Raw genomic sequence first — 517,500 nt, forward strand, 5'->3', positions numbered from 1 at the left:
CCCTCGCCCCACCCTCACTGCTTAGTCAACGCGTTAACCCCTGACTCCTCCCCAATGCCTCGGATCAAGTTCCTTCAGCCTCGCCCTCGGTTCAGGGCACAAGTGTCAAAGTCGAGAGAAGTCTCCCTAACAGGTTCAACAGACGCTAGGACACCTGATCTGCTTCTATAAATCACCTACTTCTGGGGAAGTGCACCCCCAGTGCAGCTGAGCTCTGCTGCTGAAATGAGACTCTGCACACTTTGCTCAGATGTCATTCCACTCTGACAGCCCCACAACAGCTAAAAATAAACGATTCACCAAGGGGACCCAGTAATGAGACCAGAGTCAGAGCATTTTTGGACAGTCCTGAATACATGTACAGGAACGTACACACACACATACACAAAAAATACCTTCCCCCTGCTGCACATAAGCCCTCGTACAGACACACACACACACACACACACACACACACACACACACACACACACACACAGGAAAAGAACGTTTGGATAGACACTAATGCATTCAAAAGTCCCCCTCTCGACATTGAGTCTAAAATACCTCAGTGTACCAATGTCTGCTTACAGTCCTGCTGCAAAAAGGTGTGTAGATGATTCTGAGTTCTGGAATGTTCCTACACCGGTCACCAACGTCAGTAATGACCGCATTTCGTTCTTTGTGTTGCCTAAACACGCTCACGATCACACACACAGATATACACAGATACATACTCACACAAAAGCCCTCTTCCCTACATCTATATTTAACCTCATCCTACACGGCTCTCTGCCGCCCGACACCCACATCTCTCTGTAGAGAGGCATGACTGTGATGGCTGCCCCACACTCTACAATATATTACAGCCAGTACTCTCTGTGTGACATACAAGCCAGTGATCCATATACCATTATGGGGGGCATACAATCTTCCCTAATGTCACCGTCACCACTAGCTAATATTATTTATTCAGTATGTCAAAGGTCATGATTGCTGAAGTGCTGAATCATTGTGTTATGTAACTTTTGAAAGTGCTTAGTACCATGTGAGAAGGTTGCCCCTTGTTTATGTGTGTGTGTGTTTGTAAATGGCTCTGGCTGTGTGTCTGAGAACAAGAATAAAAGTGCTGCCTCACAAACAAATTCCTTTGTTGACAACTCTGTCATTGTGGCATACCAATATCTGGCATACCAAAATCTCAGCGGATCAGAACTGAACTTTCCAGAAACAGGTGTTACCAAAAACCTTGGTAAGCTATCTGCCCTGAAATAACACCAGTCATGAAAATATCTCGCATCACACACACACACACACACACACACACACACACACACACACACACACGCACGTACACCCACATACACTCACATACTCTGTCTGGCTCTTGGCAGGGCGCCTGCTGGATTTGAACATTCACTTGTGCAGAAACGCCCCCCCCTCCCATCCCAGCATATCCTGCTTGGCTCCTCCAGCAACTTTCCATGCTGCATGACACAGGATCATTTTCTTCCCACAAACTCCAGCCAGCCTGCTGGTGGAGGAGGGGGTGGGGAGACACACTGTCTTCTCTATTAGTACTATAACTGAATACCAGATGTGCACACAAACAAAAGACAGTGTAGGACAGGGAAAAGAGAGAGAGAAAGAGGGAGAGAAAGAAAAGAGAAAGAGAAGCAGGGAGAGAGCGAGAGAGAGAGAGCCCAATTCACGTGTCCTCTCTCCACGTCGTCAGCAGCATGTTATTAACATTTTTCTGTTTGAGAACATGGGAGGCGGAGTATGCCATGCGTTTTGGGACACAGGCCAGAACATTCTTTAGAGCAGCAGTCATAGCCGGCATGTGTCTGGTTGTGGACAGGATGTTAGTCACTCCAGTTTTAGCTTGCCTGTGTTTTTCATGGATAATTTGCCCAAGCAGCAGTTGCAGACCCCTAAAACATCCAGTAAAGGTGTTCCGTATAAAAGGAGCACAACATATTCAGTACTAACAGTGCAGCCTTAACGTAACTGGACACTTACATAATTTCTATATTTTTGCCTATGTACTCGATGACATTGGATATGAAACAAAACACTGACTGTCTCATGGGTATCTACATCTGTATTAGATGAAATAGTCCAGACCCGAAACTATCCTACATCCTATTATTTCATTGGTACCATAAATAATTCTCAAATAAAATCATCAGTCATCTTCAGTAAATGAAAGCTATGCTTACTGGTTCAGGTAGGGTTACTGACACAGTTGTGTCCATTGCAATGTTTGCCCAACATGGTATTGTTGTCTACTTTTAGTCAATTGTTCTAATTGCCTGGATGGTATGAAGCACCATGCTGTGAGTCCTGTGGCATGTAGTTGGATCCGAGCAGCGTAAACCCATTGCTACCGCCACAGGTTGCATTGGGATATTATCAGTAAAGATGCACTGACCAGTTGCATTGGCAGCTGTGTATACCAGTGTTACGAGTAGATTCTTCCTCCATCTCCATCTCAGCTGTGTACTCACCTGTAAGTTTTGGTGTACTTTTTAAAGGCAAATGGTAGCTTGGCCTTTCTGTTTTGGAGGTGTTCAATACTGGTGATCGTACTGGTGTACCATCTTGTGGTAGGGTAGTCTGTGTTCCTACTGGTGTACCATCTTATGCTAGGGTATTCAGTGGTCATACTGGCGTACCATCTTGTGGTAGGGTACTCTGTGGTCTTACTGGTCCTTTTGGAAGCCTTTCTCACTTTTGAGCGAGCACCCTACTGAGCACCCCTGCAATGGGTGAGACAAATGAGGACCGGATTTTGGTTGGCTTAATATAGAGGGAAATATCTTCAAACTGAAACTGACATCAAGAACTCTAACCATCTTTATCATGTCATGTCCAGTGTCCTAGAGTGCATAGCCAAATATCCTAAAATTGTGTCTCTGTTGAGTTAGTCATGTACCACTCTATAGGGGTATCTGCCAGGGACATTACACAAAGGATACAGCCTGCTTTTGTCATGCTTTACTCTTTGGCCAAATCCAGGGTAGATTTCTCAGAATCCTCAGTCTTTCTATGATAATTAAATAATCACACCAACACATTCTGACACAGAAGTCCGAAATGATACGAATGAACAAAGCATGACTGGGCAGACAGAGTAGAAAATATGGAGAATGATGAGAGAGAGGGAAAGAATGATGGTCTTTGATCTTCAGGGACACAGGCAGATTATTCATCATGAAGAGGTTATGTACGACGACTGAGTTATAAGTTCACCTCAGTTGGGTCCACCTCTTGTCTGCTCCCCACCCCATCACTCATTCCTCTTCCTATTTTGTGCCTTACAGTAAGTATCCCTCTTCGCCCAATTGGAGTGCATCGCCGAATACCACCTTAATTGGAGGATGTGTTTTTCCATGGCTAAAAGAGGAGAGGCTAGTGTTTGTACTGTATGTGGTTTTTTGCCAGGAAAATCGTCCAACTCTAATTGCTCCCAGATCGAAACTGGAAAGCAGGCCAATGTGACGAGCAAGAGCGAAGCCAAGCCAACGTGGAGGAGGTACTGCGAAGAAATCTCCCCCAGCGAACGCTCGGAGAGAAAACACAAGTCAGCCCGTGTTGAGACTTGTCGGAAGTGCGATTGACAACAGCACTCCGGCTTGGCGGCACCGGGGTTTGACGAACCAACGCACAAGATCCTGCAACAGGGCCAAAACGCTTTGGCCACAGCTGCTGCTGGAAGGGTTCTCGTCAAAGCCTGACGTGCTCTTCTGTTTGCCTTTGTGCTGCGTGCAGAGACCGCCTTTTCTTGATCGCATCAACTCGTCAGCTGATCCCAATCCTCTGCTCCCTCGGCAATGTCTGTCGCGCGCACAAAAGCCTCTTCTGTCCCCCCCCCCACAAACCAACCCCGCCCATCTCCTGTGTGCATTCGTTCACTCCCTTTTTTTCTGTTGGGATTTGTTTTTGAGTGTGAGAGTGTGTGTGTGTGTGTGTGTGTGTGTGTGTGTGTGCATGTGTGTATGTTCTTTTGTTTTTGTTCCTCTTTGCCCGTCTCGTTTTTCTCTCCCTCCCTCCCTCCCTCCCTCTCTCTCTCCCTCCCTCCTTCACTCGCTGCTTGTTCCAGTTTTTCTGCACATTTGATGCCGTTCCAGCAAGCGAAAGAAAACATTCTGACGAGCCCGAGCACTAGCTGTCTCGGTTTTTTTTTTTACGTCCGACGCAGAAAAAAAGGAAGACTCATTTTCATTTTACAGAAGAAGAGAAATAAAGAAAGAAAACGGGTATGAGGAAGACAGAGTCTGTGTTTTCTGATGATTTCATCCATCACATGAACTGCAGCCTGCTGAGATTTCTGCAGGCCCCCTTTTGACATTGCAGGCTAAAAATAGAACCGAGTGTCTGTGTGGCAGGACGAGAGGGCATTAATCATGCAGTGGAAGAATACACTCCTCCGGTTACTTCTCAATCAACCTCCCTTTGCTCTGGAAACCCTCACTACTCCAAGCAAGTGGAGAAAGGGGGGTGGGGGGGGGAGTTGCTACGCATGCCAGTCTGAGGTTGCAAAAATAGAAATCAATCAAAAGTGGTCACACATCTCATAGCATGTGAATCGAGCCGCGCAGACTCGACCTTCAAGAGCGGGGGCGTTTCTCAGAAGTAAGGGTGTACGTGCCCCCCCCCACCACCACCACCACCATCACCACCCTCCACCCCACCCGCTTGGATAACGAGGGCGCTGGGCTTCAGCTGTGTCCTATTAAACCCTCAGACCGAACGTTCGAGTCCCTGTGAGATCAAAGACGGAGCCGTGGGGCTTGGAGAAAGAGAAAAAGAGAAGGAGAGAGGGGGAGAGAGAGGGAGAGAGAACGGAGGGGGGGGAGGTGAAGGAGAAGGAGAGAGAGTCTGCAGCTTCAATGGAGATCAGCTGTTGCTTGCCTATTGCACTATCGTTTGAGGATGCATGAGAGAGGACTTGCGCACTTTCTGAAATATATATGAAGATGATTCCACAGACCTGCAGGCTGTGAATGAATGCTGAACGCAGTATGAGATATATATTTTTCACAGCTCACTGAGAGAGAGAGTGGAGAGTCATCTTCAAAATCAATAGTTACAACCCCTTGTTAAAGATAAGACACTGGAAGAGAAAGAAATATGTGACTGGCATAAAGGACAAAAACGTTTAATCCAAATACAGCTGACTTTGAAACTGAGTCAAATGACTTTTTTCTGTACAGAATTGTTTGGCCAACTAAGGGCTCAGTTTGACCAGGACTCTCAAGGAGGAACAATACAACAAATGTTGGAAGCCCCATGACTCCAACCAAAATAGCCCTGACCATAAATCCTGTTCTGCATTCCTTTCTCCTTTTTTCCCATTTTTTTCCGAAAGCTCTTGTCCTTGTTCCCTATCAGCTGTGACCTGTTTATGCCTCTGTGATGCAGCCTTCCATCAGAGGACTGTCAAGAGAGAAAGGGAGCAAAACACAGACCTAAAGAAAGAGTAATGAAGGGGCGTGTAGAAAAGATAGACAACTAAATAAGGTGTCGTGGGGAGTTATATATGATGACAGACAAGAGTGAGACAGCGAGAGAGACAGGAAGGGAGAGAGAAATTCTCCTTTCGAGAGTCATAGGTTCAATTATCGCCGTTCTCTGCCTCAGGTCAACCCCTTTGTCTCGTGCTGGCTTTCTCGCTGAGGCGATTAAATCACAGAGTCTGCAGTCATCCTTCATTCAAACGGAAAAAGTCAAACTTGTCTGATCGATGTACGCGCCGCCTCCCCTTCTCACGGCCTTAATCTCTTTCCCCCTCGGGCGCCACCTGACACGCCCTCAACGTGCTGTCACAGAACCCGGAACTCGCAACAAACGCTCCTGCAGCCAGCCGTTCACGCAGAACCGGCACAACGCCATATTTCAGCGTCTGTAAGGCCGTAGTGCCTTACCCACTGCTTACGCCGTAAGACACCGTAAGGGGTTAGACCCCATTTCAACCTCATTACAGTTTGAATACATCTTTGGTTATGATTTTCACACTAAAAAGGAGGTGGGTGATGGGACTTGTATTTTGGGTGGGCTTGTCCTTATTGCCGACAAGTCGTATCTTGACTGAAGTCATGGCCAGTACTCTGAACCTCAATACGCCAAGAGTATGGACTTTGTCTCTCTAGCAGCCCATTTATAATACATGCACTTGCCTTTGTTGACCGATGGCCAGTGAACACAGGAACCATTCACCAGGTGCTGAGGATGTGCCGGAGTTTATTTTCTTCCTGACTGAGCACCAAGGCCAAAGGTCAAGTGTTGGCACGGACACGCTTTATCCAAAATTGGACAAGATGGGTTGTATGATGTCCACAGCTACAGTATTTTGTTCCGCCAACAATAGATTGACACTGAATTGTCTTAAAATGTCACAAGAGTGGTTTACAAGTAATTTGATCTTCAAACCCTACAGCAATTCCGAATTTTAGACGGCTTAAAAGCTTCATACTGCACATTAACTGAGAGTACCGTCTAGAGACATCATCGGCAAATGTGACGTTTAAATGTTTTGATTTTAAAAGACCAATTAATTGCTTACTGCCCTTGGTTTATATGCCACAGCCATAAACTCTAACCATACATCTACAGCAACCGATTCATAAAGTGGCTGCTATGCGGAAAATGTAAAAACAAGGAGAGGGAAAAGGGGTGGTAGTAAAAGTAGGCTGAGCGGAGTAGCAGAAGAGGGGGGTGGTTTGTGGGACTGACCTTGCCAAGGCTGACCACTTACAGGGCTTTAATGCTCCCGGCTGGCCACACCCATGCCCCCCCCCCCCCTTTAATGGACACACCCATGCCTCCTCTGCAAAGCACAGAGGAGGCTGTAGTGCATAGAACTGCTGTGCTTATGAAAACACTGGGGGAGGGGGGGTTGTGCAACACTTGTCAGGTGGAGCCCACAGAAAGGGCTGTTACACATTAACAAATGAGGTCAAGAAACAGTTCCTCTGCTGTTCCCTCCCACATTTTCTCTTTCTCTCTCCCTCTCTCTCTCTCTCTCTTTTACTCTTCCCTTCTTTCTTTGGTTTGTGCTCCCCCACCCCCCACCACATAGGAAGTGAGACTGGGAGGAATATTTCATTACAAAGCATTCATTTTACACATCGGGGGGTGAAGGGAAAGGGCCCCTTCAACACCTCCACCCACCCTCCACCCACCCACCCTTCAGGACGGGACTCCACGTGCCACGTGCAGTAGAAGAAAACAGGTCTCTGTCTTAAAAGCCTCCTTCAAAAAAGAAAATGGCACTTGCACAAAGGAAAGCAGAAAGGATGCAAGGGATCCACTTTAAAGAGCAAATCTCTACCATCAGGCTTCCTGTAACAGGAGCCCCAGTTCAAAGTTGCTACTGGGCAGAGGAGAACAAGACTGGATTTGAAAATGTCCTTGGCTAAAATTTCACTTTGTTTTCCAATACTGACCCCCCCCCCCCCATCTCTCTTTTTAACTTAGCCTACATTCACAGAATATGTGTCATTTTCTTTGGAAGATGATTAATTAAAGCCTTTATTCAATAGACAGCTTGTCACTGAGCATAGGAGAACAAGTGTATCGGCTCAGTGCGAGAAAATACGTTGCAGTCAGCCAACCACGACTGCACGGGAGGTGAGTGAGAAATGTCTGAAACTGTGTGGACAAACCTGAGTGGGAATCTCTGATATTTATGTCACCAGATTTACCTGTCCGGGTCTGTTTCCTTTGTTAACTCAGACTTCAAACTCATTCACTTCATTCTCGCATCGTAAAGGATTATTTATTTTGATTTCATATGGCATACCCTGTATGATCCCTGTTTCATCCTTTCTGGAACATTCTAACAATAAAAATAACAAGTTTGTTTCAGCTTTTCAGAAGCATACTGTATTCTTTTTTGCTGATTTTCACTCAGTGTTTTCTTCCTTGTTTTATAGGACATATTATTAATCCCTTAAACCCAAAATATCCTTTAGCCCTAAAGACAGGCGAGCCAGGTTTGCCTGTAGCCAGCTCCACTATGTTGTCAGCCAACCACATCCTCTGCTTCTCCACAGTAGCAGGCCAATGAACGGCTGTTTCTGGGTCTGGGCTTGTGCCTGGTTTCCCCCCTGCCTGCAAACTGACGTGGCACCTCCGCACACCCTCTGTTTACTCTTCCAGCAGGTAACTAGGCAACGGAGCCCCCCCCCCCCCCCCATTACACGTTCCAGCTTCGGAGAGGGTGTGATCGCTATATTTGGTGCGACATAAAAACCTTTTCTTCAGATAAAGGCCTCCAGTCAACAGGACGCATGTTCCTTTCTTGGTGCTGGTGTGTCTGTGATTGATGGCAGAAGGCCTTCGCCTGTTTTCTGTCTAATTATAGTCAGTGCGACTGCTGGATATATCTACCCCCCCCCCCCCCCCACACACACACACACACACACACACCATTCCCCCCTTACTACCTTTCACGTTTGCCCCTTTTTTCTCTCAATCTGAAATAGCAGAGTCTAGAATGAGAGCTGAGCTGGGATGTTTTGCTTTTCCCCCTACTGTGTTTGTGTGTGTGTGTGTGTGTGTGTGTGTGTGTGTGTGTGTGTGTGTGTGTGTGTGTGTGTGTGTGTGTGCATATTTGCTCAAGGCAAGCGTGTAGTGCACCAGCCGTAAAGGCCTTGCAGGATTTCCACAGATCCCCGAGGCAGACTGGCTTAAAGTGCTGACGTGGCAAACACGATCCTCCAACTTCCGCCCCCATTTGAGGCCGACACCACATGCTTAGCTCATGGCATATTTGTCGACCTTCTGAGCTGCATTTGAATGCGAAACCGCCAATCAGAGGAGATCATTCCAGGCCCAAAGTGAAACAGTTGCTCACATCACCCCTCTGCAGTTCACTTCTGGCGTGGTGTCTAGCTGTGCTCTTGGGCATCCTGCTATGTCTGTCACAAGTAAATGATCATTTCAAACCTTCAACTGCACATATAACACAAAAAAACTCACATGCAATTTTTTTTTAATCTAATGCACTAATGCATATTCACAAAAGAATAATGTCATTCTTTATCATTAATGTATACATGCAGGTACCAGTGTAAAGTGACAAATTGTGAGTTGCGATTATAGTTTATTTTCCCGTGCTAGGATTTATGCTTCTTAAATGATTGGTAATTCTACTTGATTGTTCCTTCAGTTCATTGACCTTAAAGATTTTGATCAGCATTTCACCACTATTTTACTGCTCATTTCAGGCCTTCATATGATCATGCTATTAAGGACTTTCACTTTTGCTCAAATATATGTGTGATGGCCAAAAATGTAGAGCAACTTCAGAAACATCTTTTTTTTTTTTTTTTTTTTACTTAAAGGTCTAAATGATTCATAGTCCAGCTCAAGCCAGTTCACAATGAAAGCAGGGCAGCTTTTTCCAAAAACCTATTCTAGTTTCTAGTTGCTGTCGTTCACCCCCAAACAGCAGGCTATTCACTAACCTTTCCAGCACTGATAAACCGATACGCCTAAAGGTGTACATTTCCTTTTTGGCGGATTGAAAGAAAACAGTCTATAAATCATGAAGGCTATGTGCCAAACGATGTGTTAACTGTCTCGTGACGGCTGAATTTTGGTTTTTCTCCCTTCTTCTTTTTTCTTTTACAAAAATTCGACACTAACTAGCTAGGGTGGGACAGCTGTGCAAACAAAAGACAGAAAGAGCCTAAGCCTTTTCTGACTGCTACGTAATTTGAGCAAACCTATTAATCTCCGACGACCGGCTTCTCCCCTCCGGGTGCTGAGTTTCGGTGACGGATGAAAAGAAAGGAGTCGGCGCGGCTGGAATTTGAAGCAGAACTGCGCCAACAGAACAGATGAGCGAGCGGCCATGTACCAGGAACGCAAAACTGACAACAACCGCAGGACCGCAGTTAGGAATCACCATTTGAATGTTTGTTTTGATTTTCTTGGTTTGCCTTATATAGGCCTACCCTGCATCTGATCCTTGTGGACTTGACATGCACAGTTGATATTAAAAAACGGGGTAAAATAAATTGCAGAGTATAATAACCTCTTCAGTTATAATATGCAGCTAAGATTCCCTTAGTGTCTTCGTGGTCTACTTGAGGGAGGGAGGAATGTTTTTACCAATTACAGTTTTACCATCGATTAAAAAAATAGTGACCATGTGCAATTAAAGAGTTAACTGGAGCCTTGCTGCTCATCTGAATGGCGACTACATGTGGATTCTAAGCGGAACAGAGGCATCCATTCATTTCTGTCCTGTGTGTGATCAACCTTGAACAGCAGCAGGCGTGTTGGCCTCAAAGCCCCTGATTGAGGAGAAACAGGACGGTGACTCAGGAATTCCACCAGGGCGACCACGTGATCCGGCGCGTTTTCTTAAGCTGAACCAGAGTGCAGGGTCGTTTCTTTTAACCCGTGCATAAAGTTGTGTCTATGTCTATGACTTCTTTTCAGAGGCGTTAATGTATTCAATCTCGTCGCAGACCAGATTACCACACACACACACACACACACAATTTTCAAGCCTGGTTGGCACCTTTTTTCGCTCAATCTTAAAGAATTGATCTATAACATATTGATTGTGCAATCCCCCCCGTCAGTAATATGTAATAATATCATGTCTATAAATATAAAAAGGGGTGCAAAGGAACTCTAAACTCTATTCACCGAAAAAGGCCAAAGCACAGATTGTTGACGAGCCCTTAACCCATGGCAGTAAGCGTAAAACTAGACACCACAAGTGTCAGATTGCATACCGCATTAAAGTTCTTCCACATGGGACTTGAAAACAATGAAACACAAGTCACAACTCGCTGTCAGAGACACACACACACACACACACACACACAAATAACAAACTCACTACAGAACCTCAGATTAGCACACATATCCCCATAAAGAATTGAGTTAATAAGAGTGATTAGGCCACTACACTGCTGACATACACTAGACAAAATGTCTCACTCTCAGTCTCGTCTGCTTTCCCTCCCACCGCGTCCCATTTTGTTCTTGTAGAGTCAGTTGCATCACCCTCTCGTGTGATTCACAGGAGGGAGCGACCGCCTTGGAGAATAATGTAACAAGAAGCGGACCATGGACACCTCAGGTTGTTATTACAAGGTCAAAAATTGTATTTGGCAATTTTAAACAAGTGCATACAAGTACAGCTAGAAGCATTTCAGTATTCGCCAAGTGCTCAGAGTAGTTTAGTCACATTCTATGTTTAAACATGGACTGCCACCAGTTCTAATAGTACATTGATAATTGGCGTTGAACAACAACTGAAAAAAGGGGCAAAAGTAGTCTGTTATAATGTGTACATACCTCTTCATCTTCAACAAAAAAAAAAGAAAAAGAAACAATGTATTCAAAAAAGGAAAAAAATTTATACAGCCATGTTTACGAAGTGTACACTTTCCTTGTGTCCATATGTACATGTCCAATAATTTCGGTTTGGATGGTATGCAATTTGATTTATTTATAGTCATCTGAAATCTATATGCATGTATTTTTCATTTGTTGTTTTGGAAAAACAAAAAGTAACCAAAAAAAAGAGCAAAACACAAAACTGTGGAAAAATCAAGGGTCTCTCTCCTTTTTTACTTTCACGTCTCCTGCCAGGATGGTGGCTATTTCTCCCTGCATGAAGGCCCAGGGCACGTTGGAGCCCACCAGGGGGCACTTCTCGCCACTGGGGCAGTACACCTCGCCCGTGGCGCCCTGCTGCTTGATGCTCTCGCGTGAGCAGGGGAAACAGAACTTGTGCGAGGGGACCGAGGGGCACTGGACGAAATGTGTGTCCTCCAGACGCTCGTGGCACAACGTGCAGCAGAGTGGGGTGCTGCCGGGGGGCACCGACGAGTCCGGAATGCTCTGCGGGTGCCCGGCCTGCGGGTCTACGCCCGGCACGTGCCCGGTGGCTACGCCCGCCCCGGCGGTGCCCGCCACCCCTCCGCCCATCACGTCCCTTTGGGTCAGCCGGCGCTGGCCGGCCGAGGAGGGCGACAGGGGGCTGCCGCTGTTGCGACGCCCGGCCGCGGTGGTCGAGTGCACCTGGTTGGCGTCCTTGGGCGAGCCGGTACCGGCACCCGCGTTGTCCGCCGCGAGGATGAGGGCGGCCATGGGCGACTGGCCGTTCTGCGTGGCGGTGGCCGCCTCCGGGGGGGTGGTGCGGGAGTGCGGGGAGATGGTGGAGGGGGGAGCGGCCGCGTAGCTGGGCAGGGCGGCAGAGGGCATCTTCAGGACTTCAGATGGAGAAGGGAGCCAGGGCTGACCCTCGCCGTTCAGCTTGGCCACGGTGCCTTCCGCTTCTGGCTCAGGTGAGGCTTTCCTCTTCATGCTTCGAGGTTGCTTGCCTGCACAGGGTGGTGTGGGGGTGGGGGAATCGCAAGGGTTGGGGGGGTGGAGAAAGTTAAACATGCAAGTCAGAAATAAGGACAAAAAACAGATGCAGCAAAAAAAAAAAAAAAAAAAAAGAGCCCTTTCACTCTTCAAAAACTAAGCATGACCTGTTGTTGGCACTGTTTGACAATTTTTTGCCAAGAGCCCCACACACAATATGCCATGTGAAGGCGCACAGAAATGTGCACTGAACTTCTCAATTCGGAAGTAACTGCCGACATTTACATGAGCTTGTTTAAAGCGAAAGAAAAAAAAAGTTAGCGGTAAACTGTCTGTTTAAAATGTTTCGCAAAGCCGTCGTTACCTGTTTTTGAAGAAGTTGAACTCGTTTCGTATCCCATCCTGTGCTGCATGGCAGCGTGCTCTTTTTTGAACCTGTTGTCGAGAGTGTGCAGCGCCATGAGGTCCCGCACCGTCTTCCCCTTGCCCATCCACTCCTCTGCTCGTTTGTGACTCTCGCTAATGTCAGACATGCTATCTGCTCGATGCTTGTCTTTCATGTCGTCTGAACGTTTCCCGCCGTGATCGGTCAGGCTGGGCGCACTCAGGGCGCTCGGTATCCCCATCTGAGGAGGTCGGCCATTGAGTGCATGCACAGGCGGCAAGGTTCCGTTCACCAAAGGCACCAAATTTGGGGGAACGGTGCTAGTCCTGCGCGGGTTGGGGCTCTGGCGATTCAGCTCTGGCGGGTCGTCGGGTTTTGGAAATCCGTTCGGAACGGGGATACCATTTGCCTGCCTCCCTGGCTGATACTCGGGACCCAGCCTAGGCGGTCTGTCGGGGGCTAGAGGATACCGATCCAGGGGCTGCGGAGGGCGCGATCCGGGATCTCCAGCCGTGTGGTTGATGGGCTGAATTTCCTTTCCCGATTTACCTGGTCCCGGAGACCTACCCTCCTGGAAACCGTGAGCCCGTTTAAGTTGCCGGGCAGTCTCAATAACAAATTCGATTCGGTCAGCTCCCTCGTAGTTGACACATCCCCTGCAAACAGGTTCTGTAAAATCCCAAATCATAGCCCACGGCATGCGGGGCAAGTCACACAAATAACACGACTGCCTTCTCGAGGCAGCGACCGCCGCGGAGGACATGGCTTTTTGGGGGGAAAAGTAAGCCACTAATTCTCCAAATGTCCTTCGGTTTCCTTTAGATCTGTTGGGGGGGAAAAAAGAATAGAAAAACTCGCTGTAGTTTCCCACCAGTCCGTCAGCGACAAAACAGTGAAGTTACACTCCGAAGTTCATGGCAGTGTGTACTTTACTAGCGCGCGCCTCGATCTATCTCCCTCTACTACTCAGCCAGCCCGTGCAGTGTGGCGCGGTGACGTCACGGGCGACACTAAACTTAGGCTTCCAGCTCCCATTCTATTTACTTGATTCTTCGACAACCGCCTTCAGCGCATGCTCCATGCGTTCCTCTCGCCCTCAACACTCCCGACTGCTACTGAAATCAAGGCTAGACGTAATTTTATTATTGGACTTTCAGTCGTCGTTGGCTGCCGTTTCACAAAAGCAACATTAATGGATTGCAAAGTAGAAGGAAAATATTTTTTTAAATGCGTTTTAAAAATTGCACTTAGCAAAATGTTATAGTATTCGGTGAGAACGTAAAATACTTCAAAAGGTCCTGACTAGAAATTTTGATGATTTCGATGCAAACCCCGTGCAAACCCAGAGTTGTTACTGCACCACTGACCCCGCTCGTGTAGGCCTAAATGTGACCTGCAGCTATAGCCTAGAAATTCCACATTCCAGTCCGCCTGCCAACGCAACGTCACGCGGTTCACTGCCCTCAGCCAGTCATGCTAAACCGACTTAGGTTTGAGCTACCACAGCAGATTTAGGAGGCAATAGCCTTAACTCTAATGTAGCCAGAGTATTTACTAATCCAAAAACAGCAATACACACCTGGTCAAGTAGGTAGAAGCAACGCTGAATTCCAGGTAAAAAGAAAGCACCGTAAATACCGCCTGCTCCGCCTCAGAGTTTGCTCAGATAAAACTTCCTTTCTACGTTGGGGGGTGGTGACTGTCACCGTGGGTAAATTATTTATCTTTAGGCATGTGAACTTCGTTCAGACTCGAGGCTCAGTTGACTCATGTTAGCCAAGCCCATGTGATTCAGCAAGCAACAATTGGTTCAGGTTCAGGGTGACGCGGAAAGCCCCATATCAAAGGCAAGTCTAGACCACGTAAGCTGTGAATAACCTTATCATTGCTTTTATGAGGATTTTACGAAGTTGAATTTAATTAACCCAGCCAAATATATTTTTTACTTAAATGTAACAAGTGAACATTTATTCTAAAATGTATACCGATGATTACTTTGTGTTTTTAATAAATGGAACAAAAGATGCTGTTTAACAAATTCAGAAACACGTTTAGACGAAAATACGTTAGTTAAAAAGGCTATTGTTACCAGACTGACAAGGGGGGAAGCTGAATACACGGGTTTGACCGCATTATGTCAACAGTTACGCTTCTCGCGCCTTGGAAATGGACGTCTTTGCAGCTCGCGCACAATGCTGAGTCGGGTGAGGCAACTCAAGACCTGCAGGCAAAGTGGGACCTGTTTTTGCAAGTACTTATGACGACTTTTCAATGAGGAAGTGAGAAACAGTCACGTAGGCTACCCGCTTCTGCCTCGCCCATACGGGGAAAAACAAACCAACCCCTCTGGCACCCGGCCAAAGATCTAGTCTACCGCTGACATGCGCTGTTATAGAATCGAGAAGTCTCTGTGTGCAGTTTTTCCCCAATAGCCATTTTAAAAACGTGTTGTTTCGTTATCTCGAACAGTCATTCAATCAAACAACGCATTAATGGAGCCATTCATGAAACTTGAAATTCATGAAATTTATTTAACCGAAACGACCCAAATATAGAATAGATCAATTCCCTCGTGTTTTGTCCGCTTCAGCATTTTATACAGGACGCCGAATAGATTTCACTATATCACTGAGTAATTCGAATATCAGATCTTCCCCTCGCGCAAGCTTTCTTTTCGCGGTGAACATATTGCCCACAGCTGACTAACGAGGCTGCAGATCTGTTGTGTCGTCTCTCCGTAGAGTAGCATTACGACATGCGCTTCACTTCCGCCTTAAACGCGCCAGTCAGCAACACACGAGCGTGCACACAAAGAGAACGCTGCAATCACCGAACAATGCGTTCCATTTTACAGCTGCAGGCAAAACAGTCGAATAAGCGACGCGTTTTGCATACTGTACAATACGGTCAGCGTTTAGGCAAATGGCGTGGCACAGGGCATCAGCTAAAAAGGAGGCTATTAATAATAATAATAATAATAATATTATGAGTAAGAATTTTTTATGGATCATTTTCAGTCCATTTTCTTAAGTGCAGAATCCCATTAGCTGCCACTGTGCATGATTCCAGACTGTAATCCATTATGGTGACATATTTCCTCCTAGTGAAAGACCAGACCTTTCCACAGGTTTTTTCCTCCAAACATGCCAAGGCGTGTCCAAGGGTAAACCCCCTGGTAAGACTCTTAGATAAGCCCCCCTGAGTAGGAACATCTATGCTTTGTCTTGAGTAAACGTGACCCCCTTCTCTGTGCCACTTTGATGCAATGGTTGTTGTAGTTTTCAGTGACTGTTTTCTTCCTGTGACGTACATGCTTGGCGTCTGTGGTCTGTGCCGCATAGCCTGCTTACAGAGATTTGAGTGTGAGCCCCGCTTGCAGCCATGTGATTGGCCGATGATGGGATTAAGATGTGTCCAACTGGGGCTCTGCTTCCCTCTGGGTCCTGTAACCTCTGCCAGAGGACAGTGGTCCACGCGAAGGAAGTGTCGCACAAATGGATGACATGGCCTTTGAAAACCCGGAGCATGTCCGATTTATTTGTTTATTGTTGTTAAGCCACATCAGACTCGGTTATTGTAAAGTTGATTGCCTCTGATTCACTTGAATCCACCAAATCTCTGTGTTCTGGATTGAACAGTCCGGACGGCCACTATTTTGGCAGTCTATCCAAAACGAAAGCGCACAAGACCATTCCTGAAACCCCAGAATCTTTCCTCTAGTTACACAACCAATGAAGCAGTTCTGAGGTTTGGAGGAACACTTCACTCAGGGCCCCATACTTTACTCTGCAGAAGCCCCTGTGGAGGCTTCCTGGAATTGTTGGCCAGACAAATAGCTCGCACACACAGCCGGAGAGCCCGAGTGTCTATCTGGCTTAGCTGATTCACACGGGAGGAAGTCCACAAATCCAAAGTGGTCTGGGGTTTGGGGGTGGGGTCAGGTGTCTTCCTGTGATCTCATTCAACTCTGAACAGAGACCAAACTTTGATTGAATACTGTCCACATGCACGTAGTATTTCTTTTACCCTGGTATATTTTCATTCATGTTGTGTTTATTGGATAGAACAGAATTGCATAATTGCAATGCGTCATCCAGCAACCTAATAACTTTTTAATCATCTATGCATGTTGAGCTCTGAAAACCACCTTCTGTTTTTTTTATGAGAGAATTCTTGGAAAAAGGAAGATGCAGTGTTAAATTAGTGATCTGATCCGGACAGGTGCACCATTTGGTTGTAGGTGTCGTGTCTGCACTGGTTCAGTTCTTCACTCCAGACTTGGGAAAACTCGCACTGCATTCCTTTTAATAATTGAGCCAAAAGTTTTGTCGTGCACGCTTTTGATGTGTTAAAACATTTTAATTTTTAAACAGCACATGTTTCTAATAAAGAAATATGAACATTATATACAGCTTTGAAGTTCTGCATTGTAAAAGCACTCTGTGCAAGTTGCTAATCCAGAACAAAAGTCATACAATTTGTTCCAAATTATACTTTTCTGCAGATGACTCGACACCAGCATAAACGTGTATTAGCATGTAAACGCAGGTGTGTATACATGTGTGGGTGGGTGGGTGTGTTGGTGTTTTTATTTCAAAGTTTAATGATAACTGCTCAAGCCAAACTACAGATACAGATTACTTATGGCCATATGAGTGTTATTGGTTTTCTGCTATATACCCAACTGGACACACATTTACACGAGAAAACAGATCTCGAATCAGATGGCGGTGATGTCATCTGCTGAAGAGAGGGCTGCTTCTAGCCCCGTATGAGTCACATTTCTCATCGTCCTGCTTCTTACACCGGAAAGCGTGTCTATGGCAACCACAGCCTTATCAGGATAGCCTATGTGACTAACCGCTTCCTGTTTACAGTGTTAGGGTAGCTTTCAGCCTTCAGCTCTGCAGCCCAGCAAAACAACACACACACGGTGCGCGCACGACCGTGCACGGCGCGGAAAGCCGGGAGGTCTTTTCTGCGTCACGTGGAAATGGAGCGCTAAAGCTTACCGCAGTCTCCCTGCTCGTGTTAATACAGCCCGTTTTATTTACGCGCTTTAAGCAAAGGCGAGAGGCCGGCGTGTGATTTAGCAGGATTGGCAAGCGCGTGCGAGGTTGGGTCCAGCTGCTGAGTGCGCAGGCACTAAATCGCAGCGTCACCTCTGCTCTCCGCCGCCCGCAACGGTCCCTCCGGACCATCCGGACAGGACTGACAGAAATACTCCTCTCACAGGGAGAAGGAGAGGGAGAATATATGACTATTGGCAGATCACAAAGGCCCGCAAACAGATCAATACGAAGTCGAAATGGATGTTGACAGAAAATGGAGCATCTGGCTTACAATCATAAATCTGAGTGGCCCAGACTGGGCCTGTGTGGTACTACTCATTATTATGCATGCATTACAGTAGTATGCTCTCGTTTGGTTACAGGCAAATGCTATTCCAGGACTGTTGTAATCGGCTTCAAAACAGCCTGGGATTCGCACACTCACGGTTTTGGGACAGGTACACCCCAAATATCCCCGCCCCCTCTTCCCCCCAAGATATAAATTGGCGCATTTTGTGAGCAAAGAGTTTTGGATGGCTTTCCACCAGAGACTGAAGAGGAGGAGGTGATGTCACATAAAATCTCTTTCTCCCTCTTTCTTTCTCTCTCTCCCTCTCTCCACCTTGCTCCCGTCCTCCGCCCCAATCCTCTTTTGCGGGACTGGAAGGGAGGGTGGCGGTCTGCCAAGGCAAAGGCTGCTGGGAAAAGGCGGAGGCTGCCAAGCGGGCTCCTGTGGCCGACGTCCGAAGCTCACATCTTTGTTCTCTAAGACCTGGTGTTCTGCCACGGGCCTCATTTCAGCCTCCGCATTATGGTTGCCCTGGATGTGAGCCAGACTTCTGAGAGCTCACTGCCTCTCTCTCACTTTTCTGCTTCTGCCTCCCCCCCTTCTCTCCTCTCTCTCTCTCTCTCTCTCTCTCTCTGTTTTCGTCTGGCTCTCACCTCCCTCTCTCTTGCTCTCCCTTATTCATCAGCCATTTACGGCTCGCTGCCAAACATTCTGCAGTTGCCATGGCAGCCCGAGGAGTGGAACATTGGAGAAGTACTGCAAATGAGTCATTCCGGGGTCCAGATGTGCCACATCTGCAACAAGGCGATGAAAGAGTAGACAGCAGCAGACTCACACAAACAAGAGCTACCACTCGACAACAACAACAACAACAACAACCACCACCACCATCACTGCAGCAGACATGCAAAAATCTGCCAGACATGAACAAGAAATTTAAAGTCTTGGCTTGTCTGGGTTATTTGGCTTGTTTGTTCAATAAGCTGGTATGACAGTATTTTTGAGTAGGTGGTTTCTGCTTGACAGAATATGAAAATCCAACATTGGTGAATACAATGGATGTAATTGTTTACATAAAAGGTATCCCACTTTGCATACAAATGTTATGACGAACAGTAATTCTAAAAATATGCATATTATTGTGATTTTTGCGTTCGAGCACAGAGTGGAAGATCACATGACTTTGGGGTTAATGTTTGTGCCTTTTTACCTGACGGTTGACTTTGCCTTGCAAGGTTCTGGAAGCAAAATGGTAAAGTCACTATCAAAAACTCAGTAATTCTCTCTCTCTCCCTCAATCTCTGTCTCCTTCTCCCTCCCTCCCTCTCTCTGTCTCCTTCTCTCCCTCACTGTCTCTCTCTCTCTATGCTGTCTTTGCTCCTGATTGCTTCCCCCAGTTCCTTGACTTCTCAACTGCTCAGAATGCAGCTAGCAGGTACAACAAGGAACAGTTCTTGCATGGCCTCCAAAAATAACACAGTGATGTAACTAAGCCCCAGAGCAAGAACTGGTGAATAATGACATCTCATGTAATGTCCAGACAGCTCTCTATCTCTCTGTCTGAATCTTCCCCTCTCTCTCTCTCTCTCTCTCTCTCTCTCTCTCTCTCTCTCTCTCTCTCTCTCTCTCTCTCTCTCTCTCTCTCTCTCTCTCTCTCTCATATCAAAAGTTGCCATGCCTTAGTTTTAAATTTTGATGTTTCTTTTGATGTCTGGGGGGGATGGAGCATTCAACAGTCTGGTTCTTCATAGAGACAGTGAGAGGCTTATGGAAGTAATCCGATTTACTTGAGCACCGCGTTATGTGTTGTGCACGACTCCAGCCGTGGTCCTATTTTCGTCTCGTGCAAATATTCATTAACATATAAGGACACAGGCCTCAGTTTTTATTTGGTCCTGAACCTTCAGTGTTCATCCCACAGAATTCTGTTTCCAGGATACTGGGAGGTATGCTACAATGTGCAGTAAACCCTACTCCCTCAGTGCCGCTTGGGTTTGTGTGCAATCCTCTGGCTACTGAATGTAATCTCTGGAATTCTGAACGAGGCGGGCAAAGGCCAGCAACGGAGCCCATTCTGTAGCGTGCAAACCATTAAGCTGTAGTTTTCCTCCGTCTGGCCCTGTGTGGTTTGGACAATATACTTGTAAAAGTAAAAAAAGAAAAGAAAAAACAAAACAGAAGAAGCAGCAAGCCCCTTTACGAGAGCTCCTGTCAAGGAAGGCTTGCGATGTAACTCTCATGAATCGAGTTCTTGTTCCTGTGCATGTGGAGTGCTTTTGTGACTTTCTTTCACTCCTGTCGTGTTGCCCAGATGAGCTCCCCTCGAGACTCCAGCTCATACAAAGTGACTGCAGAACTTTCCCATACACCATCACATCTTAAGCATTTTATCAGACCTCTCCACCACATCAGATGGAAGGATTCTACCGTAAAGTTTTCTCTCTCTCTCTCTCTCTCTCTCTCTCTCGCCTTCTTATCCTGCCAAACATTTGCGTGCATTATCTTTATTTCATCTGTTCCCTCTTCCTTCTGATATATGCGGTGTGAGCATCTCTGTCTTTCTTTCTGGTCTGTTGTTTCATCAACACCTGAAGCCCCGTGTGACCCTAGGTGTCCTGATTCGCTTCTCGCGTTACTCAGCCAGACCTTCCGATGGCGTGAAACTGCAGTTCTCTTTGTCGTCACACCTTAAGTCAAAGGTGTGGCTGCTTGCCAGCGTTTAAGAGCAAACCCCGCCCAGGGGGTGTGGCTGGCAGGAGCAGGCTGATAGGCGCTTCTGCTGGGAGAGCTTTGCACTGAACTGGAGGAAGTTTGAATGCCACACCATGTGAGAACAGAGGGCTGGTGAAGCGGAGGTTAAAGCCGGTTGAACCTGTCAGCCTGCTGGGGTTACGCTCTTGCAGTGGCCACCTGGTCATGTCTGTGCTATCTGTCCTCCCGGAGCATTCTTTCTTATCTGGCAACACTCTTTGTGTGCTTGTAATTCTTTTTTCACAGAAGCCATCTCCGAGTTTCCCTGTTACTCTGTTAGGCGCTATCTTTTAGTTTATCTGTGACACTCTCTCACACACACACACACCCACGACCACAGGCAGGGAGCAGAGTGCACTAGGTGCCCTTGACGAGACAGATAAGCCAAAGTAATATGATTACTTGTCTTGCATTGTGCAACCCATGACTCACTGCACTACTTGTAGCTATGACGGGGTTATTCTGGCCAGGCTGAAAGAATAGCTGTTTACGGGTGAGCGTGCACGTCTGTTCACATGCTACTGTGTATTCGTTGGTATGGGGAGGGTGTGCTTAGCATACAGTGTGGAAGGAGGTGACCTTTCTACCAAGAGTTATGCTGAGCTGGCTTGAAAGCATTCGTAAACAAACAGGACAGGTCCTTATTTGCATGACTAGACAAAGAATGTACAGTAACCACACGCGCTGAATTGGGAAATGAAAGCACCCGTTCAGGACGTCAGTAATCGTCTTTCCAGCATTTCGAAGCAACCGTGCACAGTAAACAAAAAGATTAGAGAGGTGCTGGCTAAAATGCTTGATCCTGCTCTTAACCGAGCAACTCTGGGGGAAATGTGAAGATTGGCCAACCGCCCTTCGGTTCCTCGGAAACGGCTCCGGCCTGTCCTTCACGCCATTGCGTCATCATAAAGGCCAGGGAGCGTGTCCATGCCAACCAGGAGCCCTGCCACATGCCTCTGACCGCGGCCTAGCCGGGCCCTGGACGATGAGCCATATCTGTGCCGGATCTTGCTAACCTTTCCCCATATAGCCGGTTAAACATTAAACGGCTCTTATCACGGTTTCTGGGCCGACTGTTGTAAAGTGCAGCCCTGCAGCACGAGCGTGGCTTCAAAGATTTATCAGCTTGCCGCTTTGAACGGCTTCCTGGGCTCTGCAGATAGCCTCTTTTCCACTTTGCCCTTTCAGTGGCACCGGAGGTCGCAAAGCGAGTCATCCGCGCCAACGCGCTCCATCCGGAACAGGAGGACGTGGAGCTACCAAAGTACCGAGCTCCGGGTGAGTGCGGTTATGGCCGGAGCGGATTCCACAGACTGGGGATAAATCGGCCCAGCTAATCCGACTTAACGTCAGTCTCAACGGTCACGTGTGCTCTGGCCCTGTTGTAGGAGAAGCCCTCTGTGTCTGTGTTGTGAGCACAGGCCTTTTTATGGCCTGTTTAAGGTGATGCTCTTACCTGTAACATGTCACAGCATGTCACGATGTGGGATATGACCTCAACAGAAAAGTTTGTGTTTGGGGAAAAACAGGTTGTAGACTTCGGGTTAGCATAACTTTTACCAGTTTGGTGAGTGTAGCTTCATTTTCCATTATTTCCTCATGCATCATTGGTAGGACCATTTTCTTGTTGAAGCAACAGAAGCGTCTTGTGACGTTACCTCAGAAAGGAAGACAAATAACTCAGTAGAGGGAATGAATGAGAGCGAATAGCAATGGCAGGTTAAGCAAATGTGCTCTATGGCCTGATCACAGAGGGGGCGGGGCTAGAGTGGCAAAGAGACGGGAAGCTAGCAGACTCGCTGAATCAGCAATTCTGCTTGGCTTATTTCAATCAGTCTATTTAAACAAAGCCATGCTGTGTGAGTACACACACACACACACACACACACACACACACACAATAGTCCAGAGGTGCGTCACAGCTTTCACAGCTGACTGCCTTGAATCATGCCTGTCAGGAAAGCAGGAAGCTTAGCATGGGGTAAAATGTGAAGGGGATGGGGGTGGAGGGGTTAAACCATCAGCACTAAAGTCAGAGATAACCTAGAAGTTTAAGAATAAAAGCGAGAGAAAACGAATCGCTCTCCCGCTCACCCTGTGACCCACCAAAGTTATGTAGTCCGCCAGCAAATGAGGTCAGAGTTGAGCACTAACACACCCCCCCCCCCCCCCTCAATTCTGTTTAATATCGAGGTTAGTTGAAGCACACATCCAGATGTCTCCCCTCATCCCTCCAGATTCATTTTCCTCTTTTATGGTACGGTGCGGCGGCAACCAGGGCAGGACTGACCCAGATCCGAATAGGAGCGAATCCCCCCCCCCCCCCCCCCCACGGGGCGCTGGTGCTGCTGGCGACGGGGGAGGGGCAGACAGACAGGACAGTGCGATGAAGGCCTTTCAGAAATAGCCCATTTTAGCCTACTGAACAAGAATAGAGCGAGGCAACACGCTTCATTCTAGACACGTCGCTCACTCATTGGAAGGAGTAAAAAAAAATAAAAATAAAAACTGGGTTACTGTCACACGAACGTTAACGCCGATCTGGGTCGCTTTGGGGAGATGTTATGGCGTTTGCACATGAGCACGTATTTTCGGTCCGCATTCAATATTTAAATGGTCGAAAGAGACGGCTAGTTTCGCTCGTCTTAAAATAGAGACTGAAAACGAATAAGCGACTCTAAACCGAAACAGCCGTGCGACATGAGACGAGTCCTGGGGAAGAACAGCCTCACGGTCTGCACCGCCACTGGCGGACACATAAAGGGAACATCACCGGCATCACTACTAGCAGAGAAAAGAGGGTCTTCTACTTTCTTGCTCACTTTCTTTCTCTCTTCCCTCCATCACCCCATTGATGGCTGAGATGTCTCGTTGTGCATGTGGCCGAGAGCACCCGTCCGCCCTGCGCATAAAAGGGCCTTGTCTTACTTATGGCCTGCACGTCCGCCCTTATCGGGAGGAAGTGGCTGGCAGCTTTTCACCTGAGCTTCGGTAGCCGCGCCGATACCGTCTGCGGCCGCCCCCCGCCGCACCCGTGCATTTCTTGCCCCCCCCCCCCCCCCCCCCGCTTTATTTGCGCTGCCGCGCCCTGCTCTGTCTTCTCCTCGGCGAACAATGACTCTCCTCTCCACTCGGAGCAAACCCGACACCACGGCACGCAGGAGGCCCGCTCACCTACGGACGCGGGCAACCGGATCCGGTGAGAGAAGGGGACGCACGGCTTCACAGGGGATCGAATGTCCGGCGCATTCGGGCCTCTGAGTGACGCAGGGAGAGGGAGAAAAGGGGAGAGAGGGAGAGAGAGAGAGAGAGAGAGAGAGAGAGAGAGAGAGGGGTATGGCAGATGAAGATGTCCAAGGTGTGAGTATACATTTATGTTTGTGTGTGGGAGTGGGGGATGTGTGAGTGAGATGCAATATAATGGAAGATGGCATAAGTGTGTGTGTGTGTGGGTGTTTCTGTGTCAGGGTCTGGAGGGAGGGAGGGAGGGAGGGAGGGAGGGAGGAATAATGAGAGAGAGGTGGTGTTATTTTTCAGCCTTTTGGAGGTCACAATAAGCAGAGACACAAGGCCAGTGGAGGCAGAACACAGTGAGGCCTTTCAAGTACTGAATCAAGAATGCATATCAACCTAAGTCACACGTGCTCACCCCTAAGTACCCTCTGCCTACTCACTTACACTGCACTAAATGGAATTTAAATCATTTTGAAAGCTTCTACACCCCCCCCCCCCACCCCCGAGTTTAAAACAGCCCAGTGTTTTCCCCCAACACCATCGAAATAGCAGTGTGTAGCATCTCTGTGCCATGTGGGTGGAGAGTTTTTGTAGAGGTTCCACAATTTATGCATGAAATGAACGCTCTCTTTCTCTCTCCCTCTCTCTTTTCTGTCTCCCTCTATCCCTATGCAAAGATGGGAACATGCGTTTCAGTACGGCAAAGGTGAACCCTCGGTCAACTCCTCCACAGCAGAGAATTTCACGTTCGCCCGTCAGACAGTGAATCAGCGGCTTGGTGCTGGACCCTGTAGAGCGGCTCATGCGGCCCGCGTGCGTACCTGTGCTCACTAACAGGCACACGCGACATCACCGCCATGTACACACAAACAGAGCTTCAAAGGGCCACGCCAGCCGTCAGGGTCGACTGAGGTCTAACCTGTACCGGCTGTGGGGCTGTCCTTAACAAACACGGCGGAGGTGAACGAATGAGCCGAAACCCGCTCCCGGCTGGTGTCGGAGCTGTCTCGCCGGCTGGGTAAGAGCAGGCAGAACCCTTTTCTGCCTCAGAACGGGGCAGACGAAGGACAGCCACATGGTTGTTGATGTTTTCAGGGCGGTGACATCGCTGTCAACGGGCCAACCGTGGTGGAGGGAGGAACTGAGGACAGACATGTGCTCTCACACACACACACACACGCACCCACGCCAAGCACTCACTCATATACACTAGGTCAGATGGTGATGGGAGTGGCTGAGAATGTTCGGTGAGATGAGATGGCGCGTGAGAAGAGAGACACAGAGACGGCGGGAGGGAGAGAGGGAGGGCGAGAGAGAAAGAGGAAGAGAGAGAAAGAGAGATGCACACTAGCACTCCCATCTGCTGATGCGCTGTGGGGCCTCCGGCTCTTTCCATTCAGTCTGCTGAGCCTGTGCCATCCCGTCCTGCCCTGCTCCACTGCACCCAGGGGTACTGTACACACACACACACACACACACACACACACACACACACGCGCGCGCGCGCACACACACACACACACGCACACACACGATCTGAATCTATAGATGTATATCCTACTGTATAAATAGTGCAAACAAACATGCATATGAAGCACAATGTTGCTAAACACACACACACACGCACACAGAGCACAATAAACACCATCTTGCTTGCGAACCAACGCACATAATATAAAGGGCACATGCGTTAATGGATGTGCGGCTGCACGTGTGTACAGTGAGCTGTGGACCAGACGCAGACCTGCTGACACAAGCAGACGGTGCAGCCGAGCCTGGAATGAATGATTACTCATGGAAAACTACCCTCCGCCTTCCTCTGACCCAACCATTGATGCACTTAACATATTTTCCTATTAGAGGCACAGTCAACATGCACGCGCACCACCCCCCCCCCCCCCCCCCCCCTCCCTTGAACAACCCCCCCTCTTGCTTGGCTCACTGCTGGCTAGGATGTGAGGAATGCTTTGTGCTAATGTTTATCTAGAAAGCCTTGGGGCTCTATAAGAGCTGACGCGGGATAGGCTACTATTACAGTATTATCACAGCCTTCACCATGTTTATGTACAATTACACAACCTTCATACCATTAGAAATAATATTTAGGCTAATAGCCTTCATTTCCAAGCAAAGGCTAAGAATTTGCTCTGCATGTTTTTACGTATTTCCGCTGAATCTGTCTGTGGATCAACATTACAACTGTAGTCAACAGTAAAAACTTAGTCTATGCACAACAATGCGCTTGAAAATGCTTTTATGTTGGAAAGCAGCGAGGTTTTAATACGCTGACAAACGAAGAAAAAAAGACTTGGCTAAGAAAAAATGATTCATTTTGCTCTCCACTGAAGTCACAATGCTAAATGTGTACTTTCTCCACTATCAGAGAGCTACTTTATAAACAAGACCAGATGAAGCCATCTATCACCTTCAGAACATCGTGTTCAAGGCGATCCTTGCCAGCACCTTAGTGGAAAAAGCTATTCGCAAACGACCGGACCCAACAGGGGCTTGAAAGTTCAGAATGTGACTGATTCCAACACAAATCGTAAAGTGAGCGTGTAACCTAGCGCAACCCCAGTGACCCACCCCTTTATCCCTAACGTATGCGACCGTGGACGCAGTGCCAGAATCGACCACAGGCAAAATGAGGCAGCCGCGAATGGCTCCGCGCCTTCCAGCTCCGGCTTTGATGCCAACCGGTGTCGGCTCGCTGCCCCGTTTATATTTGGAAATGGATAGCAAGACACACCCTTGCTCTGTTGTGGCTGAACCGACCCGTCGGCTGTGGTCAGATGGCACGGCACGCCCAGCAAATGTGCCTCATCTCCGATCCCGGGAATAGGATCAAGGTTCTTTGTCGTATGTTCCCCAATGGGGCCTTGGTCAAGGGGCAACAGTGCAAGTGTTCACCTTGGCAATGCATACAATATCTATTCTGCAAAGCGAGTTGTTTCATTTCTTTTACAAAAAATATAATTAACCTCTTAAGTGCAGTTATATTTTATGTTTATTTAATTATCTGATGTTTTGGTGTACCCTATAACTGAATTTTTAATCAAGGTGCATGTGTTTGTGTCAAATATCCATCACTTATCTCTGGAAGTGTCCCTGGAGTACTGCAGAGACATCTGGGGCTCTCCAGGAGTCTTGAAACCACGCCCAGATATCCCAGAATCCTTTGCTCCTCTGCGGGCTACCTGCCTGGCCCTGCTGAGTGACAGGATTAAGAGCCTGGAATCTTCCGGACAACTGGGGAGAATCATTGCTGGAAGGTGTTTTAAAATCAGTCAATCATGAATCAGGACTTCCGTTCTTTTTTTTTTACAGAGTCAACTAAACAAAGCTTTCAGGTTTTCCTTTAAAAACCTGCGTGGTATAGTTCTTAATTGTCATGTCCTTGAACAGAAAGTATGATCGTCAGAAAACGCCAGCACTGGCCACGAAGGAAAGTGCAGCCCAAACGTGCAGCATGTGTCTTACACAGGTGAGAGATGGGGGATCTCCCCCGGCTATTTCTGTGCAGGCCGTGTGAATGCCATTGCCTTTCCTGCACTGTGGAACATGGCCGTGTTTCAGAAACCAAACATGTCCAGCCTTGCAAAAAGAAAAACCAGACCAACCAGCCGTACCCACCCCTCCGCAACCCGCTGTCCTAAACTTCTGGGGTTTCTAATGTTAGTAATACCCTGGGTCTTCTCTCTCTCTTTGAACTGTGATGGAAAAGGGGGGAAGGGGGGGTAGAAGAAACCTCCATCCTGTGGGAACAGCTGTGACCCATCATCTGTGCAAAGCACGCCCCCTTTTCCCTCTTGTCTGGAAATAGGGCTCTTAATGGATCCACCACTCCAAGCATGTGGTGTGTGTGTGTGTGTGTGTGCACGCGTGTCTGTGTATGTATGTGTGCGTGCGTAGCCCGGCTGTGGCTGAGGGCTTCATGGGCTAGGATTGGGGGCGGAGCAAATGTGCCCTGAGGTTACTGGAACTCTCCCGGCCTTCCCTAGGGGCAGGGGGGCATGTTCTAAAATGAGTTTAGTATGCTTGCGTGTAGACACCTAAAATACTCAACTCTCAGAGTAAAGGACACTGCTGTATCAGGCCTGACACGGTTGGCCGTCATTGTTGATCAATGCCAGAGTGGAAAATGAAAGGGAAGAAGAGGCCACGGAGAGCTATCTGTGGCAGGATGGCGCTTAATTCAAAACCCATGAGATGCTCCAGCAGCTGAATCTGCTTAAGCAACCAAATAGCAACACCATGCGGCTCGCCATTTGATCATCAGAAACCTAAGCCACACCGGAGAGTGATGATGAAAAGATCTGGCACAACACTAGAGTCAAATGGAGCCCTGTGTCAAAGAGACGGGATAGAGGAGAGAGAGAGAGAGTGTGTAAGAGCTTTGGTGATCTCTCTTTCCCTGTGAGGTGACTAGTTCTCATCGTAATGAGAGTAGGAATGTTTGGTTGGGTTGTTTGCTTTTGTTGTTGTTGTTGACAGCAGCTCCTAAAATGCATTAGAGACACTCACCAGACATGCATTGTTCCCGTTCACACACACATGCCCTGAAGCGTCTGACAAGCATGGCCCAGTACCTCCCCATATCTTCCCCTCTCTCCCTCTCTCTCTCTCTCTCTCTCTCTCCCTCTCTCTCTCTCTCTCTCTCTCACTCACTCGCGCACTCACTCTCTGTGTCTGTATCTTGCATCATGCGGGGTGTAGTGCTCTAAGGGAATGTGAGCCAGGACTGGAGCCAGATGAACGGCGTCCCAGCCGCTGAGAGGAGAGAGGCAGGGGAGGGGGCACCACAGCGCAGCCATTTTCACGGCAGCAGCACTCTCTCGACCGCCTGCCTCGCACAACACAGCCTGCTTTCGGACCAGCGCCGGCACAGAGGAAACAAAGAAGCTAGCGCAACGGTTTCCTCACACGGCCTCTCCTTCTTCCTTTCTGTTTTAAAGAAATCCTAGTTCATATCTGTGGAACAATGGCAAAACTTTTTTTCTCTCCACATATCCAGATTTATCCAGCTGTCCCTATGTACAACACACACACACACACACACACACACAAAAGAAATTTCATTCAAAACCGCTGCTCACTTAACCGCACATTCAGTACAAGGCACATTGATATGTGAATATGACAGTATTCTGCACTGAATACGCAAATCAAACAAACCATAAATGACCAATTAGAGCTGCTGTTGAGAACAAGGGGGAAAAGAGCCCAGAGTCAGCTAAATAAACATTACATAAGGCTCCACGAATTCTTGTTAATTCTCGTTAAAGTTGTTTGGGGGGAAAGTTGCTCTCCGTAGGGCCTTGGAGTTGAGGAGAGCGGCGGACGTACATATGGCCCCACATTCCAATGAAGGCGAGGGCGGCCCACACCAGCCAAGTGGATGTCCTTTATCGGGCCGGCCGTAATCTTGCCGTCCTTGGCGAATTGGCAGCTCAGGCTTCGGGTGAATGCAGGGTCACGGCAGCCGCGCTCACGTCACACACACACACACACACACACAGAATGCCCCCGCCCCCAGCTGCACTCAGACTCCTCCCTGTCACAACTCCTTCATATTGTTTCCTAAGTTGTGCTGCTTGAAGGCTTCTTTACGATCGCTTGGATATCCGACCCATTTACCCAAAACCCCTGAGCTTTTGTTTGTTTGCTTGCTTTTGATTAAAAACAAATAAAAAAAGACATGGAGGCATAATGGTTGGCCTAAAACTGACTGGTAGATATGGAAATGAAATGATCAGTGTCATTTGGGTGTGTTTTAGTTTGACTTGAAAATATATCACGTGGTCAAAGGGCACTTGTCACACCTATACCTATAATAATGTTTGGCCTCATTCCAAACAACAGTTGTCAGAGAAGAAAGGAGTACATACCAAGATTTATGATAGGCCAGTGCTTCAGGCATTGTTGTGACACATTTTCTAAGAAAGCACGCATGTACACACACACACATACACACTGTAACCAATCAGAAGCTCACTATAAAGTCTCTAAAGGACTTGACAATAAAACAGAACGTGCTTTTGCAATCGGATTCCCAAGCCTTACAACACAACCTGACCCAGCTTGATAAGAGAACGAGTCACCATGGGGAAAGAGGAAGAAAGAAAGGAATCCAGCTTTGACAAGTGTGTAGCCCGAGCCCAGTTTATGCAGACATGTGGTAAGCTCATTGGTCACCAGGAGCACTTCTGAGAACAGCCACAGGGAGGAAGGAGGGGTGGAGTGGGGTGGGCGTTCTGAGAACAGCCACGGGGAGGTGGGGGGGGGTTTGCAGTTCTGCCGACTAAAAGCTGCCTCTGTGTGCACGCATGGCATAAAGGTCAAAGGTCACGTCGATAAATCTGGAGGCGAGACTTTGGCTACCGGCAGCGATTCCAAGCAGTCAGCTGGCGGGAGAGGGGCAGGGCTCACTGCAGCCGTCTGATTTATGGAAGTGGAGCACGCACCGCCAAGCAGCACAGAAGGGCACGGAAAGTTCCGCCAGTCCCGCTCTTGGCAGCCATTTTAGAACAGAGCTATCTTGAGGCTGTGGCCTTGTAAAAGTGGCTGGGCAAAATACATGAAAAGAGTGATATTTATGGCCGACCATGATCTAATCTTAAACAGGCATTTAACGTTTGACTTGTGAAATCAGAAATGGTGGCAGCTTTAGGCTATCATATCTAGGCTATTTCTGGTTTTGTTAGTCAGGACACTTAAAGGTTTCCTTCTTTTGGTGCTGTAGATCAGGTTAAAATACTTTCTGGACGCTACCACAAGTACATTTTGTGACATCGTGTCAAACTTCTGTAATAACTATTACTTATACTAAGGTTCATAACGGAAGTTTTGGAAATGGTGGTTCTTCAAATTTGGGACACCATCTGAGTCAGAATGACATGCTCATTCTTTCTTCTGTGTTACACAGCCAACGTCAGCCATTTTGTGCCTTTTCATCAATCTGTTTACATTACGGTGCATTCCCACAGGCATGACGAGCATGCTCGCCGCAGTGAGAAATCATGATGAAACATTTTCAGGAATCCTCCCGAATTACTTCATCAGGTTAAGCAACTTCTGCTTTTGCTTCTCCAACCGAAATATGCAGTTGTATTTAAGTAAAAAATTAATAAACATAGAAGGTGGACTAACCAGATGGTATCTGGACATATTAGTGCATACTTTGAAGAGCAGCACTGTGTACTGTTTAACAGATAATACATCCTGCAACTGAAGGTACTGAAGCTTAGCTTTTGCACCTCACTATCAAGCAGTTGTCTAGCAATAACAATCACTGATTGTGGATGAATCACTGAGAATCATAGGGCCAAAGGTGAATCTTAAGTGGTCTTGTTTTTGACAAAGGGCACACTTGTTGAACCGACGGTTTCTAAACAGAGACTCTATGAAAACACTTAAAAGAAACGGGATTAACATGAATACCGAGGATGCACCAGGACAGAGACAAAACACTCAAGAAAACAGAAGTGAAAGTGTACAAGTGGGGAAAACACGTCCTTAAAACCTGAACGCAACGTGGGTGCCTGTTGTGCTACATCGCATCTCCTCACACACTCAGATCCCCACCCACCGACCTTCACACGCCCACGCGCGTAACCCTGCCGTTACCTGGCAACCCTGCTTCGCTTCAGAACACCGCGTTGCCATGTCAACCGAAGGCACACATGTGGAAGTGCTCTTTGTGCGCGCGCGTCTGGCCTAATTGTCACGAGGCAGGAAATGTTTTCTAGCCGACCTTTTGATCTCAAGATGTTCTTGGAGACGGCGGACTCAGTTGCACATGTGTGGAATGTGCACGCGGCATGAGCTGTCAAATCACACAACTTGGTCATTGTAAATCTCACCTGTTACACCCAGATACTGCATATGGACAATACTTGAATATAACATAACATCAGTATAATAAACATCAATAAAAAACAGAAACATCAGGCTGGCAGTGCAATGCTAGCATTTAGCAACATGGTTCACTTCATCGGAAACTGGTGCATGTGCTAGAATCAGCGGCGGTTCTTCTTTCGCTCTAAAGTTTGAACTTCCTTCTTAAATTTCCCTTAAACACTCGACTGTAAAGCACTGTCTCAGCCAAGCGCTGGAAATAATTCTTCACTTTGGAAAATGTCCGCATGCGCAAAAGCGTCTCTCCGCCTTCCTGAAAATCCTGGCGATTCTGCTGCGGTTGTCCTGGCAACCTGGTTCTCTTCTCGGGAGGGATCCATTGATTGGGAATGGTGCACGCGGCGCTTGGCTTCCAGCGCACGATCCTGAAGCCTCCCCAGCATCAATTACCCTTTTTACATAGCAGCCCATTCCCAGGTAGAAAAAACGCGTGAATCAAAGCAAAAAAATGGACTTACCGAGTTACTGCGCTGTAGTTGAACATACTGAGGAAGGGTTTACCAAACAACTGAACTGACACAATAAATCGTGCAATACCGCCAAAAGCTCCCACGTCTATCTCCCTGTGGAATGGTGGACTATGTTTCACTGACTCTAATGCATAACAGAATTATGATGTGAAAATGAAGGGCCCGGACGATTCAATATAGCCACAAATAACAAGTTGTCATAACCAGTTGGATTTCGTGGAGTTCACTGTTTAACGCCCATTTCAACGACGAACATAACGACAGCACCACAGAGTGGAAAAGCAAACACTCGGTCCAAGCAGCGCAAATTGATTCGTTAATCAGCAAAATGTCAGTTTCATTCAAGAGAGCTGCATATTAGGCAAGCGAGGGAGAGAGGGCTTCTTTAGACTCGGTTTAATTGTGATTACATTGGGAAACTCGCTTAGCTTAATCCATCCACCTTCCTTCCATCACATTGGAAAAACAAACACGGTTACAGTCAGAAGCTTCAAAGCCCTGCTTGTTTCAGATAAAGACATCAAACGGTTCTTTCAGATGCAAATGAGTGCGGCGGCGCTCGCGGTTATTCAAAAATAAACACACTCCGGCATCGTCACAATTATTCACCGGCACTTTTCCCGGTCGAGGAAGGGAATTGTGGGTACTGTACTGCCTCTGGTCGGAAAAAGCGAGGTGACGGTGTACGCCGTTGCCAAAGGAGATCAATGAGACCGCTACTATATTATGGCTCTGCCTAAACCTGGGGAGTTGTATTCTGGGGTGGGCGAGCTGAGACTGGCAAAAGTGCCAAGGCCTGTGCATCTGTCACTCGTCTCGGATGACAGTGCAGAGGACGTGTGGCCCGGGCAGGCTCCTTGTAACCCAGCACCGTCCACGGGGGGCGATCAACCTGCTTGCCCTTTCAGTGTCCTGGTCTCACCAGCAGCTGACGCCCCGTGAACGGTGGGGAGGGTGCGAGGGGTGGTGGTGGAGCTCGCTGGGCAAGGAAGGACAAGGGGCGGTCGATATTTTGAGATGGAAGGCTTGTATTTTTAGGACAGCTGCATCGCGCCATTCGCCGCATTCTGTGGTGGATGAAAATAAACAAACAAAAGGCTGGGTTTCTGAAGCAGGGCGACCGCTGGGCACGGACCGCGCAGTCCCCCGCGTCACCACCCAGACCCGTCATCAAAATGGCCGTCCCTTCTCAGATACAGCTTTAATATTAGCTCTAAATGGCCACACAGATACAGTGGCGCATGTGTCCCAGTGTGTGGATACACCAGCTCTGACGTGTCATGTACTCAGCAGACCACCCGCGCAAGCCAAGTGACCAATACGGGGCCTCGGGAGATTGCCCTTTCAAACAGGAGGGCGGGCTCTAGATGGCTTTGCCGCTAGCAGCGTCGCCACCCGTCTGGGCAGATCCTGGACGCTGGATCCTGGACGCTGGCCCCAGTGCGTGTGTTGTCAGGTCCGGCGTGAAGAGAACACACAAATGTCCGTCTCGCCGGGGCACCACGAGGAAGGCCGTGTTGTGAGAAAGTGCCGTGTCAGCCTCGTGTGGAGCTTTGCCTGCTCGTGACCTTGGCTAAGCACCTGGATAGATTTCTGGCTGTGTAAAAAAATAAAATAAAAATAAGGAGGATGACAGCTGCCTCCTGTCAACCAACCTTTTTTTCTCATCGCAACGCAAATAGCAGAATTCACACCTGCATCACGCCGATGGCTGTCAATGGCGGTGGAGAGAGATAGGCACCAGATGTCGGCTTGCTGCTGCTGGCGTGGGCGGGAGGACTTCATGCGTTGAAAGATCACTCAACAGAGGGAGAATGGTGGAGGTGGAGGATAAGAAATGGTCTGCATTTTTGTCTGTCGAGAACAAAGTTTTGGGGAGGGAAGGGAAAGGGGTGGGGGAGGGGAGGAGTGGGGGGGCAGGGTATTGCATCATCAGAGGACTCGTCTCTTTCACTGGGAGGTGCCCAGCCTCTGGCCATGTAAACAGGAAACGAGAATAGCCAAATGATGAATGTGTGGAGGGAGAGAGAGAGGGGGAAAAAAAAAGTCCAGCTCCTTTCATCATTTGAGTATTTCCTGAGGCGAGCTTCAGGCGGAACGTAAAGCCCAAAAGAGGGGAGAGTGAGAGAAAGAGGGAAGGCTAAGTCAATGCAACCAAACTGGAAATGGTTTCCAAAGCTTGCGTTCCTAAATTCTCTCCGAAAATTTGGCCTCGGGCTCGTGCCACTGTGTTCATGTGAGTCTTGACCTAAAACAAATGCTTTCGAAGCCATGGAACACAATATAGGCAGAGGAATTCAGCATAAAACACATCTTGAGTACTTCAGCAGTACCACAGTTTTAGCAAAATGCCTTTGAAGTTTATGAGAGAAAATGTATTTTTCATCAGTTTATTGGAAATTAAAATGTGTACTCTCCAGAATTCCACATTTTCTGGTCGTGTGAACATACGCCACTTTACAAACCAGTTTTCCCTGGCCAATGCTTACAAAACTGTTACAAAATGGCTGCCAGCACTCCGACTGGAACACTGTTTACTCACTCTTATAAAAACATGTGTGTAGATCTGGAAACAGCTTCCCCTCTGTGTGTGCGGTGGGAGACCCAGAGGCCCCTCTCTTACCAGACCCCCCCCCCCCCCAGCCCCTATCTCCTGTTTCATAGGGTGAAGGCTGTGACTATGGGAAACTCCGCTAAAGCTAGATGCAGCCGACTAATCCCATGCAGACGTGTCTCCAGAGGCCCTGCTAGTCGCTGCAAGAGAGCGATGGAGTGTAAAGCTAATCCTGCTTACGCCATTTCCGAGCTTGTTGAGCCCAAGAAAGCAGCCTTCTGCCCCCGCTGTCCCCATGCCAGTCCCGCATTGGCCTGCACGTGAGTCTCGCCGTGCCGCAACAGAGCACCACATTACTCCTAGATACACACTAATCACACTTCAGCCCCTTTAAAACCAATGACGGCATAAAAGAATAGGTTCCCCCCCCTCCACCCTTCAATAATGAGTATTCATGGCTCTTTAATCATTGGATTTAAACAATCCCGATATAATTTGAAGGGAGTTCAAAAGGCTTAATTGGTATGCTCGGATGTGCCTGCACGTGATCAATGCCTGTCTCTTTTCAAAGGGTTTAATCAGATCCATTGCAGGCGGAGGCAGCACGCAGAGCATCAATCCCGGGCCATCTGCAGCATCGGTGACCTCTGCCAAGCCGCTCCCGCGGATGTGCCTGGCTGGCTGGTGCTGATGGCAGCAGCACACAGGGACCGAACAGAGAGCAGTCGAACAGGTGCAGATCAACAACCCCCCCCACCCCCCTTGCCCTATAACGTGATCCAGGGCGGGTTTCGTGCACCTCTGAGCCTCCGGCGCTCACACCAGCGATATGTACGGCATCACCAGTATGATAGGTACTCGGCTATTGAGCGAGCGTTGTGTTGGTCTGTGTCCAGTGGAGATCTCCACAGATAGATGTATTACATGGAGAGCCTATGATCTTCTTGCCAGAAGGAAAAGGAGGACTGCCTCCTAGAATGCCAATAGAATTTGGTGTTTTAATCAATATATTCAGTCACGATGAGTGGTCACGATACAAGAATTACATCTATATTCAAGCTGTGAAAAATGAGATAAAAAGGTACAGTAAGTAATATATTGCTTGTGAATCACATATTATTGGCTCATTGCAGATCACATGACTTCCTACAACACCATACTAGGAAGTAATCTCCATTCTTGACCTGAGCACTGCACTAAAAATGCTTTGATTTTTTTTAATGATTTACATCTGCCAGCCCAGTTAATAGTTTATTCTTACTACTGTTGTTAAGCAATGCTATTTTATCTCAATGTCACCGTTATGTAAGTTAATTATGTCTTTAAATCAAAGAACAAAACCGTCTGTGTGTGTGTGTGTGTGTGTGTGTGTGTGTGTGTGTGTGTGTGTGTGTGTGTGTGTGTGTGTGTGTGTGTGTGTGTGTAGAATGAATGTTAGGTTAGTGCAGCAGCTACCCCTGCTGAAAGAACAGAGCCTATTTCCACCTTCCCAAGCGAGCTCTCACCCAACTTGTGCTACAACACACGCTTTCTCCTGGCGATGTCTGAACCTCTATTGCAAGCCCTTACTTCCTTGTGGCTTAAAGGACAAGATGTGAATCCATGCAAAAAAAAAACATGTTTCTCTCCCAGTGAGGGTGGGAGGAACGAGTCCTTTGCGTTTCACCTCCCGTGACCTAGGTGCTGAAAGCTGTGATTTGAGCTGGCGAGTGGAGAGATTGCTGAGAGAGACCTACTGTTTACTGACCGTGAAAACCACCACCGCCAAGCCCTGGACGGCAGCGCGGCGAGCTAATGGGCTCCCCAGACCGAGCACCACGCCAGCATGACAAAAAAGCCTTTACTCTCTCCCTCTCTGTCTATTTCTCTCTCTCCCTCCCTCTCTCTCCCTTTTCTCCCTCAAACTTTTTTCTATCTCCAGTTCATGGCTTGAGGTGGCTTGCGAACCACCCACACCACACCAATCCAAGTTCCACTACGTGTTCTTCCTTGGAAACACATTGCATGACATCGGTTTTGGAAGTGAAGCGGGCCACTCTGGGTTCATGGAAAATACAGGGCCGGCCTGCCATGAGGGCTTTACCTAGACGTTCCTAGGCAGCGGCTGAAAAAGCAGTGTATATTATTCCAGCCCAAAGAACGCGGGGGGATTTTTTCAGTTCCTGTCTCCTGGAACACATCCATTGCTGCACTGCGCCTGCCAAAGTTCACATAAGCAGCTGCAGCTTGGGTAAAAATAATTACACCTCTGTTTGCCCCAAAGAGGAGGGAGGGAGGGAGGGAGGGTGTGGGTGGGGCGTCTCCAAACCTCTCCAACTGAACCATTCACACAGAAATCACACGGCACCCGCAACCCCAGCCCGATATTTGCTGTCACGTGTGATAGGTTTCCTTTGCTCCTCCTTAACTGTTACTGCAATTCCCACTGTGCTGTTGGGACAGTCTTATATATATATATAATATACATATTATATATATGCAGCTGAACAATTGTAGGTGTGAATGAGTACTGTTATTTGAAACTCTACCGCAGTGTTGGGTCTCTTGTGTCAGTCTGGGGAAGGCACAAGTGCTGCCGTGGCTCTTCGCTGCACGTGAGCCGAGCTTAAAAGCATGGCGGAGGATGCCGAAGATCACAAAGCGAAAGATAATTGCATCAGCTTCAAAGAAGGGAGTCAGTGAGCTAGGTTACTGCAAACATGCTGACTCAGCTCTCCCCTTGAAGGAAAAAAAGAAAAAAAAAAGAAAAGAAAAAAGCCAAACAAGCAGTCACAATGCACTCGGCATCCTGCCCCAGCTGCATTCACACGGTGCTCAGCAAATGGCCCAGAACACAGGAGTACATTAACGGGCTGCTAGGGCAACACAAACTCTCAGATGCAACCCACCCCCCAATTTATGTGTTCCACATACAGTTCCTTATTTTGCATTTAAGACACACTGTGGAACTCCACATCGATCCAGTGGTACTTCTCAGTTGCCCTTTATTGTGGTTCTTTGACTAGGATTCTGGTCCTTTGAGATTCTACGATGCACGCGTTATATGCAAGCAGCGTATGCGGGACGTGCTAACGGGAAAGTCAGCTAATCTGTGTGGAATGTGCATTACTCAAGCATGCCTGCTGTTCTTATTCAGGAGGTCATTAGGCCTCCAGAAGGAGTGAGGTGGTGTGGGGAGAGTGGGCGTGGCCTGGCGGGGCATGTGAGAGCAACTTCCAGGAACAGTCTGGTAATAACCCGGTGGTTAAGATGCTGGATTGCTGTGATGTCTGGGCTCTGAGGACAGATGTCCTGCAGGAGCAAGGGCTTGGCTCATGGCACCAGCTGTGAGTCAGCTGCGATCCGATAAGCTGCTATCTGAGAGACTGCCACAGATTATCCCCGGCAAAATGCATACTGCTCTAAATATGTCCACATATGTATTTGGCACACAGCCTTAGCTGACTTAAATGAAGTAAAGGAGCAGAGAAAATTATATGCATAAATGTGTATTTGTAATATGCATGAACATTAGCACCATTTATGTTTATAAAGATACAAGGCAACCAACACATAGATATAATGCATACAATATAAACATGTATAAACCTAAATTTCCCACCTGTGGGACAATAAATGCTGTTTCTATTCTATTCTATTCTATTCTATGTCTTTAGAATAAAATATGCCTTATTTAATCCCGAAGGAAATTAGGGAATTTACTCTGTCGACTAGGATGAGCCCTGATGTACACTGAACGAATCCCCATAGATAACATGTGGTTAATGACGACATGCAACGAGGCACCCAGCCCTTTAATAAACTCTGACCACAACAGCTGCGTACACTGGTGTAGGATAGTAGTACTGGGTGTAGTACTGAGGAGGTCTGTCTAAACCACATGCAACTGCCGACTTCTCCTAATTAGCACTTGCATAAAAACACAGTCTGTGTTGCTGAGGTTGGTCGTTGTTTCTTTCTCTGATTTTTGACGCCAACTCCAAATAATTTCATGATGTCGAAAGTGCTTTCTAGTATTGAGTGAAGCTACGCACAGTAAAACCCTAAAATGTTGGGTTTAATGATAAAAACTCAGCCACCCATTATATCCTAAACAAAAAATAATTATTATTGCTTTGACCCATCGAACGTCATTTGGAAGAACAGGTAGGTTTAACCTTTTTGAATGTTTTCAACAGTGATGGTCGTACTCCTTTGAGCAATTTCGCCATGGCTTACTACTGCCATCCAGAGACAAAATATGAAATTTCACTTTTCTAAACAAAATTCAATAAATCAACACTGAATTTGTTTGTCGTACTCGCTTTTTTCGCAGCTGTTAAAAACCAAGAACACTTCACATGAATGCAGAATGACCGACACCTTCCTTTTTTTCAATGATCATATTATGTTTTTGGTGTTTCTGAACCGGCGATATTTATGGCCAGCTTAGCGTTGACGTCATCCAAAGCGCCTAGTTACCGGGGGTCTTTCCTCGATATCGTTACGTGAGGGTCATGCTCAAAATCGTGTAGTACATTTTTTGCCCTCAAAAAATAGGATTTCTATATAAAAAATAGTAATAAGTAATTGTTATCTGAAGTCATGATGGGCGGTAGGACGAGTGCGATTGCCGCCGGCGTTGGCGCCGCGCTGTTTGTTGGCTATTGCATCTACTTCGACAGGAAAAGAAGGAGCGACCCAAACTTCAAGACCAAGCTGAGAGAACGTGAGTGTTGACCTCCAGTCCCAGTCCCAGTCCTAGTTCTAGTCCCAGTCTCTGTCCCTGTCCCAGTCCCAGTCCCAGCCTCCCCGAGAAAGAGTCCAGGCGTTGTCCTCGCCCACACGTCCACCTGTGTGCCGTTGGTGTTAAGTCGCCTAACCAAGCTGTTTAGCTGCTTATTTATTTTCTTACCCATTAGGGCAAATACTGTGTTGGCTGGAGGACGCTGCTGGCTAGCTAGGGTTGCTTTCTGTGTGGAGTTGGATGTTCAAAAACAGCATGCAGTTTTTCTTTAGATAAAAAACATTATCCTTAGACTACCAAGTATTTACCATTTTCAAATGAACTATTCTAGGGTTCAGTATGGCTAGGCCAAGTGATTGTCAATAACGATGGCGATGATGATCATTAAAAACTAACAGATTGTCGCCTGCAGGGAGGAGGAAGCAGAAGGCAGCGAAAGAAAGAGCCGGATTATCAAGGGTGAGTGGACCTTCTGCCCTTGTTCCCAGCTGCTTTGCCCTATTTAGAAGGTTGGTCACTTGATTTGGTTCTGTATTAAAATCAGTTTCCAAAGATGATCAATGTGGTAAACCTCCCGATTCTCAATGCATAAAAAATATATAGAATAACATGTTTTAGAAATTGGGCACTAAAGCTTGTTTGTTCCTGTAGCTTCCAGATCTGAAGGATGCTGAGGCTGTTCAGAAGTTCTTCCTTGAGGAGATTCAGCTGGGGGAGGAGTTGCTGGCACAAGGTAGGAGTCTCTTAAATTACAGTAATGTTAATGCTACTGTTGCTTGTGTAGATGACAGTTACACCTAATGTATGGTCTTTTGAACTCTTCACCTGTATTTTAGGAGACTATGAGAAAGGAGTGGACCACCTGACCAATGCCATTGCAGTGTGCGGTCAACCACAGCAGCTTCTGCAGGTGCTACAACAGACCCTGCCTCCTCCCGTCTTCCAGATGCTCCTCACCAAACTGCCCACCATCAGTCAGGTGAGGACAGAGATGTTGGTTGCATTTATGTGTGAGAAGTAAACAAAGGAAGGCCCTTGTGGTATTGAGGAGTGCCCATCTTGTGACTTAAAGTGATGTGAATCCCAAAGTGTGCATTGCTGTGTATTGTTTGTAGTAGTGTTCTTATTATCATGTGGGTGATCCAGCATGAAAACAGAATGTACATTTCATGTAGTAAAAGGATGTTTTTCTTTTCTTTTTTTTTTTAGCGCATCGTCAGTGCACAGACTGTGAGTGACGATGACATTGAATAAGAAGAGACCCTGTACATATGTGACACTCCCCAGCAAAATCTTCTCCCAGCTGTTTTATTTCTCCATGGTCAAATTGATCCCATTTCTTTCCATTCAGCTGAAACTCCCTTGCATAAAATTCTTAGTTTCTCTTAAAAAGGCCATAGGAGTCTGTAAATTACTCTGATAAAAGCATCAGTGTTTTTGATACATTTGTTAACCCTTGTCTTGACATGGACAGATAACGTAATGATTTAGAGGCTGTCCACACACAGGACTTCTGTGAAAATGAAAGAGAGAAAGAAACTTTACCATATTTCCATCTTTATTACATGGTGTGGATTTTGTGAGAAAATCAGCAAATGTGTGGTATTCTTTTACTGCCAAAAGTTGAGTGCGTGCATCACACAACTCACACTTTTCTAATAACCTGGTGCGCTCTCAAATATGCCTTGTTCTTGCCCAACAGTACAGACTCTTTGCTAGCTCTGTCTCACATGTGTTGTAATCCTATAACCAAACATGTTGTTATACTGGTTAGATGGAAGATGACTGTAGCTGGGTTTTGTCCCAGTTGATGGTATGAAGTACATGAGCTAAATTTATTGATTTATGGTTATTTAATTTTAGTCAGATGTCCCCAGAGCTGACTTGTTGTGAGCTAATTTACGTTAGCTGTAATGTCTTGTATCTGTGGTGGTTTTTTATATATACATTTTGTTTACTAATATGTGAATGTTTTTCATACATACGTCATGTGAGTAATGAATTCCATTACCCTTGGCCTGTTCAATAGCTCCAAAAGACCCACAGGACCATTTTGAGCATGCACGCAGCCTTTCCAAACGAAAGAGCATGTCTGTGCAGGAGCGGCCGGCGTCTTGACGCGAGTAAAGTTTTGAAAACGGGAAATTTGATTGAGCAGAAAGCATGAGAGAAAAGGTTCGTGAATTGCGCTCTATCCTTTTGGCAGTAAAAAAAAAAATGCATCGATCAGTTACTGCACATGGTTCGCAATTATTTTTGTTCCACAGACAAGATGTTTACATCATCTGGTCCAATGGTTTTCGGTTCCATACCTGAGGAACAAATACTCAGCATTTCTGTGTTGTCCTCACAAACACCCAGGGCAGCTGTAGGTGGGGTAAGAGTTAAGACAATGTCGTCGTCTGACGGGCCCTAGAAAAATCGTAGAGCATTAGGTACTTTTTTTCCAATAGTTCCCAATGTAATATATTTTAATGGGATCTGAAATCCTTGGTGGCACCTCTGCTAATACCCTTCATTACCTGATGAAAACAATCAAGTGTTGTGGGGCTGGACGCATGGGTAAATGATGCTGACAGGACTGGGACTGAAAACCCTGGTTTTACCATTACCCAGAATTCTTTTTTAAAGATCCAGATAACTCTAAATTACAATAAATATAAAGCAAAGAATTATTTAGCAAGGTAACATTGGTGCATTGAGCTAAACAGTGTTGCCTTTAGTGGAAGTCAAGGCTACCTACACTTGTATACCATTGTAGTGGTTTGTTGCAGTAAATTATATCTTGCAAATTGAGGTTTGCACATATTCCCTGGGCCTAAATAAGAATTTTTATTCATGTCAAGTTATTTTTAATACTGTAGTGTGTCATGCATTGTTTGATACTACAGTGAAGGTGTTGGGAGTGTTGCTCTCTGTGAGGTCATTTGTAACACATCTCTGTTTTGTTTTTAAACTCAAAATAAAAGAAGAATAAACTGTGGTTCCATAATGTATTTGCCCTTCAAGTTCAGGTCCAAACATTACAAGAAGACACTGCACAAGAAAACAAACATTATATGTTAACAGCTTTGCTCTTTTTCTTGGGTTTAAATTTCTTTTTCAGTCTCTGCCCTACTTTAGCGTTGGGATCTGCCATCTCTCCTGTGAAAGAGGTTGATGTTTTGTTGGCCGTTCTGGGCGGGTTCTTGAGGGGCCTTCCTTTGGCGGTGCTGTTTGCAGCATGCTTGGATCCTTTAAAGTGTCTGTTCTGGGATCCTTTGCTACTGCCTGCCCCTTTCCCGACTGGCCCAGTGGACTTCTCCTTTTCCTTCTTCACAGATCTCTTCACCCTGATCTTCCGATCTAGCAGCTGGGAACCGTTCATCTTCAGCGCCAGCATGACTGAGTCTGTGTTCTGAAAGGACAGGAAGTGCCAACATTTTTACTCTCATCTCGTTTGATTAAAAAGGCGAATCCCACATGATGCAGAGCCGTGGCGGATAAACCACACATGATGCTCGTACCTCAAAAAGGACATAACCAAAGCCCTTTCCCAATCCAGAGTTTCGGTCCCTCACCAAACGCACCCCTCCCACCTTTCCACAATCTTCAAAGTGCTTCCGCACATGCAATTCATTAATATCTGTGAGGTAGGGAGAGGAAAGTATTACAGAGAATTTACAACAGATACCATCTCAGTGCATTCATATGCAAGAAGACCACAATGAGGCTGAGATATCCTTACCATAAGGAAGGTTGCCCACAAATATGGACCTTTTGTGGTCATGCTAAAAGATGAGAGATTAAAAGCAATGAGCACATTTGCACATTAATTTGTAAATATAGGCCAGTTGATAGCTGCCATGGGTATTAAGTGGTTTTAGGTTCACCCACTGAAGCCTTCTTGGAAACTCGATCCACTCTGATGTAAACGTCTGTCTCGATCTCCATTCCGTTCCTACAACAACACAGTGAGGGCTTATGGCACATAGCATGACTAATGATTTCTGACATAAGTTTTTCATTCCAATGTGTCACCTTGTCATTGCATTCACGGCCCCTTCCTCATTTTTGAAGACGACGTAAGCATTGACACTTTGCTTTTTGGGGTCAACTTTGCGTCTAAATAGGAACACAAATAGCATCACTGAAAACCATTCAAACCCTTTATTTTCTGTTTAATCTTAGAGTTGAGAGAATGTAATTCATACTGAATTGTAGCTAGCTTGCGTGACATTGATGGATCTTCCCGAACCTGTAAGAGATGCCTACATCAGAAATGTACAATAAGAAAGATAAGTTAACTTTTACTTGACACATGACAATACTTACAACTGAGCGGAATCGCACTGACTCAATGTCTCCCAGATCCTTGAATATTCTTTTCAGATCCTCAAAAAAGTAAATGAAATAGAGTTACAAACTGAAAGCATAGCTTACATTAATGTAAGGAGATAAAATGAAAAACAGAATACAAGCGCATGTGGGCACTGCAAGTTAGCTACCTCTTTTTTTAAGGTGGCAGGTAAGTTGCCCACAAACACTGTCCTTTTCAGTTTGAGTCTCTCTTCCACAAAGTTCTTCGCTGCCTTTCTTTTTCTGCCTGGATACTCCTCTTCCAGCTTTTCTCTGATGTCCAGTTGTTGAGCTTTGCGTTTGACTTTCCTTGGAATTTTTTCTACATCTTCATCGTCTGCATTTTTCAAGGCTTCTTCTCTGTACATGAAGAGGGCCGGAATTAGTTTTAAATAAGGCAAACAATTCTCAAAATTGCATTTTCCATAAAATCTCTACAATGCCGGAAACCTGTTTTGTAGAATCTTTTCATCTCTTGATTTCTCTTTTGTAATGGTCTTCTGCTTTATGGGTTCATTTCTTGGCGCATGACCAGCTGCTTGTTTTATTTGGCTGGTCTTTGGCTTAGTCTACGTATACATGGGGAAAAACATTATTACCACCAAATATCTTTATTACTCACTTTCATACATGCAGGGACTCTGACAAAATGCTCGCTGATCTTGGTGACTTACTTTTGGGGCAGAAACAAAAACTAATGTACTCCTCGAGGATGTAGCTGAGAATAGTGAAGACAGTGCATCAGAGGCTGGTGTTGTCTGCTCTGCACACAGGCTGCTCGATACCATACCGACCACATAACCTTTGGCTTGTACAGCGTGACATTTTGCCACCTCACTGTGAGAAGAAAAGCGTGGTAAGCCCTTACAAAACCCATACACACGTTCCACAGAGTTAATGCTGAAGACAGGCGTAGGGCCAAGTTATGTGCGAGGCATATGTACAGGGTAGTTAAAGACAGGTTATAAGTTCTACAAATTACTGTTCTATCTATACTGTTCTATAAGTTCTATCATTACTCTATATTATTAATGATTAAAGTTAAAGTTAGAAATGGCAAAGAAGACTGGATGACCAAATCAAATCCCAGGAAGCAATAGCTTATAAATACAATATTACAATACTAGTAAAAATTATTATTTCTGCAGAGGAAAAACAATAAACTATGTGCTGCAGAAGTTACAGAAGTAACAAGAAGGTCCACTGTCAACATGAAAAAAACTTATTTTTTCCTTATTTGTTCCATATTTTACTCTCATCTGGTCCACTGGGCATGATTATAACAGCTATCTAACTTTTTAAACGTGTAAAAACAAATAACATACCGCTTAGCACCGTGCTTCTTCATTGATTACTATGATCCACTCGATCCCTAAGCAACTTTATCTAGTTAACCAGCTGCTAGTTCGAGCTGTTGTTTTTTTACTCAAAAACGCATATCAGGTTGAGAAAAAATAAAACTTTGCGTATTACATTAACCAGAGAGTGCGCTACCAAAACACGTTAAGCATGTTCTTTTCTTCGTGCATCTGTTTTTGTTTCCCTTACGAACCAGTAGTTTCGCATCGTAGGTTCCTAGACATTTCTAAACATAGACTGTATTTTGCTGTACCGGCTATTTGCAAACGTAATGTCTAATATAACGAGTATGTAATTATTTAAATAAAAGCAACAATAACTTATCGTGAACGTGTTTGGTCGATGCAATAGGAAATATATAATCATACCTTAGTTCCACAATCGTGTTGTTTCTTTACGGACCAAATCATGTGCAGCGCTTCCGATTGTTTGCTCCAGTTTCCCGGTAAACGCCTGCGCGTCCTGCTACGCTGTCTTGGTTAACAGTTTTATTAAAACATTAGGAAATTGCCGAAGGTATGATTTATGTCATTCTGATTACCTCAAAATAGTGAATCTGATTTTGGTTCACAGAACTTTATTTTAGGCGAACATGCTATTTTAAAGCAGTTATAGGTGACAGATGTGTGCGGTTAAGTTAAGTATATGTTTGACATGGGCGTCTTCCGAGTCCCCATTCCGAGTAGTTCCCATTACTGTAGTTCATTCTAGATATGATTCATGTAGTGTTTTCCTTTCCCGAACGAGTCCCACCCATCCTCATCTCCACCCTGTCTAATCGCAGTGTGGTATCAGATGAAGATCATAGAGCAGGAGCGGGGCCAGGTGTCCCCGGAGGTCCCCGAGGACGCAGTGGGAAGGCGGGTGTCCTGCGAGGGGCAGCGAGCCACTGTGCGATACGTCGGAACGGTTCCCCCAACAACAGGTGTGATCGATGTCGCACTTTGCACGAATCATATTAGCGTGTGGTTTTTTCTATTCACTTTGTTTGTTGTAATACATGTTTTTAAGGTTTGTGGCTTGGTGTGGAGTGGGACAACCCAGACAGAGGCAAACACGATGGACGCCATGAAGGGGTTCGATATTTCACATGCAGGTAGTGATCCTGGTTAGTGACTACTGTCGCGGAAATTTGAACCGTAATGGTGAGCAAGAACAGTCAGCAGCAGTTGGATATGGTATTAAAGTAAAATAGAAAGTTTATTAAAGACAAAAGATAGAGAAATAGAAGGGTGGATAGATCCAGAGATCTCCGTTACACACACTCAAGAGCGTCGGCAAGAGAGAGCTGCCCCCCACCCCCTCACAGACCACAGTTTTATATTATTCTGCTACATACACTTCTGTGACATGTGACATCACCCCTCCCCTGCCAGGGTCCTCGGGCCAAGGTCTCCTTGTTCTTCCGGTTCGCCAGGCATCAGACACGTCAGATATACTAACATTCTGACATCTGAAGCCCTAATCAACAGGCCTGAGACCTTCAGGACTGTCTGTCTTCAACTCACAACGAGTACTACTAGAAAGAGGAGAGAGAGAGAGAGAGAGAGAGACTACAGGACTGCAGAGCATACACTGATCAAAGTGACCTAGGCCTGACATATGTTTAATATACCTTAATAAAGTGATTTCCTTTCCAATTATTACTAATAGTGGTCAATACATACATGAATACTGATGAATATGATTACAGACCAAATGTAAATTTTGCCCCGACATTACTCGTTACAGAAGTGGGTGAGACCAATTTGGGTCAGACAGAGAGAACATGTGTATTTGATTACAAAACTGGTCATAGGTTAGCATAGTATGGTCATGTATGTGTGTGTGTTTGTTGATTCCTGTCTCACAAGGCACCCAACAGGAGGGTCTTTTGTTCGACCTAAAAAAAGTAGCTTTGGGATGGACTTTCTGACAGCAGTGAAACATCGTTATGAGATGGGTCTGGACCAGGCTATTGGAAACGAGGTGATGATCTCCACCAAGACTGTGAAAATGGTTGGCTTTGAGTCGATTGTGGAAAAACAGAGGCAAGTACAAGACCTCATATGTGGATATTGCACAGAATACAAATCGAATAAACAACTATCTTGTAGAGTGTAGGTGAGATTCTTGCAACTAAACTTTGACATTTGATGGTCAGATGTATAAACAAAAAGAGCACCCAAAGGGTGTGTTGAGTGTTGACTGCATTCATGCATGCTGCCGTCTTGAAACAGATCCTCATCAATGTGTTTTTATTTCAGAGTGGAAAATCTAACGGAGATAGCTCTCACAGACTGTGAAGTGTCTGGTCCAGGCCCTGAAAATGAAATCAGGGAAAATACGCCCAGTATCCTTTTCAGGGCAAAGATCATCTTCCAGAAAAGCGTTTTATTGAGTTATATGTGGTTGTTAGTATGGCTGTGGAATTCTCCTATAACACTGTTTCTAAGATGCCATTTCTGTGGATCTCTCTGGAAGTCTTCTGAGCTCCTGGGAGACTGTGGCAGCCATAACCGAGCAGCTAGAAGAACTGCAGATACTTTTCCTGAAGTAAGCATCCACCCACTCATCCACCCACCCATCCAACCACCCATCCAGTTTATTCATTCAGTCGTCACCTATCTGATCCTCAGTCCATTTACTCATTCATCTTTATTTCATTCAGGCATTTCAGTGGTAATACCAATATCGGGGTCCTGTGTGAAGCACTATTCTCAGCAGGTGTAGGTTAGGCTTGCTGGCTCCGGTGTCACTGTAACACTACTTGGCTCTCAGATTGCTTTATTCGTTTTCCTTCATAGCCATAATCGACTGAGGATCACTTTGAACCCTTCCAGCCTCAGCCATGCCTTCTCCAAAATAAGAGTCTTGTCTCTCAACAGCTGTGCTGTCACCTGGCCTCAGGTAGGGGGCCACAAAAACACACCCGCTCAGTGTGATACATTTATTGTTGTTTCAGCTCGGTCACCTATAAAATACCTCCATGACACGTAAAATAAATGACCCATCTGCTGACTTATGTGTTGCATTTAAGGATAGAGGGTTTAAATACATGAATAGATATGTCTTATTCTCTTAATGTTGACCGAGATGTCTCTCTTTTGCTTCACTCTTTCTATTGACTTTGACAGGTGCTCCAGTGCGCCACCATGTGGCCAAAAATAGAAGAGCTTTTTCTAAATGATAACAACATCACAGAATTAGAGAGGTGAGTTGATGCAGGAACTTTTTTAATTAATGAATTTTTGCCTATGGCAGATTGTTTCCTGCCTGTTAGACTGATATCACTGGTACAGGGATTCAGACACTGCCATTAAAAGAATCTTTTGTTGTGTCTTTCCAGGCCAGTAGATGTGTTGCAGGGTTTGAAGGTTCTGGACTTGTCCAACAATAATTTAGTCCAGGAGAGTTTACCAGAAATATCAAATCTGTCCAGGTAAAATCAATATATTCAAAATCTATTTAAAAACTTTGATCTAGCATAATGGTTTACATATACTGTACATATACTGTAGCCCAGTAGCGAACCGTGACCATTATACCTGGGCCCGCTTTAGATGTCGATTGTCCTAAAGAATATTTTTAGGGCATAGAGGGCCCTGACGGTTCCCCACTGCTGTAGCCTATATATAAAATCATACATACATACATATATCTTTTTGTGAAAGCACAGGTTGGAAACACTGAACCTCTCCAGTGCAGGACTTTCTGTCATCCACTTCAGTGATGCGTTGCCAGGTAACAGAATACACAGAACCTCTAGAGATGCAACAGAATTCACAGCACCGTGTTGGCCATGTTGATCAGTGTTTACATTCGGGGAATTGGAGATGCGCAGTAATACCTACATTCTTTTAGTATAAACATGATGAGGATAAGCAAAAAAACACTGATATGATTTTGAAGAGGTTTTTCCTAAAAAAAAATAGGTGTAGGCAAAATGACTTTAAAGGTTTAATGGGTGGAGGTGGTTCAGCCATTTTATTGGATAAAGCTAATAGCAAATTCCTGGTTAAATGCACAATAATGCTTAATGTAATCTATACCATTTAAAGTGTATTATGCACTATTTAAATGCATGAATGGTTTTAAATGGGTTCAACTGGCTTCAGCACATTATCCCTGCACTTCCTGGCTTTTTTGCTGCATTCTTACAAATTGAGTTCATGTCCAATAATACGTCTTTAAAATTATGTAGGCACCAAGACAGCAATGTTCCCAGCACTGAGGATCCTCTTGCTGGATGACAATAAAATTACTGAGGTAAGAACCTTTCGAAACAGAGCTGTGAAATAGCATGTGGCTCACTGGAGCAGAACAGCCTGTTAAGGCAATTATCTTGAGCAAATGAAACCTATTCGAGCCCTGTCAAAGAGTTCAGCAAAATACCTTTATTACAAGGTCCACCAGGGAGCCTCTCTTCACAAACTGGAATGTTCCGGTTCCCACTGGCTCAGTGGTCACATGCATGATTATTTTGTAAAATAAGTAAAACAGGTTTAAAGGTTTAATGGCAGTACCTTCCCTCCGCAAAAGGTTTGCCAGAAAAGGAACTCACTGGACCAGTAAAGCATTAACTTAGCAAAATGTAGGAGGTTCAATGAGAACACACACACACAAGCATATTTTTGAAGACAGTTTGATTAAATTAAGTTTTCTTTCTTAGTCCTCTTGGTAGTCTGAACCTGAAAATGTTCCCCTTGCTCTGTCCTTCTCTTCATCTCTCCTGTCTCCACCGTCCTCAGTGGGACGTGATTAATGAGTTGGAGAAGCTGCAGTGCCTGGTGCAGGTGTCCTGTAAGAGGAATCCCCTGATGGAGCTGGAGACCAACCAGGAGACGACCCGCCAGATCCTCATCGCACGCATTGGGCAGCTGGAGACACTTAACAGGAGTCAGGTGTGTGTGTGTGTGTGTGTGTGTGTAAATGTAATCTTTAACAAAGCATTGAGTGAACTCACTGTTAAATATAATGGTACAAAAGCAATTTTGTGGACATGTGGGTTGTGCCAGTGATTATAGTCTCTAAGCCATAAATAATAAATTGACATTTTGTTCGAAATGTTTTGATCACAGTGCCAGTGAATGTGGAGAGTGCTGTAGGTGGTTGTTTTTGAAATATGTATTTAATTCCATAGCCATTAAATACATTTGACAGCTTATTCTTTAAATGTTAATACAACCCTCAGGGGTTGATTTGTGACTGTTGTGTACAAGGTTTAGCACCACAGCTCACAAGCAAAGGTGGTCTCTCTCAGGTCCTGCAGGAGGAGCGCAGAGGTGCTGAGCTGGACTACTGTAAGAAGTTTGGCCGGCAGTGGCTCAACGCCGGAGGCCACAAAGACCCGGACCAGAATCGTCCCAGTGCGGAGTTCCTGACACAGCACCCCCGCTACGTTGCCCTCATCCAGAGTGAGTCAGTGCTGCCACGCCCACCCTGCAGATGCCTCTGTCTCTAACGATCAGCACAGATGTGTGCACTGTGTGTAGATGACGATGTCAAGGTCATGACTGATGACTGCTTGCTCCGCTGTGATTGGTTGTTTCATCAGAGTATGGTGCGCCGGATGAGGACGAGCTGAAAGAGCAGAAGCCTTTTGCCCTGAAAGACCAGCTGCTGAGTGAGTCCCTTCCCCAGCTGTTGAACGCAGCTGTATCTCTTTATCTCGCCTCTATCTTTGAAAAGCTTTACTTCAGAAAATGCTTCTGAGCCTCTCCCTAACCTCTCTCCTGCCTCAGCAATCACGTTTGAGTGTCCCGAGGACGCCAACAGGAAGCCCATTCAGAAGAAGCTACCCGGTAAGTACGACCACCTCCACTTCTTCATTGCTACGTGTGTGGTGGAAGCATCTTCCCAGGTTCCAGGTCCTCTTCAGGATTCACGGCTGACACCCTCTACCTTGCAGGCTCCATGATCGTTCAGAAGGTGAAGGGACTGCTGTACAGGCTCCTGAAGCTTCCCGGAGCCGAGATCCACCTCACCTATACCAGCTCCAAGGTAAAACGGACCCTGACCGTGTTGACATTTTGAGGTACGGGTGTTGAGTGTAATCATTCCCACTTCTCTCCATAGATATGTGGCATTTTGAGGTATTGTTTTCATATCAGCATTAAAAAAGTGTTCAAAAAACAAGATACGGCACTTGTAGGTGCTCGTTCCAGTTGGCTTCAGTCTTTCTGTCACTTGTTTGGCAGATGGAGGGCAGAGAGATCGAGATCAGCAATGACCTAAAGCCCCTGCAGTTCTACTCTGTAGAAGACGGAGACAGGATTCTGGTGCGCTGGTCCTGACTGGGAGGGAGTGGCCCTGTGGGTACCGGAGGGACGCCGCGTGAGCAGATCGCTGTGGAGTGATCCTGCGAATGCTGACGGTGATCAACACAAGCACAGGCCTTATTGGCCTCCATATCTTTTATCCTTGTTGGATCTCATGCTTGCTAGCGCTGACGAGCCTGTGCCGTTTAAGGAGTTAGCCTTACGTTTGTCAGTGAGACGGGTTCCCTGCTTATCATTCAAAGGTGACTGGATTGGAGCTGGTTTTTGCTTTTAGATGCTGTTGCACAGTGTTTTCAAGATTTGACTGCAAAACTCACGGCACGCAACACAAGAGCAATGTTTCGTGCGCTGAAAGGCCACTATAATGTTGGAGCGGCTTAATGCTAATTCATTATCTTAATGCTAATCAAACCCCTCCTACATTGTAGTTGTAGTCATTATAGTCTTTCAATATTGTGTGTTGGAGCAGTATGAACACAGCACGACATCTTAATACCTCTGAATGTACTTGCCATGGGTCAACACTAGATGGCGCTGTACAGGTGATGTAATAAAGAAGCAGTTTGACCAAAAGTACTAATCTTGCTTGTAGTGAATGGGAATAGGCATTCTCACACTTCCTGAACTGGTGGTCACATTAATATGTTTAGTTGAGCTGTCAAACACCAGCCGTGCTTTAACTGAAACCAATCATTAAGGAGCACATGGGTAGTTAGAAACTGAATATATAAACACACATTTGAAAAAAGAGAACTGCATCTTAAAATTTTCTGCTGTCTTGCTGGCCACCTGTTGGACAAACGTGGAGGAAGGACGGTATGAACTCTTCTCTCCTAAATCCTCTAGAGAAGGTTTGTTATGGGATATAGTACGTCGAGTCCCTCCATGTTGTGTTGCGTTAGCCCAGACACAGCGAGCCACCATAATTCTCCTGGAGTTGTTCCTCCAGAATGTAATAGCAGTGAAGGTTGAGCAGCTGTGAAACACCAGCCTGTGCAGATAAGGGAGGGAGAGCTTCACCATTCACCAGCCCAGCTGACCAGCCCCTCCTCCCCCCAAGGACATTACACACCCTGCCGCGAATGGTCCGACCGACGCCCAACTTCTCATAATCCAAACAGCTGCTAAGAATCCATGAAAAAAAAAAAAATTAAAAACAATGTACTCTGGTCTCTTTAAAAAGGTTTTTTTTATTAAACATCTGTACAGAATCTAAATGTTCTTGTGTTTACCACCTCCTCTCCCCAGCTGTGTACACAGTGTATGCATGGAAACCTTATCTGGAGCAAATATTCTGAGTCTGGAGCCCCTGATGGGGGATGAGGTTGTGGGAGGAGCCGGACCAACACTGGCTCAGCCCAGGGGGCGGGGCTAGAGCAGGAAGGGGCGGTCCAGCTGGACCTTTGGGTGTCAACTTTTGTAAACTTGGGTTTTACCTGAAACATTCCAAATAGTGTCTGTATTTTAGCTGTTTATTTACAAAACAAAAAGAAATTTAAGAACTACATTGAAAAATAATTGTAAATATATTTAGTTATGTAAAGATTTAATGTAATAATAATATCCTGCCTGTAACTACCATAGCACTGCCACACTCCGGTTAACTCTCACATACACAACTCTGGGAATTCAACCTTCACTAATTAGTTCCTGTTCATCTCCATGTGAATTACACAAAATAATATGCCACCTTAACATATCCTTTAAGTTTAATTTTGGTATGGAAATGGATTACTGGACATTTTTTAAAATCAGTGTTCAATTGTAGTACATATAGTTAAAATGACTCCCTTTTACCATCTCACCACCCCCCCCCCCCCTCCCTACAGACACACACACACACACACACACACTGCAGTCAACACACAGAGGTTTCTTCTTCGCCTTGGGACTGCTTCACTCTGAGACCACCTTCTCTTGCATTTTACACACGACTCATACCAGTACAGACTAGCGGCTGACTTCACCTCCCCTGACCTCCCTCATTAGCATCACATTTGCAGGATCCCAGAACTTGTGACGTGGGTGGGCGTTCAGTGGTTCATCTGAAATTCATCATATAAAGTTGCGTTTGTGTCCCCCGACTTGAATTGAGCGGCGGCCATCTTGAGGCCCAGGCAACCCTTTCACCCCTTTAAGACGTCACTCCTCCGGCCGCCTCGGTCAGGTGTGCTCAGAAGCTGCGGTCGCTCTCTACGCATGAGCCATCCCTGGCATCGGGGCATCGGCAGGTAAAGCCCCCAGGGCGTGGCAGACACAGGTGGGAACAGCCCCCGTTCCCTCTCGCGCAGTAATTCTCCCCTGCGCACGACGGAAAAAGTGCGGAAATTAACAAATCACGTGTGCGTTGACTACGAGTTAAAACGGTAACGTAGAATATGGCCCCTTATACCAAAGACAAATATTCGCCATGATACAAAATGAGGGAGATGCTTAAAATACACTTCTTGATTGTGGTACTTTGTAGAAAATGTGAAATTTTATAAGTAAATGACATAAAAGTTAAAATGCCAAACCTTGAGGGCATTGTGGGTAGGTGGTGGTGATGCCATATGTGCGTGATCGCTTCTGAGGCAGGAACTCTTCCACCTCCCTCCCTGCCACGCGGTCCACAGCGACCACAGCTTCCCTAGCAACGGGCAGTGCACATAGGGACGTTTGGTGATGCAGTCTCTTTACAGCCATGACCATATGGCTCAACTTTCCAACTTGGTTGATGTACATAATAATCTTAACTCCTAAATTTCACTAAAATTCACTCCTAAATCATTCAATAAATAAAGTGAGTTTTCCCAATGTGTTCTGAGTTGCCAACGTCCATGAAAACCTCCTGGCTCTGCCTGTCTGATACCAACATCCATGAAAACCTCCTAGCTTTGCTCTGATACCAACGTCCATGAATACCTCCTGCAACAATCTCTGCACACCTATGATTCCCCAAGCTGAAAGATCTGTTTCTACAGCTGTATAGTCAAGATACCAAAGCAGGATGAAATCCTGTAGCAAATAATGACTTCAGTGTGAATTGGTGGTCCAGTTTACTTTGAAAAAAGGCGAAAATCCAGGAATACATAGAAGCTAGCTCCGCCTCTGTCAGGGAAACACCCTGTACCCTTGGGAGACGCTGATGTTTTGGTTAAAGTGATTCGGCACGTTGCAGTGTGGACAAACGGAAGTCAGAATACTACTGAAATGCATCTCACTGTTCTTCAATATGCTGCATTTTTAATAAAGCTGTATTGTATCTAGTACCTAACAGACATTTTGCAGTAGTTTTATTTGCTCTCTGCCTCCATACCTTCTCCAGTCGGTGTAGTACAGGTTTCGTCCATAGGAGACGATGGCAAAGGGGTAATGGATTCCATCAAGCACCTTCCTCCTCAGGTGAGTGTATGGATCGATACACTCCACCTTGCGTGTGCCTATAGCAGTGTTCAAAAGCAGTATTATACATTGTAATGATTTTATTTGATGTAGCACTTTAAGGTTGAGATAATAATATGAATACATATGTTAATGTAGATAATTCATTCTATCCCAAAAGTAAAATGTAAAAACTACAGTGCAGTTTTGGGATGGACTACACCGATCACGACAGCCTCAACAGATGGAATAGGCACCAGAACCTGCATCTGCCCAGCACAGCAGTCTGGAATAGGGGTCAAAGGCCAATCCATTGGGAAGTTGTAGTTCCTCCCTCACGAGTATGTTCCTGTCTGTGCCATCCATGTTGGACATCTCAATCTTAGGGCTGTCTCTGTTCCAGTCTGTCCAATAAAGACGTCTATACAAATGCAAAGGAGATATTTGTTTTACAATATCCATTACAATAATCTTGAAACCTGGAGTGCTTTGGTTACTAGCACTTTTTACAAAATAATTTAACAGATTAAAAAAAAATCATCATAAGTATCTTTCAGTATATTTCTTAATGGCTGTCAGTTGAAAAAAGTCCCATATATGGGATTCTTTGGCACAGAGATAAATGCCAGTGAAAAGTGTTGGGATCCCCCTGTATACCCGTTGGCAGGATCAGCAATGATGGCTCGTGGGTTTGTGAGGTCTGTATCAAAGAGCACACGGCGATGACGTCCATCCAGTGTGGACACTTCGATACGGTCCAAAATGGAGTCTGTCCAGTACATGTTTCGGGACATGTGGTCGATTGCAATTCCTTCCGGACTTTTAATATCTGTTAGCATGATAGACAGAAGAACATGGAAATAGAAACACGTGATTGTCAATAGCAGAAATAAAATTTCCTGATTTGTATTTCAAATGTTTTATTTTTATTTTTTTAACAGTTCACCCTTTTCCCTAAAACACTTGGTATAGCTCATCTTCTGTTCACCAAACATGAATCAGAAAACATATTGCAATTGTATCAATACGTACTGGAATTGTGATGTACCTTGCAATATGTTAAAACACATTGGTAAATCCTGGATGACATGGTTAAAGACTGACCTGCATTATTATGATGAAAATTAATATTATGATGAAACATTGTTGAATAAAGCAAAAGCCTGAATCTTTAACCCAAATACAGAATGGTCATCTAGAATGGTGTGGAGACTGGTCAGGGAAAAAAGTGATTTGTTAACAAGCTAATTTGCATATGACTGTCCTCTACGACATCAATGCTGCTATTAACAGGGCCGTTTGAGGAAAACATGTAAGAACTGATCCGAGATCAGATGCATTTCAGCCAAACAGCTACTGATGTGTGGGCACCTGAAGTGATGATGGGTGTGGGCAGGCCTCCCTGCATACTGGCCCTGCCGATGGAGGGCTGTGTGATGTCAGTCCAGTACACCATCTTCTCCACACAGTCGTAGGCCACAGCAATCACCACCCTATCCTGCAGATGGCAGATTCAACCACATTTGGAACATCCCATGGGAAACAGGGTAAATATTATTTTTTATAAGTCTATAAGCACTGTAACTGTTGTATAGCCACAAGAACCAGCACAGCCCACAGCAGTGTGGCTCACTGGCTGTTGTGAGGCAGCCGCAGGAAATGCTAAGCTAACGTCAAACGTCTATCTGAAGAGCCACGTGTCTGAAAGGGCTCATTCCGGAGTGGGTGTTCCACAGTCACGGAGTAAGAAGGAAGGAAACTCTTTGTCTGCGGGACAGCAGGACTTTAGCAAGAAGGTCTGAAGGCTGACCTCACACTTCCTGTCACTACTGCTCTTCTTTACTGGCGCCAGGCAAAATGCTTAATAACCTGAACAGGAAGTGCACTACTGAACAGAAAGATGTATTCAGTATTCAGAGTGCATTAAGGTCTACCAGATTCAAAACGTGTCCACTTTTCCCACACCGATTTGTTAGTTTATTAAGATACTTCCTGTGAATTGTATGTACTCTAATTGCATGTAGTTTGTTGTGGTCATATGTAGTAATTGCAGGTAGTCTTTACCCGATTGATGGACTGATTGGCTGACTGACTGACCTCTTGTGCCCCCCATAATGAATCATATGTTTAAAAAAATAGTGCAAATGATGCCTGAATATTTTGTATGTATATATAAATGCATATACACTATTTCCTAAGGCATCCATAACAATAAGTAGTATTCATTTGGATAAATAGCATTTGCATCTGCAGTACAGATGTATATTAAAAACATCTGGCCAAAAAAAAACACCCTTTGATCAAAACCAAGTGACGCCTGGTAGATGCCATGCCCACTCCAGACTCTGGATCCAATCGGTTGGCTTCAGAGCAGTATGACCTACAGAACGAGTGCGCCTAAGAAACATGCGTGTTAGTGTACACTACCAGAGAAGGCGGCCCAACATGAATGGAAGGTTGAATTTAAAAGAATGGAAGGTTGCGCCGCATAGCCGTTGAACTCTTGGGTCCTGTGGCTAACTCACTGGAAGATGTAGCATAGTCTTAGCCTCCGCTTTCCTCATGCTGTTGCCGTCCAATGGAATGTGGTCGATTTTGCCACTCTGGGCAAACAGGATATTAGTGCCAGGAGCCAGTGGGCTGACTTCAGGACTGGGGGTGGGGCCAACAATGGGAGGATCCACCGGCTGTTCAAAACCTAGAGACGCGCAGCAAAGGTCCGAATGTATTATGACCATCTTACACACCCAGACTGACATCGTTTTCTTTGCTACTGCTCTCGTTTTGGAAACCAGGCTTTGTCAAAGTTGCATGCAAATCTCCAACTACTCTGTTGCCTGAACCAGATTCATTGGTCTTGTTATCCTTACAGTGGGACATTATTACACCAGAGAACCACTGCAAGTCTTCGTATCTAGCAGGTGTGTTTTGAGCCTGCACTTACACATGGGTCTGCTGCCGGGCCCAGTTCTGCTGCCGGGGATTTCCTGGCCGTGGGAGTCCACGCACCAGCACTGCCCTGTGCTGGCATGACACTGCATGGGCTCATAAGCTCCGTAGCCGTCACACGTGGGCACGTACGGACTCCCCACGGGACGTGGGCGGGAGCCGAAGGCCAACGCTTCCTCTCTGTGTCGCTCACATCTGGTTTTCTCATGCTCTGAAGCACGCACACACACACACACACACACACACACACACACACACACACACACACACACACACACACACACACACATGAAGATGCTGGAAGTAACGCCACCCCAGACGCTGTGACACTGTTTCCAACGTGACAGTCTCAACTACCTACAGCCAAAACCACAGCCGCAATCATTAACGTTGAGCAATATGTGGAAAAGAGGAACAAGGATGTAAAATGACGATGAATTATAATAGTAAATTATTATGGATGGATTATAATAGTATGGATATGGATGGATTATAATAGTAAATTATTATGGATGGGATTATAATATGGATATGGATGGATTATAATAGTTAATTATTATGGATGGGATTATTATAGTAAATTATTACGGACTGGATTATAATAGTATGGATAAGGATGGACTATAATAGAAAATTGTTCCGTAATAAAGATATATGTGAAATACTCAAAATGTGAAAACGATGTCTTTTGTCTCCCCAGTTGCTAGTGGAGAAAACACAAGCTCATTAATCCCCAAGAGCCAATATTCCAGCTTCTTTACCACTCCACAAAGTTATGATATTGCCATGACACGAAGGTCATAATATACCCCAAGTTAAACAAGGTAACAGGCGCACTACGTTTTACAGCATATGAAAGACTAATGTGTAGAGTAGTTACATGACAGAAGCACAAAGATATGTTTGTTGTACAAAGAGCAAAACCATATTTATTTTTAACCCTAGTCACATCCATGACTGGTGGGAAAGGCACTTCCTGTTCGGTTCTTTAGTAGTTCGTCATGTGTTGTATGCTGAAGGGAAGCAGTTGGAAAAAGTGCTGCACTTGGTGAGAGACAGGAGGGGGGGGGCACCGCCTAGTGGATGTTTAGCTGGGGGTGGGGGGAGACACAGCGTAGTGGACGTTCAGCTGATGGGGGGACACAGCGTAGTGGACATTCAGCTGGGGGGGACACAGCATAGTGGACGTTCAGCTGCATGACCTAAGCAGTGCTGGAGCTGGGCCCAGTCCTACTCCCTGTCTCCCTGTCCACACAGAGAATGATCGCAGTGCGGGAGGGGGGTGCAATCTCCAGACAAACCGCTACACAAGAACTTAAATACCTAAACCTGTTGACAGCTGACATGATGTAGTGGTGAGAGAAAATAGTGATTTACTTGTGTTTAGTACCGAGTTATCTTTGTTTAGGATTTGATTGTAACTTTGGATGAATTGTTCCAGACTTGATCTTTTGTGGGTTTTGAGTAACACGGATCAACACTATGAATGGAGTCAAAGCTCTGAATCAAGAACATCTCTGCTCTCTCTTACTGTCACATACATACGACAGACGAAACTTGGGGAGATTCGGTACCCACCAGATTCAGGTGTGCATCTGAAGCCATCGCCATGGAAGCCAGCACGGCACTGGCAGGAGAAGGAGCCCTGTGTGTTGTAGCAGATGGCGTCTCTATGACAATGAGCCGACTGGCACTCATCGATGTCTGTAAAGGACACATGAAGACAGAGAGAAGAGAAAAACTGTGAAAACTGCAAAGATTCTAAAATCATTTCTAAATGTTTCTAAAATAGATGGAAAAAATTTATATAACCAAAAGCAATATCAAACTGATTTGTACAGATACTGTGTATAAGTGTGACTGCAACAAAAATGTTTTACTTCATCGTAACAAACTGCCTTGTAATTCTCAGAAAAACAAACAATAAAAAATAATAAATAATAAAACGTTTAATATCTTAATCTGTATGGGAAAGAATTAAAATGAAAGTAGTAAAAGCAAATCACACCCCTGGAATTCTTCGCATATGATGTTTTCTTATTTCCCTGGATCCCGTCCCATGACACGAAGGCACAAAATCTTCTTCACAACACGGTCATGATTGCAGAGTCTAAACTCACATTGGGCCCAGTCCAGAAGCAGCCGTTACCAAAAAAAAAAACAACACACAAGCGCACAGCTGTGGAGTGTTGGGGTCTGAGTGTTTCCTGTCGTGTTCGGAATGCTTCCTCTCCCACGGGCCCCCGCTGCAGAAAGGAGGAGTATATTACCCACGCAAACCCCCGCGTGCCTCGGGACGCTGTGTTACCGGCCTTATCTGGCCAGAGTTCAGCGGGAGGCCGGAGCACGGGGGCGGGGGGTGTGGGCTGGTGGGGGGCGGGGTCACTACAGCTGACTGAAAAGCATTGCTTTATTACTTTACTCTGATAATAATACAAACTAGTTAACAGCACTTATGCCGGTCTGGGCTGTAGTTTTATTTGTCCAGTTCACACCCGTTTCGAGGGAGAGTTGCATGTCCAATTCATCAATGTTTGAAACCACACTGATTTTTGTCGGGTTGCCCTGCTTTTTTTCAGGTCTATGTTTTGTGTCTTTTTCTGTTTTCAATCACACATCTGACTGAAGTGTGGAGACCAAGAAAGAACCCTTCCTATCTGTTCTACAGCTGGTTGCTGAAATTCACAGTCTCCCACAGACACAGATTTCCTGTATGAGGAACCCAGGTGCGGTTAGGACACAGTACCCTGGCATGCCCGGCCGTCTCCTGAGAAGCCCGGCAGACAGGAGCAGATGTAGGACGAGCCTCCTGTGTAGGTGCAGCGCGCCCTCTCCGCGCCATCACAGTTGTGCGTCCCCCTCTGACAGTGATCTATGGGATGATCCACTTCTACAAGCAAGGAGGATACAGCACTGATCAAAAACAGCTACTCCACATTCGGTCTATTGGTTTTCAGATGCATGGAAAAAAAAATAGATTCTTTCATATTCTTATGAATAATATAATTCATAGAACTTACGGACACAAGTATGACCATCGCTGGCAAACTGGTAGCCCTCCAAACATTCACATCGGAAGGTGCCAGGCTGGTTGTTACAGATAGTGTGAGCCCCACAGATCCCGGGGGATTCTCTACATTCATCAACATCTAAGAGACAGACAACAGCAATTATTTTAAATGAAAAATAGGCATACACATGCTACATTCTCCCAGCTAACACTTTAACCATGATAAACTTTCTCATTAATTTCCACAGAATTTCAAATATTTGAATGAACGCTCACATTCATGTCTTGGAATACTGCGTTCGTCAAACACTGCTTAAATGTTTTAATGTGTACCTGAACCTTCGTAGGGATACACACATGAGAGATTAAACAAAAACTTGCTATGTTATATAAAATCTCTTTTAAGCTGTGTTTAAAAAAAAAAGCTTCCCCTAATGTGATGTCCAATATAGTATATGCAGAGCCAGTAATGTCCTTAAAGTGGAACTTTGTACATTAGCATTTTCTTGCAAGCCCCAAATTCATCAATGTGCATTGTACTGTACATTGAAATGTCTTATAGTTCATCTGCAGAGAATAACATAACCCATATTTCATCCAGAATATGGTACCAGTTATTGAAAACATACAAAAAACATATTTAAAAAAATACTGTTACCAAAACTGTGATGGCATACACGTGAGATGTGCGTGACCTGCAGGGAGGAGGGGGGTGGAGCTCACCATGGCACGTGCGCCCGTCCCCCGTGAATCCTGCGGCACACTGGCATGTGAACTGGTTTCCCTGGCCCGGTCGGCAAGCTGCATTGGTGTCGCATCCGTGTCTCCCAGTGAAACAAGGGTTCTGCTGGGGTGTCCCACCTGAAATAACATCCGTAATCATTTCAAGCCCGTCTGCAAAGGAAATTAACGGGATAACAGGAGATCCTAAAGCTGCAATGCAGTGGATCTTCAGTACCATTTCCAGTCCACTTCCTGTCCCTGAGGTCATATAGATCCTGATGATATTATTGTATATTTATTTTCTTTCAGACAATTCAATATTAACCTAAATGAACATTAAATTAAAGTGCTTCTCACTTTTGTGCGTCATAGGTGGCTGAAATCTGATCGCACCTGAAACGAAACGAGCCGGTCCCGCTGAACAAGCGCTATCATGTGACCTGCCTCCCTGGTGCTGGAAGCAGACATGCCGGCCGGCTACAGGCCAGCTGCTTGCTGCGGTGCCTGTTTGAAGTCTCGACCCCTCCAGGCCTCCATTTGGGAAGCGCCCCATGGCCCTCTGTGGCTTTAAACCCTAGCTGAGTTAGGTCTGCTAACCCCTTGGCCTCCTGACCGCCCTCCCTCAACCGCAACTCTGACCCAAACACGCAGATACCCCCATACACGTGTGTGTTGCATCGCAAAAAAAAAGAGGCGTATACAAACAGGCATGCATGCATGGACACAGACTTGCGTGCATGTGCACACATGCACATTTGGGGTGAAGTAAATGGAAGCCAGATGTTCATTTTTGCAGGCTCCGTGAGAAAAGGTTTTCCTGAGGCTGCCTGCAGAACATCACATTCATTCACAATAAAGGAATCCTTTATTTGTGAGCGCAGACCTAGGCCTAATCCTAGATACACAGGTATGCCTGTACAACGTTGTCCAAGCCCTGATGTACAGGCATCTAAACAATGTTCCTGGCTAATTAGATGGAGATACCAATATATGGTACAAGCTGTATGAAACTCAAAACTCAGACCCACGGCTCATAATTCAGTACGTCACTGCGAGAGCGCAGACCAACGCCAGCTACTCAGACTTTCAGGATGAGGCCAGGCGGACGCTTACTGATGGAGCCGATCTTGTTGCTCATGGCGTAGCGGATGAGCTGGTTGGTGTCATCGTACATGACGAAGACTTGGTCCACGCTGAGCTGCTGGCTGGATGGAACCGAGAGCCCCGTGTCGTCATGGGGACATCCCTGGAAGCTGATGCTCTGCCTCCACAAGTAGGAGCGGGTGTGCACGGACCCGTCGACAAGACTGACCGTGTATTCCCGGGTGGAGGAAGACGTGATCACTAAAAGAGAGAGAGAGAGAGAGAGAGAGAGAGAGAGAGAGAGAGAGAGAGAGAGAGAGAGAGAGAGAGAGAGAAGGAAACAGATGTTTTACTTACAGCTTGCCCATGAGAAAAACATTCAGGCGGTATGTTTTGTGTTACCACCACTGCGGTGAGAGGGGTCTGGCAGGCCCTCAGACCAGCACACTCACGATTGTGGGAGTACTGGTAGATCTCAGAGTAGGGCTCAATCTGGACTGTGGCACCGGATGGCACGTGTGGGATCCTCCCCTCCAGTCGAGTCGTGACCACCAGGTGATCATGCTCATCGATCCCTTTGAACTCCTGGCTGATGGTCAGCTTCTCGCCGCCTGGCTGGAAGGTGACTTCAGCTTGCCGGGTGAACACCCCTCCTGCGGAGAGAGGCGTGCAGACCCGGAACGTTAGAATTTAAAGCACGATGCTAAGCATGTGCTTCCACTTCAAAGGAGCCCTAGTTCTGGGGAATGATGAGTCAGCAGGAAGTAATGTGCTAGAACAACATTTGAAAGGGGAGCTTTGTGCACAGAGTAGAGGAGACTACAATGAACTCACAGACATCATTCATGTGAGCCATACAGCATTGAGAAATAAGAAGACTTCAGTGCAGAAATACTTGGTCTTTTCTGTCCACTGTTAATGACAAAGTTTAAAATGGACAGGATGGGTGTTAGATTTTGGTTTTCAGATTTTTCTTATATGACGTGTGCTATGGTTATGATGCCATTTGAATCTATACAAACAATGAGTGCAATCATTTTCACATTGTGAACAGCACTTTTTTTTCCAAACAGTGACATTTAGAACTGCACAGAATGATGTATCGAACTGTTAGACTGAAGTATAAAACTGCACAGACTGATATATGGATCTGTACATACTAATATATGGATCTGTACAGACTAATATATGGATCTGTACAGGCTGATATATGGATCTGTACAGGCTGATATATATAGTCTACATTCTCCTCTTACCGATGATACTGAAGCCATTTTCATATCCCGGCTGCTCTAGGGCAAAGGCCCAGCCGATCACCCCGCCTAGGGATGCCAGGGGTTGGAGGGAGGGTCCAATGTTGCTGGGGATGGTGCTGATGGCCACATATGCCCGGCCGTCATTGGCTACCACGTACGAGTGCAAGTCATTATTGGCGAACTCCACCGGAGACGTCATGTTGCCAACGTAGATTTGACCACTGACTTTCCCGTTCATCCTCTGGGGCTTGCCTGCGTGATCGGAAAAACAGGTAATCTCTCCATAAAACACAGCATGATCCCAGCCCACCAAAGGACATTGTAATGGAAAGAATGGACCAAATCTATGGAAGTCTATAGATAAACGCTATGGACGTCTGTGGAAGTCTATGGACATTTTTGGAAGATAAATGCAGTGTTGAGATGAGCCTACCCTCAGCAACACAGTCCTTCCCGTTGCCATAAAAGCCAGGTTTACAATGGCAGCAGTAGCCACTGGCATAATCTCTGCAGTCCGCAAAATGAGAGCACTTTTGTCTGTTGTTGGAACACGTCTCATAGTAGGAAAACACTGCAAAAACGAGGATAACAAAGATGACCAAAAAACATGAATGCCAGCAGAGTAAATGCACCAGAGTTGCATAGTAAAAGCACAGAGTATGTTAACATACAGCAATATAACCAGCTTATGCTGCTTCTCACCATTCACATTTAGGTCTTCTTCTGGCTCATCCACAATGACCACCTGGGGGTAGACTGGCTGTGAGTGGGGGGGATGCGGGCGGCTTCCTCGGGGATTGGTGTCTTGGGCTTGCATCTCTGGCCTGGGGTGGTGTACAGGTGCCGGTTGCCAATCTAAAGAGGGAGTGTCTGGAGAGGGTGCTTCTGGAAGGGGGGTTTCTTGATCGTAAGGTGGATAATCTTCGGTTGGGTCACTTTCAGAGATTTTGGACTCTGGAACCTCAGAGACATAAGGGTCCGTGATGCCCCGTTCTGTTGCGGTGACCCTGCCAGGTACGATGGCACTATTGGGAGCAGGAGTGCCAATCTCGTACACCCATAAACCACTCTTGCCTGAATTAGTGAGTCTGAGGGGACAGTTCAGTGTTACCATAAAACCTTCAAATTACCAGACAATCAAAATTGCATAGGATGCATGAATGAAGCATGTGAACACTTACTCTGTGAGGTCTTTGACTGACTCCTCGTCATCAGAGGTAATGCGATGGTAAGGTCCCTGGGTGCTACTCCAAGTGAACCAGCCCTTAATCGCACCCTTGCTAAAGCCAGCCTCAACAGGCTCACTCACACCATTTATGGGTGTGGAGAAGAACTGAATATCATCTTTTGGGTAGAGCAGGATGGCATAGCTGGTCTTCGCCATGGATGTTAAGACAAGCTGGAAAGTGTTTCTCTGCAAGAGGCCATAAGGATTTCATTATATCCTGTACAACAAGAACCTAACTGACACAAGCAAAAGGTATATTTTTGAATGCGAAATAGATTCGCAGACAATGTGTCTGTTGTCGATCAAATCCAGGTACGCTGGTGTGTTCTTTCGCCAAAAAATGGACCTTACACTTTTCTTATTACATACAGAGAAACTTGCCTGTTTGACACTTCCATCTCCTCGTTCTGGAGCCCCGTGGGTAGCCATATTATCCCATGTCACGATGACAGCGTGTGTGGGCTCCACCTCATCCTCGTTTGGAAAAGCCTGCCCAATCTGCTCGGTGATCTTCTGCAACACGTCCGGATTGGTGTCCTGCCTGAAAGAGACCTTCCCTATCCCATCGCTGGTGTCCAGGTCCCCAAGGAAAGCTGCTATGACGCCGAAGCTGGCAGGCATATTCCCCAAATACTCTGACTCCTCCAGGGGTTGAGCCACAGACACAAAGCCATTGGTATTGACCTGCAGAGCAAACACAGTGCTAGGAAGCATGAGTCTTTCTTCCAGGAGCAGTGGGCAGACTGAATACAAGGAGCGACTCTCTGTGTCACAGAACTACATTCTGGAAAGGTTGCCCAGAAGGATCAGTTAAGAGCTACATCTCCTAAAGATCCTCGAGCTTCCAAGTGTCATCACATGGCCGTCTGTGGTGAGATGATGTGAATAGTGTAAATAGGTTTCCTGCTGAGTACTACCATTTCAAAGGGTTGCCAGTTCTCACCTGTGTTTCCGTGCTTTTTAACTGTGAATGTGGCAATTTGGAGATCAGGGTTATGGACGTTTTTAACACTTCCTGTGTTTACATAAGGGTCTGCATATCAGTGACATACACAGATGTTCAAAAGTCGCAAAATACAAGTCCAAGTCATGAGTGTTTTGACTAGAGCCCAAGCCAAGTCAACAGTCAATACCAAGCTTAGGGACTTAGAAGATGGAAAATAACAATTTTATATATTATGTTGGTAGCTCCTATTGTCCGCCGTCCTCCATTATTGGCCATGCCCACGTACTGGGTGTTTTCTGTGTCTCTTATCGCCAATACCGTAAAAAAGGTAAGCTCCCGTTTTAGAATGACATTTAACTTTAAAACAAGTTTTAAAACAAAATACAAAAAAAAAATCACATGACTTAAGCATGACTTGGACTCGAATCGCTCACTCAAGTGGCCATCACTGGTGATATGACAAGTGCCACTTGCCGACAGGGTATTACATGGCATGCTTTTAGAAAATGCAAGAGAGAATCTAACGATAGTACATAATATAATATCATCCTTAGTCCTTGACCATCAAACAATGAAGAAAGTTTCACACCACCCCAGCAATAATGAGCATTCTCTTGGCTCTTGGCACTAGTCGAGTAAATAAACAAGCTCACCGATTTTGCAAGCACCATTAGACATCATTATTAACATTAAGCCAACGTGCATGAAAGAAATTCAGCAATCAGTCTCCACACCAAATACTTCCAAAAATAGAAAGCTAAATAAAAGTCTCAGAACACAGTAAATTAAAAGACTGAACACAGTAAAACAAAAGGCTATGAATACAGGTAAGTTAAAGACTAAATATAGAAAAGTAAAAGACTGAACACAAAAAAGTTAAAGGCTCTGTACACTGTAAAGTAAAAGGCTCTGAACACAGTAAAGTAAAATACTCCAAACACAGTAAAGTAGAAGGTGTGTGAAGTGATCCTGATTATAGCCTGAGGGACTTTAGCCCTAATCGGCTCTGCTGGTGTGACAGGGGTCTGCTGGCTCCTGCCTGCGAGAACCCTTGTCTACAAACGGAAGTGTGTGAATGACAAAAGCAGCTGTGGAGAACAGCTACCCACACATTGGGAGTTTTTCAGTGGCAGTGTGACAGGGGGAGCTGTACTTTGTGCAGCCTTAGTGAGGCAAATGGCATGAATAAATGGCATAGGGCAGATGGAGGAGAGAAGGAAATCCTCAAGTTGCTTTAGGCAGTGGAACTAACGCGACACACCTTGACCGTGTTCGTCCTCGCCGGGTGTTAAATGTGCAAGCTGTGAAGATATGTGAGGAATCTGGATCATGTCTTAAATAACACCAACTCCATATAACACGCATGCATTGTGGAGGAGGACAGACCAGCATTGGACGTGTCAAAAGACAGGAAAAAGAGGTGGAAGTGTCTGCTTTGTGAGACAAACTTACTAGTTCAGGACTGGCACATGTTCCTTAGATGGCATTCAATCCATAGAACTGTATGTGAGTAAACATTTTATACACTACTCTGAATACACAGAGATTATAACATAAGCCTTTATCTTGGTATTATTCATTGTTACATAACAGCTCCAAATAACAGGAGGGAAGAAACATAGATTGTTACTGACCCTGACCCTGCCAATGGGTCACACACAAGGAATTCACAAATGAACCCCCCTAATCAAACCCCAGCTACTATCGGTAAGCTCTCTGGGGGCCAGGGTGGGGCGGTGAACCTGCATGAATGTGGGGGAGGGCAGGACGTACCAAAACCCTGATGGAGGGGTGTGTAGGCTACAAACTCTACCCTGAAACAAGAAAACCCTGACCCTGAGATAGCTGAGAGACAGACAATAGGGACATTTTTCCACTGATGGTCATTAACCACTATCCATCTCAACACAACACAAACTATCAATCCAAACTAATTTCGAATTCTGCAAAAACACAATATTTTACATGTCATCCAGTACAACAACTACTCTGTGCTGTACATGCAACCCACACAAGTATCATGGACTAAACCTCCTAGACATGAAATTTTAACATGTGTTTTCAGTTGAATTGGTTGGAGAAAACTTCAAGTGGCTTGGTTCACCAATGGAAAATGATTGGCCCTCAAGGAACCGGATGAAGTATGGATGGAGAGCTACCCATCACCTTAGAGAGACGAACAGAAAGCAAAGCCACTAATTATTGGCTTTGATGTATACAAGAAACCCTTAACCTCAGACAAAAGTTCAACCATGCATTCAGTGCCAAAGAATGGCACAAAACGACACAGGGTCGTCTGTCTACACACAACAAAGGCACTTGAGAACCAGCAGGGCTCATCTAAAAGCTGTCTTTGTTCTACGTCCACGTAGCTTCCCCCAGCCAGTGTAGCATGCTTCCCCATGCACATGTAAACACACGGGGTATCAAATCTGATGAAAACCCTAACTGGTCCCAGACTATGTTTGATGCTGTGTACGACCAAACAGACCACACTAGGATCGCCAAGATCAGTCAAAGGCCTGTGAGGCAGCAAGTCAAAATAAATGGCCATACGTGAGCACTCGTTTGAACGTGGCCTGTGAATAGTTCACATGCGGGCTGTATGGGAGATGGAGTTCAGAGATGGTGTTGTAAACACTGTGCGGGGGGAGGGGGAGCATACAGTGAACACACAGGGTCCACACCCCCACCCCCTGAATCACAGGACCCACTCCGCACACACATTATGACTTACGTCAGCATGTACTGCCTGTAACCCAAATAACATACTCCACCTACACATGATGCTGAACAAGTAAGGCATTGGAAATGACCCCCCCCCCCACCCCCCTGAGAAACGGATAGACTTTGTTCTTTTGAGCCAGTTTAGGATCTATTTATACACAGGATCTGTAAACTCACTTAGTCATGATTAGCCCTGAACCATTACTGAATGTGAGTCTCACAGAGTAGTCGAGTCCGTCAAAAAACCCATTCGAGTTTATCTGATTTGCATGATTAAGCTCGCCACCCTGTGCCAAACAATGGATCCAGATGGGATCTCAACACAGGCAGAAGCCTATCTCTCCCAAACAAAGGAAGGGTCACATGAGAACAAGGACGTTAATGAAGATGTTGCATCAGGGCCTGAGGGGTGGGGGTGTTTGTGTATTTGCACTGGAATCAGTCAACAGTGTGAAAAGGCCAATCACAGACTGAATGGTGCCGATGTGATGACGATTAGTGTTGGTACTAAAGCAACAGGTCAGCAGAAAAGTGCATTTGCAGATTGGTTGCAGTGTAGTGGTGGGGTTCTAAATGTGCCGCATATGCAGGGAACACAGGAAAGCAGAAAGGCAGGGCAGAGAGTATTCTCCCACGAAGCTCAGGGTCTAAGACAGACAGCCTCAGCTGTGCTGAAACCACTCCAGTGACTAACCACTCCATCTATGGTCTATGGAGACCAGTGACACAGAATAAATATTTAGGTCTTCCCTTCACGACTGTTTTCCTTTTCCTAGGATTTTTTAAATGCAATACAAACAGGAAGAGGGACAGACACAGTCAAGGAGCGATATGTAGAGAGGGGCTGTACGAATTCCATCGGTCAGATAATGAATTGGCCAGCATTCTATTATAACGCAACAGTCTTCATTCAACACATTATCATGATTTTGCAATTGGGCAAACTTCCCCCATAAACTCATTGGTGTGTAGGTTCATTCTGCAGACTCGAGAGATCAGAGGCCTCACGGTGCAAGTAGTGGGTGATACCTGATCCACAAACATCTGGAGATCTCACGAACCAGCATTAGCTCTCGGTTCACTCACAAATCACATTTTCTGCCTTTGATCAATGCACATGTGAAAGTAATTGACTGCAGTGGATTCTTGTGCATTGCTATGCAAGCTGATGGCAGATATATTTGGGTTTCATAGAGTTTAACAAGTCGTTTCGCCAGTGTTAATAGAACACCTGGAATAACTGATGCTATAAGACCAGCCCAGTTCATGAGATAATCAGGCCTACGCGCTACGCCGCTATTCGGAGAACCGCCTGAAAGGGGTCTGATATTTTAAAGACTTCCAATAACTCATTTATTGCATCACATTGCAGTAACTAATTTATTTCATTAAACAACACTTTTTCATTAAACAACACTTTTAAATGAGTATGAAGTGAAGTACGTGGTCAAATGGATTTTGTAAATAAAAACGAACAATAATACTTACGTAAATTTCTTCAAATGTGCCGTCGAAAAAATACAAAGACTGTTCTAAGATAATTTGCTGAGATACGTCCGTCCCAGGCTCAAGAAATTGATCACCGAATTCAACTCCATAGTCGAAGAGGTCGCTGCGACTCAAGCCCCTCACCGACACTACTAAAACAAGAAGGTGTATCCAAAGAACGCAAGAACGTAAAAAAGAGCCCATCGCTAAAACGTGTTATACATGTGTGTCCAATTTTCCAAATTCACTCTGGGCTTTACTCCTACACAATGAAACTTTACGTCCAGAATAACTGGAGCGCAGGAGCCTTCCAAAAGAAGTTCATTCGATGGGGGAGGGCGAAGTCGAGAGGGGTGGAGGGCAACACCGGATTCTTTAGCGATTCGTCCAGAGCGCTCGTGCGCTTTGCGCATAACGGTAACGTTACATAAAAAAGTCTAATGGGTCTTTAGGAATTCCAATTATTTAATGTGTTTTCAAAAATTGTGGTCATTTATAATTATTGCAAAGTTATTGCACACACTTTAGTTAACAAAGTGGAAGAAGAGGAGCTTTAAGGAACTTTGATTTTATACCAAGTTTTACTTTTTTACAGGCAAATTTTTAGACTTTTCGAAAGCTGTGCTTCTGTACACCGAGGCAGCCAGTGTCGTAGTGCCCAAGAGAGTGATGGTCGCGTAGGATTTTTTTCTTTTAAAACTTATTTTATTTAAGAAATCAACAGTATTAGAGATTTTTGCTATAAAAAATTACTCACTCATAGGCAACACACTTCGATGGGTAATTTACCTAGTTACCTGACTAACTACTTAAATGTCGAGATAAGGATTTATTTATGTCTACTCGCGCAGTGATGTTTTCCACTAGCAAGGATTAAAAGAAGGACAAAGACACAACAGTCTGAACCACCGTTTGAAGGACAAAAGGGGACTCTCCAGTAAAACATGTAAGAGAATTTGTGATTTACTGTGTGTGACCCTCAATCAGAACACTGACATTCTGTTCACTCCCTTTTCTGTGTCTGCCACCCAATTAGAACTTCTCTTTCTCCCTCTCTCTCCGTCTCTTATGTACTTTTTCATTACCCCTACATCCAGTCCACTGTCCCTCATCTCTTGATAAGGAGAACATCAATAATACATGTTTTATTAGTCTTAGCCAATCTTCTTTCTTCTGTATTTAACTAGATGTATTATAATTAAACTCTGGAACTCTTTAGTTCTCCTGGTGCCAGTTACAGAACACTGAGGGCTGAACAAATTTATATTTGTCACGTTGTGGGGGGGGCCCTACCGGTCGCCCCCGGTTACAGCGGCAGCGGTCCTGTTTTTGGTCACGTGATGTTCGTCCCTCAGGTGTGCGGGACACGTGATCCGTCTCACCTGAGGGTCGTTTGTTCGTCTATATACGTCTTGTCTTTGTACCAGTTGACTGCTGGTTATTATTTCCTTCATTTGGAACAATGCACGGGTTTTTGGTTTGCACACTTTCTATTAAACCATCCTCTTTCCCTGAGACTTGGCGTGATCGCTTCCTTTTTGAGTTGCTCACCCTGCCCGTCACAGAATAACCAGCCACCTTTCGGAAGCCGCCAGTCTCTCTTACTTTCTCCTTCGTTCGTGGTCATGTCTCGTGGTAAGTGTTTGTCTACGTGCTGTGTGTTTGTCGTGTATTGTCTGAGAGTGTGTTGAGTCTGTCCCCACTCGTCCCGCCGTGTTTAAATGTTGTTTGTGTTTAAACCCGTAAAATCACACGGCGGTGACTAGAGCTGGGGACCGGTAGACTCCGCTCTCGCCCAGCGAAACTACCGGTGCCTCACATTGCGCACGTCCGTTGTCCGTTATCGTCTATATGTGTGTGTGTATGTACGTTGTGTTGTGTTTTAATAACGACGCGGACGTGAGCGAGTGTGTGTGTGCCGTGGTGTGTGTTTCGCTGGTGGTGTTTGTGTGTGAATGTAGACGGGTCCACCGATGCGTGCTGCACGCTAGAACGCGTGAGATGCGAATCTCTCTGCTCCTTTCGCCTCGCTCACCCGATATCCCGCGGTGACGGGGGTGAGCGACTGCGAGGCAGAGAGACGCGTCGCTGTGGGCGTGGCGCGCAAGCCGCTCGCGCAGAGCTCTCTCTCTCCAAAGATCTGCGGATCCCGTGGTGAAAACGGTGAGAGAGAGAGAGCAGGAGTGGGCGCTTCGCGCTCCACAGAGCGCGCGCGTCGGTGGGTCCTGTCCGTTTGTTTGTGTTCCGTCTTTGCGTGTTCGTTTTGTCCTAGCGTGTAGCGTGCTTTGTTTTATGTAATTCCTCTCTTGCACCCCTCTTCACTGTGTGTGGGGAGGGGCCCATTAGAGGTCCTGTGCCACTGGATGTCCTGGGTGCGTGTATGTTGTATGTTGTCTGTGTTTTTTGTTTTGTTATTCCCCAGAGGGGCCCCCCCTAAATATGTTTTTGGGGGGGAGCTATGGGGTTCCTGAGCCACAGCATGTGGCTCAGAAGGCGCTGCTCCCTAGGGAAAACTGGCCTTTGGGAGGGACCCCTGAGCAGGGAGGAGCCCCTGTACCCCTTTGTAGGCTGAGGATGCCTGGGGTGTATGGACAGGGTGTCTCCTCATGCCAAGAAGGGGTCCCCTCCCCCCTGGGTATAAGGGGGTGTAAAGGTCAGGGCAGTGCGTGTTATGTGTCGTCTGTGTGTGTGTGTGTGTGTGTGTGTGTGTGATGTGTTGCAGGTCGCTCCTGGTGGTGGACTGCGGCACTCCCGGACCTAGTGGGGTCTCCAGGAGGAGACCCTCCCCTTCAAGCTCGGGGTGACCAGCGTGTCCCTGATGCGGATTGCCAGGGCCCTGGTCTCTGGTGCTCCTGGGTTGGGTGGAGGAGTCCACCTTGAGATGAGGGTCCCCGGGAGGGGTTCACTCCCCAGGAGTCTGGGGTGACCCCTAGCGAAAGGGCAGGGGTCAGCTCCGAGCGAGGAGGTAGGTTCGGGAGGTGGTCGGTAGAAGCCGTGGCCGCACCCCAGTGTGGCGGCCTGCACACATCCACACCTATGACGTGTGTTGGGCCATGTGCTCCCGGTCCACACACAGCGGTGGGGCTTAAGCGGCCTAAGGCCGGTTAGGACGCGAGGGCCCTGTGACCGACCGGGGCGTGGTTATCGTCTTGTTGACGGCCCGGTCGGTCCAGGGTCCCGCCCAGGAGGCGAGCTAACCTACAGTTGTGATCAAATTTATTCAACCCCCACTGAAATAAAGTGTTTTGGCCAGTTTGACATTGATTTTGATCATTTCAGTCATCTTATTTACAATTATATCAAAGAGGCACTTATAAATTAGACAAACATAACATAATATTTATGATGGAATAACCACAAATGTCTTTACAGTGCTCACATCATTATCAGTTTTATTCAACCCCCTAGTGACATTATTTTTTAGTACTTAGTACAACATCCTTTTCCAGTTATGACAGCTTTCAAGCGTGAAGCATAGCTTGACACAAGTGTCTTGCAGCGACCTATGGGTATCTTAGCCCATTCTTCATGGGCAAAAGCCTCCAGTTCAGTCACATTCTTAGGCTTGCGCACTGCAACTGCCTTCTTTAGGTCCCACCAGAGGTTCTCATTTGGATTTAAGTCTGGTGATTGCGATGGCCACTCTAGAATGTTCCAGCCTTTCATGTTCAACCATGCTCTAGTGGACTTGGATGTGTGCTTCGGATCATTGTCCTGTTGGAAGGTCCAACGTCTCCCAAGCCGCAGGTTTGTGACTGACTCCATCACATTTTCCTCCAAGATCTCCTGGTACTGAAGGGAATTCATGGTACCCTGCACACGTTGAAGCTTTCCTGTACCATTAGAAGCAAAACAGCCCCAAAGCATAATTGACCCCCCGCCATGCTTCACAGTAGGCAAGGTGTTCTTTTGTTCATAAGCCTGGTTCTTCCTTCTCCAAACATAGCGCTGGTCCATTGTCCCAAACAGTTCTAATTTAGTTTCCAAAACCTGTTCCAAAACCTTTGTGGCTTGTCCACATGACTTTTGGCATACTGCAGTCGACTTTTCTTGTTCTTTGGAGTCAGCAAGGGGGTGCGTCTGGGCGTTCTGGCATGGAGGTCTTCGTTATGCAGTGCGCGCCTTATTGTCTGAGCTGAAACTTCAGTGCCCACATCTGACAGGTCTTTTTTCAGTTCCTTAGCAGTCACGCGGGGATTTTTCTCCACATTACGCTTCAGGTAGCGCACAGCAGTCGCGGTCAGGATCTTCTTTCTGCCACGACCAGGTAACGTTTCCACTGTGCCCTTTAACTTGAACTTGCGAATGATACTTCCGATAGTGTCTCTTGGAATATTTAACAACTTCGCAATCTTTTTATATCCATTGCCATTCTTGTGAAGAGCAATAACCTCTTCTCTTGTCTTCTGGGACCATTCTCTTGCCTTCACCATGCTTGGAAACACACCAGTAGATGTCTAGAAGGAGCTGAGTATCACAGTCCTTTTAAATCTGCCTAATTGGTGCTTATCATGCTTGATTGCTGCCCGTTGACATCCACAGATGTTTTCAATACCTGATGGAAAACACTGGAATGAACCTCTGTTCTTAGGAGTGGTAGTCGTAAAGGGGTTGAATAATTGTGTCAATGAAGAAATCACAAAAAGGCCATTTAATACTTTATGACAAAAAAAATTGATGCTATCTTAGTTGCATTTAGTTCTTTAACAAGTCCTTGTAAGATTTCATTATGAACACAATTACAAATGTGCACTGAATTCCATAAAACCCTTCGCAGCATTGGGGGTTGAATAAATTTGATCACAACTGTATGTGTTTTATGTTTTCAGCTCCAGGACTGCAGGGAACGGGTCCCTGCCTTGTCTGCGTCCTGTGACGAGGAGCTTATGTGTTTTGTGTTTCAGCTCAGGACGGCAGGGAATGGGTCCCTGTCTTGTCCCCACCCTCCCGCCCCTTTGTTGTGTTTTGTGTGCTGCCGCTGTAAGCCGCACATCCGGAGGGGAGTGCGGCTTTGGTGGGGGGGTCTGTCACGTTGTGGGGGGGCACCCTACCGGTCGCCCCCGGTTACAGCGGCAGCGGTCCTGTTTTTGGTCACGTGATGTTCGTCCCTCAGGTGGGCGGGACCCGTGATCCGTCTCACCTGAGGGTCGTTTGTTCGTCTATATACGTCTTGTCTTTGTACCAGTTGACTGCTGGTTATTATTTCCTTCATTTGGAACAATGCACGGGTTTTTGGTTTGCACACTTTCTATTAAACCATCCCCTTTCCCTGAGACTTGGCGTGATCGCTTCCTTTTTGAGTTGCTCACCCTGCCCGTCACAATATTACTGTTTATGAACCCCGAAGGTTATGATCTACATATACACAGCAAAAAGTCCAGTGTTGGATTGACTCCCACAGAGTTAACACTTTTTGAGGGTTTATATAGCTCCACACTCTGCAGAGTTAAATTAACACTTTCAAAATAGTTAACACTTGGTTAGTTACATTGTTAACTCTCAAAACAGAGTTAAAGTAATACTTTCTTTGAGTTATATTTTTTCTTTACTATTTCAGTAGTGTTTCACTCCCTAAATAGTTAGCTATTAACACTATTAAAATTAGAATAATATATTCCCATAATCTTTTTTGCTTTTTTCCTCTTGAGGTCCTTCAAAGTGGAACTAAAACATTGTGAAAGAAGGTATAATGTACAACCTTTCTTCTCTAACACTATATGAACTTTGAATATTAAAACCATTGTAGAAATTAAGCTCAGATGTGACCAGTAATGGTGCTCAAGTAAAAGAAAGACACGATCACACCAGTCTCATTGAAAATGTAGGATTTAACGAATAAAGTGCACCAGCGCAAAACCCATGACATAATCCAAGTAAAGGATACAATAACCAGAAATCAACCGGTACATACTAGTCAACACAACCAGTCCACGAACATAAGGGGACCCCTCACCTCTCATGGGGGCTCTTCAAGACCCGCTCACCCCACAACATCAGTGGGCTTCTATCCCTAAAGGTCCAGAAATACTGCTTTCCATCTCCAGGGAGAAACACCTGCACCTAAAATAAACACACACACATTAATTGTGAAACACACACATAACCTTACAATACAATAATACTACATACACCTTGATACGGTGGTTTAGTCTATCAAAACCACACAACTATCCTTTTAATGCTGGTAACATTTTCAGAAATTGATGTTCACCAATTTCGTTTTTCTCCGTTCCACCATAAACTGCGGTGCTGTTTCATTCTGGCGCTAATTCTGGTGCTGCACCGTTTAAAATTTGAACTAGACCCTATCGTTTGAAGACCAGAATTGTTTTGATATAATTATGCATTTATTTTAATTCTCATCGTCCTCAGCTAGCTAGCTATCACTACCAGTGTGCTAACTTAGCTAGGTTAGCTATGCTAACATTAACTGTGCTAATCACCTCAACACATTTGCTATTCGGTCCCTGGCATCAAGTTTTTGTACGTATATAATCTCAGAGGATGTTTTATTGTACATAATGAATTTCACATAATCAAATTAAACCTTTTCAATAAATAACACTCACTGTGTACATCTTTCTCCAAGAGAAAAATAGCGCAGACTTTCTCCAGCCGAGGTGAAATGCGTGGACGGAGTTTAACAACATCTTTGCGGGAGTCCTTTAGTTGGATTAACACTGATTTGATCAACTCTGTCAGATAAATTCAACACTGAACATCATTTAAATCTAACAGTGTTAAAATTACTCTTTGGGAGTGAAAATTTAACACTCCAGTATTTGCTGTGTATAGACGATTTCAGAAACCTGACAATTTGGGGGCTCGTCCGGGATCTTTCTAGATAAGCTTTTTCTCAATCATTTTCCAAGTAACTGAAGTGAGTGTTTTTCTTCAAAATTGTAGGTGGTGGTCTTTCCCCAAAGTTGTTTTTATAACTGTATTTTATTCTAGTACTAAGAGTGCCCTTAAGACATGGGGTCTAACTTCAGTCATATTAAACCCAACACAAGGGACAACTTGAAAGCTTGGTTTTGTCATTGTGGTGCATTGTGGTTCTCTATTGTGATCCGTACATTGATAATTTAGCTGGTTTTAGCGATGAAATTATGAGCTTGATTAATATGCCTATGAATCAATCTCATGGTGACTCACAGTGTGATTATGACTCTATGCTCAAATCGTTCTGAAGCTTGACTGAAGCAATTGAAGGTTTAAAAAAAGAAAAACGTACAGCAGTAGCTGCGTAGTACTCTGAGGACGTCAAAGCCTCTTCCTCCTACTGTAGAAGAGGATACGGTACAAATGCCATGCCAAGCATGCAGAGTCCTCTTCCCCTCTAGCACAGACTGGAACAAAGCAGGAAGTTCAGAAGGGTACTGAAAGAAAAGGGAGGATCTGTAGGATGGGCTTCTCTTTCTGTCTTAGTCCCTGCAACTGCCTTTACGCTTTACTGCCACACCTCATAATGATGCGTACCCCCTTCACAGTTTTGGGCAGCAAGTTAATGGAATCCTAACCTCCATTCCTGCTTCACATCGTAACTTCACTGTTATTGACATTTGCTCTGCCTTTTTCTCAATTGGTTGAATTAGCCTTCACCTTTAGAGGGCAACAATTCACCTGCAGTCACCTCCCTCGAGGGTTCAGTGACTCCACCATTGTAAGAAATGCTTTGGCTGCATGGACACCTCCTCCTGACTGTGTCATTATATAAGCTATGCAGATGTGTCCTGCTCTCTGTTACTCTCTGTCTGTCAAGGTTCTGTGTCTCTGTTATACCACCTCACTGAGTGTGGATTCAAGGTATCCCCCTCAAAGCTGCAGTGGTGCCAGTGGTCTCCTATGTGGGGCTGGTTAACTACTGTCACCACTGGTCATATAATGACAAAACTGTGAGACAATGCTGCTCTAAAGATAATCCTGAGCAGATCTCCTGGCCTGATGCATGCTTTCAGATCCCTCTGGAAGGAGCCTTGACCTTACCTCTGACTCTATACTGAACTATAACCTGCCATTCCATCTGTTCGTCTCTGAAAAAGGGGTCACTCTGGCGGGACCTGCTGGAGTCCATCCTTGCACACTATAGTCCATTTATTTACACTTCTCTGTACTAAGACATGCCTAATAATCTTGGCTCTCCTCTTGCTGACTCCTGACATCATGCTACTGCCGAGTCTCAACCTTTTTCAGCCATTATGGTGTCCCCCGACACTCTCTGATGTCCCCCTCCTTCACCCCAACTCCACTGGTGTCCCCCTCCTTCACCCCAGCTCCTCTGATGTCCCCCTCCTTCACCCCAACTCCTCTGATGTCCCCCTCCTTCACCCCAACTCCTCTGATGTCCCCCTCCTTCACCCCAACTCCACTGATGTCCCCCTCCTTCACCCCAACTCCACTGATGTCCCCCTCCTTCACCCCAACTCCACTGATGTCCACCTCCTTCACCTCAACTCCACTGATGTCCCCCTCCTTCACCCCAGCTCCACTGATGTCCCCCTCCTTCACCCCAACTCCACTGATGTCCCCTTCCTTCACCCCAACTCCACTGATGTCCCCCTCCTTCACCCCAACTCCACTGATGTCCCCCTCCTTCACCCCGACACCCTCTGATGTCCCCCTCCTTCACCCCAACTCCACCGATGTCCGTCCTTCACCCCAACTCCACTGATGTCCCCCCCTTCACCCCAACTCCACTGATGTCCCTCTCCTTCACCCCGACACCCTCTGATGTCCCCCTCCTTCACCCCAACTCCACCGATGTCCGTCCTTCACCCCAACTCCACTGATGTCCCCCCCTTCACCCCAACTCCACTGATGTACCCCTCCTTCACCCCAACTCCACTGATGTCCCCCTCCTTCACCCCAACTCCACTGATGTCCCCCTCCTTCACCCCAACTCCACTGATGTCCCCCTCCTTCACCCCAGCTCCACTGATGTCCCCCTCCTTCACCCCAACTCCACTGATGTCCCCTTCCTTCACCCCAGCTCCTCTGATGTCCCCCTCCTTCACCCCAACTCCACTGATGTCCACCTCCTTCACCTCAACTCCACTGATGTCCCCCTCCTTCACCCCAACTCCACTGATGTCCCCCTCCTTCACCCAGCTCCTCTGATGTCCCCCTCCTTCACCCCAACTCCACTGATGTCCCCCTCCTTCACCCCAACTCCACTGCTGTCCCCCTCCTTCACCCCGACACCCTCTGATGTCCCCCTCCTTCACCCCAACTCCACCGATGTCCGTCCTTCACCCCAACTCCACTGATGTCCCCCCCTTCACCCCAACTCCACTGATGTCCCCCTCCTTCACCCCGACACCCTCTGATGTCCCCCTCCTTCACCCCAACTCCACAGATGTCCGTCCTTCACCCCAACTCCACTGATGTCCCCCTCCTTCACCTCAACTCCACTGATGTCCCCCCCTTCACCCCAACTCCACTGATGTCCCCCTCCTTCACCCCAACTCCACTGATGTCCCCCTCCTTCACCCCAACTCCACCGATGTCCGTCCTTCACCCCAACTCCACTGATGTCCCCCCCCTTCACCCCAACTCCACTGATGTCCCCCTCCTTCACCCCGACACCCTCTGATGTCCCCCTCCTTCACCCCAACTCCACCGATGTCCGTCCTTCACCCCAACTCCACTGATGTCCCCCCCTTCACCCCAACTCCACTGATGTCCCCCCCTTCACCCCAACTCCACTGATGTCCCCCTCCTTCACCCCAACTCCACTGATGTCCCCCTCCTTCACCCCAACTCCACTGATGTCCCCCTCCTTCACCCCAACTCCACTGATGTCCCCCTCCTTCACCCCAATTGAATTGCAATTACGTTGCTCTTCCAGTGTTAGTCATTCTTCTGTCTTTTTGCTACATCCTACCATCTTGTGCTCATTGTATTAAAGAGAAGAAAAGTGGAGGCAGACCTGAACATCACTCTGCAGGCATTTACCCACTCACACAGACCAACAACCAAACCACAATGCATAACTGACTTACATAAATGTAGTTTGGTCTGTATCACCTTGTTTGCATGTAGATTGTGGGCTTCAAGCGCATCACATCTGTTACATTCTCCCTTTTTAAAAAATGTTCTCTTTGTATCAAATTTTAACCATGTATTTTTACTACTTGCTGTCTTGGACTTGCAATGGTATTTGCTGACCCTTGTAAAGTGCACCATCGCCATCTTACGGTTAACAGCAGCTTTACAACGTGACACGCAATTGTGGATGGTTCAGCATCCTTTGATGTGGAAAATTACTTCAGAGGCATCGTGCAATTCTGGAGGAATGGATCCATGGCAGAAAACTATGGTATCCAATACACACACCCAGACGCTCACACATACACAGATGGAGAAGTATCTGGCATTATCACCTCTCTTTGTCTGCCTCTCTCTTCACACACACACACACACACACACACACACACACACACACACACACACACACACACACACACACACACAGAGTCTATCCCTCTCTTTCTCTCCCTCCCCAAACAGCTCTACCAATGACAACCTCCACGATCAGATCATGTGCTCATGGTCCTCTCTACACACTGCAGCAGGAAGCCATGCTTATTCTTTTTATATCCTCATCCTCTCCGCCTCCCTCTCTCCCTCCCTCCCTCCCTCCCTTTCTCACTTCCTCTTTCCCTCCTTCTCTTCCTCTCTCCCTCCCCCCTCCCTGCCTACCGCTCACTCCCTGCCTCTCTCTCCAGTTTATAGGTGGCGACTGCAAGTCGTGCAGGTGCATGTGCACGCAGGGGCGACATGGACGGAAGATCCGGCGACTTGGAGCGCGGCAGAAACGTCGGGTGTGGAGGCGTCCCTTTCGTTGGCCGGGCAACACCTTAACGGGCTAGCGGCAGAGGCACAGAGCGCAGAAGGCATCAAGGGAAAGGCTGACAGTGAGAGTGCGTGTGGAGAGAGAGGGAGAGAGACTGCGTGTGTGTGTGTGACACAGAGAGAGAGAGACTGGGACTGCTTGAATAAAAGCAGTAGAGAGAGCAGAGGGAGATGGAGGACGCTTCACCATCAGTGGAAGACAGGCGGGAGGCCGTGGCGAGGGTGTCCGCCGGCAACGCGTCCCTCTCCCCGCCCACCCTGAGCCCGGCCGTGCCCCCGTACGTGAAGCTGGGTCTCACCGTGGTCTACACAGCCCTCTACTCCTTCCTGTTCGCCTTCGTCTACGCGCAGCTCTGGCTGGTGCTGCGCTACAGACACAAGCGCTTCAGCTACCAGACGGCGTTCCTCTTCCTGTGCCTGCTGTGGGCCGCCCTGCGCGCCCTCCTATTCTCCTTCTACTTCCGGGACTGCGTGACGGCCAACGCGCTCGGCCCCTTCGCCTTCTGGCTGCTCTACTGCTTCCCCGTCTGCCTGCAATTCTTCACGCTGAGCCTGATGAACCTGTACTGCGCCCAGGTGAGCGCACGCCAGGGCAAGCAGAGAGGGGAGGGGAGGAGAGGGGAGGGGAGGAGAGGGGAGGAGAGGGGAGGGGAGGAGAGGGGAGGAGAGGAGAGGGGAGGGGAGGGGAGGAGAGGAGAGGGGAGGAGAGGGGAGGAGAGGAGAGGGGAGGGGAGGGGAGGGGAGGAGAGGGGAGGAGAGGGGAGGAGAGGAGAGGAGAGGGGAGGGGAGGGGAGGAGAGGAGAGGGGAGGGGAGGAGAGGGGAGGAGAGGAGAGGAGAGGGGAGGGGAGGGGAGCGGAGGAGAGGGGCCAAGAGAATACATTGTTTTTCATGATCAAATGATTAAAGGTGCTTTCAGAGCAGAGGGAGGAAGGTAGAACACTTTGGTCTTCAGATTGGTGTTAGTGTTCAGAATCCAAGCATGTGCACATGTTTGCGTCCTGTACTGTTGCCAACAGCGGCATGATATCACATCACAGGGCTGGTTTGCCAATTCCAGATTAACCAGAGTGCTAAGAACACAAAAGGCTCTGACAGTTTGATACTAAGCCAGCCCCAGTCTCGTGTTAATTCCAGCTACAAATGTAAAAGAACCTGCATTTACAGTTAACATCAGGGCAGGATATTTACACAACGGCAAACAGACATGTACCCATCTCATACTAGATATTTCCATGTATTCTACTGAACTTGCACTTTATTTGTCAGATGTCTTAACTTGAGCTGCATTTAGCTTGATAAAGGGTTACGGTTCAGGTTCAAGTGCCAATAGCGGCTAATATATCCCTGTAAGTAGGCTACTTGTGTATATGTTTGTCTTGCTTGTACGTGATGCTGCGTGGAGATGCAGCTGATGTTCTTGGGTTTGTTGGCAGGTGTTTTTCAAGGCCAAATCAAAGTATTCTCCTCATCTACTCAAGTACAAGTAAGTGATGGACTAGCTTTCAGCTCACAGCTGGCCCCAGTTTACCTAACGTAATAATAATAATCTTTATTTGTATAGCACCTTTCATACATACATGCAACTCAAAGTACTTTAGAGACGTGACTGGAACATATCTAACCATCATTTCACTAAGGTAAAGAAGAGCAAGGCCATTAAGACATTTAAAAACCATCAGAACCTTAAAATCTATTCTAAAACTGACAGGTAACCAGTGCCGTGAGTGGAGTGGAGTGTAATGTGATCCTTCTTTCTCCTGCGGGTCAGAACCCTTGCTGCAGCATTCTGAACTCACTGTAGGTGAGAAATAGAGCTCTTTGGGAGAGCAGATAAAACTGTGTTACAATAATCTAGCCTTGATGTGAAAAACACATTGACAAGTTTTTCACTTTCAGCAGAAGAGAACATATTTTGGACCTTAGCGATGTTTCAAAGGTGAAAATAAGCTGTCCTGCATGTAGTCGTGATGTGTGATTTATAGCTGAGTTCATTATCACAAGTGACACCCAAGTTCTTATTACATTGTTTGGCCTTCATATTCATTTGATTTAAATAAGTCTGAACATCATTCCTTTGTGAATCATTACCAAGAACCAGAACCTCTGTCTTCTCTTTATTTCATTGCAGAAAATTGTCAGACATCTATGTCTGTAGCCTATATAACCTATGCTCTCAAACAGTGAGCTAATTGATTTTAGGACTTTATGTTCTATAAAAATGTAAAGTCATCTGCATATTGATGACTAATACCACCTAATACCACGATACCGTATTTACCAGTAAACCAGCTGGCTTCATCTTGAGCCTACCTAATCTTTCACTTCACTTTCACTTCTAAAGCACACTGAGTTACAGCAAGTGAATCAAATGTATAATGGTGCTCAAACGTCTTAACAACTCCCCACCCCCCCTCTCTTGGATTGGAAGGTTTCCTCTCTACCTGCTCTTTGCGGGTGTGAGTCTCCTGTTCCTCCTGGTGAATCTGGCTTGTGCTTTGATGGTGAAGATGACAGACACGCAGGTGAAGACCATCGTCCTGGTGCGCGTCACCATTAACGACTCCCTCTTTGTGCTCTGCGCCATCTCCCTCTCCATCTGCCTCTACAAGGTGGCCAAAATGTCTCTGGCCAGCATCTACCTGGAGTCAAAGGTAGCCGTGATGTCCCAAGGGTGGCAATTAACCCAATCACCCTATTATACTCATCTAACAATGGACAATGTAAGATACTTTCTTATTATCTTATTATCTTAATTAAAAATAAGAGGATGATAAGATAATAAGATATAGAGGTGCATGTTTAGAATACTAGGGCAACTTTAAGTCAGTAATAAGTCATAATTGTGTGTCATCTCTAAACCTTTGGGGTAAGTGTTATTCCTTTTCTGCAATTGCTTTGGTTACAGGGAACTTCAGTGTGTCAGGTCACTCTGATTGGCATGACGGTGATCTTCCTGTATGCATCGAGAGCTTGCTACAATCTCGTGGTTTTGGCTCTCACAGACATTGAAAACATTAACTCGTTTGATTACGACTGGTACAACGTGTCTGACCAGGTGAGCCTCCAACCCGCATGTGCGTTCCAAACGGGCCAGGAGCGGTTCACACTCACCACCTGCAGTGACTTCACTGTAGAAAAGAAATGCATTGCCATTCTGACAGTAGCAGAGATGCACACATGGACACCACCCCCACTCATGTATTCATGCCTCTCTTGCCCCTGATCCTGCAGGCAGACCTGAGGTCGAGTTTGGGCGATGCAGGGTATGTTGTCTTCGGGGTGATCCTCTTTGTCTGGGAGCTGCTGCCCACCTCCATGGTGGTCTTCTTCTTTAGGGTTCGCAAACCAGCACAAGACAGGGTGAGGAGAACTGACTGATGAATACACCAGAGCAGCCAATCAGAGAGCTCGAGGAACAGAAAATTAAAGAGTGTTCCCTCTGTCCCCCATTTCCTAACTATGCCCAGAGTACATCTGCCATCCCCAGTCACGTCTTCTCCACCAAGCGTTACTTCTTTGACAATCCCAGACGTTATGACAGTGATGACGATCTTGCCTGGGGTTCCCATCCTCAGAGTTCTTCAACGAGGTAAACTAAGCAGCTCACACGTGTGATGCAGATCACGTGACATGTGCCACAGTGGCATGACATGCCCCTAAGGCATTATTGCATAGTAGCCTACTTAAACAAACAAACAAAAAAACCTGTGTGCACACTTCATAAATTAGCCACTGTGCTACTGAATCTGACTCTGCAAAATGTATTCCTCCTTTGATTTTACTCAGTTTACCTACGATTAATAAGGTTTTTGTCCAAGCATGTTTATGCTTGCTGGGTCAATCCTAAACCTTTTGTTTCTAAAAGTAAGTGTTTGTTTCTTAGTTTGTCCACAGAGTGCTATGACTGGGGCAGTCGAAGCAATAGCTTCCTTGTGAACTTGGGAGGAGAGAACCAGTGGGCGTCCCCAGCAGGAGCAGAGCTAAACCGTTAGCATGTTCTGCTACACTATAAGGCCAAAAGTATGTGGACACGCCTCCTAATTATTGCGTTCAGATGTTACAACCACACCTATTGTTAACATGCATACAAGGCCAAGCACGTACATGTGATCTGCACAAACAGTAAGATGAGTCGTGCTGAAGAGCTCAGTGACCTTAAGCATGGCACTCTCATAGCAGGACACCTTTGCTACGAGTCAGTTCATAAAAATTTCTGCCCTGCTAAATGTGCCTGGTGCATGTTTGGCTTAGGTGGACTGCCGGAGAACGCCACCTACTGGAACGCACAGTCCAGCTGTGGTGGAGGAAGCATAGGGGCTATTTTTCAGGGTTTGGGTCAGGCCTCCACCAATGATGCGTAATGTTAATGCTACAGCATACAAAGACATTTGAAAGACTTGGTGGAAAGTGTTGCTGCCTGTTCCAGCATGGCTGTGGCCCTGTGCTCCAGACGAGCTCCAGGAACGTACATTTGACGTTGAGTTTGGTGAGGTTCTCCAGCGGCCTGCACAGGGTTCCAACCTCAATGCCACTGAGAACATTGCCGATTAATTGGAATGTCGACGGAGAGACCGACCTTTATCCCTGACCTACTCACAAATTTGCAACGAAAGTCACAAATACTTCCCTGTCCCAACAGGAACCTGTTCATAGGCACATTCCAAAATCCAGCAGAAAGCCTTCCCTCGAAGACTGGATGCGCCAATTAGCTGTAGACGCCAGGGGAGGAGTCACCTCCATATTAATTTCATGACTTTGGAACGGAATGTCCAACAAGTTAATAGAAGTGTGATGATCAGGCGTCCACATATTTTTGACCTATGTAAATTAGCTACGTACTGCACCGCACTTTAATGTCTGCAACATCTGCGCACGGTAAATTGCTCAAAAAGAATCCCTACAGTCAACAGACTCTACAGAATCACACTATTCCCAGGAAGGAAGTGAACAGAGCTGACACCATGTGGTCCCCGGAAGTGATGCGTGAGTTAGCGTGGAAGTTGCGTCCCAGTGAAGGAAGATCTTGAGAAAGAGTTGTAAGGATTGCACATTGTCACTACAGACTATAATAAATCTAAGGAATGTTAAGTGTAAAAGGTACTCTAATCAAGATTTTCACATCAGCATTTCTTACACCGTTATTGCACACCAAGAGCACGTGTAAAAATAGACTCCAAATCGTATTTTAACAGCCTGCAATGCACCCTGTAGTTGTGTCCACAGCTTCACTGACACAGAGACTTTAGTACTGAGCTGTGCAATTATTCACAAACTTTAGGTTTTATTCCCCATAAGGAATTTGCAAGGATTCTAAGAAAATCCTAATTGGAGTACTTTTACCTCGAACACTAATAATGTAATGTACAATCAAATATAGTCACAATCATATTAAGATCATGGTAAAGAAAATGACCACAAAATAAGCTGTTATGTGCATAATTAATATGTTTGTTTTTAAGTATTTGTATTGAGAAAATCGAAAACTAAGGCTGTCAGGATAAATATGGGTCTATTGCTATGTTGAAGTTCATTCTTACTTATTAAGAAGGTGCCCTGGTCCTTGTGCAGTATTTAATCTTTCTTTTATGCTTAGTAAACTCTTAAGGAAAGTGTCACACTTTCATTTCTTGATTGATTGAGAATATTTTATTGCTCACAAAGGTTACGAAGGTTTGCCAATAAATAAATATTTTGGTGTGTAAAAAAATGTGTTTGCGTGTCAGGCTTTAAGTTATAAATGTAAAAGCTTTTGAAAATCGATGGTATATACAAACATGAGAAGAAAACAGATACTTGATGACTAAGATTTATTCCTCCATTCAAATAAATAGACTTCACAAGTGTACATAACAACAAAGCAGCAACTGCTGTAAATAGACTGGATAGAAGTCTGAAAAGTTTATCCTTTTACAAATGGTGCAATTTATGAGCAGAGTTTCTCAAAATCATCATTAAATCACCCATCGGGTAACCAAGGCAGATACTGGTATTTGCTGGATGTGTATCACCTCTGACAATATAACCCGTCATTACGGTCAACTCTGTACAAAGGACATTTATATGAGAGCTATGGAGCTGGATCCATCATCATCATCATCACACAACATTCCATATGCTGCGTTCATTTTATTTACTAGCAATATATTTTCAATATATTTCAGATTTTTATGGAAACGTTCACCTTTTAGTCCATTAACGAACAGGCTCCACATGAAAATATTTATAGCAGAAAATATATTTTAGGAAACGCAGTATTGAACAGGCCTCTTGTGATGGAAAGTAACCGATTTCCACGTTCTGAGTATTTAATACCAGCAATTTGACTTGATTTCAGCTTAATGATGAATTGAATTATTGGTTCCCCACAATCTTCGAACTGAAACTGAATCTGCACTTGATTAATTAAGCACCCCTACTGCGTCACATGCATTAGTGACTGAATACAGGTCATTACACACTTACACGACCTCAGGTTTATGAACGGTTTTGCGGTTAGTACTCTTCATGGTTAAAGTACATGGTGTGCCTAAGCAACTGTAATCAGCAAATTAAGACCATGTGTAGGAATCACAACATTTCCAAGGGATGTATTGCGCAGTAGTGCTTTTATGTGGGTGTTGAAAAGGTTGGTGCTAGAACATTGCAAGTACTTTTATTTCTGTCCAAATATTCTCACTCTGAAGTGACAAAGTATTTCTGCTGAAGTATCACTGTGCTACCACTGATGGTTCCTGCACTCTTTAGAAAAGCAGAGAAGAAAATGGTACTGGAGAAAGTGTTGTAGCTAAAGACCGCTAAAGAGGTGGAGAGAGATCCAGGAGGAAACCCGTCTGGGACAGTCAAGGCAGCCGAGCAGAAGAATATTGTGTTCATTACAACACACACAAAAATGAATTACTACCATCATTATTAGTTAAAATGCTTTTGTGCCTTCATGGACCACAAATTTGTTTGTGTGTGTGTAACGAGGTTTCTTGCCAGAGCATTATCGCAGAGTGGAGACAAAACAACAACAAAAAACCCCCCAAGGAAAAAAAAAAAAAACACAACAAAAACAGCCCCGAATATTTGTCAGCATTCACTTCTCTACTAAAATGAACATGACATCAGCAGGAAACCAAGGGGCAGCAGAAAAAGACGTCTTTGGTCCAAATCGCGTTCTACAGAGAACTAATTTTCCCAATCAGCAGTTTGACAAATTGCTCATTAAACCATATTAAAGAAAATCACTCTCACCAACACACACCCCTTCACACTGACTACTACAAATAATTCATTTGAAGTAAAAAAAAAAAACCACACAAAAAATAAAAACAGAAAGCAAAAAGCATCAAACAAGGGCAAAAGATGCAATGACGCCCCACGAGGTGCCAAGAACCAACACTTCAAGAAGGAGCATCTGATCTGGTGGAAACTCGACATGCAATACAGCTTAGTGACAGGAAGCCACCAATACTGGACTTCCATAACCCTACTGCATATCAAGCAGATTTCTCTTATTCCGGCAAGTGTCCAAATGTCAGTCATACACACAGAGTCTGGTCTGAGTCCAGGTTCACTAAGCCCTGTCTGGCCACAGTTGCAGTCATGGAGTGTGAGCCAGACATGGAGGGGGAAAAAAAAAAAGTAGTAACAAACTCTCACTGCTTGTTATGAGTTGCTCAGGTTTGTAACATCACAATGCTACATTTTTCTTTTCAGGAAATTTACAATCCTAGAAACATACATTATATGCATGTTAGCATACATTAATTATTATTCATTTAGGGTTGCTGCCTAGATGCAGGAGTTACATGAAATGTAACGTCTGAGTAACATTTGCTGCTGATGTCAGAGGATCTGTTCTGAGGCACATAGACAAACATGCAAGCACACACTTACGTTCAAATGTTAACCGAGTATTCTCTGGAATCTCAGTATTAATCTGATTCATCCGATATGACCTTTTTGGCGTTAAGTATGCAAGCGTGACAGTATGTAATGAACAAAATGTCACATTTACACACTCCCACCCGCTCACTTGCACACAGCATGAATGCAACAAAAGAACTGATTTTTAAAATACTGACAAAAAAAAAAGCGCAAACTTTCAGTGTTGAGGGGTGATTCTTTTAACAGGATTTGGCAAGTGAAGAAATGGAGGAAGGGACCAGAGTAACTGACCAGACTGTGAAGTTGGTGTTAATCACACAGATGGAACTGTGCGTGCTCATGTACGTTCTGAGTCCTGGCCCTTGTTCATATTACAGCTAGCGTGTGCTATGGTTAGCAGTGGTGTTCAGCTACTCAGGCAGTAGAGCAAAGGGATCTGGCGAGCTCAGCTGAGGGGTGATTCGGTTGGACGAATAGCAATCCTGTAGTCCCTGGTAGAGAACTTACTCCAAGGAAGATAAAGCTACTGCAGTGTCCTCTGGGCTGGCGCCACCTGGTGGCTCAGATGTGTGTTACCTATGGTCCTTGAGGAGGGTCCGAAAATTATGCAGCTCTTTTATACTGGTGGATAGTCTGTGGTTCAGAAGAAAAGAAACAGAGAATGTGTTCACACACCTAGACTGGTAAATAAGTACCACCCTCATAAAAACTCAAACTCACCTTCCAAAAGCATTGAGCAAAGCTACAATCTCCTGGCGTGTGAGCTGAAAGCCTTTGGACGAACTGTTTTCTGGAAGGTTCTTGATCTCTTTCTCAGAGAAGAGGATCCTGAGGGCAGTGCCCAGCCCTTGGGTCTTCAAGGACGGGAAGAGAGGGACGGGAATGTAAGGTGTGTTATAAAACTACTGTGTCCAGTTTGTGTAAGGAGGTCCAGACCAGACCCAGATTACTATTTATGGACATAACACTGCTTTCAGTGGACACTCGCCACTCATCATGTAATTTTGTCATCAACACAATTGCAATAAAAAGAAGCAAATTGTTTTAAATCCTTGAAAATGAACAAAACTGATTTTTCAAATATGCAAGAGGACAGAAAAATGGTGATCTACCTGTAACTTCCCCCAAAGTCGACATTTATCGCAACCCACACAGTCCATTATGCGGGAGATGTTTTTGAAATGGAGCCTAAACTCCTCCTGGTGACACAGAGGGCAGGCGGAAGCAGACTTGTTAAACAAAAGACAGACATAGCAAACTCACACAGGGGGAGACAAAACAAATTTACATAGTCTACCAAAACAAATAAGACCACTGTAATCCATGGAAACCTGTCTGACTGCATGCCTTATCACTGTCTGTTTTTTTTTTTAAAGGTGGAGCTCAACTTAAGAAAGACTGGGATAAACTGCTAGTGTAGAAACCGTCGTCTAGAACAGACAGCAAAGAGTTTCCTACATTTTCTTCCACATTTCTTTTATTTCTTTCCACAGCTGGGGTCAGACTGGATTTCATGGAGTCTGATGGGAGTTTGCGAGGAGCATTTACTCACCTTTAACCTTTGGGCTTCTATTTTGTGGCCCGCAAACATGGAGCTCTCATCAAAATGCATGGGGAAAGCTCTGTAGAGTTTTGCATGTGTGCGAGAGAGAGAATAATTATTTTTGTGTTAAAATAGACACATTTAAACACATTTTCTAACAAATGGATGGCAGTGGTGTTGGCAGCAGTGATGGTTATAATGGTGGTGGTGGTGGTGGGGAGGCTCACTTGGTCTCGGTGAGGATCTGCAACAGCAGATCCTTGGTGGCAGTGTCCTCTTGCACGTTGCCTGTGTACAGGTTGATGAAGGCGCGCTCGAAATACGGCGCCACCTTGGAAAGCGCGCGCAGCTCGATCAGGTACACAAAGTACAGGTTCTTCAGCCGGCGCGTGCCCTCGCCCTTGGTCTCGGCCGAGCCGAAGCGCCGGCGGAACTCGTGCCCGTTGGGGCCCCACACCGCCTTGCCCCAGCTCTCTGTGAGAGACCCGCAGACCACGCCCCCCAGACGGGGTCACGCAGCGAGGTCACGCAGCGAGCAACGACAGAGCGACACCGTTTAGAGACAGCAGATGAAAACGGCATGACTTCCCACAACCGAGAAAGTGCAGCAAGGATTTTATATGAGGAAAATGTGTCTGTTTTACACCTACCATCCAGGAGGTGCTCAGCACACAGGTGGATGTTGATGCTGCTGTGGAGGCCGGAGATAAGCCTGTAGAACACCCTCTTCTCCAGACACAAACCTGCAGGTCACCCCCACCCACAAACACTTCTTACAAACAACGTCTCGGCCAACAGACAGACTGAGGAAGGCTGAGAGTGCTTGGGAGGTTTAAGCAGGTGTCCTGCCAATGGTGCTTTACTTTACTTTACTTTAATCCTTCCCTAAGCAACACCGCTCTATGTCCTTTGGTGGCAGAGGTCTAAAAAAGGTGCTAATTCATCTCACTAGCTCTATCAAAACATACATTTAGACAGAGTGGTCCATTTGGAGGAGTGTTGATACACAAACACAGTAGTCCATTAAGAGGAGAGTTGACTAAACAGTCAAAGCACAGTACACAAACAAGTTCATGAAGGCAGGTTTGTTCAGTAGTCCAGAATACGTGTGTGTGTGTGTGTGTGTGTGTGTGTGTGTGTGTGTGTGTGTGTGTGTATCAGTGTCTGTGGAAATGGTGTGATAAGATCCATTTACCTTCCAGCCAGTTGTAAAAGCCTTCACCTGTGTGAACAGAGTCAATACACATAGTGTGTCAGTGTGGGAGTGACCATGTCCATGTCACCTGCCCTCTACTGGATCAAAAACTCATTACCGCTTCCACTATAGCTCGTGACTTGGGCTTATGTTTGAATAAGTTTAATTTCCACAAAATCCACAAATCACATACAAATGCTTGTAAAATGTAGTCTGACTCACCATCATCATCACCTAGAAGAGAAACAGAAAAAATGGGTGTTAAGAAAGGGGTTAAAAAAGCAGATTCATAAAGAAGACAAACTGAGGAGGTCAAACACTCACCACGACTTGGGGCTAATGGGTTGAGAGGCCTATATACCGATCGAGGCCTAAAAATGGACAAGAAATCTTTAACATGTTGATATGTGCACGCACACGCATATATTTAAAAAATCACACATTTCTTCAAATTCAAAACTTTAACTTGTAAATAGCTGTTTGGGCCATGGAAACGAAATTGCCATCAACAAACAACACACCAATTCCCAGTATTTCAACTGACTCTTCCCTGTATTTCCCAATATTTCAAATGGTTCACTGTTCTTTCAATGGCCATATTGCAGTCAAACATCAAGAACAAAAAATTTGATTAAATAAACAAAGCATAAAGAGTGAAAAAAGAGACATAATTTAATACAGAGTAAATACTATATAGTATCTAGTTAGTACGATTATCTTAGCTAAGTAGCTAAGTGGACCCATGAAGACCAGATGTCTCACTTGAAACAATTCTCCTCGTAGATGCTGTTCCACACCCGCCATGCAGACGGTCCTTTATACCCCGTGTAGCGTTCAGGATTCAGCCGCAGGTCCACATACTCGGCGTCAGGAGACGTCTCATCTGCAGAGCACAGTGAGACGGGAAACAAGTGTGTTATATTTCACCAACCGGGAACAGTAACACACTGGAGTTGTTTGTTTTTTTCATGTACTGTTTATTAAAGAACCCAAAAAGGTTTAAATGTATTGCAACACAACAGGCCACAGTCAGGCCTATGTACATACAGAACCATGGTCAGTGTAGCCTCAAACAGAGGCTGATGATACATATGCATACATCACTCGAAGGTGGGTGTATGTTAAAGGAGGGGCGGAGAGGGTGGAGGATGTTAAAAAGAAACAAATAGAGCAGTAGTGGGGTGGGGAGGGTCTAAAAAGGAAAGATTAGGGGCGTCTAATACCTACTTAAATCTATTTAAACCTGTTTAAATCTATTTAAATAGTTACACAGCATTCTCAAACCAATGTTGCTACTGATGGACTCAGTTTCTTAATCTTAAATTGTGTGTTCTCTCCTCCACTCTGTGTATTTTCCTCAGGCAAAGTGCAAAGGATTCACGGGGTGGAACTGTTGCTTTTGGCCAGTTTCTAGTCAGACGTTTAATGGCTGCTGTGCATAATGTTCAGAAAAGACACATGCCTATTTTCAGTTCCCTGGGGAGCAGTGTCTAGTTATGATATGAGGGGTAAAATAGGAATGTAAATATGAAAGACAGAGTTTAAAGTATTATAAATAATATCTGACTATTTTTCAGTTGTTAGTAAGTAAATAATAAGAATTATTTTTACATGACCAGGATGTACACAGAAATTGAGTTTCTCTGCAGTACCTCCAAAAGCCACTAGATGGGGATGAGCCAATCCTTCCCATCACATGTGGTGATCTGAACTATCTAGGAATAATGTTGCATTCAATTTCCCTTCAGATGTTAAATGTGACTAAATGGCATTTGGAGCACATGTCTTTACAGCTTTCCACTGTAGACTAATTTAAGAAGAATTATGCATCTCCATAGACTTAAGGGTTTGGTATATTTTTAAGGTAATTGTTACCTTATGATTTAATGTTATTAACATCTTTGTTCTTGTTAATGGGCCTAATTTTCTGCAATCTGAAGAAATCCGTTTAAGAGATACCAAACTCTGTAATCTGCATGAAAACCCTTTTTTGAGTCAAAAACTTGATGTACATAAATAAATCTATATCTGGTCCAATGTTTAAATCCTGAGAAATCACTTCTTTAAGGATACTACCCCCTCCCTTAGCTGCAGTGAAGGTAATAACAGTTAGAAATCTACAAATACTGTTACTTGAATATCAGCCTGCAATGAATCCTATTTGGTCTGTGTGGACAATTTACGAGATGCATCTGTGAGATGTATTTGTTTGTGGATTTTTATGGAGTCATGCAGCTAAAATAGATGTTAGTAATTTTTCATCTCCTTTAAGAAGACAAACAGATCTGTATGAGCTGCAGTCACTGGGGTCCTTTCGTTCTTTATAAACAGGAGCTCAAAAGCTTCCTTATAAAACGGTGTCAGAGGGTCAGTATCTAGAACACAGTTGTGTGCTTGCAATCATTTGAGAGATATTATATCTGTCATTTTTTTTATTATTATTTTTGAAATCCAATTCAGTACCAGCTCTTGTACAATGACCTTAAGTAGCTTTGATCTTCATGTAAGCCAGACTCTGGGTCTTTATATAGTGATTTACATAAGGTGACAGAAGCTATGGAGGTTCTTGATCCGGTTTAGTTGGAAATTCTATTATTTTTTAGATTTTAACTTTATTTTTAGAACTACCATGGAGGACTACTGTTAAAGAGTAGCATTACCGTAAAATGATCCAGGTAATTACACATGTAATAAAACAGACATGGGTGACTGGTTTCATTTTTTAAACATGAAAAGTTTTGTGGAGCAGCGGAAGAGTCTAGTGTGTAGCACGACCTCACCGTCTAATCCGCAGAAGTGATCCTGAGCATCGTCGTGGTGAGCCCAGTCCTGGAACGCCTCTTTACTCTGATTGCTGTAGTCGTCAAGGTGAACAACAACAAACAACAACAGAAAACGGAGCAATTTAGGCGCACAAGCCTGAAATATGACTGCAGCTAGCAGCGGTAGGAAAACAGCAGTTGTCGGTCTGTGGCGCATGAACACGGTACCTGAGCGTGCTGTTGATGGCGCCCAGTTCGTGAGCCTGTTCACACTCCTTGATGTCTCTGATAGAGTTTGCAGCCAGGGAATACTGTTGGGAGACAAGACAAGGGTCAGAGCCGACGCTCGGAAAAGAGGGCAGGGAGATTTATATACAGAACCACACTCCTGTTCACACTCCAAGTGTTCTGTGCTCGGGGGACGCAGATTAGGTGACACACTTAACCATGAGCATGCCTCACTACGAATATACATCATAACAACCTCTACTTACACGTTTAGTTACATTAACGCCACAAGTGTAATGGTGGTTCCATGCAGTTCTTGTCAGGCATTTTTGGTCAGAGGAAAGGGGGGAGGTTTTGTTCCTATCATTTAGCATGAGCTGTACGTGTGTATGTGTGTGTGTGTGTGTGTGTCACACAGCGGACACGCAGGCTGTCTGACCCTGACCACTATCGCACAGCCTGCTGGGTAAACAGTGGGCGCTCTCTGGAAGAGGACCGTGCGCTGACGTGACACTAAGTGCTGGCACAAGTGTGCTTAGACTTAGCCATCCACTCCATTACACAAAGCTGCAGGCTCTTAACAAACACAACACACATTATGTCCTGGTTGAGCAGGGGACAGAAACTACGTAGTTTATGCATTGACTGTCCCTGCTTTTTTAATATATTAAAATATAGCAAGTTTCCTGTTTCTCTGGAAACACTGTACCACTGGACTTCACTGTACTCTCTCATATATATATATATATATATACACATACACCTACTTATATGACCTTCATAATGACTCACCACAGAGAATTCAGCATAAACAGACAAACGTATCAAGTAAAAACTTAATTACAGGAGACTACAACATCAAAAACAGAGAATGTTACAAAAAGAGTGTACTGCTTGTCATTTGTAAAGGTCAGTATCTGAACCTCAGTTATCTCATTAAATGCAATATATTCTCCAGAACATCCCTCACCTTGTTATAGTTGCCAGATTTAATCCCCACTGGAATCTCGCTCTGTATAAAAAAAATAGGACGTGAAGAAAACTGAAGATAAACTGAAATCAGTCATGAGTCAGACTTTGCGCTAAACTCCAAACTATCCATTAAAATGATCACAAACATTACAGATTTAAATCAAACATATCTAGTTATAATCTGTCCAGAAAGAGGTGAATCATCTTTATTCTGAGTGAGGGCGTGTTATCCTCTGACCTCTGCGCAGGGTTCCACGTGGCAGTCCCTAATAGAGCAGTGGCTATCGTCGGGCCAGAACGGGCAGGGTCGCTTCAGGTTGACCTGCAGAGAAAAGCCCACATGCACGACTGCAGCTTGATCCCAAACACTTTAGAAAGATGCTAACGAACGAGAGAACCGAGATGTGTCGGGGACTCAGGATCTGCCCTTTGGTGGGAGCATTCAGCATCTAAAGCGGAGGGAATTATTCCCCATTGGAGTCTGAACAGTCTTATTTTTGCCCTGGTCTCTCACAAAGCCTCCTCCTCAACAGCAGCACGGCTCCCTGTGGTTGTGATCGCACACACATCACCTTTCTTTTTAAATTGTCCCCTGTATGTTAAATGGGAGTCTGAGCAGCCGCCACGTTGCCACCTCGACCCTACTCGAATCTACTCAGCTACTCAAGTCACTTTCTCCACACTGCAGGTAAAGTAGATGAATCATTGAACATCGTCAGATCTGCAGCTGCTGGGGAAAATGAAAGGGAAAAGCAGCAGGTGTGTTCTAGAGGGAAATCGCACGCTCGGCTTGAGCCAAGACTCTGATTAAATGCAGAACCAGGTTTGGTTATTTTAGTGGGCACAAATAGCGTGATGTGAGTCAGACGACTTCCAATATTACTCAGGGTTCGCTTCAGAAAAACGGAGCTGCTGATCGTGCCATGAGAGTTTGAACATGACACAATTCCAAGAGAAGCAAAGGATTAACTCAACAAAAGAATGCAAATTAGCACTGAGGCAAATGAGGCTGTAGTGAATTTTGACTTGAGCAACAGCTGAAGTTAAAGAGCTTGTTGAAAGGTGGGGCCATACAAATTTGAGTCAAGCCTCATTTTATCAAGCAATTGTTGATAAAATAAGAAGAATGTGTTTTGACTTACCCGATAGTACCTAAAAAAATCTCTCTCAATGAGCTTCCGTATGAGTGGGAAAATCTTCAAATTGTTAAAGACATCAATGCTCTCTATGTCACAGAAGCAGTCATCCAAGACACCTGTTAACTAATGACAAGAAGAAGAAACATTTTTAAAAGGGCATAAAGAGGGAGAAGAGAAAAAAGATGTTAATTTGTTCATTAGATTTTTGTGTTAATGTTATGAAACCAAACACCATTTGTACAACATAAAACTGACACGAAGCACTTTTACCTAGAAGTTTAATCTAGCAGTTTCATTTAGCTTAATCTCAAACTTAGTACTGTTTAATCCATTATCAGTTTTTAACCAGAATGTTCCAAAGTACCTTTCCCTTTTCACACCTGACACCAACAGCCTTTTTCCACATGTATTATAAATAGAAGGCAGCTTTGTGCAAGGGTTTTTGCACAAGAGAAGTGGTATTCGAAACGGTCATAGCCTGAATAATTAACACCTCCATCCAATCGCTGCAGGAGGTCTCTAAACCAATCAATCAATCAGGAGCTACAAGATCGCATAACAATCACATAAACTACAAGAAACCCTAAGCCAAAGAGCAAAATGTTAAACAGAGAAGAATATACTTTACATAGCATATAAATCTATGCAGTTCACACTAGGATTACGATGTATTCAAAAGTCTTAAAATATATTTTATATCATCAGTCTTACGCTTTGTGTAATCTGGCATGATTTCAAAAGTCCAAAAATACTTATAGCAAGAAAGGTTGTCCTCCACAGGCTGCCTCTGACTTCGGACATTCTGCTATTATTTGCTAAATCAAACTGGACGTCGTGCACTTTCCCCAAGTGCCAACAGCAGTCATCTCCGAATATGACAGGATGTAGCCACCTTGCACACATGCGAAGTTACAGAGTTTACAGCGTGCATGCAGTGAGCGGACGTCGGCGGTGACCTGCACCCTAAACCAAGCGCCGCGTGTCTCCCACACACACGCCTCCAGTCAAATCTCTGTGAGATTCAGTTCGCATCACAGGCCCAGAGCTTTTTATGTGTGTTTGTGTTTAACATTTGTGCCCTAAAAGGTTATTCAATATGTACAGATGTAAAATGACAAACACATAACCCCGCCCACAATGTAACTTTGCTGAACCAATCAGACAACAACACGCTGAGTAACAGCCGTCGGTATTTTGCCTACTCAGCACCACATGTTTCTGAATATTGTTTATCTTAGATACATTATTATTATTATTGTTGTTGTTGTTGTTGTTGTTATTATTATACGTAAATGTGTTTGCCTTTTCCAAGAAAGAGACCTTTTAAGAAAAGGTCTCTTAAAGACAAATGACAGCACAATCATGTTTACATGTTTCTACCCACAGCACAAAATAAAAGAATATATATTTTTATATGTCACAAGACAGCTAAGAAAACGTGGCTAGTCATTAATAATGATTAGCATCGATTGTAAACAAATGCAACAGAAAAGGAGACATGTCTCTTTAAGAAAGAAAATCAGCACGTTATTAACAATGTTATTTATAGCGTGCGTTTCTTCTCCACTGCCGGACGTGTCCGCCGTTCTTACGGCAACAACGATGCTGCGTCTGGACCCACAGGAGAAATAAATACACCGACGGGGCGAGATGAAGTGCGTACGTACTCCATTAATGGAGCCCTCGGCACCACGTCAAACCTCCGTGACGGTGGAAAACGCGAGAAGCGCGCAGGCGAAGGACAGCACAGTCCAAATATGAGTTATGAACATGATACTTCAGCTTCTTTGTTTTGACCCACACTACATCAACACCAAACTCACGTGACACAAGCAGCTTTGGTCCTGGCTGTCCAGTGTGTCTCCACGGACGTGGCTGTGCTGTTGCGGTTTGCCCTGAAACCATCCCACAACGAAGTCCCCGAGCAGTAAGCAAAGTAGAAGAGGAGCTGCTGAGACGAGCAGCGTGTGTTTGACCATCGCTGCGGTTCTGAACACCCTACACGGAGGAAGTGCGCCAACTTAGGCTGCCTACTGCAGCCAACACAGCCTAGGCGCCCACACTTCACACTTGAAGTTACTTCTCGAAAACGAGAACCGGTCCTGCCTCTTCTATTATACCAGTCACCGTTGTTTTTGCTATCTGAAAATAAGTGCTCCGAGATGAATTCTGTTGTTAACACTGCTAAGTAACCAAAGTCAGACGTGGTTTCCGCAATGCTGCATCACGTTCTCTCGACTACGGGAACCGAGAAGGTTTGCGCTACAAAACGCTTTCGAATTTGATACGAACAGTGATACGAACTGCTGCTGCGAAATGCATAATGTTCTCCGATTTTCATACGTGTGAAACAAAAAACACATTTGTGACATTAAATATTAGAAACTAAATATTAATTGATTAAGCATCCTACAAATGACGCGCTTAAATACCTGCTGGAGTAGTGTCACGTGCTGCGTGGAGGTTCAGGTTCTTACAAACAACAAAGAAAACAAATTCCACAATTCTGTCAACGCAGCATCCATGAATCACACATGCTGCTGGAAAGTTTATGACATAAAACAGCCAACTCCTGTTGTAATGTAAGAACTTGTTTTTATTATAGTAATACAGCAGTATTATTTTATTATAGTAGTACATGACATTAGAAATAGGATGTGGTCATATGTCTAGTGTCCCATTACAATTGGAATACAATTATACTTATGGTGGACTATAGCTATATTATATTAACTACATCACTCCAAACAAAACATTACAACAACAAAACATTTATAAACATGTCTTACACTGTTATTTTTATTTATTTAGTTATACATTTTATTTATAGGCGCCTTTCAAGACACTCAAGGACACCTTACAAGACCGACACATTTGGGTACAAAACCTACAGATAAACTGATATGTTTTAAGGGATGTTCTGAAACTAGAAAGTGACTGAATGTCAGGAGGAAGAGAATTCTAGAGATGAGGAGTTGAGTAGCTGAATTCTCAAGTCCCCATAGTAGACGAACCCGAGGATAGTTGGAAAACAGTGGACGACCTGAGGGAAGGACAGGGAGTATGGAGAAGATCAGAAAGATATGGGGGGCTAAACCATGGAGAGCTTTAAAAGTAAGGAGGGGGATTTTGAATTGTATGCAATACTTAACAGGAAGCCAGTGGAGTAGCTTTAGGATTGGAGTTGTGTGTTGGGTGGATGGAGTTTTAGTAATAATGCGAGCAGCAGCGTTCTGAACCAGCTGAAGTTTATGTAAAGCTTTGTTTAATTTGAGAAAGTTGTATGAGAACCATGTTTGAATTTCAGTTAAACAATCAGAGGAAGACGGAGGAAGAGCAGCTCTAGGCACGGTGGACGGGTAGAGCTGCACCTCATCTGCATAACAATGAAAATGAATGTCATCATATAAACACTAACTCCTATTAATCTAGTGATGGGTCTTTTTCTCAGGGGGAATGGAGGTGTCCATCTGATTACTACAGTCTGATCCCGATGCATAATCAGATGGTACTGAGTACCAGGACTGTGTTTCAAGCCAGTGGAGAACTTTCCTGTTGGATCTTTCTAAATCATCTTGGGTTGGGTCAGATGATGTTTCTGTACAAAAGAAAAATAAAAGTTTGCACATATATGCCAGCATCAGAAAATCTAATGTATCAGAAAGCCTCATATATACCATAATGGTCATCCCTCATGTAGTCCTGCACTAATCTGCATTAATGTGGGCATTTGTTAATACTCTGCTTAGCTCGTTAGCTAACTAACGCTGTCCCCAATAGAGTCTGTAGTTAAAGATCCGTCTCTCACCCAATGAAAGCTCGCTCAACATATTCTTTAGTCTTCCCATCAGCGCGTCTTCTCTCCTGCTCCACTCTCGATGAAGCATCTCTTTAACATGGTCCTTGAGTCTCAAAGTGTGTTTGTCCTCTCCATCAGTATCAGGATTCGCTGTTGCAAATGTGCAGTTCAGATAGACACACATTTTTACTCATATGTAGTACATACACAATCTAAATCATTAAAAAAACTTTAAATAGGATAGTCACAGACACACTGCACGAAGGGAACTCAACACAATCTCATTATTGCATTATTCACCAACATCAAACATTATGAAGTTAAAGATAGATTAAGGTTGAGACTAAAAGCAGATTCAACTAGATTTTCAGTATAGATGTCCTTTGGTGTTTTATCTCCATCTTGTACTTCATTCATATGACAAACAATGAATTAGTTTTTATTTGTTCCTATTATAATGTGCTTTCACGACAATACAACAGTTAAAGTGGTTCACTCACTGCCAGACTCCTGGTCTCTGGTACCCACTTCAGTGGCATCAATGTCTTCCGCTTCAGTGGCTGACCTTGACCTACTAACTGTAAATAATAACCATGTTTATGTTATAATGGACTAAATAGTTAAAGCTAACTCAGCACAGAGGTACACTTACAATTGGTTTCAACATGCATGCTACTGCTTCCTTTGATATTTGCACATATGTGGTCCTTGTACATCCTTAAAACCTGTTTCAAAAATGCTTCATCCCTTCTTCGCCATTCTTCATCAACTAGCCTTACAACATTCTCTTGGTCATATTCTTCATCACTTCTTCTTGAAGCCATGTCACTATTCTCGTTGCTTGCCTTAATTTCACTATTCGTCTCAGCGCATAAGTTGTATAAACCCCTTCTCAGTGCTGCTCTAACCACCATCACGTCGATCTTCTGTAGTAACTCTGTGACTTGAGTACAGTCCTCTCTTTTTTTATTGTCAAAGACATGATATCTGTTTTCACATTTTTCAACCAGTGACATGAGTGCTTCTCCTTCACTCTCAATGTGCTGCTCTATGGTCACGTCTCCAAGAATGTCACCCCATGTGAACAGTATTATGGTGTATTTCCACACGTGCTCTCCAAGAATCTTCATGTTCTCTTCGATGACCTCTCTCTGTTTTTCCTTGAAAGATGTGTCTGCTGGAATAACTAGAAGTATGACATGTGGGGAGTTCGCTTTCTGACATAAGCCATCAATAATTTCAGACTTGATCCATTCTGGAGTGTATTGGGAAGGAATGTACTTCCACCAGCTCGGTGTATCGAGCACGGTTACAGGCCGTCCACACACTTCTCCACATCCTCTTTGACATTTAACAGTCCTTTTACCAGTTATAAACTCCCTCTTATTTAAGATGGTATTTCCAGATGAACTTTTCCCAGATGTCACCCAACCTAGCAAAATGATTCTCAGTTCTGTAGAAAAATACATCATAGAAAGGAATTAGAGAGGATTCATCATAGTCACATTTCACCAAGTCATGATTCTGAAAGACCAGCATGCACCTGGAGCAAACAAACATACCCTCTTTGTTGATGCTCTTTTGTTGTTCTTGAACTCTCATCTTCCTCTCTGTTGCCCTGAAAATCACATTCTTCCTCCACTCCTTTGATTCCTGTAGTATTTTCGAATCAATTTCAAAAAGAGTGCCATTGTTTCTTTGGATCATACGCTCGATTTTTTCCAGTAACAGCTGCACCTGGGAGATGTCGTCTGAAATTGTATTATCGAGTACATGATATGTGTGCCTACATTTTTCCACTATCCACTGGAGGGCTTCTTCATTTTCAATATGCTCTTGTACAGTTCTATTCCCCAGGGTGCTGCACCTGGTAAACAGCACAAGCGCGTATGTCCAGATTTGTGCACCAAGTAGTCCGAGATGATCCTCCATAGCTTTTCTATGTTTCTCTATAAACGGATTGTCAATCTCTATGACCAACAGTACAGCATGCGGTCCGGGTTCACATAAAGAAACCCCATGGACAAGCTCCTGTTTAAGAAAGTCTGCAGTGTCACTGAGTGAGAAAGGTTTCCACCAGCCAGGGGTGTCAACTAGGGTCACCTCTCTTCCATAAACATTCCCCTGAAATTTCTTAGACTGAGCAGTTCTTCTGTCTGTTTCCTGCAGGTTTTTTCCAAACACGGTGTTAATCACAGAGCTTTTCCCAGCCATCTTCCCTCCAAACAGCACAACTCTGAGCTCTATAAGTGAGAATGACACATATAGGGAGAAATATCAGTTCACAGAAAAGAACAAATGCATTGATCCTATAATATTATAGTTTACACAAACCTCCTCAAACCTCTTTGAATCCTCAAACCTCAAGCTGGTAGGAGCAGTGGCTGAGCTACACTATTTGACCATGGGGTGGCCAAAGATATTGTAGGGGGTCCACAGACTAAGATGATGAATGAAGTGTAATATTCATGCTGCGATTTTCATACTTTAATTTTAAGCTTTGACTTCTGCCTTGTCAGTTATTGTATGTCATTTGGGAGTGAGTCCTCTGCCAGACTTCCTTCAGACGCTCACTTTTCCTCCGGCCATTCATGACTGGTGGTGTTTGGTAGCGCTGTCAGAGAGGGAGGGGCAGATGGAGAATCTGCGCTCAAGCCAGCAGGGTCGGGAGCACGAGCTTTAATACTGACAGATGCAATTATTTTATTAGCATCACAGTGTTTGTGTGCAAATCTAAATAAATTTTAAAAACATTGTCTTTGAGATATACTTTAGAATTTCATTAATGCAGGATCCATTCCACATATCACCACAGTGTCTTCCCCCATGATACGCTGCACCACCTCACAAACTGCGCTAAGAGGCTTGCCCGGTGGTCCTCCGCCTGAATGTGATTCAGTTAGAATGTATGCAGTATCCAAAATAAATCAGAGAAAACATATGAATAACAAAAGAAAGAAGGAAACAATTTTTTAATAAAGATTATTTATTAACTACGTAAATACGCTGTGTTATTTTACAAAAATCATGACTGCAACATTATTAAGTTAAATGTGAAGGTATTTCAACATTTTCTGAATTTTATCTTGACATTTCTCAGGAAATATTCTTGAACATGAAATCCGATCCAGTGATTGGTTCTTGCAGGGAGTTTTGAAACGACGTCATCCAGGATCAGCTTTGCGGTACAGCCAGGTGTCGTAAATCAGCTCTGAGACTGACACTTACGAATTGCTCCTACACTTCGCTTAAAGTGAGACTGAGAGGCTTGATAACTAACTTTTAGTCTCAGCTTTTAACTAAGAATTATTTTAGACATAAGTCAATTCTAAGAAGTTTGATAAATACGGGCCCAGGTTCATTTTCAGGTTCTCAGATCTCACAATAATCTCATAATAGTACCGGGCAAGAAACGTTAGTGGTGAGTTGTGGAGGTGGGGCCTCTAGTTGATGGTGTGGGCCTACACTCGACCCGTGGGAAATTAGGGAAGGATTGTCAGCCTGAAGGAGAGGAGACGCAGTTGAGCAAGGGGCGCGTATAACTAAAAAAAGATGCCTCAATTGTCAAATTTGATCAAGCCAGTCCAAAGATATTCACATTTAAATCGGCCCAATTGTTTTAATGTTTTAACCTAAATCTTGTGATCAAGAAATGTGCGCTAGTTTTAGCATGTGGCCATAGTTGCCAGGTTCGCGGTTTTCACGCCAAATTGGGCTTGTTTGAAAATCTAGCCGCGGGTAAAAATTCTGGGGTCGCGCGGTGCGGTTTTTGGGCTACTTTTGAGTTGGGCTACCGCGGGAGTTACAAGTCAACACAAAGAATCGATCGCGATATAATACTTAATTTTTCTCCATTTTAAACACTCGCCGCCACTCCAGTCAATAACTTTGGGCTAGTTTAGGCTGCTGAAGGGCGGGTTTTACACTGACTTTGTGCGGGATATTTTTCTAGGACCTGGCAACCCTGACTAGTTTTAGCATGTGGCTAGTCCGTGCCCGCCGTTATCATGGTTCATCGGACCAACACGTTGTCTTGGGAGCCTTAAAAAACTACCTTAAACTGTACAGACTGGGATAAAACTTCAGGAAACAATAAACAAGAATATAATGTAACGGTCCACGTATCTATTAATATCTTTTGAACAGTCCCACAATGTTTTTGAACGGTCCAAACGCGAAGTTAAAATTCAACCAGGCTCAAAAAGAAACAGGAGCGCGAAATGCGAATTCATCTAACGGGATGAGAGAAAGCGAACATTCAGTTATGTCATATTACAAAAACTCTGGGAATAAACCTCATACAAACCGATGAAAACAGCATTTTTTTTACCGCGCGCTTGCGATGACTGATTTCGCTTAGACAGCGCGACCGGAGAAAATGGCCGCGGCTCAATCATTGTCATGCGGAAATATCCAAGTCCCTACCTAGTGGTGGCATGAGACAAATTCTGATAACATTTGGATTCAGCGTGCAGAAATACAAGTAACTTGTATATTTATTTGCTCTGGATATGTCCTACTTAACTCGTGTTAGGTTTAATGCTGCATGATGTACATATTTGTGTTGTTAAAAATTGTGCACATAACTCTCAGGTAACGTATACCGTCACAGGTGTCTAGTTGTATAGGAAGATCTCCGATGTTGCATGGCCGATACGCTTGTGTGTGTTCCTGATGGAAAAATCAGTGTATAAAGTCAAGAATGAACCTCAACCGTTTAGAACTGCAAACTGTGTCCTCCGTACGGATTATTGCTTTACGCAATGAGTTCAGTTTGTGCATTTACTTTTCTATCGCTCGTGTTTTAATTTATTGGCGTAATGCTACCCACTTCCGCATTCCCGAGCACAAAATCGATAATAATAAAATAACATATAAATAATATATGATTTTAGTGTTTTACCCCAATGTAGCTATTGTAATGTCTTCTATTATAATGTCTCTAATGTTTTATTTTCAAATAACATTTGTCAAGAAATACGTTTTTCTTTACATAGCTGCGGGAACAATTGAGATTTTTATCTGTAGCTCACGATACATTTTTGCTGTTATCAGTTTAATCTTATTAATGTTTTAGATTTTTTATGTAGGCTATTCACCTTTTTAAGTAATAAAGTTGTTTGTAACTACTGCTGTTTAAAAAAAGAACTCTTTAAATGCATGTAGGCCTATTCATCGTGTATGTGTGTTTCCATCATTTTGCTTTCGGTGAAAGCAACTTTCAGTAAATCTTATCTTAGGTATGCATATAATTTCACTCACCCATTTTGTTGAACGTCCTTGTTTGTTTAATTGTATTTCCGTCACTGTACTCCCAGGGCCATGTAATACTCTAGGTGCAAAAGCCAAACTGTGGTTGTTGTCGGAAGGAAATCATGACATCCAGAGTGACTGAATCACTTCTGAACTGATGCTTCATGGTATTGTAACTCCTCTTTGATCAGCTCAAGGCTATGAAAAAATGAGAACCTCCTTAAATAAAAAAGTTTAGTACTAATCATCAACATTAACATAAATAAACTAGATCACTGCATGAATCTATACAATGTGTTTCATTTTTTGTATTGAATTACTAAAATAATGAACTTTTTGATGATATTCTAATTTATTGAGATGCACCTGTATATCAATATACGCATAGGCTATATATCCATTACATGTCCAAATCTTGTCCTACAAATGAAGCATGTTCCTGTACCCTTTTGGGTGATTTGTAACCAAAATAGGTCATGATGATGGAGTGATGAACATTAATCAAAGAAACAAATACTCTGTTCAGTTTTCAGATTGTTTCATTTTGCTGAAACAGCTGAATGCCACACACATACTGATGGTTTTAGAGCTCCATATAGAGTTAAATATTTGAGGTGTGATGTGTTCTGGAGTGGTATCACAAGACAGCTCAACAGTATGTTCAACCAAGAGATCAAACCTGATGCAATTTCTTTGTCTTGCTGAACTTCGCTGAACATAGTAGCCCTGCAACTGGTGCAGTGTAAACTCTTGAACAAACGTTCTTTTACTCGCTAGACAATGTGTTCTGTTCCAAAACTAAGACCTCCCATTATTAGTCAATGGTAAAGTGAAATATTTGAATTTTTACCCATGGAGTGCTTGAGCTCTCACCTTAAGGGCTTTGAGACGTACTTCAATATGGCTGCCCTTAATTGGCTCCACATTCTGACATTGTTGACCCCATTTTAAATAGACGCCAGTGCAGCGGTGGTTAAGTAGCAGGACCGAGGCATTCTTGCAGTATGTTTTTTCTCATTTACTGTCATTAAAACTCTTGATGGTCTCCAGACTCAACTGCCCCCATTTATACCCCTTTTAATCTTTTTAACCTGCTGCCCTTTGTGCTTCCTGTTTGCATATATATGTATTGTGTGTACACATACTCACTAATGCGTTTGAAAGTGTGCTTACTTTTTGAGCAAAAAAAAACTATTGTTTAAAAAAAAAAGTACAGACATCATTGCTCTGCATTTCATTTGTATATTTACTAAAGTTTTGGTCTACAATTACGGGACAGTTAACTTTTGCAGTTTGAGTTTATTGCTCAAATTCATTGTTCATGAATACACATGCTACTGAACCATGTTTACAGTGTCCAGCTGAGCTAGTGAACTGCATTATTTTGTCTGTGCAAAAGATCCACACAAGATGCAATGCTTAAAATCTCATTCACGCTGAATTGACATTAACGGATGACAGGTATTGTTATGTCTTGTCTGGACTGTATACTCTATAAGAGTTTCATTTTTTGGGGGTTGGGAATTAAATGGAAGATTCTAACTCTACAGTGATCTCTCCAGTAATCTCCAGTGCAAATTTCTAATCATAAATTGTATTTAAGGAAACAAATTAGATTTATATACAGTAGTGCAGTGTAAACAGAAGGCACTCGAGTTTCTAAATATACAACTGCATATGTGGTTGAGCAGCATGGAATATCTTTAGAATTGTAATGATCATTAAAAATTATTTTACAGTACAAAACATTTACACACAAACATCACAAAGTGTAAAACATTAAGTTACTTTTGGAAATTATGTAACAGAGTTGGTTAAACAAATATACATCTGTATATGTGTCTATATACACATATTTCCAGGTGTCTAAAGCAGTGGGGAGAGCAGCTTAATCAAGTAAAAATCATGTTACTTTATTGCAATAACTCGAGTATCAACAAATTTGTAGAAGTCAAAAAGTAATTTTTTGTGATACCATTGGTGTAAAATGTTAAAGCTCAAAAGTGTCAAAAAAGACTAACAGCAAAACAGATATCACACAAAGAACATAATGAATCTGTAATGCCTAAAGCATGATAAAGAAGCAGATTATTTTCCTTATAATCATACTTGAGAATATTTTTAAAAATCCTAAACACAGAGCAGATGTAACCGACTAATTGTAATTAGTTGCCCACCTCAGCACGCACGCACACATGCGAACGCGCACACATGCGCACAGCCCAAGCAGCAGTTCATCAAACAGAAAACGTCGGCAATGTCTTTATATTGCACTCTCTCGTAATAAAGAAATCAAAACTTTTGATTCCTTAAAATATAATTTTGCAGAGTTTGTATTTTCTGGAAACAGTTTGCGTAACTGACTATCCAGCTAAAATAAGAACAGTATCTATACCAGAAGGTAATGAACAGTACACTGTGGCTAAATAATCATTTTGAAAAATCGCCAGCAGTAGTTTGCTTGTGTCATCAGAAATAAGGTGATTTTCAGCACAGAAAATGACAGTAATTTAAAGCCTTTCACAGCACACAAAATGAGACACGATTTAAATAAATCAACTGGTAAAACAATCTGAAAGGAACAGATGTAATAAGCCACTCTGCAGTTATGGGGTTCCTCCCAATTTTTTTGTGCAACGAAATCAAATTGGCAGTGACAATAAATAGGGTACGTAGTGTCTCCCATAACGATGAAGAGTCCATCTATTGAGTAGCTCTCTTTCTTCTCACAGGGCTGTGTGTATGACTGTGTTTCAGGGCCAAATACTGCTCCTAAAGGACCAGGACATGGAGGATTAAATAGAACCAAAGGCTTTGAGCAGTCAAAATCGATTAGTGCTACTATGACAATTGACATGGTTGACTAACAGGCTTACAGGCAAATCAAATGAATGTAAAAACAACATAATGACACAAACATGTGGATAAGTGTCTGATAATCCCTGCGGGCTGACATATATTCATAGGAAAATTTTACTGACCCACATACCATATTAAAATGATATTTATATAAGTATATAATAAGATGTAGGCTATTCAGTAATGGGGACTGATCATTCTAATCTCAGTTTGGACTGTCAGTAAGTTTTGATGTTGTTTTGGGGATCATATAGAACAATATCTATATTTAAAGACATATATGCTGTATGTATGTATATACGTTAATTTCATTGTCACACAGTCCAACCTATGAGACTACTCTTCCCAACAAACCCCAGCCGGAATGATATAGATGTCACCAGAGTACTAACACACCTGTACACCTTAATGCCATTGCTATTTAAGGAACTGTTACACTATGACTCATTGTGAAGTAGTTCCCAACTACTTTGTGTTTTTTGAGCTACTGTTTGTCATTCTATTGCTGATTCTGTTGCTGAACCTGTTTTTGTACCTGTACTGTTATTTTTTGGATTGCCCCTTAGGATTTGTCTGTTTCGCAGATTATCTACTGGATTACGGCCTCTCTGACCTGTTTTGTCTAGTCTGCATTTGTATTGTGAATCGGCTCAGTTTGTTGTCTCAGACATATTGCCTTACGGCTGACCTTTTGGCCTGACTGCTTCGTCAGTAAAGCCCTGTTCCTTTTGTCTGCAAGCGTCCTCCTTTAACTCAGTATGTTAAATTCATCAGAATGATGGTTTCCCTATCATACATTGCTCAAAGCAGCTATTATGAAAATGAACTGACAATCCAGGAACTGACAGCAACTAATAAAGCAATTTGTGTAAGTCACTTACCTTCTGAACATCTGAAGGCACCCTAGAGAGGAAATCCATTACTTCATTGTTATCAATAGCGTATGGATTCCGTAGCTTCTTTGTGAATTTGTTTATACCTAAAATGAAGGCAGATAGGACTTTGTGATTGCATCAAAAGGTCTTGCCCAGCAGGTGGAGCTAACGGACAGCGGTACCTTATATCAATAAGCATCGCTTACTATTACTGTTTATGTTAGTTTATGTTGAAAAACACGGCTTAAAAACTCAAACATCAAAAAATACATGTATTCATACATCTGACATCTGACAGAAAAACCACCCAAAACCAAACTTTTTTCATATTGCTCAGATAAAATCACACTTCAGTTTCAGTGTTTCTTACCCCATATCAAAATAATGTAGCGAATTGGAATGAAGTATGTGATGACTGTTGCGCCGATGAGAACGAAGAAGGCCAGGTTGGACAGGAACGGCACAGACCAGTTAAATGTGCTACGGAGCAGGATGAAAAGAACTTACAGCTTATGCAAAACAGAACAACCGCATTCAGGCATTCAAAAAGCAAATTTATATCTACTATATAAATATATATTAATTTACATTTTTTCACCCTGATATCTTACAGAAATATATAATAAATGAAAAATATATTAAATGTAATGATCAGTTCTTAATAATAATTAAAATAATTACTTTTTTAATCTCTCAGCGAAGGATGCTATTTCCTCCAGCAGGCTCTGAACTGTGAGGACAATCTCCTGCACCATATGGATTTTGTCCATCAAACCTCTTCTCTCACATTCCTAAACAAATAATGCATTTATTTTCTGAAGAAAATCAAACCCCATGTTAAATGTGGGTTATTTTAAAAGGGGAAAATGGCCCACCTTCTCATCTTCATCGTCATCATCACCAAAGTCTATATGGTCCTGAAACAAAAAGGTTTTTAAATGTATACATTTATGTGTACATTTTTGTCAGTCTAAATAACCCGATCACATACAGCAGTGTGTTTTACTGAATACTAAACCTCTATTACCATAAATAAGACTATTGCATGTCTAAGCATATTTGTCCTAAGGCAAATGTTTTGCACCTTGTTGCCTTGTACTGACCTTACAGCCCTGTGTAATGAATCTATAATGTTCTTTAATATTTTATTTACACTGGTGCGCTAAGCAGTAAATTAAGTCTTTCTGTTACAGCGAAACACTAAATAAACTAAATCAAGACAATTGGATGTACTGAAGCCTCAGCATAGAATCCTAGACCGATTCAGTTTGCCATAACTGATGGTTATTTCAACAGTGAACAAAATGTCTTGGCCACACCTGACTCCGGGATCATGGGAGGGTGAAATATTTCCACTACCTGAATCTCAAGGTTTGTGATTCACTTTTTACCTCTGCAGTAGAACCTTTTTTTAATTCTATGCAGACCCATGTAATTAACAAGTTGCTGTACTCCATAACTTCCACTAGAGGGCCATTTAGCAAAAACAGCTGTTTGAGTTTAGCACATCCAAATAGTCCCAGCCAAAACATCCAGCCATAATGGAGCCGTGTTGTCAGGAGAGATGTTGAGGAGGCCCTTACCTGCTCGTGGTTCACCCTCTCTGAGGCGATATGAAGATAGTTCCACACAAGCAGGATGATCAAGAAGAGGGGTAGCATGTAGAACTCCCAGTACCACACTACGATGAGAAAGAGCTGGAGGAACACGAGAAACAAAAAAAAGGAGACGTAAGACCAGTCGGAGGCTTAGACAACAGCGAGTGGGTTTTTGCTACAGTTTTAATCTCACTCTTAATCTCAGTCCTAATGAGCAGCTCTTCCTGTTTAGACTTTCATTCAAAATGAGGAAAAAACTGCAAACTAGAGAGGGAGAGGTCTGTGGAGTTGAACCCACGTCAGTGTCACTACTGGGCAAGAGCTGGTGATGTGGTCAAAAAGTGACGAGTTTGGAGGGATGGCTAACAGATGTGGCATGTCAAAATGGAGTTGATGGTCTTTCACTGTTTATGTGTTCCTGATAAACTGTTAAAATGAGGCAGCTTTATACATTTCTTTCATTGGAGTGCTCAACAATGTTAGAAGTTATTTAGATTTTTTTAAACTGTTTTTCTATTTCATTATACTGTATAGTGCTCAGTACAGCCAATTATAAATGGTTAGAATAAGACCACAGGCTCCATCATCAGTATCCAGTGGTGTGTAGTATGGTACTAAACCTTGATGATGTGGTTTGATGAAGTGTTTGTAATGGCATGAACGAGAGCAGGAAACAACATATCGCTCCTCAGCAGGAACTACCGTCCAGGGATAAAAAGGCAACATTCTTAAACTGGAGAAGAAGGAAACAGCGCCAACTTCCTCCCACAGTCTCTTGATCTCATTCCATCTCGGCTCCACTCCAGTTTTGGATGCAACATAACCAAGTGTGAAAAAGTGTTAAATAATACCCTTTGTTCATTTATAGTGTAATGCAGGCTACCCTCGCAGGATCAGCTGATGTGATCTCTAAGCAAATGAACACCAAATGTACAGTTTCATCATTGCTTCATCTGGGCAGACATTTGTTTAGGTTTTGTTTGGGCTTACCAGAAATGCAGTGATGGTCCTCTGAACACTCTCCCATTGGAAGCAGCTCTTGATGTACTGCAGGACTTGACGGATCGCTCTGTAGATGTTCCTCACACGAACAGCGTTTCTAGCCAGCACCTAACAGCAGAACGTAAGCTTGTCATGTGCACAGACACCCAAACGTTACAGACAAATGTTCTTTCACCCAACATTCTACTACTCTAAGGTTTGTCACACCTTTTTGGAGAATTTTGGACTGTCTTCCTCAAACTTCCTCTCCCTTGGAGTGAAGGTCCTAATGCTCGCCTTGATCTAATTGACAAAAATAAAGTTCAAGACGAGAGTGAACTGGTGCATACATGTATGATGCAGACCACTGTGTGAGAAACCTTGAGGCAAAAGGGACTCACTGGGTTAAAGATAACCTCAAGCTCCAATAAAATGGTTCCTTTTGATGATGCTCCCAAGTCTTCCTTCTTCAATGGGAAAGAAATCAGTTGACCATTATGTACCTGTTGCATACAAAAGAATGTATTAATCACAGGAGTCTGTTTCTCACACACTTTCTTGTTCACACTCCTCCTGAAGGCAGAAAAGTAAATGTCTTACCGAACTTTTGAATCTAATTACCACATCCCAAGATAGCTATATATACACAACATACTTTATTGTTGTGTAGTATTTATTACATAAAAAAATTTGCAACACATAGTGAAACTTTATTACGTATTATACATTACACATAATGCATGCAGAGTTCATGTTTTCACACCTGGAGCCCGTATAGTACTGTGTAAAAACAGTACTATAATAGTATAGTATAGGGCAGTAATGGGCAGTCATGGCCTGGTGGTTAGGGAACTGGTCTTGTGACCGGAGGCCATGACCGAGGTGCCCCTGAGCAAGGCCCTTAATCCTCAATCGCTCACTTGTATAAAAAATGAGATAAAAATGTAAGTCGCTCTGGATAAGGGCGTCTGCCAAATGCCATAAATGTATAGTATAGTAGTATAGTATACAGTCCCTGACATAAGTTCTGTCGCTTATCCATGTTGTGAAAACAAAAGCTTATAACCTGACTTTAAATTCATTGATTGGTCTTAGAAACGACCTTTCTGTGTTCATTAAATGATCAATATTGCTGCAGTAAAGAAAATTTATTTTTGTAAATTAAATCTCATTTGGGAGGGTTTCAGCTTTCATATGAGTCATTTCTAAAACCAATCGATGAATTTAAAGTCAGGTTATAAGCTTTTGTTTCCACAACATGGATAAGCGACAGAACTTGTGTCAGGGACTGTAGTGTATAGCATTGTGTATAGTAGTGTGCAAAACAGATTTTTGTTACTTACATTGAGTAAAGGAATGGCCACTTTCCCTAAGAAATCTGGTACCTTGTCCCCATCCTCATCAAAGACAGTCACCTCCAGGACGTCATGTATGTCTTTGATTGGGCTTAAAACAAAAATATATTAATGCGACAAATGCCACTGATGCCAAACATCACTCCTTCCAACATTCAGATGCCGGAAGCAAGTTTGTGTACTAAAATATCAGCGCCACTCACAACGTGAAGACCTTGTTCCACTCAGGGTAGAGCGTCTTGTAGATTGTGTGAGTCTGCAGCCGGTTGTTGCCCAATTCTAGCACGCAAAATGGGTCACTCTTACCTAGAAGGAGAGACGATAACCGGTCCCTGGTTTTCACCCTGCTGACTTACAAAGGGGTTTGCGAAGCATGTCGTACATACCATTCAAATCCGCAGCCAGGAGATCTGAGGCCTTGATCACTTTGACCTGAAGGAATCCAACATCCCTTATATTCTTGAAGGAGTTCTTGAAGCTCTGAGGAGTCAAACAGGTAAGACCACACATCAGCTTAAGAAGTGCGCAGACAGAGCGGGATCTCCTTTGTAGATCTACTGTGGGGAATCACTGCAAGGCTCAGTGAAGTGGCAGAAAGCAACTGACATATTTGCTCAGCATGTTGTTTCTCTCGTGGGGTTCCTCCAGTGGTGGAGCGCACAGGTCAGTGATGGCCACGCCACTGCACATGGTGAGGGTGATGAGGAAGACCACCCTGCCGCGACCCTGGTCCAGACTGCACGTGAACAGCTGAGGCTTGTTCACCATCAAGACGGACAGGTCGACTTCACACCTGAACACACACGAACGACCGAGCGTCTCAAACATGTTGTCAATGATGAAAGGAGCTTCCTTTGTGGTCATATTTTCTCACATTTCCATGTTAACAGAACCGGAAGTGAGATTCAGAGAAATTGAAAAAACTTACATTCCGTAACATTCCTCATATTTGCGGCCCTCTTTCAACCAGACGCCAAGCTCCAGAAAATTGGATTTGTCCTGGAACTGGTTGAACTCGAACCTCTCTCTCCACTGAGGGTTGGCCTTTTTGCACAGACACTGCAAGAATAAGACCCAGTCTGCGTCAGGGGTGTTGTGGGGACTTTGGCTCTACCCCTAATCCAATACAACTAGCTCAGGCCTTCATGTACACTTCATAAAGCTTGGTTAGCTGGTCAGGGAGGTAAACGTAACACAGAGGCAGATATCCAGCAGGAGAAATGAACACCTCTGAGCTACATCACACAACTCCAGATAGTTCAACTGCTACATACAAAGTGGGATCTTCATCCAAGGATTTACTACCTTTGTAAACTAAACCACACTTTTGCTAATGACCACTAGCAACTCACTTTTTTTTCTTAGCAAAGGTTACATTTAAGCGGTATTTTTCAATGTGGTCTTCAACACCAGCTGACCTGCATGTCTGCTCTAAAACACCTCTTAACGTGCCGAAGCTGATCCTCGAGGAACACTGAACACCTGCTATGGAGGAGCTGGGAGGCAGGTCAGGACAAAAATGTGGCGTGTCTGTGGGTGTGAGCATGGAACATTAAGACTTCCAGAAGGCCACATGCACACGCCTGTGAGCTGGATGTGTTCGAGGGTTCATTTCAACAGCGAGGAGCATCTCTCCAGTTGTCTCTCCTACCCTTCGTTCGTACCTTACTCCTGTACTTTTGGTCTCCTAGGCGGAAGCGCACAAACGCGTCCCCCTGACCGTCGTCGGGCAGATCCTGTCCCTCCACCAGCGTGATGATCAGAACACCCGTCCACAGCTGACTCTTCCGCAAACACTCAGACAGGCGCGCATACTGCGGTGACGGGCCCAACTGCAACACCACGTTCAAGGTCAGGAAGCATAGCGCCCAACACCACCAGGTGGATAAAGTTGCAGTGTTCTCATTTGCAGCACATTAATGTATTCTTACCTTATTATTCCGCTTTGCTTTTTGGACCCACTTCTTCTCAGAATGGACAGCAAAATACACAACATATGAGTACAATTGCATTTTTTAAATTCATGTCTATAACAGTTTGCATGGAACAGTTAATGGGAGGCTAACCAGTCCTTGTTAGCTTTCATTCATTTTTGTAGTGTTTAATTCTGATTGAATTAATGCTTAAAACCTACAAAGTTCAGAAGTGTTGACTGATAATGTTCTTTACATTTTTCTTGTTTTCTCCATCTCTCACAGACAGACAGACATCAATGATGATCACACCCATATCCTTCTCCAAGCTGTTGGGGTCATCGAGTGGCAGCACCATTTCAGTCGTTCTGTAGAGAGTGGGGGGTTAAAATTGCTCTACACTGGTAAGAAATGAGTCATAACAGGATTCTAAAGGTTCTAGTATGATTCTTAATTCTTACTTGTCAAGTTCCAGTTCACTCAAGCTAACTCTGCTGGAGCCCATGAAGTCATCTGTGGTGAGGTCTCGGTCATAGACCTGAACAGGAAAACTCGCAGTTTCTCAGGGGCTCATTAGACCATGAAGACTTTAGATTATATAGACTCATGTTCGGGTAACAGAAACAATCTTCAGGCGTTTTACTGAATGTGAAGATACCTTGACGTAGAGTTTCTGTTTCAGGTTGCGAATGGGGAAGGAGAAGGTCTCATTCCAGGTGGGGTTCAGGTTCTTATACACAACTTTGCTTTTGTACAATGTCTTCCCTTCAAGCTTGAACTTCACATATGGGTCACTCGTACCTAGAAAAGAGGCAAATGGCTCCATTCAAAGCTCATCTTTGCTGTAGAAACCAGAACTCAGTAAAATGAAAATGAAGTAAACGAAGGAGGAAACTATTCTTTTATGTAAATAAGAATTTAGGCATTCTTTGATGACATGAATAGAGATCAAATTGACATCCAGTAAAAATGAGAGTCACCTCTGTGTATTGTGCTGCAGCCATATGTGAAAAACATTTCCAGTGTTTATGGATATGAAGGGACAGTGACACTGGTTTGACCTTTAAATTAGCTTGTCTTAGTTACAAAGAAACTTTAAGCTAATATGATTGACTTTTCTCCAAGGGTGCGGGGAGCATGGAGGATGTGGTTAATACTTCAGACTGCAGCATGACTTCAAACCTCAATTTCCTGAAAACGCAATGGCTAAAAAAAGGGAAAAAAAATGCAATGAAGCAACAGGTTGTGGTAGCGTGACTGAGGCGGGGGGGGGGGGGGGGGGGGGGGAGGGGAGAGCAGGGAGGGGGCGAGAACTGAGGGCTTTGTTTGATGGGCTTTATTCTCCATCAAGAAACAAATGATCATTGGATGAGGCAGCAGAACAGCAGGGGGACTGTGTGTGTGTGTGTGTGTGTGTGTGTGTGTGTGTGTGTGTGTGTGAGAGAGAGAGAGAGAGAGAGAGAGAGATTGAGAGAGAGAGAGAGAGAGAGAGAGAGAGAGAGAGAGAGAGAGAGAGAGAGAGAGAGAGAGAGAGAGAGTGGGCGTGCCCCTGCTTGACTGGAACTGGTACACCATGACAGGTAGGAATGTGACAGTTTATAAATCAGAAAAAGACTATAATGAATTAACACCAGTAGGGCGTTTTAGCTTAAACGCCAGGAAGCATAGAAAACTGATGCAAGTATATATGACAGATTAGCTGGTCAGACACTGACATCTTCAACGGCAGATGGCAGCAAGTTCTCTTCATGAGAGCAGAACCCTGACACTGGGCAAACCTAAAGGAGTGTGCATAGTTCTGAAATATCAAGAACCACTGGTCAATATGTCAATATGAAAGGCTTACACGAACTCTCTGGACTGGCCTAGACCAAAATACACATGGAAATGAAGTGAACAGCATCATTCATTCTGCATCACTGAAATAACTTAGTTAAACAGGAAATCCCTTTGAGATCAATTGCCAGTTACATGGTAAGTAGGCCACGCAGCAAGAAAACGTGGCAGACCACCACATCCCACCAAAACCAAAAAAAAAAAGTGAAAGCAAAAAAAAAAAGTCTCCAGCCACGATAAGACTTTGAAGCTTCAGACATAATGTGGAAATTAAATTAAACGTAAATGTGATGGAAACTGAGAGGAAGAGAGGCTTGAAAACCAAACTGAGAAGAAGCTCTCTGTGCTGAAAGGTGATGAGTGGCGTGCAGCAGCACTGCTGAGCGTGGGTGGGGCCAGGACGTGGGTGTGGCCTCTGACAGGTTTTGATTTGCTGTGAGGAATGTGGCCTACTAAAACATGGGAAAGTTACCAAGCTGACAACTCCACCTAGCTCAGCTAAAAGTATTCTCGTATACATGCAACAAAATATAGAAACTCAGTTCATCTAAACAGTGAGATTACTGGGAACTGAGATTTTTAAGTGTATATATACGTTTTCCCTTTAAATCTGCAAACTGAATGGCTGTGGGTCCCTGTATGTCAACAACTTCAGATACTGTTTAGCAACATCTGCATTACAGGAAGTGTTGAAATGACCCCAGAGACAAACACTGGCAGACACTTAACAGGGAAAAGTCCCTCGAGGGTCAAGATTTGAAGTTGACCTTTACAGCAGCAGCGTCCAATACTGCTCTGAGATATTTGCTGCTGGGTGCAGTTTAGTGCGCCACACTCCATGCAGTGATTGACGTTAGAATCGTGGAGTCAGGCATGTGCTTTGCGTGACAGTCCTGGGGACCCACTGTGGTGCAGTTTTAGGTTTTGCCCTACTGCACCTGACCGGACTTGGTGATCCAAGTCAGGAGAAGGGACAACATAGTGAGAACCTGTGAGAGCTGATGAACGCAGCATGGAGTCTTACCACAACGGTCTCTTATGACCAGGTCCCGCCCCTGTTTCAGGTTGATGGAGAGCAGGTACATTCTTTTAACCTCCTTCTGGCTGTCCCACAAGGCCGTGGCCTCTCCCGGCATGTCCAGAATCTACAATCAAACAGCACATTTAATATTTGTATAGATGTCAGAATGGGAATGTTTTGTGGACATCATGGGCCAGGTCAGGCCAGGCCTTCACTCTTCAGTGTCAACCAAACAACTGATGGTTCTGGTGCACAGCATGGTGCACTTTATGGAAGGTGGTGTGAGTTTCACTTTGAGATCAAAGGTGTTTTGTTTGCACTGCATTCTTAAAGGCCAGAACCAACTGTGTTAGTGTGAGTACTAAGTACAAGTGTGAGTACTAGGTACTAAGTAAATACACTCAAGTTGCAATAATCAGAAGATGTGTGACAAACCAAAACACACAAACACACACAAACAAAAAATTTACAACATTACTTACAGCATTTTGCTCGGTGTCATTTAAGGTAAGAGAATCTGTGTCATTGGTCCGCTGCCTCTGTGGCATCAAAAACAGACCACAGAATTAGAACAAATGTCTGTCCTGTGCCTCCTGTACCAAAGACCACATCTGCAAGTTAATTAAGTAAATGAAATACTGGTTTTCAACACACATCAAAATTTCAATAATGTTAATGTAATTATCGTTGTCATGTAATTACTGTGGTCACACCACCTACTTTGGATTTGGAATTGCATATCTCAAGAAAAGCACCCAAGCTCGTTCTAACGTCTTTATTAAAAATACCTTCACTCTAGGAAATAAAGAATTTTAAGCCTTGGGATCACAAATAAGAAGCTGAAGAATTCCACTTTCCATTGAAATGCTTCTCACTTCATATTTTACCATAGGTCAATAACACCTCAATAACACACTTGCTATGCATTGGACTCCATTTAACTGTAGGTCTTCTTCCAAAGTTCCATACATCTATACAGCCAAATTCACCAAATATGCATTAAGGATTTATGCTCAGACAAATGCAAGTACTAGATATCTATAAGCATTTCAGTGATGTTTACAAGGACGTAGTCATCAAAGAACGTTTGCTAACATAATTCAGAGTTTCATTAAAAACAAAAGCTTTCGTCATGTAGGACTTCCTCCTATCAGATGACAACAGGAGCACACAGAAGTGGCACAAAGGTGGAAAACGGTAGTGGTCTATTCTGGCTCCGCCTTGTTGAGAGATTTGCATAAACGTTAGTTCGCTTTTTTATACAATGCCAAATTTTCACTGCTGCATAAACTGTATACAGTAAATAAACATGTAATCAGTTTGAAATAAAGAAACCAAGATCTTTATTAAATCATTATTGTGTGTGTTCATAGACGGAATGCAAATCTGTTAGTCAACACAGCTTCGTCAACACAGATGAACACGGAGCGCTCCAATTTCTCACATGCTACATGATCACTTTAATCTGTGGTTTATCTGCAGGTGTAGTCATTGAGCTGGGAGTTATGGGAAATGTGCCTTCTACAGAGTTTCTGTTCTATTCATCACCAGAGAAAACAGGAAGGCCAGTTAATCATGCCCAACTGCTTGAATTACCTCAATGCTAATGCAATTTCACTGACGTGATTGCTTTTCTATTTCTCAATTACCTACGAGTAGTCTATGAGAATGTACTTGAACATATGAAGACACAGTACATATAAGACACAGTAAAGTGATCGTTTATCAAACTGATATAAGAAGTGTATCTGCATAATCATTGGTGAAGAGAATCGCAATACTTCATGTTATGATTCTCAGTTACCCCACTTAAAATGTAAAAACTACAAAAGCAGACACCGTACAGGAAGAAGTCGCACGGTACCTCCATCGAGTTCTCCAACACATCCAGCGCCGGTGGCTCCGTCATGGGTCTGCTAGGAGAATACCTCACCTGCGGGCCCTGCTCCATGGTCTCTGGAGTATTCAAGCTCTGCTCCTCAAGACCACCACTGACCGACTGTAATGACCTCAATTCAGAGGAGCTCCTGGCAAGACTAAGCAAGCTGGAGAGCTGGGCACGACCACCTTTCTCTTGCCGGGGCTGAAGGCGGGGTGTGGGGGGGTTGCTGTAGCTAGGGGGCGATGGGCATTGGTCCAGGCGGGGCGGGGAGGAGGAGCTATGACGCCTACGCCTCACGTCTGGCAAGGAGGACCTCCACTGGTCCCGTGGCTGCTCTGGCCTTGCCTGCTGTTTGCTGAGGTTTTTGTTGCCACTGCCCCGTACGTAGTGGAAGAGGGGCTTGGCTTTCTGACGAAGGTTGCCCCACACAGTCTTTCGGGGTCCTGTGCTGGGCTCCATCCTGTGTGTTCGTGCATGTGTGTGTGTGTGTGTATGTATGTGTGTGTGTATTGGTGGGGGGAGGCTGACAAGGCCACTCATACACACGAGTTAGACCGTCACCAAGACCTGTAAGGACACACAGAAGAAGGCACGTGTGAGGGCCTTACTATTACAGGAGGCGAGATCCACCATGCTGCTTATAAGTGGCTTAAAACAAATTATAGAAATAAAACCTGTTCGTGTGGAGGAGTGTATATGTTGGAAATACTGAAAACAACAGAAAAGGCAGAAAGACATACAAGAGCTACGGAAAAGCCTCGATCAGTCAAACAGATCGATACCACGCGCAACAATACTACTTGCCACGGAGCAACACTCAGCTCACATCGAAACAACAGCCAAGAGAACAAGATACTCAAAGTCCACAACGTGATGGGCAATTTAAATGTTAAAAGGGGCATTTAGGAAATTATAAATGATGACCTGAAAGAAAACTATGTCGAAAACGTCCGTCCCAAACGGTAAATATAATCATTTTCCACACATACAAGGCCGATAATACAACATTCACAAACAAAAGTAATTCAATAAAACAAGGGAAGAAAGTAAAGTGAACAAAACATGAATAACCAACAACCCCAATATAAATGGGCGAAGGAAACGGCAGTAATGAAAAGGCGCAGAGGGGAATGACGACGGTATCATAAAACGTATAATGAAACACGTTGAAAATCATCTCATCCGTGAAACTACGATCACACCTCGGCTCTTCTGATTCCCTCAAATTTACCCAATTTGGATAAATATCCAACTCACAAACTTACAGGCGAACACAATCATGTGGGTCACGAACACATCCGTAGATGCAGCTGACTAGAAATGTGAACCATCACTGCTCAATTGCACCTGCTATACTGCAAACTATTAATGTTCAAGCCTCTCACTGTACACACATTTCTCATATTTAAAAAAATGTATGTGCCATATGATACCGTGAGAACTAGGCCAGTCGTATTTGTCTAAACTGTGTCTGGGCGCGTGATCAGTCATCCTAGCAAATATGTTTAAAATGGACAGAGGACCTCACAAATTATATGGTGATGACCAGAGGTGGGTAGGAACGCGTTACATTTACTCCGTTACATTTACTACAAAGTACATTACTAAGTAGCTTTTTGGACAAAAATGTACTTGTAGGAGTAGTTTTAATATGAAAGACTTCTACTTTTACTTGAGTAAATATGTGGTGAGAAACACGCGACTTTTACTCCGTTACAATCGGATTTGCGCCGCGCGCTACCGTTACTTTCGTTTTGTATATAATTCGTCTTTTCAGTGAGAAGACTGACCAACGGCTCACCCGAGTATGAGTGACCAATCAAATGAAGCCGGTCAATCACGTGATCACATACGCAAACTTTCAAGATAACTTTTAGTGAGATTTAAACCGGGGTGGGGTGTAAAATGGACACAAATTAAGTGTTATATCGCGATCGATCGATCGCCGGTGGTTGGCGCCAGAGCGAACTAGTAACTCATTGAATCATAGATGTGGATCAGAGGTAAATAAACTAGATTTTTTTCGGCGTGAGAAATCGGATGTGTGGCGTGTAAGCGTGTGAAGACAGCCAAATGCGTGTGTCTCACGCTCAATGCGTGAGTTTGCAACCTTGGCGCTGCCAATTGTGTCTACAAACGTGTGGACATTTCAGCCTACAAGAACTCAACATCAAATATGAGGAAACACGATGCGATAAGTTTGCTGTATGTATAATTTTGTGTAATGCTATATCTCTGAGGCATAACGTTTGTATGATGTAATTATTAAATGTAACGCAGTGCAATACTAAAAACCAGTTCTCACTGCTATAAGTCTGCTATAAATTGATTCAGTTGGTGTCAAGTTGTAGCTACACGTATTGGCTGACAGTCTCATCAGTTAGTGACTTTGTGGAACACATTAAAGTTACACAGGCCTAATAATTAGGAACAAACCAAAATACATATTATTTATAATAAATAATTTATATATATATAATATTTATTTATAATAAATTATTTTTATCATTAAAAGTCATTGTTTCCCGTAATTCAATTTACCATGATGTAATTTACTGACACGAGACAGTACTCATGCATTTACTCACTACTTGAGTAGCTTTTAATCAAAGTACTTTTTTAACTTTTACTCAAGTAAATTTTTGGGATGCATACTTTTACTTTTACTTGAGTAACATTTGGTTCAAGTAACTGTACTTTTACTTGAGTAAAATTGTTGAATACTCTACCCACCTCTGGTGATGACTGAGTGAAATTTGAGTTTGAAATTTGCAACATCCGCGTGGATGTGTCATAGCCAAAAAGAGCTACGATTTTTAATGAGTTAATTAAGCTGATATCTGTCACTTTACAATAAACTTATCCATCACACCATAATCAATGTACAAACCCAATTTTCTTATTCTCTGCAATGTACAATTTCAAATAAGGAATCTCAATTGTAACATATAAAACAATTCCCTTCAGTTAAACACTTTTATTTTAGATATCAATATTGTAATGGATCCTGTAGCTTACAGATCCAGTATCTTTGACAACCAGAGAAATTGACAGCCTATAGAAATGTTCAAATATATACAGGGCCGGCGCCGGGGGGCCAAAGGGGGCTTGGGGGCGTCGCCCCCTCAGGCGAGGTGTCCTGCCCCCTCAATGTAAATAATAAGACCCATTTATTTTACAACAATCGCTACATGGCGCCCCCTCAACAATCGTTACACGCCACCCCCCCGCTCAACAACTTATGTTCGTAGGGGGCTGTGGATCACACGTGCCCAGAGTGGTGGGCAGCCCTAGCCCGGCACCCGGGGAGCAGTTAGGGTTAGGTGCCTTGCTCAAAGGGCACCTCAGTCATGGCCTCAGGTCTGGGAATCGAACCCACGACCCTCCGGTCACAAGACCAGTTCCCTACCACCAGGCCATGTCTGCCCCTAGGATTTGATTGGTCATTTAGGTGTTTAATCCTTTCCAGCTAACATTAATGTTCTAATTACTTTTGTTATATTTGTGAACTAAGATATGAGGATATCTCATAATAATGTGTTGCCTCTTTCATAATGAATTTATGCTGAAAATTCAGGTGAATCATTTGTTACTGTTTTTTTAGTAAATTAGTCTAAAGATGCATTAATACTTCACAAGAAATTAATTTCTCTGTGCAGGACACCACAGTTCCAAACTCTACTCATCAGATTATGAACCAGCAGAACATTTTAAGGCTTAATTTTAGCCTGACTAACTACTACAACCACCAAGTTCAAGCGTTCAATGAATATCACACTGCTCCCAAGAAGATGGCAACCGATTCATCCTCAGGACGCCACAGGTTTATAAATCCTATAAACTATTTTGACAAACAATTTCACCCAGTTGAATTAAAAATGAAACAGGACATCAAACAAAAACAGTTTGTTCCACCGCACATACAGCCCTCATTTCAGTCTTCTTTAAACCTGATAAAGATGGAAGCATACTCTCCAGTTACACCCACCCTCACCACATTCATCATCCATTCTGACCAAACAGGGTTATTAAATGTAGACACTCATCAATGTAGATTGTTCAGTGTAATAAACTGTAAATTAGAATAATCACGATGATAATCATGTCATTAGGTACAGATTTACATTAAGTAAATTGACACTTTCTATTTACAGATTTAGAAGGAAAATTGCTTTGGACCGTCGTTTATTAATCTGATTAAAAACTTTACCTAACTCACCGCTGGCCACAGTCACCACCATGGGCACAACATCACAGAGATTCACATAACACAGGGTCACTCACTCTCATCATCACACTTCATCTGTTTGGAACCACTCACCACAGCAATCAGACTAAGCCATACTGATAATACAGGTGTTAACATAGCAGTAATACATACAAAATCCACATTGATTCAGATTATGTGTTATTATATCTACAGTAACTGTCAATAAAAAATCTAAGAAATCAAAGATATTACCGAATTTACTATTTTATCATTATTGCATCAACTGATCAAAGTCAACAATTTTTTTCTTCAACTTTTTTTTTGAAAGTTTGAAGTATTGTTGAAAAATAATAAACATGAACAAGGTTACTTTCACTCCATGGAAACACATACCTGTCTGGCATATTCATGCTACAAGCGTAATAAAAAAATCAATCATAATGGAAAAACGTTATAACACTATTTCATCATTAAAGACAATAAGTCTATTACATTTGAAGAACTGGCACAAAAATAGCAGCCTTGAATAGGAGTGTAATGCTTTAAAAAATTCACAGTTCACACCACAATTTAGACATCACGGTTTGGTTTAAGTTTGGGACAACAGGGAATAAACAACATAAACTCTAAATGGCCACTAGTTAAGTTTCTTTTCATTCACCCTGACATAATCTCACATCTATGACAATTCATAATCCGTTTATTTTTACTACATCTGATGTCTGTGGGTGTTTGACTATCTATGTTTGTCAGTCTGTCTCTTTTTTTCGAACCCTCCACCTGGTTCTCTGTCTCTGTCTCTGAACTCTTTCACTCTGTCATTCAGCTTCCTTGTCATGTTGAGTTGGGATGGTGTGGATGGAGAGAGAGAGAATGTGAAGGGTTGAAACAGGACAGTTTCTTACACCAGTACACTAACATAATGGGACTTAAAAAGGAACTGTGAGAGCTGTGGTCTCAAAAGGGTGGCGGTGGTGTGGTAGCGAATACTCTTGTGGTATGATGCTTGGCCTGAGATCAGCGAAAAACACAACGAAAAAAAGACCAGTGCTTCCAGTGTGCTGTGTTTACAAAAAAGGTTTGTTTTAACAAAAAAGAATATGTAAGTAATGGCAGAAAATAAGTGCATTCGGCTCACTATTAGAGTTTTTTAAAAATCGAATTCCTACACCTTTATTTGAAGAAAGTCAAACTTCTTTAAAGGCAAATTTGAGAAAATATGCAAAAGCAGATAAAAGGCCCTGAGACTTCAGATGGTTAAAGGGCACTGATCAAACCACAACAAAAAGGGTCACTTTAATCTGCAGCCCAATGATACTTGTCAGGGAAAATCTGTAATCCTTCAGTTTGAACGCACGACAGCACTGGCCACTTCTGTTCCGGCCTACTTCAAGACATCACTTTCTTTCGAGTTTCTTAACTTGAGTTGAATTAATCTCAGATTTGGATGAAATAATTTACAATGAGTCATCATAGGTCTCCACAGTCTTATATCATAGGTCTCCATATCTTATTATATGTTCTGTTCTATCTTATGCTCACACAGTTATTGGTGCAGGGCTATGTCAAAATGTATAAATTTTTTTGGTGTATTACATGGGCACAGTAATATGTTTCAGCAATAATAAAGTGTTTTTCAGTAGCAGTGAAGGTGTTAAAACCTAAAACCTGATTTGACGTGCATGCTTTGTCTTCATTTGCTCCACCTTACCAAACAGGCCTGGTCTGTTTCCATCGCTTTTGTGCCCGAACTGATTATGGCCCAGTTAGCTACAGCCCTGAAGATATAGAGTACCAGCCACCTGCCTACCTCCTGCAGCGGGGACTCCAGTGGAGCAACGACCCGCTTGAGGTTCAAGCTGTATTGTGGCTTTTTACCTCTCAATAACTGTTTAAATTGCATTCCAAGGTACCTCTTGAGGTTTGGGATTAACTAACTGCTGACTTGAGGATTTTCAGTTTTCAAATGCCTTAAAAACATCTGCTAATAGGTTACTAAGTACTAAAACAGGTTATTTTATCACTTTGTCTTGCTATGTTTTTACTGATTAAAACTTACCAGCTGGAACACACACACAGGCACACAGAAACACACAGACAAAAGCAAACACTCATGCAAACGCAAACACGCAGACACGCACACACAATTTGGTGAACGAGCAGCATGAAGACACACCCAAGATTCATTAACACTTTTATAAAGTGTCTGAACAAAATACAACGACTCTCCATCTGGAACTTGGCTTTTCCGTGAAACTTAGATCCACACCAGCCTTCACAAATGCCCCTACTCTAGGTCCACAAGATGAGATAAACCAGGGTCAGACCAGACTCAAGTTTGTATAACCAATGGGAATACACAGTTCTGCATAAACAAATTTCAGCACAGAAGCATGTTTGCGACCTGTACATGGTATTGGAAATGGTTTTGGCTTTTGAAAAAAAAGTGATTAACCAAAGGGGTGATGTGATCCAACTTTTATCTGAGCTGCATACAGTTAACTACGGAGACAGCCAGAAAGCATCAACAGAGGCAGGTGCAATGCATCCCAGACAGGCCATGACTGAGGTGCCCTTGAGCAAGGCACCTAACCCCAACTGCTCCCCGGGCGCCGGGCTAGGGCTGCCCACCGCTCTGGGCACACGTGTGATCCACAGCCCCCTAGTAATCACTAGTGTGTGTGTGTGTGTTCTGACTGCACAGATGGGTTAAAAGCGGAGGACAAATTTCGATTGGGGTGTAAAAATCACAATTGACAAAATATGGCACATTATTAAGAACACAGTTGAACATGGAGAGGGAGAGAGAGATAGATAGAGAGAGAGAGATAGATAGATAGATAGAGAGAGAGAGAGAGAGAGAGAGAGAGAGAGAGAGAGAGAGAGAGATCGAGAGATCTGAACAAGTGTCCTTTAGTCCAGTGGATGCAACACCCATACACAGGCCTAAGAGGAAAGACTTCCTATATCCCCATTTAAAAGAGCAACTGAAGTCTGAGCATCTTATACCTCCAGACACCCTGACTGTGGTCTGGAGAGGAACCAGACCAACCCTATTAAGCCACTCCTCGCCCGCATTTATGGCAAAATAAATGGCTGAAAGGCTGCAAGGTCTTCCATGCATCATTGTGTAAACAGATGGTGGGGTGTGGAGCTGAGAGGGAGATGTGGGGGTTTTAGCTTTTTCTTTTTGTAAAGTGTAAATTATTGGAATTCATTTAAAATATAATAAACACAACATTTTGTTGGATGACATTTATTTCTTAGAATTTAAATCTAACAAATCATCTCTATTGAGTATGAACTAAAATGCTCTGACAAGAATCCAGAACATTTAGTCATGAGATGATCAATGATTGCAGGCCAATGTTAATTGTGCTACAATGATACAAGTTCTACTTGGCTTGGCTCATGTAAAAGAGTGCTCCATTCTACCAAATAAGACTCTAACACACACACACACACACACACACACACTCAAACCCTGCACAAAAAGTCAAACACTTTGGTTGCAATTACAGCATTGACAGGTTTTTAATCAGCACTCAATCTAATTAAAGGATCCACGTAAATCTGACCTGTTTCCACATTACACTTTGAATGTTTGAATGCAAAGTTTAACTTTTTTTCTTTAATTTGTATGAATGTAAAATGAAAGTTACTTTTTATAAATAACCAATTACCAAAATGTGGACATTCCATTTGCAGTTCCAGAAGGCAATACTGCTGCAAATACACCAAGTTACAGTAAGTGCGAACTGTATAAAACTTTTTTTCTAAATGATGTTTCGCCCTGACAAAAAGGCCAGAAATCTACTAAGACTACTGACTATAATTGGAGGGTCATCGGGTACGTCGGGAACTGACAGACAAACTGCAAGATGCCATGAGGCGTTTTTTTCTCCTCTCTTAAACCACTGAACTTGACAACTTGTTCACTATGCAACCAGCGGCTTTACAAGGGAACCGAAGAATTAGCTGATCTCATCTTTAAAAAGAACAAGAAAAAAAGCTTCATTCGTTACTAAAATGTTAATGTTTTTTCTGAAAAACAATTGGAACTGACAGACAACTGTTAACAAAACACAATTATTTCCATTATTCCATACTGCATTGCTAACAAGACTCGTATGACTGTAGTTGAGCCAAGCTACGTCAAGATAAGGGACATTTCACTTATGCCAAACCATTAACCTTTCCGGAGGACAAAGCATTATGCGTGATCGACGTGAAGCGGACTGCGGCTAGCTTTTCTCACGTTACAGCCCTACCACGCCATGCTCTGCTGAACAACACGCTGCCTAACCCCGTCGGCCTCGTGGCGATCGCTCATTCACGTATCACGAACAGCGGTCTGGACGCCGCGCGCCGCAGCACGTCCGTGCACGCGGGCAGCAGAGCGGGAACGACTGGAAGGGTGGGATTAGTCCACAGGGGATTAGTCGTGCGTGTGTGCGCATCCTTAACAACCAGTTGTTTGTTTTGGTGGATGCTGCTTGGAGCTTCAGAAACACTGAAAGTGCGAAAAACAAGCCAATGCAAAATAATAATAATAATAACGAAAGCGTTACGGAGGTGACATTTGCTTTTCTGTGCAAAGAAAAGCAAGAGCTCGCATCGAGTGATGCATGCAGTGTTAATATTAACCAGTGAAACAACGTACAGTTTAAGTTATACATGCTTAGCACAGCCTGATGTGTTAATTATTCTTTACTCTCTAGACTACTACTCAGTCTACGATGTTGGCGATGCGTGTTGCATAAGTCTGATAAGCTTTATTATACGCACATGACCTAATGATAAAAAATATTAGTTTATTCTTACTCTTATTATTGCACACACGTTGTACTGTTCTGTTACATTACAGTGAATTCATAAAGTTAGACTAACCCAGGGTCACAAATGAACGAATGTCGTTATCTCCTAGTACACCGTGAAGCAAAAATATCTTTCGTCTCATATTAAAGTTTATTATATTATTTTAGAATATTTAAACAGGCTAATTTTTAGATGTTGCATTCAAGATCGGGAATCTGGTAATTCTGTGCAACGAATACATGTGTGCAGTCTAAATAGGAATGTATTCTTCTTTACTCTTTAAACTCTTATGTAGACTACTCAGTCTACGATGTTGGCGATGCGTGTTACATAAGTCTGATAAGCTTTATTATACGCACATGAACTAATGATAAAATCTAAAAAGCATCCAAGCTATGTTCACAATTTTCAGCAACGCCCCCCGTCTCCCTGTACGTATACCTTCATCACAAAGGAATTACAACTGGCCTACGGCACCTCAACAACACGTTAGTCGGCTTTAACAAAGTAGTTCATCTCAACTGTACAGAAAATACGGGGTCGTCGCATCTCTTTCCACCTTAGGATGGTTGAAAAACTCTCCGTCCCAGAGCCCATAATTATCTCCACTGTTTAAAAGATGAGTTACTGGGAAAAGCCGAGTCAGGACAACAAACTTGTGATTTAGCTAAAAGCACTTATATTACACTAGAGTGTTAATGTTTGCTGGAGTATAAACGAGGTATGTTCAGTGTACTGCTAACACCAGATGCAAACGTATCCCACAGCCTTACCTGCCTTCGATGACTGCACGGAACTTTAGGCTTATCTTTCAGCAGTTTGCATGGATAAGATGGATGCGGAAACTTATATCCCGAACTAACCAAACCAACGAGAACATATGTGAAATTACAATTACTAGGCTAGCTAGGGCAGTTGATATAAACAATTTGTTTAAACAACTACAATGGATAATATTTGGCTGCCTGTGACGGACGTAGCGAAATGCCAAGTCACAATAAACAAACATAAAAGCAAAAGTTAGTTAAGGCATAATAAATAAGTTAATGATCCTGGAGCTACCAGACCCGTCTTGGTGGCGGACCGTCGTAGAGGTAAAGTTACTCTTCTTTAAACAAACAGAAAAGCTGACCGAAACTAAAAACAGGCAGCCAGGTGTATTGTCACATCTTTTTTCATCCCAAGACATGTAACTTACCTCAGGTTGAGCGTTTAGAGAAGCCTGAATTCATCTTCGTTCTCTGTTCACTGCAAGTCATGTTGAAATCCGGAGAGAAACGTGCAAACAAGCAGCGATAGATAGAGCAACTTCCTTGTCTGTTAGAAGGACGACACTACAGACAGGCAGGGCAGACTAATCATTTAAAGGGAGCTCTCGAGGCACATTTTGGCCGATATAAAACAAAGTTGGGTGCCACACGGTTTACGTATATGAAATAATAATCTTGTACATTTGTCATTTAGCCTAGTTGATTTTCATAGGGTGACTTTAAAACGCGTTCTCAGTTGAACAGCAGTAGCACCATTATCTGTAGCCTCAAACGTAGTACCTACATTACTTTATTTGTTTGTATTTTGTTTACTTATTTTGTCAGATTCGTTTTTCTTCTGTATTCTTCATTTCTGTTCACTCTGTATTTCTGTGAAATCATATGAATTGTCATTACACAATTGTCCTGTAGCAGTATGTCACAAACTGCCCTCTGCTGTCTGAAGAAAACATTGTACCCACGTTGTAATGTTGTTACAGTGAATTCATAGTTAGGCTAACCATGGGTCACATATGAACGAATGTCGTTATCTCCCAGTACACCGTGAAGCAAAAATATCTCTCGTCTCCCATTAAAGTTTATTGTATTATTATAAAAAATCTAAACAGGCTAATTTTTTGATGTTGCATTCAAGATCGGGTATCTGGTAATTCTGTGCAACGAATACATGTGTGCAGTCTAAATTAAATAGGAATTTATTACTAAGTAATAATTCATAAGTATAATCATATTTGTGGGCCCAAACATCAGCCTATCTACATAATCATGCACGTTGTGAGTATAAAACACAATTTTCTCTTCCCTGAGAGAATATAATTAGAAAGTGGGCTGACCACAGTAATGTTCAAAGCATATGGTAATAATGGAGAAAAAAAGTCACATGACCAAGTTTCGTCAACACTGAACAGGTCACATCCTATTTGACACATACTAACATCCTTGTGTAGCGAATAGTGTGTGTGTGTTTGCACTTTATTCAGGGGAAAATATAAAATCCAAATGTTACAGGATATGACTATGACAGGTGAAAATGTTTAATGAACATAAGCTTTAGGGTTGGTTTGATATTCCCTGAGCTACAATGCAAACTATTTTAGCACTCCTTGTCTCCATCAAAATGTCAGTAATAGATTAATTTTAATTTATGTTTCTTTAACTGGTTCTATGCCTCAATGAAATTATATGTACACTGTATACAGTATGCTGTAGAAACAATATATCAAACACAATATTTCTGGTTTAATAAATAGACATTATTAATTCCCACTGTATAGGCTTTTAAAAGAAGTTTACAAAGATAACAAGGAAGAAAAAATCAGCCCATCCCACACACCTTAATTTCTCAAGAACTTATGAAGATCCCGGGTGTCTCCAACACCTCCATTTAACACTTGTGGAAGGCAGACCCCAGGTGTTGAGCAGACGTTGAGCTGAATTATAATCAGCTTTCCCTGCATGGAATAGAGCAGGCATCTCCCTCTTTGCTCTTTACAAACCTACAAGGACAATAACTTGTATTATAGGATTTTGAGCCAGTGCACTGAACATGGCCAGGAGGTTGATTTTTTAATTTTTGCAAATAATGTCCCTGTAGCTTGAGGAGTGAACAATGATGAGGGAATGGCTGGAGTTCATGCTTCAGTTACAAGACCCAAGAAGAAAACTAAATAAACATGTGTAACCATCCAACACTTTTGGCTTCAGATTTACTTTGTACTGCAAATACAATAATAAAACCCATACTTCAATTCCTGATAAAAAAATCATTCAGGTGTATCATAAATTCAATGTATCAGCTGACAGAGGGGTATGACTGGAAAAAACTGGACACACCCAACAATCAATCATGCCTCCACACACCTGTAAGAGGATACTTCATACAATTTACCTTCATTTGATTCAAGATCTGAATCTCCAATGTTTATACTAGTTTTTCCTTCCTTGTTTCTTGCCCCAGTAGATCTTGCTACACAGAAGAAGAAACAATGGTAATCCCATTAACTGCGACAAAGAGTGAGAAAACCGCTGACTGCCTGGAGATTTCCCCTGAGCACTGCAGTCTGCATGGGCTGCTAGGTCACCCAAGCATCCGTGCGCAGTCGTTTGAGAGACGGGGCCCCACTGGCCTCCAGACCCGGTAGGGGGCCCAGGACAGTCATGGTGGGGTTGGGGTCTCTGCGTTGCTCCTCCCGGTCGTTACCCTCAATGGAGCTGCACGAGGAGCTGAGGCTCTCGGCTGGGGACCGCCCCGCCTCCTGCCTGGAGGAAGGAGGTGGTAGAGCGAGGAAAGCCATGGGAGTGTGGTGCTCTCGGGGTGGGGAGGCAGGCTCAGGCTTGATGTCCATGACCAGTGAAGGCTCGGAGACCTGGGCTATGTGACGGGAGGCTCTGGGAAAGGAAAACAAGATACATTATTGTCAGGCGGTTAATAATTCTTGGCTGCAGACAGATGAGATTCGAGGACATGTGGTTGAATAAATGGATGGATGGATAGAAATGCACTCACCCCTGAGAAGTCGGTGCTGATTGGCCCAACTGAATGTGTTGCCATGACATCCCTGAAGCCAACGTGAGGCTTTCTGGCACATTAAAGCCATGTAAGTTACTGAGCTCTGAGCCGCTGAGGGAATAATCTGAAATACATTATTTAAAAATAAGCAGAAAGAACATTAGTTTATATTAGTTATTAGACGCATTAATTTGTTAACAACTGGATTATATAAAGGTGTAGAAAGGTAGACACCTGTGTCATAAGCAGAAGTCATGGTCGTATATGGCATGTTCTGGGGAGGCAGATTAGGACTTGACATGGAGACCACCGGCGTGCTCAGGGATTGGTTGGACAGTGGGCTGTTAATCCTCTGAGACATGAAGGAAACATGTGTCAAGATGAAAAAAAAAAAATCACACCAGCTAACTTTCAGGATTTTCCTCTGAATTGTACAGTACTATATCAGGAGTACAGTTTCTAATAAAATACGCAAAGTAACGTAGCATGTATTGGGTGCAATGTGTCATTGCACCGATAGAGGTCACCATGGCGTAGGGTTTCCTTCATTCCAAAGCCACAAGAACGCTACGGCGGTGAGGCCTCAACAAATTTCCCGTGTTCGCACTCATTAATTAATCATTTTTAATTAATGTAAGATGGTGCAAAACACGGTCATTGAAAATGCTTTCAATCTTTCACTTCAAACTTTTTAAACGTAGCAAATCAGTCAAATTAGAGAACAAAGGCAGATTCCTGCACGTGACATTTAGTGATTTCAGTGCTGTAACATCAGTAACTAAGCCATGAACTGACCTAGCCATGTGCTCCAGACATAACACGTTTTATCATAAGGAAATGCATCAACAGAAGTATATCATTATCATCTTACCAAATCGCCAGCTCCATCCTCAGGCTGCTTGCAAGAGAGAGAGAGACTCAATGACAGAGCCACTCCCACCCCCTCTTATTTAACATGGCGTACAGGTAACGTGTTATAATTTTCACACCTTAAAGACATCACTACTACAGCGCGCCTTGCAAGTCCATCTATTTATCTCCAAATAAGGCAGTCCTTGCGTTATCTAGACACGTGTGTGTGTATTTGGAACACAAGACTCAAAAGTGTAAGGACCTTTCTCATCTTATTACCAAAACAAACTTTCCTTAAATTACCTCGCAGCGTTTATATGGAAAATATCTTATCATTGCTAACAATATACAGTCACCAGCGTTTCCACATGTGGATTCTTTCAGGTGTCACAAGCTGAAGATCCCGCAGTTAGCCTGCGAGGCTCTACGATTTGCCTCGGTAGAGTGGCAGGAAGAACACCGTAATGGCCGGACTCTCACCAGGCTCTGCACGTCGCCCTTACAGGCGGGTGGAAGCAGCAACCGTAGCTCTGGCTTGTGGCCAACCGGCGCCAGGCTGCCTGTAGGGGGCGCCGGAGATTTGGCCGGGAGGCCTCCTGCCATGCTGTTTTCGCCCTGGGTGCCAGCGAGTCCGTTTACTGCCGAGGAGAACAAGGGCTTAACACCAGAGCTAACAACAAGCGACACCACGCTCACATAGGTGGCTGATAACAAGTTATTAGCAGCGATTTCGCATTTCGCGCAACGGTTGATCGAAATGCAACAAATTCCCTGTTAGAACTGAAATGAAGACATGACTGTCAAGATTACGTTAGTCTTTTATGCTTTTGAGGCGATTTCTATATGGAATTAATGAGATTAAATTAAGAAGTGAGGATTAGTAGTGGTGAAACGATGTGACCTGGCACCGCTGGAGAGGAGCTGTCTGTGCAGAAAGAGAGTGCCATCCTGAAGTCTGGGGAATGTCAACTTATATCCTGTCTGCTCCAATCAGCCTCAGGGATTATGACAGAGTAGGTTCAGCACTCTGACACACACATCTCCTACCTCTCATTCTCTCTCTCACATACACACATCTCCTACCTCTCATTCTCTCTCTCACATACACACATCTCCTACCTCTCATTCTTTCTCACACACACACATACACACATCTCCTACCTCTCATTCTCTCTCACACACATACACACATCTCCTACCTCTCATTCTCTCTCACACACATACACACATCTCCTACCTCTCATTCTCTCTCTCACATACACACATCTCCTACCTCTCATTCTCTCTCACACACATACACACATCTCCTACCTCTCATTCTCTCTCTCACATACACACATCTCCTACCTCTCATTCTCTCTCTCACATACACACATCTCCTACCTCTCATTCTCTCTCTCACATACACACATCTCCTACCTCTCATTCTCTCTCTTTGTCTCTCTTGCTCTCTCTCACACATCCACATCTCCCCCTCTTATTTCACTCTCACACATACATACATGCATCTCTTACTCCTGTAATTACAGCCATTTATATGAAAACAGACAGCCACTATCTTGCAAGAATACACAAACTGTCCCTGGCAAAACATCATTTTCAGATGCAATTTTTCCTGACTAAAATACAAATTAAGACATAACTTGTCATGATGTTCACCACACCAACTGCTCTCAGATCAGGCTTTCTAAGAGGGTCGTAGGAAATGCTGTCGCACTCATTACAATTATCTTGAAATTATGACACTACTGGAAAACAGGATTGGATTAAGACCAAATATGTGTCTTCATGATCACTTATAGAAGTAATATCAAAAGGAGTCAAAGTGTTATGTTGTAGATGTTGCTAACTTCTCTGGATCACTGGGTAGACTTACCAATTGAACTGGAGTGAACACCATTCACTGTGGGGTCTGACGGACCCTGTATACCACCTGACATGGGTATAAAATGCATCAAATGAGATGCTAAACATAAAAAATAGTCCATCATTTAACATTATAAGAATTGTAATTTATATAATTATAAGGTATTGCGCTTCTGTGAACGACCTGCTAGTCCGGTGGAGTGGGCTGGCTGTAGCGGTCTGGGGGTGGAGGACAGGGCGGTGGCTCCGCCCCCCGGCCCTGTGGGTGAGGGCAGCGTCTGCACGGGTGCTAAGCTGCCCCTGGTGTAGGGCTCGCTGATGGACATAGACGTGGGTGCAGTAAAGTTGTGCTGGCCCAGAACGCCCGCCTAATGGGAGTAGCACACACACACACACACACACGCGCGCAAACACACACACACACACACACACATATATATCAACAAGTCAAGAAGAGCAACACTGCTGTCAATATTATTAGTGAGAAAAGCATTGTTTTATTATTATTATTATTAATAATAATAATAATAATAATAATAATAATAAGCAATAGAACTGCTGTGCTATCTATGGTATTTATTGTTTGTAGGTTGCTTTAGATCCATTACCACATAAAGAAAAAGAACACAGAATGTTTGTGTGGATAAAAATGGTGTGTGAAGTAAAGTAATATCACTGGCCCCCTTACGAAGCTTACAAGTTTATGATTGCGCATCATGTTGTCGAACTCCTCGTTGATCTTCTGGTACTTCTCTTCAGCGTGGGGCATGAGGACATACGAGGAGGCGTCAGTCTCTGGACTCTCACATCCTCTCTGCTCCTTCTTGTTCAAGGCCTGTTGAAATGCAAGGACCAAAGTAATGGAAGGAACCACCCGAGGGGAGGGGGGAGCATTATAGCCTTGCCCCACACATATTAGACACATATTAAGTTACAAACGTACCCTTTATCAAACCGAATCAGTCATTTTAGGTAACCCAAGGAGTTGCCTGACCAAAATGGCACTGTAACAGCTAACTTAAGAAACCAATATGAACAGCCAAAGTGGTAGAAATAGTAGAATCCTACCTACTCTCAAATTGTAGTAAAATATTCATGTGAACCCTTTTAATAAAGATAAATTAAAAATATATAAAGACGCTCAACAATGTTCAAACATGTAGTGAAGAAACCCTAGCTGAAGATTATGGGTTGAAAGGCTATAGGATTCAAAGTATTTCTTAACAAAGAAGTGTGGCTGTATTGGGTAAATCTCTGAAATGTTTGACGAACACCTCAAGTTCTCAGAGCACCTCAGAGTTCATTTGAACAGCTCTTATTCACAATTATGTCACATTACGCCAGGCTTGGTATAGCGCTGTTGGTTCTGTATGTTTTATAATGGTTTTATAATTTTAAAGTGGCAGCTACCCAGGGCAGGGTAGGAAAAGTAAGTCCGCAACCGGACAGCGTGTCTTCTGAATCCCAGGATGGGTTGTGTGGTGACTGTGCTGTGAACCGGAGGGTTGCTATTACCAAGATCCTAGATATGACCGGTATGACGCTGTGGCCCTGGGCAAGGCACGTAGCTCTTACTGCTCTGCTGGGAGAAGCACTGCGAAGCTAGCTCAGGCCCTGTTAGGCACCCGGTTGGTTTCAAAATAAATGTAACGCAAGTATAACTTGGAAAATATAACTTGGAAGTATAACTTGTAATGGACGTGTAACTTGCAGAGCTTTAACAGACGCACGATGTAAATGCGTATGTGGTGCAAACGTTGAAAAAAGTGGCAAATGAATAAACATGTACTGCAGTGTGATTCTGATTTTTCAAAATGTTCCTTTAGCGGCAGGAAAACGCGGGCAGGTTCGGCCAAAAACGTGAGCCAAGTCTCCGACTGAGCATCTCAAGTTTCTGCGTGTGTGTTTTGGCTAGCGCTATGGCTGTATTTTTAGCATCAGCCAATTAGCGGCACTTCCTTTCAATGTGTTCGTCAACATATGGCTACAGTAAGAAGTGCCTACACTGTTTTACATGATCTAGCCTGATCAGCTCACTCAGAAACCCCATAAGGCATTGCAAAAAGTACATATTGATTTTGTACGGGCATGCCACAGGAGTACAGCTTTCAAAAAATGGAAGCTGAAATAATATCCTATACTGGCAGGGCCAAAAACAACAACAACATAAGCATCAACAAACAAACAAACCAAAAAAGCTAAACTAAACAAAGCCAAACACTACCACTTTTCTTGACAGGCACCTATGATATCCATTATAACACACAGGACTCATTTACTGGCTCTGCTAAAGAAAAGAAGAGCAGTCTCAGGAGACACATACACTCAATGATGTCTCAAAGAGACACATACACCATAATGATGTTTCAAAGAGACTAATATGCCAATTTCAGTGCAACATTTACTAAACAGTAGCAATTGCATAGGCAGAATAGACTAGACTGATGGGTCCTAATAAGAGGACATATGGTCAGACTATAACAAGACACTGTAACTTTAAATTGTTACCTGCAGTCCACACACTCACACACACACACAAATGACTTACAACAGAGACTGACCGAAACGGGTGGATGAAAAAAGTGCTCCCAAAGCCAGATGTCCCTGCAAGGACCAAGTGGTGGGCAAGATCATTTACTAACAGCATATGCATGTGGAGGTCAGTCTGAGGCCATGCTACGTGACAGAGAGGCCGACCTTTAATTACCAATGGCATTACAGCCAAACGGCAGGATGGACCATGCTCCAAACAGAACGGTGCGTCAGCAAACGCAGTCTGCATTCCCAGCTACAACAGTACTGGCTGCTTTGTTCTAACCTGCTTCAAATCAGTTGACAGCACCAGTCCCATCATATCCAGTGTGATGTTAAAAGTCATCCTATTTGATTATGATAGCTGAAGTTTTGAACAATATTTTAAAAACCCAATTATTATTCTAATAACTACGAACCAGTATTTTTGCTGAGCCATCAATGCCAGCTACAATTTTATTTATATTCCTAGGGATTAGTAATAGTCTATGTGTATTTAAAGCAGAGGAGGGTAATAACTAGTTACACTTAAGTTCTGAATGACCTTTTGTCATCTAAACTCAGTGACTAATTTAACTTCAACATATTCTATTGGAGACTGACCCTAAAGTGTTATGCAGTTGGCTGTGCCTTCACTAAAAAAAAGTAAAGATCCTTTAGCATTTACAGATGTAGGCTATATGTATTGATGGTACAACCCCCTAGGTACATCAGTAATTGAAATTATTATTACATAATATGTTTTCGCTTCAATGTTTAAATTTTTTCTTTGATGCAACAATATAAACTAAAGATGACCTGATCCAGCTTTTTGAACTTTCGATCCGATACCGATATTTATTTGCACTTCCAATCCGATACCGATATTGGCCGATACCTATACCGGCCTATCCGAGCATGTATTAAAGTTTAAAGTTTAAAGCCAACTTACTTTGTTGTTAAACTCATGTTGAAAAGCGTTTTACTCTTGATAACAAGTAGCCAGCTGAATTAGGTGTGTTTGAATAATACACAATGGTTGGTAAGGAGAAACTGACCTGTTTATTTAGCAATTAATAAACTCAAAATAGACAAAATAATAAATAACAAACAGAAATGGCATCAGTAAACCAAGGCTTAAAAAGCCATAAGTGCAAATAATATTGTAAATTGTATTTAAAAAGCAAAACACACAACCTGAGTAGAAAATATTCTACTATTTTAGTTTCTGCCAGTGTTAGTTGTGTAGGACCTTTCTTTTTGTCTTCGGTTTTCTTTAGAAACTCTTCATGTTGTTTATGGTGGTATTTCGCTAAATGCTTGATTAGATTGGTTGTATTAAAAGTTCTTACAGCTTTACCACCACGCTTGACTTTACTGTGGCATATGTTGCACTCTACCGCTTCGTCTTTGTCGTCCTTTAAGGTAAAATAATCCCACACAACTGACATTTTTACCGATAACTTCAAATTTACATGGCCGTCTTAATGGATAGGAGACGCCACTGAGCTAAATTGGGGAGATGCTATGCTCGTGTGCTGAAGGTTTGCTGGAAAATGCGGACTGGATTTAACTCTCACTGGCCAAAACACAGTAAAAACCGGAATGGATAAAATTTTTTTACTTAAAAAAAACTAGATCGGGAGTCTGGATCGGCATTTTCTCATGCCTGCCGATCCGATACCGATACGCATTTTTTGCAAATATCGGCGGCCAAGCCTAATATAAACGTCTTCCTCCTTTCTGCGACACCTCAACGGAAGGACGGAGGTGATGAATCAGTGCGGGTTGCGCTGCTCTGTTAAATGACACTCACCTCCATGATGTCCCCGTTGGTCCTGCTCTCGTGGGGCTCGCTGTACTCCGTGTACTTCAGCAGCACCTTGTCCATGTCCGTGCTGGCGTACTGGAAGAGCTTGTTGGAGCTGTTGAAGATGATGAGGGCGATCTCGCAGTCGCACAGCACGCTCAGCTCGTAGGCCTTCTTCATCAGGCCGAACTTCCTCTTCGTGAAGGTGACCTAGAAAGACCACCACAAAAGGGGGGGCACTTGTTATTGCACTGAGCAATGCGCGTTGTAGGGACAGACTGGTCCGTGAGACCATCGGCGCAGATGGAAATTCTGAAGTGAGGGGGACCAAGCTGTACAATATATACGTTTATGCTTGTAGATGCTAGATTTTGGATGGGGTCAATATAAATCTGGAGGGGACATGTCCCCCCCGTCCCCAGTGCCATCTGCGCCCCTGCGTGAGACTGTGAGAAAGTGACTGCACCTCGGTGTAGCCATTTCGAAAACTGTTTAGAAAAGATATTTGGATTTAACATGTTCTATGCTTCTGAAAAATTGTTTATGCAGGCGTATTATCTAGATAGCTGTTGTTCTATACTCTGAGATTCATACTCATATTAAAGGTTCAGTATGCTGCTCTTGAAGACAACTCAATAATGGCCTCATTAAGAAATGAAGAAGAGCTCAGGTCCCCTGGTCTGTCCATGTGTGTGAGAAAGAGCCCAGCTGTCAGGGTTGCCAGATCTCATCATGAAGCCTGCCAATTATCACCCCTCCCTGAGGAATCCCAAACCCTCCACTGCATCACTGCCTTCAGCACGAGTCACTCGCCTCTATGAAGGGTCAGCGTCACCAAATGCTTTGCAAACTGAAAAGTATCCCATTACATTACGTACCCAAGATTTTGAGGAAAAAAAACGTTGGCTTCAACCAGTACATTTCAGCCTGTTTCAAACTCTTGTGCTCAGGATCTCTGAATACTTGAGTGACAGTTGATTCTGCAGTCAGTGGATTGTGGAATGTAAGCTTGAAGAAAGATGATCCATGCAATCAATACAGAATAAATAACAGGCATTCTCTACTGTGGAAACAGACCCTCCTTGGTCACTTTCAGGGATCTTTTACTGCAGCTTTAAACAACCTGTGTATGTGGTTGCAACTTTGCCATACTCTCAAATCACACATGTTACATTTGTTCTTAAAGCGCCAATCTGTTATCATGATGTGTGCACGTGCCAGACAGGTACACAGAGAGAAATAAACCTTCAGCAGCAACACAGCCTGTGTGCAAATGTGAAACAATTTGAGTAAGAAGGGCAGTGTACACGAAGCGCATAATATACCTAACAAGGGCTCCTGCAGACAAGATACGGTTTGTTGTGCTGGTGTGAGGGTTTATATTTAGAGCATGGGGCAGACTGGGTGATCTCCAGCCCAGCTCTGTGGCTTCTGTTTGACTGATGGCCATCAGGGGTTATAGAGGGAGGGGGGGAGGAGTGAGAGGGATAGAGTGGGAGGGAAAGAGAAAGGAGGGAAAGGAGGTGGAGGACGAGAGGGAGAGGCAAGCTGTATGCTTGCTCAGACTGACTCCACTGGCTAATGAGAGATACGGAACCCAGTACTCCTCTAATTACTACAACCGCAGCACGGGGACAGCCGGTCCAGTGAGACCCAGGACAAGAGCGCCAGTGTGCAGCCCCTCCGAGGCAGCGAAGCTTCTCGCTCAGAGTCGCAGACCCCGGGTCTGCCCAGTGAGAGCCCTCAACCAGCCCGGGGAAAAAGGGTAGTCAGTGAGAGCGAACCTAACACAGCACGACAGCTGTGCTGGCGTCCATACAAACCATTACCCCAGAATGTCTACTACGTGCATCAGTCTCTCATCTTTAAGGGAACGCAAGGAAGAGAATTTTGTAGAATTCGTTTTCATTTTTAAATGTACGAAAAACAATGTGTGGTGCAGAATTTGTAAAGACTATACAATGTTTGCTAGCAATTCCAATGACAAATTATAGTAATTAGCCAATGCCTTTACCAGAATGGTTATACTGGGACCAGTTGGCCTGCTGGCCAGTACAGCTGTGCGTATGTACCGTTGGGTCCTGCCCCCACCTGTCTGTTCCTCTCATCTGTGATGCGTGCAATCTGGATCTTCTTTCGGCCCATTCTTCCAGCGCTGCTCTTCCTCCAAAGAAAATGTCCGCTGTGCCGTGGGATCTACTCCTCTGGTCCTTCAGCCGCTCACGTGCCGTCAGAACACCGACCTCCTCATCCTTCGTCTGGGTCCGAACGCTGCGCACAGCGACAAAAAAAGAAAGAAAATGTAAGTTTGGCACTGTGACGGATGATTTTGAGTGGCGTGAAGTCACAGTAATTATGAGCAATCATGATGTTGCTCCAGCAGTTACGTCATGGGAAAGGAAGCAATAAAACACGTGAATCGCAAAGCTTAGTAGACAATGACGTACTTGCATGAATTTGATATGGATGATTGTAGATTATGTAAATTATGATGTAGATAATGTAGTTATATAATAACTACATGTAGTCGTATTGTATAATATGATTGTGTAGATTATAATCACGCACACAGTCAAAAGAAGAGGAATCAGGCCCCTCAAACTTAAGCATGGAGCAAATTCACAATGCTTGGTAAATAAAACTTTATTAAATTCAAATTAATCAGAGCAGAAAATAGAGATCCGCTTTGTGTGTGAGAGTCCGCAGGTCCCCTCGACTCCTACACAGTGTGAAAACCAAACCAGGCTTCACAATGGTATCGTTCAATAAGCATGACAAGTTCATCCAACAACGAGCAGTCTTGCTCTTACATAACCAACAGCTCGAGCCAACAGTGCCTACAATGCAATATGTCATTTTCTAGTCAACAAGCTCAATCCTGTCTAAAAAACACCAGAGTCCCACACATGGCATCTTGTAGACTTTCCATTGTTCTATACTAATTACTGTTCTGAGAGTCGTCAGGGGATGGAGGAATTTGACTGTGCTATAAAAATAATTGAAAATGTCAGATGAAAATACTAGGTTATATTTGGAAGTTTTAACACTTCATACTCCGGAAATGCTTCTTCAGTGAGCTGTAAAAGAGAACAGAGCCTCAGAACACAAGACTGAGCATCAACAGCTTCTTAACAGCTTTCACACCTTTCTTCTCATCTTCTCAGTTACCAGGGCAACAGATGAAATGCCATTAATAAGGTCTACGCACAATGTTTAAGTTGGGGTGAGAGTGGGGGGGGGGGGGGGGGTGCGGTTGAGTGAGCTTCGGAAGGGATGAGAAATAATTAAGATATTCAAACATGTACACAATGAGTTGAAGTTCTGTTGTGCAGGGGAAGTGCATGCTGAGTGTTCTTGTGCCTTGGGTCAGAACTGCACGACTGAAGACTCCCGAGTTCAAATACAGGTCATGACTGAAAGCGACAGAGAGCACACTGGAAGCTCTGGCCACAACGTAGGGAAGAGCTTTAACAAATTAGTGAGTACCAGCGTAGGAACCATTAGTCAATCAATCAATCAATCAATCAATCAATCAGTCAAACAAACAAACACATCCTTCTCTGATAAGAATAAAGTTGTAGACTCAAGGGCAGACTCTGCTTTGAAATGTGTTGAGGCCAGGACCAGGCATTCAGTATTTCTGCCTGTCAAATTTGCATTCCCTTTAAGAAATCCAGTCTTCAGACATGCACATTCACTAAGCAGAAAAAAGCACAGGGACTGGAAAAGGTTCACAAACGTCTGGCAGTATTGAATAACACAATATGTAGCAGCACTACAGATTAAACATACTTGTAATACAAATGATTTCTATTCATTTTGATGTATAAATAATTTTAAATGGTCTTGATATTGTGACATATGAAGCAAAGACTTGGACGGAACTTTAATATTTTCAGAGTTCCACATTCATAAAGTGTTGGGGGCGTGTCCACAGCATCAGTTCTGCGTATGGGTGAGATTTTCTGTAAATGTCAATCTTTATGTTAAAGATGACCCACGCCAAAATCAAAACTTTAATCCAAACTTTTTAAATGCCATTGTGCCTTGTTTAGCGTGAGGACTGTGAGCCAGAAAACTATGCTAACATACAACTGAGGTTCAACCAACGACAAACATTAGACAAGAAACCCTGTAACATACTTACAGTATATAGCCAAATTACAGGTTTGTCACACACGTGAAGTTCAATTACAGTAGGACCATCTTCAGAGTGGTTTGAAGGAGCTATGCATGTATCTAGTACTGACTCTGTGGGACTGAGTCAGTACTCAGAAGGTAAGTGTGAAAAAGACAGTCCTCAATATTATTGCTCACAACACTGAGAATAACATGTTATAATAACAATGATAATAAATAATTAACAACACACACACACACACGCGCGCATATATATATATATATATATATATATATATATATATATATATATATATATATATATATATATATATATATATATATATATATATATATATATATAAACATGCACACATCTGCATTCATGGTCATATGACTGCTAACAGAAAGAGCAAATCTTATTATGTAAACCAGAGCATTTCCAGACCACAGGCATATTTAGATGGGTTCCAAATGACATCTGGCAAAGACAGTCATTAAAAAAATGTCAATCAAAAAGACAATAATTTAAACTACATAAGTGATGATGAAAATGTTGTTTACAGTGCAAAAACAGCACACCAGCAGACAGGACATGACAAAAGTTTGTGGACTGTTTTGATAGATCAAAAGTGTACGGAAAGTAAACTTCTGTTCCTGTTGAACTATCGTTCACTCTGGTTTATTGAAATGACACATGCTCTGCTGACACAACACACAAATGGGATTTCAGGGGTAAAAAAAAGGAGACGGTGTTCATGAGCAAACCGATGATGTTAAACCACCAGAGAGAATGGAAGGGGGATCAGAGTGGGTAAGAACCGTTCTCCTCTTCACACCAAACAGTGTTGCACACTACCTGTACTAATTACTGCTTCACTCAGACATCCACGCCAAAATAAAAGCAGGCTGCATTTCTGAGTGTTTCAGAGTGGAAGGAGTAGAGAATGTCATGATGGTCACGTGTGGATCTAGCAGCTCGCGCTGTGACAGGCCGTTCACACAAAGAGATGAGGACCAGAAAGACGGCCAAGAGAAGGATGCAGACAAATGACGTTTACAAACTCCATCTTGCCACCGTATGTCTTCACTCCAACAGAAACAGATGGGATGGCATTGAGACATGACATAATGTAATTGACATAAATACTGCTGTTGAGGACATGTCTGTTCGGCACTGTAAATCATACTTTTACAGTAATTTGTTATGTTGAGCACGGAAAATACACTGCACTCTGGTGTGACGTTGGTGACTTTAATATGCAAGGGCTAGTAATTAGGACTACTGTGAGGTTTTTCATTCTAAATGGCAAATGACAAAGCAATGTTCAAACAGATCAAGAACATCTGGCCTGCATTTGTCAAATGTGAAACGCCTGCTTTGTCATGGTCTTTAAACTGTACAAACTTTATCCATTATCCAAGACAACACAACACCTGCATATCTAATTAGTCTGTATAACACAATGCAGTTTAACCATTGTATAGCTTGAAATTAGCTACTTGCTCTTTCTTTGAGTAAAAATGGTGACATCATGACTGGAGAGTGAAGCTGTCTCTGCACAAGTCACTATGGTACTTGATTTTTAGTGTATTTAATAAAGAGTACCATATGTTGTCTCTTCCAATTAGACTTTTATGAAATTCCCATATCTCCCCTTTTCTCTCTGTCTTTGTTTCTCACTAAAAAGACAAAAAGAACTGGAACAGATGTCTGAGTTACACCCGTCAAGGCGGCGAGTGGATAATCCCCCCACAAGAAGCGGCCCTTTCACACTCTCTAAGGTGTCCTAGCTATGCACCCAAATGAAAAATGGAAAAATGGCTGTACGAAATCACTTGATCCGTATGCGATAACACGCACACTCCTTGGACTCGTATTTCCTTCCCGCTGCGATTCGTCTCTCTGTGTCTCGTGCTTTCCATTTCACGGTAGGGCTGAACAAACATATTCGCGCTGCATGTGCCGCTATTCAGCTCTTCCACTCTCCTCTATCACCAATAGTTCTTCCCATCAGAGTCAGACCACCAAACTCCATGCATAAGCGCTAATTTAATGGAAAGCCATAGGAATTAGCACGCCTGCGATCCCGCAGCAGTGTATGGCGGAAGCTCAATGCTGGCGTGATTTCATTTCTCTGAATGTTTAAATAGTGCTCAAACAGGGCCGTTAATATGACATAATAAATCATACGTGGTCTTATAAAGCAAATACTGCAGCAACATGAAATACACACTCACAGGTCTGCTGACTCTTCAACCATTCAAATGCTAATGAAAGTTGATTTTACACAATGGTGTTTCTTTTAGCTTTCGCCTCTTATTAGATATGTTTATGCCTGTCCAACTAAAGTAACATCAGCATGCGGTGCACTTCTGACTTTCTGAGGTCAAATTTTGTAGCAAGAAGAGGATTGGTAAGAAGATGATTAAGAACAAATCTGCCTAAAATGAGTAATAAATCAGTCCCTCCGACTGTTCCCTGGTCTCCTCAGGGTCAAAAGATTGATGGCCCGTGATTGGCAGCGAACCTTGACAAACGCAACAATCATTTGAGTGGCACAAAGATGCTGAAGCATTCGTTAAGGATTTATTTTTTTAGCTTCTGGATCAACTGCAATATGTAAAAACGCTGTGCCTAAAGGCAGAGGTGGACTTTGCATAGAGGCGTGACTAGGCAACTGCCTTGGGCCCCTCCCACTGCAGCCCACTGTAGGGCCCCCCCTGACTAGCTAACTTATTTCTCGCATATTAATGTTGATGGGCCCCCTAGCTAAATTCGCCTTGAGCCCCCAAATTGCTAAGTCCGCCACTGCCTAAAGGTTTTGGCAGGGGGATCTAGGGGGATCTAGGCCTTTCAACGAAAAATATGCACAAGTTCATTTCCACTGTATTTTGTAACAAGTAAACATATTATCTTCCAAGGTTTTAATTACCAATAAACCCTCAGTGCATGAGACATGCCTAGAGACAGATTGGACACTTAATAATTGGTCAAAAATATGGACTAAAATAGATTTTTCTTTTACCACTACTTCACAGAATCTAGAAATGGCCTTTCATGGGCAGGATCTTACCTTATTCACAAATAATACGACACAACACTCATCAACCTATAGCACGAAGGATTATTTAGAAGAAACTGATGGATATGTATAATTTCTTGTTTTAAATAAAATTATTTAAAATAAAACATCATTAATCTGATCACCCCGGCACACAGGTTTAGACTCTGTGCCCTTTAGGCTGTGTCAAGCCTTCGCCAGGCAGTTCTTACTAGTAATGAAGTGTGAAGCGGTTTGTAGTCTTTTGCCAGGGCTCAGTGCCAAACCCTCGATCCTCCTGGATTGGGCATGAGTGCTGGATCTTAACAGTAAGGTCAGTAAAGAAGCCCCTGCACTGCCTTCGAGATCTAATACAGAGTTTGGTTTGGCAAGTGCAAACGTTTCTATTTGCAGTCCACACAAGCCAGTCCTCATACCTCTGCAGGAAGGCACATTCGGGAGCTAATATTTGTAGACTATTTTATTTGATTTCTGTATTTGTTGAGTGTAATTTTTGACTTGTGGGGAACATATTTAGCATCAAACATGTGGACCAGTGGTCAGACAGGAGGCAGCCAGAGGTTTCTGGTTTTGGAACTAGAGAGATGCTCCAGAGGGAGACTCCACAAGGGGACATTTTAAACTCAGAGCAGGATCAACTCCAGTAGCCACATCTGAGGATGACCAGAGATGAATAACAGATTACACTGTTAACCAACTGTGTTAGTCAATAGTAATAGTAATATTAAACTATTACCAAGGAAGTAAAATATATTTGCAGGATTAGATCACATTTCCTGCATGAATGTACATCAAACTTGAGTACCCTGGGTCTGGTGATCCACTATACACACTCCAATGTGGTCTCTTTACTGACTTATAGCTTTTTCTATTAAACTCAAATCTTATTATTTATTCATCTTTACATGTATTAATGAATAACTGCTGTGAATTATGTTATAACTACACCTAGAATTATACAAAAGGTACTGTAGTTAATAAAGTGAGAAACTGGCATAGTATAAAGGGTTAAAACATGTGTTATAAGATATGGTAATAAAAATACCACTGCTTTATCTAAATCTGATAGAACGTTGTGAGATTTGCTCTGAATGAGGCTTTTAAGATAGTATGTGTGATTACAGCAATTAAACTCCCTTGGTAAGAAAAGGCTGTTAAGACCTTAACAGTTAATTACCATAACATATTTTTTCAGATGGGCTCTGAAAATGTTTTATTAAAAAGACAAATATATTACTCTTAAAATAATAAGACTGAGAGTACATTCCTGCTGGATGATACTACTGTTAACATTGTCAACAGTGAATGATATATAGTCGATATTAAATGCAAGATTAAACGGAGCTCAGTAATCAGGACATATAATGAAGACAAATAACATATTAGTCAAATTAGTCAATACTCGAAATTCATCTGTAATTTCAAGCAGATGTTTACATGTAGCATATTTTACAGATTTATAATAGTTGTGACTGGCAACCATAAAAGGCCTGATCCAGTGGTAAAAATGGTTTAAAAGTCTTACCTTGGAAAAGAAGCTGAGTTCCAATCTAAATTAGACCAGAAATCATGAACTCCAAAGCTCTGAGCACTCAGTCTCCTTTTTCCTGTCCTGAAACAAATCTACACATCTTGAGCAGATTGGCATAGAGAGAGAGAGGGACACACACACACACACATACACACAGAAACCACATTTCAAGGACATGACATTGGTCTTCTCAAATGGAGACTTGAATTCCCATCTGCATGTTCCTCGTTTCAATGACATACCTCCTTCCCTAACACCACAAGGTAAAGCCAAACAGGGGTGCAGTGTTTCAGATCGAAGAAAGTACTGTGGCCAGTTACAGCCATGAGAAGCAAGATGTAACCTCAAACCATGGCATTAAAGGCCAGAGTGCAAGGCTACTTTCTTCAGCCAATATATCACGCAGAGCTTTGAATGATGACATATTTCTAATGCACTCCATATGCATCACAGCCTGCATAGAATGTAAGTCAATCTGTGCAGTGTACAGTAATACACTTACATTCAACATGCTGTCTCATGATTTATCCACATGCACAGTGATGCATATAATCTATTGGAGCAGGCATCACTCTATCTAATCAAATTGTGCATGACTTTAAATCTGGAGCAGACAGCACTAGTTTCACCACTAATGTAATAGGGTAATGACTATTAACATCTATGAGCACCAAAAAGAGCCATGCCATGCATATGCACCCGGTTTTTCTGCTATTTCTCAAGCATGTGGCACTAAAAAGACGATTATCTTAAAGACTTGGTACTATTTTGTATATGCCTGGGTCAGATATAAAATACGTCTTTAATGTTACACAGAAGATAGGCTACAGAGGCAGAAACCAGTCAGAAGGCTAACAACTTGGAGCGGACCGAATCAAGTCATGCTGTCACTAAGAAAACACTGCTGCAGTTTCTGCAAACGGTGCAATTGCCGCTGCAATTGAATTTTCATGAAAATGGACGAATACAATTCCACAGCAAACAATAGGTTCTAATACATTTTTAATACCACAACTTTTGATTTGGACACTGAAATTATTCAAAACAAGCTAAACCTGACGAAATAATTCACAACAAGCCCATACAAATATATCAAATACCAATAAAAATGAATATCAATTCTATGTAATATGTAGGATTACAAATATAATTACATAGCTACAAATGTCTTTTGTGTGAAGAATATCAGCACCTTTTATTCATTGGGAATAATAAAGTAAAGTAAAAAGGCAATCCAGCAGATCCAGGTTTTGTACAATGCTGAACTGGACAAGTCTGAGCCAGCCAGACCTCTATACTTTATCGGTTTATCCGAGTTAAAAGATCATTCGGACGTCTTGATGCACCTTTTTATTTTGGAAAATGGAAGGCGAAACTGGCTTTAATAGGTGATGACATTCACTAAACTTGGGCAAGTATTTAAATAGAGGTCGATTAAGTTATTACACCGGTAAAATGATCAATTCAGATAAATCGGAAACCGCGAACAAATTAGCCGACATAGGCCACCGAATATCGTAGATTACACGCCCGACCTGGTGTTCCCGCCCCTGTGGAAATGCATATTTATACATGACTTACCCTCTGCCGTAGAGACGAGCGCGTTCACGACTGAAATTGTAGCTGGCTATGATGTAAACATGTCCTCTACCGTCCTCCACTTCTGGCGAATAATCCCACAAGACGAGTCCCAACCCTCCGACTCCTCCCTTCCATAGATTAGACCAGCCAATCTCGCGCAGTCATCCACTTCGGGCTCTTTGGGACTCGCGTAGCAGTTTATTGATACCGTTTAGTCAATAGACAATACATTTTATAGCTCGCTAATGGTATGACAGTATGGTACTCCACACAGCAAATAAATACATGCTTCTTCTTCTTGACAATAAACAGGCAAGCAACATTTACAAATAATCTTAAATATGTGTATACTTCTTACATGGCAAAAAACACTTAGAGCGGTATGGGGGTAATTCAGCGTTCAGTACACGGTCTACATCCTGAAGGTCTGGCTTGAAAATAAGACTTAAGAGTTTCGTTTTGGACGCCTTCATGATAGATCATGCTGTCATACTTAATTTATGTTTCCATTGGTCTCTCCAAGCTGGCCTGCTCCAAAGGCAGGCCAGGTTTCTAATCTGCGCTGTTGTGGAAGGCTAGTCTTAGTCTGATTTATCCCACATGAATGGAACATGGTGTCCTTACGTGTTCACTATGTTTTAATAAATGTTTTTTTAATGTATTGATATTATGATTAGCCTTTTGCCATCTGATACCAGAGATTTCTCATCAACAAATTTCCTCAAACAAAACAGGACAACAGGACTGTTGTTTATTTTAAGTCCCCATGCCTACAAACAGGCATTACTAGCAAGTTGGTAATGATGATGGATGTAACACAGGTCATTCTCTGATTGCAGACATTTGTGTATGAGCTTCAGTGTTCGAGATGAATGACACATTTGGCCACAAACTCAAACCACACACAAGCCAGAAGAGTTGGGTGCAAGACTCCAATATGGATCCAATATGGATCCAATGGTTTGATTCACTTTTAAAGATTACACTCACATTAAAATGACATTTCACTGTTAGTACTCTAGTTCTGACTAAGCAATCGGCAGGATTAAATAAATCTTTTTTATTTCATCTTCTCTTCCCCCAATGGTTCCGTTTAGGGTGTTGAAGGGCCCAATTTTTGTCAGAAAAGTTATGATTCAAACACTTCACAGAGTGGAGGTCTTCAGAAGAATAAATATTTAGGTAATATTGCTTTGAAAACCAACTTAAATCGCCAGGTACCTTCCATCATTTAAAAAAACTATATTCAAAAATACTTTCCTTAGGACAACTGTTACCTTAGAAATAGGCTGATCATTAATGTATTAAAAAAACTAACAACAAAAAAGGGACTTAAAAGGAATAACACAATGAGTCATATGAGCTAGTGACACGAAAAAGCAGATATGTCCTGTCAACAAGCATCCCACCGAACTAAGTTCTATAAAATGAACCACAGCGCCCTCTGATGGGATGAATAAACTACTGCGACTGCTTTGGGTGTCTTCTGAAAAGCACCGGATCCATTGTTAGGCTGTAGCAGATGTCAGTTACGTCCAGATCAGTTCAGTGCAGATGAAGTCTATCAACATTCTCCACGTCGTTCCTCACTAGGAGAGCACCGTGGTGGGTTATTAGCAGAACAAGTAGACCATCATCAGCTCTGCAGGTCAAAGGTCTGCAAACACTGGCTGGAGCAACAGTAGGCCACAAAGCTCACAGTCGTTCTGTTAGAAGAGCAATACACATGGAGGGAGAGAGAAGGAGCAAAGTGGAGAGAGGAAAGGAGTCAGAGAAAACATGTACAGAGAGAAAGACGAGAGAGAAAGGGACATTTTTGACATGATGGCAAAACAAGACAAGTCACTAACAAGCAACTTTTGCTTCTCTCTCTCTCTCTCTCTCTCGCTCACACACACACACACACACACACACACACACACACACACACACACACACACCCACACCCAAACACACCCTTGCTGACTATTACCAAGCTGTGGTTGGCTGCTCCAGGAGGTAATTGGTGTGCTGATTAGATCTCTTAATGCACGCGCAGCACCCTGAGAGCAGGCAGCCAGGCGCACTGATGGGGTCAGGTGGGACGCCACCGCTGCACAGGGGCTGGTGTCCCATTACTAATGGTCTGCGGCAGGCAGAGGTGCGGGACAAGCCCCGAAGAGCCAGACTATCACTTCCATAGCACAGCGGGAGATAGCTGGTACACGCAGCTGTGCAGGGCTCAGTCAGACGGAGCCCAAAAATATGTGCCTCACAGGTAGAGTGACCAAAAGTATATGTCCCACAGGTAGAGTGACCAAAAGTATATGTCCTACAGGCCAGTATGTGCCTGGCAGGCCTGTGAGAGAAAGCCAGAGGGTGTACTGCTGTAACACTGCTGGCCCTGATGTGCTTAAAACAGAGCTACTGTTACTATGTTATACTGAAAGTGTTCCACCATCTAAATGTGCATGAAATGTGTGCGTGAAATGTCGACACCTTCTGTGCACCCCAGCCAGCGCAGTTTCTCTGAGGGGGAAGAGCTTGGGGTAGACGATGGTGAACATGGGCTGACTGCAGCGATGGCAGTGACCCAGTGGGCAGTGCAGCAGGTCCAACAGGCTGGCGGGCAGCAGGAACGGAGGCAAGAGCTTCACGTCTGAGAAAACGGTGAAAAACAAACAAACACAAACAGGATTCAGACAGCAGAGATTAGCCGAAGCCACAGGATGACGATGCAAGGAATGTCACATTTTCTGCCCCAAATTTTACAATGACATGATATAGGTTCATATCAAATAGATCTGAAAAGTGAAAACTGATAATGTGTTAGGTGAAAAGACTTGAAGGATGAAAAGCTGCTTGTAAGATATAACTTAGAAGTCTTCTTTTAAGAGATAACCAATTATATGTTGTTTTTATGTTGATTCCAAGATGCATATACTTTATATGTTGTACATGTTGGTTTAGCCCTTTGAAGATCTTTTTTTAAAAAAAAAGGGAAAAGCCTGCAGCAATAACATGGACTCATATGTCATAGAAACAGAGAAACACATTTATATTTTGGACAAGAGATGCTTATTATGATCTGAATTTCATAACATTTATTATTGTACAAGTTTTGTTTTACTAACAACTTCACAGCTCTCACCCCTGCCTGGCTGGCTGTAGGTGACATGCAGGGATCTCATGGCCATCTCCTCCAAAGTCAACACGCGCTCAGCTTCTGTGCCCATAGCTTTCACTTCTGAAGGCAGGGGTATGCTCAGATCTCCCACGGTTACGGAGAGCTGCTTCCCATCAGACATCTGCACAGCTAGACCACATCTGCCCATGCGCACAGACATAGACAGGTGTGCAAAGTATGCAGGTGTACACACACACACACTTTACTGACTAGTTCTCTTTAATAAACATTGGCTCTGACTTTTGCAAAGTACCCCCCCCCATTACTCTGGACCTGGAACAAACTAAACTGAAACACCATGGGTTTAGCCACTCATTGGAGGTGGTTGTGGGCTCTTAAAGAAAGATAAAGGCAGCAAAGCCACTCTAGTATAGTAGAGTTGCTATATTGGCATATTACTTGGAGGACTTACCCACTGCAGCCAATGACTTTGTTATACAGGTAAGATGGTAGTCCCTTGAGGTGTACATTGTTGTCCACAAAAACAAACTGCAGCTCCATGGAACGACCCAGATCTGAATGGGAGATCTACAATTAGCCATGAGGCAATTCAGTAAAGAAGGCGTGCGCGTGTGTGTGTGTGTGTCTGTGTGTGTGTCTGTGTGCGTGTGTGTAGTGGGTCTATGCAGAGGATGTGGCAGTTATTGATGTTTCAACACCCAATATCTGGACCAACACCGAAACAACTAGCTCAGTGTTCTGACATACACAAGCAGCAAATGCTGTCACAACTTGAGATCAACAATTTATGTCACGAACGCTATGGCAACAGAACCAGGACGACAGAACCAGCAGAAGACGTGAATGCAGCACTTTGCAAAATCACTAGTGACCATCATGGACCAACCATCTGAGATATTTTGATATTTTATAGCAACAGTGAGACTTCAGATGCCTGGATTCAAGACGAACAGCATCCAGGAGCAGAATCCTGTGTGGAGAAGGATGCTGGGGGTGGGCCAAGTATCTGACCTGCAGGACGGTGTGATGAAGGTACCTGAGAAGTACAGCAGTCTGTCCATACCTGAGGCCTTGGAGACCATCAAATAAAGATGACCAGCTCCAGCTGCCCACCTGAAGAGCTACAAGCCAGGGGAGTAAACAAGATGTTCTCCCGTGAGCTGTCCAAAGTGTTTTCTTGGTGGCAGGGAAATGGCATAAGATCAGACCCACCAAAGCTCATCCAAAACTGGTTGTACACTGAAAGAGGGGGCCAAGGACTAGCAAGCATCACAGCTACCAGCCAGGATGAAACACCCAAGATCCAGTATGCCAGAAACATGGCCCAAGTGATGAAGTGCTTAGCACAAAAGCACAGGATGCAAGACGCTAGCTAGAAACATCTGTGCCAAGTACACGCTGGACATTCCAAGGTCAAAGTGCTTATGAAGGTCATGGAGAATGAAGCAGCTAACATACAAAATTGCAGTGAAATGCACAAAGTGTCTAGAGAAACATGATGTTACGGACCTCCGATGTGCAAGCAAAATACACATCAAGGCACTTGGCAAACGAAAAGTGCTTTAGCTGTTCCTTATATTTACGGTGTATATTGTGTGCTTGTGTGCGTCCACGCTGGCCCCCGGCAGAGTGACAGACACCACAGACTCCAGTTATGAATGTGCAGATGTGCAGGGTAGGGAGGGCTTACCCAGGGGCAGCGAGGTGAGACAGTTGGCAGCCATGGAGAGCTCGTTGAGTTCAGGCAGCATGCAGAGGTGGCGGGGGAGGCACTGTAGCAGGTTGCGGTCCGCCGTCAGGCACTGCAGCGACAGGCACTGGTGGAGCCGCTCCGGAAGGGTCTTCAGGAGGTTCGTCGACACGTCCAGAGTCTCCAGCTCCTTCAAGTCACCCAGTTCTAGAACACCACATTGCAGTCCACATCCAGACACAAACATAGGCATCCACTGCTATTTTCTAAAAAAAAATAAAAACACAGCAGACATTTCTAATCAGCAGATCTCCAGCCCTCTGCTGGTATTGTGGGAGAAAATTCTTATTCTGCAGGTGCAGTAAGAATATATTGGGCACTTTACTCTTCATTGTATGATATAGCTCATTCTAGGAGACAGAATACGTTATGCTGAGAAAGGGGGTCAGAAACATTCTATGAAGCAAAAGGTCATCAGGGAGCCTTTCATAGAAAACAACCCGGCCACTGGAATGCACACCAATAGATTTCAAGGTCACACAGCGCATGAAGTCATGATACAGGTAGGGTGTGTGGTTATCAGGCCACTAGAGACCAGAGCAGAGCAGGCTACATGCTACAGTGTGACAGGAACATGATAATGTGGGTGACCAAAGGGTGTTGAAATGTTCAGACCCAACAGGGGTCCATCTTAATTAGTGGGGATCCTTTAAGTCATATGGATTGCAATACTATGTTTAATGCTTATAGTGCATCATTTTCATCTTTTTTTTCAAAGAAAAAAAAAAAGAAAAAAAAAAAGTCTCTTCACAGTGGACATTTCCGGAATAGGGCAACATAGAGAAACACTAAGCCCATCCATTACAAAAGGATTACACACCTTGTGGGAGGAATTTCAGTTGGTTATTGGACAATCGCAGATGCCTTAGCGACCGCAGGCGACCAATCTCAGGGCAGATGACCTGCAGAGCGTTGTCACTCAGGTCCAGGGACTGCAGTTTGACCAGGTTCCCTATAGCTGCAGGTTCAGACACAGTTATCCAGTTACATATAATGTGCACAGTTCAAAGGCTAAGAAAAGTGAAACATATGTAAAGCAAAATGTATTTCTGACATTACCTTGTGGAATGATGGCAATATTGTTTGAGTGGAGGTACCTGCATTAAAGATATGTTGACTTAAGCTCATGTTTTCCATTAGAAATGGTGCATAAATTTGTTTGCATCAGTACAAGTGACAGGCATTCCATGCACCTTTTAGGTCAGAATGTTTAGATTTTTTTTAATGTTTTTTTATTTTAGTAATTTTTGTAATATTAAGTTTGGAAGAGTCGCTTCCATTAAGTGACATCTGCTGGTCATTATGGATATTACATAAAGTTTATTTACATCGGCAACACAAGCAAAAAATGAAAAAAAAAAAAACACTGACAACTAATCTCCATTATCTGGAGCTAATCCATATCATTTATAATACCAAAACAATAAAACAAAAACCATTAAATACTCACAATTCAACCAGGTTGGGGAGTTTCTGTGCTAGATTATCAGGCTGAAAGAGAGAGCCCAGGGTTATAAGGTAGACCTGAGGGTAACAGCCAGAAGAAAAATCCCTGATGTGACTGCCAAGCAATCTTACCAATGTTGTGAGTGAGTTTCTCTTCATGTAGAGTCTTTCCAAAAACTGTAAACCTTCATCTTTTAAGAGCTCGCCGGGAAAGATGTTTAGGTTCCTGTAGTTTAGGAAGAGGTTTTTGTGCCGCTCTTGTTTGGCTGTAAATATGGTTTCGTGCAGTTCTGAGGCCATGATTACCGACAGGGCTTCGGTTCCCTCGTACGACAGTTAGCGTAGCCAGCTAGTTATTCCAAGCCTGCCAGTGATGTCTGACCATGGCCAGTGTTAGCGATGTCGGTAACTTTAGCCCACACCTACGTGCCGTTACGTTTTGACGTCTCTTTCTGCGAGACCTTCAGACAAACGGCTGAAATGCGAAACGCGATTCAACTCACATCGCGTCGCCCTCGCCGTACACGTTAGTGTTTCCCCTGAAGGTGTTTATGTCGCTGCCGCTAGCCTTCTGCGTTAGCAACCGATTACGTCATCTGCAAGGCGCGAGGGACGTGCGCGAGCACGTGGCGCGTCACGTGACAATCGCGAGCTTGTATTTCTGGCAACACGGAGGCTGCAGCCGGTGACTGGGCATTACTCTAACCGTAGATCAACATCATGTAGTAGACATGACTCACTACTCAAACTCACAGTGTACTACGCCCTGTTTAATATCTCCAGCAAACAATGCGACTGAATCTCCTCATAAAGGTGTCAGGAGTCAAATTTCAAGATTATTGTAATTCTTGTTTTTTTTTTACCAGATCCAGGTGTGCATTTCTTCTTTTAGATGACAAGTGCAGCCCCGTGTTATGTCTGTGAGGTCTAAGTACGGCAGCAGTTAATTGGTGCCACTGAAACAGGCAAATAGAATGAATAAATTGCCAAATATTCTCAACATGTTGCTGACGTAAGAGATAAACTTTTATTACTAGATAATTAGTTAGATATTAAGTTTTAACAGTCACAAGAGGTTGCACGGCTTATGTTAGTGGTTTTACCGAGAAAGTAATTAAATCAGACGTTTTAAAAGGATAACTCTTAAAAAGGCTCCATTGGCATCTAAAATCGCAAGATCCTACAATGGTGCTATTGCTGTATTCTTGCAACATGGTAGCGTTGAAGAAGCCGGTGTATGTATACGGTCAGTGGTTCTTACATAAGAAACATCAGGACCACAGAAACAAAATGAAACCGACAATTTATGTTAACTAGAAGCAAAATAATATATCCTTACTTAGTGGTTACTAATTTATTGGTTATATGAAATAAAAATTGAATTTTAATTTTAATGGTGTAGTTTATCTGGAAAATACATACTCAATTGCCATTTTGACATTAAGCATCATTATAACTTTAATTAAATATAGTCAAATATAATTTGATAAGAAATCCACAATGTATGCACAGGAAAACAAATTACAAAGCTGGTGATCTGAATTTATTATTTTTTCTTAGCAAGTATCACATACACACGCACACACACACTTAAAAAAAATATCCAGTAATGTGCCACTATGAACAAAATCTTCATTAATAATCTCCATGTCATTCTTGGGGCACTCAACTTTTTTCTTTCCTTTTTTGTTTTGTAATACAATGTAAAGTGAAAACAAAGTTAATAAGTGCCTGTTTATCTTTTTTTTGTTTGATTTTTTCCTTTATTTAAAACTTGGAACAACCAGCCGTGAAGAGGCTTGGACCACTAACCTTTCAGCTCCCTTCCCTCTCAATATGCAACATACGGATTTCCATATCTACAATATATCTTTTATTAAATAGGTTTGAACTTATCTCTCACACTTGCTTTTTGTCACAATTTTATAACATTTTGTTTGACAAATATCAGAATGGTCATTGGTAAAAATGTTTACATGGAATAAACTGTATAAAACTTTTTTTTCTTCTTTTTTGTTTGTTTTAAGAGATCTAGAATAAGCCATCAATTCTTGTCAACATCATCCACCCCCTCTTATTTAACACTATGTACTCGTAGAGTACACCGCAATGTCCAAACTTCAGAAATGCATCACATAAAATGATCGGAAGCAGCACTATCAGCAGCAACAGAGCAAAGAAGGCTCTGGGGGCCGGTGGAGGCCTCTCCCCCAGGGCTGATGGAGGCCCATCATGATGGAGGCCCATCAGCCCCCGGGGGCCGCCCGAAGCCCCTCCCCTGGAGCCACCCAGACCTTCAGCCCTGAGTATATCTAGCCCGTAGTTGATGGGGCCATGTGGGATTTTGACCCATCACTTGGAATGGTATTGCAGATTACACAGAAAAACAACAGGAAAAAAAACAAAACAAAAAAACAAACAAAGGATGGGTATGTTTAAGTAGAGATGAACTGAAGTTGGTTTGAATAAAGAGAGTAATCAGGACCAGTCCCATTTGGAAGAAAGGTTAGCTCCACGTGCTAGTGTTCAGCTACACGTCTACTCGGACCCGAACATTAAACGCAACACCAAACTTTGGGTCGTCTTCCAGCCTGCACTCACACTACCGTCTCCGCACCGTCTTCGTCCTCCCGTCTCAGCATCCGTCCTGCATCACTTGGCTTGACAAATATTCAGCACCTTTATCAGGCAGCTGTGAAATAACCGAGGAAAGAGAGGGCAGTGATGATGACCGAAAGCTCCTGACTACTGGACCGCCCATTACAGAAACAGATTCCCGCAAAAAAGGGGGCTGTTTCTAGTCTGATTGTTGGCTGCGTAATGTAAAAGATTTGGGGAACTTAAATTTCAGTAACAACAAGCAGTCCATCAAATATAACTGCAAACGTTTGTTGCTCCATGGATTCAAAAGTGGTTCAGCTTTCCAAGGCCCAGAACAAGTCAAACATCAATGAAATCTCACCATAACATACATTCAATACACCGGACAACAGCATTGAATTATAGGCCATCAATATACAGTCAACAACGTTCGCTGCAATTTGCATCACATGTTTTCATTTCAATCAAATGTTTGGATTCCAAAACACAATACTCACAAATGAAAATAAAGCTTGAGAGAAAAACAGTTAACTTGCTGTGTGATTAAACACTCGGGGCAGCAAAACATGAATAAAGGACTATTTCATTCAGGGTGTAACAGTGACGCACACGTCCTGATTTCAACATATAGTGTGGGTACTATTCCCCTCCCCCATCTCAGCAAGACAAAAATGCATAAATTAAATGTCAAACAAAATTCCAGCACATTTGAAGCGAATTAATAAGGCCTGTCCTTTTATGTTTTAATTCTCTAAAATAAATAATGAACAAATTGGATATCTTATAGGGAAGCAGGAAAGCAGCCAGTTCATACAAATGTCCACAGTGCCAGCACTTCTCCACTGCCAGGCTGTGGTTTGTAGTGTTTGAGGTTTACCCAGATACACAGTAATATTGTCCTTTTCAGTTGAGGGGGGATGGGGGGATGGGGGTTGTCAAATGTGTTTTCTTTATATACAGGTACATATATATTCATAAAAAAGGGTGAGGTAGATAAATGCTTGAAGGAGAAACAAAAAAAAAGTCCCAAAGTCATGAAAAAGAAATATATAAAAATATTTCAAAATGCAACACAATCAAGGGGGATTTTTTACAGTGATTTTAAACACATTGCAAAAAAAGTAAATCAAAATAAATAATGAAAATAAAACAAGGGAAATTAAGGTAAGAAAAAGTAAATTAGGCAATGAAAAAAATCCTTCAAAACTATATATATATATATATATATATATATATATATATATATATATATATATATATATATATATATATAAACTGGCGCTGGTTAAATCTTATGAAATGTATAAAGGTGAAAGCTTAGATGCAAAAACCAACTCTTAACTACCCCTACCTCTGCACAGATATGCCAAATCACATCCTTTTAATGCTTGTTTCTTTTTTGTAGTAGAAGGTGATGAACATGATGGCAAGTCACAAATCAACCTGAACGTCACGTATGAGACAAAACAGCTAACAGCTATCTATGCAAGGGAAGAAAGATCTGTAAAAATGCTCAATTTAGATGCCTTTGCAAGCAGGGCAAAGCAACTGAGAGGAACAGGTGGTGAGAATGTGAAGCAGTTTGAGTTTGAACCTGAGATTTTTGTTTGCGCCTTGATGTTACGCAAGACACGCTTGACTACTGATAGGTGTCCAACAGTTTCCATGGTGCTACCACGAATGTAACAGTAAGTATATTAATTTGTAGCTTTGCCCCTCCCACAAAAAAAGGAAAATAAAAGATGGACTGAAGACATGTAGGCTTCCAGCTTCAGAAAATTTTTTTCCAAAATAACACAATAATAAGAGTAAGGGAGGGAAAGAAACCTTTCCACTTGGGGGCAAATATAAATAGTGTATATATTTTTTCATTTTCTGCAAAAGTATAAGAAAATGGACTGTACTGGACACAGTAAAGGATTCAACCCGAAGGATCGTTAACATACAGATATATATTACAACCACAAAAGAAAAAAAATGAGAATAAAATAGCAGCTTCTTTCAGTACAGACATATAGATGTTCATCTGAACTGTAAAAAAGGTACAAAAGTGACACAGACAAATGATGTGTATGCTCTGTGGTCCGACATACAACTGAAAGACCAATAGAGATGTCTGGACTATGCAGTAGGAGAATGTGACAGGACAACCAAAAAAAAAAAAAACCCAAACCAAACAAAACCCTTCTCTAAAATGCCTCACTTTACTCCAAACGAATAAACCTTCACACCTTTGACTGAATCCTTTCTTCTTCGCGCTTTCTCTTCTGGGTTTTCTTTTCTTGTTATGTGGTCACTATTTGTGTATGTTTTTTCTTCTTTTTTTGCTCCTTTATTTATTATTTTATCTTTTTTTTTGCAATGTTTGAGCTCATATTCCTGTCTGAATGCAGCTCACCTAATGGAAGTTTAGCAGTAGAATCGAATGTGACAGACAGACAACTGGTCATTAACAGATAGGAGGCGAATCAGTGAAATGCCTCAGCTCACTGTAACCATTAAGCACAAGAAGATCTGGGGAAAAAAATATGTACACACACACACACACACACACACACACACACCGACACACACACACACACACACACACACACACCGACACACACACACACACACACACACACACACACACACACACACACCAGTGGGGGGGTATTTGCTCCTTCAGAACCACAGAAGGTATTTGAACAGAGACAGAGAGAGAAGGAGTATACCATTTTGAAAGAAAAAAAAAGGCAGGTTTGAGCCATTCCGCGCTACTATTTAGACCATCTGGTAGGATAACTCAGGAGTGTGGTGCCTCCATTCTCCTTTCCATCTCTTCTCAGCGCCACCTAGCTTCATGCCACGGTAGCAGCACCTACTAAAACCCTCCCCAGGAGCTCCAAAGGGGAAAGGGACATGGAATGAGAGTGCGTTCGCACTCACAGACAAACACAGAGACACACTCTCATACACACACACACACACACACACACACACACACACACACCCCTGTGGCAATCGCTCTAAGAGCTACCATTCACTGTACAGCATGTCTTTGGACACAAAATTGGAACAAAGACATGAGACATCCATCCCTCAAGTGCTTTTCTGTTGGATTTGCTTATAGATATGCTTGATTTCATTTTACAATAATGCCACCTCACCATTTCTGATTTAAGATAGGCTCTGAAAACTCCCCCTCCTCCTCCTATTTGGAAATTTATAAAAGTAACAAAAACAGTATAAAAGCGGTTCAGCTCTCAGGAGGGAGTGTGAACTCCTTGGAAGTTATTTGTGTTTTCTTTTCTCTTTTACCATTCAGTCTGTGTTCCGTTCTACGTGTCTACAGCAACAGCAGATGTTTTGCCACCTGCCAGTCAGTCAATGCAGGTCAGAATACTTGAAGGAAGAAAGAAAGAAATAAAGAAAAAAGAAAAAGAGAAAGAAAGAGAGAAAAAAAAAAAAAAACTACATCCACTGAGGTATAATTGAAGGTTGACAGCCTTGATGCGTTTTTTGTACTGGTTTGTCTGTCCGTTTCCTTTCTGGGCTTCCCGGGACACCAGGTGAGACGGGGTGAGGTGTCGGCCGGCCGAGCGTGCCAGGCCGGAAGCAGAAAGAGGCTCTAGGAAACAGGGAGATTTCAGGGACAGGGAGGTGGGAGTGGCGGTGGGCGGAGCCAGATCAGCACGCCGACGACTGAGGCAAAGGCAGAGCGCGCTCGTTTTTCCGGCCTCCGTTCATGTGCGCGTAAGGCTGCGTCTCGTCGAACGGGCCCCGCAGTACCACAGCCGGCCCATTGGCGGAGGAGGAGGAAGAGGAGGAGGAGGCGGCGGGGGGGCCGGGGCGTTTGTCCGTCGCCAGCCCCGATGAGCCCGGCGAGGAGGGCGGGGGCGTGGAGCCCGGGGGCGGAGCTGGGCCCTGCGGGGCGCCGCTCTGCTGCGGGGAGGCGGCGGCCGGAGGCTGCAGACTGGTGGAGGGCTCCAGAGGGACGTTCTCCATGATGCCCACGTTCTCCATGTCCAGCTCCTCGGTGTCGGGAGGCTTGTTCTCCTCGCTGTAGAAGAAGCTGACCTCCTTGAAGGGCGGCTCCAGGTCGTCTTTGATGCTGCTGATGATCTCCAGGAAGGAGGGACGCATCTTGGGGTTGTACTGCCAGCACATGCGCATCAGCTCGAACCTGGACACACACGCACACGTGTGACATTAAAGCTGCCGTACGCTCATTTGTTTTAAAGAACACTGTCTAAAACTGGTCTTTAGCTGTAATTAAAACATTTGCTTAATGCAACAAATATGATCAACAATACATTTTAACATCTATAACATGTTAATGTATTAACTATGTAATATTAGCTATTATTAACTATTTTTATTATTAACTATTATTACAAAGAGGCGTTCTTCTCATCCAGTCAATTATTTTGCATATGCTGAGTGATGATGTCTTTGGAGGGAGTACAAGAGATAACAAGACCTGAAACATCATCATTACAGCATCTTTAAATGATACCAAAAAATACATAAACTCTTATTGACCACGACAAAGCTAGTGCGTTTTGTAGGGACCTGTATGGTAAACAGGTAAGCACTTTTTTACACTTATTTTTTCAAAAGAAAAACGGGCCAGCAGGTTCAAACCCTCACAAACATTCATGCAACCAAAAATATTACTTCAGAGCCCATCAACAGGAAGGAACACTTGGATCTGTTCTGACTATAAACAACAGGTGGCAGTGTGGAGACCGGCCCATATCAAAAGGCCCGCTGACAGCAGCTACAGGCCAGCCACAGCTGCGGTGATCTCAGCACGAATTCCGAGGCTTGCCATAGTACAAAGCAAACAGAGCAAACAGAGAGTTTGCGCTGAAATCACACGGCCAAGCAATTAAAAGGCCATAAAGGAGGGAAAGCCCTGCTGCTATTCTCTATAGCTCAGTGAGTGTGAGAGACAGAGGGGTGAGGGAAACAGAGGAGGGTGGGTGAGAGAGAGAGAGAGAGAGAGAGAGAGAGAATATGAGAGTGAGACAAAAAGAGTGTGTGAGAGAGAGAGTGTGTGAGAGAGAGTGTGAGAGAGAATATGAGAGTGAGACAAAAAGAGTGTGTGAGAGAGAGTGTGTGAGAGAATATGAGAGTGAGACAAAAAAGTGTGTGTGTGTGTGTGTGTGTGTGTGAGAGAGTGTAAGAATGTGTGAGTGTGTGTGAGAGTGTGTAAGAGATCATAAGAGTGTGTGGGAGAGATAGAGAGTGCTTGAGAGTGTGTTGAAGAGTGAGAGAGACAGAGAGAGAGAGAAAGAGAGAGTGTGTGTAAGAAAGTGTGAGTGTGTGAGAGAGTGTGTGAGAGATACAGAGAGTGCTTGAGAGAGTGAGAGTGTTGAAGAGTGAGAGAGAGAGAGAGAGAGAGAGAGAGAGATGGCTTACATTGCTGAGCATTCCACTTCACCACCTTTAATTACACACAAACAAGCTAAGAATACCAGAGGAGCCTACAGACTGCTCCAATAAATACCACCATGCCCCCACTGCTAGCTTCATTTCAACGACACACACACACACACACACACACACACACACACACACACACACACACACACACACACACACACACACACACACACACACACACACACCCCTCTGAACCACAGCATGCGCACACACGCACACATGCTGCTCTCTACTGGCACACACAGCCATTACAAACATCAGCTGACAACACAAACACTGGTTACAAATAACCCTACCACACAAACTCGCTCCCCCACTCAAACACGCATTGCTTTCAGTCCGCGCTCGATACGCACACGCGTGCGCTGGAACACACACTTCAAACAAACAACAGTTCACCGTGCGTGACTGCTGGGAGAGTGGACCCGGTGCCCCGGGCTTGGTCTGCTGGGAGAGTGGACCCGGTGCCCCGGGCTCGGTCTGCTCTGCATGGCACTTTATGAGGTTTTCCACTGAGGGGGGAGAACTGGGCACCTCCACCGCCTCCGCTGCTAAAAGGGCTGAAGGGACTGCACACCTCCCCACTGTACACATGAACCTGTTGAGCTGGTGCGCGCACGTGTGTGTGTTTGTGTGTGTGTGCGTGTGGCCATCTGCTGCAGATGCAACAGCACAAACACAGAAACGTGTTAATAATCTTGTGACAAGTGCACGGAAACACACGCTCTGCCCAAGCAAAACTGTAGAGAAAGGCAGCGGGAGATATAATATTGAAAAGCTAAACTGGGCTGGAAAGCTGAGCTCAAGTCCATGAGCACGTGTACAGAAGCCTGACTCCAACACCACGTGTGTGTAATGTCCAAACAGATCCCTCTCATTCTGAACAATCTGTTGTTCTTAAGGTAAGAGAAAATGACATCATACATATTACACAAACTACTCTAGGAGAGGTGCCAACAGAATTGACACAATGATTGCATTCAGGTCTTTAGGGGTCAAATGCAGACTTCTCTAAAGCAAAACAACACAGTCAGAGCCCCAAAACAGTGGAGGCTGTGTAGCTCAGACCATAAGGGACTCGCACCTCTTTTACTGGTCTCACTTTACTGAGGAATTGCACACATACGCACACATACACGCACACACACACATCCACACGCACACACAGCTCCGTGACGTCACCCCCATGTTATTTACAACCCTGTTCAGCTGGGTGCAGCTGTGGAGGGTCTTGTGACACAGCTATGAGCAGCTGTGTGGGCGGCGGGCAGGGGGAGCTGACACACGTACAGCGAGTGGACGTCTGCTCCTCACACACCAACACGGTTAAACCGGAGGCTTTTAGTGGAGGAGTGACCGGAAGGAGGCGCGTCTGAGAGCCAAGAACCGACCCGGCTCCTGGTCGACTCAGGAGTGCAAACCAGGCGGGTGACCCGTCAACGCAGTACAGCAGAGATCAGAGTCAGGCCCAGCAGTGACGCCACACCCAAGGGGCAGGTGGCTGATTATAGAATGGGGTTACATGGTGGGTGTGTGGGGCGTGGTGTAGGTGGAGGGTGTGTGGGGCGTGGTGTAGGTGGAGGGTGTGTGGGGCGTGGTGTAGGTGGTGGGTGTGTGGGGCGTGGTGTAGGTGGTGGGTATGTGGTGTAGGTGGAGGGTATGTGGGGCGTGGTGTAGGTGGAGGGTGTGTGGGGCGTGGTGTAGGTGGAGGGTATGTGGGGCGTGGTGTAGGTGGAGGGTGTGTGGGGCGTGGTGTAGGTGGAGGGTATGTGGGGCGTGGTGTAGCCCCCGTGGAGGGGGCACACACAATGCAGTGCAACAGTTACTAGGATCCTACCAACCGCGATAATCAGATAGTACAACCAACTAAGGAAACAATAACCATATATCAATAAAAGTAAAATCACAGTAAATAAAAATACAATCACAATACATCAAGAACAATCTACCCAGACACATGTGGTGTATGTGGTGTAGGTGGAGGGTATGTGGGGCGTGGTGTAGGTGGAGGGTATGTGGTGTAGGTGGAGGGTATGTGGGGCGTGGTGTAGGTGGAGGGTATGTGGGGCGTGGTGTAGGTGGAGGGTATGTGGGGCGTGGTGTAGGTGGGGGGTGTGTGGGGCGTGGTGTAGGTGGAGGGTGTGTGGGGCGTGGTGTAGGTGGAGGGTGTGTGGGGCGTGGTGTAGGTGGAGGGTGTGTGGGGCGTGGTGTAGGTGGAGGGTGTGTGGGGCGTGGTGTAGGTGGAGGGTATGTGGGGCGTGGTGTAGGTGGAGGGTATGTGGGGCGTGGTGTAGGTGGAGGGTATGTGGGGCGTGGTGTAGGTGGAGGGTGTGTGGGGCGTGGTGTAGGTGGAGGGTGTGTGGGGCGTGGTGTAGGTGGGGGGTGTGTGGGGCGTGGTGTAGGTGGAGGGTGTGTGGGGCGTGGTGTAGGTGGAGGGTATGTGGGGCGTGGTGTAGGTGGAGGGTATGTGGGGCGTGGTGTAGGTGGAGGGTGTATGGGGCGTGGTGTAGTTTGTTTTTTCTGTTCGTTTACAGAGGGCCTGGTAGTTATCATTCAGCACAATACCAGTTTCAAATGACAGCAAAATTGACCAATCATATCTTCCCTCTTAGTGGGCAGGCTTAACTGTATGATAATTTCCGCCCGCTGTGGCGACGCTAGCTGTCGTTAGTGTACCACCGCTAGCTAGTTTCATTCAGTCCTTTGATGCCCTCATGAGCGTTGTTTACATATTCCGCTCCCGAGGAACACGGAGCTGTGAACATCATTTTGTTGGAACCTTATTTTGCTTAAGAAGTTATCTAGTACAGATATTATTGTTTATTGCGTTTCTAAAGCTGTACTGTCGTCTCAGTTTTTTATTTTTTATTTATTGCAGTTAATTAGGAAAGGAAACAAATTTTTTTCCGGGGGGGGGGGGGGGGGGCAGGTTTAATGGTCACGGTTAGCTACTGGGTGGAGGGTGTGGTGTAGGTGGATGGTGTGCAGGGCCTGTGGTTTGTGATGGGTGTGCAGGGCGTGTGGTAGGTAATGGGTATGTGAGGCGTGTGGTGTAGGTGGAGGGTGTGTGGGGCGTGGTGTAGGTGGAGGGTGTGTGGGGCGTGGTGTAGGTGGAGGGTGTGTGGGGCGTGGTGTAGGTGGAGGGTGTGTGGGGCGTGGTGTAGGTGGAGGGTGTGTGGGGCGTGGTGTAGGTGGAGGGTGTGTGGGGCGTGGTGTAGGCGGTGGGTGTGTGGGGCGTGGTGTAGGCGGTGGGTGTGTGGGGCGTGGTGTAGGTGGAGGGTGTGTGGGGCGTGGTGTAGGTGGAGGGTGTGTGGGGCGTGGTGTAGGTGGAGGGTATGTGGGGCGTGGTGTAGGTGGAGGGTGTGTGGGGCGTGGTGTAGGTGGAGGGTGTGTGGGGCGTGGTGTAGGTGGAGGGTGTGTGGGGCGTGGTGTAGGTGGAGGGTGTGTGGGGCGTGGTGTACGTGGATGGTGTGTGGGGCGTGGTGTTGGTGGAGGGTGTGTGGGGCGTGGTGTAGGTGGATGGTGTGTGGTAGGTGATGGGCGAGGGGCGTGGTCAAGGTGGATGGTGTGTGGGGCGTGGTGTAGGCGGTGGGTGTGTAGGGAGTGGTGTAGGTGGTGGGTGTGTGGTAAGTGGTGGGAGTGTGAGGCGTAGTGTTGGTGGAGGGTGTGTAGGGCGTGGTGTAGGCGGTGGGTGTGTGGGGCGTGGTGTAGGCGGTGGGTGTGCGGGGCGTGGTGTAGGCGGTGGGTGTGCAGGGCGTGGTGTAGGCGGAGGGTGTGTAGGGCGTGGTGTAGGCGGAGGGTGTGTGGGGCGTGGTGTAGGCGGTGGGTGTGTGGGGCGTGGTGTAGGCGGTGGGTGTGTGGGGCGTGTGGTAGGTGGTGGGTGTGTAGGGAGTGGTGTAGGTGGATGGTGTGTGGTAGGTGATGGGTGAGAGGGGTGTGTGGTAGGTGGTGGGTGTGTGGGGCGTGGTGTAGGTGGATGGTGTGGTAGGTGATGGGTGAGGGGGTCGTGTGGTAGGTGGTGGGTGTGTGGGGCGTGTGGTAGGTGGAGGGTGTGTAGGGAGTGGTGTAGGCGGTGGGCGTGTAGGGCGTGGTGTAGATGGTGGGTGTGTAGGGCGTGGTGTAGGCGGTGGGTGTGTGGGGCGTGTGGTAGGTGGAGGGTGTCTAGGGAGTGGTGTAGGTGAATGGTGTGTGGTAGGTGGAGGGTGTGTGGGGCGTGTGGTAGGTGGAGGGTGTGTAGGGAGTGGTGTAGGTGGATGGTGTGTGGTAGGTGGTGGGTGTGCAGGGCGTGGTGTAAGCGGTGGGTGTGTGGTAGGTGGTGGGTGTGTGGGGCGTGGTGTAGGCGGTGGGTGTGTGGGGCGTGGTGTAGGTGGTGGGTGTGTAGGGCGTGGTGTAGGTGGTGGGTGTGTAGGGCGTGGTGTAGATGGTGGGTGTGTAGGGAGTGGTGTAGGCGGTTGGTGTGTGGGGCGTGTGGTAGGTGGAGGGTGTGTAGGGAGTGGTGTAGGCGGTGGGTGTGTGGGGCGTGGTGTAGATGGTGGGTGTGTAGGGAGTGGTGTAGGCGGTGGGTGTGTAGGGCGTGGTGTAGGTGGTGGGTGTGTAGGGAGTGGTGTAGGCGGTGGGTGTGTAGGGCGTGTGGTAGGTGATGGGTGTGTAGGGAGTGGTGTAGGTGGTGGGTGTGTGGGGCGTGTGGTAGGTGGTGGGTGTGCAGGGCGTGGTGTAGGCGGTGGGTGTGTAGGGCGTGTGGTAGGTGGTGGGTGTGTAGGGAGTGGTGTAGGTGGTGGGTGTGTGGGGCGTGTGGTGGGTGTGCAGGGCGTGGTGTAAGTGTGTGGACAGAGAGTAGTGGGCGGACTCACAGCATATCGGGGCAGTTGTCGGGCTTGTCCAGCAGACCTCCCTCCATGACGAAGCGTAGCACCTGCTCGTTGGACATGCCCTGATAGGGCTGCTCGGCCAGGGTGGCGATCTCCCATAACACCACTCCAAAGGACCTGGAGACGGGGAACGGGGTCAACACGTGTAGGGTGTACAGTGGGGTGTACAGTGTTTCCTAAATCAGAATAAATAAATAAAAAGTGACCACGTTCTTACTAGCACCTGGAAGATGTTTCCCTACATTAGAAAACCACAACCTTATAATTTGCTTGACAAGTTGAGATTTTTATTCCCAAGTTAGGCTAATATGTATTGGGCAAGTACAATGTACATATTGATGCATCATGTATTTATACAAATACATTTACAAAGTTTGCACCACATATAGCAACCCAAATGCACTGAATAACACTGATATCCAACGTGCAGTCTAACACAGGGGATTAAAGGGCGTTTCTCCCTCATCTCCAATGTGACGGGTCTTTCTAGCTATCCCTGCTCGACAGAGGGAGAAATGTTCCCTGCCCACGTGTCTGTTATGCACAGGACCTGGGCTGGTTGTATTTGTCTGCATGCTTTTCATTCTTATCCGGTGCTACCTTATTAAACCACTCAATAGTGCAGTCATGGTTGAAAAGTGTGAACCATTCAACGATGGCGATAATAAACGACTGCACACTGGTTATTAGATTACTTTAACCAACTGTAGTCAGTTGTGAGCCAACACCGTGTTGCAGTATTGTTCCGATGCTTGTGAAAACAGAGCCTGAAGAAGAGAACCTGCAAGGTGTGTGTGTGTATGTACAAGACTGTGGAGTGGAAGCTTACCACACGTCTGACATGGTGGTGAAGACTCCGTCTTTGAGGGATTCGGGAGACATCCAGCGCACCGGCAGCAGGCCCTTCCCGCCCTTTCTGTAGTAATCGGTCTCGTAAATGTCCCGTGTCATGCCAAAATCTACAGGGCCGGGACAAATGAGGTGAGATTCCTCAGTTTCTATAGAGCAACGGCTGTCGAGCGGCCAAGCAAAACACCGAACTTATACGCTTACATTTGCGAAACACTCGCAACGCTTCATTACTGACAGATACCAGAAGAAATCCGAGCTCAGCTTTGCAAGACAGCAAAATGCATGCGGAGGTTCCGAATGTGCAGAAAGACTTCAGAACAAAAACAGATGTTGTAGCATAGCTACAGAACAAACATACATATAGTAATAAATGGATGAATAAAAAAAAAAAGAAATTGTCATATACCCCCAATTTTGACGGTGAAGTCTTCAGCCACCATGCAGTTCCTGGCTGCGAGGTCTCGGTGGACGAACTTGTTGGCATTGAGGTACGCCATGCCGTCCGCTATCTCCCCAGCCATCTGAATCATCTTCTTCAGCGGGGGCAGAGGCAAACTGGAGGTGCTCTACAGGGTGAAAGGAAGATGAAGATGAGAGAGGAAGACTACTTTTACCATGACCCAAGAATCACTGGCCATGCGCAGGTGAGACATCGGAGTTTTAGCCCCAAAATCAACAGCAGTACAGAATTCCAAAGAAATAATAAGGAAACAAGGAAAAAAAACATGAAAATGATGTAATATGAATTTGTAGGAAACGATCATTGACTTCCATACACAGAACAGGTGTGTACCTTTTACATGTTTGCTTTTACACGTGTTTTGTTTACCTCTTTGGATCGTAGTGTTCGTAGGTAACTCTTCAGATCACCCCGTGTCATTAGCTCCATAATGACCAGAGTGGGCTGTCCTTGTGAGACCACGCCCAGCAGACGCACCTGCACCAAGAGCCCCATGTCAGCAGCGTTTTGTGGAAAGAACCAGCTTACAAAAGCTCAGTCTTTGGAGAAGCCACAAAAATCTCCAACCATACTGCAAAATGGTACAAAGACCATATTAAACATAGATGCATCTATCATCATCCTCCTCCTCCTCCTCCTCACCACATGGTGACAGTTGAACTCCTTCATCACAGAAGCCTCATTGAGGAATTCAATCCGCTCGTGCATGCTGGCCGACTCGTTGACTGTTTTGATGGCCACCCTGGTTTCTGGCTCGTCCTTGACGACGCCCTTGGCGATGCCCTCGTACACCATGCCGAAGGAGCCCTGGCCCAGTTCTCTGCACATGGTGATCTTCTCGCGAAGCACCTCCCACTCGTCGGGCACGTACACTAGAGAGGGAAACCAGGACGAGATGTAGCAGATCCGGGGCGCACGACCGCACACACACACACACACACACACACACACACACACACCAATGCTCACACTGTTCCAACCCAGGTTGGTACTCACTTTCTGCTGCGCTGAAGTACTCTGGGTTGACAGACGCGTACAGAACTCCGTTCCCCAGCCTGTCACTGTTCCTGCACATTCAACAGATTCCTGTTCAGTGACCAAACCCCACGCTAAAAATGTTTAGCAGAGACGGAAATCGTTCAAAACAACGATTCAAATTCTTCCTGACTTGCCAGCCTCACCTCAAACTACCCACAAACAAAACAAACCAAACAAACTCAAACCCCTCAAAACAAAACAAAAATAAATAAAAACACAAGTACAGGTTGCCAGGTTTCAGACAAACCCCTTAGGCTTGCTTGAAAAGTGTGAAAAAAGCCATTAATTAGTGCTGCACTATTTAACATGTTGAGTGGAAAGAAAACTACAGCTTTGGCTTCCTCACACCCAGGCTAAAAATAAAGTGGTGTTTTTTGTTGTTCTTTTGCCGCTAAAGGCTGCAGGCGTTAAGCCCAAGTGCACTGCGTGTGCCGATGGGACAGGAAACGTGTACCTTTTCTTACTGACCACCAGAAACGTGACTCCGAGAATGGCCAGGATGAACACGACGGGGATGACCATCAAGAAGAGGAAGCCCTCGTATCCTGCGTGTGCACAGAAAGTCAACGTTAATTCCTTTGGCACCTCTGCTGATGCCGTGCACGCAGGTCTTAGGTGGGGGGGAATGACAAAATCCAGGGGCGTTTACAAAGCCGGGTGGCTGCGTTTCGCCGACGGCAGACACTCACGGTCGGGGGGCGGCACGTAGAAGGCCACGGGCTCCGTCCACGAGCCGTTCCCGGCCAGCGATGTGGCCCGCACGCGGGCGGAGTAGTTTCCAGGGCCCAGGTTGGAGAGACGCATGGCGCGCTGCTCCTTGTAGTGCTGGTGGGAAACACACTCGTGCTTCTCCAACTGAAACGGCACACGGTGAGTGAGTTAACTGGTATCAACAGTGGTTAACTGGTTTGAACAAAGATAGCTCTACAGACGAGCTATATTTCTGTTTGACTATATACATTGGGCCGTTACGCGAACAGCCTGAACCGGTAATCGCTCTCCTAGCTGTGTCCTCTATGGAGAGCCCCATGTCAAACACTCAAACCTCCCAACTCCCACCCCAGGAACATTTCAAACACTTGGTGAGAAGAGGCTAGCCTGTGTCCGGGCAGGAGGGTGGGGCACGCACCTCGGAGCCGAGACGGAACTGGATCTCGTAGAGAAGGATGAGTCCGTTGGGTCGGGACGGCTCCGGCCACCTCAGGATCACTGCTTCTTCCTGGCGCTCCCAGTTCACGTGGCCGGGGATGTCGTCGGCTTTGTCTAGGAGAGAGCACACGTGACACGCTCAGCTGCCTGCTTTCAACAATGTGCAGTAAGTGGAAACAACCCCCCTTCCTACACCCGTTCAGGGCTTTTACGCTACGCTCCTGTACATTATTTTAACGTTTTGTCCTAAACTTGAATCTGTCTTGCATAGCTAAAACACTCCGGTGTTCAAATAATAACAAAGGAGCTGTAAGTGATTTGTTAATATTTCTTTGCGAGGAGGACGACGCTATGAGTTCGAGTCAAACTAGCAAGTCCCGCCCGCTAATATGCTTGCAGGACACCGAGGCGTGACCGAGTGCGAAGGCTTCGGGACGGCGGGACGTCAGGCCCTGACCTGCCGGTTTGGTCCGGGAGAAGACGAAGGCGGCGGCACTGCACTGGTGGACCTCCTCGCTGCAGGCGTGCAGGTCGATGCGGTAGACGGTGAAGGGCTGCAAGCCGCGGATCTCGGCGCTCCTCTCCGTCACCTTCCGCTCCAGGAAGAGGTAGTCACGCCTGGGGGGGGCGGCGGCGGAGGTGGACCAGTTCCCCTCGGCCAGGCTGCTGTTGGTGGGGTGGGGGCCGTGGGTCAGGGTGCCGTTGGCCGCGCCAAACACGTCCCTCCTCCGCCGGTCTGGAGGCCTGGGTGGGAGAGGAGGTTGGAGGAGTTTGGAGGAGAGGCCACATGTGCAGCTTCAACAGCAATCGGATAATCGGTGTGTTTGCACGCGTGTTACATGTGCGGGTGTGTGTGTGTGTGTGTGTGTGTGTCAGGAGTGACTGATGTCAGGCTGCATGGCTGGACTAATCCCCCCCGAGGGAGCAAGTGACACACTTCTTTGCCAAAGCAAGCAGAGTCTCTGTCCTCAGATGATCTGGAAAGGACACTATATCCCCCAACAACAAACAACACGCGCGTGCACACACACACACAGACATGCGCACACACACAGCTGGTCCTTATTCCTCTCAACTTTCCAACACTGGAGCACTTTGTCACTAAAGAACCTACAAGTGGCGAGTGTGTTTCTCACGGCCTGTGCAGACACCCGTGCCCCAGCAGTAGGGCTTCGTCTCGGTTCTCCTCTCCCTCTACCTGGACGTGTCATTATTATGCCCTCCAAGCCTCTCGGTTCTTTGCTCTTTTTCACCCGCCTCCACTTCCTCCTATCTGCCTACTCATCTGCTCATCTTTTTCTCCCTCCATGAGTCTCTCTCTCGTTCCCCAGCCGGACCCCTTCCTGCCGAGCGGCAGTCATTGATCCGGACCGCTCTCCGGCCGGAGGGGATATTCCCTGTATTGCATCGCTATTCCAGATGGCATTACCGTGCAGTTCCTGGCCGCCGTTCCTGCCTGCGGCGTGTAGGGGGAAATCTGCGAATGAATGGATGTGATTTCATCCCGTTTCAGTTTCCCCTTCGCGTTTTTTTTTTTTCGCTCCGTTTCAGTGTTCTATACAATTAGCAGGAACTTCTGAACTGTGTGGAATCTTGGGGCGCTTCCCACATTATGTTTTGATGTTTCCAATTAAAATAAAGAAAGAAATCAACCCACACGGTGCTAGCAAGGCAACAGGCATATTTTACCGCCGCCTGATATGTCTGGCATCACCGATTCTCTCGACAGCCAGACAAAGACAAACCCAGAGAGAGAAAGGCGAGGCAGTGGCAAGACAATCCCGCAGTACAACAATGCAGGGTGGAGTTGTGGTGCCTATACTTCTTTAAAAGTAGGCCAGAGGTGGTGGAAGTACATGTGTTTCAATAGGAAATGGCTAAAGTTATATTAGCTGTTGTCTGGCGAGCTGTAGAGGACAGAAAAGAATGAAAACATGTTGGGGCAGGCGCATGCATATGCAACTAGTGATGATTCGAGAAACATGATGATGCTGTGTGTGTGTGTGTGTGTTTGATATGCATGTGAGTATCAGGCCCAAGGCTATAACCCTGTGTTGTGTATAGGCTGGTTCAACGAGAAGCATCTGTCCATTCTGTGTGTGTGGTACCCACCAGTCCACACAAAACTGGTAATGGGACACAGATGTGGCACCTCATTTCTGAACAGAGCGCTCAGTGCGTAGCACCTTTCAGAACAGAGAGCACAGCAGCGGCTCCGAGTCCACAAATCCGTCCAGCATGGCTCCCTGCATGCCCCGCCCCCACCGAGAGGCGGATACCCAAGTGTAAGGATCCAAGAGGACAATTACTGAACCAACTGTGAAAACGCTCCCAAATGAAAACACAAAAACTGTCAAAAAGACCTGTAGTTCTTGCGTTTCGAGGTTCCCTGGGTTTCCGATATGGTTTTAATGTGGATAGGGTGGTTCATGTATGTTCACATGACATATAGTGGTCCCAGGCTGCATCGTGGGGGTGGAAAAAAAGCTGTCCTGATTGTTTTACCTTCTCTGCCTGTGAATCTGCATCTGAATCTGAGGTAAACAACCTCCTGATGCTACAATAACATGAAGAAGTGCGTGTGTGTGTGTGTGTGTGTGTGTGTGTTTTACCCAGTCTTTACCTGGGTTTAAAGATTGAGTTGTGGAGGAAGTTCTCAAAGGCTTTGCGGTAGTAAAGGTCATCCTCGATCCTCTTAAGTTCCTTTTCCGACTTGGGGCACGGACAGCAAGGGGTTTGGTCCCGCCCCCCTGCATCTGGATTGGCAGGGTTTGTGTCCTCTACAAGGTCCGTCACCCCAGTGGCAGAGATCCTGATGGGAATCTTTAGCTCTGTGCAGACATGTGGACGGAAAGAGCTGAACTCCAGAACCAATTCCAAATTAAACTAAACGTAGGACTCGTTTATTTGAAAACCCAATTAAAGCTCTTCATGGGAGATCTGGCAGCACAATACACAATACAGCAAAAGCAAAAATACCCTGGGAAAAGACAATTCTCCATAGTAACCAAGCTGCAGTGTTTATAATGGATGGTGAAGTCAGTGATAAAACAAACAATTTAATTGGAACAGCCTTTAGAGTAGAACTTCAAACCCCCCAAAAAATACCCCAAGTGGAGAATGACCTTAGGGTTTCAGGACAAACCTTTGGAGCAGTAGTTATGCTTGTAGAGCTCGCGGTCTTCCCTCTGCTGTTGCCAACGAAGCAGATAGTAGGTGCGATTCCCATTTGGAGACACAGGAGGAGACCAGCGAACCACTAGACTGGAAGAGGAGTTTGAGTAGGCACGGACATCGACAGGCATCGTGGGTGCTAATGGCGGGAAGAAAAAAAAAACGCATAGAGGTTCAAACTTTTAAATTGCTCTCAGAAACATCTTCAGAAGCCCGAGCTTGAGTTTCTCTTCTTACCCGAAGGTTTTGTCCGAATATATACCAAGTCACTCTTCGCTCCAAGAATGTGTCTGTCTTTGTCTTCCACCACCAAGGTGACGGCCTTCACAAAGACGGCGTACTGGGTCCAGGGCTTGAGGCCAGACAAGAAGACCCCAGGGTTCTTGTTTCGGTCCTGGGGTAGGTCCACATCCACAGTCATCCAGCTGTTGGACCCACAGCCGTCTTGACCATCAAACTCAGTGATGTTCTGAAAAGGCCTATCACAATTCCATAGTCAGCACTTTAGAATTATAATACCACAGTCAGCACTTTAGAATTACAATTCAGTCCTTTTTAATGCTTTAGTAACTCTAATCTCAAAGTCACTTACGTTTCTTTGTAGTATACTACGAAACTGACGAGGTCTCTGTAATCCGGTGGTCGATAACGCTCCCACGTTAACATTATTGTAGTACTTCCAGTAGTATTAGTAATGAATTTTAGTGTCTTACTTCCACCTGGGACGAAAAAAAATAGATTTTGTGACAAACAAGTATATGAACTGATCTTCTCTAAATAATATTAGTTATTATTCTTGGCTCAATTAGTAAACTGAAAGACCTCACATAGACAGACTAATGAAGCTAGACAATTATAGGTAACTACAGTTATAAATTGGTAGAGAAATAGATGAGAGACACAGAACCAGGGGGAGAGACAGACAGACAGAAAGACGAATACTCACAGCTTGCACGGTCTCCGTTGTTGCGGAATTCCTCCTCGACAAACTGCTCCGTGATGCCAGTCTTCATGCTCATCTTGCGGATCTCCGACATGCACAGTTTGGGGTTGAGGCGGAAGAAGAGCTTTCCTGCATGTATGGTCAGATTGTGCTGTGACCAGTCCCACAGGAACTGGAGGTTCTGGTTGTCCAGCGCAGAAAAGGCATACATGCTGTAGCAAAGTACACAAGAACACGGACAGAGAAACTTAAAACACAAGATTTCAACACAAAGTCTGGACAAAGTCTCTGTTGTGCTGCTGAGCTGTGCAACGTGGGAATCACATACTGGAGAGTTAAAAGACATGCCAGAGTCACGCAAAATAGTGATAACAGACTCCAAAACGCTGTCCACTGAAAACAGTATGTTGGCTACATCATGAATTTGCTTTTGAAGTTCAAATTTGATATTTCCATTCAAAGTTAGACAGACAATCATACAGACAGTACTCAAAGACCAGGTACTACAGGGATTTGAAAGCTCAAGGCGCATTAACAGCTTGAGCTGTTCTAAAGTCATGTGACCAGAAGAGTGAACCTCTGATGAACCACTTTGAAGCGATGTTGAAATGGGCCATATTAAACTGATTTAGTGGAATATTCACACTAGTCTTTGCAAGTGCATCACAACGAAGCTTGGGAGAATCCACCAGAAGACACTTACTTCTCATAGAGCTCCTCTCCGTTGATGTGACGCAGACTTTTCAGGAAGGACAGCGATCCCAGTGTGTGAGAATGACGAATCCTCACATATCCCGTCACTGTCTTAATGAGGCCTAGGAAGTTCTCCAGCTCAGAGGCTATATTATCTAAATGGGGTGTGTGTGACAGAGAGAGAGAGAGGTGGGGAAGAGAACAGTGGAAACTTTGCTCACAAGTTCAAACTGCACTTGATCGGAGAGAAGTGCTTGGACCCCTGTAACTTACTGCCACGGCGGATGTTGATATGCAGGTTGCCTTTGATAACAGTGCAGTCCTTTAGGGACTGGGCAGCGTCCACGGAGTCGATGACCTTCACTTCACAGACCTTGTCACATAGGCCATCACAGGCACTGCAGAACATACTGCAAGGCAGGCACAGAAAAATTAAGAAAACAACAAATTATCATCATTATCCAATATTAATAAATAAATATTTAAGGTTTTTAGACTTTTCAAACAGAACCAATTGGCAAAATAAAAGATTTTCAAGTTCTACATTAGACTGCATTAGATTAGTAATACAGCCATTTATTTAAAAAATCTTGGAAATTAGTGAAATAATGAACTAGTTGCAGGAATAAAAGAGTTTGCTTTAAGAACAGATAATGCTAAGGCATTACCATTAGTCAAACTTAAATTTCACCTCACAGCAAGTCAAAACCTTGCCCACAAATTAAAAATGCTCGTTAATAGACTCAAACATCACAGCCCACCACAGATGCAACGATGTAACGGAGAGAGTGGTCTGCTAAATGCCTCTTAACGGCCTTGTTGAATTACCAATAGCTATTCTTGGCTTAGCACACGAGTGGTGTGCTGCACAAGCTCTGCTTTCCTAGGCCCCGCCGCTCTACTGGAATAACCTACTTGAGGCTGATGCTGCCGGGGCTGGACCGCAGTGCAGCCGAACCAGGCTGGAGGCGTGCATCAGGGCTCACTCCTAGGGCTCCTCTTAAATGGACCAGGATGGGCCAGCTGATGTAATAATAATGCGCCGACCGTCCGCAGAGGTTAAAATAACTCGGGGCTGCTTTGCATTAGTCTACCGATTCACTCCAAAGATCGCTGGCCCAGAGACCAAAGGCTGACCTTATTTGACCCAACAATGCCTTTGAGGATTATACGCACGGTGTCGGGTACCTCTGGCCCTCGCTGCGGGTGAAGCCTGGGGGGCAGTCCGACATGCACTCCCCTCCGTGGATGACGAAGCGGTCGTAGTCCGGCAGGTGGATGCGGGCGCACAGGTCCATGGTGATGCAGCGCCAGCCTTCGAACTTGAAGGTGCCTGGCGGGCAGTCCGGAACGCAGCGGCCCTCGTGGTAGTAGTGCTGGCAGGCGGCACACGCCCTGTCGCTGTCCGGCACCGTGCAGCTGCCCAGGCACTCGTGGTGGCAGCAGTCGCCCGAGCTCGTGCATGCCCGCTGCCCGCACCGCTCTGGGCACACTGCGGGAAACAGGGAGGGCAGGGGGAGGGAGAAGTGAACATCTGCGATTGACACGGACATGGCAATCGCGTGCCAGGTTGCACCTTTCTCAGCATGTTCAGTGTGGTTTGTTTGTTTGTTTGTTGTTGTTGTTTGTGTGTTTTTTGTGTGCATGAAATACAAGGCCAACGAGAAAATAGATTTGAAAGACTTAAATAAGCTTAAAGATTCTGCCATCAAAGTGCAACCGAAGCCACAGAAAACCTGCCGCAGTAATCTGAGAGGACTGCTTTGGTTTTTCCAGAGGCGCCACTTGCAATGCCAGGAAAGGAGAAAGCCAGTTGTTAGCCGAGCGCTGGGATGAAAGGTGTCTCTGCTTTTATGCTTGTGAGGAAGCTACAACTCTAGGAACAGGAACCCAGCTTTGAACATCTGAGTTATCAATCCTGTCCAACTGGGACCAGTTGGACTGGGTTAGTAATCCACATGCTTCACAGATCTATCCAGTATCAAGTACATCAGCACAAGTACATTAGTACATCGGCGCTAATCTGGAAGTTTATTTCATTACCTGATTTTTCAATCCGAAGGAAAATGATTATAAATTTAAGACATCAAGTGTAAGCATACATGCTATTTAATTAAATAATAATAAATAAATATACCTTAAAAATCTTATTTACTAAGAACAACGACAAATTGTCGAATCTCAATAACATCATTGCAACGACCCATATTTTAATCTGCTATCTGGATTTAGGCTGGAGTCAAATTTACATTAAAAAAATTGGCACAGAATAAAAATTTTGGTTTTCTCATTTCATGTATACCTTACAGAGGCTACATTCCCTAGCTTCTATAGCACGAACACATGTATTGATGAGGCCTGTGACGCAGGTCACGGTCTCTACCTTCATCCACAACGGTGGAAACACCATTACACACACACACGCACATACGCACACAGGTCTAATGTTTTTTAAAAGTCAGAGAACTACCATGTCAAAGGCAACCCTTGTTCAAGCACTGGTAACAAGCTTTCCTCTCGTCAAGACCTCTTGGTAAATCTGGCACAGCTCTGAGCAAATGTAGGCTAATACCAAGAGCCCTGGACCAGCTTACACATAAATCCAGTCCACAGATTCCAGCCAACCAAGACTACTTATAACATAACCAGAGTCCTCTGCTATCATTCTAAATAAGTGCGCATTGTAACGGGGGAGAGGAAAAACTGATTCAGGTCAGAGCACCGGCAAGGAAAACACCAGCTTTAGCACAAGAATGGCCTACATTCAGAAGAGCCCCGCTCTCATGTGCACTTTAACACAGCTGTAGGTGGAGAAACGCACAGACACACTACAAAGCGGCCAAGGGCAGGCATTAGGGCGGTGTGAGCTGAATAAAGGGATACCTGGAGACGTTTGGGGGTGGGAGGGATATCTGTTAAAACCAATCATTTGTCAGAACAAAAGAAATAGATACAGCTCCAGCCACCGACCACATTCCATCAGAATGAACTTGGGTGACCTCTCTAAACTTACCCAGAGACACAGTGGAACACCTGTCAGTCAGCTTGGAGCCCAGCAGCTATTGAAAACGTCACCGTCGTGACTCCACGAGGGTGATATGGTGTGAAAGGAGTGGATGGTTTCAAATGTAACTTAAACTCAAGCATAACCCTGTAGGGTGTACAGTCATAGAAAAATCTAGAATCCACCATGGAAAGGATTATGGGAGCATTTGTGGATGAAGTTTAAGCACTGTGCCACATGCAGACATCACTGTTTCTCACAGTCCCCAGTCAGTGAGCAACATCCCTAAAGAATATAGTCCTCAGTCCTTCAGCAAAACGACTTTTCACAAACTTTGTTTTATGACGTGTACACATTTATGAAATGAGAAACCAGATCAATATATATATATATATATATATATACATGTCATTTATGACTTGCAAAACTTTTTTTCCTCTATTCTTCTGCGATTTTCTGTAGTAGACAGCAAGCTTGCAATAAATACATTAATGAATTAAAAAATTCCAATTTAAGTATTGATGGCAAAGTTGAGGTTCAACTGTAAATATTTTCACCATTTACACATTACCTAAGCTTTCATGAAAATTTACCATGCAGTGCCATCCTCAGTTAGTCACTCCTGTAAGGAATTAACCAACTTTTGACACTGCAGTTGAAAGCACATAATGGAAAGAGAGGGAGTAAAGAGAGAGAGAGAGAGAGAGAGAGAGAGAGAGAGAGAGAGAGAGAGCGAGTAGAGGAGAGAGAGCGAGAGCACAAAGAGAAAATGAACAGGAACAGGAAACAATAAAGATGTAGATAGGCATGAGGCAGGCTCCAGAAGTCGGTGTACAAACACAGGCAGACACAGTGAGTGATAGCTCCTTCTCAGTGATGACACCCTCAGGACCTCTTGTATGGAGTGCCATGTGTCATTTCCAACCAATGCATTCTTCAATGTGACCTGACTAGCTACCTACACGCCTGGAAACAGTCCATGCAAACTTTGAAGCAGGTTTACCATGGTAAAAATCCCATCTATAATTTAACCCTTGCAAAGAGAATTCATACGTCTACGTGGTGATCTGCATAATACAAAATAAAAACAATAACAAAACATTATTGCACTTCTGTTTAAACACCCAAATGGATTAGTATTTTAATGGAATTTGAATGTAAAAATTGGATGCTATTATTACAACATCAAAACCTAAGATAATTCATTACTCAAAAGGAGATAATGGTTGATGTATGGTTTTTTTTGTTACAATGACTCAATTATTGTTGAAAGTGTCAGATTATTCTCATCTATTTCATCTACTTATCTGTTATCTACATTGTCAAAAGCCCATCATAGTTTTTACGTCAGAACGTGTTCAACAATTGGCTACATGTATATTTAGGAAAAAGCAATCAACCGTAGACGATTGCTTAGTTGGTGAAGATGTCCTGACTCACAGTTAAGGAAAACTATCATTGTGGAACAAACAACAGTAAGAGGAAAATAGAAAATGAGAGCCAGTTTCACATTCAAGACATAAAAAGGGTCATTTTAATATAAGAGCTACAGTAAATAAATAAAAAGCGAAATTAATATAAAATATTGTATTGAATAATAAATACTGCATATTGTATTTGAAAACTAAATGACTTGCAGTGTTTTAACAATAGTTTTTTCATTTAGCCATGTTCTACTTAATCATATTTGATATGTCTAAAATTGGCACAAATCGGCAGTGAGTATTCTTGGATGTGTCTAAGGAATCCAACGCTGACTGGCACGTCAAGGGATATGAGAACACCTACTAAATGTCTATGGGCCCATCAGATAAAGTACATGACGAAATTGGGGGAATAAAAATAAGCATATTTTCTCATCTACTGCCATGGCGGAGCGTAAAGATAACATGACTGATAACCACTCTCAGCAGGCAGGGGTCTTCACGGACGCTCATAGTGAAGAAATCAGTACCGCAATGGTTTAGCAGAAGGGCCGTCCACGGCCCAGTGTGGAGGGAGAGGCGGAGTTGGAGGCGTGGCTTCGCCAAGGCAGTTCCGTTATCTGCAGATGCCTGCAGCGTAACGGCCCAATATGGCACGACTTGAGGAAGACTACGGCCAGGACCTGAGCCTCAGTTCACTTTGTCTGCATCAGCTCCGGTGAGCCCAGCCAGATTAAATCCAGATTAAATCCACAAAGACTGCTCGAGGGGTTGGAAATGCTACAGAAGCAGCTTCTGCCTGCGAACACTTTAGCTGGTCACTGCTGAGTGCAGTTTAGGCATGGAAAATGTGTGTGTGTGTGTGTGTGTGTTTGTTCTCGCTACTCTGTGATCACAGAACATGCTGCGTCAGTGCTGCATCAGTGCAGGTTCTGGAGCCCTATTCAAGACCCGGTATTCCATGCTGCCACCATGATCAACCGCACGGTGATCCTACACAGCCCTTTTGGGGACGTTACACATAAACCCACCCCAGTCGGCACCCTCGCACATCCCGTGGCCTTTCGGAGTGGGAAGTGGGTGACCCTTCCTTCCAGAGAGCACGCCGTTTTGCATACCGCATTCAGACCAGGCCGGGGGCTTCCAGACCGCAGGGCTGTGGGGAAGCCGCTGTTTTTTTTTTTTTTCTTTTTTCTTTTGAGGAACAGACACGTCGGTGAGCGGGTGCATGTGTCTGTGCTATTTCCTCTCACCTTGCTGGCATTCGGTGACAACAGGGCAGGGCGTTCACACAAGCCCAAGGCTAGAATGGTGGGACTATTGTTTGTGAGTTCCTGACACTTGGCCCAATGCACAAATATGTCTACTGCGCAGATGCACACGCCCACAGTTAAAATACTTCTTCAAAAACAAATACGATTTGCATGCAATATGTCTCTGTCTGTAAGTGTATGTGTTTTTAACCTGCAAACAAATCAGTGGCCTTCAGCTTAGCCGAGGCCAATTTGTCTTGCGTAAACATTGGAACGAATATTTACTTTCCGTGGCAATGTTCACAATGCAACAGCCAGACACTCCAGAGTGTCCGGCACAACAGCTGCGATGCACGAGCACCAGATGACTTCCCGCAAAGCGTGCAACTCATTTCTCCTTCTACTCCATTTTGGCTCCACTGTCATGCCATTTAAACTCGTCAGCCCACTCTGCTCTGAAAATAGCTCTTTCTTCTGCGGGCCTATGGTGCAAGCTCGGTTTTCTAGCCCATGGTTTCATCCGAAAGCACCGTTTGCCATGACGTAAAGCACTTAAAATATGGCACCTTGGTTCATCTTTGTTTATTCTACCACATTTTAGCAAAACAAAAAGCTGATGAACATTCGTTAGCAGAATCCCTGAACAATGACGGAAGGCACCAGCTTCTGGTGGATTCAGCAAACGTCTCCTAGCCTGCTGCTGGACGCGCGGTTGAAAACAGCGTTTGCGTCTCTCAGCACCGGGGGCTAGAGGCAGCACTGGTGCAGAAAATGAAAATGAGATCAACTCACTGCAGCAAGCCGAAAGACCTTTTCATTCACACCATTAGGACTGTAATGTGACTTAGGTTACTATTTATATAGTACAGAAACAGCTGGTTAGCATAGGCAAAAAAAAAAAAAAAACATAACCAGTTAACTTTTTATGAGGAAATTTCCAGCTTTTAATTAAAAAGTAATAAATACTATTCATTTAAAAAAGTAATTAAATTACTATGAATTATTATTAATTAATTAGTGGTGCTTTCCTGAGATGTATGTAGGTCACAGCACAGTGTTGTTTATGACAGTGGTTCTTAAGAGGGGAAAAGGGGAGGGAGTGGTGGTTGAAGTAAACAGTGTTGTAATCTTGATTCCACTGTGTTGTAATCTTGATTTCACTCGATGTCACTGTCATAATAAGCATAATAAGACTAACTGTGAGGAAAGACACATGTCCTGCACAAAAAAAAGAAAGGAAAATTGTGAAAGAAAAAGATCTAACTAGCACGGCCACGGGCAGCTAACTTCGTTAACGCCAAGCCAAAATTAGAGAGCTGTTTCCCTTCACTATGGACAGCTATGCCAGGCCAGCCATGAACACAAACAAACGCTCGTGCTCACATCTCTCTCTCGCATAGACAAAACCACTACACACAAGCCCTGAGGGTTTTTGTTTTGATTCAGCATTCAACATTGTCACCTTGGCCTCGCTTCCATATTAACTGAGGCCACGCCATGTGGGTCCGTGGTCTTTCCATCATCCTGGCTGCAATGAACCAGCATGTCTGAGGAAAACAGGTTGATTTTGCTGGCACAGTGTGTCCTTTCTGCACCCTCAACCACCCCCCCTACCCCCATCCCCCATCCCCCCATCCCCAGCAGTTTGCACAAGAGGCAAGAAAGGCACAGTAATATGCCCGAAGTCCGGGATTTCTGGGAGGAGGTGCGGTAGGAAGAAGATCCGGGGGGCGGGGCTTAACGACTTAGCGAGCTGAATGCTGCCGGGGGTGTATTACTGTATCCACCTCGTTAGCGTGTCCACCATCCGGAAAGCTGAGCGCAGCGATGGTGGAATTCCCCCCCCCACCCCGAGACAAAACACGGCCGTGTGAACTTCCTGCCTCGCCCCAACTACTTCCGAGACTGTGACGGCGTGTGCAGTACAAGGATCACATTTCCTCCGTGACCTGCTCCTCACCCGTCTGTCGCGGCAGCACGAAGGCCTGTAGGTGCTGCGGACACAGACAGATCACTGTCAGCTGAAATGCCACTGGCAGACAGATGAACAGCACCGGCCTGGGTCGTGCTGGTCCGGGGGGAGGGGGATGCTGCAGACACAGAGCACCCCAAGAGGGCTGGGTGATTTTCAATTATGATTTTGGCTTCCAACAGTCATGAAAGCAAGACAAAAAGGCATATCAAGCCACATTACGCAACCATATTCTCGTTTTTTGTCTTCTCGTGTTATATATTCAGCGCAGCTTTCGCCGTTACAGCGGTGCACTGTCGCCCCTCCCTACGCACCCAGACATCCTCACCGCCAGGCTGGGGCACGTTCAGCTCTGCTCGAGCCGAGACGATGGAACGAGAACCTTTGGTCAACAAACCAATTCAGCTGTTCGGAAACACTTGGGTTTCAAGGAACAAGGAACAAAAATAACTAATTGTGCAAGATTTATTGAACGGTGGTGTCCGCATCACAAGCCAACACAACCAATTTGTTTAATATTCTGATGTTCAAGTAAAACATGGTCTATAACTAACCTTAAAGGAACAAAAAAACTGAAAAGTAGAGCCCCTTCAGCTCCTTCTAATGCAGAAGAGTCATCGATTAAGTGCCGTCTTTACCACGAAACAGCCTTACCACACGGTTCTACTAGCAAAAGACATGTGGCTAGTTAGAACTATTAGCAAAAAGGGATTCAAGAGACTGGTTAACCTTTTTACACCAGAGTTCTGCAATATGCTTCCAGACTCCCTCTGGTCATAGATGAGCAGAATTCCTTCCTCTGGAGCGTGTGCACTGAATCCATATGCATTTTTTCGATATGTATTTAGCATAGAACGCATTGATACTGCGTTCTGGAAGAAGCCAGCCAGCTGCTTCTCTTGCAGTTGGTGAAAAAGTGGTGATAAGTTCTCAAACCTGCCTGCATACTTGCTACAGACTCAATGTCCAAGCAGGTGGGGGTCTAGACAGGCTAGACGATGTGCTCGAGCAACAGATGCCACTGCCCTGGTCCTTTGAAAACACAGCAAGCTCAGAGATCTCTCCCTGACAGCAGCGATGAAGACGATGAAGAAGCCCTAGGAAGCATGAAGGTCACTGAAGGCCACAGCTCTACAACTGCAGCCGGCCACAGCCCTACAACTGCAGCTGGCCACATATCGAGTCCTCCTTCTGGACAAGGACACCGGATGTTCAGAGACACCAAAAGCTCTACCCTCAACTCTCCAATCTGACAAGGAAGTACATGAGCATCTCAAGTTCTTCTTCAGAAAGGGGTCTTCAGCAGAGGTGGAGATATTGTCACTTGCCTGTGGTCTTTCTGAAAGCAGACTATGTAAACAGGCTGGTGTTTCTGGCTAAACCTTTAGGAAATTACATTGTCACAAGTGAGTAACTCTACTAGTATTTACTATGTTGGCCTAAATCATTTTTATTCAGTCTTAAATTTCCGTTGCTTCTGGATCTTGGCAGAGGGCCAGCCTTTAATTTATAACTGCCGTTTTCAGTCGTGCAGTGTACTACAACAACAGATTTAATCTAATTTATTTTTAATTTTTAGATAAATTCAATAAATGCATAATGTTTCCAAAGTCGATGAGCAATCATGTTAAAGAATTGGGACTGCTCTTTTGACATCATCAGGTGGCCTTACATCCCGCCTACATGGTGGTCACACACCAGCGGAGATCCAACCACATCTCCTGGGTTCACCAGCAGAGAGCTGGGTGCAGCTCACGCCCTCTCGACTGGCTCCCTCTGACTTCAAGTAGCTTCACAATCAGAACTTCAAGCAAAGCGCTACCACCGACATGTCGAGGCACGCAGACAACAAAACAAATTGTGCCTTTCTCAGACAAAAAGGACTGAAGATAAGCTACTCAAAGTACAAGCATTTCCTGTTTGCCTGAACGTCCTGCTCACCCAAACACTTTATATAAACAAGAGCTGCTTGTAATTATAGTCTGTAAAGTTTTACATGAGAATACACAGGGTAACTAACTGAGGGAAGATTGTGGAGACATGCAGGAACCAAACACTCAGGTGCTAAGGCTCAGCAAAACAAAAGTGAAATCATTTGAAATATGAACAGCGAAGAGTTGAAGCCAAGCATCTGGCAGCACTGGAGAAGGGTGCGGAAACAAACAACTTAAGGACATATGGCTATACTGCCATTGTATTCCCGCACACTTGGATTGCGATATGCCTCGCAACACATTAAAAACACCCTGGTGAACCCTTCATTTGTCATGGTTGAAGACCGGCTTGGGTTATTCTGATGAATATGATTTCTGTTTTGTTGGTGCATGTGACTGCCATGACTCATCAAAACACCCACATCTGAGATTGGACAGAGCAGGCGTGATGGCACAACAAAACGTTCTGTGATTTGAGGGCACGTCTGCATACCGATACAGCTGTTTGTTAGAATAGTTTTGTTAAGGATGATATTGGGATGATAATGAATAAACAAAACAGCACATTGTGTAGCCACAGCAAGAACAGGCCGGTAAGAAACAACGGCCCCACCTTCTGCATTACTCCCATGTGGCCTATAGCCTCGACCAATAGAGAGCCATGTATAACACAGACTTGATGTTCCAGCTTCTTAATCAGAGCCTATCACAGGGCTCCACTTCCATAGCTTACTTCTCACAGTGAGACAGACCAGGGCTCCCCTGTGTCTCTAGTAACAGGCCCTGCTCCCCATAAAACCCCCTTAATAAGGACCGCAACTCCATGACTACACTCCAACCAATGAGGACTGGCCGTTTATTGCAAAGCAGACAGCTGGACAGCTAACAATTTACCATAATATTGCCTAACAACTTCCAGATTCCAGCCCTCAATACGCGAAGTGTTCAGTGGCCCCCACTCTGTGCCCTCAGTGATGAAGGACTGCTACATTCGACTAGTCCAAGGGCCTCTTAATAAACAGCCTTTAGCCCTGGCCTGGGACTGACTGACTCAATGTCACAAGGTCTAACAACAAAGCACTCGCTCACACAGTGTGAACACTATAATCACAACGTCTACGTACTACTGCTGAATCACCGATACTGCAGTATAACAAAGAAAATGAACCATCCGACATTCAGCTCTGCCACACGTGTGTTTTATGCAGTTCCACAGTGAGGGAGTGGATAAGTAACACCATATTACCATATTACTCTAATAATACCCTTTCCTCACTTTCACTAAAACTAGGAGGAACACTGATTTTGATCCTTTTGTACCAAAAAGCAAATAAGTACTGCTTGCCTAAGCAGTTCCATAATATGTTAGTGTATCACAAGGACAAAAGGAGACCGAAATGGGGGATATAAAGAGGGTAAAGTGAGTGACGTTGCGGAGTATGTTCCAGGCAGTGAACTGCTCCCCGAAACTGGGAAGAGATGGTGGGCGGCGGCCTGCCCTTCTGAAGATGTGTGCTGATTAAGCAGCAAGGCGCAGAGTGGGGTGCCAAGCTCCCCAAGCTTTGGACCCACAGGCCCCGTTGAGATGGCACCGCCGCTCTCAGTCTCTCTGCGCTCTACAGAGGCAGGTCTTGCGCTGAGCAGGCGGTCCGAGTGAGGGTCAGGGTCAGAACAGATGTGCCCCTCGCCACGGCCTTGTCAACCCAGTGCTAGCCTCTTCTCACTCTGCTCGGAAGCGCTGAAGTTAAAGAACTGCAGAACACGTGTGGATTTGATCTTATATACAGATACAAATATATATATATATATATATATATATATATATATATATATATATATATATATATATATATATATATATATATATATATATATATATACACACTATTAAAATCAAATAGTATTATAACTGCTCCAAATGACGTTTTAATAATGCTATAACCTCACAAGAATCTCTGATCATCTCAGAGGTAAACCAGATGGGTTAGACATCGGGAAAGGTTGACAGGTCAGTTCACACTTGTTCCACAATTGCCATAATGCAAGCAGTGACACAGGACTTCCAGCACTAACCAAGCAAATGGCCTGGAATTTCCAGTTTACTCAACTAGAAAGGTTTCTCAGCAATGCCAATTATGTTCCTATTTATTAATTTGATATGGTGTGGTATTGGGTGCATTTTATTTGAACTTTTTTGTTTTTACTTCAGATGGTGCACTTCAAAATATTAAAAAGTAGCTGATATACAAATGCAACAAAAATGCCCATTTCTGCCTAATTAACACAGATTCAAAATATTAATTCTGATCAAAAGCTGATTGATATGATTGGCAGATCCACTGACATCACAAGATGATGGGATATCGGGAAGCCCCCAGAGAACGCTGCTTTGGGTGTTGTTTAATATCTGGTTGCTCGACTGCACGGCTGACTCCAACATTACCTGTTTAAGGCCACTGAGGCTCAGCTGATCGTGGGGCTCTCGCGGGGGGCACGGCACAAAAATGAAATTTCATCCAGAGATGGCGTCAGTGTAAGAGGAGAGAGGACCGCTGCTCCAGCATGCCAAAGGAAGCTGCTGGGTGTCAAACCTAACTGAGACAGACAGTGGATGTGGGTGGAGAGAGACGGTAGGGGCGGCTGGGGCACCACCATTTTGTAGCATCTTTTGTAGCATCTTATTGCTACATGCATTTGGGCAAAGAGTGGCTGCTTTAACATTTATAGCGTCTGCATGTACAAAATCAACTTTTGATTTTGAAAACAAAGCCTAAAAAATCTTTACATAGGTTAAATGTGGGTATTGTGGGCCAAATATCTTTCAGAAACTTCAGACAACTACTTGTTAATAATAAATTAGTTTAATATGAGGTACCAATGCAATACAGCAACACATTTAAGGATTACTATGGTTTTTAGGTACTGCAGTAACCCAGGGACATACACCTATAAACAGTCTATAAAACAGGCCAACACAGTGCCTGTAAGGTGATTGAGGTATTTAGGATGCCAAGTCTAATGCAGGGAAAGTAAATAGCATCAGACACTGATTCACAACCTAATAACCCGCAAGTAACTTGGCCAAGCAGGCTTAGCACGCCACGTCTGCTCTTTCTGCTAGGCCTCAGACTCCGAAAGGGGGGAGGGGGTTGTGTTGGGGCGGGGGGTGTGGCATGTAGCGTGGCAATAAACAGCGTGCGGCTTAGGCGCATCTGAATCATATAGGCTGATCCTTGTACCAGACAGGTGTTCCATTCCTGCCCGCACAGGATGTGCACACACTGAGTCAGACAGAACTCGTCCAGCCATTGGGATTAGCTCTGCTGGCGCGTTTATGAACCAGGGAGGTGCCGGAGGGGGTCCGGAATGACAAAGGAGCAGTCGGGCCGATTCCCGTGTGTTTATTGCGCAACGTGTCCAAAACGAGGTTTGAAGTGCTCCGGTGAAGCTGCAATCTTTTACACTGCCACAGGGGGCAGAGGAAGCGCAGTCGATTCAGGGAAGGACAGCTGGGTAGTGTGTCGGGCCTGATGGAGGGACGCAGGGGAGGACACATAACACGACACTGTCTTTGGCACACACTGATGAGTGAGAAATGGTGAAACTTGGAGGGGAACTGAATTGTTGGTTGTGCCGGAGGGGGTGGGGGTGCAGTTGTACAGAACTGTGAAGATACCACACTCTCCTTGGACATTCAAGTAGCAAACTAGGGTAGAGAGAGCAAGGACAGGTGAACGTAGATGTAGTCAGGTAGGTGTATTAAACACTACCTTTGAACCACACACACACAGAGGAACAGTTAATCCCCTAAATATCAAGTAAGTTGACGGTGCTTAGCCAAGCAGAACTGAGAAGGCGACAACATGTCTTTTTTTTTTTTCTTCCTTCAAAATATCACATCTGTGAAAGTACACGCACACCTTAAAGCCTAACAAATGAGCCAGTCTTTCTGAAAGTATGGGCTGATTTCCCAGAAGGCTGATTCACTCTTTTTCAGAATGTTGATTACTCTGGTGAAGGCATCTGAGCGCTCTGCTGGGTTCCACCATGCCTTTCATGTACAAAGTACCCATCTCAACACTTCCATGCTAGAGCATGCTGCCAAAGTCCAGGACCAGGGACCTCGTCTACCCGAGAAACACAAGCCTGTTTGCACCCAAATGTCTCCAGAACACCCAGAAGAAACGAAAAAAAAAAGACTAGCCAACTTCAAAGATAAGGAACATACGCCTAAACAATTCATAGAATTAACAGGATGTAACGACCCATTCTGTTTGTTTCTGGCATCACAGAAATGGATATCTTGTTTTTTTTTTTTTACAAGTACAAGACGTTTTTCTTGTTCTAATGCAACATATATCAAAATCCATCTGTATATGACATCAGGTTTTTAAGCACCCATTTCAAACAGAGACCAAGTAAGAAGAGAATGTCTTCAGACTGCCAGAATGAGCAGACAGGTATTCCCCCCTTAAATGAATAACCTTTTGAAGACAAAAGGGAGTATAGAAAAAGCTCTTTATCAGTGCTGGACAGTATCCCGGATGGAGGCAAGCAGTATAGTAAGGTGGGGTAACTTGCCAAGAGAAATCTAAGCCTTTTTCCACCCCTCGTGTCTGACCGGTCCACCCGCCCACATTACGCAAAGCATCCTGAGCTATCTGTTGACTTCATCTCCCAGGACTGTGTGAACTCACCTGTGCAAGCACTTTTTAGCCCCCAGCAGTGTGGTTATGCCAAGGCCAGGCACCACAGTGTGCAGCTCTTCCTTTTGCATGATGAATCTATATATAGAAAGTAACACCCTTCACAAAATAATGTAGTGCCATTTTATTTTCCAAGATACATAAACCAGTCCCTGTGACTCAGACTTTTCAATCTGGTTTAAAGGAGCCGTTTGTACCTTTTACGGGAATCTTTTGGCCTAGTTTGTGCTGAACATATGTGGCGAACATAAACTAGGCTAAACCTCAACCAGGAGACCATCAGTCAGAGCATAGACGGGATTACATCCATACACACCTGTTCTTCTCTCCTACCACCGCTGATGAACAAAGAGGTTGCCAAATGGAAACCGGAGGACACGCAACTCCTCTGAGGCATTACCTCTGTAACAGTGGCACAGGAACAAGGAGGAAAGCTTGTGCCAGTCACTTGATTGCTTCTTAATGTATGGTGCCATGTTCAGTCTCATTATCAATTAACCGGGGCAAGTGCCTGGCAGAACGGACAGGAGTTTCATGTAACAGTACACTGCACAAGCAGTAAGTGCAAAAGCGCTTTTCAAACACTCATTTCATACCCAGCAAGCAGAAGCCAGGCGATCAGTTCAAAAGAAAGGCCTTAATTAGCCTCGGTGACCTCGTTAAAGTTTAAAACTGGTTCACCACGTAATTCTATGGCTTACCCCTTCTAGTGCGCCACCTAAATTGCTTAGCGTATCAAGTGCAAGACCAACAGCCCTTACTTATGCCACATCGCATTAAGCAGGTTGTAAATCAAGACTTAAAGAACGGCAGCGCACATCAGTGTGGTCCAACGCAGGGCCAACGCAGAGCAAGTGCACGTGGTCGGTCATCCTTAGACCAGCTCGGAAACATGTGTGTGTAAAGGACACACTGACGAGGTGCTCACTAAAAAAATGCTGTTTCCATGCCAGCTATCAGGAAGCACAAGTCGTCATAGGGACAGCTGCAAACAGTGACCACTGGTCATGTATGTGATCACTGGCTAGTTGCCCATTTCTCATGCTCAAAGTGGGGGGGAAAGGGAGCCTGGTGCAATATTGGCTTGCTAATGTGAACACATTCTCGTGTCAGATAACACTCGTTTTGAGCTGAAAAATCAAGCATTTTAACCAAGGGGCAAAAGCCCCACAGTTCCAAGTTGTCCAAACCTTTTTGTTCTGTCTGGCACAGACCCTATGAATAGATGACCGATACAGCAATACGCGAACCTAAAAGGAGTTTATAAAAAATGAATGAGATGCAGACACAGATTTCAGATAATCTTCTCATGGGCAAATGTAGATGAATGAACTCCAAGCAGTGTCCCGTCTGTCGATTAACTGGGCCAGGGCTCGACGCAGAGTGTGAAGCCATAACAAGTGTCTACGCACGGCGCCCCCCACATCACCGGAGGTCACACAGCCAATAAGAACGTTTGGCCCTTCTTCAGCAGGGAGATGGTGGACCAATCAGCTTCAGCTCACCCCGATGTTCTGTAGTTAAGCGCCAGATCCCCCTTGACCCCCACCGCCCAGCCTCCCTCATTCATAAAATGGCCGCTACACCAGTTGCTGATATGGGATTTATGTTTAAAAGGGAGAGAGGGCATGGCTGGCAGGCCCATTTTCAACCCCCACCCCCCCTTTCAGACCGCCTATGAAGTAAACCACTTGAGTTAAGAGACATCAGAAGTTAACTCATCAATTCACATGCGACATGATGCAAGCATTGATTCAGAACTTCCAGCACTAAGTAAGCAAATGTAGTGAGAGCAGGAATTTCTACCATTTAGTCAGCTTAAAACGCTTCCCAGATATGCCAATTTTGCAATCAATTTATTTATTTATTTCATATTTTGTGGTCTTGGGTGTATTTTATTTACACTACTTTTCATTCAAAATTATGCAATTCAAAATATTCAAAAGTAATGATATACAACAAAGGTGCTGCCAATTTCTGTCCAGTAAACACTGGGTGAATGCCAGTTTCATATAATTAATTCTGATCAGAAGCTGATTGATATGATTGGCAGATCCGCTGACATCACAAGATGATGGGATATCGGGAAGCCCCCAGAGAACGCGGCTTTGGGCGTTGTTTAATATCTGGTTGCTCGACTGCACGGCTGACTCCAACATTACCTGTTTAAGGCCACTGAGGCTCAGCTGATCGTGGGGCTCTCGCGGGGGGCACGGCACAAAAATGAAATTTCATCCAGAGATGGCGTCAGTGTAAGAGGAGAGAGGTCCGCTGCTCCAGCATGCCAAAGGAAGCTGCTGGGTGTCAAACCCAACTGAGAGAGACAGTGGACGTGGGTGGAGAGTATTTTATTTATTTAATTCAAATATTTTAACCAAGGGGCAAGAGCCATAGCTTTTTTTTTGTTCTCTCTGGCAGAGATCCGTTGAATATATGACCGATACAGCAAAACGTGAACCTAAAAGGGGTTTATAAAAAATGAATGACACGCAGACACAGATTTGAGATAATCTTCTCATGGGCAAATTTAGATGAATGAACTCCAGGCAGTGTCCCGTCTGTCAGTTAACTGGCGCCAGGGCTCGGCGCAGAGTGTGAAGCCATAACAAGCCAAGACTGTGTGTACGCACGGCACCCGGGGCGTCGCCGGAGGTCGTGCAGCCAATAAGAACGTCCGGCCCTCCCTCAGCAGGGAGACGGTGGACCAGTCAGCTACGGCTCACCCCGATGTTCTGTAGTTAAGCACCGGATCCCCCTTGACCCCCACCGCCCAGCCTCCCTCATTCATAAAATGGCCGCTACACTACACCAGCTGCTGACATGGGATTTATGTTTAAAGGGGAGAGAGGGGATAGCTGGCAGGCTCCTTTTCAACAACCCCCCCCCCCCCTTCCGTACATGTGAACAGTATTACACAATGCTTGAGTGTCCCTAATTTTCTTAAAACTCGCCGAAGCCCCTGGGCTCAGTGAATGTTTGGATTAGCTGTAACATATGTGGTACCTCCTAGATTTGTTTGAAGGTTGTGATGGACTTAGAGCACCTTATGAAGCAAGACACACAGAAGCTTTTATGTGTAAGCATAAATATTTTAGGTGCTAATTATAGTGAGGTAGCAGGACAGATGTTAGGACATACTGTTTGCAAAAGTGCATACATGTGTGTGTGTGCGTATATATATATATATATATATATGCGCTGCAATAGCACAGGTCAGCCTGTGTGGAGAAACTAGGCCACGCTGTAGGGGCCACAATGAGGGGCAGCAGGCAGGCGGGGAGGGAAGGACGACGGCGCCCATCTACCCCCCGCCGGGCCTGGCCTCCCCCGCCACCCACACACACACAGTACCATGTGCAACAAACACAAGAAGCGTGGAGTGGGTTCGCAGCGAGGTACCAATGCCATCGATGATGGTAGAAGAGCAGCAGGACTGTGCTGAGAGAGAACAACACAAGATGGCAAAATGGCGGCTTCGCGCAGCTCAAGTCACTCTAGTGATTTTTTAATTTTTTTGGTGCATGAAGAAAATGTGGATTTTTTTCCCCATGTGTCTGAGCTGGGACGCTGGCCATTTTTTGAAAACCCAAAAACGCAACTGAGCAAGCACACATCCTGACGTAAGGACACATGGCATCGGAGCCCATGAACAATCTTCACAAATACGCAGATTCTTGTCAAAGGTATTGCCCACTTTTCACCCAGCATTCCATTCGTCTGGGTGAAAATGTGGTAGCAGCGATATCAGATCAAACTCAGGAACGAATCAATCATGGAGTGGGGTGCCAACTTCCCCTCATTTGCAGATAGCATCAAAGCCTGAGGACAAGGAATAAGCTTGCAGATGTATGTACCAAGTTCACAGATGTAAGTACTATGCTGAAAATGGGCCCTTATTCTCCTGAAGCACATCAAAGGGAACCTCACTCAACTCTAAATGTATCCCTGAGGCTCTTTGGCTTGAGACAAGAGTTTTAATAAAGTGCCAAAGAACTTCACGCTGATAATTACAGCTTGGGCAAGAGCTATAAATCTTACTAAGAGAGCTGTGCAAGGTGTTAGCCAGCAGGGAAACAGGATTAGGCCATCACGACAGGATACAAGGATATGGGAAGTATGGAGCGTTCACCTTTTATTACATTTCAAAAAAGGTGTGTTGAGCTTACGTGATCGACCTCGCCTTGCCAAGTGTGAACAACACACCACCACACTCCCTGAACAGATTGATTTAGTTCTCCCTCCCTCGAGTATGCAACAAAGTTTTCTACACATATGTAGGATGACAGAGGTTTGGGGGTGTTTGTTGGGGGTTAATAAGGCTATATAAACAGAAAATGTAGTTATCTTTAACGGGCATTATTCTCATGAGAAAAGCATGAGGTGCCTGCAAGCATGCACAACAGTCAGCAGGAATGTTAACTGTTAACCACTGTTTGATTAGCAGTTGATATGAACTTCATCAGTTAATATGGTTAATTCTGGACATCGTTGTGAACGTGCTATGCCAGATTCATAATTCTGCTGTGAGAAAATGTAGTTCAGTCGGATGAAAAGCTTGAACTGGACTAGAGCTGAATATCTAAGTTTAGGGGTCACAATGAGTTTGAGTTGGCAAAGCAATACAAGACTGCTTAAAAGCATCTGACCATAAATTTCATCTTTCAGTCCAACTCTCATTCTGGGACCTGCCTCATCTACAGATCCAAGAAATGATGTAACTGTTTGCCACAGTGATACGTGACTAACTGAAATTTGCCACTCAGAATTTGTTTGAATTTAATAAGACACAATATAGTTTTGGAACATTTTGGAAATGTTTACATGATGAGACATTTCATTTTTGAGGTTAATTTTTGCTGTCCATTTCTACTCTGTACAAGTTTACATAAAACATATGGTTGAGCTAGCAGAGTACGCTGCTAACCATTAATTATCTATCTAGCTTGCTAACTTTCTGAATAGACTGCTTCCTGGCTAGCTAACCAAACAGTTGTGTATTCTGCATTTTAGTTTTTAACTAAACTACCTGTGTGAAACCCAGGTTTGTGCTGCTGTTAGGTAACTGTTAGATACCATTAACTGTTTACAAAGGCAACAGCTAGCTAGTTGTGTAAAATAGAACTGGGTCTGGCCAATTTAGCTAGCAATTTGTTTGAGTGAGTTAGCTATTAGCTATAGCTTGCCAATGTTAGCTAACTGCATTCTTTAAGAGGTTGTTTTTGGCAAATTGAGAAAATATGAGCTCACATTACAACTGCCATGTTTAGGCAGTTGTAAAGTGTGCGTTGAAACCTGAATTGCTGCCTCATTTATAGCTACCCAACTGAAGCTTGATTATAAAACCTTGATAATCTACTTATATCTATCGTATTAACTTTTGAAACACAAGCCTTTAATTTGTATAAAAACATGTGTTTTCCTTTAAGTAACAATAAAAGTGTAAAAGGTTTCACCGTGTACATTATAAAAGTAACTTAACGTTAAGCAAAAATAGAAGACAAAACTAAAAATTTACTGTCATTTAAAATGCTTAACTTCAGTAAGGATTTCAAAAGTTCTTCAAACACATGTGCAGAAGCTACATAAACAAACAGACTTCACAATTATAGTACCACCCCAGAACAGTATATGGTAATAATAATAACAGCACCACCTCCTCTCTCATACCCACATAGGTTCTACAACGAAGTAAAGCATCACAGATGAGATCCGTGTCAAGACCCTTCTCAGGTTGCTGGGGTATTACAGTGCATTACCAGATTCCACTTTCAAATCTGATTACAGCCCCTGGAGCCCAGTCACAATATCTAAACCCAACCACCTACGCATTTTCTGTCTTTTCTATATAAAAGCCATAGCTGGCAGATAAATAAGCTTTTATCTAAAAGAGGCACAATATGAATTCCCAAAGCTATCAGTAGGCTACTGACTTTGGCTTGTCTGACAGGCTAAGGAAACAAACACATACTAAAACATTCATGCCATGATCCCTGGGAAGAACATTAAGAGCCCAACACAAAGAGGTGTTTCTATAACCACCACTGTGCTCAAATAACAATCTGACACTTGTGTGCCTCAACAATGACAAAGAGTCTCTATGTCACTCTGAGAACTTGCAATGAATCTCTTAGTCTGACTAGGATGGGGAGGAGATCCTGTAATTTCAAAATATCAACACCACGTTAGAATATCTTGGTAATATAATGATGAATCATCTATACATCTGATATAGAGGTTTGCAATCATTCCACAAAGCCTAATTTACCAATCAACAAAATCTAATCGAAGTCCATCCACCATCCCCCCAAAAATGCTAAACTTTATTCTGAAGTTGAATGTATATACTTTCTAAACACAACTCCAAAAAATGGCTGCAAGTTCTCTTGGCTACACTTGTTTTTATGTCTCGCTCACTGAGAACTTGGGGCAAAAACCAGACCAAAAAAGTAGATGATTAACCTGGAGGGGTGAAATCACACTGCATTATTCTTTCATCTAAGAGCGAACAAATACAGGAAAGGTCAAGGTGTGGGAGAAGATATGAAGAGAGGTCTGGACTTTGAGATGGATGCTGAGGCCATTTGTTCATACATCTTTCTTCCTGCACCAACAACCAATCTGTGTGTGCAATTAATTAACTAATGTTATTTAACTGAATGAGGTCCCAAGTTGCTTCTCCCTTTTAATACCACTCAGGACAACTGTTCTCCTGATCAACGTCCCCTCTAGGTGACCTTTTTAGTCCAAGCAAATCTGAAAGATGGAACAGGACTATTTTGTAAATGGAAAGAAACTATGGAAATTGACTACTTTTATTGTCTGATGCAGGAACAGTTTCACATTCCACCTTAAATTGGGTTTGGTTATTTATCTTCTGTGGTGTGGTAAATGTGTTAACTGTGCCATTCTGTTCTCCACCTCCTCACCATCTGAGAGGGAGAACCTCCCATTTTGAATTCTGTAGTTGAACTGTGTTGATGTCCCTCCATTAAAATGGTCTAGAATGGAAGGAAAGAAGCCTTCTATGCCAAAGTAAGGTTTGGCAATTTGGCCTAAAATGTATATCATGGTATTATTTGAAACACAGATGATACCGATGTACATTGTGGTATATTGTCTGGCATTCACTTTCCCCTTCAGAATAAACAGGATATTCAGGCATATGACTGGACATATGAGTTCTTGCCTCAATTGGAGGAGTTCAAGTATCTCGTGTTCTTGTTCACGAGTGAGGAAAGGATGGAACGAGAGATTGACAGGCGGATCGGTGCTGCGGCTGCAGTATTGCGGATGCTGTACCGAATCATTGTGGTGAAGAGAGAGCTGAGCCAAAAGGCAAAGTTCTCGATTTACTTGTCAATCTATGTTCCGACCCTTACCCATGGTCACGAGCTCTGGGAAGTAACTGAAAGAATGAGATCATGAATACAAGTGGCTGAAATGAGTTTTCTCTGCAGGGTGTCCGGGCTCTGCCTTAGAGATTAAGGTACGGAGCACGGTCATCCAGGAGAGACTCGGAGCAGAGCCACTGCTCCTCTACACAGGGAGGAGCCAGTTGAGGTCCAGATGCCACCTGGGTGCCTCCCTGGTGAGGTGTTCCAGGCATGTCCAACTGGGAGGAGACCCCAGGGAAGACCCAGGACACACTGGAGAGATTATATCTCTCTGCTGTCTTGGGAACGCCTCGGCATCCCCCCAGAAGAGCTAGAAGAAGTGGCTGGGGAGAGGGAAACCTGGATCTCTGCTTAGTCTACTGCCCCCGCGACCTGGACCCGGATAGACTGGATGGATGACTGGACATATGTCTACAAACTAATTTTACTACAAGACCTCTGTAAATTACAGAGATGACAGTAGCTACTTCATTGCCCGTTGCAGTCCCGCATGCACGTGCACGCACACAAGTAGTAGTGCTTTCTGTAGACACTACTACATGCATTTGCATCTTCTATGTAACAATATTGATTATGTTCATAATCAAACTGCTTGTAGTAACAATAACTTGGGTTTTAACATTCACAGCCTACATACATTTACCTACAGCTAGCACAAGCATTACTTCTGTGAGAAAGCCTTAGGCTACTAAATGCTTCCTTGAGAGCATCCATAGTTGGGGGAAACGTGCAAAAACTCACAATTATGATGAAATATTTACTGATATGGGTGCACAGGATAAAAATAATAGGTTTATTTCTAACAGTCATTAGGTAGGTGCAAAGTTTCTGGAATTTTTACCTTCACAACGGCAGTCTATAAAAAAGACCAATGTGATTTATTTAGATGTGACTAAAATCACTGAGGTACGCAATTAAATTACATCACTTACATGTAAAACTAATCTCATCCAACAGGACTACAGGGGTGGTAATTATAATTGTTTCTTTGCCATGGAAACAACTGCTACAACCGAAGAAAACTTTTGCGTGTAGTGTACTCTTCTCACTTCCTCATACATACACACATGGTTTTCAAATGGTGGAATTGGCGAGATTGTTGGTGTTTCTACCTTTATGTAATACAGTGCATCACCATAACTTGTACAGTATTGTTTGCTGGCTATGTTCAGAAACATTGAAACTAAACCAGCTCCAATTGGACCTTTTACCAAATCAGAGACATTTTTCTTTATACAATAAACAAACCAGACACATGCTACAGTTCACAGCAATCACAAGCTTAATGTTCTATTCATCAAGATACGTATTGTCTATAGACATGTACTAGCAGAGTCCACTTCAGCACCCAGCAAATCACCAAGATTTAGTGCGTTTATGAAAAATTTGTGTAGATGAAATGAGTTTTAATATTGCAAAACTGCATCACGATGAATCAATACATTCCTAGGCACTAGGGAACAGGGAGTCAAGCTGGTTAAGCCAAACACTCAGGTAATCAAGCTGGGCACAGACCAACAAAGACTACAATATCCAGCAGCATTCGGCCTCAAAGTAACCTCTGTCCCAAGGTCAAAAGGGTAGGGAGGCAAGCATCACACAAAACCACCTCTCTCCCGGATTTACTACTCCAAACGGTAAGCATCGCTGTGTCAAGTCTCCCAAGTCTCCTACCACATTGATGCGGCTGAAGCCTCAGCGCCAGAACAAGCCCTGGGAACTTTAGCACCTGCGTCTGAGAGAACAAACACCAGCCGGGATGAGGGGACAGGCGAGGGGTCCCGGGAGTCTCCTACGCTTCTGCAGTTTCACATACGCCTGCACATTACAAGCAGCGCGCAGCTTTAAACTGTGTGCGCTGTCTACACCGGGCCATAAAACAAGGGTTTTCAGACATACGAGAAATGTCTGGAAAAGCATTTGCTCCCATAACTGGAGGTAAAGTTGGGCTAGTCTTTGTTATATTGTGATTTTTAAAACTTCCATGAAATGGGCTGGCCCAGTTGTTTCACAAGGCTAAATGGAAAGTTTTATCAACTTTAATTCACTTTTAAGGGTTTGCCTACCTATTAATGCAAAAATAAACAAAGAATAATGATGCCATAAAAAGCAAATGTCAGTTAATAATGGTGTAAAAGATTCAGCAGTCTCTCAAGCAAATGTAATTACAATTTAGCTTTTCTATACAACTGTCGATTTCTTAAGCAAAACCCTGTCTGTGCTATTAGGAGGCGATGAGCTTTCTTTTCTCTGAAGTCTTTGTCATTCTTCAAATGACCTACACTTACATCTCCAACAGCGCAAGATCAAAAGGAACCATCCCCGACGCTAAACAAGAAGTAGTATTAACAGTTAAGAAAAGCAGCAGCCCACATTATGGTTTAATTCATGCCCTGAGCACATGGCACTAATATGCAATAATTTCAAAGGCCGGTGACGCAAAGTCTTGCGGAGATAAAAGGCTGACTAATGCGTGGCAGTTTACCGTGTTACTTCTCATCAAGCGCGTTCACAATGCAGCAGAGTGACCTCATGAGCGAAGGTGGTAAGGAGACATTAAAGCCATTAAGTGCAAGCACATGGTGAGAACTGCACAGGCCCGAAGCAAGCAGACCAAAGCCAGAGGGGAGGTCAGACAAGGACACCAGACTCCGTTCAACACTCGGATTGTTATGGTCTCAGGTGAAAGACTACCCCAGACCCTTCCTGTGGCGAATCAAAAGGCGCTTTTCAGGCACGATATTCTAGGAGTCCTTTACATGCAAGGTTAAATGTAAAAAAAAAAAATAAAAATCACCTCCTTATTTGGATATGAAGAGAGACATACCACGTGTAGTAGGTATAGAGGCATACCACTGTGTTAAAAATAGCCAATGTAGTGCCAGCTCCGACTAGTGCATAACTAAGGACCAAAACCTACATCATTAGATTTATGCATTTGCTCGACAATATTTTTATATAATTTATAGTTTTAGAATATTGTAATTAGTTAATTACTATTCATCAATTCAGCCCTTGCAACAAAATAACATACATTTTTCTTTTTTGTAAAAGCTGCTAAAACCTGGTATGTCATAGACTCTGAAACAGGAATAACACTAAGGACAGGACATCTAATCGGAACAGGGCTGTATAATCCAAACTCTGGCTGGTCTCCAGTGGCCTCAGAGAGAGATCCATCTTTATATCAATGGGTATCCTAGATTCACCATAATCCCTACTGTGACATGACTTTAAACCGGATATGATAACACATTGGTTATGTTTAGGGCAAGGCTGTTCATTCATTTCAGATACAAAAAAACAAAACAAAATAAATAAACAGCCAATATGTAGATCCAGTTTTCAAATGTTCACATTTTTTGTCAAATTTTCCATTTTTCCCCATGCAGGCACAGCTCATGTGTGGTGTTGACTTTAGGGACATTCCTAAATATACTACACAAATCTATAGAAATATCTAATGTTATTATGAAAGTAAATTCTAACTGATTTCTACCTCATAATAAGAAAATGCAAGATTAGTATAAGTGAACAATAATCCAGACAGGTTGTCGTTGTTTTAAACATCTTACCCTAAGCTTCCCCCTCTGATGATGAAATAGCAAAACACTTAATTGATCCTCGATTAGTCTGTGAGCTAACTGCAGCAAGGCTGAAGCCGGTTATCCGATCACGTCAGAGTGATCAACACAACGGCCGGTCTCCACCTGTGGGACGCTCAGTCTGATGCAGCAGACGTATCAGGCTGTACAGAGACCCCCCTCCAGACCTCTCCGGCGCACAGGGAGCAATAAATGAACTAACAAAGAACCCAACAAAAGGACCAAAAAAATCAAGGGGATCCTGTGGCATTCAGGACGTAGTGCGATGCTCCTACTAACATTACAGCTACACTTATAGCCAGCAGTGTACAAGAGATGTGTGTGTTAAGGTCTGAGTGTGGCAGCTCCACCGAGCAGACAACTTGTAGCCAGTAGTGACAGTGCTGACAACTCTAATGAGGCCCAGGATCACATCTAAAGCATCCTCTCCAGTGGTGCGGGATGTGGGGGGTTCTGGGCAGAAGATACACCAAACTCTTCATGGGTTTTGAAGCTGTATTGGAAGGCCCTGACAGCACACACACTGCCCATACGCTTCCTGCACCCCCGGCTAACGGACCGCTGCCTTGCGCCGCTGCCAGAATTGGCCACCTGTAAGTGGGCGAGGGGGAGGACGCGTGGCGAGTCCTGAACTAAAGCCGGGCGAAGCCAGCCAAGGCTGCAAAGCTGGCGATGTGAAGGGCCACGATCCTGGCGCAAGAGCCCGGGCCGAGCGCAAAGGTCCCCCCCCCCCCCCCCCGCCGCTCGCGGGAGATCACAACTAAACGGGCTTCCGGAGCCTTTCTAGTGGAGGAGGACAGAAAATGGACAGGAGCAGAATCCGGCTCCCGGGTGCCATTGTGGAGTTCAACAGTACCGAAGGAACGCGGAGCGCGCTTGCTGCTCGAGTCTCAGCAAGCCAAGGCAGCGACGGAAGCCAGCAGCCTGATTTGAGGGAGGAAGCGTAAAGCCGAAGCGTGTTGGGGGTGGGGACCCCATCTCCCCTCATTTCTGCCATTCAGCTCAGAGTGTATGGAATCCACCAGAGCCCAGGCTGCTAAACAGGAAGTCGCTGCAAAGCCTGCGATTTTATGAATGAAAAGTTAAGTGCGTGGGCTGAATCACCCTAAAGCATAGTCTGCAGGCAGCTCACTCCACACAGCAGACCTAATTTCCGCTTCGCGGGCGGCAGTGGTGAGAGACTAAACCTGGGGAGGAGGCAAATTACAGTGAGAACTCCATCTACTTTCTGCCCTTCCTGCTCCCAAAGATGTAAAAACGACCAGAGGGAACATAAAAGCTTTCAAAGAGATAAGACTGTATAGGCACGTATCAAGACTGCATGGGATTAATAGTCTAAACTAACACAAGGATCTGATTCCTAACACAGATTGGACATAGTCGTGCACTGCATGTCAACCACAACTGTGGCCAATCATCTATTAACAGATGACAATGTGGGCACGTGTGGAAAGCAACTGTGTGTTTGAAACACTTTATGACTAATCAAAGTTTCAGGTCCAGAGCAAAACAGAAAAAATAGAGGTTGGAGCTACCCTCACTATGATATCTATGGCTACAGATACATTCTTCCATGAGGAAAGGGAGCACCTACATCTCCAGACCAATGATTGATGCTAGTTCACAACCTTAAATCACACATATTTTGGACAGGTGGACAACAAAAACTGGGGCCATTGGCTTTTGCAAATGTCCCCAACGTGGAACTAATCTTATCTTACTAATCTAAGGACTATCATATCTTATTTACGGTCTCCTAACTGCATGCCCTGTAAATGTGTTTTCAACAAGTCATTTATGGTTCAAAGTCCATGCAGCCTACACACATGCTAATTTTTTGTCCTTTTCTCTAAGGTAACTGACCATTCACTGCATTTGCATTAGTCATGATATGATATGATCAAGACAGCTGGAACATGACTTTAATGGTAATTCTTAATGGTTATTCTTAAAAAAGGTTTTAAGATTTGCTTTAATTTGAGCCTATGATCCGATTATCACATAAACATCACGTTGCTCTTGAAATCTTTTTCAGCAAAAGCTGTAAGAAAACGCTCAAGGTGGCACTTTAATAAACTTACTGATGCACAAAACAAAGTGTGTGTGTGTGTGTGTGTGTGTACCACTAGCTGCCATCTTCATATAAACAGGATGGCGATTTCGGCAGTGACGTGAAGGCCAGGAAGCTGAGCTGTGGGGTATGCTCGGACAGAAGCCCTGGCTCTACCGCCTTCCTGATGGCCTCCCGGACAGACAGACGTGTTGACAGTTCGTGAACATTTACGCCTCCGTGCAAAAGACCGGACAGCAGCTGCTCGATCAGCCCAGACCGCTCAGTGACCCGCGCGGACCATTAAAGTGCGCCTCTGTTCGTCTCACGATCTCCGTTTGGTGGCATCTTCCTGTCCCCACGACCCCGCCCTGCCCATGACCCCCCCCCCCCCATCCACCATTCACACTGGAGTAGAGAATCAGACAGACGGAGCGAAGACGCTTCCTGTTTTTGACCACAGCCGCATGCTAGACCATTCCTAACGTGTTTGGGCAACAATCCGGAGTCCTCCCGTTTAAACAAGCAGTGCCTGGATGACACAGCCCCCGTCTGCCCCCCCCCCCCCCCCCACCACCCAAATACGCTGGCATTGCTGCAGCAACTCCTGTCTTCCTGTCTCCTCTGCTCATAACCCCCCCCACCCCTCACACACATTCTTAGAGAATGACAAACCAAGTCAGTCTTAATTCCTGCCTTTGTAAGCCCACTTAAAGGGACAGTTTCCCTGGTGTTCAGCTCCACCACCACGGTGCATTGGCTCGACATTGGAAGCTGAGTCTCTGTGCACGGTGAGATCCGCAAACAATCTTACTTTTGGTGGTATGAAAAATCTCCACCGCAGAGAGAGAGCGCAAGAGCGAGAGCGAGAGAGAGAGAGAGAGAGAGAGAGCACGACTGAACCGAACACCAAAACTGAATCAGCAGCTTGCAGTCCATGTAGCAAATTAGCCAAATGCAAGAAGCTAATGCAACAATGGCTAATTATCAAAAATAACTAAAGGTCTCTACAATGTAGGCATCTGCAATCTGAAGAGTAATGAAGGCAATCTCAACGATGAAATGTCTTGCAACTACATGTGCAGGCTCCCATCATCACACACACATACACACACACTCTGGTTGGCAGACAGTCCTTTTTGACCTTGAGCCTTGAGCATGGCGCAGAGCAGCGCAGCCACAACACTGGAGCCGGGGAGAGAGAGAGAGAGAGAGAGAGAGAGAGAGAGAGAGAGAGAGAGAGAGAGAGAGAGAGAGAGAGAGAAAGAGAGAAAGAGAGAAAGAGAGAGAGCGAGCGAGCCAGCACTTCACCAGGAGAGGTTAATGAAGCACGCGGCCCAAGGCAGGACACAGGCAGGCACCACGGGACGCCGCGCCATCCGACTGGCTGGCCATGCAGAAACGCAGCCTTTAACATGTGGGCAGATAAATGGGCGGTAATTAAAACAAGATTCTCCTCTCTCCGGTCAGCAGTTCTGGGCGAGATGCCTCCCCCGCCTCCCCCAGCCTGCACAAACCCTCTCTGCCTTTCCTCTCCTCGTGTTGGCTGGGAGTCGAATGTTTCCGGTGCCGATGCAGAGCGGATGAGATTACTCAGAGAGGGCTCATTAAGTGATGAGAGCCATCCTCCTACCCCCCCCCCTCCCCCCCCCCCCCCCCCATCACCCACGGGCCTCCCACCGAGGCTGCTCACACTTCAGCAGGACAACAGGCAGTTTCGTAAACCACACAAGGAATAATCAAAAACAATCTACACATCATGTCACTTTTGTTTTTTTTTGGGTAACACAAGGCATCAAACACAGTTTGTGTGAGCATCTCCATGACTAACAGACTACTGAACCAGAGCACACGTGTGAGTCAGCACTAAACTCATGCACATGGCTGGAGCTATCACAGGTAACATCAACATTTTTACTATATGGCATAGTTAACATGACTATATATTTCAATATATAACATGCTTAATAATACAAATGTTAACATACAGATTTGCACTTTTCAGCAAATTACAGCCTGAAACTGATTTATACATTTATGAGATAAATAACGTCTTTCTGCTTAGCCCTGTGTAATATCTAATTAATCTGAATTGGCAAAAAAATAGGCTAAATGGATACAGACATTAAAAATATTCTCATTCTTGCCTCAATATTTGAGAAAACTGTATTAAAGCAAAATTGTGCTGCATGGACCACATGAATGTGAGGAAAAATAAACATTCAACTACATTTAAAACATGTTCTCAACATGCTAAACTGCTATTCAAACTTTACATAGAAATGTTGTCTTTGCCCTACTGTGGTCAGAAATGCAACCTGACCGCCCCGGCCTCTCCACTCAAAACACCTTCACGAGCACGTGGACACCAAACACCACTAACTGGATCGTATTACCAACATGTTCGCCGCTTCTGTCCACAGACGGGGAGCGAGTGTGTTGCGATGAGCTCCACCTACTCTAAACCTCTGAGAGGCAATCGCAGCCTGGCGGACAGCACACCCAGAGAGGGTCATTAAAGAAGAAAGAGACGGAGAAGAAAGAAGGCAGACTGGAAACCACCACAAGCCCTTGAAGAAACATCTGTGTCCAAGAAAAACAAGGTAATTATATGGAAGGAAGGAGGAACTGCTAAAGTATTTTCCCCTCCGAGCATGGCACTATGGCTGCCTCAGGAACATCCCAAGAAGGCCTCAACAGCGGCTGGTAGCATCTTTCCTCAGCCCGCCATGACCATCAGGCTACCTGCTGTCCCACATTCTTCATCGTCCTTATGTTACATGTCAAAGACATCATAGCAGGTCCTTATGTCGCTGCTTTTGATTAAGCTCCTCAAAAGGTTATAGCTTCATATTGACTTTTCTGGAGCTCAAAAAGCTGGACACTTGGGTTCTGATCGATGCAACTGCAAGTAGAGTGTGATGTCTCCAGAAAGTCTCATGTTTTTCTTTAAAGCTTCATAATTGCTGACTTTTGTTGGGTTTAAAATAAGTCCTTCATACTTTTTGAATACCAAAAACCATTCAGGCTCAATTTGAGCACAAGTGTAAAAGCACAAAAAAAACTAAAACTGTGTTGGGGCTTCAGGTTTCTTTTCCCTTTATTTGCTATTTTTCCATTTTGTTTTGATCTGTTCTTCCCTTCATTTTTCACTCCTAGACAGCTGTTACATGCCGCAGTGTCCTGAAATGACATTTTCTGCAGTTACCAAGGCGATTACCACAATAACTCACTTAAGTTATATGATTGCCACACAAGAAGGCAAAACAAATGGGATTTACGGCAAACAGGAAAAACGGCTTTGTGGTCTCGTTAGTCATCTCTGGTCACACCATCGGTGAGAAGGAGAGGTAGGTGTTGAAGAGCAGGTGAGGGTTATTATAGCTTCCTAAAAGCATCAGACACTTGGATGCAATGCTGAGGAGAATTCCGATTACTTCCTCCTCTGATAAATATGACCAAAGTGAGAATGTTACACCTACGGTCAGACACCACCTATTGTACCCATCACAAGATATGATGCCTAGAATATCTTTTTATCAGACCTGCTTGTCCCAGTCAAAGAAGGGTTTATCTATATGGTGTCTAAACCGGAGGAAAGGCACGTGTAGGACGGCGCTGATCCGACCCGCTGGGAAGCCTTCACTGTGTCACTGACCTTGGCTATCAAGATGCGTAGCAACTGTCAGCCTGGGGAGTGGCGACACCCCCCTCCCGTCTCCTCCTGACTCATACGCCTGCATGTCAGAGAAACAGCAGCAGCCCTGCTGCAGTAACAAACGTCTGGGAGAAGCTCAGAGGTCCCTCCCACCCCTACTTTATAGTCCTGGACCCAACATTACTCTGCATGAAAGCCTCGGTTCCGGTCCACGGCCACGACCCGTACAGGCAGTATAAGCAAAAAAAAAAAAAAAACAACACAGCAGCAACAAAGAACCAGACAGCAGTAAAATATGGGTGGCACGTGATGCCCAGGTCTCCTGTACAAGAATCATGCAGGCCTGCGCTTGGTCACGCACTGCAAGACCAGCACCACCTGTAAAAGGCAATCGCTACATCTGCTAAGCATTGTGTGCGCGCAGACACACACGATCATGTTTATACATACATACATTCTATATATATATATATTATATATACACACACACATCTCAATATTCAGACATTTAGTTTGGTATCAAACCAACCCCAAACCTACATTACTACGCTGTATATGTTTGACATTCTTGACACGTGTGGTCAGTCACAAGTTTAAAATTTTGAGAAAATATTGTAATTGAACAGGTGGCAAACACATTAAGAATTACGGAGAGATTAATGATAATGGAGTTCTTCTGACACAAAACACAAGGATGGAATTACATTTCAACAGGAGGGTTAAGGAAGGGGTGTGAGCAGGAGTCTAACAGGATGATGAATGTTTGTGTCCTACAGCAAAGCAACTGTGCGCACGTGTTCATGACCCTGTTTTTAAATTCACACACTAAGGTTCTTTGAGAACACGACCAGCTGAACATATTTGCTTAAAATTCTGATGTGAGGTTATGGTCCCTGTGCAGCGTATTCAAGGATTTGTACACTTGGTAATGTCTGTTGTTCTGGATTTATATCCTGGAACAGGTTTTGAAACTGAACAATGACCACAGGGATGTAGTGTAGGTGCCAGCTGTAATTTGGGTTTATTTACACCTGAACTGGGAGGAGCCCAAAATAGACCAAAATTCTCCAATTAGGGTAGTATAAGAGAAATAATTAATAAATATTGATAAAGAAATAAATATTAATAAACACTATTAAAGATCATCATGAAGCTGTTTTTAATTTGCAAATATTTTTGCAAATATCTGATTGCAACATAGTATTTAGGTTACAAACGCTTCACAATTGACGGCTGCCTGAGGTTACGCATACGCATGACCAAATTCTGCACATCTTCGTTGGTGCAGGTGAGGGAACTGCACACTCAGTGGAATTCAGGTCATGTGACTTGGCCAGCGGGAAACATTTCGTGTGATGCTTCAGTACGCTGTCGAACTCTGCCGCCGCCGCCATTCACCTCATCAATACAGGCGACTGGCCGAGGTCCACTGGCACCCACGCATGCCCGTGCTGCGTTTCATTATGTCCACCGCTCTGGTACAAGTCTCTCTTCAACTCGTCGGTCCATAATATTTTGTGGTGCATAACTCTAAAACCTCTCTTTATGTACTTTTGTTACACTGGTGGATTTGTTGCTACACTATAACATTTTTTTAACAAGTCTATGACATGTTTTCTTGCACGCGTGCGCTTTGGCCATCCACTTCTGTGGTTTACCAGGTTGTTTACTACTGCAAAGCTCTCCGGTGTTTTCTTATTTAATAACAAGGACCCAAACAGCTAATATTTCTATGTATTTTTTGTTTTTTTTATTGACATTTGGTTATTTTTGTTGATATTTCCAGTCGGTTTTACGTGCGTTAATATTTCTTTAGTCCTTTAGAGCCTATAGTTTTCAGATGCAAATGATACATGCATTACCAGCTCTAGACTTGTGCATAGACCAATGACAAAACGGAATACAGCCAGGAAGCAACTAGGCAGTCCAATTACAATGTATCACCTGAAATGTTAGTGCAGTGTATAAAAAATGTCTAGAATTCCTACATGGTTCTTCCGATGTGGACATACATGGCCTTGAATTAACGTTGGCAGTCTGTGTTTGAGCTTCCGTTCCAATGTGTTGGAACAAAGAATCCAAACAACAGTGTCACTATCAGTGAGTTTTGCAAAAGAACCTCAGAGTATTTAATGCAAATCTGAAAAACGTAATACAAATCTAATGCAAATCTAGCTCGTCTGAATACATGGCCTACAAGAAGAAGAGGATGAATTCTGATTACTCACCCCACCCCCACTCCACCCCTTTTAACAAATGAGGATGAATTTGGATTCCTCCCCTATTTATTTACTACTTTAACTAGATTTAATGTAATTCAGAGTTAGGAAAAAGGACTAGACTGAAGTCAGGCGGAGCCACTGACAGCAGCATCCTCATAGAAATAAGTAGTGTAAAAAACAGATTTGTTTTGATGGGACTTAACATGCTGTCATTTCCACCCAGAAGGGAGAGAAGTAGAAAATAGGAAATGATCAAAGAAATGGCGAATAATGTTATTAAGGAACACAGGATATACACATTTAACAGACCAAGATATATAGACAACTGAATGAAAAGGCGTTACATTATTAATAAAGGTCAGTGACTAACTCAAAAGCTCCACTTGCACTTACCTTTCTGACAGTGATTAGAGGACCAGCAGCGGTAATTATAGTTGTCGTTGAAGACGGTCTTGATGCACTGGGGGTTATCATCTATGATTCCTGGGCAAACATCCCCACACTCCTTGGACTGCTTGTTTTCCGCAATGAAGTTGTTGAATTCGGCATCCATGATGAGAGACCAGTCGACAGAATCCAAATAACAGAGTTCCATGTTCTTCTCGATCCGTATCGCACCCCGAGTGATGTTGCGCAGATTGTACAGGCCTATGTCCTTAAGACTGGTCATCTCAAAAATGACCAGAGCATAGTTGTAGAAGAGATTGCGTCCTCGAATGACCGTCAGGTTTGGGAAGAGGGTGCTCAGGCTGTCCAGTCCCGAAACACGGAAGAGGAGCAGGTAATCAGTGATCATGGTCAGCTTGGGAAAGCTGAGGCTGCGGAAGACATCCTGGTTGTTTTCGTTGTTCTTGTTTGAGATGAGGAGAATCTGCAGGTAACCCTCAACCACTGTACAGTTCTCCAGTTTCTTGAAATCGCTGATGTCATTTCCAATGTCAATGGCTGGACCACAGACTAGTGGAGGAAAGCAACAAAAATTTAAGACTCTGAATACCGCATCATCTCCTCACAAAACTTCTCAATAAATCAAATATCATGTTAATGTTAATATCATAACACAGCTGATGAAAAACATGGTTAAGCATGTCTACATTAGGCTATAATGCAAAGGAGGAATAATGAGAATTATAGCAAAAGACTGAATAGCAAAAGTGTGCACTGCTCTGCTGGGTGTCTGAAAACACCAAGTCTGCCTGCAGTGTCTAGTTTTCACACTGCTGAGCAAACACTACTATCTTTATTGCTTTGATGGCACTCCAAACCTCTTGTTTACGTTTGATAACCTCAGCCTGGAGCGCCAGTGTTCACTCTCACAGGTATCATGCTTTTGGTCCTCCAAAGCTAGGTCAATCATTGATGTCACTGCTTAGAATTACCGCACAAAAAAACCTGCATGACTAAATGCCAATGTAAATAAAGACAGCCCATGCCTGGCAGACAGACATTACTTATGTCTGAGTAATGAAACTGATGGGTGATGATTATAAAAATAACTGACATGGTATACTATAGGCCTGCTATTCCCACATAGGAAATGTCCTATGTACATAAAAACAATATAATTATAGGCCAATTTAGATAGTAGTTACTTTATCATTCTGAAGTTTCAGGTAAATTTACAGTCACTATTCGTTGGGAGATAAATTTTTTTATTAAAGCCGATTAAAAAATATCAGACATGAGATGAAAATGATTTGATAAGAGTGCAGAGGGTTCAAATGCTAATTGTGTAAAAAGATTTCTGCTGCTGCATGAGTGTGTTAACCTCATGACAATGACAAAAGCCTAACTCATCTTAAGGTAAAGGAACAACCCCCCCCCCCCCCCCCCCCCCCAAAAAGAAGTTCATCAATTGTAACTTGTACATTGTAACATGGAAGTTACAAAAAAAATGCTTTTTTTTTTAAAGAACAAAGGTCAACTAGTTTCATGCATGAAAATCAGAGGCCATGTTTATGCCACACTGGGAATCTCTTTCTCTTAAGTTAAACTTGGGTCCTCAACAGAAGACCTCCACTGCTGTGCTGCTCTGCAACCACTGGGGTTAACAGTAAAACCCCCATTACACATGCTTCACAAACTGCTCACTCTTCCAATCAACAGAACCAAGTCTGTTTTGCTAGAGAAGGTGTTTTTACATGTTCTATTTTAAAACCTTAAGTTTTTTTCCCTTCTTGATGAATTGGATGAATCAGGGAGTCTTGTTTGCAGTTTACTTGGAAACATGGAAATTTTGTGGTGGCGAAACATGAAGGAAAAAGCAAAATTGCTTTTTTGCCTCAGCACTGACCAAGTTAATGACTTTAAAGAGACAACATAATGTACATTGCAGAGACCTGTACACACGAAACACACAGAGGTGATTATACATGTAATGTCCCACTCTTGAATTAATGATGGTTGTTTTCTCCACAGCTTAACATTAAATGAAAACAGAACAATCTTGCTGGGCTTACTATACATCTACACAATTAAGCTGACAATCTTTGAACAGCAGTAAGCAGTCAACGTGTTATTTCCTTAGAATAAAACGGAGCAATAACGATTGAAAAACAGTATCAGTCTAGGAATCCAGCTAACCTGTATGACTAACGGACCAATCCCAAAGTTAGGCCTATATGTTCATACAAATTAATTTAGTGTTGGACACTGGTCAGTGAGTTACCATGTAAACAAACAAAACAATTGAAAATTATTACACCAACAATTATGACCAAGATGCATCAAACTTCTGTTATAATCAAATAGGTTTAACGAGTGAAAAAAGTGTCAGACACTAATCAAGTGGGGAAATCACGCTTCTTTCTTCAAATAAACAACAATAGTTCAACTCTTAGGCTATTTTGACAACCTTTTAATCATGCAAATATTTTTAGCTTTGTATATGTTGTTAACCAAGTCAGACGTCCAGACGAAGAAACATTTGACATGACTCAGCTAATCATACAGCTTACATGAAACTCACCAGTTTTAATTATTCCATGTCTGTAGTGCAGTGGTGCTTAGAAAACGCCATTACCTGAGCTTCACTTTTGCTCTCAAAAGTGTTATGGAGTACCTGTCTTTAGCTAAGAGTTATCTGACATGTCCCTTGAGGGTCATTAATATTTGTAATAGGATATCAACTACATCCATCTTTAGAGGAAAGCTTATATTGCTATGCAAGTCTGTTACACATAGAAAACACAGTAATTACCCGTTTTGACCAGTTAGTTATGCACTTTTTTCTCTTTATGGGAATCTTCTTAAGACGGAAAGGGGTTATTAAAATACCAACGTTTCATACACAACTGTTCTGAAGAGAAAATACAATTTTAAGTGCTATCCACAGCCAGACACAAGTCACAGATTAAAACAATGTAGAAATGTATTTTCCCTCCCCAAAATAGCCAGATAGATGGCTACCTGTAACTACCCCCCCCCTAATTCAACTGATTGAACTCCCAGTCTGACTCTTACTTACTCTCGTCATTTGCGGGCCACTGGCAAAGACTTGAGACGGGCAGGAGCAGACCACAAAACAAGGTCAAAAGATTCCGGGCTCTCCAAGACCTCATTCCTGTAAACACTTGGTAAAAAAAAGTAAAGAAAAAAAAAGTGTTTTGACACTTTAGAAGTTAACCAGCCTGCTAGGGTTGGTTCTTCAGTCTTTTATAAAACACACACACACACAGAAAAAAAATATCTGTAGATTATTTAGCTTGTATTATCCGACTGGCTCAGCTTGGCGTCTTCTTGGCAAAACTTGGTTTACGGCTAAGCATGGACAGGCAGGCTAGCTCCTTTCGCCTTCCCGTGTGCGGAGGAATTTCTTCAGAATCTACCGTAGAAGTGACCTCAATCCAGTTAGCTAGCTAACCAAAAAATGTATTTATTTTTGGCTCGCTGTTTTCCCCTCAGCATGGGACGCGTAAAGCGTCGGCGATATTCGGGATGTTTTTACTGCTGCTGGAAGGTGCTGGACGCCGTACGTCCGGATCCCCCAAAACTCGAGGCGTCGGTGGGAAAGCCCGCATCTTCGGACTCCATTTCTTCACGACCCGAGGACGCGCGGGTCTTTGGCGGACCGCGTTCTCTAGCGCTAGCGGAGCTGGACTAGCCACCCAGCCAGTGAAATAAACCCCCCCGTTTTGCCAAGCTATAGGCTGGCAAGCTAACGGGAACCAGAGAAGCTAGCTAGGAGGCTAGCTGGGGCAGACGTGGATGCGAAATTGGGGGGTGGCGGGTGGTGGTGGGGGGTTGCGCGATCTTCACAGGCGGCAGGACGGTTGGTTTTCATTAGACGAGTGGAAAAGACGGAATAGTCCCAAATTTGAGAGCTACTCAGACGAGGAAAGACGCGAGATATCCGTCGGTCTTAAAAAATGGGGTATCGCCGACTGCAGGCCCCCTTCTCCCTCCCACCCTCTCGGGTCTTCACCCTCTTACTCCGTCTGCTGAGAGATTTTGAATTGGTGCGTTAGCAAGCACGCTAGCTACTCTATTTTCCCCCACACAGAACGGTATGGGTATGCTGTATTCGTAATCAAAAATCAGTATTTATTGGCAGATATAAAAGCGTATGTCGTCTTCGCAATTATCGCCATCATCTCCGATAAGCGCGTAGTAGATAACTAGCTATAAGTCCTGTATCTCCACCTCGGCTCCGATGAATTGTCGCTGTAAACAAGGTTGGATTTCTCTTTCACAGATACACACACACACGGCGTTAGTAGGTTACGTTGGACAAAGGCGCAAGGAAAAACTGGAATGGATTACAAAGGGATTTGGTCTAGTCCTGTTTGGTTTTTTTTTCTGGTCAGTTTTCCAGTCAGGAAAATAAATAGTCTACCTCCCCTCTAGAAGCAAAAATATTTATTGGAAAATAAAACGTCAAAAAAATTTCTGACGTTAAATTGGTATTATTCGATTAATGTTTTTTTTTTCATGTGAAAAAACACAGCAGACAACAATATATGTTCACAGCTGGTATAGAATCCACAAAGCATTTAAGGTAAATTTGAATGAAAAAATGCATTAAAAAATAAAAACATTAAAGAAAAGTATTTAAGTGGATCGGGCACGTTTGGATTCTGGCACGGTTGCTTGTGGGAGAAAGATGCGGGACTGTGGAATTAGTGTAGGCTAATCCTGAACTACAAGTCCAGGCAGGGAGTACTCTAATTCTGTCTGAATAATAAGACCTAGAGAAATTGTACCAAAGTCGTCTCTGGGAGCTCACAATGTATAGTGCCCAATAAAAGCAAAAATGTGTAAAAATATGTACAAACAGGTGATGCTAGGGAGAAAAGGGTATATTGATGGTAATGAGTACTGTAGATAGTTATTTGCATAACACATGCTGATTTACAGAACAATTAGGGCAAAGGACAGTGACTATTCACCAGCAAACCTTCCTGTTGGTCAGTGTTTCATTCTTATCCATGCAGTAAGTAAAAGTAAGCTTTTAATTGTTGTACATATGTCAGTATACAGGGTATTTTCCTCTAGAAAGCAGTAGCCTACTGTAACGTGTTTAAATGTAAAACCTGCTTAAACGTTGGTGGTCCTCTCTGTTATGAAACAAGAAAGGCATTTTTCCTTAAGTATAATCTGTGACACTTTTGATTATCTCAGTAATTATAGAGTTCCTTTATCAGTGTAGAGGAGAGCACAAATAATTGTTATAATGCTTCAGATTACCTCAACTTTGGCACACATGTTTAAGCTTCTGTGGCATTCCTACAATTACCAGGACAAATCTGAACAAAAGGGAGAGAAAACACTTTTTTCCTTTTTTCTTTCTTTCTCTCTCTCTTTCTCCAACACACACACACACACACACACACACACAGAGACTTTAAACAATGGACTGAACGTCTGAGGCCACCCAAGATTACACGTACAGTGAGCCTTCAGGAAGCACAAACTGTACTGTTACCCCCTTCCCCCGGTGCTTTGCCTGTCCACTTGCATTTGTTAAGTCCTCATAAAAAGCCCTCATAGAGACAGTGGGCAGGCCCACCTACTTCAAGTGCCTCTTTTTGGATTCATTCTCCCCCACTGCACTCGATTGGAAATCAGTGTGTTTATCACCAGCAGGTCACACATGCTAATGAGTGGCTGTTTGTTTTCTCAAGAGGAATGGAATGTGGGATGAGATGCCGTGGAGGGAGGGGTGTTAAAAGTGATCTGCAAACATGACATGTAAAAGACACATCTTAAGGACTTTGATGATGGTAAGTGTAAGTAAATAGTAAGCCATTCTTGTTTTGGTTGGTCTTAGTGTTCTATATTTGTAATATGTAAGGGAACTTAACCAAGAGCTGTTAAAACTTCTCACTGCTATTTCAGTTAATACATGAATCATTGCTTAAATTTTTTTTAATTCAGAGTGTAGTGCAAAAATATTTTACACAAATTATAGACCTCTATAAAGATTGTCAAAGAACAGTACATCCTGTGCACACAGCTGTTGGCTGCATGTAATATGTAATAAAAATGTGAAGTGGGTAAAAGTCTAAAAATCCAGCTAACCTGCATAGCTAAAAGACTTTTCCCAAAGTTAGGCCTATACATTCATACAAATTAATTAATTGTTGGTCACTGGTCAGTGAGTTAACATGTAAACAAACAAAACAATTCAAAGGTTTTACACCAACAATTATGGCCAAGAAGCATCAAACGTCTGTTAAAATCAAATAGGTTATTAAGTGGAAAAGTCAGAGACAACCAAGTGGGTAAAATCACACTACATGGCATACTAAAATTTTCTTTAAAAATTCACTGTTAGGGCTGTATGGTATGATAAACTAATTCATTCCTAGGTGCAAGCAAGTGCAAAATAAATTCATTTTGCAGGATGTTTGCAACCACTATATAATAAATAATTCATCTTCAGCAAGCAGAGGCCTTAAATATACATAACTGCATGCACATTTAATGGCAGTAAATCTATGGCTCAAAAGTTACATAGATTGTACAGAGGTAAATATTACTTTTTGCAATCACCTATACACTGCCAGAAGGGGGCGATGATAACTTTGCACTGAAGAAAACAGACTTAGGGTGGCATGAAATTGCAGAACTGTCAGGAACAATAAACAAAGGGTCAAAACAGCCCTGATTCAGTATATTAGCAAGACCCTTACAGATGTGCATTACCTACATACATTACATATAACAATGTAAATAGCTTGTGCAATATCCAACATGTATGTAAACATTCCACTGACCAGTTGTATATTTGGATCGTTCTGTCATTGAGTGTATTTATTGTCTGTATTGTGTGTATTTATTGTCCCAACAAGCACCTTGGAGTAGAAGCAAATTTCATCGTAATGCAAATTACAATGACAATAAAGGCGATTCTTCTTCTTCTTCTTCTTCTTCTACCTACACATTCTGGAAGCCCACTGACTCCTTATTGAAGTGAGCATGTTGACCACACCTGTCTGCGAGCCTTGCTCTGTAGATATGTAGATATTTCTGTTCTATTATAAATCAGATTCTGCCTGCAAAGAAACAAAGGACTAAATACTGTTATATGCTATGCTATTCTGACCCTTTAGAAGAAAATGGCTGACTTTTACACTCATAAAACTGGAAATCAAGGCTGCTGCAGTTTCAGAGGACTGCATATTTTAGCAAATCTCTGCTGTTGTGCCAAACCCTGTCACTATGTTGAGCAATACATAATTAACCCTATTGGCCTTAGGCATGTTTATAGTTCTAATAAGCTTATCTTCAATCCTGTTTTCTCAAATTAGGTTTGATAACTGAGCTACCCCACCTCGTCAAATTACCTCTGTAAATACACTCACCTACAAATTTATTAGAAACATGTTGTAGGAATTCTGTTTTAGTTTCTGACTACAGGATCTGTGTTGGCTGGATATTGCTGACATCAGGGTGATCTCAGTCTAACCATAACAATGACATAAAAGGCTGAGCCACACCGCTGTTGCAGTGATCTGACAGAAAGAAGTTCATGAGTAAGCTATGGTTAGTGCCAAAAATATTATTACATTCAGTGCTCCCACAATACATAGATAGTGCAGAATTTACAACAGTCCAATAAGCTATTTACAAAAGTAGTTCAGCATATACAAATATTTAGAAAGCTTATCAATCAGTCAATAAATCAGCCCAGAGGAAGTCCAAATCAACAAATAAACAGGCCAAATCCATATAATTCAGTTACTCAATTACACCTTCTAGAATATGCTCAGGGAAATGTAGCTTTAAATATCCTCTAAACAAGGCTACTCTTTTCCCTCATACCAGAAGGCACTTGTATCAGAGTACACGTAACCATATTTATCTTTTCTCTCATTTTTTAAAATAAAAACACATATAGTATATTGATGGAAAGGGTCTAAGAATTTCCTCTGGAGCTCTAGAAGAGCACCGGTAACCGTGTTTGAAGTTCTTATTCTGCACCTTACAGTGTAAATAAAGGGCTGAATAGACAACTAAAATCAGATACTTGCGTTGAAGCTGTTCGTGTTCTGCCATAAGAGGGCGCTCTGATCATTCTCAAGCTGGAAGTGTCTTCCTTAATTTCCTATACTCTTGAGTATCAGGTTTTCTGGGACCGAAACTCCTGCTTATAATAGCTTCTAATCGTTGTTTATTTTCTGCAGTAGCAGAGCCCAATAATCTTCTATATGATGCATGAATAAATGTCCAAGAAGTCCACTAAAGATTGATCAGGTGCCTCTATCCATTTTACATTGTTCTTTGGGAGCAGATATTATTTCACTGATTGTATTCACAAATACAAATAAAACACAAATAATATAAGAAACTTCATACTTTGTGCTCACTAACAAGCACTACTGGGAGTTTTAGGGAGTAGATTTAAAATAACATGTAGCTGCTGTCCTAAAACTACTCAGTACAGCAGCTCAGCCACCAGAGCTAGAAAATGGCCATCAGAAAACGGTCTATGTCGTTTCATGTCTGCCGGCCTCTCGCTCCCTTCTGTCATCACTAATGGTCTGGTTCTCCGTGAACCTCTGGAGGGTCATGTCAGCTCTCCTAGCAAAGGGATTCCCTTCACAGCTACACTTGTCTCTCGCTCTGCTCCCCTGGGACTGGACTTTTTCTCCAAGCTGTCGGCTATGGCTCTGCTCCTGAGGATCAAAACCCGCCACACGATACACAGGTTACAGCTGTCTCGGACACAACTTGTATGTTGTCACAGGCCACTTCTAAAGACTCGTGTGAAAACCTGGGCGACTTTTGACACCACATCGAATGGTGCGGCAGAAGATTACTAGGAAAACAGGTTATTGACAAAAATATATTTATTAAACCCAACGCTCCAAGATGTAAATAATGTAGTTTTTTAAATGATCATAGATTCCCACCCACCATAAAATTTTATAAAAGTCTGTATACAAAAATTCCTCATTCATTTAGTCAGTCAAAGTGAAGTACAAGTCAGTAACACAGACCAGAAATACAGGGTTGCCAATTCTCACGCATTGAGCGTGAGACACACGCATTTGACCCCCCGCTCAACAACTTACGTTCGCCAACCCCACCCCCCACCAACAATTTACACTCGCCACCTCCACCTCCTCCAGGTTAAAGTCTCACTCCAAGCGAACGTCGAAAGTTGGCAACCCTGCAAATAGTACGTACCATTCAAAACTAGTGGACTTAGGAGGCTGGCAAATTTGCCTAAACCGGCAAATGTCTTCACTTCCTGTATTTGCGCGGGAACCGTACATTTAAATAGCCCTTTAAACAACGCTACTGTTTCCCTCTTAAAATCAGAAGGCAATGATGTAGTTGTGAATGGATTACAGGTAATCGTATTCATTTTCTCGTTCACTTAGTTACATAAATACCGTAAGCCTTTGAAACCGTCTCTAGACGTGGAGCATAGCCATCAGGGTTCAGCTGATTAAGAACAAAAAACAAACAAACATAACAAAAAACGGATGTGTGATTAGTGGTGTTTTTATCGGGCAAGGGGGTACAATGGGCACAGTCAGACTAGGTTGGGGTAGGGAGAGGTACAAAATAAACGGGGAACATGAAGGAAAAGAGAAGTTTCTGATCAAAATGTCAGTGTTCAAATTGAGGTTTACAGACAGTAAACATACATATAACACCACGTTAAATTTGGATGGAACTAATAAATAACTACGCTGCGGCTCAATCAGGAACTTTCTTATTTAATCTTTAATTATGCATACACTTTTTTAAAATAACAAACATGCACGTTTGATTAATTGATTTCTGTTTATAACGTATGTTTTCTCACTATCACTGACTGACGACCAATCTCCGGCAACGCACGTGCCTGATGATTTAACACGCATAACCGTATCGCGGTGATTATTATGAGTTCGTGATTACGTAGAATCATGTCAAAGGGAATTCCTGTTATAGTTTTGCCTAATAAACTGTACCAGCTCAACACCCACATCCATGCCACTACTCGAGGACAGGTAACGTTTCAGGGAACATACCTGGCAAATCCACTAACATGTGAGTGATTTGCTGATTCGATAACGCAGTCGGCAGCCGACTGGTGATGAACCGGGTAGTGTGTGCTTAGCGAACTGCAGTGTATGATTGTTCAAACAAGAACAACAACTGGTTGGTGTAATTTGTTCCTTTAGTATCATGGTTGAATAAAAATGACAGAAAAGCCGATTTTCCAGTCTTTGCTGGGCTGGAAGCGAGGAAACCGCTTTACTTTAGAATGGCCACCAGGTGGCAGTGGATGAATTTAATGTAATTCATATATCCCCAGATCATGAGTGGAGTCTATTTTCTTCTGAATAAGTTTAGTCAGTGACGTTGGTTAGATTTAAATGTTTTTTCTGCCCACACTACCTAACCTAACACATATGAGCAGTGTGAGGAGGAATTATTAAAGGTGACACAACCCATTGTCCCCACTGAAACTATACCTGTTTAAAAATGGCACAGATGTTTTATCCATTGCCAGAAATTCTCATACCAACTCCTGCACACTCCTGTGCTATCAGCCCAAATGATCTTCACAGTCTGTACCCAACCCAGACACCAGTCTCGGGTTCTGAGACATTATCTGCAGGATGGTGGTTTGCGTGTTTGCCTCTTGGTGAGTGTATGCATGTCCAGTGAAGATTGCCATTTTGTCCTAGATTTAACACCCCTCTCCTTTCTCTGCCTGGTGCACTGTCCCTGGACAGTGGTCATCACTGGCTGCTGAGTATGTGATGTTATGATTTCTGGCTGTGAAGCATCCTTGGATTTGAGAAAGGTGCAATTTAAATTTAACAAAACTAAAGGGGTGTGTGTTTTTTTTTTTTAACAGGGACCATAAGCATATGGTCAGATTCACTGGGGGAGGGAGAGGGGGGTTATTGGGGTAGGGGGAGTTAAATATATCTCATGCCTATCTGAATGTGAACAACAGTGGATGCGCAAGAAGCATACTACTCATATCACTACCGCCACTGCTCACATTCAAAATGGAGCTTAGGTGATGGATCTTTTACAAGTGTGATGGTTGGCAAAAGTGGGTGGCTGGCTTCTCCTTGCATGTCACCTCAAATCGAGCCTCGGTCCCTCTGTCTCTTGAACTCCACGCCTTTCAACCTTCATCATGCTCAGCGTATCAGGCTGGGATGTTGTTGGGGAAGCTGGAGATGCGTTTGTCGCTCTGCCACCAGTGAGTCTGACTCCCGTTCTTAAGGAAGGATCATGTGACACGTCAGTCACATGCTTGGAGCAAGTATATGACTTAGAGCTGGGCGATTAATCGATATTATCTATTAATTCGAATTTACAGTTAAGGACGATGTGTTTTTAAGAAAATCGATTTTCTGAGATTTAATTTTCACCACCGACGCTGCACTGTGGGCTCCCGTAGTTCAGTGAGTTTAGCACCTCCCACCCATCCACCCTCAAAACACACACACACACAAACATGACGGCGGAACTTGTGTCCAAGAAAAGAGCAACTAGCTCCGTGATCTGGAGTTGGTTCGGTTTTGCGGCGTCAGATGTAGACTAAACAAGTCCTCGCTGTAAGGTGTTTGAAACCGATAGAGGGAGAGAGCGAAGAGTGCTATTCAGTTGCGCTGTCAATAAAGTTTCCCTCCGCGGGATATTTTGGATTAAGCAGTTTCTGCCTCGGTCACCGAACCCGCTTCAATGGATTATACTTTCGCGAGTGACCGTAGCGCGCGGCTCCGGGCACCTCGCGAGTGTGTAAAATGGAGACAAATTAAGTATTATATCGCGATCCATTATTAGTGTTGACTTGTAACTCCTGCGGTAGCCCAACTCAAAAGTAGACCAAAAAACCGCACCCCGCGACCCCATAATTTTTACCCGCGGCTGGATTTTCCAAACAAGCCCAATTTGGCGTGAAAACGCGAACCTGGCAACTATTGTAGTATAAAGTATAAACTGTGGTAGTATAAAGAAACAGTGGAAGGAACATTTACCTGACGAATTTTAATGTTACATTGTGTTTCAGGTTTGAAAAGTGCTGGAATTTAGGCTAAAGTGAGGGGAGCCCTGTTCTTAATCAGAATGTAGACAGCGTGACTGTCAGTACAACATGCAAGAATTGTTCAATTGTATTTGTTTTCCATTTTATTAAAGGGCACCAAATTATTTATATCTATTTATTTTTTGAGGGTGTGTTTTATTTATTTATTTTAAGTTTGAGGTTGCATTGTGTCAATGCTTAAAGTATGTTGGAGAAAACCTTCTAAAAGTTACTGAATGTTCTCACTTGTTTACAATTTGTTTCTGCTTGCACTTTAACCCCAAAGGGGAAATTTAAGTGAAAAATAAATTAAAACTTTTTTTTACCATTCCTTTATCATCTGTAGTTTTTTAGTAGAGGAAAATAAATCTATTAAAATCGAAAATCGGATTTAAAAAAAATTAATCGAAGATTTTTTTGGAGGGCCATATCGCCCAGCTCTAATATGACTATCAGGTAATATGTAATATATATAATATAATATGTAAGTAATATGACTAGCAGGACTTACTGCAGTGAAATAATCTCAGATTCCACACGCACAAAAAAATATATTGTCAGTTTTCAGTATACAGCTATGTATAGTTAGACAGTTGATCTAGCAATGAGTGCTGTGATCCCCTTGTCTTTTTTATAAGACAATTTAAGTTGAAACACTGAATCTTGTGAAATGTCCTCTTAGGTAGTCCACTGCTCTAGATCATCACTACCAGGGAGGAGACGCATTTCTTTGGATACATGTTGGAGGTTTATGCCGATATTCTGAGTGAAACTCACAACTACCTGGCCTACCGATTTAATTTTGTGGCTCCCAGGTTGCAGACATGCTATCAAACTTATAAATATGTAAGTGGCTCTGGGTAAGAGTGTATGGCAAGTGCTTAAAATGTAAATGTGTTTGTGTGGCTAAGAATGAAATTTGAAGCCAAAGCATTTTATTATAAATGAATGAATGAATTATTAGGAAGCACACATCTTTATTCAGTTCTGCAGTTTTGTTGTACTTTTTACTTGTTGATTCTCATGTGTAGAATTAATAGCCAAGCAGAAAGGATAATGAACTCATATTTATTATTTTTTATTCTATATGCAGCAAGATGTGTGCTGTACAATAACGCTGTTCTTCCGCTTGTTCGCTGTCAGAAAACTACAGTGTAACAGCGCCCTCTACTGTCTAGAGTTTGTATGTTGTTTTTCTAGAAAATTACACTTCTTACCTCGGCTGTTAGCGTAAGCTAGTGTTAAATGGCCAAAGAAGCATACTAAGATTTTTGTAAATAATAAAAGTTTCTTTGTCAACCTTTTATTGTACTAACCCAAGTTGGAAAAGCAGTTTGCCAATTGTGGCTGGTATGTTGGCATCAAAACTAAACTTTATCCACACGGTTCTACACGGCTGATGTCGCGATTTATGCTGTCAACAAAGAGCAGTTACCTTGTTTAGCTCTTAGCTTAGCTTCGATATAATACTAGCAGGTCTGGAGCTTGAACGATTAAAACGCTGCACATTTGCAAAGGTGGTTCTCATGTCGTGGGAGGCGATACTCAGACGGGTATAACCCTGATGAGCTTACGTTTGAGGTCGAAAGAGAAGTCAAATCTAAATTGCTTGTTTTAGCCCATATTTTCTGAGTTAGGCAGCCCATAAAAACTGACTGGGCTGTCTTATTTCAAAATTTGCAGTTTGGCTAGCCCTCCAGATAGGCTACTCAAATGTATTTGCAGAAGTGAATTTTTTCATGATGTATTCCCTTAAACTGTTTAATAAAATTGTGGTTTGAGGCAAAATCTGAACGAGGTAAAGACAACATATTCCTTCCTGAATGTGATTTAGCCATATTTATATATATTGGCATGTTAAGAAAAAGTCTTACCGTTAGCCTACAGGCAGTTAGTGTCTTTTTTTTTTTTTGTACATGTTTACAATATCTAGTACACGTCTGCCATCTCCCATCAAAAATGATAGAAGTCTCATTCATATGTAGCCTACTTATTTTACTGTTAGGTCATCAATTGAGTTTTGGTACTGACCTACTCCCAGCAACAGACCAGTGTTCCAAAAATAATTTTAGTTTCAACTGAAATCTGTATCTCATGTAAAACTGTATTTGTGCAGTTGTTCCAAAAGTAGACATTGATTTTTCAAGGATTATCACTCATTTGCAGGTTGTCCCTGTAAATCCTGCTAATTTCCCCTTACTTGCAGATTGATTATAAGAGCAGGACATGGAAGCACATTTGTAAACTCATGGGCTAACGATGCAATAAAGATGCGCCTAAACTCTCTGATGTTTGTGTGAAGCTTATTATGTCACATTGGTAGCGGTTCTTACCCTTGAGGTACGAGCATACTCAGAGAGCCAATAGCCAAATAAAGAATTATTCTAGCCCTTAAACATGAACAGAACCACATATCGTCTCGATTGAAATAGCATAGATAGCAAGTCAGTTGGCTATACATTCTGTGTTTAAAGAAAAATTTTTATGGCTGCCCTCACTTCATTTGTGAGCTTAGTGTGCATCATGAACTGCTATTTTGCCGTTCTAAGGGTTCTGAAAGATGAGGTGGACTGTGGTTTTGGCATGTTTGGGCCTTCAATGTGTCTGTCCTGCTGTGTTTCGCTCCAAAGAAAGAAAGAAAGAAAGAAAGGAAACATGGAAAGTGTGAATGCACACTTTTCACTTTTTTGTGGGGTGATCCTGAACAACTAACACGAAAGAAAACAGGAAGCCTGTTGACCGTTTCAGATTTGATTACATTTGTCATAAACTGGTGATTGTCACGTTATTTGTTTCTTTGAGGGAAGGTTTCCCCAACGTTTGGATGTCCACAGCAAGACTCAGTTTCCCCTTTGCACGGCTTGCACACTTGCAGTGGAGAATCGTGTAGTAGTTGTAGCTCATTTGCCAGGGTGCGGCAGGGTTTTGCATAACCGTTATGAAGAGAGATGCTATGTGAAGCAGTCCAGCCTTTGTGGCAGAATGGCTTGTGCTGGTATTTCTTTTCTCGGCAAATTCCAGGATGCGATTGCCTGGAAAAATCCCTTACTGGTTCAACTGGATGCAATAATTATCCATGCTTCTCCTCTCAGCTCTTGGTAAGCTGTAACACAATGCTTATGTAGTCAAATTCACATGTACACATTCTGTCGTTAGACATTTTAATCTTAATGGTGAGCAAAAATAGTTAAAAACACATCAGGGTAAGGTATCAAAGTAAATTACAAAGTTTATTAAGGACAGAAAGATGGATCGATCCAGAGATCTCCATTATACACACTCAAGAGCGTCTGCAAGAGAGCTGCCCCCCTTTCACAGACCATAGTTCTTATTTTGCCACATGATTACATCATACTTCTGTGACATGAGTTAAGCATGTTAGGTATCATTGTTGGCCCACGTGAGCCTGCCAGGATCATCGGGCCAAGGCCTCCTTGTTCCTCTGGTCAGCCAGATGTACCATTCTGACGGCAGGCACACCAGATATACTACCATTCTGACGCAGCTCATCCTTATCTACAGACCTGAGACCTTCAGGGCTGTCTGCCTTCATATCACAAGGTGAGAGTGGGTGAGTGGGGTGGGGTGGGTTCGCTCGAACCTACCTACCTACAAGCATGTAAGGCATACAATGATCAACGTGTAATTGGCCTAACGTTCAATATGCCTTAAAGTGATTTCCATTCTACTCATTACTAAGAGTGATCAATACATATATGTATACTGATGAATATTATTACAGAGAGACCAAATGTGAATTTTCCCATGACAGTTCACATACAGGCCATCAGCTCTCTCTGAAGCCAATTGGGTCTCTTCTCTTGATTAAAATCATTGTAGTTTGTTTGTACCCTGATGATTCTGAGAAATACACGAGCTGTTTTTTGGGGGCCATATTGCACAAAGCTTCTCTCCCTGTGCTGTATTCAGACAGTACAGATGGTTGTGCAGAAACATTTTAATGGCAAAATGATAGAGTATATCAAAAGTGACAAACCTCATAACGTTATGCTACATGCTCTATGGGATTTACTTTCTGAATCAAAGTTGATGAAATCATTCCATTATGTGTTTAGACTGTATGCATGTCTATCATGTGTTTTACTTCAGTGTTCCTGAAGATAGATGTTAGGAGCTTTTGTTTACCTGCTTGTATCATTTTGCCATGCCCCAATAATCCAAAATACAACCTCTCAATGGAACCCATGTTCCCCAAAAACTGTTAAGATTATTTCACTTACTTAAAAACAATAAAAACCTGAGCTTTATGTCTTTAGGCCAAGTCATTATTTGGACAAGCTCTGGTGAGCTCCTAGGTTTGATTTGGTTTAAGGTTTCTTTGGCCTGTTTGACTAACAGCTATAGTAACAGACCATACTGTTTTTTTTATAGATATGACATCTTTGTTTCTTTCAGTCTTTTTGGGTTCAGCAAACATGGTCAAGTCCTGTTTAAGATGTAGGTTAATACATTGGAAACATTATTGGTCTTTTGGCTTTGAGATGTTTGTGTATGAGATGTACAGTGAGGTTGTTGTAATTTGATGTGCTTGCTTCAGTGCAAGGGAAACTAGGCTTACCAAAGAAACCTCAAATTATGGTTCGAACTGATCGCGCAACACGTGATTTTGTTTTTGGGCTTCATGCTAACTCCCACAATGACTTCACACTGTACCCAAACATGAAGGTCTAAAGCTTCTATCTCTGTGAGCTCGTTCCTCACCTCCCTAACCACTGCAGAATTCTTAGTCTCATTACAGCAAAGTTCAAAGGAACTGACGGGGAGAATGAATGAATGAGTGTGTGTGTGTGTGTGTGTGTGTGTGTGTGTGTGTGTGTGTGTGTGTGTGTGTGTGTGTGTGTGTGTGTGTAAAAAACCTGAACAAGCCACCACCTCCCCCTTCTCCCAGATGGGAACTTGAGGGAGAAGGAGGAGGCGTACGCATGTGTTTCTTTTTTTCCGTCAGCTACATCTCTTTTCTACTCTTCATATTTTTTTTGCATTCTCTTTCTACATGGCCAACTGGTATGTACCACTCTACTCTTTTTCCCATTTTTAGCTATTTCTATGAATGTGATTGACCTTGATCTTTCATGGCAACTAAAGGATATTTAGTACTTTTTAAAGGGATTTTTTCTACCTTTCCGTTGCAAATTGATTTAGCATATGGTGGATGAAGGGGATTTAGCCCAAAAGGTTTTTGCAGTGGTTTTAGGGCTGAATGTGGGTGTTCACTGTGAAGAGCTTCTGATAGATCCTATTTGTTTATTTACCTTCAGCTGCCACACATGATTTCCATGTGCACCAAATTCAAGTTAAAGGAAAAGGAAAGGCAAAGTTTAGTCAACTTGCCATCTAACAAAAGGCTTTTAGGCAGTGGAGTTGAAGTTAACAGTAATGTTTGTCTGAACGTCTAAGCTTCTTTTAAAGTGACCAAAGCTAAATGTAACCAATATAAATCTTTTGGTTCTGGTGTCAGTTGTTATCTTGATTGTAGGTATCTTGTAGTGTCATAGGGCAGAAATTGTTTGGTGTGATGTTAATATTTTAATGCCTCTTAAGGTTTTGTTTTTTTCAGGTCAAAACATCTGAATTGAATTTCTTTCCAAATGTCCTATTAGGAAATGTATACGATTAGCAACAAATACATCTGATTGATCTTTGTATTATCAATCAGCATTGCTTGGAATGGAATGAAAGCATTGCTTATACTGATCAACAGCTCCATAGGGTTTGTCATTTGTTGTTAAAAGAACTTGGAAGTAGCTTTGTACTGTAGTATGACACGTGTCATTGTTGCATACTGGAAATCTCATATTTATATTTATGATGGATTGGTGCAATTCAATCTAATAGCTGTACACTTACAAGCTGGTTATTTACCTATGATCTCTGAAAGGTAAATTACACCATGTGGTACATTATATAGACCACTGACTGAGGTGAGCTGTCTTAACACCTGGAAGCAATTTCCTTAAAGCATTGAATGCCATGTTTTCAAGTGGCAGAGTGGAATGTGAGACTCAACAAAATATAACAGGGCTTTCAATTTGAGTGCAAGTACAGATGATGCATGCCTCCGGTTCATTGATCTTGGCTGGAGATATGCAAAATGAAAAACTGTAGACAGGGAAAGGAATTCAGAACTTGGGCTGGAGTTCTTGGGCTCCTTGCACTAGGAACCCCCCTACCTGCCAAGGAGATCCAAGAACGGAGTGTAGGAGTCATGACAACAGGGAGAAGAAGGGGGAGGTGGCTAATGGCAACACACATCCCAGACAGCAGGAGACGCGAGCAGGGAATTGAGTGCATTAACTAGGAGGACATTCTTCCAAATGAATAGCATCAGTGTTAATGTGTTTATCACTCTTTAGGTACATTTCAACAGAACCATTTGAAATATTGAATAATGAGGTTTTACATAATCTGCTGTCACTCAGAAATCCATGCATCTTCTGAATCATGTTGGCAGCTCATTTATGGAGGATGTTTTACTGTTTTTGATGGCTTTACTAATTCTTGCACTGTTTCCAAATGAAATATCACGTTTTCTTCTTTCACTGCTATTATACATTTTCTTAAAGTAGGACTAATAAGGCAAACAGCTTTTGTAAACAATTGTTCATTCCACAATGTTGTGTATAACACAATATTCCATTTCTCCTCAGACAAGGAGAACTGTCAGAGATGACTGCAGCTACATCTTATTAGACGTTTCCTTGTAGTGTGAAGAGAACGTTCAAACACTCACGCATGTCTGTCATGGGAAAAGGCTACTACATCAGCAAGCAACTAGCCATGGCTACAGCGCTTCTAGCTGTACTGGCCGCCTCCACCATCGTTACCCTTTCAGTAGTTTACACTAAAGAAAAATCCAAGGGGCAGTCAGCTGACGTTTCGTCCTTGCCCCCGCCACCCTCTGCACCGGTGTCAAGCGACCCTTGGGACAAATACCGGCTGCCCGGCGCTTTATCTCCACGGTATTACAACGTGACTTTGTGGCCACGGCTCACGACGGACAACCGTGGCGTTTATCTCTTCACTGGCAACTCTGGCGTGGCTTTCGTGTGCGTGGAGGAGACCGACCTGATCCTAATTCACTCCCACAAACTGAACTTGACTCTCTTCGGTGGCCTGCACGCAAAGCTGTCGGGGATGCACGGGATGACTGCTCCGGCCGTGAAGAAGACGTGGTTCCAGCTGGAGACCCAGTACTTGGTTGTGCAGCTGAAAGGGAAGCTGAAGCCAGGAAAGTCCTACTGGCTATATGTGGAGTTCCAAGGGGAGCTGGCAGATGATCTTGAGGGCTTCTACAGGAGTGAATACGAGGAGGATGGTGTAAAAAAGTAAGAGTTTGTGAGCAACAATTTTGCTGGAATTGAGCATTTTCTCCTGAGCGCAATTACATTTTTATATTATCCCATATTATCCCAATGCCATAATAATCTGATTTTTACGCATTATAGCTGGAGTAGTTAACTGCATTACAGAACCACCTACCAGGCATGGTGGGGGCAGGCAAAGGTCTCAGATATAATATTATGTACCAGTCCTGGGGTACCCAACCATCCTTCTCTGTGCTCTGACTGAAATTAAACCAGTAATAAGCAGGATTTTGAACGTTGATAGTTGGGTTGCTTTTTTTCCCCACCACCAGAGTTATTGCCATCACTCAAATGCAAGCCACCTACGCCAGACAAGCTTTTCCCTGTTTTGATGAGCCGGCCATGAAGGCCATATTTCACATTACCCTCATTCACAAACCAGGAACAGTTGCACTCTCAAACAGTAGAGAGAAAGGTAAGAACCACAGCAACAACTTCAACTACAAATTCCTTAGGAGGGCTTTGTTTGGTTGGTGAGAAAGCTTAGGGTTTCACATGTGTGTTTTTCAGGTACGGTAAATCTTACAATTAATGGAACTAAGGTTATTAGGACGACATTTCATCCCACAAAGAAGATGTCTACATATCTTGTTGCATTTGTTGTCAGTGACTTCACATACATCAGTAAACAAAATGATGGCAATAATATCATGGTAATTTTAATTTTAAAATGAATGTGGCATGCCCACTTGATTGGTAGTTTTAGCCCAATGTGCTTAAAATCTTTGTCCTTTTCTGGAAGGTTCGCATATGGGCACGGAAAAAAGCGATTGAAGAAGACCAGGGTGTCTATGCCTTGAGCATCACGCAACCAATCCTAGAGTTCTTTGAGAAGTATTACAGCACTAAGTACCCACTTACCAAGTCAGGTATTACAACAAGAAAGTATTAAACCTTCATACGTTGTGCAAGTGATTTTTTGCAATTTACAGTGATCTGCTTGCTCCACTAAAGTGAACCTTTCGTTTGCAGACCAGATTGCACTGCCTGACTTTAATGCTGGTGCGATGGAGAACTGGGGGCTGGTCACGTACAGGGAGACGGCCCTTCTGTATGATCGCAATACCTCTGATAATGGCAACAAACAGGGGATTTTGACTGTGCTTTCTCATGAGCTTGCTCATATGGTCAGTTACAATCTGACTGTCTGGTGAGCAAAGTGTTTCATCCTCTTTTTAAAGCTTAACATAAGGTTCATTGCCTGCAGTGGTTTGGAAACCTGGTGACCCTGAAGTGGTGGAATGATCTGTGGCTGAACGAAGGATTTGCATCCTACGTCGAGTACCTCGGTGCAGACTACGTAGAGCCAACCTGGAACATTGTAAGAGGACTTCAAGGGGGATATTCGTTTTATATATTTGCTGTCAAGCTGTAGCAAAATAAAATGCCATCTCTAAAATGAAATCTTTTGGGGAAGTTTTCTTCAGAAAAGCACAGACTTTGCTCATCTTTTCACAGAAAGACCAGATTGTGCTGTATGATCTTTACCGAGCGTTCGCTGTGGACAGTCTGGTCTCTTCCCATCCACTGTCCTGCAAAGAGGAAGAGGTCAACAAGCCAGAAGAAATTAGTCAAATGTTCGACACGATATCTTACAGCAAGGTCCAGTTGTTTGTGACTAACTGTTTTGTTATTGGGAAACTCTAATGCCCAGTGGTTAATTGTAAAGGACAATAGTTATTTAACCTTCATAATAAAGTGTTAAATCGCACAGATTCTGAAGATGACTCATCTTCATTTCATCTTCAAGAAGACTTTCATCTTCAACAAGAATGGTGTTTTTATTGGGTTGCAAATGCCATTGAAAAGCATAGCAGAAGGATTACCCAGAGTGCAATAACTAGGACATAAGTGTAGGTCACTACGTTGTAGTCAGAGTTGGACCTCCCTCACATGTGCTTCTTATTACAGGGGGCTGCAGTTCTCCGGATGCTATCTGAATTCCTCACAGAGCCTGTCTTTGCCAAAGGACTTGGTGTAAGCCTTACTGTACTGTTTGGAAGCCTTATTGTACTTTCAAGGAGTTAATGGGATTTCATAAAAATTTATGTACAAGAAAAGAAAAACCTCTTTTCCATATGTCTCCTCCTGCAGACCTATCTGAATCATTTTGCTTTTGGGAACTCTGAGTACTCTGATCTTTGGGATCATCTTCAGAATGTAAGTAATACACACGTGTCGTGTATACCAAATGCTGTTCATGGAAAGATGGAATTCCTTTTGTCAGCCATGCTGTACACCAGGAGGGTAAGTGCACTTCTTGCTCCAGGCAGCTGATGAAGCTCCAGAGCTGAAGTTACCACACAGTGTCTATGACATCATGAACCGCTGGATTCTTCAGATGGGTTTCCCACTTGTCACCATTGACACCCGAACAGGAAATGTGAGCCAGAAGCACTTCCTGTTGGAGCCAAATTCCACAGTGGAAAGACCATCTCAGTTCAAGTATGAGCCCCCCTCCCCCAAATGATCTGCTATTCTGTTGTGAAACAAAATGACAGAAGCGTATGTATTTTTTTTGTTTAAGTTATGAGTGGTTCATTCCAATCAAATGGATGAAGAGAGGAAAGGAACAGGATCAGCTCTGGCTTCTTCAGAAATCAGGTACCTCAGACATGTTCCTTGAGGAACATGCGCAGCACTTTGGTAGAACTTTGTGTTGTGAACACCAACAAACACTTAAGTCGCCACACTTCCCTGTGTTTCCTTACAGCTGTACATAAAACTATGAAAGTCAGTCAAGGTGAATGGGTGTTGGCCAATCTAAATGTATCTGGATACTACAGAGTGAACTATGACCATGAAAACTGGGAACGGCTTCTCAATCAACTGAATTCCAACCACCGGGTAAAGAAAAAGAAATGTGTTGTTGTACCATTTCTTCAAAAACCTATGGAAGCCATTTTGTATGTTATTGCTCATGATAAAAAAGTGATGGATTGGTGAAAAAATGACTTGCCGTTCTGAAAAAGTGTTGGGGAAACACCATCAGTAAGGGATTACTTTTGTCTTCTTTACTTAGATAATACCAGTGATCAACAGAGCACAAATACTGAATGATGCCTTCAACCTAGCAATGTGAGACATGGTCACCATTCACAAACATTTGCCATAATGTCTCCTGTGTGTATTCATTTTATTTTCTCTTTGAACACACACATTCTAGTATAATTTCCATTGCATTTTCCCAGGGCGTCCATTATAAACATAACCCTCGCGCTAAGAACAACTAAATACCTCTCTCAGGAGCGAGAGTACATTCCATGGGAGGCTGCCTCCAGATGCCTCAGCTCTCTACACTTCGTGTTTGATCGCAGTGAGGTTTATGGAGCCTTGCAGGTTGGATCATTTTCAGTGGGCACCAGCTTGATGTTCAAATGACCTGGTGGATGACATGGCAAAAGCAGACTCTCACACACACTCACTCACTCTTTTTTTTTTCTCTCTCTCTCTCAGGCTTACCTCAGGAAACAAGTGAAGCCCTTGTTTAATCATTTTACGAGCATCACAGGAAACTGGACAACCGTTCCGGCAGGTCACACTGATCAGTAAGGATTTATTTTTACACGTTTAATAATTATAATATAATATGTTTATTTTATATAGCGCCTTTCTCAAACCCAAGGTCGCTGTACACAAATGAAAGGGGAAAAATACAGGGCTTAGAAAGAGCGGAAATATTGAGAAAAGAGGAAAGTCTTGAGTTGAGTTTTGAAAATAGAGAGAGTCAGAGGAGCGAATAGAGGGAGGTAACGAATTCCAGAGGGTGAGGGCAGCAACACTGAATGATCTGCCACCCATAGTAGAGAGTCTGTGTCGTGGGACGGAGAGCAAACCTAGGTTAGAGGACCTGAGCTGACCTGATGAGGTATGAAGGTGGAGAAGGTTGGAAAGATATGAGGGTGCAAGACCATGCAGAGATTTGAATGTTAGGAGTAGGATTTTATAGTGGAACTGATGGAGGATAGGAGTGATGTGTGCAGATTTCTTTGTGGACATTAGAACTCTGGCTGCAGAATTTTGTATCTGTTGTAGGGGGCAAAGTGATTTAGCAGGTAGACCATAAAGCAGGGAGTTACAGTAATCTAGTCTGGAAGTGATGAATGCATGTACCAGGGTTTCGGCTTTTAGTGAAAGTATGGTGCGGAGCCTGGCAATTTTGCGGAGATGGAAAAAAGCAGATTTACGGATAGAGTTTATGTGTGGGATGAAAGTGAGAGAGGAGTCAAATGAAACGCCTAGGTTTCGCACAACAGAAGACTGGGCAACCTGGATATTATCAACAGATAGACTACAGTTGGAGAGGGCAGAGATGGCTGACTTGGTGCCGATAATCATGAACTCAGTTTTAGTAGGATTTAGTTTGAGGAAGTTATTGTTTAACCAGTGAGTTATGTCCTGAATGCAGGACAGCAGTGTGGTAGGAGGGAAAGAGTCAGAAGGGTGGAGATCCAGATACAGCTGTGTGTCATCCACATAAAAGTGATAGTTGATGTTGAAGGAGTGAATAATGTTACCAAGAGGAAGCAAGTATGTAATGAATAGTAGGGGACCAAGAACGGAACCCTGTGGAACTCCCTGGGTGACTGGGACAGAAATGGATTTGTGCTTTCCTATACTGACAAACTGAGATCTGTTAGTAAGGTAGGATGAAAACCAAGAGAGCACAGTGCAAGACAGACCAAAACTGGAGAGACGTGAGAGGAGTATTTTGTGATTAACTGTATCAAAAGCAGCAGTTAAATCAAGGAGAATGACAGATGCATGCCCAGAGTCAGAGGACAGGAGCAGGTTATTCAAAACACTGAGAAGAGCAGTCTCAGTGCTGTGTAAGGGACGAAATCCAGACTGGAATGTCTCAAAGAGATTGTTGGTGGTGAGAAAAGCCTGTAACTGTATGGCGACAGCTCTCAAGAACTTTAGAAATAAAAGGTAGATTGGAAATCGGTCTGTAGGATTGTACGTCAGAACTATCAAGAGAAGGTTTTTTAATAATAGGAGTAATGGCAGCCGTTTTAAGAGAACAGGGAACATAATTCAAACTTTTGCAACAATCTCTTATGCTCTCAGTTGCATCAATATGCACAATGTAAAATCACACATGTGGTGAGTTTTTTTCTTTTTCTTTTTGCTCTTTCTTGCTCCCAGATTCACACAAATTATCGCACTGTCGATGGGCTGCAGAGTGGGTTTGCAGGATTGCAGGGATCTCACCCGGACCTGGTTCAGACAATGGATGCAGGATCCAGAAAACAATTTGTAGGCACATCTTTAGTCATTCAGAACAGTGAATCCTGCTATATGCATCTGTGGTTTTATAACGAAGCATTAGACTGATTTCTGATCCTGGAACCTATCGGTCATGTAATGTATGTTGCACCTAACCTCAATTTCACATGAACAGCTGTGGAAAGCACATAATTCAAAGATTGTTAAGTTAGCTGTTAGCATTTATTTGTTTAGCATTATTCTGTACTTTAGTTCTTAAACATATTTGTCTAACACACTATAGCCTAAGCAATTAAGCAAATGTATCGATAGATACTTTATTAATCCCAAAGGAAATTGAGTTTACAGTGTAAAATGATTTACGCGGCTAACGAACATCCATTAGGATTCATCCCAACCTGAGGTCGACGGTGTACTGCAACGCCATAGCCGCGGGAGGGGCTGCGGAGTGGGACTTTGGCTGGCGGATGTTCAAGAAGGCCACGGTTGCAGCGGAGGCCGCCAAACTGAGGTCCGCCTTGGCCTGTACCAAAGAGCCCTGGCTGCTCAACAGGTAGACCACACTTTAGATTATGGCTAACTAAAACCAACCATTTAACATGTAGAGGAATTGAAAACACATATACCCAGACAAAAAGGTGTATTTATTTGTTGGACATTTTCTGGTTTTACTGAAAACCAATCGTTAACAGAGCTCAGACTGTACTATTACCTAGGAGGGTAAAGAGGAAAGCCAATTGTGTCCATTTCAGACATTCATCTCAAAACAGTGTTGGGCTTTTTCAGCAATATTTTCCCATGCCCTAATTCTTTATTATTATTAAGGTACCTTGAATACACACTGGATCCAGAAAAAATCCGCAAGCAGGATGCCACCTCCACAATAGGGTACATTGCTAACAATGTCATTGGACAGCCTCTGGCTTGGGACTTTGTCAGAGCAAGATGGGACTATCTTTTCAAAGTGTAAGTGTGCAATACAGTGTGCTGGAAATGTATTTTCTATTGCATTGTTTATGCTGATATTGAGAACATTCTCCATGCATTATTTATAATCAAGTTGCAATGGTCGTTTCTCTAGGTATGGAGCTGGATCATTCAGCTTCTCCGGCCTAATAAGTGGCATCACTGCCAGGTTCTGCACACCATTTGAGCTCAATCAGGTATATATAGTACAGTGTGTGTGTGTCCATATGTCTTGATTTGTGATTTTTTTCCTCTATTCTAGAAACTTGTGTGTTTTGGCAAACCTAGTAAAATCCTTGTTTTTAAGTTTTTGGTCGAAATGTTTAATCTCATTGACCTTGCTTACTGACTTTGAAATGAATATTAACGTAATGAAAACATGTTTTGCCCTGTAGTTAAAGCGGTTCCGCGCAGACCACGCCGAGCTTGGCTTTGGCTCTGGGGCACAGGCCCTGCAGCAGGGGATCGAGAAGACGGCCGCCAAGATCAAATGGCTGGCTGAGAACAAGGATCACGTTCTGCGGTGGTTTACCTCAGAGTCTGTGTAAACACAACAGCACAGATCTGGGCCTGTCCCAATGCAGGAGTCTGATGCGACAACACTTGATGGTCCAGGAAACTCCGTCTGCCAATGCCCGACTTAAGAACATATGTGTCTTTGAGCCGTCATACCGTCTGTATCTGTATACAATTTATTTGGTGCATACAGGAAATGTGCCCGTATTCCCACCCAGATGCTGATCTCTTCTGTAGACACTGGATTTTTTTTACTATGACAACACCTTTTCCACTGCAGAGAACTGGCAAAGGTTTAATTAACAGAAACCTGATATTGCATACTTATAAAAGTTAATTAATAATGAATAAACATATTCCAACAGCTTTTGACCACATTTGGAGATGTCTACTCTCATTCATGATGCATACTTTTGATGACTACTACAACAGACCTAAAATCCAAGTTCCCTTTTTTAAATAGGATATGAAACATTAAAGCCTGCTTTAATATAATAATAATATAATATGGATGAAAATGAAGTTACTGAAGGAAATATGATTTCAATATGGCAAGCGAAGTTGCAGTCCTGAAGAAGTCGGAAGGAAGAAAGTTTCTATAGTTTCCATGGGTTTCTGTTTTCATCTTGTATCTGTGATCAGGTTTCATGGCTGTGGATACGGTGACACCCACTTGGACGAGTCAGGCCATTCAGAGCGCGTGGAAGCCCATGGATCCTCCTACCACGGTTTATCCCTCAATCCAGCACTTCCAGCATAGCACTGAACCTTTCTTAGCACTGAATATCACTTTCCTGTGCGTTTTTGCATCCATGATCAAAGATTCGGATTCAATCTTTTAAAAAATGGTTAAAGTAGATCCGCCTGTGGTCTGTGAATATCAAAACTTCGATGGTGGGCTATTTTGGAAAAGTACTGATGAAAAATATGTTTCATGTAAGCATGGAAATATTTTTATTGTTTTTAATAAAAATATGTCTTGCCATAGACCACTTGGTAATAAGGCATGCCAACACACCCACAGAATTGCTTGCAGGATATGACCTGGTCTTGTGGTGACAAAGGAGGAGAGTGCTGAGAAGTGTTGTCTGTGCAAAGCATCCTGAGGATGTGAAGTGTCAAACCACTGGAACACAACTACACATGAAAATACTGTAATTTGATCTTGATCACGCTAGTATAGCACATTTGCCCATGAAAATGAGCTCTATTAAAAAGGGGAAATACTTAGGTTTTGGCATATAATATATCATCCCTTCAGTGACAAGTCACAGACTGAAGAAATGACTGAACTCAACCTAGAGCGTAACCCCCTAAAAAACTCAATTATATTCTATTCAAGTTTCTCACAAAGGAACACAGTACTGTGCGCAGAGTAAGTTATGCTTGATACCTGGTGACGTGTCAAGATTTTTTTTCTTTTTTTGCAGAAGTGAATGATTTGATCTACAGTGAGCAGGAAGTGGTGGAACTAGTTGGTAAATCTTTTTTATTTCATATGTTTCAGATGAAACAAATGACCCACTTTTAGCCCAATTACTTCCTTACTTGTGTTCTTCCTTGTGTCTTGTAGACACCATAAAAACTCTGAGCCTTCACTAACACAGTCATGAGGAAACGTATTATTGCCGTTGGGATTGCTGTAGCAGTCATAGTCATTGCTTTGATCATTTTCTTCAATGTGGCAAAGCCCACAGATGAGATGGAACCTTGGAAAACTTACAGACTACCAGCAACTTTGTCACCGCAGTATTACAATGTGACTCTTTGGCCTAGGCTTGAGATGGTCAAAGGGTTGTACATTTTTACAGGACACTCTGGAGTGGCCTTCGTGTGTATGAAAGAATCAAGATGGATCCTTATCCACTCCAACAAACTGACCTTGACACTGACACCAGACGGACACCATGCGATGCTGAAGGGTATGGATGGGGCAGAGGCCCCAGCCATTAAGAAATCCTGGCTTCAAGTAGAAACCCAGTACTTGGTGATAGAGCTCAGGAAGAAACTGGAGGTTGGAAAGACCTACTGGCTCTACACAGAGTTCCAGGGGGAGCTGACTGACGACCTTGGAGGATTCTACAGAAGTGAATACTATGAGGATGGAGTGAGAAGGTAAGACAAGGTTACAAACACGTAGGACATTTTTCTCTTGCTGGCTCTGCTGAAAATGGAGTAGAAACATTGTTCTGCAAGATTGCTTTGATGTACAACCCCTGGCAAAAAGTATGGAATCACCAGTCTGGGATGAGCACTCAGACATTTGATTCTGTTGAACAAACTCAAATCAAAAACATAATGCAATAATAAGGTTATTCCAAAGTGCAACTTGTTGGCTTTCAGAAACACTTAAAAAATAAAAAAATAAAAAAAATTGTGGAAACAAAATAAATATTACTTTTATTGAGCAAGCACAGGGGAAAAAAATGGAATCACTCAATTCTGAGAAAAAGTATGGAATCATGAAACAGATAAACAAAAGAACATTCAAAATATATCACTAGTATTTAGTTGCGCCACCTTTGGCTTTTATAACGGCTTGCAGTCTGAGACATGGACTTGAGTGACAAACAGTATTGATCAATTTGGTGCCAACTCTTTGATAGCAGTTGCCAGATAAGCTTTGCAGGTCGGAACCTTCTTGTGGACCATTTTTCTCAATTGGGTTGAGATCTGTCATGGACTGCAAATGGTGCGTCGATGGAATGTGTCTCTCCAAGGAATACCTTCACTGTTTTTGCCCTATGGCACAATGCAGTCATATTGGAAAATTATTTCATCATCTCCAAACATCTGTTCAATTGAAAGGATTAAAATTGTCCAAATGGTTAATGTAAACTTGTGCATTGATAGAAGAATTAACCACAGTCATCTCCCCAGTGCCTTTGCCAGACATGCAGCCCCATATAAAGGACTGTGGAAATGTGGTCATTTTCTTCAGGAAGTCTTCTTTATAAATCTCACTGGAACAGTACCAAAAGTTTCAGCATAATCACCTTGTCCAATGCAGATTCTTGACTCCTCACTGAAAATCACTTTCATCCAGTCACCCATAGCCCATGATTGCCTCTCCTTAGCCCATTGCAGTCTTGTTATTTTCTGTTTAGTTGTCAATGATGGGAATTCAATACAGGAAAGCTAAAAGAAAACCATTTCCTTTAGTCAATTTCTTACAGTTCAGTCACCATTTATGCTTCATCTGTTTAGTTGTACTTTGTTGGTTTTCAAGACAAAATAGAAGATAGAAGTTCTTTGTCTTGACGCTTTGAGGTCTTTCTTGGTCTACCAGTACGCTTGGCTTTAACAACCATTCCATGATGTTTGTATTTGGTCCATATCTTGGATACAGCTGACTGTGAACAGCCCACATCTTTGACAACCATACGTGAAGAGCTACCTTCTTCAAGAAGTTTCCCAATCTTCTCTTTTGTTTCAAGAGACATTTCTCTTGTTGGAGCCAGGGGTCTTGCCACTCCACCTCATCCAGCACCCCTCCAAGGTGTCATGACTGCAGGTGTTTTTAACTACAGACTAACGAGCAGATCTAATCTGAGGCAGATGTCCATTTAGGGAAAGGAAATTGACTGGGTGTGTCCTTATTTTCTACCTCCAATTTGAGTGATTCCATATTTTTTCTCAGAATTGAGTGATTCAATTTTTTTCCCTGTGCTTGCTCAATAAAAGTAGCATTTACTTTTTTCAACAATGTATTTTTTTTTTCGTTTAGTGTTTCTGAAAGCCAACAAGATGCACTTTGGAATGACCTTATTATTGCATTATGTTTTTGATCTGAGATTATTCTACAGAATAAAATGTCTGAATGAGTGCTCATCCCAGACTGGTGATTAGATTAAATTTGCTATAAATGTGAGACAAGTGGCCCCATCAATATAATAAAGCATATAGGGTGCATGGCTTCAGTAGTTCAGCAGTGTTTCTCAACCCACTTCCTAGTGTTACACAGCTTCGATCCGTCCAAGTTCCCAATATAGCCATTAGGTTTGAGCAAAAAAATATGGAACCGTCTGGTGGGCCTCAAGGACTGGGGTTGAAAAACCCCATAATATAGTTAATATCTCCTTTGGATACAATGTCTACTGCTGTCGTTTCGGCAGGGTTGTTGCCACGACTCAGATGCAGCCCACTGATGCCAGGAAAGCCTTCCCGTGCTTTGATGAACCAATGATGAAGGCTGTTTTTCACATGACACTCCTTCACGCTCCTGGGACTGTTGCACTTGCCAATGGCATGGAAATTGGTAACTTAACACAAAACATTCAATCAATCAATCAAAATGTATTTATATAGCACATTTTACAACTGTTGTTGTCACAAAGCAGCTTTACAAGTGTCCGAGTCCAAGCCCCCAGTGAGCATGCCAAAGGTGACAATGACAAGAAAAAACTCCTTGCATGAGGAAGAAACCTTGAGAGGAACCAAAACTCCAGGCGGAACCGGTCCTCTTCTGACTGACACTGTTCACCATAACAACAATTAGAGAAATACATAAACAAAGAAAAGATGGGAATTATAAATAATTTTCATCTTTGTGTGTATTTATATACACGAGTTCTCTATGTCATTCCTATTCAGTCCTAAATTCCTTGATGGGTGGTAATAGTAGTCCAGGGCTGTGGAGACACAGCCATAGCAGGGGAGAATTCAACATATCAGAAAAGTTAAAGTTACTAAACTACTACAACAGACTTTCCTTTCATCCTGACATACTTCACAAAAGTGAAGTACAGCCCCTCATATTATATTTTAAAGTCCCTTTTAAGATTCCATAACTTGTCATGACCAGAGGTGGAAAGAGTACTGAAACATTGTAATTGAGTAAAAGTATCTTTACTTTGCCTAAATTCTACTCAGAGTAAAAGTAAAATTACCCATCTCAAAATTTACTCAAGTACAAAATTACTTCATTTAAAATGTAACTTGAGTACAAGTTACTTTAGTTACTTTCAGTTATTTAATGCAAAAAAGGATGTCATGAATCAATTCAGCACAAGTTGTTTTAATTGATTTCACAGCGTATTTAAGTGCACATCCACACTTGCAAAAGATAAGCTGGGCTCAGGAACATACTTCCTCACAGCACAAGGACAATCACAACCTGTACCATAAAGTGCATGCATGTAACGTCGGGTGTACCAACAAGTAAACACCGCGTGAAAACCAAAGACCGTATATACAGTCTCTGGTCAAAACCAAGAGAGTAGTAGACCCAAGTCTACTAAAACGCAAAGAGCAAAATGTATGCGTGCGTGCGTCCACACACACACACACACACAGCAAAACCAATCACACGAGATGCGGAATAAACTCAACCGCAAAACACATGGGAGAAAGATGCAACAGAAGTGACGCGGAGAAAACTCAATGCGAAAAAATTAACTCGATCGCAAACACACGGGAGAAAAATGCAACAGAAAAGACGTGGAGAAAACTCAACGCGAGAAAACGAAACAAAAACCCTTCCCAAAATAAACGAAGAATGGATAGGAAGAGATAAAGCAGGAGGAAAACTTGAGGTAGGCTAGTAAGCAGCGCAGGAGATAGTTACTCGAATAAGTAGTAGAAAAGCAAGAGAGATAAGAGAGAGCTAGAGAGAGCATAAGGTGGCGAGACACCTAAACACAAGAAAAGCAACCAGAGATCACAGAGAAAGGGCTGAGGACGTGAAGGCAAGCCAAAACGATTCAGCAGTGATCCGTTTCACTATGCTTCCTTAAGAAGCCATAGAGACAGCTAAAACGGACCACTGCTGATTGCACCTGGAGAATCTAGGACCGACTCAGGTGCCTCTAGTGTTGTTAGGAGGAGCGGGAGCCGAGCCAGGCCTGACAAGGCAATTGACTTTCAGTTCCAGGACTCAGAAATTTAAATTTCTGCCCGCATTTAATTTTTCACCATCAATATTTTTTTACTCAGTAACGTGAGGGGGTTCAAATGTACCAAAGTAAAACTACTTAGGTCAAAATTTACTTGAGTAAAAGTAAAAATTACATATTTCAAAAACTACTCAGAAAATTACAAATGACTCATAAAAAGTACTTAATTACAGTAACATGAGTAAATGTAATTCATTACTTTCCACCCCTGGACATGACACATAAGCAAGTAAATATCACGTCGGTGTCAATAGCTTCTTGATGAGGCAGTCATGGCCTGGCGGTTAGGGAACTGGTCTTGTGATCGGAGGGTTGTGGGTTTGATTCCCAGACAGGCCATGACTGAGGTGCCCTTGAGCAAGGCACCTAACCCCAACTGCTCCCCGGGCGCTGGGCTAGGGCTGCCCACCGCTCTGGGTACGTTTGATCCACAGCCCCCTAGTAATCACTAGTGTGTGTGTTCTGTCTGCACAGATGGGTTAAAAGCGGAGGACAAATTTCGATTGGGGTGTAAAAATCACAATTGACAAAATATGGCACATTTCATTTCATATCTACTCTGCTGTATAACTATAAAATATTTCAATGCACTTTGTATCTGTCAGGCACAGAAATCATCACTATGAACCATCAAAGAGTTTTACAAACCAAATTTGAACCCACTAAAAAGATGTCAACATATCTGCTGGCTTTCATTGTCAGCAACTTTGCTTTCATAAAGGCACCCCAGCGGGAAAAGGTTCTGGTAAGAATGACAAAATCCTCTTTCTGTGCTTTTCATTGGTATATTGCGGTTTGTGTCTTACTCATTTAACTTGGCATAGTGCTCTATAATGGTCTTACCACTCCTGCTGCTTCTACACATTGTGATGTTTTCATTTGCTTTTAAGTATAAACTTTTTCAGAAATTGAACATGTGTAGTTTTATGTAACTATAATTTTATGTCCCTTTTTAGATCAGAATCTGGGCTCGAAGAAAAGCTATTGAATCTGGGCAAGGAGACTACGGCCTGAACATCACTGGCCATGTCCTTGATTTCTTTCAGTACTATTACAACATCAGCTATCCGCTACATAAATCAGGTATGAATCCACAGCAAATGAACGTTACACCTGAGGGCAGAGCCGGTGTTCTGGCTAGATTTACGCCCTGGGCGAACCACCCCTATGATGCCTCAGTTCTAATTCTAATTCAGTAAAACTAAAAACCAAATATAGCCCTCTGTGACTACTTAACAACCTATTAGCAAGAGGCTAATAAATAGCTTAGCGCCTAATGTCTATAGGCTAACGTAAAGTCACTCACAGAAATCTGCATACCTTAATCCTTTGCCCGTTTTTCCTCTTCTTCTTTTCTTCTTTTTCTAAACTGTGCACCTGATGGCTTCTTTGGTCTTTTACCTTGATCCATCTTATCTTTCGACTAGTCCCTCCCCCATCAATCAACCAGAGTAGCCTATGACTTTTTTCTTTTTATTTATTTATTTATTTATTTCACATAGCTAACACAATTATTACATGAATGTATGCGGGTGACAGTGGGTCTATGTTAATTTTAAGAATGAAATACAATTTCTTTTAAAGCAGTTTGTGTTGTGTGGCCTGGGATCAGTCTATCCCCTCACCTTGCCCCCCGTCCCCCTTGCCACACAACCCGTATGTGTCTCACTCCGCAACAAGTTGAAGTGACGTCTCAAGTTGAAGCAACAAGTCTAACCCTAACCCTCTTCCTAAACTAGCAAGTTTTGTTTTGAGTTTTTAAATTATATATATATATATTTGTTTTTTACGGTGATCGTGCGCCCTCAAATAGATTGGGCCCTGGGCAATCACCCACATTGCCCATAGCTAAAACTGGCCCTGCATGGGGGGGGGTATGGTGTCCTCTTTGGTTGAGTGTTTGAGTGTTGATCTTTCCCCTTCAGACCAAGTCGCCCTGCCTGACTTCAGTGCTGGGGCCATGGAAAACTGGGGTCTTGTTACTTATAGAGAATCAGTTCTTCTCTATGACCCCCAAATATCCTCCACTAAAGACAAAGAAGTGGTAGTGACTGTCATTTCCCACGAACTCGCCCACATGGTATTAAAATAGCTCCTAGCACTAAATCAACTTTAACAGTCACTTACTAAATGTCATAAATGAACTATGGATGATTTTTTTTGTCTTAGTGGTTTGGAAACCTTGTGACCATGAAATGGTGGAATGACTTGTGGTTGAATGAAGGCTTTGCTACCTACGTCTCATATCTTGGAGCCAATGAGGCTGAACCCACCTGGAGCATCGTAAGGAATCATCCTAGCAATGAGCAATATGACCTTTCATCCATAAAAAGTGGTGTAATAATACATTAAAACATTAAATGTTGCCTAAACATCAGATATGCCTATGTGCTATTTCCATTCTAGAAAGATCTGATGGTACTGTATGAGATTCAGCCAGCACTTGCCACTGACGGCCTGAGTTCCTCTCACCCACTGTCCTGCTTAGAAGACGAGATCAACACACCCGAACAAATTAATGCGTTGTTTAACACTATCACATACAAGAAGGTATTTCATTCACTTTGTAACTCTGCACACAAGGATATGTATTGCTGTTTATGATATTTATTGTGTATTCTTTAACTACAGGGGGCTGCTGTATTAAGAATGCTCTCAGAGGTCTTATCTGAGCCTGTCTTTGCCAAAGGACTTCATGTAGGGTTTTCTGCAACAATTTATGTTAAATGTGTGGCCAATAAAAAAAAAATCACTAATTGCACAATTTTAGAGAGAATAATTTTAAGACACTATCTTCACAGGCCTATTTGAATCAGTTTGCGTATGACAACACAGTCTACACTGACCTATGGGGGAAAATTCAGGATGTAAGTTACATGTTGTTAAAATATAAATGTATAATACAGTTGTTTTTTTTATAATTTTTATATAATATGTTTTGTTAAGAACAACAGCTAATTGATATTTTGCTTTCTTAAGGTGGTAGACCTAAATCCAGAGGTGAGTCTTCCAGCCACTATAAGTGAGTTCATGAACCGCTGGACACTTCAAATGGGTTTCCCATTGGTCACTATTGACACTCAAACAGGAACCATCAGCCAAAAGCATTTCTTGTTGGACCCAGATACAGAGGTGGACAGCACGTCTGTTTATCAGTATGTATATTACACTGCACACCAAAACTAATAATGTCCACTTTTTCCATAAGTTTTTTTTTTCATTTTTTCAAAATAATTTGAAAAAAAGGTTTTCTACAAATTATGAGGCAAAACATACAAATGTTTCCAACTGGTTCGGTTTAGGCCCAAGGGAAAACCATGACTACATCTGTAAGTCACAGCTAGGGTTAAATACAACTTTCCTTTCAATTTCAGGTATGAATGGTTTGTGCCTATTAAGTGGATGAAAAATGGTACTGACATGGGTCAGTACTGGCTGCTTAAAAAAACAGGTAGAATTAAATAAATAACATCATACACACATACACTGGAACTGACAAATCATTAGTTTTGAGTTTTCTCTGGAAAACTTCATTGCAGTTGTGAATCTTTTATTAAGTACACTGCAGTTAACCACATTTTTCACCCTAGAAAAGATCCTTTAATCAGTCATTCAAGCAAAGTGCTTGAATGTCCTGTTTCTGTGTGTGTGTGTGTGTGTGTGTGTGTGTGTGTGGTATATTTATGCACTTGTTTCTTAAATGTCTAACTCCACAGATTCCCATTTGCCTATGAAAACGAATAGCAGATGGGTGTTGGCTAACCTGAATGTCTCAGGTTTCTACAGAGTTAACTACGACGCCCAGAACTGGCAGCGTCTTCTTTCACAGTTAACTGTAGATCATACGGTCAGAATCTCAACTCATATAATCATTATACAGTGCCAGTCAGTCATTAAATTTGCATTATCATCCACTATTAGTCAAACTTAATCGGGTTGTTCAATCATCCCACATTGTCCGCTAGTCATGTTAGTCTGGAAAACACATTTAGGAACAAAAATTAAAAAATTTAATCAGGGGCTTTCAGATATTTGATATTTTGGAAAAACTTAATTTGCAATCTGTGACTAACAGTGGTTCTGTTGCTTTAAATGCAGGTCATACCTATAATCAACAGGGCGCAAATTATAGATGATGCATTTAGCTTGGCCAGGTGAGACATTTCCTGACTCCTTAACTATGTTGGCCAACATGGGGCAAACAACATAATCTCCTAATTGTATATTTGTGGCAGTTTGCCTTATTACTTACTTGTCATGTACCTTTTTTGCTGCTGTAATTTTTGTCATGTACCTTGTTACTGGAATTCAGGAATTTCCCTCTGGGATCAATAAAGTATCTATCTATCTATCTCTGCTATGTTTAAGTATAGAGGTTGTGTAATGTATAACATTCAGACTTTTTCTTGTGGTTTCATACATTACAGAATTTAACACTAAATGATCAAATGTTTTGTGAAAAATTACAGCTGGAGTAAAATTATTTGTATCTGTTTTGGTGATAGGGCAAAGATAATCAAACAAACCATGGCTCTAAGCACTACCAAGTATCTCTCTAAGGACATGGAGTATGTGCCTTGGGATTCGGCTATCAGGAACCTGAATTATCTCTCATATATGCTTGAACAGACTGAAGTCCATGGAGCAATGCAGGTCAGTAATTAGAGATAAGGCCTTATTTGTACTGAGAAGTATAATTGCAATGAAAGAAAAATGCATTTTATATATACTCTGCAAGAGAGCAGATTGTTTCCAAAATGTGATTAGGATCACGTGTTCATTAAATTCTAACCTTATTGTGCATAATTATTGTAGAACTACATGCGACAAAAAGTTCAGCCACTGTTTAATTACTTCAAGAAAATCACATCAGACTGGACCCAGATTCCCTCAAGACACACTGACCAGTAAATATGAAATTTCTTTAAAACCTGCATATTTAAATATTAACATTTCTATGATTGTTTTAGGTACATAACTACAATCTAATTGTACTAGAAGAATACTTAGATTATTCCCTGATTTCTGCACATCTTAACAGATACAACCAGATTAATGCCATTTCACTTGGATGCCAATCTGGGGTGGAAGGATGTATGAATCTCACCAGCATGTGGTACAAGAAGTGGATGGAGAATCCGAGCAAAAACCCGTACGTTTGAGTCTTTTTCTGTTGGTTTAGGTCAAACTCAGTCTAAGGAAATCCAAGTAATCTCAGGTCATGGTCACTTCGGCTATGTTCCTTCTAACATTTCGGGCTGGATTTTGTCCTCAGAATTCACCCCAACTTGAGGTCAACGGTGTACTGTCATGCTATCAGTGCCGGAGATGATGTAGAATGGGACTTTGGTTGGAAGATGTATAACAACTCCACCATTTCTGCAGAATCAAAAAAACTGATGTCTGCTTTGGCATGTACTAGAAAGACCCACCTTCTGGAGAGGTGAGTTCACATACTGACCTGGGGTCAGCCATCTTTCAGTAGGCAACATTTGGAGGATGAGATGCCAAAATGGCATTTTCTAAGATCTGGTTGAATTCAGTCAGAAACAGTCCAGTGCAAAGCCACTATTTCCACAACTGCCATCAAAACCCATTGTAGTACTAAAGGCAAAGTTTAGGCCTACGAGTTATCCAAGTGAATAAGCATTTCTTCATTATATAACTGTGACGTTTGCGTGCTGGGCGACGGACGAGGCACAGAGTCCAACGTTGTGCACAAACAACACTTTTAATCCTTTTTTTACAAATAGTGCGACAGCGCATGAATAACATATAAACATGCAACGCGTGGACTGACTCAAACAAAGACGAGCACGGGACACTGCGCGAACGTACACTAAATAGACAGACCACAATCCCTGCGTGATGACGAGACGAGCCACAGGTGAAACTGATTAACACTGACACAACCACACCCACGAAGATACACAGACGCAGACGACTAGACGCAGACGACATAAACACACGCCCAAAGGAGAGGGTCAGGGGCTGTACCGTAACAATAACCTTTCAATTTGTATTTTTTATGAATAAGGAACATTTATTTTGGTCTATTCCTTTAGTTTTTATGAAAGTGAAGCAAACCCAGTAATGTTCCTTCACCCAAGGTACCTGCAGTTCACCTTAGATCCATACAAGATTAGGAAGCAGGATGCTCTTTCCGTCATGGTCCATGCTGCCAAGAGTGTTGTTGGACAGACCCTAGTCTGGAGCTTCATCAAAGCCAACTGGCATCACTTACTCACTGAGTAAGTCAAATTCACTCATTTTTTTTCTGTATCTGTGATTGATGTTACATAAGATGTTTGTTAAGAACTCTGGACATGGTGTGCTGCAGGTATGACTTCCTCTCATTTAGAAGAGTTATTTCTGCTGTAACCTCGAAGTTCTCCACAGAAACCGAGCTCAAGCAGGTATGTAAAAATGGCCACACTTATGTGTCATTATTTATCATAGTTCTAGATAACGAATGACAGAACAAATCTAATTAAAGCAAACTTCAACGACTAAGCCACTATGATTTGGCAGAAACCCATTGGCTGTTATTATCTACACAAAGACACTGGCCTTCAGCAAACATTTAGATAGGCAAAAGGAAAAGCACCAAATATCAGGCAGCAGAGGAGAGGTGTTGCTTGGAAATGCAGGCCAACAGGAAACGCATAATCACAAGTCAGCATTAGACCGTGGGATGATGTGATAGCCTGAAATCTGTTGACAGAAAGAACATGAGGCTCAGCTACACCATTCCTGCTCATTTTCATATACAATAACATGGTGTTTTCTTCTCAGTGATGTTTCAGGTCACAAAATTGCTGTATTTATTTGCTTCAGTACTGACAGACTGATGCAGTTATGCTCGGCTAAATTCAGTGTCTCTCCACACATTTGCCAACAGCTGCAACAGTTCAGAAGTGAAGCTTCCTCCGCTGGATTGGAGTCTACAGTTCAAGTGGTGGACCTGCTGATCAAGAGAACAAAAGCTAACATGGAATGGGTGGCTGAAAACAAAGAGCAAATTAAAAAATGGCTAATCGAGGAATCAGCCTAGGTAGCCAATCCTCGACCAGCCCCCAAACAAACCCCGCCCCTCAGAAGCTCCCTCAGGTGTGGGGTGAAGGGGGCAGCTCATTGCTATGATTGCCTAACCCACACCTCTGTAAACGGCAGCGAGAGAGGAAGCCTGCCACTCAACCCCCCCGCTCTTTCTGAAGTAATGACAGACACACTGAGTTGACCTTCAGCTGTTGTCCTTGTCAAATAAAAGTCCCTGCAGTTGCCTTTTTGTTAAGATTAATGATTTTATAATGCTATAAAATGCTGTGTGCTATAAGTATATATATATATATATTTTATACATTTTTACATTTTACAGTTTCTACGTAAAGGACAATATAAGAATATTATTAAACAGTGCTCTACATTTTCTACTGAACACTTGAAAATATTGTCTCCATTTTGTGCTTTTGACAGACATTGAAGGACAATTTTCATGATTTTCTAAAAATGTTTTCTTTATTTTCTGCCGCTGTAATGTCACACCCCCAGAGGAAGTAGACAGGGCATACCACACAGATCGACACAGGAAGCCTTGAGCCTTTGCTGTGTCTTGCAACAGCTGTTGAGTTGTCACCTTCAAGATGGGATGTTTCCAATTACACATGCATACCTCGCACCTTTATACACACCCTAGGCAGGCAGCTGTTACTCTTTCGGTAGCGCAGGCAGCTTTGACAAAATAAGTTGCTAAAAAACGAATTCTAACAATTTAAATACATCACTTGGAGACCGTTGACTGTGTTAAACAAAATAACAGTAGTTCATTTTCTGCAGGCCAGGGTAATGTAGGTATTGGCCTTTTACATTTCAGAGGGGGATTCCCACTGAGAGGGATGGGACCAACAAGCAGCATTATAAGGTTTACATCATGAGACTGAGTTGACCCTACTGGCCGTCTGATGTCTAACTCCACAGGGGATTTTCCTTCAACGTGTCAATTCCAACAGGATTTCATGAATCAGAAGCAAAAATTAAATGTCGGTGTCAGGTTGTTTGTACACAATTGAATGTTAAGTCATCAAACACAAAGGTAAAGTTTCTAACATTCAGGTTGTTTGTACACAATTGAATGTTAAGTCATCAAACACAAAGGTAAAGTTTCTATTATCATTTTATTTTTTTGAAACAATTACAATCAATAATAAATATAGAGCTCTCTTAAAATACAAAAATATAAATAAGCATTTTTAAAATACAAAATATTTACAGCCTTAAAGTATTACCAACATTGCATAAATTATTTGTGTATTCCTTGATATTGTCCATAGAAAAACTAGGGAAACCAGAAATCAAGAACTGAAGGCAGGCCACTGTTATCTGTTTCCTGGGAAGCAAAAGACAAGATTTGAAACATTAGTTTAGGCATTGCTGTATTATCAAGTCAGTGTACAACAATGACTGCCTCAATACTAGCTGTTAATATCTTAATACAATGCTCAGAACTTTATCTAAAATTTATAAAGGCATTTTAAAGGTTCATACCTGATAGTATGGCAAATGTAAGAATTCCTGAGCAGGAGAAATCTGTGTCTGTGTGGTGGCTGGATTGAATTGCTCAGTGTGGAAAACAGGTGCTCTGTCAGTGGTCTGCGTCTCCTCTGCAAGATTCCCATGAGCTGTTTCTTCCTCGCTGAGGCCGAGCTGGGCGGACAGGTGTGAGATGTAGCGGATGGTGAGGCGCAGGGTCTCGATCTTGGTCAGGGTCTGGCCGACGGGGGCCACCGACGGGGGCAGGTAGGTCCTGAGGTGGTGCAGGGCCTTCGTCAGGTCCCTCATCCTCAGCTTCTCCCTCTCGCTGGCGTTCTGCCGTTTCACGCCGGGGAACTTCGTACGTGGGCGTCCCGTCCTCTTGGCCGGCTTTACCGCTCTCTCCTCCCCCCGGTTGTGGGCGCTCGTGGCGGGAGAGCTCTCCGCCGTTCCCCCCTGCCCACCTCCATGGTGGAAGCTCGGAGGGGAGAAGCAGCAGGATTCCGTGGAGGAGGCCGGGGAGAGGCTGCTGCAGGCGCTGTGGTAGCCGGCGTCAGACATAGCATAGCTTTGCTCCACGAGGTTCCCGCAGTGGAACAGAAAACCGGTGCTGTCCTGGAGCTGGAGCAGAGAGTCTGAGATGTCCATGGCTGCTCTGGAGTGTTGGAGTGCATGCTGCTGTAGGCTGCTTCTCTGGGATATATCCTCCACGAGGTGCGAGGTGGCACCTTCAGGAGTTGTCCTTGGAACTCAGAAGCGAGGTGACGCCGCACGCAGGGGGTCCGTGGGAAAGAGAATCTCAACCAGGCTCAAGGGTGAGGTGTGAGCTTCAGAAGAAACACCTAGAAATGGAGTCTGCATGACTACTGCAATAATGAACATGTCTGGAAATTTTAGTAACACTAAATTCGTTTTAGTTCTGTCTTTAACACAAAAAAATATGAGTTAGATATAAGATCAGAGAGAACTTCATTTAATGGATTTGTATAGCTTGCCCTTTGAATATGAATTTTAAATGCTTGGTGGCAAACAATTTATTTAGCACCTTACAAAGCATTTCAGAGATGATTTATGTCTTAAATCATCTCAGAAATCCTCTCTAGGACTAAGTGGGAGGGTTACAGAGGGGAGGTAACACACCCAAACAATCCAATCATCCCAATGTATAGTTACTAAAATGAGACTGACACTAGTCTGTGAAATTTGTTTGATGCATCCAGATTGGATGAGGGTTGAAAATTTGTTTGATGTTTTGTTTGATGCATCCAGATTGGATGAGGGTTGAAAAACTGAATGTTAAGTCAACAAACACAAAGGGAAAATTTACATTATTATTTTATTTTGAAACAATTAAAACATAAATCTGTAATGCCAGGTGTTTGCAATTTAAGATAAGGTAGCATTTTTTTTACATCAATTACCTTATTTGACCTCAAAAGGTAGTGTAAGTTGTATAGATATCCTCTGTAATGACCAGTATAGGGATACCCTATAAGTGCAGAGTATAAACTTGTGTGATGCTGTTCTATGTTGGATGTGTATCTCTTCTGGGAGGTGTTATGGTGTGAATGCAGACCACAGTGCTGGAGAAGAGTGTTGTGAGTGATTCCCACAAACAGAAGTGCCACATTTGACTCCTGGATCCTCAGACAACACACACTCTCCCCCATCGCCCTCTCTACCCCTCCCCCACCACACCCCACTCAAATTCTTATTCGCAAATATGTATATAACAACAAAAATGACGTTTAGAAATGTTTTCAGAGTAGATTTTGTAGTTAAAGACTAAATTGACGGAGGAAAACAATGCAATGACAAGCAAGCCAAACCACATGGAAAAATATGCCTTACTTGTGGCATTCGTCGAATGTTGTTTAACACACGTGATTATGAGCTAATTAACACACCAGGCCCGCATATTCACATGTTTTAGAGGTGTGTGTGCTACGCAAGATTAAAGAGACGAGTGTGGATTGCGATTAGGCTTTGCACATCAAATGGATTACGCTGACTGGGAAAACAAACTTGTGGGCCTAATGACTTAAAACACCATAATTCACACTGCTGTGTTCTATGCATTCTAAATGTACCAATCTCTCTTTAGGGCAAACTAGTGTGCGAGCTGTGAAAATGAGGCCTGTAGGCTGGGTTCATGGCTAGACGTAACAGTGCGAAGAAGCTCTTCACGTTGAATTAAGCCTCATTAGTTACAATAAGCTTCCTTTCCGGTACATGTGATCGAATACACATTAAATATTTGTCAGCTTAGTGCCTGTATCAGTTATATTTTTGAAGCATATTTTTGTAAAGGTACCATTTTTATTTTTGGCCATTGGAACTTACAGTTATCTGTAGAGGGTTTTCCATCCACCGAGTTTTTGCGCATTTTGAAAATGCGCAGGAAAAAAGCTGGATGGAAAAAGACCAAAATTCGAAAAAAGCCCCAAATATCGCGAAAAGATTTTTACGCTAGGAGGAGGTGGAAAAGTTAGACTATCGCATCGCCAAAATTCGAAAAAACTGGATGGAAAATGTTTTTTCGCATAAACGATGACGTATCATGCCTCAAGTCATGTGGTTCTGTACATGATCGCGATGTAAAGAGGCAAATGCATGCAAAAACAGTTCTGGAGAGAGCAAAAATTGAATTTAACTTCTCCATGTATAGAAAAGAAAAAGAAAAAAATGTTTCAAAACCTCAACGTGCAAAAATGCGTAACTGCCAGATGGACGTAAAACCACTATTGTTTTGGCGTCCTCTCACGTGATCTAAAGTTTATTCACATAACTAATGAATGGAAACAAGGCTTAAGTCGCATTTTTTTCTGCTGAAACTTGGAAATTGCGCATTATTTTTTCGAAAGGTTTGGATGGAAACCCGGCTTGTATCTTATTATTTGTTTAATCAAAGTGAGTCAAACAAATGTGTTTTTACATTTTACGTCTGCCAGTATCTACAGTAATGGTGCTGTGTTTAACAAATGTAGCTATAAGGAACTGTTGTCTGCCTGGTACTGATGTCAATACAATCAGCAGATCGATTCGTTAACCCCCTGTATTACATAACAGAATAGAAGAATGATTTACACAGTGCGTGTATTCCAAGTCTTCTGCTAGTAGTTTATCAGAGATTGGAGAGTCAAGATATGGGTAAATAACCAAAAATATAGCCTATATAGCCTATATATATATTTCCCTTAGCTTTCACTTTTCAGTAATAGTGCGCCCTGCATCACCAACAGTAGCTACAGCATAACTATGTGATTATGTAGTGTTATATTCTCATTACAATGATTACGCTCACTCTGTGCATTGAGAGCGCTGTCAATTTTACAGTTATGGAGGCTGCTGTACTGTAACGGTGTTATAAAGGTGTCATCTTACAGCAGGATTTCACTGGCCATAGCCTGATTCCCTAATTATTCTCTAACCTGGCAAGCGTGGTTATACTACACTGTGTAGCCGTTACACAGTGTAAATATGAGTTAATGTTAGCAGTGATGGGTATGGTGATAACAGAATGATGGTCTGTGTGCATCTGGAGTGATTCTGTAGTGTGCATATGGAACCCTGCGCAGGCTAGATGAGAAGTTCTGATGAAGTTCTGATGATGAGAAGTTCTGAGAAGTTCTGGGGAGGGGGGGGGGGGCTGTTAGACAGTGACACATAACACACATGATCGCAGAAGCCTTTCCAGCATTACACGATGGTGCGTTTTGTTACAACAGAGGCTTGTCTGTAAATATTTTCGGAATATAGAAAAAGACCCCATGTGACCATCTATAATGTATCCTGGATCCATCAACAGTCTGAGTGAGTGCGGACACGCGCAGCCTGTGGCTGTGCCCACAATCTATTATAGCAATCAGACACTTTGGTTTAGTTTTATTTGGAATGTTCCAGTAATGTGGTGCACATTGTGCGATGCAAACAGTCCAATCACTGATTAAAGCTTGGACGTTCATAATGATTATGGTTAGGATACTTGGAAGCTTTGTTATCAGAACAAGTAAACATATTGTACATGAGTATGAGATGGCACGTGATCAGCATAGTTTTGGATTGGGGGGAGGGGTTGGCTGGGGGTCGACGTGTCACCCCAATAATACTACCCAAATATGTGAACAGTGTGGCCCTCTCCAGACTGAAATGAAGCCTGTACTGCTGTGTGAATATGAAATATAGACGTTTAGAATGTCTGATTAAAGTTTACATAATCCTTCATATACTTTAGTAAATGTACCACACTGTGACAAAAAATTTGCAGACGTGATCAAAGGTAATGCTAAATCAATGTTCTGGCGCCCTCTTGTGGTTATTTTGAGTTTATTTTTTTACGTGCTCATTCAACATTGGTCTTACTAAACAAGTAAACATTTTTTTTTAATCAGTAATAGTTGAATTTATACAGATTTTGTATGTAAGAAAATATATATAAAAAGGAGGTTTAAAACAAGAGTTTGTTTATTCAAAATACATGATTTATTTTATACATAAATACATATTAAATAGAGTTTTTGTATTTACAAAACAGACAGATAACATACACAAATATATAAATTAGTATATTAAAATAAAGCTACAAATCTAAATCTAAAATTGTGTTTACATTCATTATATGGAGTTATATATCCACTATATGGAAATATCCATGAATTTGGCCAATGGTAGTATACAGTGATGCAGTTCTCAGCTCCAAAAGGCTTGTGGTACAAGCTGATAGCCATACACCTGAAACAAAGAACAGAGTAAGTATTAGTGTTACTGCTAACCAAAGCATATGCATCACTGACCTTCTTATTGAATTCTCTACAAAAAATATCAATACATGCTCATCACTTCTTATTGAGTGTTGATATACTGATATTTTGATATATTGATAGCTGACATATTGATATTTTCTTCATTGCGGATCGCGATCGCATACATACCTGACAGGGCTGTGTTATTTGAGAAGACTGGGGTGGTTGTAAGGAGCTGAAGTCAGTGGTGTACGCCGTATCTGTCAGTGCCTCTGGACGTGCGCTGCGGTACTGACACGCGTCAGGCTGCTGACCTGCGCAGTGAACGTCGTTCCCGATTATATGCGGCTCGGCGACGCCTCCCTGTCCTTGACCTTGGTCCCAAGCCCTGGCGGCGGAGCTGCACTGGAAGTAGCCCAGAATGTCCTGCGGGGCTCGCCAGCCATCGTCCCGCCGTCTCCGAGAGAGGTACTCCTCGCTGAGGCCGAGCTGAGCGGACAGGTGTGAGATGTAGCGGATGGTGAGGCGCAGGGTCTCGATCTTGGTCAGGGTCTGGCCGACGGGGGCCACCGACGGGGGCAGGTAGGTCCTGAGGTGGTGCAGGGCCTTCGTCAGGTCCCTCATTCTCAGCTTCTCCTTCTCGCTTGCGCTCTGCCGCTGCTCGCTGGGGTTCCTCAGCCGGGTCCTTCGGCTCCTCCGGCCCGGTCCCGCGGAACTCGGGGAAGCGGGGGCCTGGGCCTTCTCAGAGCCGACCCGCTCGGCCTTGGAGGACGCGCACCCAGGACGGAAGGACGGGGAGCAGCTGAGGTCCACTGACGGAGCCGGGGAGACGGTCTCAGGCGAGGAGACGCTGTAGAGCTCCGAGTCTGAGCTAGGACAGCTCCACTGTCTCTGAGCAGGGAGACTAAAGCTGTAGGTATCCATGCTAGAGGAGTGAACAGAAAATGAAGGCTGCACTGGAAGACCAGAGGCTTTTATGCTGGACCAGGAGGTGTGAGGTGACACCTCAGCAGGCCTTGGGGCCACGGTCTGGGAAAAGGCCCAGTGAAGCCCCAGGAACAGAGGTGTGAATTTTGACTCCTCCTGAAAGAACAACCCAGTGTAGTTCTCAGACTCTTCTTCTGGTTTAATACAGTATTTGGCAAGCATGTTAATGTCCTTGTGTTTTATTAATCACTTAAAAAAAGATTTTATGTATATATTTATACACATTGTGATTAGAATCACACAAATATGATGAACCTGTTGAAGTAATCTTTGACTCTCTCTCTTTCATCCTTTTCAGTGACAAAGTCACAAATACGCTCAAAAACATAAATAGCCCAAATTAATAAATTATATTGTGATCAACCTCAGCGTAATTGCTGTATGAGCTTGTATTTCAAAGGCTAAGCAGTGCAGTTGACCTTAATGATGTTTAATTATGCTTAATAACCTCCATTAGTCCATTACACTTCAGGTGTGACATTTCCACGGACTGGTGACCAGTGCCTCTCCAGACCTGTGAATCAGGCAGCAACTGGCACAGAAGTTGAGAGAGACGAGACCAGCCGGCCAATCAGGGGCCGCCGATGTGAGGCTCATTAAGCGCTCGCCTCTGTCTGCCGTGCCCATCTCGATGTTACGGCAAGCAGTGGCTGGTTATCACATCCCACAGCACCTGGTCCGCACAGACTCCCGTAGCAGAAATGTTATTTGGAATACTACATCTTGTTTAGTTCACAGTCCTGCGACACATCAACTGATTTTTGCACAATATCATAAAAATATAAATGTTAGAAAATAAAATGTTTTTATTTATTCTTATGTATGTATGTATGTATTAGTAACCTATTATTTTTGCAGAATTCATGTAAACAGCTGCCTTCAAACTATAAGAACAGAAAGTAGCATTAAGAAGAGAGTAATCTGAGCATTTAATTTTTTATGCTTGTCATGCTGTCGTACATTTTACTATACTATTGTACTATTACTATACTATACTATTACCATACTGTTTACTATACAGTGGCTGGGGGTGATGGCCAAAGACTGCAGAGGCTCTTGTGCGTTTTGCCCTGGTGTACGTTCCATGCTCTGCCCTGTTTACCTGCGTGATCTGTGCCCCGCCCTCCCACGTGCCCAGGCCCCGCCCTCCCACGTGTGCTCCCTCTCCCACTCTATCTACCTGTGTGCAGTGCGCTAGGCTGTTGTGAGAAGGTGACGTGGTGCTGGTCCCACACCCACTGTCTTTCAGAGCTGATGCCCCTGTGTGGAGTGACCTGTATGGCAGCATTACTATGAATAAGTAATGCTAATATTGCTATGTAATGTAATATTTCATATAGATATCTGGTGTGTTATATGAGTGCTGTGCAGGCAAGATTGCTCACACTGGCTGACACTAAGACCCTTAACTTTACCAACTGTGCCGTCCTCTGTCCTGCGATGTCATAGTCACCCTGGGTCAGGTGATGTCATAGGGTGACCCTTGGCGTGACCTTGTGAGAGTTCGTGCTGACCTGCACTCCTGTGGGAAGGACGGTGTGGGCGTGCGGTCTTTCACACCTTCTGCGTAAAACACAACAACCGCTTGATTCCGAGTCCTCTTCAGACTGATTGTTATTACACATTATCATGCATTATGAAGTTCTGGTCCCCAGTGTTTGTAAGAGTTTGCTTCATTCTAAAAAGATTTATGCTATAATTCAAACTGTCCTCTTCTCTGGCCTAAATGAAGTGTTTCTCCAATGTAGGGAGAGCTGGAGCTTGTCATGAGGTGCTTTTCAATGGCCTGAATAACAAGGGATTTTTTTCTTTAATAAAAAAATTACATATTCCTCAAATCCTTCTGATACTGGTAAACAAGAACTTCTTGTTTTAAAATGCGTCCTGTAGATATAGAGATACAGCACAGCAGTGGTTGAAGGCCAGGTCACGTCTTCCCTCACGTGATGGGACAGAGCCTGAAGTGTGAGGAGTTCACACGTGTGCACTCCTGTGTTTTTACAACTGCCTCTCTCCACTCACTCTCTCCCACAGTAGAGGCTGCTCATCTCATCAGTGCCGGAAACCAGATCACACACTGAGTTCCAACATTCCCAGATCCCACATTTCCAGTTCCAGTGTTTAACCACTATTGAGCTTTCAATGGAGGCAAAAAAACACCACCGATTGAAATATCTGTCAATTAGTATTACTTGTATTCTCTTTGTTTTTGAAACAGATTAGTTCTTTATCACTTTTAAAAAATATGAAATACAAAAAGAGTAAATAAAGGTTCTTATTCAAATTAGTTTATTTTAAACTTTGCAATAATGATAAAAACCTAAAAACTGCTATTTTTATACTATGCATAGACACAAGCTGTGTTAATTTCGCTACATCTTTGCAAATGAGTGTTAAAAACATTTGTCATTTGTTATGTGGGTTTCTGAACATCTATTGATATAAATTATTACACAGTACATATATTGAAAATGCAATATTTCAAAGTATATTACAATTATAGAATTAAAATGTTAAAATTATAGAATTACACTATACATCATTATGGAAAAATACATTAAGAATACATTAAGAATCATTATGAATACATTCTAAAATAATAATAAAAAAGTCATTCTTTTGTGCTGTAAACTTTCTGAAATTAAGAAAAATCTCTGCACCATAAAGCAGGTGTGCTGATAGCCCTTCTTGCTGCAAATTGTATGACATGTAGGAAAATAATAAATAATAACCCAATAATAAAAAATAATAATAAATAGCCCAATAAAAACTGAAATTAGTCTAATATACAAAACAGAATTATTAAACAGCTTCCGACATACAAGTCACCTGATCACAATTTAAACACGCTAAACAAAACTATATGCTTGACACAGGTACAGGACCCCCCCCCCCCCCCCCCCCTTATTTTATTAAAATAAAATAAGCATCTAAGTCAATAGATTCAATACAGCATACAGATCAATAGATAGATTTAGTAGATTTACATGTAAATTGCAAAATTACTTTTATATTCAGATAACAGAGATAAAATACATGAATCTGCTTTCAAAGTGGTAATATAATCCACCAGAAATGAAAGAAAAAAAAAGTTAAAAGAAAAGAAAATATCTAAAATGTTTTAAAATAAATTAGGCCTATGTCACCTTTCCAAACAAGTAGAGAATACAAGCAAAAACATTTAGCATAATACAATTTTGATCTATATGATCCATATCATATGACCCATATTTTACATCTTGTTCGCACAGAAGGGCATTGTAAAAATCAATGCACAAACTAATGTATTTTGGGACATTTATTACAAGGATTTAAAAAGACTGAATAGAGAAAAACTAATCCGACTAGTTAAACTAACTAACTAGTTAAACATCATTTTACTTTATGACCATAAACATCCTCTGCTTCCGTGGTTTCCCACCAGCCAAAGTTCAGTGTTGGACTGAGTGGCGGTATGAGGCAATTTCTTAACCTGTCTGATCTTTGGCTGATTGTGCATTTGTCCTCGCGCTAGTGGTTTGTTTGTGTCTCTACTGGAGAATGACGTCTCGCGTCTCTGGCAGCTGGAAGGACAGCAAGCCCCCGCACACCATGGCGGAGCAGGACATTAAGATGGGAACGATCTTCGTGACCCCCACGAACTTGGAGAAGATGAAGGTGCTGATGATGGCCGCCAGCTTGCACAAACCGTTCAGCACACCAAAAGCAGTCGCTCTGCGGAGAGAGAAACAGAGGAAGCGTTCAGGGAGAGATGGGGATACACATTGCAGGGTAACCAGATCAGAACACATGGCCGAGAAATCAGTGCGGTATAGCAAATATGCTAAAGAGTGCACTGAGATTCCATAAGCAACCCAAAAAAGAGATGTTGCTTAAAGACGTCGTTTGCGATTTTGAGAATTATGTAAAACGTTCGTCTCCCGTCGGTCGTTTTGCATCCTTCGCAGTTCCTTACATTCCTGCGCGCGAGACATTTTTCGGGCGCTAAAGTGTAAAGTCAGCTGTGCCTTTTTGAGGTTGGGTACAGCTCCACTGTCACCACTTCAATTCCGTTCCAAGCCGACGCACACGCGGCAAAGAAGAGGCACTCGAAGCTGATTACAGTTCCCGGGCTGAAGCACAGGAAGAGAGAAAACGTGCAGCCAGCAGAGACCAGCATGGAAACACCTGCATGAAAACACACACATGGCCAAACACTCGCAAGCATACGCATGGCCACACACACACGCAGCGTGTATGCTCACACAATCGCAGATGAGGCTTGACCTCACCCCCCCCCCCCTCCTCAAAATAAGATCAACTCTAAAGTTTAAGTATGCCCTCATTAGTTTAAACTACTCTTCCATTGTGTATTTTGAATGACAGAAACCTATACCCACATACCTATAATTTTGATTCTTCCTATCTTATCCATTAGCAGACCTGCTACGATATTGCCTGGAATCACTGCCAAACACCCCAGGAAGCTAACTATATAGATCAGGATGTCATTCTCCTCCTCAAAGGGAAGATGGCAGCCTCTTTTCGGGTGATGAAAGGTCACATTTTCAAACTTGCAGTCAATGAACTTTGAATCATGCCATAAATCTGAAAAGAAACAAAAATCAAACAGTCTTACTACATTTTATAATATATTTGGTTAACTTGTCCTTTGAACACGAGTTGTTTGCCTGTGTTTACTTCATTTGAAATACCAGTGTTGTAGAATATAGTGTTTTGAAGTGTGCATTTCTCAAAGAACGTGTCGGTTGAATGGATGTCCTCAAAATAACAGTATTCAAAGAGGGAGTCTTCAAACTTCACATTCCTCATCTCTATGCTGATAAACCTGAATACAAAAAGCACAGGACAGAAATGCATCACTTGGTTTTCAGTTTCATGTCCAATAGTTCAGCATAATATGTAAAATAAAGATCAAAGTCTGCGACGTAAACACTTCACGTATTTCACTGCAACACCCGTCATGTCACCACCATGTCCGTGACACTTCAGAGGTATTTTTCTTTACACTTGAAAGGCTTTCAAAGCCAAATTTAAATTGAAGCGATTCTTTGATGGTCATTGGTCAACCAATGAACCTGTATTTTACTTTCAGAATATGAATAGAAACATAAACACAGTACAAGATCACTTAAAACAAAAACAGCAGCAGAAGAAAATGTTGAACGTGTGATACCTGTCATGAATGTATTCCCCGTCTTTGTGAATCTGGTTTTGCAGGGTGAAGTTAAAATAAAATCTCTCAACCCTCTCGTGGTGGAAGGTCTTCATCTTAGACTCATACACTTCATACTCAAGGTATTTGACCTGGTCTGGAAACCACACCGCCAACCCATAATAGCTGGGATTGAATGGGAAAAAGGTTTTTTTCAGTACATTTTTGTATTAGTTAACATTTCGTTTGTAAGTGTGTTGTAAAAGTAAGACGGCTTCTAATTTATTTCTCTGCCTCTTCCCAGATTATGCGTTATACACAGAAACTCACACAAATGACAATGAAGCAAACTTTAATTGACAGCAGAAATGTCAGGACTAAAATGATTTACCCAAAAGCCATTGTAAACCAAACAATGGCGATGAACAAACTGTTGAGTCGCAGTTGAGGAGAGGCAAGAGACATCAGGTTTTTTACGACCTTTAAAAACAACACAGCCAGCCAATCAGGACCAATCTGTAACTTGAGATGTGCATTCTTGATTAAGACATGTGACATACCAGCTTGGCCAGGGTGATGTGTCTGACCATCCATCTCTGGAAGGCTGTGCCAGTCTCACTCTGGATCTCGATGAACTCGTCTTCCTGGGTGTGGGGAATCTTAATCTGGGATACCTGGGATAAGGGGGAATAAACCTACTTTGGCATCAGGGAATTTTGGCATCATTGGAATGAGTTAACTTGGAAAGTTGAAGGCATGATTGGCAATTTATATGCAAATAAGCTTGAATTAAAGCTGACATTAATATTCATGTGAGTATTATCTTGAACATGGGCTTTCTCATTTATTGGTGATGTTATTGTGCAGATGTTGAACAAATGTTCTCTGCTGGCAAAGTCTGCACCCAAGACTTCCCAAGAAATTATAAACAATTTATCTGGGTATTATTTTAAGTAAAAACACTGCAATAACAAATAAACAAAAACCAATAAAATGAAATATCAACACAAAACAGTGTTAATACTATAAAAGAGTCACAGGAATGGTTTATGTGTTTTAAGAAGGTTTTGATAATCTGAGGTGGCTAGAGCACCACACACTGACTCTTGATTGTTGATATATAGTAAATGTTTTGTATAACAACTTCTGCCTGACAGCAGTTGTGTGGGCCAGTCAAAAGAAAAAAGTCACCATGGGTTTATTTTTCAGCTCAAGCAAATGTTGCTACATAACATTCCCCACTGGGATTCGGCTGAGAGACGGAACGCCGTTCCGCACCTGAAACATTCGCTCCGGTTCGCCCTTTGCCCTCCAGTTGGTGTCGTGGACCAGACGTAGGATCATCCAGGCCTCGTCATGGCGTGCGGTCTGAAAGCATGCGACAGCATACTGCTAGAGGCCCGCTGGGACCTTAGACATTTACATATTTCATCGTTTATCAATGGACGTAATGTACGTCAAGCTGTATTGAATGCATTTCTAGTTTATTTGATTCTGAGGTTTTCGACAATAAACGTGTGATTTTTCACCACAGCTTCCGTGAAAAATCAGGTGGCGATATGAACAGCTTTACCTCCAGGAGGAAACGCGGGCTCTCGGGCATGAAGTACAGCCCGACCACGGCGGCCACCGATGGCAGGAAACACACCAGCACGAAGGCCCTCCAGCCGGGAAAGTGGCCCTCGGCGCCCATACTCACGCCCCAGCCTGACGAGCAGAGACAGCCCTGTTACCTGCCGTCCGACCCCTTCCGGACACACCCAAATGCAGCCGCCGTGGTGCTCAAGCCGCTGCAGGTCCCCCTCCCCCCAAATCCCCTAGGTGATTCCTATGATAATGGTAAACTGTGCCACTGTTTGTATAAAACCCCGTATTGCTCGGTGTCTCCTATCATGGCTCCTGTCCCCCCCCAAAACAAATTCCTTCGCTCTTCCTGTCTTTCCTTACCGCTCATAATTACGGCCTAATTACGGTCCTTATCACCGTAGTTATTATTAGTATAATTAAGCAGGTCGTTATTGCAGTTATTACCGTAATGAGGGATGACTCCCCAGCCAGTGAAGGAGGCGTACAGTCCTCCCACCATCCAGAACAGACACAGCCAACTCAGGTGCTCCCCTCTCTTCTCCACCTGAAGGAACTCGGCGTAGTAGGTGTAGACAATGGGGATAGAGCCTCCAATCCTACACAGGACAGGAAGGCAGAGTGTGAACATGCACGGACGTCAGAAACAGGGAGCAGACGGCCGATCGTTTCACCCGACCTGGACCCGATCTGCAGGCACACAAGACTTATACAGCACAGTGCAGTGATCAGAAACATGTGGTATAGACATGTGTATAGAAATAGGCTAATATTGTACAGCCATGTTAGAGGAATGTCATCATGTCATCATGGCATTAATGAAGAAGGATGAGTCCTACCCGACGCCAGAACAGAGCCTGAAGAAGAGGAAGGATCCGTAGCTGTGGGCGAAGGACGACAGGAAGGAGAAGGTGCAGTTGATGGTCAGAGCGTAGAGGAGACACTGACGCCGGCCCAGCTTATCAGCCAGACCGCCCCACACCACGGCACCCACCATCATACCCACATACACGATCAGACCTATGGGCAGATGCGCGCACACACACACACACACACACACACACACACACACACACACACACACACACACACACACACACACACACACACACACACACACACACACACACACGCACACACACACACATACATACATACATACACACACACACACACATACACACACACACAAACGTCAGCTTCACACACTGTGGCGATAGTGAGCTATGGAACAGCTAAGGCTTCTAGGGCTATAACTTTTTCAACCTCTAGAGGGCACACTTTCACGTTTGTTTTACATGAGACTAACAGGCAATATGTTGTAGTGGTGTAGATAATAGCTCCAACTCACACTGTCTCTCGCTCTCTCTCTATCTCTATCTCTCTCTCTCATTTCCCCACCCCCTCAGTATTTTACTACACACACACACACACACACACACACACACACACACACACACACACACACACACACACAGCTAATTAGGGAATGAGAGGTGATTAGCAAGCATGTGTGAAGGTAGTGTGAACCTCCTACTGGATTACAGTCTCCCCAGAGAGAAGTGACCGTCTGGTTCCCTGGCTTTGGCAGCCTGCTGCCAGCTTTCACGCCACGCAGTAGTTTTAGCACCTGTCCCATTCAGACTGTAGAAGCCACAGGACCACTGTTCTTACATACCAGATCAAGATCATTCCATCCCCAAATCCACCCAAATATTCCTTTAAGCCAAACCCCTGCTAGCAAAGAACAAGGTGAAAGCATCAGTCAAATATATAATTGAAAATCTCCCTCTGTCCCCTGACACAGTTTATGTTCAGAAGAATTGCAGGACTCCAACTCATTCAATTCTCAGAGGCTCAGAGTCTGGTTCTCAGACTCGTCTAGCACTCAGACTCTGGTTCTCAGACTCATCTAGCACTCAGACTCTGGATCTCAGACTCATCTAGCACTCAGACTCTGGCTCTCAGTCTCGTCTAGCGCTCAAAGTCTGGTTCTCAGACTCGTCTAGCGCTCAGACTCTGGCTCTCAGTCTCGTCTAGCGCTCAGACTCTGGTTCTCAGACTCGTCTAACGCTCAGACTCTGGTTCTCAGACTCGTCTAGCGCTCAGACTCTGGTTCTCAGACTCATCTAGCACTCAGACTCTGGCTCTCAGTCTCATCTAGCGCTCAAAGTCTGGTTCTCAGACTCGTCTAGCGCTCAGACTCTGGTTCTCAGACTAGTCTAGCACTCAGAGTCTGGCTCTCAGACTCGTCTGCTTCTCACTCCTGTGCTCCACTTACCCAGCATGCCCTTGTTGGCGTTCGACAGGCACATGTCCTTCTCAGCGCTGGGCAGGGCAAAGGCCACCACGAAGCACTCGACACCGTCGGCCATGAGGGACAGGCCCAGCGCTGTGAACAGGATCCACTGGAAACGCCCGTGGCCGCACTCCTCCATTATGCTCTCGTACTGGTCGGCCAGCGTCTGCTCCTCTTCCACGGCCGCCAACCTGGCTTTCGTCCTGGCCTCGCGCCGCGCCGTCCGCCGCGCCTCCTTGATGTCGTCCGGGTGAGGGATGTCCTGATACTCACCCTCGTACATTTGCTCGTCCTCGTCCTGACCCTCGGTGACGTCACTGGCCGCGTCTTCCTCGGGGGCAGGGTAGCTGGCTGCATCGGGGTAGCCGTCCTGGAAGACATCTCCAGGGGCGGGGTGGGCCTCCGTGCCTTGCACGCTGTTTTCATAAGAGTTGTCCATTTTGGCTATTGTAGAAGGAAGACCACGAGAGTTGCTTTTTTATCTGCCAAGAAAGAACAGAGATGATTGCGTTTGTAGGTTTTATACTGTCTCTTGATCTTCTGATATGGTGTCAGGGTTTCTGGTGGCAATTTTGCTTTGTAAGCTTGTACACAAGGCAGCATGCTGCACCTGAGAGGAAGTATTAGCATCTATACTCATAGACAGAGAATATCTCATACATGGAGCGCTGTAGTCCCCAAAGTAATTACTTAATTTCTCTAGCCTGGCAGTAAGCACTCCTTGAGCACACTATACTCTTCTCTGGTCATGCGTGAGTGTGAGAAACTTAGGTGGCCAGACGTGTCCTAGACCTGACCTTCAAAACAGCAAAGGAAATATATGTTTAATGATGTTGGACCAGGTACAACAGACACTGCTGCTCTGTCATACCGCTGTGATCATTAACATTTGTTTACATTTTGTAGTTCAGAACAATGGTGAAAGACACTCTTTATCATATAATAAGTTATAATAAGTTATTTTCACCATTAGAAGGTTGATGGCTTTCTTGATATCTGACCTTGTTGTGATGAGGTCTTCAATCCATATTTAAGCAGAGGGAATCAGATATGATCTAGAGTGCAAACAAGAAGCTAGAAAGAATAGTGATGTCGACAGTCAACAGTATGCAAATCAGATGTGAATCAGCAAGGTGACCTGCAATGCCAACTAAGGCTAGAACGCTTCCACCTTTCCACTGTTTGCTTAGTCAGATAAGTCAGCTAATGCACCATTAAATCAGCTTTATTATCATCATCACTAAATGCTGTATGCTTCAACATTTATGACAGCAGAAGGCTTTGTACATAGCCAGGGGTCTCTGGTCATGCTTAAAAGTAGGTTTGGTATAAAACACAGACTTTTACTATGGCATTGTCCACTATAATAAAAATATATTAAAATGTGTTTACCAAAGTAGACCAAAAACCAAATAGTTAACTGGCAATATGATTGTCACTTCAATAGTCAATGATTTTTCCTTAAAGCTTAATACAATTTCTCACTGGTAAATGTTTATAAAAATATGAACTCTATGAAAGTTTGTCATGTGATATGCCCATATATGGATGCAACACATATTGCGTGGGCTGGGCTTGGCAGGACTGCCCAAGGGGCAACCCTGCAAGACATTTGTCTCAGTGTGTTGACTGTCAAAATGACAAATGCCCACTAAATCGTCATCTAAGATCTTTTAATGGATTATTTTGGTTAGAATTTATTTATTGTGAAGGTGCACAGGTTCTGTGACTAGCTGACTAGCTTAGAGAATAATGTGTATAAGCACTTCATTTAGAATAAATGTAAAGTTTTTCTTTTTTTTACATTTAATAGTATTTTGGTTTCAAGCAGTTGATAACAAGATAATATTTTTAATAAATATCAATGTCAAAATAAAAATAACATTCTAACTGTATAAAATGTAAATAAAATATGCAATGGTAATATATATCAATCCATGTTTCATCCCTTAATAAATGAAAAAATGGCTTGACCAAAAATTCATTTTGGCTATGGACATGAAATAAGCTGCTGATGTAGCCGTCTCAAAAGTCTAAATGTCCTTCTCATTGCAGAATGATTTTATTATCGAAGGAAACACAACTCGTTCAAATCAAACCACACGTACATCTTAATCTGAAATTTGACATAGACTGTTATCATAATGTTTTAGAAAAATGTTTACAGCTCACCTGAATTATTGCTCCTTTTGACATGATATTGTCTTCCTTATGCAAAAATATATATCAATGGAAGAATAATTTCAGGAAGGAGAGTTTCTGAACCCAAACTCTACTTGGCACCTTAGCAGGAAGCTGTGTAACACACCAGGGGATTAGTAGCCAAACAATGTCCTACGGGATCATCTGCACAGAACCTCCCTGAGTCCGTTCCAGCTTAATGCTGGATTTTACATGTCGGCCAGTCAGGTGGGGTGGTGCTGATGTGTGTAGGAAATTGCAAACAACAGAATGTTGAACTGTTCCTGGTTTGGTGGAATGTCATCATTGTCTAAATTATATATATATATATATATATATATATATATATATATATATATATATATATATATATATATATATATATATATTAATTACCTCGTCCTGATCGTTAGGTGATCCAGTGCAGTTATTTTACATTTCTACAAAGTAAATTTAATTCAGATCAGCTTCATTGTGTCCTGCATTGTCTACATTTGTGATCACAAGGTACATCTCACCTTATATTGTCCCTGTGCGATCAGAGATACTGTGTTGATTTACCTCTGTGATAGCTGCTATAGTCTTTAACTAAAAAGAAATATTACTTATATTACTTACTACATGCTTGCTATTACTTATAATAATAATAATATAATATATTATATTATTCCTTATGCTTGCTAACATCACAGCTTCCTCATGTGGTCACTTAAGAACACTAGCAATCATCTGCAAATGAAACACTGCTTTGGCCCACATTGAAAGCCATGGGGTCTGGCCTGATCAGGGACATCATCATGGTGGTACACAGGTACAGCTGCCTAATCCTCATCTCAGATCATTCGACCACAAAGAGGATTAGCTCCACCCCCAGCACTCTCATTGGCTAAATTTAGACCACACATATCCTCTGGGTTCTCTTTACTTAGTTTGCACTATCCTTCGATTTTCTTCTACCATTTTCCCTGATAGATTTGGTCACACCTTTAGTGACAGTTGAGTCCATGCTCTCGTACTAGTGTTTAGTCATTTTCTGTGAGAAACTTCTATTAATTAATAAACTTTCTTTTACCTTATTTAGTGAACATAAATTACTAAAGGCAAGACATCTCATACAATACAGAAAGTCCAGTTACACATTGTCTGAGGAACTGTATGAACTGTATTCTTTATCTTGTTCTTTCAGCTGTTATTTTTAGTGTCTAAATTGAATCTCAAATAGATGTGTTCAAAAGAGAGAATTCATCTTCTGAGATGAATGAAAAGGAAGTCTGGCTGTCTCAAATGCTGAGCTAATTAAGCTCAAATTGTAATTCACTTTCTTCATCACCATCACCTCTGGGTCATCGTTAGCTTGGCACTTCTGAGTAGAAGTAGGTCTCCAATGTTTTCTGATTACCACAGAAAGGCCTGTGGTTGTAATCTGCTAGGATTTATTTGAAATGGGGGGAGTGGGGGGGTGGAGGTGTTGCATGTTAAGAAGAGGGCATGACCTTATCAACTGTCTTTGTGGAAGATTAGAATTGTCCTTATGATCGCCCTCCAAAGTGTGTATAAGATGTCTGAACAAGGTAACCTGCAAAATTCCAAGAGAACCCTGGACGCCTCGCACCCTTTGGGTGACCTCTCTGGAATTCACACATCAACTGGACACTAAAGCCACAATATGATTCGTAGAATAGTCTAAAACTATACTCAATTACATTACTTCAATTAATGAATGTCACAGGTAAGTCACTAGTGCCTTGCGAATAACTAATAAATAATGAATGAAAAATTAAATAAACATTAATACTTCAATCAAGTCAAAATTCTACCCATCATCCATCTATCTATCCATCCATCCATCCATCCATGCATCCATCCATCCATCCATCCATCCATCCATCCATCCATCCATCCATCCATCCATCCATTTCCCCCTGCTTATCCAGGTCCAGGTTGCAGGGACAGCGGCCCAGGTAAAGAGCCACGGGCCTCCCTCTCCCCCATGACAGCCGAGACATGCAGTCTCTCCAGCATGTCTTGTGTCTTTCCTGAAGTTTCCTCCTGGTTGGACATGCAGTGCACCAGAGATGCGTCCAGGAGGCATCTGGACCAGATGCCGTACCATCTCAGTCTATACGTGGAGGAGCAGTGACTCTATTCTGAGCCTTTTTCAAGTGGCTGAACTCCTCACTTCTAAGGAAGAGTCCAGACATCCTGCAGAGGAAACTCAATTCAACTCAGTTCAGCCACTTATATCTTTCAGTCACTACCCAGAGCTTGTGACCATACATGTGGGTCAGAACACTGATTGACCGGTAAATTGAATGCTTTGCATTTTGGCCCAGTTCTTTCTTCACCACAATGGACCAGTACAGAGTCCGCAACACTGCAGATGCCCTGCTGATCCACCCATCAACCTCCCTTTCCATCCTTCCCTCACTCATCAACAAGATCCCAACTTACGTAACCTCCTTCACTTGAGGCAAGAGCTCATTCCCAACCCAGAGATGGTATTCCACCCTTTTCCATCCCAAACACTCAATGCAGTATAAAATTGCTTGCAATGTAAGTTTTTAGTTCAAAACGGATGTTACCATATAAAACTCAAATGAAACTGAATAAAAAGTATGTAAAATATGAAAGTATTGATTTGAAAATACCCAAATATTTGAAAGAGCTAATCCATCTACCATCTATTTCCACCAAACATGTAATGAAGGAAACAGAATCAGTACTAAAAGTCAGTAGTTACTAACCATCTCTAAACCTGTGTGAATCAGCTTTAAGGGTAAGTGTCTTTGTCCAATAAATTGGATATATAGCGCCATCTAGTGATGCTTGGGTACAACAGTTCCCGTTAGAACAATTTCACAAAAAAACTATTTTCGTTGTTTTTAGTTGTCTAACTAAAGTTACCTATGTACATGAATTTTCATTCATTTTCATTCATTATTGAACAATAAAGTCATCTCTGGTAGCTCAACATGTTGAGCAGCATGCTCCCAATTAGAAACAAAGGGAACTTCAGAGGTTCGAATCCCATGTACACTTTTTGGGGCAGTCATGGCCTGGTGGTTAGGGAACTGGTCTTGTGACCCGAGGGTCGTGTGTTCGATCCCCACACCTGAGGCCATGACTGAGGTGTCCCTGAGCAAGGCCCTTAACGCTCAATTGCTCACTTGTATAAAAATGTAAGTCGCTCTGGATAAGGGTGTCTGCCAAATGCCGTAAATGTAAAGCACATGCTATTGGCTTTCTTCTTGTCAAGAATTACGTTATAATGTATAATTGTGAAAATATCTTGTGTGAACAAACAAGGGATTATTTGAGTCTAATCGCCCATAATATCCTGATTACTCAAGTTACATTTTGTTTGTTTAAGTAGGCTAAGTGTAGGTGGTAAATGATGGAACTGCAAATCATGAGTATTAATTACCCCTGAGGTCAACCCAACACATTCTGGCCTTGGCTTCCATAAACTGGGGCTTTTGATGAGTAAACCCCGCAGGCCCCGCCCCCACAACCAGTGCTCCCTTCTTCTGCAAGTCCTCCAACTTACAAAACAGCTTTTGTAACGGGACAAAGCCGGCAATGTACTTCTTTGTGGCGAGTTTGTTTCTCCTCTTGCTGCTTTCGGCGGCCCGGCGGGATTGGCGTTCTGCGGAGGAGGCGTTAGCATTCTCCACACGTTGTCTCCCCTGGCCATAAGAAAATGGGTTCAAGAGCAGCTCTGCAGTTAGCCGACACCCTCTTGCTGTTTATTATATTTCTGACATCAGACCCTCCTGCTTATGAAACAGACAGTAAAGAGTGTAGAGAAAATGGGGTTTAGTCTGTTATAATGCTGCAGAACCTGTAAAAATCGGACGTGAATTGAAGGCTATTCTACTGATTTTTTCCCATAATGACAAAAAAAAAAAACAGACCTAGAGCAGAGCTGAAACAAAACTAGTTTAGTGATTTCCTTATCCAAAAATGATGTTGCAAGAATTCATTAAACAAAAACTACAACCACATGTCATACCCACACTCCAGTTAGTCATATCCTTGATTTCAGGATGTCAAGAAGGACACACTGAACTACTGAGACGGAGAAGGTGAATGTGTTCCATATGTGACCCAGCCATTTTCCCCTACAAAATTATATGACTATTAGGGTGTGCAAGGTTTACCGACATGATGAGTCCAAATTTTTCCCAGGACTGTAGGCCTACATGAACATCTTCAGACTGATGCACTGATTCATTAGTAAGTGAGTAAAGTTTATTTACAGAACACATTTAAAACACATTAAAAACCAACCAAAGTGGTGCACATGAAAGATAATAAGATGTAATTGCAGAATTCCATATCTTTTCACTATGGCAAAATCTGGAAGCAATGCTTGTTTAACTCTGCCTCTGCACACATTTTTTTTTACTTTTCATTACCTTTAGAGGGCAAACGCGTCACAAGCCTGCAGGCAAACCCACGAGCAATGGAGTAAATCTGAGGTAAAATACTTTGTATCGATGTGCTCTTTTTTATGGAGATGCACAACCTCCCATCGTTGATAACACCATGCATTAATATGTGAATGCGACTGGATTTTTAAAAATAAATCGCCTTGAACGAACTGTGCACAGATGTGTGCGCCGTGCACGAAAGGGTTAAAAAAGACAGCCTCGTCGCCAGACATCTGTTGATTTCCAATCTTTCCATCACTTCTCAAAGTCTCGTGCCCGCCTCCACGCGGTGTTGCCAGTAGAAACGCACACAGCAACCAGGCGCCCAGCTTCTCCGTGGTGGCGGTCGCCGGAGCCCAGAGGATCCCGGAGTCGATCTGCGTTCACACCGCCGCTTTAAGCGCAGCGGACCCGAAGGTTCGACGCTTAATTATCGCCTATGTGTGTGAAAAGGGGAAACTAAGCTAAGGTGAGTGGTTCTGGCTGCATTTACGAGGACTTGTGTGAACACTGGGCTCCCCGTGGGTGAAACACAAAAGCGGGGCACAGTTGTTTGTAAATTATAAGCGACGTCGCTGTTATTTGGCAAAGCGGTTCTTTTACCCCCTTCTTTGGAGTGATTAACCACCGGTTTGCTTATTCTCGGGGATTTTTGTGTAGTAAGGTTAACAAGTCGCCGTTTGGCTCAGTTCGCTAGCTTGAATTAGTTAAACTCGCCACCGCTAGCTACACTTAAGAGCATATTTAACAATTTTACTCTTTTAAACTGTATAAACACTATACACTTTTAAACACTATATTCGATCAACATATGTCCCCGTGACATCTCAAAGAAGGTTTACATGAGGGCTGTACCTTTCCTGTGAGCCAACGCCGAGTCTTACCTGTCGAGGAGTAGCCATGTTCTTAACCGAGATGACTGGTCAGAGTAATGTAGATCACCAGCAAATAAGTGTGCGATGTTAATATTAATGTGATGTTGTAGATGGGTAGGTAGATGGAGCTCTTTGGTATGAAGGGAAACTGTCACTGGTATGTTCGTTTTATGTATATGTAAACAATTTGATGTCTTTCAAAGCATTGTAGAAGTCTTTGCAGTGCTTTTCCTTTGAAGCTGTCTTGCACCTGTTGCCATATTATGATCCCAATAAATCTCATAGTTCATGTTTTATTGACTCAAAAACTTGTTTATTAAGTAGTATTTTCTTGTACCATTTGGACAGGATATGTGGCAAGAATTCCTACACATGTAGAATTGTTTAGATCATAGTTATAGCGGCAATGATAGTCTACTTATGTTTGGCAATTTGCTTGGGTGTGACATTGAAAGATATGACACCACAGACGTAAACCATTAAACCATATAAAGAGCTTAGCTTTCTCTAAGAAATTTTAAGCATGTGTGCCTTTCACAAATCACATGTGTTCCTTTCTGCAAATAAAGGCAACTTGGGTTAATCTGGAGGAAGTGGACACAGGAAAACATTAACTTTGAAGCCACAGGGAGCAGGGAGGGTTGGGAGTAGCTTCAGTGGCTGATGTACACAGCCCAGCTCAGACACCTGAACCTGCTCCTCCCTTCCATATGATGTCACCACGCTTATCTCATGCCTCTCGACAGGCTCAAAGCCGTATTTAACTTCCAGTAATCACGGCAGGATGACCTAATGTACCATGCACTAGGAATACGCAGAAAACTGCCACTCTGAGGATCTTGGCGGCTTTTCTTTATCAGATGTTGAGGTGTTGGATATATGAGGTCTAACAGGAGCTTAGCACAAGAGTCACGGTAAGGGTTCTTTACTACAGGGCTTTACCAATGAGAAAAACAATGACATGAAGAATAATACAAAGGCAGAAGTTCTTGTAAGTATAGGGACGTTTTTATCCTAAGATGTGTGAAACATTAAAACCACTGGAAAAACTACTTTGAAGATGGATGAAAATGGAGGCATTTCAAATGGTGTCCATGAATGGCCATGACGTCTGTAAGTGCAGGGGGGCTGCTTAGTTCTTACCATAAAGCCATGTCTTATTCACAGAGAAAATAAATGTACAAAAAAAAGCGGAAGTTTTCTCCTTGGTTTAGAAGTTCAAGGCTCTTTTACCCTTGTATTATGAGAATGCCTTTTAATAGATGTCTTGTAGAAGCCGAAACCAACCGGTAAACAGCATTTAGCAAAGGGCACCATTATTGGCAGACCGTCGTCTTAAAAGAAATCTAGGACTCTGTTAGGCTGCACAGAAAATACATGGAGAAAATCCAGCCATGCTAGCAGCCACACCATGAACTGCTTAGTGCATGGCCAGCCCCCCCCTCTGTGAAGTTGAATTCTCTTTTTGAGAGTGTGCTAAGTGGAGGTCAGAGAGTGACTCGGCAGGAAGCAGGGTGAACCCAGCAGGCTTGCCGCTCAACCGTGGGCCCTCCCTCTATGCTCCGCCTAATTTGCCATCTGAACCCCAAGCTATTGGGTTACACTGCAAGTGACTTTCAAGCAACAAACGTAACCTTTAAGGCAGCGACGTTTACCATTTTAGCACTAGAGTAGTGCCTGGGCTGTTTTTGTTTATTTCGTTTTTTTATTTTATTTTATTTTTTTTGCGTGCAATCATTTTGTCTTAGGTGTGTGTTACAAACAGAAAATTTGTGGCGTCACCCTCTTTAATTGGCCACATTATCCTTTTAAAGTGCCTCAGAAACCTGATTTGCATCATGGCCTTTAGGCCTTTGTGGAGTTCTCCTGATTTGGTAATGTCAGATCATGTGATACAACAGAGGCTGTAGTGTGCAGTCTGTGAAAGTTCTGACCTGCTACATTTAAAACACTATAAATACCCAAATTTCACACATTGATATTCAGTTCTGCCAACAATACCGGAATGGTAAATCATTATGTTAAGTTAATGTTAATTGAAACTTTTTAATTTTGGTCTTCACAGTTTATGGGTTGTTTTTGGTCTTTGAAGATATGCTTAATCTGCCCTTTTAGTGAACTGTCTTTGTTGCTGTTGCGAGGGGCGACTCACTGGTGGAAGGGGGTGTTAAACAAACCCTGTGGTTAAACATCAAACTCCAAGCCACTGTTCATTGGGATCTCACCGTTTCCCTTACACACAAATACCTCCGCTTCTCTCTCTCTCTCTCTCTCTCTCTCTCTCTCTCTCTCTCTCTCTCTCTCTCTCTCTCACACACACACACACACAGAGTTTCACTCAACCGTGTCTAGTGTGGCTCTCTTGGGAGTCCACCCCCGTCTTATTTTTAACCCCAGACTTTTGCTATTGGGCTTAAAGACTTGTAGAGCTGCTAAACTTCAGAGGGGCTAACTTTGTACAGTAGGGTTTTTAAGCACATTCTGAATATGTGGTACACAAGCACTCGATGATATAAGCATAAGTGTCCCAGACTCGTATGTTGGTTTACCAAAAAATGTTGTGTTTGCATTTAACTTTTAACATCTTGTAAAGCTGTTAACTAAGTAACATTTCATTGTGATTTCCACCAGGAATTGGAATCAATTTAGCCATGTTCACAGCATCAGTGTCTTTTAACTGCTTTTACAGTACTAAACCGTTTCATACAATACTAAGTTTAATCATTAAGAGCATATATAGTTAGAATGTAAGACAAAAATATACAACAGCAAAGGGCATTTGTCATAGGGAACAACCACCAAGATACTTACGCATTACGTAACCATGGCTACATAGGTCATTTTGCAGGCTGCACCTGCGCAAGACGGTCTAATGCTATCGGATATCACCAAGGGACACCTGTGTCTAAGTGTGCCTGTCCTTTCTGATTGTAGACATGTCACAACTTAACCAATGGTTTTGCCTTTACCACATGAAAATTCCCAACACACTATAACCAAATGATGACACAAACAGAATACAACAAGACTGTCTGTTTGAGTGAATGTTCAAGTTACCCACATAGCTAAAAAAGTTGAATTGCCGTAGCCCTAATGATCAAGTCATCTGTCTAAAATAAAATGTGAGTTCTGCAAGCCACAAATCTAAAACCCACAAGCGTATTAAGTACCTGTATCTCTCTGGAAACAGTGAGTGGTGTGAAACCTGGGGATGCTTTCCTCATGGTGCAGAAGAATCCCCAGGGGTTCTACATCCTGCAGCACATCCGCCCAGGCAGGTCCAGATGCCCTCACACACCCCACAGTCAGGCGCTACTCCCAGCCCTGTTTTTACAAGGATGATCAAGAGTCTTTTTATTAGATGGCGCAACACAATTAATTTTAGTGTCTGGCTGTGTGGAATCTCCATTTTAAGATCTAAGATATCGTTTCACATGGCTGCCGGTTTGAAACTCGGACTGGACTAAAGGAAGATGTCTTTGTGCATGCGACACTGATCATCTCCCCACACCTGGTCAACACATTTGTTGCTATAGTCAAGCAGTGCAGATTTGGTCAGGCATCTGCGATTGTTTTAGCGCAAAGGTTGAGATTCACCCTGTGCTGTCCATGCCAAGGACTAAGCAGATTTATAGGACTATAATCCTATCCCAGCTTCCATTCATAGATTCATGTGATTATGATTAGCATCTCATGGTTCTGTACTACTAAACGGGAACCCAGAGGCAGTTGGACTGTCCAGCTGAGGTTACTGCTCTGTCAACCTTTGTCAGACGCACTGTCAACCTTTTCCTTTTTCAGCTAGATATTATATATAGCACATAGCCTATTCATTGTAAATTGTTTCAGAGAATTCAAATAAGGGTCTATTTCGGGCTACGAGGATGCTTAAAGTACTAATTTAGAGAAAGGATGTTTACATGGTGCTTTAAAGCCAGATGTGTTGAAACCTCCTATTTATGATGACGTTATTCGTGCTCATGGTCATTCACTCGTCGCAAGGGAACTCTGGTTAATAGCTAATGGTGAAAATCCTGCAGTTGCCCTGTGGTATTCCCGTAGCATTGCTGTGTGTTTGTGTATGTGTTTGTGTGTGTTTGTTTGCGTGTGTCTGTGTGTGTGTCTGTGTGTGTGTGTTTGTGTTTGTGTCCAAAGGTGAGATGTAGCACTCTCAGTGTTTTAAGGAAAGAGGATTAGAACAGACTGTATTGTCAGAGCTGGTTGATTATCCTTCTACCTGATCCCCTGATCCTCTGATGAATTCCAAACAGGCTGTTTATTTAACATTGAGTGCAGAAACGAAACACATGAAACATGAGCATGGTGTCAAAAGCTAAGAGAACTTGTGAGCCATATGCTTACTTTAATACGGACAGGAGGTGCTAATCGCAGCAGATTCAAGCACTGATAAAACAGCTTCCAAGAATACGGCTACAAGATGCATAGATAAAAGCCTACACTGCAGTAATACTGCTATTATATGTATTATATATAAGAATTATATTGCTTTGCAATTGTTTGTGTTTAAAACAGACCACCAACCCTGTGTACTTGTTGGTTCATGTAAATGTTGTGATTCATCAGAACACCCCAACATACTCCTCTGCAGTGTCTGAGATTGGTCAGGATGTTCACAGCACACAAGAAGGAAGGCGTTTGCGACCTCATTTGCATATTAGCCACCTTCTGTGATGTCAGTCCTGCAAAAGCCAATATTGCAACCTTTAGCGAAAATTATATTGTGCAACTCCATCCAACCTTGATCAGGCCCGATCTGAGTGAGACGATTCTTCTTTCATTACAGTGGAGTTTGTCGTTAAGATCCAGATAAACTGAAGCTGAGACGAGACACATTTGTAGTTGGTGTGTATTGTTTCAGCGTGACTTCACGCTATGATATCCTGTTTATAACGCAGGGGACGAGTTTATCCTGTGCCAGGAAGCTGTTTAGTTCTGTATTGTTGCATGAAGGCTGATTTGTAACAGAACACTGCTTCTTCTTTTTGGACGTCAGTTGTGACTACGGTAATCATTTATGTCTTCTCTTATTGGAAACCCTAATGAGGCTAAATGAGTGCAATATAACAGGGCATGCTGAGCTGGAGAAAAGGCTATGTAAATATTCTCTCCCGATTTTATCCTGTTTTGTCTGTGGAACACCAGTACAAGGAACGCTATGTCGAACCAGAATAAATCTAAAACAACCCCCCCCCCCCCCCGACCTCTGTCTAATCTATTTTTCATCTTTCTGCAGTGTCCAGTGTCATGAAACTTAATCCACGCCAGGCTCCGTTATATGTAAGTATAATGTCACAAGCTCTGTACGGTTCTGTATGGTTGTTTCTTTAGTCAAATGTTTTGAATAGATAAAGCCAATGCTGAGTAGTGGACAGCCTTTTGCGGTCCTGTGGCACCTGTCTTCCTAAGTCAGCGTGAATGTAAATGCCTTGGTGTACAAAGTTTAAAAACAGACGCAGCTTCTCCTGATTTCCGGAAGAGGTGTTTGGGAGAGAGGCTCATCTCCCAGTCCTGATAGCGCAGCCTTCCACCCTAGAGACCCGTTCCAGCCTGGCAGCCACTGTGGATCAAGGAGTAATAACGAGGCTTGGGGGTGAGAGAGGGCCCGAAATGGTGTCCTGTTCAGCCTCTTCTAGGGATCTGGGAATAACCCAGAGCTGTCGGCAGCGTTGGGAAGAGGAGGAGCGTCCATGGTGGACGGACGGTGTCGCATGACTTCTGAGGGGAGTCCGCAAAGAGGCGTTTCGTCGGGTGGGATTCCCCCCCCACCCCCACCGCTGCTGTGAAACGTGACACAGCTTCAAAGACACCTACCCTGGTGCTACCACACTGCAATTAAACAGTTGAAAAGATATCAGATCAGTCGAAGGGCTGGTTAGACCGAATGCCGCAGTGACACTGATAGTGGGTGGATTATTATTGTCTGGTTGATGTATTGAAGCACGAATAATCTCTTCTTACCTGCCTCTGCGGTGTCCTATTTTTCCCATGGGTTTTGCTGCCATGCTGAATGATCTCATGTTTCAGGGGAGCTCAGTAAAAATGAGTCTGCTTACTCCTGAGTTCTGATCAGGGTGAGGAGATCCGGTCCGGTTCACAGACTCTTCTAAGCACATTACCTATTAGTATTTAATAATATGCTTAAGTAATTTGAATAAAAAGTTATTATTGTTAACTAAATAAGAATAATAACTAAGAATAAAATACATAATGTATACTGTGTTTTAATAGTATGGTTAAATAACATGAATAATAATATATTAATATTTAGTAACCATTAATAATTGAATATTTAATTTAATATTTAATAATGATTAATAATTAATCATTTTTAGCTAAATAACAGGTTTAAACAGGTAAGCATTATTCTCAACTTCATCCACTGAAGGGGTCGATTCATTATAATAATTGAGCATTTTTATTTTGCAAAGGTACTGGTTAAGCAGCAAAATAGATGAACACTATAAATGTAGTGTATATTATAGTTGTTTTGATAATTGCTCCAGAAACAACTTGATCTTCCTGAAAATAAACCCTGTTGACATTTTTTGACAAATGGCAGTGCAGAGATCATGTCAGCACAGACAAACAGCTAACCTTGAAACTACGAATCATTAAGCAGATTTCTTGCCTGGAGGATGTGTGCAAATGGCTTTGCATTCTCATATCTGTAGTGTCTGTTTGGTCCCTCTGAGGTTTGCTTTGGTGAAGGGCGTATCCATCCTCCGGCAACACACCAGCGCGTGTTCTGCCGTTAAGTGTGAGGTTTTGTGCAACTTCTCTTTGTGGTAATCTCTGCAAGTCGACAGAACACAGCTTCCTGTGAGACCACGACTTCAGCTGTTCCTGATCTCAGTTCACTCTTATTTTTTTTTTAAGCTAAATTTAGGTTTTGTTTGAATGACATTAAAATGGGAAAATAATTTTTGTTGTTGCAGGTGGGAGTTTGATGTTTTTGACATAGCAGTGTCGGGTAGCAAACAAGTTATGGACTTTTGAATTCTTCAACAACATTGGGAGAGGTTCCCAAGCCTAAACCACTCTAGTTGAAGGGTCAACCTTAAAGCCCCAAACGAAGCATATCTTCTTTCTTTTGGCAGAGGGGTGTGGGGCTAAAAAATGTCCTGCAAGGTGTGGCAATTCCTGACAGTGACTTTAGACCAAAAAATGGAAGAAATACATTTTTGTTTGCAAACTGAAACACCATCATACATCGTATTTGAAATTACAAATGTGTGTTACCTTGTTGATAATGGATGATGTGGACAATGTTCCAATAAGTTTATTAATTATGTTTTCATTTTCTGGAGGTGCCTGTGATCTCATGAATGACATCATTTGCAATTCATGCTTTATTTCAGGAGCGGCATACCTCAGAGGAACACTCTTTTGCATGTTGCCGTGTTGCCATCATCAGAACTGTGTTATGAATCCGATGTCAAAAACCTAATTTGATATTCATTCGTGTTCAGTTCACCAAAGCCATGATGTTCTATGCGTGTCATCTCTCGGCATAGCCATGTCGCTATCGCCAGGAGCTGAGTGGACTCACGTTAAGCCCTCATGTGTTCTTTGCCATTGCAGGGCAGTTGTGTGCTAACCGTTCAGCTCAGCGATGAAGAGCTTCGGGAGGGTGTGGTTGATGGGGAGGATATGGAGCTGTTTCTAGTGCTCACCGGATCCACGCAGATGCACGTCAGCAGCACCGTTAGGCTCAGCCATGACACCCTGCAGCTGGTGTGCCCAGGTACACCCTTCCTCTTACGACCCATTGAATTGCCCCCCCCCCCCCCCCCTTTTTTTCTTCATTTCTCACTTTGTGATTTCTTCAGTTAATCCTGCAGTCTAATCCAGGGTTGCTTGTTCCGCTGATCTCTCCCTTGGCATCATTCTCTGTGTTAATGGTTCAGTTTGGTTTAGATCCATTTCGTGGGGGAAAACTCAGGAATGTGCTGCTCACCATGGACGCCATGAGTCTGGGTGGTGAATGTTTAACTGCACAGCGAGTGATTTACCCTGGACTGAGTGTCCAGGGGAATCTTTGTCTATTTACGTACTTAGACAGAAAAGGGGCCTTCGGCCCAGCATGTTCAGCCAGCAACGCTGCCCAGAATAAGTTCAAATTCTTTGTTTGTCTTAGATAACTCGATCACAGACCTTTCGGTCCCACCTCCCTCGTCACCGCCTGCGATACTTAACGGCCTTCACCTGACCCAGAGGTCAGTCAGCGGCGTCTGTTACGCAAGACTCCCGTTTCCTGCCAGCTCATCTCCGTGACCTCTCGAGCCTGGCGAAAATGGAGGCAGCGCCCAGCATGTTTGGGGATCTGATTAAGGGGTGTTTCCCCCGGAGACCCGCTTCCCGTAATCCGTCCGTGTGCGCCGCAGCGTGTCCCCGGACACGAGCCGCTGGACCGTTCCGCCGGTCGCTATTTTGCTAGCAGCGATGTGAGAGTCTGTGAACCTGAAGGCCACGTCCCTCAAGACACTCACACAGTCAGCCAGGATGATGACGCAGAGGTGTGGTTGGTTTGGCCAGTGTCTTTGGCCTGCGCTCTGTGATTTACTGTGGGTCACGGCTAATGCCAGCCGGGCTGAAGACACATGGGCGGGGTAGGAAGAGCTCGACAGAAGCGTAAAAGATTTATGAATCTAGCTTTTGGTGCTTTTTCCTTCAGTGTTGGTGGGCCGCCTGTAGTAATATTTTGAGGTCGGTAAAGAATGACAGCGTGTGTCGTTACGGTTCGGTGATGATTAAACATGCTACGGTTTCCCGCCGCTAATACCCCGACTGCCCTAGTTCGACGCTCTTTCCCTGTCTCTGTAAAACGAGGCCACGTGCGCTGAATTCCACTCACCTGAGGGAGCGCCGCGCCTCCACCTTCCCGTCTGCGTGGAGCGCAAAGGCAACGTGGGCCAGCACGGGTCGCTCGGAGATGTGCGGCTCGTCGCGGAGAGCCATCGTGGACTTCGACCAGCCTGCGTGTGCTGCTCTTCAGAGTCAGACTTGGCTCGTCGTGTTTATGGAGCTCACGGGCTCCGTCTCCAGCGTGGGTTGCCTTATAGATAATTACACGAGTTTAGTGCTGTAAGGAAGGAGACACCGTCACACTATCATTAGCTTATGTTTACAGCCTATTGTGGGGGGAAAGGAAGATTTCAGTTTATATCATGTTTTTAACAACATTCTTGGCAAGCCACATTTATTTGGCTGAGAGCCGTATAATATATGGTCTGTTATTATCGCAATATTGGCCTTTGCAAAACTGACACCATAGAAGGTGTTTTTGATAGGTGCGCTGAGGACCCTGACCAGTACTGAATGATGGGTGTTTCTTTGGTATTTGGATGAGTCATGGCCGTCACGTGGTCAGTGTAATGTGTACGTAATGTGGCAACAATGCAGGCTGGTCTTTGCCCAGCCTTTGGTCTCCTATCAAGAGGATATAACACGAATTTTTTAAATGTTGCAGGGCATATTGCATGGCTATACATAGCAACATAGTAACACTACATCCAGATTATTTTATCCAGATTATGCAACTTCAATTTATGGTACAATGTCAAAATGAATTCTTTACTGTAAGTTTTGCACTGGAGTTTTAGGATGGAAAAATCCAAATTTAATTTCTGTATATAATATATATGTAATATGCATGCACACTGTGCAAACTCACAATGTTTTCAGGGTGCCTGGAAGCCATTCAGTGCCTTGCGACCCCTGTCTTTCTCTCCTTCGCACTCTCTAGCTCACGACTGCTGTGAGACGGTCGAGGCCACGCTGTTTCGGGCAGACCCACACGGCCCGGTGCGCCCCCTTGCCTTCGGGGACATGCACTTCGCCCAGGACCTGGCCTTGGACATGGCACAGTTCCTGGTTGGCGCGGTGGGCCATGCCGACAAGCTGGAGGACGCTCTGTTGCTGGACGAGTGTCGGATCCCCCTGCAGGAGTGCGAGAGGATGGACCGCAGCTTGGCCCTGGCCCTGGCCCACCTCACACTGCCCCCTGGCTGGAGTCTTCTGGGAAACAGAGGCGGTAAGGGCGCCACCGATCTGCTGCGGTATCCACGGAGGAAAACGTGCTTCGTGCTTCAGTAGCTGCAGACAATCCTCCAATCAGCCGCTTGCATCTGAACGTGATGTGGACAGACGGGTCTTAAATCAACCAGAAACCCAGAACTGATGGAACTGTTTTACGCCAGTGTAAAGTTCTTAACATCATCACCGTCGTATATTTCAATTATATAGCGCCTTTCAACTTGACATGAGGTCATAGTCACGTCCTGTTAATAGCGTTAATAAGCCAGTAAGGGGCTTATTAAAATTTTTTTGCATTTATAGGGTGACTGAAGCTTTGCTGAGAGAAGTTATTTCTTTGCCAGTCCTCTGAAGAATTTTCCTGCTAGTGTGTCTTATAGCATTTTCAGTAATACGTTTCTAAACCTGTAGAGGGCGTGTGAGACTCAGATAATGAGCCATTCATGTACCTTAGATATACAGAAAGAGGTTTCATTCTGGGATCTGAATTGCTATTATTATGCAAATGTTAGAACAAAAGGCGTATGAGATAACAAAGAAGACGCTACATTTTCTTTGAATAGTCAATTTAGTCAGTGGCAGCTCACAGGATTGTACTGAACACCTCTCAAGTGGCAGCAGAAACACTGAGGAGTTATCCTTGGCTCCTTTATTTTTATTCTTTTCTATCTCTGGATTTTTTCTTTTCCATTTTTACATTCCCGGTTTGTTAGCACTACTGGCCGATTATAATGTCTGTGCAATTAGGCAAACTTTTTTGTAGTTTAAAGCTTATTGTGAGTTCAAATTATTTTTTGACATCATGTGTGTTGTAATTCATGTCAAATAGAAGATTATTGAAATGAATTTTTAACTGTTTCTGTGGTAGGGACCATTACACATCCATGCCTGGATATTTGACTGCTTTATAGCCTCAGGAGATGTTTCTTTTAGCTTGAAAACAGAAAAATAATGTTTTTTGCTCATCCTATTAATCTGTAATGAGGTACACTTGAAATTTTGTAATCAACGATCCTTGGAATTTGCTTTCATTCACTTACATAGTACCAAATTGGAAATACTGAGCATTTTAAATAGTTAATTATGAAAGCGTTGAATGACATAAGATGTATTTTATGCATCTTTGTCATGTGGTCATATAGCAAGAACAAAATACTGTGTATAAACAGCAGAAACTACATGATGCAGGGCTTTTACAAATCATGTTCTAAAGACGGCAGAGCAGGTTTCTTCTGGCTACATTTGTTAAACTTGTAGAGAACTTGCTCAGCAACAGTCCAAAAAGTGCTGAATCTCTCCTGAGAGTGTCTAGATATACCTAGGGCACCTTGATAGGACACCTAATATGAATATACCATTAGGTGGTTATGTTATCCTAATCCTATGTGCGAAATGCTTGGTTGTGAGGGACACGTATTAGTCAAACCCCTGTAGTGAGGCCGATGAATAAGTGTGTGCATACAAAAGAGGCCTTTTCCTCCCCGTGTGTGTGTGTGTGTGTGTGTGTGTGTGTGTGTGTGTGTGTGTGTGTGTGTGTGTGTGTGTGTATGTGAGTGACAGAATGTGTGTGGGAGACCTGGTGTGACTTGAGCATGCTGCATGTCAGGGCAGTGGCGGTCTTAATTTAGTGAAGCGTTTTAAGCAGCCTTCTTTATTTGAAGATGGAGCATGCCGAAAGAAGTGGAATAGGCTGTTATACTGTCCGTTACGCTATTCAATCCAGACCGAGTCTGGCCCTCCTACTCTTTGTGCCAACAGACAATGGTCACAAATCACTTAATCACTCAACCAAGTCCACTATTTAGAGTACCGATAGACATTACAGTGTACGCTGGGATGAACTGTAATAAAACGAATGAGCACTATTGAACAGGCTAGATGAGATCTAGTAATGTTTGAACGCGAGTTATTGGCAGTTGTTGAAAGCAAAAACATATAAGGCATTGTTCTCTATAGACCCAGTCTATCCAATTTATCTAAATCTTTACCCTGCAGTAACAGTCGTGTGGAACCAGCATACATTTCCTGCTTCTGACCGTGCTAACCTTTCTGTCTCTAGCCACGGAGCCTCAGGAGACCCTCCTGCACTTCTCCGCCCGCCGAGGGCTCTGTCGAGTGGCCAGCTTCCTCCTTCGGCAGCCCGGGGCCCGAGAAGCTTTGGCCCTGCCCAACAGGCAGGGTGCCACCCCGGCCAGCCTGGCCCACAGCAGTGGGCACCATGCCCTGCTGGAGCTCCTCACCCAGTGAGTGCCAACGGCTGCTACACACTTCTGCTCATGAGCCAGGTCCTGGTCCACCTCAACATAGGAAGCGTTGGCGTATTTATGTTAGCACGGCTTACGGCGTGCCTGCTCTCCTCCAGATTTCATTTAGTAAAACAGGGCAACATCGCCGTCATATTTGGGAACGTCCCAAACAAAACGGGAGAGCAATCGTTCTTGAATTACTTGTTACACATACAGGTTATTGTTTTGGCGTGTACTTTATAAAATGTCTACTGTTGAGTTGAAATGTCTTCAGCCTCAGTTGAAGGCTGAAGGCATTTCCTTCTGACCATGGCCTGACATATTGTATAATTTGATTTGAACAGATTATTGGCTGGTTTTTACAGAATGAGGCCACACTTGGCTACTCTGGTGACGTCAGCCTGCTATGATTCAGAGCTCCATACCAGTCGGTTTCATTTGGCCTTGCTAGGGAAGTCCACTCCACCCTAGATTTCACAATAACAGAGGCTAGACTTTCAGGGCCATTATGCCTCATAATGTACAAAGTGAATTCTGCTCCGGTTCTTAAGAGCAAACCCACGCTGTGAGGAACATGCAGTTTAGAGGAATATATCCCTGTTACGACGTCATGAAGTTTCTCTGAAGATATGGTCCGATTTCGAACCTTTACAGGAGCCAGAGGGTTTAGCTCTGTTTTTTGGGGCGTGTCTTACACTCAGGCGGCTTGTTTTTGGGCAGGGAGGAGACGGACACCCAGCATACCGCTGAGACACGTAGACGCGTCTCCCCGGGCGCGTCTGTGGTGCAGCACCACCCGTGCCTGAACACTTACACCCTGTCAGTGGGCACCCAGCCTGGCGCTGCGCCCCACAACCTGCGAGCCAACGTGCAAGACCTGCACCACCTGATCAGCCAGGTGAGTCACGCTCTCCAAGTGCCTTGTTTACTCGACAGTGTGACTTCATGTTGCTCTCACTCTCTCTCACGCCCTCTCTCTCTCTCTCTCTCTCTCTCTCTCTCTCTCTCTCTCTCTCTCTCTCTCTCTCTCTCTCACTCACTTCCTACCTCTACTCACTGCCTTTGTCTTTGCTGTCTGTCTCTATCCCTCTCTCTCTCTCTGTTGCTCTTTCTGTACCAATGCAAATAATCGTAATAATACATGTCGCGAGATTTTATTTTTTTGCCTTCCATTATATGTAATCTGCTCTAGAGTGAGATAATCTGTGATTTATGTAACTTCAGGGAGCGAGACTGATAAGATGTGAAAAAAAAAAAAGAAACTCGTTGGCTTACGCAGGAGAAAGCCAAACAGCTGTTCTTGTGCTCTCTCAGGGAGGCCGGGACTGTGCGGACGTAGCGGAGACGAAAGGGGATCGTTCTGAGCGGCCGCAGCACGACTCCCTCGACAGCCGAGAGCAAACGTCCACTCCCGCGCGTACGAGAGGGAGCGCGGATGAACGAGACGACTGCCCGGCGCTGCTCGGGTGCGAGGAGAGGGGCGGCGATCTTGCCCCGGACGGAGTGACCGGCAGTGGCGAGGAGGAGCGGGCGTGTTCTCGCGTAAACGTAGAGGGGGATTACGGCGCGCGAGCGTGGGACGCAGCTGCATGTGTAGGGGGACCGGAGAAGGAGAGAGATAGCAGTGACCGCTCACGGAGACAAACGGAGGGCGAGAGCACAGCTGACCAGACTCCATCCTGTGGAAAGGAAGGGGAGGAAACTGATAGAGCTCAAGGCTTGATCTGTGAGGCACAAGGGAGCACTGAGGGCCCTTACGAGGAGGTCCAGGAAGAGGGGTGCCGCACTGAAAGACCAGATGAGGAGCAGCCTCTGGAGAAGGAGTTATCGGAGCGCGCAAGAGCAGCAGGAGATATGGGAATCACGCAGTCGTTCGACACACCAGAAAGTTCTGACGTGGATTCTTGCTTGCACGGCACAGAAAGCAGCGATGAGTCTAAAGAGGAGATTGGGAGTACCGGTTCTTTGCAGCTGGAGGCTATGGGAGTGAATAAGGAGCCGCTCGACTTAAAGCCAGTAACAGATGAACCATCAAATGCCTCATGTGAACAAGATGAAAAAGAACCAGATGTGTCTGAGACGAGGGCCACATGTATAAGCCCGTATGGTTCAGCGGATACGGAACAATTCTTAAAGGACAGTCAGAAAATAAATGTCCGGCAGAACTGTTGTGACCAGATGAGTGACGGCTATGAAGTAGAAACCAAAGAACAAGAAAAGCATGATGGACACAATAGTGAAGTCCGGAAAGAAGGTCCCCCTGATATCTTGTCTCCTAGCAGCGAAAGCAGAAAAGAAGGGTATGATACCTGTCACCATGGAGATAGATCTGATGACAATTTTAAGGAGGCAAATGAGCTTCAGGCATTTTTGGGTCTAGAGCCAAATTGTCAAATTATACATTATTCGGGTTTTGAACTGAATGATACATCTGCAGTGACATTTAATGTTCTTTCTGGGAATAATTCCCTCTTACCTGAGCAGGAAACAGAAGTAGGCTGTAAGGGCCAGCTAGATACAGGGGAACAAGAACCGACTGAGGTTAGCGAAACAGGAGCAAGAAGTGAGAGTGAGAGTGGGAGACAGCAGTGGAGAAGTTGTACTGATATCTCACTGCATGAGCCTAGCTCGGAGCTTGAGCCTAGCTCGGAGCTTGAGCCTAGCTCGGAGCTTGAGCCTAGCTCAGTGCATGAATCCTCAACAACAACTGGTCAGGATACCTTAGACACTGATGAATCAGAGAGTTGTGCTACAGTGGTGCAGGGGATACCTTGCAGTGAACAGCAAGATGCTCCTCAGCAAAACTCACTCAAATCTGAACTTCAGAAGGTACCATGGGCAGAAGACCCAAAGAACAGGAATCTTTTAGAACACCACGATTCTTTTGAAGACCAAACCACAGAAATCACATTAAAAATTGGTTATGCACATCTTTCACAAGATATGAACCTTCTCCCTCTTGAAAATGGTGATGGAGTCACTACTCAAAACTCTGCAGTTGACCTCTCGGAAGGCACAGTGGAACTCGGTGTCACCGGAAATGCTGCCAACAGCCAAACAATTCTCGAGGAAAAACTCACGTTTTCCCTGCAAAACAGTAACTCTGAGGGGGGTGTTTTGCCTACCTCACATGCAGCTGATTTAATAGAAGACTCGCTTGTACTTAAAGAGCAGCCAAGTGTGACTGAGTTCAGAAGTGAGGTCAGCTCTAAACCAGAAGCGGGGAATGCAGATTCTTTGAATACGGAGTCAACTGAGACACGAGAAGTAGAGCGAGAAGAGACTGAGCTTCATGAGACTAAACATGTCACGGCTCTTCTGAAAGGTGAGATTCAATCTGATGTTCTTTGTACCTCAACTATGCATGTAAAGTGTTTACTAAATGAAAGATGTGTCCTTTTCCCCCCACACTGGAAAACAGATAAAGTGTAGGGTTTGAATTCCAATGATGTGTACAGCAGTTGTAATGTTACAGTGTTGTGTAGACTAGAATGGTAAGAAATGTAAGATTAGATGTGCACTGGGCCAAACTTTTGCGTGCCTTTGTTGTCAAAAAAAAAAAAAAAAAAAGCGAAGATTACTTATTTTGCCATGTTAGGTGTTATAAACTTTGGGCCACGGCGATATAAAAAAAAACTCTACAATTGGAAAAATGCTGACAAAGAATGCGTTAAAGACATTGTTTGATTATATCTGACTCAGCAAAGCCAGGAACACACTAAAAAGATTTCCTTTGATGGACCCCACCTATAATTAACCAAAACACTGTAATTATTTCTTTCTAAGCTTGAAGGAAATGTTAAAAGTAACGTGGAGCTCCATGGTACCCAAGCCAGAAAGAAACGAGGTGTACACCTATATCTCGGGATATATTTACAACAGAATGTAACTTGGCAACGTGTGATGTCATCAAGATAAGCAGGAAAAGCAAAGAAGAGGTTGTCCTCTGTTCAACCCTTTTCCTGACAATTTTTTTTTTGTTCTTTGCTGTCAAAAGAATGGTACATGACTACACCCATATTTTAATGCTCATTGTTATCACTGCAGTATTACATAATAGAAGTCAAGTAACTAGCCTGGCTATTTTCAGGCCTGGTCTGTTTTGTTGAAACAGTGGCACTGCAGGGAATGTTTTCAATTCATTAATCACTCACTAAAAATGAGCAGTATTTTCCATTCTCAGTCAGGAAGGGGAGCTAGAGACGGGCCCACAGCCAGCAGTCACCCCTTGGTTAGTCAAGTTTGGTCAGTGAGCTCTGCTGCCATCTGTATCGGCCTGCATTACCATGCTATCTGATGGGCTGCGACGGTGTGCGTTCATGTCTCCTCGCAGAGACAGCTGTTCCTTTGGAAAATCCGGCAGACCTTCGAGCAGAGAAATGTCCCGACGTGAACACCAGTAATGATGCTTCCATGGTGAGTATAGTTTGCGTTTTACAATTTTTACCTTGTATCTGACATATTATTTATTTGCAGTGCATGTTCTCACTTCAAAGAACAGGGACTGTCGTTACATAAAGGTCCCTCCTAAATCCAGGACACGTTAGTCACAAAAGATTTTGGGTGTGTGAGTGCTTTCAGATGCGCTGTCATTCACGTGGTCCTAAAGTATGCCTTCCTCATTCCCTCATCTGTTTTCTACAGATATTTGTGTAGCATTTTATTTATTTATTTTGCCAAGCAAAATGCTAATGACATCTTAGAAAGCGTTCTTCTCCCAGAAACAATACATACTTGATCAGCTGCCCAGCAGAGGTGTACAGCAATGGCACCTCCAGATGGGGGCAGTGTTTGCCGTTCTTGCCCATTTTTATAGAAGCTGTGCAAGTTGAAATGTCTCCCTTTCCCCACTGATGCAGGGTTTTGATTGGCTCCCTCTAACGCTTCATTTGCATTTTGGTTAGTATTCCACTTGTGGACTGACGAAGAGAAAAGGTGTCATAAAGGAGCAGTGCCTGTATTTGAGTAGATCCTGTTGCATACAGACCACATTAATGAATGTTTTTGGAAACGTTTTATGTCCCCACATACACTCCAGGTTTATGTACGTATATCCTGCAGGACAACAGAATATGTTCCCAGTCTAGGCATTCTTTGGACTTCGCTTCACGTATCTGTTTCATTTTGTTTAAACCCTTTAGAGATTTGCAGGAGATCCAGGCGTCGTGTAGAGCGCAAACGGCTTCTATTGTCTCAGTTTGCTCAGAGAAAGAGGGCTGGGTTAGAGCTACCACGTGAAGTAAGCAGGCAATGTGGAAGTGTTTACTTTTGAGAAAGGTCGAAATAGTGGGGGTGGGAGACTAAAGGAGATAACAGGAAACCATGCGTGTGTGTGTGTGTGTGTGTGCGTGTGTGCGCGCGCATGTGCACGCCTGTGTGTTCGCGCACGTGTGTGTGTGTGGGTGTGTGTCTCTGTGTTCCGTGTGCACGTGTGTGTGAGTTCTTTGGAGAACACTGAAGCAGTGTAGTCTGTCAGTGTGTCAGAATGCCAGAGCTCGTGAGGGTTTTTTTTCCCCCTTTTCTTTTTTATTTATTATTTATTTATTTTTATTTTTTACATCTTTACTGAGTTTTATTATGTGGAAAGAACCAGTAAAGCTGCCTGCTAGGAATGAAGGTTAATTAGCTGCCTGCTAGGAATGGAAGGTTAATTAGCTCGCCTGTAAAAGTCTGGCCCAAACCACTTACGCATAGCCAGAACTCTCACACTGTTCATTCAACAATTGATTCATATTCTGTAAACATTGTATAATCAAATACCCACGTTCTAAGTTCAGACGTCAGCTTATATGTTTACAAATGTAAAAGTTTTCAGAAATAGACAACTTTACGTAACTGGCAGTTTAATGTTAAATGTCCAAATTATAATCGTGTAGTCTTCTTTTGGCAAGGGTTAGAGGTCAGACCCTAATTCATTCTTTTGAGCCATTCAAATACCCACGACCATGAGACTTTTGTGGATCACTAATCCTTGCTCCCCTTAGGATGGAACCAGCGCCGTTTAGCTTGGGTTTGTAATTTTAGTGTGATGACCTCAGGGGCAGCTGTTCATCTACAGTCTCTCACTGTTCCATTCTCACCCCCAACCCCCTTAGTTCTTTCTGTTCAATTGCTTCAGATTTTACCCTGCCAAGCCAAAGCTACGATTTCTGCTTATCTCAGCTTTGAGGATTATAAACAGATGGGGAAAATGACTATAAGGTGTTGCCTTGTTTTTTTTCTTTTTTTTAAAGCAGCAGAACGTCCTTTCCTACTTCACTACAGAGGGAGTGTCTAGTGTTTATACATAGTGAGTTCGTCACCTGAGTCTGACGGCCGGTATTGTCTCCCGACGGGCGTTTGGGAGCGTTGAGTCAAACCAGGCGGTGCGTCGCTGTCTCTGCGCGCGGGACACACTTCCCTGTGGCCCGGAGAGCCGGGTGGACAGGTGTGGCTCACGGGGAGGGAGAGAGGAGGTGCGGACGCGTGGGGGGGGGGACAGAGAAGAGCGGCAACTGGGCGAGAGTGTGGCCGGGAGAGGGGGAGCAGGGGGGAGGGGAGCGAGAGGGCGAGAGAGGGGGGTGTGGAGAGGCGCTGCTAGTGAAAGAAGGGGCTGGCTCTTCACACAGATGTGAAAGATTAGGATCTTCTCATTTTTCCAAAAAGGCTCTAGCAGCAGGGACGTGGCTCACAAGGACCTCATGTTGGAAATAAGCTCCGCTTTGTGGACGAGCGTACTTTTTGGGGGAAGATGTATGAACGGCATAAACGGCGGTACAGTTTGTGCGAGAGAGGAGGGGGAGCCGTGGACGTGGTTTTAGTGAAGGTAAGGAAGCCCTGCGCCGACGTCCTGTGTTTCAGCCCTGTGGCAACTTTGCCTTCAAACGCTGGGGCTGCGTTCTGCAGTGCTCACGTAACAGTGGGGTTTTTTTTCCCCATTATTGTTGAAGTATTAATTCCCTTGTAATGTGTCAAAAGTTTCTCCAGCACTGACATTTTGCTGCTGAACTGTGATCATTGATGTTGTTATTTAGCAAAAGTGTGTAGGAGTGGGATGAAGAGTGTTCAGCGGAAACATGTTGTGTGTGTCCAGGGTGGGGTTTGGCTTTGACTGTGTAATGTGGTCCTCCAAACTCTAAGCCTGGGAACCTACCACTGCTCAGCGTCAGACTGGTCTGTTGTAACGGATATGATATAGCAGTTGAGTCATCGACATGGCTGTTGTCATTCCCATGAGCAAAAGGTTTTCCAGAGGTATTATTTCAAAGCTCAGTCTGTATATTTAGGAGACATATAAGATATTTCAAATGTTCTATAAAGGTTTTATTTTATGGACATTACCTGTTACCTTAATCAGAAATGTTCTCAACTTTTATAAAAATGACAAAAGTCAAACTTTGTGTTCGTTTATACTTGGGTTTGTTGTAACATCTGTTTTGAAAGCCCAGATGCCTGTGGTTGAAATAAGAAGGCAGTGATGAATTGTTCAGTGAGTAGACATTCCTCTTTGTGGTTATAAAAGGCTGTACTGCTTAAGGACTTCATAAGGCCAGACACCTTTTTCCACTTTTCCTGGACCACTTCCCTTCTGATGGCCCAAAATCAGTGCTGTGACAGTAGATTGTGTGTGTGTGTGTGTGTGTGTGTGTGTGTGTGTGTGTGTGTGTGTGTGTGTGTTTGTGTTTGTGGGAGACTACATAGGCAGGAGGGGTGAGGGTTGGCTGAATTTGGTGGCCGTCTGGGACCTAGCATTTAAGTCCTAACGGTTTCCTTTGGCCCGCGGCCTGGAGAGACTGATGGAAATGGGGCATCCAGCCAAGTGACTTCATACCACTGCACTTCAACCGAAATCGCCATCCTCGCACGTTTACGACCAAGCTTGGGAACATCTCAAAAATGTTTCTGTATGAACATGACCACTGTACAGTAACAATGTGTTCAGCATGGCCTATTAATTCATCAGCATGTTTTAAATGCCTTGACACCCCCTTTTTACTTCACGCTGAAAGGAGCTCGCAATTTATAACCTCCGTTCCCAGCCTTTAGAATAAGGCATGCGTCAGGGTCTGGTCCTAGGTCCGTTTATTTTTAAACGGCATGTGTTTTTATCGGGTGTATTTTTGAACGTTGGGCCAAGCCTGCAGGGCGCACTGCAGAAAATGTTTCCTGCTCCGTCCTCCATCCCTACAAATATGCAGGCAGAGCAGAAGTGGTTCTGGTAAGGGACCTCAGGCCATAATCTGGCGTCTAGCTGGGACAAGGAGCCGAGCAACGTGCGGCGAGGCCGCTGCTGAACTGAGTACTTGGGGGCAGGGCGGAGTGGCGATTGGAGAGCTCTCGCGGTGTGGTTTGCGGGAACGACAGCGGTAGGACGGGCTTTTGGTGGTGCTCATACGTCAAAGTGCAAATGCTCCATCAGCGTGCATGGAGTCTGATCGAGACGGCGTTCATCAGCTTCAGGAAAACGCATGTTCACAGCTCCCCAGTTGATATTCTTAATGAATAGGTTTGATGACCTGCATATACCCCCATACAGTGCTGCTCAGGGTCAGGGTGATGCTTTGTTCACCAGCCTGTTCTGTATTGTGTCTCATATATTTCCTCACAATTTTCTGAAATGCAATGAAATCATTTAATTGAAAGAAAGTTACACAATGTCTATTACTGTCATTTTTAAGTGTTTGGATTTGCTTTTTCTCAGTTATATTAATCCCCACTGTGGTGGGAACTGCTGAGTTTGTGTGTACATGCGTGTGTGTGTGTACATGCGTGTGTGTCCGTGAGTGTGTGTGTGTGTGTTTCAGCACTATCTAGCCTCTCTGGAGGGCCTGTGCATGGCACAACAGGACTGTGTTCCCTGTCTAGGCTGGATTCTCAAAGAAACAGTGGCTACTCAGTACACACACAGCAGGGAAGGTCCCATCAATAGGGCGTTGTGTATTATTAATTGCTTGAAAACTGTGTAGGACTACTCTTTCTCTCTCTCTCTCTCTCTCTCTCTCTCTCGTTCTCTCTCTTTACAAGCTCCAGCGGCATAAACACAATTAGCCACTAACCAAAGGGAGAAATTTGACCTTCTCTCATCAGTCACGTGTGTCAGGACAGCAGAATTGATGTGATCAGGGCTGAACTTGCCTCTGGTGTCATTTAGATCTGGCTCCCCCTTTCTTTCTTCCATGTCTGGCCCTCTGTCCTGCCATCTCTCCCTCATGACTGCTTCTTTCATGCTGGGGGCTTAAACGTGCCCTTGCACTTGAAAAACCTGTTATGGGCTCTTTTTAACGAAATGCTGTTTGGTCATAACAAAGACAGTAGAGCTATGCTAGTCTGCTTTCCGACCCGGTGAACGTACACTCTGCCTTTGTAGCCAGTTATTGTCAAGGGAGCTTTATATCCACCACTTTTGTTTTTTGTTTGGCTCGGAGTAAAGTCTGTAACATGAGAGCCATGTAGACCAATCAGAGAACATGTATTCACTTTTATGTTGTTCCAGGGAGCACATGTTGACAATGCTGCACAGTACATTACCAGTACAGTACATAGAGTGTTGCCTTGAAACTACTTCAACATGACCACTGCTGTGGAGAATAGGCAGATAAACAGAATTCCATGTGTGGCAATGACTGCATTTTTAATATATTTTTGATTAACTATTTGACGAGACACTTGTCTTCATTCATGTCGTTGTTTGCTGTGTTCGTAGGATTGTGTCATGTGTTCTTCCTCTCTGTCACTGAGTTCTGCCTTTTAAAGTTCTCCAGTGTCTGATTGCAGTGTCAAACTTAGAATGTACTGAAGCATCAAGCTGCACAATGGTCCAGTAAAATGTCATAATCACGGGCCCCTTGGTTTATTTGGCCCCTTGGTGAGAGGGAGCTGCTCTGTTTCTGATTACTGCTGCTTCCTCGCGCCCCAGAGCTGGTGTGAAGTGATCTGTGGTCTGCCGCCACTTATGGTCCAACGAAACTGCAGATGGAACTTAACCTCCTCGTGACTACAGGTTGTGACCATCTGTGTGAAGGAGGCCATAGAGCACTTTGTGTTTGTGTTTGTGCGTGTGTGTGAGACCATGATGAGCGTGCTTTACTCTGTTTACCTATACTGCGTACTAGAGCAAACCCACCTTCCGTTCTCCACACAGCTCTAGCCAAACACGTCAGCTCGGTGGCAGAAACACAACTAAAAGCTTCAGAGGAATCGGGGGCAAACTTTGCTTCATGTAGATATATGGTGCTCAGATGCTTTCTGTGGAAAACAACTTTTGTTTTGTGGTGTGGCCATTCGGATGTGCATATTAACCCGCAATTTCCAGTCAGATGCTGTCACATGCGCTACCGTGACAGTGTGTCTTCCTGCTTCTGTTTCCTAGATTCACAGAGAGAGAGACTCTCTGTTTCACGACTGCACACAGGAGTCCAACGACAGCAGGACGCGAGAGAAGAGAGGCAACTCGGTGTCCACAGGTAATGGAGCTTTTTAGTTTCTTCATATTAAATCGTGTTTCTCTTGACGTGGATCAAATGTACGATGAGCAAAACGATGAACAGGAGGCGTCTGCGTTGTTTTACCACTGTGGAGTTGATCTTGTCCTCTCACAGTAAGCCATCACTGTTGGTGTCATAAGCTGGCGGTGAAAGTTGAAGAGTTTGGACAGTAGTTTGACGTTCTGTGGCGAAAGAGTCTTCCGATGTTCAGATTCAGATGTTGGAGGTGGTCAGGTTTGGACTGTGGGGAAACGGCACAGTTTTTGTATTCTGATCAGTAGGGTTTCGCTAGTCGAGAATAGTGTTGAGGGAAAATGGCACTTAAGCATTAAATCGATTGTATATTTACCTCAATAAGTTCAAATAAGAAATGTGGCAGGAATCCAGTTTCCAAGTGAACGCCATTCCTTCGCAATGAATGAATCGGTGCGCACATGGTGTAGCCAAAATTCAACAGGGCTTATTAGCGAGACAGTAAGAGGTTGTGCTGTCTGCGCCAGCACTGTGGGGTGAGTCAGCGGTGTCACGGCTCAGTAGCAGGACATGCTCGTGGGGCCCTGAGACCTGCTATCGAGGAGAATGATGTCATTGTGCACCACTGCTCTGGTGTAGGTCCTGCCTTAGCTGTGATGTCAGAGCATGACATGATGGGACTCGAGGCAGGATGTGGCACAGATAAACGCTCACCAGAAGATAAAACTGTGTGAATGGTAAAAGATTAGGTTACATTTTCACACGCAAGCCAAGCAGTAAACTTCTGCATTTTTGCTCTTTGCAGAGAACCATTTAAACAATCTTTTTTTTTTGCTAGTCATCTCACTTTGCACGTGAAAGCATACCTGTTCAAAATGATGTGTTTGTCATGTTATGATGTCTTTTTATGGTAATTTTAAGGATCAGTGTATATGTATGTGGATGCATACATGTTATATTTTGTATATTTATAATGAGGTCTTCTTTGATGATAATCCCTCCTAAGGTGAGGGCAGGCGCGGCAGTAGCAAAGAAAGCTAACGTTCGACACTTGAACGGTTTGTACAGCGCAGCAACAGTAAAGACGTTCGCACGGTGACAGTGCTATGCTGTGTATGTCTGCCTGGCTCTTAGTTAGTAAACTCTGTGCTCTGTCTGTGGGGCTCGGGTGCTGCCCGGGGCCTTAAAACGAAACCTCAGTTCAGCCTGGGTGTTTCCCAGCACCCGTGGCCGGCAGACAGCTGTGGTGGGGCCCGGCGTAGCCCCTCCCCTTTTTCTCACAGCGTCATGGCACCTGTGTGGCGAGCGACAGCTGACCAAAACTCCCTCTGTCCTGCTAGGTGTGAAATCAAGTCTAGAGCTGAAGTGATCTCCTATACACTACAACCAAGTACACCTGAGCCAAGCACACTACAACCAAGTATGAGTTTAGTGCATCTGTTGATTAATACCTGCAGAGGGGTGACTCGAGCTCGAGCGTGTGTGAGACAGAGACCGTATACTAGAGTTTCAGGTTTCTCCCTCTCGCATGGTAGGTGGAAGAGTTACACTTATGACATTAGCGATGGTGACACACACGTGATTGTGTGAAGAAGGATTTAGATCACCAGGAACCCGGAGCTGCTTCTGCAGACCCAGTGACACAAATGGCTGCACACCCAGCATCTCTGCTGCTGGTCTGGGTGTTTATGCACCTGTGAGCATTAGTGGAGAGCGTTGTTCATGAGAAGTGAGAAGTGAAAGTAGCTGAAGTGTGTGTGTGTGTGTGTGTGTGTGTGTGTGTGTGTGTGTGTGTGTGTGTGTGTGTGTGAAACAGAGAATCTGCGTTTGCCAGTTCAAGGCAGTACAGGCAGTACTACTGTCCGGGACTCTGTCGGTGACACAGATGGCTTCATCAGCACAAACACAGGAGAAGACAACGTCTTTAGGAAGGTGAGAGAGAGCGACAGATGACCATAACTCACTCGGTTTCAGTACAGTCCTTCAAAAAATATTGAGGCTTCAAAGTTTGAAATACAAAGCTCAGTCATTTATTTATTTATTTATTTTTTTTTACCATGAACTTGCTATTACTAAGCAGGATAGCTTAGGGGGCTTTTTCAATTAAGGTCATGTGATGGTTCCAACTTTTCCTAGTCTTTACACCACACACACACACACACACACACACACACACACACACACACACACACACACACACACTCATGGCCCCCATACCCCACTTCCGCTTATACACATTCAGTGGAAGTCATTTCTGTTGCAGATGAATGGAATGCTTTCATCCCCCGCAAGCAGAAACAGAAAGGTCTGTGTGTGTGTGTGTGTGTGTGTGCTAGAGGCACCGTGCCCACTCCGCCTCCACACACTACTGCCACAGAGTGCACTGAGCAAAGCCACACACCTAACACCTGTGTGTGTGCGTGTGTGTGTGGACTACCAATAATTGCCAGAAACCTTTGGCCCTGTCCACCCGCTCACATTGTCTCTGGGGACAGAGTGGAGTGTCGCCTGTCCTGCTATAGTTCTCCGAGCCTCAGATTAAACTGTTATTATGCATCAGTGTAAACTATTGTTGCCATGGTGTTTGGGGTGCCATGGTGACTGTGATGGGTTCAGGTATTTGACAATCATAGGTCATATCTGTGAAATTGTATGTGCAAATGTGCTGACACAAATTGATATTGTAGCTGAAAAAGCTACAAAAAAGAGAAGTGTCCCTTATGACAAATGTGACTGTTTGAGCTTTGACTTGCGGACTTTTTCTGCCGTTTGTAATTTCATGACATCTGCTCCCCCCCGTCAACCTGACATGCTCTGTCTCTCCGTCGCCCCCTCAGGACGAGGAGGCGCTAGGCGCCGGCGACTCCACCAGTGAGGCGTCGGTCTCCTGCTCCTCCACGGACGACGCGGTCAGCCTCAGCCCTCTGACCTCCCCCGGCGAGAGCTCCGAGGCGGCACGGCGGGCCGCGGGAGGCGGGACGGCCGTGGGAGACGCGGACGAGGAGGCCAAAGACCGTCTGACGGAGGTGCCGCTGCGCTCCTCCCTGCTCCGGGCCAGCCTGCGCTCACACTCGCCCCTCCGCCGCCACAGCTGGGAACCGGGGAAGGACCGGGGACCCGGCGGAGACATGAACCAGCGCAGGTGGGTCTGCGCGGAACACGGCTCGATACAGACCTCCACTGTCGCATCTCCCCGTTCCTTTCGCCGCTCGGCCGCTTTCCTTCCCCTCTTTCCCGTCTCCTTTCCTCTCTCATGTTTAAATCATTACTTGCATAACACATGAAAAGACTAATTATGGTGGATCAGTGCGCGGTGGCCTCCCTCTGTTCGTATGAGGAGTGCTGCTGGCACTTTCTGCTTCTACACGTCTTTTTCATATCTGCCTTCGTCTTTCTGTTTCCAGTTCTGAACGGAGTGCTGCGAACCCAAAGCCCGTCTTTCATAGGAGAAGGTATTACCCCTTTTTACACTCTTCTCTTTGATTCTTCTGTAACTTATTAAAAATCTGGTGTTTCCAAAGTCCTTGGGCAACATTTGCAGTCCCCCTACAACTCCCTCCCCCCACAGTTTTTTTTTTTTCCCATACTAGTTTTATTTCTTCAAGTTTCTGTTCGCTCTCCTGTACATCATAACGGTTCTGAGCAAGATCCTTCCTCACACTGGGTGTGCTTCTGTTTGGCTTGGTCCCTCTATGTCCTCAGACACAGCCTCAGCTCTTATCACACTGACCCCTTCAGTTGTGACCTGGACAAGATTAGTCAGCATCTCAGGTACTGTGTGTTTGAGGGGGAGGTGTGGGGGTGGGCGCACGCACGTGCATGTTTGTTTCCATGTTGCTATTTCAGTCATCGAGCCAGCCCCCTTGACTTTGCCCACAAAGCTTTTGCGTTAGGCTGTGCGACACCTCCTTGGTGTGTGAGATGAGAGTTGTTCTTTTTGAAGTGATTAGGGCTCCTACCATTTTGCTCAGCCGAGTTGCTGCTTTAGCTGCCGCTTGAGACGGGAACATAGAGAAAGGAACATAGATTTGTCAGCCGTGTTGGCCTGCATGAGATTTGAAACAAAATGACCAATATTGTCATCACTGTAACGTCTCCCGATGCCAAGTGAGTACATATTTTAAGGAAACCTTAAATAAAACATATGGACTACTGCTTCATTAATACTGTACGGTAGGTAGGTGATCGGTCTGTACTTAGTCAGTTTTGGCACACAATCTTTTTGCTTGTTTTCAGCACAGACTCGATACGAATCACAAGCCGCCTCTGTTTCCTCTGTGGTGTGAAAATGTCGCCTGCTGGTTCGTGCAGGGCTAGGGCTCTGGGCTGCCGTGAAGCTTCGCAGCTCTGAGGTGCCAGCGGTTTCGCATTACGGCTTCAAGAATGTGCGTCATGTCATTCTTCTGCTCGCTGAAGAGCTGCCAGTCCCGCGTAACGGCTGCACACGTGCCGCTCGAATTCCAACCGCCGCGCCGCTAGCTGCGTCCGTCGGTGCCATCAGCTTTTTGCAACCGTGCTCAATAACGACCGGGCTCGCAATGGGCCGGTGTCTGGGCAGAGGGATTTAAGATTTGCGCTTTTAGGAGTAATCCGCCTCCTGTGCTCTGACAGTTACAGTCTGGAGGGTCTCGCGGCAGAGCAGGACGATGGCAAAGGGTGGCAACCACGGCGGGCGGTCCCGGCCCCGGGCCAGCGGGGTGAACGCAGGGGCTCCCACGCCTCTCTCCCAGAGGAAGCCCCAGAGTCAGACCAAGGAGAACACCATTGCCTGGACAATCAGGTACGTCTGCAGTTACGTCCATAGACCGAGGGCCTCGCCCTCAGGTTCATGTTTCATGAAAAGGTCTCGGCTTCTTGGCGCCTTCGTGATCAGCTGAGGTTGGAATCAAGAAAAGCCCTGGCTGGGCTGTTACCTTCATCTGCTTGTTTACATGTTCCGGCTTCTATCACTGGGTGGAGGTCCTCTTCTTTAAAATAGACAGGGTGTTGCAAGAACAAGCAATTGAGCAAAGCATCACTTTTCATGTATTTTTAAGTTTTCATTTATTTTTAAATATATTGAACTCTTCCGAGAACCGTGCTCTTGTACAAGAGTACGGTGTATTTCACAGAGCACAACCATTCTCCTTTAACTTACACTAGTTCAGTGAAAGTTAACTGAATATGGTCTTTCAAAAGTGGATGCATTATTAACATTATAAACATTTTCAACCATGAGGTCCTGAAAATCCAAACCTGACACACAATTATTTTTATTATTATTTTTTATTTGTTGGATTTGTAGAAATCCAGGCGATATGTGCCAGCAAGACGCAGCGGTCAGTCCATGACCCTTCCTCTCAAAACATCAGTCTCCATGTTGGCCATCAGCCAGAGGGACATAGATGGTAAGTCACTTTGCCAGATTCCTGTTTTTTTTTCTCCCCCAGATGTTCTTAGCTGTCCTTGAGGTGTGTTGTAGATGGCTACAGGCTCCTGGCCAAATCCTTCATAATCTGTCACAAAGCCCCTGGTGTCTGTGTCACTCTTGTATAGGGGGGTTTTAAGGACAAAACAATCCATACAGTTGTTCTGCTAGAGATGATTTTGAGGGTCAATAATGCAGACATGGTATTTATTCAGTAGTCAGTTACTGATCTTCCTCAACAACATGGACCCTAGTATAAAAATAAGACCCCCTCTTACAGCAGCCCCAGTTTTTCTCCCCATTTTGGACACTCCTGCCCCTTCCGATCATAACCAGACCCCTTCCGCCCCCTGAGGTACTGAGATGTGTTTTGGTATCTTTTGTGCCCCTGGCCGACACCACTCATCAGTGGAAAGGAATCGGCGAAAGAGGCGGATTTCTTTTGTCTTCAGCATCTCATCAGTGCTCCAGAAATATAAAACCGATTTTGCCATCAACTCTTCATCGAGTGATGAGGAGGACTCTATAAGTAAGTTGCTGCAGTACAGCCTCAGTGCGCTATGGTAGCTCCTCTACGTGAATCCCCACGTAGAACCTGGCACGTCTCTCCCCGTAGCACAGTAGCTTTGTTCGAGGCCAGATAGTCCTTGTGAATCTTAACCGGCTGAAAATCGGGAGTTACGGCTCGAACGGTTTGGAACAGCACCTTAAAAACCCAGCACAGCTACGAAAGCACTATTTTTGAACCCAACAGTGTTATTTTAGTCTTTTTGAAACCCCATGGTTTTATTTGGGCCAGAGATCAGCCCTTACTGAAATGTTTACAATATTTTTCCATCTCCATGGCGGAGTTGCTAGCAACACAACCCTGCCAACTTTCTCCACTTTGTCTTCCTCTCGAACTGTTTGTCCCAAAAAAACCTTGAATTATCCGCTGCCCGGATGACTGTAAGTCTGAGAGACTGTGGTTTTCATATCTGGAATTTGCTTCTCCCTGGTTTTCGTTGACTCTTACATGAGATGTTGAGATTCTTTTTCAGTATGATCTGCATGCTCTCATAGTAATGTACATAGAAGCACACAATTAGAGGTCTTGTTCGAAAATATTTACCGCTTAAAACAAACACCACAACCAAAAACTGCCAAAGGTACCTAGTATTGCTTGAAAATGGGACTGTTGATTGTCATATTTTTGTGTGAAATGTTTTTCGTAATGAGTGAAATTCTACTGTGTTCTTGTGTCTTTCAAGGTCTGAGGTCCTATACGAGCAATTCAAGTTCTCTGGGCTACAGGTGAGATGTCTGTGTTTTTAAAACACAAATATTAATTGACATTCATAAAACTATTTTTTATTATTACTATTTAAGGAGAAAGGAATCTATTTGCACTGCATGGCCCAAAAGCATTGTAGCATTACATTGTAGTATAAAAATAGTACCAGTGACTGTATGCATTAATCTATCATCTGTTACTATGCATGTTGTGCTACAATGCTTTAGGCAGAACAAGTAACGAATGTTAAACTTGAGAAGCAAGATTATTGTAACAGATCTCTGCATTGAAATGTGTATATATATACTTCTTCAGTATCACGGAAGAGGAGCCCGGCCCTTTAAGAGAGGGTTTTGAAGGCAAGAGTGGAACCAAAATGAGCCGCACCTTCAGTTACTTGAAGAATAAAATGTACAAGAAAACCAGGGTATGTCAACACAAAGTTTCTAATCAGTCCCTCACTGTGAAAGAACATGTGATAAATACACTCTGTCTCCACTGTGGAGGAAGTGAAGCAGGAAGTTTGAGATTCCACGAGATCCGCGGGCACAGCCATCAGTCTGGACAAGTCCTCCACTTTTAGCGGCTCCTTTCTCAAGGTTACCCTAATGTCTAACAACTCCTGGAAGTCAAACAGATTCCAGGTGTTTACTGAAGTATGTTTTGTGCCGGTATCACGTGCTGGAGGTGGTCTCACCACTGCGTTCGCATAAAGAGTCTGCCGGTCTGCTGTTATGGGGGAGGGGAGGGTGTCTCTGTCTCGAGATGATCAACAGGGAGGAGGTGCCATGCCTCCTGCGATTAGCTCATCACTTCCCCTCCGCTGAGCGTGCGGCTGTGTCTCGTCTCGTCTCACAGTGCTAGCGAGCCTCTAAAGGCTCACCGTCCGCTCCGTTATGCAAACATGCAGAAAACTTTTTGTGCACGGCCGCTACCTCAAGGTACCTGGCTTAAAAGGAGAGGAGGTAGGATGCCTCTGTTTCAAGCATGGCTTTAGCTTGTTAGCATTACACTCTGAATCTGGTTTTATGCAATAAGTCGTCATTATAACTGGTAGCGGCTGGTAGCAGTGGACTGTGTTGTCAGTTTAAATGTTTTGCATAAATAGGGGATGTGCATGTAGTCTTCAGACTCTTGGGAGAGTGGTGGGCCTTCTCACTTCTTTGGGGGGGCGTCACAATTAACACCTTGTTGACAGTCGTGTCATGAGATGTGGTTGTGCATATTTGAAGCACATTTAAACCTGTTTGTGCTGGCTTCGTCTTGGTCTTTTTTTTTTTTCTTTGTTGTTGCAAACAGGAAGCTGGCAATAGGGGAACTTGTTACTGGGGATACTTTTAATATATGAAATTTGCATGTGTCTGAATGCAAAATGTTGCCATTCTGTAATTACTCTGCTTCTGAGTATTTACTAAATTTGGGAATCCCTTGATAAAAGATGAAATGTTTTGCTTTGGTATAAGGGGTGGGGGTGCTGTCCTTGCACAATCCTTTTGTATTTCATACTGCAACTGAAAGTTGCACAAAGTTTCTAAATGGTTAACAACCATGAGTGTGTTACTGGTATTCTCAGTGTATTTGGAGCGTAACTGTCCCTCTGTCTCGCCACACGCACGTTCACTCAAACAGGAAAAAGACAAAGAGAAAAACAGGGACAAAGACAGAGAAGCCAAGGACAGGGAGAAGAAAGCCATGAGCGGACATCTGTTCAGCTCCGTGACGACGTCCCATGCAGCCTCTTGCCAGCACTGCAACAAACCCCTCGGCGCTAAAGATGCCGTCAGCTGCACAAGTAAGAGCTCCTCAAAGCGCCATCACAGCTTACAGGCCTGGAGTCCGGGCCACGCCGCATGACGCCTGTATGTGCTGGACTGGTGTCGTCCAAGTCCGGAGGTTTTGGATCTAACTCCACCCCCAGTTGCAGTTCACTTCTAACCTCCGTTAGAACACCGGTGCTCCAGCTGAGGGCTTCAAGCAGCCCCTTCTTAGTAGAAGCAGGTGTAATGGAGATACATCGGAAAAGATCTCCAGCGTCAGAGTCAGGACAGACCAGCCGGAGTGAAGGCGTAGCCTCCGGCTTCACGCGACACCGTCAGTGCTACAGGTGACACCTGAGTTGCATGAGGCCTGGGAAACATTGTGGTCCAAAAGACGCAGCCCCTGCGTGGACAGGAACCATGCTGTGGTGTGGTGCATGTCTGCTTGTGCTTTGCATTTCCTGATGGCTACCACTTTTGAAACCTTTTTTTTTTTTTTTTTTTTTTTGTGGAAACGTTTATGTGACTAGGTGCTATAGATGACTCTTGCAAAGCAGGCCATTTAAGACTGGCTATTGAAACTACAGCTGCTGTATTTATGTAACACCTGTATGCAACATCCTGCAATGTTACGTTAAAAAGAGGCCAGTGTATAAAATAACTTATCCCTCTGCCTTTATCCACGTTACGCTTTGACTCTGAGCCCTGGTAGGGAATAATGAGATATTCGTTGTCATGCAGCACCTAGTCGGTAGTCATTTCACAAGACAGCTTCATTGCATAACACTGGGAGCCTTTTTGGTAACTTCCCATCTGACTTCCTCATGGCCCAGTCAAAGTGAAATGCACTTCACGTAAAGATACACTTCATTTCTTTGCTTTTTATTTGTAGCTCTTCGTACAATAGTTTGCCTATTCGTAATCAGTGAGGTGTTGAAAAGCTTTGTTTGTTCTTCCTAATTCTAAATAACGAATGATTATTTTGCTTCTCAATACCACATATTGAATGACCAAAGGGTCTTGTGCACAAGCCCTGGATTGCACTGAAGTTCTGCTGTTTTACACTCTGCTTTATTCTCTGCCAAAAAAATATTCCCAGTTCAAATCCAATGTAGAGAACAGAAACCCCACTGAGACCTTTGTCCACTGATCTGCTGTTACTGGGTTTGCTATGTTCGACCATGCAGAAACTAAATCTAAATCTACTACATGTTCTTTTCTTATTGCTGTGCTGTTCAATTGCATACCTGCTACCTTATAATTCAGCTCACTGAAACAAAAGATTATGCGCACTGTTCATCGCTCAAGTATTTAACGAAAACCATATTTGTGGACTTTAGAATCCCAGCAATGTCGCATAACAGCACTCGAAGCAATGGAAACGTTGGAACTATCAGTGTGTTACATGGGCTGTGTAAATTTCTAAATGTTGCGATAACAGCTGATCCTTTCCTGTAGAGCTAGCTGATGATGTAGCGTTTTCAGTTAGATTCCTGCCATTTGGAAGAAGCTCTTTTGGGTTTCACAACAATGCCATATTTTTTCTTATGCGCACTGATCCATGGTCAGGTTTGGGCTTTTTTGGTCCATGAAATGAGTGCACCAGGGAAGGAAGTAGCTGACCCCATTGCAGCGCTCCTTGCTTAATGCAAGACTGCTGAAATGACTGTTAAATGCTTAGGACTGTCTGTCCATGACGAAGTGGTAGTATAGGTATAAATACTGATCTTTTTACAGGTTGCAATGTGTGTGTTCACAAGAGCTGCAGAGACAACATTCCTGTGTGTGCCAAGGGAAAGGTAGTCATTCTTTGCCTTATTTGTGATACCTCCAAGTGGATTTTCAAATCACTTTAACATGCTGTAAAATGTTAGTTTTTCTGATTGTTTCCGTTTGTTCTTCTAGTTTCAGAAACAGCAGTTAGCTGTGCCAGAGCCGGCCTCTATGCCTGGAGTTACTTTACGAGTGAAAAGTACGTTCGATTTTTCTTTCTTAACGTCCACTCAAAGTGGCACAACACATAATTACAAACATTGCATTTTTAACTTAATTGTGTGTGTTTGTGTTGTTTCATTAAGATACTGCACCACGAGAAAGACCTTGGTCTGCCGTCTTGTGTCCTGATGACCACCATTTGGGGATCGTCCCTCGTAGACACACAAGCATCATGCCTTTTAATAGCAGTAACCTCTCCAAAAGCATGTCAATCAGTAACATAGCAGTGTGAGTTCATTGTGTCTTTTCTTTAATCAAAACGTGTGGGCAAGCTGGCAGTGCTTTCCTGAAGCTCAGTCATAAGTGGGAAGGTCTAATGAAATTCTGAGAGTCTCCAGTTAGGCACTGGATCTACGTAGCATATGTGTAATTAGCTAAAAATGTATTAGCATGAACTATTAGCATAACTGGGTCCTTGTCTCCTTCCAGATTCGATGACATGTCCATAAAGGGTCTGCGGTATCTGTCACAGTCCACCGACTCTTTGCACAAAGTCAACAAGGTCATGGAGTCCACAGAGTCTCTGCCAGATGAAGGTGAGCAGCCCCTTCCCACCCCCCCGACTTGCCATGGGTCTGTTTCTGCTTCCGAGAGCTTCCTCTTATCTGCTCAACAGCTGGCGAGCAGGTGCAGACTTCAAACGGGTCCTGAAGTCTGCTTGACCGGGCGGCCGGCGGGAGGGAGCTGCGAGCTCTTTGGGGACGCCGCGTGTTTTTGTTGTGCAGCGAGATCTTATCCCGTGCGTTGAACCGAACTTCCGTGTTTTCGGTTCATCTGTTGCGTAGGAACGGAGATGGTTGACGGGCAGCTGATGGGGGAGTTTGACACGGACGCTAAGGAGCTGGAGGTCGATTCCTGGAGCTTCACCACAGACAAGAAATACCTAAAGAAGCTCAAGAAGGACGTCATCAAGAGACAAGATGTCATTTTTGGTAGGGGGACTGGAGGCTGGAGCTGATGTTCAGCTAAAACCTGATGTCCAGCTAAAACCTGAGACCAGTAATCTAACTCTCACCTTTGTGCTTCTTGAGAATTGTATCCTCAGACCAGACTGGAAAACAAACCTACTAATCTCAAATAAGAAGAAAATACACTAGAAAATACAGACATTGTACATTTAAATAGTGGTCAGGTTCTACTAGTTATAAAATATAAAAAATTACATTCAGTGTCTGCTGACCAAAACGTCCAACTCAAGGATATTTCTCATTATTCTCCAAATAACAAGGATTCTGTTTAAATGTAGACAGAACCAAAACCCTTAATACGTCCTACTGGAGCAGTACTTCCTTTTTTAGCTCCTCTCTTGACCCAGTTTTTATGGGTGTAATGTGAAAGGTAAACAGTGCAGTCTGGATAAACAATGAGCTATAATCACAGGGACTCTCTCACTCTCTCGCTCTTTCTCTTTACTCTCTCATTCTCTCTCTCCCCCTCCTTCCAGAGCTGATCCAGACAGAAATGCACCACCTGCGGACCCTGCGGATCATGTCGGAGGTGTACATCAAGGGCCTCCTCAAGGAGGTGCAGCTTGAGCAGCAGACGGTGGAGAAGATGTTCCCCATGCTGGAGGACCTGCTAGAACTTCACAGGCTCTTCTTCAGCAGCCTCCTGGACCGGAGGAGGGAGGCCAAGCAGGAGGCCGACGACGACGGCTTCGTCATCCGCAGGATCGGGGACGTCCTGGTCAAGCAGGTGAGGAAAGACCACATCGCGGGCGTCCGGAGAACGTGCCACGTGCTCCGTGGATTCTAACGACCTTCTGCGATATGTTGTAGTTCTCCGGAACTAGCGCTGAAAGCATGAAGAGGGTGTACGGGAGGTTCTGCAGCCGGCACAGCGAGGCTGTGAACACGTACAAGGAGCTGCTTGCCAAAGACCGTCGCTTCCAAGCCTTCATCAGGGTAGGCCGCTCGTTTACCTCTGTTGTTTGGTTTGTTTTGAAGATAATCAAACAAAAAAAAAAAAGATAACGGCCTCTGTAGATAACTGCCTCCATCCCGCCAAACCTGCAATGATCCAAACTTTCAGAAAAAGATGAGCAGCAGCGTGGTTCGTCGGCTCAGCATCCCAGAGTGCATCCTGCTTGTCACGCAGCGAATAACCAAGTACCCCGTCCTGATGCAGAGGATCCTCCAGCACACCAAAGGTGAGCCTCCCCAACACCGCCAGGGCCCTGGACGCCGGCCCAAGCCAGCCCGAGCATCCGCGGCGTCCAGTTCCGAGAGAGCCGCGGTATTTCTCCCCGCATAAACAGCCGCACCTAACGGATGGCCTTGCCGCTGCCCGTACGGGGAGGCGGCCCCATCCACCGCATACAGCGGCCAACGGCTGCTGCGTCTTAAGCGGGTGGCTGAAAGGTTTTTTGGACGGGTTCCCAGCTCACCGCCAGACGAATGCAGTGCGAGATTTAAAAGGCCAGTCCGAGCCAATGTAGCACACTCCCTTCCAAGGGCAACATGGAAAGATGCATGATTTTTAATAAGGGAGCATAGCCTTTTCAAAATATTTTTAACATGAAATGAAATGTGAATGTTGGTTGTTTGCAAGGAATTTCGGTGTGTTCGCTTTGTGCTGTCTGTACATCTGTGTTTATATGTCTGCGTGTGTGTACATCTGTACATAGACCAACAGGAGGACTATGAGGATTTGACACAGGCCCTGCATCTCGTCAAAGAGATCGTCGCTGCCGTGGACAGGAAGGTGAACGAGCATGAGAAGAAGATGAGACTGAAAGAGATCCACAACCGGACAGACGGCAAATCCATCATGCGCATGAAGAGTGGCCAGATGTTTGCTCGACAAGATCTCATAAGAGGCAGGAAGCTCCTTCACGATGGCCCGCTGCAGTTGAAGAACTCAGCAGGCAGACTGAAGGGTAATGTCTTCCTCAAAGTTTCCTCCCTCCTCTCTTTTGCCATGGAATTAAAATCATAAGCGTTCTGTCTAAAAATACATAAAGATATATATATACAAAAAACAATGATCAGACCTTTGATCAGTTTTCTCACTCCTTTACTATGTTAGGTTCAGCACCAAATGGTTTATTTAGTTGATCAGCCTAACATCGGATGAGTGCAGACCTCAGTACATTCAGCCCCATGGAGTCTGACAGTGTGCAGGAATCCGCTGGGAGTTGACCAAACGCGAGTCTGAAAATCCAGAAAAGAAAAGAAAAAAACACATTAACAGATGACTCGAATTTGCTAGAGAATAAATAATGACTTTTGGAACGATGTCTTTCGAACAAAAGAGTCAAAGGTGTAATTATTTAGCAGCGATGCCAGATTTCTTGTTTGAGACAGACTGAAACCTGATTTGGAAGCGAAAGCGTTTCTGCCTTGTGTAAAGAGTGGCAGTTGGAGCATTAGAGTCGAAAGCTGTTTTGCTATTTCTGGATCTGCACAGCTTGGAACTTAAGAATATAAGGCCAAATGTCCAAAAAACCCAATCCAAAGCGAGAATAGCATCAGAATTCAGTCTTGCACCAGGACATTTATTTATTTATTTATTTTAAGCACATCTACAACAAAAGGGATGAAAACAAGACAAGTCGTAAAGTAGCTTATTTGAAGGCCAACTCCCGTTTGGAAGGCTGTTCTACGGAAGTTGGGGTGAAGAGCCTCAGACATTACATTCTATACAGAGGAATGTATTAAAACTCCCTCCTAGTCAGCACAGAAGATTTACAGTGAACGCTTAACTTATTCTATTGCCAAACGGAACATATTTGGACTGTGTTTTTGCTGATGTTTGTCAGATTGAAATGTGGCACTTATACCCAAACTCCCCTTATGCCTAACTGTTGTAACTACAGATCTTTTCACGTACGCAAACCACTAAATACTGTATATTTCATCAGAATATATAGATCGTCTTATTATTTGATTGTATTTTAAGGTTTGCGTTTTTTGTTTGTCTTGCCACAGATGTCCAAGCAGTGCTGCTTTCTGACGTTTTGGTGTTCCTGCAAGAGAAGGACCAGAAATACGTCTTCGCTTCTCTGGTGCGTCACGAGGTCCCGCTGTTCCCACAAGAATGATGAAGTCATGGTGCACTGCTGATGCAGGTTCTGCATCTGTACGCTGCGTAGTTTAGCCGCTCTGTTAGAACTGCAGATGCTCACGTCGGCAGGCAGCGACAGTCCAGCACTTGCGGAAGCTTTAGCCACGCTTTCTTTTCCATGCCTGTCAACTGCAGTTAATATATTTTTTAGAACTTCGGTGCACCTGCCCTAATTGCTCATTATACATTTACCTCGAAATTAGCCCTGGTCCCCTTTGCCTGTCAGAGTGCACACATTTACCTTTAATTAAACAAAAATTGTATATGTTAACAACTGTTAACGTTGTGAAATAAAGTATAAATGGCAATTTTTCTATGTTGATTGTAAATGCTTGTTAATTGTTAATTGTAAATGCTAACACACTGTGCCAGTTTGATCTTCTGCTGAATGGATGTAGTGTTCCTACTGATTTGTGTAAACCTCTTTCTTTATTCCTCTCTCTTTATCTCTAACACCGCCCACCTCCGCTCCGCCCATCTTCATGCATACATTTTCTCTCCTGAACTTCTCTCTCTCTCTCTCTCTCTCTCTCTCTCTCTCTCTCTCTCCCCCCCCTCCTCTTTCTCTGTCTCTCCCCCTGTCTCTCCTCTCTCTCCCTCCCTCCTGCCTCCACTCTCTCTCTCTCTCTCTCTCTCTCTCTCTCTCTCCCCCCCCCCCCCCCCCAATACTTGCCTGGTTGCCCCTGCAGGACCAGCGTGCCACCGTCATCTCCCTGCACAAGCTGATCGTGAGGGAGGTGGCGAACGAAGACCGCGGCCTCTTCCTCATCGCGGCGGGATTCGAGCAGCCGGAGATGGTGGAGGTTCACGCCACGTCGCGGGAGGAGCGCAACAACTGGATGCAACTCATCCAGGGAGCCATGCACTCTGTGTACGTACTGCCTACGCCCGCATGGCCGAGCGGAGCTAAAGGTCACAGTGGATCGGCCCGCTTGATTTTCAGGACGTGGCAAAAATGTTTATCGACCTCCTTTTGGCTGCTGGTGCAGGGAAAAGGACGATGATGAAGGGATCCCCAGTGAGACGGAGGAGGAGAGGAGGCTTCTGGAGTCCAAAGCCAGGGAGCTGAGAGGTGAGGGGGAGCGTGGAGCAGACCCTCCAGTCACCTGAAGGAGACGCAAACGCTTCTCTCGCCGTTTCCCCTTTTAACGCTTCTGCACTCACAAGTTTGTGATTTAAAGTCATGCGAATTTTGAAATTACTTAATCATTTTTTCCCCTTTCTCTCTCTCTCTCTCTCTCTCTCTCTCTCTCTCTCTCTCTCTCTCTCTCTCTTTCTCTCTGTATCTCTGTCTCTCTCTCCCCAGACATGCTCCAGAGGAAAGACACTGAGATCCTGGCTCTGCTGCAGGAGAAGATGAAGCTGTTCCATGAGTGTGGCTCCGGTGTGGAGGCGGGGCCATCCGTCAAGATGCTATTCAGGGCCTGCAATGACGATTTGCCTAAAGGAGAGACCATCATGAAGGAAGCCATTCAAGAAGGTGACTGACTTCAACAAAAGAAACTAACTTACTATATTTTCACTTCTGAATTATTCTGGGGTTTGTTTGTTTATTTGTTTTTAACCAAGCCCGAGGCTCCCATTAGTTCTCCATTTCCACCACCAAACGACCCACAGGAGTCTTTGGTAACTCGGTTAACGTAATCCTGTTAGTGACGTGCGTGCCTATGTGGGTTTGTGTGCGTGGCAGTGGAGATGTTGCAGACCCTGGTGAACAGCAGCCTGGGCGTGGCTGTTGGGCCGCAGGTGGAGGCCGGTGGGGGCGGCCCGGGTGGTGTCGCCTCTGTGTCCCTGCCGCGCCGCGCAGACACCTTCGGGGGGTTTGACAGTCACCAGATGAACACCTCGAAAAGTGAGTCTCTGTCCCACAGCCATTATCATAACCCCCTGTGCATCTGCCGCAGTTTAATTTGTAGGACAGAGGAGTGTCGTGCTGGTCGGATGCTAGCACTACTGTAACAGCAATACACAGACGAGACTTGTGTGTACTAGGGGGTATATGGACTAGTCCGGACCTCAAAAAAATCCCCATAACAATAGCTACATAAACTGGTGTTGGCTTTTTTGAGGGGCTGATACAGTAGTAGATACAGTGGCCTGTGACAGAGTGCTTGAACAGCGACATTGAAATGTTTTGGCTTCCTTCAGCATATCATTTACATTCATTTAAACAGACATTATTGAATAGAAAGAGGTGTAGGAAGCATTTTACATGTACTTCAAGCAGATGTTTTTATTGGACTGTGGCAAATTCAGATCTCCTCAGACACAGTGTCAGGTTTTTTTTTTTTTACAGTATGATTTGTATAACAAAAAAAACAGTATCTTCAGTTGCCTGATGTAAATATAATGTATTTATCTGCAGTAAATCTTGGTAAGACCACTGGGTATGAAGGATAAATTACCAGAACACATCTCACGGTCAAAAAAATGTCATTTACTGGTAACAGAAACCTTGTATCGAAGATGTTTGGCCTCTGATTTAATTGCAGGATCTCCAGTTCCCACTCACAGCTTTGATTTGTGTGAATTCCCAGATGGAGATGGTGGAGAGGCTGAGGACTTGCGCAGGACGGAGTCAGACAGCGTCCTGAAGAAGGTGAGCTCCTGTTCTGCTTGGCACGCCCGTTATAGATGCTCCTGGAGTCGTGGGAGGAACCTCGTCCCACACCTCACGCTCGTGCTCCGGACCCACGCTCTCCGTTTAGCCCTACCCGTCGGGAAGCGTGTAGTCAGAACGTGGGCTCGCCAGAAGGCGGCGAACACAACAAGCGCCCATTTGGCGGGCGGCCCGCGGCCCGGCTCTTCAGAACCTGTAATGAGCAGAGCCGGAGCCGACCCGGGGTCGCCGGGCCTGCGGGCGTCGGGCCCGATTAAAGGTGCCTCTCAGCTGGAGTCGTCTGAGCTACAGCCTCTGCTCTGTTGTCTCCGCAGGGGGGGAACGCCAACCTGCTGCTCCTACTGAAGAGGAACAGCGAGGTAACGCCGGCGAACATGCTCCTTCCCCAATGAGACGCGTTAGCCGTGCTCCGTGGTGGTTCGACCCAACAGCGAGGGGGCTGGAAGAGGCAACGCAATGAGGGATTCGGACCCCCTCTCGACTGCCTTGTTCCTAATGCGTTTGCCATGTTTTTTTAAAAGAGGAAATTTAATCAGGTCTCCAGTTGCAGCGACACATGCAGCTCCTCGTTTTAGACCTTCTATTAGACATTTTTAATTTTTTTTGGCTCTACCTATTTATTAAAAGACAAACCTCAGACCCTGCACCCCGAACTGTGTTGTGGCTTGTTTATTAATCATGAGCAGGCACGCAGGCTCACCATTACCCTGCCATTTCTGGCCTGCTGATTATGATGCTTCATTGAGTATCTTGTGGGAGCAAGAAGCATAAATAAGCAGTGTTTGGGATGTAAGAAACAGCGAGGCCAGCTGTGCTTGAATGCACGTTAAGAAATGTTTTGAAGATGCTCCTTCTGTCCCACAGAGAGGACTGTGCTGACGGTGATTATGCTGCCAGGAATAAAACATCTCATTGTTTTGTTTTACAGCATGTTCTGAGTAGTGTTACTCACCTCCACGATCTCCTCAATTCACTGCAGGTGCGTGTTTATTCTCTTATGGGCCGCAATTTATTGAGCATGGCAGGCAAGAAGTCTCGCCGTCATCAGTGCACCTGCTCAAAATCTATTCCAAGCAATGGCGTCTATGCCTTGTGTTTTTGTTTGTGTGTGTGTGTGTGTGTGTGTGTGTATGTGTGTGTGTGTGTGTGTGTGTGTGTGTGTGTGTGTATGTGTGTGTGTGTCTGTGTGTGTGTGTGCGCACGCGTTCTCATGTGCATCTTTGACCCGCAGGCCGTGGTGGTCCAGCAGGACACATTCGTCGAGGACCAGCGGCAGGCCCTGAGCGAGCGCGCCTCCTCACGGGCCTCCTTACGCGCCTCCTCCCGCCCGCCGTCCCTGGTGGAGCAGGAGAAGCAGCGTAGCCTGGAGCGACACCGCCAGGACGCGACCGCCCTGCAACGCCAGCAGGCTGCTCACGCCGAGGAGAGGAGGCGCAGGGAGAAGGAGTGGGAGGCGCGTGAGAAGGAGCTTGCCGAGCGAGAACTGTTGCTCCACACCAAGGAGAAGGAGGCGCAGAAGGGGCGGCAGGACCTGGAGGAGGCTCAGCAAGAGTTGCAAGGGAGGAAGGAGGACTACCAGAGAGACCTGGAAAGGCTGAGGGACTCGCAGAGGAGGCTGGAGAGGGACAGGGAGCAGCTGCAGAAGGAGGTGGAGAAGTTGGAGTATCTCAGGGAGACGGAGGTAGGACTTTGCAGGACTGTGTCATTTGTTTTGAGAGCTTGTTACGGGAAAACCGCTATGATTTGTGATTGGGTGTCCCCAAACTTAATGTGCTGGGATATTGAGTTAAGAAAGAGTTAAGAAATGTGTTTATTCATCATTAGAACCATTGTTTAGAGCTTTATTCGCCATTAGAAGTTCATTTGCATACATAGTCAAATGGCGTGACTCAAGTTATGGATGGCCCTTTGACAGGAGCGCACGAACAGGACTCTGTCCAGCACGTCAGAAGACTCGCTGAACATCCAGGGCAGCAGCGGCTCTCTGGAGCGGGAGACGGTCGAGTCGGACCGTGCGCCAAGCCCCAGGAAGGGCTCCCTCTCCAGGGTGGACTCCAAGCAGAAGAACCGCCACCTCAACCCCTTCTCCTTGGGGCCCAGAGCAGCCAGCGGCGAGGGCCAGAAGAAGAACCCCAGCTACTTGCTCCAGCTGACCAGGGCGAAAGACAAGAAGGAGAAGAAGAAGAAGAAGAACAAGAGCAAACCTTCTCAAGAAGCAGGTGAGCAGAGCTGCTGTCGGCAGAGGGAGAGTAAAGAACTCGTGCAGGACGGTCGAGAACGGCAGAGGGAAAATCGGCTTTAATGTTCAAAGGAGTCTGAATGCAACTGCTGCTGTAGCATTAGCTCGATTTGTCGTTGTTTCCCTTTTCATCCCAACAAAGAGAGCACTGGAACCATTTGTTATATCCTTCTAGGGATGTTAATTTGTTTTCGTCTTTACATTGAGAGCAGCGGTTATTTTTCCGTTTTAATCAAGCGCCTGTCTAGATAGAAACATCAAACGTGATTAGGCAGAGGTTTTACATCTGTTGTCATGAATGTTGATTCTGATTGGTGGATTAAGAAGGTCACCTCTGCCCATCTCCACAGAGTCCCATCTGCTGCCACTAGCTGAGCCCGCCCTGGACGGCGAGATCTTCTTCTGCTGAGTCGCGCTTTGACAACAGTCGGCCCGTAATCTCCTCCTGCGCTAAGCTAGACGCACCAGCTGAATGTAACGCCATGCAGGACGCCTGCCAAAGTTCCGCTGCCCGAGTGTCCCTGGCACACACTGCCGAACTAATCGGGGGGAATTTGTCCCGAAACCCCTTCCATGTCCTGCCTAACCGTACGTTCAAGTGGGACCCATTTCTATATGTGCAATTCAGCAAGTGACGCTCACTTTTGAATGTTTTTGACTCAAATGGACTTCACCGGTCTGACCTCAGTGTTGAAAACCTGCCTCAAAATCAATATGTTTGTCCTGGAAGACAAAATATAGTAAAAACTTCAGAATCTTTTCAGCATTACTGAAAGAAAAACAAAATTGGAAATAATTGTTGTCTGAGAACATTGAGACAGAATAGAAAGCTTCTGATTGGTCAGCTCTGTGAACTTTTTGCTTCTTAAAATGCTTCGACTTTTCACCACCGAGCACTTTATACAATTTGATTATGGTCACCACAGTGACGATCGGTGTAGTGTAGATATCAGCTCAAGCCATCCCTTTGGCTTTCTTTAAAAAAAGTGTTTTTTTTTTTTTTATCCTGTTATACCATATTAAGCATTTATAATAGTGTGATTTGAAGTACTGTGGTCTTGCTTGTATATTTGACTTATCATTATAGCAAAACAGACTAAAAGGCTAATAGTGTAAATATTGTAGGAATCCTAAATGTTTAATTACCTGCTGGACAGGTAACGTGTGTTCAGAAAAACATGCAACACACTCACTGAATACTGTATTAGGCTCACCATTGTTCTTCTCCCTTAGACCATCGCAACCCCCAACCCACATTTATTTCCTTTCAATGTACTTTCCTGAAAGTGTCTATGTATTTCATCATGCACTAAAATGTAAACCCTGCTAGATTTCAAAGGAAGTGCAGCTTGCAATGGAAGGTTTCTTTTATATTGAGATGCTCAGCTCCCTCCCCCTCTCCCCTCCCCGAAGGGAAATTACTTTATTGAAAGTCAGTTTATGACATAATATGTATATCCAAACCCTGCCCACTCGAGCTGTTCGAATGAGGTCGCACTTGCACTGAATAATCTGGCCCAGCAGGGGGCGACAGAAAATCCTATGTCAGCATTTAGAGTGGTTTTTAATCATGGCCAAGCTTAGACTTCCATCACCCTCAAAGACTAGAACTGAGGTTAACAGCGACAGTGCATGAAGCAGTACACACTGTGATAATGGTCCTTGTGTCCAAAAAGGGAACAACATTTTTGTAGTTTATGATTTTATAAATTCCTCTATGGCCTTATGGAATTTGGACCTGCAGTTTCAGCCTTGATAACACTGTTTCATGTCAGAATGACCAAGGAAACGTGAATCGGTTCTTCTTATTAATTGCTCATAAAAGTACAATTGCGTAGCCTTAAATGCTGAAATGCACAAAATATTACAGCATTTTCTCAGGAGTGCAGGTGTTGTATAAAAAATGTATAGAAAATTGGGAAAACTAATACTGTATCATATTTTGTGAAAAATGTTAACTGTAAAAGAATGGACCATATGTTTAAGTTGTGGTTAATTCAATATTTTGTAAGAAGTCTTTATTTATCTTTAATTCTTGTATTTGGAAGCTAAAATGTAAAATTCTCACAAACACACATAAAAACAAAAAAATATATGTTTAAAACATTTGTGTTTTTCTCTTTTTTGTTGTCTAGGTTCTTTTGTCAAAGATCCGTGAATGTATTTTAGCCAGTCAGCAGGACTAGGTCTGGCCTGAATGAATCTGCCTTATTATTCAAGTACTCTGTTCTGTTTGTTTGAAGATGTTGCCCTTACACTGAGATTTAAAGGACTCTATCCAAAATGCCGTACTTAAGCAGTAGGCACTAGATTTCAATGCAGTATGTTGTGGTCAACCGATAAAGCAATACGTTCTTTCAGTAGGCGACTGGCCAGTATGCATACAACCTCAGACATGGTTCATCCGCCATTTTACCTAGGTCATTGATATATGACCACATGATGAGAGTTAAATGCTCCAGTTGAATCATGGGATAGGACAGTGTGTTGCAATTTCATACTTAAAAATGGCTTCCATTGGGTACTCTCAAAATATTTTTAACTTACTGTTCAATGCATACGGTGTATTTGGACATACTACCCTTAATCGTGTACTGCTTTGGCATACTGTATAGGAGGGAAGTACGGCATTTCGGACAGAGCTCTAGTCCAGCGTTTCTCAACCGGGGTGCCGCGGCACCCTGGGGTGCCGTCTGTCTTCATCGGGGGTGCCGTGAAAATATTCTGATGTGAAATAAAAAACTATAGTTTAAAAAATTGAATTTATTATACGCTTTAAAAATCATTAAAATGTATTTCATATGACTAGATCTCTCAAGTTTGGTGGGCGTGAGCTTTTTTTCAGGCGGGGGGGATTGGAATCTGTCGCGATGGTTAGTGTAGCGGCTGTGTGTGTGTGTGTGTGTGGTTGGGGAGCGGGCTGGCTAAAGTCTACCAAGAAACAGCGCGATCTATATTCTGATTGGTTCAACCTGTTATAATATACAACCGATGGATTGGCTGAATATGCTGCGATGTGCGGCGATTAGATTATTTAAAAAATAAATTAATAATAATAATATTCAAGCGTGAGAAATTCCATGTGTGGCGTGAGAGCGTGTGAAATCGCTAAATATGCGTGAGTCTCACGCTCAAAGCGTGCATATGACCTGCATATGACCAAGGTCAGCACGTGATTACGCAGGTTTCCCACTGACTGTAAGTCACATTTATCTGCTCTCTGTCTTAATAATCACTTTTTTTGTGTTATGTTGGCCGGGAGATGGTTGCAGAGAGTATGTTTTCAGGGTTGCCAACGCTCACGCATTGAGCATGAGACACACGCATTTGACACGCGTTTTCACACGCTCTCACGGCACACTTCCGATTTCTCACATCCGGAAAAAAAAATCTTGTTTATTTATCTGATCCATATCTATGATTCAATGAGTTACTAGTTCGCTTTGGCGCCAACCACCCGCGATCGATAGATTGCGATATAATACTTAATTTGTGTCCATTTTACGTTCACACCCCCCCCCCCCCCCCCCCCCCCCCCCGTCAACAACTTACGTCTCCACCCCCCACCCCGCAAAGCCTGTGTTTTTAACGCATTGTAAACTGGGGTGCCTTAAAATTTTGCATGCATATAAAGGGTGCCACAACTGAAAAAAGGTTGAGAAACACTGCTCTAGTCTTTCATATTATGAAACTGCCATTATACTGACACCTAGTGGCCTGGATGTATCAGATTCCACACTAAATACTACATTCTTTCATACTACATACTACAGCATAGGGTTAAACATGGATGCCTCCATGTGGGGGACCCACTCTAGAGCATAAATGAGCTTCATCCAAAGAAGCTTCGGAGAGTGAGTGAAATAACGAGGGACACGTTTGGAACGATCTCAAAGACTGACAATATGTTGGTCACGCTTGGTACGACGGCAACCTTGTGTACCGTGTTAGTTGAACAGTGCATAAATTGCAGTATCCACACGGATGTCACGGAAGACTGAGAACACTGCCACATTTCAGCAATCGACTCTCTTCTCACGGTCAATAAATGACTCGTTCCAACCTCGGTTTCCCCGATCCGTTTCCGAAACGATCAATGTTCGTGCGCGGTATTCCAACAACCCCCAAGCCCAAAATGAAAGCGGCCCTTTTGGGTGCCGTCTCCGCTAGGCCGCGTTTAGTCTGCTACGCCAAACGGAGTCAGATCTGCTCAGTGTGCACAAAGTGCTCCTTCCTGCACAATCTGTCTCCCCGCGCCTCCCCCGGCAGCTTGTGGCGCCGTGGCGATGCCACCAGTCGCCAACTGTTGGTTACAGAGCTGCGGAACCTGTTGCTAAGGTAACAGTCTAAACTAGATTGCAGGTGGAGTGCGTGTATTGAGGGATCATGGAAGGATGGCAAATTGCTTTTTTAGGTGAGTGGCCTCAGTTTTAAATTATATGTTTGCCGGCTAAGGGAATAACAAGGTGGGAAAAGCGTGGTGTTCTTCGGGCGCCGGAGGTCATGTGTTGGCTCATTTTGGGTGTCCTCCGGGCCAACATGGTGTCCAATGCAAGGTGCAAGGAATCCTGGAAGAATTCTCTAATTGAAATATTTCTTTAGAGAATTGTATGTAACGAGGGGCATATTTAGAATTTTCAGATTGACAACAGCAAAAAAAGAAAACGTACCGAAAATGTCCCTGAATTATTTTGTTGTTTCCAAAAAAATGAGATGCAACATTTCCCCAAATGGTTTAACATGTATCTTAGAGAAGAGTTCACCCCACGCTGGCCATTTAATCCGATTCCATGCCCCTTGTGGTGTGTTAGCACCATCTCAGCCCTAATATCCAGATGCTCCTGAAATCCCAATTGGCATCCAAAACTCTGGAGGGCAGCAGATATTCAGGAACAAGGTTGTGTAACCTCTGCCATACTGTGTAAATATAGAGTAACCAAAATATCTCTTGCCAGTGATCACAAACTGGCATGGTTGGGTTTCTAGTCAAACCATCACCAACTTTTCACTCTCACTCATAAGCTTTCCTGTTCCAACAAACCTCTGCTTGGGAGAACGAGTAAACAAAGGAGCACGTGTGCAGAATCAGTTGATTACCTAGCCACGCCCTCTCTTCATGCCCTCCCAATCACAAGCCACACCCCTTCCTGCTACTCTGACTGGTGGTAAACTGATGTTGGTGCAGATGACTTGACTGGTTCTGTCTGTTTTCATCAGCTTTTATAGATTAAGCAAAAATAAAAATGTACATATACACACAAATATTGTTTCCAAGATCCAAAACAGATTGATGGGACGTTTGGAGTTTGTTTAGGTTCATGGCAGTTACATGTTCAAAGACAATACAGGATTAAATTATTAATATGATGTAATCTGCATTTTATTACATCAGGAAAAATCTCCAGGTGATTGTGCTTAAATTGTCAGTCCTCTGAGCATCTGATTTTAGCACTGAGAACTGCTCAGCCTTTGGCTAATACATCAAAACCTGCATTTCTGAATATGATCAAATAATCATGATATGACTCAAAAAATATGAAAGTTGTTTACAAATGCCTTTTGCACTGGCAACGGGCATTATCTTTGTGTACTTATTTAAATTGTGTCTGGCAATTCTTTACAGTGGCAAATCTTTACAATGGCATTGCACCATTGATTAGTGTATTTGTTAAAATTGCATTAATCTGATTCTGGCCATTGTATTTTTGCTTATTTCAGACAACTTTCTCTTCAAGGAATCTGCAGTCTACCAGAATTCTTGCATGATAATATAGATTAATTTCGACATGCTCTGACATAACTTTTTCAGGGTCCGAATTTCCAAATCTGCGGAGATGATATTTCACACAGGCCTAATAGGGTCCAGTGGAATGGAACTACCCAGCTGGTCATAGCGATACTGAAGACAGCGCTCAGATGTCCCCTTTCATCACGCTCCAGTAGTCTTGGTTCTCATCGTCCCCTGATGATGATGATGGTTTGGTCTAGTGGTGCTGAGCTCCAATGACCCATAGAGCAGTCTGATTTTATTGTACATAATGGCTGATCTCAAACATGCACTTGGAGGACTGGAACCTTCTTCAGGAAGGTTTTCCCAGTCCGGATACTGTTTCCAGGTCAGTGGCATCAAACGCTTATTTCCTTTTTCGTTGCCTTTAAAGTAAAATCCAGGAAAAAGAGCTGTCAGTTTTCTGCGGATTGTTAATCATTTGTAACCCTGGTAGTCAGAGGTAGAGATCAGTGTACGACCCATTTCAATCATGGGCCCTTGGTGATTAGCCCAGTGAATTGTGGTCAGAAAATTCTAATGACTACCAAACCTGAACTTTGTCTAAGCCATGTCACACTGTAAAACCTGACCTAGACCTTTTTACTCGATTGAGGTCCCCAGAACAAGATTCCTTGGAGCAATGAACCTGCATAAACCTGCATTTATTAAAACTTTCTGGGTCTCATTTGCATACAAAGAAATGGGTTAGTCAGGAATTAATTGAGTTCATCACAGTAGGAGGTAAGTCATCAAAGTGCTTCTCAACAGTCTGTTCATGCTCAACCTCTTGAATTATGTACTTAATCGTTGGCATTTGAACTTAAACACACATCTTTGCAAACCCCTTTTCCACTGACTTAAGTGCTACTTACACTAGTCTACATTGGACTACTGGATATACATATTCTGCAGTGAGTGCCCATACAAGTATTAGCACAAAGATGACAGCATACATTGTATTTATAAACGTGACCACTGGGTCCCACGCAGTGCAGTTTGGCATCGTCCTTCTCACATGCGTTTTCAGTGAGATCAGCAAACAGATAAAAGTTTGCACAATACGTTCAGGTGAAAAGACCACAATCACAGCCTGAGGAGACTCGTTGGGCTATAGCTCGGAACACCCAATCTGTGACTGTGGATTTCCCTGGGATGAACCATATGGCCAGTGTGTGACTGACTCCTTACTAGAAAACAGCAGAAACTGGGTCACAGAAGCCCACCACGATTAAGTAATTCAAAGTGCTTGCCCATAAGAAATGTGCATATTCATCAGGGCCCTACTGCATAATGCAAAAGCATCAGAATATTAGTCATTGGATAGCACAGCTACGCTGTGGAACCTTGTAATAAGCGTGACTGATATGATGAAAGATCACAGGGTTGTTAATCATGGTCCTAATGTGCTCATATCTCACACAGGTTATAAGAATCTACATGAGCTCTCGGGGTATACTAAACATAATTGAGTGAAGATGTTTCTCAATTCAGTGAGTAAAAATGAAAAAATATTAAGGTCTTACTGAATGTGAATCAACAAGGCTTTAATCTTATAGGGGCACCTGTGGAATATGCCTTTACATGAAATACCCTCAAATTTGACCATGGTAGCAAACTGATTCACCGGCTGGCTACCAGGATTAACTCATGAGGTAAATAGAAGCTATTATATAAAATGTGTTAATTAGACATGTTTAAACTATGCAATTTTCGCTCTACACTGTATCTGCAAATATACATTTCTAAAATAAATAAACAAACATTTATTTATTTAAAACAATAAATAAAAACAATAAAATAAATAAATCCACCTATGTTCGCCTGCAGGTGGCGCTGTCTCTATGGGGAATTAATACCGAAATACCTGTTGATTCACCATTAAAAACAATAAAATAATGCATGTGTGCATGCATACATATATTTACTTTTTGTTAATTTGCACTTGACATTGAGACTAACCAACCTAAAATGTGACTGACCTTCACCATTTATTAATTTTAATATTGCCCATTTATTTGTTTTAACTCTAATACATCTACATTAAAAAAGTAAATAAACTTAATTTAATATAATTCGATTTACATTCATATATGCACTTTCATGAGCTAAACATATTTTTTTAGCAGAGACGGGATGCGTAAAGAATCGGGTAAGCAAGCACCGACACTATTTCAGGCAATCCACTTTTGGTCTATATGAAGTCATTTCCTCTGCATTGAGTCACATGACTCATTTCGTAACTTACCCATTACTAGCCTGTGCAACCCACAGGCAACAAAAGAGCTTTCACTTTCCTCCCAATTATATCATAGGATTGAGTTTGTTTCCACTGTAGAATCTAATCAGTAAGAATGAATGGTACATAGCTGTTTACTTGAAATCGGGGTGTCGTGGCTGTACTGATCATCATTTTGAAAGACTTGGTTGTACACAATTTACAACTCTTGAGGGTAATGGAATATTCACTTTGATACGTGATCAGCATAAAATGTGATCAGAGCCATGCACAGAGCAGTGTGTCAGATTTACTATGATAACAGCCGAGGGTTTTTCCATTCTCCATGCGATTCACAGTAGTCTGAGGGAATTGTGCTCAATCATGTGTCGCCGCGGTGTGAGATTCATGTCTGCCTCGTGCGTTGCCCGAATCTATGGTAAATACATTCATGATAATGCATGAAGTCTGTAGTTAACCCTTTTAGGCACAGACATAAAATTAAATTCAAAACATTTGTGATTTCTCATTCAAAAACATTCCAAACTTTGGTAACATTTGGTTAACATAAATAGATCACAAGCTATTGGTTTAGAATTCACATATTTAAAATATCTGGTACAACTTCGTTTTGCTCTCGCCTTACCCTGCCCCCGTTTAAAGAACGATCACTCTCCCATCCCCATCCCCCCCGTCCTGCTGCTAGAGTGGATGCTTCTCCCCCACCACACCCCCAACACCCTTTAACACGCCTCCTCCGTTGACACATAAGCTGCCAGCGGACATATTACATTACTATGGCTGTGTTCGAAATAGACTACTACATACTGGATACTGCATACTGGACTCAGTATATACTGGATACTGCATACTGGTCCTCGTAGTATGCAGTACAGTTTCCAGTATGCGACAAAAGCAAAGCACACTACGGGGTCACGTGAACGTAGCGTTGCATGCATGATGGGATGCAGTACACCACGAAGATAGCTCTGTTTGCGTACTGGAATATTTTGCCGAAGTAGTAGGTCATCCGGGTATGTTTCGCGTACTGGAAATTTTCATTTTGGTCACATACTGCATACGACATACTGATTTGGGGCTTGATCAGTACGCCAGTAGTATGTAGTAGACTATTTCGAACACACCCCGTGTTATTCTTACCTGGCAGAATACCCAGCGTCCTTTGTGCTCAGTGTTCTGTGTATTGTGTTGCTTCTCGTCTCGCGCTGTTGTCTCGTGCATTCACTTTGTACTCCCGCGTGTTGTACTGCTGCACTGTTGTACTGCCAGAAGAAACGCCATTTCATTCTAATGTACACAAAGCCCACAGAGAATCGACAATAACCACAAACTCACACTTGACTTATCAGTTCCTTATCCGCTTATTATGAAGGTAAAAAGGTTCTTTGATGGCTTGTTGCATAGCCTCACGCAATACTCACTAGGCATATATTTATATCACACTAGCACAGAATGTTTACAAATGAAATTGAAAAATAATATTTCATGTTTACTCTGCTTGGTGTTGTCATATACCCAGATGAATAACAAATAGGCTTGCTTTAAAAAAAGTCCCTTGCCATTTGTGGTTTTTAATCACAACATGCTTCTAATAATTATGTCACGTTTGATTTTTTGGAACTATTTGCATTATTGTACATCGCAACCTGTTTAGCACTTCCACACCAGGCGTGGAGCGAGGAAAACGAAAGTTCCAGGACCAGTGGGAACAGAAATGTTGCATCACAACCTCCTGTTCCCAGTGCGCGTATAGCCAAGAAAATAGATTCGTGCACACCCTCAATTCAAATTTGGTCCAGAAATACATATGTCAAAAGCCTACATTATTGTACAGTAGCTTAAAGTAAATCGTTTGAGTTGGCTTCGTGTTGTTTCGCGGGCCGTATATAAATGGATGTTTAAGGCAAATGTTTGGCAGAGGTCATGAATTCCATTGTTAAAGATAAAACTCAGAGCAGAGTGTCATTACATAAATGGACAAAGCTCAGCCCCTTGCGCGGGAGTGCACTCAACAAACCCCATTTTGACAACATGCAGCACACTAGTTCTACTGCGTGTCCCGCGAGACTAATTCCGATGATGGAACGCATGCAGCCAAGGGCTTTTAATTGGAGTACTCGCAAATGGGAATGCTGTTTCTAGATCAGCCGCGCCTCCTGCACTGGGCTACAGGAACAGGAATAGGCCTGATCTGGGATACGCACTTCACCTCAGAGCCTTTCTGTCCTTTGAAACGACACGAGCTGTTAGCTGTGTTCCCACGCATTTACTCTGTCGCTCATTGTGTAGACATGTCAAGCGTATTCGTGCTGCCGTTCACTTCACGCTCTCCCCTCTCTCTCATTTTCATTCTTCTCAGTTGAGCAACCGTCAATAGATTTGTCAGTATTAATAATTTCTGGGGACTCATTTCTTTGAGTCATTTGTAATGTCTGTGTAGTGACTGCACTGAATCAATCACAGAATAGAAGAGAAAACGCTGTTGCCCGGGCAACTCTTGTGACATCTGTCAGATTTCTAGCACTTTTTCATTTGCAGAAAGTCTTATTTGCCCTGCTATTAGACACTAGAACCACAGACATACAGTGCAGAAATAAAATATATCAGACATTCAGTTTGAATAAATTCTGAATAGCTTACGTTACTGCATAAGAATTGGCGTTAATACACCATGGCAATAATAACAATTGCTGGCAGACATTAATTGTTTATTAAAATGAGATATTAACCAATAGTACATTTGAATGTGCATCTTTTCATAGTTCTGACATTGTACATATTCTAGATTTACATTCTGCATCATTACTCTTGCTGACGTGAAGTTTTTATATAAATAGTGACCATCTCTAAATAACCAAGAGACCCATTGTCACATACAAACGTTCTCCTTCTGCCAGCAGTGATGAGGTTACTGGTCTCCAGATCTCGGCCCTGCCCACAATGGCGAGGCTCACGCGGTGCCTGCCTGGATGCGCATTGACATCTGGCATGTCCCAAATCTTTCCGCACAACCCGCCGTGGGGAATTCGTTGCTCCTTCTCTGTGGGTTCCTTAAACGCGGCCTTCACGTCGCTTCCAGGCGAACATGACCGAGCGTCCGAGGATCGGCGTCGACTCTGTGCGGTCAGACAGAATGAGCAGAATCCCATGGGAAACACATCCTGCAGACAGAAACTCCAGCGCATTGCAGGAGGCAATAAACACCTTATAGGTGCGGTGAATTATATTTACAACTTGTGAGCTAGTAAACTCCATATATTGTGTATATGTCATTTTATCCATGCTTCAATTTGATCTTTGTTAACAATATTTTTTCATCCATAGGATTCAAACTTTGACACTTAATTTTGAGAAATTCTCTCTTTCATTTTCTCTTTTTGTCGGTCCACAGATTTGGCCTGCCTAGAAGACACTTTTTCCTCACAGTCTCATAGTTGAAATATGTATGCACGATAATTCTGTATAACCACATTCCAATTTAGCCACATAAACTAGCAAGCAGTGAGCAATAGCAGGATCATTTGATTACACATGCATCTGCAGCTCACTAATTAGCCCATCTATGTATCCTTTTGGGATAATTGCACAAATGAGAGGTAGGTTTGCTAATGCTTTATCATTTTATGTGGTCTTGTGTCCTTGCTTAAAATAACATTGTAATTTATGCATGTTCTGTGCTTTGCTAGGTAGTTACATTTAATTGTAGGTGAAGTTAGCCAGCAAGCGATGAGTGACGACTGTGTATCTAATGGCTTTGTTCGCAAATCATTTACTTCCACTTCCTACAGTTGAAGTGAACGGTAACTATCTAAAATTCCACACCTCAAACCAATGTCAAAATTCACGAGCTACCCAAAACACTGGTGGGTGAGAAAAATGATTCACAACCAGGAAAACGAAGCATGACCATTCTCGTGAGAATTATTTGCACCAGGAAAACCAATGTGGTGTGCAAGGAGACGTACTCAAGTGCAAGACGAAATAGCTTGACACTCAACTCTTCTTTTTGCTGGCTATATTGAGCACATGCAACAGGGGCCCAGCAATGGCAAATGTTTGGGTCCTACTATTTTCTAGAAATCTAGTTGTGACTGGCGGTCAGTATATGCTACTCAGAGTAATCTCTGATTATTTGTGTTTTCCTGTATCATTTTGCTAAAACTCAGTTTAGCTCTCACACAACTTTATGTATTTTTTCCTAACAGGCTAAACTGATTTTCTTGTTTGAGGCAATGTGGAAAATGTAAGTAAGATTTGAGCAATTTCTTAACACATCTGTAATGATAGTAATGAACAGTGTAGACAGTAGGAGAAATATAACAGGCCAAGTGGAATATTGTCTGAAGTTAACAGCAACGTGGACCTAACTGCACACTAGATCACACCAACGGTCACATTCTCCTTTTCACACTTCATTTGACATATCACCAGCAGTCTAGTAATTATGAAAATGCATTATCATTGAAACAGACATGAACTGATTTACACTTCATGGAAATTCAAATTAAATTATTCTGTGAACATCTGCAGGAAAGTAAAAGGTAACCACAGAAAATACACTAAGTAATCTAGGTAATGAGAATCAATCACACTTAACTTTTGAAAATGTCTCCCACCCATTGCATTGCAACATTCGATTACATTTGTTTTCCATGGGCACACATTGCTAATGCAGTCTTTCTTCTCTTCTCTTTCTACATTTCTGCTTCTTACCCCAAAGAAACAACCCTGCAAATGCTTATAAATCTAACAGTAGGCATTTCATTTTTTTAAACAGTATTTAACAGCAATTACCTCCTTGGGTTAAACGAGGACACACATTGTTTCTGGTGGAGTGCAAATAGCTTCCAACACAGTCTTTATTAGCAAAAGATTAATCATGATTATCGAGCGCTCACAAAGGTAGAATTAAGTGCTTAAAAGCATTATACTGGAGAAATGTTGAGGTTGTCTTCTAGAGTGAGTCATAGTCCTGTGTAGTCTGTGTAGAAAGAACACTGTATCGACCACTGACAGACAGCCAATCACAAGAGAAAACAGTTGTAACCAATCCAGTCTCAGGTTAAAAACAAACAACAACAATAATAACTGTGTCGTGAGCCAAAGCTTAAAAGCAAGCAAACAGAACAGTCAGGTGTCTGACTAATTTCTATTGTGCTTTTATGCAAGTGCTTTTATGTTTGTGCAGTGTTGTTATGTGCAGAATATCTCATATAAATCATATAATTTCAGATTTTTCAGAATGTTATTTAGATTTAGATATGTTCATATGTACCATTGTCTTTCCTTTTATTCAATAGACTTAGTTTATGACAAAAAATATAACTGGTACTGACTTCATTAAATTACAGACAGAAAACTTGCCCATAACAGGGTGGACACAGCGATAACAGAGTGGACATAAAAAAAAGTTGACAAATAACTGATATGACAGTAACTAATTTTCCTTATCACTTCAAATGAAAAAAGCTATGCACAATATTTAGCAACAAAACATCTTGCCACTTTGAAATTCCAATTTTGTGTATATCTGCGTGTTGCCCTGTCACTAAAAAAGTGGAGTTGGTTCATCTCTAGAAACTTTTCACTTACCACATCCAGAGTAGGACTAAGATGGATACATATAAGAATCATAGCATCTGGATGTTGGAGAAGAAGGATTACTGGATCTTACGTGCTTGCTATGTATAGAATGTAGAACAGCTTGCTTTTTTGGGACCAATCAAAATGCACTGACTGGGTCTCCTGGGTTCATGCTTGTGTAATTGTAAAACCCACATGAATTAAGTGCATGAATTTTTTTCTTTAATTCTGTGTACATTCCATATGCACTGATGTTAAAAACATGCTCTCAGAACATAAAGAGGTGATCGTGGCCAACTGATTAGTTATTTCAGCGCCTGTAAGCTGGTCTTTGATAGCTGTGGTTGCCTTCTTCTCGTCTCTGTGGTTTGTGATTTCCAATAGCCACTGGGTAAATGGAATTTCTCAGCTGGTGGGAGGTTTCAGTGTTACAGAGACATAAAGGAGGCACTCTTGTCATCCACCATAGGCACAGAGTTAGAATCTGTGGTTTATATAGTTGCATATTTGTACAGTACACAATGGTAAATGATTCTTAATGAATTGTAAATTTTTCATGTGTGCTGCATTGGCAAATTTTGCGATCTGTAATGGGGGGGAGGACTGAACCAAAAAGGTCTCAGGTCACAGAATAGAGAGTAGGACAATAGCACCTCCCACATAATCTTTAGTCTAGATTTTTGATGTCAGTAAGGAACTGTTAAAGCTTTCCTTCTTTTGTCTTTTTGCTTGTTTTATTTGTACTCTTTGCTTGTTCTAGTTGATGTGTTCACCTTCTGTTGCAAAGAGCTAAGCTCATTTCCACATTCTCACCTCTCATCTTTCAAAAGCCCAGTGTTGCCTGAGCAAGTCTCAGTAGCCTGCACTTTTTTAATCATTTTTTCTGAGGCTTGCTTTTACAATCAGGTCACACAAGCTCTCTCTCTCATATATATATATATATATATATATATATATATATATATATATATATATATATATATATATATATATGATCTCTTCGATTCTTCAATGAGTGATGTGTGTGGGAGAAGTGTGTTTTTTATATTTGAATTCACTCCATGATGTGAAGTTACACCTTTTCTTTCATTTCTCTTTTTGCATTTCTCTTTTTGAAGCCGTGCTTTCAACTTCTCAGCCTCTCATCGTTGATTGGACTTGTCCTTGGCCACGCTGCCGAGCAGAACACAATAACCTGGTTCTCGTGCATTTGAATTAGCAGCAAAGTTCAATACGATATTTTAAACACTGCTCTAGGTAATGATGAGGTCTGATAACTGCAATAGTTTGCACACTAGTTTTGCTCCTGTTAAAATATGTTTTTGTCCTCACACAATTGTGATTTTCCAGGCTTTGTTCTGTTTAATTTCTGAAGCATGCTATGTGGTTGTGAGATTAAAAAGCACATAAGGGTCCTAAGCTCTGGTTTTGGATTAAGTAGTCTTAATCATTTTCCAACCTCTCTTTAATCTTTAAATTAAATAGACTGTTGTTATTGTACCTGTAAGACTGCAAAATGTAAATGATCTCTATTCTAATTTGCTGACCTTATTTCAAAATCTTATTTCAAAAAGTCTGAGCTGGGCAAGTTCCTTGGTAAATGGGCAGATATATGTAAATGCAAAATTACAAATGAACCGTTTTTGTAGTTTAGTTCCTGTATACCGTATATGGACTAGGGAATAAAGGAAAAAGAAGAAGAATTCAGGTTTTCATGAACTATGACCTTTAACAGAACCCCAACAGGACATGGATCATCAACACGCACTGGCCTTTTCATTCATATTTGTGATTGAATGTTTTTGGACATGCATGCCATCACTTTCAGATTAAGATTAGGTCATTTGGCGTATATTAGTGATAAAAAGGAACATATATGTGTGAGATTGACCTACACCCAGCCGTCTCCCACCTCGACGTCTCCGGCCCGGGCTCGCTGTCTGGGCATGTGGCTGGAGTGTTTTGGCGCAGAACCCGTGGTTCCGCTTGCTCTTCACGATTCTCTCCGTTTCTTTCTCAATGCCCTCATTCTTCTCCCACTGGCTTCTCTGATTGCCGTTGCGCCTGTGTGCCTCCACCATTTCTCCGTCACCCTCTTTGTAGGCATCGCCTCCTTCTTTAGGGATCAGAATCCTGCACCACCCTGTAATCCCCACCCCTATCCTCCACCCCTGTAGCTCAGCTGCTTTTAAGGGCATTTTGAATATCAATTTTTCTATCATTAATTTCTTACATTCAAACCAAGTTAGTTGAACACATGAAACAATTTCACCCTACATACACTATGTAGATGTGTACCTGGTAACATGGACGTAATTTTGATTTCAAAAGTGGGGGGGACATGGATTCGTCGCTATTTAAATATTTGGTTTTAACCGTAAAAACTGGGGGGGACCAAAGCCGGCTTTTGAAAAAGTGGGGGGGGACATGTCCCCCCCGTCCCCCCCCCCCAAAATTACGTCCGTGCCTGGTAATATACATGTGCGCCCTGCTAGGTCGTTGGTGCTAACAGGGAGACCATAGGGGTGAACATTCACTACACTAGCATTAAATTGCAATCAGACAAAGGATGCTGTGCTTTTTTAATACAATTAATTTTAAATGATCAAATATGATTAGTTCTTTTTGTATTTTACCTATGTGGATATGTTATGGTTATGTACCATAACAGACTAATAGCATAAAATGATGAACTCTATGAAATGACGTCATTAAACAAGATGGTAACCAGACCTAACAGGGTGTTTATGAACTTAATATACGGGATGTAAAATGTTGTTTATGACTTAAACAAAGTGGTTGAACAATACTGGAACATTTTATATGCTAACATATACTGCTATAATCATGTATTCATCTTCATTTTCTGCACATCTCTAGTGATGTTCAAATCTTCCAATGCCTGATGGCTAAAAACAACATAAAATGTTCAAGGTGGTATTGTGGTAGACTTTATTATGTTTAAGGTCCAAAGGTATTCATTACCTTAACAATGCTCTAATAATATAACACTTATATCCAATATTTTCCATAATGGTCTGTGTTGAGGTTGCAAAAGGTACCGAATTGTATGAATGACCCGGGTACCTTAGGTTATCTAAAATCTCATTCCATGCGGGTGTTTGGTTTTGCTCAAAGTGTTATTGTTTTTGTAAGATATATGACGGGATGTTAGGGTGTATTGGAGCATGAACACACTTGGAGCTACGCACTGGCTGTATTTATCTCAACCGTTATGCTAGTTACTTAGCTACATAAACAGCATGCACAGACTCTGGTGAGATGGGAGAATTTGTGTGGACTTTGTCTGGAAGAGTGCAAATATTTTTAAGGTTATGAAAATGGCATTACATGCATAGATATTATTTATTTTAAGTGTTCTTATTACAATAACCTACAACAGACCAAATTGTAATAAAAGTCAATGACTGTTAATTTATTCGCATTTTCAACCATTATTTTGCTGTGTTCATTTTAATCTCTGTTTTCTGCTACTTATTAGTCATTGTTCTAGTCTGTGCTGTGTTGCTTTTATAATGTTACAGTGTGAGATTATGTTTGCACGGTGTTTCCATATGCCGAACTCTGACGCTTCCCTTTCATGACTCTGCCGCTCTGCTGAAGATTGAGCAAGGACTCCTTTTCATTCATTTGAGTTCTCTTCTATCTGGCCTTGGGTTCCCTTCTGCTTTCGCTTACATTCAGCACGTATTTCCTGTCTCCGCCTCTCCTGTCAGTCAAGTCTCCACCCATCCTACCTAGTCCGATGGCATCTGTGTGCCTCCACCCAAGTTGCCATCTTCACGGCTATTGACTTTGTTCTGTATCAGCCTCCGTTCCTATCAGCTCTTCCCAATTGTGTGTGCAATCACAATGCATATTCAAACACCAGTGTTTCCCATTGTGTTCACATGGCTTTGTGGTTGTTTGCGTATGTGCGTATACCCAAGGCAGGATTCAGGAGCGCCGTGCTCCCTTTTTGCAGTTTATATAACCTTCTGTTCATCCTTGCCAGTTTAGTCTGTGCTTTGCCTTTTGTGCTGGTCTATTGTTGAGTTTATGGAGGACACTGAATTGGAGGACCTTTCGGAGTCTGACTCTGAGGACATGTACCAGCCGTGACCTGTGCATGTATCTAATAAAACGTCTTCGCTTTCGCGTCTGCTGCCTCGTTCCGTTTCTGTGTCCCGCTCTGTCCTTGTGGAGTGAGACGCGACAGTAACAAATAACACCGATCCGTTACCCCAGTTTCACGTGCTGGGATGATGGTTGGATCAGCTGGTGCTGCTGTGTATTGTAAACTGACATTTTGGAACTAGTACCATAGAGTGATCAGCAGTGTTAATTTTGACAGCAATTTTTGATTTAGTTTTAGTCTTAGTCTTTTGACTAAAATGTCATTTAGTTTTAGTCATAATTTAGTCTTTGGATTTGTTTTAGTCTTAGTCAAATTTTTGTCGACTAATTATCATTAGAATTTAGTCGACTAATTATTCAAAGAATTTAGTTGACTAAAATATATATAGTGTAATAGTCATTATATACTCTTGCACAAAATGAAACATTTATTAACCAGTTACAGAATATTATTGTTTGTATTTGCAATATATACAAAAACAAATTTCCAAACAACTTTTTTGACCTGAACTTATAGTTATTGAGCATAACAATAATAAACCATTGATGACCAGTAGGTCCGATCTACCTGAAAAGCATATGTAGTTTATGAACAATGCATATTACATTGTATATAAAACTGGGTGCCGTAAAAACAACAATGTCATAGACCGCTGATATCATTTCATTTGTCGTATTTTTCCCGACATCATTGTCACACATGGTTTACACACCGTATTCTTTTTCTCAAAGTCAAAGGAGAAATGTGTCCATATATCGCCGCTCATCTTTCTCCCTGCTGACATTGTCGAGTTAACATCGAGTTGAATTTCATGAGTGGCCACAGTTCACAGGCTGGTGTGGTCTTCCCGGGTTCTGTGCGACGTGAAGACGTTAGTTCTGATTGGACGGTTACCCGGTTTGTCCCGCCTATCCGTGTACGCTAAAGTAGTTACAGCTGGATCCAGTGTTGCCAGGTTCGCGGTTTTCACGCCAAATTGGGCTTGTTTGAAACTCCTTCCGCGGGTAAAAATTCTGGGGTCGCGGGGTGCGGTTTTTTGGGCTACTTTTGAGTTGGGCCACTGCGGGAGTTACAAGTCAACACTAAGAATCGATGGCGATATAATACTTAATTTGTCTCTGCTTCCCCAGTCGACAATTTACATCCCCCTTCCACTCAACAACTTACACTCGCCCCCCCCCCCCCCCCCCCCCCTCCGCTCAACAACTTACACTCGCCACCCCCCCCCCCCCCCCCCCCCCGCTCAACAACTTTGGCCTTTGGGCTAGTTTTGGCTTCTGAGGGGCGGATTTTATACTGACTTTGGGCTGGATATTTTTGTAGGACCTGGCAACACTGGCTGGATCTCTTCTTAACTTATCCCTACCTTTCACTAAACTAAATCAGGTCTGATTAGATGTCGTCGCTGGCCAATATTTTCGTCTCGTTTTTACTCGTTGATGAAAATGTCCATTAATTTCGTCATCGTTTTTATCCCTTCGCATAGTTTTTTATTTAGTTATCGTCTCGTTTTCGTCGTGAAAAAAGGTTCGTTGACGAAAACTATGACGAAAATTATTCGTCAACGAAATTAACACTGGTGATCAGAGTGGTATTTTAAAAATGGTTAGAAATCTGTTTTATGTACGCTATCATATCATAGCACGTCCATTTGAGGGTGCTGTTAGTTTTAAGATTGACTGTAGACTTATCCCTTGTCTCCCACTGTACATGAGTAAATTATCTCGTATATCTGGTAGTCACATTTGAACCTGGACTATATGGATAAAATCCAGCACCTAGCCATTTAGTATGCTATTACACACACCAGTACCTAGCCATTCAGTATGACTTTACACACACCAGCACCTAGCCCAGGGTTGGCCAACCCGCGGCTCGCAAGCCGCATGCGGCTCTTTGCCTGGTTTCATGCGGCTCCCCAGCCAGTCCGCGGGCTCACCTGCACAAACGGGGCGTAGTGGAAAACACGCATTTGACTGTCTTCACAGCTAATAATTTACACTTGCCCCCCCCCCCCCCCCCCCCGCTCAACAGATTACACTCGCCCATGTACGATGTGGCTCTTTGCCGTAACACAGTAAGAAAAGTGGCTCTTGGTCTATGACGGGTTGGCCACCCCTGACCTAGCCATTCAGTATGCCTTTACACACACCAGTACCTAGCCATTCAGTATGACTTTACATACACCAGCACCTAGCCATTCAGTATGCCTTTACACACACCTGGACCTAGCCATTCAGTATGCCTTTACACACACCAGCACCTAGCCATTTAGTATGTCTTTACACACACCAGCACCTAGCCATTCAGTATGCCTTTTCACACACCAGCACCTAGCCATTCAGTATGACTTTACACACACCAGCACCTAGCCATTTAGTATGACTTTACACACACCAGCACCTAGCCATTCAGTATGCCTTTACACACACCTGGACCTAGCCATTCAGTATGCCTTTACACACACCAGCACCTAGCCATTTAGTATGCCTTTACACACACCAGCACCTAGCCATTCAGTATGCCTTTTCACACACCAGCACCTAGCCATTCAGTATGACTTTACATACACCAGCACCTAGCCATTCAGTATGCCTTTACACACATCAGCACCTAGCCATTCAGCATGCCTTTATACACACCAGCACCTAGCCATTTAGTATGACTTTACACACATCAGTACCTAGCCATTCAGTATGCCTTTGCACACATTTGTGAAAGAATGGGTCATTCTGAAAAGCTCACTGAATTCGTGCATGGTGCTGTAATAGGACAAAACCATTGCTGTCGGTTTGTGAAATTTCTTCAAGATCACCTGTGCACTGTATTATTGAAAAGTACAAATGTTTAGGACCACAGCAAATCCCAGGAGTACGTTAGGCTACTTGCATGACTGCATTGTGCCAAATGTAAAGTTTGTTGGAGGAGGGATAATGATAATTTTTCAGGGGTTGCCTGTGAAGGGAAATTTGAATGCTTCACCATAGCAAGATGTTTTAGACAATTGTATGATTCCAAATTTGTAGGGACAGTTTGCGAAAGGCTCTTTCTTGTTACAGCATGGCTGTGTTCTATCACACAAAACAAGGTCCAGATAGGCATGGTTTGGTAGAGTTGGTGTGGAAGAATTGAATTAACTTGAGATAGTCCTGCCCTCATCCCCATCAAACACTTTTGGGAATAATATAAAAAATAATGTCATAAAAGCTTGTGTATATGTAATATCTACACAATGTCCCAAGACCTTTTACCAAAAGTGTAGCTAACATTAGCTTTCCTGGTCTTCTTGTTCATAATACCATCTATAATGCTTCGAATTGAATAGAAATGTGTGTGGAGTGATTAAAATACACTTATTTACCAATATTAAAACAATATCGCAAACAGTATAATAAGAACACACTGACCTGTTTGACAATTTTGTGCATTTTTGCCACACAATTTTAAAGAAGGAAAATCACATGTTAAAAAATACAAAACAAAAATACAAAAAAAGTAAACAATAGACCATTTTGGAACGATTCTCTCACTCATGCTGGTGAATGTCTGGTGTTCTTCATGGTGCAGGTTTATATAAAATGATGCATTAAACATAGATGCCATGTTTTATGCCACAGTACCTCTTTTAAAATGCAGGACAATGCCCAAGAGTCTAAATTACATCTCAAGGACTTTAGGTGATGTATTTTGCACCATTCATTAATGACTGCCCTCTCCACTGTTGAAATGCCAGTGACACTTGTGTGATATATGACATGCAACCAATGGCGGACCGGCAAAACTACACTAGCCTGGTCTTGTGTGTAAGGGCTAGGTACAAATACATAATAAAAAAATATAAAAATTAGTACCAGAAAAGTAAAATCATTCAATTCAGAAAACTGAACGTGCCTAAATTAAAATAATCTCAGTAACTCCTCCTAAATATGGTCCTCATTTCCCCTCTATGGTCTATTATCTCTTTAAAGATGTTACATTTAAAATAAGAAATTGAGTAATTTTTCAAGAGTACACTAATTTATTTATTTAAAAAAAACGAAGGCCCATTTCAGAAGCAGGAGTCAATGCAGTCAATGAAGCTGCACATTCATGTGGGGAACAGCATTCATCGTCGAACAGAAGCTGGAACCAAGCTGCTCGGCTCCACTTGTTAATCATTATGTATTTACTTCTTCCACTTTAATTACATTTTTTCCTCTCTCTCTCTTTCGCACCTGCTGATTCGTGCTTGGTGTCTAAAAACCAGTGACTTTCTGACTGCCTTTTGATAGACTCATAGAGAAGCACTTAGATGCCTGAGCCTTGAAATTGTACTAGAAGTCTCCAGTGAAGATCATACCAGGGTGTTCTGTGTCACTGTTTTTTTTTACTGGCCCATCTTTTCAGTAGATGGTCCTATTTCATTAGCTGGGTAAAGACAGTCTACATAATGTGTGTACCAGTCTGATACATGAAATGTAGTTTATTTAAACCTAAATTGGACTATTATTATTATTGTTGCTGTTGTTGGCACACAATTTGGCATAATTATATACACATCCAAGGTCATAGCTATTGTGTTTATATACAGAAAATGTTTGTAGCAGGTGACTCACATCTGTGCTATTATAAACTAGGTATTACACGGTATTTCAGATGAGCTTGTCTAGAGAGTATTGCTCCCTCATAACAAACCTGAAGATGAGCTCTACCAAGCATCATGTACATCACTAAAACATTGTTTATCACAATTCTGAAATTCTCAATGCAATATTCTGCATCCATTACAAAAATACCAGCTCATTGTGGATGTTCATTATGGACGTTCATAATTGCGTAGTTGCAAGATGTGTGATGCTTGGCCATGCAGAAGCATTTGCATACCACAGAGATATATCAAAGTCTTTAGATATTACTGTGTTGGGTAAATAATGTAATCAGAACGATTACAGAAAATGATTAATTAAAGTGTTTTCTCTCTCTGTCTCCATTTTCTCTGTCTCTCACTCCTCTCTGAATGGTAATGAGTTGAATAATGGATGGAATAATCTACCTTTTTATATATGTATGGTTCCATCAGTTCTCAGAATGAATAACAGGCTGACTGTTGGTAGGAATGAACTAGATACATTTTCTTCTCCTTCCTGGGTTAATAGAAGTAGGAGGAGCAATGGCAGCAGTACTAGTAGTAGTATCAGTAGTTATAGAAGTAGTAGTAGTAGTATCAGTAGTTATAATGGTAGTCATAATAGTAGTAGCAGTAGTACCAATTATAGTAATAGCTGGAGACAGCATCTTAGTAGAATAATTGAAAAAGGAGATAAATGGATTTCATTGCAATTTCACCCATCTTCACTAACATAACTGCATGTAACGTGGCACAGCATCTGAATAAATCAGTCCCTACAATCAGTATAGGTACTATCATCAATACAGGTACAGGTACCATCATTTTATAGTTAAAATGTGAAGGTTTTTTTTGCTATTTGGTGGGTATTCCAAGCAATTTGATGACTCATATGTGGATATACATGTTTAATATGATACTTTTATGTCTAAGTCTCTATTACTGGGTCAGCATGAAACTTAACTGTAGCAGATACGATTTATAAACTTGATTTATAAACTTAACTATAAATCATTATTAATTTCCTTAACCCACAAATTTTGGGTTTGTTGTTGAACATTTGTTGACAATCATTTCTATTACAACCATCAGAGTTTATGCTGATCACCTACGGCTTCTCTCATGCACAGTGCACTGCATATTTCTTATTACATGCACGCTTTTGGTCCACAGCAGATCTGGTGCATTTCTTTGTCTGGTGCACTTTTGGATCCAATGAATGTGCAATTAGCAGGCAAACAGATGAAAGTGGTTGCAGCTTAGACAGAGGAAGAGTGGTCTTGTATTTGATGAGGTGACAAAGTGCTACTTATGCATGATCCTTGCTAAGTGGGCCAGGGATCCACGTAGTCAACCCAGACCGCAGGGGTTTCAGGACACTTCCTCCACCAGCACTACCCCGCGGCCCCGTTTCACTGCTTCAACTTGGCATTCGTTACACTTTGGCAATGGCGAATTTTCAGGATCAGGGCCTGGCGGAAATTATACTCTCTGCCTCCACTGCCAGTATGATGGATACACGAGGTCCAGGGAGGAAAGAAGAGACATGCTGACTCTGTTCTGGGCACGTCACCAGGGCGTTGCACCAGGGACTCTTCCCGCCAGACCCCCCCCCCCCCCCCCCCCCCCCATCACGCCCTGCCACCTCCCCTCCCCCCTCATCCGTGCTTATTAACAGCAACTTCTGCCATCTGCACCAATCTCCCCAGTGAAGGCTCACGCATATGGCACACGGTGCTGGCACAAGAGCATATTATCACATCAAACCAGCTCCCTTGTGCCTCTGGGGAATTAGCCCTGTCACCCACTGCTTCTTAAACGGACTCCATTACCCCGATCAAACACTGCGGCAGCACCTTGCAATCACCCTCCTCCCAGACAGTGTGCATGGTTTCATGCATATTTGACAGCTGGTTCTCTTTCATCTTGTCTTTCTTTTTGGCCATTAAGTATAACCTGGATTACCTATAGCAGGTTTTGTGTGTGTGTGGGGGTGTTTTAATATACTGATGGAAAAATCTGCCCTTCCATAATTTGTCACTTTCTAACTTGTGCCACGCAATGTTATCGAGAATAATAGGGTCAGTATGTTAATTTCATGAACGTTTGTCTTTTCACAAATGCGAAATCAGAGGCCACAAGGGTCCAAAATAAGTGATACGGTTTGGTGAGGTTTATCGAACTGTACTGAGCCAAGCTCAGTGACTGTTCCCTTCAAGTTGGTCTGTTCATCAAGTCGGTAATGGTGCATAATAATAGTAGAAATGATACTGAATCCTGATTCATCTGAGCTTGTGGCCATATAAAGACTGAAATGTTGCCTGCTCTTACATGGGAGAAAATGCTGATTTTTGCACTATATTGTGTTGTGGTGAGCAGTCCAATGTATGGCCCCCATAAATCTCCTGGAACAGCAGACAGATTTTCTGGCCTTGAATTTCATTGTTCATCTCCTGGAGGGCAATCAGGTGCTAATACGTGTAGACAGCAGCCCCGTTGTTCCCTACATAATCTGGCAGCATAGCAGAGGTAAACTCTGGCCCCTGGCCTGGACGCGTGGTCTCTGCAGTGCGGCACACTACCCCGTGTCTTCATCTACAGTGTCCGTATTTGGATCGGGGCAGGAAGTTGACCACAGGTTCCTTTTTGATGAAATCCATCCCTCAACAGATGGGAATATTCTTTGTTTTGTCCTGCACTTTTCTGCATCCGGTGCCGCCAAATCCATTCATGCACGCTCACCCCAGGAGAGGATTACTCATCCACACTAATTCGCCCGTGTGGCCAGGCAGAGAACCACTAGTTCACATACTTCCGTTGCCAGAACATACTGACAGTACATTTAAACCACAAAACGATCTTATGGGAGAGTGTGTCCTGTCATTATCAGATATTGCCATCCACTGAGCCCTGGCCCTATAGAGACCTGCTCGCGTATCACACCTCAGAGGCCTGTACCCCCTACCTTCCACCGTCAGCATCTTCTGTTTGCATCCACAGAGACCCGCAATACTTTCCAGAGATGTTACGACAGAGCCGCTGCCAAAACAGCTTCTCCTAAGCATCAGAAAACGAGTTTTTAATCTCACTCCAAGGCCTATGGGTCACTTATGGGTGTGCATTTTAATCAGAGCCTGTAGTTTCTCCTTGCTTTCCACAAGGCTTTGAGCTTTTCAAAAGGTCTGTATATGAATTTCGGAGTAGTGTAGTATCAGGAATGATGTTCACATTCATCAGGTTGTGCTGAGACAAATATCCGAATACAATAGCTGAATCCTTGAATGATCAAATGCTTGCTGTCCGTGAATGTTTGGTAAGACCACATACGGATACACACAAACCAGTGAGCCTCTGGTTTCACTAGCATCTTGTCATTTTGAATAACATGTCATTTGGATGTGTTAACCAAGGATCCACATTATCTTTCCGATGATAATAACCCATATGACCGGAACTCAAATCATCTCACTTAGACCATACAAAAGGATTCACTGTGATGTGGGCACCATGACAAGTCCTCATTAAAATACAATGCAGTAACGATTTTGTCTTTAGCTCATAAGTGAAACCATATTATTAATAACTTTTGTGGTGGCTTCTTTTGTGGCTGCAGTTGGGGGCTTGCTGTTCCTATGGCCTGTCCGCGGTGTTAGTAGTGTTGATTAATAGTGCCTTTGATCTTTAGATGCTTTCATTGGATTTCTGGTAATGGTTTCCAGTTAAGAAGAAAATATGATACCTTTAATATAATCCTTTGAACTGTTCAAAAAGATTGAAATCCCCAGCAAATTTCTGTGACACCAGAAATATGGATATACATTTGCAAGATATCTGAGACAATACATTATTTAAATTAATAGTTTTTCTGATTCACAGTCATAAGACTGTCATTGTCAATATGTCATATTCATTATTTAGATGCAATTATTATGAGAAGTCATATTAACATGTAAAATGCAAAGTGTAAAATTTTAATTGAATGTAAGCACAGTATGTCAGCACAGTACATGACCTGCTATCTAACCTCTGTCCTTCTCTGCTATGGATAAAGCAACATTGTATCCTAGACGTCAACAGAGCTTACCTAGTAGCCTATACACTGGACACCAGCGCAACACTGTAGGTTTTGATTTCACTGGGATGGTTTTACTTTTGCTTGTCCTGAGAGGGATCCATAAGAGATATTAATGAGTTCAGGTCACCACCTTACTTAAACCCACGTACTTGGCTGTCTGCAGTATCTCTGTGTCTAATCAAATTTGTAATTGGCTTCCACTAAAGCTCCTTCGAGCGGGCTGAGAAACGCCGAGAGTGTAATCACGCCGCCTGTTGTCTGATGGAGCTGATGAGTTACGGCCCAAAGTGTCTTGTTTTTCAAGTAGCTCAGCGTTGGGAAACTTCAGTGCGAATGCAGCACTTGAATTTCAAAATACGACTAACAAGATGGAAAAAATACAAGCAGTTCACACTCCTATCTCAAAGTTCCACCTGTTGAACACGTTATAGAAAAAGCCCACACAATATGCATTCTACTATGCTTCAACCAAGCTAGGCATACAGAACAAGTTTTATTTCTCTTATATTTATTCAGTTTATATATATATATATATATATATATATGTCATGCAATAACTCAGGCCTGTGACTCTGTGACATATTACGTGGTCTCACTGGTTCCAGTACAGAACACTGTAGATGTGCATGATGTTATCTTTCACATTAGTTTTCAGTACCCATTATAACAACAGATATTTATTTATAGTGGGATAGGGTGCCTAATAAAGACTTGGAACTTTGAGCAATGGTGGTCTGCATGCATCACTATAGCTAGACCGCTCTAAAACTAGTAAGAGCCAATTAAAATGATACATGAGATGCTGACTAGTTTCACTGCCAACAAATTTTTAGCCTTCATTTATAGCTTCATTATTAATAATACAGAGTATTTTAAAGGGTGTATTTATGCAAAAAATTTTCTGTGATTTATACAGCTTTCCCTGTAGTTCAAAATGGTTGACAACCCAATGTCTAACCTCATACAGAGCTCATACAGATACTAGAAGCTTAATGATATTTTCTCTCATGTTTCTCTCCTATTAATATCACAATTATGCAGTTATATGCATCTATGCATTTATAATGTAGTCTCCCTACATTAACTGTATATTTCCATTAATTCAAAAAACATTACAATTTAAAAGTTATCAGCTACAGGCTTTTCCAAACACTTTTTAAAAATAAAAATGATGAGACTGTATCCTTTATGATGCAATGCAAGTCACTTTTAATGTACAATTTTGCATCCTCTTTAGCGTGCTACAAGACTCAGGGTCTGCGTAAAGTAATCTTAGAAGCACACTTCTGTCTGCCTCCTGCTCTGCAATTTCACCCTTTTGCATAACTTTTAAAGCACAAAAACTGCACCACTGCAAGACTTGGCTGATAATCATGTTGTGTATAATGTGCTTACATAACTGTTTCTCTTTTCCCTTTTTAAGTGAGATTTATGTTTAGCAGTATGGAAGAAGCTGATCTTCTGAAGACCTTAACCTCACCGTTTCACGCTATCGAAATCCGAATGAGCAAAACACGTCCTTTGTGAATTTAAACAGGATGAGAGAAACCTCATTCTTCACTTCAATTTCACTAATGATTTAGGCCACTGGAAAATCTTACATAATCTTAGGAGTTACATCTAAGTAGTGTAGCCGAGTAAATAAAAAAAAAAAAACTATGTATTTTTGTGTTTTTAATCAGTTGCAGCAGTTAGTTAAAAAGAGAAAACACGATCAGCTTACAGTACATATTTAGAGTACATGTACTTTATAGGCCTATCAATATGATCATTTTATGTGCAACAAATAGGCAACTAAATGGTTTTTATTGCATGAAAATAGCACTGGAAGCTGACGTTGCTTTGCAACCTGTGAAAGAATAAGCTAGTGTGAAATTGTGCCGAGAAGCATTCTCTACAGTTTTTGCACTGCAGTGTTAGGTGACATAACTCACCCATTACAATCCTAGCCAGCAGGCACTTATACTCAAGGCTGGACCGCTGTATCTATTTGACCTTGTCTGTGAGTCAAAAAGAAAAGGGGGGGAGAAGCAAAAAACAACACGCACTCGAAAAGAAAGAAGGAGAAAGAAAAACAAGAGCTGTCCTGTTTTCTTTTATTTAGTGCTGGGGGGAGAAATACGACTCTATAAAAGCAGATGGATCCATAGAGTCTTGGTGGGATACGCTGATGCATCGGACCCATCCAGCCTGCGACAGTTACATATTGTGCAGGCCTCAGTGTGTGAAGTCAGGCAGGTGTATGACAAATGACACAAGCAATCAGGGAGCATCTGCTGTTTATCATGACCCCACGCCCTGGCGCTGGTCCTCAAGCCCCACCCACGGCCACAGCCGCGCCAGCCGGCCTTAAAGTGGCCAAGAGGGCCTGGCGGTGCCTGCCAGTTTACCAGGGGTGATGTGTCAAAATGAACGCACAAGGCCCTCTGAGGGACTCGATATGGTAACTGTTTTTTAGCGATTCATAACCTTTTTATGTATGACTCATAACCGGTTGAGGCCATTTCGAGTGCTTGACTTTGTGTAAAATAAAAATCGTGGTTGACTGTTAGGAGCTGATGAAATGATCTGTACAACTCTTGGGGAAATATGGCCGTTTGTGTTATTGAGAAAAACAAGACAAGTTAAACAAGGTATTGTAGCAGAACGTATGTCTTTATTTTCTTCACTGTCTACGCAGCTGTTGAGAGGCACTTAGATAGCTTCAGTCTTGTTAGGGGACAGAATTAGGCTTTCCAATGGCACATTTGTTTTCACAAGAGACCTTAAAACACCTACGATTTGTGGAATGCAATTCAGGAGTGACTTTGGGTCTCTTTAAACCTTTGCATGGGATACAGATACAGATGAGGAGCAATCGCTCTTATAACTGCACCTACTGAACCTTAAGGGTCACAGTGTGAAAGTGTTCCGTTTTAATATTCACAGCTGTATGCTGCAGCTTTGTGGAGATTTCGCACAATTGCACAGAAAGCTGGGTGAGTCTGCACACATGCCTAACAGGTTCTGCATCAGGTGAAGGTTAAATACCCTTTTTGAGAGCTCTTCATCTAGATGTGATATCACCAAGTCAGAGGCTGCCATGTTTTGGCCTTAGTACAGCAGCTCTTGAGATAACCTTAAAGCTGTCTGAGAACAATTGTTCATCAAGCAATTACACCCACACCTCCTCTGAGAACTCCACTCTCTACTAATGGAGGCACTGTAATTAATTATATCATCATGTCTGATTAACACTCCAACCTTTTTATGCAATAAAGCAATAAAGTCTTGGTTTATAGGACAGCCATAAATCATTAAGAGATGCTTTATTTAAATATATATTTACAGAAGTACATAATTACAGTGTAACTTAAAAAAATACAACACTGCTTCATGATAGTAAAGCAGAAAATTAGATTTGACTGTGGTGACCTGTGTAATAACCATGAGTGTTTTTGCCATTAAAAAAGCATACACATCTATGTGGGTAACTGGCTACGGTCATATTTCAAGAGGGTGAATTGAGTTTGTAGTATAGAAGAGCAGCAAAGAGGCCAACAGTACACTCGTCAAAGACACATGCTCAGTTGTCTGACATGTTCGGTAGTCCGACTGGGGGGGATAATGTCACTTTGCAGAGGGTCAGGCCACCGAACAGGCGACTGTCGGGCTGAGTTCCAGCACTGTGGGGGAAGCCGCCACCAATCAGCCTTTGTTGGCGTGTTATATTAGCGGAGACATGAAGAGAAACACAATCGATGCGACATCAAAACTACGCTTCTCAAAATCATTCCGCCTGCTCCATCAAAAAGCAGCAGACGGTTCCGAAGATCTGAGCAAAGTCCTTCAAAAAGCGCTAACAGGGAAGTGGCGGTCTACACTGGTATGTTCAGGCCCCCGATATACGACCAGGGTTAGCGGGTGTAAACGTGTTTCCATTGAACCGACAATCAAACAGGGATCTGATTGTTAGCAGGCCTGACGGGCACTGCTGCCTTGTTGGATTTAGCACCTGCAGTAGCACTTTCTGTGGCTTGAGTAGGACCAGTCAGGGTCTCGTAAACTGAGTCTTCATCTTGGACAGGTCCAATAAAAGAGGGTCCACTTTCCTCAACAGAATGCTCTAGGCAACCGGCATTTGATTAGTGTCTTCATAGCAAACTTCCATGAAAACGTAAAAAAAAAAATCTCACAAAATCGCTGTATTTCTTGTGATTCATGAAAACTAGCATCAAAACTCAATTAACATTTTTTTTTCCAGAAGAGAGAGACAGACCTTGGAGAACCAAGAATACGTGCAGCTAGCAGTTATTATTTTTTTAACCACCAAAAGGCTTAGACAATTACAGGTTATTGTACCTTTCAGCTAGTTGGCAGAAAGTAAGTACTCATAGTTAGACAGCAGAAATTCCAGCAGACAATGACTGTATGTCAACAGAACCACAGAAATAAAAGAATGTACGCAATCCACAGCAGATGGTCTCATTATAAAAACATTAAGGACAAAATATGGGTTTTTTGTCCCCAAGTGTGACAACCAAGCCAGTCAGTTTATGGGAATATGATTTATAAAATACTGTATGCATTATCATATCTTTAGCTCCAACGTGATCCTTCTGTCTAAACAAAATGCGTGATAGTGAGATGACAATAAAACTGTGTCAACAGATATACATTTTATCATTACATATGACAGCAACTGCAACACACGTCACAGTATAATTTTTGCAATGTTAAAATCTAAATAATAATTGATGTTCATGTTATTTTGTATCATGTAATTTAAATTGCAGATCTAGTGGACTTATTCAAAGATCAGCCCAAGGCATGAACCACCTTGCTGCAGACAATGCCATCAACATCCAATCAGTTTAAAACAGAACACTTTAAAGAACTGATCTCTAACAAATACATCCTTTGAAATACATGTCAGCATCTCATTTATTCACACACTTGCAATTGCTCCCATGGTTTAGCAATCTGTTCTGTGTTTTTTTCCCCCTCCCGGAGGTATGCTGCGCAAATCTCAAAAGCTTGCTTGTCTACTGCATGTGACAACTAGACAAAGAGATCCGCAATGTTTATTTTTTCTTGGGAGTTGTTTTGAAATGCTGTCCCTCGCATTTGATTGGTTTCCGTTTCATTACTCTGCATTTTTTCTTCCCAGCAAGATGTCAGGCCTGCTTTAGAGGCGTTTACCTGGAGAGGTCTGAGCAATTAGGCAGCTCAGGTCATTGCCTGCTCTGAAATGTTGCTTTAAGTAGGTCAAGATTTCAAATATATTCAGTTTTATATGCAGCACTGAATAATAAAAGAAGAAAAAAGCATTTCCATTCCATTAAAATGCAAGATATTGTCCCAGTGCCCTCTTTGTTTGCAACTCCAAGCAATTCAATTGGTCTCTTTGTATAAAACAGTGAAATTTCTAGTTTACAGGATATTTTTCTAAGCAAGCTTTTTGTAAACATGTCTTTTGCTTATTACCCAGTGATGGACTCCATTGTTAAGCTCTAGATTTCATTATGGAAGACATCATACATGAATCTGGGTTGCAGCTTCAGACTGCCTTGAGTCCACGCATGTGGGGTCTGCATGCCACGTGTCTGCATGTCCCCGCTCATGTGGACCCTCTGATGAGCATCTCGCCCTTAAATGTCCTGAGATACAGTCGTCATATTGCTGTGGCAACCCGCAGGGGAAAGACAGTATGGGTCCCTGTTTTTAGATCGGCTCTCTTCATAAATAATTTACTCACGAGAATGAACCGTACTGCAGGCTGCTTCACGTCATTTCTGATGCTCTCAAAATGGGGGAAAATGGGGCTGCAAATAGTGGATTTGTTTTGCCAGGCAACCAATGACATTTATTCAATTGGATAATAGCCATAATGAAATCACGATGAAATTAAGGTTATTGGCGTGCCAGTTGTGTATCATCATCCTATGAAACCTATGACACTTATGTACAAGTGATGGTGGATGTGTACAAATAATATGTGTGATGCTGTGGTTTATTTGCAGCACAGAAGTATGCTTTTACTTGACCTTTTATATGCCTGAAATATCACAGTTTGTCAGTCATATGATTAAATAACAGTATCAAAGTCATAATTACATAATTGACGGTCAGACTGTGGTAGAACCCAGTGTTCCATCACACTTCTGTAACACACTTATGGCAGGTGATAATGCATTCAAAATTGCAAGCATGATCTATATTTTTGCAGTACCAGCTCATCCTTTTACTTGACATTTGACATGCCTGAAATGTCATATTATCAAACAAAATATTCCAGTTTGCACTATACATTTCCTTCTTCTGAAAGTATTACAGACAGCCTGTCTTCAAAAGTCAGAGCAGAGGACGCTATGCTATGCTAGCTCTTCCAGGCTATACATTCTGGCCTCTGATCAGGCTTTTGTCTTGTTGAGAAAGTGCAATAAAATGTGCTGGAAATGGTCAGGAAAGGCCTTCGAGGGAGAAAATGACTCGAGCTTGGCGGTACGGCCTGGCTTGTGTCAGACAACACAGGGAGTATCAAGGGTCTACTGAGCGTCACGTAAAGCACCTGTCAGTGATGACAAATCACCCATAATGCCTGCCTGCGTTTCCAAGGGATGCACAGACAGAACATTACCTTCATTTCTGGGCATCAGACGAGGAGATGAGGTTTTATTTTGATTGATCTCATCAAAGAGATTGCCGGATGAATGGCATGATGGCATGCGGGTGAAAAATCGAAAAGGGTTTTGCACAGAGAATTGCTTTTTTCTGACCATGAAACTTCATCTTTCAGGTAATTACAGCCCTTTACATGTTATGACAAATGTTAGCACTCAAATCCTAAGCTTTGTTAAAGAGAAAACACCAAAACAATAATTTCATATAAGTGAAATCAGCGTCAGCAGTGATTGTACTGTATATCTTGTTCTAGTATTGCTTAGAGTGACTGACCTTCAGGTAGCCTGAATCTGTTCTAATATCTTGCTTAGTGATTTTTGACATCAACTATAACAGTACAAGTCCTCTGTGGTCCATATGTCAACAAGGTGGACTTTCAATGCAAATCTCTTTTAAAATATGGCCTCTTTATATTCAGTGCTTGAAGCTAGCACTATTGTATATCTTTTCAGCTTTGCTAAAGAGCATTTTTTGACAGTAGTGTTGAAGGTTAAGCTATGTGCCAAGTGTCAGAGTTAATCAGTTCCATTGGCTGCCCCTGATGAAGCTGACACATCATTATCATTCTTTAAGATGACACAAATATCCCACAGCACAATACTAATTAAAGGGAACCTTTGCCCTCACGTGCACCACGACAGCCATAGCATCAAGAGATGGAAAATGAACAATTTTCATTACACTGCAAATATATATTAGCATCACACTGTATAACATTTCCAGAACATTCTTAATGCAGATGTTTACAGATTTTTTTCCAATCTGTATTACTGTATTATCAAATTTCTGTGCCTTATTGCAGTAAAGATATGTCTGCTCTATTCTTCACAAGAACAATAATCTGTTTTCAAGTATAGTATACAGGACTGTGTATTATTACAGTAAATTGACTGTAAACTAAATTGACTGTTCACTGTGTTGAAGTCTGTTGGAAAAAAAAGTGCAAATCAACTGATTAGTTGTCGTAAAACATATATAAAATTTGGAACAAGTTCTTGTTTGAGACATATCTTTAAAAGTCTATGCCTCAGAGTCCGTAATAATATACTGAGGACCCTGCAGGCCATGAGCACACACATGCTTATGTGCTCGGTTGATTCCCGCGATCATAAAGAAAGCTTTGTTGTCACCAGTGGCTAAGACAGGCAGACGCTCTCCCAACAGCACAACAGTCGAAAGGACAGTTAAATAAAACCCCCCTTGGCAGTCGGAAGGGAGGCGCAGCGTAGACTTCAAAATGGGCAAAAAGTTTGTTTCACTCCACTGCAGGCGACTCTCACTGAGCATTAACCTCCCTCAACATTAGAGCACCCCAGGCTTGTTTTCCCAGCCATTTAAACACTAAGAGAACTTTATCAGTCTCCACCACCCTGGAACAATTTATTCCACAGTTTGTTTGCTATGGTTGGGATATAGAAAGCTATTTGTTGGTATGCAGTGTTTTCATTATTGGTACTAGAGACAGGCCTAGGCTAAAATAAGCAAGTTTTCCGGTGTACTGTGTAGTGATCTCAGTCGGGGGAAAATTGGTACGAATGTTGTTTTCCATTTTTCTCTTTTCACATAGTGTGGTGAGTGAGACTGTGATGCACAAATCTCCACTCGTGAGATGTGGAACGTACTGGTTGAAAACTGAATAAAGGAACACAATTTACCTCAGCATTATGAAAAGTTTATACCATCTTCAAGGCTATTTCTGACCGCAAGACTTCCAGCTAAAGGCCAAGGTAACACTCACAGATGTCTGTGAAAGCCAGTATGTTCTAGCTGCTCCAGCCATCCAAAGGTAAGTGCTCCCACAGACATAACAAATTAATGAACCCAAAGTAAAGTGTAGTTACATTGAACACATTTTGGGGTGAAAGTGGCCATGCCGCTTCCTGGGGACATTTCATTGGCGGGCTTCATGTTGTTAATGTCTCCAGGTGTGACACAGAGCTAACAAGACACTCTGGGCCTTATTTTTGAGTATTCAGCATGGTGTGAAAACACAGTCTGTTGGGGGAGGTGGAGGAGGGTTGGTGTTTGTGGATGTTAGAGATTGTGGTGTCTATCTTATAGTAGAGATTTGAGTTCAGCATTTAAATAGGTAATGTCTTTTTATGAAGTCAGTACATGGAAGGTCATGCACGTATAATTAAGGAAGGTGGGCCTTTTATGTCATGATGTCACAATTTATTGATTCGTGCACATTTTCTCTGTGGTGTCGTGGTTTCTTTGTGTCGTTCTGTTTTCTTGTCTCAGCGTAATCTATTTCCGGTTTCCGGTTAGTGTACTGAGCGATTTCGTACTGCAGTATTTTTCTTTTGAAAATAGCCCAAAATGGCAGGTTGTTGCATAGTAGCGACATTTTAAAATGTTGTAGTGGCAGCTTCTTGACAGTGCATCATCTCTCGACGCTTACAGAGTGGGTAGATGACATGAAATTGTGGTCTGAACTAGCTATGTTCATATAGGCCTAGTGAAGTTCTGTTAAGGCATCAACAGTGAAGAGCCACGAAATGACAAAAGCACAGAGGCTTCAATTAACTGCATATCAACAAAAATTAGAAAGGTTTAATTCAGCAAACACATTTTCTTGTTTGTTTGTTTTTTTTTTTAAGTTGAGCCATAGCTTGATCCTGAAGGGAAGCTGAATTATTTATTTTATTTTATAACTGCGGAAAACAAACAAACAAAAAACTGTTTTGGTGTTTTGTAGAAATCAGTGAACTGTAGCTTTGTGAGTTATTACTACGAATTCTTCCGGTTAGTAGTACAAATTTTAGTTTGTGTGTTGAATGTCATCACCTCTCATGCTACAATACAACACGGACCGTAGTGTACATCAAAAGTCTGAGGAGTTTTATACTAGCCTGAGGCAAACATTGACAAGAGACAAAAGCCTTTCTTTAAACTTATTTTTGTATAAAAACGGGACTTTCCGCTCTGAAGATGGCTGTTTCTCAGCATGACAACCAGACATTTTGGCATAATTATTGAAGGCATATTATCTGAGGCTCCATTAACAGTTAACAGCCGGCACTACTTTGGAACACTCATGTTCATGTGGACCCCAACACTGATGTCACACGAGAGATTAACGTCATGGACGGGAAAAACACAATTTATCCCAAATTCTCCAAAATAATTTTTTTCAAGAATGACAAGTGAACCTTAATTAGCATACGTACAGTCCAAGGTCTACTTTCCCATAGAAAAACCTATGAATGTCACGTTGAGGACCCCGGCCCCTCCCTTTTGGGCGTGTGTCAACGTTGTTTACGTGCTTTGTCTGCGTCAGTGTATATACGTGGTTAGGGTTTTGTTGTGTGATTAATAAGTCTCACCTGTGAATCGTCTCGTGATCACGTGGGGCTAATGTGGTTTGTCTATTTAATGTGCGCTCGCGCAGTGTCCTGTGCTCGTCGTTGTCTAAAGTCTACACGTCTCTTTAGTACACTTTATATGTTTCTCGTGCGCTATTGCGCAATCTCCGTGTTACCAATAAAAGTGACGTCTACAGCAAGGATCCGGTGTCTCGTCCTTCGCTCACCCCGTATCGTCACAATGAATAAATATGTAAATACTAATCATTTTAAGAAAACGATTATCAAATTTAAAAAACCCACTTAGTCATGTTATGTGCTACAGAGCAAATGACTCTTCTGATTAGCTCCTTATATAGACCTATGTTGGACATCAGACCTACTTTGTTTGAGTTCATCACTGAAGGCAGTGACAAGTTCACAGGGGAGCAGGTTTAAAGAGCAGTGATCATAACCGACAGCTCAGTGGACCAGCGGATTGCGCATCTCGAGAGCATATGCCGTGTCAAATCATGTCAAATCGTTCTCCCCCGAGTGAAATAGTCTTGTGATTGCGTCCGAGAAAATAAAATGCTGTGGGGATCCTTGGCTTGCTGATAAAAGGCCTACATCAGTTCAGACTCACTTCCTTTTACTGCACGTGCAGGCCTAAAGCCTGAGGACGTTTGACACTTGTGCCTTTCCCAGCAAACATTAAGCGGCAAAAAAACCCTGTTACCCCGTTGTTTATTTTGTTGTTTGATTTTTGGCTTTTTTTTTGTCTTTTGCCAATTGTCCTCACTATGGAGGATCAGACAGCCCCCGTCATTCATGCTTATGTAAGATGAAAACTATGATAAGCAAAATGTAACACCAAATTATACCACTGCCCCAAATAAACAAATAGACAACCTGTCCAGTATAATTAATTGGGTGCACAATAACTTGAGGAAATGAGCTAAAAAATTAATAAATAAATACAGAAGTATTTAGGGTTGGCAATAAAGTAAAGATGTCAATTGTTTGAAGCAGTTTGAGAAATCTGGCTTTACAAACAAAGTATGAAATTAGGATTACTGGTGTAATTATTGATTTAACATTAACTCTCATATTGACAATAAAATGTAATAAGTCTTAGGGCCTTCCAAAGTCTTGCTGGTAATGAAAATGAAATATGAAATAATGGTAATGAAAAAGACAGGCTTCCTCACAGTGTAAGAAGCCAAGATATGGACTCATGTTTTAATCTTTTCATGACTACAGTAGTGTAATGCATTGTTGACCGGATTGCCAAGAAACATATTGGCTAGCTTGGAGCTTGGCCAGAGTGTTAATGTGTCTTAGAAAGGGGGAGCATATTATACCTGTTTCAGTATGGTTTTACAGGTTTTTAAAGCTCACAGCAGCATAGATGTATTGTGCATTTCAGAATGCTTGTTAAATGTTGCAAATCAGGTTGTAAGATCATCGAATGCTTGATGTGTTTAACTATCTTGAATGAAGTAAACAGAGCCTGGTGAAGCAGCCTTTTGCTACTATTGAACTTCTTTACCTTTGAATGTGCATCAGGCACCTGTCACTGACAGCTTTAAAGGAAAGCAAAAATTCAAGTTGTTTAATTAGCAGTATTTTCCATTGACTTACTGCAGTACAATGTACTGTAATAAAAGACGTGGAGGTAGTTAACAGATGTAGATTGCAGTGAACTACACAACGTTTCCAAAGACTCAGGGTGTTTCAGACAGAGATCCCATCTGATGTGCAAGCAAAGTGCTTCTTTTATATTTTTTTATAGAAAATAATTCATGTCTCACCCCACCGGTGGGTGGTCATATCTTTTTCTCACACTTGGGCCTTTTGCCAGAAGCCTGAGAGTTTGAGGGTGCGGTGCAGTATTTTTGCTGTTCCAAGGATTGCACTCTTCAGGACTGAGATTGATGTTGTAATTCCTGGGATCTGTTGGAGCCACTCCTTCAGCTTAGGGGTCACAGCCCTGTGCGCCCCTATCACCGCTGGGACAACCTTGTTGTTAACCTTGTACATTTTCTCTATTTCTTCTTTCAGTTCCTGGAATTTTTCCAACAACTTGTTGGGATTTTTCCATCACGTGGGACGGCCACATCTATTAGTGCTGCTGTTTTCTGTATTCTGTCCACCGTCACGATGTATGGTTGCTTCACTGCTACTTGTTTATCCGCCTGGATCTGAAGGTCCCATAGGATCTTTGCCTTCTTGTTCTGCACCACTCTGTGGTTCAGCCCATGTGGACTTGAGGGGTGTCCAGCTGATATACTTGGCATATCTTCCTGCTTTTCAGTGTACGCTTTTCCTGCCAGCATCTTGCATCCTGCTACTAGATACTGGATTGTTTCAGAGGTTTTTGCACTGTCTGCATCTTCTTTGGTGTGATTGGGTCGTCTTTGGCATGATACACCCTGCTTCAAGTGACCTAGTGCTCAGTGCTTGATCTTGTACTGACATGATGAAGTGACTCTGTGCTGTTTTTAGTCTTGCCTTTTCCAGCCATCGGAAGGATTGTCTTATGTCTGCCACCTCTGCTATCTCTTCCTGGTATCTTCCAATTAGGGGCTTAATCCTGCTAAAGCACGTCCTCTGCTTCCACGGTGACCACACCCCCCATCTGACTAAGGCCCTCCCTAATCGCCACATCCTTGGGGGGCTCTATCCACCATCAGCCAACCACACTCCAGTTTTCCATACATGTCTGTTTGTATTCAAACAGAGTGTTCTTGCCCTAAACTCTAAGTATATGTAATGGAATGTGACAGAGCTGATTACAGTCATCAGACAGAACAGGACATAATGAGGTATCAGATTAGGCTGTGATTCCTTTTCTAGTCTGTTAGACCTTTCCTTTTTACATTTGACACCATGCCCTCACTCTTCTCATGACTTAAAATGAAGTTCTAAACAGACATAATCCTGTATCCATTTGTAAGTGTTTAGGCAGTGCTACCGTAGGCAAGTTTGCAAGGTCTAAATTACTTTCACAACCAACTTTCAGATGTAGATAGTTTTTGTAACATTCTCCTTAAATATGAAATATACCTTGGAAATGAACTGTACATCTGTACATCTGTACATCTATGAATTGAATTGTGCAAAACAAAAATCCCACTCTAATTAATCAGAAGATTATCATGGTGTGAACTTATTGGGAAAAGTAATCATTTGCAAATCTTCCACAGGTCAATTAGTGAGATACCATAACGCGTTGATGGCACTCAGTATTAATGTGAGGTGGAGGGGCTGATCGATTGGGTGGTGGCATATGACTGATATTTTCCTCTTTGAGGTGAGAAACCCAGATGTTCTCCTCGAGTTCTAATTAAGAAAGTCAGCCAAGTGTAGTGTGCTAAATACTAATTGCATGGCAGTGAAGCCCAGTGTGCCCCCATTGTCAGAACCTCATATCATTAAAGTCATTACAATGTAGAGTTTGCTTTTGGTGAGCAAGGTGCAGATGAGGAGACGTTATGTATAGGTCAATGGGAAAACCAGTCATGCGTATAGTTATTTACCTGAAGTTCTATGGGAATACAGTGAAGTCATTATACATCATCAGCGGGATGTCCGTAAGTCAACTAAGTGCTTCCTGCTCTTTCTGAAGTATTGAATTTTCCAGACTTTTCTGACGTACCCTGGGCTACTTGGTCATGACGCATTTGCAACACCCCACCTTTCAATTCAAGCTCCAGTGGAAAAAAATGAAAGGCCACATTTTTAACAGAAGAAATGTATTTGTGCTTGCATCATTTATTCAGGCTTCTGTCAGGGTAAGAACATGGAAAAGTGCTTTAGCCCGTGAGCCCAGGTTTCATGTAGCTAAAGGCACACTCTGCCCGTCGGGCCAATAATGAAAAACCACTTAACCCACAGTGAGGGTTCCAGGCAAGGAGGCTGTGAGAAAAAAGGATCCAGACTCGGATGAAGCAGAGGGGGGATGGCTAATGACGCTGCTGCCTGCTGATACTCGATCAGTGCCAAGGTGAGGTTCCTCTGGCAGTCTTTTTCACCTTGTTTTTGTGGTTGGCTCCCATATCCTGTCGGCCTTCCCGGCTCGACGCCTCACTGTTTGTCAAAGACACAGAATGCTGAAAGAAATTCAATGGAACACAAAGGTTCAGACACACAGAAGGAAGCGCTGTCATTGTCAGTGCTGCGGAGGCGGAGAGAGAACCACTGATGATGGGCATTCGTCCGTTTTTAAGTGTGACATGGCTAAAATACGTCCAACTGTGCATTTCTATGCTGAACAAAATGAACGAAAGTGACATTAATGCGTTGTCATTCCAAAATATAAACAGATTCCAAAACAAGCAAACAAAACTCTAGGTACGCTGGGTTTTAAGAGCGCTAGCAGAATTAGGTTTCATGCCTGTCAGTCTGTTTTTACCCACCTCTGAAGGAGGCTTTGACCTTCATAGACAAGCACATGATTGACAGTCAACATAAAGGCAAGCCCATCTAATTAGATTAGGAAGCACAGATCCACTGGGGCTGGAGATGTGACAAGCACGTTGATCAACCAGGAGGGTGGCTTTGTTAGTGTCTGAACAAGTAGAAATCAGATGAATGAAACCTTAAGAATATTGTATAGACAGCATCCAAATAAAAAGATGGTTAAAAAGATCAAGGATGGAAAAAAAAAAACTGCGGCACATATACATAATTATGGTGGACGGATTGTCTAATAAATTGATAGTTAACCTAATTCAGAGCAATCACTCGCTAACATAAAATGCAAAAGCATGAAAGAATACCATTAATGTATAATGAAGCCTCGCAGGCAACGCCTGTTTAAAGCAAATAGTGATATTTTCCAAACGCCTAATTGTTATGGGTAGTCTGTGAATAGCAATGGAGAACGCCATGGCAAAATAACTGGGATGTTAAGCTCCACTTTGATCAAAAGGGCAATTAAGTGATCACAGAGCCAAAGTCATCCTGCAGTGTTTGTACACTACACCATTAAAGGGCACCATGCATCTAGCTGACAACTGATCATTGCATCGTCGAGCCTTAATCAGGTATAAGAGAGATACCGCATTACACGAGGAGCTGGGTGTAAGAACATGGTACTGAAGGCTACTGAAGTGCTGAGTAGCTGTCTGTGCTATTGCTGCAAATGCCTAACAGGCATGAACAGTTGGTTTGTAGTGCTGGAGCATTTGTGCGGAAACTGTACATTTACATCTTCGGCGATTTACAAAATTAACTTGTTGCTCTGCACGGCATTTTTGAGGCCTGCAATCAGATATTCAATGCAATGTATATCACTGAATGGCACAAGCTACTGCCTCATCTGGGCATCGGGCGGTGGGTAACAGAAAAGGTGCATCCCTGCCATTTCTAGTGGCCACAGCGACGGGCTAATCACGCAAAGTGCCTCTTCCCAGGAGGGCAGGGGTCCCGGGTGGGCAGAAGACAAAGGTGAACAACAGATCCCTGCAGTCCCAGGATCCTCTACTTAGCTGCCGCACCGCAGGCGGCCGGATGAGCTGTCTCATACGTGTGGCCAGCACAGCCCTGGCACCCTGAAAGGGTTTCAGCCCACCTTCGTGTCCCTCGCTCCCAACACATTGTGCATTCTAATAAGCTCTCACCAGCCCCGGGTCTGCAAACCAAGGTTAATCTAAGTATCAGCAGCTACTGCCGGAAATGGGCATTGTACAGGAGTGACATCAACAAGCCCAACAATCGCAGGCACAGCCTCCTACGGGCTCCTCTCTTTGTTCCTCCTGCTGGTGTCTGTCGGGCGTATTGTCACTGAATCTCACACCAAATGCTCGATCTTCTCTGTGGGGTTTGGGTTATATTATCCTTTTGTTGATCTTTCCTTACCGGTTCATTTGTCAGTTATAAATGAAAGGGTTATGGTAAATTGGTAGCGTCCCTCTCTGAGGTTTGGTAACAGACCCTTTTTTTGCCCCTTTGTGCATTTTTGTTTGGTCGTGTAACAGTGTATATGGTGTATGAATAATTTCCATGTGAGCAACTGTTCACAGCATGTAAGGTGGAAGACATTACACTCCATTTCAATGGTAAAATATATTTCTAGTTATACTGTGCTGCAGCAAATCAAGGTCTCTGATTTTTTCAAACTGCAGAGAGCACCTGCAGGGGTCCTTGACCACAACTGCTTATGTTTATCCTTTGATTGTGGTGCATTGCTGCAGACTCTGTTTCTCGATGTGTTCTTTCAAACATACAATAAAGAAACTATTTCTGAGAGAACACCTCATTTTGCCCAAAGCAATCAAGCCCATTTCCCTTTGACTTTTTGCGACTACAGCACTGAAATTGTGCATCACGTGCAAAGGGATCAAACGCTGTGGCGTGCGGGGTGGAAGCGGTGCATATCACACGTGTGTGTAGGGCACCCACTGCCTGAGGGAGCACCAAAATAGCCATTACAATAATAACAGGGCTCAACACAAGCAATGGCCCAGTGGCCCGGGGCAAACAAAAAGTATGTCAAGTTGATTGGCCCGTTCGGACCAGTGACTGGTGTTTCTGCTAATCACTGTCACGAATCAGTTCACCTGTGATGCTAATCAGCTGAGGCTAGCTTCTCAAAATTGCTGATTTTCACGGATGTTAGAAGACGCACCTATATTTCATGGAATTAATTAAATAAGACTTAACTGCATAGCAAGCTAGGATTGTATCTTAACCTTCTCAGAATGAGTGACAGCTATGTCTGACAAAAACGGAAGGCTTAGAGAAGGCTTTGTGAGTTGTGCATAGCCCAGGAACACGTTAAATACGTTCGGTATCTTCCTGAGAAGAAACAGCTGTGTGCATGATTGCTAAGAAACTGGGGTGTGATTTGCTGGTGCTTCCTTCTGCTCCCTATTGGCTAAACAAATAACTAGAGGGATGACATTAGAATTGCATTTACCATACTTAGACCAAATCCATAGCCATTTGCAGCACAATCCATTTTATTTACTTAGTATGCCTCAATCAGAGACAGAAATTACCCTTAGCCTATAGGAAAACATACCTATTATAGGTCTTATCTCACATAATTTTCCATTTATATTTGGCATTTCCCTTTGCTGCAACTATCAGCACTCTTTAGTCTTCAGTGAATGACTTGAACTCAGCGCATGACAACTTAAAGTTCAATCTGACTTGAGGCTCAGACTTCACCAACTGACAGCCAGTTTCTTTGGTCAGCCCAATCGTCCTCCATATGACTGAACGCTCAGTCTGCATAGGCACTGCTGACTGGTATGGAAGAAACAAAAGCATACTTGCAACAACTTAGTGGATTCTGTTGCCTTGCTGAAAAAAATCCTGTCTGGAGTAAGGTCTTTTGGAATGGTGTTTACAGCTTGTCTTCGTTGTGTTTGGTGATGAACACTATCTGTTTAAATATGGCTTTTCAAGATTCTTCGTGATAATTGTGAAAATTTAGTACTCCATACTTTGTGTGACCAGTATGTGTGACCGTATTTTGTGTTACCAGAATTGGATGCCTCATTATGGGGTTAAATCGGTGTCATCAGCATCTGAAACAGAAATCATGATTCTTGAAAAAAGGGGTATGAGATTTGGTGTTATTTACCAATTTACCTGCATAATTTTAGATTTTTGAAATTCAGGTGGAAATTTCAGGTTGAAAAAGTTTAAAGTTTAAAAAGGAAATCAAAATTATCTGAAAAAATAATCTAGCCTACTGAAAGCCGGAACATTAACTGTCCTAGGAGAGAGAATACAATTTTCAAGACTGACTACTACAATGAAGGAAATCCCCAGGAAAACCGGGACAGATTGCAATCCAAAACTAGGCTAGCTTGCAATGCTAAGCCTACTGTAATGGCTGAGGGGTAAGCACTGAATTCTAGGGCATGGTGATCGTTTTCATTGTTCTTCACTAAGATGAAAATACCTGCCCATGTTTTGACATGTGTGGCTCTCCCTGTTTCACAGAACTGTCGATAGGCGATGTCTTGCCTGCAAGTTGTTGGACCCTCATACGACTCCCAGCACCCAAATGCCCAGAAGCAGCCCCGCTGTCATTTATAGAGCACTTCAGATGTCATTCACAAGGGTCAGGGTATTACAGGAGCAAGAGGTTCCATGCCATTCCAAAGAAATCATTTCTGAGGGAATTTATAATTCCTGCTCATAAAAAAAAAAAAAAAAAAAAAAAAAAAACACTTTCAGCAATATATATATATATATCGTACAGTTGGGTGGCTGTCAGACTCAAACGTTTGTATATATCATAAACCTCTCTAGTTCTTTTAATGCTTTGTTTCTGATATTCACCACTTTTTAAAGGCCTTTCAAGGATTCTGGTAGATTCACCATTTCCAGTTCACAGAATTAACTGACACGAGGCCATCTGGTCAAATGCTGTTCATTGTTTGTTTCGTTATGTTTACTAAAGGGCATTTAGGTTATTTAGTGTATTAATTTGATTCCATAGAAATCTACAGCATACAAATGGATATAAGGACATGGAGTTATGTCAAACTTTTGAAGCTGGCCCTGAAAACATCCTGTCCCATAAGGCAACAAATAAAACACTTTCCAACAGAACAGCTTTTAATATTTATTTAATACATAATCTAAACATACATTGCTCGTTTGTCTTTAACAAACATTTCCAGTACTGCAAATAGGCAAGAGAATCTGAAGTCGTCAAAATGGTGACACTGCGAAAGATATTGTGTGAAATACACACTCCCATTCCAAAGTAACACAGAATTGTTTCGCTACAGACAACAACACCATGTGATCGTTAACTTCAGATGCTATGGCACTGGTCACATATTATGAAGGTTTGCAAAACATTGCTTCAGATGGGTGCCATTTTAGAGTTGAGACAAAAAGCCTGTGTTTTAAAAGCCTGTGTTTTTTTCACATTAGGTTTTTCGTAACCTTAAAGAAAAAAGCTGTATATTATATAACATGATTTCTCAGGGAGCTGACATTTCCTAAACAAACATTCATTTGCCTTGAAGTGTCTTAAAACAGTTATTTCCAGACAGGCTTAATACAGAAAGTGATCTGACCATAAAGCGTGGGATTAAAGTGTTACACTAGCGGTCACACAGAACAATATGCCCTCTTATGGTTGGAGTGTTTAGAAGGTCTATGCTACCTACCAACCACCAGGTTGAAAGAAGACAAAAACAACCATATAAAGAAAAAAAATAAGTTAAGTTGACAAGTATATAAATTTACAGTATGTACAATCACATACAATTAAAATATACCTATATTTTAGTATTCTAAAGATGTTTCCCACTCAAGAACTCTTCACTGACAAATCCAAATCTCAGAATATAAAAAGATGAAAAGGAAAAAAAGCAATGATGAGGACCTAACTAGTAGAAGAACTCAAATGTAGTAAGGCTTTTCTGACTAAGTGCTAGAATGAAAAACGAAGCAACAAAATTCGAAACGATTTATCTATCTACAGCGCTGAACATGACAGGCACCCATACCGTTCAAAATTAAACTAAATAAATAAAAATATATTTATATATGTATATATGCGTTTATAAAATGAAACACTGGAAAGCTTTATTCTTTAGACATGTGGTTGCCATGGCAAAGGCAACATTTCATTTACACAATTTTGTAATCTATTATTCTTCAGTTTTTAGGAAAATGTTTAGCTTCATAGAATTCTGTACACTATATACTGTACGAGTAAACAAAATGTAAAAGTACTTGTTTTTAAATATCATTGTTTTTTTCTTTTTAAAGTTTTTATTCCAGTGTATTGAAAAAAAGGTGTTGCAGGCACTTGAGTCCACCCCCAGTGTGTAGGTGATTTGACAGTGGAATAGAGAGGTTAGGGGCTGTTTGGTTATTCCTGGATTGCGTTAGCTTCTGGCGAGATGAAGTGCATCTACATTAGCCAAGGATGTCCAAATAGACAGGTGTGGCTTTGCCCAAAGCATAAAGGACTTTCTGAATGTCTTTGATGTTTAACCGCTGTTGCGGCTCCCTCTGCCAGCAGCCTAGCATGAGGTCATAGACTTCCTTCGGACAAAGGCGAGGTCTGTCCAGCACCCGGCCTTGTGTAATGCACTCGATGACCTGCAGGAGAGAAAATAAATCAGCGGGTCACGTTTGGGTAAAATACTGTTGATAAGGGCAGCTTTGGTCCGGCAGCTAACCACCGGGACGCCACTGTGTCGGTGCGGTCACGTGTTAAAGCCCTCTAAACTCTGAGCAGAACAGACAAGCCCGTGACGGCCCTTGACTCTTAAATCGCTGCCGCCTTGGAGATCACACTCAGGTTCTAAATATGAGTCTGTGTGAAGTTCTCCAGTACCTCATTATTGGACAGCTGAAACCACGGCTGTTTTCCGTAGGTGAAGATCTCCCACATGATGACACCGAAGCTCCACACGTCACTCTCCGTACTGAACTTCCTGTACATGATGCTCTCGGGCGGCATCCAGCGAATGGGAAGCATGGTGTGCCCGCCCACCTGGAGGAGGAGAGACTGCACGTCGGTGACTAACAGAACACATGGCCTGCACAGCCTCAACAACAAGTGTGGCTGGTACACTGATCTTTCTGTTTGGGAAAATGGCAAAAACTGCCAAAAAATGCCTATATGTAGCATGAAAAAGAACAGATGAACAAATTTTTTGAATGCCTGCAAAAATACCTAAAGCTATGCTAATCAGTAAATTCATTATGATATAAGTGATAACACTGAATAGTTAGCTTGAAAACTATATCAACCAAATATCTTTTCTTTTCTAGTCCTGTTTACAGAACACCAAAGTGATCTTGGTATGACTTGCATATGACACTGATTATTCAGTGAAATACATTTTTAAGTAATGAATCTCGTTCTCTCTCTCTCTCTCTCTCTCTCTCTCTCTCTCTGCTACTGTCTTACTCTCACTCCTGCGCTCTTTCTCTAATGCTCAGGTATGGGAGGCAAATTGATTAAACAATATTGTATTAATCATGCTAACACTGCTTCATTAGACTGGATTATTTTCAAATCTGTTCCCATTCATGTCAATTGTTCTTCATTCATCACATCTGTGACAGCATGAAAACAAGAAACTCTGCACTGAACTATATAATAATAATAATAATAATAACATTTTATTTAGTAAGCGCCTTTCAATACACCCAAGGACACTGCACAATAAAAGCGAACAATAGAAGGAAAATATAAGAATGCTAAAATACTATTTTAACGTTAAAATACAATACAAAAATACAAAATAAACAATAAGGGCTCAGCCATAAGCCAACTGAAAAAGATGGGTTTTTAGATGTGCCTTGAATGTAGTGATAGATGGGCAAGCACGTAACTCAAGCGGCAGACTGTTCCATAACTTCGACCCAGCCACACTAAAGGCCCTATCACCAATAGTGCGCAACTTACTGGTAGGAACTTTGAGCAAGTGCAGCTCTGACGAGCGCAAGGTGCGTACTGGAGAGTATGTTTGAAGGAGACTACTGAGGTAGGATGGTGCACAGCCATGCAGAGATTTAAACACCAGCACAATGACCTTGTACTGAATACGATACTGGACAGGGAGCCAATGAAGATGTTCCAGAATGGGCGTAATGTGCTCCCAGGATCTGGTATGAGTCAAAACCCTCGCAGCTGAGTTTTGCACATACTGGAGCCTGTTCAACAGCCGAGCCGGGAGTCCATGCAATACAGCGTTACAGTAGTCAACCCTAGATGTCACGAATGCATGAACAATAGCCTCAGCAGCAGTATGGGAAAGAAATGGTCGGATCCTAGCAATGTTCCTTAAATGAAAGAAGGCCGTCTTGCAGATGTTCTTAATGTGTTGTTCGAAGGAGAGGGTTGAGTCTAGGATGACTCCCAGATTTCTGATCTGGGTTGATGATGTGACAGTAAATTCAGGAATAGAGACAGCACTATTGCCAATCTTCTTGAGTGTACCTGGAGAAGCAATTAATATAGCCTCTGTCTTGTTACTGTTTAGACTCAAGAAGTTCTCCTTCATCCATGTCCTCACATCAGCTAGACACTTAGTCAGAACAGGAGGCGGTAGACTGACAGAGGGTTTAGTGCATATGTATATCTGTACATCATCAGCAAAACAGTGGAACTGTAGCCCATGACCCCTAATAATGCCACCAAGAGGGAGCAAGTACAGTATAAAAAGTAGTGGACTACTACCAGCCATTGTTCATCTAGCTGAACATGCTTTTTTCTGATGTAATTACATCTTCGCCTGTTCTGTTGTATATTGTATTCTGTTGCATATTATAGCTTTAAGTTACCTGGGGTTGATGCTACACAGACCAACATGCACTGTTAATATCTCCCTGCAGCAGATTTAATTATGTGACTTTATCAAATAGCATAATTCTGGCTCTGATTTACTCCTAATACCGCAAAGTACAGAGCATTTCCTGTGCGCTGCGTCGTGCTAGATGAAACAAACTAATTGAGCTATGGTGAGTTTAGATGACCTGTCTGGGACACGCACTTGCTGCTTCCTCCACATGTGCAAATGACTTCAAATCCCCTTTAAAGGAGGCCGAATTAAAACTCGTTAAACATGCGCGTGAACGATAGCGCTGTCACCTTGGGCTTTGTGGCTGAAGCCAGAGCAATTAGCCCAGCAGAGTGGGAAAAAAAAAAACATAAACACACGTATGAAACGTATGTACGTATGAAAACTGGGCTAGCAATTACTCCTACATTTTCATTCAATGTCATTCAGGTTTCTGGTGTGGTTATGGGAGGGGAAAAGTAAAAAAAAAAAAAAAAGATCTTTCTCTTTCACTGGTGTGTAAACTGGATTACAGGCTGGCTGGCTGGTACCATGGTGGAAGGGGAGATTGGATTAGTGGCATGAGACGTGGCGCAGCATAGCTGGGGATGGATTACGGCCCCGTATGGCCTGCTCACCAGACATGTGCACTTTTAGGACCAGGGCGAGCAGAATGGACAAGGCAGATAAAGTTTTGCTTCTTTTTAATCTCCCCTTCCCAGCCCAAAACTCACACCAATAATCTGGGAATCGAGTGCACACATTGTATGATTCTAGTTTTATAGCCAGGGTTAGACAGGTAGGAGAAAATGTCTGTTTTTGTTTTTTTTTACTGGAAGATTTGGCCTGTAGGCCCGTTCGAGTTGTCAGCTGAACAGAAGGGGATGGGGAGAACTGAGTGCCCTGGCTGATCCAGGAACAGCCTAGAACCTGCTTGCAGCTGCTTATCGGATGTCCACGAGAGCACAGGCAAGCCGGAAGCCTCAACAATAATAATTCAGGCAGCATTCGTAAACTGAACACGCGCTCACATTTTCTAGTGTTGCTGATCTTGCAAATATGAGACGCAATGAAGACTCACAGTATGTGTGTCTCTGTTTGGGTGTGTGTGTGTGTGTGTGTGTGTGTGTGTGTTTGCACACATATGCCCATTGGTGTGTCTTGTGAACGTGTTTTACTCAATTCTGGCACCAGTTAAATAGTTATCAAAAGATCTCACATGCAGGATACTTGACAAGCCATTAGGAGACAGTGAGCTGATGTGCCATTTTCAATACCCTGACAGAAGTGGTTGGATTGGCAGCTGGTATAAAGGCAGCTCTCTCTCTCTTCTGCTGACAATGGTGTGCTCCTGCCGGCCAGACACTCGAACCCCGCAGGATGGCAAACGTCAATATGACTAGCAGTGTGTGGAATGTGTGCTTGGCAGACCCCCTATTTGTAATCACTCAACACAGTAGATGTGTCCAATGCGGTTATGATTTCCTAATCTCTCAGCTCTGTCAATATTGCAGGCTGTGTGTGTGTGTGTGTGTGTGTGTGTGTGTGTGTGTGTGTGTGTGTGTGTGTGTGTGTGTGTGTGTGTGTGTGTGTGTTTGCATGCGTGCGTGCGTGCGCATGTTTGTGTGCCCTGGACAGATGCTATCGGGTGATGCAAGCCCAGCCTACCAGCCCTGTTTAGCCTACATAGAGGCATCCGTCGTTTACAATGGATGCAACATTCCACGTTCACTCAAATGTGATACGTGATACGTTAAACACCAAACATTTCGCATGTTAGCACTAAATTTCATTAATATTTTCTGATTATGGTTTGCTCCGGCTTTTATGTTCTTAGATAAACCTCTAAATGCATGAAAAAAGACATGTAGTATGACACTCACGCGATAGTAATCCATGCTGTAGATGTCTCTGGACATGCCGAAGTCTCCGATCTTCACCAGGAGGCCGTTGCCCACCAGGCAGTTGCGTGTGGCCAGGTCGCGGTGCACAAAGTGTTGGGAGGACAGGTACACCATACCAGCCGCTATCTGCGTGGCAATGTGCAGCATCTGGGAGAGGCCCAGCTCGCCGCTGCTCTGCATCGGATGACCGTCCACCAAGATCGTGGCGTCCGGACCGTGGGCCCTGGCAAAACAACCAAGGTGTTAAACGGAAGTGCTCATCGGACCGGGCCTGTTTCCTGTCCAGCAGTCGGAGCATGGCATAAGTGTTTAAGACAGCTTGTCCTAGATCATCACGAAAGGCCGGAAAAAGAAGAAGAAGAAAAGGCATCGTATGGTCACCACAAACGGCCTGCCGAGATGCACGCAGCCACAAAATGAACTTCGAAGTAGGTCAATGCGGAGCGGAATCTAAGCCTGCCGTTTCTCTCTTTCATGCTAAACAGAAGCCACCTGCTGTTTGGGATTTGCGACTTTGTTGATTCGCCTGTCCCCTTTCCCATTCTGGCTGCAAATGGCTTTCAGGTTGACTGCAGATGGATTTGCATGAGGTGGTTCCTTCAGCGCACTCTTGTGTAATTTCCGCCTCACCGATGGTCCTGGCAAGGGAAACGCCCCCCTCACAGAAGCTATTTTGCATGTAAAACACACTCTGCTTCAATTTATGAACTGAATACCGAGCTCTCCGTTGGCCAATTTAATTCCACGCACGCACAAGACCTAATTGGAGGTGCCGTCCGTTCCTCGAAACAAAAAAAAAAAAAAACAGACTGGTTTCATCATTGAGGTTTCTCTGAAAACAAGCTCAACTGAGCCAAAAGAACCCGTCTGTGCACGAGAGCCAGACTCCATCCCAGTTCACATCAGAATTACGCATATTGCATATCACACCGCTTTGATAAGCCAATTGGTCAATTCCAAAAGAGCAAAACTTTTCCCCAGACACAGTTGCTTGAAACTCGCAGCACAGATTTAGCAACATTTACACAAGAGATTTGACACGTACACTACAGGGACAGTTTGTGAATATTTAGGGCTGGATAATTAAGCTGAAAAGAGTGTAAACTGGCATTACCTCACATTCATAAATGTTACGTTGCAATAAAGAAAACCCTCTTTATATGGATTTTTTCCAGCCTAACTAAATATAACTTGTGACAGCCACAGCAAACGTTTTATTTGGGTACTTTGGGCAATCTTCCTGGCCCTTCCGTTGTAGCTTGGCGGACCTGCTCAGCGTGGTAAATTACTAGCACACAATCATCAAAATGTGTGTTTGGCGCGAGGGGCAGCGTTCCACCGATGTGAGGAACGCCAGTGTGGTTCAGCAGTGCTGCAGTCCTTCACTGTAACGCTGGCACGACGGCTGGTGCCGTGTTATTTCTGAAGAGTGGGGCGTGTCTTACCTCAGGAACTTGTTGAGATCCCCGTGCTTCATATACTCAAACACCATGATGAGGGGATCGCCGTCCACACACACGCCATAAAACTTGACGATGTGCTCGTGCTGGAGGTTGGTGAGGAGCTCTGCCTCCCTCTGGAAGTCCTTCCTGGCAGCCAAAGTTGGGTCTTTCAGAGTCTGAGAAAGCAAGACAAATTACTTAAAGTGGTAATAAAACAGGATACGAAAATCGCACTCCAGCACCTTTCCTAATAAAAGCAGGGAAAAAGGGGGGTCCTGAAATGGTCATTGAGAGAGCATTCTGAGAGCATTCATAATAATGTATTATAAAACAGACAGGGCCAATCCTAAAACCTGATTGGCTGAACCATGTTGGAAATGGTAAAATACTGTATGGAGATTTATGGCCACCTCGCAATGACTGGATGAACTGTTAATGCCACTGTCCGTTGAAGAGACTAATCTTTGCAGTTGTGTTGCTTAGCAATAAAAGTCTGATAGCAGACTGCATTGTCTGGTGGAAGAAGTGTTTATTGTGAATATTGTTAATAATAAATAAGTTATTGAGCTCTGGTGTATTTTATCACATTGTTTTGCTTCTGTTGTATATCCTTTGTGTCATGCCTAAAATGCCCTTGTCATAAAATCATTGTAATATGCGGTCTCTCGTGACTTATTGCTTTACTGATGGGTTAAATAATGTTGTGTAGTCAAATATATTTGCTGGTGTAATTAACTGATAATTATAGTACCACTTTCTATTATAACTGCGGTGAAGATCTCAAAAGCCAAAATTTTAACCAGAAATAACTTTTAATACAAATAAAGAATATTTGTTTCCTTACTGTATCTGTGGTATCTGTATCTATAGTGAAATCTCACCATCATTATAAAATACCAAAACGAGTCTTCCCAGCATGGCAAGGGTTGTTCATCTGGAGTGAGGCACAAACACCACAGATGGCTTTACCAGCCCCCCTGTCAAGGGATCTGTTAGCTTCCTGTAGCTCAGTGGCATGTCCTTAACAGTCTCGCTGCCCTGACCAGCAGACACCCCATCAACAGCCGCAGTCTCCTGTCTGCCCGCGAGGCTGTTAGCCCTCAGTCCATAGTGAGCTTCCTAACAGGCAGAGGAACCTTCGCTTTATCTGTTGTGGCAAAATGGTTTCCGCTCCCCTGATTCACTCTACTGTATCAAAAAAATGGTAGTTTAGATGCTGAGAGTGGATTTTTAATGCACAAATTTCATTACGGGCCCTAAAAAGTAGAGGTAATGTAACTGCAAAGCATTACTGTCAGTAAAGCAGGATGTCTGGTTGTATCACTTTGGCAAAAGGAAAAGATGACCCCTGAAGGCTCTGTTTTGACATGTATCTAAATTCACTGTACACAAGCCACTGCAGTGATGCTTGAGGAGATACTGTAGACTTAGAGAATGATATATGTATCCTAAAACATCAAAAAATCAATAGCATCACTGGAGTGCTCTTCCATCTGTAAAAAGGTTTATGAGCAACCCTTCATCAGTAAGGCATAAAAAAAGTTGCACTGAAGTCAGCAATAAAAGTTCCCAGAGTTGTACATATTCTGCTTCAGCGGGGAGAACCAGCTAAAACTGATGCCTATGAATAGCTCTTTCTCACGATCCCAAATGGAGGGCAAAATCCCCCTGCCACCAACGCCAAGAGGAAAGGATGCACGCGTGCGGAGGCCGCAAGAGGTCCTGCCTGTCAGGACCAGAGGCAGCAGGTGGCGCCTTTAAATTGAAAAATCATTCCGCACCTTGACAGCAACCAGCATCTTATCCTTGGTAGGGCTCAGGTTGTAGCACTCAGCCAGGAAGACCTTCCCGAAAGCCCCCTCCCCAAGCTCGCGTTTCAGGACGATGTCCCGTCGCTTCAGGTGCTGGACGTCTGAGGCGGAGGCAGAGAGGGAGGGGATGAAACATGGAGGGAAAGAAAAGCAGAGAGAATGTTGTCTGCGTCAGGCCTGTGAACGAACGTACGCACAACAACCTAAACAAGACCCAGACGAGAAGCTGCGGTTCGCCCGTCGTCACTTCGCCGCCCTTTTAGTGTCCTCGGTAGTAAAACTCGGTGTCTGCACTGTTCGGAAGACTCGTTTGGAAATGCGAAGCATGTATAATTATGTTATGCAAAACGATGTCTTCGGCAGTTATTTTGGTCTTTTCAAAAGAAACACACTGATAGTTCTCTTTTTCAAACAAAATACCCCAACAGTCTCAGTAATACTAATCAGCCTTTATAATATAAGGCAAAAATAATATCAGGCATAGTGATGCTGAAAGGAGCTGGCATCTAAACCAATCAGGCAGATAATCTGGTAATAAAAGAAACTGCATCTATGAAGAGAATGAAAATGAGGGAGGGAAACCTGCAATTCAAGGGAAGGTATATGTGCAGAGGTGTGTATGTGTGCAAAAAGCCAGGTTTAGTTCAGATAGTGCTGTAGATTTGCCATACACAGCTGGGTGTGTTTTCCACATTCTGCCTCTCCCTTTTCCTCATTCTAAACACACATATACACACACACACACACACACACACACACACACACACACACACACACACACACACACACACACACACACACACACACACACACACACACACACACACACACACAAACGGACTACAATGCAAATGAGAGTGAATTGTAAAGGGTCTCTTTTTGCTACATGCCAGGAATTCACTTGGGTAAATTAATATTTTAACATCAGCATCCACTGTCCTTTTCATTATTTTGTATGCATGTCTTAAATTCTAAACTGGCCTCCTGTGCACCTCTGGATATTATAGGACAGTATGAAACTTTCCAGTCATGACATCACATGATCACTCATGCTGACTCAAATGATCATGATTTCTGGTATGATCACAGTGTTTTTCAGGGGGATAGCAGGAGTAGTTTTCTTACTTTGACATTTTTTAATACACTGCAATCTTACATTACTATTGCAATTAATACAATTTGAAATGATTTTTATTGGTTTCTTATTGTAATATATCATTTCAGCTGGTAGCTATCCTATTCCCACTTGGTATGCACACCTTACATAAAAATCCACATGCAGTATGTATAAATACATATGATTGCAGTTGTACGTCATCAGTTGTAAACTTCTAACTTCTGTAATGCACTAAAACCATATTCTCTAAATCAACATAAGAACCCAATATTTTTTTCCCTCTGAATATTTATATAATAACTACATATAATGTGCCATCTGTCCACATATGTGCTGTGATGGGGTTATATGAACTCTGCTAGTGTCACATTAACATAGATGATTATACTGAGAATAACTTCATCGCTTTCTATTTAAAAAACTGCATTTTAATAGCGAGTACATTTTAATTGGTATCTACAGGATCAGTGTTCACCAACACTCAAAATGTCCTCAAAACCCACAAGGCTCTTGTCCAAGCTCACGCCAAAACCCAGCGTGACTTGTCTATTGTCAGAACTCGGACATCCGCCCACAAATCCCCTACTACACAAGGTGAACGCACTTGAGCTGTGAATAGCATGCAACAGCTGCTGTTATCAGTATCATCACTCCGACGCAGAGGGTGCGGGCGTCGGGCTTCTGTGCGGGAAAACGCCTGGGCGGGCCAGACCTCCACTCCCGCCTGAAATGCCTTATTTATATTCACTTATTCCCTCATTAAGTGGTCTGCTGGGTTTGTCCCGTCCCCTGAGAGAGCTGTGTTATACATGCATCTGCCAGCAGAGAGTATTGCCTTAACCTTCAGATTTGTCTTCGTTCCAATCCCTTGCTTCACCCCCCAAGCCCCACCCCCACCCCCAGCCCCACCCCCACATCCTTCACTGCAGCCTTTCTACCTGTATTAATGGCTAACGGAGACCTCTGGATTATGAGATGCTCTTGCTGTTCAATTCAGTTTAAGTCGGTACACTGTCTCAGTCTCTCCCAACAAAAATAAGAGCACAAGGCATCCTGTTACCATAGTGCCACTCTAGGTTAGAAGGGTTATGATGTATTTTTTCGAACAATAATCACTCTTTAATCGGGACATCTGTGGAAAAGTCCCATTTATTTCCTAATTCACCATGTCCAAGAGAGTTACCACTGACTCCTTTTTCCAAGGTTGATAAACATGTCTTGTCACAGAATGTTAGGATAAAATTATTTATGATAAATGTGCAAGTACAAAAGAGGGTCCATCCAAGTCATTTTTTTGGGGGGTGATATCTTCCTTGCTGTTCATTATGAACACAAGAATAATCACTGTGTCTACAACCTCTGTTCAAAATGCTTAACTGCAACTGTCAGGAAGAGATAAACGTGTGAAAGCTGTTGTTGGTTTGATAAAACAATTAATTTCTTCTGAACAAAAGACAACGTTGAGTTGAAGGAATTTTTCCCTTATGTTTCTCCTCATTCTTTTTACTTGTAAAAAGATAAATGAACTGAAAATAACCATGGTTGTCCTTCAAATGTTCTGCAACCTTCCCTTCCTTTTCATTCTCTTTAGTTATAATTAAGCTACTCTCCGAATGCAAAAATATATAAAATACTAACAACAAAAACAGATAAATACAATATAATTAAGAGTCATTTTCTCATAAGAAACTTACAAATGATGAAACAACAAAATTGCAGATTAGATATAACATCAATAATTAAAGGTCATTTAGCTGGTAATTGTGTTAAAGGTCTCAAGTAACCCAGAAATATGGAGACTGTGAAGGGCGTATTGAGAGAGCGGAGACTCAGAGAGTCAGCAGGTTGGCAGACTAGCGCAGAGCTTCTCCTGTCGGACTCGGTGCCTTTGGGGCCTTCCCCAAGCAAGGCACAGGAAATGATCCTTCAGACTGATATAGAGAAGCCAACGCCCGACAGATACAGAGACGCGAGAGCTTCGTTGTGCTTGTCCTCCTTTGCTGATAACATTTTAGATACAAGCAAAGGGTAGGCAGTGGCAGAAGGATCCGGAAGGATCTGCAGAGAACCAGACAAGCCCTAGACAAATAAATGATAAGTTATGGTCCACATTCAGGGGTTAACCAAGGCTGTTAAATGAGTTTACAGCATGATGGCCAAACACTTGGAGTTTGGCAATGATCTAAAACCAGTCCATTTTAGAAAAATATACATGTCCTTTACTCTAATTTACATATAAATAGGTCTATTCTGAAAACATCAGAAATAATCCTTGGATGAATAATTGCTATTCTAAAATTTGTTTGAACTGAACAGATCAAAAATTGAGTTGCATCTGAAATGAGAAATGTGGGAGGAGAAGAAAAACAAGGCATGTCTGAGGCAGCACGGTAGAGTGGCAGGAACAGACTTCACCGTCATCGTACACGCACGGCGCGGCACACGCACGGCGCGGCACACGCACAGCACAGCACGGCACGCACGGCGCGGCACACGCACGGCGCGGCACACGCACGGCGCGGCACACGCACGGCACGCACAGCGCGGCACACGCACAGCACGGCACGCACGGCGCGGCACACGCACGGCGCGGCACACGCACGGCGCGGCACACGCACAACGCGGCACACGCACGGCGCGGCACACGCACGGCATGCACAGCGCGGCACACGCACAGCGCGGCACACGCACAGCGCGGCACACGCACAGCGCGGCACACGCACAGCGCGGCACAGCGCAGCACACACAGCGCGGCACACGCACAGCACGGCACGCACAGCACGGCACACGCACGGCACGCACAGCATGGCACGCGCACAGCACGGCACACGCACAGCGCGGCACACGCACAGCACGGCACACGCTTCTTGCTTTCTAGGAACTGGTTAGTCTTGATCCTAGACCAACCTGTTCAACGGATAGTCACCTGTCATGAAGATATATTTTTTTAAAAGGTTTAAAGTCTCAGGTATGAACCTGCATACACTGCATCAACTGTGTCTAATCTTACTATCTTAGGCAGCTACTAGCTACATTTTACAGGTTAATGAGTAAGAAAATATGCAGACTCCTCTTAAGAATCAATAATTTAAATATCACACCTTTGTTAGATCAGGGAATAGATGCAATGGCCATGTGTCTACAGCCATAAAGATTTTATACAATCTATAATGAATAATGTGTTAATTTATTCATGAGAGCTAAATGTGAATTTCCCTTCCCTCTTGCTGAGATCTCTTCATGGCCATCAGTGCTCACAGTGAACAGACCAGTGCAGTGTGCTGGGAATATCAATGTGTGTGTGTGTGTGTGCGTGTGTGCAGTCATCTCTTTGTGCATGTCTATGTGCCAGTGTCTTAGAACTTCAAATGTTTAGCTATAATGGTTCCTTTTTAACTTTTGTGCATTCTGTGATCACGAAACAGAAAAAAAAAACACTGAAAAAAATCTTAGTGTCAAAAGCAGACAATGCTCTTATTTATACGAAAGGATTTACATTGAGGATCTCATTAGCATCAGGCCGGAAAAAGCTTACACAAGTGTCCGCGCTGCTCTGCTTCCTTCGGAACAGCAAATAAATCTTCAAGGAGCGATGTTCAAACGTGGAGCCAAGAACGTTTCGGACAACAATAGGCAGGCAGTTGTGCCAGTGCAATTTGCGTTGAGCCTGGACCACGAGGTGTCTATTTTTAGCAGGAGAAGGCTTGGGCTTACTGAAACTGCTTCATACCCATGTCCTACATTCTATAGTTAGTAACAACGCTATACTTTGACAAATAGGGTAAGCACTGGCCACCTCGAACAGATGTCTTCATTTCACAAAGTGTTTTTTGACTTCTAGAATGCCAGCTACACAGCCCCCGATCTGTGTGTGTCTCCTAATAGATAGAAGTAGATGTTAGTGGCCACAGCTCGGAAAGTTCATACAAAACCCACAGATAGAAAGCCAAAAAATTCCAGTGCCCCCATAGAGTGAAAAAATGTCAATGAATAAAGGGGCCGTGGTTGAGACAACTGAGGACGAGTTAGCGGGGACACAACTGAGGACGAGTTAGCGAGGACACTCACGGGTGGCGGGTTTGCTGCAGTTGTGTCCGTGACGGAAGTACTGCGGATTCTCGAGGACGGGGATGCGGTTCATTCCGATGACCACGGCATCCGGTCCGGCGTCCAGAGTGCACGGTGTGATGATGCCATGGTTGACGTGATGAAGAGGGCTGGCGGAGTCTTCCTCCCCACTAATCACTGCTACAGGTCCTGCGGAGAGGGGGGGCAGAAAAGGGCTGTTTAGAGCTAGGGGGGCAGAACAGAATAGTGGCTAAGTGGTTTGAATTCTGAACGAAATTTGGACATGGTTCAAGTGAAGTGCCTATTACACTCAATAACATGCAGATGTATCCCAGTTTCACTCCTGCAGTCCTCTTTGATTGACCACCTTTTTGTGGGGCCAACCAAAGCCTTAGTTTGACTTTCAAATCGACAATCCACCTTGCTTCCGCCTCATTCATTTTGAGACCTTTAGAAACCCCTTTTAAGCCATTTGAAGACTTCCATGTAGTCAGTAGCCAAGAGGCACATTCTGAAATTTGAAAATGCACCAGTTCTCATCAGTGTTAGCGCAGAGCACAGCTGCGTTTCCAAATTGCGGTTTTTTCATGTGTACACTCAGGGGGACAATAAGAAGCCAGGCAAGCAAACCAATTACACAAACATAATTTGAGGGAAAAAAGGCAAAAAAACTGAAGACCTTTTTGATTAAGTTTGCCCATCAGCATTTTTCCAACCCAGTCTTTTGTGAAACAATGTGAAATAAATAGATCATTGGATTATGTGTAGTTCCATGTCTATATCAGGGAGAAACAATGTCTAAAAAAATGAATGTAAGTTAGGCTAATGGAACCAGATGTGTGTAAATAAGCTTGTACAAGCTTGTCAGAGCAACATGTGTTTAAGGGAAGTAGCTCTGTCACTTCCTGTCTGCTAATACTGAACGTAAGGTAGCCAATAGCCAGTCCTTATCAGAAATCTCAAAATGCAAGATAAGCAAAATTGCATTGGTCCATTTTTCCAAAGGTTTCTTTTTTTCCCCCTAATTTCAGGGGGAAATATGCTTAGCCTCTTGCTGGTTGTGTGCTCTTAGGAACCTGTTGCAGCCTCCGTTGTGTTCTCAGTATCGGGGGGCGGCCGCTGCCTATTAATGGGCGGATCTCCTGGCTCCATCACAGGCAGGTCACGGGTCTTGCCGTGGGAACCTGTAGGCCCCTTGGCCTCTGTCCTCACAAGGTGACCTCCTGCTGCTAATGTGCCCTTCAACGGAGCACTGGAGTCTGGCCCAGAGTGGCGGGCTGTGTCTGTTCCATCACCACCACACACACTCCATGGTCTCACCTTTCTCTCAGCAAAAGGAAAAAAAGAGAAAAACGCTGTATGAACACGTTGTGTCATTTTCTGCCATATTGTTTGGACCCTTCTGCAAGTAGTGTGTAAAAAACGTAGTCGGGAAGTAGTGAGTCTGTCACCATTTGAGTTTGTACATGTTTTTGTCTGTTTATTCGTGTGGGGTGTTAGGCTAGGTTTTTTTGTTCTGGTTGTGTTTGCTTAGGTAAGGAAAGTTGTGTTTTTTTGTTTGCTGGTTTGACCGTGTCGGCTCCTGAAGCTCTTTCCCTCTGTGTGTTATAAACAATAAACCTGTACATGTTTGACACTGTATACGTCTGTCCATATCTCTCACTGCTGTTACACCCATATCTCTCACTGCTGTTACATCCATATCTCTCACTGCTGTTACATCTATATCTCTCACGGCTGTTACACCCATATCTCTCACTGCTGTTACATCCATATGTCTCACTGCTGTTACACCCATATCTCTCACTGCTGTTACATCTATATCTCTCACGGCTGTTACACCCATATCTCTCACTGCTGTTGCACCCATATCTCTCACTGCTGTTACACCCATATCTCTCACTGCTGTTACATCTATATCTCTCACGGCTGTTACACCCATATCTCTCACTGCTGTTACACCCATATCTCTCACTGCTGTTACATCTATATCTCTCACGGCTGTTACACCCATATCTCTCACTGCTGTTACATCCATATGTCTCACTGCTGTTACACCCATATCTCTCACTGCTGTTACATCTATATCTCTCACGGCTGTTACACCCATATCTCTCACTGCTGTTGCACCCATATCTCTCACTGCTGTTACACCCATATCTCTCACTGCTGTTACATCCATATCTCTCACTGCTGTTACACCCATATCTCTCACTGCAGTTACATTCATATCTCTCACTGCTGTTACACCCATTTCTCTCACTGCTGTTACACCCCACAGTCTCACTGGGTTGGAACACTGTACCAATACACTTAGTCAGTCCATAAACTAAACATGGATGGTAAGTTATTGCGGTTCTATTGCTGTGGTTTTTGAGGAACGTATAGTGTAGATGTAGCAGGTTACCCTGAAAACAGAGCAGGAGGTTTTGCTTTTGCAGACTCAATGTAGCTGAGGGTATTAATTTTCTCACAGAGAGAAGCTCTACATGAGTGGGAAATTACTGTTAGACATGTACTCTTCAGTTTACTGATCTTGTAACTGGTCCTCTTCCTAGTTAGATGATGCATCCAGTTAGGTGTTACTGTAGCAGGGACCGGGGGAGGGAAAGCCATCAATATTTATGGTCCTTCACTAAGAAAGATAAAGAAAATTTATGTCTTGTCCATTAGTACTGATTGTTCATTGTGGTATAAAAAGCATTAGAGACAAAGGCTGAGAGCTCTTCTACTATGCAGGCCTTATTTAAGGTTATATTTCTTCACCAGAAATGTTGCGAGATGGCTTTAATGAATTAGCAATACTGACGTATTTAATGTGTTATCCATATTTATAAGGGGACCATGGAACTCGAGAAAAAACAAACAATCTCCATAAAAGAGCTTTTGGGAATATAATTATTACTAGCATTCATCTGACTAGATTTAGTATATGATAGAATTAAAGGAGGTTAAATGTCAATATCAAAGCACAAAAAGAAGAAAAAGGAGGCTGGAATGCAGAGAGCCCGATCATACCTCGTGTTCCTAGAGTACTGTGCCTCAAGAAGATTTCTCTCTAAATTAAACATGTTATACACTGAAAAAAATGAAGAAATCAAGACTATGAGAAAAAAAATCACAGAATTTTCACAAACGGCATAACTAAGTGCAGATCATGAAATGGCAGAGAGAGACAGAAAGATAGAATCTACAGAATAGGAGTAAAGCACAAGTAAAGGAGAACACAGAACCACATGCAATATAAATGTCTCATAGGAGAACAGAGTCGCTCTGAGTCCAGTCTAAAATGCAGTAGCTTTTTCTACTGACAGAAGCCTGACTTCTCTCCTGCACAAAAACCTCGGTCTCCCCGGGCTCTCGTGTGATGGAGGTTATACTCGGGTCTCATCCGTCAGTCCGTGGCCAGTTAAACACAGAGGTGCTAGGAACCTGATAATACGGCATCATTCCAGGCAGTTGGGTGGTGTACGCCAATTCTGCTCAGGCCATTAAACATTTACCTTTTATTACCAGCCCCGAGGGAAGGAGCAGGAAAAAATGAGATCATTCTGATGCCCAGTGTAAAGCTGCCATCGATCAGGCCGGGCGAGTGTGCCGCGAGCCGGCTGGTCCAACAGAGCAGAGCGAGACTCCCCTTGCTGAGTCACACTGAAACTCCACGCCGCTGTGGCCCCAGCAGCACAAAAACAGATCTAGGCTATTGTGCGCTTAAATGCGGCGGAATGTGCTGCTTTCTACAGATGAGGAAGACAGATGTGGAATTGCTCGTAGCCCCACTTCATGGCCAGGAGTGATCAGGCCCCACCAATTACAAAGTTAATTTGCGACGCACGCGAATTCCCAACGATTCCGATGTAACTAATAGCTAAATGCCACACTTATTACTTTGTTTAAACAGTAAATGCAATTTTCCCCAAGACGATTACAGATCACAAACTCACACATTCAACAAGCTGTTGGTTGAATTGAACAAAGGCTAAAGGAGACATAGTCTTTACAAAGTCAAGAATAAGGGATTTAGCTGAAGATGTTTACTAAAAAAATAAACATGTATGCAGCTGTTGCTGTATCAGAGAAGCTCGCTGTCGCCTTTTCCTTCTCCTGGATATTAGCCATTCTAGTAAAACAGTGTTCATTCACCACATATCATTAGTGCTCATCTACGTATGAACCTTACTAAATTAACTGACCTTATGACTATGATACTCCTGATTAGTGACAGAACTGTTTAGGAAAGAGTATACCTGTCACTGCCACATTCTGGTTCCTTAGATCTTTACATTGTAAGACTATTGGAGTGTTATGTGTAATCAAGGAGCAAGCTTTGTGCTAAGGTAGTTAGGAAGCTAAGAGTATGTGCTGGGTTCTACGTCAAGAGTACACGCCATCAGTAAGTCTTTATAATGTGTTATGTTTCAAATCTTTAAAATTAATTGTACAAAACAGACTTTCCTTTCCACAAGGAAGCATGATGGATCTGAAGAGAAGGCAAAGACTGCTTTGAAACAGCAAAAAATTTGATATCATGCTAATTTGTTTCCTCAACACATTTATCTTAAAATCTATTAGTCCTACTCCATTGGCAATAGGATCCTAATATCCTGAATGCTAACTGAAGAATAATGAGTAATAAGTGTCAGGCCCTCGTTTTGCACATGCAGTTTAGATTAGCTAACCGTTCAGAGAATTGCTTGTTAACAATGACAAAAACAGAAGCAAATTTGTCTGACGTAGACAAGATGCATGATGCTGTCAACAGAAAACAGGGCTTATTATCATAAGAAGATTTCATAGTTTTTTTATTGGGCATTTTTCCTGGATTAAGCCTGAGAAGGTGACCACTGAAAGCTCTTCTCAGCATAGCCTTGGTCAGGAAAACTAGTATCAAAGATCAAAGGAAGAGCCTACTTGTATAAACGGATTCAACAAGCAAATTGTTCTCCCCCTATTAAGAAAACATCATGCTGTTGTGATGAGGGCCCTGAATGGCCTATACTGAAGGAAAAAACCGTTGCCTAAGCTGAGAGCTTTGCAGCATAGGACAATTGGAGAGATCAACATCACATTATATTGCCTTGCTTGTTACTACGCTTTTCTTCTCCCCACAAAAGTAGCCATCCGATACCACTAGAGTTATTGGCTGGATAGCCTGCAGACAGCTCTTGTGGAATCCCCTAGTGTTGCTTTATTATTTCTTATACATCTTCACATTCACAGCTACATCTATGGAATTTAGAATGCAAAGTGCTCCCGAAACTCCCTCCTCTGTGTTTCAGAATATTCTGTGCCAGGGGCTGCCACTTCGTTGGTCTAAAATCCCACGGCTGTGACTTTAAACCTGAACGAACCTGCTCCGTTTAGCTGGCTGATAGCTTAAGGCATTTTTATTTATTTTTTTTTATTCCTTGAGTTGCAGTTATTTGGCGTGAAATAACCCTGATTGTTTTTGCATGGCGTTGCCATCTTTAAGCCTGTCATGATCTTGGCTTCTTTGCCAGGGCATGTCTATTATGAGAATCTGCTGTTTTGTGTCACAACCTACTGCTTAACATTCTATCTGAACCAGGGGGATGTTATGGTACAGTATTTTGCACATTTCACGCTGATTTCTTTTGGCTAAAAATATGACTGGAGGTTTCGGAAATTTGCATGCATTCTGGAATGCAGGGCACTCTCTTCCTGTGCTTTCTAATGGTGACATTTGCTTATGTTGAGATGCTGTGGGCAACAACATGTCTTCAACACTTAGCAAGGCCAACAGCTGGCGTCTCTGTCAGGTCCACGCTCAGACACAGTCACTTCCGACACGTGCAGGAGATCATTCACTTCGTCTTTCACTTCTCAAATGAGACCAGAAAAGTGACAAAAAGCATGGAATTTATTTTGACAATCAGATGCAAAATGCTTCTAATCCTCGATGGGAATAATCCCATGTGTTTTAATGATTATATACACTATATTGCCAAAAGTTTTCGCTCACCTTCCTTGACTCATATATGAGCTTACATGACATCCCATTCCTAATCCATAGGGTTCAATATGATGTTGGTGCACCCTTTGCAGCTAGAACAGCTTAAACTCTTCTGGGAAGGCTGTCCACAAGGTTTAGGAGTGTGTTTATGGGGATTTTTGACCATGCTTCCAGAAGCGCATTAGTGAGGTCACATACTGATGTTGAACAAGAAGGACTGGCTCTCAGTCTCAAGGTGTTCTATCAGGTTGAGGTCAGGACTCTGTGCGGGTCAGTCAAGTTCATCCACACCAGACTCTTCCATCCATGTCGTTTTGGATCTTACTTTGTGCACTGGTGCAGTCATGTTGGAAGAGGAAGGGGCCAGCTCCAAACTGTTCCCACAAAGTTGCGAGCATGGAATTGTCCAAAATGTCTTGGTATGCTGAAGTATTCAGAGTTCCTTTCACTGGAACTAACAGGCCAAGCCCAGGTCTGAAAAACAACCCCACACCATAATTCCCCCTCCACCAAATTTTACACTTGGCACAATGCAGTCAGAAAAGTACTGTTTTCCTGGCAATCACCAAACCCAGACTCATCCACTCCAGAGAACGCGCCTCCATTGCTCTAGAGTCCGGTAGCAGAATGCTTTACACCACTGCATCCAACGCTTTGCATTGCACTTGGTGATGTATGGCTTGGATGCAGCTGCTCAACCATGGAAACCCATTCCATGAAGCTCTCTGCGCACTGTTCTTGATGATCTGAAGGCCATATGAAGTTTAGATGTCTGTAGTGTTTGACTCTGACAACCTCTTTGCGCTATGCGCTTCAGCAACCGCTGACCCTGCTCTGTCAGTTTACGTCAGTGGTTCCCAAAGTGGGGGGCGCGCCCCCTAGGTGGGGCGCAGAGCAATTGCAGGGGGGGCACGGAGCTTGGAAGTAAAACATGTGCACATGTGTCAATATGGGGGGGGGGGGGGGGGGGGGGGGTGTAGGAGGGGGGGCGCAAAAGTATTCTCATTTACTATGAGAATAGTAAATGGGGGGGCATGACAGAAAAAGTTTGGGAACCACTGGTTTACGTGGTCCACCACTTTGTAGCTGAGTTGCTGTTATTCCCAAACACTTCCATTTTCTTGTGTGGATTGTGGAGTATTTAGGAGTTAGGAAATTTCACGACTAGATTTGTTGCACAGGTGGCGTCCTATCTCAGTTCCACACTGGAATTCACTGAGCTCATGAGAGCGACCCATTCTTTCACAAATATTTGTAAAAACAGTCTGCATATCTAGGTGCTTAATTTTATACATCTGTGTCCATAGAAGTGATTGGAGCAAAAGTTTCCGATCATTTGGATGGGTGAGCGAATACTTTTGGCAATATAGTGTAGTTTAAATGCCTCAAAACACACTCCATACAAACACTCTGTATTTCAAAATAAAAGTAGCTTGTTTTAATTGTTCATAGGTAACATACATAAAAAATATTGTTAAATGTGTTTGGAACTCTGTTTCAATTTGTCAAAGGGGAGCATGCCTTTGTTGTGCTCTGATCCCTGGGTTAAAGGCCTATTCTCTCAGACTTTTATGATTTGGATGTAATAAACTGAAGTAAATCCATGTTTTCTCCATAGCTCATAAACAACAATGTGATTGTAGATATTTGAGGGAGTTTCATGAAGGCAGAGGGATGCCAACAACTCAAGTAGATCAATAGCGTTGTCCTATGATGAAAACATTATACAGTCACACCTCCATTTCCCACAAAACCTAATGTCTGTGTGTCTGTGCCCTTTGTTATCCAACCGGAATTTCTGGTGGTCCACTTCACAATTTAATCTCTGACTTTTTTGTTTCACCTGATTCTCTTAATCAAGGGCCCAGCTAAAAGTCGATTAACCGAGTCAGCTACAGCACTGTCTAACAAATAAAACTCTAGCACAAATGAAACTGCAGAACACGGCATTTCTGGAGAGAGTATCTGACTGCGTTTAAGAAATGTGAGCAAATCTTCCTGGTGTTAATTGCTTCCTGTTGACGAGCTGAGAGGTTTGCTCCTTTAAATATTTAAGCGTTAGTTAAAAATAAGGAGTGCTATTTCTAGACCCCCACTAAGCCCACCCAGGAGAATGTAAATTATTTAACAGACCTGCCCATCCATTTCAGCCAGGAATCTTTCATTTAGGTGAAAGATTGTTCACTCATTTGATTCACGTCCATCTTATTTAATGCTCTTACACCCAGCACCCAAGCACTTTGTGGAACTGGGACAAAGGGACAAAGTGTGTTGTGAGACTGGGGACACCCAGCAGCTTGTTTGGTGTGATGAAATCAGGGCGGAATATAGGTCTCCCAGTCCGAGGTTTTACCATGCATGGTACAGACAGAAGGGGAACCACATTGGAAGGCACACACACACACACACACACACACACACACACACACACACACACACACACACACACACACACACACACACACTAAAAATAGTGGGGACTGGGGAAAGACGCGCTCACAGCTGCCAGATCGAAGGTGCGCAGCGAAACCGATCGCTGAGGTAAACCAGCGTCACCTGGTGTCTGGGTTTAGATAATGAGCTCAATCAGTCGGCGAGCCGGGCGCAGTTGTAATTATTGTCTGAGTGGTCTTGGTGCCTGTGGAAACTATTGTCTCAGCAGAAATCTGTTTCTCACAGAGGTGTTCACTGCAGGAAGCGTGGCCACACTGTAAGGAGCTCATAAGCACTTACACTGCAGCTCAAATGCTTATTCTGCCACTATGCTCTGTTTGCCCTGGTGTAACCTGTGACTCTCACATATGCTGTTTGGAAAAAGAAATTGGGGCTTTTCGTTTTGGTTGATTTCTTTGGATTCTTGGGTGAATATGATGTTTAGTTGTCGTCTTGCGGCACAGTACCTCAACGAGATGAGGTATGACCAAGCTTAAATATTTTTCCTTTTCTTTGTACTTTGAAATTGATATTTAATCTCATCCAGTTCTATCATTCAGTTAATATATTCAGTTGAAGGGTAGTAAAATTCCCAACAATGAAACATGCATACACATGAACTCAAATAAGCCTTCTTATTTGCATACTGTACAAATGTACCTTATTTCTAAAACCATAAAGTACGTTTGTTCCTATCTGTAAGATTTTCAGTTTCTTCAGTATTCTACCCCATGCTGGCTAAAGTGTTTCAATTTGAGTCTACAAACAAAGCAAAGAGCAGCAAGCCATTTTGGGCTTATAATGGAATACAATTCCTTGTGTCAGTGGTCTTCAGTGCTCACAATAATCTGTCTGTGAATCTGATAAGGGCAAAAGCCATTTCTGATTTCTTAGGACACTCCACTGCCATTCTACTATTCTAAAATCCACAAATGTGGCTCAAAATCTTGAAATACAATAACCACTGACTTGCACAATTACCATCAAAATCAATCATTTAGCCATACACAATCAACACCATTACCACACCAATGCAACAAGTACAAGAGTACAAGCGTCATGTGGAGTACTAAATTAATTATTATTAATTAATTCAGTATTAGTTATTGTCTTTAATACATTTCCCTGAATGGTGCATTTGTTGCTCAATGATAATGCCTTGCTATGTAACATGATGCAAATAGAGCTCTATGTAAATTACCCATTATTTTCTATGTATTGTAGAAATAGATCATCACTTAGGGCTTTGTAATATGAGTAAAATACTAATTTCAATCAAAATGTTGTGAGGGCTAATTTACATATTTTACCCTTCTGCAATATTTGCACTGCAAATGTCAATATCATGATAATGCTTAACAAATATTGATATATTATGCTGCCCTTATTTTGTCTGGGCTCCGTGCTGCTATGGGAGAATAAAAGGTATTTTCCAGATACAAACGAGTTTTTTCCAAGAAAGTAATATAACCATTTGGGACACTCAGAAAGCTGAACGCAGCCAGGTGGTCCAAAAGAAAATTTACATTTCAGACCACCTTTTGTAGACCACCAGTTAAAGACCCTTTTCAGACGTCATGGGGAAATCATTAAACCTTGCACATGTACTTTATGTTTCAATTTCCAGGCACACTTGTGGAGATCAAGATGGATGGACTGGATTCAAGACCAAGTCCTGGTCAACGAGTGGTGGTGCAATCCTGACCAAAGGTCACACTGGTCCCAAAGTGGTTCAAGATGCACATGCAAAACGTAAATTTTGACAAAACAATGATGAACTTAAGCAACCACACTGAATTCAAAAGAAGGTCCTAGATGCCTGACTCACTCCCGCTGTGTCCCAAACACTAAATATTCACACCTTACATTTATACAGACAAAATATAAATATTCAATGAGGAGGCTACAGAACACTGCCCAAGGCTTATCGGCATTTGAGAGAAAGCAAACAATTCTCGTTTGAATTTTTAATAAACCCTGACCACCATCCTTTCCAGGATCTTATTTTGTATGAAGCTCTACACCTCTGAATGCAGTGCCACTGCCCTTGCAATCTGTTTTACAAAGCTCAAACCTGGACAAATAACTTCATCTTCTGCTTGAGGGAGACTCCTGCCACTTCGGCTCCAGCCCAAACTGCTGATGCTTTCAATCAAAATAATTCAAATCCGTGAGTGATAAAGGTGTTAGGATCTCTGACAATGAAAGAATTTAACTCATCATTTCCCCTACTAATTCACTAAGTCAGAGATTCCTTACAATGTGTGAGCAGTTTATTTCAGAGATCAAATTTTTTGAGAATGAAGTTAGACAGTGTCCACATGCCAGATGGTTTGTGGCAATCTTCTTTCACTCTGAGCAACACTGTTGCATTTCTAAGAAATGTTCTTAGATACTGCAAGATTTACAAACATTTTGATGAGAGCATCCTTCAGCTCTAACATTACAGAAGCCAGAAGAATGTAAAATACTGTACAGACCATCCACATCTACATGTTTGCTGGAGTCAACAAATAGAAATAGAAAATCCGATAATCCGATAATGTTTGACTTATCGGACCTCCATGAGAATATGCTACAGCCTTGTATATATGTTAAAACATTACAATGCCTTGTAAGATTGCATCCTTTGTAAATAGGTCTGGAGTTTTGAGTAGCCACTAGAACACAGTGTTTCATCAGACTCAGTCCTTCCAAATATATAATTTTTGTTGTTTGATGAAATAGGAGAGCAAACCTCAATGACTTGAGGAGAAACAAAATATAAGATGAACAATAATGCATAATGAACCATATAATGAACCAATAATGCATGAATCTAACTTAACAATAATCTATTTTAATAATAATCCCATCTTAACACCATCGTGTTATTGTCCGTTTGAAGGATGATGACCTGCCTGGTTTGCAGTATGTGATGCAGTGTGATGCACAGTAATACACCCACAGATCAAAAAGAGGCAAATGAAAGTGCCTAGACATTAAAAGTTAAAACCTTAAATTGTTATCTCCTGTTTATGCTGATATGACTGAAGAAGAGAGAAACCCCCCCCCCCCCCAAAAAAAAAAAAAACAAAAAACAAATAAAAATCCAACTAAGAGGCGGTACAGTCCTGTCTGTTTGATCCCCATGGGGGGAAAGACAGGCGTTCCTCCTGCTTAGACCTCCAGGGGTAACAGAGACAAGCACAAAGTGTGCCGCTGTTTCTTTCTTCCTTGGGTAAACTGTGACATTAAGAAAGGAGCTAGGCTCCCTCCCACATCTGAGATTAAAATAATTATAGACTATTTTCAGAGAGCGTTTCTGATGATGAGAGCATATATAGTGCTGTGCTACTTAAACACTACGGCGCTTCGGTTAAATAAGACCTTGCTGATTTGCATCCGCCCCTGCACAAATGTGGCGTACTCTCTCTCTGGACTGCTGTCTGAACTGAAAATGTGGCAGATTTGTAATTTGTGTTTGCAGACGTGTAGTATTGCCGGGACTCTTGAGCTTCTCAAGTGAGTGTAGCATCAATACAAGACAGTATCAGTACCTGGAAATGGGCAAATAGAAAAGCCCATTGAGAAACGTTGAACTGTAAGAATCAATTTGAACCTTGGGATTTTGCTCTTTAGGGTGATATTAAAAAACTAAAAATGGCTATTTAATTTGAAGCTTTACTGGTCAGGTAAAAGCTTATGGTTCCCATCTTATGTTTGTGTCCTCAGTGAACGCACTTCAACTGAAAATAAAGTGAGCAGTGGACAACTGAAATGTTCGTCAACTGCTCTGACATTTTGACGGACATTTCAGTTGACTACTGTTATGTCAGACCTCCCAGTCATATTAGTGGCGTGAACTAGAGTCAGTTTTACTGGTCAAGTTTGCTGAATACTCAAGGTATTTGTCTCCATTTTATATTTATTTATATATATGTACCTACATTGTACAAAATACAGTTTGACACAGTGCTTATGTAAACCTGTAGGACAGTAAACATTATTTACATAATTTACAACTAATATACATCATTTATAGTTGAGTACTATAGAAATATTCTCATTTGCTAAAATATCAACAATATTTTTATATACCAATAAACACCAGAGGTTGGTGCAACAATACCAGTGGAAAGAGACTGAGGTACTGAGATCAATACCAGAATTCAATTCCAAAAACATTGAGAAATATTGCACGGAGCTGTGGCATGAAGTCTAAACATGTGGCACAGTTGGTGTACAACATGGTACACGACTGCAGTGGGTTATGCTTAATGGCCAGAGACACGGGGTATTCACAAGCTTAATGTCTAGGTGAAACTTAACCGAAACCTGTTCTTATGTTTGGATATTCTGATGCCAGGTGTCCTGTGTCGTCTGCTGGATGGCAGCAGCTCCAACAGTTTGTGTTCTGGGTGTGATGGATCCTCAATAATACTCCCTGTCCCTGTGCTGACATGGGGAGAGTTCAGGTCCTGGAGGGAGGGTACGTTGATGCTGCTCTGCACCTCTGACTATCCTCCGCAGTCTGGACTTGTCATGCTGGGTGGCAGAGCCGAACCAGACAGTGATGGATCTGCAGAGAATGGATTCAACGATGACTCTGTAAAACTGACACTGCAGCTCCTTGAGTTGGCTGTACTTCCTCTGCCAGTGTAGAAAGTACATCCTCAGCTGCACTGCCTTTGAGATGGAAGTTACGTGTGACTCCCACTTCAAGTCCTCAGAGGTGATGGTACCTAGGAACTTGGTTTCGTGTTTGTGTTTTTGTGGCTTCCACAGTGCAGTTGAGGAGACAGTGGAGGAGGATGCTCTCTGATGTCCGTCGCCATTTCCATGAGGATCGTGAGGGTGGTTAGCATCAGATTGTTTTCCGCACCAAAGTGTAAGCCTGTCAGCCTTCTGTCTGCAGGCAGATTCATCACTATGCTGGATAAGGCCCAAACGGATGTATCGTCTGGAGATTTCAGGATCTTGACGGAGGGATCGGAGAGGTATACTCATTGGTACAGATGAAGATGAGATATTCAGAAATAACACATTCTTTGAGACACCACTACCAATTACTATCATTTGCAAGGCTGCTTGCATTGGTTACTTTTGCCACCATTGCTAATGATCATGCTCTTAAAAGAAAATAAAAGAACAAAAATTGCAGTCCATTGCTAGTGAAGTGGATATGCACAGAAAGGACCTACACTGGGTTGTTACAGAGGTGTCATGGAGGTAGTGAACAAGCATACACAAAAATACACTTCAGTTGCTTCCAAGCTTTCAACTTTCTGTTCTGAATGCCAACAAGTAAGGCATCTTGGAAATCCAGTGTATTGCCTACACTAACCGAGCTATGAATCATTCTCCTACAGATATACTGGTGGATTTGAGACTAGAGGACGCTGGGAAGGGTAGGATCATCCAGTGGTGATGGTAACAGAATGCACCTAGTTCACAAAGTGCAGTAGTGACAACTGAAGCCATTGGTGCCTTGTCTGTAACACAGGGATGATTCTGTTCGATAAAAGCACATTTCCTAATTCCTAATCTTTAATCTCACACTGTCAGTAGAACCTGCCTCTAGGTAAGCAGATCACTATCATCATGTGGTGTCTTTAATATTGATAGTTTCAATTAAAAAAAAGATTAACAAAAAGACTAATTGTGAATTTCCTTTGTCTAATATGAGCTGGCTCCACTCTCTTTTGCTTCCCTTCCATTTCTTCAATTTCAACTTTATTTCTTCTCCAATGGCCCCGTCCTCCCATTTTGTGCCTCAGATAGTCTTGGATGTTTGGTGCACACGCTTGCAGGTAAAAAAAACCCTCACATACATCAGTGTAAGCAAGTGGCTGAGATAACCTCTGGTGACACAGACTTGATGTATGTGCTCCTGCAGTCCTTAGGTAAGACAGGGTAACAGGGCAGAGTCTCTGCATCTATATTCATCCTTCCTGGCATGTATCTGAGATCAAAAGGAACATCAGGCATCCCACCAATTCAGCAGTGACGTATGGCATGTACCCTCGCTGCACTCACAACGTAGGTTAATGGGACCTTATTGGTTAACATGGTGGGAGTAGCTGCATAATCAAGATAGTACTGAAACGTGACAAATCGCCCATTTTATAGGCAGGAACTCAAGCGTGCGTAATTGTAAATGTTCATTTCTATCAGCTGGGTTACGTATTTGGGACTTCTCAGTTAAAATGTTCATGTCTAAATAAGAAACTAATCAGTGTCGTTACCCCCAGTTACTCTCAGTTTACCTCCCTCCTGTGTGTAAACCCTTAGATACACACATCTGTATGCAATTCAAACAGTAGGTCATGCAAGAATGAGCAAACTACCAAACACGCCTACTGTGACTTCTCTTCTGCTTATGATGGTTTTATCTGAGTCCTTTGGATTCATTTGCTCTTTGAAGTTGCTCAAAGACAAGTCTTGCTAGTGAAGAAAATGCCTGAATGAAAGAATAATAATAACTTCAGAATGTTCTAATGTTCTTAGTTCTCCAATACTCGTTGCTGTATGCAACTTCTCTTGCCTCTACAGTTGTAGGATTAATTTGCATTCCATTAACACATATCAGACACCGTACATATTTTACTTGACATTTTAACAGTTCACATGTCTTAATTCCATGTATACCGCTTTGTACATCGCTTTGGATAAGAGTCGTCTGCTAAATGCCCAAAATGTAAATGTAAATGCATTCTCTTCTGTCCTAGTAACCATGTGATATCTTCAACATGTCATTGAATGTCTTGGAAAAAACAAAGCCAATTATTTACATATGCACCACAGCTCTTATGCCATGAACCTTCCAAGAAACTCCTCGTGCAATTCTGAAATGCTGCAGGTGCTTCAGTCAGACCAAAAGGAATGTGCAACCACTCATATAACCCCCAGAGGTTGTTGAAATCTGTGACATTCTGTGAGCCCTCATCCCCAAAGCGCTGGGGGTATGTACTCCCTTGATGTAGGACTAAAAACCAGGCACAGCAACCTCCCTATTGTGTGGTCTGAAATGTTCTTTCGGTTTATTTCCCTGAAGTCCACACAAAGAGGCAATCTTTAGTGCTTTTTCCATGTGTATACAACTGTAGATGAGTATGATGGGTATGGTAGTATAGTGGATTCTGTCAACAGCTGTTTTTATGGTTGACAGTATTGTTATTTTGGTTACCAGCTACTTGAGCTTGGTCTCAGTTACTGGTGTCAGAGGACCTTGACTCTACATGGGTATTGGTTAATCATTTTTCCAAGTCTAACCAATGCTGTTTTTTCTGGGCAAGATAGACATCATGTTGTGTGTTTTTTACATTATTGAAGCAACCACTGGCTTCATCAAGGATGGCTGGAAACACTTCGAGACCAATTGCACAGTGACTCACAGCTGATGGCGCAAGTGACATCGTCCCTCCATTAGAACAGAGCCAAACTCTACACTTGATTTAACATATTTGACCAGCTGGCATATTGATTATTCTGTTCCCACCTATTATTGGCTAGCAAGGCTGCAGTCTTTTAAAGACATTTTATTTTTGTCCCAGAAGCAACTGCTTCAGTTGTATTCCTTCATAGGTTTAATCCTCTATCTTGCAGTGTGCTCAAATCCACAGTGTCTGCTCACTAATAATCTCTTCAATGACACAAAGTCTTAGGAGCAGATTATCAACATAGCTCTGACTCACATCATCACGTCACTAACAAGTGCTCTTAAATTTCTGGCCAGCCATGTATGGGTTCAGTAGTTCAGGACAGGCATCTATCGAACCATCAAATGGGACTTTGGTGCCATTAAATGCAGCAACAAAGAACAGGCCATTAGAAAGCAAAGATCTCATCAGTGGGCAGCACTCTACACGTTCTCTCTCACAATACTGATTTGGGCTCCTGTGAGTAACAACATATTCATTTGGACCTCATTGACAGAATCAGTGGAAGCCAAACAATGACTTACACTGATTTCCACTGACACGCTTCTTTTTTGGGGGAACTTGAGTGAACGGGGCTGCTTGTTAGTTTGTTTTGTTTACTTCCTTTCCAGAAATGTTTTCCATAGTGGAATTTTCTGTTTTTGGAGGTCACTGGCTGTGTCCCTTAACAGTGACCTCACCCAGTTAGCCAAACTGGTCATCTCACAGCCCTCGTACAGTTTGATCTCAGAGAAATCAGTGCAAAGATCTGTCACTTCTCTGCTGAATACAGTGGGAAAAAAATTCTCTTTTAACTGTAAACTTTGGGGTTTACATTTTAGTAGAAGGGATTGAACAAACAGTGGGCGTCTCACTGTCTTTTGATTTCAGTGTCTACTTAAGATTTACTTAAGTTGCAGACACCTGTGCAGGCAGATGCATGACATTGCTAACTTCCTGTACTGATCTGACTGCTTGTTGCTTAGTCATAGGAGTCGAGTGTTTTAGTGTTTCCACTAAACATGTTGCAGATTTAGGCATCTGTTCTATCTGTTCACCTGTCACTTTTGGATGAACAAGGTAAGGTTTAATGTCATGCATAACGATGCAGTCCTTTTTAGACTTTGATAAAGTATGTGGAGAAAACTCAAAACTTCACGTCTGTTGATCCACCTCTAAGACCCTCATCTGCTTGTTTACAGATGCTATTGTGACTTCAGAACCTGAGTTAGAGACCCAACAACCTTGAATTTTAAACTCTGTGAGGCAGCAGAACACTCAGTGAGTGTTACCGGCCCTATAGAGAATGTAACTCTCCAACCTATAGGAACAGTCTAGCTGATGGAGTTCATGACAGCGTTTCTGTCCTGGTTGGGTGGAGTACTGGTGCAATATTTATTCTCTATTTTACTTCCTTAAAAAAACATTTTAATGTTCCTTCAACAGTCTATTTATAATAAAAACAAGCAATCACTTTATCAAAAAAAAAAAAACTATTTCCACATTGCATTCATTTATCTGGAGCTTGAGTAGGCTTAATTACTTTTTTACCACTGTTGATAATTATCACGCTCTCTGAATAATAAAATGGTGCAGTCAACTCCCAGTGAAGTGGAGAACCAGGGGCCCAGACTGAGTTATAGGAGATTGGACATGGAGGCAATAAGCAAGCATCGAAAAACACATTTCTAAAGTTTTCAACCTTACGTTTTGAATGCCAACTAGTGACACGTCCTGGACACTTAGAGCCTACATCACCTCAGTTCCTAAAAACTGTAGTACAAAAGTCCTTTTTTGTATTAAAGACTAAAAAATATTTTAGAAAAACACATCACATGACAGTTTAGGTGTTCATAAACATTACCGACTTAAGAGTTATTATGAACAACCTCTGTAAACAGACAAAAGAACTGCAGTCAACATGGACATTACATAGAACATTCTAGAAGGATAGCTAGTTCACCACACCTAGATGGACAGCTAGTTAAACACATGCCTCAACTGTACATGTTTTGTGTTTCCACATATAACTTAAAATTAATTTGACTGTTTACGCATGGCTATCACTATAGACTTTTGATCTAGCTCTAGTTTTTGATGAAACACATTTTCCCCCACATCATTACCTAAACAGAACATCACAAACACACTGTGTTAATGTGTGACAACATTTCCTAACCACTTTATAATAAGGATACTCTCTGTACTTAAATAAAGTAATGTACTTATACCTATGTAATGACAAGGAAACCAATAAAAAGGCTTGTGTCATCAGCCTCCGGCATAGTATTGATTATTCTGATATTTAATATTCTGACTTCTTCACAAACTGTATGTAAGAGCATCATATGCTTCTCTTTAAAAATGCCTTGCTATAAATTCAAGTATTGGCATAATAATTAAACCATGTATAATTTAAAAAAGGTAAAGGGGTGTCTAATTAGGTGAAACTAATGCAGCAATATATTTTTCAGTCTTCTTCAAATGCATCTCTCTGGTTTTTCTGGCCTGTGTCAGAGCACTGATGAACAGGACCTGTAGGGGTTCCATTAAATCAAGTGGCCAGTCTATGAATGGTGACCAGGAGTGAGAGAGAGTGCAGCATGGGAAGAAAAGAACTTTCCTCTCCCTCTAGCACCCTCACTGCTGTATCCACATCTCCTGTGACAACCATGACAACACACCATGACCATCACAGAAATTGCCTATTATAGATGACAGTTCCACTAAAGCTAGTGCATCCAACACCACCCCTCCCCACCCTACTTTTTAAAAAGTGTAATGCACAGATGGGGGTGGCATGATTCTCAACTTGAGACACGTGTGCACACGTGCGGCCGATCACGTTATTTTTTGCCCTGGCACTGTTTACACTTTTTGACAAAGTTGCGGTGGTGTGACAGGGGTCAAATGGTCATTGGTTGATGCTACTGGTTGATGTTACTGGTTGATGTTACTGGTTGGTGTTACTGGTTGGTGTTACTGGTTGATGTTACTGGTTGATGCTACTAGTTGATGTTACTGGTTGGTGTTAATGGTTGATGTTACTGGTTGATACTACTGGTTAGCTTCTGAAAGTCGATTCTGAAAGTTCAGATGATGGTAACGTCTTCTGACATTTTTGCTCGTGTTCTACTTCAACCACTTGCTGATCCAACACACACAATGATGAATGAAATGTGCCTGTACTGTGCTGCTTAACCATGGTGAATATCAAAATGACCAATAATGGAAACATAATGTAGCATTTACCTCGCAAGGTCTAGACAAGGTTTCAAGGTTTTTTTTTTTTCTCAAGAAAAGTGTGAAAAATTTATTTCCTGACAAACTCATTCTCATAGTCTGTCAGAGTGGTGTAAATCTCTGAAAGGTGGTGTTAAGGTATCTGCATATCATCACCCCCATCATTATCAAAGCATGTGAAGATTACGCCATTTTAAATCACGTTTAATGGTGTTGTGGCAGCACAGATCGGGCTGCTGTGCAGTCGTTAAGTTGATTTAGCGAGGTTCCTTTGAGCGGCCAATAATGACCCTTCGTCGCCGCGTGACACACACCTCCATCACCATTTCACGCACACTTTTAAGTGCAAGAGGATGGCCTTGGAACCCTTGCACGGGGTGCCTCGGTGTCGCCTCAGTGTCGCCTTGTTCACTTGTAATGATGTCCAGCAGCACGGCATCCCTCAGACCACCAGCAGCGTCATTAAGACACACTGCATTCGTTAGCCAAGACGGCTGGACTGGCCGCACAAGGACTACTAACACTCTGTGCAGAGATTACTGCAGTCTCCTTTGCTCAGTAAGGCAAAGGCAATGACAAATGGAGCTTATTTGGACCAGGGGAACTTATTAAGGTTCGATTTTATTGTGAGGCAGGACTGCATATGCAAATTCAGAGCTCAACACCTGTGAAAATCATTAAAAGCTGGACTGCATGTATTAACTTGTGGTCTGTAGCAAAAACAAATGTGGGGGGGGGGGGGGGGGGTGTTCTCCATGCACTTAAGAGTCTTCTCTGGACATTATCCATCAAAGTTTTGGATAATTTTGAACGTGGGCCTGTTTGCTCACGTTGGGCCCTGTATCTTGAGAAGGCATAAGGAGGCTGCTCTCCTGTGTGACCGGAGCTCTGCACTGACTTCTCATAAGCAAAACAGTGTAAGCCACTGTCAGCACAATGGGGTCTTCTATTCACTGACAGCAAAGTGGAGCGCTTATCTTTTCAAGATTGGAAGATAGAGAGGGATAGTCCTCAGACTTCCAGTAGTTATCCACTTCTCTTGCTGATACCAACAGGCTAAACACACAAAAAAAAATATTTATCCGTTCTGCTGTCTTTTCCATTGTTTTTTGCCTGGTTTCCTGGTGGTAAAACTACATGTATGTTAGTTTTGAAAGGACACCGTCACTGGTCCCCAAGAGCACGCTGTGATTCTGAGCAATGTGTACTGCCTCAGTGACGCTAAACCAGTCAGTCAACCATGAAAGGCTGGTTAACTGGTGTGTGCAAAACAGCCCTTAGCTTATTGCGGCTACACGGTGGAGTGTAGATTAACCCTTTCTGACAGCAAAGATTAAAGGCTGATAGACAGTAGGGCAAATAAACAAGCAGTAAGAGGGGGCGGGACGTTTGGTGGAATACTCGCAAAATCTTTGGGGCACAGCTCATGTTAAAAGATTTTGCCAGGGAACGGTTGAGCTAGCGTGGGCTGTCAAAAAATCTAGTTCCCAGATTTTACTCTCCCACTCGGGTCCAAGGTTCTGTCACTGAGTAGCATGTATTGCAAGAGCCCAAAAATAAAAAATAAAAAAAACAAGCAAGCTAAAAAAAACTAACAAACAAACAAACAAATAAAAAACCCCAGACTTGTCAGAAAATCATGGTCGTATCAGGTAAGGACAGCCAAGCTCATGGTGTCATTTGCTAACGTAGATTAACGTGAAAGGTCAGCGTCTTCGCAGCGTAACGAAAGAAGAAAGAGCCCCAGTTCATGATGTGCAGGTCATGAATCATCGCTGGATCATTTCTGCTGCTGGTATTATTGGCACAAAGCTCTGCTCACTGAGACATTTAAGTTATTACTCAAGGTTTGAGATATAATCTGGGTAGCGGTTCTGCTAGACAGAAAGCAGTACCAAATGTCTCTTCGTGACCACTTTTACAAAGTCATGCATTGATCAAGCAATGAAATTAAATTGAAGAGTAGAAGCAGGGAAAAAGAATCAAATTCTAATGAAATCAAAACAATGGCATGACACCAGGCTCATAAGAGAAACAGAGCCTGGGGTTCTCTGCAGAAAAAATGACTATCCTATCCTGATAAGAGGAGAATGAATTATATGGAAACCACTCCACCAAAGTGTCCCATTTGGGAGAAAATCTGTGTAATGTTCTAAAGGGGCTGTGCATTAAGTTAATTAGTCTGTGTCCTGTTCAAGTTGGATTTTCTACTTTGTGTGCTCTCTGGATGTTGTTAACAAGATGTTCAGCATTTCTCCTGCATCATGAGTATAAGTTGAGGAAACAACAAAATTAAAGGCACGTGTTAGAAAAACACTCATCTTCATGAAAATGACAGGAAACAAGCCATTTCTTGTGAAAGATCAAAATCGATGGATACAGACCGTAACCCAAAGAAACAGCAATATGCAGTGATTAAGCATATTTTATCTTATTCAGCAGGAGAAATATTAAACCACTGTCATCACACTGAATGGTGTGAAAATGTCTCACCTATTCAATTTCACAACTTCTTGGCTCCTACTCCTGATCTGAGTAGGTGGACAGTTATTGATCAGAAGATGTTTGTCTCCCCTTCTTTCACCCAGCCGTCCCTCCTGCCCCTGGCGCTCACCCAAACCTGCTATTATAACCCAGAGTACGAAAACACCAGGCACTCTACGCATGAGGATTATCAACACTGGACGCTAAACGGCAGCCGGGTTTGAATGGCAGGTAATCAATTGTAGTGCCGCACGCCATCCTGCAGTGGTTTAATCGCAATACATGAGTCGGAACAGGGAGGGAAAAAAAACATCTCGCCGTGTATATGCTGTGATTTTCCTGGATGCCCTGGAATAGGTTGTGATCAAACTCCAACTACTGAAAAAACCAAAGCACAAATTCAATATGTCTCAGTTTTATGGCTGCCGACAAGCTCTGGCTGATTTGGAGAGGAAATTGCGATGAGTGACCTATTACGGGAGCATGGGGACGCTCTAAAAGAGTGTCGCTGTCAAAGTCAAGATATCAGTGCTTTAATCACCTTTCAAGCTCGTCAACTGTCATGTACAGTATAATGAAACAGTCCACTAAAAATAAAAAAAGATCTCATATTCTCCAATCTTTGGTGGTCAAGCAACAACTGTCACTTCACTCAAGACTCCTTTCGTGTTTTTCTGTGAGGTGAAAAACATGAAACTGTAATGAAACACAACACTATTTTCTCCGTGTCAAAAATGTGTAGATAGCAGTCAATCAACTCCAGCCCTGGTATATGCCAGCTAGGACCTGTCCTTTCATGGAGACTTCAACACTCAAATTGTTCTCTCCATATATCGCCTGTTTGTCCAGCTCTCTCTTAAACCTTAGGACCAAGAGTCTATTCTGCAAACAATGCCTCCAACCTCTGTGCAAACCACAATATCACCACAAGCTCTAAGGTAAACCGAGGAAAACTAGGCACACAGGCTACACTGCCAATGGCGTCCCCTGGGGCTAAGGCCTGGAGATGCGTTCTGCTCCTGCTCACGCCGACCGAGGGAACACAAACGCTGCCTGACTCAACCATGCTCTAAACTAGGTCTGCCTGGTATGGACAAAATACTGTCTTGTCATTATACTGTCACAAATTACAAATATAATACACCTTGCAGTATATCATGAGCATGTTGAGAAACCCTCGATGTGTTTGTTTAAAGACTGGCATGCATCATTCTGGCTAAAAATGTGTTTACATCTGTTGCGTCGTGTGAAGATTTACTGAAACATCCAAAGGATACTCATTTGGAACATTGGCACGCAAGAATAAAAAAAAAATTGTTAAGAGTTCATTTGCATACTGCATGATATATTGTTTATAAACAATAGACTGCGCAACCCTGGTCTAAACACACTCCAGTTATCACAAAGCAGAACCCACATTTGTCATATTCCAAAACCCAGTGAACATAGCAAAATATTACAAAGGAAGGAGGAAAAACTGCAATCTCCATTTCTGACCATTTTTTCTTCCATAAGCCCATAGTTGGGTATATCCTTTATGTCCCTCTGAAAATGTCCTCCAGCCGTTTTCATGCTCTGGGAGCTAAAGAATAACTCAAAACTCTACGTGGCACGATTACTAAGCCAACATGAAAAGCCCAGATGTCGCAATTGTTTTGGACCTCTTGTGACAGCATCAGTTAATTACTTTTGCCTACTGGAATCACTTTGCAGTTGTCAAAGTATTGATAAAATATTAAGGAAAAATACCATAATTTTCAAGGCACAACCAGGATATGACCTTGTGTAATGCGAATAATGCAAAACAGGCTCCTCCTACCTTTCATTCCAAATTTGTTGCGTCTCCCGTACTTGTTGATTAGGACAAACATAACAATGAGAAACACACAGCCGAAACCAGCCAGCCCCACAGCTATGGACATCTGTAGGATAAGAGGCAGTAGAAAGGGCTTCTGAAGAGCAGAATGACATTAACACCAGGTCATACACAGTAGGACAAAAGTCAACGACGAAGGAGAACAAACCCAAAAACGCTGCGCGGTGACTACGTGTAACAATAATCGTGCACAAGCAGTAATGGTAGTCTCACCCCAAAAGAGTCCTCATCTGGTCTGTTGGCCTCGTTACCAGGTGTGGGCTCTGATAGAAAAAAGAGAAAAGAACGCGCAAATATTATGAATTATTTCCGTAACCTGTTTTACCTAACCTGGAGTATGGTTCAAATATGATGACATCTAGAACACTTTTGTGCACTAGTGGCTAAACATACTGGTGGTTAGTGATAGAATAAAATGCAATTAAAGCACTACAGAGGACCAGGCCTTGTTCTTAACTCAAGATAAGTAGTCCTATGACTTGGAACTTGAGGTTTATGAGTAATTTCCAGGCTATTAATTGGCCCACTATGGAATAGCCACTGGGGGCTAAAGTCATATCAATGCAGCTATTGCCGAAAGCACTGGCCACCCTCCTCTGGGCTCAATAACAATTAGACTTAGATCGTCCAACTCTCTTGGGGCGCCTCCAGATGGGCTCCATTATATTTTCTGTAGCACTAATGTCATAGTGTTTCTAAGAACAGCTTTACTGTGACTTTTAAAGCTAGCATTGTCCAGGGCTGTAAGTGCGCTTACTGACCACTGATTGACCATGACCTTAGTGGGCAGATTTAAATCCTCCAACGATAAATGACATGTTCTTGTGCATTTTGTCTCCCCCAGATAATAATGATTCTTTTTCACTGGAGGAGCTCACTTATTACAGTTCCGACAAAACATGACAACATTGGTGACCTTTTTGACAAAATTGGAACTAGGATCATTCATCATTAAACACATTTTAGAACTTTCCTGCTCTTGGAAAGTCGAAGCCTATTTCACGTGTTACTTCATGTGATGCATGGAAGTCTGAAAATATTCACCGTTAATCTTAGTTTAGTGCAAAAGGAAACACTCACCATATTCTGGAATTCCTTTTACCACACAAAGAGAAGAGGATGAAAATGTGTTAAAGCAGAGATGATTGAGATGATTTTCTCAAAACTTAAAAAAAACTGCACAAATATCTAAATAGTCACTGACAAAAACATACTGTCAAAAATGTCATCTCAACATATGAGAATTTATTTCTCAAAATCCAAAACAAAAACACTCCTACCTTCCTCTTCCAAAAATCCTGGGGCATCCAGGAAATGCCCCAAGATGGTTTTGGTGACGGACCCGAGGGGATTGGTAGCCACAAGTGTGTAGTTTCCGTTGTCAAAGTGTGTGGGATTCTCGAATGTGAGGCAGCCCTCCAGGTAGTCCTGGTACGGCTCCATCTCCGTGCGTATGTACGGGTTTTGGATCTCGCCGCCTTTGTGGATCCAGCGCAGCACGGGTTGGGGGAATCCCCGCACGGTGAACTCGATGCACGTGTGGTGCCGGCGCTCTGGCTCCTCCAGTTTCAGGATCATTGGGGGAACTGGCCGGAAAGAAAGTGCAGGCAGGGTCAAACCATGGGCCCGCTTTAGTTCACGGCGCAGTGCCACACGTGCATGCTGAACCGCCCCGAAGCCTGTTTGTCAAAGTGAGATTGTGCGCCTTACAGTAACTGACCTCAACCAATTTTAAAAAATCCCACCTTACACAAAACAAATAAATAAATAAACAGATGTGGCTCTTTCACCATGCAAACCACACTGCACTTTTCAGTGACGATGCCTTATTGACTTTGCTGGTGTTGATCCTTAACTGTCTTACTATGTCTGTGTCTAGCATCCCCATTTGCAGACAGCGACCTACGCCTGCCCCACTTTGTCTCTGCCTGGTCCTGTTTGCCAAACAAACAGACTTTCCTCTTTTGGTCATTGCGAGATCTTATGTTCCGTTTCACATGCAAACTCGCATCTCCTGTGCCAAAATTCATTCATAATTCATTCATCATTCATAATTCTAGAAATATGAGAATGTGAATGACTCAAAATGACAAGTTCAATTTCAACTAGATTCGTACCGTAGTGATATTCATTTCAAATTATTTTGCATAAGCTAATCAAATTTACAGATGGATTTTCTACACATTTTTTTGTCCAGAAATGACTGAAAAGCTCTTTAACTCAATATGCAAATGTGTTGGTAATTAGGCACTGAGTTCATCCAAGTATGCTTGTGCGTCCAGAAGAGGACAGGTGATAGAAGTCCCAAAGGACAAACAACATATATATGGACAGATGTAAAAAAAAAAAAGGCTGTCCTAGCACGTGAGAGCAATAAAAATCACCTTTCATTAAAACTTAAAACCTTTTTATCAGTCTAGCAAGAGAAAAGCTTTTTAAACTGAATCCGCACCAGTGGACTTTTCTAAATTGGGTCTCCAGTGAAAAGCAGTTGTTAAATGTAAGAACAGAAGGCATATCTTGTAATCTTGCTGTCAAAGACTATATGTTATTGCCCATTTTTCAGATTAAGGCTGTGTGTGAGCTCCCTGCGTGATACCACGCGTTTGTTTGTCATACAAATGAGAGTGCATCGTAACTGTCAGTCGCCCTCTCTCCCATATGTGATGCAGGCCTGCTTGACTGATGAGCGCTGATGATGGATGCGTCCCTCCCAGAGCGCCTGGGCGGCACGACGCCCAGTCAAACAGATGATGTGTGTTTTGGAATCAGCATTCAACAGCGCCCTTCTCTCTCCCCGTATTCCCTCGGCAGGACTCTGTTATTTACAGAGTTCCTGCTGTAGCTCCCAAACAGAGAGAGAGAAGAGAGAGAGAGAAAGAGAGAGAGAGAGAGAGAGGGAGAGAAAGGGAGAGGGAGTGGGAGGAAGCAAGAGGTCTGTTTACCTCTTTCAATCTGCAATGGCTGCTGGATCATTTGACGCATTTTTTTTTACAGCTAATCCCATCTCAAATAAAAAGAGAATTTCTTGTTCTTCCTGCAGCTCCTACAGACACCCGAGCTCAATACTACAAGAGCAAAGCTTCTTCCTCTGAGGAGCTCCTAATTAGCTGAGTCACACCGATACCTTTGGGGATCAATGCTGCAAAACCTGGCAGTCCCCAAGAAAGGCACTTTTTGAGCAAAAAATAACCACTGTTGTCCCGATCCTTCCCTCACGAGGATAACGACAGCATCCCGTGCATTTCCTTGTCAAAACTAAACGTGCCAAACGCGCCTCTTTTTGTCGCTGTCATTTCTTTTTAATGTCTACATCATTCATCAGTGTGGTGACAAAACAAAATGCCTTCCTCTACCCACGGGCCTAAATTCATGAGCTGTTTAACGAAAGCAATGTTTTCTAGGCATCGGGCTGATCCACGGGCTGGAACATCATCGGCAGGCAGGCAGCCGACTCGAAAGTCTCTCATCCAGGGCTCTGGCCTCTGGCAAATAGCCACACATATCCTTTCGTATTCCCGGGAACCAGCTACATTGGTACATGAGGGAGGGTCTGTTGCTGTAATTACATTCGAACCAGTGTCTTTCTTTTCACCTTGAGAGCTTGCGGAGTGATCCTGATTACACTTACATAAAAGCTTCAGGGTGTTGTCTTGTTAATTGGCTTATTCGTTTCTTTACCACCTTGTTCTGTCTTAAATTTGTCGACACACTGCACTTCATACAGGCAACGGTGTCTTTTTCCTATATTTAGTACGTCCTGGCACATATCTTTAAAGTACTAGTGCAAGGAAATATTTGCATGTGTGTCCTGAATCAAACCATTTGAGAAAGCCAGTTTAGTGCTCAGTTGGAGTTAAGTAGTTTGCAGTGAAAAAAAGTCTTACTGCTTCAACATAAACTTCACATCAAAAACAGACCTGCATGGAGAAACAGGCACAAACAATTTAATCCAGTTTGACAGTGTCAAATGTACTTATGCAAATGTCTTAATAACAATACTTTTGTGTCTGTGGTGTATTTTGTGTAGTCTGTCTGAAATTGGAAAAAGAAATTAGAAGATTTATGCTTATGTTACTCACAGAAGCATTTCAAATTATGATTCATTAGCAACACGAAATGGTTTGTTTAAACCACTGACCGAGCAGAGATCTGACTGAGCTGAGTTCTCACTACCTGACAGAATCTGACTAGTAGTATAAACAGAGCTTTGTGCAATGCACCATTGTTTACAGTGCGGGGTCATGTCTAGTTAACCTCACTCAAGAACACCTGAACACCTGACCTAGGTTCACTACACAACAGTAAAGAAAATAGGACTGGTAGAATCTGCCATTCATCAGCAAAAAGGGCAGGAGTTATAACAAACAACAAATCCCACCATGTTATGAATCCTGTGGTTAGGTGAGGATTTCATTGCAGTGCAAGACTTGGTGGTTCTTCCTGGATGTTTTTGTTAGAGTTTTGGGGTTGTTTTGGGGAGTTTGGAAGTTGTTCAATGCTGATTTTGGCTCTGGTGGAAGACATAACATCAGAGTAAACTCTGGACCCCAGAATCTTTGAACAGCAGATCCCAGACTGAGGCCATTCGATCGAGCTTTTCCAGAAGTGTCTTCTCACTGGCCCTGGTAGGGCACTGGCAGAGATGACTCAATACCCCCTAATGCATGTAATTATGCAGCTGCCTGTCACAGCAACTGACTCCAGTGCATACTTCACTATCCCCAAAGAGGAGCCAGCCCCTTCAAAGCTGTCTTTAGTGGAGAGCTGATGTGTGCAAGGAAAGGGCATCTTATTCTGGGCAACTCAACCATCTCCTTGGTGAATCCATGACATGGGTCACCACTAAAAAATTCAACACTCAAAACATCATTGCCATGGTGTTTACTGGAGCTGGCGTGCCTGAATTCTAAGCAACAGTTTGTTATTTGGGGCAAAGCTTTATTGGTGTGGCGTATGCTAAGATCACGTGGATCATGTGGAATTCACTTCTAGAGAGTTTATTCTTACCAGTTTCTATATAATGTCTATTTATGATATCTATGTATTCTGTGCAAGGATCTGAAATCAATTCATACTGGGTATGATGTTTTCTCCTTCTGAAGCTAAATTGTTTTTATGTGAAAGTAAATTATTTTGCCATTTTGATGAACTTTAAAAGGAGCTGCTTTAGAAACAATAACAACCATAAGAGTAAATACAACTGTATTTAATATAATGTCTCTGAGGTTTACAACATAAACATCCAACCGCTCACACCTTTTAACACCATATATTAAATATGACAATATGAACAAAATAGTTCAAAGCAGCAAAGCAGTTCTTTGAAGGAAACCCTTGCACTCTTTGCTTGCTTTAAAATGCACAAATAAGTGTGTTTTCTTTGAGTATTAAAATGCTCCACGTGATAGAAGTGAAGAAGAACTTACACTGCACCGCCAGCTGGAGAGACTTATTTGTCATTCCAACCATGTTCTCCGAGATGCAGGTCAGCACGAAGCCGTTGTCATCTCGACTCACATTGACGAGAGTAAGGTTGATGGAGTGAATATTCGGCCAATAGACGTTCGACTAGCGGGAGTTGGTAGAAGGGGGGGGGGGGGGGGGGGTTGGACACCATCGGATCAAACAAACATGTAAAGAGATTCGTTTGCGTAAGCACTGATGAGCAAGTAGGGAGATTCACCTGGTGCGTGTTGATGGAGTGAAGTCCATTCACGGTCCAATCCACATCAGGCAAAGGGGAACCTGAACCGTTGCAGCTAACTGTGATGTTGTCCCCCTCCATTACTGTCAGGTTACTGTGAGTTACCTTAATATCAGGCAGGTCTGCAATAGACAGAAAAATCAGTATCAGCTTCTTAAACAGCAACTGAAAGAGAGGAAGAAGAAACGTCACAAATCCGGGGTGGGATGGGAAAACAGCTGAAGTTAAATGGTGCACTGTGAGATATTTTCAAATCTTCATAACCTGCTCACATGCCAAAATTGATCTTTTCACAAATCCATCCCCTTACGCACGTCCAGCCAAGCCCGCCCAAGCAGTATGACCTGTTTTCACTGCACATTTCATGTTTGGCCTGGCATCACCATGCATTCAAAGGAACGCTGAATATTCTCCAGCTCAGCTGTGTGTTTGTAAAGGTTTCGCACCGCAGTCTGCAATGCTCATGGCCCGCAGGCGGATCTTGTAGGCGCCTTTCTTGCAGTAGAGCTGCTGGGTGTGCAAGCCTGCCTCCCCTCTCTGCTGCCAGAGCTGGATCCAGCGAATCGCACAGCCGCAGTCGAACACAATGCCTTCCAACCTCCTGCACACAGCCAGAGAATGCGAATAAGACACAGTTGAAAATCACACTAGGGCAATCAGGTTCATCGTTATATAACGGGACCCACAGGATGCCTGATGTTCATCACATACTTGTAGGTCTACGTTCTGACACACATCACCTCGTTTTGCTGTTTGAATGGCGGGAGCCTTGAGAGTCTGTCATCACAAAGTGAATCGTGACTCCCTCAATTTAAGCTTCCACATGGGATGTGGGGATTTGGCTTTTGGGATTTCACAGTTTCTCATTAATCCCTTGTTTCGCAATTGTTTACCTTGTTTGCTTTTTTATCTTGAAGGCCTGTATTTGAGGACTGCGCATGTGACTTCCACATTTTTTCCACAAGGTTAGCATAAAAAAGTGAATTACCTATAAAAGTACCAGCAACCTGGTCTCTAATACATTTTTTGGCTTAAACTACATAAATGTTCCTCAGCCATTTTCCAGGCATGCTTGACATAAGCAGAAGGACTACATCCTAACAGAGGACAAAAACAACTAATTTGCTCAAAATTTGCAAAACAAATGGTAGAAGCAGGTGGAGAAACCACTGAAATGGAAAAAAAACTGACTAATATTCTATCATAAATTTTGCACCCTATTATATAATTGCATTACTGATAACAGGACTCTAGCAAAAATGTTTTCATAATTGTGTGAGTAAATTACACAGCAAATGTACTATGTTGCTTGATAATAAACAATATGCCATAGTTTGTGCTACAGTCCTCTTTCATATTGTACACCAAATGAGTTACTTCTTAAGGAGTAAATTGAACAAACAAACAATTATTTGAGACTGAATGTCTGCTGACCTGGTGATGATTAGCACCTCAAATGACAATGCCAGCTTAAAAACCCTCATCAAAAATCACACCTGGAATCCACACCATCAAATCAGAAAGAAGAACTCCTAAGAATCTGAAGAGCAGCACTGTGTATGATTATATATTGTCTTTCATCTCAGTGTAATATTTTGCTACTGTGGACAGAAACTGCAGTACATTTTCTGGGTGGTTTCAAACACTCTCATGCAGTCTTTAGTAGTCTTGGGCATTTCATTGATTTGCCTTAACATCACCGTCTACAGAAACCACGGTGAAGTACATTTTCGTGCATTATTTTGCTCTGCATCCTCCAGTCCAGCTGAGTGAAATCCAGCAGAATTTGGGATGACTTAAAGGTCCTGGCTGGCACGGATGAGGAATTGTGACTGCTCATATTTTGGTTTTGCCACTATGCACCTGGAAACTTAGATGCTGACCTCACAAATAACTGTTATGAGGTATGAAAACCCATATACCGCAAGGACCAGATGAAGGATTCTGTAGTACAAAGGAATGGCTCCGAAAAATTCATTGGCTGGGAAAGCCAATGGCACCAAACACCAATGCATTTAACAAAAGATCTTTAATAGACACTCCTATACACGTACGTATGAGTGGCTATGCTAAATGTACAGGTTTTATATAGGCGGCACGAGGCAATAAGGATCAATGGATAACGTCGAACTGAATTTGCTTCAGAGAGGTGGTACAGGCCCTGTGAAATTTTTTTTTAATGTGAATAATTTAGTGGGTGAGATTTTTCTAAGAAGCTAGTGATGCCATGTTCCAATCTGGAACACCCACAAAAGGCCTGTAGCACACTCTGCCATGCCGCAGTGAGAGGAAGTGTGTCAGGAATGTGTAACATGAATCTGCTCGAAATATCAGACACAAAACCCTTTGTGTACTGCCAACCCTTGCTTGACAGATCACATTTAGGTAAGGGAGCAATCATAGAAATCCGTACCACAGAACAGAATGTGAACAGAAACAATGGAATAGCTTATAGAGGCTCTCTGCCGCTAAAGAACTGTGACAGACTTTGAGAACGGGACGGGTGCAATATACACTAGCATTCGGTAAATACTAGATGCCTGTATGGATAACAGCATCTTATTCCAACAAGCCCAAAACAGAATAGTTGCTGTAGATGGCATGTTGGATGGGTATTTGTTCTTTTGATCACATCTAGCCATGTGTGCAAAAATAGCAAGAGCAACTCAGAGGAATCATTTACATAGCAATGGTTCATGTGTCAAGCTTGTAGTTGAGATTCTGTACAATATCAAATATGTTCATAAGTAGTCTGTATATGTGCTCTATAACATTTGAACAGTAATAATGTTACATAAGATCCACATCATTTACTTTGTGAAAATATATACTGTGTACTATAATGTGCTTATTTTTGAAAAATATATTCACATTTTTCTTCAACAGTTGCTTTAAAAATAAGATAATCTCTTTGAAGCATTTCTGACTCCATTTCTGGACTAATTAGAGTGAATTTGAGTGTTCTAGTGACAGTCTGGTGACAGTTTAAGCCATTATGTAACACCGTCAAATCCTTTGAATGCTAACATGCACATGGCCCCAGAGTGCTGCGTGGCGGAAGGGTTTCTTCTGCCACGAGAGATAAAGAGGTCTGCACTGAGCTCAGATGGGTCCTGGAGACCAGGTGGCCACTTTATCAGTGCTTCTCAAGCTGAGCTCCGCCGAAATAATTACAAACATACTGCAACACCCACCTGGTAAGTAAGCCTAATTCGCCGTGACTGGCGACAGTTTCATTTTGCGCAGTGGAAGAAAAGGAACTGCTAACTTTCAACATGGAAATGTAAAATCCAGCATGACACATACTTTTTCACACAAACATCCTGGGGCTTGTTTCTGAAAGCCACAGTAATGTTGCTGATTTTGAACAACCGTACTGTGTGTGGGGCCCGAGACCGTTCGCCCGCGCTGGACCAACAAATAGAGACTACCGTCACTCCGCGAAGTCTTTTAACAGTCGCAATGAAATCTCAGAGTGACACACACTGGAACATCGGATGTGTTAGATGCATTGGGACCAACACAGTTACTAATTCCAACGTGGCAAAATGACAGCGATGCCTCTGCAGCAGTGATCAATGAACAAGCTCGTCGCTTTAGGTACACACAGACCGCTCAAATATTCATGACAAACAGGAAAATGAGGTCAGGCTCCCAGCAGACAAAACCAATACATTTCAATGCCATGTCTTAATTATCCAGCACAAAAGACTCAGACGCTTCCGGCCGTGTAGCAAAGTGTTCAATCTCCAGCAGTGTGCTGCCCTGACACAAACCCAGATTTATATTGGAGGAATACTTGTAGTGGTGCTTATACCGCCAACAAATTACCTGTGAAATTATGGTGCCGAAAATAATCTTCATTAACAAACAGCGCTAAGATCGAGTCAGAGTAGACATGTGAGGATGACTCTAATATGGATGTGGAAGGAAAAAGAGATTATTAAAAGATGCCTCTGTGGGCATGGGGACTCCATGATTAATCGCAGATTGATCGAAACCTCAGTCCTGGCCTCCACAGCTAGTTAACAGAGATTTCATTTCAATCACACATATCTAATTATACACAGCACCGTCCGTCAAATGCTAAGAAATGGCAGCTATGTGTGGCAGGAAAACTGCAGGGAGTTTTGATCGCCAATAGTTCTCCTGAAGGGCCTGCAAATGTTATGTTGAATCTCAGGTTCACACAGCCTGTCAAATCACAGGACTTTCCAAAGGATTCATGTCGACTGCGAATTGAAACGTGTTAAGCACAGCCAATCCCCCATAGAGCTTGTATTAACTACTATGAATTGATCAAAGTACCGCCGCTTTTACTAAAATGGCGTGTCCCTAGTTTGACATTTGTTTGTTGAATGTAGAATCATACATAGATAAATACATAAATCAAATACAATGTAGGAGAGGTCAGAGACTTGGGGAACTTACAGTTCGACAAGTTGCAGGTTCTTGAAGAGCTGCCAGGATAGGGTGGTAAGTGGGTTCTTGGACAGATTTCTGCAACACAAAAGCAATGATTAAGCTTAGTTTCCTCTTACGGCACTTCATAAAACATCCATAATGCATGCATCAATCTCCCATACATAACAAATTCACAGTTATAAACAAACTACCTAATCAGACGCAGCAACATTGCACCTACACTCTGTGGCTACGTGTATTTCACAGGCCTGGGAGTGTTTTTCGGACGTGCATTATCTGTCTGTCCCTTTAAGCAGCGGTCAGCTGTTGAACAGGTATTATCCAGTGGAATACCCAGCACTGATATGGTGGTGGCAGCGGTGTGTATAAATGTATCAGGCACAGCAGTGTTGTCAGGGCTTTTACAGGTGTCCGTGTCAAGGCTGGGTTGAGAGTGGTGTGCCATCTAAAAACATCCAGACGACAGCAGACCGATGGTGAAAAAGTGACCACTGGTACAGAACTGCACAATGGGTGACAGATATTGAATGGCAACAACTGTCCTATAGTGTTGCGATTATACTACAGAATGTACCTAATAAATACACATTTGCATATTTATTTAAATGAATGAATAAATATATAAACATTTAATTGATTGGGATTGGGTCACTGGGATGGACGGAGCACAATGGAAGTCAACGAGCACCACAGACGAGTGTCAGGCTTCAAATAACGGCAGCACGTTTAGCGGCACACTAGCCGTTTCTCCGAGATCGTTTTGAAGTCGATGTGGTAGTGGCTTAGTGAAAGCGCTGGGAGTTAAGGAGTCAGTGTGCGCCGGGCAGGCTTCACGCGACAGGAAATCGGAGTGCGGTGCTGCCAACGGGCTCTGAGAGAGAGGGCAGCTGTGAGGGACCGGGCCACAACGCCAGCTCGGCGAGGAGAACGCAGGCGTGGCACCACCCAAGAATTTGAGGGGCAATGAAAGGCCCGGGGTTATAAAACACAGGCAGCGAGCTGGTTTGGCACTCATAAACGACTTCTAACCAGCAAAAACAAGGTTACGCTTTGTGTAAGCGAGCATTAAAAGGAATCTACTGTATGAGATTCAAAGAAAGATGGATGCACATGGGTATTTGCTATCTATATTAGGTGGGCAAATGTAGGAGTCACAGTGCTAAACTAGACACAATATATGTAAAAATCTACATACAATGATGATTACATATACATTGATGATTACATAAAATGACATACATACATACATAAATATTATACAGTGCACCCAATATTGAGCTAAATGTCTAAAATGAAACAAATCTAGGATATTTTGCACTAATTTCAGATCTATTGTGCAATAGGCCTACATACTGAATACTGAGCCAAAATAATAACAAAGCACCACTGTCCAATTACTGCTCTGCGATTCAAATTCATAACAGCCATTTTCTGTTTTCCATATTAGTAGTGCACTGAGAGAGTATGTTTAGCATCCTTGTACCGATCGTGCTGAAAAAGACACATTTTTGTTTGCGAACAGAAGAGCTTGTCGTCGAAACTCCCATCTAACATCCGGGCTGTCCTGTGACACGTAATTTCAATCGTGCGGTTAATTCTGTTAAATAGACCACATGAACACTAACGCTCATTGTTATGTCACCCGATAAAATCACTGGTCTTCTGACCTGTGCTTATAAGAAGCAAATGAAACTGCGACCTTCTTTCCCTTGTGAGCAAGCCGCATCTCAGTCCTGGCAGCAAATTCTGCGGTGATGCAACGAGGTTGGAGAACACACAATGCTTTCTAAAAGTCAAGAGGCAGGTTGTAGCATGCAAGCTTACACTCCAGTGTATTTTAGAGATAATTCCTAGTTGAAGCCATTCTATATAGTACCACAAAGGCTACAGGAGGACAGGCTGGGGAGGATGCCTTTCAAGAATCTATTTTGACTACATGACCAGCTCATTCCCAGGGTCGTTAGGAACTATTATGAGTTTTATAACAAGCACAGCTCACTACCGTGGCCTGTCGCCATGGCAACAGGCTCTCTGATGCTTTGATGCAGTAGGAGGAGCTTTGCTGGCTCGACGCGGTCTCTGGTGTTATCACCCCCCCTCCCACTTATTCTCACCCACAGACACACACCCACACCACTCACACCACACACACACACACACACACACACACACACACACACACACACACACACACACACACACACACGCACACACACACACACACAAAGAAGCAGTTTTTTGCTTTTCAGAAAGTCTGGGTTGTATATTTTTGTATTCAGTCATTCTGCCATTTGCTGCTGACTTGGGAATGGATATTATTAAACCGTATAACATAAATTCCTTCATGTGATCGATTTTGCTCTCTGTTGGATCTGCTGTAGGGTATCATTCAAGCACTATGAAACGTGTTCATAAATCAACATTTTTATTACTGGTTATCCATGTTAAATTATTTGACTGATTATTCAGCGATTAGACCCGCCCATTAAAGTGTCACTTAGGAGTGTCATTACAGTGTCACAGCCTAAATGTTACATCCCCACATTTCTCATTTGGCCACATCACTAAGCTGCATGTAAAATGGAGCTATTTCTAATGGTGGAAGCTTCAGGAAATCAGTTCCACATCTTCTTGTCATCTCTGTACACCCACGTTGCGAATGTGCTCAGTGTTGTGTTTTTCTCATTCAGTCGATATGGTGTTTTAGGTTCATCGAATCAGCACCTTTCACAGATCAAGGCCAGTCCATCAGGAAAAAAAAGGGGGTGAATTTGCGGTGAAACTCATTTAGCAGTGTTTTATTCATGAGTATCGAGGTAGACGCTTCACCCAGTTAAAAAAACAACAGCACCTTAATCAGGCAATCTCTAGGAACGGTTCACTACAGGACAGAGGAAGGAGTGTCTGCCATTGTAGGTGAGGGATATGAACCCCAGAATTAATCAGAAGCATTACTCCAAGCATTAAGATAATGACAAACCTATGAATCCAGAGCATCATAAATCTCTGGTCTTGTCTCCTCTTTAGTTCATTTGTGCAAACCACCTGCATATTTAAGGAGTTGCTCTTTAAAAAGGTCACCAGTGTGAAGAAAATGGCAGCAAAAAATAAAGAAAGAAATAAAATATTTGGTGAGTGGAAGTTAATGAATTAGGAAATAAATTCACTTTGCATCTAACAAGAAAAGCCATCAAGTTTTTAGGTGATCTTCTAAATGCTGAAATTTAAAGACGTACAGTGTAGGAATGGTACGATAGTTGGATTTAAACAATGACCTGTTTCCACTGGTTCAGGATTCCCAACTGTGAGATATTTAGGTTCTGGGAGTTTGAAAAGTTAAGCACACTCAATCGCACATAGACTCCCAGTCATTATGATTTTTTTTCCCTAAAACAAGCTTATTCAGTAAATAATAGATGACGCAGCTTAAGAAATATTCAAGAAAACAGCTTTAATATGCAGCTGAAATAGCCAAGAAATCACAAAAATATGTATTAGGATTGCAATCATTGCCTTATTACAGATCAATGGTATGGAGCTGCAGAGCAGGAATCTTCAGTCATGTGTGACAGTGGCACTGTGATGAAGCCCACCAGCTCTGTGCATGGAGGTGGCTGTTGGCCTGTGCAGATGCGAGGGTCAGAAGAGGCGGCGCGTTCGTGATACTCTTTACCCACAGCTTAAAGGAGGAGGCCAGAAATGTCTCCTGATTCAGGGCTAATTACAGGAATCACGCAGCCCGAGCAGACTGTGTGCCTTGATGCTTAACGGTTCTTATTGCACATTGATTGGATGTTGGATGTGAAATTGTTACAGTTTGCTGAAACATAAAGGTTATATCAGATAATCTATGAAAACCCTGGAATTGTTTTTAGCAATTCGCAAATCCCTGTGACTTATGTGCATGTGGTTAAATTTGTTTACTGTGATCTGTTGGAACCATATCTGTGTGCCACGAAGCATTGTGCAATACATTTGATACATGTGAGCATTTGTAACAAAGGCAGAAGTTCAAGACTATATCACATTAAACTGCCTTTTTATTGCCACATATGGTAAAAACGCAAAGGTAAGGACATAATAGATAACGACAAACCAAGATGGAAAAAACCTTGAGTGAAGGAGAAATCACCCCTCCCCCCCTTAAAACAAAGATGTCTGGGGAAAACCTAATCGCATTGGATTATGTGCAAGCTTAATAAATAAGGGGCTCATGTCTTCATCACGATATGCATTATTTAACAGTTATTAGTCAAATAAATAGATGTTAGATATGGTTAGCTCTAATAGGGCTTAATAACTGTTTATTCACCCATGCATACTAATGAGGTCTTAGAATAGAGTGAAACCTAAGAGTGCCTTTGATCCCCGCTAAGGACAATGACTAGACCTGCCTGTGCATGCCAAATAGGAAAAAAGAACAACCCTATTCTTGCCACATTACAATCTGTGGAGACTGCACCGTGTACTTTAATGGCCTGGTGCTATTCCGCTGCACACTACTATTTATACCATTGGTACTGTCTCCTCTGTTTCATTCACTGGCTACCACTTCATCATGCATACATGTATATACTATGGCACATATTGGCTGTGTTGGGAGATGTGTGATGTACAAGGCACTGTAAAGACATGATATGAACTGTGGCTTATCTTCAGCTTTATGAGAAATGTGTGATATGTACATTTATGCATAAAATGATCAGGGAACATGCAGCTCATAAGAAGGCTGAATTTGCAAAGGTGTAAAAGAGTTCACGAGAAAACCCGATAGTGCCAGAGGATAATGGTATTGTCATATAATGTAAAGCTCCTGTAGTAAGCAGGCTAACAGCAGTTCAACTAAGGATGTGTTCTGATGCTGGAAATCATCTTGATCATAAATCAGTAATTCATTTAAAAAGCTCCCTTTAAGCTCAGCCATTTAGCGTACTATTCTGAAGTACTATTCACACATGTAAACCCCTTCCAAAAACCAGCAAAAGCATACGTTTGCCATTCAAACTCGATCAGGCAGAGAATTCAAGCTTTAGCCAACACCATTTCAGGCCAGCCTCCAAACTCCTTCAGAGCCGATTCATTAAAGCTACCTGGCAGTGGTGAGTCAGTCCCAACTTAAGCTGCCCACACTGAATGACAGATTGAATGTCTCCTGTTTACCATAAAATAAAATTGAAAAGAACTTGTCAGATAGCTAACGTGAAAGAAAGCACAAAAAAGAAGTTTAATTGCCAAGCCTTGGTTCAAAGGCTGAGGTGGAACTCCGCCGGGAGGTTTCTTTAGCTCGGCTAAAGCTAACTTAAAAAAACGGCCTTGCCCCAAACGCATCACAACACCCACTGCTCTTGTGTTCCTCCGCCTCTCCATGCACTAAGGTTGAGTCATACAGCTGTCTATTATTCATAGCTGCAGATATGTTTTAAATTTAAAAACAGGACTGAGGACCCTAAAAGGATTGTATATGTGCCCCAAGGGAGAAAAAGTCTATTTTGACGTACAGCACAAGCTAATATCCACTGATGGTTTATTAAGAACAAGGTTTCCTGTTTTTAAGGTGCATCAGTACAACACTCTCTCAATAGAACTCTCTCTCTCTCTCTCTCTCTCTCTCTCTCTCTCTCTCTCTCTCTCTCTCTTTCTCTCCATCTCTTACCATACCAAAGACCGGTGTAAATATGTCATAAATATCATCAAACATAAAGGCATCTATATAGAAGCTGCATCTGTCTTCAGAAGGCCCCAAAATGATAAATTCTGCAACTGATGGAAATTCTCTGTTCTACCATAATAATATTGTTCATAACAACAGGAAATAATGCATATTCAGTGCAGATGAGCTACAACAGAAGGTAACTCCAGGCAAAACCATATTTTAACTAACGTATAAATCTGTGTTGTTTTTGGTATGAACAAGTTCATGTTAATTACTTTACTAAAATGAAGATTATCAAGGATGAAAGTTCTTCAAATGTCTTCTGCTTCAGTGTGGCATTAATATGCCCATTTGAACCAGGTTCTGTTTTAAACATGCCTTTATAAAGGCTGATTTCACAGCTTGTTAATTAGGGCTAGTTACTAAATGACCTTTGAACTTGTTTTTGTTGACCATTTTACAGGATATATATGTACCAAATGCCTTTGAAACAAATGAATGCAGATGACTAAATACTTATAGGTATAATCCTGGCAGGATAAGTCTAAAAGATGAGGGATATGGAGAAGGCGGGTGGGCTACGGTGGGCTGGTGGTGCAAAAAATAAAAGCATTCGAGTCATGAAAGATCCGCTGCCTACAGAATCTGTGTAGATGAAGTATGGGCTTGGTCTCCTGTTCCTCCAGCTGGTCTCACCCAGCAGGTCATGCTCTCTGACGCTCCCTCCACACTAAACCCATGGATCAATCCATCCTCTCATCGGCTGCTATGCCCACACTAACGACACAACCCCTCGGTCCCCTGAGTCACATACCGGCATCGCATCTAGGGTCCATGGCCGAGCTGTCATTTCCGCCCAGTGTTTTTCTTTATTTATTTTTGTACCCTGCACCTTTGAGGACACCGTTGGCGAGAATAAAGCCTTCCGCGGCTGACACTGGTGCGGCCCCGCGAGTGCCGGTGGTGTGAGAGGGCAGTAATGAACGGCGAGCTGTCACGGGAGCGCGAGCACCTGGCGGCGGGCCAGCGCCGCTCAGCAACCCGAAGTGGTCATCCGCCGAGCTGCCGTGCCCTGGCACCTGGGCCTGCCATCTTGAGCTGCTCGGTCTAGCTGGAAGAGGAGGGCAGATGGCAGTGGGGGGAATTGGCAGGGAGCTTGGGCCCAGTGCGAGGAAAAGCAACATGCCCCCATGAAAACCTGAACCAGCGGGCCACCTTCACCCGACAATGGGCTCCCTTTAACTGACAGGCCGTGCTTTCGAATCCCTCGTCCTCATGGCAGCGCCACGGACCTAATGAAAAAGCATGAGGCTCTAACCATCCGTCCCTGCGAGCGCAGGGCCAATGATGCGCACAGCAGTCCACAGAGCCACCCCTCTGCACATAGTATGCTCCTGTTTGTCGTTTGAGCACAAAAAAATCACACTCTGTTAAGGGTCGCAGATTTATTAGCATTGTTTTTTAACGTTTCGACCATGACAGAGATCTGGATTGCAGCTCTTGGCTTAGGGAGAGATCTCTCTCAGGAAGGGATTGCAGGAAACTGCCAGAACAAGTTCAGCATGTGCTTGCGATATCGCACAGGGCAAAGATCTGCCTCCTCCGAGTAGCTGGCACCAGATCTGTCATGCTGACCGAAATGGCAAACAAAGAGCTCATCAGTCACCATGAGCCTTGCAGACCTGGGCACATGTCACCCCTTATATCACCAAGCGAAAGTGCACAGTCCTCTTTTCAATCTTCCACCACTTTTAATTAGATTATTAGCAGAACAGATTTAATTATAGAGACCACAGAACAAACAGTTTAAAACTTGCACCAGCCAAATGTGGTAAACCATCTATATTGCATGACCAGGTTCCCTGAGGAAAGCAATATGAGGTACCTCAAAAACACACATATTTACACTTTAAAGCACATATTCCAAGGATACAGTGTTCTCAAAAGTACAACAAAGATATACATATAGATTGTCTTTGCAGGTATAACAGTATGTTATACTGGTTTAATCCAAATTCTTTATACTCAATTCCTAAACATACCCACATGCCTCATTTGCAGTTTACAAGTATTCTACATTAAAAAAAAACCAATATTTTCCAATAAGTCAAGTGTGAAACATCTGATAGCCTTAAAATATTTGTTATTTTTTTGCAAAGGGCTGCTGGTCCTTCCATTCAGAACCAAGTCAATGAATTTAAAGCAGAGTAGCATGACACAGTCCTGCCCCTTTTACACCATTCAATACCAGGGTGACTGCTATGCTAGTCTGAAATGGTTGACTGTGGCTTTAATAAGGAAACTTTTTCGGTAAGCGGCCAGAAAGAGGCTCTCATGGATGAAGCCAGCACACAGACAGAAAAAAAGCTTTATTTTTTTTCTTGGAGAGGGAAAAACGTAGCTCTCCAGTTAAAGTAAAATCTTCAAAAGAACACACTGAGAGAGTGCGATTACATAGACCAATCTGCAGCAGAGTGCCAACCATGTAAACAACTCAAATAATTCTGTAAAACACCCCAAAAACAACAGAGTTGGAAAAAAAATACCCTAATTTTGCCTGAATGGTGTTCCCAGAGACCCAGATGTGAATCCCGGTCGTGCCATGTGACCTTCATGTTTGGGACTTCTTAAGGAAACGAATGGTTGAGTCTTCACTGAGAAGGCTTTCATGAACTTGTGCACAGCCACAACAATGCTTTTTGTCTTGTAGTTGACACAATGGCTGGTTTAGCACACTCGAGAGAGGGCAGATGCTGGCTTTCATCTGAGCCTGGTTTTGAGAAGGCACAACACAGATGTTCTGTGCTGGGAAGTTGAACTAGGAACTGTGTAAAAATGGGTCAACCAATGTATGTTATTTTTAATTACTCTAAATCTGAGTGCTGACAAAGCACTTCCTCTTCACCCCAGGTGGGACACAGACATTATTGACAGAAAGACGCATACAGGAATACCCCACCTCCCACATGTCACAGAACTGGCAGCTGGCCTAGGTCTAATTAAAAAGCAGCCCCCAGAGTTGAGTAGTCAAGGAGCAGACGAAAGGCGTCTTCGCCTGCAGTTCCCCCAAGGTGTGGGCACGTCGAGGTGAGCTCTTCCTGCCTGTCGCTCGACTCTGGGTGGTGCTGACAAGCCGTCTGCCAGCAGCCCTTCCACACCGCGTGCGCAGGATAATGTGCGGCTCCCCGTCCGGATCGGCCGGCAGTGAAAGCGAAGGAGGGAGGCTGAGACAAGGATGCCTAGCCTCATCCAGACCACCCAGAGGCGCCGTTATTTCAGCCACGCCGCTGGCAGTAGAAAGACATTCCGCAGAGACGGGCTAGTCTGTCGAAAAAAGCACGCCGGGCTCGCGAGGAACCGTCACCGTTATCTTTCGCAACTGAAATCGTTCGGCATGGGAGGAAGACGAGAAAAAAAAACAAGACAAAACAAACAAAACATAGCAAAGGCATCGTGTCAGTGTGTCAAAGAGAGAGAATTGAATTCACAAGGTGCTCCCTTTGCACAGAAGCCTTAGTATTTATCCACTATGGGGAAATGAAGATGTCCCCAGACCCTCCTGGTATAGTGAGAGGGTGTAAAGATCGTAAGAGCTGCTATTGATCCAAGCACAGAGCTGTGGTGCGACACCAAGCTTCCCACGAGGGAGCAGTCATTGTGTCCTGCTCTGATGAGCATCACCAGCTATTATCCCACCACCCTGTAGTGGCTGAACACACACACTGTATCACGCAACATACCGGGTTTCTTCATGAGCCCCCAGATCACAGAAGGCCTTGTCCTCTTTAACTGTGTCAAACGATGAAACCAGATGAAGCAAGAGCACTCAAAACAGACCAGGAATAAGTGGTTAGAGAATGCTGAGCAGGAAACAACTCAGCATTTAGCTGTCAGTCCAGCAGGAAATAAGAAAACCTAGAGATCCTGTCATCATGGTGATCGCCAGCAAAGCCACTAATGTAGACGTTAACCTTGGCACTATTTAGAAATGTTAAATAAACAGGTTTATTTTCACGCAACATAGTGTAACTAGGACACATTTGCCCTCAAAAAAATCACCTACAAAGAAATACCCAAATCCTGTCTCTGCCATTTTCAGTAGACAGATTGCCCGCACAATGAAGTCTATCCTGTTTTGTGAGCATCCAGTGAAGTCTGTTTCATTCAGCCAAATGTTTGCATATTTCTTCTCACTTTTAAGCTCAGCTTTTGTGCTTCCCTTACAATCTTCACAGCTACCACCAGTACACCACAGAGTGTCTGAAAAGTCAAAGCCTTCTCTAATGTTAACCTAAATGTTTATGCTACTAGCACAAGAACAGAAAATTGCTACATGATGTGCATATTTTGGTATAATACATATTTCTATATATTTTAATTGAATTCTATTTTAGTATTTTAGAGTTATTAAATCAAGTATTATATCAAGTTGCAAAGATCAATTTAATAACCATGTGTTCGTTTGCCTACCATGAATGGTAGACATTAGGAATAAGATGGCCAAAAATAAATGTCACTGTGTGTAAAGCAACATCTGTTTAGGATGGCTAGTGTAATGAATGACTCTCTCAGCCAATGTTGGATTAAACAAACTCGACATTTACTAACTCAAAGAGCAGACTACAGCTTTGTGTAGGAGGCCAACATTTCTAACCCTGTTGCTTAAAATCCTTGCACACTGAGTCATCGCTACATTACAGATGGTGAGGAATGGTTTAAAGTTAAAGGATCCGTTCATAAATCACACATGTGTAGCGTAAGTCTCAACAGAGGTAGTTCAATAGGGAATGTACTGGCCCCATCACTGCAGGTCACCCATACCATGGGCCCCAGTGCAACTAGCATCATGCCAGTAGTTGTGCCACTGCTCAGACCTTTAAAACGTTCACAAATATAATAAACGTTCAGATGTGGTTAAATGGGCTATATAGATCAAATCTAAATTGGATACAGTGACACTGGAAAAGTTATTTTGCTTCCATCCTTATCTCAGTGAACAATATATAGATCCTCCCAAATAGCATCTGGAGTCTGTCAAAGACACTTATGACCTTAAAAAAACCTTTTCCTCTGCAGTTTGCTGCGGTCTGTTTGCCTGAGGAAAAGTAGCTATGTAGTTATTTATGGGAGCAGGAAACCACAAAAACCTAAGAACTTCAGAGGAAACTAGTCTTCACTCTCAAGCTAAGATAAGATCACAGGTAAGATTAGGTCTGACATGTCTTACTTGATAGCAAGAGTCCATTAGTACAAAGAGTTCAACACAAAACATCAGATATTTTGTAATATATTTTATAATATACTTTATATCTGAGCACACTGAGAACACTTGAAATGTGGTTATTAACCACTCAAAAAGGTACTGCTCAGGTTGATGGAAACACACCCAGTGAAATGACATGTTATACTCTGAGGTACTCCATACCACTCTGCTCTGCTGAAAATGTATAATAGTTTGCCGTGTGCACATAGTTTACCATGTAGCGTTCTGTTACATGATGTCATGCATTATGATTAGCGCTCGTGAGATTCCATGGCAACGGAGTGTTTATCTTACAAATAGTGGTCGACTGGCGACAGGTGAACTGCTTACAGCTTTCCATTTTTAGAAAGAGAGCGAACCTATATCCGCCTAATCGAAAGTGAGATAACCTCACAAAAAAAGCCTAACCTGACTAAAATGGCTAATCCGACTTATAATACAAACCCATAAAAATCCAGGAACAAAATATATTTTTATAACAATTTGCTTTTGCATTGTTTAATGCCCATAGGCTTACTACACTCTGGCATTATTTTTTTGAACATGTGCTTCGGTTTCTGTGAATGTGCGCATCCCAGGACTTGATTTGTGAAAAGGAATATGCATTTGAAAGGGAAGGGAACTGGATACAATACTTCTTCATCCTTGTCCTCGGGACTTTTCAAAACAAAGTCATAGCCTACCTATGAATGTCGTAAGCAGTTGTGACTAGTTCCAAATGACCTCTTTCTCTCAAACACACAGATGTCATGATAAATAGTGCACAAGGTCGGTGTGCTGAGTCACTTGTATAAATACAAAACTTTTACATTCAAGTCTCCTACGTAGCATTTATTTCCTTTTCACAACCTCCACCGTGAAACAAACAAAGCTAATAGGCCAGTGCTGCTAAGGCAGACAAACTGCAGAGCTGAACTCATTCTTAGTGATACACGAGAGAACAATGTGTTTTACTGAGGCCAGGCTGAATGCAAACATCCATGACTTATCTGTGGCCTGCCTCATTTACAATTCACAGCATAGCTCCGCTGTCTTGTAAAACTCAGGTGCCCACACAAGCGATGTCAGAAGGTTCATCTTATCAACAGCTCCAGAGTACTTATAATAATTTACAATCACATAGTTTCCCAATTCAGCCTCCTCAGCATTTAATGCCACACTTTTCTGCTCTCTGGTTTATCTTGCTGTTCTTTATAGTCAGTCATAACTTCATTCATACTGTGCTGTGAATTAACTGTATTATACTACAGTTGTTTATTGAAAACTATGTATGGTTTTGAATATCCTAGGTGATCTCACTGTTGTGCTTTTTGTAATATGTATAGGCTAGTTCTATTTAAATAACCCTTCTTGTCCCGTGGGCCGGCCCTTGGTCCTGATGCCTCACTGTCATACTCTTCACTTGTGAATGGATGATACAAGAATAGCTTTTGCATGAGTAGGCTACTTCATGAAAAAACCATTATTACCGCACAGATATTTTAACATATTTACATACTGTTTACAAACTGTTTACATACCACCAAAAAGAGAAGGCTAGTCAGTGCTTAATAAATTGTACAGTATGATAAACACATGGAAATTGTAATTTCTGGTGTAGGCAGGTATTATCATGGTGTATCTTAACACCTACAATTTCTGGAAAGTTCTTTGCAAAATTTCACCAGCACATACCAGAGTCTGTATCAAGCTCAGTCAGTGGTGCACAGCCATCTCTGTAGCGTATTATGCAGTGTCCAGACTTCTCTCTGGAAAATTGGACTGTGTCCATGTTGCTGTAAGCATGATATGAGCAGAAGCTAGAATCTGCCCTCCCAGCCCAAACACAGACAGCACTCTGCACTGCTGCTCCTCTGCTTTGAATATAAGGTCTGGAGGTTGTTCAACAACTCAGCCATATACCTCAAACATGAATATTATACCAAGTACTGCATTGGCATTTGTTATGTCTGGGTTACCACCAAAATAATTAAGCAAACCTGTGAAAAGAGATTTAACAATAATTTTAAAGTCATTGTGAAATAGTGGTGTGCAGGGGAGTCAGACTGGATGTCAGATGCTTGAAAAGGGATTTACAAAGTCAGGCTTGAACCACAAGCGTTAACATGAGGCACTGCTGGAATAGCCTGCAGGTAAAGTCACACAAGACAGGTGTACCATAATGGCACCTCCTCTTGGATTTTAGAAACTTAGGAAAATAACCCTTATTCACTGTGGAATATTCACTTCATAGTCACTGTGCCACCATCCACTTCCAATAGACCACTATGATGCCTTCATATTAAAGCATAAATATTTAAATCAGCCGCTGATGTGCTAGTACTACCAATTGTCTGGCCTCCTTTGGAGCAGGTGTGATTGACTGTTACTTTAACAACCAGTGACTAAACACTGTGGTTCTAGAATCAAGGTCCAGATAGTTTTATACTTTTGGCTCAAAGCTTCTGAAGTGTCCGGTCTGAATGACCACCGCCTGCGTGTTTTACTCCCGGTGGATGTCAAGATTCTTTAAGTGTGTGGAGAGAAGTGTGCAGAAAGACTGGTGATAGGACACATGAACGCTTTGCTTACAGGAATGACAGGCCACTGCTGTTTCTCTGGCCCTTCACGCTACAATGGAGCACCTTGACAAGTGGAACACGGATGCCAGGACGTGATTTATTGACTTCAGCTTAGACTTCTGTGTGATCACGCTGTGCTGGTGGTCAAACCCAGGGGAGTGGGCCTCAGCAACTCCACCTGCAGCTGGGTCCTGGGCTTCCCGACAGCCAGAGTCTAAGTTGTGTGGATTGGAAGCAAAACCTCATCCCCTCTAATTCTCCACACAGGGGTCCCCCGTCTGCTTATCAGGGGTTCTGATGAACCAGCCCACAGAAGTGTAGGGGTACAGCTGGTGGAGAGGCTCCAATACTGACAGCCTCACTCTGGACACCATAACAAAGCAGATTGAGTGTGGCCTTGAGGACATATATATATATATATATATATATATATATATATATATATATATATATATATATATATATATATATATATATATATATAGAGAGAGAGAGAGAGAGAGAGAGAGAGAGAGAGAGTCACAGTCTTCACCATTTATTGGTGTCCAGACAAACCTGTCAGGTTCTTTGGCTTCCAGATTACTGGGAAGCTGATCTGGTCAGAAAACACTGCAGCCAGGCTCGCCAGAGCTCAATGGCGCCTTCACTTCCTGAGACAGCTAAGCAAGAACAACACTTGGAAAACTCCACCATAATGCCACTAAGAACGCCCTGACCGGCAGTGTTACGATGTGCTATGATGGAGCCATAGTGCAAGAGGAGGGTAGCACTGAGTCTTGTCCTCAGGACTTTTCAAAACAAGAGGTCCACAATCAAACAGAGGGTCTTGAGGTGTACAGCAGAAAGCATTAGTGACGAACCGCCTCCCATCATCTGCTCTCAAACACACCCACAGCAGAGTGTTAGATCTCCTTCAGTACATGAAGTTTTCAACTCTGGTGTCTTGCCCTTCGTGGGTCCACTGCATTGCTGTCCGCATGTAGCATAATTGTACTGTGCTCACATTGTTTGCATTATGGCGATCTTGTTTCTTGTGTTTTATTAAGTATGTACACCTTATTGAACAATGCTCATACCTGCACTATACTCAAGCTGTATAACATTTTTGTACTTAAAAGAGCTACAGGTAAAAGTTGGTACATTTGAGGGGGTTTACTGCCATTATGGATCATAATTCAAGGTTAACTTCAAGAGAGCAGTTTGCACGTCAGCCCGTCTGGCCCAGTTGGACCGGTTTAAATAAAAATCATGACCTGTCATGTCATGTCAGATTCAGATGTAAAAAGACCCCAAATCAATTTTATTAAAATGAAATTTAATTAAAAATGTAAATAATAAGAAGCACTATGGTGACATTCATTAATGACACTCATAATGCTGGCATCTAATTCATGAAGACCTAAAAGTACCTATTAAATGAAGTTTTTAAATGTTCATCTACATGTGCTGTACAAACTATGTATTATACAAAACTGCTTTACTGTAAAAAGTGTATTACTATATTGCTTATATAACTTTATAAACTGGCACCACAAAAAAAGTCTTTTCTAATTTGTACCCTGTGCCCTACATCTTGTTATGGCATCTGTTGTAACACAACGATCCAGCTATGTCACCGTCACGTTTTTTTTCTTTTTCATTGCAAATATTAACACTTAATCTAAATTCTGTGGAAGCGCTCCAAAATGCTCACCACAAGGGAAGTTCGCATGCAAAGGCAGCCCGGCTGAGTCAGGTGAGGGTAAACACTTTATAATTGGCCCTGAGTGAACGAGGTGACATTGAAAGGAGTTTCGCTAAAGTGACATTTTAGAATAGAGCATGGCGTAGGCTGGGACAGACTTAATGAGGGGCAGACTTTCAGCCCTCCCGGCGGGATGTGACCTTTCCTCCTCCCCTTATGACAATGGGCCCCTCAGATTTATAGTGCCTTAATATGAGCACAGAGGAGACACAGTGTCTAACCACTCAGACGGAACCCCATCACCAGAACATACTGGAGGCTTAAGAAAGGGCCATAAGGATCAAGAACAGTTATGGGAGAGGAGCTGGCCAGAGGCAGGAAGAGCAACATGAACCTTGTGTTTGTGTGATGGACGTGGGGTTTAAAAATTGTTTAATGAAAATGGATTGATTGGTCCGTAGAAGGTGTGCGTGTGCTGTTAAAACAGCTGATTAGGGAACTGACTGGCTGATGAACTGGCTGTGGGACTAAAGGTGATATTATTTTAAGGTTCAAATAGTTTAAAGCTAAATTACTAGTAAATCAAACAACGGTACTCTGTGTCTGCCAATAAAAATAATATTGCAATGAAAATGGTGAGGTTTAAGAAAAATGGCAGTTTAATATAATCATATTCAGAAAGATAAATAGGAAAAACAATTCTGTCAATGGCAAATTGAACATTCCAACAAGTAATTCCCATACTGCATTAACTCTCACTCTGATTTTGGTATTCCAAACACTTACATGTAACTAACCACTTCACACACTGGGTAACAGTTCTTACTGCAGACATTACAATATTTCACCTATGAAATGACTCTGAGACTAGGTGTCCAGTGTTACTCTATGACATCGAGCCCTGGCATTTCAAACCTTGCTCTGAAATAAGACATAAGCAATCATCAGCGTTGTTGCTGGAGCTCCCATACCCATCCTTAATGACTCCACAATTAGCATGTCCATCTGCTCCATTTGTGACTCAAGTGAAGGCAGCCTCTTTAATGACTTTTATCCCATTCATTAAATGCTGATGAGCTACTCCAGCTCAGCCTGCCTGTTTGCCAGTAATGGAGATTGCTACTACCCACTTGGAGCGCTCATGCATAGACATGATCAGGACAGCCAAAGACGAACAGCAAGGATGCGACTGACCAATAGAATCTGGCTGATTTCAAAGAATAACCAAAAGATGGTCATGCTGATATTAATAATGCTAATTAGCCAGTCAAATACAGAATTAACACGTTTTAAAAGTGAATTCACGTAACTTTACAGTAATACTTACATGTAACGGAGATGTGGATTTTGTGCAAACGCACGAGCATGAATCGTTCGTAGATTGCAGTTTGTGATAGTCCTGGGAAATAGAAACACAACTGGCATCAAACAAAAGGAAAGTGACATTAAATTCCATGAGCAAACTTGCCTGAACCTGATTATCAAAGCTCTGTGAACACAGATCAATTATTCTTGTTGCACTGTCCACATTGCCCTTCATACGCAGTTTTCCATTTTGTCTATACGTCTGTTACTGAGCATTTGCAGGGGGTGTTGCAGGTTAAACATTACAAAATGAGAATGCTACCAGTTCATTAGGACCTGCCAGGCTGATTTTTCAGAGGATCATTAGAATAATGGCATCATCACCATTTCACCTTGATGTCCTACAGTAACTGGAATGAGCAGCATCACCTGAAGGGCCTTAAATCGGCAGTCGATGCTTTTATTACAGAAAGGTAATGCAGAAAGTGACTACTCTTATCAGGCGATCTGTAAACATTAAGAAATTACATTTATTATAATGGCTACGATGCCTTACAATATTCCAGATTCTGTCAGCACACATGGTGGACAGGACAAAGAACATGCTTGGTATTTCCTCTTCATGCTTCTTGGCTAAATAGGGAAGCCTTAAAAGCCACAACTACCCCCCCCCCCCCCCCCCCCCCCCCATTCCCAACCCCCAGTCTCCCCCAGTGCCATTTCAACAGATCATTCAATGATTTCAAGACTAATGAAAAAATGAGGCAAAGCAAGCTGTCCATTGCTGCCCTAAACACGTTCCTAGGGGCACATCTATAGTGCCAGACTACACTTAACTCTCCCTTTTAACACAGGAAGAAACACATTTTTGCCTAAGTAACACTTCCTGGCTAGCTAATAGCTACTGAGAAATGGAAACAGAGTTCAATAAAAGCAGGTTCTGTCCCTGACCTTCAGCAGACTCCATGACTGACTCAGGCACGGGTGGGGACTCAGGGAGCCCCCCGGCATGGGATGTACCAGGAGAGCCCACCAATGGAAGAAGAGGACAGGGTAATGTTAATGAGAAATATGCTAATTGGTGCGGGTGGGAACGAGCATACTTCACTCCCACTCTCTGTCTCTCTGATGATCCCCAATAGGTCCATTTTTTGCTCTGTTCCAGCTTTCAACACACCTAAACTACCAAGAACAGTGAATATATTGTTTAAACCAGACTGTACACTGTAAGCATACAGAGGCCTGAACTGCTGAAAGCAGTAGCTGTTGGTGTACTCACAGCCGTTGCAATCCAGCATACAGCTCCATGTCAACATCCTTTAGAATCTGCAGTCCTGTCCAGTTTTCTATGTGTCTGCAAAGGGGAACACAGAAAAAAGGGATGAAATCGACCTCTTCACCACCAATTTATTCACCCAGTGGACGGGTATTTTTATGTCTGCCTGTTCTATCGATATTTGGCGCAGATATTCCATGGAATGTCCCTGGAGTCCTAAATAATGTAAAGAAAAACAGAAAAGAAAAGCTTTAGCAAATGTGTGAGGAACATATACAAAATAGTGAACGACAGTTGCAATTCTTCTTGTATCGAGCTGATGACCTAAGGGTGTGAATGTTTGAATGCAACACAACAAAGTAATTAGAGCAAACAATCTGTTCTTCAAAGTCGCGCACAGGAAGGACAAATTCTTAGACAGGTAACAGAGACACAAAACCTTGACGTAATAGATGGTAATGCGGTTAACCACAATATAAACAGATGTGATTTGCATTTTTTTTTTATTCAGTAAAACATCCTGCATAAACACTATATCTCAAAATATACAGCGCCATTCTGCTGCAGCTAATATGAGCTCACGCAAAACAGCTTGACGTGCTATTCTGAGGGGCTCCTGCTACCTGCCAAGTTAAACAAACACACCCTGGACAGCAGCGAAAAGGAGCTCCCACACAGAAATCAGATGTGGTGCTGTGAGACAACCCCCACGCAGTATAGGAAATAAACACACACTCACACACACGCGCGCACACACACACACACACACACACACACACACACACACACACACACACACACACACACACACACACACACACACACACACACACACACACACACACGTGGGCACACCCACACTCATACTCTGCCTGGCAACCCTACAGTCCCCTGAAAGCAGAGTCCAGTGCAGTAGATCTGGTAGATTTAATGTTTCTGTTTACAGCCGAGGAGAGGGTGACACTTAACAAATGAGTTGCACTGCGGTTAATGTAATACAGGGGAGGCCGCAGTGCCTTACTGGCCCTTGTTTCAGACAGCATCCTTAGGCCTGTAATTTCCCCAAAGAGCCTTGATAGTGCCCTCCCTCTAACACAAGCCAGGCAGTACTCTAAGCGGCCGGCCTTAAACTGAGCGACAGTCAATTGGCGGGTCTCGTTTAACCATGTGCCTGTGGCACACATGTTCATCTGAGACTCTGAGCACATCTGAGGTGAGAACAAAAGAGGCTTTCAATTACAATCCAGGGATATCATTATAAATATTTAACAGTCAGCTATGTTCTCAAACGAAAAAATGACCTTAGTATGAGCTTGGAAGGAGGCTGCTCTGTTAAATTATACCCGCCATTCATGTGTATTCTCACCTCCAGCTCCGCCCATAAATGATTAGCCTGTTGACAGGCATCCCCACTAAAGGAATTTTTAACAGCACCCATTCAGTCACCAAATCCCAAGATGCAAAAAAAGTGGACCGTTAAACTGCTTGAGTCAATTTCAAAGTCATCAGATTTCTCTTTATCCATCTCCAAAGATGCTTTCCCCCTGTAATCTCCATTCAGATCCATTCATTGTTTGCAGTATTGAAATCAACACAATTAATGACTTTGTTCAAACAATATATGACAGGTTATACATGTAGCTCGATGGTAGAATGCGAAAATCAAATTGCACATGATCTAAGAAGCCTTATCCAGGATTTCATCATTCATCTGTCCTCTCCATGCAGTTTAGGGTTCTTCTACAAGGACAGGAAGATGTCTGGATGCTTTTAGGACAGGGCAAATTCTGTTTGAAAACGTCACAGTCACTCGACTTGAGGGGCACCGTAATGTCATGGCACACTTTTTTTTTTTTTACCTCTGCCTTAATGGCAAGAGTTGAAGCTTTGAAATATATATCAATAGGTATGTGGCTGCTTCACAATGAACACAATAATGAAAAAGTTGCATAACTGACCTTCTCATCATACTGCACTCAAACATTTCTTAAAGACGTCTAATGCAATGTTTTTCCAAGTTTTTTCAATTCTTTAGCTATAGTCAGCTAAGTACGTTCTCCTTGAAGTCTTACAAGAAACATGGTCATAGAGCCCAAACATACAACGGCAGTCAATGTTTTTAGCAGCTAATTATTTTATTTATTACAAACAACCTGACCTTTATTACTGTTCTGTCCTCACTGGATGGACTTCTAGGGGTGTAAGTTTTCAGTGTTGTTTGGACCTGAATCTTCATGCTTTTTTCTTATACCTGAATTCAAATGCATGCATGCAAGCTGCAGAAACAGGTGTAACACAGAGAATTTCCAGTGGATTACCCGATGAAATTACATCTGCTCTCCATCTGTCGGTAGATTCACATTTTGGGCCTGGCTTTACATTGTCCATGCATAAATACAACATATTTCACATGGGTAGTGAACAAAGAAGTTGCAAATGATAATCAGTGAGGTGTGTAACAAAACATCAGGGCTGCACTGTCCTAGAGCACAACACCTGGTGTCAGCATATATCATACACACAGGAAATGGTTACAAGCAGATATATGAAAATTACTTTTTACCAATTTTTCAACATGCTCTAAACCTGCAACTAGTTCATTAAAAAATTCGAACAAAAATTTTTCTGTGTATTTTATGTGAAGTGTTCACGACTGTCTTGCGACTGCACTTTCTCTTCCAAACTCGTTAGCACACTTCAGAAAAGACTTTAAATATTGCATATTCCTAGCTCAAACACTTGACACACTCAAATTCTGGAGCAAGAGATCTCACTAGCTGAAGATGAACCATTAACAACTTATAGCACACCTCCTCTCCCCACCACTATTTACCACAAATGAGGATTGGTTCCAAAAGAATACTGTCAGTGAAGAAAGACAACAGGTCTTGGTCCTTACTGTCTTTCTTTCATGCAATAACAAGTTAAAACACAAAATAATATCAAGAACATGAAGAAGGAGCCTATGAAATGCAGACGCCCCCTAAGTCTCAGGGTGATTCAGTCTGATTCCATCATATGTCAACATAGTCTTGCCTACTTCACAACTTTCACACATTTCCCATCATTTGTCTTCATTCTTTCACTTGCACTGATGGTAATGTCAGAAAAGAATCACAGGAGGAGAATACCAAGGCTTTGAAGATGACTAATCTGTGTGAAAAGTCAACCCGGCATAAACAAAAACATGATGTTACTACGTACTTTAATCTGCTTTCTAACACACACAAGACTAAGGTGATATGAAATGGCTCTCATGCTGAAGCTCTGTCGCAAATATAAAGTCATAACACAGAGATGGTAGTCAAGACTCGGAATCTTGGAATTCCTCTTGGTGACAAGATTTAAATGTCACACACAAAAGCCACATGAAAAGGTCGCCAACAATACCAGAGGATCAGGAACATAGCCTGAATAGGATTAACAAGCTCTCAGATATACAGAAAGCAGGCAAAATTCCACCAAACATTTCTCATTCATAATCTGTTTCAGTGCTTCCTACTAACGTCAGGGATCCTACCCGTATTGCAAGAAAGATTATCAAAATAATCTTTCCGCAGATTGCGTCTTGTTCAAAAAAACAGAATATATATCTCCCAAATGAACTATTAGTAGCCGGGTCTTTGGTAAGATTGGACAACCATTCCACTTGAAACACATCAATATGTGTCACCCTACATGGACACAATATGGACATATTTCACCAGTCTTTTCCTTCTGCAAAACATTGTTACATCTACAAATGGCTTGTACAAATTATATGTTCATGAAATTGTGGATCTCAGACATAAAACTACTAGGTTAACTCCATCCTGCCTTCATTCTGCAGTGTACGGAGAGCTTTATTGTGTACGGAGAGCTTTAAAGTTCTGCACTGAGGTCATCCATCCATGATATCCTACAAGAATCCAACGCAGTGCCTTTGGGAAACCAAACGCATCATCATTAGGTGTTGCTGCGTTGTAGCCATCTTGGTTTAGCTTGTGTCTATGGAAGGCTGATTTCACAAAATTCATAGCAAATACTCCAATATTAAATGAGAGATTTTCTAAGCCATGTGATATTCAGTATTTCTATGTTCTATTACTAATAAAAATATTATGGATTTCTTGTTTAATCATAGATATGGGTATAGGGGGGTTAAATAAAAAAGCTATGAAAATAAACAACATTGTTCCAAGTTCATAACTTAGATCACCAACTTTAACATGTTATTTGCAAATAGAGCAGTGATATGTGGCTTGCCTGTGCATTTAAAAACTTGCATTTGCCCTCATTTGCAGATGACGGCGACTCATACATAATAGAACGCCGCTCCATAAAAAATACCGCCTGAATCTGTCCGATGGTTAATTGCCCTAAACCGCCGAAGTGGACTGGATGTTCACTTTCAAGATGTTTGTTCACACATGAAAGTCATCAATAAAATGTTGCACCAATTCAGCAAATGATAACTTTATTTTCTGACTTTAGGAGTGAGCATAATGGCAAACTTTGTAAATGCAATGGTAGGAATACACAAAGAGCAAGGTGACTTGCTTGAACAGATCTCAAAATGCCACAAACCTTTTCCATACAAAATGCTAATTTATCTGTTACACAGAAGAAAACTATAAAGAGATAAAGTCTGAAGAGAGTTTTGGCTGCTCTGCTGTGAGTTAGAAGAATTGAATTCAAATCATCCATCTTATGAAATCTAAAGTTTTATACAGCTGTCAGTTTTCAGTGTACCACTGTCACAACTTTGTGCGTCAGTTGTCTGTTGACTGGTACAGATGGAGTGTAAACCAACACGTTGTTTCATTAGTTAAATGTATTCAGTCTATTCACTGGTTCATCCCTCTCTTTCTCTCTCTCTCTCTTTATTTTCCCTCTGTAACATCCACACATTTGCACACTAAAAAGGCTTGAATTATACAACATGTTTTAGAACCAAGGTGTCTTCCTATGCAAGTTCATTTTGAACTTGCTGTCTATAAAGCACCACAGGCTAAAGCTAAGTGCCATATCTTCCAGAGCCTGTAATGGCTGAGGCATCTCTACGGGCAGAGTTGCTGACTTATTCATGGCAACACGAATGGTGTCCAAAGCACAGAGAGCATAACTGATGATCCAACTGCCCACTGTGCTGCTTTTCCCAGCACGCAGTTTTCGCAATTCAAACCTCTGCTGGCTCTGACATCAAAGGCAACATATGCAAGCACTTTACCTTGTGCTCCTACAGCTTGCAAATGAGGGCATTCTGTTTTGGGGTTTTTTTTTTTTTTCCCCCTCGGCCACGTATCAATGATCCACAGATCAGCTTTGTGGTACGTCGACCTATTGCACCACCCCCGCGTTGAAGCCACCGTCCTTCGGCCATGGCGATGATTGGCAGATGTGACTGCTATCATGGCATCCTCGTCCCCATCCACATCCCGTCTCTGTCCAAAATGAAAATGAGCGTAATTGGCTTCCACAAGCCAGGAAGACTCCCAGCAGTGGGCAGCCAAGGACGGACTGGTGTTTCTGGGGCCGGGCCCATACATCGCCTCTCAGCACGCCTTCAGTGTAAGCAAAAGCTGTTCTGAAAGCCTGCAGCTGGAGGTACCTTAAACATTTGATCTCGAATCATTCATAGACGCATTCACCTTCTGTCACGGTAATAGCCCTACAATTTTCTTTCTAATAGAAATACAAGGTATCACACAGTGATAGACAGCTGGTGGTATGCGTCAGCGCCCTCTCTGGAATGGCGGTAGGAGCATGCGATCGTAGCACTAGAGTGGAACACCAGGAGCATTTACACCAGCAAGCTTGCTCCGTGTCAGGAATAACTTATTTTCTAGTTTGTTTTCCCATGCCGTTGACAGCTAGTGGAGTTTGCCATGCCAAAAATCACCAAGTGAGCATTGAAAGAATGTGCGCTTGTCAACGATCCGTTTTGATATTTTGTCATGTAGTGCTCTCTCTATCACACAGGATGCATACAGTGTCTAAATTGAGTATTGCCTGTACCACTGAAGAGTTCTCGCAGATCAGCGGAATTAAGACTTACAGAATGTAAACAAGAGATAATTGCAATGCACACCAATTGCTAAAGTCTAAGTGAAAGTCAATGAACTCTGATTTGTCAAAACAAAATGTTATCGCTGTAATGTTCAAATAAAGCCCAACTTTATTTTTTATAAAGCCCAGGTGTTTACAGACACAGTTAAAAATGAACTGTGTTTCCATGTAATTGCAATGACACTGTGTCTTAACACAATAGCAGTTGTGCTTAACATTGCTCATTTTGTTTTGACAAAAGCTTCTCAAACTTTCTTATTGAATGTTTGGCCATCGTGAACAGCATTGATCAAAATTCACTTTTCAATCTTTCTAGCAAATATTTCACTTTGCCCAGGGTTCGGTCCTGGAACGCAGCTCTTCGGTGCCGTGTCTAGTCATGTCGGCTGTTACGCCGAAGAGCCTTGTGCAGTGTTGGAGGTTTTAATTAAATAAATGATCGTATTGCACTGGCACACAGCCAAAAGTGCTGTGCAGCATGTAAATCTGAGAAACCCTTTGCTGAGGGACCAGAGTGTGTTTAAAGTACTTCCCATCTGGAGGCCTTGTGCAAACATGTAGTTGTTCGTATTTTGCACACCAGTGGCTACTGGCAAGTTTATGAATGCGATTCCAGGGACGAGCCGCTCGCTGACAACCATCCTCACGGCAAATCTTTGAGCAGCAAATGCTTTTCCAATGACACGGGGATGGACGTTCCCGGTGTGGAGATCAGCTGAATTACATGCACCTTTTGACTTTGAACAAGGTGCAATAATGGAGCCATTCAGAATCACAAATTCTAATGTATCTAATGAAGAAATCCTTAAAGATGCTTGTGCAGCTCGCCTTGTAGGACAGGCTGAATAAGACACGAGAAATGCCAAGGTCACAGGTTTGATTCCCATGGTGCATGCATGCCGTCGTGGTGATAAATGCATGCAAGTCACTCTGGATGCGGATGCCCAGCGCAGTAAATGAACGTTAGTGCTGAACCTGCACACGAGAGCTGGTCTCCATTCAGATGTGCTCCTTTCCCACTCTTTGGTGAAACATTCCTGCTGCTGTGAACATAAGCTAGTAAACAACTCTTTCCGTGTGAAATGGGTTTAAAAAATGACTGCCTAAGGATAGGTGACTTAGACATGCTTAGAAACTAATGATCAGTATCACTCATTTGGCCTTGAAATATCAGCAACTGCTACTGCTGTCTATAAACACATGAAGTCCAATCTGTTCACTTTGCCTCATATGGCCTACATTTGTATGGAAAAAATGCCGTAGATGAACTGTGGAAGGGAAGGACTGTAAAATTGCTATTCACATATTCAGTGGCATTAAAATTTGTGAGGAAAAACAACCTTGCTTTAAAAAATTCATTTGGCCAGCCGAGAGTTTGCCTAAGGGAAATAAATGAAAGGTTGAAGAGAACTCCACATGCATTGGTGCAGCACCTGCATACTCAGACCTGGAGTAAATGCAATAATGGATTAGCATATTTATATGGTGCGAGGGAAATTCGGAGGTGGACGTTTGCACAAACCATGCAGCTGTGCGCTGCTGCTGGGCGTGTCACAATGGAAATTATGCACATGACGAATTTAAGCTAAGCTAACTATTTAGCCTAAGAAGGTTAATGATACCCTACGTGAAATGCCCAAAGGGATACCGGCATGAATTCTGAATCTACAGCACACCGATCCCATTCAGTGGCTGGTCCTGCATGCTCTGCACATAATGTGAAATGAATGCTCGTATATTACATCAGAGTTCAGTTAACACCAAAGGGGATGAAAGAAGTTATTATCCAGACATAAACTTGAAAAATCTTTCCAAATACTGACCTACCTTCTCCTCCAGCTTTGGTTGATACCAGTAGTTTTCCAGTTTGCCTCCAAATCTCACCAACTAATCTGCTAAACCTGCATTTTCCATTCAAACAGTCTGAGATGTCATGATGCTGATGACATCAGTGCCCAGGGCTGCTGGTTACAGCCTGCAGTTGTACCCCAGCCACATATCACCCAGCCACACATGTGACTCACTTCATTATAGACGTCCGGCTAAGGTCCTAAACTCACAGCTGTCAGCTTTGACCAGTTTGCTTCAAAACACAATTCATTACCAGCACTGTGAGCACAAATTAGGCTTTGAAATGAGAGAAAACATTAATTAAAGTGGATCTAATTATAAATGTGTTGGGGTAAGGAAATTCATGGCACGCAGGCTTCTACGTGACCTAGAAAATGAAGATCAAAGGAGTTTTGTTCATGGATTGGAAGTGTTCAATATTTCATAGTGCAATAAACTTAACTAAGGTAGGGGCTGCAGAAGCTTATACAGAAAAGTAGGGTGCCATGCATTTTACAAAAAGCTGCCACAAAGTAACACTTATTTAGGAATTTTTGTTATTAGGATGTGCGTTGAATGACGTTGAACATGACGACTTTATAGTGTTGTGCATCCTAAAGACACAAACCCCCAACCATATGTTCCAACATGATATGGATGCCCTCATGAGCTCACCCCCCCCCAACCATAACCCTATCCACTCAAAAACAATTAAGAGATTATAATTTCAGTGTGACCTTTGTTTCTGAGATGTTCTGCATGCCTAATTAAGCTCTAACTGTCGAACAGTGCTAGCACAGGGCTGCTTCCAGTCGCTTTCCTCATGAAAGTGCTATTGGTTTTGCACTGGAGCGAAATATTGTCTAATTCAGGACCAACATAACAAGAAGAGCAACCAAATCAATACCCAAGGTTGTTCCTTCCACTACATGCAGTTGCTCCTAATTACAAGAAGAGGAATGTTCATGTTGTCACATGCTATGAGTGCCAATACTGCACCTCCGTATTCTCCCAGAACCCAGACCTTATAATAGACGGCAGGCCACATGCATTATGTGAAATCCATCACGTACACAGCATGTCTGCTGTTTTAATACCAGCCATAGGATTAACTAGAGAGTAAATGTTGAGTATTTAGTTTGACCTTACTGCAGTAGAATTCTCGCAACCAGTTTGTTTATGACCAAGGTTGTTTATTTACAAGAAAGCTGCAATCGCACTGCTTAACCCGAACAACAAAATTGGTGATGATTTGGGATAGGGTTTACACATCCTTCTCAAGACAACTTATAATTATTACATCTATAAGGTACCGCAAAATGTAAACTCCTCTGTTTACTCAGTTGCATTTAAAAATAGGTAAGTATATGTGTGACAGAAAGGTCATGTCATTAATACAGTAAAGAGTTAATTCAAGAGTCTATTATTAAAAGGATAAACAGGTTGTGTTTACTTTAAAATGCTCTATAGCTGGTTATCTTGCCTTTCAAATGATTTTTCTGGAAGAGATTAACCTTTTTCCTGGGGCACCAACACCAAATGATTGTGCAGCATACACAAACACACACACACACACACACACACACACACACACACACACACACACACACACACACACACACATACACACACACACACACAGACACGCTCACACATGCAAACTTATACGTGCCCCCAACTCTCACAATAACACTTCAGCTGATTATCACCCTGAGGTGTCTCAGAAGTGTCAAATCGAGCCTAACCAGGATCTTTAATTAAAAAAAGGGCACCAGTGTTAATCAACCTCACCTCTCTGTGGTCACCAGTGTATGACACCTCTACATCCCTTAGGCTATGGGGAGAGACGTCTGTGCAACCTTCCTCACCATTTTTTATTCGTAGCTGAACCTTTAATTCATATTTCAAAGGTACCACTCAGTATTGTTTTATAAAAGACAAATGTGAGATTTCTTAATTTTGCTATAACTATACTTTCTTAGCTTTACAGTTAACTGAATTTATTAATATATAGTTATTTACATAGTTTGTATTGTCCTGGTGACAGGACCATCAGAGAGTGGAAGTTGTCAAAACTGTTCATTAGGGACTCACTGCAGGGAGTCACTGCCATGTGCATGCCTACATGACGCTTCTGGTGACGTTTTGAAGGGTTCTCTAATGTGAGTCTATTACCAAACTGACATGAAATCGGACCAATGAAATTTATGATTTTTGCTGTGGGGGATGGTGATTTTCAGCCTTTTCCTTCTCCACATTCTGATGGAGTCACCATGGCATTATTAATAAAATGTCACTGTTTATGTACATGCTATCTTTGCCATGCAAGTGTGACAGACATTGTGGCATACGTTTTCAAGACTACCCTTCAATGAAAATCTTAAAATAATTCAATAAGGTTGGACAATTACAACTAATAAGCACTGCAAAAAAGGAAAAAGTTATATATATAGTTTCTGAAAGATGCATTATGAAAAGCACAACTAGCTAACAACTAGCCTGCAAAGTATAATCAATGTTTGTTTTGTCAAATGTAATTGTATTTTGAGGACCGAACTGTACTTGATATTACACCAATAATTGAAAGTCACTAATTCATTGGGTAAGCAGATGTAATAGGAGAACCTGTTTTTGCACTGTAGACTCTTGACATACACATATCTGAAGGACCTAATAATATTATTTCAGATTTTCTTCACAGCCAACAAACATAAAATGTGCCAACATTAAAATCTAAGTCTCATTCTATAACCAGAACCATTTCCCTTTGAGTTGTCTTTTTCCCTTCCACACAGGTTATCAATGTGTCTTTTGATTGTTAGCTAAGATGGTGCTTCATTTATATTCCTGAGTAACAGTAGAGCATCTGCAGATGGCTCAAAGTAGGCCTTTCATTCTGACCTGGGACCAGCCTCTACCATCCACGGTGTCATCTCAACTATTATAAAAGGGACTGGTGCAAGAATAATCTCATGTTTATACGAAAAAGAAAATTTCTACCAAAATTCTGTAGATCTTTCTGTTTCTCTCTCTCTCACACACATTCTCTGTGTGTGTGTATATATGTGTGTGTGTGTGTGTGTGTGTGTGTGTGTGTGTGTGTGTGTGTGTGTGTGTGTGTGTGTGTGTGTGTGTGTGTGTGTGTGTGTGTGTGTGTGTGTGTGTGTGTGTGTGTGAATGGAGCAGGGTCAGTCACGTGGGCAGTCCCCCTTTCACTGCAGTTCTGCTGGTCGAGGAGTCAAGCCCCAATGCTTCGTCTAATTCTCAAATGGCGGCTCTGACCTATTTAACACACAGACAGTCTCACACAAACTTATTCATAAAACATACAAATGGACTTCTACATGCATAACCAGGAGTCTCCATCACTGTGTATTGCAAGTTGCAAGCTTACATATGTCCTTCTGAATTTGACCAGGCATGGGGCCTAAATTGAAATGTAAAAAAGAATCTAAATCAACTAAGGAGAAATTAACATACATAAATTGTGGTTTATGGTTTGGTTTTGAAAATAAGATACATTTCTTGGTTTATTTCCAATGTATGCAGAAATATATAACCATTCTGAGAACAACCTTGGATTTCAAGTATGCACGTTGATTTCATGCTGCACTGTGAGCGTAGATGTAATGAAGTTGGTATAGGTGTTTGGGTTACTTTTAATCACATACCACATTGTGAAGACTAGTGTTAATGGACAACAGCATGTCATTGGTGACCTGAAAACTGAATTGTGTTCTACTAATGTAAGTATTAAGAAAGGTATTTTTCACGTTTTATTGTCTGAGGAGCAAATCAAATTAAAAAACACATGAACAGGCAAACCTGTAGAGACTTCCGATCCTCCCAACTGTTTCATAACCCACCTGCTGTCATGCATGATTTTTCACTGGAATGCCAAAACAACAGACTCTAATTCTAACAGATCCCTCTTCTCTATTCTCAACTTGCACAAAAACATTTGTCATGAAATCCCATTCAGCAACCCACAACAGACATATAGAAAATATCAAATATAGAGTTATCAAAGAAGCATGACACACGGTCACTGGAGCTCTCAACTGTCGGTCTGGGAGCTGTCCATGGTGCTGAAAAACTCAGACAAAATCATTTTCTCTCACAAAAGTAGCCACATTTGGCACTGTTTTCTAAAGATGATTAATACCCTACAAATGTTCTGTGTTCCTTTGATACATTTATATTTAAACAGTTGAGCTATACTTGAACCATTTGGTGATTTGTCACGTCACTCCTTGCTGCCTCAGGGCTGTAATCCTAAACAGGAATACAATAGTGGGGACTCTGGCCTGAATATTATCATTGATGTTTTAAAATCACCGTATGCTTTCAGAAATCTAAATAATGCATTGGTGATGATAAATACTTTACTGGGGCTTTGATAATAATTTATCCCAATGAGTAAAACACATTAGCAGATCTCCAGGGAGCACCCAAATTAATTAAATGGCTACCAAGCAGAAAGCACTATCATCAGTTATGTTTCAGCACCTGGAGAGTTTGGTTGTAGCTTGCCGTGTAACACAAGGTCAGCTGACCTGTTTACATACAATCAAAGCAGCTCTGATGAGGATGCCCTGCTGTCTGTTTCATGCTTGAATAAGACATTCCTCTTGAATAACTTGCCATTTGCTTCACACATTCTTTCTCCCATTACTGGCACCACACTGCAGGAGCTACAGGTGGACATATACCTTATGTTCTTGCAGACATTCTTTCTTCTACACAGGATGCAGCATTTCAAGGCAACTGCACCCTAGCCCATTAATAATCTATATGTGTATGCCCTGGAACAGTCATTGGTACTCTCTAGGTTCTTAGTGACAGTTTTACATATGGGTTTGCTGAGAATGCTGTTTGGATCAGGCATGTACTGAATCAGGAAGATATTTTCCCATTTCCTGACACCTAAAAACCATCATGAATTCTAAGAAGACATGCAAACAGGAAAGCACCTGAGACTGCTAAAGACGAAGCAGATGACCAAAACTACTGTTTTCCGGTTCTGCCTCCTACTGGACACTGGAGACTTGTTGCTGACTGGAACACAATTATGTAATATAGTGTACATTCAACATTTCAAATGAACACATTTTTTGCTAATTAAATTATTGTTTTTGTTAAATAAAAACACTTTATAATATTATCTAATTCAGGTATTCTATTAGTTTCCTGTTTTTTAACCAAAAGAACAAGCTGTATAATTTTTGCAAATCTTTTTTTGTATTGGGGCGGTTTAAGGGCAATTGCGGTCAAACCCATTGCTGTACCAGATCATAGTCCTGTAATACAACAGTCATTGGGTCGACAGAGAGAAACGTGAGTGGACGTGAGTTCTTACGAACGCGACGGACCATCTGGTTCCGTGCCTACCATATTAGGTAGTCTACATCAAGCAAAGAAATTTATAATCAAAAACGGAAATAAGGCACGTGTCGTCAGCCTACGTTGGTTTTGTCGCATTGACATGAAACTTCAGTTAAGGCAAAGATGCTAGTATGCTAGAGTCCGTACGTACATTTCAGTAACGTTATAGACATTATAAAACATCAAGATGTAGCTTATTTAAACGAAGAACGAAGAACATTTGAGAGTCAGCGATTGCGGCGACCTCTCAGCAGCAAATACAGTCTCTATCGTAGATATCTGCAGATCAATGTCTTTGAATGCTCTCAGTAGGCAAGGAAGCAAAGAAACTACACGTGAGTCTAGCGACGACTATTGTTCTCTAAGAAAATTAAATATTTCTAAAAGCTTGTGGAAATAACGTAGGCAGAACTTCGGTTTAAAAGCCGCCAGTTTCGCAGGTCGTGTGTATAGGACGACTGAGGATGCTTTCTCGTAAGCAAAGTTAATGTATGCTAGTGGGTTACAACAATAAGCAGGAGAAGTACGCGGTCATTTACCGCAGTAGAGAAAAAGAACTACTTACATGGAGGTGATGTTCCTGAATATGTCCTCAATGTCGTTGCTGCTACTGCCATTGTTGCCTCCAGTATCTTGTAGCGCGAGCAGGGGAAAGAAATTCCCACTGTCCGACTTATTGCAATAGATCTCAGTAGGTGAACAGCTGCAGGTTGGCGGGCAATCTAGCACTGAGCTGAAATAGCCTTGAAAGATGCTTGAAAGAAACAAAATCCTTAAGCCACAAAGTCGCAAAGAACAGAACCATACATCCATGACTTTAGGTCCAAACGAGTTGATTCCTCCGTGCTCTGGTAACAAACGGAAAATACGCGGCGAGTCTGGATGCGTCTGACTACATAAGAGCGCGCGCGCCTATGGACATTATGTGTGGGTGAAAAATCTCAACTCCTTAATTTTTTTTCTTTTGGAGACTATTCCGTTATAAAAACAATATCTGAAAATGCGACCGATACTCTCGGCTTTTCACTCATGATAGGATGCCCGGCGTTTCGGTTAGCGACGTCTCCGACCGTGCTGAGGAACCGAATGATGCGCTGGGTACTTGTAGAATCGGCAAGTTCGTGATTTGAGCATGAAGACCCACCTACCGGGCGGAATTAAGACTGACACCTGCAAGAAACTGGGATATCATGACTGGGAACTGACGTCGAGAGGATCGAAAGTCATCACGCAAACAAAACAGGAAGGAGGAGGGGGTAAGGATTATTATCGAGTTGCATTAAATGTTTTTATGTTCTAGGTTGGAAATAAAAAGGTAGCTAACCAACCACTCAACACTTCTATAACGGCATGATGTCATACCTACTCCTACATGCAGTGGGATTTTTTACTAGTGTACTTTTTTTGCTAGGTATTTCGGACTGTACAATTTAAGCTTATTTGACTGACAGCGAGGCTATGGGGTCTATAAATAAAACATTTCGAGAACCTATGTGTTGATTTTTCCTTGCCAAACTGAGTAAAGTTGCAATTTCATATAAAAGTAATCCAAAGAAGCTCCTATATTGCAAATCAAATCTAATCAGATGAAGAGACTGAACACAAATATACCCGCGACTGCACAAAGATCAATGTAATATAATATATATATAGTTTTATATTCTAGATATCACTGAACATAATATAAACATATTTGCTCGTGTGATGTTACTTAAAGACGTGAATTCAGTGTTCATTTGTGATGATTGCAGCTATATTATAAGCTCATGCAATTATTTCGCTCTTTACATGTATTTAATGCATATTTCCTTCACCACTTTAAGAAATGTATGCTTACATTTTCACAAAAAAACCTCTCAGTTTAGTATTCACAGAGTGGCTAACCAATATAGTGCGTATAATAAAAAGTGTTCAGTGTTGTGGATAGACAGTATATCGGCTCATATCTGGTCAAATGTAGCAATGAACGGCCTCCTTGTGTGTGAGAGCACTGCTACCACACTGCCTTTCGGTCTGCTGGGTACAGAGAATCCTAATTCAATGCGATAATCTGTGGATTCATACTTTGGGGAGCTTCAGCAATCCACTGCAGATCTGACACAAATATACAGGAATATGTGCCAGTACCATACAGGTATATGTGCATATGCCTTACAGGTATATGTGTGGATGCCTTACAGGTATATGTGCTGATGTATATCAGTGCCATGGTGAGGAGTGCCATGGGGGAGCCTATTTACATAGACTGTCACAGCCACCGGGAAGTTTCCCGCCCACGACTGAGGCATGAAGCCAAAAAAAGATTCGATTCTGTACCCTGCAGCGTGGGAAAGGACTGCTGTGTACGTGGAATCTAATGCCAACCGCAAACCACTAACAGCTGCACTGATGCACAGATAGGGATGTTGAAATTGTGGGGAGGGCATCGGTCAGTGGGTTGGCTTTCCGGGGTGGAGATTACCCTTCTGAGAGATGGAGGTAAGGGTGCTATTATAGAAAAAAACTCTGCTAAGAGGTCATTACCTAGAGCGTAAAGCAACCTGAGGTGTTCCTTCCGATACTTATCATGCTGGCATAGAAAACTGAGGATGTCCAGATCAATATTAGTCTTTTATCAGCCTGCTCACACTCTCTTGGTAGCCAGAATGCAGGTTTCAATACATAAGTTATGAACATGAACCTGAGATTTGACCATTGCAAAGACTGAGTCATGACCATTTTTTTACTTTATCTCCAGCCAAACCTTTATGCCCATCACAACAGCTTGCAGGGTGACCCTCCTACTCCTTCTAACGAGCAAAATAAGACACAAGGCGCTTTGACATTGCATGATAACTTCTAACAGCATGGCTTGAAAATAAAGTTCATCCATCAAAGAATACTTTATTGCCTGTTGCTACACTCTATTAACTTGACTGCTTTTTAAGTTGCTAATTAGTTCCGCACCAAGTAAAAATGCTTTTTAAATCATATCTGTAGAATGCATATACAAAATAATACAAAATTCATTGCATAATACGAAATACAAAATAATACAAAATCTCATTTTCTGCTGTATTGGGTACTACCCATACAAACTCAGTGGAAACAATTCAAGGTTTAATTGGTTAAGTTAAAAAATATTGCTCAAATAAACATATTTATCTTGTTACTTTGAGAACAAAGTGAAAAGTCACTGTACATAGATTGTTTTAATGAACATTTAATTTCACATTTATTTATATAGTGCATTGTACAACATGTGTTTCAAAGCAGCTTTACAAATGCTTGGGTCTATATCCCTAAGGAGCAAGCCGGAAGCACCAGTGACAAAGAAAAGCCTTGGGTGGACCATCACTCCAGTGGGTACTCATCCTCCTACAGCAGCTTATGAAGAATCTATGCTATATTTTATATAGTCCATTTGGCCAGTTCATTGTAGGTGTGGGAGTCTCAGCTTCTCCTGATGACCCAGGGTGGACAAGCTGTTTCTGCATCTTTTGTAGAAGCTGAGGTGGCTGTTTGTATACGACTGCGTCCGTTCATCCACAGACATCACTGGGAGATTTTCATGTGTTACCTCTGATTCTTCACCATCAATGACCAGGTGTAATCCAGTGTCATTATCACCACAGTAACATTCAAATAAAACAGAAAGATGTTAAATATGTTCAATAAATGAACAGCCCATAAGGAGTAGATATGTTCTAGTGATCAACATGCAGCAGGTCTATCTGTGACCACGCAACTAGGGCCAGAAGGTCACCACAGTTCTAAAGACTCTGCAATTTTGCATTCCACCCACATCATTCTGTCAAACCCAGGTGAATGCAGCAAGTGACCCAACGATGTCAATACCTCAGATTACCTGAAAACTGTATAACCACCCCCCCTCACACACTCTGCTCTTTTACAGAAAGTAAGCTAACCACAAGCTTGAGTAAATAAGTATTTTGCCTAGATGTTAAAATTGGGAGTGTGAGTACTGCATTTAAAACTTAAAGGTTATTCCATGACTAAGGAGGTTTGTATAAGGCTCATCCATCAGCTATAATCTTTAGCAATGATAGGAGCTAAGAGAAATCTGACCTTTTGAGAATACAGTAGGTGTGGTGGGTTAAAATATTCAGTCAGTTCACTCACATACTGTGGGGCCAGACCATTTAGAGCTTTACATGTTAACAAGAGTATTTTAAAATTGATTCAAAATGTGACTGGAATCCAGTGCGGCGCGGAAACAACAGTACTAATGTGGTCATACTTTCTAGCTCTTGTAAGTACTTGGTATGTTCCCTTTCTATACAAATCGGACTTTATGACTTTTTAGAGGATCCACTTAGAATTACCATTACAATAATCCAGTCTGAAAAAGCACAGACTCTGCATCTAATGAGGGAAACGCATATCTCAGTTTAGATGCCTGATGGGCATCAGGATTAGCAGATATCATCAGGATTAGCAGTTACGTACTGTACATCTGAGCATCATCCACATAAAAATTGGGCTAATGCCATGCTTAGTAATAATACAACATAATTGTAGTATATAAATTGAGAATAATAAGGGTCTCAGTACTGACTCTTGTGGGACACCAAATTTTACTTCTGCAAGATCAGATAATTTGTTATATTTTAGGACAAATTAACAGTGGTTTGTCAAATAGGAGTTAAACCATGAGAGTGCTTGTCCTCTAATGCCAACAAGTGTAGATTACAGTCCAGTAAGATGTTGTGGTCTGTGGTATCCAATGCAGCACTAACATCTTAAAGCACAATAAAGTACATGAATCCTTTACGAGTGGATATTAAAAGATCATTAACAACCTTTGTTAGCACAGTTTCAGTGCTATGGCATAATATAAATACAGGTTGAAATTGTTCATTTTTCTGAAAATAGCTGCACAACTAAACTGCTTTATTTAAAAGAATAAAGGGTGGGATTGAAGCTCATGGGGTTTTTGTTTATGATTCAATAACAGCAAGTTTTAATGATTTGGGCAAATACCCTAGGCTAAGAGAAGAGTTAATTAGCCTATAGAAGACATGGACAGTAGTTCTGTAAGTAAACTGGACTGGACAAAATGAACAAGAAAATAATTTTGAAGAATTTATGAGAGAAATTAGCACCCAAAGACAAATTGAGGAAAAAGATTCTAATTGTTTTTCCGAGCTAACTAGACAGCTGTCTGTCACAGCGTGCCGGTCAACCAGCAGGAGGGACACGCACACACATACACAGACACACACACACACACACACACACACACACACACACACACACACACACACACACACACACATACACACACACATACACAAACACAGCACCTGCCCCATTCCTAATCACCTAAGTATTAGTTATGGCACACACCTGTTCTGTGTTCACCCTCTTTTGTTCTCCCTACTATTTAAGCCCACAGGTACCTGCCGTTGGTGTGGCACATTGCCAGTTGTTCTGTGCCAGTCATCTGCAAGGTGACCTTCCTCACTTACATCATCAGAGAGGGCTGTATGTGCATCCGATCCTGCGAGGTGGAGGTGGTGACTGGATGGCCAAAACCCCAGACGCATCGTGACCTCCAGCGGGTCCTGGCATTTGACAATTTCTACCAGCAGTTCATCTGGTTCTTCAGCACCCTGGCCAGGACTCTCACTGACCTGCTCCATGGGCAGGATATGTGTTGGAGGTGGATGCCTGAGGCAGAGTCTGCCTTTTAGGGCCTCAAAGCCATGTTCGCCAGCACCCCAGCATTGCAATCCCACCAAGCCCCTGATCATAGAGATCGATGCGTCAGACGTGAGAGTCAGTGCGGTATTCTTCCAGTAAGCAGTTAAGGAAGGCAAGCCAAAGCTGATCACTTACCTTTCCCACAAGCTGAGCCCCTGCTGAGCGCAACTACAGAGTCAGCAACAGGGAGTTGCTAGCAAGGAAGCACGCCTTCGAGGAGCGGACGCACTGGCTCGAGGGAGTGTCGCACCTCTTCACGGTGATCACCATCACAAAAACCTGCAAGATCTCCACTCGACTCCAGGCAGGGTTGGTGGTCTCTCTCTCTGTTTGTTTTTCAGATCACGTACAAAGTGGAGGGGGAGAATGTGAGGGCGGATGCACTCTCCAGGCCATACAGCCCTGAGTCTCAGTCCGCCACCCAGGAGCAAGGCCTCCCTACTTCCAGCTTCATGGGGGATATTTACAGGGAACTGGACCACAAGCTCGAGGCAGCTAATCCCCGTCCTCGCTCTCCTCCACACTGGCTCCGTGTCCCACCGAGACATTGCACAGTGCTCATCACATGGACACACGCCTCACTGGGCACAGAGCATCGTGGATCAAAATGCACTGCCCGGCTACTGAGCTCATGCTACTGGTGGCCAGCGATGCACCGGGACATTGTCACAAACACGTAGCCTCCTGTGCAGGAGCGTACCAAAACTCTGTACTCTGCCAGCTGGTAAGCTTCTTCCCCTGCCTACAGCACCCTTGCTTTCACCTGGCTGTGGACTTTTGACTGACCTCCCTGCCGCTGAGAACACTGCCAACCTTGTCGTAGACGAGTTTTCAAAGATGGTGCTGTTTATCCCTCGGCCTGTGCTGCCAACCATTCAGACGACAGCTGAATTGGTCTTCTGCCACATCTTCAGGCAGTTTTGAGTGTCCTGCCAGATGATATTATGTCCAATAAGGAGGTCCAGTTTAATTCTCGGGTATGGCTCTTGGGGAACCTTACCATCACGGTGAGCCTCACGTCTTGTTACCATCCCCAGGTAAACGGGCATGTGGAGAGAGTAAACCAGAAGCGTGGTGAGTTCCTGCACCTGTATTCCAGCAACATCTGGAGACATGGTGCACGTACCGTCTGGGCAGGATATACTCCAACCTCTCTCTGCCATACAGAGATCAGGCTCACGTCCTTTTACTGCATGTTGATATACCAGCCACCGCTGTCCAGACCTGGTGTCAACAGAACGAGCCTGTGTGGGAGGAGACACACTGGCAGATGTACTCAGCCCTTCACTGCCTTCAAAGGCTGACTGATGGTAAGGGGAGACTTCTAGCTACGAGCCTGAAGACAACGTGTGGGTGTCCACGGCAGACGGCCAGGTGGGGCCCTCAGACAAGCTGGACACCAAGTGCAACATTCCTTATGCCGTCAGATGGATTAACGTCATGTACAGAGTTGACTTGCTAGGGAGCATGGATGATGGTGACAACCTTGTGGGACCTCCACCACTGCTGGAGCTAGAAGGTCCTGCATGCAAGGTCAATGCCCTGGTGGACTTGCAGCAAAGAGGCAGACAGATACAGTAGTAGACTGGGAGGCATATGGCCTAGAGGAATGCCCATCCTTCCACCGTGCGCACTCCACTAAGCCTGCTCCTTTCTGGCCAGGAAGATCCTGCTCCATGAAGCTGGCGTGGGGGTGTCCTCTCATGATGTAGTGGTCACCAAGCAGGGACACGCCCTGTCATTCACACACACATACACACACAGCACCTGCCCCATTCCCAATCATCTACTCATTAGATTACAGAATTACATTTACAGAACACACCTACTTTTTAAGCCCACAGATACCTGCTGTCAGTGCAGCACATGCCAGTAAGCTGTAGCTCCTCTGCACACATCTACATTTATTCAGCACTCTTGAGTTATTACTGCGACATCATCAGCATTTGTTTTGGTTATGCTTGTGTCAAGTTAAATGGAAAACAAAGGTTCTCTTAATGTTCCATATACTGTGTGCCGACATTGTCACACTGTCAAAATGTATTTGAAGCGTACAAGGTTCTTCGCAGCTGAAGATTTTGAAGAAGTATTTTTTCCAAATATTTTCAATCTTGTCATTAAAAAAAGAAACCATTACTACCACATTCAAGTAGGATAAGAGACTCACCTTCACCTTGGTTCCTAGTTCGTTTTGATACAGTATTAAATAGAAATAATATATTGTTTTAATTTTATTAGAGATGATAAATACAACAATTTATCTGCAGCAAAGGCATGGTTATATATCAATTAGGCTATGGTTATATATCAATTAGGCTATGTTGCATGAAGCTTTAAACACCTCATCAGCAATTCCGCTCCACACTGTGCACAGCCTATTTCAACCTACATGTATGGTCACTGTACCAAGGTGAATTATTATATATAATATAAGTATATATATAAGTAATTTATTAATGTAGTGCATCAAAGTTGGTATCACAATTTCTACCAACTACCATGTGACTAATGGCATCTTAACTTTCGAACACCACACCAAAACTCTGTTTTGTGGAGGTGTGCCATCAAATGGCATGATCCTGCAGGCCTTAGACTCTCTGCTTTGGCTCTAGCCCAGTAAACCTTAAAGCCCAGGTTTTCCTTTTGTGCCACAGATGTAGGCAGGGTAGTGAGCGACGTGCACAAGCTGAAGTGCTACAGTTGTGTTATTTTGGGGACATGCACGTCCGTGTCAGTGATGAGCACCAAGTATAAATCTAGTTTTAGACGGTTTGTTCCCATTAACTGCCACTACTGCTGCACTATCATTACATCTTCGGGGTTTCGGCGCCAAAGCGAACTGGAAGGGAGCCAGAGCATAACTCACTCCAGCGTCCTTCTCCTGCTTACACACACCTATAACATTATCTCCATCGTCTACAGCCCAACATCATTAGTGCCTAATAACTATTTTGGTGAATTTGAGTTTAGCGCTTTGAAGTCTACCCTGATATCAGGTGTTCTGGCACCCAGAATGCATTTCACTGTGCTGCTCGTGTGTTGAGTGGTGTCGTGAAGTTCATACAACTCTTCCAGCAGGCTGGTGAGAGCATGGACCTGAAACAAACAATGCCCAGCCTTGCACCTATATCACTGAGATGTTACCCATTTGCCCCACCAGAAGGTCTCCAATGCCAGAGCTGGGGGCTTCTTTTCTATGTCTATCAATGCCAGAGCTGCTAGGCTAGATGCTACAGTTTTCATTCCAGGTCTTTCTAATGTTCTTCCAAACCTGAGTTCTTCTCCATCAATCTACGCTTATCACTAAGAAATGCACAGATAATAATGGAGTTGTGAATGTGAACGTGCCTCATTCAACATGTGCTTGCAACAAATGACATGAGAGCCACAATGCAGTGAAAATGCTAACATTCCTTAGCTTCAGTTAGAAGATTATATATTTTTAATGTTAAAGTAGTCTCCAATGTCAGATAGAAGTAATGGCTTTCAACTCAAAGCCTTACGAAGCAGAGGAGAAATCCAAGCCAGAGAATACAAGCACGTGCCCATTGGGAGGCACTGCCTTTCTCAAATGTGCTGAGTTAAATTAGTTAAGGAAACATCTATGAGACCAGAACAAAACAGAGAGTAAACATAATGGGCAAACAATATTAAAGGAGCGATAAGCCATTTTCCCAGTTATTCTTCTTCACATTATGAAACAACCATTTTACTGACACCTAGTGGCCTGGATGTATCAGATATTCTGTACAAAATTTTAAACATGGCCATTCCATGTAGGGTAACCATTCTATGGAGCATAAAGTGGTTCATTTAAGAACAACAAAGCAATGTGATAATAATAACATTTTGGTTTTGCTACTTTTTGGTGGTAAACATGACTTTAGTTTTAAAACAGTTTAAACTCATTTAAACAGTTATAATCAGAAACAACCAAGCTCATTAAACAGATCAGCTGACTGGTTAAAATTGGCTTTATGATTGGCTGATCATAAAATCCTTGATATATGCATACCTATGACTGCCACACAATGACTGGATTCTGTATTAATACATTAAATAATCAAAAATGTAATGTTGTGCTGCTTAGCAACAAAATTTTGTTAGTGAATTACATTGCCTGGTAAGTGATTATTGTAAATAATAATAAGTGAAATTATTTATAAAGCACTGGTGTTTTATAAAAGCAGTAAGCCTCATCTTTGTTTCCACTTTATTTTATTTTTATTAAGTAATAAATTAATAAATAATAAAGTCTGAAGCTTAATAAAACCTAAAATGGCAATGCTTATGGCTTATTGCTTTAATTAAAGACAATCAGAAAAAACCATAACATTAGACAAAGCTCACTAAAGCTGCTATATCGTTTTTGTTTGCTGTTGTTGTTGTTTATGATTATTTGCTTTCAAGATATTTCTTAATAAAAATGTTTTCAATCCCATTGTCGCGCCTCTCTTTGCTTATATTTATCTACTTCCACTCAGCTCTTGAAGGAATCAATATAAACTGTATTGAATGCTTCCTGTTTTTCTCTTTGCAGTGAGCACTTACTTTCACTTCTGTACACAGTCCGATATAACCTTTCTCCAGTGGGTTTTTACCCTGTCTGTTCTTTGTGATTTTTAAACTACTTTTTTTTTGTACTTTCACCTTTTCATTACAAGTACGTTTGCGTCCATCCTGTTGAGTGTTATACAATAGCTGTAGCTGGCAAGTACAGTTCACAAACAGCAGAAATACTTGACAAAACTCATGACACCCGGTGGGTTCATCCAGACCACATAGTTCAGGGCACAGTGTTGTCAGAACTACATTAAAGATTAAAAACGCAAAGGAATCTCAACTTTCACAAAATGTACAAAAAATGCACCAGATACAAGAAATTATGGACATCCAATTTATACAATAAAATTTTCCAGAGAGAAACTTCCTCTCCTTGGAAGAGTGGTTATTACTAACTCAAATGAAATGCAGTGTATTGCCTCCCAGTAAACCAACATTTCTTCTTTATCTACATTAGTTTATGATTACATTCAGACTCTAGTTATGATTAGTCTAATGTTTCTATTATAATCAGATTATTATGCCTATGTGCACAGCAAGGTTAATGTGGAGAAGTGTTTTACGTGCTTTGGCTAATTTTTTTATACCAAGGCATACTGCGTAGGATGTTTGATTCTTGGCATCTATGTATGATTCTTGGCATATATTCCATTTGTGAATTGTGTAGGGTGTATACATTTATTAAGTACTACCTCCGCTGTCAACAAGGTGAAGGAACTGTGGCTGTTCTAGTGCAAAACCCACATTCTGTTTGATCCCCTCAGATTTCTGTGCCACTAGCTCGATAAGCATAAGATGGAACTGGCGTATATTCGATTTTCTTTGCTCCATACCTGAGGTGACAGCATGCCTTAGGGTAATTATGAGAGACTGTCAAAATCTCCGTAGAAACACAGGCAAGACTAACTTTTTGCTGAGACTTGAGTCCTGTCAGCAGAGTACCACACTCACCTAGAATAGTCCTCGGCTCTACAAGACAACACGGTCCAACTGTCACCGGAAATAGGGGTTAAGTGATGAAAATGATATCATTCTGTTGAAGTTCTCTTATGTCACAGACGCTGCAGTGTGGAGGCTCTGTGTGAGGCTTCGCCAGTCCAGGTTTTATTCAGGCTCCTCCCCCACCCCATGGCCCCTCCCACGCATCACTTACAACTGCAGGGTATTTATGATTGATTTACGGACTGATTTGACACTTGTACATAGATCGGCCCCAAAACTGTCAATAGTTCCTGGTTCCAGCCGATATTGCACTTGACATATTTTATTCAGTATCAACAAAAATAGGTTGATACCTTGGCAGATGCTGAATGTGATATTCAATAGAGCAGTGTCTGGTTTTTGGACACACACACAAAACAAGAAAAGCCCTTTGAACACTACCTATAAAGCTTGTGCTCCTGTATTTGATGTCAGTGTAAAGCACTTTGCTGCACAAACTGTCATGGCCATATCCTGACTTAGCAGTAAGTCAAGCTATTGAGTCTAATTAAAACATGAAAACCAAGGTGTGTTAGTTCAGTGCCACCAAACCAAAGATTTATCTTTATCTTCTGTTGAACGTTTTAAGGGTTTTTTCAGCGCTTTAGTCATTTTCTCATTCAGTCAAAACTGACACAACATTTACTGTAAACACAGCTTACAGCAATGCACAATTGCTCCTAACAGCATGTCGGTGATCTCAGATATTTTCAGTGGCCCTTTAACCAAAGCTGACCATGTTGAAGTGTAATACATCTGCATGCCACACTTCAACAGATGTTTTGTGTCAGTTGCATTTATATAACAAGCATTTTCACAGATCAAACAGTGTGGTTCATTGCTAATAAGCAGTCATCAAATTCCAGTAGTTATTTCATACCTTTAATAAAGAGACATAATGACTGCTGCAATATGTGTGCACTACAAGCAAAAGAAAAATTAAAAGAAATTCATACAGTTCTAGCTCAGTTCACACAGTCACACAGTTCTTCTTCCTCTTCATCTTTTCTTCCTCTGTGTCTTCTTCTTCCTCCTCGTCTTCATCTTCCTTATCTATTTTACACTTTCTACAGTAATAGTATGTGAACCTTAATTCACCTACCAGGTTGACAGACAGTGAGAGAGAGATTGACACATCTCATATTAGTAATTATGGAGAAGTCCATCATTTGTATATTGTATGAGATGTGTCCGTCTCTCAGTGTACAATTATAATAATAATTGTTGTTGTTAACAATAACAATAATAGGTATTCAGATAATAGGTATTTAAGATGAGAAATGTTTATGAATGTATTTTTGAATAAGTATTAACATGCATGAAATCCATTATGATCCTCAAATTTAGTGTTGACAAATTCCGTTTGAGAGAGGTGCTACTATTTGAATGATTATCAATGCTTATCAAGGCATGTCATGCAAATGTGTGTTCAGCCACCTGATTTGACAAGGTTTTCTGATTGTTCTATTCATAATTCAAAAACAGCAACATTGTTATTACCAGCAGTAAGCATGTAGTGACATTAAAATGAAATCCTTGAGCTGCATCTGATTTTACTTCAAAAGTTCTTGAAAGCAGGTGGTGTTCCGTGTCACTGAAATCACTGTGAGTCAGAGAACTTTTGGAGGGAATTGTAGGCACTCGCTATACTGCTGATGGAGCTCCCCGGCTCTGCAGCTCATCAAACAGTTTCCCCCAGCAGGATTCCCCAGGGACCTTTGCCTGAGTCAGGCTGCAAGACACCAGATGATCTGAGAGCATTGCACCGAAGCACCATCTCCAAGGCTGCCGGGAACCTCCCCCGACGCCCTCTGTCAAAATTACAATCGAGTCTTCACCGGCTATTTACAGTATTTGTATTTTTTTATGCTCTACCCAGCACGTGACCCACTTTTTACCAAAAGGGAGGAAGGAAGGGAGGAGAAGGAGAAAGAATGGAAGAAAGAATGAGTGAGAGAGAGAGAGAAAGGGGCACGATGAGGAGGAGAAGGCATATTAGATGAAACACCAAGACCTTCACTGTGTCACTCGTAATTAAAAATGGATTAATCAAAACTAGGCAGTAGGGTGGGCATGGGGGGTACAAAGAGTGGGGATTTTCAATTCATTACACCAGTGTGTCTGATAAGTAATTATGTAACAGTTCTCTTGTTCACCCAGAGGTCTGGGACTTTGTAGAATTAGAATGAGATCCAGAGTGGAGCAGAACTTTGAGTTCCTTTAAGGCAATGTAGCTGGGATGCATTTTCACAAAGGAAAAAAAAATTTTATATTTTCATGCTATTCAGGGCTTTCATTTCACCACCATAAATTCTCAGAAACACTCGGCATCTGCTCAGAATACAAATATAGACTGATATAGGCTCTTTACTAAATGCAGCAAGGTGGTGCAGGCCCTTATGTAATACTAGCCCTTAGCTGCCATGGTACATTTTATGTCCAGGGTGTTCATTTTTTTTTTCTTTTTTTACTAATATTTTAATAAAAGCACTGCATGGAGGTCTGGCAGCAGAGATGGAGCAGCGTCACCACGAGCTTCACACATCAGCTCCCACACAGTGGTTTAGTGAGCAGTGCATACTGGGAGTGGGCGATGGGCTTGCTGCAGGAGGCTGGTGAATTTTGGGTGCCAGGATGTTCAGAAGGAGCACGGCGCTCCCATTGTGAAAGAGCTCAGGCTTACGCCGGAGAAGCAGGCAGATGCACTGAGCACTGGGTACAGGCAGTTGAGAATGGCCGAACTGTGGACATGTGCAACCTCAACCTCCCTCGACACCGAGGTCAAACCAATAACTGCAGTCCTGCAGACGCACACGCGAAGGCTCCGGCACCGACGTGCCTGAATGCAAACATCTTTCTTTACTAGGTATCCTAATGATTCGATTGTTCTGGTAATTACAGTCCTGAAGTCATTAAGAATTTTAATTAAAAAGCAGAAGGAGTCAAAGGCAAAGAAGAAGAAAAGCGAAGAACTGCTTATACCTGTCAGGACGACGGACAATTCAATTACAGGGCGACTGGCACATGGAACTATCTATGACAGCTAAAGGTCACCCACAGGGCACGTCACAATTGCAAAAGCCAGATTTCATTTGTAACATCTCTCTCATACCTGCAGAAAGAGCCAAAAACAACACAACGCATTCTCAAGTAGAGCCTAACGTCTTGTTATGGAGACGTTCTCAATCTCACTCAGCTTTCAGAACACCAGCAATTTGTGCCAAAACAGACAATTGAGAGCGAGGTGTGAGTGTTTCACCTTCATACCACTTTGAGACAAGCTGATCAAAGTGGGTTTTAAGGTTGCCCTTGAAATGAGTGCTAGGACGTGTTATGGTTCTAAAACACATAGTGAGACACTTCATTTACAAGAACTAAGGCCCACCAGATTTCTCAATCTTATATTTAAATTATATCAAACAATTTTCTTTTTTCTGAGTTCAAAATAAATGAATTCATACAGAAATCAAATATAGAACGTCCGGCTGTTTTTGTTTAGTATAAAGCATCACTGTTAAATGCAAAAAAGATCCTTGGCCATTTCAACCTTCCTTTGCTTGTTGTTGCCTGAAAATAAAACTCTGATGGTGCTTCCAGAAACAACCTTGTCCAAGATGTTCCTCAAAACCGAGCATCTATCATCCGGCGCATCTGTGTTAGAAGGGAGGTGACGTGTGACTGTAATTTCCCATCACCGTTTTTCTTATTTTCAGTGCAGCTGTAGGAGCCCGGGGCAGGTGGATAAGATAGCGGAGGTCCTAAATATTCTGATTTACAGCCTAATAATGTTATACAAAAGTCAGCCAACATAGTTCCAGAATTAATGTTTTTTATAAAGTACCTTCAAATGTAGGAGCAGTCATCAATAATATCGAAGCTATAATCAGATATTTTTCACCTAAACATATGACCAGTGTGATGTTTGCTCTAGGGTGCCTGTGCAAACAAAAATGATGGTGAGATAACATTTCCTCACTTACTTAGACTATGGTTTACTGCTTATAGAGGCTTCACATGTGGGAATAAAGAGCTCAGAAGCCTCATTCAGATCACCTTCTACTTGCTTGTCTGGTTGGTGGGGTTTTTTAGCCCAGATTTGATTGTGTTTATTTTTTTCTTTTTCTCTTTGCAATGTTGTATCCTGATTGCTTGCCTGTGTGTTTTGGCCATGGACTTTGGATTAGGCAGGTGTGTTTATATCCACTTTCCGGTTCTGGCATTACAACTGCGTGCACAGTAGTCAGTTTCCAGATAGCTAGACATGTTTCCTTTCTACATATCAATTTGTTTCTCATTAAATAACATTAGGAAACATTTAAGAGCAAAGTTTTCTGTTTTCCATCATTATACATGATGCAAAAATATTGCTTTATATAATTAAAATAATAAGAATGTTTATCTGAAAAGAATATTGTTATTCATGTCTTTACAGTCAAATCAGTTATGTATATGATGTATTTGCTCCACATAAACTGAGAAATGCATCAAGTTATTGTTCATTACTCACACAGTTGTTTGCATGCTGATTTAGTCATTTATTCCAGCCCTACACATTCAGTGATAGAGAATGTATTTGAATATTTTTGTAAAATACTCATGCAACATTCATGTCATTTTCCACATAATTGTATTGTTTCACTGCTAGATCTCAGATTTGCTCAACCAAATTTGGGCAATTTGGCCTTTAGCTTCTCCAGTTAGCATGTCCAGCCTAATCAAATTCAGATTGAGATTAAGTTCAGATTAAGTTCAGATTAAACCAACTCAGTGCAAAACTGCATTTGTTTTAATTAGAAATGATATGAAAATAAGATAAAGGGAAACTTTCTGATAGCTTACTGTTTTACTCTATTCAATCTCTGCAAGCACATTTTCAGTAGGATTTTATTTTACAGTTTGGTTGCAATTGTAGGAGCTACTAAAGAGACGGGGTAAAAAAAGTTTCTAATGTGAGACACATTGCATGTCAACTACAGCCACTGACATTTCATTAACAATGCATTCAGAAACACAATGGTGTGCCGTTTAATCATACAGACGATAGAACTGACCTGGACACATCAATATACATGTACAATAGATGTACAATTTTGCAGCATTATGAGAAACAATGTAGAACATTGAGCTATGAATACAATACACAGCTGTGACATATCATATTCCTCAGTGCAAAATTCTTTTGGCAAGGGAAGAAGCAATCTGAAACAATTCAAATTCACAGTCATACCACAACAACTTTATGAGACAGTATAAAGCTATTTTGTATGGGAGAGAATTTATTGGACAACCAATGTGCTGTTAAAATTAATTACATATTCAATAACACGAACTACTTAAAATTACCAGAAGTGCAACGTATTTTGAACCAGTGCTCATCATGACAAACAAGAAGCAGTTTTGGTCTAATCAAAGATCCATCTTGGATTGCACGCAGCTGCAGGGAGATGCAGCTTCAGCATCACCAATGCCTGGTGTTGCATAACGGCAGATATGTCCAGGGAGTCCAGGGACTGAGGCTGGTGCTTAAATGCCCTCTTTCCTCTTGCTCTCTCTCTCTCTCTGGTTCTCTGAGCTGTGGTCAAAGATTTCTACACTTGTGCATGGCAAGCAGAGCTGGCAGAAGCTGAATCTCTCTCTTGCATTCCCCAATATTTCAGCATGGACTGCACCAAGGACACAGCAACTCCAGCAAGATAACTGCGTCAAATCAGAGAAACCCTGCAGAAGCGCAGCAGTCCTGCTAATGTAGGTCGTGACTGTGAACGTAGAATGCTCTGTCCTTTTATTTGTGAAAGGTAGTGATGACATAACCACATGGATTAATCAAATTCAAAAAAGTTTGCAAACTGTTTCTGAAACTGTGTTTCAGAAGGGACTGAAGAGAAGTGAAATACCCTTTCTGATTGATATGCTGACTGTTAAATAGAAAATTATATGTGTGATTTTGCTACTGGATGATGAAGGTGATGAAGATTGATATTTATTTTTTGTGTTTTTAAGGTTAATTTTATAACGGCACATTCATGTATATATATATATATATATATATATATATATATAAAAAACGAGCTATACAAAATTAGAATAAAGACTGTTATCATTATGAACCAGTATACACCAGTATACTGTCCATGGTCCTGACATGCTGAATGAATGGCATGCCACTGTTGAAAGTACTGTCCAAGGTACTGAATGTACTGTCCATTAACTGCACTTTTACTGTGTATTTACTGTTACTTCTCAGTCCCAGACTGGGGATGCCAGACACTGCTTGTTTTGGGTTTTCTGTTTTCTAGCAAATCTGACTTGTCTCATTATGACTTCGCAATTACCTGATGAGATGAATCAGGTGTGGTACAGCAGGGAAAACAACATTTAGCTCACTTCAGCACCATGGCAGAAAAGAGCAGCATACACCTCATTTGCTCAAAAATACAAATCTCCACTTTGTTCACCACTATGTGGTTATCTAGTGAGCAAATATCTCACTGAGTTGTTTAAATAGCCAATATAACCTACAGAACCATAAAGGAAGAATGAGACGGGATACAGGGCCATAAAACCAAAGTCATCACTGAAAAAATCATGGCTGCCGTTTGTCACCAGAGCCTTGTCCAGCCAGCGTGATCACCTTTGTCGTTTTTCTTTTTTTTATGCCATAACTGTCTGTATTACCTTCAAGTTTGCAGTAAGCTCTTTACCCTTGGGATGTGTAACCTATACTTCCTGAGGGCATTATCAAGATCTCCTTTAAAATGAATACTGTGAAGATCAATTAGAAGCTGCATGGAGGATTGAATATACTATTTACAAATGAGATCAGTGTATTGGCAGAGATTACTGAATGCAGGAAACCTGTAGTTCATCTGTGTCAAGAACCTGGATGGGATTATTACGGGAAAATGCTGAGTCAACTAAAATAATCCTCTGTCATTTACGTGTCAGGGAGCTGGATGTTTCAAATGCATCGTGTGTAAAGAAGCCCGGGTGCTGAGCAGACCAAGAGATGATTAAAATATGTCTGCATAATGTGCAACACTTATTTTGTTAGTGTGCCGTGAAGTGAATATTAGGCCGACACAAATGCTGAGAAAAGCAAGATATATTAGAGGCAAATCCAAAATCAGGTTCAGTACAACAGTCAAAAGTCACAGCACTAATATGGACAGATCTGGAATACATAATCACGAAAACAGAAAGCTGAACATGTTAACTTAAGGAAACTAAGAACAGACAAACTGAGAAACTCAACAGACACAAGCCTATACAACGAACATGACAGAGGCCGCATGCAGACAGAGGCTACGTATGGTAGAACCATCAACAAAGCAACTAAGGAAACATGGGGCACAATTAACGACTAATTATTAACGAGGAAAGGATAAAAATGAAGAACAGAGAACTAAAAGAGGGGTGGAATAAAAAACAAAACAAGACAAGAAGCACATGGAATGAAAACAATGAAGTAAAGCAAAACAAAGCACAGGACAGAGATAGCAGGGCCAACCGTGACAGCTAAATATCTGATGTCACCTTGTTTAACATGTCATTCATTTACTCGCAGTTCCCTGTAGCTGACTAAGGCACTCAAATGTGAGAATACGTTGCCATCTTTAAAATGACTTCATACAGTAAAAGTAATTTTTGTAGCCTACTTTATTTTGAATTAGTAGTTGCTTTTGAACACCATGCCCTTTTTAATTGACAAGCATGAAAAGATCATGCAATCTGTGCTAAAATGTTTCTGAGAACAGCAATTATGTGTTTTAAACAGTCTGTGGTCTAAAAGAAAAGGCTTGGGTTGTTTTGCAGTATTTGTGAGGCCAGGGTTCAGTTTGCGCACTTTGGGCAGCTGTGCCATCCACAGGTGCAGTAACTGGGGTATTTTGACATTGGGCTGCACTGCTGGCAGGAGTCAAAGAGAAATCAGGGCCAAAAGGTCTATTTTCCCCATCTGTGAGCACTTTTAAGTGCCACTTATATCTAAATTAGGAAATTGTTAGTGCTGCAGGGCTCAAAGGTTTTCAGCTAGTGTCTGTGTGTAAACACAGGACACAAAACATCAAGAGATTCATGGGCAGAGATTCATTATGGTAGCTGAATTAATGTCAATATGTAAGCATATGCCATCTTCCAGGACAAAGGATAATTTGGCTTATGGCATGGGCCACAATTTGGACACCCCAGTTTAGTACATCGTACTGAGAGACTAAGTTGGGGCTCCTTCTAGAAATGTCCATGTCACATTTTATTATATTATTTTATGCTCTAGCAAGTTTGTTCATTAGAATCTTGGGTGGTGATAAAAATTCGTAAACATTTTTACTATAATTTCTAGTATAATCAGTGCTGTTGTGAACCATATTGTTGCATTGCAAGCACGTATGAGATTTATGTACAACATATTTGTTTCATTTGTTTTTTTCTTAATAAAAAGACGTATTTGATCCGTAAACAGAATGGTCTATTAAGGCGAAGGCAATACCTGGTGTTTTCAAGTGAGACAAGAACATCTTGGGCAGTGAAGAACAATAGCTGTTGATACAAACCACAAGACTCAGAAGGAATAAAGCCACTCCAAAATCAATTATGAACCAACAGAATGTACAACTGCAAAGAGTGTGTCTTTGTGCATTGTAATGACGCATGTTTTGATCTCCGGTCTCAATATAGATCATGTCTTGATCTATAATGACGCATGTCTTGATCTATGGCTCACAAGCCCATGCTGTTTGTTAAAACAAATGAACAACAAAGCCAAAGTCTGGCAAAAGAAGTTCAAAACTGGGCTTTGCTACACACCACCTGTGTTTGGATTGAGCAGTGGCTCCCATGCTTTTGGCGTTTAATCCTTCTCCCTCTTTGTCTCTCTCTCACCCCCCCCCCCCCCCCTCTCTCTCTCTCACACACACACACACACACACACACACACACACACACACACACACACACACACACACACACACACTCTCTCTCTCTCTCTCTCTCTCTTTCTCTCTCTCACTCTCTATCTCTGTTCACCTCGAGGTGTCACCCTGCAGGTGTATTATAGGTGTTATTCCAGACGGATTCCACTGGCACAGTCACATTTCGTCCCTGTTTTGGCCTTTGCTGTCCACCTGCACCCCTTAGTGGAAGTGACAGTGTTTGCAAAGGAAAAATAAAACACTATCAATTAAATAAAAATGATACACAGGGAAATTAGCAACAGCGCTCCGGAGTGCTTTATTGTTGCATCATTCAGCATTAATAAACCATTGCCCAAACAGCTTAGAGAACTCATTCTTAAGGGCGTAAGGCTTATTAATAAATAGTTGCCTATTAGGGTACATCAAATAATACAACACGTTTAGTACGACTTGTTTTCATTATAGCGCATCAAACTAAATCACAACGCACTGCACAAATTATGAGAAAGGCTTGAAATATTAAATAAAGGACATATGTGAAACACAGCTTGCACTAATATCCTACCTCTTGCATGGTGTAAACTGAACTAAGGTTTCAAAGTAAGGCCTGCCAGGCAGCGTTTCTGTTTTAGATAATGCACGCGATCTTTCACGAGCTGCGGCAGTGGCCCATTACAGGAGTAGCGGGGAGAGAGCGAGGGCGAGACGTGTGGGCACTGGGACACTAATGAGACATCAGATGGTGTGGGAGTCTGAGCGGAGAAATTACACTGTCATGGTGTACAGGACCGCTATAAATACCATCCCTGTTTTCAGATTCTAGAGCATTGTTGGGAGCTGAGTCATCTGTGCTACTGTGGTCTCATGGATAAACCCCCCTAAAGCTTAAACACTGTAATATACTGTTTCACTAATGCTTGTGTTGAACAGAAATTGATTATTTTCATATTTCAACTGTACATTTTATTGTCAGCTTCTGATATAGGTGATTCCGTGGTCTATAACAAAACTAAAAACATTAAAGTATATATAAACATTAGCAGGCAACAAGACATTACAATGCAAACTATTTTAAATGCTTTTAAAAATACAGTCATATACGTAAAAGCATTCCAGTAAAAAAAATAAACCTACAATACCCACACGTGTGTAGCTATTAGAAAAGTTAAATGCTAAGAGTAATAGTGTGAAAATGTAGGATTTACACCGAGTGGCTGCGATATCCACGCGAGGCTTCGGCGTATTCGAGACGAGAACGAGAACGAGAAAGAGGAGAAGAAAGCGGCTCATAATTAGTGCTGAATTGCCTTGTCAGAACGTGACCCAAGGGGTCTACCACACAAGGTGAAAAACATCCGACAGAACACTAAATCTGTCCAGGTGAGAGCCCAGAGACAAGTCAGGAGAGTTCACATAAGCTCCCTGCTACACGGGCCAGCGACAAGACACCCAAGCCCCGTGTTAAAACTCCATTATAGGGTGAAGGGTGGTGCTAATTTCTTTACATGCCAAGATGCTCTCTGTGGTGACCACCCTAAACTGTTAATGGGTTTCTACCACTAACAAAACCATTGTCAGCACTTTAGCCTAATCAAATACTGCAAACTGAGTATTTTGCATGATTTATTGAGTGCACTAGGAAGTATGACGCCTAACGTCGGGTTAGCTGGTGTAACATGTTTGCTGTTCGTTTATTTTCCTCTCGTCTAATGTGGGATGCCCGCGTTAATGCACTTTAAAGTGCTGAGTTGTTGTTTTCACGTTTTAAGAGCAACCTTAAATAGATTACAAATGTATTTTCTTGCTATATACCAATTAGAGCTCATTCGTGAGAGGACAATGATGGTCGCTCGCTTCTGATGAGACCTTCAAATCAAGGCCCAAAGCTTGTTTACATAACCCTCTTACGAAGCAAAAATAATATCCACCCACTGTCAAACTTCTAGCAAACAACATCTCTAAAAAGTCATATTTAGTGTCAACAGCATGAGTTGAAAATACATTTAATACATTTAAATGTATGTGATGCAATAGATTTATGGCAATTGAGCAAGTGAAAGCGTACACCTCGGAAGAGTAACGAACATCTCAGAAAGAGAAAAAGGGGAAAAATAGAGTGAACGTGATGAAGTCTGAAGAAAAAAAGAGACATATATTGCCAGACCATAACCAGACCATTTTACAGCTTCAGCGTAATTTTCTCATAATAAGAAAAATGGTCCAATTTTCTGCATTTGGGTTATTAGAATATAGTGAACGATTCAAAATGGCAGTCACATCATGCACACTCTCACTGGAACCAGAGAGTCAATCTACCATAAAAGGACAAAATTGGAACTCTGGATATTGCTGGATATTGTTCTGTGAATGATATCCCTCTAATATGTTCTTCTGCTACAGAGAACAGAGACCTTTACGGACTGATAGGACCACCTCTCTACCCAAATCCCAGCCTTAATCATTACAGGCTTAACATCAAACCACAGTCTAAGATAAGCATGAAAGACAATGAATGTGTAAAAGTCAGTCACTAAGGGAAAATCATCCATCCTCTATTAGAGTCTAAAGGTAACCAGATGTTGCAGAGGAGAGTAACAAAGGTTGATTGCCTTATCTGCTGCAAGAATCTAAAGAACCACTTTTATAGTTTGCAATAAATAAATGAATAAATAAATAATAAAAGAAGACCTGTAGCAGCTAGGGATTGTTATTCCGATGAGACCAGTGGTCTTCGAACGCTTCCGTGCGCACCTCTTTATAAGCGTTCCATTCATTTTGCTGACTCGAGGACTTTTTCCCCTACAGAATTCTCTAAATGTATCACTTTTCTGTGCAACTTAAATATACATTTGTGGACTTCTGGATTCATGCCTCCCGAATTGTCCCTTAAGATTTAAACGGCTTTAAATGCAATTCACAGAAACATTCTGGTATAGCAGAGACAATAACTTTCAGCAAACGTGTGCTTGTAGCACCTCAGAGTCATAACTGCTTAACTGCAAGAATACTGGTTCAAATCCCTGCACAGTGAACTAAATAAGCAACACACCAGAGACAAAATTTTCTCTCTATCCTATGTATACTCTTACTGCATACGCAAATGCGGCACTATATTCTGAGTTAAGATAGCAAAAAGTTCCCTTTCAAGGACAAGCTAAAGAATCCTGAAATCTGACTGGTACATTGTCTTGAAGAGACTATATTAAGGGTGCATATGTGTATTCTTTAGATGATTTAATAATTCAACTGGTAGAAACTAGATTACTCCTTTGAATTCACCAACGTCACTTGATCAACTGCAGTAACAGAATTAGGTCCAGAAGGGTTCCAACGACACTTAGCAACGACAGATGTGGGAATTCAGAATTTGCATAATGTTCCCTGGTGCCGTTTCTGTCATCTAAAAGGGACGGGAGGGTTATGTCAAAGCCATCACTCTTCACATCCTTTCGCTTGGCTGTGGTGAGCACCAGATGAAGTCAGCACACTTTGACATTTCAAGCAGGCTCTTGGGCGAGTAAACAAACAAACAATGGAATTGTCTAGAATTCTCAAAAGACAAAGAAATACCGACAGAAGGGCCCGGGAATGCTGGGAGAAGAGAAATAAATGAGGAAGAGAGAATACAACTTTACTTTCAACATTTCTCTCGTATAATTTAATATAAGTGAATATTTCTAAATTACCCTAAAGTACCATATTCTCAGTACTAGCACATAAAGGTTTACACAGAATCTTCATTTGATACTTTTATTTAGGCTTTCCATATGAATGACATCTCAACAAATAAACACCCATACAGCCATATGGATTAAAATACTACAGGCCAGACGCATGTAAAGTTTTAATATGTATTCTGTTATACCCTGAACAAAGATGTATCAGACTTTGAAAAGGTCTGACGGAGCCGTGGTCCTGGGGGACCCGTATACCACTCGGTTACAAAGCAATCCCTCCGATTTACAGCCATCTATTCATCTCCCGAGCCGATCGGATCAATACCAGAAAAAAAGAGTGAAAGCCAAGGAAACAAAATTGCCAAAGAAAACGAACAATTTCATGGACAATTGATTATTCACTGATTGGTTGGTATAAGACAGCACTGTCCTTGCAATGCATTTACAACTATATCAACTGTACTGTACATATAAGACGAACAAGTAGAAACTTTATCATGTTTTAAATGCAATTTTCTTAAGACTCATATAAGCATATAGTACAACCTGATAAAGGTAACTAGGCTGGAGGAAGTGTGGGGTAATCAGGGGCTTTATTATTGCATTTAGTAATTTTACTCCATAGAAAATCTTCCATTCGTTTCAAACTGCCCTTGAAAATGACCTTACCTAGAATATGTCACAATAGGTCTATTAGTGCAATACAGTACGTGTCATACTAAAGTTCAATTTAGTAATCTTTCCCATACCCTCCAGTTTTGCATCATTAAAATGAATCCCCTCCCATGAAATATTGCAATATTGCACAGCTTAAGGTTAGAAACATTATGTGCTTTGATGTCTAATGATCCATAAAGTGCGCGTAATATCACCCTGCCCAGCAAAATGCATTAACATTTGAAAGCAGGGGAAGGTTTAAATAAGAAGAAATTACTCTTATTAAAACACATTGTCACCTTGCTGATTACATGATTCCTTTGTTAATGGCACAGTCATTTGAAGTGAGAATTAAAGAATTATTTCCTAACCACTTTGAGCTTGTGAGAGACCATCACGTGCATAACATAATTATGACTGTCATTTTTTTCCAAACAGCATATCAAAAAATAGGTCTTGATTGCACCAAGAAGGAGCAACAGATTAAGGTGACAGATGTGAGCACATCTGACCACTAATCCTCAAGAATCAGGGGTGGAAATAGAAAAATGAAGAGCAGTACTACAGCTGGAAGTGTAGTTCAGCCTCCTTCACGTAGAGTACATCACTGAGTACTAATATACTACCTGATATGGTCACTCTTCCATTTGACCTTATTAAGGTGTGTTTGATCACAACATTGTTATCACTCCACGCAGCTGTGTTTCCTCCTAAATAACACCACTGGGAATACATTTCGGCTCCAGCAATATGTTTTAAAGCAGTGGACTGATGAAGCACTAATATGTGCCCTAACCAGCCCAGCAGGAGATAAAGCATTCTGGGAAAAGTAGGCTGCATCCAATCAGGTTTTCTGACGATGGTTCGAGCAATAGGCCCTTAGTCTTGCCTACCGAAACCATTCGTTCTCATCACTCATATTCAGACAGTAGAGCTCTCCAGTCTGTTGAATGATTGATGCCCGCTTTCCCATCTCGCTGTGCTGGCCAATAAAATCCGACCTCCCAACACAATTTGTCCTGGGGAATGTGCCACGGCGCTTGTGTGGGCACACTGGAGCTGCTGTGAACAGGTGTGCATTTCACACACTATTTCATCCCCGTGTTTTCTAGCGCGCTCTGTGGTCATCATTAATAAAAAAACTGTCTCCGCGGATCCTTGGCACCCCCCTCGGCCGGCCAGGCCCCACCACGGTGCCGGCGGCATCAGGCAGGAGACGGGCAGACGGCACCAGGTGAAGAGGCCGTGGTCCAGGAGGGATTTGTGGTGCAATGCAGGCTACTGCATCAGCCACGCCCTGTAAGTCATGTCAAGGAAGGGTTAGTCACTCGTCACTTGCACAGAGATATGCACTCTGTCACGCTTTGACACAAGGTGGTCCTCAGTATCAAAACCAGGGTGTCAGAAGCACAGTTATAAACCTCTACTTAGAGAAGTCAGCTACAGGGTATTTCTCTTCGGAATTGCCCTTCGCCCCTGACCTTTCAACTTTGACCTGTAGCATGTGACTCACGCAGTGTTCATTTCTCGGATTACTGCGAAGGGTCCGGCATACTAATGCTGCCGGATCAAACCATACATTCTCAGACAAACAGAAACAAAAGCTATTATAACCCACTTAATACTCCCCCTGTAACATGGACTCACTCAAACACACCTAATCCCTTCCTTGCCTCATGCCACCCTGAGATTTCAGTTCAATTTCATCCTCCCCATCCACAAAACCAGGTCAGCCAAGGGGCTCGGTCCCCCGGTCCCTCACGGCTCCATGCAATAGGTGTAATTATGATGGATAGGGCAATTTCTGCTGGTTCTTTTTTTTTTGCCAAGAGGGTCATACCCATCGTGCTTCTTCACAGCAGTAATGACTTTCTAATGGACTTTTTAACTCACAAAAGCGAGACAACAGCATAGCGCCCGAGAATGGACCTGTGGGGCCTCTATTATAGCAGGTAATAGCACCCTGGGACACTGCTTCCTCTTCAAGCTGCCAGTCCCTGTTGCGATTCCTATGCCTAGTATGTTCATTTATTTGTTTATGACAATACAACCTGTTGGCCGCACAAGCCACGCCCCCCCCCCGACACCATGCTTTGATCATGCTCTCATATCTGGTTAATACCATATATGGATGTCCTGGCTCCTGCCTTGGCTGAGTCGAAGAGCCGTTATCTTGTTGATAGTGTTCTGACCTTTTCGTCTGTTATCCTGTTTGTCCCATCTAGTCTCTCCCTCCTGGAAGTTTCCTGACGCTCTGCGTCCTGGTTTTCAGCGATGCATCCTCTGACATCACTACACTAGCAGAGAATCCCCGGAAGTTCCATGAAGGAAAAAAAACACAGCACGAGCTCTGGACTCACATTAAAAGATATGTGAACTTGCTCATCCTCATTGCTAACAGGCAAGCTCATTTAACTGTTGGCAAAACTGAAAATTTTTTGATGCTCTGTCTCCAGAGTTCAAATGAACGGACCTCTCTCTTTTTCACTAACTGGCCTTTTTTCTTTTTTTTACCGAGAGCATGTGATCAGTCATACTCTACTTTTTTGTGCTTGTCTGCATTTGTCCAGGCTGTGAATTATTTGAAGTGCTACTTTATGCACAATTTGAAAACTAAATAGTAAAACAAAGTCAAAATAATTTAAAGTGCTTGAATATGACCTCAGTAACTCAAGAACATTTTTAGTTTCACTATACACACACTTAGATCATAGACTTTATTCACTGCAATTCATTCACAGGGTAATGATTACATGCATGTGTGACATGATTAACATAACAATGACATTTCCATTATCCACCTAATGTGTAAGTTTGTAAGCAAGGTGTATAGTTCTCCAACACTGCTATGGATTGGGAGAAGGTTCCTGGTAAGATAGCCGCACCTCACTCTCCACCCCAATCTCATCCTGCTGATTTCATCACTTGTGGTTTTTAACAGGGAGAAATGTGCATCCTCGCAGCCCATTTATTACATTACGGGGCCTATTAAGACCTGGAAGGTCCTGCTTTAACTCTCAATTATAAATTAAGCTGTAGGGCTTTACCGTGTTTACGAGCTGAGGCCGTCATTGAATTTAATTTGAAATGGGATTCAGGTCGAAGTGGCTGTTCAGCAAACATACATAGTGCTCAGCCTTCCACCCCAATTAGCATCTCTGACAAAGACGCCTGGGGTCGGTTTAGGGAGTCTCGATCTGCACACGGTGCCATGTATAAAGACCAATTACACGGAGTTCAGTATACAGTATAAACACCTTCACCTAATGGATGAATGTGGTCTTGCCGACAAAAGGAAAACCTCTTGTCTCAGCAGTGAAATGTACTTATCTTTTATTATTCTCTATTTGGTGATGATAAATTTTCGAAACAAATGCGTCTTATGCTCTCTTACACGTGCACTCTTGCCGTCACCCTCGCATACTAAATCAAGCAGTAAAGTGTATTCACAATGATTCAGAGATCATTTTGAGACTATATTTTACACTTAACAGCTGAGGAGACCAAACAAAGACAGGACATAACTGTGGAAACGTGCACCTTAAACAGGTTGCTTTGTCGGTCGTGGTCTCCCATAGCTGTTTGGAGCCAGTCAGAGCACCACAGGAGTGGGGAGGAGGGCTTGTTTCCCTTTCCCTGTTGACGCAAAGTAATACTATCCAATCAAGGGCATCTGTCAGGCTAACGTAAACAGAAGCGAGACGTTAGCGCTCTCCTCCAAGTGCGTCCAGGTGCTTTGCGGCGTAGTGCAGGAGCTCTAAAGGATGTGGGGACTGTCGCACGCTGCCGGGCTGGAAGCCATCGTGGAATAAGGGGCACCAAAATAGGACCTGACAGCTGGCAATGACCTACAGCAGGAGAAAACGGGGCAAAACGAGCCGCAAGGTTTACGAAACCGATGCTCGTGGTCACCAGTTGCGTGACTTTGACGTTTTCACTAACTGCCCCAACTGTCAAGGTCTTTTCGAGCTATAAGCCCTAGATAACAGAACAGCAGTGAGCAATGCATTACAAATGAGATATTGCATTTACTGGATACAAGATCGAGGCCAAGCTTATCGTGAATAAACAGCATGAACCCATAAACAGCAAAGAGTGTGCGCAAGGTAGAGGAGCTCTCAAGATATATCCAGAGGCATGCTAAGGCAATGGCACCTTCCAAGGTGGGCTAGCGCTAGTCTAGCAAATAACCTTAACTGTTTCTGTTTCAGGTCAAACTGGCACGCTCACCCAGGAGCAGGAGAAGATGATATTTGAACTGCCTTTCAGGTCACATACGATCCATTCAAAAAAAGAAAGCATATGGTCCTGACGGGATCTGTGCTCCAGTTGGAGGGAGGGGACAGACAAGTGTGAGGTGCCTTCACTCACCAGATCTCAACCAATTGTCTGAGTGTTCTCTTGCCTCCAATACCGGCATCATACTGTATTGATGGTTTTCAAAAGGAACCAAGCAGCCAACGCTGATTGCTGGAGCTTTAAACAGCAGGTTGATCAATCTAATCTAATAGACTCCACGGCATCACGTAGCCACTTGCATATTCACAAATCGCACTTAAGACAATTACCACTGTACCTTGAGAACAGCTGAGATAAGGTTCATCAATCCCAGTCGTTTTTTTTCTTTCACTGGTGAAAAGCCTTTCATCTAGAATTTAAGATTACGGGAAATAGCTAATGGGCTGGGAGTGGAACACAGACATGCAAAACATAGCGCAAGTCAAGGAACCTCAGAAGATTCCTGGTTCACCTGCCAGTTCAGTAAATGCGTCGTTAGATCACATCCCAACATTCAGCATCGTGAGCGTAACCTGAAGCCCAGAGCACATTTAAGCACAGACCATTCATACAGTTCAAACAGTAAGGTGCCATCACTGCAACCATGCAGAAATCTTCTAGCAGTGTTTATAACAGACAAACAAAGACATACAATCTAGAGATAACTTCACCCACACACACACACACACACATCTACAGACATCATAACCAATAGAAAAAATCTGCACATCTTCTATTGCACATTTCTCTGGCTGTGGGCACTCCCAGGAGAGGAAGCTCATCTCTGTAGCCCAAGGATATGGAATGGAGTCAGAGAAGGATGAATCTATTAAAGCATCCAGCCATCCAGGACACAGGTGCCTACCTTTTAGGACTAAGCCTGCTATATCTAACTTTACGGCTTAGGCTGGACAGCACTTGTTTGCTTCGAGCTTGAACTTGCGCTGACCTGTTAATTCTCAGACGTCTATGTTTAGCTGGACCCAATGCACAGTGGGTGTTCACTGCAGTCAGCTGTCTGCTCTCTCTACAGTGCTGGGATTCAGGGAAGTACATGAATGAGCGTTATCAAAGAAAAATTTAGATATTAGAGGGAAATTAATACCTTCATACATTTATTATGTCGGAATCCTTCATAGAGCTTGCTTGCCAATGTCACATTTTTCAGATTTTACATGCTCGCGAGAGGTTTAAAAAATGTAAAGGTAACATAGACCTGCCGTAGAACTTTTGACATGCAGGACAGTCTTTCACTTTTAAACATGGGGGCAGGGGGGTATTTTATAAATTGTAAGTGGCTAGCCTACAAAATCAAATTAACTAAATAATTCAGTTCTGCTAATCCCCATTTGCGTACATTCAGCACTAAAGCCATTGACTGTTAGACACTTGAATGAAAGAGAGCCATGTGAAAAGTGCTAGGCCCAGTGTTCCTAGGCATTTAAGTTTGACAAGCAAGGAGTTTATGGTCTCAGTGGAAAAACCTAATAGAACACCACTTTCATCCTGATTTTTCTTGATCCGCCTCTCCTCAGTACTGCGTCTAACTACTGCCCCCTGGTGGTATTTTACTGAAGCTGTACCTGGTCAACACATTCAAGAAAAAAAAAGACTTTGCACACAATACAAAAGGGCTGGGTATTATATTTAATGTTGTGTATTACACATTTAGGCTCTGCAGCAACAGTGACGGTCATGGCAACCTGACATAATCCACAAAGGTCTGCAACAAAATTCAATGCAGCCCAATTTATTAGTCAGTCAGCCACATTCTGCCTACGACACCCCATTCATTTAATCAACCAATCAAACCGTGGACTTATTTAATCAGTTATGTCACGCTTGGTCACAGCACCATAACTGATTATGCCGAGCGAGCGGCCAAGAAACGGACTCGGACGTTGTGGTTCATATCAGGACAGAAGAGGTGCAGCCGTCCATTTTGTTGCCATTCCATTTATGAGGAGTTGGAAGACCTAGCGTCACATGTCCACGTGGGGACCACGTCCTTGGCACGTGTCCCACATTAGAGACTCAGGATGAAACGTCTGACCTGCTTCAGGTATTCTGGTTGGAGATAATCCTGCAACTCGTTTTTCCTCACCCATGCAAAAGTGTCCTGCACAGAGGAGCATCCGCCCCCCGAGAGCAGCGCCTTGAAGAAAAACACTTTGGCTCCCATCCTCTTCTCGCTGCGGACATTTTGGGGGAATTTGTATTTGTAAAAGCCGCAGGGGGCATTGCCAAGGAAGGTTGCCTTCAATTCTGCACCTACGCGAGTAAAGAAAGCAATAATGTACTTAAGATCAGACATGTTTTAAAATAATTTTAGCATCTAAATCAGACTGGAGCTTAGATATCACAGGATACTTTGGATATCAGGCCTCACTAACTTCAGTGGAAAGTCACTGGAAGTTAAAACTTCGGAGCTCCTGGTAGACTGGGCACGTAAAGGGAGGAGGAGGGAGTGATACCTGGCAGACCGGCGAGGGCACGCTCAGCTGTCTGTCTCAGGGTCTCTCCTGCCTCCCACTGCAGCTGAGGAAGGAGCCACACGTCCCGACTGCCAACTTCCTGCTTCACCAGGAGCACCAAGCTGTCTGCTAGGAAGCGCTCGGAGGAGCTCACATTTGTGGCGTCAGTGGCTATGGAACGTTCAGAGCACACACACAATGACAAATTAGCATTCTGTGGTGGATTGAGGTCATACATGCTAATATAGAACAGCTAAACAGTGACATTCTGGGAAGATGAATGAGCATGTTGACATTACGGTTGTGATTTGAGGGCACATTCAGAAAAAGAAGAGCACACTGGAGTAGCTTCTCATACAGACATGCAAAATGCTTAAAATGGCTTTCAGTGGGAACTCCACAATTATACTAGTCTACGATAATTAAACGTTCGCACTGCCATTTAGTGGTGCTTATGTAACCTCCGGTAGAAATATCATTCACAACACACCGTTCATCCTTAAAGCCGGTTGAAACTGCTTCAGTTTTTGCTCCCAAGTGTCCTCCAGATCCTGGGCTGTGATGATGTCCTGGCCTGCATAGTCTTCCTCCTCGTCCAAGTCACCGTCAGCCCCCTGTCTACGACTCAGGCGACTGGCGTCCATCAGAAGCCGGATTTCGTGGTCTGAAAGCATGCTTTTCTCCTGCTCTATCTAGAATAACCCAGAAAGTAACCAAGAATGCATGGATTTAAATGTAATACTGATCGGTCTTTGAGATGTAAATGTGATGGTTTTGCACTAGACTAATACCAGGCAGAAATGTTTTATAAATAGTGTCCAGAAACGTGATGCTAACAAATAAAAACATGACTTCAATTACAGTTTACTACAAACATCCCTAAACATAAAAATGGAAGGAATTCTCCCATTTGTTCATTATCACTTACAAATGGATTTGCAATTGAAATGTAGCTTTCTGGGACAGATTGTACTTGACAAATAGTACCACTAGACCAGAGAAACAGATATAGACAGTCAGATGCATCTCATAAGATTTTAGCTCATGAAAATCTTAACATCTTCATGACAGCAGTTAATACCACACTATTCACAGCTTATCCAAAAAGATGACCAAGTTACAGCTAGACCCAAACACTGCAGCAAGAGAACAAACACCACAAAGTCTAACATTATTACACTGGCTTCCAGGCTCTTCAGGAAAGATTCTGAAATACAACTACTGATTTTTAAACCATTGTATGGATCAGCATCACCAGGTCCACAGAACGGCCTGTCTCTGTATGTTACTGTTCTTTAAGATCCAGTAATACATGCTTCCTTAAAATATAAGAAAAATGGTAAAATAGCATTTTGGAAGCAGCTAAGAAATTAGTTGACACTTTTCATGATAAACTTACATCCAATAGGAATACCACTGCATTTATTCACTTTTTACATTCTAACATCATCACTATTTTATTCTAATTACTGATGTTTGTTTTATACCATGTTATTTGGGTTCCTCTTATTTTTATATTCGTGCCGCCTTTTTAAAATGTAAACCCTTTGTATTTTAATCTTATGTGAAGCACTTTAAACTTTATTTATGTATAAAAGTGATATATAAACCCAGTCTGAGCCCAGTGTGAATGAGCTTTACCTGCTGCAGTAGGTCCGAGAACTGCTCCTCAATTGGAGTCCGCTCTTGAGATATAACTGGGAGCCTTTGTAAACACACTGACCCATATAGAGCCCATGGAGAAGGCGAATTTACAGTCTGGAGTTGCTGAGCGCTCCATCGCTGTGTACACGAAGAGACATCGCGTACGCCACCATTTAATGTCCCTTTTCTCCCGATTATTTGCCACAGCGGTCGAGAAGCAGACCTCCAACAGGGCGCCGCCATTTTGGTCTTACATGCGTTCCCACAATGCAATGGTCACGCTTAGGCGAACAGGCTATTAAATTGTTTGGTGGGTGAGGATAAATACAATCATTTCGTTTGAGAATAAATATAGATATAAGAATTGTCGTGCTAATTGTCGGATTTAGTTACAAAATCATATTTATACAGATCACTTTTAAATGTACTTGCTAGATTCAGATTGTCAATGAACAGGAACAAAAATCCTGACGGTGTGTTCCCTTTGACTTGAAGCGAATGTAACATTCCGGATACACATGGCCCTCAATGTCATGCCGTTGTGTAGGTAGCGCACTAGTAACTTCTTGATCTACAACCTATGACAAGAAAGATGTACAAAATAAATTCTACGTTATCGAATCTCACAAGATGCGTATATCGGCAGCTTCTTGAGCCTTTAACTTCAACTGGGAGGACAGCGTAAGTGATCTGGTGCATCTAAGCTAGCTTAGGTACATCCGCGTAACTATTCCTGAACCGTAGCGAGCAACGCCAAATGAAGATGGCAGTTTTACTTTATGTTGATTTGTGCTGTTAACGTTGATCTAGTTAACAGTTAACGTTTACATATGCACGTTAGCTTACACGTCATTGCGGTATTCGTTCATGTGGATCAATATATTGAACTGACCGATCAATCGATCTGTTCTTGCAGCGCAGGTACAGGTGTTCGGGCATCGCGCCCGCTGGGTCTCAGTTCTGCACGTTTACAAGAGACCGAAACCCAGGACGTCACACCCACCAGCCCTGCAAAAGACCCGAAAGAGTTCAGGTGTGTCACTTTTTTTGTCTCTGAGAACACACCACTCAGATCACAAATATAGATGCAATAGAGGCTGTTAGTGACTAGGCAGTATGTGAAATTTCAGATTTAAAAGTATTTGCAACTGTATTGGGACAGAAATCGGGCAAGGCGCTGTGTATAACCTTCCTCTGGTTTTCCCAAATGTAGATCCTCTTGAAATAAATCTAACATTTTGGAAATTCTTTGCATGCAAAAGGGTGAAAAATGCAGGATGAGAGGACTGTAAGTAACAGGGTCTTGAAATTCACAGGTATCATGTCAGTCATATTAATCACATCCCTCTCATTCTCCTGTAAATAGCTTCACTGAGAATAGTGGAGCACCACAAAATTGGCACATTTGTTTTTTTATTTCACGTTCTGCATTTTTGTTATAAAGCTCTGAGATATGAATATATTTACACCTCATTATGCATAAGGGAAGCTTGGGGCTCTTTATAGTTCATTGCATATAGGTCGTTAAGTTCTGTAACTGTAATTTCTGCTGTGCATTTCCAGGATGCATTATTGTGACTGCTAGTAAAATGATGACTTTATTAAATTACTGCAGTGCATTTAGATGTTTTGTTGAGCGTCTTCTGGTTGTCTTGTGACAGTGCAACCTCCTTTTGGTAAAGCAAGGGGCATAAAATTACCAGAGTGCCAAGATACCAGTAGGTCTGAATGTCCTATATAGCTACAGCCTTTGTGTCCAGTGAAAAGGGGATCAAAATGGCATATTGAGCTACGGTTTATTAATAGGTTAATTGTTATTGCTCAGTACAAGTCCAAAGCTATGAAATGCACTTTGGAAGCTGGGGTCAGAGTGCATGGTCAGCCATAGGGTCTTGGTTAAGGGTCTTGATAAAGGGTCCGACAATGCCTGCATGGCAGAGCTGGAATTCAAACCAATAAATTTATTCAAAAAATAAATGAAAAGGCGAAGTACATTGGGCTTCAGGGCACATGCATATCATCCACAAGAGTGATTTTGCTATTGTTTGACTTCAATCCTGGAAGTTATCAATTTGTATAGTGTAAAAATAAGCTGTTTGATTAAAATCAATTTCATCAGTCAAACCAACATTTGACTGATGAAATTAGCCTTAAAATAGTTCTTTTAAGTCTGTGACTGAAATGTCTAGTGTTAAGTCATAGTGACATTTTTATTGTAGTTCTCTCTCTCCTCTATTCTGATGAAATGTTATATATTTGTGTTTCCCATACCCTGCAGACCTTCTCATCTTGTATTAATATATAATGAACATAATCATATTGAATGTGATCTATATTAAAATAGCTTTTGATTAGAGTAGCTCCACACTTATTTAGTGGTTATAAAACCAAGTGTATACGTTTGGTGTTATGTGAAGCAGGAGTCTACAGAAGTTTTCTTTCACAGTGCTGTCTGATTCTCATTTTCTTGTCTCTACTCCACAGTCATTACCCACCCTTTCCTGGTCAGGACACTGCTTTGAGGTGGGGTGGTAAAAGATTTGAAGAATTGCCAATAGTTCACATAAAAGCCACCTACAACAAGTAAGCTTTTCATTTTAAGCACGTGTGCTTAAAAAAAAAAAACTCCACCGCTCACAACATATGTAATTTGCTGTATGCTCATTTGAGACATTTGTCTTGCTTTTTAATTGAGTATCTAGTGAACTGTAGTAAAAACAGATGAAAGTACATTTGCTTTCTTTTTGAGTCTGGGGTTGAACATGGGCAAAATGAACGGAATATGAAGGCAGTGTTTGGAGATTGGTGGGTTCTGATCAGATCCTCGTTGTTCTCTGTAGCACACACATCCAGCTGACGGACCCTGCGGGCCAGTACATGGCCAGAACTTCGTGTGGAACAGAGGGCTTCCGCAATGCAAAGAAGTCCACACCCATCGCAGCACAGACCGCTGGGTTATCCGCCGCTACTGTAAGACCCGCTATGTCGCTACAGGATTACAGTTAATGTTTTCTTTTTTTTTATCCAAGTGAAGAAATGTACGGTCTACACACGGTCAAGGAAATGATTAACGAGCTTGACACTCATCATACACACACAAAATACTTTGTAAGAAAGATCATGGAAATCATAAGTGGAAAGAATCTTTCACAATGGGTTCGTGACATTGTGATTAGGTAGGCAGGTAAAATGGAACAGAAGATTTAATTTACATTTGACATTGTAAATGCTGTCAGGAAACAATTCTTGCTTCATTCGTTCACTCTCTTTCTGAGGCTTTGCATTAGCGTTTTATAACATGTTCTCAACTTCTCTAATTAGCGCGGTTTTTGGTGTGCAGCGTCTGTGCAGTGCTGTCCACTAGATGGCAGCACTGTTCCTTTTAGTAATAAGGAAGCGTGCGTTTGCCCTCTACCATTGGATTATTGTTGGTTCAGTGTAGTTTTCATTTTGGATGACAGCAATTACATATGGTTCTGTGTCTTACTTATTTACAAAGTAATGAATTAGTCAAACGCCACATTAAAATCTTAATCATTTATGGACCTGTTGAGCATTGCATATCCACCTGCCATCTACCTTTATGCAACAGGATGTGATTCTCTTCACATCACAAGTGTAATTGTTCAGTCGAGTATGTCCGGCACCGTTTATTTTTCATAATTGGAAAAGTTTTCTGTGCGTTCACTCATGCACCGACAATTTGACTAAGGGACAGAAATATCGCTTACGTATTTAAGTTCATGTTTATCCTTCGCCCTCTGTGTTACCTCTCCGCTCCCCTCGTAATTTCATCAGCATCTGCTGTGAGGAAGTTAATGAGAAGCCCGCCTGGTGGCACTATGGATAATAACTGCATGACTGTATTCTTATAGCCATTTATTTACTGCCTGGACACGAGCGCTATCATCTAAATCAGTATTTTTGCGGAGCCCTCACAACGCAGCCCCCTGCAATTCTGTTTTTCTGCACTCATTTATTAGGCCTTAATAGAACAAGTGCATCTCTGTCTGCTTGTGCTTCTGCAGAAGGCTCAAGAGAAGGGGGTGACATTCGTCCGTGTGGTGATCAAAGGACTAGGCCCAGGACGCTTGGTGAGTTCATCACATTCTGGCCTTCACTGTTCAAACCCTACGTATGTTAATATTATATTATATTCATTAACATATTTAACTGTGGCGAAAGCATAAAGAAAATTACTGTAGGTTTTTGCCGTCCAAATAAACAATGTAGCAATTCAATAAGATTTAAAAATATAAATTAAAAATACTTACAATTTGCTTTACCCACTGTTCAATTCCCTATGATCCATTGTTGATTGATTTTATAGTGTGTTATCAGAATCAGTGTTCAAAATTGGATGGAAATTCCAAGCCATCATTTAAAGTCCCACGTAGGTAATTAGCTTTCATCCAAGGTCCACAAAGTCACTGTACACTATGTCAAAACAGGAAGCATAGACAATAAATGCATTAGTCATGCATTTGACAGGTACGTTTGGAGAAGGAGGTGGGAAAAGTGTGAACATGATGATTTTTTACAAATCTGCAGTGTAATTTAATAAATCAAGTTGCTGCAACAATATAACAATTTTGTCTCGACTAAAGCATCTTTCTGCAGAACCTTTAGCCAGTTTGCTTCATAAAATCCAAAACCAGGACCTGTCAGTGGAAATAATACCACACATACATGAGTAAATTTGATAGTTCTTCTTTGAATGAAGATGATTTTAGTGGACGGCTAGCACAATAAGAGGAAGGCCAAGAACACTAATATAGTATAAGTGTACAAAACATGAGTACAAAATAAGAGTTTTGGATGGTCCACCACATATGTCTGAGAATCGAAGATCTGTGAAAGGAGGGGAGGGGGGGTGCAGAAGAGAAATCGGCCGCCGTCGAAAGCTTTTAGAAATGCCAGAAGAGAATCCCCAGTGGCTCGGCAGGGTAAAGGAATGATGAAAGACTAAAAGAAGGGTGTGGCCGGAGACGAATGCAGTTTCTGAGCTCCACAGCTGGACAGTAATGTTGTACCATTGTTTGTACTATTTACCAGCTCTGCATGATTTGAAAAGGCTCCTTGATTGCAGGGCTAAGAGAAAGCTTGTCAGCGCTAAGTCAAAAACGCGCTTATAGCACATGAACTGTGCAGAATCGTTTTGAAATTACGGCTCATTTTGTTCTCGTTCACCCTGTTTTAGGGGGCCTTTTATTTTGCTTTGCGTGTTGTGGCTCTTTTATTGGTCAGGTGGGCTTTAATGCGTTTGGCATTCACAGAGTCAGCGGTAATTGCAGGCTTTGTGTTTGTTTCTGGGGTTGCTGGTGTCTGACATTGTGAAGAAGTGTCAATGAAAATGGAGCATGCTGCCATGAGCAAAATAACCAGAAACAAATTAATCAGAGAAAGAGTGACATTAGGCTCGCCAAATCGACCAGGAGGAGAGCGAATCTGCTAGTGACCTACGGTGACGGAGGAAGGACTGTAGACCAAGGTCGACTACCTCGGTGCATGTTGGACGAAGCCTTTCAGTTGAAAAGAAAAACCTTCCCATGCCGGGGGCAAAAGATCACAACTGGAGAGTCTGTACCACAAGATGAAAACCTCTAATAAATCACACGAATGGTACAATCAATGGCGGGATCCAGACGAGGAGTGTATTCAGGAAATGGGGTTGGATGAATGTGTGCAAATCAGCCTGCAACAGAAATGGTGGGAATCTGAAAACAAGGCGGGTGGGTGGGGTGGGGGGGGGGGGGGTGACACTGCTTGGGCATGTATGCATCCCACTGCAGTTGGCTTCCAACAGTGACAGCAAGATGGATTCTGTGATCTGCCAAAAAAAACCCCAAAACAAAAAGGTTTTGGTTCATGCGGAAACACAGGGGCCCTGAAAGCAAAGTCTCAGTCAGTCAGTCAGTCTCTCTCTCTCTATCTCTCTCTCTCTCTCTCTCTCTCTCTCTCTCAGACAGAACTGAGCAAGGCTGAAGGCTAGCCTGTATTAGCCAGTACATATTTTGAATGCCATTACAGAGGGTGATTCTTATGTCCAACATGATCACCAGCCTTTTTTAATGTTCTGGGTTTTTTTTATTTTGTTTGTTTATTAATTTTTAAATGCCCCTATACCCTACCCATCCTGATGAAGCATATACATATTTTTCTCTTTATTACAATTACTGCAGCTGTCTGCAATAATGCTACTATAGCCAGTGAAGAAAACACATTACATAGATTAGACATCATCGTTGCTCCAGCGTGTCTTTGACCTTGAACATTGGTGAAAGAAAGCTAGTCTGTTTAAAAGTGTTTTCAGGTCTATGACTAACATCTTGTAAATGAACAAGGGACATAGAGATTTGCTTGTTTCCATTTAATTTGTTTTAAAGCCAGGTTAGATTAGACTTTCTATTTGTACCAGCTTGCCTGTGGAATGCAGCTAAGTGAACAAAAACGTTTTTTCACTCATGAAAGTATGGAGAATTTGCAAATGAATAAGCTTACTTAACTGGATCAACATGTGCCCCTTGTCTTGTAGGCTGTGCATGTTTGACATGTGCTAAGGTAGCGTTATGGTAAAGTTAAAGATTTAAGGTAATGTAAAATTCTGTTTGCACTAGGCATCAATTTGTTATTGCAGTAGGTGCATGAGACATTAGTGCCAAGTGTAACCTTACGGTGTTGAATCACAGGCCCCAGGTGAGATTAAAAGCTCTCACTGGTCTTACTGCACTAAAACTGGGAAAAAAAAAATTTGATTGTATTCTCATTACTTGCCACTATATAACCACCATGTTCTCTTGTACTAATCTATGTGTAAGATTGTGATCATACCTTTGTTCCAGTACTTTAGATGAGTTTAAATATAAAAATGTTTATATGATTTTAGCTGACACTGCTTAACTTAAAAGATTGCAGGCAGTAGCATAGACAGGGCCACCTGACACTGGCACTGACCCCTATAGTGTTTAGTTAACCAAAACCATGGTCAGATTGGCATAATCTATCCCCTGGCATAACATAAATCTCAGTGCTTGCCTACAAGGCCGATGCTAATACAGTCTGAGAGTAAGCACTGACTCTGTGCTTTGCAGTAGATTATTACACTGTGAAGTGTTAGCTGGGAGAGGGCATGGAGGAAGTGTGGGAGTGTGGCTCCTTTTAGCCACGCCGGCGGGAAAGGGGAAGCTTCAAGTATTATGCGTTCAAGAAACACAATGCATTCCGGAGCCACGATGCATTCCAGAATCACAACGCATTCCAGAATCACAACGCGTTCTAGAAGCACAATGCATTCCGGAAGCACAATGCTTTTTAAGTATTCATAAGGTTAGAAATGATTGCATGTAGGAGGCCTGTAGCTACAGTACTTCCTAGATTGGTGGATGGTATCTAGATGTATGTTTACAGGAGAACATGGTGGTTAACTACTGGGTACCATCTGGAAAACAACTGTGCTTTATGTTGTTAATATAACTAGCATTGTGAGTTTTGTCAAATGTGTTTACATCAACATAACAGTTTTACATGGGCCCTCAAATGTCTTTTACATACCTCAAGTGTCTAGAGCAATTTTCATACCTATACAGCCAATGTATGAGAGCACATTTTTTCATTCTAGGTTTTGGAGATAATGTAAAGTGCAAAAATAAAGACCAACATGTGTATGTCATTTTACATCCATTTCACTTTTCTGTTTCTGTTTTCCTGTGTGCAGTCTGCCATTAAAGGGTTAACCTTGGGAGGACTCGAGGTTGTTTCCATTACTGACAACACCCCGGTTCCACACAATGGCTGTCGCCCCCGTAAAGCTCGGAGGATATAAACCCCGGTAATCCAGTCAGTGTGTGGGGAGAGCGTCAGTGGCCGTCTGTGGTCTCGCTGGAGGAGCCAAGTGTCCCAATCACACTGGGAGTCTTTCAGCTTAATGTGCTAGGATGAAAGCCTTGATCATTTCATTTGAACAGTATGATGTCTCTTCATATATCTGTGTAAGCAGAATTAGCTTTTGGATTTGTGGTTGCCATTTTTAAATGTTAAACTGTTGCTGAAAGAATTAAAAGTTATGATGACCATTTTCCCCCTTAACATTAAAGTGCATTTGTGGAACATTTTGGGATTTTTTTTTTTTTTTTTTTGGTTGTTGTTTTTGGTTTTTTTTGGGGGGGGGGTTTTACATGTCATAAAGACATTAATCACTGTCATGAATGTGCAGGCTATGGGAAATGAGGTCATTTTTAAATCAAGCTTTTCAGCTTTGTTCGTGTTGAACAATGGAACATGTCAGTCTAATGTGCACTTGAGGATGTATCATTTTTTTTTATCATCAATGGTATTAGATATGTCAGTTCCACCTTCCAAGTCTGCCCCTGTCTGGTGCGACGGGCGCTGTGCCGCACAGCTCCCTATAAATAAATGGACTCTTGTAAGGTTAGTGCCCTTTCTTAGCATTACATCAGGTGCCTCGTTGCCATGACGACGGCAATTAGCAGGAACTCGGGGAGACGGTTGAATACGAGCCTGTCCCTAGTACCCATAGCAACCAAGGTCAGGCCTGCAATGCACATCTGCTTTCTGTGTCGGCGAGAGTGCTAAAGGCTACGGGGCTCGGGGAGAAAGGCGGCGTGCGCAGAAGGCCAGTTCCAAAACCTCCTGGTCCTGCCGTTCAGCCCCAGGCCCTTATTAAGACCCCTTTTAAAGGAGCAGTTAGTATTTAGTACAACAAAGAGGTCTTAAAGGAGGGAGCGGGGAGCATGCCGTCTTCGCCACATGCACAGAAGTATGAAGGCAGGAGTAACGATCCTGACGAGCGTTAGAAATGGGCTTGCGCTTCACGTTGGGGTTTTAATTTTTTTTTGGTCGAATCAAATCATTTGGCTAATGGCCAGCAGAAGTATGCTCTTTAAGGATCAGTGGATGTCTGCTGATGTTGATGGGAAAAAAGGGATGTAGCTATGTTTGTTTTTTCCCTCCCCACACACACACACTGTGTTCGTTGAAACATATGAAGCAGACCAGTGTTTGAACACACTTGTACTTAGCATTAGCTCTGTGGCTTGTACCATAGCTGTACTGCACAGCACAGTGCCTGTTTTGATGATACGACATGATGTCCTCTGTCTAATTTGTAGCAAGTGTTTTCAGTCACGCCTTTAGGCAGCAGTGGTTGGCTAAGCAGGAGAGAACCCGCCCATAAGTATCACAGCCCAGCTGCAGTGTCCTTATACCTCATAATTACAGCTTTCAAAACTCAAGAGTCTCCGCATCCCAATTTGAATGACCTTTTCCTTATAAACTTGGGAACTCCTCATTGTCCAATTAATATCTAGATGACTTGTTTCAAGCTATTCTGTCTATGTGTAGTCACTGAAAATTCACAGTTCACTATTAACATTTGCTACAAGGCAAATGCGATGTTGATTATGTATACTATTTCTAATGTAAAACTGCTATTAAGAGTTTTCTACAAGTATAATGGAAAGGGTGAATATCACAAAAAAATGTCTTTTCAAATCAAGTTCTCGCCACAGTGTGTTTTAAGTGTGTTGCCAAAAGGTAATTGAATTGCCATTGTATGTGTTGATGAGGTTTAAGGAAATTAACAATGATTGGATCACTAAAAATCATTAATTCAAATGAACAAATCAGTTAAATGTTTAGTTTTAGTTTTTTAGTTAAACTAAATTTAAATAGAAAAATCAAGAAAACTATGAACACAAACCAGGGGTCACTACTGAATCCACTTTGCTTCTTGAAAGTTCGAAGAGCAGTAGAACATAATTTACATCATTAATAAACCACAAAATGCGAGGTTTGATTATTTTTCTTTGCTTCAGAAATAGTTGTCTGAAGAACGTTGTTCTCCGATGGAGAAATGCCTCTCGAACATGGCTTAAGGGTGAAACGTTTGAAAGGTTATTATGTAATTAGAACCTAAGACCCTCTTTTGTTTTTAATTGAAGTACCCCATAAATCTGCCTCTCCTGCATTACGAAAGCAAGACAAAGCAGTTGCACTAAAATTATTAAGTCCTTTTTATGTTTTTCTGATTTGTGGCACACAGGTGTAATCAGACATAGTGTGGAAATGACAGTAAAAAGTCAATACAAACACTGTGTTAGAAAAGTTGACTAAACTTCATGATGTTGGTTATGTCTCAGTTGACTTTTACTTATTATGCTAATGATATTAGCTATTACTTTTGCTAAGACATAAGATGTTTTTACTTTGATTTCCTTGCCATCAGAACATACCTAGCTTTTTTGCTTTATGAACATGGTATATGATATTTCATTACAATGGTTGTCATTTGTACTTGCATATAAAGATTATCAATGTATGCTTCAAATACTACTTATGGTCTGACTCTAATAAGGGCTCAGAAACATGTTTGACCTCAGACCTCAGCAATCCTTGGAGATATAATGAGAGTTGTTGAGGAATCCATTTGCGCCATTATAATCAAACATATTCATACCACTAAGTACGCCCTGCAGTGTTAAACATGGATTTTGCAACCATTATGAACATTTTCCATTTAATTGTAGCTGCTTATTTAGAGGAGGTCATCATATGGAAGGCACATATTTTCCCCGAAATGAATTTGAAATTGCAAATAATTCTTTGAGCAATTATGTGTTCTGTCTCTACCCCCATTGTGATATTTGGTGATATTAATGGCATGTCCTCATCCTCTGTTTTAGTTGGCTGTGGGGGTGGAGGGGGGTACAACTGATTGATGCCTCTCCCATGAGACTTTGCAACATGTTCCGGAACAGCCTAAATGAAACCAACATAGCCTAAATAAAAGGCTGTAGTGGAGAGGTATCTGTAGGGTGGTCAGTTCTACTGCGGACTTCTGCACTGTATGTTTTATAAAAAGCATGTTTTAAAAAATCCAAAAACTAAAGGCACAGCAGAGAGAATGAACACATTAAAAGCAGGAAAGGCAGCTTCATGTTTGGCCTTGAGTGCTGGATAATGGCCTTCCAATTATCCCTGTTCGAAGGGATCTAGACTTAGTTGTAATTTTCTGTAATAGCAGGCTTGGAACATGGAGGGGGAGCTGCAGTTAAAAAAATGTGTGAGAAGACCAGGAGTTGTGCTAAGTGGATTGGAGGATATTTTGTGGTTGTGCCTTTTCTCCTTTTTCTTTATTCCTTTTTTTTTGGGGGGGGGGGGGGGGGTACATGGCCATTGGACTTTGTCCATTGTCCTTGTGGACATACTGAGGTCTTAATCTGCCAGTAGCTGCCTCAGCCTGGAGGATCTTGAAGATGAGAGTTTCCCTTTTTTGTTTTCCTTCATATTTTGCCTAATATTCGTCCTACTCCACGGCCAAGCTTTTAGCAACCACCAACGAAGGGGCATTTTGAAAATGGAATTGGGGGGAGTCGGGTTTGGGGGGGGGGGGGGGGGGGGTGTGAATGGAGAGATTTGAATGCTCATTGGCTATTCAGTCAAGAAGGCCAGAACCCACTTGAGGTCCATTTGGGTGCTCTTACCTGCCTTGCTGTGTTGAATAGCACTTTTGTTCTACAGGAGAAGAGACTGGAAGAATGGTAGAGCACTCGGGTCTACATTGGTAAGCATGCCTAAAGCTTTTCAGATACAGTATAACAAGTTCTGAAGACATACAAAGGCTATATTAAACCCAGGGACATGGGCTGCTAAATGTTCCCGCCCTTGCCATTACATGATTGGGTAGTTTGTAAAGCAGCTCTACAAAGACAAAAGATTTTTTCTTTGCGGATTAATCAGTCCACAACACAGGGATGAGTTAATGAAATAGAAAATGCTTGGTGTTTTCTTAACAAATGTAATGTTTATTTGAATGAATATTAATGTTTTTTGAATTATCTTGCTTTTTTGAGAATTTAAACCATGCCATAAATTACATTAGAATAATTGTACATTATTTTGTTGTAATCATATTTTATAGCAAATTGTTAGGACACAAACAACTGTAAATGTTTTTTTAAAAGCCTTTTGTCAACTGTTAACCCAGAGGCAGGGAATGTAGACTGTGAAAGGCACTGGCAGAAACAAACAAACCTCTCTACATAGCATTTGGTTTGACTAAAAAGTCCAACGAGGGATTGCTTGGATGATTAGCCATCAATGTGACAGGCTTCTGTTGCTTAGGAACATGACTATTCTGCCTTAATTGTCGCTTCACTTGGTCCGCTCCAAACAGCTTCAAATTGACAGCAGTTGTAATTTCCCTTCTAAATATGAATGTTTAGCACACACAGAATCATCTGTTGTCCTCATTTCATACACATTCCCTTTTTATGCTACCTTGTGTGATTCGATGATTATTTTTATTTTTTCAGGACATAACTCACATCCCTGCTTGCTTACATGGGATGTCCTGACACTCCCTGACAAAACATTTCTCTGAGTACTTATTGCTCCCTGATGCTGGTTGCCATGGTTACTTCCCAGTGCCAAAGGAAAAGGGGAGATGGGGGGAGAGACAGAGCAAGCAGGTGACTGCCTGTGCTAGCTGTGTGTAATTTTGTTAGTGAATCAGTGTTTTGGGGGGGGGGCTAGCAAGGACCTGTGTGTGTGTGGGAGAGAGGGGTGGAGTGCGTGTGTGTGTGTGTGTGTGTGTGTGTGTGTGCGCGCGCGTGTGTGTGTGTGTGTGTGTGTGTGTGTGTGTTATGTGTCTGTGAAGGAGAGTTTGGAAAAAACATCATGTCAGGGAGTTGGAACAGAATTCACACGTAATGCAATGTGTTTTGGGTCCACTAGAGGGCCACAAGTCAATGTCAACTGCGTAAAAAAAAGCATTAAATGGATGTTTTGATTCAATCTTATGGGAACCTTCTAAAACTAATATTAAAGAAACGCACCAATGGACTTTAAATATTGGTTATTTTGGTCTTTAGTGTTTTTACTGATTCCTGTTGCCTAATATGTAAATGGAGGCATTGATCCAGGAGCCAAACTCTGACATAGTAGTGTAGTTATGATAACTGTAGTATGTAGTGTGTGTGTGTGTGACTGACTGAGTGAGTGACTGAGTGACAGAAAGAGAGAGAGAGAGAGAGAGAGATAATGAGTTTTAGAGTTTTATCAGTTAGCCACACATGAAGCTGGAATCCACCCATTGACTATTGTGTTATTTTGATTTATTTGAATTCTCTGATCTTATATCACATACTTCTAACAGACTAATACATTAAATGTATGAAACAACTTGTCGTAGTACACGTTTTTGCTCAGAATCACTTACCAACTTAATAATTACTGCTTTGATATACATTAGACATTTTACAAATAATTTCACTGTACTCTTCTAAGAAGTAAACACAGAACAACCATGAGTATTACACCACTACAAAAAGGTTATTTAAGTGTTCAGGTAAGGTGCATCAAATCATGTATTTGCGAACATCTAAAGATCTATTATAATTGGCTTTAAATAACTTTTTATTCACTGCTATTGACTAATTGTTGCATATTCTACATATGCTCTTAATCTAGAAATAGATCACAGATTCACAATTCATTAGAAATGCATCTTGTATCATAGATTTTTTGTTATTTGAACCATTTCTAACATTACTTAGCCTTTCACTTTTTGTCTTTCAAAAACTTCCTGAGGGACTCTTGTTATGAAAGTGCTTTTTTTATTATTATTATTATTATTTTAATAATGGTTACGTCATGCTCGTGAAATTGACAGGCCACCTGTCGGTCGAACGGATCTCGCCTTTAAGAAGCAGCGTTAGAATGAAAACTGGAACTGTTCACAGCACATGGTGCTGAAGAAGTCAGAACATGCGGCAGCAATTAGTATCAGAGCACGCTATTGCCAGACAGGCATAACACGAGCCAAAAACGCATGCTGCTCCATAAGATTCATCACATAGTGGAAGGACGAGAGAATGTTCAATGAAATTTGAACTTCATTTGGACAACCATTGCTGGACGAGGTTTCGTCGAACAAGAACGTCTTCGAACAACGTTTACACAGTGTGTATTCCGCCTTTTTGTACTTCCTAATATTCTTGGTGAATTGTCTTGATATGTTTGAGTGCGTGGGAGAGCGATTCAGAGGCGTCACTGAACGAAGCAACAGGTAGAATTATTTTAATAACACACTTGTCGGCTCATTTCTCGGTCTTACGTTCTCGATATTTCGTTTAGCTGCGGAAATCTTATTAGAAGCCAGCAGCACTGGACATGACAGTTAATTCAAGTAAATATTTCTGTTTAGTCTGTTTTCGGTAAAGACGATGCTAATTACAAGAATGACCACGTCAGCGGCACAAAACTGCCGCGTCGACAAGTGTTCATTTTCTCACTGTAATATATTATTCTCGTATTTATACTTACTCTTCGTTCGTAAGTTTGCTTTTGTGTTTGGGCATTTTTATTTGATCCTAACGATTGTTGGGAGGGCGATACTTTATCTGAGAACAAGGTCTTCTCGGCAAGTTAAAACTAAATTATAGCCCACTGTAAGTCTCACATGTCGTTTCGTGGAAATTGCAGCAAAATAATGTTTTAGTTTTGTTTTTATAAATTAACCAAAATTCGTCTAATGAAAAGATGCGTCATGCTGATTTGATGAAAGGTCACACTGACGTCCTGTATGTTTCAATGCCTACTAGGAGATTTCACTTATTTTTTCACTTTGAATTACTCAGAGTTTGGATTTAGGGCCTTTTAAATACTCAAGATTACACTCTTTCTTACTAGGATTAGAGTTAGGTGTAAGTCGGTGTGTGTGACACCTTGGTGAAGGCCCTCTGAGCCCATTTTGAGCACTGTTTCAGCACGGAATGCTGGACAGCTCCGTTTAAAAACCAAACTGATCAAACAGTCGCAGTAAAACAGTTCCTGTAAAAACGGAAACGCCTATTTGCCAATTCCAGTTGTTCTGTGTAATTAATTAAAGTTTATCCTGTCTTGATACTTCAATGTACTTATTTGTATTATACATTTACTGTTTTAAAGGGAAACAATCAATGTTGTGAGTAGATAAATCGTAGTACCATATTCAATCATTTTCCCCCCAAAAAACCCCAAAACATTTAGAAGGAATGTTACTCAGCGTTCTCGGCCTACCGAGAGAAAAACTGCATTTACGTTTACTGTAATGGGCGTCACCTAATTGCAGTTGCTCATTTAAATAACATGCATATATTCTCTATGTCATGGCTTTCGCACAACACTCGCTGCTTCAGCAGGTTTGAGTGAGGTGAGTACCAAATATGTGGTGATACTTAAAAGGTAAAATTTAGATATGACATTTCATTAAATGACTGTTGGTAACAGACTGACGTAATTATACACAGATCTGTGCCTCTATCTCCGTTATATCTCTATCAGACCTGTGTATCTCTATCAGACCTGTGTATCTCTATCAGATCTGTGTATCTCTATCAGACCTGTGTATCTCTATCAGATCTGTGTATCTCTATCAGACCTGTGTATCTCTATCAGACCTGTGTATCAGACCTTGTTCTCAGCTTTCAGTCTAGCTTCCTTTATGACATAATTCAAACACACGGATACTGGAGAACCCTGCTGAAGATTCACTTAAATAGTGCTTTCCTCTGTGCACATTAACCTGAAGATGCCACCCAAACCAAATGTAATTATTAGTACGTGACATGCACACACATTTCTACAGATCTCGCCTGATGTAAAAAAGACAGTCGTCTTACAATAAACAATAATTTAATCTGATGTGAGATTAGGTGCAAGTACCACAGTTTTACAGCAATTTTATAGAGGCCTGTGGGCTTTTGAAGGAGTAGACTAGCTCTTTTGAAGCACCAGGGTGTTGGAGGGGGGAAAGGGTAGATCAAAACATGATAGAATATGTGCAAAGAGGCTCCATTTAAGGACACATTTGATGTACTATTGCAATCTGTGGTGGAGGAATAAGCAGGCAATGCTTGTGGTCCCTGGGGGCAGAGGGGGCACAGACCATTTTTGATGTCGTCTTTCATCGGGGGGGAGGGGGGGGTGGGCTAGAGGCTCTTTGCTTGCAGAGTCAGGGAGACCAGGTTATTCCTGAGAGGATGCACTAAGCCGCCAGTTGACTCCTTCTGCGCTGAAGGAGAGGTGTTCTTAGAAGCGATTGCTGTGTGTGCTGAAGAGACCCACATGCCAGTTCTTCTCAGCAAAGCTGTAGTAGTTTGATGAATCCACCTCTAAACAATAGCTCGATCAGACTGCATGTCCACATGACCCTGCTGCTCAGGACAGAATAAAGAAAAGGTTTAGTCTACAAATGCTAACAAACGCTTTGTAAAGAGTTTTAAAATGGACCAAAGAAGTCTCTGCCTATGAGGGAAGGAATTCGATCATAGGGGCCCCACATGGTTGATGCCGGGGTCAAGCATGCCATGTTACCCAGCAAGCCGTCTTGTTCTGGAGCTGTGTCATGGCAGGTGGGTTCCTCCTGGAGCCTTGGAGTACCAGAACTGGGAGGCCAGGACCCTGCTTAGCCTGCCTTGAACAATCACCCTTCGTTTCTACTCTGCCAACATAACTCAGAAAAAAAACAGTCCTCATAGAAACCACTACTGTGGTCAGATGTTCATGAAAGCTAGTGGGAACCAGCAAGTCTGATTTTGGTCACTAAATGCTGATTACTAATAGCCTGATCTGATCCCTCTTCATTTCACATTTCATTTTACGTTCTGGGGTTATTGCTCCTTGAATACAATGAGGATTCAAGTTATCACAGTTCTCTATATCTTTGGCATGAGGACAGTAGAAAATTATGTTGGTGTTTTGAACTATATTTGTAATATATACTGTAGGGTTTAACCATATTGTTTGGATGAAAGGACTAAATGCCCGGTTAGTGATTAATCTCTTTAAAGTCTGTAGTCAAAACAACAAGGAAACAGCACAGCACTCTTTAAAATTAATATTGATATATAATCTTCTAATGATGTGAATGACATGGAATTTGAATAATTAATACAAATAACAGCTTCCATAATTGTAGCTCACTGCACTTTGTGTATCTTGTGAAACAGTAATTCAATACAAACGTACTGCAGAACATCTAAATTCCTTTCAAAGTGCATCTAGCATTATTGTTCAATTTCCCCCTATGATTGTGTTTGTGTTCATCCCAGTCATTAATAAATGTCTATCTTGCCATATCTAAATTGATAAGAAATTCCCCATTATTTTTATTGTCATGATTCATTAGGAATATGGTGCCTCCTCAGTGTATCTGTACGTAGTGCTGTATGGTATTGTTTGGTACAGTACAGTCACAGGGAGGGCATACAGCAGGTTGTCTGGGCTGATTGGTTTCCTCTAAACCTAATCTACCTCCTGTGTGTAGGGGGTGGGGAAGTAAGAGAGCGAGTGAAAGAGAGAGAAACAGACAGAGAGAGAGAGGAGAAAAAGATTGAGTGAGGCTCCATTCCTTTTTCCATAAATCCCTCAGCTAACCATTTCAACCCAGCACGGAGGACGGAGAAATTAATGAAAGAAGGATTGAATAAAAAGCTATGTAAAATATTTCTGCCATGTTCTCTCCAATAACAAGCTTGTTTGATGATGGTAGTGTAATCAAATCACAGCATAAGGGGAGGAGAGTGTTGTTCCTTAAAGGCATGGTTTTTCAAAGTAAATGCTATTGCTGTATTTTTGCGCTCCCAGCGAAATATTAATTTCGCCTCATTTTGGGGATGCGATATGTACTGTTATCTGCCTCAGCCACATGCTGTATGCTCTGTTTCCCTCCCCAATCACCTTATTTTTGATGGCGAATTACAGCTAGAATTGTAGAATTCTAGTGACATTTGCATCATGTAATATCTGCAACCTACAAGAAACGATCACAATTCAAATGTATTAATTTCTTTCACTCATTAATTTTTATAAGTGTGTAATTGTTGACTATGCAGAGGACATGTTAGTTGTCATATTTATGTCTATGGATTATATATTTATTTTGTCTACGTAGTTTATGATTCATGTTATGTTTTTTATGTTTTATTTATGTGTAGTTATTTTTTCCCAAACTATGATGTTAATTCTTACCTGCAAATAATGAACCTCTTGGTTCTTTTATGGAATCGATCAGTAAATTTTCCATCTCCACTTTTGCTGCTTATTAAAATAGATCAGTTTAATTTTAAGGAGTGGATTCCTTTTTTATGTAGCATATCATGTTTCTGTAGCTTGCATTGTCTTTCCCTTTTCTTCGGGAGTAGTAATAAGAATGATTGCCTATGGTTTATGAGTCGTAAGTCTGCCAAATTGCACAGGCACTTATCGTGATCATTAGTTTCCATTCAGATGGCACAAGGGCAGAAGTAAGCACTGCTGTTCTTGGCCATCTCTCCCCGCTGAGCCACATCACTAGTTGAACAGAATGTAAGGGCTTTCATTGCATCTAGGGGATATAATTTCAGCTTTTAATAATGCATTACTGTTCAACATGGCAACCATTCTATTCCCCCCGGGACTGAATATTCTCAAGAGGTCTTTAGCAAATAATTGAACACACACATACATACCATGATTTGAAAGAGTTATTGTCAAGGTAAATTCTAAAGCTGCTTTACATCGACATAAGTAGCTAAAATTACACACAATTTCTTTCTCATTCCATAGATATTGAGTGCTGGAATCCATCATCAATAAGAGCAAACCTATAGTGTTTCCAACAGGTTTACTAATTCCACCGAACCTTTAGTTGTAATTGTTGTCACATATCCTGATTTGCTTTTTCCATATTCAAATAGATGAATGGATGTGCGCATGCATAACGGATGAATGGACAGACAGATGGAAAGACACATAGCAGGAGGAGTGAAGCAAGCAGGGAACAAACGTCCACCCTATTGAATTTGATTAGAATTACCCCCATGCTCTTACGCTGTTGTTCACTGAGCCACAGACACAGACTAATTATGCAGTTGCTGGAATTACAAATGCTTGGCACAAACCAATAAATCTGTTTCATAAGAGCAGCGTGCCTGCGTTGATGACTTGTACCACAGTGAGAGCCTGGTTGCCAATGGGCACACCCTGGAGTATCCAGTGAAACGAGGACTCTGGAAATAGCCCTCAAATATAACTGAGAATATGGACTAGGCTGCATGGTTTGTGGAAAGGGCACGTGGATACAGCACCGTGACATTATTAACTCAAGACATTTTTTTCCAGGGCCGTGTAAGTCACCTTATATTAGAGGAGGCTTTCTGAGACCACGCTGGAAAGGTTTTTTTGAGTGACGCTCAACTACGTATATACTTGGATGTGATTGTAGTGTTCATAAAAATGTGCAAAAATCAAGAATAAATTTAACAACTGTATTTATAACTGTTTCATAACGAGCCTTCTGTGTAATTCCTTCCTTCACACTATGGAAATGTTTATTACTCTCTATGTACATTTATTTCAATTCACATGCTTTTGGTTCACATATTATTTCCTCAATTAACACCTGATTCACTCTGTCCAATAAAAATGGAAATTAAACTCTGTGAACGTTCAATGTACACATTCTAGTTTATGCTATAATGTTTGGTTCTGCTTTAGTTCTGGGCACTGTGGAAGACTAGTGATTTTGTTGTTTAAAATATGTCAACTGCGACAACAAGTCACAGTCTGCCTCAGTGAGCAGGATGCAAACACACGGCCCTGTAAACGTTTCTTTACAAAGCAGTGCTTGTATACTGCGCTATGGACTGCTAACACACATCAACGTTAAATGCCAGAGAAATGGCTGAAGAACAGTGGCTGATTGGAATGGAATGGAAAACCTCAAGAAGCTTTTGATATTTATTTGATCATTATGGGAAGAAAAACCCATGTATCCTCACTATTATCATCCATTATGAGCCTTTGTGTTCAAAAATATGTTTTAATTGTTCACTTATTTTATTAGCTGAAATATTTTAGGCAAACTGAAATAAAAACATTTAAATCAATGTATTGTTCCTTTCTTGAACAGAACAATCAAGAGTTATTATAATGGAAGATGTCTGCAATAATTCCATACACAACACTATGAATCACACTGTAATCATTTTTTAAAGCTTTGTCACAATTCAGAAAGAATGTGTCACGGTTCAGCTATGAAATTAAAATCTGGAAATAAATATCCTTCTTATAGCTGTGAAAACATATGACAAGATGGCTATATGCAATATCATTATTTCCCCGTTGCCTGTAGGATTGGCCAATGAAATCAATGGCACTATATTTTTTTTATAACAGCACTGTTTTCATATGGCGATTTAGTGGCAATGATTATGAGAAAGAGATGACAGAGGATATAACTCGCATTCATATAGGATGTAGCCATGGCTACCACTACAAGTAGCCATAGTGCAGAAAAACAGTAACGTGTGGCCTTGAGAATGCTTGTGAATACTTCTGGCAGTTAATGTGAGCAGCTACAGCCAAAGTGACATTGTCATAGGTTTCAAGACATGAATTTACACTGGAGGTGCCTATCCATCTGAGAAACCAAAAGCAACATATTGTAAATTGTATGCCCTTGTATGTCACAGAGAGCTTAAATGTATGCATAAGCAAAGCAAAAAAAAATCTTAATAATTATATCTCATCCTTCTCGCCTGAGAAATGTAACCTAGCAAATATCAGTAAATAAAATGTGGGCTCAAGTTCTAAGGTTCAATGCCTTCTGACAAGTACTTTATAAAAACTGCAGGGAAGCACCCCCGTCAGCACATTCTCCATTTAGACTTTAAAAAAATGCTGGACAGTACATGGTGTCTAGACATGAGCGAGTTTTTTTCATGTTTTGGCCTATAATACAGCCTAGCAGAGGGAGAGACTTTCATGAGGGTCAAACGTCTCTTCGAAGTTTTATCCTATGATTTGGCTATGTAATTCCATGAGATATCATCCTGAAGCTCTCAGACAAGACTCGTCACCTATTCCATCCTTATTCCGTGTCCCATGCTTCGAGGAACGTCCCTTGCCTAGAGAAAGGTGGAAATTTCGTTTGAAATTTTGATTCGCACAACAGCGTGCCTACTGTGGAGACAATGGCTGACCTTATTTAGCGCAGGCGTTTGGGAAGACGACTACATGACATCACCACGTCCCTCAATCTGGGGGCTCGAGCGCCTGGATGGGATGTGACTCGGGAAAGATGGAGTCGAAAACAACAGTAAGTTGAGAAGTTTATTATAGGCTTTTAAAAACAAATCACCACGGTTTTACCGCACGGGATGGCCCACTTTTACCTAACCTGTGTACCAAGATTTCCTTTATTAAAAAAAAAGTTTAAAATTCAAGAGCTAAATGCTATACGTGTGTATGCCTAAACTTTTTTTGTTCTTTTTAAATAGCTGGTCTGCTAGCTAGCCAGGTTCCGCCAGCTGAACACTGTAGTTAGCATCGATGCTAACAAAGTTAGATTTTAGGGAGAAATCTCGTAAAAACGCGTAAAGGACGTTATAGAAGGTTTAACCGAAGAGCTCACCAGATAGTTACCTAAATGTTGGTTTGTGTTAGCCTAGTGACTGTACAAACGCATCCTGTACCGTTTGCAGTATTAAAAGCAGATTCAGCCCAAGTGACTCCCTGGCGCATCTTTGTCCAAACACTAAAACGGTTCTAGTGCAAATTACCAAATGATGGTAACACTGTTACCAACCATTAGTATAATTAAGGTTTAAAAAAATGTTTTTCAACATTTTTTTATTAATGCTTCTACATTTCTGTGTGGAAGTAGTTTTTAGAGGATAGACATCTAAAAGGAAACCCGCTGTTTTTGATGTGCTTTAATTAATTTATTTATTTTTAATAAAAGCTGCCAGTTTTTAACCACTGTTAGAGCCTGCAAACATTAAAGTTATTGTTTGCAGACAGTTTGCTAAACTAGTGTGGCAATAACTTCTATTCTATTTTTTTAACTACTTTTATTTGTTTGCTTTGTTTTTAGTGATCATAAACTGACCACAATCATGCCACAGGTCTGTAGAGGTTTTGGGGACTGCTAGTTGGCTTTGCCATGTCTCCCAAAGTGGCCAGCCAGGGCAAGGCGGAGGACACTGCTGTGCAGGTTGCGGTACGTGTGCGGCCTCTTCTCCCTAAAGAGGTCCTGCACGCCCACGAGAGCTGCATAACCATCCACACAGAAGACAGGAGGGTTACTCTTGGCCACGACCGCTGCTTCCACTATGATTTCGTCTTTGAGGAAAGTTCCACTCAGGAGGAGGTGTATGCAGACTGTGTCCAGCCACTTGTCGAGGCTTTCTTTCAGGGTTTCAATGCCACCGTGTTTGCTTATGGCCAGACTGGCTCAGGCAAATCCTACACCATTGGGGAAGCTAACATATGTGAGTTGCTTTTTTTATTATTATTATTTTTAAGTCCATCAACCTACAACACTGTGGCATTTGTAATGTGGTGGATGTCAAATAAAAGATAATCCACTTCAAAAGAGCTAATTGCGATCACAAAAACATTGTGTACATGCCTATTTTTTGACCGTGTTACACTACAGTCTAAAGTAAGGTGTGTGCCATGTCGGCACACAATATTATGGAGTAATCACCTCCTAGGAACATGAGCACGGGGTTATCTTCGTTTATTGTCACCACTCGTACCTCTTCAAAGCTACTTGTGACGGCTGTAGATTTTCTGGGCTGCATCAAGGCCATCGGTTTTCTGGGTTAGAAAAGGCTTGCCTGCTTCTAGTTAAAATCTCCCTATGAGTTCACACACATTTGCGATGCCAACAACACTTCCCCCGGTGCAGCTGTCACTGCGCAAAACCACAGCCCCTCTTGCCATCTGAGATCTTGCTTTTTAGCATTTGGTTGCGGCCAGCTATTACTAACCCAGTGCTGCTTCTTGGCTGAAGCCTCCTTTAGAGATGATGAACATGGGATCATTCCCAGAGCTGTGGCCGAGATCTTCAAGTTGCTGGACGAGAATGACCTCAGCGACTTCTCCGTCAGAGTGTCCTACCTTGAGGTTTACAAGGAGATCTTCAGAGACCTTTTGGAGATTGAGACAGCAAGCAAGGATATTCATATCCGGGAAGATGACAAGGGCAACATAGGTGAGAAGCTAGAGTGATTGGGCCTGGGGATGCAACTTTAGTGTTTCCTGTGCAGCCTGTGAAATGTCTAGGCCAAATGTTGTCGTTTTTCATGGGAAAACAGGGATTTGGCCATTTCATTATCACTTATGTGTTTTATATTTGTTTTGAGTATGTAGAATAAGGAATCCAATTGGTCCCCAAAACCATAAAACCCTAAACTTTACTGTTAATATAAATTTGTAATTTAGTAATTTACTGTGCTCAGTATTCTTAACAACCTAGTTTTCATTGACCACCAATATGCTGACATTCTTCCCATTAACAGTTTCTAACAAGGGTACCAATCCTTTCACTTGAAGTCCACATACTGAAAGGAAACCGAAAACATAAGTACTCTCATCACTTAAATTATAGCAAAAAGGACAAACTGCTCCATTGTGTTTTGACATGTGAAAGATTTAAAAGCTCATGGAACAAGTGGAGCTGAAATAAACAATTTACAGACGCATTTGGGGGGCTTATTTGTACGCGCGGTGTGCCCACGGCTCTCACTGAGGATGATGCAGACAGTTGCCATTTTCTGATAAACGTCCAATAAATAGATTTCAGATTAGCCTACTCCTTCAGATAGGAAATGCACTGACTCATTTTTAGCTGTCATTTCAGATGAGCATCACTAAGGAAGCACTTGTGCTTCAATCTGAATATTTTTAAACCTTTTGTGTGAAATGGTTTTGAGGTGTTTTATTTTTGGCTACAAATTAAAAGACACGAAAGTCTACAAAAAAAGCTGAAACTAAGGCTTGCTTTTGTTTTGCCACTTGCTCCCTGCCACCTTCTCAGATACTTTATGAACATGACTTGATTTGATTAATAAATGCATTGTTAACATTTACAAGACCTTTTTTGTTGCGGTGTAGAATACATGGAGCATGGCTGCGGTAGTATTTATGCAGCAGCGGAACCACAGAGCAGTTATCACTCTGAACGAGGTTAGGGTGAAGCAGTTTGACAAGGGTCTGTGGCATCAGACATCACAGATGCTGCGTCTGGCCAGAGACGGTTGGTAGTAGCGCACTCCCGAAACGCGTGGGGCTTAGCAAAGCGTTTCAGCGTGACATATGCAGCAGTAGAGAACGGCAGGGGGCCTCGTCTGTGGTCGTTTCACAGCCGTGCTGGAGGCCTTGTGAATAATCTATTCTACTTCTGCGCATTACCGACTCTCTCCGCACGCTGGACAGAGAGTCAGTGTTTGATTTGCTGTTTGACCGTGTAAGTGAATGACTGAATACGTCCGACTTGGGGGACACTTAGATCGTTATATAGCCCAATTTTCAAGGTTTAGATCATTTCTGAAATGTACCGGTATTTAATTTTACAATAAACATTTACACGGACAATTGTAGGTAAGGGAACAGAATAAAAAAAATTACGCTGTAAATCTGGAAGCTACAAAATAGTGAGAAGAATGACAGAACCTTTGAATTGACCCATATATTTAGTTCAAATCTGTATAAAACCTCAATGTGTTTAAATACTTTGCAGACATCATTGCTAAGACCTGGTGAATGCAGTTAAGAATTAGGGTCAGCAAAATTCTTTTCAAAATCCCAAAGATAAACCACATATAAACCAAATATTAACCATCACTTAGGACACAGATACTTAAAATTCCTTAACTGTTAATTTCATATTATCGTAATAATATAGGCTGTTTCATTTTATTGCCCAGCCCTGTTATTCAGTGCTTCTCCCCTGGGATTGCAGCCAATTACATTCCCTCTAGGCTGCTAGCCACAGGCAGCACATGGTACAGCTTGGATTCAGTCCAAGTTCCGAAGTGCTGGACTGCTTTGAAGACACTGAATGATACTCATTGGAAAGTGTGTGTGTGTGTGTGTGTGTGTGTGTGTGTGTGTGTGTGTGTGTGTTTTTTTTTTCTTCTCCCCTCTTCCTCTCCACATGCTTTACCCACAGTTCTGTGCGGAGTGAAGGAGTGTGAGGTGGAGGGGCTCGACGAGGTCCTGAGCCTTTTAGAATCTGGCAACACGGCTCGCCACACAGGAGCCACCCAGATGAACCCGCAGTCCAGCCGCTCCCACACCGTCTTCACCGTGCTGATGGAGCAGAGGCGCGGAGGAGGCTCCCGGGCCACGGGCGGAGGCCTCCACGTTCTCTCCTCCAAGTTCCACTTTGTGGACCTCGCCGGGTCAGAGCGCATCCTCAGAACCGGCAACACCGGGGAGCGGCTCAAGGAAAGCATTCAGATCAACAGTGGACTTCTCGCCCTAGGAAATGTGATCGGGGCACTAGGGGACCCTAAGAGAAAAGGCACACACATTCCTTACAGAGACTCGAAAATCACCAGGTACGAAGCTTGGTGTACGGTTCTTATTTGTGGTATATGTACCGTGGGGTTATAATGATGAGGATTTAAAAAATTTTTTTGGAAGTGTTTTGAATTCTGTTGATTTATATATCGGATGTTTCAAACAACATAACAGAGCACATTTGTATTAGTTCTTAATTTTTTCTTAAATTTTTATTTTTTATTAGTAATACTTTGTATTGGTTCTTTAATTTTGCCTGTTGTCTCAGGATCTTAAAAGACTCCCTTGGTGGCAATGCCAAAACAGTCATGATCGCCTGCATCAGTCCCTCATCCTCTGACTTTGACGAGAGCCTCAACACCCTCAATTATGCCAAACGGGCTCGCAACATCCAGAACCGGGTCGTGGTGAACTGCCGTGGGGAGACCGACCGGGTGGAGAGCCTGGAGCTCCAGATCAGAGCCCTCAAACGGGCCCTGGAGAACCGCCAGCGCTCGGAGACGCGTATCCTCGCCCGCTCGGACCCCGAGCGCCGGGTGCGGCCCCTTGAGCCGGACATCGGCAAGCTACAGGCAGAGAGCGCCCACTACAGGACGTGCACGGACTCCGCCTACAGGCTGCTGATGGAGCTGCAGGGGGAGGGCACGCTGAGTGCCGGGCAGCTCCTGCGGGTGAAGGAGTGGCTGTGTGCGGTGGAGGAGGAGCGCAGCGGCCTGACCACGGCCTCGGGCCCGGACAGCGGCATCGAGAGCAGCTCCGCCGAGGACCCGGCCCTGTCCAGAAGGGGCCGGCCGCTCCCAAAGAGCCAGGTGAGCACACGGTGCGCAGGTCTGAGCGGCATCTGGAAGCTAAATGTAATGCTGCAAGAGAGCCGTGTTGAGTGCGGTATCTAAAACCTTTAAAAGATTCCTGACACAGAATGTTGATTTTGTTAAAAATAAAGGGATGCTAGTAGTGGCCAGGTGGTTTAGTTATGGTGCCCGGTGGATTCTGTTTATTGAAATTTTCCCTTTTGAAATTTTCCCAGAATAAAATTTTTCCTTAATCGAAAGGAGACAAGAAAATATACACAACATATGCATATTTTTTGTTTTTTTTTAAAGATGGTTCTGCAGTTAATGATCACATTCTGCATGAACGCCAGATGAAACAATATTTACAGATAATCACACGCTACATTGTTCTAATGTCCTTCACAATTCTTGATTGAACTCCGATAATGAGTCTTGCTATTACACGGTACACTTGGGTTATCTCTTACGCTGTCATGCCTGGTATGCCAGGAGCTGAATCACGTGAAGGAGGAGTGGAGCAGAGAGAAAGAGGACTACATTTCCCAGTTACTACTGCAGATCCATCAGTTAGAGCAGGAAAATACAGACTTCCTGGCTGCACTCGAGGATGCAATGGAGCAGTACAAACAGCAGGTGAGACAATTCACTATCACATGCACCAGAACTTCAAATTTACACAAGCATATTGTAAGAATTGTTATTTAAAATATGTCTAACAATAAAAAATGTATATTGCACTTATGAAAAAAGTTTTCAAAGTGCTTTACAGAGTGAATGAAACAGTTAAAATGCAAAAATTAATCATTTAAATCAGCTTAGTTTCAAGGCTCACCAACAGATTGCATAGCAAATGGTAAGATCATATCTAACATTAATTTGATGAGGTGCAAAAGGCCTTGAAGACATTTAAATATTAATAAATTCTAAAATAAGTTTTGAGAGACACGAATATCTAATAAAGGGATTTGAGAGCCGGTGGAACGTGGTCCGTTGTTCTGGTCCATGTGAGGGTTCTGGCAGCAGCATTCTGAACACACTGTAAATTAGTAATGAAGCTCCTGTATGGTCCACATAAAAGATCTATGCACTAATCCTGTCTAGCTGACACAAAAGCACGTATAAATTTCTCACTGTCATCGGCGACGAGGACGTCATGGCCCTTGGAGATGGTACAGCGCCATGACAACGCGCTGTTTTGTAGCCTCTCCTCGTGCGTTTCATTGAAACTTGGAGGACGCTGAGAGGTGCAGGTCTCCAGGTGCCTCTTGCTGGCGGTGTGGATAAAGTGGCGTGATCTCACTTTCAGAGCGATAAGCTCCAGGAGCAGCAGGATCTCATTGCGGAGCTGCACGGTCTCCTGGCCCAGCCAGGCGGTCTGGGACGGCTGCACCTGAAACAGAGACCCCACACCGCACCCAACAACTCAGTCCAGCAAGGAACACTCGCACCAGGCCATTTACTTCCCCTCCACAGCGAAGACGCAGGAGAAAGCCCTGCACAACAGGTAGACGCTAAAAGCAGTATGTATTTGTAGCTTGCATGAAGCAGATAGTGCAGTGTTTTAATGCAGAGATCAGAACCATGTGTCATTTGAACAGGTTCTTGAACAAGAAACACTGTGGGTCATGGACTACATATAATAAATTAGTAAACCTGCCTCATCAGTTACTGCAGCAAAAATAACGTTAGTTCTGGGCTCTGTGCTGTCAGGCCAAGCCAGCCGCCTCGGTGGCCGCCTGTTCTTTTACCGAACAGGGCCAGTGGGAGTGTGGACATGTGGACACGGAGGACGAGGAGTCACAGGACCGAGAAGGAGAGGACGCTCACGTCAAAGGCCGCAGCGACAACCGCAGGTGTGGAGGTGGTTTTTAACGTACAGCTTCTCTGTGTTTGGTAGGAATGGTGGTCTTCACCCCTTACACAACAATGGCGCGTTTTTACCGTATTTTGAGCGTTTGCGTCTCCAACTAGCTGTGCAGGGAAATGAAGATGCATGCAGGACGTTCTCATGAGACACGGGCTTTGTATTGTAGAGGAAGCAGCTCTCAATTCAGTTGTAACTCAGAACTTTCAGATGGGTATGCAAAAAAAAAAAACAAGGCCTTTTTTGCACTTCAAAGGGTTGATGCTTGGCAACAAGGTTAATTATACGTGTATTGTTTGCTTTCTCCGCATTGTGATTTATTGATGTAAGTGTAGCCTCGGGCCTTTTTAGGTCGAGTTTGTACCATTGATTGTGTTTTCATAGCCTTGTTTACACGGTCATGCACAGATGCGCAAATTCTACCTGGTCAAAGAAAGATGGGCCACTTCAAGGTTCGTGTGGAAGAGCCAGAGCTCCTCTGTCCCAGGTGCTGGGAGCAGGATGCCCTCCAGCTCTGCACAGCAACAGGCGTACATGTAAGTCCGGAGCTAAAGCTGTTTAAACTTCCTAGTCATAGATATTGTAATATGTAAATATGTGAATGGGCAGCAGAGGTTTAGCTTGCCCTTCGTGTTGGGCATGTTGTGTGTGTGTTGGGCAGCTAACAGCAGCGTTGGGGAGAGCTCGGTGCTGGAGAGCCTGAAGGGTGGCGTGTGGGACGTGGGCTCGGAGAGGGGGCTACTGATGGCCCAGCAGAAGATCAGGGAGCTGTCCATCACCATCCGCATGAAGGAGGAGCTCATCAAGGAGCTGGTCAAAACAGGTGTGTGTGTGTGTGTGTGTGTGTGTGTGTGTGTGTGTGTGTGTGTGTGTGTGTGTGTGTGTGTGTGTGTGTGTGTGTGTGTGTGTGTGTGTGTGTGTGTGTGTGTGTGTGTGTGTGTGTGTGTGTGTGTGTTCTATTATTCCAACCCCCATACATGTACAGAATAAATCACAGTAAGGGAAATACAGTAATGAATAACACGAGGCATGTACAAAAATATCCAAAGCACTGGTATTAAACATTAATGTGTGATGTAAGTGTGATGGCTCTAAGAGGCAGCGCTATGTGAATTCATGTGGCTACTCCAGCGTAGCTCAGTGTTTTGCAAAACCCCCCCCCCCCCCCCCCCCCCCCCCCCCTTCTTCTCCTCCACTGACGGGTTCTTCCCACACGCAGGCAAGGACGCCCAGGCCATGAACAGGCAGTACAGCCGCAAGGTGACGGAGCTGGAGCAGGAGGCGGAGCAGGCCCGGGCCGAGCTCACCGAGGCCCAGAAGCAGCTGCAGGACCTGGAGGCGCGGGGCGGCCGAGACGCCTCCGACCGCTCCAAAGCCCAGGAGTGCAGGAGGAAGATCGCCGCCGCCCACAGCAAAGTACAGGTGCGTGTGCGAGTGCTCGCCTGCCCGACCTCCCCGGCGGTGCCTGGTGACGTGGAACTCGCTCGTTATGCTTGTGTAACCCCCCACTTCCCACAAAGCCATACTGGCGATTTTATTTGATGACGACCATTTTTACCTTTTTGTTCGCCAGGTTGGCAATTTTCTAATAACGATAATTTTCTAAATACAATAAGAGGTTAGATTGTATTTTTGGTCTTGGATTGATGGAAGGACTGTACTGTTTTCAGAACGTGTACTCATTTGAATTTCCTTTGGTGTGTTAAGACACCGGTAGTCACTGCCCCCATCTACTTGATCATGGATTTTAGCCCAAACTATCAGAACCTACCAAATACCAGGATGTTCATCCTGCTGCATCAACACACACCATCATGACGTCTTATTTTAACTTTAGTTTTTAAGTATTTTAAACTCCCGATGAAACTTAAGTAATGGGGCTCCAGTGCCACATATATGTTCCGCTTCAGTGTAATCTTTGACGGAGGTTTGGGTTATACAAAAAACGATTTGATGTAAAACCTTATGTTTCGTGTGATGCACCCAGAGAAGACAGCAAGGGTAGAATCAACAATCGACTTACATTTTGACTATTAAACCTTTATTTTGTTGTTTCTCGATACCACATCAGAATTGTCTCACCCGATCCGAAGCCCGCCCCCCCCCGAGGGCTATTTGTTGTAGTCCTCTCCGCTGGGTTTATATGTTTCTCTGTGCTGGTGGGGGGGGGCAGGTCCTGAGGCGGAGGCAGCGGGACACGGTGCAGCTGGCGTCTCTGTCTGCGCAGAGCGAGCGGCGCGTACAGGACCTGGAGCGCAGCGTTCAGAACCTCCGCCTGCAGCAGGAGCAACTCCACCGCCGCCTACGTCAGGAGAGCCAGCAGAAGAGGAGGCTGGAGAGCGAGATGCAGCGGGGCAAGCAGCGCGTGAAGGTGGGGCTCACACACACACACACACACACACACACACACGGCTCGCCCGAGGAGCCCAAACCTCAGCACGCCCCCTTCAGGATACAAAACAAAACAACACTTTTAGCATCATATTGTGTTGGTTTGTTTTTTTTTTCTTCCCCTTTCCCTTTTAGATTAACAATTTTGTCTTAAGATAGGTTGCCTATCCCGACGAGGTAAAAGATCTCTTAGGTGTCTGATCGGTAGGGCAGGTCTGTGATCGTTGGGACATGTCTTCCCTGTCCGTGCACAGGAGCTGGAGATCAAGAACAAGCAGCAGCAAAAGATCCTGCAGATTAAGACGGAGAAGATCGCCGCCTTCCAGAGGCAGAGGAGAAGTGGCAGTAATGGGTCGGTTGTCTCGCTAGAGGAGCAGCAGGTACAAACCCAGAGAAAGCTAACCACAGACTTATCCAAACACCCGAACTTTCTGGTTCGTGTGTGTGTGTGTGTGTGTGTGTGTGTGTGTGTGTGTGTGTGTGTGTGTGTGTGTGTGTGTGTGTGTGTGTGGTGTTTGGCTTTTTTTCTAATGCATTCTATAATTGGTAGACTTGTTTGTAGTTTTGTGTTACCTTGTGGCTTGCTTCAGCATGTTTTAAGCTCACACTCTCTCAGCCCTGTATTTGAGCATGTGTTGTTGATAAAGGTGTGATTTGCCTTCCATGTGGTAAACATGTTTCATCATGTCTCGCCCTGCACCTCCCCACTGGTCTAGCCAAAGATCACATAAAAATAGAGCGCGTGTTTCAGATCCCTGCCGTCCTTTCTTGACTGCCGTTGACCTTTGCCTCCGAGCAGAAGATTGAGGAACAGAAGCGCTGGCTGGATGAGGAGATGGAGAAGGTTCTGGAACAGAGGAGAGGTCTTGAGGACCTGGATGGAGAGCTGACCAAGAGAGCGGATATCCTGGCCAAGAAGGAAGCTCTGCTCCTGGAACGCAGCAGCCTGGAGACCAAGCGTCTCCGCTCTAGCCAGGTCTGTGTGGGCAGCGCCCGCCGCCCTTGCCGTCATCGGTGGGTCGATCCACCCGAAACATCTGCAGGAACGCCGAGCTTGCAGAAACCTTCACCTGTGCCTGATTTAGTTGATTTCAATCTGTCATGAATATGATTATGCATCATGACAAGCCTAGTAAGGACCTTTTGGTCAATGTCAGGATCATAAATATTCCCAAGGTGCATGTCGTAGTCAAAATATAGCAGGTCCAAATACGCAGTGGTACCGCCGTTCCCCCCTGAGGTCCGACGAACCCTTCTCCCCGCCGCCAGGCTCTCAGCAGCAACCTGGAGGAGCTTTCGGGCCGCATCGAGACTCTGGAGCGGGAGCTGAGTGCGCGGAACGGGCAGCTACGCAGCGGCAGCGCCCAGGACTCTCAGCACATCCGCCAGGAGATCTCCAGCCTCCGTCAGGAGAAGGAGCAGCTTCTCAAGCAGAGGGTGGAGCTGGATGAGAAGCTACGCCAGGGGAACCTGCTCTCCTCTGAGGTGGGTCCAGGGGGGTCTCGTTTGTTTGTTTGTTTGTTATGTATTATTTATTAAAAGGGTGGCGTAGTCAAAGTAGTTGTAATGCGACTTGCGATGTGCTTGTGTGTTGATGTAGATGTTTGCTTGCAGTGGATGTAGCACAGCACCACTGCCATGATGGCAAGACCTTCCTAAAGGTCTCTGCGTTAAGCCAGATGCCATTGTTATATTTTTATGGTTGCTGACATTCTTAAAGTCCAATGGAAAGTAAACTGTAGGAAACTGTGCAGTGTGTCGTGAAAATGGTCGTTCTGAGCTCCTGGTGTTCTGGGGCAGCCTGCCATTTCTCCACCAAGCCCACACCGGGTGGCTCTGGTGGCTTTTCTTAACCTCCCGGTCCATCCCCAACTGCATTCAGGAGGAGCGCACCCTGTTCCAGCTGGACGAGGCCATCGAGGCGCTGGACGCTGCCATCGAATACAAGAACGAGGCCATCACGCAGAGACAGAGGCAGCTAAGGGCCTCGGGCAGCATGCTCACCCAGTGGGAGATGAACCTGATGGCCAAGCTCACGTACCTGTCTGCCTCCGAGACGCGCGCACTTCTGTGCAAATACTTTGATAAGGTCTGCACTTTCAGACTTGGTGCGAGACGTTTACCATGGTGTAAAGTAGTAAATTGTGGATACTCTTGTAGATGAGTGCTTCTACATGAATTGCACTTCTTAAGATAGTTTAACACGAATGTATTTTTTTATTACTAATGCTTCCTCAGCAGTGCTACATTTTCCATTCACTAGTTTTTCACTTGATTTTATTTACTATATTTCTTTCGTCCTGTAATTGGTCGTTCTACCCAGCCACCTAAATCAAATCCTGCAGAAGACTTCAGTCTGGCTATCTTATAATTCCACACGAGTCATGCTGAACTGAATAAATATTATAGATCAGCTTATTCTGAAACTAAATGGTGCGTGAAAAATGGTGGCTTCTTCAAAGACGGCAGCACCAGCCCAAATGCAGGCTGGGAATGGCCGTTTGCATTAAATCAGCTGGTAAAGCAAAGCCCACAACCTGTAGTGGTCTGAACGTCCTACGTCATTGAAAATTATGACACATTTCAGATATTAAGGCAAGCAGCCTCCTCACCACAGATGAATAATGTGAAAGAAATCTAATCTGTCTAGCTGGCTTGCAAGTGTCATTGCATACAAATCAGAATTTAGTCATCCTCATTTGACACTGGGTCTTCAGGCCTTAAGAGGTGCACAACCAAAGATGCATAAATGCATGTCCTGGTGCTAACGGCCATGTGAACTGTTTTCACTTTTGCCTTTTTGGTTTTTTGCGCGCGCGTGAAGGTGGTGTCCCTGCGGGAGGAGGAGCGGAGGCTGCAGGTGGCTCTGGCCGAGCTGGAGATGCGGGTGGAGGAGCAGCAGCGCCTGGTGGTGTGGTTGGAGGCAGCACTGGAGCGGCAGCAGCTCGACGCCGACCGCCGGCTCACCCAGCAGCAGAAAGAACACGAAAGGAACGTGCAACTTCTCCTGCAGCAGTGCCGAGGTGGGACCCGCACTCCTGAAGCCCTCGCTGTTCTACTGTACAACACTTTACTCCTCAACTGGCCATTGGGGAATCAAAAGAAGCAACACAACACAGTCCTAAGCCTGCGAATGCTAATAATGAACTTAAAACCACGTTGTCAGCCAGACATCAGTTTGGGTTCCTCACAAAGTAGCGGTTACTGAACAAAAACACATGATCTAAGTGGCAAAACAGACCAGTGTAAAATAAGAAGCCAGTGGCAGTGGCCAGTCGTTGAGAGCCGTTTAATTGCCGTTATTGTTGTGGAAACATAAAAGTGATAATTGTGGGAAGAGGGACAGGCAGGGAGAGGACCCGTCTGCATTTGACATCTACATTCTGGATCACTAACTACAGGGACGATAAAACATCAGGCGAAGTAAATGATAAGTGAAGATAATTATCATCATCATCATTGTTATAATATAGTGATTTGGGTAGCCAATTTACTCTGAAAAAGCACAATGACATGTGAGCATGCACACCAGCACCTGACATTTGTTTCTCTCTAGAACTTTATTATACCTGGATGTTTCTTATGAATATATTGTCTGGTGAAATGGTTTGTTTTGCACAATTGCCTCCGAAAGCTAATTGAGTTTATTTTATGACCAGCATTAAACAGTAGGTTAGAAATCTGTTTAGTAGAACATTAATGATTGCAAGATTTTTTTTTTTCTTTATTGGTCAAAAAAGTCAAGTTATATCATATCACACACCAAAGCTCTAAAGGAAAATGTGTTCCTCAGTAAGCACTGGACTCTGGTATTGGTGAAAGATTCTAATGCGTTTCTCTGACCACAGATGAAGGTTTGGCTGGTAGGCAGCGACAGTATGAGGGGTTGATCCACAATCTCAGCAAGGAACTGAGCCTGTGCAAAACAGCCAATTTGGAGCTCAGCAATAAAATCAGGGACATGTGTGGGCCGACCTCTCAGTCCGTGGATCAGAGCAAAGGTGAGCAGGGCGTTAAGATACCTCGTTATACTGTATGAGTTGTATGACTTTCCATCACCTTTTTGTGTGCATCAGTGCAAGTACAAGGAAGAACCTGGTTATGCAGTCTGTGTCTGTGTGAAACCTCATGTTATACTCTTAATCTGGTGCGTGTGTGCAGAGAGGATGCACCACAAAGGAACTGGAGAAAGTCCCAAATCCACTCCTGAACCTGTGCACAAATCAAGGGAGGAAATGAGAGAGCTGGTGAACGCGCCCCTGCCCCCCACGTGGAGGCGCTCCTCACTCCCAACAGAAGACCAACACTGCATGGAGGAGCTTCGGCAGAGGGCAGCCTGCGAGCTTCCGGCCAACAGAATTGTCCAGTCCATGAACGCTGTGCCTTGGAATGGAGCACCCTCATTGTCCCTCAGCAAAGCGCGGAGAGAATTTCGGAGGTCAAGTCTAAATACAGGACCCATTGGTTCCAATTCTGCAATTATTGATGTTCGGAAAAATCCTCTGTAGAAAAATTATTTTTGCCACATGAACAGGTTTACTTTTACTACCACTGTGCATTACCTTTAATTAAACTGTCTATATTTTCAGTGTTTGATTTAACATTTTCAAAGATATTTTCTTACATTGTATGTACAGTATAAAACACTTTTTAATGGAATGGATCATTGCTTTTTCAGATTTTATTTTATGTTCACCTGTGCGGGATGCAACTTTCAGTTGATTTAGCATATTCTGAATATACAACAGGATGGGCACTTTCAATAAGCCCCTAAATGGAAGACAATTGATAGATATATCGCTCTACAACACAACATTAACATCATAACCTAGCTCATCTTTGACATGAAATGGAAATTAATGTTTCACTGACCAAACATGGCACCTTGCAGTACAGTCTTGGCACTGTATTTACTTTGACATGTTACTGTAAGAGGCGAAAATAGTTCTGATCGACGGTAAAGCAATAAGGACGAAAAATGTGTCGGAGAACAGGAAGCTGAGAGTCCGGACTGTCCGGCCCAAAATCAGACGTCTCACTTTGCAATGAGGGAGAACTGCAGTTTTTACACATTTATTAAGACGTTAAACGTTTTTTCGAACCAGCCATGAGTTGAGCCTAGTATCTTTAAACCTTTTATCCGTCGCACCATTAGCCCACAATTTGGGCAGTCATCATAAACTTAGATAATTATCGTGTTGGCCAGACAAATCAATTACGTTAAATACATTTGTCACTATCTATGCCCATATTATTATTATCTATACTCTAGCCAATTTTCCTGGCCATTTGCTTTCTAACTTAACCTAGCTAGCTAGCCATAGCTACTGCTCCGCCGTTCGTGAAATATTATTTTGTACGCTTTCGTCCAGCTTAAGATAATTTAAATATATTGCGAGTTGGTTTACGTGTAGACAGCTAGTTAACCGGCTGTCTTGGGCACCTTTTACCAGATCTAACGAAAGGGTTTGGCGCTAGCATAGCTCTAGTTAGCAGTCCCACCCGCACATTCACATTTAGCACCTAGCTAGCTGTAGAACTAGCTAACGATAGCTAGCATTACCTTTTCACTAGATACCTTGTCAATAGTTACTGGTTGGTAATCCGTATTTAAACGTTACCCTAAATGTTTTGTGTGGACTAGTATATGAAGTAAAGACCTGTAGCAAGTGATTTTTTAAATATTTTTGTTTTATCTACAGTCTAGTTAGGCGGGTTTGCTAGCTAACTAGATAGACGTCACAAGCGCCGTTGCCCTGGTACCTGCGGGCTTGTTTACAACCAGACCGCGTTCGGCTGTTGCGCCCTCACTTTATATTGGAACATACCTGCGTTTTCCGTTATCAGGGTGGGCCTCGTGGCCTAATGGATAAGGCGTCTGACTTCGGATCAGAAGATTGCAGGTTCGAGTCCTGCCGGGGTCGCACTTTTCAGAAACAGTACAAAATACATCGTTCGAGTAGCTTATGTGCAAAAATCTAAGCAATTAAACACTTGTTTCTATGCTTGTATGTGTAGTAAATCGTAGCAGAAACTGATTTATTTGATCTAGCCACCACTAGATGAAAATAAACTATGCAGCGGTGATCTGTCTATTGTATAATTATAATGTAAATGTGCCATATTTTGTCAATTGTGATTTTTACACCGCAATCGAAATTTGTCCTCCGCTTTTAACCCATCTGTGCAGTTAGAACACACACACACACACACACACACACTAGTGATTAGGCCTACTAGGGGGCTGTGGATCACACGTGCCCAGAGCGGTGGGCAGCCCTAGCCCGGCGCCCGGGGAGCAGTTGGGGTTAGGTGCCTTGCTCAAGGGCACCTCAGTCATGGCCTCAGGTCTGGGAATCGAACCCACGACCCTGCGGTCACAAGACCAGTTCCCTACTCCAGGCCATGACTGCCCCATATACATGTAAGTAGGCTATTAATATGTAGCCAAAGGAATTTCCCTGATATGATGATGACTTCTTTTGTCATTACTATACTTTCAAAAACAAGAAGCATTAATGTAGGCAATTATTGTTTTGAGTGATGTGCCAGAGTCTAGATGAAGTTTGATGTCTACAGTAAACAAACACTAAAGCAATACAATGCATTATGAAATACAACATATTTTTAAACTTTTGCTTAATAACGTAAAGGTTTTGCTCATCCAAACTGGAGTGGGTTTATGAATACAGTCACACACAAATGAATGCATTTATAATGCAAGTTCTCAAAATATTTATTTCATTTTCACAGTGTACATGTAGCGTAAAAGAAGAGTAATTTCTGTTCATCCATCTCTGTGCCAACATCATGTAATCCATTTTAGGCCTGAAAAAGAAAGTCACTTATGGAGGTATTCTGGTAGCTCATCCTTATCAGCTCAGAAAAATAATTGCCTAATATTATAAGAAATGCACAGACACTTGTTGATTTCTGTAGGGATAGGGAAACTGAAATTACCATGTGATAGAAATGCATCAAATGGAGCATAGATAATTCATATTTTACAAGCCATCCCTGGAGTGCTTGACTTCAGTTCTTAGCGTTTATGCTACTCTGACCTTTATAAATGCACCCCACATATGTAATGTCTTTTAAGGCTGAACAGTAAAAGAATACAAAACATTTAATTTGCACTCTTTGTTAAAAAAACAAAGATTCTTGCACTTATAACGTTCATCCACAAGATGTCACTCTTCGACCACATGCAGTGTAGGTTCAGGTTTAAAAATGCGCAAGGTCGCTTTTATTTGCTTAATGTGTATTAAGTGCATTTCTGGAAAAATGTGCCCAATTTCATGTTTCTAGGCTTATATATGGTTTTCAAGTATTTTGACTAATACATATATTTCAAAATAGACTTGCTTGCTTATATCTTATCACTCAACATTATTGTGAATAACAAATCCGTTAAATGACAACGCCAGCGGTGCTTTAGTAACCAAGTCACAGTTACAGCATGTGCATAATTCGGATAGATTATTTAGGATAACTATCACGGTAAAATTTGTTGAGAACTATGGAGGTTTCATTTTAACCGAACATCATTGCACCCGTAACTGATTTTTTAAAATAGTGATAGCTATTGGTTATTTGTTAAAATGAGTATAGGCTAAATGTGTTTTATTAGCTAATGGAGTATCATACTAGACAATTTTAATTGAACAATGAGAGCTTATTAAAGAAAACATTTCGTAGCGATTTGTAATGAACAACCAGTATTTCAGTATGACTTTTTATTCATCAGGATTGTCTCGCTGATCTCTGTATATCACTGAACAAAGACCAGGGAAAGGAAATATGTAAAATGAGAAAAAAGTTAAATACTTTATCGCCAACAAGATTATTTATTAATCAAATCATCGGAGTTCACATTTTTAGATCTACTGCACTTTAAAAGTTTGTACTTTGAATATATTCTAGCAGTGATACAGAATAAAACAGACAGAATGGATTATTTACATTCCAACAAACCAGGCCAAGTGTTTTGCCTCATCTTGTTCTTTTTGTTTTTGAAAAATTTCAGCTAATAAAACGCCGGAGAATGTCTTTCCTTGTCTTTCCTTAAGCATCAGGAAAACACCTTAAGGAAACAGGAAGAGTATTGCATTTTACCTACACACTAATAAACGTAGTTCTAAAAGAGTTTTTTTCATGCGTTGACATAGGGTTAGGGTTAGGGTTAGTCAAGCCTTTCAAAATGCATTTGTATTGCAAGGCACAATTTCCGTTGTAGGGTGTACAGCAAAAATATCGAGTGGTTTAGATGAGACAAAGGATTCATTTGTAAGAGCACACAGATAAGGCATCCCGTTAACGGAAGAACAAAAATCTAAGTCTGTGGAGGCGTGTGATCTGAAGAGCACGTGCAAGTGCCTAAACAACAAATGTATTCTGATTTTTTTTTAGTTTAATTATAGTTGCGGGAATAAACATTAACAAAGGCAAGTTTATTGCCCCGTGCTTCTAATGGTATTTGTAGTCCAGTTTTAATTTAACTGTGAGAGAAATTTGGATAAGAAGTTATTAGGAAATGTAAAATTACATTTAATGTTGTCTAACTGGGTCTTGAATTGTTAGCATATTTACGGTAACCTTGCTCTTCTCAAACAATATTAAACTGAATTAGTCAGACTTCCCTAGATGCACGGAAGGCGTATGCCCTCAGTGTGTGTGTGTGTGTGTGTGTGTGTGTGTGTGTGTATGTATATACAGTACAGAGAGAGAGAGAGAGAGAGAGAGAGAGAGATATTATATATATATATATATATATATATATATATATATATATATATATATATATATATATATATATATATATATATATATATAATATCTCCCTGTCTCTTTCTGTTCATTTTTAATATTTATATATCTTATGATCTTATGGGGCAGACTATGGTTTCAGCAAGGACTGTATTAATGTAAGGTGGAAACCACTACAGAAATGAAGCAGCCTAATCTTTTTCTAAAGAGCAGTTACGCTTAAATCGTAGACCAGAGTTTGACAAAGCGCTTATTGGAGACCCTTGCCTCTAGAGGTCAGTATTGTAGTAAATGTTTCATAAATCCATACTGCAAATTAGCTTACGCTTCAGCCCATAGACAATTTAGACGGTTATTTTTTTTTATAAGTATTTACTTTAAAGCCAAACCATAAACTGTTTAAAATGTTTCTGACAATTAGGATATTTTACGTTTTAAAAGGATAGTTTTAACCTGCCAGTTAGAACCTGTTGGGGCAAATAGCTTACCACGAGCCCAATGCAAAATTATCGTGCTGATAATATTCGTGCAAGTAGCCACTATGGGCCTAGAAGAATTTGTTCGTAAACTTCCGGTAGATGTTTAAAAATCTTCACGTCGAGAGTACATTTCGGCAACTGCGCAAGTGCCACTTCCAAAAACCGTTTTAACGATAGCATATAGGTCGCAGTAGGTTACTGTGCAGTACAGGATAAGAGGCTAACCCGACTGAAGCACGTTCGTCAAAAGACACACAATAAGCCATTCACTTAACCCCCATGACCTACGCTAAATTGAGAGGCTGGACCCTTAAACGGAGCACTTTATCATCACAAAAGTTGAAAGGGGTCAAGGACCTCTGCCACGCGGCTATCGGGCTGTCCAGTCAGTCTCGCTGTGGTCCATTTTAATTGAAATCGTTTTTATTTTGCCAAATAAATATTTTCAAAGAAATGCTGTGTGTGTGTGTGAGAGAGAGAGAGAGGGGGGGAGAGAGAGAGATTTAAAATGTTATGAAAAAAGACATGTAAATATGGTTAAGAATGTACCGTTGCATAAATAAAAATGGGTAGTCTACCTTAAGCTTAAATGCCTGAAAATTACTTACTAAAACTGAATTTAACTATCATGCATTGCTATTGGAAACGTCGTGCATTGTCTATAGACTATTAATATAGTCCTCGCGACTGACACAAAGACAAATAAAGATAGATATCGCCTAGGGTTCCATCTATTACAACCATCCCACTGAACGGCATTTCGGCGCCCACTACTACAATCCAAGGTGGCCGAAATTCATTTCAGTAAATGCATGAAAATCCTTAAATCTCACTGAATACTGTAAGCACTGCTTCCACTGAATTAATCTATAGCTCAAATTAAACGAAGCGCAGTGATGTGGGTGTTTCACAGAGCATTTAGTAAATCCGTCTTTGCCTTTATAAAAGAAAGACAACATCCTCCTGCATGTCTTTGCTAGAAGTTCTGATTAACTTTCCACTTAGGCCTACATGAAGCACGACGGTCACATCTTTCTGTCGCGTGCAGCTGCACGTAAACAACACGTGCATAAAAAACAATTATATGTATCAACACTGTTCATAGTTGCAATTAATTAAGGCTTATTAGCATGCATAGTAACATACTGGTAAAATCCAATGTTAAAACCCTGTGTGGTCAGTGGTTCGAACACAAGAAACAAACGAAAACGAAAGAAAGCTGAAATTTCACATTATATACCATCTTGTTACTGATGGAGAGTGTTTTGGAAATGATAGCTCAGTTTGTTATAAGTATGGCATATTGTCATTGACTGTAAAGCAGGGATTATACATTACTTAAGGTATAACTTGTTGGGATAAACGGTCAAATCCAAGTTTTCCTCAAGACAACAGGTGGAATAGAGCAGTTGCTGGCGTTTCAAAAGTCTGTTCAACTTAGTAAACTTTACGACGTGATTTCGTTGTAGTAACAGTTACTACCTATGAAATGTAATATTCGTGAACTTAGGATTTATAGCCAATAAATAAATACGATTTAAAACTATTTTGTCGCATGGTTTTGTCTTAGTCAACAACACCACACATCATAAAGGTTCATAAAGATAAGGTACAACAACTAGCCAATCGATATTTAGTTTATTGCATAGACGGGGCTACATCATTTCTTAGTGCACGCGAATACAGACACCCGCTACCCGGCGCGGAGAGAGAGAGAGAGAGAGAGAGAGAGAGAGAGAGAGAGAGAGAGAGAGAACGCTCCATCCTCTCGTCGAATCTCCATCTCTGTGATTGGTCATTCGCCTGCCTGCTGCTTCGGTGACGTCACTGCAGGAGAGAACTGACTGGAGACGAGACGTTTAGACTGAAACTAGAGACTTCGAGGCTACTGAGAGCATCGCACGCACGGAGGACCACAATGGATGCGTGCTCAAGCCCTGCAGAGAACGGATTGCAGCATGAAATATAGATAATCCTATACTTAAGTTTGGTTAGATAAAGTAAACTGCACTATACCCTTGGCCGAATTCTGTAGCCAGATTTCGAGGGAAGAATTCCCCATCTTGGAAATAAACTGCCTGTTTCATTCACTGGATCTTTAAAGAGGCAGCATCCGAAGCATGAATAGCTACGGACTTTGAGAGGAAAATGCCCACTGGCCGGTCGTATTGACGATGACTATTTTTAAATTTTATTTATTTTTGGCAGTGAATATTTGTGCGCACGCTGTTATCACAGTTGAGCAGCGTAATCTTCATCGCCAGACACACCGGAACCTGTAAATGTGCCCAACACGAGTGTTTTAACACCGCGCGTTCTGAGCATCTCCAAGAGAGACACGCACGTCATTCTGAAAAGTAAGTTTTTTTTCTTTTTCTCTATTCATTTTCACGTATTTCTAGATTTTAAATCTGATTGCTCTGTGGATAATAATCACGTGATAATTTTGGGGTATCTTTCGTTTGGTCAGTAAGTAGCCTGTGACTCAAAGTTACGCATGTAAGGCTTTTGCTTATCGTGTTCCCTAACGTAACAAACGAGGTCACGCTAAGTGGTCTCGAGTATTTCCCTCGCGCATTCTCTTATTCCACACTAACTTAGAAAATCAAACGTAGTGATCGGCATGCCTTTATATTAAATGTAGTTTAATTGTAACAAAGATGTGATAGAGTGTAATCAAAGCTAACGGGCTATTATAAATCTGTGCGACCAACCTTTCACGAGGATGCGGAAACCTACTGATAAGTTCAGAGCACGACCAGGCAGGCCTCAACAGAATGCATTACAGACATATGGTCCTATAAGAAGTGACATAATCCTGAATTTATACAAAGATTTCTACATCCTGGTGTTCATAATATAACAGGATGTATTATGGAATGCGCATTTTGTGGTTGTTTAATAGACTACATTGCTTTTTTTTCTCATATAAAAGACGAGGTCATTGTTGCTTGCCCATAGATTATTAATTGCCCCAGTGTGTAAATTCGTTATGTCCATGCACTACTGCATTAACAAAATGAGACTACGTGTCCTCTAATTATTGCAATTTACCTACCACTGCTGGCTGCAAATACTCTGTGTATTGACTTGCATTATAAGTTTCATTTTTTAGATGTAGCACAACAGGTAAACAAAGTAGTCACAAAGAAATTAAACCACATGACGTCACGCGCTCAGCGCGCTCCAAAGATTCGTGGGATGATTAGGGGGTTGGTTCAAATAGTCAATTTACAGGCTCGAGGTGAAAAATAGACCCGCCCAAGTTAGTTGCATCAGTGTTTTTTCAATACATTTTAAACTCACCCTTCACAATTAAATATCTAATATAAATGGGCTATAGATAATAAGAGCAATGTAAATTTACAAAAAGACCCGCAATGTTTGGAAAAACAAGCAAACTAAAATGTTAGAATTTATAGATAAAATCACATGTCGGCTATTCGTCTTAGCTGGTGATAAACTTTTTTTTAACAGTGACCAGGATCCCTTACGGAATATGTTGTAACTGCCTAATTATTACTTCAGTGTTAGAAAGTCTGATTAACCATGTGGAAATAAGTGAGCTGAGTAAGAAGTTGGTTGAAAGGACAGCGTTTTGTTGTTAACCTTAAGAAGTATTCTCTTCAGAAGTATTTTCTTTTATCTGTTCGACTGTGATTTTTGGGTCCTTTAAAAATGATCGTGAGTTTCATTTCAGTTTATGGAAATAAACAGTAACAGAAGCTGTGACACAATGAATTGATGACCAAAGGTGGCCTAAAGGCGCAATGCCCGGAGCCCAACAGCACTGATGAAATGGCCTATCTTAGTAATAATATCGTTGTGGTTGTTATTAGACGACCGGGGCAATTCATGTATAAATGGGCAAAATAAATGACAACCCCGGGGTCCAAAGCAGGTCTTAACCGAAGAAGACACTGACGGGACATTCTTCATTCGCTTTCAATGCGAATTTTGCAGTTCCAGGCTTGGACATGTGGGTTAGCCTGATGTAGGCGCGCGCGTGATGTTGAATGAAATAGGAGTGATACATCTAATATGCACGTACGGATGCATCAATGGAAGATTTTCACAACTCAACGCATGCATAACTAAACAGGGGTTTGGGGATGCATTTAAACAAACTACAATTATGGGATTTTCCTTACATGTTTTAACATTGTCTTTGTTCATCAGGTCTACTTTATGAGATGCTCCACGTTACATACCAGGAGAAAGGGGTCGGTTGCTATCTTTGGTTATCTAGCTGTATGAGTGTTTGTCTGCCGTCATAAAGCTAGATAACCGAAAGTAGAAATGGTCTCCTATTCTGCGCTAGTTACATTCAAACATATATTCAAAGATCACCTGGTCGGGGATCAACCTTCAGGTAAGCAGAGTTGTGTATCCACGTCTTAGTCATTCTACACTTATGAAGCTTCATTTGTTTTATATGAGACTTTTAGTTGTAGCTATGGGCAATAATATACACAATTAAAATATGATTTATTCTGTTCTTGGCGTCTCTAGACATTAAGGCCTACTCTGTAGATTTGAAGGTATGGGCATAAGTATGTCTATAATTCTAATTTAGTATAGACTGATTACCTATGGTCAACTTTAACGCATTATCAATATTGAAACCTTCGACCTAAAATGTACTTTTTGTTTCATAGTTTTGTAATGTACGTGTTAGTTTAATATTTATACATGATAAACGGATGCCTTAGGTTCAGAAAACTCTTCAGTTGGCTATTGACTTTTTTCTTGTACTTTTTAACATGGACTGATTTATATATCCATTATCCTGAAACCATAGGAAGGCAATTA

General features: G+C 43.0%; 23 protein-coding genes, 8 long non-coding RNA genes and 1 other non-coding gene across 53 annotated transcripts in view; 13 read left to right on the top strand and 19 right to left on the bottom strand.

Moving 5' to 3' along the window:
- Nucleotides 1–3,776, bottom strand: part of atp13a3 (ATPase 13A3) — a 10,764-nt gene extending 6,988 nt beyond the window's left edge. Inside the window, exon 1 of the mRNA XM_077024143.1 lies at nt 3,651–3,776. Coding sequence (XP_076880258.1) covers nt 3,651–3,776 — 126 coding nt within the window. The remainder of the gene's footprint in view (nt 1–3,650) is intronic.
- A 7,314-nt stretch (nt 3,777–11,090) lies between these two features.
- Nucleotides 11,091–14,427, bottom strand: irf2bp2b (interferon regulatory factor 2 binding protein 2b). Of its 2 annotated transcripts, XM_077024818.1 has the most exons (3): nt 14,289–14,427; nt 12,689–13,533; nt 11,091–12,338 (listed from the first exon to the last, which is right to left on the bottom strand). In XM_077024818.1, the coding sequence occupies exons 2-3, from the start codon at nt 13,470–13,472 to the stop codon at nt 11,563–11,565; spliced, it is 1,560 nt and encodes a 519-aa protein (XP_076880933.1). In that variant the 5' UTR covers nt 13,473–13,533; nt 14,289–14,427; the 3' UTR covers nt 11,091–11,562. The 2 variants fall into 2 exon arrangements, with proteins under 2 accessions (XP_076880933.1, XP_076880932.1); XM_077024817.1 differs by lacking the exon at nt 14,289–14,427 and having other exon boundaries at nt 12,689–13,937.
- An 11,531-nt stretch (nt 14,428–25,958) lies between these two features.
- On the top strand, nt 25,959–37,226 carry LOC143528892 (uncharacterized). Of its 2 annotated transcripts, none has more exons than XR_013134544.1 (4): nt 25,959–30,212; nt 35,065–35,295; nt 35,547–35,708; nt 36,402–37,226. It is a non-coding gene; the product is annotated as an uncharacterized LOC143528892 (long non-coding RNA). The 2 variants fall into 2 exon arrangements; XR_013134545.1 differs by having other exon boundaries at nt 35,569–35,708.
- A 2,198-nt stretch (nt 37,227–39,424) lies between these two features.
- On the top strand, nt 39,425–42,684 carry tomm20b (translocase of outer mitochondrial membrane 20b). The gene is made up of 5 exons (XM_077024829.1): nt 39,425–39,683; nt 40,114–40,160; nt 40,353–40,434; nt 40,538–40,680; nt 40,911–42,684. Exons 1-5 carry the CDS (start codon nt 39,560–39,562, stop codon nt 40,953–40,955), a joined length of 441 nt encoding a protein of 146 aa, XP_076880944.1. The 5' UTR covers nt 39,425–39,559; the 3' UTR covers nt 40,956–42,684.
- Nucleotides 42,681–45,742, bottom strand: rbm34 (RNA binding motif protein 34). Its single transcript, XM_077024824.1, has 11 exons — nt 45,365–45,742; nt 44,714–44,876; nt 44,490–44,608; nt 44,189–44,399; nt 44,016–44,075; nt 43,895–43,938; nt 43,722–43,805; nt 43,578–43,641; nt 43,429–43,471; nt 43,208–43,326; nt 42,681–43,098 (listed from the first exon to the last, which is right to left on the bottom strand). Exons 1-11 carry the CDS (start codon nt 45,385–45,387, stop codon nt 42,757–42,759), a joined length of 1,272 nt encoding a protein of 423 aa, XP_076880939.1. The 5' UTR covers nt 45,388–45,742; the 3' UTR covers nt 42,681–42,756.
- Nucleotides 45,743–45,780: 38 nt separating this feature from the next.
- tbce (tubulin folding cofactor E) lies at nt 45,781–52,869 on the top strand. Its single transcript, XM_077024821.1, has 17 exons — nt 45,781–45,914; nt 46,183–46,323; nt 46,410–46,494; nt 47,252–47,428; nt 47,645–47,730; nt 47,834–47,933; nt 48,185–48,287; nt 48,515–48,591; nt 48,727–48,819; nt 49,057–49,121; nt 49,582–49,646; nt 50,129–50,281; nt 50,641–50,794; nt 50,935–51,003; nt 51,122–51,181; nt 51,289–51,380; nt 51,578–52,869. The coding sequence occupies exons 2-17, from the start codon at nt 46,194–46,196 to the stop codon at nt 51,671–51,673; spliced, it is 1,605 nt and encodes a 534-aa protein (XP_076880936.1). The 5' UTR covers nt 45,781–45,914; nt 46,183–46,193; the 3' UTR covers nt 51,674–52,869.
- Nucleotides 52,831–70,784, bottom strand: nid1a (nidogen 1a). Its single transcript, XM_077024819.1, has 20 exons — nt 70,432–70,784; nt 65,652–65,954; nt 65,224–65,456; nt 64,745–65,130; nt 64,476–64,613; nt 64,043–64,294; nt 63,239–63,439; nt 62,817–63,047; nt 61,704–61,841; nt 60,991–61,119; nt 60,717–60,860; nt 59,549–59,674; nt 57,966–58,181; nt 57,547–57,719; nt 56,393–56,519; nt 55,679–55,850; nt 55,285–55,442; nt 54,957–55,080; nt 54,175–54,287; nt 52,831–53,959 (listed from the first exon to the last, which is right to left on the bottom strand). Exons 1-20 carry the CDS (start codon nt 70,633–70,635, stop codon nt 53,832–53,834), a joined length of 3,696 nt encoding a protein of 1,231 aa, XP_076880934.1. The 5' UTR covers nt 70,636–70,784; the 3' UTR covers nt 52,831–53,831.
- A 155-nt stretch (nt 70,785–70,939) lies between these two features.
- On the top strand, nt 70,940–86,899 carry gpr137bb (G protein-coupled receptor 137Bb). Of its 4 annotated transcripts, none has more exons than XM_077024825.1 (8): nt 70,940–71,377; nt 81,159–81,861; nt 82,720–82,769; nt 83,715–84,006; nt 84,192–84,341; nt 84,518–84,646; nt 84,754–84,875; nt 85,170–86,899. In XM_077024825.1, exons 2-8 carry the CDS (start codon nt 81,457–81,459, stop codon nt 85,276–85,278), a joined length of 1,257 nt encoding a protein of 418 aa, XP_076880940.1. In that variant the 5' UTR covers nt 70,940–71,377; nt 81,159–81,456; the 3' UTR covers nt 85,279–86,899. The 4 variants fall into 4 exon arrangements, with proteins under 4 accessions (XP_076880940.1, XP_076880941.1, XP_076880942.1 ...); XM_077024826.1 differs by lacking the exon at nt 70,940–71,377 and having other exon boundaries at nt 80,895–81,861; nt 85,170–85,306; nt 85,538–86,899; XM_077024827.1 differs by lacking the exon at nt 70,940–71,377 and having other exon boundaries at nt 80,895–81,861; nt 85,170–85,306; nt 85,926–86,899.
- Nucleotides 73,148–81,687, bottom strand: LOC143528902 (uncharacterized). Its single transcript, XR_013134546.1, has 3 exons — nt 81,585–81,687; nt 76,385–76,491; nt 73,148–74,986 (listed from the first exon to the last, which is right to left on the bottom strand). It is a non-coding gene; the product is annotated as an uncharacterized LOC143528902 (long non-coding RNA).
- A 177-nt stretch (nt 86,900–87,076) lies between the features above and the next one.
- Nucleotides 87,077–99,254, bottom strand: ero1b (endoplasmic reticulum oxidoreductase 1 beta). Of its 2 annotated transcripts, none has more exons than XM_077024823.1 (16): nt 98,821–99,254; nt 97,001–97,120; nt 96,097–96,180; nt 95,857–95,898; nt 94,887–94,969; nt 94,677–94,750; nt 92,659–92,779; nt 92,221–92,267; nt 92,119–92,130; nt 91,897–91,923; nt 91,352–91,444; nt 90,929–91,175; nt 90,711–90,780; nt 90,271–90,357; nt 89,879–90,012; nt 87,077–89,791 (listed from the first exon to the last, which is right to left on the bottom strand). In XM_077024823.1, exons 1-16 carry the CDS (start codon nt 98,974–98,976, stop codon nt 89,731–89,733), a joined length of 1,458 nt encoding a protein of 485 aa, XP_076880938.1. In that variant the 5' UTR covers nt 98,977–99,254; the 3' UTR covers nt 87,077–89,730. The 2 variants fall into 2 exon arrangements, with proteins under 2 accessions (XP_076880938.1, XP_076880937.1); XM_077024822.1 differs by lacking the exon at nt 98,821–99,254 and adding an exon at nt 97,709–98,071.
- Nucleotides 99,255–99,468: 214 nt separating this feature from the next.
- On the bottom strand, nt 99,469–106,216 carry LOC143528894 (GTPase IMAP family member 8). Its single transcript, XM_077024820.1, has 6 exons — nt 106,059–106,216; nt 102,359–103,039; nt 101,449–102,249; nt 101,297–101,374; nt 100,806–100,946; nt 99,469–100,595 (listed from the first exon to the last, which is right to left on the bottom strand). The coding sequence occupies exons 1-6, from the start codon at nt 106,060–106,062 to the stop codon at nt 100,426–100,428; spliced, it is 1,875 nt and encodes a 624-aa protein (XP_076880935.1). The 5' UTR covers nt 106,063–106,216; the 3' UTR covers nt 99,469–100,425.
- Nucleotides 106,217–107,275: 1,059 nt separating this feature from the next.
- mctp2b (multiple C2 domains, transmembrane 2b) lies at nt 107,276–130,751 on the bottom strand. Of its 2 annotated transcripts, XM_077024831.1 has the most exons (24): nt 130,596–130,711; nt 130,171–130,255; nt 120,352–120,936; nt 118,970–119,026; nt 118,491–118,611; nt 116,289–116,431; nt 116,092–116,168; nt 115,887–115,998; nt 115,649–115,681; nt 115,382–115,549; nt 114,646–114,776; nt 114,324–114,510; nt 114,104–114,197; nt 113,921–114,023; nt 113,706–113,808; nt 112,764–112,865; nt 112,591–112,665; nt 112,372–112,491; nt 111,367–111,480; nt 110,659–110,700; nt 110,465–110,574; nt 110,154–110,263; nt 109,790–109,887; nt 107,276–108,821 (listed from the first exon to the last, which is right to left on the bottom strand). In XM_077024831.1, exons 3-24 carry the CDS (start codon nt 120,907–120,909, stop codon nt 108,753–108,755), a joined length of 2,727 nt encoding a protein of 908 aa, XP_076880946.1. In that variant the 5' UTR covers nt 120,910–120,936; nt 130,171–130,255; nt 130,596–130,711; the 3' UTR covers nt 107,276–108,752. The 2 variants fall into 2 exon arrangements, with proteins under 2 accessions (XP_076880946.1, XP_076880945.1); XM_077024830.1 differs by lacking the exon at nt 130,171–130,255 and having other exon boundaries at nt 130,596–130,751.
- Nucleotides 130,752–131,928: 1,177 nt separating this feature from the next.
- Nucleotides 131,929–151,103, bottom strand: LOC143528904 (myocyte-specific enhancer factor 2A-like). 3 transcript variants are annotated; one of them, XM_077024832.1, is made up of 12 exons: nt 150,513–151,103; nt 148,926–149,031; nt 142,308–142,487; nt 140,223–140,426; nt 136,593–136,730; nt 136,080–136,263; nt 135,906–135,962; nt 134,510–134,667; nt 134,049–134,072; nt 133,412–133,529; nt 133,175–133,301; nt 131,929–133,056 (listed from the first exon to the last, which is right to left on the bottom strand). In XM_077024832.1, exons 3-12 carry the CDS (start codon nt 142,359–142,361, stop codon nt 132,741–132,743), a joined length of 1,380 nt encoding a protein of 459 aa, XP_076880947.1. In that variant the 5' UTR covers nt 142,362–142,487; nt 148,926–149,031; nt 150,513–151,103; the 3' UTR covers nt 131,929–132,740. The 3 variants fall into 3 exon arrangements, with proteins under 3 accessions (XP_076880947.1, XP_076880948.1, XP_076880949.1); XM_077024833.1 differs by lacking the exon at nt 148,926–149,031; XM_077024834.1 differs by lacking the exon at nt 134,049–134,072.
- Nucleotides 151,104–151,247: 144 nt separating this feature from the next.
- On the bottom strand, nt 151,248–157,445 carry lrrc28 (leucine rich repeat containing 28). Its single transcript, XM_077024835.1, has 9 exons — nt 156,968–157,445; nt 156,840–156,880; nt 156,449–156,486; nt 156,210–156,347; nt 155,330–155,536; nt 154,091–154,193; nt 153,643–153,818; nt 152,991–153,150; nt 151,248–152,218 (listed from the first exon to the last, which is right to left on the bottom strand). Exons 1-9 carry the CDS (start codon nt 157,133–157,135, stop codon nt 152,149–152,151), a joined length of 1,101 nt encoding a protein of 366 aa, XP_076880950.1. The 5' UTR covers nt 157,136–157,445; the 3' UTR covers nt 151,248–152,148.
- A 3,263-nt stretch (nt 157,446–160,708) lies between these two features.
- igf1rb (insulin-like growth factor 1b receptor) lies at nt 160,709–215,982 on the bottom strand. 2 transcript variants are annotated; one of them, XM_077024837.1, is made up of 21 exons: nt 214,732–215,982; nt 211,659–212,222; nt 179,232–179,535; nt 178,317–178,453; nt 178,054–178,198; nt 177,354–177,562; nt 177,000–177,126; nt 176,645–176,886; nt 176,379–176,546; nt 175,857–176,064; nt 173,691–173,977; nt 173,214–173,347; nt 172,774–172,939; nt 172,539–172,629; nt 172,043–172,113; nt 171,689–171,918; nt 171,416–171,523; nt 170,993–171,152; nt 170,564–170,693; nt 169,717–169,851; nt 160,709–163,601 (listed from the first exon to the last, which is right to left on the bottom strand). In XM_077024837.1, the coding sequence occupies exons 1-21, from the start codon at nt 214,823–214,825 to the stop codon at nt 163,106–163,108; spliced, it is 4,206 nt and encodes a 1,401-aa protein (XP_076880952.1). In that variant the 5' UTR covers nt 214,826–215,982; the 3' UTR covers nt 160,709–163,105. The 2 variants fall into 2 exon arrangements, with proteins under 2 accessions (XP_076880952.1, XP_076880951.1); XM_077024836.1 differs by having other exon boundaries at nt 179,220–179,535.
- A 4,845-nt stretch (nt 215,983–220,827) lies between these two features.
- LOC143528908 (aminopeptidase N-like) lies at nt 220,828–238,228 on the top strand. 4 transcript variants are annotated; one of them, XM_077024840.1, is made up of 21 exons: nt 220,828–220,890; nt 230,424–231,101; nt 231,413–231,555; nt 231,651–231,793; nt 231,883–232,009; nt 232,113–232,267; nt 232,348–232,461; nt 232,599–232,742; nt 233,052–233,117; nt 233,235–233,300; nt 233,410–233,585; nt 233,668–233,744; nt 233,854–233,987; nt 234,163–234,218; nt 234,332–234,479; nt 234,597–234,688; nt 236,289–236,399; nt 236,755–236,922; nt 237,195–237,335; nt 237,451–237,532; nt 237,731–238,228. In XM_077024840.1, the coding sequence occupies exons 2-21, from the start codon at nt 230,509–230,511 to the stop codon at nt 237,881–237,883; spliced, it is 2,889 nt and encodes a 962-aa protein (XP_076880955.1). In that variant the 5' UTR covers nt 220,828–220,890; nt 230,424–230,508; the 3' UTR covers nt 237,884–238,228. The 4 variants fall into 4 exon arrangements, with proteins under 4 accessions (XP_076880955.1, XP_076880954.1, XP_076880956.1 ...); XM_077024839.1 differs by lacking the exon at nt 220,828–220,890 and adding an exon at nt 220,914–221,065; XM_077024841.1 differs by lacking the exon at nt 220,828–220,890 and adding an exon at nt 224,978–225,105.
- Nucleotides 238,229–238,336: 108 nt separating this feature from the next.
- On the top strand, nt 238,337–251,028 carry LOC143528909 (aminopeptidase N-like). 2 transcript variants are annotated; one of them, XM_077024843.1, is made up of 22 exons: nt 238,337–238,579; nt 239,282–239,329; nt 239,663–239,966; nt 241,967–242,109; nt 244,351–244,490; nt 244,702–244,828; nt 245,671–245,825; nt 245,915–246,028; nt 246,152–246,295; nt 246,377–246,442; nt 246,547–246,612; nt 246,725–246,900; nt 247,120–247,196; nt 247,462–247,592; nt 247,844–247,899; nt 248,251–248,398; nt 248,561–248,652; nt 248,787–248,897; nt 249,021–249,188; nt 249,856–249,996; nt 250,086–250,161; nt 250,647–251,028. In XM_077024843.1, the coding sequence occupies exons 1-22, from the start codon at nt 238,459–238,461 to the stop codon at nt 250,797–250,799; spliced, it is 2,757 nt and encodes a 918-aa protein (XP_076880958.1). In that variant the 5' UTR covers nt 238,337–238,458; the 3' UTR covers nt 250,800–251,028. The 2 variants fall into 2 exon arrangements, with proteins under 2 accessions (XP_076880958.1, XP_076880957.1); XM_077024842.1 differs by lacking the exons at nt 238,337–238,579; nt 239,282–239,329 and having other exon boundaries at nt 239,349–239,966.
- A 943-nt stretch (nt 251,029–251,971) lies between these two features.
- Nucleotides 251,972–254,994, bottom strand: mespaa (mesoderm posterior aa). Of its 2 annotated transcripts, XM_077024098.1 has the most exons (3): nt 254,618–254,994; nt 252,290–253,116; nt 251,972–252,131 (listed from the first exon to the last, which is right to left on the bottom strand). In XM_077024098.1, the coding sequence occupies exons 2-3, from the start codon at nt 252,920–252,922 to the stop codon at nt 252,081–252,083; spliced, it is 684 nt and encodes a 227-aa protein (XP_076880213.1). In that variant the 5' UTR covers nt 252,923–253,116; nt 254,618–254,994; the 3' UTR covers nt 251,972–252,080. The 2 variants fall into 2 exon arrangements, with proteins under 2 accessions (XP_076880213.1, XP_076880212.1); XM_077024097.1 differs by lacking the exon at nt 254,618–254,994 and having other exon boundaries at nt 252,290–253,913.
- Nucleotides 254,995–255,853: 859 nt separating this feature from the next.
- On the bottom strand, nt 255,854–257,940 carry mespba (mesoderm posterior ba). Its single transcript, XM_077024144.1, has 2 exons — nt 257,206–257,940; nt 255,854–255,904 (listed from the first exon to the last, which is right to left on the bottom strand). Exons 1-2 carry the CDS (start codon nt 257,938–257,940, stop codon nt 255,854–255,856), a joined length of 786 nt encoding a protein of 261 aa, XP_076880259.1.
- Nucleotides 257,941–260,964: 3,024 nt separating this feature from the next.
- Nucleotides 260,965–269,501, bottom strand: sv2ba (synaptic vesicle glycoprotein 2Ba). Of its 2 annotated transcripts, XM_077024845.1 has the most exons (14): nt 269,214–269,501; nt 268,043–268,115; nt 267,024–267,523; nt 265,582–265,762; nt 265,190–265,341; nt 264,732–264,865; nt 264,437–264,526; nt 263,719–263,832; nt 263,550–263,638; nt 263,180–263,344; nt 262,698–262,831; nt 262,387–262,590; nt 262,011–262,170; nt 260,965–261,717 (listed from the first exon to the last, which is right to left on the bottom strand). In XM_077024845.1, the coding sequence occupies exons 3-14, from the start codon at nt 267,478–267,480 to the stop codon at nt 261,534–261,536; spliced, it is 2,064 nt and encodes a 687-aa protein (XP_076880960.1). In that variant the 5' UTR covers nt 267,481–267,523; nt 268,043–268,115; nt 269,214–269,501; the 3' UTR covers nt 260,965–261,533. The 2 variants fall into 2 exon arrangements, with proteins under 2 accessions (XP_076880960.1, XP_076880959.1); XM_077024844.1 differs by lacking the exon at nt 269,214–269,501 and having other exon boundaries at nt 268,043–268,613.
- Nucleotides 269,502–273,978: 4,477 nt separating this feature from the next.
- LOC143528912 (uncharacterized) lies at nt 273,979–319,312 on the top strand. 4 transcript variants are annotated; one of them, XM_077024846.1, is made up of 38 exons: nt 273,979–274,124; nt 279,785–279,828; nt 282,133–282,295; nt 284,297–284,584; nt 286,646–286,829; nt 287,553–287,730; nt 288,147–290,157; nt 291,166–291,248; nt 297,181–297,274; nt 299,085–299,200; nt 300,106–300,410; nt 300,673–300,720; nt 300,971–301,039; nt 301,880–302,048; nt 302,553–302,655; nt 303,926–303,968; nt 304,264–304,375; nt 305,578–305,740; nt 307,443–307,504; nt 307,611–307,677; nt 307,784–307,928; nt 308,130–308,236; nt 308,486–308,632; nt 309,145–309,395; nt 309,479–309,604; nt 309,732–309,849; nt 310,327–310,578; nt 311,630–311,706; nt 312,455–312,636; nt 312,755–312,837; nt 313,072–313,245; nt 313,456–313,617; nt 314,303–314,364; nt 314,700–314,744; nt 315,314–315,364; nt 315,617–316,066; nt 316,301–316,604; nt 316,975–319,312. In XM_077024846.1, the coding sequence occupies exons 2-38, from the start codon at nt 279,796–279,798 to the stop codon at nt 317,031–317,033; spliced, it is 7,086 nt and encodes a 2,361-aa protein (XP_076880961.1). In that variant the 5' UTR covers nt 273,979–274,124; nt 279,785–279,795; the 3' UTR covers nt 317,034–319,312. The 4 variants fall into 4 exon arrangements, with proteins under 4 accessions (XP_076880961.1, XP_076880964.1, XP_076880963.1 ...); XM_077024848.1 differs by lacking the exon at nt 273,979–274,124 and adding an exon at nt 275,316–275,444; XM_077024847.1 differs by lacking the exon at nt 273,979–274,124 and adding an exon at nt 279,272–279,555.
- On the bottom strand, nt 279,776–281,326 carry LOC143528913 (uncharacterized). The gene is made up of 3 exons (XR_013134547.1): nt 281,180–281,326; nt 280,510–280,667; nt 279,776–280,377 (listed from the first exon to the last, which is right to left on the bottom strand). It is a non-coding gene; the product is annotated as an uncharacterized LOC143528913 (long non-coding RNA).
- A 3,395-nt stretch (nt 319,313–322,707) lies between the features above and the next one.
- Nucleotides 322,708–327,049, bottom strand: LOC143528363 (uncharacterized). Its single transcript, XR_013134440.1, has 4 exons — nt 326,835–327,049; nt 325,771–325,892; nt 324,924–325,043; nt 322,708–322,777 (listed from the first exon to the last, which is right to left on the bottom strand). It is a non-coding gene; the product is annotated as an uncharacterized LOC143528363 (long non-coding RNA).
- Nucleotides 327,050–359,963: 32,914 nt separating this feature from the next.
- LOC143528361 (uncharacterized) lies at nt 359,964–361,063 on the top strand. The gene is made up of 4 exons (XR_013134438.1): nt 359,964–360,242; nt 360,481–360,556; nt 360,719–360,841; nt 360,945–361,063. It is a non-coding gene; the product is annotated as an uncharacterized LOC143528361 (long non-coding RNA).
- Nucleotides 361,064–361,560: 497 nt separating this feature from the next.
- On the bottom strand, nt 361,561–441,290 carry ntrk3b (neurotrophic tyrosine kinase, receptor, type 3b). Of its 2 annotated transcripts, none has more exons than XM_077024850.1 (17): nt 440,718–441,290; nt 426,893–426,967; nt 425,636–425,707; nt 409,154–409,222; nt 405,169–405,323; nt 404,702–404,844; nt 404,445–404,586; nt 400,296–400,601; nt 400,096–400,110; nt 399,229–399,278; nt 398,959–399,061; nt 375,606–375,794; nt 370,391–370,521; nt 368,613–368,785; nt 367,147–367,390; nt 363,310–363,483; nt 361,561–363,071 (listed from the first exon to the last, which is right to left on the bottom strand). In XM_077024850.1, exons 1-17 carry the CDS (start codon nt 440,963–440,965, stop codon nt 362,886–362,888), a joined length of 2,475 nt encoding a protein of 824 aa, XP_076880965.1. In that variant the 5' UTR covers nt 440,966–441,290; the 3' UTR covers nt 361,561–362,885. The 2 variants fall into 2 exon arrangements, with proteins under 2 accessions (XP_076880965.1, XP_076880966.1); XM_077024851.1 differs by having other exon boundaries at nt 363,310–363,468; nt 440,718–441,288.
- LOC143528916 (uncharacterized) lies at nt 440,234–448,255 on the top strand. Of its 2 annotated transcripts, XR_013134549.1 has the most exons (4): nt 440,234–441,079; nt 441,189–441,408; nt 443,439–443,493; nt 443,638–448,255. It is a non-coding gene; the product is annotated as an uncharacterized LOC143528916 (long non-coding RNA). The 2 variants fall into 2 exon arrangements; XR_013134548.1 differs by having other exon boundaries at nt 440,234–441,408.
- Nucleotides 448,256–470,551: 22,296 nt separating this feature from the next.
- On the bottom strand, nt 470,552–473,313 carry mrpl46 (mitochondrial ribosomal protein L46). The gene is made up of 4 exons (XM_077024852.1): nt 473,039–473,313; nt 471,888–472,089; nt 471,398–471,568; nt 470,552–471,194 (listed from the first exon to the last, which is right to left on the bottom strand). Exons 1-4 carry the CDS (start codon nt 473,282–473,284, stop codon nt 470,950–470,952), a joined length of 864 nt encoding a protein of 287 aa, XP_076880967.1. The 5' UTR covers nt 473,285–473,313; the 3' UTR covers nt 470,552–470,949.
- Nucleotides 473,314–473,517: 204 nt separating this feature from the next.
- mrps11 (mitochondrial ribosomal protein S11) lies at nt 473,518–483,391 on the top strand. Its single transcript, XM_077024853.1, has 6 exons — nt 473,518–473,722; nt 473,958–474,074; nt 475,526–475,624; nt 475,882–476,011; nt 477,070–477,135; nt 480,756–483,391. The coding sequence occupies exons 1-6, from the start codon at nt 473,622–473,624 to the stop codon at nt 480,861–480,863; spliced, it is 621 nt and encodes a 206-aa protein (XP_076880968.1). The 5' UTR covers nt 473,518–473,621; the 3' UTR covers nt 480,864–483,391.
- A 9,332-nt stretch (nt 483,392–492,723) lies between these two features.
- Nucleotides 492,724–494,610, bottom strand: LOC143528920 (uncharacterized). Its single transcript, XR_013134550.1, has 3 exons — nt 494,507–494,610; nt 494,065–494,152; nt 492,724–493,989 (listed from the first exon to the last, which is right to left on the bottom strand). It is a non-coding gene; the product is annotated as an uncharacterized LOC143528920 (long non-coding RNA).
- Nucleotides 493,750–508,106, top strand: kif7 (kinesin family member 7). The gene is made up of 19 exons (XM_077024854.1): nt 493,750–494,180; nt 494,958–495,354; nt 495,882–496,082; nt 498,042–498,432; nt 498,663–499,203; nt 499,678–499,821; nt 500,495–500,692; nt 500,899–501,041; nt 501,461–501,588; nt 501,714–501,875; nt 502,272–502,474; nt 503,226–503,423; nt 503,698–503,823; nt 504,243–504,419; nt 504,713–504,928; nt 505,326–505,532; nt 506,268–506,466; nt 507,292–507,444; nt 507,605–508,106. The coding sequence occupies exons 2-19, from the start codon at nt 495,027–495,029 to the stop codon at nt 507,949–507,951; spliced, it is 4,062 nt and encodes a 1,353-aa protein (XP_076880969.1). The 5' UTR covers nt 493,750–494,180; nt 494,958–495,026; the 3' UTR covers nt 507,952–508,106.
- A 1,188-nt stretch (nt 508,107–509,294) lies between these two features.
- On the top strand, nt 509,295–509,367 carry trnar-ucg (transfer RNA arginine (anticodon UCG)). The gene has a single exon. It is a non-coding gene; the product is annotated as a tRNA-Arg (tRNA).
- A 5,210-nt stretch (nt 509,368–514,577) lies between these two features.
- The window catches only part of LOC143528921 (uncharacterized), a 17,470-nt gene continuing 14,547 nt past the window's right edge, over nt 514,578–517,500 (top strand). Inside the window, exons 1-2 of the long non-coding RNA XR_013134551.1 lie at nt 514,578–515,045; nt 516,868–517,060. This is a non-coding gene — a long non-coding RNA (uncharacterized LOC143528921). The remainder of the gene's footprint in view (nt 515,046–516,867; nt 517,061–517,500) is intronic.

This window comes from Brachyhypopomus gauderio, chromosome 12 (assembly GCF_052324685.1).
Source record: "Brachyhypopomus gauderio isolate BG-103 chromosome 12, BGAUD_0.2, whole genome shotgun sequence".
NCBI classification, from domain to species: domain Eukaryota; kingdom Metazoa; phylum Chordata; class Actinopteri; order Gymnotiformes; family Hypopomidae; genus Brachyhypopomus; species Brachyhypopomus gauderio.

Excerpts from the sequence above, each read along its gene's own strand:
- irf2bp2b (XM_077024818.1), bottom strand. The coding sequence starts at position 13,472 with ATGTCCTCCGCGGCGGTCGCTGCCTCGAGAAGGCAGTCGTGTTATTTG. Across the intron at positions 12,339-12,688 it reads TTCAACTTCTTCAAAAACAG|GCAAGCAACCTCGAAGCATG; the intron begins GTAACGACGGCT and ends CACCCTGTGCAG.
- tomm20b (XM_077024829.1), top strand. The coding sequence starts at position 39,560 with ATGATGGGCGGTAGGACGAGTGCGATTGCCGCCGGCGTTGGCGCCGCG. Across the intron at positions 39,684-40,113 it reads CAAGACCAAGCTGAGAGAAC|GGAGGAGGAAGCAGAAGGCA; the intron begins GTGAGTGTTGAC and ends TGTCGCCTGCAG. Across the intron at positions 40,681-40,910 it reads AACTGCCCACCATCAGTCAG|CGCATCGTCAGTGCACAGAC; the intron begins GTGAGGACAGAG and ends TTTTTTTTTTAG.
- rbm34 (XM_077024824.1), bottom strand. The coding sequence starts at position 45,387 with ATGAAGAAGCACGGTGCTAAGCG. Across the intron at positions 44,076-44,188 it reads CTGCCACCTTAAAAAAAGAG|GATCTGAAAAGAATATTCAA; the intron begins GTAGCTAACTTG and ends TACTTTTTTGAG. Across the intron at positions 43,472-43,577 it reads GAGTTTCCAAGAAGGCTTCA|CATGACCACAAAAGGTCCAT; the intron begins GTGGGTGAACCT and ends CTCATCTTTTAG.
- tbce (XM_077024821.1), top strand. The coding sequence starts at position 46,194 with ATGAAGATCATAGAGCAGGAGCGGGGCCAGGTGTCCCCGGAGGTCCCC. Across the intron at positions 47,934-48,184 it reads CTGCAGATACTTTTCCTGAA|CCATAATCGACTGAGGATCA; the intron begins GTAAGCATCCAC and ends TTTCCTTCATAG. Across the intron at positions 50,795-50,934 it reads CTACGTTGCCCTCATCCAGA|AGTATGGTGCGCCGGATGAG; the intron begins GTGAGTCAGTGC and ends TTGTTTCATCAG.
- nid1a (XM_077024819.1), bottom strand. The coding sequence starts at position 70,635 with ATGGGCTCTTTTTTACGTTCTTGCGTTCTTTGGATACACCTTCTTGTT. Across the intron at positions 63,048-63,238 it reads CTACCAGTACTCCCACAATC|TGATCACGTCTTCCTCCACC; the intron begins GTGAGTGTGCTG and ends TCTCTCTTTTAG. Across the intron at positions 61,120-61,703 it reads GGACGGGCGCACGTGCCATG|ATGTTGATGAATGTAGAGAA; the intron begins GTGAGCTCCACC and ends TCTGTCTCTTAG.
- gpr137bb (XM_077024825.1), top strand. The coding sequence starts at position 81,457 with ATGGAGGACGCTTCACCATCAGTGGAAGACAGGCGGGAGGCCGTGGCG. Across the intron at positions 84,007-84,191 it reads CTCATCTAACAATGGACAAT|GGAACTTCAGTGTGTCAGGT; the intron begins GTAAGATACTTT and ends CTTTGGTTACAG. Across the intron at positions 84,647-84,753 it reads GCAAACCAGCACAAGACAGG|AGTACATCTGCCATCCCCAG; the intron begins GTGAGGAGAACT and ends AACTATGCCCAG.
- ero1b (XM_077024822.1), bottom strand. The coding sequence starts at position 97,900 with ATGTGTGCAAGGTGGCTACATCCTGTCATATTCGGAGATGACTGCTGT. Across the intron at positions 94,751-94,886 it reads GCCATCAACAGCACGCTCAG|CAATCAGAGTAAAGAGGCGT; the intron begins GTACCGTGTTCA and ends TGACGACTACAG. Across the intron at positions 92,268-92,658 it reads TACGAGGAGAATTGTTTCAA|GCCTCGATCGGTATATAGGC; the intron begins GTGAGACATCTG and ends GTCCATTTTTAG.
- LOC143528894 (XM_077024820.1), bottom strand. Across the intron at positions 101,375-101,448 it reads CATGCATGTTGAAACCAATT|TTAGTAGGTCAAGGTCAGCC; the intron begins GTAAGTGTACCT and ends TATTATTTACAG. Across the intron at positions 100,947-101,296 it reads CAGAGACCAGGAGTCTGGCA|CGAATCCTGATACTGATGGA; the intron begins GTGAGTGAACCA and ends CATTTGCAACAG.
- mctp2b (XM_077024830.1), bottom strand. The coding sequence starts at position 120,909 with ATGAGTGGCCTTGTCAGCCTCCCCCCACCAATACACACACACATACAT. Across the intron at positions 110,701-111,366 it reads AGAGGGTGAACCACGAGCAG|GACCATATAGACTTTGGTGA; the intron begins GTAAGGGCCTCC and ends TTTTTGTTTCAG. Across the intron at positions 108,822-109,789 it reads TGCCTTCAGATGTTCAGAAG|GAGCAGTATTTGGCCCTGAA; the intron begins GTAAGTGACTTA and ends CTGGTCCTTTAG.
- LOC143528904 (XM_077024833.1), bottom strand. The coding sequence starts at position 142,361 with ATGGGCCGAAAGAAGATCCAGATTGCACGCATCACAGATGAGAGGAAC. Across the intron at positions 136,731-140,222 it reads CCAACGGGGACATCATGGAG|GCCTTGAACAAGAAGGAGCA; the intron begins GTGAGTGTCATT and ends GCATTTCAACAG. Across the intron at positions 135,963-136,079 it reads CCACTCCACCGGACTAGCAG|GTGGTATACAGGGTCCGTCA; the intron begins GTCGTTCACAGA and ends TACCCATGTCAG.
- lrrc28 (XM_077024835.1), bottom strand. The coding sequence starts at position 157,135 with ATGGCCTCAGAACTGCACGAAACCATATTTACAGCCAAACAAGAGCGG. Across the intron at positions 156,881-156,967 it reads GAAACTCACTCACAACATTG|CCTGATAATCTAGCACAGAA; the intron begins GTAAGATTGCTT and ends TCTCTCTTTCAG. Across the intron at positions 152,219-152,990 it reads CTGGCTGGGGTGCACAGAAG|AACGACTGTGAGCTTTGTGG; the intron begins GTGTCGACATTT and ends CTCTTCTAACAG.
- igf1rb (XM_077024836.1), bottom strand. The coding sequence starts at position 214,825 with ATGAGGTCTTGGAGAGCCCGGAATCTTTTGACCTTGTTTTGTGGTCTG. Across the intron at positions 172,630-172,773 it reads CTACGTGCCGCCCCCCGACC|GATACGAGGGCTTCCTCTTC; the intron begins GTGAGTGTCTGC and ends GTGCACACGCAG. Across the intron at positions 171,153-171,415 it reads GAACACTACGATCCAAAGAG|AGCACCTCCAGTTTGCCTCT; the intron begins GTAAACAAAACA and ends TTCACCCTGTAG.
- LOC143528908 (XM_077024840.1), top strand. The coding sequence starts at position 230,509 with ATGTCTGTCATGGGAAAAGGCTACTACATCAGCAAGCAACTAGCCATG. Across the intron at positions 232,462-232,598 it reads TAGAGCCAACCTGGAACATT|AAAGACCAGATTGTGCTGTA; the intron begins GTAAGAGGACTT and ends ATCTTTTCACAG. Across the intron at positions 233,118-233,234 it reads TCTTTGCCAAAGGACTTGGT|ACCTATCTGAATCATTTTGC; the intron begins GTAAGCCTTACT and ends CTCCTCCTGCAG.
- LOC143528909 (XM_077024842.1), top strand. The coding sequence starts at position 239,461 with ATGAGGAAACGTATTATTGCCGTTGGGATTGCTGTAGCAGTCATAGTC. Across the intron at positions 242,110-244,350 it reads TGCCAATGGCATGGAAATTG|GCACAGAAATCATCACTATG; the intron begins GTAACTTAACAC and ends TGTATCTGTCAG. Across the intron at positions 246,613-246,724 it reads TATGGGGGAAAATTCAGGAT|GTGGTAGACCTAAATCCAGA; the intron begins GTAAGTTACATG and ends TGCTTTCTTAAG.
- mespaa (XM_077024098.1), bottom strand. The coding sequence starts at position 252,922 with ATGGACATCTCAGACTCTCTGCTCCAGCTCCAGGACAGCACCGGTTTT. Across the intron at positions 252,132-252,289 it reads TACATTTGCCATACTATCAG|GAAACAGATAACAGTGGCCT; the intron begins GTATGAACCTTT and ends TTTGCTTCCCAG.
- mespba (XM_077024144.1), bottom strand. The coding sequence starts at position 257,940 with ATGGATACCTACAGCTTTAGTCTCCCTGCTCAGAGACAGTGGAGCTGT. Across the intron at positions 255,905-257,205 it reads AAATAACACAGCCCTGTCAG|AACTTCTCAGAACTTCTCAT; the intron begins GTATGTATGCGA and ends CCCCCTCCCCAG.
- sv2ba (XM_077024845.1), bottom strand. The coding sequence starts at position 267,480 with ATGGACAACTCTTATGAAAACAGCGTGCAAGGCACGGAGGCCCACCCC. Across the intron at positions 265,342-265,581 it reads AGGCTCTGTTCTGGCGTCGG|GATTGGAGGCTCTATCCCCA; the intron begins GTAGGACTCATC and ends TGTCCTGTGTAG. Across the intron at positions 263,833-264,436 it reads AACCGGAGCGAATGTTTCAG|GTATCCCAGATTAAGATTCC; the intron begins GTGCGGAACGGC and ends CCCTTATCCCAG.
- LOC143528912 (XM_077024846.1), top strand. The coding sequence starts at position 279,796 with ATGAAACTTAATCCACGCCAGGCTCCGTTATAT. Across the intron at positions 302,656-303,925 it reads CAGCCAGAGGGACATAGATG|GTCTGAGGTCCTATACGAGC; the intron begins GTAAGTCACTTT and ends GTGTCTTTCAAG. Across the intron at positions 307,678-307,783 it reads AGTTACTTTACGAGTGAAAA|ATACTGCACCACGAGAAAGA; the intron begins GTACGTTCGATT and ends TGTTTCATTAAG.
- ntrk3b (XM_077024850.1), bottom strand. The coding sequence starts at position 440,965 with ATGGATGTATGGTTCTGTTCTTTGCGACTTTGTGGCTTAAGGATTTTG. Across the intron at positions 399,062-399,228 it reads CAGATGAGGACTCTTTTGGG|ATGTCCATAGCTGTGGGGCT; the intron begins GTGAGACTACCA and ends CTTATCCTACAG. Across the intron at positions 375,795-398,958 it reads CAACAAATTTGGAATGAAAG|GACCTGTAGCAGTGATTAGT; the intron begins GTAGGAGGAGCC and ends CCCTCTCCGCAG.
- mrpl46 (XM_077024852.1), bottom strand. The coding sequence starts at position 473,284 with ATGGCGGCGCCCTGTTGGAGGTCTGCTTCTCGACCGCTGTGGCAAATA. Across the intron at positions 472,090-473,038 it reads TCTCGGACCTACTGCAGCAG|ATAGAGCAGGAGAAAAGCAT; the intron begins GTAAAGCTCATT and ends GGGTTATTCTAG. Across the intron at positions 471,569-471,887 it reads ACCGGCTTTAAGGATGAACG|CCACTGACGCCACAAATGTG; the intron begins GTGTGTTGTGAA and ends AACGTTCCATAG.
- mrps11 (XM_077024853.1), top strand. The coding sequence starts at position 473,622 with ATGACAAGAAAGATGTACAAAATAAATTCTACGTTATCGAATCTCACA. Across the intron at positions 473,723-473,957 it reads ACTTCAACTGGGAGGACAGC|CGCAGGTACAGGTGTTCGGG; the intron begins GTAAGTGATCTG and ends CTGTTCTTGCAG. Across the intron at positions 475,625-475,881 it reads ATAAAAGCCACCTACAACAA|CACACACATCCAGCTGACGG; the intron begins GTAAGCTTTTCA and ends TGTTCTCTGTAG.
- kif7 (XM_077024854.1), top strand. The coding sequence starts at position 495,027 with ATGTCTCCCAAAGTGGCCAGCCAGGGCAAGGCGGAGGACACTGCTGTG. Across the intron at positions 500,693-500,898 it reads GAGAAAGCCCTGCACAACAG|GCCAAGCCAGCCGCCTCGGT; the intron begins GTAGACGCTAAA and ends CTGTGCTGTCAG. Across the intron at positions 506,467-507,291 it reads TCTCCTGCAGCAGTGCCGAG|ATGAAGGTTTGGCTGGTAGG; the intron begins GTGGGACCCGCA and ends CTCTGACCACAG.